General features: G+C 44.7%; 5 protein-coding genes, 5 long non-coding RNA genes and 6 pseudogenes across 73 annotated transcripts, besides 52 other annotated features; 4 read left to right on the top strand and 12 right to left on the bottom strand.

Annotated features, from left to right (window-relative positions):
• Positions 49,190-49,689: an enhancer, noted in NCBI's record as "H3K27ac hESC enhancer chr17:60946407-60946906 (GRCh37/hg19 assembly coordinates)". NCBI's record gives its function as "activates a minimal SCP1, AML or CMV promoter by ChIP-STARR-seq in primed H9 embryonic stem cells {active_cell/tissue: H9 hESC(primed)}" and the evidence as "EXISTENCE:reporter gene assay evidence [ECO:0000049][PMID:30033119]".
• Positions 49,690-50,191: an enhancer, noted in NCBI's record as "H3K27ac hESC enhancer chr17:60945905-60946406 (GRCh37/hg19 assembly coordinates)". NCBI's record gives its function as "activates a minimal SCP1, AML or CMV promoter by ChIP-STARR-seq in primed H9 embryonic stem cells {active_cell/tissue: H9 hESC(primed)}" and the evidence as "EXISTENCE:reporter gene assay evidence [ECO:0000049][PMID:30033119]".
• PRELID3BP3 (PRELI domain containing 3B pseudogene 3) lies at positions 76,900-77,677 on the bottom strand (annotated as a pseudogene).
• MARCHF10-DT (MARCHF10 divergent transcript) lies at positions 82,364-110,233 on the bottom strand. The gene is made up of 2 exons (NR_135634.1): positions 109,784-110,233; positions 82,364-83,722 (listed from the first exon to the last, which is right to left on the bottom strand). It is a non-coding gene; the product is annotated as an MARCHF10 divergent transcript (long non-coding RNA).
• Positions 92,854-93,590: an enhancer, noted in NCBI's record as "H3K27ac-H3K4me1 hESC enhancer chr17:60902506-60903242 (GRCh37/hg19 assembly coordinates)". NCBI's record gives its function as "activates a minimal SCP1, AML or CMV promoter by ChIP-STARR-seq in naive H9 embryonic stem cells {active_cell/tissue: H9 hESC(naive)}" and the evidence as "EXISTENCE:reporter gene assay evidence [ECO:0000049][PMID:30033119]".
• Positions 110,383-110,532: a silencer, noted in NCBI's record as "silent region_8813". NCBI's record gives its function as "represses an Ori minimal core promoter by ATAC-STARR-seq in GM12878 lymphoblastoid cells {active_cell/tissue: GM12878}" and the evidence as "EXISTENCE:reporter gene assay evidence [ECO:0000049][PMID:35858748]".
• MARCHF10 (membrane associated ring-CH-type finger 10) lies at positions 110,421-217,421 on the top strand. Of its 16 annotated transcripts, none has more exons than NM_001288779.2 (12): positions 110,421-110,658; positions 116,983-117,089; positions 130,136-130,255; positions 158,729-158,900; positions 171,757-171,870; positions 174,207-174,359; positions 181,403-182,804; positions 193,631-193,797; positions 196,138-196,247; positions 207,391-207,504; positions 213,154-213,196; positions 216,977-217,421. In NM_001288779.2, the coding sequence occupies exons 2-12, from the start codon at positions 117,000-117,002 to the stop codon at positions 217,030-217,032; spliced, it is 2,541 nt and encodes an 846-aa protein (NP_001275708.1). In that variant the 5' UTR covers positions 110,421-110,658; positions 116,983-116,999; the 3' UTR covers positions 217,033-217,421. The 16 variants fall into 16 exon arrangements, 15 of the variants coding, with proteins under 15 accessions (NP_001275708.1, NP_689811.2, XP_005257155.2 ...); XM_011524437.3 differs by lacking the exons at positions 110,421-110,658; positions 171,757-171,870 and adding exons at positions 112,095-112,305; positions 113,688-113,835 and having other exon boundaries at positions 174,210-174,359; XM_005257097.3 differs by lacking the exons at positions 110,421-110,658; positions 213,154-213,196 and adding exons at positions 112,095-112,305; positions 113,688-113,835.
• Positions 155,989-156,515: an enhancer, noted in NCBI's record as "OCT4-NANOG-H3K27ac-H3K4me1 hESC enhancer chr17:60839581-60840107 (GRCh37/hg19 assembly coordinates)". NCBI's record gives its function as "activates a minimal SCP1, AML or CMV promoter by ChIP-STARR-seq in naive H9 embryonic stem cells {active_cell/tissue: H9 hESC(naive)}" and the evidence as "EXISTENCE:reporter gene assay evidence [ECO:0000049][PMID:30033119]".
• Positions 156,516-157,041: an enhancer, noted in NCBI's record as "OCT4-NANOG-H3K27ac hESC enhancer chr17:60839055-60839580 (GRCh37/hg19 assembly coordinates)". NCBI's record gives its function as "activates a minimal SCP1, AML or CMV promoter by ChIP-STARR-seq in naive and primed H9 embryonic stem cells {active_cell/tissue: H9 hESC(naive and primed)}" and the evidence as "EXISTENCE:reporter gene assay evidence [ECO:0000049][PMID:30033119]".
• Positions 167,724-168,332: an enhancer, noted in NCBI's record as "H3K4me1 hESC enhancer chr17:60827764-60828372 (GRCh37/hg19 assembly coordinates)". NCBI's record gives its function as "activates a minimal SCP1, AML or CMV promoter by ChIP-STARR-seq in primed H9 embryonic stem cells {active_cell/tissue: H9 hESC(primed)}" and the evidence as "EXISTENCE:reporter gene assay evidence [ECO:0000049][PMID:30033119]".
• Positions 168,333-168,942: an enhancer, noted in NCBI's record as "H3K4me1 hESC enhancer chr17:60827154-60827763 (GRCh37/hg19 assembly coordinates)". NCBI's record gives its function as "activates a minimal SCP1, AML or CMV promoter by ChIP-STARR-seq in naive and primed H9 embryonic stem cells {active_cell/tissue: H9 hESC(naive and primed)}" and the evidence as "EXISTENCE:reporter gene assay evidence [ECO:0000049][PMID:30033119]".
• Positions 178,146-178,801: an enhancer, noted in NCBI's record as "NANOG-H3K4me1 hESC enhancer chr17:60817295-60817950 (GRCh37/hg19 assembly coordinates)". NCBI's record gives its function as "activates a minimal SCP1, AML or CMV promoter by ChIP-STARR-seq in primed H9 embryonic stem cells {active_cell/tissue: H9 hESC(primed)}" and the evidence as "EXISTENCE:reporter gene assay evidence [ECO:0000049][PMID:30033119]".
• Positions 180,813-212,529, bottom strand: MARCHF10-AS1 (MARCHF10 antisense RNA 1). The gene is made up of 3 exons (NR_147886.1): positions 212,266-212,529; positions 211,128-211,303; positions 180,813-182,649 (listed from the first exon to the last, which is right to left on the bottom strand). It is a non-coding gene; the product is annotated as an MARCHF10 antisense RNA 1 (long non-coding RNA).
• Positions 193,727-193,806: an enhancer, noted in NCBI's record as "active region_12543". NCBI's record gives its function as "activates an Ori minimal core promoter by ATAC-STARR-seq in GM12878 lymphoblastoid cells {active_cell/tissue: GM12878}" and the evidence as "EXISTENCE:reporter gene assay evidence [ECO:0000049][PMID:35858748]".
• Positions 198,144-198,223: an enhancer, noted in NCBI's record as "active region_12542". NCBI's record gives its function as "activates an Ori minimal core promoter by ATAC-STARR-seq in GM12878 lymphoblastoid cells {active_cell/tissue: GM12878}" and the evidence as "EXISTENCE:reporter gene assay evidence [ECO:0000049][PMID:35858748]".
• Positions 198,394-198,473: a silencer, noted in NCBI's record as "silent region_8812". NCBI's record gives its function as "represses an Ori minimal core promoter by ATAC-STARR-seq in GM12878 lymphoblastoid cells {active_cell/tissue: GM12878}" and the evidence as "EXISTENCE:reporter gene assay evidence [ECO:0000049][PMID:35858748]".
• Positions 212,410-213,201: an enhancer, noted in NCBI's record as "OCT4-NANOG hESC enhancer chr17:60782895-60783686 (GRCh37/hg19 assembly coordinates)". NCBI's record gives its function as "activates a minimal SCP1, AML or CMV promoter by ChIP-STARR-seq in naive and primed H9 embryonic stem cells {active_cell/tissue: H9 hESC(naive and primed)}" and the evidence as "EXISTENCE:reporter gene assay evidence [ECO:0000049][PMID:30033119]".
• Positions 214,064-214,290: a silencer, noted in NCBI's record as "fragment chr17:60781806-60782032 (GRCh37/hg19 assembly coordinates)". NCBI's record gives its function as "represses an EF-1alpha promoter that drives an FKBP-Casp9 reporter gene in an ReSE screen in HepG2 liver carcinoma cells {active_cell/tissue: HepG2}" and the evidence as "EXISTENCE:reporter gene assay evidence [ECO:0000049][PMID:32094911]".
• Positions 214,469-214,878: a silencer, noted in NCBI's record as "silent region_8811". NCBI's record gives its function as "represses an Ori minimal core promoter by ATAC-STARR-seq in GM12878 lymphoblastoid cells {active_cell/tissue: GM12878}" and the evidence as "EXISTENCE:reporter gene assay evidence [ECO:0000049][PMID:35858748]".
• MRC2 (mannose receptor C-type 2) lies at positions 225,138-291,065 on the bottom strand. 3 transcript variants are annotated; one of them, NM_006039.5, is made up of 30 exons: positions 290,815-291,065; positions 253,786-254,187; positions 252,468-252,641; positions 252,116-252,280; positions 251,865-251,978; positions 251,202-251,345; positions 246,898-247,086; positions 246,583-246,737; positions 244,565-244,672; positions 242,830-242,945; positions 242,204-242,352; positions 241,249-241,466; positions 240,089-240,231; positions 238,833-238,935; positions 238,427-238,565; positions 238,282-238,317; positions 237,775-237,935; positions 237,606-237,673; positions 236,798-236,898; positions 236,358-236,500; positions 230,332-230,446; positions 230,071-230,234; positions 229,775-229,883; positions 228,975-229,213; positions 228,673-228,841; positions 228,430-228,579; positions 227,974-228,093; positions 227,607-227,786; positions 226,597-226,623; positions 225,138-226,504 (listed from the first exon to the last, which is right to left on the bottom strand). In NM_006039.5, exons 1-30 carry the CDS (start codon positions 290,930-290,932, stop codon positions 226,284-226,286), a joined length of 4,440 nt encoding a protein of 1,479 aa, NP_006030.2. In that variant the 5' UTR covers positions 290,933-291,065; the 3' UTR covers positions 225,138-226,283. The 3 variants fall into 3 exon arrangements, with proteins under 3 accessions (NP_006030.2, XP_047293164.1, XP_011523845.1); XM_047437208.1 differs by lacking the exons at positions 225,138-226,504; positions 226,597-226,623; positions 227,607-227,786; positions 227,974-228,093; positions 228,975-229,213 and having other exon boundaries at positions 228,487-228,579; XM_011525543.2 differs by lacking the exons at positions 225,138-226,504; positions 226,597-226,623; positions 227,607-227,786; ... (2 more) ...; positions 228,673-228,841; positions 228,975-229,213 and adding an exon at positions 229,220-229,364.
• Positions 225,472-226,133: an enhancer, noted in NCBI's record as "H3K27ac-H3K4me1 hESC enhancer chr17:60769963-60770624 (GRCh37/hg19 assembly coordinates)". NCBI's record gives its function as "activates a minimal SCP1, AML or CMV promoter by ChIP-STARR-seq in naive H9 embryonic stem cells {active_cell/tissue: H9 hESC(naive)}" and the evidence as "EXISTENCE:reporter gene assay evidence [ECO:0000049][PMID:30033119]".
• Positions 226,134-226,795: an enhancer, noted in NCBI's record as "H3K27ac-H3K4me1 hESC enhancer chr17:60769301-60769962 (GRCh37/hg19 assembly coordinates)". NCBI's record gives its function as "activates a minimal SCP1, AML or CMV promoter by ChIP-STARR-seq in naive H9 embryonic stem cells {active_cell/tissue: H9 hESC(naive)}" and the evidence as "EXISTENCE:reporter gene assay evidence [ECO:0000049][PMID:30033119]".
• Positions 234,725-234,830, bottom strand: RNU6-446P (RNA, U6 small nuclear 446, pseudogene; annotated as a pseudogene).
• Positions 238,225-238,953: an enhancer, noted in NCBI's record as "H3K4me1 hESC enhancer chr17:60757143-60757871 (GRCh37/hg19 assembly coordinates)". NCBI's record gives its function as "activates a minimal SCP1, AML or CMV promoter by ChIP-STARR-seq in primed H9 embryonic stem cells {active_cell/tissue: H9 hESC(primed)}" and the evidence as "EXISTENCE:reporter gene assay evidence [ECO:0000049][PMID:30033119]".
• Positions 246,120-246,189: an enhancer, noted in NCBI's record as "active region_12541". NCBI's record gives its function as "activates an Ori minimal core promoter by ATAC-STARR-seq in GM12878 lymphoblastoid cells {active_cell/tissue: GM12878}" and the evidence as "EXISTENCE:reporter gene assay evidence [ECO:0000049][PMID:35858748]".
• Positions 246,120-246,427: a biological region, named in NCBI's record as "Sharpr-MPRA regulatory region 5505".
• Positions 246,133-246,427: a silencer, noted in NCBI's record as "tiled region #5505; K562 Repressive DNase matched - State 12:CtcfO". NCBI's record gives its function as "represses a minimal TATA promoter and a strong SV40 promoter by Sharpr-MPRA in K562 cells {active_cell/tissue: K562}" and the evidence as "EXISTENCE:reporter gene assay evidence [ECO:0000049][PMID:27701403]".
• Positions 246,437-246,937: an enhancer, noted in NCBI's record as "H3K4me1 hESC enhancer chr17:60749159-60749659 (GRCh37/hg19 assembly coordinates)". NCBI's record gives its function as "activates a minimal SCP1, AML or CMV promoter by ChIP-STARR-seq in naive H9 embryonic stem cells {active_cell/tissue: H9 hESC(naive)}" and the evidence as "EXISTENCE:reporter gene assay evidence [ECO:0000049][PMID:30033119]".
• Positions 246,938-247,438: an enhancer, noted in NCBI's record as "H3K4me1 hESC enhancer chr17:60748658-60749158 (GRCh37/hg19 assembly coordinates)". NCBI's record gives its function as "activates a minimal SCP1, AML or CMV promoter by ChIP-STARR-seq in naive H9 embryonic stem cells {active_cell/tissue: H9 hESC(naive)}" and the evidence as "EXISTENCE:reporter gene assay evidence [ECO:0000049][PMID:30033119]".
• Positions 247,758-248,516: an enhancer, noted in NCBI's record as "H3K4me1 hESC enhancer chr17:60747580-60748338 (GRCh37/hg19 assembly coordinates)". NCBI's record gives its function as "activates a minimal SCP1, AML or CMV promoter by ChIP-STARR-seq in primed H9 embryonic stem cells {active_cell/tissue: H9 hESC(primed)}" and the evidence as "EXISTENCE:reporter gene assay evidence [ECO:0000049][PMID:30033119]".
• Positions 248,517-249,276: an enhancer, noted in NCBI's record as "H3K4me1 hESC enhancer chr17:60746820-60747579 (GRCh37/hg19 assembly coordinates)". NCBI's record gives its function as "activates a minimal SCP1, AML or CMV promoter by ChIP-STARR-seq in primed H9 embryonic stem cells {active_cell/tissue: H9 hESC(primed)}" and the evidence as "EXISTENCE:reporter gene assay evidence [ECO:0000049][PMID:30033119]".
• Positions 252,075-252,665: an enhancer, noted in NCBI's record as "H3K27ac-H3K4me1 hESC enhancer chr17:60743431-60744021 (GRCh37/hg19 assembly coordinates)". NCBI's record gives its function as "activates a minimal SCP1, AML or CMV promoter by ChIP-STARR-seq in primed H9 embryonic stem cells {active_cell/tissue: H9 hESC(primed)}" and the evidence as "EXISTENCE:reporter gene assay evidence [ECO:0000049][PMID:30033119]".
• Positions 264,037-264,747: an enhancer, noted in NCBI's record as "H3K27ac-H3K4me1 hESC enhancer chr17:60731349-60732059 (GRCh37/hg19 assembly coordinates)". NCBI's record gives its function as "activates a minimal SCP1, AML or CMV promoter by ChIP-STARR-seq in naive H9 embryonic stem cells {active_cell/tissue: H9 hESC(naive)}" and the evidence as "EXISTENCE:reporter gene assay evidence [ECO:0000049][PMID:30033119]".
• Positions 265,460-266,170: an enhancer, noted in NCBI's record as "H3K27ac-H3K4me1 hESC enhancer chr17:60729926-60730636 (GRCh37/hg19 assembly coordinates)". NCBI's record gives its function as "activates a minimal SCP1, AML or CMV promoter by ChIP-STARR-seq in naive H9 embryonic stem cells {active_cell/tissue: H9 hESC(naive)}" and the evidence as "EXISTENCE:reporter gene assay evidence [ECO:0000049][PMID:30033119]".
• Positions 266,171-266,882: an enhancer, noted in NCBI's record as "H3K27ac-H3K4me1 hESC enhancer chr17:60729214-60729925 (GRCh37/hg19 assembly coordinates)". NCBI's record gives its function as "activates a minimal SCP1, AML or CMV promoter by ChIP-STARR-seq in primed H9 embryonic stem cells {active_cell/tissue: H9 hESC(primed)}" and the evidence as "EXISTENCE:reporter gene assay evidence [ECO:0000049][PMID:30033119]".
• Positions 287,328-288,184: an enhancer, noted in NCBI's record as "H3K4me1 hESC enhancer chr17:60707912-60708768 (GRCh37/hg19 assembly coordinates)". NCBI's record gives its function as "activates a minimal SCP1, AML or CMV promoter by ChIP-STARR-seq in primed H9 embryonic stem cells {active_cell/tissue: H9 hESC(primed)}" and the evidence as "EXISTENCE:reporter gene assay evidence [ECO:0000049][PMID:30033119]".
• Positions 290,436-290,505: a silencer, noted in NCBI's record as "silent region_8810". NCBI's record gives its function as "represses an Ori minimal core promoter by ATAC-STARR-seq in GM12878 lymphoblastoid cells {active_cell/tissue: GM12878}" and the evidence as "EXISTENCE:reporter gene assay evidence [ECO:0000049][PMID:35858748]".
• On the top strand, positions 290,685-292,298 carry LOC107985020 (uncharacterized). 2 transcript variants are annotated; one of them, XR_001752961.3, is made up of 2 exons: positions 290,685-290,890; positions 291,726-292,298. It is a non-coding gene; the product is annotated as an uncharacterized LOC107985020 (long non-coding RNA). The 2 variants fall into 2 exon arrangements; XR_001752962.2 differs by lacking the exon at positions 290,685-290,890 and adding an exon at positions 291,218-291,496.
• Positions 290,706-291,145: a silencer, noted in NCBI's record as "silent region_8809". NCBI's record gives its function as "represses an Ori minimal core promoter by ATAC-STARR-seq in GM12878 lymphoblastoid cells {active_cell/tissue: GM12878}" and the evidence as "EXISTENCE:reporter gene assay evidence [ECO:0000049][PMID:35858748]".
• Positions 292,339-292,839: an enhancer, noted in NCBI's record as "H3K4me1 hESC enhancer chr17:60703257-60703757 (GRCh37/hg19 assembly coordinates)". NCBI's record gives its function as "activates a minimal SCP1, AML or CMV promoter by ChIP-STARR-seq in primed H9 embryonic stem cells {active_cell/tissue: H9 hESC(primed)}" and the evidence as "EXISTENCE:reporter gene assay evidence [ECO:0000049][PMID:30033119]".
• Positions 292,840-293,340: an enhancer, noted in NCBI's record as "H3K4me1 hESC enhancer chr17:60702756-60703256 (GRCh37/hg19 assembly coordinates)". NCBI's record gives its function as "activates a minimal SCP1, AML or CMV promoter by ChIP-STARR-seq in primed H9 embryonic stem cells {active_cell/tissue: H9 hESC(primed)}" and the evidence as "EXISTENCE:reporter gene assay evidence [ECO:0000049][PMID:30033119]".
• Positions 299,362-299,873: an enhancer, noted in NCBI's record as "H3K27ac-H3K4me1 hESC enhancer chr17:60696223-60696734 (GRCh37/hg19 assembly coordinates)". NCBI's record gives its function as "activates a minimal SCP1, AML or CMV promoter by ChIP-STARR-seq in primed H9 embryonic stem cells {active_cell/tissue: H9 hESC(primed)}" and the evidence as "EXISTENCE:reporter gene assay evidence [ECO:0000049][PMID:30033119]".
• TLK2 (tousled like kinase 2) lies at positions 303,254-447,821 on the bottom strand. Of its 43 annotated transcripts, none has more exons than XM_024450552.2 (23): positions 447,657-447,821; positions 437,529-437,614; positions 397,891-397,962; positions 396,462-396,531; positions 395,558-395,601; positions 394,404-394,499; positions 382,398-382,565; positions 366,338-366,433; positions 364,980-365,072; positions 358,609-358,719; positions 353,598-353,734; positions 345,368-345,520; positions 344,325-344,390; positions 341,960-342,026; positions 340,161-340,258; positions 338,543-338,624; positions 332,509-332,600; positions 322,061-322,150; positions 317,915-318,084; positions 316,555-316,693; positions 312,494-312,605; positions 310,587-310,694; positions 303,254-306,343 (listed from the first exon to the last, which is right to left on the bottom strand). In XM_024450552.2, exons 1-23 carry the CDS (start codon positions 447,670-447,672, stop codon positions 306,170-306,172), a joined length of 2,340 nt encoding a protein of 779 aa, XP_024306320.1. In that variant the 5' UTR covers positions 447,673-447,821; the 3' UTR covers positions 303,254-306,169. The 43 variants fall into 43 exon arrangements, with proteins under 43 accessions (XP_024306320.1, XP_024306321.1, XP_011522518.1 ...); XM_024450553.2 differs by lacking the exon at positions 447,657-447,821 and adding an exon at positions 440,654-440,924; XM_011524216.3 differs by lacking the exon at positions 447,657-447,821 and adding an exon at positions 440,654-440,924 and having other exon boundaries at positions 437,529-437,611.
• Positions 306,814-306,933: an enhancer, noted in NCBI's record as "active region_12540". NCBI's record gives its function as "activates an Ori minimal core promoter by ATAC-STARR-seq in GM12878 lymphoblastoid cells {active_cell/tissue: GM12878}" and the evidence as "EXISTENCE:reporter gene assay evidence [ECO:0000049][PMID:35858748]".
• Positions 344,720-344,920: a silencer, noted in NCBI's record as "peak2935 fragment used in MPRA reporter construct". NCBI's record gives its function as "represses an SCP1 promoter by STARR-seq MPRAs in K562 erythroleukemia cells {active_cell/tissue: K562}" and the evidence as "EXISTENCE:reporter gene assay evidence [ECO:0000049][PMID:32103011]".
• Positions 350,205-350,676: a silencer, noted in NCBI's record as "fragment chr17:60645420-60645891 (GRCh37/hg19 assembly coordinates)". NCBI's record gives its function as "represses an EF-1alpha promoter that drives an FKBP-Casp9 reporter gene in an ReSE screen in K562 erythroleukemia cells {active_cell/tissue: K562}" and the evidence as "EXISTENCE:reporter gene assay evidence [ECO:0000049][PMID:32094911]".
• Positions 352,464-353,663: an enhancer, noted in NCBI's record as "CDK7 strongly-dependent group 2 enhancer chr17:60642433-60643632 (GRCh37/hg19 assembly coordinates)". NCBI's record gives its function as "activates an origin of replication core promoter dependent on BRD2, BRD4, P300/CBP, MED14 and CDK7 cofactors, with strong dependence on CDK7, by STARR-seq in HCT116 cells {active_cell/tissue: HCT116}" and the evidence as "EXISTENCE:reporter gene assay evidence [ECO:0000049][PMID:35650434]".
• Positions 358,922-359,280: a silencer, noted in NCBI's record as "fragment chr17:60636816-60637174 (GRCh37/hg19 assembly coordinates)". NCBI's record gives its function as "represses an EF-1alpha promoter that drives an FKBP-Casp9 reporter gene in an ReSE screen in HepG2 liver carcinoma cells {active_cell/tissue: HepG2}" and the evidence as "EXISTENCE:reporter gene assay evidence [ECO:0000049][PMID:32094911]".
• Positions 372,774-373,274: an enhancer, noted in NCBI's record as "H3K27ac hESC enhancer chr17:60622822-60623322 (GRCh37/hg19 assembly coordinates)". NCBI's record gives its function as "activates a minimal SCP1, AML or CMV promoter by ChIP-STARR-seq in naive H9 embryonic stem cells {active_cell/tissue: H9 hESC(naive)}" and the evidence as "EXISTENCE:reporter gene assay evidence [ECO:0000049][PMID:30033119]".
• RPS10P26 (ribosomal protein S10 pseudogene 26) lies at positions 401,931-402,460 on the top strand (annotated as a pseudogene).
• Positions 407,400-407,600: a silencer, noted in NCBI's record as "peak2934 fragment used in MPRA reporter construct". NCBI's record gives its function as "represses an SCP1 promoter by STARR-seq MPRAs in K562 erythroleukemia cells {active_cell/tissue: K562}" and the evidence as "EXISTENCE:reporter gene assay evidence [ECO:0000049][PMID:32103011]".
• Positions 433,342-433,841: an enhancer, noted in NCBI's record as "NANOG-H3K4me1 hESC enhancer chr17:60562255-60562754 (GRCh37/hg19 assembly coordinates)". NCBI's record gives its function as "activates a minimal SCP1, AML or CMV promoter by ChIP-STARR-seq in naive H9 embryonic stem cells {active_cell/tissue: H9 hESC(naive)}" and the evidence as "EXISTENCE:reporter gene assay evidence [ECO:0000049][PMID:30033119]".
• Positions 439,146-439,535: a silencer, noted in NCBI's record as "silent region_8808". NCBI's record gives its function as "represses an Ori minimal core promoter by ATAC-STARR-seq in GM12878 lymphoblastoid cells {active_cell/tissue: GM12878}" and the evidence as "EXISTENCE:reporter gene assay evidence [ECO:0000049][PMID:35858748]".
• Positions 440,026-440,325: a silencer, noted in NCBI's record as "silent region_8807". NCBI's record gives its function as "represses an Ori minimal core promoter by ATAC-STARR-seq in GM12878 lymphoblastoid cells {active_cell/tissue: GM12878}" and the evidence as "EXISTENCE:reporter gene assay evidence [ECO:0000049][PMID:35858748]".
• Positions 440,506-440,645: a silencer, noted in NCBI's record as "silent region_8806". NCBI's record gives its function as "represses an Ori minimal core promoter by ATAC-STARR-seq in GM12878 lymphoblastoid cells {active_cell/tissue: GM12878}" and the evidence as "EXISTENCE:reporter gene assay evidence [ECO:0000049][PMID:35858748]".
• Positions 440,756-440,805: a silencer, noted in NCBI's record as "silent region_8805". NCBI's record gives its function as "represses an Ori minimal core promoter by ATAC-STARR-seq in GM12878 lymphoblastoid cells {active_cell/tissue: GM12878}" and the evidence as "EXISTENCE:reporter gene assay evidence [ECO:0000049][PMID:35858748]".
• Positions 453,868-454,367: an enhancer, noted in NCBI's record as "H3K4me1 hESC enhancer chr17:60541729-60542228 (GRCh37/hg19 assembly coordinates)". NCBI's record gives its function as "activates a minimal SCP1, AML or CMV promoter by ChIP-STARR-seq in naive H9 embryonic stem cells {active_cell/tissue: H9 hESC(naive)}" and the evidence as "EXISTENCE:reporter gene assay evidence [ECO:0000049][PMID:30033119]".
• Positions 454,368-454,869: an enhancer, noted in NCBI's record as "H3K4me1 hESC enhancer chr17:60541227-60541728 (GRCh37/hg19 assembly coordinates)". NCBI's record gives its function as "activates a minimal SCP1, AML or CMV promoter by ChIP-STARR-seq in naive H9 embryonic stem cells {active_cell/tissue: H9 hESC(naive)}" and the evidence as "EXISTENCE:reporter gene assay evidence [ECO:0000049][PMID:30033119]".
• On the bottom strand, positions 454,397-460,077 carry LOC112268200 (uncharacterized). The gene is made up of 2 exons (XR_002958142.2): positions 459,970-460,077; positions 454,397-454,503 (listed from the first exon to the last, which is right to left on the bottom strand). It is a non-coding gene; the product is annotated as an uncharacterized LOC112268200 (long non-coding RNA).
• A 5,272-nt stretch (positions 460,078-465,349) lies between these two features.
• Positions 465,350-494,838, bottom strand: METTL2A (methyltransferase 2A, tRNA N3-cytidine). The gene is made up of 9 exons (NM_181725.4): positions 494,723-494,838; positions 494,425-494,516; positions 492,081-492,436; positions 490,898-490,947; positions 483,443-483,503; positions 477,979-478,118; positions 473,792-473,898; positions 470,969-471,034; positions 465,350-470,160 (listed from the first exon to the last, which is right to left on the bottom strand). Exons 1-9 carry the CDS (start codon positions 494,830-494,832, stop codon positions 470,006-470,008), a joined length of 1,137 nt encoding a protein of 378 aa, NP_859076.3. The 5' UTR covers positions 494,833-494,838; the 3' UTR covers positions 465,350-470,005.
• Positions 494,454-494,823: an enhancer, noted in NCBI's record as "active region_12539". NCBI's record gives its function as "activates an Ori minimal core promoter by ATAC-STARR-seq in GM12878 lymphoblastoid cells {active_cell/tissue: GM12878}" and the evidence as "EXISTENCE:reporter gene assay evidence [ECO:0000049][PMID:35858748]".
• Positions 494,454-495,105: a biological region, named in NCBI's record as "H3K27ac hESC enhancer GRCh37_chr17:60500991-60501521".
• Positions 494,575-495,105: an enhancer, noted in NCBI's record as "H3K27ac hESC enhancer chr17:60500991-60501521 (GRCh37/hg19 assembly coordinates)". NCBI's record gives its function as "activates a minimal SCP1, AML or CMV promoter by ChIP-STARR-seq in naive H9 embryonic stem cells {active_cell/tissue: H9 hESC(naive)}" and the evidence as "EXISTENCE:reporter gene assay evidence [ECO:0000049][PMID:30033119]".
• EFCAB3 (EF-hand calcium binding domain 3) lies at positions 502,255-548,517 on the bottom strand. 4 transcript variants are annotated; one of them, NM_001144933.2, is made up of 12 exons: positions 548,413-548,517; positions 544,868-544,921; positions 540,717-540,767; positions 535,682-535,772; positions 531,319-531,395; positions 526,770-526,913; positions 525,091-525,162; positions 523,547-523,667; positions 512,062-512,255; positions 511,523-511,707; positions 504,881-505,003; positions 502,255-502,732 (listed from the first exon to the last, which is right to left on the bottom strand). In NM_001144933.2, exons 1-12 carry the CDS (start codon positions 548,444-548,446, stop codon positions 502,406-502,408), a joined length of 1,473 nt encoding a protein of 490 aa, NP_001138405.1. In that variant the 5' UTR covers positions 548,447-548,517; the 3' UTR covers positions 502,255-502,405. The 4 variants fall into 4 exon arrangements, with proteins under 4 accessions (NP_001138405.1, XP_011522682.1, NP_775774.1 ...); XM_011524380.2 differs by lacking the exons at positions 540,717-540,767; positions 544,868-544,921; positions 548,413-548,517 and adding an exon at positions 538,146-538,205; NM_173503.4 differs by lacking the exons at positions 540,717-540,767; positions 544,868-544,921; positions 548,413-548,517 and adding an exon at positions 538,122-538,182.
• RPS23P7 (ribosomal protein S23 pseudogene 7) lies at positions 520,568-521,369 on the bottom strand (annotated as a pseudogene).
• Positions 535,570-535,631, bottom strand: RNU7-52P (RNA, U7 small nuclear 52 pseudogene; annotated as a pseudogene).
• On the bottom strand, positions 536,683-537,139 carry RPLP2P5 (ribosomal protein lateral stalk subunit P2 pseudogene 5; annotated as a pseudogene).
• Positions 538,233-543,660, top strand: LOC105371854 (uncharacterized). Its single transcript, XR_934897.1, has 3 exons — positions 538,233-538,323; positions 541,020-541,114; positions 543,625-543,660. It is a non-coding gene; the product is annotated as an uncharacterized LOC105371854 (long non-coding RNA).
• Positions 548,518-554,955: the final 6,438 nt, after the last annotated feature.

The following is a 554,955-nucleotide window of genomic DNA, read 5'->3' as shown; positions in this document are numbered from 1 at the left end:
CACAGTGACAAGGTGGCTGTCTGTAACCCAAGAAGAGAGCTCCCACTAGAATCTGACCCTGCTGGCACCCTGATCTCAGACTTCCAGTCTCCAGAACTGTGAAAAAAATACATCTCTGTTGTTTAAGCCACACAGTCTATGGTATTTCGTTATGGCAGCCCAAGCTGATTAATATATCTTTAATTATTTAGAAGCACCTATTTGCATGCAAAGATAATTCATAATGTTATAGTTACCATTTGTGTGTTTATTAAGGCAAATCTGACAGAAACTCTCCTTGGCAATACTTTTATGATATTATCATTTGGAAGTGATAAAATTGCCTTTTAAAAAGTTGTATAAGGCTGGGTGCAGTGGCTCACACCTGTAACCCCAGCACTTTGGGAGGCCAAGGTGGGCAGATCGCCTGAGGTCAGGAGTTCAAGACCAGCTTGGCTCACATGGTGAAACCTCATCTCTACTAAAAATACAAAAATTAGCCGGGCATGGTGGTGCACACCTGTAATCCCAGCTACTTGGAACACTGAGGCAGGAGAATCGCTTGAACCTGGCAGGCAGAGGCTACAGTGAGCTGAGATCACGCCACTGCACTCCAAGCTGGGCGACAGAGCAAGACACTATCTCAAAAATTAATAAATAAATAATAAAAAGTCATATAAGGCAACTTTTTCAACAGTTTGGACAGGGTTGTAGCTAATTAGTCAGAATTTGTGAAGTTTTACTCTTTTGACCAAAAACTCCACAGAAATTAATATGTATTATAAAAAATTAAATGTTGTACATGGATACATTCTCATGGCAAGCTTTTGTGTGCATATATATTTTTTTAAACCCAGGAGCATAGATTTAAGTTGCCCTGAATATGTGCTCTGAGATTTTGTGTTTAATCAGAAGAACATTAAAATGGAATGAATTTACATTGATAATCATTGAAGCTGGGTGTTGAGTCTGTATTATATTCAATGTACAAGTCTCTCTACCTTTGTGGATGTTTTAAAATGTTGATAAAACAGAGTTTTAAATGAATACATACATACAAACATATAAGCTACGTAAGAGCTAATGAGGAGACAAATTCACTTTGTAATATATGTGGTTGCTTAGTTGTGTTTTAGTCCATAACTTTTTTAAAAGTGGAAAAGAACAACCTCCTGGCCCCATTTTTTTTAAAGTGCAAACTGTGCCCGCTGATTTGAATGGGAGAGAATGTTTTACGTCTATTTTTACAGCTGCTTATCAGTTTCCTGAGCTGAGTTAGGGTGGAGCACAGGGTTCAAGAATTTCAGGATGGGGGGCCTAGGGGATTGGTTGTTGTGGCTTGAAGATAATGATATCTTCCTAGGCTAACCTCTTGGAGTGAAGACATTTCTCCAGGGGGAAAAATGTAGGGCCTTAAAGATGTCTTCATAGAGTTTACAAAGCAGTTGAAACTTGATAGTCTATGAAGAACTCTGCCAGCCTCGTGGGAAAATGATTTGGTGTTCAATTGTTTTCACTTGGGCACTTTCCCAAACTATGAATGGTTCAGACTAGATAAAGCCTCTCCGTCCCATCCCACCCCTCTTCCACCTAAAATTCCCCAAACCTTTCAATGTGGCAGACTTGCTTCATTCAGGTCTAAGTGGGGCAGGAACCAATCAGGTAATTAATCAAAGTCCACTTTCAGTCTTCTTGCCTGCTGACATCACATCCCGGCTGTGTTCCCTTGGCTTTAGTGTGGAAATGAGAATTTCCACAATTTCAAAGGGAGTGTCTATTACTGTTTGGTTACGAGTGGAATAATTATTCAGGTTCTTGACCTCTTTGCACAATCTGGATTTCCATGCCTGTGAGGTATGCAACGAGCTGAGGACTTTATGGGAAGTTGAAAATTGAAGAGTTTTTTTTTTTTTTTTTTTTTTTTGCAGTTTTCATTTTACTCATAACCTAGTTTTAGGCTGGAGATGTGGGTGGTGAGCATCCAGGACCTTTGTAAGGAATTACGCAATCTATTAGAATTACACAGAGTGGTTAGAAAAGCACCTATAGCCCACTTTTAAAAGGCGTTTTATCATATTGACTCTAAAACCCTGGAAATTTCTTCAGGGGATGGAATTATTAACACTGTTCCTTGATGGAAAGGAAGAATTTTCAAAACCATTAAATACTCATTGCCCCGAGAGTTCAGAGGGTAAAAGGGGAAAGGGAGACCAGGGTGATTGACTAAGGGGGTGAGGAAATGCTTTGGCTTTGGGTCTTGTCAACCACTATTGGTTCAAAGATTTGGACCCCAGACCCAGGAAAGATTCCAAGATTTGGGGGATTGAGTTGGTGTAACTGTTAGATTTATCACAACAAATTTTTCATCAGAAACTTTCGTTAAAATAAAAGCATACATTAAGGTCATCTCAGGACACCCTGTCTCAGAGGACAGGGTGATAAAGAGTAGTTCGGTTAAATTTGGTGGTGCAGGAAGGCCAAGAATGTGGCATTTGAGGCCCAAATATTGGGAAGAAGCCCACTGTGGCAGATCCAGGGAATTCATAATCCAAGGAGAGGGAGGGAACAGTTAGAACAGTCCCTTTGTCTTCCCAGATTTTTGTCTTTTTGTTTTGTTTTTCTAAACAGGATCTCACTCTGCCACCCAGGCTAAAGTGCAGTGGTGTAATCACGGCTCACTGCAGCCTTGAACTCCTGGGCCCAAGTAATCCTCCCACGTCAGCCTCCCCAGTAGCCGCGACCACAGGCATGTACCACCATGCCCGGCTAATTTTTTATTTTTTGTAGAGACAAGGTCCCACTATGTTGCCCAGGCTGGTCTCAAACCCCTGGGCTCAAGCAATCCTCCTGCCTCAGCCTCCCAAAATGCTGAGATTACAAGTGTGAGCCACCGTACCTAGCTCTTCCTAGATTTTTAAGGTAAATTTGTTGTCTATGGCTTCATCATCAAGAACCGTATTTTGAGAACTCATAAGATAATGTGGCAATGTGATGAGGTAGTTGGGAAAAGTTATACAGAAATTTATGAGTCATAATGGTCCCAGACTTCAAGGAGCTTATCTTTCATGAATTTATTTCACTATTTTTTTTTTTTGAGACGGAGTCTCACTCTGTCGCCCAGGCTGGAGTGCAGTGGCGCGATCTCGGCTCACTGCAAGCTCCGTCTCCCGGGTTCACACCATTCTCCTTCCTCAGCCTCCCTAGTAGCTGGGACTACAGGCACCCGCCACTACGCCCGGCTAATTTTTTTGTTTGTATTTTTAGTAGAGACAGCGTTTCGCCGTGTTAGCCAGGATGGTCTTGATCTCCTGACCTCGTGATCCACCCGCCTCAGCCTCCCAAAGTGTTGGGATTACAGGCGTGAGCCACCGCGCCTGGCATATTTCATTAATTTTTAAAACAAACGTTTATTGAGTACCTACCGTGTACTAGGCACCCTGCTAGGTACAGGGCATGTGGCAAAAAACAAAAAAGACGAGGTTCTGGTTCTCACAGAGCTTACATTCTATGATGAACACACTCACACAAAACAATGGCACATCAGGTAGTAATAAGTGTTAATTGGAAAATAAAAGAGGACAGGGTAATCGAGAGTAGTTCAGTTAAATTGGCTAGTGAGGGAAGGCTGAGAAGGTGATATTTGAGGCCCAAATATTGGGAAGAAGCCACCTGTGGAAGATCCAAGGAATTCATAATCCAGGAAGTGGGAGAGAACAGTTAGAACAGCAGCTTCAAAGCTTGCCGTGCTCATTGAACAGAAGGATCTCAAGGCTGGGTGCAGTGGCTCACGCCTGTAATCCTAGCACCTTGGGAGGCCAAGGTGGGAGGATCACTTGAGCCCAGGAGTTTGAGATCAGCCTGAACAACATGCTGAAACCCCATCTCTACAAAAAATACAAAAATTAGGTGGGCTTAATGGCATACGCCTGTGGTCCCAGCTACTGAGGAGGCTGAGGTGGGAGGATTGATTGAAAGTATGGCCGGGACTTGGTGAGCAGGGGAGGGGTCATCCGGTCAGAGAGAGGACCAGAAACCTGATCATGTAGAACCCTGAAGGACAGATTTTATGCTAAACGCAAAGGAAAGATATGGAAGGATTTTACGCAGAGGAGTGATATTATCTGATTTGCATTTTAAAATATTACTCTGGCTACCATGTGGAGAATGGATTATATAAGGAGGCTATAACTGTAATTCCAGTAAGAGGTGATAGCATCTTGGATGAAGACAGAGATGGAGAGAAGCAGACAGATTTGGGATATTCTGGAGGTGGGGTGGATCCCACCTGGTGGATTCAGTGTTGGGGGCTGAGGGAATGGGTGGTCTGCAGACTCCCAGCTTAGGCCCGTCGCAGAGCTACTTGCCAGATAAGGAGAATCTGGAGAGTAGTAGGTTGGGCTGGGGAAGCAAAGATTTGCCTTGGGGCATGTTCACTTGGAAATGCATATTAAATGTCCAAATTCGATGTGAAGGAGGCAGCTGGTTAAGAAGGAAGGTTGGGACTAGAAGTATAAATTTGGAAGATATCAGCATAGAGTGGGACAGGAGCCAGTTGAAGTGGGAAGAAGAGAGAATGAGAGGTGAGAAATGAAGACAGTGGCTACAGACTTTTTATAAGATGACTTGCTATAAATGGAGAATAGAGAAATAGGGTTGCAGGAACATGTGGGATCAAGGACAGGTTTTTTTAAAAATAGCTACTTTTTTCTATAAGATGAGAGTACTGAGCTATATTTTTAAGCTGATGGGAATGATACAGTACTGAGGGCAAAATCATAGTCTGAGAAGAGTCTTAAGGGTTTACATATTCTGTTTCCTCCAAACATGGATGCAAAGAAAGAAGACAATTTGGAAAACTAAAAGCATAGCTTACTATCTGAATATATGTTATCGCAGGCTTTGGGAAAGACTGGGACAGAAAGAGAAGACAGGCATGAAGAGAGGAATTAGGGAGGGCAGGAGAAGAAGGAAATGTGGTTTAAAAAAATAGTAGAGTCAAAAAATATACCTGTGGCACCTGGGAAGGGGGGCTGAGGAATGAATTATGCCTCTTTTCTAGAGACAAATATTTCCAGGAGACTTCATCACTTCCATTGTCCACTGAAATCTCTCAGGCCTGGCAAGGGCAACAGTTAAGAATGGTGCTACTTCTGCCCCTTGCTGCAGGGGAGCAAGTTACAGAACTGCTCTGTGTTCAGTTTCTTCCCCTGAAACATGGGCTTAGGAGAGCTGACCTCACCGGGTTAGTGTGTGAATTAAATAAGAGCATCCTTGTAAAGCGCATGGCTCACTGAGTACCATTGTGAGTTTTTTTTTTTTGGTTTTTTTTTTTTTAAGACCGTATTGCTCTGTCACCCAGGATGGAGTGCAGTGGCACAATCTTGGCCCACTGCAACCTCTGCCTCTCAGTTCAAGCATTCCCCCTGCCTCAGCCTCCTGAGTAGCTGAGACTACAGGCATGTGCCACCATGCCTGGCTAACTTTTTTGTATTTTTAATAGAGATGGGGTTTGGTCATGTTGGCCAGGGTAGTCTTGAACCCCTGACCTCAGCCTGACTGACTCCTCCTTGGCCTCCCAAAGTGCTGGGATTACAGGCATGAACCACTGCACCCAGCCTATTATGAGCATTCTGAGCCTTCGGGCAAATGCTTCTCTAAGTTCCTTGAGGTCAGGGGACATGTCTTATTGTTTTTGAACTCTCCATGACACCTAATGTATAGTCTTAATTTTAAGTGAATTTTGAATCCTTGTCTTTTCCTCCCCTTTTCTTTCCCCTTCTTTTTACTGTTCTAAACCCTACATCTCATTTCCAGCTTCCTGCCCAATGGAAGCCTGCCTCAAAACCAACCTGCCCTTTACCTCATGCTGCTCACTACCTTATCTCATTTCCCTTCACACTTGCATCTGCAGTCTATAGAGTGTTCTGTTGGATATAGAATTATTGAAAGTCAGCATGAGGTGGAGCATTAACTTTATTCTGTCTTCCCTTGCAAAACAAGAAAGACGTTAAGTATCATCAATGTCTTAATCTGTTTTGTGGTGCTGTAACAGAATACCAAAGACTCAGTAGTTTATAATGAAAATAAATTGATTTGGCTCATGGTTCTAGAGGTTGAGAAGTCCAAGATCAAGGCACTGAATCTGGTGAGGGCCTTCTTGCTGAGTCATCCCACGGCAGAAGGTGGAAGGGCAGGAGCACACACGAGAGAGAGAGAAAGAGTGAGAGAGAGAGAGATAGAAAGTTAGAGAGAGTCAGAGAGAGAGAGAGTCGAACTCACTTTTATAATAAACCCACTCTTAAAATAATGACATATTCATGAGGGCAGAGACCTCATGACCTAAGCACCTCCCATTAGGCTTCACCTCCAAACACTGTTGCTTTGGGGATTATGTTTCAACACATGAACTTCGGGGGGCATATTCAATTACCTTGATTAAAGATGAAAGTCTACACCAACATTAAATTTACCTTTTTAACAGAATTCATATATAATTTCTCTTCTGATCTCATTGATGAACTCCATAAAGATGGGTTCCCAGGATGCTCTTCTACCCAAGACAGCAGCTCGATGCTATATCTTTGCCCATTTCTTGTGTGTGTGTGTGTGTGTGTGTGTGTGTGTGTGTGTGTGTGTGTGTTTGTGTGTGTGTGTGAGAGAGAGAGAGAGACAGAGAGAGAGAGACCTCTCTCATCAAAATGTAAACTCCCTAAGGACAGAGACCCTGCCTAGTTCTTTAAAAAAAAAGTTTTATTATGAAATATTTTGGCCAGAGGAAAAAATATAAATAAAAATAAAATACACAAATGTGTACACTCCATCCAGTTTAAAATATGACTTACACAATTGTAGCTGCCTGTGTTCCTTCCCTCCCTATTGGTAATCTCTATGTTGAATTTGGTTGTTATCATTCCTATGCAGATTTTTGTCTCTCGACTGTATGAGTCCATATCAGTCTGCTTTCCTAGGGTTTCCGATGTGAGCACACAGTAGGGTCTCCGTGAAAGCTTTTTAGTAAGTGACACTTGGTTTCTTAACAATAGGAACTCTATCTTTTCCCTTTTGTGTTACTCTTCCCTAAGTCTTCCACAAAGTAGGCAATGTGGAGGATAAAATAGGTGCTTAATTGTTGTTGATCTATATAAAACCTGTAACATAAATTATGTAATATATGCCCCTAATAGAGACAGAATGAAATATTACAAAGTTGGGTAATAAAATCATGTTTGTAAGCAGGGAGAGGGAGATTGTTACTGGGAACCCTGCCAGTTGCCATTTGTGGGTACTCAGTACCACATCTGCCTTTCTGGACTCTTGTCTTTTTCTACAGGACGACAAACTTGGAAACTACATTTCCCTGATCTTGCCAACAGTATTCAGCCCGGACTCCACCAATGAGAGGCACTTGCATGAGATTTGGTTGGGAAGAAAAGGAGAAGCCATTGTTTTCTTGAGGCAGCAGCAGATGGCTGACATGGAATTTTGCCTAAAACTTTTGGGTGTTCTCCTGAAAATACTCCAACTGGCTCTACAGGCAGCTGAGAGCAATGGCAGTGGCTTCCTTGTGATTCCTGCACTACCAGATTTCCTGAAAGAGGTGTCCCGATCACTATCACTCTTGCAGCTTTCCTAGAGTTATTTAAGCCTCTAATTCCCTGTATAAGCCTCCTTCTATCTGAGATACCTAGAGGGGTATCTGTTTTTCTGACTGTACCATAGCAGATAAAAGGACCTAGTCTGCAAGCTTCCACTGGAAATTCTAGGAGAGTGAAACTTGAGGTAGAGGTCCCCTAAGTCCCTTAGAGCAGTTGCAATGGTACCTTTGGAATTGATGGTTCTTGACTTTAGGGATTGTGAGCTTTTTCCAAGTAGTCACCCAAACCTGTGCTTGTTGGATCTAAGAAAATAGAGTTCATGTATGAAATGAAAACAATTAACATTGAATCTATAAAGCTGTATAATCTACTGAGACGAAAGAAATGGGATAGAAAAAGTTTAATGTTTTACTACACACATGTAACTGCATAAAATGTATCTGAAGAGCACACAAGAAACAGACAACAGAACAGAGAACTAAGTGGTGGTTATGGTTTGAATGATGGTGTTCCCTCCAAATTTCATGTTGAAACTTGATCCTTATCGTGGTGACTTTAAAGGCATGGGGACTTTTAGGAGGTAATCAGGTCATGAGGGTTCTTCCCTCATGAATGGGATTAAGGTCTTTATAAAAGAGGCTTCACACAGAGCTTGACCCTTTCTTGCCCTCTGTCTCTGTCTCACACGAGGACACACTGTTCCTCCTCTCCAGAGGATGCAGCAACAAGGCACCAGCTTGGAAGCAGAGATCAAACCCTTATCAGATGCCAAACCTGCTTATGCCTTGATCTGGGACTTCCCAGCCTCCAGAACCATGAGAAATAAATTTCTATTGTTTGTGAATTACCCGGTCTATGGTATTTTGCACAAACGAACTAAGACAGGGGCTAGAGGGCAGGGGCTGAGGGAGGACTTGCTTTCCATTGTATATGCTCCTGTAGCTTCTGAATTTTATACTGTGTGCATGTATTATCTACTCCAAAATTATATTAATGTTTAATAACATGAGTTGCATACCATTTTATAATCATCACATTTTCAAAAACCACAAACTCTGACAATATAAAATGTTGAACACGGAACAAGGAAATGAGAATTTACACCTACTGTTTGTGGGAGTCTGTAGAACTACTTACCAGGGTCTATGGATGAATGTCAATCTGGTAATATCTAGTAAAGTTTAAATGCACAAACCCCATGATCAGCAATTTCTCTTCTGTGTATAGATGGTGGAGAAACACTCATACATCAGGAGAAAGGTATAGAGATTTTTATTGCAGCATTGTTTATAATAGTGGAAAATTGGAATTATAAAAATATTCATTAATAGGAGAACAAATAAATAAAATAAGATATAATAAAACATACTATACAACAGTTAAAACAAATGGCCTAGCTCTGTAAATACCAACATGGATAGTTCTCAAAAGTGTAGTTCTGGCCAGGTGCAGTGGCTCATGCCTGTAATCCCAGCACTTTGGGAGGCCGAGGAAGGTGGATCACTTGAGGCCAGGAATTCGAGACCAGCCTGGCCAACATGGTGAAATCCCATCTTTACTAAAAATACAAAAATTAGCTGGGCACAGTGGCGCACACCTGTAATACCAGCTACTCAGGAGGCTGAGGCATGAGAATTTCTTGAACCTGGGAGGTGGTGGTTGCAGTGAGTGGAGATTGCGCCACTGCACTCCAGCCTGGGTGACAGAGTGAGACGTGATCTCAAAAAAAAAAAAAAGACAAAAACAAAAAAGTGTAGTTAAAAAAAAAGCAGGGGCCAGGTGCTGTGGCTCACACCTGTAATCCCAGCACTTTGGGAGGCCGAGGCAGGCGGATCACTTGAGGTCATGAGTTTGAGACCAGTCTGGCCAACACAGCAAAACCCTGTCTCTACTAAAAGTACAAAAAATTAGCTGGGTGTGGTGGTGCGCGCCTGCAGTCTCTGCTACTTGGGAGGCTGAGGTGAGAGAATCGCTTGAACTTGGGAGGTAGAGATTGCAGTTAGTTGAGATCATGCCACTGCACTCCAGCCTGGGAGACAGAGCGAGATTCTGTCTAAAAAAAAAAGGGTTTGAGGGAGCTGCTGAATGATATATACAGTATGGAAGCATTTAGATAAATTCGAAAACACATACTAACAGTAAATTATCAAAAATGGACTAGAAGGGTTCATACCTAATGAGGTTCATACCTAATTCACTCTCTGTTGAGAGATAGAGGAGACAGACGTTGTGACAGAAACCAAAAGAAACCTCATCTTTAGTATTCTGTCTTTCCAAAAAAAAAAAAATCTGAAGCAAAATGATAAAATCTCCTTTTTTAAATTCTGGTGTAGATTTCTATTACTGTCTGTACTTTTCTATGGTACTCTTCAAAATAACGTTTTATATTCCCTACTCTCCCACTCCTTCCCCAACCCACTTCAGTTTGGACTGAGCCCTGTATCAGTCTGGATCCCAGCAGGAAACAAAAGGCACACTTAAATTGGGTTTTTTTTTTTAGACAGGATCTCACTCTGTCACCCAGACTAAAGTGCAGTGGCACCATCACGGCTCACTGCAGTCTTGGTCTCCCAGGCTCCAGCAATCTTCCCACCTCAGCCTCCCGAATAGCTGAGACTGTTATAGGTGCATGCCACCACACCTGGCTAATTTTTTTTTTTTAATTTTTTTAGAGATGGCGTCTCCCTATCTTGTCCAGGCTGCTTTCAAACTCCTGGGCTCAAGCGATCCTCTCACCTTGGTCTCCCAAAGTGCTGGGATTACAGGCATGAACCACGGTGCCCAGACTACATTGAGTAATTTGAGGAGGGTTTAGTAGAAGGTCTATTTACAAAGATGCTGACAAGATAGAGAAAAGTCAAAAGAATAGTGTGGCATTGCAGGGGCTGGTAAGAGGAGGAAGCTGCACTACCCCAGGTCTGCAGGAAAAGGGGGAAGAGTCTTTACAGGTGGCACTGTGTGGAGAGAGCCACCCAACAGGAATGGTGGCCTTCATCAAGGAATGCAGCCAGCCCGGGGAACCCTCACCTCAAGGAAGCAAGGCGAATCGATACTTCACCCTTTCCTTCCTCCTTCCCTCTCACGTCCTGCCAGTATTCTCCATTGGCCAAGCCCAGCCCAGAATCCAGAAAACCAGGGAATCTGCTGACACTGCCCATCCAGGTCAGCATCCTAGAGCTCAGAGCAGGAACAGACTCAGGTTATCCAGCTCAGGCCACCACCTCTCACAATGGTTGCCAGTGCCCTGTAATTGTCAAATCCAGGAGATGCTTCAGATTTTTAAAAATTTAGCTTCTTGGTTACTTTATTTATTTATTTATTGAGACAGAGTTTCGCTCTATCGCCCAGACTGCGGTGCAGTGGCACAATCTTGGCTCACTGCAACCTCCGTGTCCCAGGTTCAAGCAATTCTCCTGCCTCAGCCTCCCAAGTAGCTGGGTTTACAGGTATGTGCCACCACACCCAGCCAATTTTTGTACATTTAGTAGAGACGAGGTTTCACCATATTGGTGAGGCTAGTCTCAAACTCCTGACTTCAGGTGATCCGCCAACCTCAACGTCCCAAAGTGCTGGGATTACAGGCTTGAGCCACTGTGCCTGACCCTTGGTTACATTTTACCACTGACCTCTTCCTCCTTTATACCCATTCCTCTAGTTTCCCACTAACTCAAATGGCTGCTTTTAGTCATAGTCACTGGAAATTCTTTTTCTCCTCCTCTCTTAAGTGCTAGAATTCTCCAGGTTTCCATTTTTGCCCCTATTTTCCCAGTAATTCATTCCCATGCATTTAACTTCCAACTCTTTGCTGATAAAGACTAAAATCTTTATTTCTAGGCAAGATTCCTTCTCTCAATTCCAGACTTGCTTATTGATAACAATGTGCACCTGTCTCAGAGGCAGCTCAGTCATCATCACACAGGCAATCACATCACCTTCACCTGTAGACCTGCTCCTGCCTATGGAATGGCCCTGCCACCAGCCAAGTAGAAACCTGGAAATCTCCTTTCTCCTGCTGTTCCTTCTACATATCATCCAGTTCTCCTTCCCTTGAAGTGGGGGCTGGCCAAAAGAGTTCAACCAAGCATGGAAATGGCAAGCTATTAACTGCATTTTTGTCCTGGAAGAATGACAGAGCTGAGTTAATAAGACCAGAGCCAGAATATCAACTGGTTACCAGTCCTTCTCAAACATGCTGAGCATTAGAATTTTCTGGGCAGCTTTTATTAAAAAAAAAAAAAAAAAAAAAAAAAAAAAAGTCAGTACCTTGGCTCCCCCTGAGACCAATGAATCCAAAAACCTGGTGTTATGGGCTAAACTGTATTTTCCCAAAATTCATATGTGGAAGCTCTAATTTCCAATGTGACTATAATTGGAAATAGGCTGTTAAAGAGATAATGAAAGTTAAATGAGATTATAAGGGTAGCACCCTAATTTGATGGGACTGATGTCATTATTAGAAGAGGGAGGGACACCAGAGCACTCTCTTGTTCTCTTTCTTTGCACATGCACAGAGAAAAGGCCACTTAAAGACACAGAGAGAGGCCAGGTGCGGTGGCTCATACCTGTAATCCCAGCACTTTGGGAGGCCGAGGCAGGCGGATCACAAGGTCAAGAGATTGAGACCACCCTGGCCAACATGGTGAAACCCTGTCTCTACTAAAAATACAAAAATTAGCTAGGCACGGTGGCATGTGCCTGAAATCCCAGCTACTCGGGAGGCTTAGGGAGAATGGCTTGAACCCGGGAGGCAGAGGTTGCAGTGAGCCATGATCGCACCACTGTACTCCAGCCTGGTGAAAGAGTGAGACTCTGTCTCAAAAAAAAAAAAAAAAAAGACACAGAGAGAAAGTGGCCATTTGCAAACCAAAGAGAGAGGCCGCACCAGAAACCAGCCTTGACAGCATCTTCATTTTGGGCTTGTAACCTCCAGAACAGTAGGGAAAGAAATCTGTTGTTTAAGCCACCCAGTCTGCAGTATTTTGCTACAGCAGCCCTAGCCGACTAATACACGGGTCTTGGCAGGGACATTTTAAATAAACACCCTGGGTGATTCTAGTGCACAGCCAGGCTGTAGAAGCACTGAGAAAGCCAGAAATCTGGAGACACCTATAGTAAGACAAACATGAGCAGGGGTGACAAACCAGGGAAGCCAGGAAGGAGGAACAGCCACCCAGATGAAGGAGGGCAAGGCTTGAGGATGCTTTGGCATCTCCGGGCAGTTTCAGCTCAGGCTTCTGCTGGTATGCTGCAATAACTAAGGGGCATCCACTCCTGATAATTCCACCTCCTAAATATTTTCAACTCTGCCTTCTCCTCCTCATTAGCAGGATCCCTCTCCTCTTATGCTCTAGTACAGTGGTTGCCAAACTATGGCCCATGTGCCAAATCTGGCCTGCCACCTTTTTTTTTTTTTTTTTTTAGAGAAAAGGTCTCTTTCTGTGTTACTCAGGCTAGAGTGCAGTGGTGCAATCGCAGCTCACGACAGCCTCAAACTCCTAGGCTCAAGTAATCTTCCCTCCTCAGCTTCCTGAGTAGTTGGAACTACAGGCGCACGCCACCACATCCAGCTATTTATTTGTTTGTTTATTTATTTATTTTTGTAGAGATGAGCTCTCACTATGTTGCCCAGGCTGGTCTCAAATTCCCGGGCTCAAGCAGTCCTCCTATCTTGGCCTCCCAAAGTGCTGGGATTACAGACATGAGCCATCGAGCCTGGCCCCACTTGTGTTTTAAATAAAGTTTTGTTGGAACACAGACATGCTTATTTGTTAATGTATTGTCTATGGCTGCTTCTGCACTACAATAGCAGAGCTGAGTATTTACAACAGAAATCATATGGCCCACCAAACCAAAACTATTTATCACTATCTGGCCCTTTACAGAAAAAGTTGACTGACCCCTGCTTTACTAGATGGCTATATTTTAATGGCGATTAGGCCAGAGAGCAGTCATTTATGACTTAGTGCCTCATTGGTCAAAATAATAAAAATTCTTCATTGTGCCCAAGTCAGCATGTATTGAGCACCTACTGTGTGCCAGACTCTATGGTAAGCAGGAGGGATACAATAGTGGACAGGAGAGGAGTACTGCCCTCCCACCCACCCAAAAGAGGTCTCTACCATGGCCCCTCACTTTAGAGGATGCTGCATTTGACAAATACACACAAAAATAAACTTATTAAAGAAGATAGCCAGGCGCGGTGGCTCATGCCTGTAATCCCAGCACCATGGAAGGCTGAGGCAGGCAGATCACTTGAGGTCAGGAGTTTGAGACCAGCCTGGCGAAAATGGTGAAACCCTGTCTCTACTAAAAATACAACAATTAGTTGGGCGTGGTGACGGTCGCCTGTAATCCCAGCTACTCGGGAGGCCGAGGCAGGAGAATTGCTTGAATCTGGGAGGTTCAATGAGCCAAGATCCGTGCCATTGCACTCCAGCCTGGGTGACAGAGGGAGACTCTGTCTCAAAAAAAAAAAGAAGACAGGGTGCCTCTGTCACTTGGGCACCATGCTCAGCATTGGCACAGCATAACCTGTAACTCAAAACAACTACTTTTGTGGCTAACACCGTTCAGGAGTCAGGAAAATGCTTCCCTCTGTCCCTTGCAGTGTGTCCTCAAACAAAAGATGGCCATGTCAGAATACCACAAAGGCTTGTGGACTGTGCCGCTGCTGATGTTGGAAGAAGACGTTTCTTTGGCAAGCAAGGAGGATTTGAGCAGACGAACGACTTAGGTAAGAGAAAAGACAAATAAGTTGTCCAACCTTTCCTCTTGACATGAATGTAATAGATTGTCACGAAACGAGGTATGATTTCCCATCAGGGCTAAGCGTCCATTTTCTTGCTTCTCTTAGTATTCTTTCAATTTGTAGTTCCGAGGGTGCTTATCAAGTAGCATGATGTTAACTATATTAAACAAATCATATTATATTTGTGCCTATGTAGGTCTAGATGGAGCATATGAAATGATACCAATTCTTTACATTGCCAACTAATAGATATTGCATAGTAGAACTGGAATCCTTTTATTTACATATATTTTTAATAAGGTTTCATTAAATGTTCACGAAGTTAAAAATTTAGCTTGAATCATTTTGATTTAAAATTTTGACCTTAATTATATATTTTTTGCCTTTTAATTTTAATATAGAGTTTTGATTAATTTAGGAGAAAAAACATATAAAGTAAATATTCATATTTTGCTTTTACTTTGATTTACTTTTTTGAAAATATATCCAAATTTTGTACACTTTTAATGCAATTAATTTTATTTCTAATCCTTTAGATTACTAGCAATTGAACACACATTATGTGAAAATCTAGATTACAATAACAAAGTGATTTTTGCCAAAATAAAGAGAAGAGTAAATGTTATAAAACAAACATAAGAATATAAAATATTAGAACACCTGGACATTCATAACGATTAAATTATCTTAAATAGTTTGCCAACTTTTAATCACATACAAATCATAGCTTTACATGTATTTTTCACTACATATGAAGGAATACTTCTTAGGCTGAGAGTATAAAGGTATTTCATTGAACTGTTTGTTAGCTTGTTTTAAAACATTTAAATATTTAGACAAATGGAAATTCCTTGTGGACAAAGGACAGACAGAATGTAAAGTCACCCCTCTGAGGTTCACCTGAGACAATGCATATCGGATGGCTCCCTCTGCCCTATTGTTTATGTAAAAATGAAGATTCACTGAGCATTCACAAAAAAATGCAACCTTTTGTCTCTTACCTGCTGCTAACTGGGAAGCCCCCACTTCGAGTTGTCCCACTTTACTGAACCGAACCAATGTACATCTTACACACATTGATTGATGTCCTGTGTCTCCCTAAAATGTGTAAAAGCAAGCTGTACCCCAACCACCTTGGGCACACGTGGCCAGGATCTCCTGAGGCTGTGTCATGGGTACATCCTTAACCATGGCAAAACAAACTTTCTAAATTCACTGAGACCCATCTCAGATATTTTGGGTTTACAACCCAGCCTCTGTCCTCAAGGAACATACAATCTAGTGGGGATACAGACTTGTCTAAGTAAGCAGGCCATTGTAATTACTGCTGTGATTCAACAATGGAGTGCTATGGGAACATATACAGGGGATAGGGTGTGGTCAGGGAGGACTTCCTGGAAGAAGTTATTTCCAGTCTAAGGCCTGAAGGGTAAGTAGGCATTAACCAAGTGAAGGGAAGGAAGGTGTGAACACGGAGAAAGGACATAAGAAGAGGAGAGGCAGAAGAAATTGTATATGGAGGGTCGGCAAAGTTTTCTACTCAACTTTGTTGTTGTAGCACAAAAGCAGCCACAGATAACCTATCAATGAATGGGGTTGGATGGGTGCCAGTAAAACTTAATTTACAAAACAAAGCAGGGCTGAAGTTGGCAATCTGTCAACTCTTTGAGATATGGGAAGGCCCAGAGTTGAGAGAGAGCACACTTGAGGGGCTAATGGCCAATGAATACGGCTGATGTATAGAGGATGAGGTGGGAGCAGGAAGTGATGAGTCCGGGGAGCTCAGAACAAGGCTGCAGGGAGAAGAGCAGAGGAGTCTGGACACTGAGGCCTGAGAGGTCGCTGCTGTAGGCATCTTGGACTAGGAGAGCAGTGGGCAGGGGAGAAAAGTGAGTGGTTTGGAGATATTCAGTAAATGCCAGTACGGAGGAAGAGAGAGATCAAGGCTAACTCTTTTTTTTTTTTCATTGAGATGGAGTCTCACCCTGTTGCCCAGGCTGGAGTGCAGTGGCACGATCTCGGCTCACTGCAACCTCTGCCTCCCAGCTTCAAGCCATTCTCCTGCCTCAGCCTCCAGAGTAGCTGGGATTACAGGTGCCTGCCACCATGCCTGGCTAACTTTTGTATTTTTAGTAGAGACGGGGTTTCACCGTGTCGGCCAGGCTAGTTTCAAACTTCCGACCTCAAGTGATCCACCCACCTCGACCTCTAAAAGTGCTGGGATTACAGACGTGAGCCACCGCCCTGGCCAAAGGTTAACTCTTTTTTTTTTTTTTTTTGAGATGGAGTCTCGTTCTGTCGCCCAGGCTAGAGTGCAATGGCGCAATCTCGGCTCACTGCAAGCTCTGCCTCCCGGGTTCAAGTGATTCTTTTGCCTCAGCCTCCCAAGTCGCTGGGATTACAGATGCCCACCACCACGCCTGGCTAATTTTTGTATTTTTTAGTAGAGACAGGGTTTCACCATGTTAATCACACTGGTCTCGAACTCCTGACTTCAAGAGATCTGCCCAACTCAGCCTCCCAAAATGCTGGGATTACAGGCGTGAGCCACCATGCCCAGCCTAACTCTTAAATTCACAGCAGGGAGTAGCTAGATGGTGCTGGGGGAAACAGATTTAAGGTGAGGTTTGTGAGTAGGTAGGTGATGGGATCTATTCCCCAACGTGCTCAGTTCAGTGCCTGCCACACACATTTGGCTACGTACATGCAGATATTTTTGTCAGAAATGTGCCTGGCAGTTCCTATGAACGAACAATCTATAAATCCGGTGAAAGTCAGAGGGGAACTGAACATGCAGAGCTAATACCTTTGTAATGACCATCCTAGGAAACGATTGCTATCGACAGATTTTCTCTAGCCTATGGGAACCGCAGGCTTTAGTTGCTCTGGTTTCCTTTTATTCACAACTAATTTAACAACAGCACAAGGACCCAGTATCTGTTGGTAACAACAGCCAACTTGGTCAGGAAAGACAGCTTCATCAAGGCAGCAAATCTGGTCAACCAGATGGGTTGGCACTTCAGACATCACATGTCCCAGTATACAGGATTTGCTGCTGGCTCGGGGTGGGGGTGGGCGGGCGATATTCCTACAGCCCTTCACCCACAGCCACCTCTGGAGCGGCATCCTGTGTGAGATGAGGGTGCACCGGAGTGGGGTCGGGAGCAGGCTCTGAGCACCCCTTGACACACACCTCGCGGGGTTGAGTGAGCTGTAGGCATTGTTGATCTATCAAGCCAGAACCGGGATAGTGTGTGCATGGCAGAAACAACGGAGAGATTCTCGGGATGTGACTATGGGCCTACAGCATTTGTCATCAGTCACTAGTACACTTCGTAGAAGACCTGCCTTAGCACAAATGCTGCTGGAACCGTCTGAGGTGCAGCAGGAAGCAGGTGCTGTGTGGTGCCTCCCAGGGTTCCACCTGCAGCTTCAGACACCTCGTCACCTCACCTGGATGGCGGCCTCCCTCATCCCCTTCTTGCCCCTTCCAATCTGTTATCCTCCAGGCTGTCTGAGTGACCTTTTTAAAATGTAAATTGGATCATGTCACTCCCCTGCTAAAAGCCTTAAATAGCTTCCCATTGCATTTAGGAGAAAATCCAAACCCCACACCATGGCCTACAAGCCTACTGCTCATGTCCAGTTCTTCCTCTCTGGCCTCTCTCCCCTAGATCCCTCTACTCCATCATCATGGCTTTCTCTGGGTCCTCCCAATATCCCAAGCCTCTTCCCACTTTAGGGTCTTTATTGTTCCTTTATTCTAGAAAGCTTTCTGCATTCTCCACCCCTAATGTAGCTGGCTCCTTCTTGCGTTTCAGATTCCACTTAAAAGTCAGCTCCTCAGAGGGGCCTTAACTGATTATTAGGTGTATTAGTTCATTCTCGCAATGCTATAAAGACCTACCTGAGACTGGGTAATTTATAAAGAAAAAAAGGCTTAATTGGTTCTGTGGTTCCACAGGCTGTACAGGAAGCATGACTGGGAAGTCCTCAGGAAACTTACAATCATGGCAAAAGCAGGAAGAAGAAAGCGAAATGAAAGGTGCCACACACTTTTAAAAAACCAGATCTCAGGAGGACTCGCTATTATGAGAACAGCAAGGGAGAAATCCGCCCCCATGATCCCATCACCTCCTACCAGGCCTCTCCTCCAACAATGGGGATTACAATTCATTATGGAGGAGGACACAAATCCAAACCATATTACCAGGCTAGGCTGGATTTTCCTTTCTTATTCTGGCATAGCGCCATGTTCTTTTTTTTCAAATTAAAAAAATGACATGATTTATAAGTTCGCAATTATTTGTGTGTTTGCTTGTTTATTGTCATCTTCCCTTACTAGACTGTAGGTTCCTCAGAGGCAAGACCATAATTAATTTGTTCACTACTATATTCCCAGAGATTAGCATAGTACCTGACATGTATGCTCAATAGATGTTGAGTCAATGAATACATGAGCAAATGAAAATCATTCAACTGATCCATCATTGATGGATCCATTCAAAAGCATATATATATATACACACATAGCTGTGTGCAAATATATAATTTCTGTTCTAGTTATCTAGTGGCTTAAAATAATTTATTATCTCTTATCATTCTGTGTGTTCAGGCTTGCAATTTGGGCAGTTTTCTTGTGATATCTCATATGGTTGTGGACAATGGCTGCTGGGGTTTGGGGCTGGAGGCATCTGAAGTAACAGTCGATGCTGGCTGTCAACCAGGAGCACAGCTGGGCTGTCAACTAGAACGCCTACATATGGACTCTCCGTGTAGCTTGGACTGTGCACAGGCTGGTGGCTAGGTTCTAGTGGGCGTGTCCCAAGAGCAAGAAGTTGTGTCTAGGAGACCCAGACAGAGGCTTCAAGACTTCCTATAATCTAGCCTCACAAGTCACACAATGTCATTTAAGCCTTATTCTATTAGTCACAAGTAAGTCACAAGGCAGCCCAGACTCAAAGGGAGGAAGTTTTGAGAGGTGACGCCAGCTGGACTTCCTGGGTCGAGTGGGGACTTGGAGAACTCTTCTTAGAAGAGGTTTGCAAAATGCACCAATCAGTGCTCTGTAAAAATACACCAATCAGCACCCTGTAGCTAGAGGTTTGTAAAATGGACCAATCAGCAGGACATGGGCAGGGACAAATAAGGGAATAAAAGCTGGCCACACCCCGCCCAGCCAGCGGCCTTAACTGGCTGGGGTCCTCTTCCGCACTGTGGAAGCTTTGTTCTTTCACTCTTTGCAATAAATCTTGCTGCTTCTGCTCACTCTTTGAGTCCGTCCCATCTTTAAGAGCTGTAACACTCACTGCGAAGGTCTGCAGCTCCATTCTTGAAGTCAGCAAGACCACGAACCCACCAGAAGGAACCAACCCTGGACACAGTTGGCAAGGCACAAATACTAACCCTGGAAGGCGTGGTTCACTGGGGCCCGTGATCTTGGACACTAGCTATCAACTATCTCTTAAAGCATGGTTTTGTAGATGGTTCTATTCCTAGTTGAAATTCTTTTGTTTATTTCTTAGGCCAGTGCCCAAACCTATAATTTGTGTCCTTTACTGCAATGACACTTGTGGGTAAAGGTGGAACATGTCTTCCCCAAGTCTTCAGAGGGCTGAAATTTAGTTATTCGATTACCAGTGACTCCAGGGAACTGGTCCACATTTTGGATGGTGACTTTTTGTGGGAGGAGCAGTGGTGAAACTGGGCCGGTGTGTCTGGTCATCATCCAGGAGTCGTGGCGCTCAGCGTTCATTACCGAGAGCAAGTGCTGACCCTGGCCGACACTCACGGCTCTGAAATAACTGGCTTTAAGAGCCAAGCCCGAGGAGAATTTAATTTGGGATAGTTTCAAGGGTAGAAGATGCCAGCCCTGTCTCCGTTTTGCCTTGTAGCTAGTGTTTTTATCCAAATGTGAAAGCTCTCTCTGTCTCCACCTCTCCTGCACTCCCACAAACCGCCCCCACCCCCCAAACCTCTTTCCAAATGTCCTTCCAGCTGCTATTTTCAATTCCGGCCTGAAGGCAAATGTTTCACTGTAGCAGAATTACTGTAAAATTCCTTCCTGTGCTCTCACAGATAATGGAACTCTGGCTCCAGAGAACCTAGGACAATTCCCTAGAGAACTCCAGAAACCTACCACTTCAGAAATCGCCCAAAGGCAATCCCAAAAGACAGATCTAAGGAAACAGAACTATCATGAAAGGTTATCATCAGAGGGACAGGTCAAACAATATGATTATTTTTAATGGCACTGGCGGAATCTAGATATGTTTTGTTTTTTATGTATCAAGTCAGTTTCAAACCACCAAAGACAACTATGGGGCAGAAAATAATGTATGAAATTGGCTGATGGGCCTGTAAACGTACAAACCTGGGATATAAAAAGCACTTCAGTGGGCATTGTATAAACAAGGAGAAAATTGTATCCAAAAACAACCTGCAAAACTGCAGAGGAAGCAGCATCTTTGGAAAACAATGAGTCATAAATCTTTTTTTTCTCCTCTGATGGACAGACAATACAAAATGGGACTAGCATCAATATTGATAAGTGTTTCTACTACACTGCCATTTCAGCATGTCTCAGGAAGTCCTGAGCATGGTCTGTGTGGAGTTTAAGAAGTAAGGAATCCTCAAATTAAACACTTCTGGAAATCTGTGTGTTGTCTGGAAGCAGTGTTCCTGATTTCCAATTCGGTCCCTTCATAAGTCAGCTATCGAAATACACATTTCACTGCAAATTCATTAGTTCAGTACTAAGACAAGTTCAGATGGCCATCTTTATTGGATTCATGGAAAATTATATAAAAAGTTTATTGCATTAGAGAAAAAATAATGCGTCCTTTCTAAGAAAAAGAAGCAAGCTAGAATTAATTTCCTTGAGAATCTAGTTATAAAAGCTGATGACAGCCAAGTGTTCCCTGCAGAATCTCCCAGGGGTAGATGAGCAGAATGGTAGAGACTTAGGACAGCAGATGTATAGGTGTAGGGTAGATTTGGCCTCAGTTCTTCATCTCTCCTTCTTTCCATATCCCTTGCCACGTGACTGCCGCTCATCCCCAAAAGGGAAAAAGTGCATTTTCCTACCCTTTGACTCTGAATTTGGCCATCTGATTTACTTGAGCCAAAGGAACATTCACATATGTAATGCAAATAGAGACTTAAAAAACATTTGCTCAATTGAACATGTACCCTTCCACCTCTGCCACTGCAAAGAGAAGAATGTGTCCAGGTTGGCTGGCTGGTCACAGGAGGGGAAGAGAGACACACAGAGTAGAGTTGCCCGGCCAGACTCAGTATAGAAGAGAGCTCCAGCTGACAATAGATGCATGGAGCAATCCTAGCCTAGATCAGCCAAACCCCTTGTTATACAATAATTAACCAATAGAGGTGTTATGGGATCATGTTGACTCCCCAGATCATTCCATAACCTCAGAATAGCTCTAATATAAGGGTTAATAACCACATGAATCTACAGAGACATTAGTGGACATTTGCATTATGGGTCCACTGTTCCTATCCAAAAACCGCAGAAAGCCTTCTCCATTCTAAGGAAAGATCCTGAGATTTTTTCCTGAAAACTCTCACCGTGGTTTGAGTTACTCCAGAAGTTAACTCAGATGAGGGCTGGGTGCAGTGGCTCACGCCTGTAATCCCAGCACTTTGGGAGGCTGAGGTGGGTGGACCACTTGAGGTCAGGAGTTCAAGACCAGCCTGCCCGACATGTGAAACCCTGTCTCTATTAAAAATACAAAAACGGGCAGGGCGTGGTGACTCAAGCCTGTAATTCTAGCACTTTGGGAGGCCAAGGCGAGCAGATCACAAGGTCAGGAGTTCAAGACCAGCCTGACCAATATGGTGAAACCCCATCTCTACTAAAAATACAAAAATTAGCCAGACGTGGTGGTGCGCACATGTAGTCCCAGCTACCCGGGAGGCTGAGGCAGGAGAATTGCTTGAACTCAGGAGGCAGAGGTTGCAGTGAGCCGAGATCGCACCATTGCACTCCAACCTGGGCGACAGAGCGAGACTCCATCTCAAAAAAAAAAAAAACAAAAACAAAAATCAGTCGTGCATGGTGGCACGTTCCCGTAGTCCCAGCTACTCAGAATGCTGAGGCAGGAGAATCACTTGAACCTGGGAGGTAGCGGCTGCAGTAAGTCAAGATCACATCATTGCATTCCAGCCTGGGTGACACAGCAAGGCTCTGTCTCAAAAAAAAAAAAAAAAAAAAAGAAGTTAACTCAGATGAGGAATCAAGTGCAAGTAGTTTAAGTGATGTAAGTACGGAAGCACATGATAGAAGGGAAGGAAAGCAGACGGTACAGGAGGTGCTACCAAGCTAGCCACAGCTATGGACAACTGGAGATCAATCCCACTGCGGGAGTCTGAGCACCAGTGTGGAATATACTCAGAACAGGCTCCTCTGAGGGATGGGGAGCTCTGGTATTTCTTTAATCCTGCCAGTCATTGACTAAGGGCTGCCCTAGGGGGAATGATCTCCGGGCATTTCCAGGGTGCCACACTAGCAGCGGCCAGAGAGCACCCTCAGGCAGGGAAATGCAGGTTCTTGCAATGGGAAGTCTCACATTCTACAGCAGAAGTGGTAAGGCAAAGGGATACGTGCAGAGCACTGGCAGCACTTGCTACAACCCTGCTGTGGTGTAACCTCAGCTTGGGGAGCATGAAATCCTGGCAGCTTGGATGCCAGGCAGGACACGCACATACAGGTCAGATCTTTGGATCAGTGGGATACTATGTGTCCTGACAAGAGCCATGAGCTCTTCCATGCCAACTTCCTTTTATACATTTGCACATTTTCCTGTAGCTTCCCCAGTCCTTTCTCATATCCTCATACCACTGTTTATGGTGTCCACCCCACTGGGGTGAAAATGGGTGACAACAGCCATGACTGGCTCTTGTTGCAGCTGCCCACCATCTGACAATTTAGTTCCATCTGGTCCGTGAAGCAAGTAATGCTCTCCGTGAAATTAGAGACACAGGGCCTGCAATCTCACACACAAACGCAGGTCAGGCTTCCCTCTGAAAGGTACAACATCCAGTGTGAGTACAGTCAGACCTAACTCCACACAGTAGCTGTGGGTTTAAAAAGCTATGTATTTTCATCAGTGCTCCTCAAACTTTTTCATCAAACTTCCATTATCAGTGGGAGAAGGTAGATCATGTATTCCTGCTTGTAGCTCAAAGTGGGATTATTTGAGTATAAAAATGTTTTATTCAACATGGACATGGAGTTTTTGTCTACCAGCATCCTTTTCTAGAAGGAAAACACAGTCCCCCTCACTGCATCCTTGCTGTGGGGCTGTCATTTATAATTGCTTTGGATCCTTGGTCACAGGGCTGGGCTGTAGATAGGCAAGGTCAAGCATGGTATTCCATGGGCACCTGCCTCCAGCAGGGCCAACTGAAGTCTCGTATTATATTATATTATATTATATTATATTAATTTAGAGACAGAGTCTTGCTCTGTGACCCAGGCTGGCGTGCAATAGTGGGATCTCGGCTTACTGCAACCTCCATCTCCCAGGTTCAAGCCATTCTCCTGCCTCGCCTCCTGAGTAGCTGGGATTACAGACACCCGCCACCACACCTGGATAATTTTTGTATTTTTAGTAGAGATGGGGTTTCACCATGTTGGCCAGGCTGGTCTCAAACTCCTGACCTCAGGTGATCTGCCCTCCTCGGCCTCCCAAAGTGCTGGGATTACAAGTGTGAGCCACCACACTCAACCTGAAGTATCTTTTTTAAAATTGGTGTATAAATATGAAGAGAAAGAAGTTATTTCTCTTCTGTGGGTGGCTAAGCAAAGAGAATAAGGACTGGAGTTGCCAGCAGTCAGTTTAACTGTAACTTGGAGAAAGCCTCCACACAGAATGAGGCCAAGCAGAGCAGAAAGATGGAAAGAGCTACAGCTCTGACAACATCATTGGAACACCTAGATCCAGCCATACCTGAAGCTTCATGGGCTTCCCAGACAAGTGAACCCCTCCAAAAAGATGGGTGGTGGGGGGTGGTGGGCGGCAGTTGCTTAAGTTAATTCATTTGTAATTGGAAGCTTTATAAAGTGGTTGATAAGGCTGACATTCCAGAAAAAAAGGACCTTGTTTACCCTGTGGCTTCATATTTCCCCAGCACATATACCCTAGGAAAATATGAGGCTGGATTTAGAATCACGACCTCACATCTTTATTTCAGAGATGCTTTAATTGCACCTTTGACTATTCTTCATATCAGCATAGATTCTGAATACTTTTGGTCTAAATTTCCCTGGCCCCTCCCCAACCTGAGCCTCCCCAGCTACCTGCTCCTCCACTGTTCCCTGTGGTACCTAAAGGTCTGCTCCCATCCTCCTTGGGTCCCCTGCTCTCCACTTGACGTGGCTCTGTGCTCAGGCACCCTTCTTCCCCGCCTCCCCCATCCCTACCTTGGAAAGTAAAACCCATGAGATGTTAGCCACTGAGGAGAGAAGCTTGGAACAGATTTCTGGGGTCAAACCAGAGAGGACTATACCAAGGTGGCATGCCATTGCCAGAGTGGACTGGGAAGACTCCCTGCTGTTGAAGCAGTGAGTTTGGCTTTTAGGAACAGAGGGCAAAGGCAGGGTCCCAAGCCTAACACAACAACCACAGAATACTCCTCTCTTATTAAGAAACTATGTGCCGGGCGCAGTGGCTCACACTTGTAATCCTAGTAGCATTTTGGGAGACCAAGGCGGGTGGATCACCTGAGGTCAGGAGTTCGAGACCAGCCTGAGCAACATGGTGAAAACCTGTCTCTATTATAAATACAAAAAAAATTAGCTGGGCATGGTGGTGGGCACCTGTAATCCCAGCTACTCGGGAGGCTGAGGCTGGAGAATCGCTTGAACCTGGGAGGCGAAGGTTGCAGTGAGCCAAGATTGTACCATTGCACTCCAACCTGGGCAACAGGAACGAAACTGCATCTAAAAAAAAAAAAAAAAGAAAGAGAAAAGAAAAAGACACTATGGTACGTGTAGCACTAACATGCTCCCTAAGCACACAAAAGAAGTAGCAGACAGGCCCTACTTTCCAGGCAATTTTAATTTAGCCAAAGGATAAAGTAAAAATGTAGAGAACCGTCACAAGGTAAAATAGAACCGAGTGCCTGGCAGAGCAGGAAAAAGGGTATGAGTAATCAGCAGATGAGGTAGAAGGGCTGAGTGAGGTGAGTTAGCAGGAGAGGGACTCTCGGAGGAAATGAATCTTGAGCCAGGCCCTGAAGGAAGTCATTGACAAATGTAAACTCTCCAGCGGGCCACAGAGGAAGAGGCTGGGCTGTCTGCAGGAGTTGTGTAACTCACATATGCTCTGACCTGTTTGTCTGTGAAGACTCAGACCAGCTCTGAAGCTATTTAGCCTTGATCTCTAAGTCTACACAAAACCACTGTCTTGGTTAAAGAAATGTAGTATGTTTGGCACAAGGCACACCCTATAGATGATGTCATGTCTATAGATCAAAGCCAGGCTAATGTCACCAGGCAAGGGAAGAAGACTTGGAAAACACAGTCTGTATTATGCTTTTTCTTTTTTTAGCCTTCTGTTTCCAAGGTTAGTTTTTAGGGTGAAGATTTTCATCTTGATTACAGCTCTTGGTAAATGAAGGTCATTTTTAAAGTCTGATTCCTGGAAGTGAAATGTAGAATTTATGGAAACACAAATTCTTGATATGTTAATTGTGCTAATTGAAATAGAGGGCCTCTTTAAAACAACAACAACAAAAAAGAAAACAACACAAAAATCTTTTTGCCTTAGGAGCAGAAAGTGAATGAGAGACATAATAATGGAGTTTGCAGATTGTTCTTTCCTTGCAAGAGACATCAGCTGAAACACAGTCTTTAGCCATAATGAAAACACATTTTTAAGTTCCTTGCTTATTCTGGCAAGATAAAAACAAGTTGTCATGAAACCACTTCTGTCAAGACTAGAAGCTTTGGCCTTATCGCCATTGTTAAAGGCAATCCAAGAAATACTATTTAAGGCTAATTTTGTTGCCCTTTTGAAGAGACTTTTGAAATCATAAAAAAAGAGTCCAGACAATAAGCTGGATAGGAAGGACAAGTTCCTCCTTGGCAGCCAGTGTCGAATTACACTGTCCCCTGTCTGTGGATAAAACAGAATTGTGCTCTTCAGACTGCCAACCCCTTACTTGACAACCACTACAAAAAGTTAACAATAAATGAAACTGACAGCCCACTTCACCAGATTGGGAGTACATCTGAACTTCTACGGCAAGACAGCTGGACTTGAGTTCATTTCCCTGGAGGCTGGGCTACAGCAATACCTAATGAAAACAATGATGGACATATATTTATTTCCAAGGCATTTGTAGCCTGCACCCTGGTTCCAGTCTTATCGCAGAAGCTGGATCAATTTTCACATCTTTTCACTAAATGGATGGGATGTGAAATTACTCCTATTGACAATAAGCATTCTCAAGGGCTGTGGTAATTGTGTAGCCCAGCACAGCAGAAAAGAGGTGCTAACAAAAGCACATAGACAATTGGTTACCATCAATTTCCTGTGGCATTGGTACATGTGAGTAAGGCAGTTAAAAAAAAAAAATGCGGTCCTGGGTAAAGCCTATACCTTCTCCATCAGTAGCAAATCCAACCAGCAGAATGCAGGTGGCAGGTGATTTCTCCCCCAGCAATCTCTGAAAAGTGTGCGGTACCAAATCTAATCACAGCCAGGATTTGTAGACTGAGAAACCAAGGGCCTAACCTTCTGCCTGGTCATTTCTGCATATCGCCTCCCCCTGCCCCCATCGCACTCCATTCCTCCCATCTTTTATGCTACCCCATTTGTGAGATGAGTGCCAAATGACCTCTTTGACAATGGACCAGAGTGGACAGCTTCATTTTCATTCCCATCTTTAAAGGTTTGACCTATGTGAGATGCTTGGATTAGAAACAGCTCCTGGCTCCTGCCTTCTTATTGGTTTTGTCTCAAATGCACTGGCCTATATATATATCAGGAACAAAGAATGAAGACAAAAGTAAGCCCATTGGTGAGGTGAGTTAGGACCCAGGCAGAGAGCCTGATGGAGTATGTAAATGAAATATACTGCCCTTGGTCTCCAGATCTCAGATTGTCTTGCAGATACCAAAAGCTGATCCAGCACTAATGAAACATCATTCTTAGGAAGGTGCCCATAAGGTCAATTTCTTCACCATTATACAAATGATTTATTTCCTCTAAAATAGTCCATCTAATTCAACCAAAAGTAAATTTAATAAAAAGCACTTTATATGCTTGCATAAATATAACTTAAGTAGGAAGTTGCTATTTTGACAGCTTGACAATAAAGGTAGAAGCAATGGGAAAACAATTTTCATGAACCGTATAGATACTGAATTTACAATGTTACGAGATCAGGTCCACCTTTTGAAAATTCTGGTTCGGTTTGGAGCTGTCAATCAGTCAACAAAAGGGCACATTTCTTTCATGCCTTTGTCTGCCTGAAGTTAAAAAATAAAATAAAATGTTTCTGTCCAGGTTTTCTATCAAAGAATTTCCTTTTTGCAGTCCTGGAAAAACCAGATAGAAGAAGGAAACCATTTACTGAGTGTCAGCCATTATGTTAGGTATTTTATATACAGTATATATTTCACAAATGTTATCTAATTTAATTTTTATAATACTGAGGAATTATTCAACCCCAGGGTATCTGGCCTCTGAGCTTGGGCCCCTCCCTCTCTATGCTATTATGATACACTGTTTGCCAATTTTCAGAGAAATAGAGTACAATAAAATTTACTTGGCAGTAATGAAAACAATTTATTCTATTGTGATCAAAAAGACACTTTACCTCAAGTTTTATTTATCTAAATAGCAACTATCATGGCTTAGTTTTATTACTTGTACATCCATTGTAGTTAAAAGATGGGTGTTAGGCTGAATCTTTACTGATCCTGTTATTTTCTAATATCAAATTATTTATTTAATACCTTTTCTAATAAAATGAGAGGGTAGGGCCAGGCGCAATGGCTCATGCCTCTAATCCCAGCACTTTGGGAGGCCGAGGTGGGCAGATCACCTGAGGTCAGGATTTTGAGACCAGCCTGGCCAACATGGTGAAGCCCTGTCTCTACTAAAAATACAAAAATTAGCCAGCCATGGTGGCATGCATCTGTAATCCTAGCTACTTGGGAGGCTGAGGCAGAAGAATCACTTGAACCCAGGAGGTGGAGGTTGCAGTGAGCCGAGATCGCACCACTGTACTCCAGCCTGGGCAACAGAGTGAGACTCTTGTCTCAAAAAATAAATAAATACATAAATAAATAAATAAATAAATAAAATGAGAGGGCAGAAAAAAATGGTGGTTACTTGAATCTTTTTGGTTGTATGGATTGTGTGTAGTATTTGGTATTATTTACTTATTTGTGTAGGTCCATTGTAGCATATTCCCAACCTTTGGGCTTGGGACTTTAAGCAAAATAAAATTAAAGGCCTTAATTCTCCTAAACAAATATTTTGGTTTTTATTTAATGGTAAAATTAGATAACATTAACAATATGAACAGGCTCAAGAAGGGTTGAGATAAATTTATATACCAACCCCGTCATTGTGTGAGGGCTGCTTCAGAGCTGAGTTGGGTGGTCATGTCCCAGCGCTTCTGCCTTCCACATGGGTAGGTTCAAGAAGGGTTGAAATAAATGTATGGAACTCGACTGCCTAATAATAGATTAAGAGAAATTAAGGAATTGGGAATGTATTCTAATTTCAGAGAGCAATGCCGTAGAAAACCACCACCCTTCTCCATAGAATATTACTTGAAGAGTATTAAGAGAAACACTGCATTTTTCATGCATTTCTCAAGTTTATTTCCAACAGCTTTCCTTCAAAACTCATTTTGCTTCATCACTATCTAATCTCCTAATTTTATCAGCATTTTCTAAACCTCCCAGGAGAAAAATCTGAGAATAGCACTTTCCAATAATGGGTTCTTTAAAATACTAAGGTCTGTGATATGCTAATAAGGTTCTGCCAAATAAAGAATCTCTTTAGGGAATACTAGATTAAAGAAAATCACACAGGTTTCACTTCTAGTAAAGGCCAAGTAACTCATGTTAGACCAACCCTTCTGTAGACAAAGACTAAATTCTTGAGAAAATATACTCTCAAAAAATACAGACAACTATTTGAAGTTACTAAAAAATGATCAAAAATGGGCTGTAATACTGAAGAAGGGAATGGCATTGGATGAATTTCCCATTTTTACAGCTTTTGGTCCTAGAACAGGCTCTACAGAGAGCTGTTCCAGGAAGAATGGTTAAAACTCAAATAGAAGCTCAGTGTTACTTGGAGAACTAGAAACACAGCTCTGGATAACTACAGCAGCTAGCAAGTGGGGGACATCTCAGAAAGGAGAGAACCAGAAAGGAGGAGGCCCAAATTCTATGCATAAATCTCTGGCTGACATCTGAACCATGCATGCATGGAACAGATTCCAAGAAGCCCAGCTAAAAATAAATTAACTGAGATTTTAGTGATGTCTTTCTCCAGGAAGACAGAGTTTGCAGTGTGAGTTCAGCCAGGTTAACTTTCTGCTAAAACAAAAACGGAAATCTCTTTAAAGGAACATCATAAAATTCAGAATGTCTATACCATATCATTCACATTGTCCAGAATGCAATCCAAAATTACTCAGCATACAAAGAAATCAGAAAATGTGACTCCTACAAGAGAAAAGATAATCAACAAAGACCGACACCTAGAGGACCCCAATATTGGAATTAGCCGACAAGGATTTTAAAGTAGCTATTATAACTATGCTCAACAATGTAAAGGAAAATATGCTTATAATGAATTTGACCACAGAACATTAAAGAACATCTCTATGGAACACAGTTTGAGAAATGCCACCCTAGAGATTCAAATGAAGCTACCTGCAATTAGACTACAAACAAAAGACCCATAGTTTTGGGTTGACTCTGATATTGAGTCAATATTCAGTAGGGCAAATACAATTCTCAGTTATGAGTCAGAGAAAAAACATACATTATTTGCTTTGTGCCAGATAACATCATTTCACAAAATAGGCTTTGTTATTTTTGATTTAATATAAAGTCTGGGTTTAGAAAAGTTAAATTAATTATTTGCTCAAGGTTACTCAATTAGTAAGTATAGACTGGGATTCAAACTCAGTTTTGTCAGACTACAAAGCCCACACTCTTCATTCTGTTCTATTCCCTTGCTGCTGAAAGTGTGGTGTGTGGACAAGCAGCAGCAGAATTGGCCTGAGAACTTGTTAAGAATGCAGAATCTCAGATCCTGGTGAAGACCTACTAAATCAGAACCTGCATTTAACCATGTGTGTAATTGCCATGCACATTGTATTAGTCTGTCTTCATGCTGCTGATAGAGAGATACCCGAAACTGGGCAATTTACAAAAGAAAGATGTTTAATGGACTCACAGTTCCACGTGGCTGGGGAGGCCTCACAATCATGTTGGAAGGTGAAAGGCTTGTCTCACATGGCGGCAGACAAGAGAAGAGAGCTTGTGCAGGAAAACTACGGTTTATAAAACCATCAGATCTCGTGAGACTTACTATCACAAGAACAGCACAGGAAAGATCCATTTCCATGATTCAATTACCTCCCACCAAGTCCTTCCCACAACGTGTGGGAATTGTGGGAGCTACAATTCACAATGAGATTTGGGTGGGGACACAGCCAAACCATATCACACATTAACGTTTGATAAGAATGAGTTTATTTTAATCAGATAAGAGTTATTAATCAGCTAAAATTAATCAGATAAGTTATTAATCAGATATTAATCAGATAAGATTATTTAATAAGAGTTTATTAAATAATCAGAGTTTGAGAAGCATTGGTCTATACCAGTGGTTTGCAGTGTAATCCCTGGGACCAGCTTCAGCATCACCTGGGACTTGTTAGAAATGCAAATTCTTGGGCCTAATCCCAGAACTATGGAATCAGAAAAATCTGTGTTTTAACAGGCACTTCAGGTGATGCTAATGCCTATTAAAGTCTGAGAACCACTGGCCTACTCCATGCGGCCTCACATGAAAAAGTAACTGAACCTAGCTAGAAGAGGAAGTGAGTGAAAGGCAAAAGTGAGTGAAAATTGGATTTTGACAAAAATAAACCAAGACCCAATAGGGTAAAGTTTCAAGTAATAGCCTATGTGAAGAAAAGCATACAATTTGACTAAGAGACATAAAAGATGACAAATCTAAAATGGCAATGCTTTACAAATTAACATACCCACTTAATGTAAGTTGAATTACTATCCAAGTGAGGAGCTTGATAAAGAAATCGTAAAGTTCATACAAAAGAATAAATAAGCAAAAACAACCAATAATTTTTTTAAAAAGAAGGTAAGTGGGGGAGGCTAACTCTACTAGAAAAGTATGCTAAAAGAGCTACAATAAACAAAGCACGAGAATCTGTAACTAGATTAACAAAATAGATTATGTGTCTTCTAACATAGTAATTTTCAAAAAGAAGGGCTTTTTTCAACAATGCACGCCATCCGCTGGAAATTTTGTTAAGCCTCCCTTTAGGATCAAACTCTCCAGTTACAAATCCTTGCATATTGTTATTTTGAGTTTTGTGGAGGTAGCAAAAATAGTAAGATCCACTTCCCCACAGTATATAAGAATTTAGCATATGATTAAAAGGACATCTCAAATTAATAGAAGTATAGAATATTTAATAATTCATACTGAGGGAAATGATTATTCTGGGAAAAATTAAGTTAGTGTCTCCCATCAGAATTTTTACCACATACATTTCAGAACATTTTAAAGTAGTATAAAAACACACAACAGGGCCGGGCACGGTGGCTGACGCCTGTAATCCCAGCACTTTGGGAGGCCGAGGCAGGCGGATCACGAGGTCAGGAGATCGAGACCACGGTGAAACCTCCTCTCTACTAAAAATACAAAAAATTAGCCGGGCACGGTGGCGAGTGCCTGTAGTCCCAGCTACTCAGGAGGCTGAGGGAGGAGAATGGCGTGAACCTGGGAGGCGGAGCTTGCAGTGAGCTGAGATCGCGCCACTGCACTACACTCCAACCTGGGTGACAGAGCGAGACTCCGTCTCAAAAAAAAAAAAAAACAAAAGGAAATACAGATTTAACCACATACAATTTTTACTTCTTCTTCTTTTTTTTTTTCTTTGAGACTGAGTCTCACTCTGTCGCCCAGGCTGGAGTGCAGTGGCACAATCTCGGCTCATTGCAACCTCCACCTCCTGAGTTCGAGCAGTTCTCCTGTCTCAACCTCCTGAGTAGCTGGGACTACAGGCGCACACCACCACGCCCGGCTAATTTTTGTATTTTTAGCAGAGACGAGGTTTTACCATATTGGTCAGTCTGGCCTCGAACTCCTGACCTCAGGTGATCCACCTGCCTCGGCCTCCCAAATTGCTGGGATTACAGGCATGAGCCACTGCTCCCAGCCTAAAATTTTAACTTCTATCTTTCAAAAAATGACAACATTTAAAAGGCAATAATAAATTATACAAAAAAGTGACAATTATGATAGAGAAAAAGTTAACAACCTTAATGTTTAAAGCAGTTTTACAAATCAATGACAAAATCACTGAAGTCCCAATTTTAAAAGTGAGCAAAGAACACAAACAAATTGTGGAATAAGAATACAAATGTTAATATTCATATTTTAAAGTACAAACTTATTGATAATTGCAAATTAAAATACATGCTTTTAATTCAAATTTGGTGGTTTAAATTTGGTTAAGATTTTACCAGGCAATATATGCATACTGGTATGCTTGTATATGGAGTGGCAAAGTAGAAGAACTATTCTAGAAAGCTAGCTGGCAATGACTTCATCCAGTAATTCCACCCACAGAAATTAATCCTAAACAAATAATCAGAGTTTATTGAATAAAATCAAGCAAAAAATTAGAAATAATATAATGATCATAACTGGAAAAATAACTAAATATATGATGGCAGATTCAGTATATATATAGATGTATTTGATTTTTTTGAGACAGGTTCTTGCTGTGTCATCCAGGCTGGAGTGCAGTGGAGCAATCATGGCTCACTGCAGCCTCAACCTCCTGGGTTCAGGTGATCCTCCCACCTCAACTTTCTGAGTAGCTGGCACTACAGGTACATGCCACCCTGCCCAGCTAAATTTTTAAAAATTTTTTGTAGAGATGAGGTCTCCCTATGCTGCCCAGGCTGATCTTGAATTCCTAGGCTCAAGTGATCCTCCTGCCTTGGCCTCCCAAAGTGCTGAGATTACAGGAATGTATTCTCATACTGTTATAAAAGTACTACCCGAGACTGGGTAATTTATTGTAAGGAAAAGAGATTTAATTGACTCACAGTTCCACATGGCCATGGAAGCCTCAGGAAACTTACCAGCATGGCAGAAGGGGAAGGGGAACAATGACCTCTTTCACATGACAGCAGGAGAGAGATGAGTGAGGAGCAAAGAGGGAAGATCCCCTTATAAAACCATCAGATCTCGTGAGAACTCATTTTCTATCACGAGAAAAGCCTGGGGAAAACTGCCCCCATGATCCAATCACCTCCCACCTGGTCCCTCACTCGACTCGTAGGGATTATGGAGATTACAATTTGAAATGAGATTTGAGGGGAGGACACAGAGTCAAACCATATCAAGGCATGAACCACCATGCCCAGCCTAAATATAATATATGGTTATTAAAGTTATGCTTCCAAAGAAAATTTAATGATATAAAACCATTTCAGTATAATAGAAAAGGTTTAAAAGGCAAGATACAAAATTACATACAATAGAGTTTCAGGGGCTGGGTGCGGTGGCTCAAGCCTGTAATCCCAGCACTTTGGGAGGCTAAGGTGGGTGGCCCACCCCAGGTCAGGAGTTCGAGATCAGCCTGTCCAACGTGGTGAAAGCCTGCCTCTACTAAAAATACAAAAATTAGCCGGACGTGGTGGTGGACGCCTGTAATCCCAGCTACTCAGGAGGCTGAGACAGGAGAATCACTTGAACCTGGGAGGCAGAGGTTGCAGTGAGCCGGGATCACGTCACTGCACTCCAGGCTGGGTGACAGAGCAAGACTCTGTCTCAAAAAAAAAAAAAAAAAAAAAGAAAAGAAAAGAAAAGAAAAAAACAACCAAAAAGAAGAATTTCAATTTTGTACCAAGTAAAAATAAGCTAAAATATTAAAGGTGATTTTCTCTGAATAGTGAGATCAGGATGATCTTAATTTTGTTCTTTAAAATTTCCTGTTTATTCCAGTAAACATTAATTACATTTATAATGAGGATTAAAAAGCTTTTTCTTTTTTTTTAGTGAAATAGTATGAAGGGTGTGTTAGTCTGTTTGGGCTGCTATAACAAAAGACTGTAGATGAGGTGGCTTGTAAGCCACAGACCTTTATTTCTCACAGTTCTGGAGGCTGGGAAGTCTAAGATCAAAGTACTGGAAGATTCCCTGTCTGATGAAGCCCCACTTTCTCTAGGCAGCTGTCTTCTCACTTTAACCTCATATGGCAGAAGGGACGGTGGGTTTCTCTGAGACCTCTTTTGTAAGGGCACTCATCCCACTTGTGAAGGGTCTTCCCTCATGACCTTATCACCTTCCAAAGGCTCCAACCCCTTAATTCCATTACCTTGGAGGTGAGGATTTCAATATATAAATTTGGAGGAAACATAATAATTCAGATCATAGCAAAAGGGGTTCATGAAAACTCATTTTCTCTCTACCACGAATGCCAGCACAAAAATAGTGCTATTTCTTATGGAAACAATCGATTAAAAGGCATTTATTATGCCAACCACTGTGTCATATGCTACTAAGAGCAAAAAAAATAAAAAATAAAAAATAAAAAGTAGGTCCACATTCTCTGGCACCAATTAGCTAACAACCCAGATGAATAACATCTCTTGGGTCTCTATTTTATGTATGCATATGTGATGAGAACTACACAAACAAGCAAGCCCCCAAAATCCCCCAGAAAATGAATTTGTCACTAATGTAATTGGTGCCATAGTCTTGCTCCCATTATTGCAAATCTCAGAATTCTTATCTTAATCACCACTCCCTCTTGACTGTTAAGCCCCTGTTGTACCCTCCTCATTTTTTTCTGTTGTTTGACATCAATTCTGTCTACTCCCTCCAGACAGATCTCTAGCCACACTATTCCCAAATATATGGGCAATTCCCAAATACATGAGCAATCATCAAACTGTGAAGGGGCTGAGACTTCTTCATACTTGTAAGCAAGTTAGTCTGTTACAGTTTCAGGGATGCTGGCAGAGGACACAAGACTCTTGGGTTGGAGACAACGGACTTTATTACTCATGACACGTTAAGTTTCATGAGCTTAGTGATTGCATCAGTTCCTTTTGCATCTGAAGTCTCACAGGAGTAACACCGAGGGGTTCTGGTGGATGCTGTGCACAAAGTAGAGTTTCATCAAAGCTGAGGCGCCTTGAGTTTAGGGAACACAAATTTTCTGTAATGGGCTGCAAGCAAACCTACCCAACCTTTGCCCTGGAGGGAGACAGTATATTATTATACTCAACAGTAAACAAATCTCCAGCAGGGGATTCAAACTCTATCTTTCAAGGCTCTTGACTATACAAATATCTTTGAAAAGACAATCTGGGACAACTATATGTGGCTCTGCTCACAAGATAGACAGAAACATGGGAGACCCACAGGGAATTATCTCACAGCACCTTTCCCAACATTTTTGGTAACTTTGTATTTTGATACAATTTTAAACTTACAGAAACGTTGCAGGAATAGTGCAAGGAACTCGCTTATACCCTTGTGTTTGCCAGTTACATTTTGCCCCGTTTGCTTCTCTCTCCTTCTTCCTCTTTCTCCCCTTCCTCCCTCTCTCTGACTGCATTTATGCAATATGTCCTCACGATTAGATTCAGGTTCTGCATTTTTGGCAGAATGCCACTGAAGTGATGCTGCGCCCTTGTCAGTGCACTGTATCATGACACACATGATGGAGGTTTGTCCCAATGTTGGTGATGTTACATTTGATCACATGGTTATAGCGGTGTCTGCCCAGTTTCTCCACTGTAGAGTTACTATTTTTCTCTTTGTAATTAATACGTAATTTATTAGGAGATATTTTGAGAGTATTTAAATATGCTATTCCCCATCAAAAATTCACCCATGAGTTTTAACATCCATTGATGATTATCTAACTCCACCATTCCTTCTATACTATCGGTTGGCTTGCTACTATAAAGAAGAGCTTTCTCTTCTCCCTATTTATTTATTCCTTTATTTACATCAGTATCAACTCATAGAGCCTTATTTTATTGAATAGATTATAACCTATTAGTATTATTATTTATTATGATGCTCAAATTGTCCCATATTTGGCCACTGGGAGCTCCTTCAAGCACTCTCTGGTGTACAAGATGTTCCAGGCTCATTTGTATATTCCTTATTCTAGCCCTGGAGTCAGTCTTTTCTCCAGTGGTTGGTTCCTTTTGGTGGAAAATAGTATTTGGAACCGAAGATCTTAGCTCTAAATGTGCTCATGGCCTCTGGCGTGTATTGTTTATAGGCTCTCACAGCAAACACACACGTGCTTGCACACGTATACACAAAATCATGAGTTCATATTGATGTTTCCAGTGTGAAATTCCGAACCAACACTGCAGGGTGCATCTTTTCCATATTAATTCTGCCCTCTATAGTGAGAAACCTGGATCCCATTATCCTGAATATCTTTACTCATTTACAATACATAGAAAAAAGTTTCAGAACTTCTGATCAGTACCACTGTGAAAAGCAAACCTTCAAAATTGTTTCTTTTATAAGGTAACATTTATATGCAGTGAAATACACAAATCTTAACTACACAATTCAATGAGTTTTGAAAAATGTACACATCTATGAGATTTAGAACACTTCCATCATCTTGGAAAGTTCCAGTAGGTCTCTTCCCAGTCCATCCTATTGCCTTTCAGATTACTACCTTCTCATTTTTGCACCATAGATTACTTGTGCATGTTTTAGAGTTTCACATAAATGGAGCCATATAATATATAGTCTTTTGTGTCAGGCTTATGTGCCCAGAATGTGTGAAAGATGCATCCGTGATTTTGCATGTATCAGTAATTTGTTCCATTTTATTGTTCAGTGTTCTTCCATTGCGTGAATATACCAAAGTATTAAAAATCCATTCTCCTATTGATGGATAATTGGACTGTGCTATGATTTGAATGTCCCCTTCAAAATTCATTTTGAAATGTAATTGCCATTGTGATGGTATTAAGAAGTGGGACTGTTAAGAGGTGATTAGGCCATGAGGGCAGAGGGTGGACATGATGGATTAATGCCATTATCTCAGCAGTGGGTTCGTTATCACAAGGGTGGGTTGCTACAAAAGTGAGTTTAGCCCTCTCTTGCTCGCTTGCTCTCTTTCCCTTCTGCTTCTGCCATAGGATGATGGAGCACAAAGGCCCTTGTCAGATACTGGCACCATGCTCTGGGATTTCTCAGCCTCCAGAATCATGAGCCAAATAAATTTCTGTTCATAATCAATTACCCAGTCTCAGGTATTCTATTATAGCAGCATAAAACAGACTAAGAGTCTGGTTCCAGCTCTTGGCTATTAGGAATAAAGCTGCTATAAATATCCTTGTGCAAGACTTTTGTGGACATCCACTTTCATTTCTGTTGGGCAAATACCTAGGTGTGGAATTGGAAACTAAGGCCATAGGGCAGGTGCACGTTCAAATTTATGAGAAACTACTACTGTTTTCCAAAGTGGTTGTACCATTTCACACTTCTATCAACAATGTATGAGAGTTCCAGTTGCTTCTGCAGGAGCAGAAAATCTCTACCCCCATCCTCTTAGGGTCCCTGTTGGGTCTGAGAATTAAACTGACTTAAGATGGATAAAGAGGAGAAAGGCATAATAAAAGTTTTATGTGGCACAAGAGTCCTCAGAAAGAAACAAAGACCTGAGGAAGAAGTTAGAGTCAGTTACTTATCTACTGAACTGGACAATAGTTAGTTGTGAAGAAGCAACTAAATTATGTGGGGAGGGTTAAATGATAAGAGTTATTTTGACAAGGTCTGTACAGAATTCTCTTGGTCTCTACTTCTTGTCCTTGAAGATAAGGCTGTTGCCTCTTCTCCTAGAATAGGGAGGGCATCTTCACACAGGAATTTCATCTTCTGCTTTTAAGAAACAGCATGAAGGTCAAAGTGATTTTTTTTCTTTTTTGCATCTGCTATTTTTCAAGTGCCTTTAGCTTAAATAGTTAATATGCCAGGGTAATATATTTTTAACTCTTTCACTCCATATCCTTGCCAAAATTTTGTGTTTGTAATTTTAGCCATCCTAGTAGTTGTGTAGAGATAGCCTGCTGTGGTTCTAATTTGTGTTTCCCTGATAATTAATGATGTTGAACACTTTAAAAAAATATCCTTATGGCCATCTGGATGGCTTCCTTTTGGAAGTGCCTGTTCAAATCTTTTAAAGATTTTTTTTTTAAAAACAGCTTTATTGAGATATAATTCAATTACCACACAATTCACCCATTTAAAGTGTACACTTCGAAGGCTTTTGGTATATTCACAGAGTTGTATATCCATTATTACAATCAACGTTGGAACATTTTCATCACTCCAAAAGAAACCCTGTACTCCGTAGCCATTGCCCCACAAACCCTTCATCATCCTCACCCCTAAGCAACCACAATTCTATTTTCTGTCTCTATATACTTGCCCATTCTGGACATTTCAAAAAATAGAATCGTACAATATGTGGTCCTTTGTGGCTGGCTTCTTTCATTTAGCATAAAGTTTCCAAGGTTCATCCAGATTGTAGTATGTATCAGCATTTAATTTCTTTCTTGCCAAATATTTAATTAAACAGATATAATTTTATTTATCCATTCATCAGTCGATGGAAATTTTGGTTTCCACTTGGTTTTATGGATAATGCTGCTATTAATGTTCATGTACCTTTTTGTGTGTAGATATGTTATCATTTCTCTGTGTATATATCTAGAGCAGAATTGCTGGATCATATGATAACTCTGTTTAGTTGTTTGAGGAACTGAAAGATTGTTTTCCAAAGTGGCTGCACCATTTTACATTCCTACCAGCAGTGTACGAGGGTTCCAATTTCTCCACATCATCACCAACTACCGACACTTGTTATTATGTCTTTTTTATTATAATCACCACCCGTCTAGTGGGTGTCAAGTGCCATCTTACTGTGATTTTGATTTGCATGTTTTCTAATGGACGTTTCTTCCTTCAAATCTTCAGTCTATTTTTAAAAATTGGGTGGCTTGTCTTTTGATGAATGAGCTTCAGTTTCCTCATCGATAAATTGGTGGTAATAATAACTGTGTAGCAGGGTTGTTGTGAGGATTAAATGCAATTAAATGTTAGTGACTTGTGGTTAGGAATCAGGCTTTCACTCATTACCATGGCCAGGGATGTCGGTCTTCTTTCCTGCCTCCAGCCATCCTTAGTAGGGATAGTGTGATCTCAAAAGGCATGAGGTTTGACGTTAGATTCCAGGTAGGAATTTTGGCTTTACTACTTAAAAACTTGTAATCTCAGGCAAGTTATTTAATGTCTCTAAGCCTCAAAGGTAAGGATACCTTACCTCTACCACACTCGACTAATGTGCAGATTAAATCACATGGCTTCTATTTAGTTCTTACCACATCAACTAGCAGATTGGAGATATTCAATATAAACTGTTGTTGCTACAAATGTTTCTTATATATGAGCGACCTCACAAGCCATGAGTAAACAGGGGAATTGGTATAACACAGATGTCATGTGGGTTCCTATGCACTTTTTTCCCCCAGCATGTAAATGTTTTGAAGCCAGGAGCCAGCTTTCTCACAATAACTACCTCTTTAATAAGAGGAAACCTTAGCACTCTATGGAGGCCTTAAGAAAAAGCTGAGAATACACACAGCTGCCTTCTTTAGCTGCAGGGACTGACTGATTTAGTGACTTGGGAACCACTATGCTGTTCTCTTGTCAAGTTTCTGGAAAAACTGAGGGTGCTGTTGAAGAAGCAGTGAAAACGTTTCTCTTTGTATTAGAAGGATGGGTTAGCGAAGAACACCGCTCTTTAAATCAAATGTTTAATTTTGATAAAACTGGTCCCTATTAGAAGCAAATGCCCTCCAGGGCCTATATCTCAAAGCAGCAGGAGGAGCCCTAGGGTTCAAGGCTGGGATGCGGTGTGCAAATGTTTGTGAAAGCTGAGGCTTACTGGGGTAATGTTTCATTAGTTTTGACATTGTTTTTGTGAGTGCTCTGGTTACAATTGCATAGTTTTTTTGTTGTTGTTTTTGTTTTTCATTTTGTTTTGTTTTTGAGACAGGGCCTTGCTCTGTCATCCAGGCTGAAGCGTAGTAGTGTAATCACAGCTCACTGCAGCCTCAACCTCCCCTGGCTCAAGCAATCTTCCTGCCTTAGCCTCCTGGGTAGCTGGGACTGCAAGTGTGTGCCACCATGCCTGGCTAATTGTGTGTGTGTCTGTGTGTGTGTGTGTGTGTGTGTGTGTGTGTGTGTGTGTGTGTGTGTAGACAGGGTCTCATGATGTTGCCCAGGCTGGTCTTGAACTCCTGGGCCCAAGAAATCTTCTGGCCTCACCCTCCCAAGGTGCTGGGATTATAGGCGTAAGCCACTGCACCCAGCCAGGTTTTGAGTAGACTGTCCCAACCCTATTTTTTTTTCCCCACCAACCCTGTTATTTTGGGGCTTGTGGCCATTTTTAGACCATGGAAGCTTTTCAGTAACACACAGATGGTGTTATAGCGAGACATCTATATACATTCCATTTCTCTCTAATGTTTTTTACATACTGTAAAAAATCCAAGCGATCATTGTCAAAGTATAATCTGTAGATACAAGTAGAATAATGAAAACAATGGCTCACATTGATTGTGCACTCTTTCCACATGTTAACTCATTTGATTGTCACAGCAGTCCTCTGAACTAGGGGCTATTACACCCATTTTCTGAATGTGGAAACTGACATCTCTCTGTAAGTAACACGAGTAAATTGAGCTTATGTAACACAGCCAAGGGCACACAGCTAGAAAATGGTGGAGTGAGAATTAAAACCTGTGCTTTTTCTATGATTTAAATTCATACGTCATATTGTTTTGTCATCTAAAAAATATGAATGGGATTATACTTCCATTGTTTCTTTAATGTAACAGGGCTATGCCTTGGTAGAATGCCTAAGTAAAGGAAAGCTGTTAGTGATTCACAGCTATTTACATTTCATAAGTCTCATGTTTCATTCCAAGAAATCAGGCTCATCAATTGTTTGCATTTGGTAACATCTTAATTATACAAATAATTAGCCTTGAGACTAGACATGAACATGAAAGTATAATGAATACTTTTGCTAATTGCTCTGTTCTGTTAGAGGACAGTCATTGGTCTGTAGCATTAACAGCTCCCACATTCAGCTTACTAAATTCTCCTAACTTTCACTTTGGCAAAAGGTCTAAATCAGGGATAACAGATTTCCTCTCTCATGCCTTTTCTAACCCATTGATCATGACTGCTGGGAGCACTGTGTTGAGAAGCTCCTGGGGCCTTCTCTGATGAGTCTGTGCCATTAGTGAGAGAGTACAGGTTGGCAGCAGGTGAGCCAGGTATTTGCCAACTCTGGCCTGAATGTTGAGAAGAGAACTTACCCCAACCTCAGAAGTTTTGGCATCATATTTTCTGCTCCCACTAACAATCCTACAAATATGCTGTGTTCTGTTGGTAGGGGGGTGGGTACAAAAGTGAGACGTGGATTCTGTTTGAATAAAAAAGGCATAAATGGCCTTATACAAAGTAAAACATGTGAAGTGCCCTGACAGTAACAGATACCAGGACAGAAGGGATCAGAGGCGGCAAAGGATTATTTATAGGAACAGGAAGGCAGGAGCAGAGATGGGGCAGAGAATGAATCCAGGGCTCCTTTTGAGGTGGGTCTCAAAAGATAGACAGACATGAGGGTGACAGTGAGGTGAAGTGAGCAGGGCTCAGCTTTTTTCCCATTTTTGGGCAGATGATGAATCACCTGCTATAGCAAGAAAGAAGGAAATGTGCAACAGGAGCGTGTGCAAGGGAAGAGCTTAATGTGGCTGGAATGTCAGAAAATAAAGGAAGGAAAAGTTGGGAAACAAGGGCAGGCCCAGGCTGTGAAGGGCCTGGGAACACCAGATTAGGAATGTTCTAGAACAATGTTTCTCAAGGTGTGTCCACAGAATGTTCAGGGTTGTTATATAGCAAAAGGATCCTGTTGGACCCGGGTGTCAACTACATTTGAGAAACATTAAATTAAAAACAATGAAACAGATTTCTATACCTCAGGAGTTGGCAGAGTGTTTAAAATGCACGCTGTACACATTCAGAGCTAATGTACACTGTGAATCCCCAAGAAGGACCTGTAGTTTGCAAAAATCCCAAACACAGTCACCACAGAAATGTTTTCCTTGGAGCACTCACGAGCTGAGCATTGTGCAGGAGCTTTATGAAGGTGATGGCCATCTACTGGTGTGATACCCACAACCAGCATTAGCTGCTAATGGACCAAATGACTGATCTAGGAACCTGCGCTATTGTTGCAGGAATAGGGAGAGAATCGTTTGCCCCAAAGAAAGCATCAAACCCTCTTTTCCTGTTTCCACCCTGGTTCATTATCATAAGGATCTGTCTTCAACTTGCTGACCCTGTGCCCCCTTTTCAGCCATGGCCAGTTGTCCTGTTCTTTCTCCAGAGCTCAGTTCCTACCCTGATAAAACCTTGCCTTCCTTTCAGGCTTCTAGTGGTGCCCTGTTTTGAATCTCCCATCTGTCATCCTGGCTCCCAGACGTGCTGCCTGATGCCCCTTGACCCCTCCCCAGCCCGCCTGGACTCCTTCTTTGCCACTGCTCTGACCTCCACATACTTTGAGTGCTTTTGGTCCTCCTGGTAAACCTCACAATGTCCCGTCTCAAGCCACTCAGAACCCCAGTGTGACTGTGGCTCCAGCTCCTGCCACTTGTTCAGAGACAAAGGCACCTGTGTCTATCTTCTGAGAAGCTGGGCTCATACGTGCCTGATAAACATCCTCCTGCCACCTTTCCAGGTTGTGGTGGTTTCCAGGTGAGTTTCCATAAATCTGCTTGGGAGGGATGAGCAAGTCGCTTCTATATTTGACATGATTTAATTATCCCCTGTGGAAGGAAAAAATTTTAGCAATGACATATTTAGAGCCGCACTTCCAAAGAGCTTCAGTCAACTGGGTAAAATCGGGTGGGATCACACAACAATTTAGGAGTGTAATCTCTAGGCTTTTAGATGTCTGTTCAACAAGAAGCCGACTGTGAGGCCAGGCGCAGTGGCTCACACCTGTAATCCCAGCACTTTGGGGGCCCGAGGCAGGTGGATCATTTGAGGTCAGGAGTTCGAGACCAGCCTGGCCAACATGGTGAAACCCCGTCTCTATTAAAAATACAGAAATTAGCTGGGCATGGTGGTGCACAGCTGTAATGACAGCTACTCGGGAGGCTGAGTCAGGAGACTCACCTGAACCCAGGAAGCAGAGGTTGCAGTGAGCCGAGATCGTGCCACTGCACTTCAGCCTGGACGACCAAGTGAGTGAGACTCTGTCTAAAAAAAAACGAAAAACAAAAAACAAACAAAAAAATACAGACAGAAGCCAACTGGTGAGGTGCAATGAGGTTGGGTGAGTGGGCACAACTTTGGCAGATATACTTCAGTGGGAAATAAGAGTGACAAGGAGAAAAAGTACAAACTATAGAGGACGAGCTGCTGCCACTATGAACCAACGATTGTGACCCAGGAAAGGGACTTGGGACTCATTGCAGAGTGCTCAGGAAAGTGCTCTGGCGCCCAAAGGCGAACCAAGTTTGGGAAATTGTTAGAAAAAGTAAGGGGGTGAGGTAGGGGGGGTTGTAGGGAAAGAAAACATCACTTTACCTTTGTTTCTTTTTTTTTTTTTTTTTGAGACGGACTCTTGCACTGTCGCCCAGGCTGGAGTGCAGTGGCACAATCTCGGCTCAGTGCAACCTCCGCCTCCCGGGTTCAAGCAATTCTCCTGTCTCAGCCTCCCCAGTAGCTGGGACTACAGGTGCCTGCCACCATGCCCGGCTAACCTTTGTTTCTAACACAGACTGGAATGTGCAGTTCTGGTTGATACATTTCAAGAAAGAAAGCAGGGAGTTCACAAAGCATTTCAAGTGATTAAGGGGCTGGAGGGGCTTCTGTATGAGGTCAGGGTGAAGGCTGGAGGTTGACAGGATATACTGCAGTTTCAAGAATTATGAAAAGTACAGATAATGTGAAAATAGACCAAACCCCAGCTTATTAGAATGAAGACGCTGCATGGTCTCACTCATATGTGGAAGCTAAAAAAAAGTTGATCTCACAGAAGTAAAAAGTAGAACAGAGAATACTAGAGGACAGGAAGGGGAGGAGGAAGGGAGGGGTAGGGAGAGATTTGATAAAGGATACAAAATTACAGCTAGGTAGGAGGAGTAAGTTCTATTGTTCTACATCATTGTAAGATGGCTATAGTTAACAATAATATATTATACAGTTTCAAATAGGGAGAGGGAGGATACTGAATGTTACCAACATAGAGAAATGATAAATGTTTGAGATTATGAATATGTTAATTACCCTGATCTGATCATTATACATCATGTGTATCAAAACATCACTAGCTACCCCATGAATACGAACAACTACTATTTGTCAATTTAAACAATTTTTTTAAAGAAGAGGTTTCTTGAGATTTTCTCAAGATTTCAAGCAAGTTAAAAATGGTTGCTAAATGTATGGAACTCATTACCCCCCAAGAGGTAGAATAGGCTAAAAACAGAAATAGCTTCAAAAATTACTTACATAACGTTGTGATGGCTGGCACTAGCATATCATACTGAGGGAAATCTGTTTTAGATGGGATAAGGGAGGACATTCTTCCTAATACACAGCCCTTAGCCTCACTGTCAGCACCAGTGAAGATGTGGGGTTGGACGACGCACGACAGTTTTACTTAAAAAAAAAACAAGCAGGCCAGGTGCAGTGACTCACGCCTGTAATCCCAGCACTTTGGGAAGCCGACGTGGGCAGATCACTTGAGGTCAGGAGCTTGAGACCAACCTGGCCAACATGGTAAAACCCCGTCTCTACTAAAAATACAAAAAAAAAAGGCCGGGCACGGTGGCTCATGCCTGTAATCCCAGCACTTTGGGAGGGTGAGGAGGGAGGATCATGAGGTCAGGAGATTGAAACCATCCTGGCTAACATGGTGAAACCCCATCCCTACTAAAAATACGAAAAACTAGCCAGGCGTGTGGCGGGCACCTGTAGCCCCAGCTACTCAGGAGGCTGAGGCAGGAGAACTGGTTGAACCCAGGAGGCAGAGGTTGAAGTGAGCAGAGATCATGCCACTGTACTCCAGCCTGGGTGACAGAGCAAGACTCCATCTCAAAAAAAAAAAAAAATTAGCCAGGCGTGGTGGCAAACGCCTGTAATCCCAGCTACTCAGGAGGCTGAGGCAGGAGAATCGTTTGAACCCAGGAGGTGGAGGTTGCAGTGAGCTGAGATTGCACTACTGCACTCTAGCATGGCAACAGAGTGTGACTCTATCTCAAAAGAAAAAAAAAAGGAAGATTGTTTATATGAATATGCATGCTATCAGTTATCAGGTGCCTACCTAATATTAGGCACCAGGCTAGGCACTTTTATATACATTATCTTTTATCTTTACATAGTACTAGACGATATAATAATAACCCCATTTCATAGATGAGAAAGTGAAGCTCAGCCAAGTCACTCGCTTGAGGTCACACACAGCCAGTAAATGGGGAGCTGGACTTGAAACCTGTGCCCAGGCTGGAGCGCAATGGCATGATCACGGCTCATTGCAGCCTGGACTTCCCAGGCTCAGGTGATTCTCCCACCTCAGCCTCCTGAGTTACTGGGACTACAGGCATGTGCCACCACGCCTGGCTAATTTTTTGCATTTTCAGTAGAGTCGAGGTTTCGTCACGTTGCCCAGGCTGGTCTCAAACTCTTGGACTCAGGCAATCCACTTGCCTTGGCCTCCCAAAGTGCCGCATTTAACAGGCATGAGCCATCAGGCACGGCCATGTGCATTCTCTTTTTATTATTATTATTATTATCATCATTATTATTGAGACAGAGTCTTGCTCTGTCACCCAGGCTGGAGTGCAGTGGCACAATCTCAGCTCACTGCAACCTCCACCTCCCGGTTTCAAGTGATTCTCCTCCCTCAGCCTCCTGAGTAGCTGGGATTACAGGCGTTTGCCACCACGCCCAGCTAATTTTTGTATTTTTAGTACAGATGGGGTTTCACCATGTTGGCCAGGCTGGTCTCGAACTCCTGACCTCAGGTGATCCACATACCTCTGCCTCCCAAAGTGCTGCGATTACAGGCATGAGCCACCGCACCTGGCCTGCCATACTTTTGATCAATGCAATACTGCCTCTCATCTCACCCGTTTCTTGGGTTTTTCTGTCCCTCATGCCTAAATTTAGTCTAAGGCTACCAGCCAAAATTCCAAAAATGGTGCTTTTGTCCTTTGCTCGTTGCTGAATAAACTGACCTCAGTCATTTATAGGACCAGTACATTTGTTCATATTCCTCAAAAGTCCAAAGTACCCAGCAATGGAGAGGGGGCAGCTGGGTTCCTGAGGCTGAAACAAGAGGGGAAATGGGAGGAGCTAATATCCAGGGCCCAATAGGGGTCAGGCATTTCACACGTTCCGCCATGTAATTCTCATAATACTCACTTAGATTCCCATTCTAGAGTTGAGAAGACCGAGTCCCAGAGAGATTATGTGAAATACCTAAGAACCCATAGTGCATAGACAGCAGACCCAGAATGTGAAGCTGGATCTGTCTCATGCCAAAGTCCCTTGGAAGCCAGGACAGAGCATTCCAACTCTGCTCTCCTTCCTTCTAGGAAGGTCGGCTTACAAATTCCTTCCATTGCCACAACTCCAAAGGGTGCTCTGCCCAACACTTTTGCTGGTGGGGGCCCAGGAGTTCCTTGCTATACAGAAATTTCGGTTGGAATGATATCTGTTGAATGGGTTTTGATCTGTCCCACCCTTTACCTTGTGAAAATTTTTTCTCGTCAGCTGTCATGCTAGCTTTTTTTTTTTTTTTTTTTTAACAAGACAGATATTCTGATTTCTCTAACTTGGGATTTCTCCACTTTGGGATATTGACATCAGGGGCAAGACACTTCTCTGTTGTTGGAGGCCACACTTTGCATTGTAGGATGTTTAGCAACATCCCCGGGTCTCTGCCCACTAGACAGATATTGGTAACATCCCCCTCCCCATCAGTTGTGACAACCAAAAATGTCTGCAGGCCTTGCCAAAGGTCACCTGGGGGGCAAAATCACCTCTAGTTGAAAACCACTGCTGTAACAGTAGAGGGGGTGCTGCATGATCTTTGTGCCCTTGTACCTAAAACTCAACAAGCCAATTCACCCCATCCCGGCCTCCCCAACCCCCTAAGGAATGGAAGCCGAGGAGAGATGACACCTGTGGGTGGAGTCTGGATTTTCTGGTTTGGGAAGGGATGTAGCACACAGATTGCTGGCCCTGTACTTACTTGATGCCCCCACGAGACGTTAAAAATGTAGAGCTTTCCACGTGCAGATGGCTCGAGCTGCTTAATTACCAACCGAAAGCATGCTAACATTTTCCTCTCTCTCTCCTTGCCTAAAACAGCCCGCCAGGAACAGCAGAGGCTTTAACAACAGGGAGCAGTTGCCCTTTCTGCATCCTTATCACACACTAATTATTTTATTCTAAAGAGACAAAGTAGAGAGAATGTAACATATGATTCTGATGACAAACACTTTCTTAAAAAAAAAAAACTGTCGGCTTTTTCTAGTGACTAGAGCATAGGAGCTGGTTGCTAAGCAACTGGGAAACGGCAGACTCCTGTACTGGCCATGCTGGTTTCGGAAATGAGCCATAAAAGGAATTCCCCAGTGAGAAGGGATCCCATACCATTGCCTGGTTGCCATGGACACCATACATAAGTGATGGATCCTGGGTTACAGGCCCTGCTTAAGAAAAATATGTTGCCTCTGTTTAAGGCTTGAATGGTATGAGAACAGCATAGAAGCCCTCTTCCCCTGTGTTATCCATGGGGGCATGTCCCGGTCCCTTCCCCATGGGCTTCCCCCAGAGAGGTCTGAATCTAAGTGGCTGAAACATTCCATCCAATTTCAGCTCTGCTTTTATTTAATGTGTTCCAGGCTTTGCTGGAGTTGGAAAGGAGTCTGCAATCTGGAAAGCAAATTTTTAAGCAAGAAAAGATGCTTCGGGTGGCAGACAGGCTGTCTGTCTATCATCCACCCCTGTTTGGGGGCCACACAGAGCCAAGATCAGGCACAAGGGCAACTCTCTATGTTCACACGTTCTATTGGAGTTTTGCAAAACAAGAGAGATTAGCAGAGAAAAAGACAATAGCCGTGACTCCAAAATGAAATTGGCATGTCATGCAGAGCAAGGCACACAATAAGCCATTACAATTCTGTCAGAAATTAGAAACAGACTTCAGATAATAGGAGTGAAAAATGTGAGGCAAATATAAAGATACGGAACTTAAAATACGAAGTACAGGTTTCACTAGGCTTCCTATGGGAAACAGAACAGGACAGATACGCCTTAACATTATCGACCCTATGCTATGAATAGGACACTTGGGACACTAGACTCCTACCCTAGGTGTCATGAGGATACGGGGGCCCAAAGAATGACAGTAATTTGCTCAAGGCCATAGAAGATAAAATGTTGCTGAATGGTGGTCCATAGAGGACAATTCTGTGTTTTATTTTTTATTTTTGGAGATGGAGTCTCATGCTGTCACCCAGGCTGGAGTGCAGTGGCACAATCTCACCTCACTGCAACCTCTGCCTCCCGGTTCAAGTGATTCTCCTGCCTCAGCCTCCCGAGTAGCTGCGATTACAGGTGCCTGTCACCACGCCTAGCTAATTTTTTGTATTTTTAGTAGAGACAGGGTTTCATCATATTGGTCAGGCTGGTCTCGAACTCCTGACCTCATGATCCGCCCAACTCAGCCTCCCAAGGTGCTGGGATTACAAATGTGAGCCACCGTGCCTGGCCCAATTCTGCCTTTTAAATATCACTGCACAACAAATGACCCCAAAACTTAGCAGCTTAAAACAGCAAACATTTATTATCTCACAGTTTCTGTGGGTCGGGAATCCAGGAGCCTCTTAGCTAGGTGCCTCTGACTTGGGTGTCGGAAGGGCCACAGCATCCCAAGGCTCCTCTGGGGGAGGGTCTGCTCCCAGCCCTGTGCCTGTGGCTGCTGGTGGGCCTCAGATCCTCCCTGGCTGTTGGCTGGAGACTTCAGTTCCTTGCTCTGTTGCTCTCTCAGTCAGAGAGTTTACAACAACATGGCAGCTGGCTTTCCTCAGAGGCAAAAAGCAGCCAAGACAGAAACAGCAGTCTTTTAAAATCTAAGCTAAAAGTGACATCCCATCATTTTTGCTGTATTTGTCGAGTCACTAGGTGCAGCCCACACTGAAGGGGAGTGGATTCCATGGGGGCATGAGAACATGAAAGCCAGGAGGGGGGACCACATCAGTGGCCATCTAAGAGGCTGCCTACTGCAGCGGGCAAGTGCACTTCCAGGATAAAAACCACGAAGGGAAGAGGTCAGGGATGGAGGTTGAGTTCCTTGGGCATGGAAGATGGGAGACAGCAGAGTAGGGGGGGCCTAGGAAGGGGCAGCTAGGGGATGCAAAAGGGGGAAGAGAGGGGAGGAAAGATAAATGTGAGAAGGAAATAGTAGCAGAGAAGAAAGAGAACCTCCTGGTAGCGTGGGAACAGGAAAATGGCTGGGGGTGGGAACTGGGGAGCTGGGATGAAAGACATAAATTGCAAGAAAACAGAGAAAATAGGAAACGGAATGAGAAATGAACAGGAGGTGTAAGAAGGTATAGAGACCAGTGGGAGGAGTAGGAATAGGGGGAGAAAGAGAGCCAGAAGCAAGAGGCAAAGAGCGTAAGCAGACAGTGCAAGAGAATGGGGAGAAAATTGTTAGTGAGTGGCAAGCTGGGGGGAAAGTGATGATAGGAAAACTCTATAGGAGAGATGGAGAAATGCGAGCTATTTTAGGGCCGGGGGCGAAGGTGGCAACTGGGTAAAAATGACAATAATAAGAAGGATTTTTTGAGTACTAAGAATTTCATGTGTTACCTCATTTAGTCTTCATCACCAGCCAACACTGTAGATGCTGTTATTTATAGTATTTTAGAGATGAAGACATTGAATTTTAAAAGGATTAAGTACCTGCCTGAGGCTGTGCAACCAGAATGTGGCTGCAGGTGTATGGAAGCAAGGCCAGGCATCTTCTTGCCAGGCAACCAGGCTCAGCTTGCAAAGTCAGGTTGGCCAAGGCAGACGGGACTGCACAGTGGGGCGGTTTACTCCCTTATCCTAACCATACATGGATGTCAGCTCCTGTCTCATCTGCGAACCCCTGAGTCCTAGCACAGATTAGGAAGGATAGATTCCTCACCTGTGGCAGCAAGCTTATCAGGGCATGAGGGCCAGGGTGAGTGCCTCAGTTTATCACATGGACCCACATATTAAAATAAAATATCTCTGCTATACTGTGTAATGGTTTCTTCACGTTTGCATTGCTCAGAGCCATGAGGGCACTTGTTCTTCAAATCCCCTACAGTGCCTTGCACTGCCTTAAGCAGGCATTTAAAAAATAAAAAACTTTGTGAAACGAAACATTTGCTTCTACCAAATTCAATGAGAAATGCTGCTGCAGCGAAGTGGAAAAGTCTGGCTCTGTCCCCCAGGCTCAGTTCTTCAGCTGCTGTTGAACTCTCGGTAAATTACCTAACTACACTAGAATGCAATATTCTTACTAGTAAAACAAGTTGGCTAAATGATCTTTAAGGTTTTTTCTAGCTCTGAAATGTCACAAATTACATAGCCAGGACAAGAATTAGGAATCAAAATGGAAATGGTCAATGGATCTGATAACGGATGCAGGCTACCATTTAGGCAGACCTGATATACAACTGTTCTGGGTTCCACGTTGCCCAGATGCCAACTCATTAATATGGATCTCAAGAAGTTCAGCTCAACTCTCTTGTGGCATCTGTGTGCAATAGAGACTCCATGAGCTTAATTTTCTTCATTACCAAGATCCCTTTCCGATGCTATGTTAGGAACCTAGAGAGACTTAAAAACTCTCAAAGCAATAGGAGCTTGAGTAGGGTATGATTGGTTCAGCTGCCAGAGTGCCATTAGGGATAAATAGAGCAGCAGGACTCACTGGGGACAAGAAGATCCAGAACTTCCAAGAGATGTTGATGGAATTAAGATGGCTGGATTGAATCACACTTTCAGTTGTGAGTGTGTTTGGAGGTGGTGCCTAGGAATAAAAGACACAGCTCAGAGTTACACCATCTGAGGGCGAGGGAGCTGGGGTATTTATATACCAACTCCCTCAGTCATTGGTCGAGGGCTGCTCAGGGGTGAGGGTGGGTGGTCATTTCTCAGCACTTCTGCCTGCATGGGCAGAGACTACCAAAACCCAAGAAAGCTATCAGGGGAAGATATATAAGTGCTGGCAGTTGGAAGCCAAGCCAGTGTGTGCTGAAATGTAGAGGCTGAGAGGCTGTGGGCAGGACACCAGCAACATCTGCTGCACTTAGCTCCCTGGAGCACGTGAGAGGAAGTCGACTCTCTCTGTTGCTCCTGAGAATCACCACCAGCTTTTATTGGTAAATGTCTTCTATGTGCATTTTCTACAAACCAAAAAAAAAAAAAGAAAGAAAGAAAGAAAGAAAAATGGCTTTTAGAGACTTGTCATTAGGGAAATGAAGTATTTTCCCTCAAAAACAGGCATCACATACCCCCATTTGGCCCCTGCCCACTTGGGCACTTTACAGATGGTTTCCCTGCCACACCATAGTCCATGAGGTACCCAGGGATATGTAGACACTTTCAAAAAGCATCTAAGGGGCGAGCCTATGCCAAACATGAGAAGCCACTGCTGGTGGTTTAAAGACCATATTGAAAATAAAGGCTGTACATGTTAGCATCTATATCCTCTATCCACTGAAAATGATGGGTGGGGACATTTTGAAAAGGATTTTTATTAATCTATTTATTGTGGTCACTGGCTCCATTTCCTCATATTTCTACATAAAGAAATATTTTGAGGGAAAACACTTCACTTTTCTAATAAGTCTTTACAACCCTTTTTAGGTTTGCAGAAAATGCACATAGAAGACAATGTGTGTCTTAAGCACAATAAAATGCTGGTGGTGATTCTCGGGAGCAATGGAGAGTTGACTTCTCACATGCTCCGGGGAGCTAAGGGTAGCAGATGTTGGGTGTCCTGGCCACAGCCTCCCAGCCTCTACATTTCAGCATACACTGGCTTGGCTTCCAACTATCAGCACTTAACATCTCTGCCTGAGAGCTTTCTTGGGTTTTGGTAGTCCCTGCCCATGTAGAAGGCAGAAGTGCTGGGAAATGGCAACTCACTCCCACCCCTGAGCAGCCCTTGACTAATGACTGAAGGAGTTGGTATATAAATACCCCAGCTCCCTCGCCCTTAGGTGGTATAACTCTGAGGTGTGTCTTCTATGCTGCCTCCCAGGGATCCTTGGCAGGATTTAGCCCCACTTACCCACAGTAGTAACCTATTTGATGTTGTATCTCTTATTGATGTCCTTCCCTTCCCTGTACCACTTCCTCACATCCCACTGGTGTTTCCTGACATTACTCCCGAGTAAACCATTTGCACTTAAACTCTTATCTCAGGGTGTGCTATGGGGGAACTCAAACTTCTACTAGGGCAATGGGAAGGAACAGAGAAAATAATTGTTATTTAAAGAAGGATTTCTGTAAGCAATGTGTTCCCATGGTACATTTCAAAATTTATTTATAGCTCATTACCTTCCTTTACAAAAATGCTACGGGATAGATTAGGTAAGAAGTGCTGCCAACTAAAGGCCAGTCAGAAATGAAGATAAAACAGCTGGGCACGGTGGCTCATGCCTGTAATCCCAGCACTTTGGGAGGCCGGGGTGGGCAGATCATGAGGTCAGGAGATCGAGACCATCTCGGCTAACACCATGAAACCCTGTCTCTACTAAAAATACAAAAAATTAGCCGGGTGGGGTGGCAGGCGCCTGTAGTCCCAGCTACTCAGGAGGCTGAGGCAGGGAGAATGGGGTGAACCCAGGAGGCAGAGTTTGCAGCGAGCCGAGATCGCACCACTGCACTCCAGCCTGGGTGACAGAGCGAGACTCTGTCTCAAAAAAAAAAGAAAGAAAGAAAGAAAGAAAGAAAGAAAGAAAGAAAGAAAGAAAGAAAGAAAGAAAGAAAGAAAGAAAGGAAGGAAGGAAGATAAAACATCTCCGAAATAGTCACGAAGGCTACTAAGAACATTGGCTTGATGTACAAAAATTCTGTTGACTTATGACTTCCCTTTGTTGTGAGCAATGCAACATACCTTTAGTAATAACCATTTGCAGCATCCCTTGAGACCCATGTCCATGTAGTCACCTGGAAATAACATATGACAGGGGACAGGGCCTCTTCAGAGCAGACAATGCTGTGGCTTGGTAGTGCCCACAGTGGATCGTCTGGTTTGCCTCCAAGCAGCATCTGGCCCCAAGGCTGCCCAAGTGCAAATGAATGGGGGATAGAGGAGCATAGATGTTGTAACTTGAAGGGCAACTGAAGAGGAAGCAGCTTACAGCATGTGGGCTCAATTTTCCCCAAAAAGCTCATAATATAACTGTCAAAAATGACACTATGAACCCAAATTATAAGATAATTGCGTTCGGTCCCAAATTCAACACAATAAAGGTTATTTGCTCTCATGCCTTAGCAACCATCTCATAGAGGAGAGAAAAATACCATACAAAAACAAAATGTAAACTCGCAAAGCAGTAATAAAACCAGCACACAACTATTCATTTCAAGTCTATTTTGAAAAGCCTTTGATAATACCAGTAATTCCCCGTAAAGCTTCTATTCTCTTGCCACAATTCCCTTCTGGAAATAGAAGAAGGTTTTGCTGTTCTACAGCCATTCCTTTTAGGGAGATAAAGTCTAAAGTCCACTTTATTTCCCAATTTTAATGTTTTCCATTCTTTAAAAAGAAAGAAAGAGAGAGAGAAAGAAATCCCTGATCACCTATATCCAGCTAAGCCTCCCATATAGGTAGGGCTTAGTGGCAATATTAACGTGAATCTTCCTTGTCTTGCACCACAAAATTCATTTAATGGTCTTAACAAGGTGCTTAAGCTAGCCAGAGAGCCTTGTCCAAAAGATGCTGAAACATTCCACTAAAAAATAGAAAATTCAACCAACATCCACCCATTTCCAGATATTCTGATGCTTCATAGCATGCAGGCTGGGTGATAGCCCTTTGACGTCCTGGCTGAGCAGTTCCTCCAGGTGCCACTGGCAGGCCTATCCTACAGCAGAGGCCAGAAGGAAAGGGCTTGGGGTAACTTTGGTTGCAAGAACAGAAATCTACTTAGACAAATTAAAGTATGAGGAGGACGGTGGACTCCAAGGAACCTCATGGACTCCAAGGAAAAGCTGAGCGATCAGGCCTCAGGAAGAGTGGGAACCAGCAGCTGTCACTCTTGGGGAGGGATGTGGTAGAGAAAAGAGACAGAAACACCTAGAAGGGTGTGCATGCATGGGCAATGATTAGATTCTTTGATACAGGAAGACAAAGAGGAAAATATAGAAGAGGAATAGAAGGTGGGGAAAGAAGTACAATAATAGGAATCAAAGAGAAATGGAAGAGATGCATAACCTGAGGAGTCATGACATGTCATCACAATGGCTTCAGCAAGCAGTCAGCAGCTCACTGGTGCTAGGCATTTGCTGTCCCTGACATAGAACCAACCTGCATAATACACAGAGGTTGCAAATACCAAGCCCTTCTGATTTACCTGAATTGGTCATTCTGGTTTACATGGAATTATGGACTATTTTCAAAAAGACAAAGTTGTATTGGTTGACAGGATGTGCATGGTCTCAATGAAGATCTTGATGAAAAAGTCTGGGTGACTTTTTATACTTAAGCTTTAACAGAAATAATTCATAATTGTATTTTGGGGGCTTGGATATGGACATCAGTTTGTTTCACCAGGCTTATTTTTACATTTGTGGTAGACATTCTTCGTCCCAAGATATATGTCTTAAACTTTAATAAACTCATTCTGAAATTCCACTTCAATTTTTGTCAGAAATGTTTCTTCAATATGCATGACTTTTGGCCAGCCGTGGTGGCTCACACCTGTAATCCCAGCACTTTGGGAGGCCAAGGCAGGTGGATCACTTGAGACCAGGAGTTCAAGACCAGCCTGGCCAATATGGTGAAACCCCATCTCTACTAAAAGCACACAAATTAGCCAGGTGTGGTGGCAGGTGCCTGTAATCCCAGCTACTTGGGAGGCTGAGGCATGAGAATCACTTGAACCCAGGAGGCAGAGGTCACAGTGAGCTGAGATTGCGCCACTGCACCCCAGCCTGGGCAACAGAGTGAGACTCCATCTAAAAAAAAAAAAAAAAAAAAAAAAAAAAATATATATATATATATATATATATATATATATATATATATATATATAGATACACACACGTGTATCTATCTATCTATCTATATATACACACACATATATATACACATATGTGTATATATATTTTAATATATGTTTATATATGTATACATATATGTATGATTTATACATATTCACACATATATGTATGATTTTTGTTTTGTTTTGTTTTTCAAAGACAAAGTCTCATTCTGTTGCCAGGCTGGAGTTGCAGAGGTGTGATCATGACTCACTGCAGCCTCAACCTCCTGGGCTCCAGCAATTCTCCTCCTTCAGTTCCCAAGTAGCTGGGACTACAGGTACATGCCACTATGCCCAGCTAATTAAAAAAATTTTTTGTAGAGATGTGGTCTCGCTGTGTTAACTAGGCTGGTCTTGAACTCCTGAACTCAGATGATCCTCCCCACTTGACTTCCCAGAGCACTGGGATTATAGGTGTGAGCCACCACGCCCAGCCTGTATGATGTTAAAGGCACTCTGCTAAGCACTTAACATAGATACACAGTTGAATAAGACACAGCCCTGTCTTCATGGAGCTTGTAAATTGAAAGTGGAGGGGATGGGTGGAAGACGAATTAGACATAATAGACATATACATCAGTAACCGTAAAGCAATAAAGACTATTATCTATGTCAAAGCAGGCTGTTCTTGAACCTTTCCCACCTCTCTGAATGGAACCCTTGACTCCCTCCTCTTCCACATCCCCCCAGTCTCCTTCTATCTAAGTCCTAACCTTTCCTCCTACCCATTCCATAACCTTACAGCCTCGTCAGATCCTTCTGTAGCAGGTGATCTCTTTGGAACCTCTCCAGTCTTTGTTCTCTCCAGTATGTTGGAAGTTATTACTAGAAGCTGAATATATCTTCACAACACCCTGACTGTCCTAGCCCAGTGGAAATTGTTCAGGGAGATCCTGAACTGTGGGAATTTGCCGGAACTAATGGGCACCTGGACTCCTTTTCCTGCTCAGACACTTACTCACTAAGATTTCACTTGTGGACTCAGTCAGGACTTCACATTTCTGTTTCCTCTCATAAGAGTTCACAATGCTTTAATCAGGGTGGAATGTACATAAATGTGCATGTACGTGTGTGTGTGTGTGTGTGTGTGTGTGCACGTGCGTGCGCACACACCAGAGGGGGAAGGTAACTCTGATGGACTTTCCAACCTTTCATTCCCACTCTTGCCTTCCTGTCCACAGCCACCTCTCAAAATCCAGGTGGGAGACTGCCCCACACCACCCAGGTGTTGACAGGATCTCATGTCTTTAGCACTTCCTCCAGCAGCCCTGTCTTGGGAGGGAGGCTGAGCCAGGTGACTGGGGAGATGCTCCATGGCTGGCCGCATGGGAGGGAGTGTTGTCCTAGAAACCCAGTCCCTGGAGGTAGATTTGGATACAAAAGTTTCTGCCCCCATTCCCTCTGCCCTGATTCCAGGAGTGGCAGGGATTGAATCTCAGCATTTTCTAGTCTGCCTGTTATCAGTGTCAATGCTTTCCTGTCACCCAAAGGTCCTCACCAGATACCTCTGGCCTGCAGCCCCGGTGCCATGGGGGTAGTGATAAACCCTTATTGCCTTCAGCCTACAGACCCTGGCCAAAAGATTCTGATTCTTATCAGAGGCTGAAGGACAGGTTTTACCAGAAGTTCCTATCCCCCAGCTTGAAAAACAAGTTCATCCACTCCTTTACTCCACACGCTGGAGTTCTACCCTATTCTTGAGAAAAGGTCAACACCCCACCTCCACAATGACTCTGGAACTCACAGTGGGGTCCCAATGTGGATGCTGGTCTCTACAGTGATTTTTTGTGTGTGTGAGACTGAATCTCACTCTGTCACCCAGGCCGGAGTGCAGTGGTGCGATCTCGGCTCACTGCAACCTCTGCCTCCTGGGTTCAAGCACCTAAAGTGATTCTGACCAGCTGTGACAGTGTGCCTGGGACTGAAGGTTTCCTGGGACTTGAGATTTTCAGTGCTAAAAGTAGGAAAGCCCCAAGCAAACTGAGATGAGTTGATCCTACGACCTAGAACAGATCCCTGGACCTTGTAAACCAGTTACCCACCCTCCATGGGACCTACAGCTTTGCAAAAGCCTATAAGGGGACAAAGAAAAAGTGAGACCTGGAACAGCAGGCTGCAGCTGTCCTTTGCCTTATTCAGAACTTTTGCTGTGTTCAGAACTGTCGTGTGCACATAGGATAGTCTTTGCTCCCCTAAACTTGGATGGGAAGGAGTGAGGAGGAACAGGAACCGCTGGCATCCAAAAAGAGGCTGTGGCTGCATCTCTGGGCCATGTTTTATTTTTCTGGAATCCTTAGTGGCACAGTATCTAAAGAGAGATCATGCATGTGCTCTGGGACCCTTAACTGTTTTAAAACCTCTATCTTGGCCAGGCGCAGTGGCTCATGCCTGTAATCCCAGCACTTTGGGAGGCCGAGGTGGGTGGATCACCTGAGGTCAGGAGTTCGAGACTAGCCTGGCCAACATGGTGAAACCCCATCTCTACTAAAAATACAAAATTAGCCAGGTGTGGTGGCACATGCCTGTAATCCCAGCTACTTAGGAAGCTGAAGCAGGAGAATCGCTTGAACCTGGGAGGTGGAGGTTACAGTGAGCCGAGACCACGCCATTGCACTCCAGCCTGGGCAACAAGAGCGAAACTCCATCACAAAAAAACAAACAAACACACAAAAACCCCTCTATCTCTATGTAGAGTGGCGCTAGAATATGCCCTGATTTGGATCAAATCATTGGGCTTGCCTCTTCTGGAGAGATGTGAGTTTCCTCTGTCTTAGAAGCCTCTGCTGTGTAAGTATCCACGGGATTTGTGGTCAAGAGATCTGAGCTTTAATCTTTTTAAAGATCTCTGTGATTGATTCATGGGAAAACACTTAATTTCTCAGCTCTGCACCTGTAAAATTGATTGAACTAAGCTTCTGTGATTAAGATTTCTTCTGGCTTTGTGGTTCATCTCTTTCCCTCTACACACACACACACACACACACACACACACACACACACACGCCATATTCCACTGTATTTCTGGCCATTAACTCTCAGTGCCATACCAAGCCATATTGGAACCTGAGGCCAAAAGAAAAAATTAGTAATGCGAGTCCTCTCTTTATTTAAAATGTTCACATTTTGTTCATCGTGGGTTTTTTTTTTTTTTGCATTAACTCAGATTTTTAAAATATTTCATTAAAATGTTCCTCTTAATCTCCAGACATAGAAAAAGACCCTGAAGTCCCTGGATATGCTGGCTGCCAACATTATGAAATACAGTGTGGCGAGCTGGAACACAAGGTCCTTGTTGACATTGAATTACCGAAGAAAACTCCCCTATCTCTGGCCACTATGCGGCTTGCAAAGCATAAAATATGTACTATCTGGCACTTTACAGAAAAAGTTTGCTAACCTCTTATGCCAAGCAATTCTGAGTCAAATTTCCTGTTACTTGCAACCATAAAAAATCTGAGTATTACACTCCCCTGAACTCTGGCAGCACCAAAGTACTTGATGATACTCAAAGAGGAAATGTATAAGGGCCCCCATCAATTTATTCATGCTGTTTCCTTGGCCTAAAATGCAACACCCTCCATGTGACTATACAGTTGCCCCTCAGTATCCAGCAGGCATTAGTTTCACGACCCCTCACAGATACCAAAATCCACATACGCTCAAGTCTATTCTGTAAAATGGTATAGTACTCACATATAACCTATGCACGCCCTCTCATGTACTTTAAATCATCCTTAGGTCACTAAAGTATCTAATATGATGTAAATGCTATGTAAATAGTTGCTATACTGTACTGCTTTCTTATTTTTTTTTTTTTTTTAGATGGAGTCTCGCTCTTGTCACCCAGGCTAGAGTACAATGGCGCAATCTCAGCTCACTGCAACCTCTGCCTCCTAGGTTCAAGGAATTCTCCTGCCCCAGTTTCCTGAGTAGCTGAGATTACAGGTGCCTGCGACCATGCCTGGCTAATTTTTGTATTTTTAGTAGAGACAGGGCTTCACCATGTTGGCCAGGCTGGTCTTGACTTCCTGACCTCAGGTGATCTGCCTGCCTCGATCTCCCAAAGTGTTGGGATTACAGGTGTGAGCCACTGTGCCTGGCCTTATTTGTATTATTTGTTCTTATTGGGTTTTTTCCTGAATATTTTTGGTCTGCAGTACTGAACTTTTGGAGTCCCCTTAAGTTGTGTGCTCACTGGCCTCACCCTACTTCCAGCCCTGTTAACCTTCCTCTGCATCTGGGTGAGTTGCTTGATGACAGAAGGAGGGAAAACACAGACAGAAAGAAGAGACTAAATACCAGCCACTTTATAAGATCCCCTGGGGTTAGGGCTAGCCATAATGGTTATTTTATTTATTTATTTATTTATTTATTTATTTTTTCCTTCGAGATGGAGTCTCGCTCTGTCACCAGGCTGGAGTGCAGTGGTGTGATCTCGGCTCACTGCAACCTCCGCTTCCCAGATTCAAGCAATTCCCCTGCCTCAGCCTCCCGAGTAGCTGGGACTACGGGTACGCGCCACCATACCCAGCTAATTTTTGTCTTATTAGTAGAGACGAGGTTTTACCAAGTTGGCCAGGCTGGTCTCCAACTCTGTGATCCACTTGCCTCAGCCTCCCAAAGTGCTAGGATTACAGGTGTGAGCCACTGCGCCCAGCCCAAAACCTTATTTTTTAAAGTTAAGAAAATAAAAACACAACCAGATTGAAAACCAGAAAACAAAAAAACAATTATTTTGGCAAAATGTTACCAGATAATAAAAAAGAAATTCGGGTTTCATTTCTTGCGTTTTCCTCGCAGAGTCAAAAAGAGCAGAAAGAGTTAAGACTTAGACAAATGAGCCTCCTGGGACCCAGAAGATTCCAGAACATCCCTACCCTGGGGAGGGCCACATGCCAGACTCACCCATTCCTTGACCTAACAAACCAAAGGCTGTGGGCAACCTGCTGCCTTGCAGTGGGACCTGCAGGTCATCTTCAAATTGTACTAAGCTGGGCTCGGGAGGAGCAGAGGGCATGGAACTGAAGCATTCTTCCTGATCATGCTGCATTAGAGGACATCACAAAAAAATGCATTGCTTTCAACGAGTGCATTAATAAAGACGAAGCTATGAAATGGATTTGTGCTGAAGCCCTCCCTGGCAAGCATTTATCAAATAAATAAGCAAGAATTGGTGTTCAGGGCCAGGCACGGTGTCTCACGCCTGTAATCCCAGCATTTTGGGAGTCCAAGGCAGGTGAATCACTTGAGGTCAGGGGTTTGAGACCAGCTTGGCCAACATGGCAAAAACCTGTCTCTACTAAAAATACAAAAATTAGCTGGGTGTGATGGCGTGCACCTGTAATCCCAGCTACTTGGGAGAATTGCTTAAACCCAGGAGGTGGAGGTTGCTCACTGCACTCCAGCCTGGGCAACAGAGTGAGACTCTGTCTCAAAATAAATAAATAAATACATAATTTAAAAAAAGAAAAGAACTGGTATTTGGGTGCTATAGTTCAGGAAAGACCCAGATAGGATTGTCTTCTTTGGCCACTAACTGGCTGTGTGCCCTTGGACAAACCATTCACCCTCTCTGTACTTCATTTTCTTCAACTGTAAAAGAGGCTATGGATGAGATCACTGCTACAGTCTCTTCTACCCCTGATGTTATATAGAAGGTGCTGTATGAAAAGGGCGGGGGGAAATTTTGTTTGCTGAACCTTCCCTCCTGCTGTCTTTGTGCCCTACTGGGCATTTTTTCGCAGAAAATGTCAAATTCTTAATCAGTAGGTTTCAAAACGTGAAGCCTCCAAAGCTTTACTGTACATCTGGGAAGAATGAAGTTTTACCTTTTAAAGCAGAGAAATGGAGTTTGCTTAGGATTCTAACTGAAACAAGTCACGCCCCCACAGAAATGAAATGGAAGCATGAAAGATTGTGAAAATCTGGGACTCTGCACAAGCAAAGAACAAGTACTGTGTTGGTATTTTTTAAAAAAGATTTTCATTTCATATGCAACACCTTTGTGCTTCCTTTATGTATTTCTCCCTCTCTTTTCCAGCTCTACAATGAGCTATTTTAAGACTATGTTTTCCTGCTGTACAGTACTCCTGTTCAGATAGGCAATTTAATTGTCATCAGACTTTTTCTTAGTCTTTCAAGACCTTTTGTTATGGTGAAATAATTTTAGGCACACCAAGCACAAATCCATTAAATACTTTCCTTATTTCACTAATGAACTATTGTGGGTGGTGGAAATTAATTTTATTCCACTCACATATCTGTTAAATTTTTAAAGGTGAAAAATGAAGGTTGCAAATAACTGAAGTCGAATGAGAGACTCCTCTTAAAACATTGTCTGTTGTTTCATTTGTGCCGAGATGTGTCAAAAAAATCTACAAAAATAGTTCACAAAATGAAAAGGGTTCAACAGGTCCAATCTCAGGGTTGAATATTGCAAAACTTTTTACAGGCTGGATATGCTTAGGAATTGAAAGGCCCCTCTGTTAATGGATCTGAAGAGAGTTTTCTGAGTGGGTGTGTTTAAGCTCATCCCCGTGGGCAGATCAGATATTAGCACACTTGTTTAAAGCCTGGTAGTGATGATACGAAGGTCCTGGACTGACCTGCTGTACAACTCAGCCGTTGTTGCTCCACATCACGGCTCAGGCTCTAGCCCTAACACCTCTCTGCCATTTTACTTTATTATTTTTATTTTTTTGAGACAGAGTCTCACTCTGTCACCAAGGCTGGAGTGCAGTGGGGCAATCTCAGCTCACTGCAACCTCTGCCTCCCGAGTTCAAGCGATTCTTGCACCTCAGCCTCCTGAGTAGCTGGTTTACAGGCATCTGCCACCATACCCAGGTAGGTGATTTTTGTAGTTTTAGTAGAGACAGCGTTTCACCATGTTGGCCAGGCTGGTCTTGAACTCCTGACCTCAAATGATCCGCCTGCCTTGGCCTCCCAAAGTGTTGGGATTACAGGCGTGAGTCACTGAGCCCAGCCTCTCTGCCATTTTAAACATTTCTATCAAAGGCCACAAAGGAGAAGGGGAGAGGATGTGGAGGCAGTCAGGTAAATCCTTCCCCAAAGCATGGAAAGGGTCTCCAAGCCCAGGCTGTACTAACTGAGGACCAGGAACGCCACTTTGACAAGCAGGGGGCAATACATTATAATCACGACAGGTCAGACCCATTAACTCTGCTTGAAAGGTATTTTGAAAACAGAATTTATCCCCATCACATGGGGGAAGTTGGGGGAGGACGTGCCTTCAGAGAAAAAGGGCAAACACCACAGCTCAAAAGACAAAGTTCTCTTCCAGGAGACAGACCCAGTGCCACAAGGCAAGGAGGGTCAGAGTCCTGTCCCTGAAGATAAATGTCTCCAGAACGAAGGAGGACCTTGATAAATGTGCAGTTGGAATAGACTGTTAAGTGCTTCCTTATTTATAATCTGTCCCTTTCAGAGCCAACTCAGATTCATGTCAGCGCCTTAGGTAGAAGCAGCAGCTTGCTGATTTTTCTTTAGTCAGATTTAATTCCAATTTCGGCTTCTAAATGTGTGCCACCTGCTCCATGGGCTTCCATGAGCCTGCGCTTTAACCCTCTACTCTTTTTTCCTTTCTCTCTTCTTCCTGACTCCTTTTAATTTGTCTCCTTTTTTTTTTTTTTGAGATGGAGTCTCGCTCTGTCTCTGTCACCCAGACTGGAATGCAGTGGCACCATCTCAGCTCACTGTAACCTCTGCCTCCTGGGTTCAAGTAATCTTCCAGCCTCAGCCTCCCAAGTAGCTGGCCCAAACTCCATCAAGTGGTCCTCCTGCTTTGGCCTCCCAAAGTGCTGGGATTACAGGCATGAGCCACCACGCACAGCTCTCCTCCTTTCTTTCTAAACCCAAATAGCAGGTTGCTGAGAAGGCACACTAAATAAGTAAAAAGAATCCAGTCTCAAATAAAACAGACCAAAAAAAAAAAATCCCCAAATTCATGTTTTGTGGCCCTGAAGTAATTACTAAAAAGAATCTGGTGGAGTTCACACTGATTCTGAATTTAAGGTTTAACGACGTAACCAGTGACAGCTCAAAAAAATAAATGAATAAAAGGGGAATGATAAGGCAGTTGTCTTTTTTTTCAGTCTATGAAACTTATTGTTTCATTGTGCTTCCATACACACACTTACACGTACAATCAATCTGATGCCTTCTTTTTTTTATATTAAATGGCAGTGAGCCATGAAAGACTACAGAGAATTATAAGCAGAGTCTGCCTTAAAAAAAAAACCTCCTCCAGTGACAGTAAATTGGATAAATGCTATTTTTAGATGAAATATATCTAACTGATGTCCAGATGTGATTCTACCACATGAAGAGAAAAACAAATCTATCTAAAGCGCTGAACTGTACTTGAAAACATTTTTTAAATTTTCTGGTAATAATGACTTATAATGGAAAGACTGAGACGTTTGGAACTGACCAACAGCCTCTGCAGAGGGTCCCTCTGGAGCAACATCGGCACACATGGCTCCAATATGTAGATGATCCTGAGGTTTGCATTTCTGATTTAATTGTTACTAACTCTTAGGGATTGCAACTTGCAGTATATTTTCACATGAGCATAAGGAATAAAGCAGGAATGTATTAATCCATTCTCATACTGCTATAAAGAATGACCTGAGACTGCGTAATTTATGAAGAGGTTGAATTGACTCACAGTTCTGCAGGCTTAACAGGAAGCTTGACTGGAGGGCCTCAGGAAACTTACAATCGTAGTGGAAGGCGAAGGAGAAGCAAGCACCTTCTTTACAGGGTGGGCAGGAGAGCGAGCGAGCAAAGGGGGAAGACTTAAACCATCAGATTTCATGAGAACTCACTCACTATCACGAGAACAGCAAGGGGGAATTCTGCCCCTCCTCCAATTTGACATGAGATTTGGGTGGGGACACAAATCCAAACCGTATCAAAGAAGAACAGGTATCATGACTTCTGTGCTAAGCCAGTGGGTTAAAGAACTGATATGGTTCAGCTATGTCCCCACCCAAAATTGCATCTTGAATTGTAATCCTTATAATCCCCATCATCCTGTGTTGAGGGGAAGACCAGGTGGAGGTAATTGAATCATGGGGGCTGGTTCCCCATGCTCTTCTCATGGTAGTGAGTGGGTTCTCATGAGAACTAATGGTTTTACAAGGGGCTCTTCTCCCTTCGCTCGGCGCTTCTACTTCCTGCCACCTTGTGAAGAAAGTGCCTTGCGTCCCCTTTGCCTTCTGCTATGACTGTAAGTTTCCTGGGGCCTCCGCAGCCATCTGGAATTGTGAACCAATTAAACCTTTTTTTTTTTTTTTAATAAATTACCCAGTCTCAGGCAGTTCTTACAGCAGTGTGAAAATGGACGAATACAAGAACTTTTATTTATTTATGTATTTTGAGACAGAGTCTTGCTCTGTGGCCCAGGCTGGAGTGCAGTGGTGCAATCTTGGCTCACTGCAACCTCTGCCTCCCAGGTTCAAGCAATTCTCCTGCCTCAGCCTCCTGAGTAGCTAGGACTACAGGTGCACGCCACCATGCCTGGCTAATTTTTCTATTTTTAGTAGAGACGGGGTTTCACCAATAACTTTTAGATGGTGGATATTACCAGGTCATCTGCTTGTCTGAATGATACTGTTTCTGCTCCAGACATTCTTTGAAATCCTTCTACTCATTCACTCAACAAACATCGGTCAAGCACTTACAACTTTTCAACTTCTCTTTTTGGTGCTGAGCATAAAGTGATGAGCAGAACAAACACAGCCCCTGCCCTCATGCTTACAGTCTAGTGGAATTTCTTTTGGAGCCCAGTTTGCAAATTACAAAAGAAAATCCATTTTATTACTTTAGTGACACGAATAGTGGTGTTGTGTTTGATCACAGCCTTAATCACTGAGCCCTTCCCTGAACAATGTCTGGCCATTTAAAAACAGTCAATCCCTGACATATAGATACTGAAGATAATCAAAATATAATGTGATACAGGATCTAAGAGAAGAGTTGTGAAGAAATTATTGGGCAATGATATCCTCACCTAAATAAAGGCATGGCCTGTCGAAGTGACTGTTTCTGGAGTTTATGTTCCTACCTGGGAATAAGGGTATCCCACTCAGGAATTGCAGCCAGGTGGCAGGGAGGAAGCAGGGGTGAGAGGAGTGGCAGGGAACTAGATGGAACAAGTCCAATCCAAGTCCGGGCAGGTGATAAAAGCCCTCAGTAGAAGAAGGAATGGCACTCTTATGGGGGAGTGAGACCTCAAATGAGTGTAGCTTCAGAAGAGTTGAGCCCAGAAGGTTGAATAATCTTAGCCAAGCTATGTAAGAGAATCTATCCAAAAACTAGATGGAGAAGAGTGGGAACTAGGCCTGCAAGCTGGGCACCAAACCTCAAGAGAATGGAAACATCCAAGTTACCCAAAAGAACCTGTCTGTTAGCAACTGGATAGGTTAGTTAGCCTCTCCAAGGGCCAGGGAAGGAAGGGGTCAGGCCGCATGTCTTCATGGTGCCTTGAAGCATTGGGCACTTCTGCTCTTAGTCGGAGTAGCCACAACTACTTTATTTTTATTTTTATTTTTTTGAGATACAGTCCAACTCTGTCCTCCAGGCTGGAGTGCAGTGGCACAATCTCAGCTCACTGCAGCCTCTACCTCCCAGGTTAAAGCGATTCTCCTGCCTCAGCCTCCTCAGTAGCTGGGATTACAGGCACGTGCCATCACACCCGGCTAATTTTTGTATTTTTAGTAGAGACAGGTTTTACCATGTTGGCCAGGCTGGTCTCGAACTCCTGACCTCAAGTGATCCCCTAGACTCAGCCTCCCAAAGTGCCGGGATTACAGTCATGAGCCACCGCACCCAGCCACCACCATTACTTTAAAATCTTCAAGACTACAGATGACATACTGTCTAGATGGCCCCTTCTTTGTCCCAAGAAGAAGATGAAGAAGGCAATGGATACCCATGTACTCATTATGGACAGTCAAAAAGGAATTAAGCTAGAACAGGGACTAATGACTTTATTTGACATAATTTCATAATCATTTCTCAAATATCCAGTAGCCATTTGAAGATGCATGAATATGAAAAGGGATCTTTTCATATACACTGTTCTGCAGTTTAAATTGAGTTTTTGTTTTTTGGTTTTTTTCAGCCCTAGAGATGATTTGCAGGTAGCCCTACAAACTCTTCTACTCTAGATCATTCACAAATGGCCACCTTGGACAGAAGTTTCATTACAACCTGGAGTGTATAGGCATGAATAGAGGTGATCAAACTGATGAAAACATTGGGCTTGCAACATCGGGTTCACCCACATTCTATAACTGACAAGGCTAGCCAGAGCCCCTCAAGCTGCCCCGTCAGGATAGGCTTTTAAACCTCGCAGGTCAGAAATATACTAACCATGTGGCTCCTCGAGGACTTGGGTGCTCCTCCCTTGGGGAACTCTCTGGAATTACTCTCTGGATTTCTGCCCCAACACCTGGCTTTAGACCAGTAGTTTTCAAACCTGGGATTCCACAGAACTCTGGGGGTCCCTCAGGGTCCGTGGAATGGCCTGGTGGGTGGGGCCCAGACTTCCCCCTCTGCATACATAACTGCTCCTTTTATTTTGTTAAGTTGGTTTTCTATAAAGATCCATTCAAAATTTTCTTTCATAAAACAAACAGGTCAGAGGAAGTTCTATTATACATGCATTTTTAAAGATTGGAAAGCACCATTCTAGACCAGGAGTCAGCAGTCACTTTAGCCATATGTGGGATGATCAGGGCGAGACAGTGGAGTAAGCAAATTCCTCCCATGGCTTATTAAACACAAGGCATACAGGCAAGAAAGAAGAAAAAACGGGAAATAGGAAGGTGGAAAAAGAAAGAGAAAGAAAAGGATCAGTGGCTGCGGTCATGATTTGGGGGCCTTTCGCCCCAGAAAATGCACACATGCATCTAATATCATGCAACTGAGCAATCTGAGAGGATCCATGGATGATGAGGAATCCTCTCCTCTAGGGACCCAGGTTGGAAACCATGGGAAGGCATCCATTCGTCCACAGAAAAGAGCCCCATTTGCCCCATTAGTGACATAGAGCTCGGTGCCTATTGAAAAGGAAAAGTCTGGCTTCTTGAATTTTTTTTTTTTTTTTTTTTTTTTTTTTTTGAGACAGAGTCTCGCTCTGTCGCCAGGCTGGAGTGCAGTGGCGCGATCTCAGCTCACTGCAACCTCCGCCTCCCGGGTTCAAGCGATTCTCCTGCCTCAGCCTCCCGAGTAGCTGGGACTACAGGTGCGTGCCACCATGCCCAGATAATTTTTGTATTTTTAGTGGAGACAGGGTTTCACTATGTTGGCCAGGATGGTCTCAATCTCTTGACCTTGTGATCTGCCTGCTGTCATGTTACTAGTTCCCCTTGAAAGCACAAACAATTCAGGCTTTTGCTGGAGACATTCAAAATCATCTGGCTACTGGCCAGGTGTGGTGGCTCATGCCGGTAATCCCAGCACTTGGGGAGGCCAAGCACCAGGATCGCTTGAGGCCAGGAATTCGAGACCAGCCTGGCCAACATGTTGAAACCCTGTCTCTACTAAAAATAGAAAAATTAGCTGGGCGTGGTGGTGTGTACCTGTAATCCCAGCTACTTAGGAGGCTGAGCGGGGAGAATCTCTTGAACCTGGGAGGCGGAGATTGCAGTGAGCTGAGATTGCGCCACTGCACTCCAGCCTGGGCAACAGAGCAAGACTCCATCTCAAAAAAAAAAAAAAAATCTGGTCATTTTTGTGTTCCTAACTCTGAGCAAAGCCCTCCTGGTGTCATCCTGAAGCTTCTAACACACCCTTATGTCTTGATTGTTGCTGACACTGACACTTGCGATCAGCCTTCTATTTAGAATCTTAAGACTTAGTCATCTACCAGGTGTCTTAACCCTGGCATGCTTGACCATTACCCAAAATAACCACGGCCTTTCTGGCCATCCATCCTCTCAAGCACTAACAAAGTAGTGTTTAATGCCAGCACAGGCTTTTCCCTTTAAGTACAAGCCTCACAGATCTAGCAGCTTACCACATCACCAGTTATAGGATTCAAAGACTTAAGGCCAGGCATAGTAGCTCATGCCTGTAATCCTAGCATTTTGGGAAGGCCGAGGCAGGAAGATTGCTTGAGGCCAGGAGTTCGAGACCAGCCTGGGCAACATAGTGAAACCCTGTGTCTACAAAAATAAAAAAATTAGCTGCACTTGGTAGAGCACACCTGTAGTCCCAGCTACTGGGGAGGCTGAGGCAAAAGAATTGCTTGAGCCAGGGAGTTCGAGGCTGCAGTGAGCTATGATCTTGCCACTGCACTCCAGCCTGCGCAACAGAGCAAGACTGTCTCTAAAAACAAAAAAAAAAAATTGGGCCGGGTGCAGTGGCTCATGCTTGTCATCCCAACACTTTGGGAGGCCGAGACGGGTGGATCACAAGGTCAGGAGTTCGAGACCAGCCTGGCCAACATGGTGAAATCCCATCTCTACTAAAAACACAAAAATTAGCTGGGACCAGGCGTGATGGCTCATGCCTGTAATCCCAGAACTTTGGGAGGCCAAGACAGGTGGATCACGAGGTCAGGAGATCAAGACAATCCTGGCTAACATGGTGAAACCCCATCTCTACTAAAAATACAAAAAATTAGCCGGGCGTGGTGGCACTTGCCTGTAGTCTCAGCTACTTGGGAGGCTGAGGCAAGAGAATCGCTTGAACCAAGAGGCAAGAGAATCGCTTGAACCAAGAGAATCGCTTGGGAGGCAGAGGTTGCAGTGAGCCGAGATCGCGCCACTGCACTTCAGCCTGGGGGACAGAGCAAGACTCCATCTCAAAGAAAAAAAAAATAGCTGGGCATGGTGGTGGGCGCCTGTAATCCCAGCTACTCTGGAGGCTGAGGCAGGAGAATCACTTGAAACCAGAAGGCAGAGGTTGCAATGAGCCGAGATCACGCCATGCACTCCAGCCTGGGCAACGAGCGAAACTCTGTCTCAAAAAAACAAAAAATGAAAAACCCCAAAGACACATTAAACTCAATATACCTGAAACTGGACTCTTCTTTCCTCCTGATCCATTCCTCTATCTGTCTATCTGCACTCACCACCATACACACAGTTGCTTCAGACAAAAGTTCTCTGGTTTTTTCCTTCTTTCCCCTTGACTGTTGCATCCAACAGGTGTTAGGTCTTAATGGTTTCCACGTCCTTCATAGCTAAATGCTTTAGTTCAGGTCGTCTTCATCTGCCTTCCAGATTACTACAATTTTCTAATTGGCTTACCTAATTTCACTTTTAACCCTCCACCCTGGCCCTCAATTTGCGGCCCATAACCTATCAAAATTACAAATCTGACCTTGTAACAACTTCTACTTAAAATCCTTCAGTAGATGCCCTTTGCCTTCAAAATACAACCAAACTTCTTAGCGTGGGATTTAATGCTTGTCATAAGCTGTCCTTGTGTCTCTCTACACTTGCCCCAGGCCAACACCCACAGCTCGGGCCCAGCACACTACGTGCTGTTCCCTTCTTGGACCCCCTTCTTCTTTTTGTTGCCACCTCCTCATCTTTCAAAAATATATTAGATGTTTACACCAGTACTTCTTCAGTGCCCTTCACAGATACTATCTTTTTGTTTTTTGGTTTTTTTTTTTTTTGAGACAGAGTCTCGCTCTGTCACCGAGGCTGGAATGCAGTGATGTAATCTTGGCTCTGTGCAACCTTCACCTCCTGGGTTCAAGCAATTCTCCTGCCTCGGCCTCCCCAGTAACTGGGATTACAGGCGCCCACGACCACGCCTGGCTAATTTTTGTATTTTTAGTAGTGATGGGGTTTCATCATGTTGGCCAGGCTGGTCTCAAACTCCCGACCTTGGGTAATCCACCAGCCTCTGCCTCCCGAAGTGTTGGGATTACAGGCGTGAACCATCATGCCCAGCCACAGATATGATCAGTTCTAATCCTCCCAGCAATCCCGTAGGACTTGCAGAAGCTCATAAGTTTGCCCAAGTTCACAGAGGGAGTGAGTAGCTAGCCTCAAATTTGGGCTTGCCTAACATCAGTGCTTACATGCTTTCCACGAAGCTGAGACACCTCACTTTGGAACTTCACTCAGATGTCCTCCTCTGTCAGGGGCCTCCCCTGGCCCCGCATCTCACCTGCTTATGTGGCATCCAGCCTGGAATTAACTCTAACAGCCTCGGGTACCACATGGCCGTGCAAGTGTCTGTATCTGTCAAAGGCTGTGAGCAGGCAAACATCAGGCGTTTGAATTGTCTAAGTAAAACCTGTTCACAGATGTTAAAGTTCCAGTAATATACAAAGCTAGAAATAGACCTCTACCCCCCAGCCACCTTCTTAGAGTAACCAATGTTAACCCACTTCTTGTGTGACCTTCCAGAAATTTTTATGACTATGAAAGTAGAGGTACACATATCCTTTTCCCCTCATGGATGGGCTTATTTTACACACACTTTCCTGCAACTTTTCCCCTTAAGATCACATTTTAGATATTTTTCTACTTGAACATATGTAAATCTACTTTTTTGCATAAAAAATCCATATATATTATTTTCACAACACATATACATGAAAAACTTACTGTTTTAAGATTAGAAAGTCAATCTGAGGCTGGGTGCAGTGGCTCACACCTGTAATCCCAGCACTTTGGGAGGCCGAGATGGGAGGATCACTTGAGGTCAGGAGGCGGAGGTTGCAATGAGCCGAAATCACGCCACTGCACTCCAGCCTGGGTGACAGAGTAAGACCCTGTCTAAAAAAAAAAAAAAAAAGAAAAAGAAAAAAAGTCAATCTGGAAAAAATTTATCTATATGTTGTTTGTAAGAGAAACACCTAAAACATAATAACACGATGCAGAATGATGGAAAGTCAAGGGATTCATTGAATAAAATGAGAATACATGTCCCCCCGCCGCCACTCTCTCTCTCTCTGTGCATATTTAAGTAAATAAGTGGGGGAGAAGGGAAAGTTCTGCTTTACAGAAGAAAGCCAGCTGATAAATATAGAAGGAATGACAGATGTAGAAAATTGCCAACTTGGCAACCATGATAGTATTAAATGATTCAGGCAAGAATCATAAAGTCTTCCTAAAACTAGAGGGTAAAAATTTGAGGAGTAACGGGATATTTACAATTGTCTCAAAATATCGCTCCACAAGGAAGATAATGAATTTATAATTGCAAAGAGAAAAATAATTACTTTGCAATAAAGGTATTTGACAAGTCACCAACTTAACTGAGTGATCTAAATGCCACAATGAATGGAAGCTGTCATCCGATATGATGTGTGGGGAAGGACACCGCATTATTTCTCGGTATTTGTGTCAGAAGGCATAAGCGGAATCTGATCGTGAAGAAACCTCAGACCAACCCAAATCGAGGAACATTCTTCAAAATAACCAGCCAGACCCTTAAAAATGTCAAGTTCATGAAGGACGACGAAAACACTGAGGAAGCATTTCAGATTAAAGGGAGAAGTGACAACAGAGCACGACCCGCGATTCAGGACTTTCTTTTGCTATTAAGGACGCCACTGGGACAAAACCCAATGACCTTTCAAAATTACAAATCTGATCTTGTAACTATTTCTACTTAGAATCCTTCAATAGATGCCCTTTGCCTGCAAAATACAAACCAAACTCCTTAGCATGGAATCCAGCATTTCTCATCAGCTGTCCCACCTGTATATTCTTCAGTATCTCTAAGACATAGATTGTTTGTTGTTGTTTTGTTAACGTTGCCAAAATTTCATACCAGGCTGGATGTGGGAGCCACAGAACACTCAGATGAAGCCTGTATAACAGCCGCCCCCATCATCTACGGTGTTAGGTCCATGCCTTTTTTTTTTTTTTTTTTTTTGAGGCTGAGTCTCCTCTGTTGCCCAGGCTGGAGTGCAGTGGCGCGATCTCGGCTCACTGCAAGCTCCGCCTCCCAGGTTCACGCCATTCTCCTGCCTCAGCCTCCCCAGTAGCTGGGACTACAGGCACCCGCCACCACGCCCAGCTAATTTTTTTGTATTTTTAGTAGAGACGAGGTTTCACCATGTTGGCCAGGCTGGTCTCAAACTTCTGACCTTGTGATCTGCCTGCCTTGGCCTCCCTAAGTGCTGGGATTACAGGTGTGCGCCACCACACCCGGCCCTGGGCCATGACTTTTTGAGTGAGCCTCCCTACCGCTGGGAGAGTCCTTGCTGCAGACCAGCTGAAATCTGGACTCAAAGGATACATTTCTATCACCGTAAGGATCCCCCATGTTACCCTCTTATGACCGTGTCTACTTCCCTCCCATTCCCCACTCCTTAACCCCTGGCAACCATGAGTCTATTTCTATAATTTTGTCATTTCAGGAATGTCATGTAAATAAAACTATACAGTATATAGACTTCTGCAATTGACTTTATTATTCACTCAGCATAATTCTCTCAAGAGTCATCCAGGGGTGGTTGTGTTTATCAATCGTTTGTTCCTTTTTATTGCTCAGAAGTATTCCAGATGGACCATCGTTTGTTTCACTGTTCACCTACTGAAGGACATCTGGGTGTCTAGTTTTTACTATAATGAATACAAGTAGGGTTAGTATTCATGTACATGTTTTTGTGTGAATATAGTCTTCATTTTGGGGAAATAAATGTCCAAGAGTGTGATTGCTGGATTGTATGGTAGTTGCATGTTTAATTTTTTTTTTTTTTTTTTTTTTTTTTTTTTTGGAGATGGAGTCTCCCCCTGTCGCCCAGGCTGGAGTGCAGTGGCGCAATCTTAGCTCACTGCAAACTCCACCTTCCCGGTTCAAGCGATTCTCCTGCCTCAGCCTCTGGGGTAGCTGGGATTACAGGCATGTACCACCATACCCGGCTAATTTTTGTATTTTTAGTAGCGATGGGGTTTCACTGTGTTGGCCAGGCTGGTCTTGAACTCCTGACCTCAAGTGATCCACCAACCTCAGCCTCCCAAGCTGCTGGGATTACAGGCGTGAGCCACTGTGCTTGGCTGCATGTTTAATTTTTTTTCTTTTTTTTTTTTTAATTTGAGATGGAGTCTCGCCTTGTTGCCCAGGCTGGAGTGCAGTGGCGCAATCTCAGCTCACTGCAACCTCTCCTCCTGGGTTCAAGGGATTCTCCTGCCTCAGCCTCCCGAGTAGCCGGGATTACAGGCATCTGCCACCACACCCGGCTAATTTTTTTTGTATTTTTAGTAGAGACGGGGTTTTACCATGTTGGCCAGGCTGGTCTTGAACTCCTGACCTCTCAGGTGATCCACCTGCCTCAGCCTCCCAAAGTGCTGGGATTACAAGCGTGAGCCACCGTGCCCAGCCTGCATGTTTAATTTTTAAAGAAATTGGCAAACTGTTTTCCAGAGTGGCTGTACCATTTTACATTTCCACCAGCAATGTATGAGTGATCCAGTGTCCTTGCTAGCATCTGGTGTTTTCACTGTTTTGCATTTTAGCTACTCTGATGGGCATGTAGTGGTATCTCATTGTGGCCTTAATTTGCATTTCCCTAATGGCTAATGATATTAAACATCTTTTCATGTGTTTATTTGCCATCTGTATTATCTTCTTCATGTCTTTTCTCTACCTTCTAATTGGATTTTTGCTTTTTTGACTGTTGAGTTTTGAGAGTTCTTTATATATTCCAGTACTAGTCCTTTGTCAGATATGTAGCTTACAAATATTTTCTCTACAGAAATTTGCACATAACTTGTCTTTTTATCCTCTTTAAAAAAAACTTTTATGTTAGGTTTGGGGGTACACGTGCAGGTTGGTTATATAGGTAAACTTATGTCACAGAGGCTTGTTGTACTGATTATTTTGTCACCCAGGTATTAAGCCTAGTACCCATAGTGATTTTTCTGCTCCTCCCCCCTCCTCCCACCCTCCACCCTTCACCATCAAGTAGGCCCCAGTATCTGTTGTTCCCATCTTTGTGTTCATAAGTTTTCATCATTTAGCTCCCCAACTTATACGCGAGAACATGCGATATTTGGTTTTCCGTTCCTGCATTAGTTTGCTGAGGATAATAGCACCCAGCCCCATCCACGTTCCCGCAAAAGACATGATTTCGTTCTTTTTTATGGTGGTATAGTATTCCATGGTGTATATGTATCACATTTGCTGTATCCAATCTGTCATTGATGGGCATTTAGGTTGATTCCATGTATTTGCTATTTTGAATAGTGCCGCAATGAACATATACGCATGTGTCTTTTTTTTTTTTCTTTTTTTTTGAGACGGAGTCTCACTCTGTGGCCCAGGCTGGAGCACAGTGGTGCGATCTCGGCTCACTGCAACCTCTGCCTCCCGGGTTCACGCCATTCTTCTGCCCCGAGTAGCTGGGACTACAGGCGCCCACCACCACGCCCGGCTAATTTTTTGTATTTTTAGTAGAGATGGGGTTTCACCGTGTTAGCCAGGATGGTCTCGATCTCTTGACCTCGTGATCTGCCCGCCTCGGCCTCCCAAAGTGCTAGGATCACAGGTGTAAGCCACCGCGCCTGGCCTCACATGTGTCTTTATGGTAGAATGATTTATATTTCTCTGGATATATGCCCAGTAATGGGATTGTTGAGTTGAATGGTAGTTCTGCTTTTAGCTCTTTAAGGAATTGCCATACTGCTTTACACAATGGTTGAACACTCTCACCAACAGTGTATAAGTGTTCCCTTTTCTTTCCAACCTCACCAGCATCTGTTACTTTTTGACTTTTTAATAATAGCCATTCTGACTGGTGTAAGATGGTATCTCATTTTGGTTTTGATTTGCATTTCTCTAACGATCAGCGATATTGAGCTTTTTTCATATGCTTGTTGGCTGCAGGTATGTCTTCTTTTGAACATTGTCTGTTCATATCCTTTGCCCACTTTTTAATGAGGTTGTTTTATTCTTGTAAATTTGTTTAAATTCCTTATAGATGCTGGATATTGGACCTTTGTCAGATGCATGGATTGCAAATATCTTATCCCATTCTGTAGGTTGTCTGTTAACTCTGTTGATAGTTTCTTTTGCTGTGCAGAAGCTGTTAAGTTTAATTAGATCCTATTTGTCAAGTTCTGCGTTTGTTGTGATTGCTTTTGATGTCTTTGTCATGAAATCTTTGCCAGTTCCTATGTCCAGGATGGTATTGCCTAGGTAGTCTTCCAGGGTTTTTATAATTTTGGGTTTTACATTTAAGTCTTTAATTCATCTTAAAGTTGGATTAAAGACTTTGATTTTTGTACATGGTATAAAGAAGGGGTTCAGCTTCAATCTTCTGCCTATGGCTAGCCAGTTATCCCAGCACCATTTATTGAATAGGGAGCTTTTATCCTCTTAATGAGGTCTTTTCAGAGCAAATTTTTTTATTTTGATGACATCAAGTATATCAATTTTTCCTCTTCTGGATCCCGTTTGTGGGTCAAATCTAAAATCTCTTTGCATAAGCTTAGATTCCAAATATTTTCTCCTATTTTTTCTAAACAATCTTATAGTTTTACATTTCCCATTTAAGTTCACAATCTTTTGAGTTAATTTTTGTATAAGGTGTGTGAGTTAGGCCAAGTTCCTTTTTTTTTTTTCTCCTATGAATATCCAGTTGCTCCAACACCATTTGTTGAAAAGTCTATCTTTCCTGTATTGAACTGTTCTTACATCTTGGTCAAAAATCCACTGGACATATCTGTAGGGGTCTATTTCTAGATTCTTTAATCTATTACATTAATATATGTGTCTAATGTGTCTCTCTCTTCGCCAGCACTACACAGTCTTGATTACTGTAGCTTCAGAGTAAGCCTTGAAATTGGGTAGACTGATTACTCCCCCATTACTCTTCTTATTCAAAATTGTTTTAGCTTTTCTTTTTAAAAATTTCTAATGATCACTTTTATTTAGAAGCCCTGCATCTCTTTGTTTTGATCAAAAGTCACATAGCCTTACATCAGCATATTTTAAAAAAATTCTACCTAAAAGATAGTTCTATTTTTAAAATAACAAATAAATATATAGTTAGCTTGGAGAGACCTGGGGTAACTGACGTTGTCTAACAACTTTCATGATTATTTCTCTGCAAATGCTCTGCTGCTGCCATCGGAGTCCCTATGCTTCCTCTTGCAGAGGCCAACAGTTCTTCAATCTCAGCATTTAATTTGTGTATTACCCATTCCATTGCTTCTCAGCCTTGCCATCAGTCCTTCAAGGTAACTGCTGAGGCTGACTCCTTTCACAGTGATTATGGCTTCTTGAGTCAAAATAGTTTTTTTTCTGTCCCGAGGATGTGGCTTTTCTATAAGTCTCTCATCTACTGAAACCTTATTTGTAAATGAAATGTTAGTAGATTTAAGTTCCATTGTTTTCTCTACATGATCAACTACAGAATGTTCTTGCACATATGTTTTGGTTCTTGCTGCACCAATTAGAGACTTCACAATGGAAGCAGCCCCCTCTCTGTGCTGAGAAGGGAACCAGAGGGATCTATATGTCTGTCCAACACATCAACTCCAACCACACTCAGGCTCATAGAGTTTGGATATTTCTGCATTGCAACTGTTGTAACAATTTCCCACAGGTGGTCAAAGACGTGTGCCAAAGTCCATAACTTCATGGTGCTGGCAGCCTGTGGTGCTAGGGGACAATGAGGCAAAGAGGCTACACCTGCCCCTGACCCACCCCAAGCATCCCAGCCAGCCACACAGTGACAGACACCGTTGAGCCTGATGCAAGGGATGTCCCAACGCACTGCCTCATGCCCTATCCCAGCCCGGGTTTTGCCCCTTAGCTTTTTGTTTGGACTTTCCATATAAATTCCAGAATAATCTTGTCTACAGCTACCAAAAGATCTTGCTGAGTTTTTAATGGGAATTACATTAAACCACTATATCTATTTGGGGAGAACTGATATCTTTACTATGTTGAGTCTCCAATCCACCAACACGGACTATTATTCCCTTTATTTAGATCTTGTTATTTTTCATCACATTACATAATTTACAGCATAAATGTCCTGTACTTGTCTTGTTAGATTTATACCTATTTCATATTTTTGAGCGATTGTTAATATTACATTTTTAATTTAGATGTCCACGTGTTCATTGCTAGTTTGTAGAAATATAATTTTTTTCATATGTTCATCTCATGTCATGCAACCTTGTTGATCTCACTTATTGGTTCCATGAGGTGTTTTTTTTTTTTTTTTTGGCAGATTCTTCTGGATTTTCGATGTGGTCAATTACATCATCTGCAAATGGGGATAGTTTTATTTCTTTCTTCCCAAACTGTATGCCATTTACTTTCTTTTCTTACCTTATTGCACTGGCTAGGACTTCCAGCACTATGTTCAATAAAAGTGATAAAAGCAGCGTCCTTTCCGTGTTCCCAACTTTAGGGGGAAAGCTTCAGTCTTTCATGATTAAGTAAAATGTTAGCTGTAGGTCTTAAATCTGTAGGTCTTAAATCTGTGATTTTATTTTTTGTTTTCTGTTTGTTCTATTTTTTCATATAGATGCTCTTTATCAAGTAAGGTGGTCTCTTTCTAATCCTGTTTTTCTGGGAGTTTTTATCATGAATAACTGTTGAATTTTGTTAAATGCTTTTTCTGAATCTATTGATATTATTATGTGATCTTTCTTCTTTAGCCTGTTAATATAGTGGAGGTCACTGACTGATTTTTGAATGATGAACCAGGCTTGCATCCCTGAAAAAAACTCTGCTTAGTCTTAGTGTGTACATTTTTTACAATATAGCTGAATTCTACTTGCTAATATTTTATTAAGGAATTTTGTATCTATATTCACTAATGATTTTGGTCTGTAGTTTTCTTTTCTGTGTTGTCTTTGTCTGGTTTTGGTATTAAGGTAATATCGGCATTATAAAATATTGCCAATATTGGGAAGTGCTCGCTCCTCTTGTATTTTCTGAAAGAGAGAATGTAGAATTGGTTTAATTATGAGACAGGGTCTTGCTCTGTTACCCAGGTTGGAGTGCAGTGGTGTGACCTTAGCTCACTGCAACCATTGCCTCCCCGGTTCAGGTGATTCTTCTGCTTCAGCCTCCTGAGTAGCTGGGACCACAGGCTCATGCCACCATGCCCGGCTAATTTTATATATGTATATTTTGTAGAGATGTGGTTTTGCCATGTTGCGCAGGCTGTTCTCGAACTCCTGGGCTCAAGTGATCCGCCTGCCTCAGCCTCTCAAAGTGCTGGGAGTACAGGCGTGAGCCACTGCACCCAGGCAAGAATTGGTTTAGTAATTCTTTAAGTGTTTGGTAGAAATCTCCAGTGAAACAACTTGGGCCTGGAGATTTCCTTTTAGGGAGTTTTAAAATTATAAGTTCAATTTCTTTTTAGTTGTAGGGTTACTCAAATTATCTATTTCCTATTGAAGAGTTGTGGTACTTTGTGTTTTTCCAGGAATTGGTCCATTTCATCTAGATTGTCATATTTATAATATTTAGAGTTGTTCGTAGTATTCCCTTATTATCCTTTTGATGTCTGCAGTGTCTATAGTGATTTCACCTATTTCCTTCCTGATATTGACAATTTGTGTCTTTCTTTCCTACTTTGTCAGTCTTGCTAGAGGTTTGTCAATTTTATTGATCTTTTCAAAAAATCAGATCTTTGGTTAATTGATTTTTCCATTTGTGTGTGTGTTCAATGTCATTGATTTTTGTTCATTATTATTTTCTTCTCACTTTGGATTTATTTTGCTCATCTTTTACTACGTTCTTACAGGGGGATCATAGATTGATTTTGGACTTTTCCTCTTTTCTAACATATGCATTTAGTGCTATATATTTCCTTCTCGGTATTACTTTGGCTGCGTTCCACAAATTTGGACACATGGTATGTTTATTTTCACCCAGTTCAATGTATTTTTTAATTTCCCTTGAGATCTCTTTTTTGACTCCTTTGTTATTTAGATGTGTGTTCTTTAGTTTGAAGATTTTCCTGTTATCTTTCTCCAGTTTTAACTGGATATGTGTATATCTCCTTTCAGTTCTATCAGTTTTACTTCATGTGATTTGCAGCTCTGTTGTTTGGTGCATACACATTTAAGATTGCTATGTCTTTTTGGTGGATTGACCCTTTTATCATTATATAATGGCTCTCTCTGTCTCTGGAAATTTTCTTTGCTCTGAAGTCTGCTTTATCTGATATTAATACAGCCACCCTTGCTTTCTTTTGATTAATGTTTGCATGACATATTTTTCTATCCTTTTGCTTTTAACCTTCCTATATCATTATATTTGAAGTGAGTTTCTCATAGACAGTATACAGTTGGGTTGTGTTTTAAAATCCACTCTGCCAATCTCTCTCTTTTAAAGTTGACCTGCTTCTACCACTTACATTTAATGTAATTATTGATGTGTTAGGCCTTAAATCTCTGATTTTATTTTTTCCTTTCTGTTTGTTCTATTTTTCATTTCTCTGTTTTCTTTCTTCTGCTTTCCTGTGGGTTACTCATACTTCTGTTAAAATTTCATTTTATCTACAGCATTTTGGATAACTTTTGAAAAGCTTTGTATAGCTTTTTAGGTAGTGCTGTAGGTATTACATTATATATACATAACCCATTATAGTCTACTAGTGTCATTATTTTGCCAGTTTAAATGAAATATAGAAATTGTGTTTCCCTTTAAATCCTGTTGCCCTCCACTATTTATAATACAATTGTCTTAATATTTCCTCTGCATACTTTTAGAACCATATAAAACATGTCATTTTTACTTCAACTATTAAATATATTTTTAAAAAACTGAAGAATAGGTTGGGCACGGTGGCTCACGCCTGTAATCCTAGCACCTTGGGAGGCCGAGGCAGGCAGATCACTTGAGGTCAGGAGTTCGAGACCAGCCTGACCAACATGGTGAAACCCCATCTCTACTAAAAAAAACAAAAATTAGCCTGGCATGGTGGTGGGCACCTGTAATCCCAGCTACTTGGGAGGCTGAGGCAGGGGGAATTGCTTGAATTCGGGAGGGAGAGGTTGCAGTGAGCCAAGATTGTGCCATTGCACTTCAGCCTGGGTGACAGAGCGTCTCAAAACAAAACAAAACAAAACAAAAACTGAAGAATAGAAGGAAAAACTATTGTGTTTACTCTCCCCCTTTTTTGCTTATTGTATTCTTTCTGATGCTCCAAGTTTTCTTTTATCACTTCCTTTTCTGATGCTCCAAATTTCCCTCTTCTGTTTTTTCATTTGTTTAGAGAACTTCCTTTAGCCATTCTTTTAGAGTAATTCTGCTGGTGAAAAATTTAGTTTTTCTTCATCTGAGAATATCTTGGTTTCCTCTTCATTTCTGAAGAATATTTTTACTAACTATAGGATTCTGGATTGACAGTTCTTTTCTTTCAGCACTTGAAAAACACTGTACCACTTACTTATGGCCCCCATGGTTTCTGATAAGAAATCCACTGTCATTCAAATAGGTTTTTTCCCTGGGTGTTTTTTTTTTTTTTTTCCTGGCTGCTTTTAAGATTTTTCTCTTGGTCTCTGGGTTTCAGAAGTTTCATTATAATGTGTCTTGGTATAGATTTATTTGGGCTTTGTCTTCTTTGAGGTTTGCCCATCTTCTTGTCTCTTACCAAATTTGAGACGTTTTCAGCCATTATTCCTTTGGGTACTTTGTTGTTAAGATTGAGTACTTTTTATTATTCTATCTTCCTTCCACTGATTTTTTTCTCTGTTCCCTCTCTATCCTGGTATTATGTCCAACCACTGACTTTTTAATTTCAGTTATTGTGTTTAAGTTTTAAAATTTTCATTTGGTTCATCTTTATATATTATATTTGTTTCCTGAGGCTGTCTACTTTCTAATTTGTTTCAAGTGTGTTCAGAATTGCTTTTGAAGCATTTTTGTAATGGCTGCTTTGACATCTTTGTCATATAATTCTAACATCTCTGTCATCTTGGTATTGGCATTTATTGATTGGCTTTTCTTCATTTCATTTGAGAACTTCCTGGCTCTTGGTATGATTAGTGATTTTCAGTTGAAACTTGGACATTTTTGGGCCAGGCACGGTGGTGCATACCTGTAACCCCAGCACTTTGGGAAGCCAAGGCGCATGTATCACCTGAGGTCGGGAGTTTGCGACCACCCTGACCACCATGGAGAAACCCCGTCTCTACTAAAAATACAAAAAATTAGCCAGGCACAGTGATGCATGCCTGTAATCCCAGCTACTCGGGAAGCTGGGGTAGGAGAATCACTTGAACTCAGGAGGCGGAGGTTGCGGTGAGCCGAGATCGCGCCAGCCTGGGCAACAATAGCAAAACTCCGTATCACAAAAAAAAAAAAAGAAAGAAAGAAACTTGGACATTTTTATAAGGCTATTAATTTTACGTTAACTCTTTATTTTAGCTGGCTTTTTTTGACATTACTCCAGCAGAGGAGGAAAGACACCAACCCATTACTGACAGGTGCAGGTAGAAGACTAGGTTCACTCAGCCTCTGTTGGCATCTTAGTTACACTTCTCATTATGGCTGGGCAGATGTTGGCATTCTGGCTCCCCAGGTGGTCTCCACTGACACTGAGATGGGGGTTGCCTTATTACCATTGGATGATGGTAAAAGTCTAGACTCTCCGCTAGTCCTACTCTGATACCACTGAGCAGGAATGAAGAGGAGCACTTCATTACTGCCTTTTGGGGGTGCAAGTGTAGGCTTCCCACATGGTCTCCACTGATACCATGGGGGCCAGGTGGAGAGTGGACTTATTATTGACTCTCTACTTGGCCTTCTCTGACACAACCCTGGTGGGTGAGGTGCCGCATTATAGCCTCATAAGGGTGGAATCGTAGGCTCCCCACTCAGCCTTTGTTGGCATGGGTGGGGGCCAAAGCGTTTGCTGTGGTGTTTGGCTGAGTAGAGCAGTTATTGTCTGTATTAGTCTTCTCAGGCTGCTACAACAAAATATAGACTGGTGGCTTCAACAACAGACATTTATGTTTCTCAGTTTTGGAAGTTAGGGAGTCTAAGGTCAAGATGCTAACCAATTTGGTTCCTGGCAAGGGCTCTCTTTCTGGGTTGCAGATGATCAGCTTCTTACTGTGTCTTCACATGGCAGAGAGAATGATCTCTCTCCACTCCTCTTTTTTTTTTTTTCTTGATAGGGTCTCATTCTGTCTCCCAGGCTGGAGTGCAGCAGGCCACAATCTTGGCTCACTGTAACCTTCACCTCCTGTGTTCAAGCGATTCTCATGCCTCAACCTCATCCCAACGAGTAGCTGGGATTACAGACGTGCACCACCATGCCCGGCTAATTTTTGTATTTTCTGGTAGAGACGGGGTCTCACCATGTTGGCCAGGCTGGTCTTGAACTCCTGACCTCAAGTGATCTTCCCACCTCGGCCTTCCAAAGCGCTGGGATTACAGATGTGAGCCACTGCACCCAACCCCATCATTCTTCTTATAAAGCTGCTGATTCCATCATGAGGGCCTTATTCTCATTACTTCATCTAACCCTAATTATCTCCCAAAGGCCCCATCTCCAAATACAATTACACTGGGAGTTAAGGCTTCGACATGAATTTTGGGGAGACACAATGCAATCCATAGTGATGTTTAAAACTTCTCTATCTTGCTAGGCTGCCTCTTCCATGGTTCTTTGGCTAAAGACAGCAGGCTTTGGTTGGGCTTTTTCGACTACTCCTGTTGGCATTTCCAGGTTGCTACCTTTTTCAACTCCAAGTCTGGTGTATATGAGTCAAAAATAAAAACAAAGTAAGTCACTGCAATGTTGTTCTTCAGGTCCTGCAGTCCATAGACATTCTGCCCTCCTTTTCTTCCCCCCCTTTCAGAGTCTTCTCATGTTTGTTTAATATATAATATTCAGGGTTTTGGGTTGTACTTAATGGAAGGAATAGGGAAAAGTACATCTACCAGAAGGAAAGAAAATATGCTTTTTCTTTCTAGGAGAAAAAGGAAAAAGTTTGGGGTACTATATGTTTGTCTATATAGACAAATATATCATAAACCCGTTACTAGGCATTATCTACCTATTATTTGCCATTAAGAGACATTTAGGGCCAGGCACGGTGGCTGACACCTGTAATCCCAGCACTTTAGGAGGCTGCGGCAGGAGGATTGCTTGAGCCCAGGAGTTCAAGACCAATCTGGGCAACATAGACTCTATCTCTACAAAAATTTTAAAGTTAGCTGGGTGTGGTGGTGCACGCCTGTCATCCCAGCTACTCAGGAGGCTGAAGTGGAAGTATCACTTGAGCCCAGGAGTTTGAGGCTGTAGTGAGCCATGATTATGCCACTGCACTCCAGAAAAAAAAGAGAGAGACATTCATTGGCCCATACACTCTACTTGATATATTTACACACAGACACACATACACATACAAAGTATTTCTTTAAAAATAAAAATTATAGGCCAGGCGCAGTGGCTCATGCCTGTAATCCCAGCACTCTGGGAGGCAGGCAGATCACGAGGTCAGGAGATTGAGACCATCCTGAGCAACCTGGTGAAACCCTGTCTCTACTAAAAAAACAAAAATTAGTTGGGCGTGGTGGTGCGTGCCTGTAATCCCAGCTACTCAGGAGGCTGAGGCAGGAGACTCGCTTGAACCAGGGAGTTGGAGGTTGCAGTGAGCTGAGATCACACCACTGCACTCCAGCCTGGCAACAGAATGAGACTCCGTCTCAAAAAATAAATAAATAAATAAATAAATAAATAAATAATAAATAAATAAAAATTATATTCTCTCAAAAATCACCAGCAAAAAATATGTAAACAAAATGGGCTCTTCCTAATGAATTAGAACACCAAGTTCAATGAATTATATATCTTATGTGTCTTCCAAACCTCTTTTTGCAGAAAAGTAAATTAACATTACATATTTGTAAAATTCAAATTTCTTATTCTATTTGGTCTTACTGAGGCCTGAACTAAAGAGTAGTACAGGCTATCCTTGTTTGCTTTAGGCCAGTAGTTCTCAAAGTATGGTCCATGGGCCTTGATCGTATGTCCGCAAAATTAAAACTATTTTCACAATAATACTAAGATGTCTTTTGCCTTTCCTTTGTATTAAAATTTGCACTGATGTTACACAAACAATGATGTGTTTGTTGTGACGTTACACAATTTGCACTGATATTACACAAACAACAGTGTGATGTTACACAAACACTGATGGTTTAGCAGGCATCAGGGTAGTGGCACCAAACGGTCGTAGTGTGAAAGATCCAGTGGTTTAAGAGAATGGAAAGACAAGCCACATATTTTCTCTGCAGATTGGGAGAAAATATTTGCAAAACACATATCTGATAAAGAAAAAAAACATAACAAGGCAGGAGGATTTCTTGGGGCCAGAAATTTGAGACCAGTCCGGGCAACATAGTAAGACTTATCTCTACAGAAAAATTTGAAAATAAAAAATAAAATAAAATAAAAATTAGCCAGGCATGGTAGTGCACATCTATAGTCCTAGATACTCAGGAGGCCAAGGCAGAAGGATGGCTTGAGCCTAGGAGTTCACAGCTGCAGCGAGCTATGATTTCACCACTGCACTCCAGCCTGGGCAACAGAGTGAGACTGTCTCAAAAAAGAAAAGAAAACAAAAATTAAATAGCACACTTATCTGATAAAAGACCAGTATCCAATATACACAAAGAACTCTTAAAACCTTAAATCTCAGCAGTAGCAAACAACCAAATTTTAAAAATGGGCAAAAGAGTTGAAAAGCTACCTCCCCCAAGAAAATACAGATGGTAGGCTGGACATGGTGGCTCACGCCTGTAATCCCAGCACTTTGGGAGTCCAAGGCGGGCAGATCATTTGAGGTCAGAAGTCCAAGACCAGCCTGGCCAACATGGTGAAACCCTGTCTCTACTAAAAATAAAAATTAGCCCTTTGTGGTGGTGCGCACCTGTAGTCCCAGCTACTTGGGAGGCTGAGGCAGAAGAATCACTTTTACCTGGGAGGCGGAGGTTGCAGTGAGCTGAGATTGTGCCATTGCACTCCAGCCTGGGCAACAGAGTGAGACCCTGTCTCAAAAAAAAAAAAAAAAAAGAAAGAAAGAAAATACACAGATGGCAAATAAACATGAAAAGATACTCAGCATCATATGTCACTGGAGAATTGCAAATTAAAACAACAATGAGATACTACTATACTCATATTAGAATGGCTAAAATCCAAAAACCTATTAATACCTAATGCTGGCAAAGATGTGGAGCAATAGAAACTCTCATTCATTGCTAGTGGGGATGCAAAATAGTGCAGCCACTTTTGAAGACAGTTTGGCAGTTTACATTTCTTTTAAAGCTAAATGTATTCTTACCATCTGACCCAGCAATCATACTCCTAGGGTTTTACCAAAAAGAGTTGGAAACTTAGCCCACACAAAAATCTGCACACAAATGTTTATAGTAACTTTATTCATAATTGCTAAAAACTAGAAGCAACCAAGATATTTTTCAAAAGGTGAATGAATAAACTGTAGTATATTCATACAGTGGAATAGTCAGTGAGCAAAATTAATGAGCATTCAATCCACAAAAAGGAACATTAAATGCATATTGCTTAGTGAAAGAAGCCCATCTGAAAAGTCTATGTGTTGTATGATTCCAATTACAGCTGACCCTGGAACAACACAGGGGGGTAGGTGTGCAGTTGAAAATCTGAGTATAACTTTTAAGTCCCCAGTAACATAACTACTAATCGTCTTGTGTTGACCAGAAGCCCTACTGGTAACATAAGCAGTCAATTAACATGTATTTTCTAATATATATATATATATAATATACTGTATTCTTAAAATAAAGAAAAAATATTAAGAAAATCATAAGGAAAGGCCGGCTGGGGGCAGTGGCTCACACCTGGAATCCCAACGTTTTGGGAGGCCAAGGAAGGAAGATTGCTTGAAGCCAGGAGTTCAAAACCCACCTGGGCAATATGGTGAGACCCCTTCTCTACAAAAAAAAAAAAAAAAAAATTGTCCAGGTGGACTGGCACGCACCTGTAGTCCTAGCTACTCGGGAGGCTAAGGCAGGAGGATTGCTTGAGCCCAGAAGGTTGAGGCTGTAGTGAGACAAGATTGTACAATTGCACTCCGGCCTCAGCAACAGAGTTAGATCCCGTCTTTTAAAAAATAAGAAAAAAGAAAATCAAAAGGAACAGAAAATATATTTACTATTTATTAAGTGGAACTGGATCATCACAAGGTTTTTATCCTTGGCCTAGAGGGTAGTGCATACCTGCAGTCCCAGCTACTCAGGAGGCTGAGGTGGGAGAATTCCTTGAGCCCAGGAGTTTGAGGCTGCAGTGAGCTACGATCATGCCACTGCACTCCAGCCTGGGCAACATAGCAAGACTTCCACCTTAAAAAAAAATGAATAAATAAAATAAAGGTCTTTATCCTTGTCTTCACGCTGTGTAGGCTGAGAAGGAAGAGGAAGAAGAGGGTTGGTCTTGCTGTCTCAAGGGTTGCAGGGGCAGAAGAGGTAGAGGAAGTGGGAGCGGTGACAGGAGAGGCAAGCACATTCTGTGTAACTTTCATTGAAAAAAATCTTGGCCAGGTGCAGTGGCTCACGCCTATAATCCCAGCACTTTGGGAGGCCGAGATGGGCGGATCACCTGAGGTCAGGAGTTCAAGACCAGCCTGGCCAACATGGTGAAACCCCATCTCCACTAAAAATATTAGCTGGGCATGGTGGCACGCCTGTAGTCCCAGCTACTCGGGAGGCTGAGGCAGGAGAATCACTTGAACCCAGGAGGCGGAGGTTGCAGTGAGCCGAGATCACGCCACTGCACTCCAGCCTGGAGATAGAGCGAGACTCTGTCTCAACACAAAAAAAAATCTTGTGAAAGAGGACCTGTGCAGTTAAAACTCCTGCTGTTTAAAGGTCAAGTGTATATGATGTTCTAGAAAAGGCAACCTATAAAGATAGTCAAAAGATCAGTGGTTGCCAAGGGTTCAGGGGAAGAAGAGAAGGGCTGAATAGGAGGAGCACAGGGAGGGTTTAGGGCAGTAAAATTATTCTATAGGTTACTGTAATAGTGGACACATATCATTATACATTTGTCCAAACCCATGGAACTGTATATCACAAATAATTAATCCTAATGTAAACTATGAGCTTTAGTTTAATAATCATGTACAGTATTATTGATTCATCAATTGTTAACAAATGTGCCACATTAATGCATGATGTTAATATAGGAAAATGTGGCGAAAGGGGGCACATAAGAACCCTCCAAATGGTCTCATTTTCTTTAAACCTAAAATTGCTCTAAAAAAAAATAAAATCTATTAGTTTAAAAAAAAATCCACTGAAAGGATTTTAATTTCCACATTGCAACTAACCTTTAAGAAACTAACACTTAATTGCTGGGCGTGGTGGCTCACACCCATAATCCCAGCACTTTGGATTGAGGCGGGTGGATCATCTGAGGTCTGGAGTTCAAGACCAGCCTGGCCAACATGGTGAAACCTTGCCTCTGCTTTAAAAAAGCATAAAATAAAATAAAATAAAAAGAAAGAAAGAAAGGAAAAAAAAGAAAAATTAGCCAGGAGTGGTGGCGCATTCCTGTAATCCAGCTACTTGGGAGGCTGAGGCACAAGAATCACTTGAACCATTGTACTCCAGCCAGGGTGATAGAGGGAAACCCTGTCCAAAAAAAAAAAAAAAAAAAAACAGAAATGTTTATTTTGGCTGGGAGTGGTGGCTCACACCAGTAATCCCAGCACTTTGGGAGGCTGAGGCAGGTGGACCACTTGAGGTCAGGAGTTCAAGACCAGCCTGGCCAACATGGCAAAACCCCATCTCTACTAAAAATACAAAATTTATCCGGGCGTGGTGGCACACACCTGTAGTCCCAGCTACTCGGGGGGCTGAGGCAGGAGAATCACTTGAACCTGGGAGGTGGAAGTTGCAGTGACCTGAGATCCTACCACTGTACTCCAGCCTAGGTGACAGAGCAAGACTTCATCTCAAAAAAAAAAAAAACTCCACTTGTCAAGTTTTGGTCTGGGATCAAAGCAGAATATCCATAATTATTTGAAAAGGCTGTTAAAATATTCCCTTTTACAACTACATATCTGTGTAGGGGCAGGTTTTTTTCATATATTTCAACCAAAGCAACATATTACAGCAGACTGAAGAAGCAGATATGAGACTCCAGCTGTCTTCTAAAGTCAAACAGAATCCAAAACAATCTCTCTCTTCTTATTAAACTTTTTTTTTTTTGCTACAGAAAATAGTTATTTTTCATTAAAAATGGTATTTATGTTAACATATAATGATTTATTGGTTTGGGGTTTTTTCATTTGTTTGTTTTTTGAGACAGGTCTCACTCTGTTGCTCAGGCCGGATCGCAGTGGTGTGACCACAGCTCACTGCAGCCTCGACCCCCGCCAAGCTCAGGTTTTCCTCCCACCTCAGCCTCCTGAGTAGTGGGACCACAGGGGCATGCCAAGACACCCGGCTAATTTTTTTTTTGAGACCGAGTCTCGCTCTGTCGCCCAGGCTGGAGCGCAGTGGCATGATCTCTGCTCACTGCCAAGCTCCACCTCCCGGGTTCACGCCATTCTCCTGCCTCAGCCTCCTGAGTAGCTGGGACTACAGGCGCCTGCCACCATGCCCGGCTAATTTTTTGTATTTTTAGTAGAGACAGAGTTTCACCGTGTTAGCCAGGATGGTCTCGATCTCATGACCTCATGATCCACCCGCCTTGGCCTCCCAAAGTGCTGTGATTACAGGCGTGAGCCACCGTGCCCGGCCGACACCTGGCTAATTTTAAAAATTTTTTTGTAGAGACGGGATTTTGCCATGTTGCCCAGGCTGGTCTCAAATTCCTGGGCTCAAGTGATTCTCCCACCTCGGCCTCCTAAAGTGCTGGGATTACAGGAATGAGCCACCATCGTGCCTGGCCCTATTGTTATTTTTAAACGAATAAATAAATAAGCATTTTTAAATGTCTCAGCTCTAATTTCTTATGCAGTAAGTATTGATAAATATAATCACACAAACAAAAGCTCTTTGGGGTCTTCGAATAAGGGTGTTCATGAGATGCAAAAGTTTGAGAATCACTGCCCTCAGCCCATGTGGTCTGCTTAAACTTTCATTTTTAGGCTACTTTCAGGACCATTTAACAAGTGATACACTTATAGCAACTACCTCTAATAGTTACAGAGAAGCTGCCAATATTCAGAAAGTGGCCATCAGAGGTCTGGGTGTATGCAAAAAGTATGTGTGTTAAGCATATCTTTATTCAAGCGTGAATTTGGAATTTGTTCAATTTTCATTCTCCCGTTATCTTCCTTTAAAATGAAACATTCCAAAGAATATAATAAAACATGAAGGTAAATAAAAAAACACTGCAAGTCAAATTTATGGTGTGGGAACATAAGGCTTGCTATTACAGCTTTTAATGGCAGATAGTTTACAATAAACATTGGGCTTAGCCTGGTAGAAAATAGTCACAGACAGGAGGTAATTACTTGTCCATCTCCAAGCATCAGAAACTAGGGAGTCCCTCCAGTTGAATAACGCAGATCTGCCAACTGTCCCTCATTTGGACTAACGCCTTTTTTGTTGTTTTAATTAAATTGGGGGGTAGCGGGGGAAGAACAGAAGATAAACCTCCCTCTGAATGCGCTAAAATTCCATGGATGGATAAATCCATGACCCATCCTTCTACACGGTCTTTATTAGTCTTGAGTAAATCACATAGACTCCCATAAATAGAGTCACTGAGGGAGCGGAATGTATATGTGCTGGAAAAGGCTGGGTGCCAGCAAATCTGAATGTTACAGTGAGAGTTCTAGAAACAGCGAGAGAAAAGCAGCTAGATCCCCATGCAGATAACCAGGATATAAATGGACCTTTCAATGAGCCTTGCATCACCACATATGAAGTAATAAATACACCCAAACAGAGATAAAAACAGGAAGAGCAAAATTATGCATAAATTCTGTCGTTAAGATATGTGGGCAGCATGGCCCAAAATAGAAACCAAGCAGCTTTCCAGAGACTTGAAGGTTTTAGATAAAATATAATCGCTGTAATTATCATTTAATCCTGTTCCCTCAAGCTTTTGTCAGAAACTGTTACCTACCTCTGGTTATTTGGGGACAGTGGAGCTTCTCACAGAAATATACTTGAAACTGATTGTCACAAGCACACAATCTAATTAAGTTTTTTACATGTAGAAAAACGAACTGTGGCAAAAATCAAGGTTATGTATGTGTAGGGAGAATAACTAAAATACAAATGACATGCATATTTTCTGTTCATCTCTTATATGCTTCACAAATAACTTACATTTATGTTTGCTTTATAAATACTTCCAATTAAAGGGTAAATTAGCATCAACTCTTAAATCATTATCTAAGCATTCACCTGTTATTATTAATACCTTAGATTAGTTCAAATCAAGGACTCTCACTCTATGTACTTATCCAAGGGTGTTTTCTTAAAATGAAGAATGTGGGTAAGAGTAATTTTGCTTTTTATTTGCAATATCATTTCATTGGCTAAGAGGTTGCCCCAGTGCTACAATGTAAGCTTCCGTCTCATTTTGCAGTGAATGAAAACATTTTTCCTTACATAGTTGTGTATAGCAGAACTAGTATCTATCCCATGGTGATGCTAGTAAGCCTGACTCACAACTTCAAAAAGAACTTTGAAATAAATTATATGGATCTTATGAACTGTAATAATCTTTAATTTCAACTTCATTATGAAAATTTATGGCTGGGAGTCGTGGAATCGTGCCTATACTTTGGGAGGCTGAGGTGGGTGGATCACTAGAGCCCAGGAGTTCGAAACCAGCCTGGGCAGCCTGGTGAAACCCTGTCTTAAAAAAAAAAAATACAAAAATTAGCCGGGTGTGGTGGTGCATGCCTGCAGTCTCAGCTACTCGGGAGCTGAGGTGGGAGGATCACCTGAGCTTGACTGGGAAGGTCAAGGCTGCAGAGAGCCATGATCGTGTCACTGTACTCCAGCCTGGGTGACAGAGTGAGACCCTGTCTCAAAAAAAAAAAAAAAAAATCACAAGTGCCTCACCCAAAATAAATAATAAAGTGGAAAGTGAGAAAATGAGTAACATTTAAAAGGGGAACAGAGGTGGGACTTCTGAATTACTTTTCCTTCTGGTACCAGTGTTGACTGTCATCAGTTTCACAATGTCTAAGGCAAGGTAAGGACAGGTTGAGTATCCCTTATCTGAAATGCTTGGGATCAGAAGTGTTTCGAATTTCAGATATTTTTCAGATTTGGGAATATTTCTGTATACAAAATGAGCTATCTTGAGAATAGAATTAAGTCTCAACACGAAATTCATTTATGTTTCATATACACCTTATTCACATACCCTGAAGGTAATTTTATTCAATATTTTTAATGATTCTGTTCATGGAACAATGTTTTGACTGAACCCATCACATGACGTCGAGTGTGGAACGTTCCCCTAGTGGTGTCATGCTGGCGCTCAAAAAGTTTCGGATTTTGGGCCGGGCGCGGTGGCTCACGCCTGTTATCCCAGCACTTTGGGAGGCCGAGGCGGGCGGATCACGAGGCCAGGAGATCAAGACCATCCTGGCTAACACGGTGAAAACTCATCTCTGCTAAAAATACAAAAAAATTAGCCGGGCGTGGTGGCGGGCTCCTGTAGTCCCAGCTACTGAAGAGGCTGAGGCAGGAGAATGGCGTGAACCTGGGAGGCAGAGCTTGCAGTGAACTGAGATCGTGCCACTGCCCTCCAGCCTGGGCGACAGAGCAAGACTCTGTCTCAAAAAAAGAAAAAAAAAAAAAGTTTCGGATTTTGAATTTTTGGATTAGGGATGCTCAACCTACATGATGGTATTAGGCCAACATTTTAGAAACCAGTAAAACTCGATATTGAATATGATGAAGTCATATTCCTTGGTGGTGTATGTCTGTAATCCCAGCTACTCGGGAGGCTGAAATGGGAGGATGGCTTGAGCCCAGGAGGTCAAGGCTATAGTGATCTGTGTGTCACTGCCCTTCAGCCTGGGCAACAGAGCGAGACCATCTGAAAAAAAAAAAAGTCTTGGACTTATCTAAAAGATGTATTCTGAAGCCTCACAAGCAGAATATAGCTCACGAGTGGGTTTTATTTGACTCTTACAGTGTTTTTCTAAAAATCAAACTAGTTGCCAACATTCACAAAACAGGGTTTTTCACAAAAACCAAAACAAACAAAAACCCAAATTTGCGACTTCTTTGAGAAATTGGAAGGACTGGACTTGCATTGCATCCTCCCCGCATAGCTAGGAGGAGCTTGGGCCAGAGCCCCCACCTAACCCACACTACTCACATGCATTACCTGCTCTGAACTCAGATATATCTGAGTGTGAGACCCTGTTAATGGGTCACTCTGGCTTAGGCTGTGCATCAATGAGACTCATCAGACTCAAGTGTTTGCTTCTTTGGGGCCCCTCCCTGTACCCTCTAATTAAACTCTATATTCAGTATAGGGTGTCAGGTCCCAGTTGGGTCTAAAATGGGAGGCATTTACAGCCATGGTCCCGGACCAGAATCACTTCAATGTTTTCACTGATCTGAAGATTTTCTTGGCAAGTAAGGGTTCAGAGAAGTTTGTTGAAGTTTGTGTCTAAGCTAGGTTAAGCGGAGGAATGTGTCTCAATTCAAAATGAGAGCAACTCTGGGGTTAAGCAAGAGAATGACCCATGATGAAGGTATTATGGAAATGTCCTCTGTGTGAGCTGGGTAGAGAAGAATATCCGGATTCCGGGCTTCACTCTGCCTCTAACAAGCTGTAAGATGAGTCACTGACCTCAGTTAGCCCCTGTCTCTTCACCTATAAAACAAAAGGGATGTTTCTGCATTTAGAGCCCAGCCCCTACGTTAGAATCACCTAGGGGACGTCTAAAAATGTTGATACTTAGACCCCTCCCTAGGCCAGTTGAATCTGATTCCTTGCAATGAGGGTCCAGGACACAGTTAACAAGATCTCCAAGGTCCCTTCCCATCCTCTAATTCTGTGGTCTCAGTGGCTTGGGAGCAGATGCCAGAATAGCCATTAACTCTGTTAATTTCTCCTGTATGTCAGATTGCCAGCAAAGAACATTCATTTCTCACACACACACACACACACAAACACACACACACACACACACATATAGAGGTGTGGTCATTGTTTTTCATTTTCTTTCTTTTTCTTTTTAATTTTTGAGACAATGTTTTACTCTGTTGTCCTGGCTGGAGTATAGTGGCGCAATCAGAGCTCACTGCAGCCTCACCCTCTCAGACTCAAGCTATCCTCCCGTCTCAGCCTCCCAAGTAGCTGGAACCATCTCTACTAAAAGTACAAAAATTAGCTGGGCATGGTAGCACACACCTGTAATCCCAGCTACTTGAGAGGCTGAGGCAGGAGAATTGCTTTAGCCTGGGAGGTAGAGGTTGCAGTGAGCTGAGATCGTGCCACTGCACTCCAGCCTGGGTGGCAAGACTCTGTCTCAAAAAAAAAAAAAAAAAGTGTTGGCCGGGCGTGGTGGCTCAAGCCTGTAATCCTAGCACTTTGGGAGGCCAGGACAGGTGGATTGCCCAAGCTCAGGAGTTCGAGACCAGCCTGGGCAACATGGTGAAACTCTGTCTCTACTAAAATACAAAAAATCAGCCGGGCATGGTAGCGGGTGCCTGTAATCCCAGCTACTTGGGAGGCTGAGGTAGAATTGCTTGAACCCAGGAGGCAGAGGTTGCAGTGAGCCAAGATCATGCCACTGCACTCCAACCTGGGTGACAGAGCAAGACTCTGTCTCCATTAAAAAAAAAAAAATGTTTTAATTAGCTGAGCAAGGTGGCATGCACCTGTAGTCCAGAGGCTGAGGCAGGAGGACTGCTTGATCCTAGGAGTCCCAGACCAGCCTGGGCAACCTAGCGAGACCCCATCTCTACAATAAATAAAAATAAAAATAAATCACTGGGTGTGGTGGTGCACAGGCCTGTAGTCCCAACTATTCAAGAGGCTAAGGTGGGAGGATGGCTTGAGCCCAGGAGTTCAAGGTTGACTGAGCCATGATTGCATCACAGTACTCTAGCCTGGGCAACAGAGTGAGGCTCTGATTCTAAAAATAAAAAATATTCATTACATGTTGAAACGACAATGTTTCAATTTAGTGGGTTTAGTAAAATATGTTATTAAAATGAATTTCACCCATTTCCTTTTACTTTTCTGAATATTATTCCTAGGAAATTTGAAATTACTTATATGACTCATATTTCTATTAGATAGTGCTAAAAGGTGTCCACTTTCTGAACCTCTTTTTTTTTTTTTTGAGACAGAGTCTTGCTCTGTCACCCAGGCTGGAGTGCAGTGGTGTAATCTCGGCTCACCGTGAGCTCTGCTTCCTGGGTGATTCAAGTGATTCTCATGCCTTCCAAGTAGCTGGAATTACAGGCGAGCACCACCCCATGCCCAGCTAATTTTTGTACTTTTGGTAGATACAGGGTGTCGCCATGTTGGCCAGGCTGGCCTTGAATTCCCGACTTCAAGTGATCTGCCTGCCTTGGCCTCCCAAAGTGCTGGGGTTACAGGCATAAGCCTCTGTGCCTGGCCTCTGAACCTTTAATTGAAGACTGTAGTTTGTTGTTCGCTTGTTTGTTTGTTTTTTTAGACAGCTTCTCATAATGAACTAAGTTGAAGGTCTGAAAAACATCCAATTGCCAGTCTTTACTGCACAGGGCACTGACTGTAACTATACAACCCTGATGGTTGGGGAAACAAATGTGGTACTTTCTGTGAATATGACAATTTTGTACACTGAAATATGGTCCATGGGAGAATCCTAGTGGAACGCTATGACTGGGAATAAGGTGGAGGTTCCTGGTCAGTTCCCCCTGCTTTCTATCTCACATTAGAGGTAGAATTTCAATGTATGTGCCACACCAGTTCTGCCCTCATGCAGTAAACATACGAGTGGTAAACCATGAACCAAAATAGTGAGTGCATTTAAAAGAGACATTTAAACGTCCAGTCCCATTCACTGCAACTTTGTTTTACTTTTGCTTTCTTTCTTGCTCTGTCACCCAGGCTGGAGTGTGTGGCACCATCTCGGCTTACTGCAACCTCCTGGGCTCAAGTGATTGTCCTGCCTCTGCCTCCCAAGTAGCTGGGATTACAGGCATGCACCACCATTCCCAGCTAATTTCTGTATTTTTAGTAGAGACAGGGTTTCGCCATGTTGGCCAGGCTGGTCTTGAATCCTGACCTCAAGTGATCCGCCCGCCTTGACCTCCCAAAGTCCTGGGATTACAGGCATGAGCCACTGTGCCTGGCCGCAACTTTGTTTTTCATCACTGGTCTCTCCCAGGCTTCAAAGCAGTTGTTGCTGTAGTCTTGTGGCATTTCTAGCCAAAAGGTCTGAGACTAGCAGTTATCGGCCCTCATCCTGCCTTATCATATAGCCACAATAGTGGGCAGGGAAGGGAAAACATGTAAGGCTGGGCGCTTGGAAGTAGGGCCAGCTTAAAGTACAGAAAAAGTGGGCAACCATCCAGAAAATGTGCACTCGGGTGTAGGAGCCTCCAACATACTATGAAGCTCTCCTGCTGAGCTGGCAAAAGCTCTTTTAGCTTGAGGCTTCCAGGTACATGTGCCCAGGTGTACCCTGTATGAGCCATTTATACCGTAGTGCGAATACTTTTCAGATCAATTTGATTCAATAAATATTGATTATGCATAGCTGCCCTAAGCAGATTTTGAAAAGGCTGTTGGGAGCTTCCTTCCAGACAGGGAGGGAAAGGGCGCAGACAGGAAGGCTGGGAGAGTTGACAACAAACGTCATCTAGCTCAAGGTCTAGCCAGTGTTTGGTGCTGCTGAGAAATGCTTCCTCTCAGAGGGAACTGACGCGCCAGCACCCACCACTGAATGGGGCCTCCAGCAATTCTTGGAGGCCTTTCACCATCCCTCACCGTGAGAACCTTCCTTTTCCTCTCCTTCATCTCCCCTGTGCCCCCACCACCACCCAGGCCCACATCTACCTCTATCGTAGAGCTTACTCTATGGCCTTGTTTACTTTCCTACCTCCCCGCTAGCACAAAGACCGAATATTATTCCTCTGTGAATCCGCAGAACCTCGAACAGTACTTAGCACTTAAGTGCTTGATCAGCGTTTGATGAATGAATACATGATTTTGCCTTCCCACCTCATGCAGCACGAGGAGGGGGATGCTAAGAGAGCCTAGCATCCCCACCACCATGGCATTTGGGGTGAAGGAGGTTGCAAACACCTGCATCAAACTGTGCCAGCATTTTTCAACGCTGGACACAACATTTTGAAACAAAGGTGAAGGGGAAGAGGCATAGGACAGGTCAGGGCATGCGGTATTACCACCCATGTGCACACATACCCATTCATATGCTGCCAAAATGTTGCTCTACCCTTTCCCAAGCACCCCTGTTACTGTTTAACCCAACCTCAGTAGCCTTCTAAGAGAAAGACCATTATAATGACTTGATCTGCATTAAAATAAAAAACAAAGTATGTCAAAACTTTTTCCCACAATCATAGGGCTATCACACTTTTTAACAAACTAAACCTCCACCATATCCCAGCGTTCGATATACTGCAAGTAAGTGCCTGGCACTCAGAAAGCTCAAGGTTCCAGCAACAGTTGTGTGGCCTTGGATAAGGAACACAGGGAGACTCTTTGTCCTCTTGTTTCTTCAGTGTATTAAAGGGAGATAGTGGTATATTCAAAGGGCATGAAAAAAGCTTAACATGAGTCTGCATGGAGCTCTTTGAAATGCATGAAGGGCACTACAGTGGATAAATTCAACACTTGTCCTAGTGTTCACTCAGAACCCTTGTCCGGACATTTATAAAATCCCTCTGTGGACATGTACACACACACACACACACACACACACACACACACACACACACACGCGCATGCATGCACGCACGCACATACACAAATATATCTAAAAGTGCTTAATTGTTTTTAAAATGTTTAAGTAAATACATTGTAATGATTATAAGGCCTCTGTACAATGTATCTAAGGCAAGCCTGCCAGGATAAGAGCTATTTGAGAAACTAAATCACATCATTGAAAGAATAGCAATGAGGCAATTGATGAAATATTGCATTAGCAGTGGCCTCTGACCCCATGTAATGCCAACCAAATGCTTTTTCCTCTCTTTGTAATTTAATCATTTTTCAATTAAATTAATTTCTTAAAATCACTCAGATAAGCCGCCTGTATTAAACACACACACGCACAAACACACACACAACTTCAGGTGTAGGTGAAATAAAGGACACTCTGCAATCACAATCACTGTGTTGTGATTCTGCTCCATTCTGGAAATGAATGATATCCTGTTTCCTTTTTTCTATATCTGACGAGAATTTTGCATAACTTCTTCCTGCTACAGTGTGAAGTCAAAGGCCCCCAAATACCCCCCAAGACAGAGACCCAGTCGCCACAATATAAAATTATGAAAGTACAGCCATAAGAGGCCCATAGCATGTTTGCTGGACAGACTGACTGGTTATTTTTAAAAGTTTACTTTAATACAAATGAACTGGCTGGGAAGGTGGCTTTGTAAAGGGAGCAACTCAGAAGAGTGCTAACAAGCCCGCCCCGCACGTCTGTGCTCAGGCTTGCTGGGAGAGCTTACTCCACACACATCCAGGAATTTGTTTGAGGACAGAGCGTGGTTAGGTCATGTTTTAAGAATGTTCTCTCATTATCCTGACTCAGAGGGCGCCGTGAGCCACAGAAGGGACGTTGCACAGTGATACCTTCTGTTCTGTCTGGTTTTCAAGAACTGCCTCACTGTACTGATGGCTGGAGACTGATGTCGCTCGAGGTTAACTCCTTCACGTCTTCTTTTTTACAGGGCTACAGGAAGAGCCCTTTTTCCTGTTGACATTTTTCAAACTTTGTAACCTAGGGGTTAGGCTTGTTAAGGGAGGGGAGGAGAGTGTCTAGGAGCAGTGACTGGAAACAGAGAAGAGACTACATGGAAGCAGAAGAGAGAACCAATTGAAAAGTCTGTAAAACCAGCCAAGAAATCTGTTCGGGAAAATAGAAACCTAAGAGCTGTGGTTTGGCAAGGAACTTTGACTCTTAATGAGAAAGGCAGAGAGAAGAGAAGGAGAGGAAGGATGGAGAGGGGAGGGGAAAGGAGAGAAGAGGAAGGACAGGCGGAGATCAAAAGAGAAAGAAAAGAGAGGGGAGTAAAAGGAGCAAGACCCAGGATGCAACAAAGAGGGACATCAGTAAGGGACATTATGAGGATTGCATTGGAACAAGAGGCTGGAAGTTAAAAATCAGGATATGCGGCCGGGTGCGGTGGCTCACACCTGTAATCCCAGCACTTTGGGAGGCCGAGACGGGCAGATCACCTGAGGTCAGCAGCCTGACAAATATGATGAAACCCTGTCTCTACTAAAAATACAAAAATTAGCCAGGCATGGTGGCATGCACCTGTAATCCCAGCTACTTGGGAGGCTGAGGCAGGGAGAATCACCTGAATCCGGGAGGCGGAGGTTGCAGTGAGCCAGATCGCGCCCGTTGCACTCCAGCCTGGGCGACAAGAGCAAAACTCAGCATCAGAAAAAAAAAAATCAGGCTATGCTACCCAACATGGAACATCTGGTCATGTGTGTGTCCCAGAACTGGGGAAAATTTCTTTGATAATTCATATTTGATCATGTCTCATGCTGATGGACAAGCTCATGCTTGAGTGACATTTTGATGTTTCATCAAAGGCTGTAGTAGGGATCACGAGGTCATAACTACCAATTCTAGTGGGGAACCTTCTCATGGGTCTCTACAATATGCTCCAGACGATATATCAGATGCACACACACACGCGCATATACGTGCATGCACATACGTACGCACAGAGGAATGCACATACACTTTAAAGCCATTCCATGGCTTTCCATTGTGCTTAGAATAAAACCTGACTCCAACTCTCACAACCTCACCAGGCTTCCCTCACAATAGTCTTCCAGCCACACCTTAAGCTTTCTTGAATCCCCTGAGCTTTCTCTCACCTTACAATCATCTCAGTCCTGTTTTCTCCACCCCCGGAGGCTGGCTTCTCTTCATCCTTCAGGTCTCACACAGAGAGGTCATCTTTGACCACCTGTGTAAATAGGGTCTCCCTGCTCCTCCCAATATTCTCTGTTGTGGCACTCTATTAGTGTCCTGGCACTCATTAGCATTTGTCAGTCAGTGTTTATTTATTTTTTAAATTTTTTTAATTTTTAATTTTTGTGGGTACATATTAGGTATATATATTTATGGGGTACGTGAAATGTTTTGACACAGGCATGCGATGTGTAATAATCACATCATGGAGAATGGCAAATCCAGCCCCTCAAGCATTTATCCCTTGTGTTACAAACAATCTAGTTATACTCTTTCAGTTATTTTTATTTATTTATTTATTTATTTGAGACGGAGTCTTGCTCTGTCTCCCAGGCTGGAGTGCAGTGACGCGATCTCGGCTCACTGCAAGCTTCGCCTCCCGGGTTCATGCCATTCTCCTGCCTCAGCCTCCTGAGTAGCTGGGACTACAGGCACCCACCATCACGCCCAGCTAATTTTTTGTATTTTTAGTAGAGACAGGTTTTCACCGTGTTAGCCAGGATGGTCTCGATCTCCTGACCTCGTGATCCACCTGTCTCGGCCTCCCAAAGTGCTGGGATTATAGGCATAAGCCACCATGCCCGGCCCTTTTTTAGTTATTTTAAAATGTACAATTAAGTTATTATTAATTGACAAGTTATTATAGTCACCTTGTTGTGCTATCAGATGGTAGGTCTTATTCCTTCTATTTTTTGTACCCATTAACATGATCCTCCTTCCTTCCACCCCCTCCCCACTATCCTTCCCAGCCTCTGGTAACCATCCTTCTACACTTAATGTACATGAGTTTAATTGTTTTGATTTTTAGATCCCACAAATACGTGAGAACATGCAATGTTTGTCTTTCTGTGCCTGGCTTATTTCACCTAACATGATCTCCAGTTCCATCCATGTTGCTGAAAATGACAGAATCTTATTCTTTTTTTATGGCTGAATAGCACTCCGTTGTGTATATGTACCACATTTTCTTTATTTATTCATCTGTTGATAGACACTTAGACTGCTTCCAAATCTTAGCTTTGTCAGAGGCCTGGCACAGTGGCTCACACCTGTAATTCCAACACTTCGGGAGGCCGAGGCAGGTGGATCCCTAGAGGCCAGGAGTTCGAGACCAGCCTAGCCAACATGGTGAAACCCCGCGTCTACTAAAAATACAAAAATTAGCCAAGTGTGGTGCTGGGTGCCTGTAGTCCCAGGTACAGGAGGCTAGGGCACGAGAATTGCTTGAACCCAGGAGGCGGAGGTTGCAGTGAGCCGAGATTGTGCCACTGCACTCCAGCCTGGGTGACAGAGTAAGGCTCTGTCTCAAAACAAAACAAAACAAAATCCTAGCTATTGTGAACAGTGGTGCAATAAACATGGAGTGCACATATCTCTTCAATATACTGATTTCCTTTCTTTTGGATATATACCCAGCAGTGGGATTGCTGGATCATATGTCCTATTTTTAGTTTTTTGAGGAACCTCCAAACTGTTCTCCACAGTGGTTATACTAATTTACATTCCCACCAACAGTGTATGGGGGTCCCCTTTTCTCTACTAAAAATACAAAATTAGCTGGGCATAGTGGCGCATGCCTGTAATCCCAGCTACTTGGGAGGCTAAGGCAGAAGAATTGCTTGAACCCGGGAGGCGGAGGTTGCAGTGAGCCAAGATCGCACCATTGCATTCCAGCCTGGGCAACAGAGCAAGACTGTCTCAAAACAAAAACAAAAACAAAAACAAAATGTTGTGGAGTAGCGTCCACTTCCTGAAGGTTCAGAAGTTGCTCAGTGCTTATGTTCCTCTGCCCTCTTGATGAGATGGATTTTTTTTTTTTTGGCTCGAGTGTTTATCTGTCCAGAAGCATATTTAATGTTCATGTGGGATTCTTGACACTGACATCGCTTTCTGAAGCCTGAGTCTTGCCCACGGCTCGATGATCAGTCCACAAATCAAACTCTTGGCCAAATATGCACAGCTCGAGTTTATCCAGAGTCCAAACAAATCAGATACTCCTTCTGGACAGAAGTCAAATTCTTCCTTTTGGTAAGAATTTTTCAGAAATGCAAAAAAGCAGTATGTTTTATGTTCTCAAAGTTCCTATAATCACATCCAATCTTGTATCAGATGCATTAACGGCCATAATGGTTTGAAAAGTCTGAAGCTTCCAAAACAGATAAATAAATCAAAGCCCATTTGAACTTTTGAGTAATATTTCAGTACTATAGGATCCAAAAACTTTAATGAGTTTGCCCCCTCTTTGTAAAACAGCACAATAGATCAGCTACAGTTACAAGTGAGGAAAATTCTAAGGGATCTCCCAGAGGACATGCTTTTTTTAAAAAATTGTAATTAATTATAGGGAATTTGCCAGTCTCTAATGGAGTCTACTTCATTCTACAAAAGAACTGGATCTCAAATATCTGCCCTATGAAAGCCCAACAGACATTACTAAATTTCACACAGTTCATGGATGGCTGCAAGCCCTAAACTGGATACGCTCTCAGTTTCATGAAATTAGATGATCTCTAACAAAAATCAGAGATGCGATCATAAAATGTCACTTTCTGAAATTCAGCATAAAAAGTAATCAATATAAAATTAACCACAAAGGTATCAGTAGCATTTTAAAGAAGTAACAGCTTTTATTTATTTATTATTATTATTTTTTGAGACAGAGTCTCACTCTGTCTCCCAGGCTGGAGTGCAATGGCACAATCTCGGCTCACTGCCACCCCCACCTCCCGAATTCAAGCAATTCTCCCTGCCTCAGCCTCCCAGGTAGCTGAGACTATAGGCTCCCGCCACCACACCCAGCTAATTTTTGTATTTTTAGTAGAAACAGGGTTTCTCTATGTTGGCCAGGCTGGCCTTGAACTCCTGAACTCAAATGATCCACCCGCCTCGGCCTCCCAAAGTGCTGGGATTACAGGTGTGAGCCACTGTGCCCGGCCAAAGTAACAGCTTTTAGAGATGCTTTATAAATGCATGGGTGATGTACTTTAGGGTGTCTCATCTCAGCAAGGAGAATGAAATCTATGTACATGATGTAAGCAATAATGATAGCTACCGTTTGTTGAGCAGCTACTGTGTCAGGCACAATGCCAGAAACTTTACATACACTATTTCATTAATCCTCATGACAATCCATTGAGAAGGCTCTGATTATTTCCACTTTTAACTACAGGGATCTCGAAATTCAAAGGGTGATGAGAATTGTTCGCTATGATACAACAAATCCCACTGCTAGGATTTTAACCTAGGTCTTCTCAACTCCAAACTATGCTGTTAATGGCATAAGAGAAATGGTCCCTTGAAGTTCAGCAAAACGGCAGTTACCTGAGAGAAAGATGTGGTAAAAGTCTCCAAAAACTTTGACATAAATAATCCAAATCAGTCATCCAGACTGAAATGTCCTTTGAGGGGAGGAAGGTCATTCGTTAAGGCCTCGTCAATCTGCTAGATGTATCCCTTAAGAACAGGCCGAGTGCAGTGGCTGACACCTGTAATCCTAGCACTTTGTGAGGCCGAGGTGGGGGGATCACCTGAGGTCAGGAGTTCGAGACCAGCCTGGCCGACATGGTGAAGCCCCGTCTCTACTAAAAATACAAAAATTAGCCAGGCATGCTAATTACAGGGCAGGCACCTGTAATCCCAGCTACTTGGGAAGCTGAGGCAGGAGAATTGCTTGAACCCGGGTTGGAGGTTGCAGTGAGCTGAGATGGCGCCATTGTACTCCAGCCTGGGCTAAAGAGCAAGAGTCTGTTTCGGGGAAAAAAAAAAAAAAAAAAAGGACATTCAATTCCCTTTAATGTAATTTAATATTCACCAAATCTTCAGATCTTTAATTTGATCTCCTAGGAATGCCTTTCCACCAGGAGGAAGTACCTCAAGCATATGACCAGGGTCAGCCTGCCAGCTTCATTCTCTGAGATAAAATAATAACTTGGTCAGGTGGATAACAAATGGTCTCTTCTGAGTGGGGTTATTAAGAATCAATTTCTAAAGAGGTCAGTTCTGAATTAAATAAAGTGAATTTTCTGATCCTACAAATCAAGGACCAAATCCTGGGTCTTCAATAACCTCCATCGGAATATGTACATATTTGTGTGTGTGTGTGTGTGTGTCTGTGTGTACTAATTCTTCCAGTCTGTGAACATGGGATGTCTTTGGACATCTCACAGGACATCCCATGTTTATAGACTAGAAGAGTTAATATTGTGAAAATGACCATATTACCAAAAGTGATCTATAGAATCAATGCAATTGCTATCAAAACACCAATGACATTCCTCACAGAAATAGAAAAAACAATACTAAAATTCATATGGAACTACAAAAGACCCCAACAGCCAAAGCAAACCTGTGCAAAAAGAACAAAGCTGGAGGCATCACACTACCTGACTTCAAAATATACTTCAAGGCTATAGTAACCAAAGCACATGGTACTGGCATAAAAAGAGACACATAGACCAACGGAATAGAACAGAAAACCCAGAAATAAATCTACATATTTACAGCCAACTGATTTTCAACAAAGGTACCAAGAATATACATTGTGGAAAGGACAGTCTCTTCAATAAATGGTGCTAGAAAAACTGGTTACTTACATGCAGAAGAATGAAACTAGAGCCCTACCTCACACCATATACAAAAATAAACTCAAGATGGATTAAAGACTTAAGTATAAGACCTGAAGCTGTGAAACTACTAGAAGAAAACATAGAGGAAACACTTGAAGCCATTGGTCTTGGCAAAGATTTTATGAATATGCCTCAAAAGCACAGGCAACAAAAATAAGAATAGACAAATGGGATTATATCAAACTAAAAACGTTCTGTGCAGCAAACGAAACAATCAGCAGGGTGAAGATACAATCTGAAGAATGAGAGAAAATACCTGCAAACTATTCATCTGACAAGGAATTAATACTCAGAATATACTAGGAATTCAAACAACAGCCATATATATATATATATATATATATATATATATATATATATATATATACACACACACACATTTAAGTTGGATATATATATATATATACACACACACATTTAAGTTGGATATATATATATATACACACACACATTTAAGTTGGAGATATATCTCCAACTTAAAAATGGGCAAATGAGCTGAATAGCCATCTCTGATGACATAAAAATGGCCAACAGGTATATAAAAAGTCCTCAACATCACTATTATCAAAGAAATGCAAATCAAAACCACAATGAAATATTATCTCTCCCTATTTAGAATGGCTATTATTGGGCTGGGTGTGGTGGCTCATGCCTGTAATCCCAGCATTTTGGGAGGCCTAGGCGACAGGATCGCTTGAGCTGAGGATTCTCAGACAAGCCTGGGCAATACAGGGAGACCACATCTCTAAAAAAAAAAAAAAAAAAAAAAATTAGGCAGGCATGGTGATGCACGTGTGTTCCCAGCTATTTGGGAGGCTGAAGTGGGAGGATGACTTGAGCCTGGGGGGTGGAGGTTGCAGTGGGCTGAGATCGTACCACTGCACTCCAGCCTGGGCAACAAAGCAAGACCCTGTCAAAAAAAATCATAAGGAAGAGAAAATATATTTACTATTCATTAAGTGGAGGTGGATCATCATAAAAGCCTTCATCCTCATTGTCTTTATGCTGAGCAGGCTGAGGAGGAGGACGAAAAGGAGGAGTGGGTCTTGCTGCCTCAGGGGTGGCAGAGGTGGAAGAAAACCAATGTATAAGTAGACCTGGGCAGTTCAAATTCATGCTGTTTAAGGGCCAACTGTATGTACATAATCCAGAAGGCTCACCTTGAAAGCCTACCAAGCTCTCTAACCATCTGATGACATCAATAAAGGATGACTTTTAATGAGTGACACTGAGAGATTATCACATTGCATACCCACAGTCTGGCCAAATACAGCTACAAGATGAATGCAGAATGTCACAGCGGCCCCTGGTATACCCAATAAGTCATTAGCCAGTTTTGAAAATGAATCAGGGAAAGCCCCTGCACAATGGCATGCTGGAGGAGAACCCATGGAGCTCTAAAGGACTCACATGTCCACAGTTCCCTTCTCAGGAAAGCTATTCCTAGAGATTCTTTTTGCAAACAAACTGCCGCAGTTCATGCTGTGTGCATGGATGAAGGCAACACCACACTGGCCTCAATGATGAGAACAGGAACCCATTAGTCATGGCGAGATCCCATGACCAAGGCAAAAATGACCAAGTTTAAGTTGTATCTGAGGGAGGCCATCTGCTTCTGAAGTCACTTGGCATAAAACTCTATGCCCAATAGGAGAGCTTCTGAATAGTTAGTTACAAAGAGACTCTTTTAGTTAGACTCTCTCTCTCTCTTAGGAAGAGAAAATATTAGGCAGATAGAGGGTGGGGTGCTCCAGCTCAAGTGAGTAGCTGGGCCAGGTGTCCATGAAGCTGTTGGATATCCCTGTCTCAAAAACCTTGGGAGACTTAGAATGTATGCCTATTCCTCTGCACAGCTTACTCTTTGCATTAAATATTTCCCTCAAAAGTGTTATTTCTGAAACTTAATACACAGTCTACTTTTGAAACTTTATACTTGAAGTTGTTCTTTGCAGAACTCTTAGATATAATTAAAGAACTTTTTCATGCTTGCTATGGTCTGAATGCTTAGGTCCTTCCAAAATTCATGTTGACTCTTAATTCCCATTGTAGTGGTATTAAGAGGCGGGCCATTTGGGAGGTGACTAGGTCATGAGGACTTCACCATGATGAATGGTATTAGGGCCCTTATAAAAGAGGCTTGAGGGAGTTTGTCCCTTCCACCATATGAGGATGCAAAGGGAAGATGCTATATACAAAACACAGTGAGCCCTCACCAGACACCAAATCTGCAGATGACCTGATCTTGGACTTCCCAGCCTCCAGAACTGTAAGCAATACACTTCTGTTGTTTACAAATTAGCTAGTCTAAGGTATTTTGTTAGATCAGCAGGAGGGAGCATTAGAATCTACCATCCACTTAAGTCTTAAGTTTTTTTGTTTACTTATTCATCTCTACCAGGAACATTGTGCAGGAAATAATGAAGAGTAGGATCCTTTCCCCAACCAGGAGAAGTTTTTCTTCTTCATTTTAATATTTCTCCTCCTAAGGACTTTGCTTTTTAATGCCAGAACTAATCTTATTTGTAATTTACATGCCTAGCTTAAATTTACTCATTAAACACTAAAGTTGGAGTTGCTCTATAGCTTTTTATGAGCTGACCTTGGGCACTATTACCCTCTTTCAAAGGCACCATGATTTTTTCATATAACTTAATTTTCAAGAACACTTGACATGTGGAAGAGTTTAAAGCTGAGATATGAAGTGACTTCTCCAGACCTTGTTATTTAAAAATCTTTAGGCTGGGCACAGTGGCTCACACCTATAATCCCAGCACTTTGTGGGGGCCGAAGAGGGTGGATCACCTGATGTCAGGAGTTTGAGACTGGCCTGGTCAACCTGGCAAAACTCTGTATCTACTAAAAATACAAAAATTAGCTGGGCATGGTGGCACGTGCTTGTAGTCCCAGCTACTCAGGAGGCTGAGGCAGGAGAATCGCTTGAACCTGGGATGCGGCAGTTACAGTGAGCCAAGATCGCGCTATAACACTCCAGCCTGGGTGACAGACTCTGGCTCAAAAAAAAAAAAAATTAAAAAATTAAAAATAAATAAAAATCTTTAAATATTTACGGTTAACATTCACATGCAATAAAATCTTAAGTTATGCCTTATAAAGCAAAGCTACCAATTATTGAGTGCTATGTGCCAAGCATGATGTGAAATGCTTTGCTTGTCCTCTCTCATTTAATTCCCACAGCAAGCTTTTGAGATAGATAGTATTATTTTAATAGATCTTGTCTGGGTACAGGAAGTACCAAGGTGCTTTTCTTAGTAGTGGGCAACATCAAGTTACTGGAGATGGAAAGCCCTGTTTTTGAACCCTGGTTCTGGTACTTACCATATGTTCTGGTCATGTCCCTTACCTTCAACAAGGTGAGAACCTGGGCTTCAACTTCCTCCTCTGTTATTTTTATTTGAGGTGGGTCCTCGCGCCAACAGAACAAGCTCCCTACCTATCATTTCACTATTATAGTTTCAACCCAGTGTGCGCATCCAAACTTTTTTTTTTTTTTTTGAGACAGAGTTTCTTGTCGCCCAGGCTGGAGTGCAACCTCCGCCTCCTGGGTTCAAGCAATTCTCCTGCCTCAGCTTCCTGAGTAGCTGGGTTTACAGGTGGCTGCCAGCACACCTGGCTAATTTTTGTATTTCTAGTTGAGATGGGGTTTCACCATGTTGGCCAGGCTGGTCTCAAAACTCCTGACCTCAGGTGATCCCCCTGCCTCGGCCTCCCAAAGTGCTGGGATTACAAGCGTGAGCCACCATGCCTGGCCCAAAGCATATCCTTTTGAAAGGCAAAAACCATGAGGCAAGTTCTTAGGTTACATCCTTATCAGTTAATACTTCAATTATCAGTTAATGCTTTACTAAGGAATACTTGATAATCAGCTGAGAACAAGAACAGAATATGGACTGGGCTACTAGAGATGAAAAGATCCTAGGGTCTGCTGGAGGACCAGCGAAGTTCAGATGGGAAAGTGCCCAGTGGAAAGACTTCAGCTAAGTACATTTGTCTAGACTCTGCCCAGCTCATGATATGTCTTTGAAGCTGGTGTGAAGGCAAGGAAAAATGTTCAGTGTGTAACACATAGTCCCATCTGGCTGAAGTATGAGTGAAGAAGTGATGAAGGGGAAAAACCAAGAAAGGAAACTGTGGGGGAGGGCACAGGGAAAGTCATAGTGACGAGTTTGGACTTCATTCCACAGGCGGTGAGGAACCTTTCAGGGCTTTTTAAGCAGGGGGCCAGCAACATTAGATGTAGGCTGCTTATAGGATGGGGGAAATGGTGAAGATAGGGTGTGGAGGACAGGCGCCCAGGGTGTGACCAGGAGGCCCTCAGAATAATCCATGGAGCCCAAAACTAGGTCATGGAGCCCAAAACTAGAGTGATAAGAATAGAAAGAAGAATGTGACGCTGCCAAGGACTTGGCACCAACTGAATGGGGGGAAGGGGAGGTGTTGAGAAGACGGTCAAACCACAGACACCTAGGGATTCCGGGCACTGATGAAAGTTCCAAGAATTTCTATTCTTCCTTTACCTTACTCTCCACTCAATCAAAAATACCCTAACTTGACATCAGTTGACAAGTTGAGAGCCTAAATATGCAAAGTAAATAGGGGAGTCATCTTTGCCCATGAGAACCACAGACAGACATCAACCCGGCAAAGCCGGGCAAGGTGGCTCATGCCTGTAATCCCAGCACTTTCGGAGGCCCAGGCGGGCGGATCACTTGAGGTCAGGAGTTCGAGACCAGCCTGGCCAACATGGAGAAACCCCGTCTCTACTTAAAAAAAAAAAAAAAATACAAAAACTAGCCGGGTGTGGTGGCGCATGCCTGTAATCCCAGCTACTCGGACGGCTGAAGCATGAAAATCGCTTGAGCCCCGGAGGCAGAGGTTGCAGTGAGCCAAGATCGTGCCACTGCACTGTCCAGCCTGAGCTACAGAGCAAGACTCTGTCTAAAAAAAAAAAAAAGAAAGAAAGAAAAAAAAGAAAAGAAAAGAAAAGAAAAAGAAAGAAATCAACCTGGCACAGAGAAGGTGAGGGTAGTAGCGGTTCTGGTGCCCTGGCTCCAAAGCTGTAGGGCCTGGTCTAGGCCTCTAAGCACCTCTCTCCTTGGAAAGGGGGTGAAGACGACTGATTACGAAGAGGCCTGGGCTCTAATGTCGGTTCTGCCACTGACTGGGTGCCTGGCTTCATCGCTTATTTCTTCTTTTTCGTGTTGGACCAGAGCATTCCAGATGTCCTCTGCAGAGGTCGAACTCCAGGACTGCAGTATCTTTTCCTCTTCGCATGTACCGCTTTTCACATTCCCTGATTCCATTAAAAATATTTTCCTCTCTCGTTTTCTAATCTCATTTTTTATGAAGCACAGCACCCTTTCAGGGAAGGGAGCAGAGGCCTGGATATCTGGGTCTGGGCTTGGGCACCCAGACAAAGCCAACCGCCTCCTCCTTGGGCATCTCTTCTCTGCCCACCAGCGTGGCTCTGACTCCCCGACTGCAGCCCGCCTCGTTCCCACGGCAACCGGCGGGCGCCCACGACTGGCTTGGGACCCCGGGGCCACAGCCCCGCCCCGCCCCGCCCCGTGCTCTCGGCGGCTGCACCTGGTCGCGCGGGGGCGGGGAGGCGCGGTTGCTAGGGAAACCGGAGGACGCCCGGTAGCCGCCCCCACCGCCTCCGCCCCAGGCAAGGCCGGCCGGCGCCGCGGAAAGCAGCCTCGGGGAAGGAGGAGGAAGAGGGGCAGGTGTAGGGAGTGAAGAAGCAAAAAGAGGAGGAGGAAGAGGAGCTCAGGGCCGTCCCCGCGCAATTAATGGGCGGCTCCTGCGCCCTGGACCGGCCCGCCCGCCCAGCCCCTCGACCCCTGTAGCCCCGGCAGGGGAGGAAGGGCAGACCCACAGGTAACGGCCCCCTCGCCCCCGCCGCTCCGCTCCAGTTCTCCCAGGATGGGGGACAACCTTCCCTTTCGACTTACAAGATTCTGGAGGGAAACCGGGCCTGACATCCGGTGGCCTGGCCGTCCCCTCCCCTCGGCTGACCCCAGCCCCAGCATTTTTCTGTCTCAGAGGGACAGGTTTGGGGGAGACCGTGAACCTTTGCTCACTGGCACCCACATTCTTTCCTGCAGACGCCACTGGTCAGAAAAGGTATACACAGACCATGGCCCACTGGGCTTCTGAATGCGAAATGGTCGATATTGATTTTGTTTATTTTTGAGAAGGAGTCTCGCTCTGTCTCCCAGGTTGGAGTGCAGCGGTGCAGTCAGGGCTCACTGCAGCCTCGACCTCCCAGGCTCAAGCGATCCTCCCGCCTCAGCCTCCCGGTGGTAGCTGGGACCACAGGCCAACACCATGTCTGGCTAATGTTTTAAATTATTTGTAAAGAAGGGGTCTCGTTATGTTTCTCTGGCTGGATATTGTTATTAATGATGGCACTGAATTGCTTGTCAAACCTGTGACGTTTCCTCCCCCAGAGTTTCCCAATTACACGTTGAGTTTCTCCTCTCTTCTGGGCTTGATGGTCGAAATGTGACCACCTATCTCTCCTAGTTTCACAGTAAAATGAAGAGTCACCGCCAAACACAAGTCTGTTCCCCACCCTCCACCCCGCCCCCAACTCTTAAGCCAAATTGGCTGGAAGAGTTGAAAGATCTCCTTACCTTTCCCAACCAATTCCCCCTTTTTCTCTGCAGTCACAGTATTCTTAAATTGGGCCCAAATCGTAAACTTTGTTGCTTATACTCAAGACATGTTTATAAGCTAAGACTTTAAAATGCAAAGTTTTTTTTAGAGCTAAGATTTAAACAAATCCTATAATGTCTGACATTACAAATTAATCAATTGGGGAAAAGGTTGAATAAGGTCTCCTGAAATCCTTCTCCAATCACCTAATTGTGGAAAGGGAGTAATTTTCGAGCCTGATTGTCCGGTATTAACAATAGCCATTTAGATTTTATTTCAAAGCAACCTTCCGTCTAAGGAGGAGGTTAGATTGTTTACATTTCCTTTATTGCTTAACAGCATATTAACTTTAGTGATGTCTTTCTCTTATGAGAACATAGTAAGAAACCAATAAGACTTTGATTGTTATTAAGAACAGGCTCCTTCAAATCAGTTCTTTTGACAAATGTGGTCATAAAACAGAGGGATGGTACGTATGCATGACTTTTAGAGCACTGAAAAACATTCTGCAATCAGATTCTGTTCCCCTCAGTCAGGAAAACTTGGTTGGAATTCACTGGAAAATTACACTAGAGAAGAACGTGTATGTCACAAAGTTCTTAGAATATTCCCCCATTAAAATTTCACAGATATGTAGAATTTTGAGGCCAAGAAGAATTACTCGCTCTTGCTTTCAGCAAGGCAGGACCCCCTCCTTCCTTCTCCACCTGCCTCCAACTCCCTCCTCCTTTCTCTCTCCCTACTTAATATGGCTTCTTATGTTGATTTCTAAAGCACAGATTTGGCACAAGACATTATCACCAGAAAGACTTAAAACAGAAGTGTGCATAACCATGAGTGGGTTTTAAATTAAGAAGCAGTTCAAAGGTGAGCGATAGAAGAGAATACAGAGTGCTATTTTAGAAACATGCGCCTTGCTCACATTTTATTATCACCCCCACCCCAACCCTCTGTGTTTGCTGGGGAAAAATTCTTGGCTTCAAGTGGCCATCTGGTTGAGTAGGCCCACAAAGCTGAGATCCATGAATTAAGCATTATCTCATGTAGTTTTATTTCCATACTGTTATTTCTGTTTCTTGTTCATCCTGGTCAGTTTTTCAAACTGACTGAGTGCAGTATGAACTTCAAGCAAACACAGAGAATGTTTGCTTATACTGAGGTAACCCACCATCTTCTTGGTCTGACACTAATACCGTTTTCTTGGTTCCCGTAATATTTGTTTAATCTCATGAAGACTTGATGTATTTAAATAAAAAATTACATGTGGCACCACGATGTTTCTAAATATTGTAAAATACAATGTAATAGAGAGTTTATGGGAAGGAAGAGAGACTTTTGTAGGCAATTTTATTTTTATTATTTTATTATTATTATTATTATTTTTTTTTATTTTTGAGGGGATGGAGTCTCTCTCTGGAGTGCAGTGGTGCGATCTTGGCTCACTGCAACCTCCGCCTTCCAGGTTCAAGTGATTCTTCTGTCTCAGCCTCCCAAGTAGCTGGGACTACAGGAGTGCACCACCACGCCCAGCAAATTTTTGTATTTTTAGTAAAGATGGGGTTTTGCCACGTTGGCCAGGCCGATCTCGAACTCCTGACCTCAAGTGATCCACCTGCCTTGGCCTCTGTAAGTGCTGGGATTACAGGCATTTTAAAGTCCTTTATTTGGTAGGTGATTGTGAAGTCAGAGGTAACTTAGCAAGTAATTCAAAGGGTGCTACTTCCTATTTAGACAAAGTTATTTCATGCCTCTTGACTTAGAAGCCTCCTTAAATTAACCCTGCTCTAAAGCCGTGATAGATTAACCGGCTTTCTATATTAACTTTGGCAACCAAAATGTATCATCCAAGTGGACTCTGGGATGCTCCCCTTTAGTGACCATTAACATATTTTTATTATGAGTCTTTATGGTCTCTGCCTGAATAAGATTCAGACAGGCTTCTCTTTCCCACAGTAGCAGCAGGAGCTTATCCTTCTGCCTGTTTTAACACCATCGTTTTCTGAAAAGAGTGCAAAGGTAACTTCATTCTATGCAGGTACACATTCAGATGAAAAGCTAAAAGTGATCTTTTAAAACATAGTCCCATAAGTGATTATTAAAATGCTTAGAGACAAAATGTATGTTTTGTGTGTAGACTGGAAATACACATTGGATTGTAGTTTCAGATTCTGACTGTCAAAAGACCAACTTTCCATACTCCAGAGAAAATAGCCCCCAAGAGACGAGCACAAGTTTTCCCCATTGTTCAGGGCCAGATGATAAACCATGTGAGATTTCATAACTACCAGACCAGACGCTGGGTCACCATGAGTCCGGGGCGGCCTGACTCTGCCAATATCTGCACAACTGAATAAACAGGAGGAGCGAGGGAATGCCGCAGAACGTATACACCTGAAGGTAGAGATGTCGCCTGTCCCATCCTGATGTTTCCCCAGAGCCTAGCAGCCCTTGTCACACACAGCAGTTGTAAAAAATATGTGTGTGTGTGTGTGTGTAGAAATAAATGAAAGAGCTTCAGTAGACAACAAACAGGAATAGTGTGGGGGCTTTGATGACCCCATAGATGAGGGGTCGTTATTAACAGTGCCATTTTATCCCTTTGTGAGCTTAGATATCTTGGCCATAAATTTGGGCCATGCCAGTCAAAGCCAAACTTCTTGAAAGCATGATCTCCACGCCTTTGCCTCCCATTTACGCAACCTTCTGCAGCCCTCCCAGCCCCGTCACTCCAATGAATGCTCTCACCAAGGTTATTAATAGCCTCCTTTTTGAAACCCTCTCTTCTGGGCATCTCTGAAACGGCACCCACCTGGTTTCTTCCTGCCTCTCTGGCTTTTTCTTTTTTTTCCGCAGAGTTTCTCTTCAGCGGCTTGTTCTCTAAATATTCGTGTTCTTCACGAGGTTTTGTCCCTGTGTCCTCTTTCTCTTTTCGTTCCCATTCTTCCTTCAACTTCAGTTATCACAGAATGCCAGCAGTGCCCAAATCTGTACCTCTCCGGTCAGCTCCAGAGCCCTGCGTCTGACAGCACACTTGACATCTCCGTTTGCCGCACCGCAGACACTTGTGACGCCATGCTGTCTCCTCACAAAGCAGCTCCTCCTGTGTTTTCTGAAGCGAATGCTGGCACCAACCCACTGGCTGCTCAAGCCAGTAACCTGGGCATCCCTGAGACTTCCACCCCTGGTCCATTCATATAATCGCAAGCCCTGATGACTTTCTGTCCTGAGCATCCCTTGAATCCCTTGGTTAAGAGTGTGGGTACTGGAGCGAGTCTCCGGGTTCACATCCCGACTCTTCCCCTCACTAGCTCCGTAACTTTAGGGAAGTTACTTAATCCCTTTGGTCCTCAGTTTCCTCACCTGCGAAATAGAGATCTAGTGCTGGCCTCACTGCGTTGTTGAGAAGATTGAATGAGTTAATTGATGTAACTGCTTAGAACAAGGCCTATCCCTTCCAGAGGGTCGGTAAAGAGTAACTATGGGCCGGGCGCAGTAGCTTATGCCTGTAATCCCAGCACTTTGGGAGGCCAAGGTGGGCAGATCACCTGACGTCAGGAGCTCAAGATCAGTCTGGCCGATATGGTGAAACCTCGCCTCTACTAATAAAAAATTAGCCGGGTGTGGTGGCACGTGCCTGTAATCCCAGCTACTTGGGAGGCTGAAGCAGGAGAATAGCTGGAACCTGGGAGGCGGAGGTTGTGGTGAGCCGAGATAGCCCCACGGCACTCCAGCCTGGGCGACAGAGCAGGACTCCATCTCAAAAAAAAATAAAAAAGAGTAGCTATGATCCCCTCTCCCTCCCCACTGTCCTCCACCTCCTCCTCCTTTTTCTCTCCACTGTTGCTACCCGATGCTGGTTGCCATCTTATCACATCTAGATTACTATGAAATATTCCCAATGGTCTTCCCACTTCTTTGTTTTACTCTACCACCATCACCCCCACCCCATCCATTCTCATACTGCAACTGGAGGGATCTTTTTAAAATACAATTTTTTTTTTTTTAAATACAGACAGGGTCTTGCTCTGTTGCCCAGGTTAGAGTGCAGTGGCATGACCATGGCTCATTCCAGCCTCTAACTCCTGGGCTGAAGCGATCCTCCCACCTCAGCCTCTGAGTAGGTAGGACTATAGGCATGCATCACAATACCTGGCTAATTTTCAATTTTCTTTTAAATAGAAATGGTCTTGCTATATTGCCAAGGCTGATCTCAAACTCCTGGGCTCAAGTGATTCACCTCGGGAGGCGTGAGCCACTATACCCAGTGAGTTATGATCACACCACTACACTCCAGCCTGGATGGCGGAGCAAGATCTTGTCTCTAAGAAAAAGAATTAACAAATAAATAAAAACACGAATCTAATCATTTACTTCCCAGACTGGAAGCTTTCAGGAGTTTCCCATGACTCTTTGAATCATGACCTTTGAGGCCCCATGGGAGCTGGCCCCTGCCTCCCCTGCAGCCCTTCCGGGGCTGTTCCTTCCTCATCTCTGCTCCAGCTGCACTGCTTCCCTCCCGTCTGCCTCATCTGCACCTGCTCCTTCATGCCTGAAGCCTCTGCACCTGCTGTCCTCTCTGTCCCACTTCTCAGCTAGCTCACTCTGTCAAACCCAGTGTCATTGCCTAAGGAAAACCTTGCCTGACCCCTCCAGACCAGGTTATGCCCTCCCATAATAACGCTCTCAAAGAGCCGCATAGTTCTGCTTCAGAGGGCCTATCATAGTTAGGATTCACTTGCTCAAAGTCAGTCTCGCACCCTGGATTATAAGCAACACAGGCCAGGTGCGGTGGCTCACACCTATAATCCCAGCACTTCGGGAGGCTGAGGCGAGTGAATCACCTGAGGTCAGGAACTCGAGACCAGCCCGGCCAACACGATGAAACCCTGTCTCTACTAAAAATACAAAAATTAGCCAGGCGTGGTGGCAGGTGCCTGTAATCCCAGCTACTAGGGAGGCTGAGGCAAGAGAATCGCTTGAACCCGGGAGGCGGAGGTTGCAGTGAGCTGAGACTGGCCATTGCACTCCAGCCTGAGCAACAAATGCAAAACTCCGTCTCAGAAAAAAGAAAAAAAGAGCAAAGATGAGGGTCGTGTCTGCTTTGCTGCTTGCTATACTCCAGTGTCCAGCACAGTCCCTGGATGGAAATAACGGTGCAATCATTGTTGCATAAATGAATTTAAGTAACCAGGGGCCTGTAACTTTGGTCACTGCTTATTTAGCTAGGCTCTCAGGTTTTCCTTTTTGTCATGCTCTAGAACCGAATCAGGTGTCTGTCAATCTAACTCCCTCTGAGTAACCAGGACAGGATCACTGAAGTGCTTGATGAAGGTGGCTGCATTATTTATGCCTGGAACAGGAGGACTGTAAGGGCATCAACAGCAACACAAGAAGTCCCTTCAGCTTGAAAGGAGCATCTGTGCCTTTCAAACAAGGGAAATTAGATGAATACACAAATAAAAGCAATTAGATGAAAATAAATCCAAATACGGCATCACGACAAAGGACTCTAACACAGCACATTTGTTTATCTTTTCTGTGCAGGTCAGGGATTAGGAATCATGTTGCATGACGCAAGGGACAGGCAGAAGTTCTTCAGCGATGTTCAGTATCTGCGGGACATGCAGCATAAGGTGGACTCTGAGTATCAGGTAATTGCAGAAAGCAAGAATGGTCTTCTGCCTTCTCTTGCAGTATTTAGAGAGAATTCAGAATACAGCATCAACGTATGATAAGCAGTAAAAGTTTTCTAAAATCCAAACCCACCGATTAGGTATGTAACTAGCAAAAGCCACTTCACCTCTCTGTATCCTCGTCTGTAAAAAAAAAAAAAAAAACGGGGATAGCTGGGCACGGTGGCTCATGCCTGTAATCCCAGCACTTTGGGAGGCCGAGGCGGGCGGATCATGAGGTCAGGAGATCGAGACCATCCTGGCTAACACAGTGAAACCCTGTCTCTACAAAAAATACAAAAAATTAGCCAGGCGTGGTGGCACTGTAGTCCCAGCTACTCGGGAGGCTGAGGCAGGAGAATCGCTTGAACCCGGGAGGCAGAGGTTGCAGTAAGCCGAGATCGCGCCACTGCACTTTAGCCTGGGCAACACAGCGAGACTCCTCCGTCTCAAAAACAAACAAACAAAAACAAAAAAACGAGGATAATGGTTGTATCCACTTCTAGTATTATCATGAAAATGAAATGAAATAAACACTGTAAAAGTACTTCCCTCAGTTTTCGGCATGGAGCCCTTGTCCACCAGTGGCATTAGGGCTTAAATTTGACAAACCAACTGAGAAGGAAAGAAAACATGAAAGAGTTAACTGGGTCGCCCTACCATTTGTAAAATAACACGCCCTTCGTTGTCATCCCCACCAGAAGAAAGGTGGTTTGCACATTTTACAATGAGCTAACTGCTGGTCCCCCTAGTTACAGTGTTTACGTGCAAAACCAAAACACACAGGGAGCCTGAGGAATCCTGAGGTTGCAGTCACCCGGAGCTGGCATAGGACAAACTTGCCAGACTAGGTTGTGGGATCCTGGGAGCAGGTAAAAAGTGTCAGTCATCCCACCAGAGGTGGGACCTCAGCCCTTGCCAATCAGGAAGGCACGTCCTCAGCCTGGGCTGAGGATTGAAAAGCGCTCCTTCCCTGAGGAAAACACAGAACTGCTGTTATCAGGTTTTTCCCCTTCTTAGCAATTTCAAATATAACTAAAGCTCCCAGGTCACCAAGGAAACCAGACCTGTCTCAGTAACCTGATTTCACCTGTATAATACGGCTTAGCTTTAGGGCTGGAAACAGAGTCAGCAATTTCCTCCCACAACGTGCCAACCCACGTATAAGAAGACGAGAAAATCGAGGGCATTTCTGCAAAATAAATAAGAACATAAACATCCACACTGGTCGCCCTGGGAGTCTAACTGCTTTTCACAAAGATGCCTCTGCCACCCGGCTCCTGTTTGAAATTGTCTCCAGAACAGGCATGTAGGAAAAAATCAATCTTATAGTTTTATGGTCCTTGTTGAAGAAAATCACACAACTGTGTGGCTTTGAGCCGTTGCCGTTTTATTTTCTAATCTCCATTGGGCTCTTAACACTGCCTTTTCATTCATTCATTCAGCCAATATCTATTTGGTGCCTACTATGTGCTGAACAAAGCCTCTGTTCTCCTGGAATTCTTATTCTAAGATTAAGAGGGGGAAGGACTTACACAAGTAGAAATGTGTAAGGTAGTTTCAGTTATTGATAAATACAATGAGGAAAATAAAACAGGTTAAGGGGTTGGAGGCGGTGATCCCTTAGAAGCAGGGGAGGTCTCTTTGAGGAAGTGACACTTGACTGTTGAGGTGAATTATGGGAAAGATCCCCCCAGAGCTTCCCAATCGGAAGGAAAGAGACAGTGCAAAGGCCCTGAGGCAGGAACCAGCCCGGATGAAACCAAAGTTAGCCAGAGGGGCTGGAACACATGAACCCAGGGAAAGTACGGAAGTGTCACACTGGGTCTCACAGAACATAGCTTGGCATTTAGGTTTTATTCTTTTTTTTTTTTTTTTGAGACAGAGTTGTGCTCTTGTTGCCCAGGCTGGAGTGCAGTGGCACGATCTTGGCTCATCGCAACCTCTGCCTCCTGGGTTCAAGCGATTCTCCTGCCTCCGCGTCCCAAGTAGCTGGGATTCAGGCATGCGCCAACACACCTGGCTAATTTTGTATTTTTAGTAGAGACGGGGTTTCTCCATGTTGGTCAGGCTGGTCTCAAACTCCCGACCTCAGGTGATCTGCCCGCCTCGGCCTCCCAAAGTGCTGGGATCACATGCATAAGCCACTGTGTCTGGCCCAATTTTATTCTTATCACTGTGAGAATTATTGGATGGTTTAAGTGGGGGAATAGTATGATCTGATTTATGTTGTATTAAGGGTCACTCTGGCTGCGGTATATGGAAAGGACTAGAAGGGGCAAGAGAAGAAGCGGGAAAACTTGTAAGGAAACTATGATAGAAATTCAGGAGAGAGATTCTGGTGACTTGGCCCGGGGTGGTAGGAGTGGAGGTGGTGAGAAGTGGCCCGGCCCAGGAAATAGAAGCAGAACAGACATCTTGCTGATAGATGGAGAGGCGGAGTGAGGGAAAGAAAAGAATGAAGGATGACTCACGTCAACACATTTACTTGTCCATCAGCTCCCTCTGTTATCATCACGATTTTAAACCTTTTCACTCTTTTCAAACCTCCAACCTCCATAGTTTCAACAAAGAACTCCCTGCCGGGTTTCACACACTCACACAAAACAAAATGAAGACCCCAAGGCCGGCAGGTGAGAACCCACTCAGCCTCCTCCCATTCGCTCCAGGCTACACACCATCTAGTCCCCACATCTTGGAGGATGAAGTGACCCTCTTCCTGCTGGTACCCAGCCTGAGATCCTGATTTGAGGCCCTCTGCTCTCCAGCCCCTGCCATCCACAGGCCTCTCATTGGTAGCTTTGACATTTCCTTTCTTGTTGGCTCAGTCCACGAACGTGCTTAAGTCTCTCCCATCTTAAGAACAAAAGAGCAAAGCTTTCTGTAGACATCGTGTCCTTCTCTAGCTGCAGCGCTGGCTTCTTCCTGCCTCATCCCAGATGTCCCCAAACAGCCAGCTCCATTTCTGTCTCTGCTTCCTGCCCTCCCATGGATTCCCTGGCCTGCTTCAGCCCGACCATCACCTCCGCTCTCCTCTCCTGAAATTCTTCTGCTAACGTCAGTAACCAAATTCACCGGGCTCCTTCCCAGTCTTTATTTTCTGCAGTCTTAACTACCTTTGACGTTATTACTCCTTTCTTCTCAAACATGACTCTTTGGCTTTCTTTTTTTTTTTTTTTTTTAATGTTTCCCAGGCTGGTCTCGAACTCCTGGCCTCAGGTCATCCTCCTGTCTCAGCCTCCCAAAGTGCTGGGATTATAGGCATGAGCCTCCATATCCAGCCTCCTTTGGCTCTCTGACATCACACTCTCTTGATTTTCTTCCTGTTTCTCTCACATTTTTCTCCATTTTCTTTTCTATGTACTCTTCATCTCCCTGGCTCTCAAATGTTAATTTCCCTAGGGTTCCATCTCAGCCCAATTTTTTTCTAGTTCACAAGGTCACTGTGACTCATCTCATCCTCTGCTATGGTTCAACCACCACTTTATACTAAGACTTGTAATCCTGGGTCTCCCCAGAGCATCAGAGTCATATGTGTATTTCCCAGTTGGCTATGTCTACCTGGATGTCACACAGGCAGCTGAAATCAAATATGTCCATGGTTGTATCCCCATGTCCATCTCCCTGCTGCCCCTCCTATGGTCTAAGCCTTCCCTGTCTCTTCCTCTCCCTCCTCATCCCCATCCCACCAGTTACCAAGTCCTGCCAAGTATACCTAAGAACTCACGCACTTGTGCCTTCCTTTTTACCCTGTTGCCACCCCATGGTTCCAACTTCCCTAATTTCTGTCCAAGACCATTATAATATCCTTATAACTGGCCTCCTAGCATCCAGTCCTGCCATCTGTCAGACTGTTTCCTTGAAACCTATCTAAAATGTAAATGTGGCGATACCATTGGAATATAGGATACTCCTCTGTGCTTTCCCTCACTTAAAGGCAGGCCCAAGACTCAAAACCTAAGCAAAACCAACCTACACTTCACCACTTTGCCAACGTCTTCTTCCCCCTTCTTCACCTTGCTCCCCTGGGCAAAGGTGGTGAGGATCATAGTTTTAATTTAGAACTAAAGGGAATCTCTGTGCTCATACACATAGTAGCTGTTTTTAAAAACAACTTTACTGGTCAGGTGTGGTGGCTCACGCCTGTAATCCCAGCACTTTGGGAGGCCAAGGCAGGCAGATCACAAGGTCAGGAGTTCAAAACCAGCCTGGCCAACATCGTGAAACCCCGTCTCTACTAAAAATACAAAAAATTAGCTGGGCGTGGTGTCAGGCACCTGTAATCCCAGCTACTCAGGAGGCTGAGGCAGGAGAATCGCTTGAACCCGGGAGGCGGAGGTTGCAGTGAGCCAAGATAGTGCCACTCTACTCCAGCCTGGGCAACAAGAGTGAAACTCGGTCTCAAAAAAAAAATTATATATCATAAAATTCAACCTGTTTTAAGTGTACAGTTTAAAGACTTTTAGTAAATTTACCAAGTTTGCAGCCATAACTATCATAACTTTAGAATATTTCCACCACTCTAGTACTGCAGCACTCTTTTCATGCTTCCTGCACAGAGCTTATGAAACTGCATTGCAAATTGTCTTTTTTTCTCCCTCTTTTTTTTGAGACATGGTCTTGCTCTGTTGTCCAGGTGGGGGTGCAGTGGTTGCCCAGGTCGGGGTGCAGTGGTGCAGTCACAACTGACTGCAGCCTCAACCTCTCAGCCTCAAGTTATCCTCCCACCTCAGCCTCCTGAGTGGCTGGAACCACAAGCATGTGCTACCACACCCAGCTACATTTTTTGTATTTTTATAGAGACACGGGGGTCTCACCATGTTGGCCAGGCTGGTATCGAACTCCTGGGCTCAAGTGATCCACCCACCTTGGCCTCTCAAAGTGCTGGGATTACAGGCGTGAGCCACCGCACCCGGCTGCACATTGTCTTTTGTGTGACATCCTCTCAACCTGGACCACGACTTCTTAAGGGCAGGGGCTGAGTCTCCCTCTTCAATGTTGAACCAATTGCCTTGACATTCATGAAAGCCTGTGTTGCCTAACTTGGCTATCAACTAAGCTTGTCAGACTTAGAGCCAGCTGACTTGTGACTATTCCTAAAAGTCAAATCCACTCTCATTGAGCATTTTCAAAACCACTTACCACAAGGTCTGCAAAAAATAAATCTGGTTGTCTTTAAGATGTTCTAAATATCATTGAAGTAAGTAAATGGCAACCCACAGTAACTGCTTTGCAGGGAGCAGCAAATTTTTTTTGTTATATTATTAATCTATCCCTTGCCTGGTTCCAGAAAGAATTTAAAGTAGTGGTTTAAGAATCAATTGCATGATGTAGGCCGGGCGCAGTGGCTCATGCCTGTAATCCCAGCACTTGGGGAGGCAGAGGCGGGTGGATCATTTGAGGCCAGGAGTTTGAGATCAGCCTGGCTAAATGTCTCTACTAAAAATACAAAAACTAGACGGGTGTGGTGGTGCACACCTGTAATCCAGCTACTCGGGAGACTGAGGCAGGAGAATAGCTTGAACTCAGGAGGCGGAGGTTGCGGTGAGCCGAGATGACGCCACTGCACTCCAGCCTCAGCGACAGAGTAAGACTCTGTCTCAAAAAAAAAAAAAAGGATCAATTGCATGACGTTAGTGACCCCTCAGTAACTCAGCTCATAGACAGCCCATGTGTATTTAGATAATTGGCTATGGTGACTTTGTGGTGGGTGGATATTGGCACTCTGGATCATCAATGAGTTTGGCCAGTGACTTCCTATGGAAATCCCAGCTTTCACTCCAGGTCCAGTGTGACCAGGGATTCCCCATTTCAGGGCATACAAACAGGCTAAGACCTAATAACTAGACACGAATCCCAAATCATCTGCATTTGGTGTGTGTCCCTTCCTGTACTCCACTCACCTTTAATGAACTGGCTCCAGTTGAAGGCTTTAGAAACCTCTTGTGTAAACCATTCCTGCTACAGCCTAAAATACGCTAAGTGTTGGTATGCAGCAAATTCTCAGTGTCTTTGCAGGTCTCTGTGCTAGCAGCAAGAGAGGAGGGCTAACCTCGCCCTGAGTTATTTTGATACTACTCCTTTCAGTGGTTGGGTGGGACCCTTTTGAGAAAACAAGAGGAAATAAACATCTATTTGGCATATTGCATGCTATTTCAGAATCTGGTAACTAGTATATAATTATATGCCATCTCAGAATTTGGCTTTATTGCTTCAAGGATTTTCATGCTGCCTAGCTTCTTTTTTTTTTTTTTTTTTTTTTTTTTTTGATCAAATGATTTATGTAACTGGAGGCAGAATTTAGCCATTAATGTCCACTGGAAAGCTGAAGGCAAAGATTACACTTGGCATTTCAGAGTGATTTTCTATACTCTATTAAATGTGTTCAAACTGGTTTCATTTCATGTCACTTATTCATCTTGATTCTTTAAAGTGCAAATCAACTAAATATCTCAATATACATGTGTTCAAGGACACGATAGGCGACTTTATAGCGGGTGGCAAGGGTTTGGAGTTGTCCACTCAGGGAGCTGGAATGGGGATAAATCAACTTTTCTTCCCATAGGGACGGAGGTGAGGGATTCTCCTCCTGGCTCACCTTTGAGGTATGTGTTGCTCTACTCTTCACAGCCAAAACAGGAAAAAAAACTAGCTGGAGGGGAATACTATCTCAAACTGTTTTTATGCCTTTGATTTCTTGACCTCTTAAAATTAATGAACTTTAATAATGTCACCGAGGACAATTAAAATGCCAGACTCTGGGGTATGCAAGTCAGATCGCAAGAACAACAACAAAAAGAAACCAACTGAAGGAAGTGGCAACTCCCACTTCTCAAAGTGCATCCTGAGATAGAGGAACAGATGCCATTCTGGCTGGAGATGTAAAGTCGGGTCGTGGTTCTGATGGCTTTATACCAGAATTATGAGGCTGGGAAGTGTTCCTGGGGCACATGGCTTCTGAAGTCACATGATGACTGGAGGGATCAGATTGATAATGAAAGAAACAAAAGGAACTTTGAGCACAACTATGGACTCAGAGAGCTGTAATGTCGAAGAGAAGCGGCTTCATTGTGACCCTGAATGACTGAGAGCAGGAGCTGCTCAGTTGGCTGGCTGGGGTATAGGAAACAGACCTCTACTTACAGGGCAGAAAAACAAGGATGAACCTCAGGACTAGACAGAAAGATTCTCTCTTCTTCTGCAACCAACATCAGAGTCATATGCTTTGGCAAAGGCTGACTTTAGAAATATAGAAGTAAACCAGGAAATGGGATTGAGAACAGCAGTTAAAAGGCTGTGACAGCTGCTGGTGGTGATGGGAGTGGCAGTGGTGGTGGAGGCAGCAGTGGTAATGGTGGGGAGGTGAGATGGGTGGTGGGGTTTGGTGGTGATGTGGTGGTGGTGGAGGTGGTAGTGGTGGTGGTGGTGATGGTTGTGATGGTGTTTGTGGTGGTGGTGGTGATGGAGGTGGTGGTGGTGACTGTTTTGGTGGTGGTGATGGAGGTGGTGGTGGTGGTTGATGGGGGTGGTGGCGATGGTTGTGGTGGTGGTGGTGATGGAGGTGGTGATGGTGGTTATGGAGATGTGATGGAAATGGTAGTGATGGTGGTGATGGTGGTCATGATGGAGGTGGTGGTGGTGGTGATGGAAGTGGTGGTGGTGGTTGATGGATGTAGTGGTGGTTGTGGTTGATAGAGGTGGTGGTGGTGGTGATGATGGAGGTGGTGGTTGATGGATGTGGTGGTGGTGGTGGTTGATGGACGTGGTAGTGGTGGTGATGGAGGTGTTGGTGGTGATGGAGGTGTTGGTGGTGGTCGATGGAGGTGGTGGTAATGGTTGTGGTGCTGATGGAGGTGGTGGTGGTGATGGAGGTGGTGGTGGTTGATGGAGGCGGTGGTGGTGATGGAGATGATGGTGGTGGTGGTAATGGTTGTGGTGGTGGTGATGGAGGTGGTGGTGGTTGATGGAGGTGTGATGGTGGTGGTTGATGGGGTTGTGGTGGTGGAGGTGGTGGTGGTGATAGAGGTGGTGGTGGGTGGTGATGGTTGTGGTGGTGGTGGAGGTGGTGGTGGCAGTGGAGGTGGTGGTGGTGGTGATGGAGGTGGTGGTGGTGGTGATGGAGGTGGTGGTGGTGATGGAGGTGGTGGTGATGGTGGTGGTGATGGTGGTGGTGATGGTGGTGATGGTTGTGGTGGTAGTGATGGAGGTGATGGTGGTGGTGATGGAGGTCGTGGTGGTAATGGAGGTGGTGGTGGTTGATGGAGGTGTGATGGTGGTGGTTGATGGTGTTTGTGGTGGTGGTGGAGGTGGTGGTGGTGATGGAGGTGGTGGTGGTGGGTGGTGATGGTTGTGGTGGTGGTGGGTGGTGATAGTTGTGGTGGTGGTGGAGGTGGTGGTGGCAGTGGAGGTGGTGGTGGTGGTGGTGGTGATGGAGGTGGTGGTGGTAGTGATGGAGGTGGTGGTGGTGATGGTGGTGGTGATGGTGGTGATGGTTGTGGTGATAGTGATGGAGGTGATGGTGGTGGTGGTAATGGAGGTGGTGGTGGTGATGGAGGTGTTGGTAGTGATGGAGGCGTTGGTGGTAGTTGATGGAGGTGGTGGTGATGGTTGTGGTGGTGGTGATGGAGGTGGTGGTAGTGATGGAGGTGGTGGTGGTTGATGGAGGCAGCAGTGGTGAGGGAGATGATGGTGGTGGTGGTAATGGTTGTGGTGGTGGTGATGGAGGTGGTGGTGGTTGATGGAGGGGATGGTGATGGGTGGTGATGGTTGTGGTGGTGGTGGAGGTGGTGGTGGCAGTGGAGGTGGTGGTGGTGGTGATGGAGGTGGTGGTGGTGATGGAGGTGGTGGTGGTAGTGATGGAGGTGGTGGTGGTGATGGAGGTGGTGGTGGTGATGGTGGTGGTGGTGGTGATGGTTGTAGTGATGGAGGTGATGGTGGTGATGGAGGTGGTGGTGGTGGTGGTTGATGGTTGTGTTGGTGATGGTTGTGGTGGTGGTGATGGAGGCGTTGGTGGTTGATGGAGGTGGTGGTGGTGGGTGGTGATGGTTGTGGTGGTGATGGAGGTGGTGGTGGTGGTGCAGGTGGTGGTGGTGATGGAGATGGTGATGGAAATGGTAGTCATGGTGGTGGTGGTGATGGTGATGGTGTTAGTAGGCACCCTTGATTGAACACTCCCCAAGGGCCAGCCATTATTAACATATCACCAACTGTATGCCTTGTTGATGTTAACATATCAACAATCTGCAACTTCCTCTTACAGATGAGGAAAGCAAGAATCAATGGCATTAGTCAGCTCGCCCAAGGTCACTATGTTAGAAAGTGGCAGAGCTGGGGATTGTCGTGTTTACCAGGATTGAGTTACAATGAGTCACAAAACCCACGTCATCCCCACAGACATTGATGCACATTCTGCATTTTGCCCCCACAGTGGTACCTTCTGTACAAAAGGCAGCCCGACTACGTATGCTGTAGTCAGGGGGACGCACTAGGGGGGTGGGGGGTCAACACCAATGGAGGAGGGAAGGAAGAAGCCCTGATCTTCCCAGAAGGAAGAAATAAAAAGTTACCTGAAGCCTTCAATTTCAAGACTGCCCTCGGCCAGTTTTGCCACATGATCAGAGACTTATTTATAGCCATCCGAATCCTGACACGTGCAATTGAAAGGGGAGAATGTTCTTAAAGTCTAGGGTAAGGGAAGCCGCTATTGGTTATGAATTACAAATACATTCCTCTCCTGACCCATGGATTCTGTCCTCCCCTGCCCAGTCACCTTAGGCTCCCCCCACCCGCCCCGCACAAAAACAACATCAACAGCTGACAGAAAATCATTTACAATTACAAATACAAAGAAAACCAGCCCTTGCAGGGAATAAGGCAAAGGTTCTTGCTGCTTCTACGACTGTGAGTCTGGATATTTGCTCTGCCCCTGTGTTCCTTCTCAGCAAAGCTATAACTTTGAGAGGATTCATGTTTGATTTACGTAGAAAGATTGCTTGGCTCTGTCAAGATAAAAGTTTAAGTACCTGCCTTGCCACTGGTTTGTTCTGCTCCTCTGTAAAAAGAGGAACAAGGAACTAGAGGGAAAAAATTTTTTTCAACTTTGCAAACCAATCTATTCTTCCTCCCCTTTTGGTAAAGAAATATTTAAGTCGTATGCATTCTTGGAGAGAATTTTCAAAAAACACTCAGCCCACAAGAATTCTGTTCATCCCACAAAATCTGCCTTGGTCCTGGTGCATTTGCTAACACTGCCTCCTCCACTTTCAGCCCATCAGCATTTTCTTCTTTTGCCTTTAATACCAGTAGGTTAGGACGGCACAGACATCTGCCCCTTTCGGAAACAACACTCCACGCCAGTGCTCTTTCCAAACACAAGCTCCCATTTGAAGTCCTTGTAAAAGGATTGGAACAACAAAGGCACACGTTTAGCTGAACTTCGTTACACTTTCCAGCCGACTCCCTTTAGGATTACCTGGGTTTCTCTATGATTGGGTGTTTTTTGTTTGTTTTGTTTAACTTATTATGGTTACTGCCTAGTGTTCTTTGGTTTTTCTTGCTTAAATTATTAAAACAAACAGAGTCCAGTGTTTATTATGATGACTTACTATCTATGTGGCATAGTTTTTGAAAAGAAGATTAACTGTGGGACAGATGTTGTCCCTTCCCAAGCAAGTTGGAGTGAAGCTGCATCTCTCTCCCCAGAATCTAGGATTCCACTTCCTGCAGGTGACCACTTGGCTGCTGTGATGAGCCCGGAGGCTAGAGTGTCACCTGCAATTCAGACATAAAGCACGATGTGAATAACTGTCCCAATTCCAAGGAGTAAATGTTTTGTTAGTATCGGGTCATTTCTATTCTTAACCTTACAGCATAATGTCAGGCTTACTCATGGCGTGAAATTCTGGTAAGTCCTACTGCATCACGGAAGGAGATGCTTTTTCTAACAGAGGGCGTGAAACGTGCTGAAGGAATCTTTCCTTTCTCAACCCAGCCAGGAAGGGCAGTTGTCAGGCCTAGTTTACAAACAATATTGTTGGTCTTTACTTCAAATTCATTTTCTATGACAGTGGATAATTTGGCCCTGGCAAGGCAAAGTTGAATTGGGCTACTGGATCTGCAAGTATAGAAACATTCCAAAAAAGTTTTACTGGGCTGGGTGTGGCGGCTCATGCCTGTAATCTCAGCACTTTGGGAGGCTGAGGCAGGCCGATCACCTGAGGTCAGGAGTTCAAGACCAGCCTGGCCAACATGGCAAAACCCTGTCTCTACTAAAAATACAAAAATTGGCTGGGCGTGGTGGCACACTCCTGTAACCCCAGCTACTTGGGAGGCTAAGGCAGGAGAATCGCTTGAACCAGGGCGGTGGAGGTTGCAGTGAGCCAAGATCGTGCCACTGCACTGCAGCCTGGGTGACAGAGCGAGACTCCATCTTGGGGGGAAAAAAAAAACTTTTACTATTTTGAGGTACTTAAAATCAGTTGAAATTTCCATAGTACATGATATCCTCAGGTTTGTTCAGTCCTAGTACTACAGGAGAAATATTTTGGTACCAGATTTTATTTTAATTTTGTTAAGAAACATGGGGAATTATTTTCATTGGTAATTTTATTTTTCTTATTTTGCACTTAGGGATTGATATTTTCCTCCAAAGCAAAAATGCAATTCAACTAAAATTATTATTATTAATTTTTTGAGACAGACTCTTGCTCTGTCACCCAGGCTGGAATGCAGTGGCACTATCTTGGCTCACTGCAACCTCTGCCTCCCAGGTTCAAGCAATTCTCATGCCTCAGCCTCCTGAGTAGCTGGGATTACAGGCATGTGCCACCACAACTAATTTTTATATTTTTAGTAGAAACAGGGTTTCACTATGTTGGCCAGGTTGGTCTCGAACTCTTGGCATCAAGTGATCAACCTGCCTCAGCCTCCCAAAGTGCTGGGATTACAGGCATGAGCCTCTGGGCACCTGGCCAGCTGCAATTCAGCTAAAATTAAATGCTGGATGCTGGGGGATTCAAAGATAAGAAGTTGTCCTTACTCTCAGGGTTCTCAATGATCAGCAGGAGAAACAGGCTCAAAACCACAAACAACTACCTACAATAGGAAAAAAATATGTATAATTCAAGCTTAAATTAATATACATTGCAACTCTGACAATTAATTCGGCCTGGAGAAGAGAGGGCAGAGGAAACTAAAGAGAGGCAAGGCCACAGCAGCAGGCTTTTTAGTAGATCAGTCGGTTTTGCCAAGAGAGCTTCTAACAGAGGAGATTCCAAGTGCAGGAAACACACATGCTCTGATGTTGACAATTCTCATCCCGCAACTAGGGTGTCATCTCCAGGGTCACAGTATAGTGAAGGTAGGAAGAGGGAGGGGCCATGAAGAGAATGACCAGAAAGAGAAATTCACAAGGTGTAACAGGTGCTGCCCTCCTTGAGAAGGCAACAGTTGGGTACATTCTTGACAAAATGCCTCTCAGTATGTTTATTGTTTGAATTTATTAAAGTAATGGCTATTACGTCTGACCTGCGTTTTTTTTTTTTTTTTTTTTTTTTTGAGACGGAGTCTCGCTCTGTCGCCCAGGCCGGACTGCGGACTGCAGTGGCGCAATCTCGGCTCACTGCAAGCTCCGCTTCCCGGGTTCACGCCATTCTCCTGCCTCAGCCTCCCGAGTAGCTGGGACTACAGGCGCCCGCCACCGCGCCCGGCTAATTTTTTGTATTTTTAGTAGAGACGGGGTTTCACCTTGTTAGCCAGGATGGTCTTGATCTCCTGACCTCATGATCCACCCGCCTCGGCCTCCCAAAGTGCTGGGATTACAGGCGTGAGCCACCGCGCCCGGCCTGACCTGCGTTTTAAGCAAAGGGAAGAGTGATACCTGGTCTTTATACTTGGTGAGAGGTATTTGATGAACACCTGGAGATGCATATCATTTATTTCATGCTCCTCACCATTGGAGTTAAGCATAAAGTTACCCAAGCTTGCCATGGTCCTAAGACAAACATTTTATTGTTGTTGTTCTTCAGGCTTGTCTGAGACGACAGGAATATAGAAGAGACCCAAATGAGAAGAAACGCGATCAGTTTTGGGGGCAAGAGACAAGTTTTGAGAGATCCCGGTTTTCTAGCAGGTCATCTTCCAAACAGGTATGAAGAATTCTGGGAGACAGTCTCCTGGGGCTGCTGCTGCTGCTGGTGGTGGTGGTGTGTGTGTGTGTGTGATGTAGGAAAAAGCCAACTCAAAAAGGAGATGTTGCAGATTCCCAAAGGTCAAGGCAGGGAGAGCCAGGGGCAGGAAGGAGCCTAGGGCTGGGAACTCCCTTCCTGGGGACACCACCCCTGTGGCTCCCAGCTCTGCAGTCTTCACACCTCACTATGGTTGGGCTCACTCTTCTTTCCTGTAGATAAAGGTCCTGACACAGATGGTCTATGGGACACCATCCAGATGAGAAATGCTGCAACTCTATAAGAGTTGGAGGCACTGGGCCTTCTTAAGCACAGCATCATCTCTGTGGCATATGGTCTAACTTGATGCAAGGTTGGGCCTAGTTTTTATTTCTGATGAAGGAAGAGAGTAAAATGTGGTAATAACTGTATCATGTAATAATTGGCAATTGTTTAAATATTTTTGCCTAGATATAGCAATATGATGATAAAATATTTTTGCTTAGAATGATATAACAATGTGATAATAACAATATGATAATATGATTAATAATAGTATCATGATAATAATAATTAAGCAGTTACCATTATTTCAGTGCTTGCAACATTCCAGGCACTATACGAAGCACTTTATACATATTAGCTTATTTAATTCTCATAAATGTATATATCTATCACCTATCCTTATCTATCTATCTATCTATCTATCTATCCATCCATCTTTGCCCCACTTTACTGATGAGAAAACTGGACCTTAGAGAAGTCACAAAACTTTACCTAAGATTTCACAGCCAGTGCGTGGTAGAGATTCCATTCTAGGCAGTCTGACCCCAGAGAAGGTGCTCTGAATTGCTAAGCTCTATGATCATATTTCATGTTTAAGATCTTATCTAATAATTTAACTTACCCTATGTAAGAGCTCAATACCACAAGCTGTATTCAACACTGACTGTTAGCATGGTGAATTGATTTAAGATGAGTAATATGCCTTTTATGAATTCCTATTTAATATTTTATGCCTGAAATATACTCTAGAGGAGAGACTCCTTCTTTCCTATCAATGGCATGGATCCTGAGATAGATCCTGAATACGTGATATCAATCAAGTTCTTGTTGAGATTTCTTTTTTAATCTAGGATGTTCACACTGTGGTTATTTAATGTTCAAAGGACACCTTAAAAACATCAGTGATTGATGTTTATAGATGTAGATGTATACCTAGGAGAGAGATATGCTCTCTATTAAGGAATATAAAATCGTACAATAAAATATTTCACTTAGAGTCTGAAGGTGAAAGAGACTATCTCACAATATTGGCAGCACCAAGAACACGTTGCCTGGATCTTTTCCTGTTAGTCTAAGACTAAATATAATGCCTGCTGCTGATTAAACTTAAGGAGTGAGATTTATCCAAAAATTAAATCTAGTTTGACTAGAACAACATATTTTTAGCATTAAGATAAATTCTCACATTTTTACACTCAGAAATAAGATCAAGGACAGATAAGAAAATATAATTCAAGTCAAACAGTAGCATGTAGCAGTCTTCCCAGATTGGAATTGCTAAACAAGTGGGCATCTGGGTGCCTCTGCAGGGAACTTTCATGCAGAGGCTCACGTGCACAGTCACGGCCATTTTATGTGCAATACTCATGCATTTGGGATATGCAGGATTTGAAGTTTTATGTTCCTTTTCACACTTAAGCTTATGGAACAAGCTGGTGTCAGATTCCTATAGTTTTCTTCTTCCTGCTATACAAATTATGCATTCTTTAAACCATCACTGCAAAACACTCAGACCACTTCTGAAAAAGGTCATGGTTGTATACATAATAGTAATTATGTGAAATAGCTTCTATAATACAGTTTATATGGCTCTTATTTCCCAATAATTTTATTATTCACCCCACTCAACACAACATTTTTTAAAATTATACTTTAAGTACTAGGGTACATGTGCACAACGTGCAGGTTTGTTACATAGATATACTTGTGCCACGTTGGTTTGCTGCACCCATTAACTCCTCATCTACATTAGGTATTTATCCTAATGCTATCCCTCCCCCAGCCCCCCACCCCATGACATGCCCCAGTGTGTGATATTCCCCACCCTGTGTCCATGTGTTCTCATTGTTCAATTCCCACCTATGAGTGAGAACATGTGGTGTTTGGTTTTCTGTCCTTGTGATAGTTTGCTCAGAATGATGGTTTCCAGCTTCATCCATGTCCCTGCAAAGGACATGAACTCATCCTTTTTTATGGCTGCATAGTATTCCATGGTATATATGTGCCACATTTTCTTAATCCAGTCTATCATTGATGGACATTTGGGTTGGTTCCAAGTCTTTGCTATTGTGAATAGTGCCACAATAAACATAAGTGTGTATGTGTCTTTATAGTAGCATGATTTATAATCCTTTGGGTATATACCCAGTAACGGGATCACTGGGTCAAATGGTATTTCTAGTTCTAGATCCTTGAGGAATTGCCACACTATCTTCAGTTCAACAATGGTTGAACTAATTTACACTCTCACCAACAGTGTAAAAGTGTTCCTATTTCTCCACTTCCTCTCTAGCATCTGTTGTTTCCTGACATTTTAATGATTGCCATTCTAACTGGTGTGAGATGGTATCTTATTGTGGTTTTGATTTGCATTTCTCTGATGACCAGTGATGATGAGCATTTTTTCATGTGTCTGTTGGCTGCATAGATGTCTTCTTTTGAAAAGTGTCTGTTCATATCCTTTGCCCACTTTTTGATGGGGTTGTTTGTTTTTTTCTGGTAGATTTGTTTAAGTTCTTTGTAGATTCTGGATATTAGCCCTTTGTCAGATGGGTAGATTGCAAAAATTTTCTCCCATTCTGTAGGTTGCCTGTTCACTCTAATGGTAGTTTCTTTTGCTGTGCAGAAGTTCTTTAGTTTAATTAGATCCCATTTGTCTATTTTGGCTTTTGTTGCCATTGCTTTTGGTGTTTTAGACATGAAGTCCTTGCCCATGCCTATGTCCTAAATGGTATTGCCTAGATTTTCTTCTAGGATTTTTATGGTTTTAGGTCTAACATTTTAGTCTTTAATCCATCTTGAGTTAATTTTTATATAAGGTGTAAGGAAGGGATTCAGTTTCAGCTTTCTACATATGGCTAGCCAGTTTCCCCAGCACCATTTATTAAATAGGGAATTATTTCCCCATTTCTTATTTTTGTCAGGTTTGTCAAAGATCAGATGGTTGTAGATGTGTGGTGTTATTTCTGAGGCCTCTTTTCTGTTCCATTGGTCTATATATCTGTTTTGGTACCAGTACCATGCTGTTTTGGTTACCGTAGCCTTGTGGTATAGTTTGAAGTCAGGTAGCATGATGCCTCCAGCTTTGTTCTTTTTGCTTAGGATTGTCTTGGCAATGAGGGTTCTTTTTTTGGTTCCATATGAACTTTAAAGGAGTTTTTCCAATTCTGTGAAGAAAATCACTGGTAGCTTGATGGGGATGGCATTGAATCTATAAATTACCTTGGGCAATATGGCCAATTTTCATGATATTGATTCTTCCTATCCATGAGCATGGAATGTTCTTCCATTTGTTTTTGTCCTCTTTTATTTCGTTGAACAGTGGTTTGTAGTTCTCCTTGAAGAGGTCCTTCACATCCCTTGTAAGTTGGATTCCTAGGTATTTTATTCTCTTTGTAGCAATTGTGAATGAGAGTTCACTCATGATTTGGCTGTCTGTTTGTCTGTTATTGGTGCATAGGAATGCTTGTGATTTTTGCACATTGATTTTGTATCCTGAGACTTTGCTGAAGTTGCTTATCAGCTCAAGGAGATTTTGGGCTGAGACAATGGGGTTTTCTAAATATACAATCATGTCATCTGCAAACAGGGACAGTTTGACTTCCTCTTTTCCTAATTGAATACCCTTTATTTCTTTCTCTTGCCTGATTGCCCTGGCCAGAACTTCCAACACTATGTTCAATAAGAGTGGTGAGAGAGGGCATCCCTGTCTTGTGCCAGTTTTCAAAGGGAATGCTTCCAGTTTTTGCCCATTCAGTATGATGTTGGCTGTGGGTTTGTCATAAATAGCTCTTATTATTTTGAGATATGTTCCATCAATACCTAGTTTACTGAGAGTTTTTAGCATGAGGGGTTGTTGAATTTTGTCAAAGGCCTTTTCTGCATCTATTGAGATAATCATGTGGTTTTTGTCATTGGTTCTGTTTATGTGATGGATTACATTTATTGATTTGCTATGTTGAACCAGCCTTGCATCCCAGGGATGAAGCGGACTTGATCATGGTGGATAAGCTTTTTGATGTGCTACTGGATTCGCTTTGCCAGTATTTTATTGAGGATTTTCGCATCGATGTTCATCAGGGATACTGGTCTAAAATTCTCTTTTTTTGTTGTGTCTCTGCCAGGCTTTGGTATCAGGATGATGTTGGCCTCATAAAATGAGTTAGGGAGGATTCCCTCTTTTTCTATTGATTGGAATAGATTCAGAAGGAATGGTACCAGCTCCTCTTTGTACCTCTGGTAGAATTCGGCTGTGAATCCATCTGGTCCTGGACTTTTTTTGGTTGGTAGGCTATTAATTATTGCCTCAATTTCAGAGCCTGTTATTGGTCTATTCAGAGATTCAACTTATTCCTGGTTTAATCTTGGGAGGGTGTATGTGTCCAGGAGTTTATCCATTTCTTCTAGATTTTCTAGTTTATTTGCATAGAGGTGTTTATAGTATTCTCTGATGGTAGTTTGTATTTCTGTGGGATCGGTGGTGATATCCCCTTTATCATTTTTTATTGCGTCTATTTGATTCTTCTCTCTTCCTCTTTATTAGTCTTGTTAGCAGTCTATCAATTTTGTTGATCTTTTCAAAAAAACAGCTCCAGGATTCATTGATTTTTTGAAGGGTTTTTTGTATGTCTGTCTCCTTCAGTTCTGCTCTCATCTTAGTTATTTCTTGCCTTCTGCTAGCTTTTGAATTTGTTTGCTCTTGCTTTTCTAGTTCTTTTAATTGTGATGTTAGGGTGTCGATTTTAGATCTTTCCTGCTTTCTCTTGTGGGCATTTAGTGCTATAAATTTCCCTCTACACACTGCTTTAATGTGTCCCAGAGATTCTGGTACGGTGTGTCTTTGTTCTCATTGGTTTCAAAGAGCACCTTTATTTCTGCCTTCATTTTGTTATTTACCCAGTAGTCATTCAGGAGCAGCCAATACAACATTTTTTTAAGAAAAACATAGTAAAATGCAAAAAAAAAAAAAAAAAAAAAAAAAACTGGCAATTTTTCCTCTAAAATATGAGGACAGGATATTTTATGTTTGCACTATGACACTGTCCCTCAGTGTGTCAGAGAATAAGAAACATTGCTTACATAATCTCAGTTTTCTCCAGATAATGATCTCCCAAGTGTTTGAGCCCTGATTGCACAAGTGTCATCAAGGCCTCATCTTCTCTACTGAGAAAAGTGACACAATCAAAATTTTCCACAGTGAAATTCACCTCTGCTTTGCTCTCTGCATTAGAGATATTCTTTGGGGGATACTGGAGGATTTGCCCCTGGACACAAAAGCAGAGGAAGGGCAGGGTGAGAGGAAGTGTCACTGAATGCATCATTCTTAACAGCCATTCAACTTGTGCTCTCATAACGTCCATCCTGCCTGGCTCAATCCTTTGGGTTTTGCTTGATATAAATGAAGCCAGAGATCTCTTATGAAACTCAAGCCAGATCCAAGAAATCTTCAACCCCCAAAATCATGGATTGGTTTGGAGATTCCCCTCCCAGATTTGAACCCCTAGCCCAATTTTTATTAAAATACAGTCGTTTGGCCAGGCGCGGTAGCTCACACCTGTAATCCCAGCACTTTGGGAGTCCAAGGCCGGCGATCACAAGGTCAGGAATTCAAGACCAGCCTGGCCAATATGGTGAAACCCCATCTCTACTAAAAATACGAAAATTAACTGGGCGTGGTGGCATGCGCCTGTAGTCCCAGCTACTTGGGAGGCTGAGGCAGATGAATTGCTTGAACCTGGGAGGCGGAGATTGCAGTAAGCTGAGATCGTGCCACTGTACTCCACCCTGGGCGACAGAGCGAGACTCCATCTCAAAAAAAAAAAAAAAAAAAAGAACAGTTGTTTGCAAACCTTCAGAGTATAGGCTGCCCATCCTGAGGGGATGCAGAACTTATTCAGCCTCTTCCCACAGGGTCCACAACTCCAGGGAGGTCCTGGAGCTAGTCTCTCAAGGGAAGCTGTGAATAAGAAGGCTGGCATGTCTCAAAAGAGAACCAAGGTCAGACAGATCCAATGTCCACAGCTCAGTGTATTGAATGTTGCATCAGGCACTAGAGTTGCAAAAGATTCTCCGTCAATCAGAAAGGGGCAGGAGAATGATATATAGCTCAGTGAGATGATGTAAACTCAAACAAAGCCTTCCTCCCTAGGTGGAAATATCCCAAGTCATTTCCTCCTAGAGATTGCAGCACCTGAAAACTCGAAATAGCATTTGCCTCTGATTTGTAAAGGCAGGTTCCTTCTCTGATTGAGTGGCTGTTATGAAAGTGAATTGCTTAATCCATGGAAATTTTTCCACCATTCAGTCACTATGTGCTTCTTACCACTACCAAATTTTGACACTTATATTGCAGTTTTCATCACTTGTTCATTCCTTAACCCAGACTCCAATTGTCACAATTCTGATGAGCCTGGAACGAACGAGGCATTTACCATCAAATAATGGCTTCAGTGTCAAGGTATCCTTCCAGACAACTGCCTTGAGGTGGGCAGATCCCCAAACACACAGTTAACCTGCTGGCTGCTTCATCCTGGCATAACCTCCTCACCACAACCAGTGGCTCTAACTGCTGGTTATGCAGCAGTTGGATTTCATCTAAGTCCAAGATGAAGCAATACCTATCAAGCCTGCGCTGAGAAGTTCTTTAGAGTGGTACTTCCTAAATACATTTACAGTCGTGGCTTGGCATAGTAGAAAGCATTTATGAAAGGCCAGCTCTGCCTCTCATTACAATGTGAATTCAGGCAAACCACTTGCAAGCACTTCAGTTTCCCATCAAGGAGATACTTATTATGCATATCTCGTGGGATCATTGTGAAAACGAAGGAGACTTCTAAGTGGCACACTGACATTACAGTACATTATAAACTGCCTTGGTGTCCAAATATACTTGCAAGTGATGCTCCAACAGGTATTGGTGGAGGAGAAGGTTCTGAGGCTTCTAGAATCCCTCAGCCCAGTCCCAGGCCACATTTTTAAAAGCCAACCTAATATGGCAACTTAATTTTAGAGCCTTTTCAGAGTTACGTACAACCCTGTGAACTGTTTCATCAGATTGGAATTTAACAGGGAAATAAATAGTGGCTCTGCATAACCCACTAGAAAGTGGGTAATTTAGTAGACTAAAAAGCAAAGAGGCTTCTGGATATACGGAGAAAGCAACGCCCCTCCTTCCCAGGCACCGGCGAGACCGCTGCTGGCCCAGAGGAGCTTGCTGTGATTGACAGAGGCACGGAAGGAATTTTGTCCCCACGAACCTTCACAGAGAGGGGACAGGAGCCCCGATTTCCCCATAGAAGATGATGAAAATGATTAATTGGCGCAGGACATGGTAAGCCGCAAGCTTCTAGAAAGCAACACATCACGGGCCCTTCTCATCTTTCCAAGATCCTGTATCCTCACTGGAAAGGACGTCGTTCCAAATGCACAAGCCTCAAGGACTGAGAACACGTTCTCACTGCATTTACTTCATGGGGAAGAAAGGTAGAGATCACTGTCAGTTTTTTAAGTGCACCATTTGCTCTGCTAATAAAAATAAGATTCTAGTCCTTTCACTGGTGGCAACCGAGTGCTAAATATTTAGATTCCAGGTCACCAGGACTCAAGGTTACATCGGAAGGAGGCGTAGGCAGTGAACCTGATACCGAGAAGCAGCTGGCAGTGCCCCAGGCCTGGCCCAGTGTGCTGTTCACATCAATGAAGTCACTTGACTGTACCAGCAAGCAAGGTGCGCCTCCAGAGGAAGGCTGTTACCCAACGTAAACACTGTAATTGTTTTGTTCATAAGAATCCACACGAATTTTAGAGATTAACATAAAAAATAAAGTCTTTTCAAGTAGCCTGCAATGGCTTAAAAAGTCAGAATGTCCAGCCATGCATGAGAGCAGCAAAGGTCTAAAACTGTGCCTTTCAATACAGTGGCCACTAGGCACATGTGGCCATTAAACTTTAAGTTTAAATTAATTAAAATTAAATGTACTGTGTAGATCCCTAGTGGCACTAGCCACATGTTACACACTCAAGAGCACGTCTGGTCAGTGGCTGCCATATTATTTTTTGTTTTTTGGTTTGTTTTTTTTTTTAGACCGAGTCTCGCTCTGTCACCCAGGCTGGAGTGCAACGGTGAGATCTCAGCTCACTGCCACCTCCACCTCCCAGGTTCAAGCAATTCTCCTGCCTCAGCCTCCCGCATAGCTGGGATTACTGGCACCCGCCACCACGCCCAGCTAGTTTTTGTATTTTTAGTAGAGACAGGGTCTTGCCATGTTGGCCAGGCTGGTTTCAAACTACTGACCTCAGGTGATCCACCCGCCTCGGCCTCCCAAAGTGCTGGGATTACGGGTGTGAGCCACTGCACTCAGCCATCCGGCTGCCATATTGGACCATGCAGATCTAGGACACTTCTGTCACTGCAGAAAGTTCTGTGGCACAGCACAGCTCCAGATTATAGTCAAGCTCAAAAACAAAACAAGACCCCATGAGCCAGGGAAGGGTTTTGTTTCCCAGAATCCAGCCCTGCATAATCCATAGCACAATGCTTTGCATACTGCGGCTCCTAGCAAATATTAGCTCTCGGGTGACTCAGCTGTCCGTGGAGGCTGGCTCGATTTGCATTTTGTGTTTTTCTATGACCTGGGTATATCTGCATGACTCCTTTCATTCCCTATTGATTCATCCTATCGTGTCCGTGAAACCTTCAGCTTCTCCACTTTCAAACGGCTCTTGGGGAGACATCCTCCCATTAATCTGTCAATGTCAACCCACTGACACCCTTTACAGTGTCATGAAAGCAGCCACGGCTTAGGATGTGGCATATGTGTTCCATGAATCATGCTTTTAATTTTCTCTAATTTCTGCTTGCCCATTCTCAGATTCCTTGTGGGTCGGGCCTCTTCTTTCTGGCCCTAGGCCTGTGTGCTGATGAGGCAGGTCGCGCATGCACACGCTGGTTCTAGCTGCCAGGGGGCCCCACCCTGGGAGGCTGTGAGTCACCCTTAACACCTGGCGTGGTGTTCTTCACAGCCGCCCTCTTGACTCTAGCTCAGATTCTGCGCCCTCGAGGTGCACTGGGTAAGAACGCAGCTCTGCACGCAGCATCTGGAGCCTGAAACGCACGTCATGGAGAGAGAATGTGCAGCCCACGGTTTGACAAGTGCAGATCTGTGGGAATTTTCCTTTGAGTTTGTTTTCCATTTTAGCCGTTGCTCTGTTCACCGTGGCAGGTCCCACAAGCCCCTCAGGCTCATGGTGCTGAATACATCATCATCTCCCCTCAAATTGTTTCCTCTTCCTGAAGTTCTTATTTCTGCCCAAGCCAGAATCCTGGAAATTATCTTAGACTCTGCCTTCTCTTTCTTCTGCTCCTCCTCCTACTTCCAGCAATCAAACACTGAAACCTGACTGTCTCCTCTCCTCTCCCTCAAATCTGTCCACTTTTACCTGCCTTTGTAGGGCCCTCTCTTTTCTTGTCTGGATTTTTTTTTTTTTTTTTTTTTGAGACAGAGTCGTGTTCTCTCACCCAGGCTGGAGTGCAGTGGCGTGATCCTCACCCTTCTGAGTAGCTGGGACTACAGGCGTGCGCCATGATGCCCGGCTAATTTTGTGTTTTTAGTAAAGACAGAGTTTCACCATATTAGCCAGGCTGGTCTTGAACTCCTGACCTCAAGTGATCCACCCGCCTCAGCCTCCCAAAGTGCTTGGATTTGTCTGGATTATTGTCATTTCCCTAATGATTTTGTCTTTACTTTTCCCCTTACAGGCAGTCTTCCAGGCTGCTATAAGAGAGATAGATACCTCTAGGATCAAATTGGATCACAACACTCCTTTATTAAACATTCTTCAGTGGTTTCCCATTGTCTTTGGGATCAAATTCAGATACCTTCGCAAGGTACCCAAGGCCCTTGTGTGCCTGACCCCTGCCTACCTCCCGAGCTCATCTGCCCAGCCTCTGTGCACCCTCAACTCTGAGGGCACCTCCTCTGAAAAAAGTTTCTGGAGCTTCTCCTGGGGGTTGAATGGTTTTGCTCGTCCTGTCTTTGTATTCTTAGAACACCCTCTGGGCTCATGCCCACCATGGGGTACATCTTTCTGTCTGCCTCCTCCCTTAGGCTGGGAGCTAGTCAAAAGAGGAGGCACTGTTTGTGGTTATATTTCCAATGCCTAGCACATAATAGGAGCTCCATGCATATTTGATGACTGACAGTTGTGATGCAGGGCAGGTGAGCCCCAGCCTTGGGACTTAGCCCAGGAGGGTTGTTGGCTTTGCCCAGGAAGGTATTCAAGGGGAAGCCGGTGGTGTTAGGCAGCAATTTTTATTGAAGTGGTGGTGCACAGCAGCAGCAGACAGACTGCTCCTTGTGGAGTAGGACTACCCCATAGGCAGTGTGCCCAGAGTGGCAGCTCAGGGCCATTCTCAAATCATATTTATACCTACTTTTCTTTTTTTTTTTCTTTTTTTTTTTTTTGAGATGGAGTCTCACTTTGTAACCCAGGCTGGAGTGCAGTGGCAGGATCTCGGTTCACTGCAAGCGATTCAGGTTCAAGTGATTCTCGTGCCTCAGCCTCCCTAGTATCTGGGATTACAGGCACCCACCACCATACCTGGCTAATTTTTTGTATTTTTAGTAGAGATGGGATTTCACCATGTTGCCTGGTCTCAAACTCCTGAGCTCAGGTGATCCACCCACCTTGGCCTCCCAAAGTGCTAGGATTACAGGCATGAGCCACTTCGCCCAGGCTATACCTACTTTTAATAGCATGCAGATTATGCAGAAATTTCTAGGAAAAGGTATTAACTTCTGGGTCGTTAGGTCATTGCCATGTAAAGGAGTGTTAACTCCCAGGTGTTGCCATGGCAATGGTAAACTGACATGGCACATTGTTGGGCATGTCTTATGGAAAGCTGCTTGCAGCCCATCCCCGTTTTATCTAGTCCTCAATTTGGTCCAGTGTCTGAGCTCCACCTCTTACCTTGATTGCAAGAATGTTTTAGGAATGTGCACCTATCAAAAGTTGTAACCATATCGCCGTAATAGCCAGAATAGGGATCCTTACTGTGGGCAAGAGAAGAAAGGGGATAATGTGACTTGGAGTGGAGAATGCTCCATGACCTGGCTTGAAATGATTGACGGGAGAATGGTTTGGTAAGGCTGCCAATCTGCAGTGGCCATTTGGGCTAGAAGATTAGTCAGTTATGATCAGACCCTCTTGAAACCCCGGAACAAGTGGTGACCAGAGTAGCCAGCCAGCTAAATAAAGCATTCTTTTCCTGGCATACCACTCTACAGAGGGACAGATGGCTTCTTTAAAACACCAGGTTCCTTTGGTCACAGGTAGGCAAGGATGCAAAGGCATAAGAATGGCAGGGTTGTAGCTCTGAGTAGATGGAGGAAACTCAGAACGGCCTGAAGTTGACCCAGGACTCACTTGTACATTATAAGGGAGGTCATCTTGTTGTGGTTGAAGATTCCGCCAGATAACTCACCAGACTGAACTGGCTATTTCTTTTATGATCAGGTTATAGAGTAATTGGAATACTGGTGTGCAAACCCCTCTGTAGGCAGACCAGGGTGCTGGAGATCTTCAGCAGCATTAATGCAGCAAACAAGTACTAGCTATCTTGGGCAAAGCCAGCAGCGCTTAATTTCTCCTTCATTTCTGTGCTTCGTCTGAGTTCCTCTAGGTAATTTTAAAATAGGGCATGACATTAAAATGGGAGAACCGTCCGTTTGAATTGCAGATGCTTCCAGAAAGTTGTCCTGCCTTTTTCAACGCACAGGCAAGACAGCCTCGTCCTTGCACGAGGGTGATCCTGCCATGTGGCCGGGTTGATAGAAGCACCAATTGTTATCCCAGCTCAGTGAATTGTTGGTGCAGAGGATTGGTGACCTCTGACCCAAAGGGTTCCCTGTGTTGATTGGTCTTAGCAGCGCAGACATTGTGTGAGAGGAGATTATAATAAAATGTCTTTTTTTCCTTTGTAAGTAGCGCTATGTGTTTGTTTACTACATTTTCTTTAAATTCTCTATTTTGAAAAATGTTTCCAGTTTTTAAAACCACAGTACTTATTAAAAACCATTTAAGGGCCAGCGCAGTGACTCATGCCTGTAATCCCACACTTTGGGAGTCTAAGTTGGGAAGATCACTTGAGCCCAGGAGTTCAAGACCAGTCTGGGCAACACAGCAACACCTCATCATTACAAAAGATTTAAAAATTAGCCTGTAATTCCCGCTACTTGGAAGGCTGAGGTGGGAGGATCACTTGAGCCCAGGGGTTCAAGGCTGCAGTGAGCTATGATCACACCACTGCATTTCAGCCTGGGAGACAGAATGAGATCCTGTCTCTAAATAAATAAATAAATAATTGAAAAGACGTTAAAATTCAGATATCAAAATTTTAAAATTTTTAAATTGTGAGATAAAATTATTCAGGTTCATACCTGCATTCCACATATTTTATAACATATAGCATTTCATCCTAAAACTCTTTTATTTTGTTTTTATATTGCTTTATTCATTCAGAAATTATAATACAATTATTATTTGTCAATTAAAAATAAAATAAAATTTTTTAAATTTAAAAATAAAAAATAAGGAAACTAAAGTCACTTGTGTACAAGACACCGTGTTGGGTACCATGGGGATGGTAATTAATAAGCCACGCCCCCCCCCGAGTGGCTGACAGTGTTGGTAAACTAAGGCATTATACAAATGTCTGTAGTTCAAAACTGTGTCTGATGAGCATAATAAAAAGACTATGGGGGCCGGGCTCATGCCTGTAATCCCAGCACTTTGGGAGGCCCAGGTGGGCTGATCACCTGAGGTCGGGAGTTCAAGGCCAGCCTGGGCAACATGGTGAAACCCCGTCTCTACTAAAAATACAAAAATAAGCTGGGCGTGGTGGTGGGTGCCTATAATCCCAGCTACTCGGGAGGCTAAAGCAGGAGAATTGCCTGAACCCGAGAGGCAGAGGTTGCAGTGAGTGGAGATCACACCACTGCACTCCAGCCTGGGCGAGAGAGTGAGACTTCATCTGAAAAAAAAAAAGGAAGGCCAGGGGGAGACCTGGGAAAGCTTCATAGAGGATGCAGTTTTTTTGTTTGTTTTTGTTTTTTCTTTTTTGTGGAGATGGGAGTCTTGCTCTGTTGCCCAGGCTAGAGTGCAGTGGCAAGATCTCAGCTCACTGCAACCTCCGCCTCCGAGGTTCAAGTGATTCTCTTGCCTCAGGCTCCCGAGTAGCTGGGATTACAGGCACAAGCTACCACACCCGGCTAATTTTTGTATTTTTAGTAGAGGCAGGAGTTCACCATCTTGGCCAGGCTGGTCTCGAACTCCTGACCTCGTGATCCACTCACCTCAGCCTCCCAAAGTGCTGAGATTACAGGCGTGAGCCACCATGCCCGGCCTTTGAGGATGCAGATTTTTAAGCTGGATCTTAAGTCACTGACAAGATTTGGGAATCTGGAGGTGAGGCTGGGGAGCTGTGGTAGAGAGGACGTTACAGGAGGAAGGAAGACTCTGAGTCAAGGAGGGGTGGCAGGTCTGGGAAACGGTGAGCAGTGCATCCTCCCTGCAGCGCAGGAAATGCACCTCAGACCCCTTCTCAGAGCTCCCTCCCCTCCCTGCCGCAGTGAAGCTGGCTTTTCCTTGAGGCTGTCCTACTCCCACTGCTGCTCCAGACCACTGCCCACCAGGCTCTGGTGGAAACACTGTCCACCGAGGCTTGTGCTGTTTCATTCTACCATCCTCTCCCCCTTGTCATTCCTGCCACTGTTAGTCCCCTGGCAGTGCAGACTTTGGCAGGCAGTTCAGTCTCTGTCCCCACCACATCTCCTGATCTGCCACCACAATCCTTGACTCCAGCATCCTCCAGGCTAAGCCAGCCACATCCTGGCATCTCAGATCCCGAGTTCCTCAAGTGCCCTCCTCCGTCCCACTCTGCCACCCCCATCCCCAATAGCACATCCCAGGTGGTGTCATCGCCCAAAAGAATTTCATCTCCAAAATCGCTGGATCATCACAGGTCTCCAGACCTTCCGGCTCTGCTGTTTAACCATTTCCCAGTGACACTTCCTCCACCTCTGGGGAACCTCTCGCCCGTGGATTCCTCTTTCCTTGCCCTGTGATTGTCCGCTCCACACTGACGTGTCCTCCCTACACAGCCTAGGTCCTGTGCTTGACCCTCTTAATAATTCTCTTGTCCTTTTGTCTTCTTTTACACCTGTCTGGTGAAATCCCACCCATCCATCATCTTCTGCCTCATATCCAGGCCACTGACCACTGCTGGAGAAAAGTCACTCAACTTTCAAAAGTGATGCCGCTGAAAGGCCACAGCCTCTGGAATTCCTCAGTGCTGCCCCGCTTCTTTGGTCAACGCTGTCTTCCTCCTCAAACCGTCTTCCTTCTCCCTAATCTTCACGCCCTCCTCTCTTCCACCTCACGCCATAGTGTCCCTCAGCTAGAAATTTCCTGAGCTTACTGTTACTCCAGCCGCTGTCTCCCACCATCACCGCCCTCTCCACCTGTGCCTGGGATCCCGTGAGCCTGGGTCTCATCCCTTTCCCATCTGGATCCCCTGCTCTGTGCCAGAGCCTTCCCATCCGCATTTAATTGTGATCTGAGATCTCTCAGCAAAAAAGAACAGAACAGCCCTTCCTTATCCCACATCCCCCTCCACTTATTTCTTCCCCTTCACAGCCAAAGTTCTCAAAAGAATTATTTACACTGACTGACTCCATTTCCCCACCTCCTACTCACTCCTCAGCCCACTCCAATCTGGCTTCCATGCTCATCATTCCACAGAAATGGCTCTTCAGCAAATGACTTCCCCGTCTCTGCACGCAGCGGGTCTCTTTCTGTCCTCACTGTGCTTGACCTCACAGCAGCTGTCCATTTGCTTGGTCACCAGCCCCTCCTGGACACACTGTCCTTCTGAGCTTCTGCAAAGCCACCTGCTCCTCTTGGTTTCCCATTGTCTCCAGGGGCGGTTTCTCATTCTCCACTTCTCATCGTCCTCCACCCAGGCTCTGAACCTTGGGATTCCTCGAGGATGGGCTCTCTTCTCATCTCTTCCTTGGTGTTTTATCTCATTTTTGTGCCGCAAACCTCTTTGGCCGCATGGTGAACTCCCTAGATCCCCTTCTCAGAGTAATATTTTCAAAAACATAAAATGAGATACACGGGCTTTCAAAGGAACCCACTTTTATTGAAATAGTCATCAAAATATTTTTAGAAAGTTGTGATTGAGTAATATACATGCTTCTTTATTAGCACATTAAATAACAAGCGATGGGTGTAAAGGGTATTTTGAGACATCTGCAACCAATTTAATGAGATGTGAAAATATCTGTGATTTCTAATGGTGACAAAAATCACAGGTCCTGCTAATGCTGCTGTGGCTTGTTGCCTGCATTCGTAGATGAAAAATATGCTGAGATTTCATTAGAGGTTGGAGAAAATAAAGGTGTAATTTTTTTCCCATGCAAGTGAATGCCCTGCCCCCAAGAAACTCTGTTTCTTGAACATTTTAGCAGCCAAAGTCAAGATGTCAACTGCCAATGACTCCCAGGCCTACATTTCCCACCCAAACCTCACTTTGATCCCCAAATCAGAATATCAAGCTGTTTACTCACTGTCTCACTCAGGCATTTCAAAAGACACCTCAAGCCCAACAGGCCCATGCTAGAGGTCCCAGTGTGGCCCTTCCTTTTTCCTTTTGTGCATTGTAATTAGTCCATTTTCACATTGCTGATAAAGACATACCCAAGACTGGGTAATTTATAAAGAAAAAGAGGTTTAATGGACTCACAGTTCCACATGGTTGGGGAGGCCTCACAATCATGGCAGAAGGCGAAAGGCACTTCTTACATGGCGACAGACAAAGAGAGAACTTGTGCAGGGAAACTCCCCTTTATAAAACCATCAGATCTCATGAGACTTATTCACTATCACAAGAACAACACAGGAAAGACCCACCCCCATGATTTAATTACCTCCCACCGGGTCCCTCCCATGACACATGGGAATTGTGGGAGCTACAATTCAAGATGAGATTTGGGTGGGGACACAGCCAAACCATATTATGCATCAGAATGGGACATTTTCTCTCCATCTCCCCCCGCACTGAATTCGTCACCAAGTCCTTTCCATTTCACTTCCTCAATACCTTTGAATCCATCTGGATCATCTTGTCTGCCACCATCTCATTGAGTTACTGCAGTGGCCTCCTAACCAGTGTTCACACTCACACTCCTGCTCCCAGATCCCATTTTCTATAACACAGGTAGAGAGATATTGACAAGCAGGCTGGGGGTGGTGGCTTGCGCCTGTAATCCCAGCACTTTGGGAGGCCGAGGCTGGCAGATCAGTTGAGGTCAGGAGTTTGAGACCAGCCTGGCCAACATAGCAAAACTCCGTCTCTAATAAAAATACAAAAATTAGCTGGGCATGGTGGTGTGCGCCTGTAATCCCAGCTAGTCAGGAGGCTGAGGCATGAAAATTGCTGGAACTCTGGAGGCAGAGCTTGCAGTGAGCCGAGATCACACCACTGTGCTCCAGCCTGGGCAACAGAGTGAGACTCTGTCTCAGAAAAAAAAAAAAAAAAAATAGATATTGACAAGCAGAGCTCAGTCCATTTTATTTGCCTGCTTAAAATCCCTCCATGGCATTCTGTGGCTTTTAGCTTGAGGATGTAACCAACGAGGCCCTGCGAGATCTAGCTCTCCTTACAGCTCTGCATTTCACCCCCACTGGCTTTGTGTCCTCTGAAGTACCCGGCCACCTCCTGATAGAGCACCTTTGCACGTGCTGTTCCCTCCCCTTGCAGCACTCACCCCCTCCCGCCATGCCTGAGATTGCAGCTGAGGTCACTTCCATAGGGAGGTCTCTCTCAGCTCACTAGTTACACCCCCAAACTAGATTAGGACACCTCCATCCCCCATTCCATGTTCTTATGGGTGTTCATATTTCCTTTTTTTAAAAAAAGTCTGTGACTCTACTAATTTTACATTTGTTTAATAATTATTAGATTACATGATCTACAGCCACATAGGTGTGGCTAGGAATTGGGAGGCTTGGGCGGCTGGATCATGAGGTCAGGAGATCAAGACCATCCTGGCTAACACAATGAAACCTCGCCTCTACTAAAAATACAAAAAATTAGCCAGGCATGGTGGCGGGCGCCTGTAGTCCCAGCTACTAGTCAGGCTGAGGCAGAAGAATCACTTGAACCTGGGAGGCAGAGGTTGCAGTGAGCCAAGATCATGCCACTGCATTCTAGCCTGGGAGACAGAGTGAGACTCTGTCTCAAAAAAAAAAAAAAAAAAAAAAGTCAAAATACAGACCAGGTGCGGTGGCTCACGCCTGTAATCCCAGCACTGTGGGAGGCCAAGGCGGGTGAATCACCTGAGGTCAGGAGTTTGAGACCAGCCTGACCAACATAGTGAAACCCTGTCTCTACTAAAAATACAAAAATTAGCTGGGTGTGGTGGTCCACGCCTGTAATCCCAGCTACTCAGGAGGCTGAGGCATGAGAACAGTTTGAATCCAGCAGGCCGAGGTTTCAGTGAGTCAAGATCGTGCACTGCACTCCAGCCTGAGAGACAGAGCAAGACTCTGTCTCAAAAAAAAAAAAAAAAGTCAAAATACAATAGATGCTGGCAAGGCTGTGGAGAATAGGGAACACTTACATACTGTTGCTGGGAATGTAAATTAGTTCAGCCACTGTGGAAAGCAGTTTAGAGATTTCTCTAATTACTTAAAACAAAGCTTCCATTCAACCCAACAATCCCATTGCTGGGTATATACCCAGAGGAAAATAGATCATTATACCAAAAAGACACATGTATATGTATGTTTATTGCCATGCTGTTTGCAATAGCAAAGACATGGAATCAGTGTAGGTGCCTATCAATGGTAGATTGGATAAAGAAGATGTAGTACATATACACTATGGAGTACTACACAGTCATAAAAAAGAAAGAAACCATGTTCTTTGGAGCAATATGGATGGAGCTGGAGGCCATAGTCCTAAGGGAATTAACGCAGGAACAAAAACCCAAATACCACACGTTCTCACTTATAAGTGGGAGCTAAATATTGAGCACACATGGATATAAACAAGGGAACAACAGATACTGTGGACTACTAAGTGCACTAAGGAGGGGGATGTGGATTGAAAAACTATCTATTGGGTACTATGCTCATGACCTGGTGCAATATACCCATGTAACAAACCTGCATATGTACCCCCTGTATCTAAAACAAACATTGAAAAAAATTTTTAAAAGCCAACTTGAATGAACTGCCACTCACCATTTTTGGCACAATTTGAGGAACAAAAAAAATTGAATAAAACATATCCTTGAGAATGCAATGATAATAAAAAGAAAAAAGAAAGGGGAAGGGGAAGAAAATACTTCTTTAGAGAAGAATGCTAGCTAATAATTGTAAAAGGAATGTGGAATTAGGCTGGGCGTGGTGGCTGACGCCTACAATCCCAGCACTTTGGGAGGCCGAGGTGGGGAGATCACTTGAGCTCAGGAGTTCGAGACCAGCCTGCCCAACATGGTGAAACCCTGTCTCTACTAAAAATACAAAAATTAGCCAGGCATGTTGGCGTGCACCTATAGTACCTGCTACTCAGAAGATTGAGGCACAAGAATTGAACCTGCAGGGCGGAGGTTACAGTAAGCCGAGATCACGCCACTGCACTTCAGCCTAGGTGACAGAGCGAGACTCTGTCTCAAACAAACAAACAAACAAACAAATGTAGGATTAGAAAATCATCAATTTTGCTACCCCAATGTAATTATCAATATAGGCAAAGCACATTAAAAGGTGCTAAAATCATTGGGTAAAATACTACTTAGGGACAGGCTATTCAATCAGTGCCAAAGAACCATCCCACTGATTACCTGCTAGTTACAAAGGGAAAAAATGTACCTTTACATTGGAGAAATCTGGTGGTCACCACCTTATCCTATAGATCAAACACAGCATTTACCAATATTGGGACAACCTAACAAGGCACCTGCTGATAGGATATTATAAAGAAGGACACCACACCACCTATAAAATAATCACACCCAAAACAATTGAACTGAATTTTATTATGAGGAGCAATCAAATTTAGAGCGTAAGACATTCTATGAGACAGCTGACTGGATCACTTCAAAATGGGAAAAATAATTAAAAAGCCAAAAGACCAGAGAATTGTTCTAGATTAAAAAACTAAAGAGACATTGTGCCTTGACTGAATCATTGATCCAAATGTATACCCAAAAAGACATCTTGGGGACAATTGGGTTGGAATCTGCTCTGCATATTAGAAAATATGATGGAACGATTAAATTTTCTTAGGTAAAATAATGGTATTGTGGCATTGCAGGAGAATGTCTATTTTGATAGGAGATGCCTGCTGAAGTATTTAGGGGTAAAGTATCTTGAAGTGTGGTCATTTTGAAAATGTTCAGAAAAAGACTATATATAAAAAGAGAAAGCAAATTGCCAAGGTAAAGAATAAAGGGTGTGATTTGTACTATTCTTTCAATTTCTCCGTAGATTTGAAACTTTTCAAAATAAAGTTGAAAACAGTTCTAGAAAGGTATCTATTGCTGCAAGGTATTGTTAAGTAAAACAGTATAAATGGTACAATTCTTTTGAGACGGAATTTTGCCCTGTCACCCAGACTGGAGTGCAATGGCGTGATCTTGGCTCACTGCAACCTCTACCTCCCAGGTTCAAGCGATTCTCCTGCCTCAGCCTCCCAAGTAGCTGGGACTACAGGTGCCCATGCCACCATGCCCGGCTAATTTTTGGTATCTTTAGTAGACACAGGCTTTCACCATGTTGGCCAGGCTGGTCTCAAACTTCTGACCTCTTGATCCACCCACCTCCGCTTCCCAAAGTACTGGGACTACAGGCATGAGCCACTGCACCTGGCCCATATGAATGGTACAATTCTATGTTAGAGTAATGTTAGCTGCTGTAACAAAGGGACCAAGAATGCAGTGGCTCAGTCGACAAGATAAAAGTGTATCTCTTGCACACGTGACAGTCCTGGTGAGATGTGCAGGTCAGCAGGCAGCACTTCTCAGACTTTCAGGGACTCAGGCTGATGCTGGTTCTGCCGTCTTCAACATATGACTTTCAAAGTTGTTGTTCTCCAGCTCACAGGAAGGTGATAGGCAGAGGTGCAGGGCCAGATATTTTCTCTGTGGAGGCTGCACACATTGCTTCTGCTCATACTCCCCTGGGTGAGACCTTTCTCCTGAGTTGCAGTGGGGCAGTAGGTGCAGGGGCTGAACGATTCAGTTCAAGATGGGCAACCACACATCCCGACTTCAACTCTTAGCGATTTAGAAGGGATTTTGCTAGAAAGGTAGTAGTCTCCATCAGTCATTAAAAAGTGTCTAAAAGAATACAGGGCCGGGCATTACAGGTGGCTCACACCTGTAATCCCAGCACTTTGGGAGGCTGAGGCAGGTGGATCACTTGAGGTCAGTAGTTCAAGACCAGTCTGGCCAACATGGTGAAACTCCATCTCTACTAAAAATACAAAAATTAGCCAGACGTGGTGGTGCATGCCTGTAATCCCAGCTACTTGGGAGGCTGAGGCAGGAGAATCACTTGAACCTGGGAGGTGGAGGTTGCAGTGAGCCGAGATCATGCCACTGCACTCCGGCCTGGGCGACAGAGGGAGACTCCATCTCAAAAAAAAAAAAAAAAAAGAATACAGACCCACCAATTCAAAGCTTTTATTTCAAGGTTAATTGGTTTTTGAATGTTTTAAATATCTTTATGCTTGTTTTTGTTTTTCCATTCTGAGCATGCATTTCTTTTGTAATAAAGAAAAGAATTATGCTTTACAAAAATAAACCATTGAAACCACAAAGAGATTATTTGACTGGCAAATTTGCAGGATGTTTTGTTTTCTCTCTCTAAAAGAAACATATAGCTAAATTGTAAGTACTACTTTAAGCATTCTTCTACTCAGAAACCTTCAGTGGGACCCCACTCTCTATCACATTTGCTTGAATCTCAGGGCTCCCCACAATCTGGCCCACACCCTCCTCCTCACCCCATGCTCAAGCCACCTGCCTGGCTGTCCTAGAATCACGCCTGCTCTTTTCACTCCATCCATCCTGCGGCTCATGTGCTACCTCCAGCCTAGCCAGACCCCACCCATTCTTCAAGTCCCAGCACACACCACCACCTTCCCTTGACCTTTCACCTTTTCCCAGGGGTTTTCCATGACATTTAGAATGGGTGCAACAGAACGTATCCCTTGATTAAACATTGTTTTCCGTTTTGCTGGTAAGTCATTAATCTTATCTCTCTCCTTGTCAGCTTATTTCTGTATCCTTCACAGAGCCTAGCACGGTGTTAAAGACATAATAGGCGCGTATGATACATCTCAATTGACTTCCATGTTTAATGACCTGTTATTCCGAATAGGAAGCATTTTCATCGATGATCTCCATTTGATGGCCAAGCCCCCTGGTGTTGCTCAGATGCTCCTCTCAGCTAAAAGAATATGAATTCAAATAAAGGATGAAGGGGAAACACATTGTAGCAAAACCATATCTGAAAGACACCTACGTCAAGGGCAATCTCAATGTGCTGTTAAACTATTAAACACCGCATTTTAACGTTCTTTTTTTCTTTTCTTTTCTTTTTTGAGACGGAGTTTCGCTCTTGTTGCCCAGACTGGAGTGCAATGGTGCTATCTCAACTCACTGCAACCTCCACCTCCCAGGTTCAAGTGATTCTCCTGCCTCAGCCTCCTGAGTAGCTGGGATTACAGGCATGCACCACCATGCCCAGCTAATTTTGTATTTTTAGTAGATACAGGGTTTCTCCATGTTGGTTGGGCTGGTCTTGAACTCCCAACCTCAGGTGATCTGCCTGCCTCGGCCTCCCAAAGTGCTGGGATTACAGGCGTGAGCCACCGCGTCCGGCCCCAATTATTTATTTATTTATTTTGAGACAGGGTCTTGCTCTGTCCCCCAGGCTGGAGTGCAGTGGCACAATCACAGCTCACTGCAGCCTCAACCTCCTAGGCGTGGGCAATCCTTCTGCCTCAGCCTCCTGAGTAGCTGGGAATATGAGTGCACACCACCATGCCTGGCTAATTTTTTTTTATTTTTTGTAGAGACAAGGTCTCGCTATGTTGCCCAGGCTGGTCTCAAACTCCTGGGCTCAAGTGCCTCAGCCTCCTACCGTGCTGGGATTACAGGCGTGAGCTGCCATACCCAGCTGCATTCCGGTTTTTAAAATCTATCAATTTCCTGGCCACATACTGCTTCCTTTTCGTCCTCGCACCACACAGAACCCTGCTCCTGCTACAGCCAGATAATACTACAGACAGGTGTCCCTAGTATTTGGAAGCGGGAAAAATGTGTGGTCACCAACCAAGTAAACTGAACAGTGATTTCTGCAGCACACAAAGGATTGCCTGGCATCATAAGAAGTACCTAGCACGTCCTGCTTGCCATGTCAGTAACTTGCAGCGCGAAGTTTCACTCTGGCCGTTCCATAGTGGGCTGAATAGTAATCGCAAAGCAAGCAGACCCACATGCCTCTCCTTCAGAGGGCACCCCCGTAGTGATGGAATGTTATGAAGACTTAAATCACCGAGGCCACTCTCCAGCCAGGGCCACAGGCTGGGTCGTTTCAACTTGCTGGACTGAAAATCCGAGAGAAGCCTGTAGGCAGGAGGGTGTTCTCTGTGGAACTCGATGGTAGACAGGTGCCTGTGATATTTAGGCAATCTGGCAGCCCAGCTGACTCCAAAAGGCATCTTTTTTTTTTTTTTTTTTTTTTTTTTGAGACAGAGTCCTGCTCTGTTGCCCAGGCTGGAGTGCAGTGGCACAATCTCAGCTCACTACAACCTCTGCCTCCCGGGTTCAAGCAATTCTCGTGCCTCAGCTTCCCGAGTAGCTGGAATTACAGGCGCATGCCACTACGCCCAGCTAATTTTTTTTTTGTATTTTCAGTGGAGACGGGGCTTCACCATGTTGGCCAGGCTGGTCTTGAACTCCTGGCCTCAAGTGATCCGCCTGCCTTGGCCTCCCAAAGTGCTGGGATTACAAGCGTGAACCACAGCACCTGGCCTCCAAAAAGCATGTTCAGGCAAAATGGAGACCAAGGGCATGTAGTGCCTAGTCTTACCCAGCTCCACCTGGCAGCCACGTCTTCAGATAGGGGAGACAGATGAGAGTCAGCAGCAGTTTGATTCAGGTGGGTGGTACCTGAGTCCAGAAAGACCAAAAAGCCTACTGAGCCTCGTTCTTTATTGTCCAAGCGTACAATTCTGGCACACTCAAAATTGTCTTGAACGCACAGGAGGGATTTTGCTGCTGTAAGAGTTTTTTTCTAGACAAGAGAAAGTTTTGCTTGCTTCGTGCTACAACAGCACTTTGTGCAGGACATATTTTACATTTCATGACTACGTAAAGGTAGCCGTCCTATCCAGAATGCTATTTATACAAGCTGCCCTCAATTCCCTAAGGTGGTTTTTGTGTTTGAAGCACAATTTGAGTGTGGGCTTTGGGGACAGTGCTCTTGAAGGTGGCACACACAGTCCCTTGATCGACCTTCCCATGTTGTCACTGTTTAAAGGTTGAGGTTCACTGCCTTGATCACACTCCTTTATAATCTCACGAGACCAAGTTCATTTCAAATGTACTCAACACAGTCTGGCGCCAGCTTGACACTACTCTTTGCCTTTTCCCTCCCATCCACAGCAAGCTGTGCCCTGCACTATATCATAGATCCACTTAGCTCAGCCTCCATCACGTGACTCACGGCAAAGATGGGTTCGGTACACATCAATCAGAATTCAGTAGCACCTCTCGGGGAGGGACAGAAATGGCATATCAGTTAAGAACCAGTTTGCCGGTTCTTGGAAAGGAGCCATCAGGCAATAGTTGGAAAATAACTTGAAGTCTTTTCTGTCCCCGACTGCCTTAGTCTACTTGCTCTTCGGGTCATCTCTGTTCACTGTCGCCTTATCATTTCAGACACCATATTGTTAGGTCCTAGTTGTTAAGAATTGAATCATTCTCACATTCCCGAGGAGATTCATCCCCCTTCTCAACCCATGCGTTTTCACCTTCCAGGACATCTACTTGAACCATGATGTCATTACCTCACTGCCCAATGCTACTTACCCAGTTAAGTTCCTTCTCTCCTCAGTGTGGGCCTTTCTGTGAACTTTTGAAAGCGCGTAGCCCTGGGCAGAGTGATAACTCTACTTTATTAGACATGAGGCCAGTAGAGCAAGTTCGGGATCTTTGGAAAACCTTAAGTACAAAAATGACGATTCTCAAGAAAATACTGATTTCGTCAACTTATTTTAGTTAACATGGCTTTGTTAGAACTTTCATCAGATTCTCAGCAGAGAATGTGAAGTATACTTAAGTGTCACGTAGGTTGGGTTTTGTTTTATTTTGGTTTTTGGTTTGTTTTTAATGTCGTGGGCTTTGATTTTTAAAGATAGAGCTGGCTTTCGTCCCCCAAAGGAATAGCAGTGTGCTGTTGCCTCCACCTCCAAGTGACATTTCAACTTGGGGACACATGAGGAAGGAATGAAAATTGTAATTATTTTTCAAAATTACAAGAGGAAAAGATGCAATTTAAAAATCAACTTTAAAATTAAAATTTTAATTATTATTGTTTGATTATCTCTAATGTTGTCAAATATTTGCCATTAGAGCTTTACTGTCTCAAAAACCATTGCACCATATTTTCTTAAAACTAGATAAATTTCAACTGGCCATTTATAAGATTGTCATACTATTATAGATTATATTCCCTGGAGAAGAAACCAAGAGTCTGGTGTGGAACTAACCCACGTCTCCATTCATACCACCCTTTTGGAATAGGTGAAATCCAATAGGATTTTTCACTGGGGACTTTGACTTTAGTTTCAACCATAGGTAGTAAATGTTCAGTAGTTAGCTAGTTAATTTTATAAATGGCTGAACATGAATTAATGGCTAATTATAAAAGCCAATACTTGCATGGCGCTTGCTGGGTTACATGTATATGGTGCTGTTCTAAGTGCTATGCGTACATATATATATTATGTAATCCTCACAAAACCACCAAAAGGTAGATACTATTGTTCACAAATGAAATCTGAGATCCAGAGAAATGAACTAACCCAATGTCACACAATTACTATGTGCAAGAGCTGGGATTCACTCCCGTGGAGCTGGGCTCCAGGGCCTTAAGTACCACACTTTAGTGCCAGGATGATTTACTACAACTTCTCCCACTCAAGGACGATCCTCCCTGCGTGATACGATGGGGTTTCATGAAAGAGGATAGGCCGGGCGTGGTGGCTTACGCCTGTAATCCCAGCACTTTAGGAGGCCAAGGCGGGCGGCTTGCCTGAGCTCAGGGGTTCGAGACCAGCCTGGGCAACATGGTGAAACCCCATCTCTACTAAAATACAGAAAATTAGCCAGGCATGGTGCGTGTGCCTGTAGTCCCAGCTACTCAGGAGGCTGAGGCCGGAGAATTGCTTGAACCGGGGAGGTCGAGGTTGCAGTGAACCGAGATCGCGCTATTGCACTCCAGCCTGGGTGACAGAGCAAGACTCTGTCTCCAGAAAAAAGAAAGAAAGAGGATAGATGGGAATGGCTGAGAACGTAAGAAGACAGAATAAAGACCAAAAGGTGGACGTGATTTATTTAAGATTTCTCAATGAGGCAAGCAGGAAAAAAGTCCATTAACACATTTGTAAGTATTACACTTCTTGCCATTGTACCTTCGGTTTACAACTGATAAAACACCAACTTCTAGCTGCAATTTCTAGACTCTTAATGATTACTACCTAGAAATAAGGTTGATTGAACCAGAGAAGGATGTATTCACAATGTAGGCTCACAATCCCGTAGGTAACAGGATGATTTAATTGGCCAAGCTTTCACCTCTTCAGTGCACTAAAGGCTTGAGGTTTAATGAATGGGTGGAGGAAGGATAAACGTGGCTTAACAGCTCAACCAATAAAGGTCTCCTCCCTATTCACCACAGCCTGGGGCAAGCCAAGAATTCCGGCCCTGGCTGGGGGTAATGGAAATGGATCCGCGAAGATGAGCTGAGCGGACACCTGCTGCTGCTGCTGCTGCTACTGCTGCTGACACAGGTGTTGGTCATCCTCGCCTGGAGCATTTTTCCTGCCTTTCTGCTGGCTGGAAATAAAGGGCTCACTTGCAGGGCCCTGTGGGAGTTGACTTAACCCACTGCAGTGAGCTGATTTTGTTGGGCAGTTTATGGAAGAAATTCTGTCCCTTATTCATTGATGCTCTTCTTGGGACCCAGTTCCAGGACTGTGACTTCCAGGACCCAATTACAATGACATTCTTAGGTGTCATACTTAAAATGTGCCCGCATTTTCTTTTCTGAGAATAGAGAACCTATCTCATGTTCAGAAATGACCTAATGTTTTAGCCAGGCACAGTGGCTCACGCCTATAATCCCAGAACTTTGGGAGGCTGAGATGGGTTGATCACCTAAGGTCAGGAGTTCGAGACCAGCCTGGCCAACATAACGAAACCCCGTCTCTACTAAAAATACAAAAATTAGCCGGGTATGATGGTGGGTGCCTGTAATCCCAGCTACTCAGGAGGCTGAGGCAGGAGAATTGCTTGAACCCGAGAGGCGGAGGTTGCAGTGAGCCAAGGTGGCACCATTTCACTCCAGCCTGGGCAATAAGAGTGAAACTTTGTCTCAAAAAAAAGAAAAAAAGAAAAAAGAAATGACCTAATGTTTCATCTTTGACATTTCAGAGTTATTTGCAAGGATTTCAATTAAATAGCAAAATCGAAAAGGAAAGGGGAGAACAGTCAGTTTGTTGTGTCTTGTGCTTTTCTGGTTCTTTTATCTGAGGGTGGTCTGTTTTCTGAAATTGTGCGGAGAAACAAGAATTATTTGTTTGAAGGCTGTATCCAAACTCTAAATTTAAAATATGATTCATCATCTTGGAGCATAATGATGTGTCCACCTGTAGATTTATGTAGACTTCTTTACAGAAGACTGACAAGTAGAGGACTTTTTTAGAATTTAGTTTGTCTTACATCACACCCAATAATTCAAAGCTACTCAGAGTATTTTCCTGAGTCAGGAGCCTGTGAAATGAAAATGCCACAACTGACAGGGAGAACGGTGAGCAAGATCAATACAAATTGCAACAGTTGGGGAGGTACCAGGGATGTTAATTTAGCATTCTATGCCTGCAAAAGACCACATTTTCACAGGACTTTCCAACACTGGACTAATGTGCAATGGAGGAGAGAGCTTAGTGCCCCCCTCCACCCCCACCGCAACGACCCCCCAGGGTCGGGGAAGGGGGAACCTAGTGATTTATTTGTTGCAGAATGGATAGCCTAGCAAGTCATACCAACACCAGGACCTAAAGCCATCAGGCTGTACTTAAATCACCTTTAAGACCAGGTTTCTGATATTTATATTGTTTTCATCCTTTCTTTGGTGGGTGTAAGTGTGGCCAAGTATAAAGCTGTTCCATGCCTGGATAATTTTTATTGCGTCGGCATGGCTGTGTTGAGATATTCTGACACAGCAGGAATCATGATTTGTCCATGCATAGATTTATACTGACTTCTTTATAGAAGAGTGACAAGGAGGGGACTTTTTAAAAGATTAGTCTGTCTCGTGTTGCACCCAGTAACGCAGAGTATTGAAACTGAGGTCTGATTTAATCTGCCTCCGTCACACTATCTACATTTCCTTTTCATTGTCAAATGTATGATTAACATAAGGAACATTTTTTCTTCTAGCCTATCTCCAAAGTAGTTCAAATAACAAACAATAAGAAGTTTAAAAGCACATGCGCTATTTATCTGTCATCAAATTACTTAAGGGTCAGAAATGCATTCTTTTCATAACGTTCTACAAAACACACTCACAGAAAAATGCATTCTTTCATAATGTTCTACAAAACAGACTCACTAACTCTGCCATTATTTCTAAGTTGCTCTGCCCAGTCCATCTGAATCTCTCTGGTGAACGGGCGTGTTGACCTGGCAGAAGACTCTAGGATTATTGCTGGAGAGGGTCACTGCATTTGCCTCATTTCTGTTTTCTCTGCCTAACAAAGTTGACCTACTTGGCCACTGAGACTCAGACGTATTTCATTTTTGGTAGAGTTCTAGTGAGGAGGATGCTCTAACTGAACCAAGGTCATCTATCAAGATATCTGCATTTAAGTGTGACTCCAAACTTCCAGCAATTGACCAAACATCAGTCAAGCAGAAACATAAAAGTACCATGACTGTAAGGAAAGCAGAGAAAGTGGACCCCAGCGAACCCTCTCCAGGTGAGTGGCTGGCTTATTGAAATTCATCAGATCTAAAATCCCGGTATTAAAAATAACAACAACAGGCCGAGCACGGTGGCTCACGCCTGTAATCCCAGCACTTTGAGAGGCTGAGGCCGGCGGATCACTTGAGGTCAGGAGTCCAAGACCAGCCTGGCCAGCGTGGTGAAATCCTGTCTCTACTAAAAATACAAAAATTAAACAGGTATAATCCTGTAATCCCAGCTACTCGGGAGGCTGAGGCAGGAGAATCGCTTGAACCCGGGAGGTGGAGGTTGCAGTAAGCCAAGATGGCACCACTGCACTTCAGCCTGGGCAACAGAGCAAGACCCCGCCTCAAAAATAAATAAGTATAACAACAACAATCAAATTGATGGTATTGGTTAAACCTAGTGTTTTCTGAATGGCTAATTCAGGTTTCGAAAGGCCAGTGATCCTATGCAAACAGTAACATTAATTTCAGAGTAGAATATAAGGTCAAAGAGGCATGAATCGTGCAATGTAACTTTCTCCACCGCCCGCATTTTCTGCCCAGTCATTTGTGTGGCTTCCGCCTAGAGCTGCTGCCTTTTCATCTTCTTCACCCTTCTTGGGGATAAAGGCATTTGGCCCCAGGTATCAAGTTTTATGGCTCAAGCAAGAGCATAAAGAGAAGCTTTCAAATACATCTGAATAGCATAATTTATAGCCAAGAGAGAAAGTAATAAAGTTTTCCTGTTCTGGGTTTGTCCTCTCTGAGAGAAAAGGTGCTTGATAAATTCTCCCTTTTGTGCAATTTGGAAAAATAGTCACTCTTTAGCTGCCTTAGAGTAAAGACCAGTCTTCTGCCTGGGGCAGGAGTGATTTAATAGTATCCAGAAAGGGGATAAAATTCACTGAAACTTTAATGTCTCTCGGGCTCATCTCCATCAAAGACAACAGCTATAAGACAAACTTGATTCCTCCAGGAACTGAGGTTTAAGTTGGAGTAACTAGGCAGAAAGGTCTAAGTTGAGTGGAAAGGATCCAGGCTAACTGCTGAAGAATTCGTCAACAGTGTGCAATTCATTAAAATCCAAATCACAGCTACTTTCCAATCCTAAATAGCTTCTGCGGTGCAACCACCCATCCAGTTAAGTCTTCACGCATTTTTAGAACATGGCAGCTTTCACTCAGATTAACCACCCACATTTTATTGCTTTAACGAAGTCAAAACCAAATTGACTTCTGAAATGATGTCCTCTCAGGCAAAGCCCCAGCTCTTGCTTCTTATTTAATCAGGGGAAAGTATCATCACAGTTAATTTCTCATTTTAAAGACTTTTGGTAGGAATTAGGCTTTTAATTCAGCTGTTTAAGGTTGAAATAGAGCAGGTAAGGTCATTCCACCAATATTTCAAAATACAAGTTGTAATTTATCGAATTGAGGATGTTTTTAATGGCAAAAGTTTGAATTTCAGGGTTTTTTTGTTTTTTGTTGTTGTTGTTTTTGTTTGTTTGTTTCTGTTGAGACAGAGTCTCGCTCTGTTGCCCAGGCTGGAGTGCAGTGGCACGATCTCAGCTCACTGCAACCTCCGCCTCCCCGGTTCAAGCGATTTCCGGGTAATTTTTGTATTTTTAGTAGAGACAGGGTTTCACCATGTTGTCCAGGCTGGTCTCGAACTTCTGATCTCAAGGATCCGCCTGCCTCTGCCTCCCAAAGTGCTAGGATTACAGGCGTGAGCCACCGCACCTGGCCTGAATTTAAGTTTAAATAATGCAACTCCATTTATGCAATATAATTTTTAGCCCTCTTGCTAAAATCAGGTGGTTGTTTGTATAGTGTGCCTTGTCATCGTGGAGAAAAATCATTAAAAGGAACCGTTTAGATCCACCCAATGCTTTAGTTTGTCTAATTAATACAGATGTACTTCAGACTGAGCAAACTCTGTATGGAACTTATAGCACTGACAAAAAGGAGGAATTAATTCACTTAACATTCTTTAAAACATCAAATTTGAAGAATTACCAGACAAAAACACCAGGTTTCAGTGACAGAGCCAAGTTGGCAGAAAGATATCTATTTCATCAAATGAGGGATGTTACTTGTAGTAAAAGCCTCTACAAACCACCAGCTTCATCACTGCGTTCTGGCCCTAGACCACGTCCAAGACCCATGCAGACGTCAGCAGGGCTGTGGCCTGGCTGTCCCCAGGCAGAGCAGTCCTGGTGATGGATGGCAGTTGCTGCAGAAGTGGAATCAGTTGTGCAGCAATCTGGCTAAAAACAAAGCATCGATGTGTTAAGATCCATCCATTTTACATGTGTAGACTCACCCTCTGGGCTCCCTAATTAGCATAGTGAAATGAGAACTGAGACATGGCAAGGATTTTAGCTGAGTCTGTTCAGGAAAAGTTGAGCTCAGTGGCAGTCGTGACAGTTTTCTGCTGTTACAGAAAAATAGGATTTGGTACCTGAATTAGCTGGACACGTTGATCCAATTCACTAGTTAAAGTCACAGTTCCTTGCTTTCCTCTGTAGAGAGATATTTCTCTAAAGCATTTTGGGGGTGATACAAAGTTGGCAGTAAGTCATCAAAACTTCTTCCATGTCAGACCTGAGATTCTGTACGAAATTGAAGCATCAAACACAGTGAAATTCCTTCGCAACATCTGCCTAATAGGCTACAGAAGTAGAATCTGGTATAACTTCCTGTGTTATACCAGACTTTTACTGAAAAAAAAATATATAGCTGGGGAACATGGCTCGACTCACTGCAAATCTATGTAATGATAATCCATGTCATCAAAAAAGCATTTTTCTTTGTATGTAATCTGCCATCTAGAACCTCCAAAACAACTATTTAAAATATAGGAACTATCAATGCCCTCTACAAACAGATTTGTAACTGAGAAGGCATCAGATTGCTCTTCATCCTGTTAGAAGGAATTCACACGTTTAAATTAAGTTTGTATAGTCCATGAAACTGCTTCTGGATGAGTGACTTGTGGTGGTCCTTGTTATATCTCTCCATGCAGTGGCGCATGCGGTTTATGGGCAAGTGTTTTGGAGTCAAAATGTTTGCATTTGCATCTGGGCCCCATTTATTTGCTGTCTACCTTTGGCCAAGTAAAGCATTTCTGTGCCTCAGTTTCCTCATCTGTACAATGGGGAGAAACAGATCCTGCCTGCTGGGATTGCTGTGAGAACTCAATGATAAAACATACATCCAGCCTTTAGGACAGTCCCTGCCGCTGTGGCAACTCAATTAATTATTGCATTATTATTCCTAGCACATGACAGCAGCAGGTAATGAGGAGATGGGACTAGAAAACTTTGTTTTCTTTGTCTTAAGGTTGTCCTCCCAAAACATCTTTTTTTCTTTACAAAATCAGAGTTGTATTTTATTGATTGACTGATTGATTGATTATAGAGATGGGGTCTTACTGTGTTGCCCAGGCTGAAGTGTACTGGTGCAATCATAGGTCACTGCAACCTCAAACTCCTGGGCTCAAGTGATCCTCTGACCCCGGCCTCCCAAGTAGCTGTGACTACAGGCACACGCCACTATGCCTGGCTAATTTTTTACTTGTTTTGTTTTTGTTTTGTTTTGTTGTTGTTGTTGTTTTGAGACAGAGTTTCACTCTTGTTGCCCAGGCTGAAGTGCAATGGCGCGATCTCGGCTTACGGCAACCTCCGCCTCCCGGACTCAAGCAATTATCCTGCCTCAGCCTCCCGAGTAGCTGGGATTACAGACATGCGCCACCATGCCCAGCTAATTTTGTATTTTTAGTAGAGACAGGGTTTCTCCATGTTGGTCAGGCTGGTCTTGAACTCCCGACCTCAGGTGATCCACCCACCTTGGCCTCCCAGAGTACTGGGGTTACAGGCATGAGCCACCACACCTAGCCATTTTTTTTACTTTTTATGGAGACGAGGTCTTGCTTTGTTGCCCAGGCTGGTCTTGAACTCCTGGGCTCAAGTGATCCTCCCGCCTTGGCCTCCCAGAGTGCTAGGATTACAGACATGAGCCACAGCACCCAGCTCAGAGTTGTATTTTTTAGAATCTCTAACATAAATGCAGGTACAACTACTTTTACAACACTCTGAGTTTCAAAGCAAAATGCCAAATGGAAAAAGATGAAGAATCAGACAGCATTCACCAAGCCAGAGAAAGGCTTTATCTCCAGAAAGACGTGGAAAATTCAGGCAGTGAGTCAAGACCTGGCCGGGTCTCACGTGCAGTCAGCTCAGAAATCCCACATCATGAACGCTGGTGTAGGGTGAGATATGAGCCTAGTGGAGTTACATGTTCTTAGTTACATGTTCAGAATTGTATATATACCCTTGAGACCCAGAACAGCTAGCAGGCCCAGCGAGTGCAGAGGCACAGGGACATTTGGGGAGCTGCGGTGGCCTCCAAGGCCTGCCTGCTGTCAAGACCTCTCCCAGCCCCACCCTGAGTTGGAGAGGAGCCGCCTCTCCTTTCCAGGACACGAAGGGGCATCCAGAGGCCACTGTGCTGTGGGATTCTGGCACCTGGAGTCCTAACGAGCTCCCTACCCTAGGGCCAGACATGTGGGAAGCAAGCGTCCCCTCTCCTGCCCTCTGCTGTCACCTGGAGCTTGGGCATGGTCCCCTGAGCTGTGTGCCAGGAAGACAGATCTGGATGGAGTCCTGTGAACCTGCTTCCAAAATCTTGCCCTTTAAAGCAAAGCCAAGTGTTCTGAAATTATCCTCACTTCTTATTGGGTGCAATGTTAGTCATTACTGGGTTCAGATTTGCAGGAGTAAGAAGACTTTTCAGCTGTAGAGTGGATTATTGTGAGGACAGGTTCTTGTAAAGCTAAGAAAAAGCAGTGCATTCAGATGTTAAGAGACAAACATCTAAAATAACTGTGGTCTCTTTTGGATGGGGAAATATTTATTTGAAGAGCAGCCTGAAAGAGAAATTTGAGGGCAAATCCTAAATCCTCATAATTCACCTTGCAAATACATTCTTCTGAAGATTTTCTCTGAAAGGCCAGATTAATGGTTTTCGCGGCAAGTCCAACTGGTGTCCAGGAACTTTCCAAGCTATCTGCCAAGTTAGAAAAAAACAAACAATTTAAGTGGATACTCCCACTTTTTAATAGAGAATCATATTCTCTATTATGATACATGCTCTCAAGACAGGGGGGCTCGGGGTTGTCGCAGAGCCCAGAATGAAGTCTTGGCTCCAAATCCTGGTGCTATCACTTTATAACCCCATAAATGTGAGCGGACAACTTCTCTGAACTCAGTTTCCTCATCAGTAAAATGGAATCCTTGCCAGTCTCACCAGGTAGATAGGTGGGTGGAAACCCTGGATGTAGACCAGGCTTTAGGCAAAGGTTAATCCCCAGGCCTTCCGCTGCTTATGAACCCTCCTCCCAACACCGCCAACTACTCCAGGGCTAATGTCTCCATAAGAACACTGCTTGACCAAAGACACTTGTATTTGAGATGTAAGAGTGGTTAGAATTTGGCCGGGCGCAGTGGCTCATGCCTGTAATCCGAGCACTCTGGGAGGCCAAGGCAAGCGGATCACCTGAGGTTGGGAGTTAGAAACCAGCCTGGCCAACATGGTGAAACCCTGTCTCTACTAAAAATACAAAAATTAGCTGAGTGTGGTGGCATATGCCTGTAATCCCAGCTACTTGGGAAGCTGAGGTACGAGAATCGCTTGAACCCGGGAGGAGGAGGTTGCAGTGAGCCGAGATTGTGTCACTGCACTCCAGCCTGGGCGACAGAGTGAAACCATGTCTCGACAACAACAACAAAAAAAGTGGTTATAATTTGATTATTAAAAATTTTAACGATTTGATCATCAGTGAAGTCATCCGTTTATCCAGTACCTATGGGGATGTTAGCAAATACATCCAACTGTCCCCCACGTCCCAGGGTGTATGATACCAGGGCGAACTGGTGTACTCATCCACTGCTCATTCATTCAGCACTTCATTTATACGTATTTACCTGCCGGGTAATGGGGAACCAGAACACAAAACACACGGGGCCTGCCCTCCAGGGCTCCCAGCCTGGTGGGTGAGCAGGATTCCAATAAGGGCAGATAGTGCAAGGCGCACCCTGACCAAGGTAAGTTCTAAGAGCTTGTGGGCAGGGCCAGGTGGAGTGAAAATCCTGAAGGACAGGGGTTTAACCAGGTGAAGAGGGCAAGAAAGATGTGCCTGGCAGCAGGTACTGAGTGTGCAAAGGAACGGAGGAGAGGGAGCAAGGAAGACAGGGAGAGACACATATCGAGGAGCTACAGATAATCTAGGGCCTTGTGCTCCAAGTGTCCCCAGGCAAGTAGCAGAAACCATCATCTGAGAGCTTCTTAGAAATGCAGAACCTCAGGCCCCAGTCCAGACTGACTGGCTCAGAACCTGCATTGAAGAAGATCTCAGGGATATTCCTATGTACATTTGAGTTTCAGAAGTTGTGGTTTAGGGCCAGGCGTGGTGGCTCACGCCTGTAATCCCAGCGCTTTGGGAGGCTAAGGTGGGTGGATCACTTGAGGTCAGGAGTTCAAGACCAGCCTGGTCAACATGATGAAACCCCATCTCTACTAAAAATACAAAAATTAGCCAGATGTAGTGGTGCGCACCTGTAATCTCATCTACTCGGGAGACTGAGGCAGGAGAATCGCTTGAACCCAGAAGGCAGAGGTTGCAGTGAGCTGAGATCACGTGACTGCACTCCACACTCCAGCCTGGGCGACAGAGCAAGGCTCCATCTCAAAAAGAGAGAGAGAGAGAGAGAAGCTCTGGTTTCTGGTTTAGGGTCAGGCTACAAATTAGGAAATATAAAGTTGAGGCCCCACCGGTAGGCAAGGATCAGGCCTCCAAGGGCCTTAAATGTCATGCTGGAGGCGACGGGGCATCAGTCCTGGAAGGGCTCTGCATAGGAAAGTGATGCAATCAGATTGGATTTTTAAAAGCTGACTCTGACTGCAGCATGGAGAAGGGCCAGCTGAGAGTGTGAGGGTGGCCAGACACAGCCAAGAGACCAGACAAGTAGCAGTTGCAGGGGATGGGGGAGAAATGAGAAGGGCTTGAGCGGGAGCAAAAGCAAAAGGAAGAGGGCCAGATGCAGTGGTTCACACCTGTAAGGAATCCTAGCACTTTGGGAGGCTGAGATGGGAGGATTGCTTGAGGCCAGGAGTTCAAGACCAGTCTGGTCAACATAGCAAGACCCCATCTCTATTAAAAAAAAAAAAAGCAGAGGGAATAGGAAGAGGGAGTGGGCTTGAGGGCCATTTAAGAAGTAAAGCTGGCAGAACTTGGTGACTTGGATGTAGGGATAAGGAAGAAAGAGGAATCAAAGAGAACTCAGGAATCTGGCCCAGGAAACTAGGTCAGTGGAGGTTGCCTCTGCCAAGGCTGAGGAAGCAAGGAGAGGGTGGGTCCCCTTTTGCGGTGTTGCCTTTGAGCTGCAGGCAGGGCAGCCAGGTGGCAATGCCAGGAAGCACCTGGGGACCCAGGTCTCCTGCCCAACAGAGCACTCCCCTTCCTCCCAGAGCACTTGCTGGTAGGACCCAAGGGCCTGCAGTGAGTAAGAGGTGGCTGAAATGGCAAGAATGTCTCCCCTGAGTGGATGGAGTAAGAAGAGAGATGTTGGGGGGACTTTGGGAGATAACAACTGTAAAGAGAAGAATGAGTGAAGACAGCTAGAGAGAGAAAAATGATCCCGAGAAATAGGAGCCACTCCAGAGGCCATTTAGGAAGAAAGAAGTGGATAATATTTACTCGAATCCTCTGTAGCATGGCACTAAGGACTGAGACCCCTCCACGATAGGTAATGGTTTTCTTTTCTTCTTTTTTTTTTTTTCTTTTTTGAGATGGAGTCTTGCTCTGTCACCCAGGCTGGAGTGCAATAGCCCGATCGCGGCTCACTGAAACCTCTGCCTCCCAGGTTCAAGCGATTCTCCTGCCTCAGCCTCCCAAATAGCTGAGATTACAGGCATGCGCCACCATGCCCGGCTAATTTTGTATTTTTAGTAGAGATGGGGTTTCTCCCTGTTGGCCAGGCTGGTATCGAACTCCTGACCTCAAGTAATCCGCCTGCTTCGGTCTCCCAAAGTGCTGGGATTACAGGCGTGAGCCACCACGCCCAGCCTTAGGTGATAGTTTTCAACTGGATGGCTACAACTGTGGATTTTAGACTTGGAACTGATTTTAGCTGCAGCATCTCCCAAACTTTTTTGACAATAAAAATCACCAGGGAGGTTCTTCATAAAAATAAAAATTCCTGCTTCCTGTCCCTGACCCACAGCATCAGAATCTCCAGTAAAGGGGCCTGCGAAACTATTTTTGAACAAGAACAACAGGTGATTCTCATCACCAGGGTTTGGGCAGCTGTCTCAGATCCTTGCTTTTCCAAACATTAACATTCATGAGAAACACCTGGGGCTCTTGAGCAACTACAGATTCTGATTCAGAAGGTCTGGGTGGGCTGAGATCCTGCATTGCTAAGAAGTCCCAGGTGACATCGATGTGGCTGGTCTGTGAACCACCTTTGAAGGAGCAAGGCTAGAAAAAACACCCGTCTCGTTTTGCAGGTGAGGAAACAGGTTCCGGGCAGGTAAGCCGTCGATTCAAGGTGACCCAGCTGGTTAGTGGCAAAGCTGAGATTTGTCAGGCGTGAGGGGGTAGCTCTGACTCATGACTCCATCAGGCACCCGTATTCTGCCTCCAGCGAGGTTAGCAGTTTGAGCGTGAGGTTAGTGAACAGATCATCAGCTTCAACGAGACATCTCTCTTGTTTACCTGCTTTTCACCCAGCTTGATTTTTCTCCCTTCGCATGATCCCGCCGGGATCTCTCTCCTTTCTTTCTCTTTTTCCCAAGCTTCCCCTCCGCAGCAGAAAGGCCAGATCAGGGCATGACTACAGCCTGCTAGCGGGGGCAGCTGGAGGATTGAGGGAGAGAGCCTTACCCAAGTGAGACCCTGCGGGGCGCCATCTGTTGCTACCAGCACAGCTCATTAAGCTGGCAGTGGGAGACGAGAAAGGCCCCAGAGCTTCCACACGGCAGCCTCAGGACATTCTCCGGGATCTTACGGGGAAAAGAACTTCCCGACATCTGTCAGGGACGCTGGAGACTGTTGGCTGGAACAGGGTGTGATGCTGGTGCCGCTTCCCTTGGTTAACTCCGCAGTGACGCTGAGATCTAGGCCAGGTGCCTCCTGGGCAGGAGCCAGGCCTGCTGCTCCTATGACATTGGAGAACAATTTTTGAGTTTGGATTCATTCGCAGACGTTTCTATGTCCTTCCCCCCACCGCCAGTGCTGCTTCCTGACTGCTCTTTTTCTTTTGTGCAGGTGGCAGCAGCAAGCACCCCCTGTTCTGTGTTGAATACACCCCTTACTGCTCCGTCTTTGCTTTCTCCCCTGTCCTGCAGCCCAATACCAATTACTGCTGCCTCCTCCTGCCACTAGTGCCACCTGCCTCCCCAGTGGCCCAGGAACCTCCTGACTGTCCTCTCCCTCTGGTTACCGTTCCCTCCTTCACAAGCACCGCTTCCACCTCCCCGGACCCCGTGCCCGAGTCCCCCGCCGTGCTGTGCTACTTCCCCATCTCCTGCCCCACTCCGGCTGAGACCCCTGTGCTGTGCCTTCAGGGCCCCAGAAGGCCCAGTAGGATTTACCTCATGTGGTAAGTCACTCTTGCAAGGCACACAGCACAGCGCAGTCGGGGAGAGGGGACTTCGGGCTTCCGGAAGGCAGGTGGACAGGAGAGGGGCCAGAGGCCACACCAAGAACAATACCAGGCGGCGTGGTGTTCGGGGGAGCAGGAAGATGGGACAGCGTGGCCACTGCACTGGGGCTGCACCTTCTAGCGCCAAAGGAGCGAGCGACCAATAAAATCCCATCCTCTCTGGAGACTCATTTGATTTCTTACCTCCTGTAGCTGGCACGCTGTGCAATGTCACCCCCAGAAACCAAACAGGCTCTCCTAATGCGTCTGATCATACCCTTGGCTATGTGAATGTGCACACGCCGAGGCCGCCCTGAGCGGTGGCACCGGGGGCAGGCCGTTCTGAAGGCACACACTGGAACCAAAACCCATTCAGAACCACTCGGAGGAGGGACAAATGAAAAGGCTCAGCCGATGTTTACATTCCCTTTCCTGCCTACTTATTAGGCATCACATTTCCTAAAATCAAAAATCCCACCCCTGAGTTCCAAAATAAAACATATTTATGGTACATAATTAAGCTTTAATTAAGATCTCCTCTGGGTACATGAGACAACACACATTTCTCGCACACTCAAATAGGCAAATAGACGCGACCTATTATTTGTGACTGCACAGAAAGCTGCCTATTACCCCAAGGCAACATTGGCTCCTGCGATTAAGCTGTAATTCTTCCCAGGATCCAAAGAAAGCACACTTTTTTTTTCAAAGAGTTGTCTCTCCATTGGGATCTTGGCACCTCCTAGGCACCAGAGATCCCAGTCAAAGTAATGTGGGGCGGGATAAGGGTTCCGGAACTGTATTTCCCTTTTATGCTTCCTTTTTGACTTTGTCTATAAAGAACTATCTGTGGATGACAAGTGTTGGGAAGAGCCGAACGTGAACAGCTGAATGGACTTGGTTCTCACTTGTCAGGGTCTTGTACAAATATAAGATTTCTACCTTTTTTTTCCCTTTCCTGGTCAAATTAAGAAGTCTTCAGTCGACAATCACAGTTTCCCAACATTGTCAAGAGAACAGAGGCAGATGCCTTTAATCTAAACAGCTGTTTGGTTTCTTTAAAACTGGAGGCATCACCTTTCTCAGATCCTGGAAGTAGGGGGTCTGTATGTTGTCCAAAGCAAACCAAAGTCTTCCCAAAATTCATTGATAAACAGGATATTGAGTTACCTGGCAGTGAAACTCCTGAACACAAACCCCTTCCTTTTCTGTAAGGCAAAGGGCTTGTCCTGCTACCTGAAAAGGAAGGTAATTTCATCGTCCAGGGTAAATAGGACTTGGTCTTCCTGCAGATTATGAATCCATGGACATGGTAAAGACCCATCCTAGCCCCCAAAGGTCTGAAATTTGATTCACTTTTCATGCAAGTGAAGTGATGGGAACTTGGTATACAAATTGAGGGTTCGAAACTCTTTTTCTAGACAATGTCGTGCTCTTGCCCAGGCTGGAGTGCAGTGGTGCAAACACAGCTCACTGCAGCCTCGACCTCCTGGGGCTCAAATGGTCCTCTTGCCTCAGCCTCCCATGTAGCCAGGACCACAGGTATGTGCCAGCACACCCAGCTAATATTTTTTATTTCTTTTTTTGTAGAGACAGGAGTCTCACTTTGTTGCCCAGGCTGGTCTCAAACTCCTGGGCTCAAGTGATCTTCCTGCCTCGGCCTCCCAAAGTGTTAGGATTACAGACATGAGCCACCATGCCTGGCTGAATGTTAGAATCTCTTTTTTGTTTGTTTGTTTGTTTGTTTGTTTGTTTTTGAGATGGAGCCTTGCACTGTCGCCCGGCCTGGAGGCTGGAGTGCAGTGGTGTGATCTCGGCTCACTGCAACCTCCGCCTCCCAGGTTCAAGTGATTCTCCTGCCTCAGCCTCCGTAGTAGCTGGGATTACAGGTGCGTGCCACCATGCCCAACTAATATTTTGTATTTTTAGTAGAGACGGGGTTTCACTATTTTGTCCAGGCTGGGCTTGAACTCCTGACCTCGTGATCCACCCACCTTGGCCTCCTAAAGTGCTGGGATTACAGGCGTGAGCCACCGTGCCTGGACCTAGAAACTCTTAAACCCATGTACACACAAACTGTGCAATCTAGGTCACCTCATTTGTGACTGCACTTACAGACAGAGAAGAGAAAATATTTTGCAAGAGTTTTGTTTTCCATGGAACCAAAAGGGTATCACAGGGAAGAAGTCAGCAGTGCAGCCAAATTAGATTATAATAATCTTTAAGGTCATGAGGCAACATCTTGTTCATCTTTGTGAACCCTCAAATTATAGCATAGCAAAGGCACACAGGTATTTGTTGAACAAATCATAATATAAAGAGTTGCTATTTGCCTTTTGGATTTTATAAAAGAAGGATTGAGGGAGAGAATCAACAAGAACTACACCGGAATGAAGGCTATTGAATAAGTTATTGCCAACCTGTGAAGTCTGCATAACAATGAGTTTCTGGTCAAATTCAGTTGTCTCATGGGAATGACTTCAGATTTCCCATTATTATTCTCAGTAGTAGTGGTAGTATTCTTTACAGTAGAAGAAGCAGCTACCATTATTAGCACCTAGCATGAACCAGTTAGGCCATTTATGTACATTTTTGCTAAACTTCACAGTAACAAGATGGACCATTTTACAGTTGCAGAAACTGAGGTTAAAGTTGCCAAAGGTCAGAGGATCCTGCCTACACTAATAGCAGCGATTTCTTCACTGCCAGGCCTAGTACAACAATCTCCAGTTGTTCAGCTTTATTATTTTAGTTTGCTGAGAACTTGATTAGAGGACACATGGTAATGGTTTTGGCAATCATTTAAGAGATCTGATGCTTTGAAGAAAGCAGTTTTTTTGAACAAGAAAACAAATTAAATAACCTTTTATCTTAAGCCATCTTGGGCGTTCTGCACAACAAAAAAATGTGTTCTAGTTTTGAAGTTCCCCTGTAGTTGGGCTGAATGCATCTTCTCAAGCCTCACAAATCATACTAATATTTGTCCTGCACGACAAGGCAATTAATACTTGTCCTGCACAGCAGTATGAGGCAACGTGTAGACTGGCTGAGAGACGATCCTCATTCTTAAGGAGCGTGCAGGCTAGTTGGAGAGAAAAGACATACTCATTAAGCAATTTTAGAATATTTAAACACTAAAGGCCATTTTTTAAAAACGCTGAAAGTAAGGGTTTTTTCCAAAGCAGAGTCAGAGCCGACTTGGTGGAATAAACCGGAAACAGACCTCGGAGGACCTTCTGGCTGGTGCAGTCTGGGGAAGAAAGGTCCCATGAGCAGAAGCATCCCTCCCTGTGAAGGTGAATGCAGTGGCGGGGCTCAGTGGCCTCTGGGCAGTGTGAAGTTCTGCTGCCTGGGGTGCGTGGGAACTTTGAATATTCTGCTGGGATTCCTGCTGGAAATCAAAGTGAAATTCTTATCCTCAGGACCTTGGGGCCAGGTCCTGACCTTCTAGACTTGGCCTGAGCCCCACGCCTGCCCCTTCCCTGGCCCTTCTTCTGTTTCTTCCTCTTCTCTCCATGAGTTGGAAAGCAGGAGGCAGGACTTCTGAGAACTGAGGGGGTCTGAGGTCTCAGGTGATAAGGGAGAAGCTTCTATGTTCAAGGAATGCAACTTTTGGTAGTGGGAAAATGCTTCCCTCCTTCCCTCAGTGATGGATCCCTTAGTGTAAAACACCTGATCCCTCTCTCTCTCTCTGTCTTTCTGTCTCTCACTCTCTCACCTTCCTCCTCTCACCCCCTTTTTGATCAGCAAAATCATGTCTAATCAACATCCTACGCCATCCCAAGACTATCTTCTCATTTTCCAGAGAACTTTCACTCTCTCCTTTCACACCTACAACTTCTCTGGGCTCCACCAACTTGCCCCAAGTTGCTCCGACACCACCAGCAGCTTCCCTCTTCTAGTAAGTTCCCTGCGGGGCATGATCCTCTCTGTCTTGGCCTGCAGGACCCACTGCCATGCCCTCCTGGGGCCCGTCAGAAGTAAGTAGACCTAGTCATTGTATTAAATTAGGTTTCATGGGCTGCCAGAAAGAACTTTAATTCCCTTCCTGAATCTGGAGGAAAACTATTCACACGACTACAACTTACACTCTGGAACATGACTCCAGTTGCCTCATGTGCCAAAAAAGGCTGTGCTCTCACACACAAGTCGGGGGCTTTCCCCGGCTTTATCCCTATGTTACCAGCTGGCTACATCTATTTGTGAAATTTCCAAACTGTCTAAAGAAGATGAGCCAGACAAATGATCTTGGGGAATTTCGTCCAGATATTCACGATGTAACTGCCTTGTAAACCCAAGAACTTGTAGAGATGCATGGTATATACTAGAACTTTTCCTCCACATTCACGTGCACTGACGCTAAATACATGTGAAGAGGAAACTCAAAACTGTATCAATTAGCAACCCAATTCAAAATGTAGATTAAAAAGATAATGTTCATTGGAAACTAGGTCCACAATAGCACCCCAGCTACTGTCTTCCTATGAATATCGTCCCAACACAGTGGAGGGTAGGGGACAGGAAAGAGAAAGGCATACGGTTCCCAGATGCTTGCAACCTTTCTGTACGGGCATGTTTGCTAATAAACCTGAGGATATAAATATGCAGGTATTATACAAAATATGTTGTGATTCAAACCTGGATGAGCACTTGGGAGGCAGGGCCATTGCGTGTCCCAACTGTAGAAGGCTCTTGACAGTGTTGCTAGCGGGCATATCCCAACACCTATGGATTGGAACCTAGAAACTTCTTAGCAAGGCTGGGCGCAGTGGCTCATGCCTGTAATCCCAGCACTTTGGGAGGCCAAGCTGAGTAGATCACTTGAGGTCAGGACTTTGAGACCAGCATGGCCAACATGGTGAAACCCTGTCTCTACTAAAAATACGAAAATTAGCTGGGCATGGTGGCAGGCACCTATAATCCCAGCTACTGAGGAGGCTGAGGCAGGAGAATCGCTTGCACCTGGGAGGCAGAGACTGCAGTGAGCCAAGATCATGCCACTGCACTCCACTCTAGGCAACAAGAGCAAGACTCCATCTTAAAAAAAAAAAAAGAAAAAAAGACAAAACTTCTTAGCAAAAGGAAAGATCCCTACCTTCGGCCTCTGCATCGCAGGCATCATGGGTGCTTATGAAGGAGGCTTTTTTTTTTTTTTTTGAGATGGAGTCTTGCTGTGTTGCCCAGGCTGGAGTGCAGTGGCACCATCTCGGCTCACTGCAAGCTCCGCCTCCCAGGTTCAAGCAATTCTCCTGCCTCAGCCTCCGGGACTACAGGCATGCGCCACCATGCCCAGCTAATTTTTGTATTTTTGTAGAGATGGGGTTTCACCATGTTGGCCATGCTGGTCTCAAACTCCTGACCTCAGGTGATCCTATGAAGGAGGCATGATTATTTCCATGTAGCAGGTAGGGAAACTGAGGCTTGGAGAGGTGAAGTGATTTTCCCAAGCTCACATGGTTACATGAAACCAGATTTCAAATCCAGCTCTTCTGTGACCTCCTGGGTCCCTTCTCTTGACTGCCCTTCCACCTAACCCCACCCCCAAACATTGCTGGGCCCTTTGAACGTTCTTTATATGGAAGACATTTTCCTGTAAACAAAATAATTATTGAAAAGACTTTGCATCTTTCAGCAGACCAAGCACCAATGGTTTTATTAAGAAAGAGGAAGCCAAACCTGAGGAGATTTACAGTCAGCCCAGAATCGCACAGCCCGAGAGCATCTGGGGACAGAAGCAGACAGAAACAGCAGTGGCCTGCAAAGGTGCCGGTTCCCAGGGGAGCAGGTAAGGACCCGGGGCTCCCGAACCTTTGTCCTTGGAGAGGAGGACTGATTTTTGCTGTTACCCGGTGAATTCTTTATGGTTTTTAGATACTTGTACTTTTAAGTAAATGAGGTGCATGTACCTTAAAATGAAACAGCTTTAAAAGCAAATTGTATGATCCTAGGGCTTTTGGCGTTTTTTTTCCTCCAAGAGAGGCTGGTGGGAAAAGGGGAAGGCGGGGTCGGGGGGGATATCTTTTTCTCTCCCATAACTCCATGAGTGTAACTGGTTTTGAGTGGACACCAGCTGTACAGCTGCTCCAGAGGGCATTTGGATGGTGGATGGCATTTGGGTGGTAGATGGCAGGGGTTGGGGAAGGCAGAGAAGCGGATCTGCAACTCTGGGGCATGTCCCACCTGGCAGTTGTTCTCACTTAGTTCCTGGGATAGGGAGGATGTGTGTCTGTGGGTGACAGGCTGCTCACCTCCCAGCAGAGATCTTCTCCCCTCTGACCCAGGGCACTCAACTCAGAGAGATCATGATGTGTGAGAAATACACAATATTGGAACGAATCTATGCTTTATTCCCAAAGACTGGTTTGGTGTATCACCCCCTTGGAACTCATGGAAAGCATCACCTCACAGTCAACCTGGCCATAGACCCATTCTTTCTCTTAGGAAACCACTGAGCATCCCATTATGTCATGACCAATGAACACAGTTGCCTTTATTTTTTTATTGTATTTATTTATTTTGAGGTAGAGTCTCCCTCTGTTGCCCAGGCTGGAGTGCAGTGGCACCAGCTCGACTCACTGCAACCTCCACCTCCCGGATTCAAGCAATTCACATGCCTCAGCCTCCCAAGTAGCTGGGACCACAGGCGCGCACCACCATGCCCGGCTAATTTTTTGTATCTTGGTAGAGACAGGGTTTCACCATGTTGGCCCGTCTCAAACTCCTGGCCTCAAGTGATCTGCTTGCCTTGGCCTCCCAAAGTGCTGGGATTACAGGCGTGAGCCATGGCACCCGGCCTGCCTTTGTTTTTAAATGTGATATAGATGGTGGTGGACATATATACATATTGAAGAATGTGTTAGTATTTTGATGGCTTGGAATCTGCATATATGAGTCTGCAGCAAGGAGATGTCCACAGGGTCCCAGTGATCAATGCCTTCTGCCGGGAAGGGCATGAGCTTTAAGGCAGCCTTCAGCTCCAATGCCAGCTCTTCCTCCCAGCAATGGCATCTTGGGTGCTAAAGTAGCCACTCTGGGCACCAGTTCCTTTATCTTAAAATAAGGATAATGAAATCTACCTCATTGCATTGTTATAATAACTAAGTAAAATAATACACTGACCAGCACCCAGCACAGAATAAGTCCACACAGTGGGCACTGAACTTTTTATAGTTTCTCTCCTGCCAACAACCCTTAATGAACTGTTGAATATTATTTGAAAGGTGAGGTTCACCAGACAGGGTGGCTCACCCCTGTAATCCCAGCACTATAGGAGGCGGAGGTGGAAGATCACTTGAGTCCAGGAGTTTGAGACCAGCCTGGCCAACATGGTGAAACCCCATATCTCCAAAAAAAATAAATAAATTAGCTCAGGACATCGAGGCTGCAGTGCACTGTGAACATGCCACTGCACTCCAACCTGGGCAATGGAGTGAGACACTTTCTCAAAAAAAAAAAAGAAAAAAGAAAAAAGAAAGGAAGGAAGGAAGGAAGGAGAAAGGTAAGCGTCTCCATGTGTGAAATGTTCCTGGACCCACGGATGGGACTCATACAATTCTGTCTGCACCCAGGAGTCATCGCCCATCATCCTGTGACCTGATGAGAATTCATCCTAATGTCCCATTATACCCGTGGCTCCTTATCTCCCCAAATTATTTCCTCACAAGTCTCCCTTTAGCTTCTTTTCTCACATTCTAAAGTGGTTTGCACAAAATGGAGTAGGAGCCAGGTATTTGAATTGTATCAGTGAAAGAGTTGAAGCAAATATGACAGAGATAATATGCAGAAAGCTCTCACAAATCAATAAGAAAAACACAAATACCTAATAGAAAAATAAGGAAGGAGGCTGGGCATGGTGGCTCATGCCTGTAATCCCAGCACTTTGGGAGGCTGAGGTGGGCGGATCATTTGAGGTCAGGAGTTCAAGACCAGCCTGGCCAACATGGTGAAACCCTGTCTCTACAGAAAATACAAAAATTAGCTGGGCGTGGTGGCACATGCCTGTAATCCTAGCTACTCCGGAGGCTGAGGCAAGAGAATCGCTTGAACCTGGGAGGTGGAGGTTGCAGTGAGCCAAGATCATGCCTACTGCATTCCAGCTTGAGTGACACAGTGAGACTCCATCTCAAAAAAAAAAAAGAAAAAAAGAAAAAAAAACAGTTTCCAGGCTGGGCGCGGTGGCTCATGCCTGTAATCCCAGCACTCTGGGAGGCCGAGGCAGGTGGATCACAAGGTCAGGAGATCGAGACCATCCTGGCTAACATGGTGAAACCCCATCTCTACTAAAAATACAAAAAAAAAATTAGCCAGGCGTGGTGGCGGGCACCTGTAGTCCCAGCTACTCGGGAGGCTGAGGCAGGAGAATGGTGTGAACCCGGGAGGCAGAGCTTGCAGTGAGCCAAGATAACCACTGCAGTCCAGCCTGGGTGACAGAGTGAGACTCTGTCTCACAAAAAAAATAAAAATAAAAATACAGATGGCTAATAAACATTTTTTTAAAGTTCATCTGGAGACAATATAGGTCATATTTTTTAAAAAGTTCAACCTCAGAAGGTAATAAATGTAAATCTACATGACGTAAATTTGGCCTACCCATTTGACTAAGGTTTTAAAAATGATACGTAATACTAGTAGTGAAACTAACAACGAACATTCCTGGGCACTGTTGTGTCTATGCTACTGACATGGATTGCTGGTGACAGTTATGAGAGAGATGCTTTCATAGCCTACCTGTTGGGTCATTTGGTAAAAACTCTCTGGAAAGGAATTTGGTAACGTGTCAAAGCCTCTTAGAAAGTTCATACCTTTTGACCTAGCAATTTCACTCCCATAGATCTAGTCTAAGAAAATATATAGTCAAAAATGTATGAGCAAGGACATTTATCACATTGTAATCGCTGACAGTCAAACCTCAAAACAACCTATATACCCAACAATAGGGGAAGAGTTAACAAATTATAATATATACCTTTATACTATAATTAATATCATGTTCTTAAAGAATAGCTAATGGCATGGCATAATGCTCATAATAAGATACTTAATTTCTTCACTTCAGTTTTGTTTGTTAAGAAATATCTCTTGATAAGAGAGCCCTGGGTTATAAATTCAAATGCCTTCAGGGAGCAGGTGGATATAGCAGGACAGATGCATAACGGGTTATGGAGCCTGTGGTAAGCTACAATATACATGTTCCACCTAAAGGTAATAAATTCATTGTTCAAATACTGAGCCATGGCCAGACACGGTGGGTCATGCCTGTAATCCCAGCACTTTGGGAGGCCAAGGCAGGAGGATTGCTTGAAGCCAGAGGTTCAAGACCAGACTGGGCAACAAAGTGAGACCCCATCTCTAGAAAAAAATTTTAAAATGAGCCAGGTGTGGTGGCATGCACCTGTAGTCCCAGCTACTCAGGAGGCTGAGGCAGGAGGATTGTTTGAGCCTACAACTGTACTCCAGCCTGGGTGACAGAGCAAGACCCTGTTTCTAAAATTAAAAAAAAAAAGTAAGAAAAAAAGAAGCTGAGCCAAAGCACAATTGCAGGATGAAAACAGCCCTGGGGTCTTGAGTATGCAACCCACTCTGAATTCCAGAACAATAGCAATGATCATCCGAGTTTTGGATTATGGGGGATTTTTATTTTATTCTTCATCTTCTTCTATAGTTTCCAAATTTTCTCCAATGATGATAAACCACTTTTATAACCAGAGGGAAAAAAGTTAAAAGTGTGTGGCTGTTGGAATGTAGGAAACTATTGGTCAAGCACACCAAGAAGTCGAAGGCATAGTCTTAAGGCAGACAGATGCTTGTTCTGGTTTCATTCTGTTGCCCTAGAACTCCTGGAGATGGCAGGCACTTCACTCACAGCTGGAGCCCAGGGCCTCAGAGAAGCATTTGCAGCATCTGCAGGGCCTGGTCTATGAATAGCACATCCCTGGCATACCAGTGTGCCTGTCTATTCCCAGCCCTAGAGCTCCTGAAATCTGCTCTCTATTTGATAGACATAAAAAAATAGGGTTAAAATAGCATAAATCGAGAATGGCACAGTCTGCCACCTTTAGGGGAAACACACACACACACGCACACACACACACACACACACACACACACACACTGCAGAGAAGCTCTGATTGAATTTTTAAAGAGGAAGACCATTGTGGTGACGAGACAGGGGTGAAGATGCATGTTTCAGGAATCTGCAGGAGCCGCAACACCGCGCATACCCTGGGACTTCTTCTGTCCCCCAGGCCAGCATCACTCTGTGGCAACTCAGTGGCCTCTATGAGATGAGCTAATGGCTCCCGTTGAGCTTCCAGTTTCTGTTTTTCAAAAGCGGCCCTTGCTGATTCTTTTGCCCATTGGGTGTTTCTCCTCACAGGGATGGGTCATGTGCGTTCAGGGAATGACCGGAAGATTCCGGTTCCAGCGCTGTGAGCTCACCTCCAAGGCCCTCCAACAAATTCAAAACAAAAAGTCATCAGCCGGCCGGGCACGGTGGCTCACACTTGTAATCCCAGCACTTTGGGAGGCCAAGGCAGGCGGATCACTTGAGGTCGGGAGTTGGAGACCAGCCTGACCAACATGGAGAAACCCTGTCTCTACTAAAAATACAAAATTAGCCGGGCTTGGTGGAGCATGCCTGTAATCCCAGCTACTCAGGAGGGTGAGGCAGGAGAATTGCTTGAACCCAGGAGGTGGAGGTTTCTGTGAGCCGAGCCGAGATCGCACCATTGCACTCCAGCAAAAAGAGTGAAACTCTGTCTCAAAAAAAAAAAAAAAGTCATCAGCCAAAGCCTGCACTGCCAACTCCTCTGGATCCCTTTTCTATTTTATTGATTTATGTATTTATGTATTTATTTATTTTTAAGACAGAGTCTCACTCTGTTGCCCAGGCTGGAGTGCAGTGGTACTATCTGGGCTCACTGCAACCTCTGCCTCCTGGGTTCAAGCGATTCTCCTGCCTCAGTCTCCCAAATAGCTGGGATTACAGGTACACACCACAGCACCCGGCTAATTTTTGTATTTTTAGTAGAGATGGGGTTTCACCATGTTGTCTAGGCTGGTCTTGAACTCCTGACCTTAAGTGATCTGCCCACCTCGGCCTTTCAAAGTGCTGGGATTACAGGCGTGAGCCACAGCCCCCAGCCCCCTTTTCTATTTTAAAAAATTTTCAGGAGAATTCAGTTGCTTACGTAGAAGCATTTGTTCCCAAAATGGGGGTCGGCCCAGTCTGGAGTGGCCTCGCCACCAGCTCCAGCGCTGTAGTTCCACAGCCAGATGCTCAAAGCATCCTTGAATTGCTGCTGCATCTCTAACTGGGGTTTATAAAACCCAGGAGGGGCCTGAGAGGAGAGCTTAACTGATTTCTAGAAGAGCTGATGAGTCAAGATTCATACTGCGTTGCTGAGTGTCCCATGCAGTTAACAATAAAAGAAGCTGCCCGAGTGTTAGGACATTAGAGACTCACACTGGTGTCCCCCTGTGAGGAGCCCCAATTAAAGTGAGCCAGAATTGACTTGGCCCTTGGTGGTGCCCGATGCTCTGAGGATTTGCATTTCACCAGCCCGAGCTGTTATCAACACAGACCTTCCAGGGCCCGTGGAGTCCCGTCCACTCTACAGGGTGAACCGCTTTAGAAATGGAATGATAAAAAGAGCAGCATCTCATCAGATCCCACACAATAGCAGAGAGGAGAACAAAGCGGGGGGAGGCCGATGTCAGGAGGGAATAAAGGTAAGTGGCATCAGAGAAGTACTGTCAGTTTCCTTCTCACATCAAGAGGGTAAAAGACCCTCAACAGCACACACACACCACGATGAATTCAATGGATTCTCATTTTCACAAGGAAATCGGAAGGCCAGCCAGTTTCTTAAGGGCTAACACAGGGTGGTGGTTAAGAACACAAACCCTAGTATCGAGCAGGCGTGGGTTCAAATGTTCATTCCATCACTTACTGGAAATAGGATCTTGGGCTAGTTATGTGACTGCCCTAAGCCTTGGTACTCTCAAGTTATAATGTCGTATGATTGTGTTACCTATTTCACAGGGTTGTGAGGCTTAAGTTGTGTGTGTGTGTGTGTGTGTGTGTGTGTGTGTGTGTGTGACAGAGAGAGACAGAGAGAGACAGTTAGCATGCTTCTGGCCAGTTCAGTGATTCTGTGTAGGAATTCATAGTAGGGATTCTAGGGCAGCCAGAAGTTACAGAATTGACCTGGGGCTAGTGACAAAGAGAAGATAACGATTTCATGAGCGATTTATAATTTTTATTTTCACTAAATAGTAAACATGACCAAAATCCCCAGTGTTCCCCGGGCGCCAGCTCCTATAGCCTTCCTCCTGATCTGCCAAGACATGTTATACTTCTCTTAAGTTCTTGTAAAGCTGCGTGGGAGGCAGGGTGTCATAAATGTACATTGAATGAACGTGGATGAGAAAGGGCTGGTGGTTTTTGTAGAAGTCATTCCCAGAGTGGTGGTTTTCCCTTTCAGTACGTATGGAACAAAAGCCAGTATTTAGTGTGAGGTTTGCGCATCATCAGTCCTGACTGGCTGGGGCTGGGCCAGTCTTCCGGGAGCTTCTGCAGAAAGAATCTGTATCCTCAGGGTCCCCCCATTTCCCTAGGACCACAGGGGTACAAAGGAGAATACGGGGCAGTAAAATGAAGCCTGCTGGGCTCTGCTCCTCTTGTACCTCCAGCCATTTTGACCGTGTCTGTTTTCTTCTCTAGGTCTTGTCTGTTGCATTTAAAGGGCAATTTTGCACTTGGTGCTAGAGGCCTTTCATCCATGGGCCCTTTTACTGGAACGATAAATGTGTCTTTTCTCAATGCAGATCAAGTAGTTCAACAAGAAGGCCTGATGTGTAACACTAAGCTGAAGAGGCCAAATCAAGAGAGAAGAAACTTGGTCCCATCGTCACAGCCAATGACTGAGAACGCCCCTGATAGAGCCAAAAAAGGAGACCCGAGTGCTCCTTCCCAGAGTGAGCTGCATCCAGCCCTGTCCCAGGCCTTCCAAGGAAAAAATAGTCCTCAAGTATTGAGTGAGTTCTCGGGGCCACCACTCACACCCACCACTGTAGGAGGGCCAAGAAAGGCATCATTTAGGTTCCGAGATGAAGACTTTTATTCCATTTTGTCATTGAACAGCAGAAGAGAAAGCGATGACACTGAAGAGGAAACCCAGTCTGAAGAATGTCTGTGGGTTGGTGTGCGCTCACCCTGTTCTCCTTCCCATCACAAAAGAAGTAGATTTGGGGGGACATCGACCCCTCAGGCCAAAAATAAAAATTTTGAAGAAAATGCTGAAAATTGCAGAGGTCATTCTTCAAGAAGAAGTGAGCCCAGTCATGGCTCATTGAGAATAAGCAATGCAATGGAGCCAGCAACAGAGCGGCCTTCTGCTGGGCAAAGGTTGTCCCAAGACCCCGGGCTGCCTGATAGGGAATCTGCTACAGAGAAGGACAGAGGTGGCAGTGAAAATGCGAAAAAGAGCCCTCTTTCGTGGGACACCAAATCCGAGCCCAGACAAGAGGTTGGTGTCAATGCTGAAAATGTATGGAGTGATTGTATTTCTGTGGAACATAGGCCTGGCACCCATGATTCTGAAGGATACTGGAAAGACTATTTAAACAGTTCTCAAAATTCTCTTGACTACTTTATTTCTGGCAGACCAATATCTCCAAGATCATCAGTGAATTCATCCTATAACCCTCCTGCATCATTCATGCATTCTGCTCTGAGAGATGATATTCCAGTAGACTTGTCAATGTCATCGACTTCAGTTCACAGCTCAGACTCAGAGGGAAACTCAGGGTTTCATGTTTGCCAACCACTGTCTCCCATTAGAAATAGGACTCCATTTGCCAGTGCCGAAAACCATAATTATTTCCCAGTAAACAGTGCACACGAATTTGCTGTCAGGGAAGCAGAAGATACTACTTTAACAAGCCAGCCTCAGGGGGCTCCACTATATACAGATCTCTTACTAAATCCACAGGGCAATTTGTCCTTAGTGGATTCTTCCAGCTCCTCTCCATCAAGAATGAACTCAGAAGGCCATTTGCATGTGTCTGGGTCTCTGCAAGAAAATACACCATTTACTTTCTTTGCAGTGTCTCATTTCCCAAATCAAAATGATAATGGGAGCAGGATGGCAGCCTCTGGTTTCACAGATGAAAAGGAAACCAGTAAGATAAAGGCAGACCCTGAGAAACTCAAGAAATTGCAAGAAAGGTGAGGACTTTTCATAATTATATATTTTTTCCACTTTCCCAAGGCCAAAATTAGCATTGCTTTCGTTAGAGAGCCATGGGAATTTTAAGTCATAAATGGGTCCTTCCTTGACATTTTAGTGGTTGCTTATTTTGAGAAAATTGTCTCTGTTTTGTTGCTCTTAAAATATACGTATTTATAAAGAAAAGTCTGGTGTTCCTGATCAGTTTCTTCTCTATTTCCCAAAGTGTTTTTTTCCTTGAATACCACACCCTTAAGTCTGCTGGGTATAAGGATCTCTGACTGCTTCACAGGGCTTGTTCTTCTCTCCAGCAATGAAGAACCAAGATTTTTTAGGAAAAGGTTGCTATCTCCCTAGAGAATGAACCAGTCCACACTTGAAGTTCGCAGCTCTCCCTTATGGGACTTACCCCAAATCCAACCAACAGTTCTAGAATTCGAACCTTGCGAACTAAAAGACCGTTCTTAGTTACCATAGTTACCTCGGTTCTCTGAAGGGCCACGCTGGGGTAACCACTGCTTCTATTTTATGTGCTCTTTTTCATGCAAGAGAGAGAGAGAAATAAGATCTTTTCTGAATTGCCCTTTTCTTTGATCTTTCCTTTTTTGTGAGATGATTTGGGGATAGTTCACAGCTATGAAATGTGATACTTTGTAAAGCCATCATTAAACACCATGTCAGGATTCTACCATTTCATTTATGATAGGTGTTTACCATGCTCTGATCTTGGCTTACTGATCTGGAAATTGATTCTTGGAATTTGAGCCCTCTTTGTGTATATTAGCATGACTCATGTGGGCTGTGAATTAGAAAGGTAAAAACGAGAGGAAAATGGAACATAGAATGCATACCTGTTCCTATTAATAAATATCATTTATCCAACTCCAGTAATGAAGTAACTTTCTAGTTAGCAGTACCTTTTCTTTTCCACATTAAGCTACCAGAAGACCGACCCACGGTTAAGGGGCAAGAGACCTTACACCCACCAATCCTCACCTCCCCAGAAATACAGCTTCAGACCTACTTGTCAGAAGTCTAAATTTCTACCATCCCAAAGTGATGCCCTTGAGCTAAAAATAATTTCTTTGAAAATGCATTCACTTCCAGGCATGGTCTTGCATTAAACAGCTATTATTCGTGTACCTATTAATAGTTTATCCAGACACTCTCTTTTTTCTGTATATAATAAACTTTATGCTTTTCTTATTATTTCAAATTTGTTCCTTTTGGGAAATATTAAAAATACAGATTTAAAAGAAAAATCACCTGTAACCCTATCATCCAAAGATAAACAGTTAAAAACATTGTTTCTAGTCTTTTATCTTTGCATATAAATGCAATTTTTAGTGAGTATCTGTTGATATTATTTTCCAATATGCCTTAATTTAATATCTAATCCTATTTCTCAATCACATGTTTTTAAAAGTTCACCTCAGTTATCTTAATACATATAAATTAATACATGACATACGTACACTTCAGAGAATTTTTAAAGCGCACACATCACACACAAACCCAGACACCCCTGTGCCCACCGTCCAGCTAACAGAACATTCCTTACACACTGGAGCCCTCCTGAGCCCCTCACCCACCCTATCTTCTCATCTTCCCACCTTCAGCTCCCCACACCCACCCTGACCATTCCTGTATTGCGTTTATCATCCTTTTGCATTTCGTTGTGTTGTGTTTTGGGGTTTTTTGCTTTGAGCTTTTACCATATGTTTATATGTTTTTTGTTTTTTTTTCTTGAGGGAGTCTTACTCTGTCTCCCAGGCTGGAGCGCAGTGGCATGATCGCGACTCACTGCAACCTCCACCTCTAGGGTTCAAGCAATTCTCGTGCCTCAGCCTCCCATGTAGCTGGGATTACAGGCCCACACCACCATGCCCAGCTAATTTTTGTATTTTTAAGTAGAGGCAGGGTTTCACCATGTTGGCCAGGCTGGTCTCGAACTCTTGATCTCAAGCAATCCACCCGTCTTGGCCTCCCAAAGTCCTGGATTACAGGCATGAGCCACCGACCCAGCCAGTTTTTCTAAACAATATGTTGTGTATATTTATGAACTCTGAGCAAGTGTTTGACTCTGTAGAAATAGAATCTCTAGTCTTCTGTGACTTGCTTTTTCCTCTTACATCCTTAGTGAGATGCATCCTTATTGATATATTTGGCTTTGGTTTATTCTTTTCACACTACAAAGTATTCTCTCATATGGATATACCACAATTTAGCCATTCTGTCAATGGACATTCGTGTCCTTTATTGTTTGCTGCAAATGGCGCTGCATGAACATTCTTGTAAATGTCTCCTGGCTCGTGTGGAAGAGTTCTCTGGGATCTTGTCTAGGAGTGGAAGAGCTGGGCTGGTGGGCTGGTGGGCTGGTGGTGAACACATTTTCCACTGTACTAAATAATGCCAATTTAGTGTCAAACCAGTCATGTCTAATGTTATACATCCTTGACAACATTCGTATTGATTGGCTTTTCAAATTTGCCAGTCTGATGGGAATAAAATGATATTGTAGCTTGAGTTTGCATTTTCATGACTTAATGAAGTTAGGCATTTTATATGCTCTTTAAATATTAAATGACCATTTGTGTTTTCCATTCTGTGAAATATTGATGTCTTTATTTTTTTGTAGAGATGGGGTCTCACTACGTTGCCCAGGCTGGTCTCAAACTTTTGGCCTCAAGCAATCCTCCCACCTCAGCATCCCAAAATGCTGCGATTACAAGCATGAGCCACTTTGCCTAGCCAAATATCTATGTCTTTAGCTCATTTTTCTTTTAGAGTATTTGTATTTTATTTTAAAATACCTTTATATCTCTGGCCTATTAATTTAATCTTTCAACAGTTGTGTGTTGGAAATATCTTTTCCCAATTTGTAGTTTGTCTAGTTTGTCTTTTTCTTTATGTTGTCTTTTTTTTTTTTTTTTTTTTGAGACTGAGTCTTGCTCTATTGCCCAGGCTGAAGTGCAGTGGTGTGATCTTAGCTCACTGCAACTTCCGCCTCCCAGGTTCAATTGATTCTCCTGCCTCAGCCTCCCCAGTAGCTGGGATTACAGGCGTGCACCACCACGCCCAGCTAATTTTTGTATTTTTATTAGAGACGGGGTTTCACCGGGTTGGCCAGGCTGGTCTCAAACTCCTGACCTCAAACAATCAGCCCGCCTCATCCCCTCAAAGTGCTGGAATTACAGGCTTGAACCACCGTGCCCGGCCCCATCTTCTTTTTGGATTGCAATTTGTATCTTGTCTTGCTTAAGAAATCCTTCTCTTAACCTGATATCGTTATGCTATTCTTCCTATTTTCTTGTAAAATCTCTAGCTTTATATTTAGGATTTAATGTGAAATGGATTTGGACTTAAATGTGAAGTGGTTCTTAATCTGTGATGTGAAGTAAGCTTTATTTTTTCCCACTTATGAATATGAAATATCCGAGCGTTTGGGATAGTTCCCTGTTGATCTGCACAGCCACCTCTCCTTTGGAACATGCCTCAACAGGCCCCAGTTTCAGGGCTCTCTATTCTGTTGCATTGGTCTTTTGTTGTCTTTCCCTAATCTAATGCCATTCCGTCTTAATGCCTGCAGCTTTCATAACTTTTGATATGCGATGATGTAAGCCTCCTTCCCTACTTTTTTGAAGAGTCCTTGACTGTATACTTAAGAATCCACTTGTTGGGATTTTTATTGGAATTGCATTTAATCTATAGAATATTCTGGGAGAATTGACATATTTGCGATATTGACTTTTTCTTTGATAAACATGCTGTATCTCTCTCCTTTTGTTTGTGTCTTCTTTAATGTCTTTCAGTATAGTTTTGTGGTTTTCTTCATAAAAGTCATTTATTTAATTTATCCCTTGGTTCTTTTATTTGTTGTTATTTGCTATTGAAACAGTATTTTAAATTCTAATTTTAACTCTTTGTTGCTAAGATGTAGAAATCCAACTGACTATATGTTTTCTCTGTATTTTTGCCAAAATACAAAATAATTTCAACTGTAAAAAATATTAGTAGTTTGATTTCTTTCTTTCCAAACTCTATGCTTTTTAATCCTTTTCTCATCTTACAGTGTTATGTCAATTTTTTTGAGGGCTGCTTATATTAAATGTGTCTATTATGATTTGATCGGTCTCCTTTTATAACACATGCATAACTAATTACTTAGAAAAACTTCCTAAATGTGTAACTGCTGATGAAAGGAATGCAGAGTCTTAAGGTTCTTAATGTATATTGTCAAATTGTGCTTCAGGAAAGTTCTACACGTTAGCGATCTCACCACCCCTTATGAGGGTCCTCTTTCTCCACGCCCTTTCCAGTTCCAGGAATTTCTATGCTTTTTAATGTTTGTCATTAGTAATTCTTGGCTGGGCACAGTGGCTCACTCCTGTAATCCCAGCACTTTGGGAGGCCAAAGTGGGTGAATCACTTGAGGTCAGGAGTTTGAGACCAGCACCTGGCCACCGTGATGAAACCCCATCTCTACTAAAAATACAAAAATTAGCAGGGCATGGTGGCGCACACCAGTAGTCACAGCTATTTGGGAGGCTGAAGTGGGAGAATCTCTTGAACCCAGGAGGCAGAGGTTGCAGTGAGCTGAGATGGCCCTACTGGACTCCAGCCTGGGCAACAGAGCAAGACTCCATCTCAAAAAAAACAAAAAGTAATTCTTTGTCAAATATTTTACAGATATGTTTTTACTTTTCCCATTTTATTTACTTTACATTTTATGTATATATTTTTGGTGTAGTAGAATTTTAACATTACTTACAATCAAATCTGTCAGTATTTTCCTGTATCACTTTCACATTTGGTGCCATGCTTAGAAACTCCAATGCTCACTCAAGCATCCATAATTATTTTTGTCTAGTATTGTTATATTCTCCTTTCATATATCATAGTGGTTAGAAATATGGGCTTTGCTGTCTTATGGTTCTAGATTTCATTCCTGATTCTACCAACTTTTAGCTCTATGATTCTGGCAGTTTCCTTCACTGCTTTTTTGTTGTTGTCGTTGTTGTTGTTGTTGTTGTTGTTGAGATGGAGTCTCGCTCTGTTGCCCAGGCTGGAGTCAGTGGCACGATCCTGGCTCACTGCAAGCTCCGCCTCCCGGGTTCAAGTGATTCTCCTGCCTCAGCCTCCCGAGTAGCTGGGAATACAGGTGCCCACCACCATGCACGGCTAATTTTTGTATTTTTAGTAGAGACAGGGTTTCACCACATTGGGCAGGCTGGTCTCGAACTCCTGACCTTGTGATCCACCCGCCTCAGCCTCCCAAAGTGCTGGGATTATAGGCATGAGCCACCACGCCCAGCCAGGTTCCTTCATTTCTAAAAACCTGTTTTTTGATCCAGAAAATAGAAATAACAATACATACTCCTCAAAGAACAGTGACAACTAAATGAGGTTTTAAACATTTATGTGTGTCATAGACTATCTAGCATACAGTAAGCGCTTAATACATGGTAGCTATACTTAAATTCATATGGAATATATTTTGATGTATGGTATTAGATGAGGTTCTAAGGTCTTTTTAAAAATGTTTATCCCATTAATCCACAATCATTCTATCCTTTCCTTACTAATTTGAAATGCTTTCTTTGGCATACACTATCCTTATCAGTCTGTTTTCGGACTTTCACTGCGTGAAATGCTCCATCAATTATACACATTTATTGTTGATTTATGGTTTTGTTTTTGTTTTTTGGGGTTTTGTTGTGTGGTTTTTTTTTCATTTTCTTTTTGAGACGAAGTCTCACTCTGTTGCTCAGGCTGGAGTGTAGTGGTGCAATCTCGGCTCACTGCAACCTCCACCACTCACTCAGGTTCAAGCGATTCTCCTGCCTCAGCCTCCTGAGTAGCTGGGATTACAGGCAGGCGCCACCTCACCCGGCTAATTTTTGCATTTTTAGTAGAGACGGGGCTTCACCATGTTGGTCAGGCTGGTCTCGAACCCCTGACTTCATGATCTGCCCACCTTGGCCTCCCAAAGTGCTGGGATTACAGGCGTGAGCCACTGCACCCGGCTGATTTATGGTTTTTTAAAAATATTTGAGGGCTGAGCATGGTGGCTCATGCCATTAACTCCAGTGCTTTGAGAGGCCAAGGTGGGAGGATCACCTGGGGCCAGGAGTTCAAGACCAGTCTGGACAACATGGCGATACCCTGTCTCTACAAAAAATATATATGTTCTCTGGGTGTAATGACACATGTCTGTAGTCCCAGCTACTCTAGAGGCTGAGGCAGGAGTATCCCTTGAGCCCAGAAGGTCGAGTCTACAGTGAGCTGTGATCACTGCACTCCAGCCTGGGTGACAAAGTGAGGCCCTGTCTCTAAAAATATATATATATTTATATATTTATACATTTATATTTGTATATTTATACATATATATGTATATATATACACACATAGATTAAATATATTTTTAGTATATTTATATAATAAATATATATCATCTACATATAAATATATATATAATCTCTCTTTGTTACCCTCTTTTCAAAATTTTTTATTGCCCATCCTAATTTAATTACATTGTGATCTCAGAAAATACGAACAGTATTTTTTGTGCCCTAATACATATTCAATACTTATAAATATGCTATGGCATTAGAAAAGGTTGTACATTCTTTCTTCTCTCTTTGTTGGCATACATATATAAAATACATATGTTAAAATCCTTCAGGCCAGGCACAGTGGCTCACACCTATAATCCCAGCACTTTTAGAGGCCAAGGTGGGCAGATTCCTTGAGCTCAGGAATTCAAGACCAGCCTGGGCAACATGGCAAAACCCCGTCTCTACAAAAAAAAAATAAATAAATAACCTGGGGTGGTGGCGTGTGCCTGTGGTCCCAGCTACTTGAGAGGCTGAGGCAGGAGGATCACTTTGAGCCCAGGAGGTGGCAGAGGCTGCAGTGAGCCAAGATCTTGCCACTGCACTCCGGCCTGGACAATAGAGTGAGACCCCTGTCTTAAAAACAAACAAAAAAACCCTTCATACTTTATTCTTTTCCATTGAGTTTGTCAATTTCTGAAAGACATTGATTAAAATCCTTCACTCTGATTTGGATTTGCCCATTCTCCTTTGCATGTATAAGAATTTTGCTTTTATTTAGTGCATTAAAGCTCATGGCTGATCTCTTCTTGGTGGATCAATCAATATTTAGCTTTAGACTTTTAGCCTGAATTATATTTTGTCCATTAATATTGTTTCACCTGGAATTTTTTATTTCGTTAATCACATTTTTTTAAATCTCCAGAAATCCTCCTTATCTCTTGCTGTTCCTTTTACATAGCAGCTGCCAATATTCTCTGAATCCTCCTGAGAATTACCTCCTCCCTTCGTTAAACAATTCATTTCCTCTAGAGTCAGCTGACTTATTTTCCTTGTCCCCTCTCATTCATGCTGGTGGTTTCCACATGTGACAGGTGGCCCCCAGTTGTTTCATGAAGGAAGGAATGGGTGGTTTAGTAGAGAGAGGTGGCCAGCACGCTGTCCCCGGCAATTGTGTGCTTTTTCTCCTCTGAGATCCAGTTTCCTGAATGGGAGGTTTTGTGTAATTGAATGTCATTCGTGAACTTTTTGAAAAACTTTGACCTGTGGCCAGGCACAGTGGCTCACTCCCCACAGTCCCAGTACTTTGGGAGGCTGAGGCAGGATTGGTTGAGGCCAAAACTTTGAAACCAGTCCTGGCAACAATGGAGACCCTGTTTCTAAGAAAAAAAAAATTAAAATTAGCTGGGCATGGTGGCGTGCACCTGTGGTCACAGCTACTTGGGAGGCTGGAGTGGGAGGATCAGCTGAGCACAGGAGCTTGAGGTTGCAGTGAGCTATGATTGCCACTGGGCGACAGAGTGAGACCTGTCTCTAGCAAGACAAAAAACTTTGACCTTTATGGAGAGTTCCCTTTCTTTGGAATACAATGACAGAATGTTCCCCTGGGAGAGGCACTATGCCACCTGCTGCCTGCATCACAGGGTATCTGAAAGGGGGCAGCAGCTGGTCCCCTCGTGCTGAAGCAGTTCTTGAGCTCGTACCCTCATAATTGCCCCATCCCCTGCATTGGTGCAGCCCAAGCCTGGCATTTCCCTGGGTCTGCCCTTCCCTTCTCCATGCTTCTGTGAGAATGCCTTGGGTTGCCATTTCCTTTCCTCTCGTCAATATCATCATATCTTCATCGACTTTCCAAGAATTCCTCATTATTTCTGGCCTGCTTGTTTTCCAGCACTATTGTGGATTCATTCTATTTAATTTTCTTTTTTGGTCTTTTAAGAGATTTGTGTGGGAAAGGAGACTGATGGGGGTGCTTAGCCTGCTATCTTGAGCTAATCCTAAAAGCAGTCTCAATTCTATAAAACAGTATGTGCACAGGAGTAATACCAAAGGCTAGTACACCAAGCTATATATTTTTTTCTTTTTTTTTGAGACAAGGTCTCGCTGTGTTGCCCAGGCTGGGCTTGAACTCCTGAGCTCAAGCCATCCTCCTGCCTCGGCTTCCCAAAGTGCTAGGATTACAGGTGTGAGCCACTGCACCCGGCCAGACTCAACTATTAACAAGCAGTTACTTTGGGGTAATGATTTTATGCTTGATTCTCCTTTTCTTTTCTGTGCTTTTCTGTCTCTTCTTCACTTTTATTTGTTAAAAAAAATTTTTTTGCAAAGTAGGGTAGCCAGTGGATCCCCACCTATACCTTTGAGAAGATGGAGGACCTTAAGTTAAGAGTCAGATATTTATCAACCATAACAAGTTCACCACAGAGCCCTTCGTCCTCCTGTTGAGATCAGTGATCTTCAGACCTGCATGACCATCTTAACGTTCAGGTTCCTGGGCCCCAGATACTGAACCAGAACCTCTAAGGGTGGAGCCCAGGAATCTGTTTGTAAAATCTCTACCGGTGAACCTGATGGTCATTTATTTTCTATTGGAAACCACTGATTTAGAGCACTTGTTTCCAAATGCAAATCCCGTGTAGTTGCCTAAATTAAAAATCTTCTAGGCCAGGTGTGGTGGCTCACACCTGTAATCCCAGCACTTTTGAGAGACCAAGGCAGGCGGATCACCTGAGGTCAAGGGTTCGAGACCAGCCTGGCCAACATGGTGAAACCCTATCTCTACTAAAAATACAAAAATTAGCCAGGTGTGGTGGTGCACGCCTATAATCCCAGCTACTCGGGAGGCTGAGGCAGGAGAATCGCTTGAATCCGGCAGAGGTTGCAGAGAGCTGAGATCGAGCCACTGCACTCCAGCCTGGGTGACAGAGCAAGACTCCATCTCAAAACAAACAACAACAACAAAAAATAATCTTCTACCACTTTTCTGCCTACCTTCTCAAACTTGCAAGATCTCTCTCTAGTTTATCTTCACCAGTTGGAGCACTCACTCCCATGTACACATGTTCTTCCTGATTACTTACGAAAATATGGAAATTATGTTGAAATGTATTGAAGTCTGAATGTTGAAAATGTCTTTAAGTTATTGAGAATGTCCATAATGGAAAACTGTAATTCTGCTTCTTTACACTGAGCTGCCCTTTCATGGGGAAAAAAGTCTTTCAAGAAATTGAGCATATATTTCTCCATCCAGAGCAATGTCCATTTCTTCCTCTTTTGATTTTAGTCTCTAGCCAGTTTCCTTTCCTTGACCAGATGGCCCCCAGTCCCGTGAGGACTCTAAAGAAAAGAAAATAGCCTTAGGCTTCTTAAAACCTCCCAACATGAACATCGACCAGCTATTCTTCACTCACCATTTATTAGACACAAATATCTTTACTTACATTTTCGTTAGTTCTTATCTTCATCAGATTCCAGCCGCTTACATTCTGGAATGCTGATGTCATTTGTTGGCATGTGTGGTGTTATTCGGGAGATTGTGTCCAGGTTTATTGGTTCATCATCCACCTAAACCAACATCTATTAAGTGAACTCTGTGCACAACACCTTGCCAGACACTAGATGTACTTTACAGTTTGCAGAACAGGTTCCTCATTGTCACACGTAGCCAGCCTGGCCACAGCCCTAGGAAGTAGGTGGCAGTGGTGTTATCACCATGACCCTCATTGTACAGATGAGGAAACAGGGTCTTGGGAAGATTAAGGAACTTATCCAAAGTCACACAACTCACAAGTTTCAGAGGCTGGCCTCAAACCCAGGCCCCCTGACCACGAATCCCATGCACTCACCAGTATGCCACCCCCACCAACTTCCTGGCAGGGAGAGGGGCTCCTGGCCTTGACTCCAGTTTGAAAATGATTCTGTAGCCATTTCCCTTTACCTCTTGATTTATGGTGGCAGTGCTGGTCCTCCATGTCAGCTCACACGTATTGACAATTGCAAAGAAGCCTGTTACAAGAATTTGTGCCTCAGCCAGGCCCAGGGGCTCACACCTGTAATCCCAGCACTTTGGGAGGCCAAGGCATGTGGATCGCTTCAGCCCAGGAGTTCAAGACCAGTCTGGGCAACATCGTGAGACTCCATCTCTACAAAATAATTTTTAAAATAGCCAGGTGTGGTGGCATGCACCTGTAATCCAGCTACTTGGGAGGCTGAAGTGGGAGGATCACCAGAGCCTGAGGAGGTTGAGGCTGCAGTGGGCCAATATTGTGCCACTGCACTCCGGCCTGGGCAACGGAGTGAGACTCTGTTTCAAAAAAAAAGAGAGAATTTGTGCCTGTGTTATCAAAAATCATCTCACTAGGGTCAGAGGGGGCAGCGGGTGAGTACCAGGAGCCCTCTTCCTTCTCTGTCAATGCTCTGGGAACTGGTATTTGTAGAAACTGCAAACGTGTAGCCTCCTGGTCACGAGGGCTTGTTTTCACATTTAGTCTCCTGGAGGAGGACTCCGAGGAGGAGGGAGACTTGTGTCGCATCTGTCAGATAGCCGGGGGTTCCCCAAGCAACCCCCTCCTGGAGCCTTGCGGCTGTGTGGGAAGCCTGCAGTTTGTTCATCAAGAGTGCCTGAAAAAGTGGCTGAAAGTGAAAATAACATCAGGTAGGTGGGGAAGGAAGTGCAGTGAACGTGCCACGACATGTAATTAACATGAGGCACCACGGTGTGGGCCCCGGAGCCTTGTCATCAGCTCACTCTCCTCCGCAGAACAGCGACTCAGGGACACGTGGCTGAGCTCCAGATCCTTGCTCATAAAAGCTGTCTTTAAACTATGGGAGGGAGTTGGGGGTTTTTTGTTTGTTTTTGTTTTGGTTTGTTTTTTGTTTTTTGCTTTTATCTGAGAGAAGACTCCTGGGAACAAATGCTATTGAATTCTACCTCTGCTTGAGGCCTGAGCAGAGATGCTAAGATCGCCTCTCAGGAGGAAGGAAATAGAAGTGGGTCAGCGGTGGAAGCTCAGCAGACACACAGTAGCCGTGCCCAGCTAGCAGACACCCAGCAAAATACTTCAGAAGGTCCCTCATGAGAGACCCCCAGCACACACATCCTACTTCCTTTTATTTGGGGGTCACCTAAGAAACTAAACAAAGCTGCCTTTTAGCAATAGGGATAAGAGTGCTGATCTGATTGTCTAGAACCATATTAGATAAAGAAATTTCCATGTGCTGATTTTGTCAGCTCCCTAGCATCTTATAACTGGGTGTGCGGCACCTTCTCAACTCCCTGAGCAGGTTATAACCTAAATACAACCACATCGGTAGGTCGGCTGTAGTTTTCTGGGCAGAGAACAGAAGGTTTCTTTAAAGCATGGCTTTAGGAATGAGATCAACTTTAAGCAAAAAAAAAAAAAAAATGCATGGAACATCAGTGCAAAGAGCAACTTGATCAGAAAATAGCTGCGGCTTCTTTCAGACACACATCTCTGAAAACATATCCCCCCACAGCCAGATCCTATTTCTCCCCGTCTTCCATATCCTTCTCCTTAGCCGTCACTATCCAGGCTGCAGGGAGACTTAGAGCTTTACCCTGTCCCCATGAGGTGTTGCCACGCCCCCTCACCAAGGACAGCACACCATGGAATCAGAGAATGAACACGTGGGGTAATCATATTACTGTGTCATCCATGGAGCCCGTTTTATGCAACTTCCCTAGCATAAGAAATATAAGTCCACTGATCAAGATGCTTAAACGCATATCCATATAACGAGCAAAATATTCAGTCCTTCAGAGAGGGAAGAAAACGAGTAGATTTTGGTTGCTAACGACTCTGCCATGCAATCCTTTATCTTCCTAGAAATTTGGGCCAATTAAACATCTAACACAGAAAAAGTTACCTGTGAAACATGTCATGAAAATGCTGCTATGCTCATAAATGTCAACGCTTGTATGGGTGTGTTCAGTAGGATTCGATCGGAAGACTCATGGGACATTTGGTAGCCTAAAGCGTTACTGAATGACGCTAAAAAAAAAAAAAAAAAAAGTCAAGCGAACAAAATGCAGATAAGGGATTACTTCCTGTTCATCCTTGCCCTTTGAAAGTCTCTATTATTTACTGTTTCTTTATATCCCCAGTGGGGAAATAGAATGGAGGTATGAAACTGCACAAGCCCTATTTTTACCAAATACATGCAGGTAACTAATAGGTCTTTTATTTTCTAATGCATAAAATAAACACCAGTACATCATTAGTCAAAAGCCGCAACTAAGGGGGAGAAACTGTCTGGCAGAATGTTTGCTTAGACATAACAGCCCAGCTCTGCATCCTCCACTTTTGCATTGGGGAATAGGATAAAAATGCTGATCTAGAATGCCTGTTTTTATAAAAACAGCAACAAAGGAAGCCTTCTCATATTCCTTTTCCCCGATGAGTCTGAGCTCAGGCTGATGAGCTGGCCCTGGGTACTACTGTAACTAGTACCCACACCTGGCCCCTCGCTCCCTCACTGTTCTCAGGTGGCAATGTTACCTGGGCAGGAGTAAAGGCAGATTTTTAAGCCATTGATCGAGAATAGCTTCTGCCATCTATTTTGGTCCTCACTAATTTATTTACTTGGACCTGTGTTGGGTCTACAATAAAAAAAAAAAAAGCTGAATAGTCACTCTTTTTACAAACACCTGTGTTACAGACTCTTAGCCTCTGTGCAGCAATTCCAAGTTTATGAACCATCCTGTTTATATTTAAATAGAAAGCAAGATCTGCTATTTAAAAGTCGTGGGAATTTCACTTCTATGAAGCTTGCATAATAGATGACTACAAAGGAAATTTTTCAGCTCTCAGATTCAAGGTCATTTTCTACAGAAGATGGCTGGCTTTAAAGGAAGGTCACTGAAGCTCAGAATTCATAACACACACAAGTTCACTCCCCAAATATCACCTGTCCAAAGTGCTAACACAAACAGACCCATGGTTATATGTACATATAATTCTTTATCCAATTTAAGGAGCAGATCTTGGTGCCGTGAAGACCTGTGAGATGTGTAAGCAAGGCCTGCTGGTTGACCTGGGTGACTTTAACATGATTGAGTTCTACCAGAAGCACCAGCAATCTCAGGTAAGAAATGTGGCCACTCTGCCTCCACAGGTTAAAGTATGTTAGAGGGGCAGGGCGAGAAGACATTCCCCTTCCCTGATCTAAGAAATGTAGAAGGTCTCTGCTGGCAGGAGTCTGACAATATCCATTTAGCTTACTTCTCTGAGAAGACCTGCCACTAAATTAGAGTATTAGAGAGTTGAAAAGCCTTTTTTTTTTTTTTTTTTTTTTGAGACAGAGTCTCACTCTGTCGCCCAGGCGGGAATGCAGTGGCACAATCTCACTGCAAACTCTGCCTCACAGGTTCAAGCGATCCTCCCACCTCAGCCTCCTGAGTAGCTGGGATTACAGGCGTGTGCCACCACACCCACCTAATTTTTGTATTTTTAGTAGAGATGGGGTTTCTCCATGTTGGCCAGCTTGGTCTCGAACTCCTGATCTCAAGTGATCTGTCTGCCTCCACCTCCCAGAGTGCTACAATTACAGGTGTGAGCCACTACACCTGGCCGAGAGTTGGAAGTCTTATTTGTCCTGGGTTGAGTTTGCCCTGCTGTTGGGAACAAAAGTAAGAAGCTTCAGTGGGCAACTGGACACAGAAAAATACCAAAAAATTCTGGCAAGCTCCACACCCACGTTTGCAGAAGTAATTTAATAACAAGAGAAAAAAAAATCAGGGTCTTGGAGGAAATGGTCCCTAATTTAAATACCAAGTAACCCTGGGATAAGAAGGAACTGCTTTACCTACATACAGCTAATGAACATGAGGTAAATGCCTACTGGCTGATCTTTATCACCTAGTGAATTAACTCTCCTAGGGTATTTGGACTGCATTTCTAATATTGTAAAAAAGTTAGTTACCCTCAAGTGGGAAGTTGATTTGTGCCTGAGATAACAGTTAATCACCCAATTCTCAGGCAAACAGTCTTCCATTTAGAACTATTAGGTTGGTGCAAAAGTAATTGCAGTTTTGCCACTTTTGTTGGCAATATCCACAATTACTTTTGCACCAACCTAATACTATTTTGTTCAATATAGAAGTCACAAGCCACTTGTGGCTAATGAACAGGTGGCTTGTTCTAATCAACATATCCTGTAAGTGTCACATACACACCAAATTTCAAAGACACAGTACCAAAAAAAAAAAGGGGGGTAATATATCACCTAATTTTAAACACCAAGTTTCAAAGACTTAGTACACTTTCCAGTTCAGTATGTAAAGAGTTTGAAGTTGTCACTTCGTTTTAACAACAAGTAAAAAGCTTTAAAAAGTGCAAAATCAACAACCCTTCTTAGATCCATAAGAGAAGTGAAGTCACAGAGCAAATCACTGCCCCTAAAATTGGAAAGACAGGCAGATAGAATCACTAATCCCAGCACTTTGGGAGGCCAAGGTGGGCGGATCACTTGAAGTCAGGAGTTTGAGACCAGCGTGGCCAACACAGCGAAACCCCCATCTCTACTAAAAATACAAAAATTAGCTGGGCGTGGTGGCGCATGCCTGTAATCTCAGCTACTCAGGAGGCTGAGGCTTGAGAATCGCTTGAACCTGGGAGCCAGAGGTTGCAGTGAGCCGAGATCGCACCACTGCACTCCAGCCTGGGCGACAGAGTGAGACTCCATCTCAAAAAAAAAAAAAAAAAAAAAAAAATCACAACTTACCGGAGCAGAGACTCCTGAGCAGAAAGCTCTATGGAAACCAGTGCTGGACAAGCAATCTTAAGCTGTAATTAATGAACTGCTGGATGCTCAGTGTAGACAAGTCTGAGAGTCAAAAATTCCAGGGGGACCCTGTCATAAGGGTATCCCCACACTTCAGTGAGTTTTCTGTCCAGGAGTGCAACCAGGTGCTTACAGTGAATAGCAGAGAAAAATTCCTTCATGCTTCCAGCAGGGGGAGGGGGAAAGTAACCATTTTGGTATAAGCCAGAGCTTTCTGTTCTTACTAACAGTTTGCCCTCAGGAGAAACTATTTAACCAGAGCCTAACCTTTGGAGGTTTTATCAGAGCGCCATACCTAACTGGAAGAAGGGAAATACTCAACTCCAGCCCTCTCTAGCCATCTTGTCCCACCTAAGGTGGGAGGGGGAGGATAGAGAAACTGAGAAGCACTTGTGAAGTTCACAGTCCAGAGGCACAAGCTCACTCAGACTGGGACCTAGAGTCTCAAAGGACTGTAGAATACTTCCCCTCTCCCCACACCTCACCACCACATGGCTAACAACCCATTTATAGCAGTTCCTTTTACCCAGTACATCACGTCTGGCTACCAAGAAAAAATTACAAGACATACTCAAAGGTGAAAAGCACAGTTTGAAGAGACAGAGCAAACACCAGAACCAGACTCAGATATGGCAGGGATGTTGGAATTACCAGACCAGGAATGTAAAACACTATGATTAATATGCTAAGGACTCTAACAGGTAAAGTAGACAGCACTTAAGAACAGATGGGCAGTGTACACAGAGGAATGGAAATTCTAAGAAAGAAAAAGAAATGATAGAGGTGAAAAACTCTAACAAATGAAGAATGCCTTTGATGGGCTTATTAGTAGACTGGATACAGCTGAGGAAAGAATCTTTGAGTTGAGCATATCCCAATAGAAACTGCCCAAAATGGAAAAACAAAGAGAACAAAGATTGGAAAAAAAGAAAAGAAAACAGAGCAGGATATCCAAGAACTTGTGAGACAATTATCCAAAAGGTGTAATAGACACATCATGGGAATACCCAGAAGGAGAATAAAGAGAGAAAGGAACAGAGAAATATTTGAAGCAATAATGACTGAGAATTTCCCCCAAATTAATGTCAGACACCAAATCACAAATCCAGAAAGCTCAGAGAACACCGAACAAGATAAATGCCAAAAGCAAAACAAAACAAAACAAACAAAAAACCCACCACCATGACACATCATATTTAAAATGGAAAAAAAAATCAAAGATAAAGAAAAAATCCTGTAAGAGGCCAAAGGGGAAAAACACCTTCCCTAAAGGGGAGTAAAGATAAGAATGACATCTGACTTCCCAGAAAGCATGCAAGCAAGAAGACAGAGAAACAAAATATTTACAGTGTTAAGAGAAAAAACTGGCCAACCTAGATTTCTGTACCCTGCAAAATTATCCTTCAAGAGCAAAGGAGAAATAAAGATTTTCTTAGGCAAATACTTAATGCCAAAAAAGTAAAATATCAAAAAAAAAGTAAAAATTACATACAGAAATGATCATTTGAAAATATTAGGTTAATAAATTATATTGTTAAAATTAATTTCACCAGTTTCTTTTTACTTCTTTAATGTGGCTACTAGAAATTTTAAATTACATCTGTGATTTGTGTTTGTATCTCTGAGTGTATTCTATTGGATGGGGCTGATCTAGAAGGTGATTTCCACTTTATAAGCAGTCAATTAATATTTACCAGACCTTTTTTTGGCCAACGTTTTGACAGCTAAGTCAAAATGATTTGTGTGAGTCTAGGCAATTCTGCAGTTTCCTTGTTTAAAATTTTAAGGGTGTAGACCAAAGAACAAAATATTGACAAGAATGAAGGATATTTGAAGAGTTCAGTGAATAAGGGCATAATGCCACAGCAGCATTACAGAGGTTAGGCATCAGGAGGTTAGAGAAAGAAAAGGAAAAAAGAGAAAAGAAGAGAGGAAGAGAAGGGAGGGCAGGGGAGGGGAGAGGAGAAGGACTTCTTGAGAAATAAATAGTGTTTTGAGGCCTGAAGGTCTCACATCACTGCATCATAACCACCAGGCACTAAGATCTGAGACGATAAACAGCGCGACTCACATTCCTGGACGCTGAGCATGTGGGAGGCGAAATACTGAAAGAAACCAGAACCTCTCAGTGCCTGAGGTCAGGTGCCAGTCAGGGTGCCGACAGGTTCATCTCAAGAAATAGATCATTTTGGGCAACGGAGCCTGCCGAATCTCCTAAGGAGGACGTGTCCACGTGAGGATGGGTTGCCCAGAATACTATCTATCAGAGCAATCTACTGACACCACAAACACCGTGCAGCCCAGGGGAATGCCTTGTCTAGAAAAGATCCCTTTTGGCCCCAAGCCTTTCCACATGGTTCTCCCTCTGCCAAGCTGCTGCCACCATCTAATGTCCTTTATCAATGGCATTTATAGAACTGACCCAACAGCAGCACATTTTTCCATTTGTACTAAGATGTTTGCACTCATGTAGTCTGAGGCCGCAGGTCCCACTGAAAAGCCTACCAGCTTTGATTAAGATCTCAGTCTAAACCCTACTCTCTTCCCCAGAGTGGCCCCGTGACCTTGAGGAGACTATGGCAATTCTCTGCACCTCAGTTCTCTTATCTGTAGAAGGTGAGAGATGTTAACTCACACCTCACAGGTCTGGATGTAGGAAAAGACTCGAGTACATCACCTCATAGACAGAGTGTGGGCAGAGGAGGCTCCACGCATGAGAACTGTCAGATTACAGCCACAGAGACGCTCGACTGACTTGGCACTCAGGGGAGAAAGCTACGTGCACCAATGACTGGCCTAGAGTCCATCAGTGAACTAACAAAACAAACCAGCCCCACTGGGTCACATCCATATCCTCGGCCCCACCGCACCCTCCATGTTAAGACAACTGGCTACAAGCACCTTCTAGAAAGAACTATGACAGTAATTGTATCAGCCAGGATCTGGGTGGGAAGAGATGGTGGCACACTCAAAGGGGGCAAGTGAAGAACGCAGAAGGGAGGAGGGAAATCTGGGCAGCAAAAGAAAGCAGCAAGGAACGAGGAGGCGTCCTGGGACTAGCAGTGTGGCCAGGGTCATGAGCGCTGTAGCTAAGGATCAGCCACCAGCAGCCTGTGGCCTTCAGGAGAAGACAGCAACCACTGTCACACCACGCCCAGCAGAGAGGGATTGGGAAGAGACACCCAGCTTCTCCCTCCTCCGCCCTCGGGTCTCCTGCCGGGGCCTCCCATGGGCCAAACCCAACGGGAAGCCAGAGGGCAAGGAAGCCCGGCTGGGGAAAGCCATGGGGCCGGCCCCTGGGCCACAGAGCAGGAGGGGTGCGGATCTGCAGGAGAGACAGAAAGCATCCAGCACAGTCATTGCTCCACGTGGAAGCAGGAATGATTTTAAATTCGTTTCAGTGAGAACTTCACAAGCCATCAGAGCCTTTGGGAAATGCCCGCATTATCATCCCAGGTGACAGCTAGGCTGCCAGGCCCGCCCTGTGGGGAGAGCCAGGTCATAGCATGGGCGGCTGCTGTCTGGAGGCGGCTGAGGGCTCACACCTCACTGCAGCCCTGACTGTCCCCATGACCTGCTGGGAATTCATAGTGCCTGTCTGCTCACAGCCTGGGCGAAACCCCAGGCCCCAGGGAGCCTGACTTGGGCGAATTCTGAAGCTCGCCATAGATAAAGACTGAAGCAACTGTTGTTGAACACAAAGATATCTACAACGTCACTGAAACTCAGCTCGTCCCCGAGGCGCGGTGAGCCCACTGAGGGGACAAGCCCAGCTGAGGAGGCCACCAGCCTGGCCGTGGAGGTGACATGGACACCTGTGCCTTGTGGGCCTGGTCCCTTCCCCTCGCTTCCAAACCTGGCTCACCTGGGCCTCCTGGCCACCCTCCTGCTGCTTGTCCTTGGCAAATGGGTTCCTTTCTGGAGAAGTGGCACCACTTCTAGACGTGTACAAGTCTAGACATGTACCAAAAAAGGGGCAAAACCAAAAGAAACCTAGAACGGGCTTCAGCTTAGCCTGGTTCTCACTTAACCTCAAACTAACTGACTAGTGAACTGTTTTTCTTATATATTTTCCCACTTAGAATTTTTTTTTTTTTGCTTTTGTTTAATTACAAAAACCATACAAAAATTTCTTATAATTTACCACCCAAAATGATAACTTATAACATTTAGCTGCAGGTCTTCTTTTTTTCTATTAAAATGGTGATACACAGGCCCAACCCAGGTCTAACCCCAGCTCTGGGATGGGGCCAGGGTCCCTCCTGGGTTCAAGGGATCCTCCTGCCTCAGCCTCCTAAGTAGCTGGGTCCACAGGTGTGTGCCACCACACCCTGCTTTTTTTCTTTTTTTTTTTTTTTGAGAGATGGGGTCTGTCTCACTTTGTTGCCCAGGCTGGTCTCAAAATCTTGGGCTCAAGTGATCTTCCCACCTTGGCCTCCCAAAGTGCTAGGGTTACAGGTGTGAGCTACCACACCCAGCCAGTTTAACTAAATTTTCAAATACTTATTGAGCACCTGCTGCCTGTGAGATACTGTGCCGAAAATGCTGCCGTACCCAAGACCCGCAGGGCCCTACCGACCAGCAGCGAAGACTGAAGCCAGCAATTCCTGCAGGTGGAGGTCAAAACAAGGACCATGCAGGCCGCTGCGGGAACAGCTGTGGGACTCCGACTTGCTCTCTGAACCAGAGAAGGCCTTTCTGAAGAAGAGATGTTTAACAGCGGAAGGAAAGAGAGGAGCGGGCCTTCTATCAACCGGGCCTTGGAGTGAAGTCTGTGACATCTGGGACGGACGCCTCCCCTGGGACCTGAGCACAGATCAGGGCGTGTCCTCTAGGTGCCGGGTCAGCACTGTCGGTGGCCTTTGAGAGTGTGGAGGGGCTCCCGTCAGAGCACGTTTTCCTACCTTAGTTCTGTACTTCTGGTGGGAGCAGGGCAGATGCTGCTCACAGGTGCTAACAGGGCACTGAACTCGGATTATTCTAGTATGAGGCCCAAGGTCAAGGTCTGTTACCAGGCCTCAAGCGGCTAGATCAGGAACTCCTACAAGCATCTGGAGAGGGGATCATTAGACAAGAGCAGCTGTGGGACCCCAGGGACCTGGCGGTTTCATCTTAGGTCTGTCAGGGCCTGTGGCAGTACAGCCCTCCTTTCTCCTGACTCTTTCGGTAGTGCTGTGTGTGAGGCAAGCCTACATTTGCTCCTGTGAGCGTTGGCTGTCGCCTGGAAGCAGGACTCATATTGGATGCTGGTTGGGCACTCGGTTTTGCGGTGGAGGGCAGAACTCCTGGACAGCAGCATGCGGCGAGCCAAATAACATTCTAGCCTCCAAAATGGATGAGGTGAAAACAGGTTTAAGGAAAGCTTAGGTCACAGGTTACACACTCAAATACCACAGAGGCCAGGCAGACAACAAATGATGGTAATCTTCTAGGTATCCTGCCATTGGGCGTGGTGGCATTTGTGGCAAAATGGAAAGTGCTCTCCCCAACTAAAGATGGTCATGCTCTTCTTTTCTACCTTCCTTCTTGCTTCCTTCCATCCAACCAGAGCACATCCACAGGCCAGATTCAGCTTAGCAGCTACCACGTGCTCACCCTTAGTTTAGATCAGTGGTTCTCAAAAATGGGTGGTCCCCAAACCAGGAGCGTTAGCATCATCTGGGAACTTGTTAGAAGTACACATTCTTGGGCCCACTCCAGTCCAGCTGAATCAGAAATGCAGGGAGGAAAGGAGGAGCAGTGAGGCCAGGCGCGGTGACTCACGCCTGTAATCGCAACACTTTGAAAGGCCGAGGTGGGTGGATCATTTGAGGTCAGGAGTTGGAGACCAGCCTGGCCAAATGTGGTGAAACCCCGTCTCTACTAAAAATACAAAAATTAGCTGGGAGTGGTGGCACACACCTGAAATCCCAGCTACTCGGGAGGCTGAGGCAGGAGAATCACTTAAACCTGGGAGGCGGAGGTTGCAGTGAGCCGAGATCACACCATTGCACTCCAGCCTGGGCAACAGAGTGAGACTGTCTCAAAAAAAGAGGAGAAGGGGGAGGGGAGGGGACGGGACTGCCTGGCAACTGTGTTTGAAAAGGCCTGCTCAGTATTTCTGATGCATGTTAAACCTGGAGCCACTAGATTCAAAAGTTGTGGCTGAATGGGTCACTGTCTGATCCATCACAATTATGCATTTTTTTCTCATTGCTTCATCTGTGCATATATTTATAAAGCATGCACAGTATACCAGGCACTGGGCCAGGCACTAGGAGTCAGGAGCAAACAAGACAGATGCAGGTCTTGCCCTCACAGATCTTAACGCCCAGACAATTTACCTGGAATCCTGTCTTTAAATCTTGTCTCTTGTAGGATGTGTTGGTGTTGCGAGATCCCATATATTAGCTCACTTTACTATCATGCTTTGAGGAAACAGGCAGAACAGAGGTTACTTCCCTTCCATTACAAATTGAGTCCCTTTGGTCCTGCACAGTTAAAACTCTGCCTAAAGTCACAGTGTCCGGTGGCCCTGCACTGCCCACCTTAGCCGGCAGCGCTTTCCAGGTAAGATGCACTCCAGGGGCCCCTGCTCACTGAATTGGAACACACCCCTGCCATCCTTGCTCTGCCGCACAGGAGAGTCTCAGTGGGCCTCAGGCTGTCATTGCTGTGAAGCACAGGCCTGGCCTGGCTCCATCTCAGCCAAGGACAGATGTCCTCAGACACACGCAGTCACCTAATCACCCTTATACCTAGGAGCACTCTTGAATATATTTGAAGACTTGATAGAACATTCAGCCAGGCTGTCAGCTTCTTTAAGTGGAATATATTGAGAATTTCCGTCAGTAGCAAGTCTCTTGGCCTAAATGAATATTAGCAAAATGGAGAAAACAGCTGGCAGGTGGGCTGAGATCTCCGGAGCCCTTTTGCGCTGTTTCACATGCCTTCTCCTTTTTAATGTCCCCGCCCCCTCCTATTAATGCCACCCCCATTCCCTTCAGTCTGGCACACAAAGGGAACTCCACGTGGGAGTCAAAGTGTGATGTGATTGGGACAAGGAAGGGGTGGATGGGCCGTAGCTCCAGTAAGCCCTGCTCCAAAACCTCGTTCATTTGGCCCTGGCCAGCCAAGTGCGGTGGAACTCTTTGAGTTAACAAATCCCTCCCACTTGTAGCTCAGGAGTGTAAAGGCTGATTCGGAGTTGACTATCACACGCCTGCTCTGATTGGTGGGCTGAGCCCCTTTGTCGAGCATCACCAGCTCTGCAAAGGGCGCACATAAAGGAACCGAGCCGGCGAGATTGATGGCACTGTGTGGCAGGTTCCCTCCCACAGATCAGAGAAGAGACACAATCTGCTAGAAGTGACTTTTCAAATTATCTGCAGAAAACATTAGTGGATATTCTCCCATCTGCATGCCTCTGGGCCTTATTGAGTCATAAAAAGTAAATGATTTTCCTGAATGCTTTGACAAACCTGATAGTTCCAAACCATTTTCTAGCTGATTGATTTGTCATCATGCATCCCGGTGTCTCAAGCATAAAAGCTGGCTGGCAAAGAGCACTGGTGAGAGAACCACTGGCAGCTTTTGCAGGAGGAAGCCGGGGATGAGGTAAACAAATAAGGACCAAGGCTTTGTTGGTGAGGAGGAGCTAAAAGCCAGGTGAGGAAGGCTTCTCAGAAGAGGTGGTTGGCGAGACAGTCGGAGGCAGGCACAGACTCACGGGGAGGGCAGGAGGAGGCAATTAAAACAGAAAAAGTGGCTAGGCAGGGTGGCTTACACCTGTAATCCCAGCACTTTGGGAGGCCAAGGCAGGTGGATCACCTGAGGCCAGGAGTTCGAGACCAGCCTGGCCAACATGATGAAACCCCATCTCTACTAAAAATACAAAAATTAGCTGGGCGTGGTGGTGCACACCTGTAATCCCAGCTACTCAGGAGGCTGAGGCAGGAGAATTGCTTGAACCTGGGAGGTGGAGGTTGCAGTGAGCCGAGATCACGCCATTGCACTCCAGCCTGGGCAAGACTGTGTCTGTCTCAAAAATAAAATTAAATAAATAAAACAGAAATAATGCAAACAAGCAACTTCTTCTCTACTCACTCTAGGCCAAGGTCAGCAGAGCACAAAAAACACGACCAAAGGCTAAAAATAGGAGGCTAACTGCTAAGGACAGAGGACTGGGGCCTTCGAAGATGGATCTGTAGAATGGTGGAGAGGCCTGCAGCAGTGATCTCAGGGCCGGCTGTCACCAAGATCCAGAGTTGGCCCTGATTCAGAAGGAAGAGCATATCAATCCTTGCTCAACTTCTGTGCCTTTTCTGGCAGCTGCTTGGTCCTGGGAGAGGTGGGTTCTGTGCCAACCTCCTGAGCTGCCCTGGATCTAATGAGAACAGGAAGATGTGGCACCCGCGCTGCTGCAGGAAGAAGGCAGATGAGACACTGAGTGCTCACTGTGTCATTCATGCCCACGCATCGTTATCCTGGGCCGACAGAGTCACAGTTGCAAGCTTTCCCAAGGGTGACGGAAGGGGCCATGCCCTCTGCTGGGGACTCTATTCCCCGGGGGCTGGGTGGCTTTGTGAGCACAGCCTGGCCCATCCCAAGACCCCCACTCAAGGGAAAGATGGGGACTGAAAGGGCCTTCCCCTCCTTCCCCTATAGAGGGATAGGAGTAGTTGTTACTAATACCACTGATTTATGGAAGGTCTGTGAAAGGTCTAGAGTGAGCACAGCCACTCTTGGCAGCAAAGCCCAAGTGCTAAGGACAGAGAAGTGCCATGGGCAGCCAGACCATCACATCCTCCCTGTGTAGCGCCTGTTCTGAGCACCAGCGAGAAAAAAAGCACAGCCCACTCCTCAAGAGAAAGCGGAAACGTTAACAAGTGCAAAAGGTGATATGCAAGATCAAGACGAATGCTTAGGGACTGGGAAGCAAAGGAATGATGGGGGCAAAGGAGGCTCCTCAGGAAGCCTTTCACAAGGGGACATCTGTGACTGCTGAGAACGTTATGGACAAGGCCTGGTGCATCTCTGTTGTAGCACCCGACACATCCAGCTTGTACTGGAGCTGTTTACCGATGAAGCTCTCTCCCCCACACCAGGTGATCGGTTCCCAGCAGGGAGTTCTGAGGCTTTTTGCCCTGTGTTCCCCACAACATCCAGCTCAAGGCTTTGCATATGTAACTGCTCAATAAATGTGGAATGGGATTGAGCCTGGAAAATGGAACTTTCTCCGAGCATCCTCCACTAGCTAGTAAAAAATCCCAGGGGAGTGGCTGCCCTGGCCTCTACCCTGGATCTCCTCCTGCTCTGTCTTCTGGTCCCCAAGAGCAGGCCTTGCCTTGGAGCTTGGGCTCTTCTCCCAGTTCTTGTCACCTCTTAGCCTTGTTACCCTGCATCCCACAATTTAGACCATGACTATTTTACAGATGAACTGAAGAGCTTTCTTTTCCATTTGTAGGCACAAAACGAGCTGATGAATTCAGGCTTGTACCTGGTGCTGCTGCTTCACCTCTATGAGCAGAGGTTTGCAGAACTCATGAGGCTCAACCACAACCAGGTGGAAAGAGAGAGGGTAAGTCTGGCTGTGACCCAGAGCTGTCCGGTGGCAGCCCTGAAAACCCTGCAGTGCTGTTTATTAGATGTGCAAGCTGTTGAGGTCCTCACGGTCGCTTGGGAGGATATGGGACTATCATTGTTAGGACTAAGATTTAGCAGCTGCTAAGTGTACACATGGTGACCCTCTGGCTGAAAAGTAAGTGACGATCACATAATTGCTTATTATTAAACATGAGTAGTAATTAAATGGTCATCAATGGTCATATAACCGAATGAGCCTCTAGGATATTTGCCCCCCAAAAATAGAGGAGAGCAAGGATGCAGGGGCTGGTTGTGTATTACGTGTGGGCACCCGAACATGGAGGACCTGCGAAAAAGAGGAACCTGGCTGGGTGTGATGGCTCATGCCTGTAATCCCAGCGCTTTGGGAGGCCGAGGCTAGAGGATCACTTGAGCTCAGGAATTTGAGGCCAACCTGGCCAACATGGTGAAACCCTGTCTCTACTAAAATTACAAAAAAATTAGCTGGGTGTGGTGGCACACGCCTGTAATCCCAGCTACTTGGGAGGTTGAGGCAGGAGAATCGCTGGAACCCAGAAGACAGAGGTTGCAATGAGCTGAGATTGTGCCACTGCACTCCAGCCTGGGTGACAGAATGAGACTCCGTCTCAAAAAAAAAAAAAAAAAAAAAAAAAAGCTGGGTTCAAACTGTTAGTCATAAGAAACCTAGATTTTTTTTTTTCTGGCTCACATTCTCTCCTTAGACCCTGAGCTCTCAATTAAGACAACAGGCTGGGGCTCTGCCAAGATATCTCCTCAAGAATCTCACCCTCCTTTTGACCCAGGCCTGTCCTTCCTAAACTCTTCCATGGTTTAAATGCTGACATAAATTTCTCAAAGAAATACATTTTTTAAAAAAGAAAAGTACCAGAAGCAGGATATGATCCTTTGTTAACATTTCTGTAACCTTATTTTCATGATTCCACATCTTTTTAATGAACTTTTTATTGCACACTGAACTTCAAAGCATCCGGGGTTGATACAGGTTACAGATGGCCCCAAGAGCAGTGAGCCAATGCAAGCAACATTAGCCACCAGGCTTGCAAAGCAAACATGACAAACGACAAACAGTACAACCCAACAGATGAAGACCAAAGCCCTAAAGCACTGCCTCTAAAGAAACTTCCAGTAAATCTGTCCTGGACTAGGAAGAAGTTGCAAGGAGCAAGCTGGGAACCAGAGCAAAAAGCAGCAGGAGGGACCAGGGACACTCTTCTCTCACCACAAGCTCACATTGAACTGGAGAAACCCTGAAATTGATCTCACCCACTTAGACCACCGAGCAGTAACAGGTACAGATAACCAGTTAAGAGGCACCCAGGCCCGGTGCCGTTGATGCTGCCGGGAGGCTGACGCTGCAGTGAGCCATGATTGGTGCCACCGCACTCCAGCCTGTGTGACAGAGTGAGACCCTGTTTAAAACAAAAAACAAAAAAAGGCACCCAAATGAAAGTAGGAAACCAACTGGCTCTTGTTAAATTCACACTTCTTGATTTGCATCTCAGTAATTTCTCGTAGAAAACATTCAGAATCTGATGGTAACATTGAGCAAAAGAGAGGCACTAAGTCAGCAGAGAAGCCCTCCTTCCCTCTCCTTCATCTACCAGAACTGGAGAATTCACTCACATTGTGTTTCTTGGTTGTGTCTCATGAAGAGACCCAGTGATGGATGCCTCGTTTTTTTTGTTTTGTTTTTTTGTTTTATTTTTTTGAGACAAGAGTCTTGCTCTGTCACCCAGGCTGGAGTGCAGTGGCTCAATCTCAGCTCACTGCAACCTCTGCCTCCCGGGTTCCAGTGATTCTCCTGCCTCCACCTCCTGAGTAGCTGGGATTATCGGTGTATTGTGCCCGGCTAATTTGTGTATTTTTAGTAGAGGCAGGGTTTCACCATGTTGGTCAGGCTGGTCTCGAACTCCTGACCTCAGGTGATCCACCTGCCTTGGCCTCCCAAAGTGCTGGGATTACAGGTGTGAGCCCCCGTGCCCGGCTGACAAATGCCTGTTAATGGTGGTGATCATTTGTCATCCATTCATGCACTGCCCTGTACCAGGTGCGGAGATGAGGATCAGGGAAAGAAGCTACTAGACGCTAGACATGACGCCCTGATGTCCCTTTCCGTAAAGAGCTTGTCAAGGAGTTGAAAGAGGAGACACATATTTATAAAACCAGGAAATAACTGGAAAGTAGCACCTGTGCAAGAGAACTAGTGGACCCAGTGAATTCCTACAGGCTGTGAATTTGACAACATAAGCTCTTCCCTGGCTGGGGCTTCCTGGGGTTTCCTGCAATCCCATAAACAACTGGTCTCCTCAGTGAAGTTGTGAGCTATATGAATGCAAAGCCAGGCCTTCTATGCCTGCCTCTTATGATGCTGGGCCCACAGTGAGTCACATCTGACTGCTGACCATGTCCCTGGCACTATGGATACCAGGAACATTGAGTGTTTACTGACGTCCCAAATGATTTTGCCAGATAAGGAAGTGGCCTGCATGGGTTGGGGGCACTCATTAACAACTTGGGCACGGGAACCTTTATCTCTTTTATATCTCACAGGCCTCCAGTGCCTAGAAAATGCCTAGTACCTAATAGGTGCTTAGTAACATTCTGATGCACAGTCAACTACTGAATCAGAACCTACTTTTTGGCCAGGTGCGGTGGCTCACACCTTTAATCCCAGCACTTTGGGAGGCCGAGACAGGTGGATCACAAGGTCAGGAGATCGAGACCATCCTGGCTAACACGGTGAAACCCTGTCTCTACTAAAAATACAAAAATTAGCCGGGCGTGGCAGCGTGCACCTGTAGCCCCAGCTGCTGGGGAGGCTGAGGCAGGAGAATGGCGTGAACCCGGGAGGCAGAGCTTGCAGTGAGCCGAGACGGCGCCACTGCGCTCCAGCCTGGGCAACAGAGCAAGACTCTGTCTCAAAAAGAAAAAAAAAAAAAAGAACCTACTTTTTCCAGGAGGCGAGTCCTGAGTTATGTTTTGGAGAAAGTGATAGTACAAAATTTGCAGAGAACAATATTCTAGGTAAAGGAATACTTCCAAGTTCAACATATATTTATTTACTCAAAGATTTTCTTTCTCTTTTTGAGACAGGGTCTCACTCTGTTGCCCAGGCTGGAGTGCACTGGCGGGATGACAGCTCATTGCAGCTTTGAATGCCTGGGCTCAAGTGATCCTCCCACCTCAGCCTCCTGAGGAGCTGGGATGCATCCACCACTACACCTGGCTAATTTTTTATTTTTTGTAGAGATGGGGGTCTTGCTAGTTTACCCAGGCTGGTCTTGAATTCCTAGTCTCAAGAAATCTTCCCACCTCAGCCGCTATTCAAAGATTTTCTGCGAACCTACTACATACTAGCCTCTAAACTAGCTTCTGGGAATACAAAGATGATTAAGACACTCCTTTCCTAGAAGAGACTCAGAATCTAAGGAGAGAACACACATGTAACCAAGAGTATCCACAAATGTGCCTGTGTTGTAACGGAAGGTTGGGTCAGATGTGAGGAACACAGAGCAGTCGGATGAAATGGAGCGCTGCCATTCTCGCCCCTCCTTCAGCCCCTCCTCTAGGACAGACCTCCAGCTAGGCTCTTCGCGGACACGTGCCAATGCTTCTGAGGCCTCGCTTTTCATCCAATCAGATTGTGCCCTTTGCAGTCAGTGTTCCCACTTCTTTGGGAGCCTGGTGGCAAACCTGCTTCATTATTGCTCTCACCAATGGATCCACCGTGGGGATGATGTTGACCCAGAATCCTGGAGGGTTTGGCAGATGGGCAAGGGTAGGTGTGATGGGAAAGAGTGTTCCATGCAGAGGGAAATGGAAACGCACAGAGACATGGAAAGACCTGCATGTTTGGGGAAAGTCAGGGAGGTGTGTGGCCAGGGAGGGCAGAGAATGAGCCTAAGGTGCAGGCAGGGAGTGGGGCGGGAAGGGTTTGTGAGCGGCTCTGGAGGCCATGGAACAGTTTCCAGCCTGGGATTGGCAGGCCAGGAGATGTGGGTTTTGGGAGGAGAACTTGGGCAGCCACATTGCAGGGGAAAGAAACCAGCCGGGAGGCTGCTGCAATGGCACGGGGTAATAAGGGGGCCCGTGTGGGAGCATCAGACATGGGAAGGACAGGGCTGGGTCTGGGGTGAGGGACAGGCTGGCGGAAGCACTGGATGCTCGCTTCTGCAAGTGGCCGGCAGGAAGCTGGCCTTTCCTCCCATCGGGGAGCATCTCCAGAGAAGACAGGACCCACCAGCCTCACTTTACCCCACCTTTGAGGTGAAGCTAAATGGCCCTGCCTTCCCTCTCCTCCTTCCCTTTCAGCCCCCACACGGAGCACTCCGTTTGTCAGGGCCTGGTCCCCCATCCCCCGTGTCCTGGCTTCCTCCCAGCTCAGGTCTTGTCTCTATCTGATTATTACAACGATCTCCTGGAGCAAGGACCCTACTCTGTCTTCTGCCCCAGGTGTGCCGTTAATGGTGGAAAACTTCAGGCTAGGTGCAGGGGAAGGGAGCCCCGGGGCTGGCCGGAGGGGCAGGTACGATCTAGAAGCCATTCTCAAATCCCCGTTGGTTCATTCACGTGTGAGACTGGATGGACTGTGCCTACCCCAGTTCCTATCCACATCATTTCTACAAAACCGAAAGCTCTTCCCTCCAAGGCCCAGATCAACCCAAAATATGGGAAGCCCAGGTTTGGTCCACAGTCACAAAAACTTCCCACTCACCAAGATGCAGTTTCCTGATGGAACAAGAGTTGATGAGATAGATAACGATCAGCTGGCACAGAATCTAGAGGCAGGTGGAGGTTATCTCAGGAGCCCAGAGAAAACGGAGGCAGTGGCTAGCCCAGTCCTGATGCATAATTTACCAGGCAACCAGGACCTGCTACTCTAGATGAAATTCCATCCTTCCCCTGCCCTCCCTCTCCTTGGGCACAGAAACGGTCCCAGGGACTAAAGCTGCCTCCACACTGGCCAGGCAGTTGCCTCAGTAACAGTGTCCAGCACCCCTTGTTTTGTCCCCCAGCCTGTCACAAAGCCCCTCTTCTTCCTGGGGAAGAGCACCAGGCCCTCTGCACCGGAGCCCACATCCTTGCAGCCTGGCACAATGGGCTCCCACGGAGTACACAGTGTTTCTTATTGTGGCATAAAATGCCATAAAGTCAGAACAAAGAGTGAGCCCAGGGCCTTGATGGGTCTGCTGCTTCCTGCCGCGCAGAGAATACAAGCGATTGTTTCAAAGCCAGTGGTGAGGCAAGTGGCCAATTAGCACGGCCTTCACCCCCACAGCCTGTAAATGTGATTCGGACCATCAGAATGGGATTCTGCTATTCAGATCAATTGCTCAAAGGAAGCGAGTCTGTTCTCGCTGCCAAATTTAGAAGCCCGAGACAGCAAAGGTGACCCAGGTTATGGCTGCAGCTCTCGTCAGGATGAGGCTGAGCCCTGCCAATGCTTAGCACTCACCCAGCCCTCAGCACCTCTGCCCATTTTCCTGCCCCTTTAAAGTGGTGTAAGGGATTCCTAGAACGTTGCTGCGACTAGGAGGTTATACATCTGTTCACAATCGTATTGGAAAAAACAATTCATTTCTCATTGTCTTCTTTCTTGTAGTTGTCAAGAAATTACCCACAACCCAGAACAGAGGAAAATGAAAGTAGGTTTTGGGGGCCAGTCCTGCCATTTTGAGGGTGTTTGCTAAATTACTCTTTTTCTGTGACTGTGTGGAACCAAATGCCATGGAAGGAAGGAATGACCACCACCCAGAGGCAAAAATAACCCCGCAAAGCTTGGGAAAGTCAGCCGCAGCAAACAATCAGGAAGGCGAGGCCAAGTTCACTGGATGCAGAGCAGATAAGAATTTTAATTCATCCTGAACGCAAGGAAAGGCGCCAACAAAGGGAAGAGGTTATCTTCCGGCATGAGATAAGATTTGTTCCTTTTCCTTGCTGGGATTCTCCAGCGTCCAGCACTTGGAGAGTTTGGGGGTTGGTTTTTTTACTGCCAGGATTCCTCTAGGAAAACCCTCCCCAAGCCCTGGCAGGGGCTGTCTGGCCCTTACCTGAAGGGACCACATTCACTCACAAGCTAGTGGCCTTGGTGGATTTGGGGTCTGCTGAATTCAGAGGTTGAACAAAGCAAACAGGTCTCCCAAGAAAGGGCCCTCAAAGCGGGCAAGACGGCTCTCTGCAAACAGGTTCGAGAAAAGCCTTCTCCCTGTTCCTTTTTCCATTAAAAAAAAAAAAAAACGACTGGAGAAAAACGTGCTTAATAAAGCAGGCGGGCTCGAAGTCAGACTCGGGAAGAACTTCATCAGGAGGCAGAATCAACACCGCAGTGAATCCAGCGGTGTGTGACAACTGGGTCCCCAGAGATTCTTCTGGGGGAAAATTTCACAACTGCCTGTCCAAAAGCCCTTAGAACAGTGGCTCCCACATGGGCTTTGCCATCAGAATCACCCGGGAACTCACCAAAAACTCGGTTTCCTGGGCCCCGCCCAGAGATTCCGCTTCAGGCGATGGGGTGGGGCCCTGGAATCGTGTTCACACCGGACCCAGGTGATCCTGACACAGCCGACTGCGGGGGTGCTTTTGAGAACTCCCAGTAGTCCTGCCTGGAAGGCGCGAACCAGCTCAAAGCTGCTCGGGGTGGGGCCCAGATTACGACCCTAGAGAAGCCAATTTATTATTCCGGGCACGCAGCCCTGCGAAGCCGAACTGACCATTTTCAGAGACCCGGAGAGGGCCCTGCTTTCCGCTCTTTTCCACAAAAGGAGCCCGGGAGCCCCAGCCCGGGCGCAACCGCGGGGTCTGGCCGATCCCAGCGCCCCCTCGCGCGGCCACCCCCGACCCCGGCCTCGCCCCCCCGGGCCTCCAGCCTCCGCAGCCGGGAAGGGCGCTGCGAGGTCTTTAAAAGACCTTTGTGTCGCGGGCGCACGCCGCACCTCCGGGGAAAACGCCCTGCGCCTCGGCCCCGCGGCTCCCCGCCGCCGCCCGCCCCGCGCGTCCCAGCCTCCGCCTCGGCGAGGGCCTCCCGCTCCGGAAGGGGCGCGACGGGGAGCCCGGCCTGGTTGCTGCGGCCCCGCGCTCCGTCCAGCCGCGGCCGGGAGGACAGGGCAGCAGGGTCCCGGCGCCGCGCCCAGGCGCCCCCTCCCCAGCCCCGCCCCGGAGACGCCTCGCTTTTCCCGGTCCGGGGAAACCTGCGGCGACCGGGCGCGCCCGCGTGGCTTCCGCTGGGCAGGGGCGACCCCTAGTGCCCAGGGCGAGCCGCGCCGAGCAGGACCGAGCCTTTCCCCGCACACCCTGGAGCCTGGGCTTGGGGCACCCTGGCCTTGAGCCCCGGCCCCAGGGAAGACCGACGTCTCCGGAGGGCAGAAGAACATCCCTAGGGTGGTGCTCCGAAAAGAGTCGCCACGGGAGGCAGGGAACCTGCCGCCCTTCCCTGCTGCTCCGAGGCAAATGGTCCCACAGAGGGAGCGACCCACACTCATTTGTCATCCTTCCTCCGGGAACTGGGACCCGCTGGAGGATCCACCCCATCACCAACCCTCCCCTGCCGCTCTCGGCCCCAAGGTGGAGACAGCCAGTTCTCCCCTGGAGGCCCAGGCCATCTCCACCTGCCCCCAGCTCAGCACACACCCCAGACACGGGTGGGCACAGCCGAGGCCGAGGAGAACCCAGCACAGAGGGACCATCCTGGGGTGCTGACCAGTCGCAGCCTTGGCCTGGCTTCCCGCCAGAGCCGTTCTCAAGACAAGAGCCAGGGTAGCCATTGGCAGAGCCATGGGCACCCAGCCTCCCCCATAGGCCACACTCCCTTGGTCCCCTGGCATCCTGGCATGACTCGCCTGGTTGGCAGCACTTTGTTAATATGGGTTGCCGGAGGTGAGTCACAGCTGTGACCTGCTGCCCTAGCTCGGTTGAGGTACACAGGAGGAAAAGAGGCAAAACATCAGGGCACACCAGGTAGCACAGAGAGGTGCCAGCCTCTTTGTGACTCTGTGGTGCCCATGCCAGCCTGCTGACCAGGCCCCCCTCCCTTGCACGTGAGAACCAAAGCCTCACACAAATGCCACAAGTGAAACCGAGGTTAGGGCAGCTGGGGAGAGTCCCTGGGTGTGCCCAGGAACCAGCACCAGGACAGCTGCTTCCCAGTGGCACAAATAACTTCCCAGTGTCACCAAGACAAGGGGTGGTGGGTCGGTAGTGGGGGCAATACCTCCTGCAGATATGCAAACAGATGAGGACAGGGGCAGGAACAGGGGCGGGTGTGAGGGCCCTTGGCCAAAGGCTGGGCCAGAGCACCTCCCCAAACACCCAGTCAAGGCTACTGGCTTTTGGAGAAAGCGCAGGATGGACGAGGGGATGGGGGCAGCTCAGGGGCTTGGGCTTCCTTGGGTAGAACTGAGAGGGTGAGAGGGTCCAGGTAGGATTGAGGGGATGTCAGTTGCTCCTGCTCCGTGCAACAGTTTCTTCCACAACAGGCAGAAACTTTCTTTCTTTTCTTTTTTCTTTTTTTATTTTTCTTTTTGAGATGGAGTCTCGCTCTGTCACCCAGGCTGAAGTGCAGTGGCACGATCTCGGCTCACTGCAGCCTCTGCCTCCCAAGTTCAAGCGATTCTCCTGCCTCAACCTCCTAAGCAGCTGGGATTACAGACACCCGCCACCACCCCTGGCTAATTTTTTGTATTTTAAGTAGAGATGGGGTTTTGCTATGTTGGCCAGGCTGGTCTCGAACTCCTGACCTCAAGTGATTCGCCGCCCCCCGCCCCCCGCCCCTTGGCCTTCCAAAGCGCTGGGATTACAGGCGTGAGCCACCACGCCTGGCTTAAACTGTTTCTAAATTGTCAGAGAGCATTCACTCAAGCCAAGGGGGAAAGAAACATATTGAGACAAGAGTTTCCCCGAAGAATAAAGGAGACCACCCACCCCCACCAACTCCACCTCCTCCACTGGGACTGCACTGCGTCCCAGTGCCTCTTGCTCTCCCTCCCTTTCCCCGTCCTATCACTTGTCCCTCTGCATCCAGCCATTGATTTCTGAAAGACTCCTGAAACACCTGGGTCCGTTCCCCCTTCCCTGCCAAATTAGGAAGCGGGGGTTCAAGTGGGGCCTTACCCTGAGAGGAAGCAATGGCCCCTGCAGCTATTCAGCCTGAAAACAAGTTCTGCACCAGGCTATGTGGGGACGTGGAGATGACCAAGATGCTGTCTTTGGGGGAAGCTGGTGTGGCTGAAACCCCAATGGGGCAGTCTGTGGATTCCCCGGCCCCAGACTGCAGGTCTCTGTTCCCCACACGGTTCCAGGCACTGTGGCCATGTGGGTGGCTGGGCCTCAGGGATGGGGTGGGAGAAGATGAAGCAGCAGTGCCGTGCCCCCTGTAACAGACCCACGGTCTGCTGCGGCCCTCCAGCCTGAAACACCTTCTTGCCTTCCAGATTCGGAGTTGGGAGATGGAAATGAAGGCAGCATTTCTCAAAGCCAGGTCGTCTAGCAAGGAAGCCAACTGTGGAGCTCGGCGGAGACCTCTCCCGCCAGCCCTTCTTTCTACGTCCCCAAGTGCCTCCCTCCCTCCTCCTCTTTACTGAAACTGAAACCAAAGCGTTCACAGTTAGATTTTCACCTCGTGCCACTCTCTTTTGGGGTCTGGCTTGAGCATCTATGGGCAGCCACAGCGACCAGTCTAGTCCCAGACAGCACAGGTCAAGCAGCGTGGGACTGTGGAGCCCCTGGCAGGCTGGCCTGGTGCTGCCCCCTTAGCCCAGAAGCCCTGCCAGGTCCAGTGGCCTGGGGTCCCACTGCTGAGGGCACCTGCCAGGCCTCACTCCACCCTGAATGGACTCGAGCCATGTATTCATTCAGTAAACTGACATTATTCTCCCAGCTTCGTTCATGTTTATTTCACTTGCCTTGGTCAGAGGCCAAGGGTCTCAAGCTGGAGGGAGAGGGAAGCACATGTCACAGCCCACATCTCACCTCTACTTCTCCCTTGCTCCCACCATCACTGGGGATGCTACATCCTGGGCCCCCATGGGCTGGGGCAGGCTGGATGGTGGCTGCCCCTGTAGGTACCCACTTAGGACCCAACTGGGGTGTGGACTCCACACTTTTTTTCCTGATTGCATCTTAGGGCCCAAAGACCAAGTCAGGACTTGGGGTGGAAGGTCAGAGGGTTAGTGAGAAAATTGTGTGTGCGAGTGTGTTTGAGTACGTGTGTGTGTGTGTGTGTTTTTGTTTAAAAAAAATTGTTTTTTAAGCCAAAAAACAATAAAAGAGCTGGACATGGTGGCTCACACCTGTAATCCCAGCACTTTGGGAAGCCGAGGAGGATGGATCACTTGAGGTCAGGAATTGGAGGCCAGCCTGGCCAACGTGGCAAAACCCTGTCTCTACTAAAAATACCAAAAAAAAAAAAAAAATTAGCTGGGCGTGGTGGTGGACATCTGTAGTCCCAGCTACTTGGGAGGCTGAGGCATGAGATTCACTTGAACCCCTGCAGTAAGCTGAGATCGCACCACTGCACTCCAGCCTGGGCAACAAAGCAAGACTCCACCTCAAAAATAAATAAATAAAAATAAAAGGGCCAGTTATGGTGGCTCATGCCTATAAGCTCAGCACTTTGGGAGGCCAAGGCAGGTAGACCGCTTGAGCCCAGAAGTTTGAAATCAGCCTGGGCCATAGCGAGACCCTGTCTCTACAAAAAAAATTTAAAAATTTGCCATGTGTAGTGGCATACCCTCGTGGGCCCAGCTACTCGGGAGGCTGAGGTAGGAGGATCGCACGAGCCTAGGGGGTCAAGGTTGCAGTGAGCCATGATCGCACCACTGTACTGCAGCCTTGTAGACAAGGCTACAAGACCCTGTCACAAATAATAATAATAATAATAAAAGATGGAGGGGACAAACTACGGTACATGCAAAAATGTTATGCTAAGTGAGAAAAGCCAGACACCAAACACTACATAGTATATGATTCATTTTACACAATTTCTAGAAAAGGCAAAACTAGAGAGACAGCAAGCAGATCAGTAGTTGCTGGGGGCTGGGAAAGGAGCAGGGATTGACTGCAAATAGGGTCCAGGGGACTATTGGGGGTGAGTGAGGTGTTATAAAGCTGCTTTGTGGCAATATTTACACAACTGGATAAATTTGCTAAAGCTCATTGCCTCTATAGATTTTCTAAAAAATGGAGGGAGGGACAGAGAAAGGGCAGAGAGAGGAGAACGAGAGAGAAAGATGAAATGAGGAGGCGGCACTTCTCCCCCCTGCCTTTAAGACTTCTCAGACTAGGAGAGGCCCCTGCTTCCCCGACTCACCCTCTCCTAGGGGTCTCAAAGGATGAGATTTTTGCGGCAAAGGGGTGCCCTGAGCTGAATTAAGGAGTCAATAGGGTTTTAGGAAGGCCAGGCTTGACTCACCTTAAAATCTGGTCCCACTCTTCCGATATGTTCCAGTTAAAGTGATGCAACTCTTGAAAACCAACCAGTAGGTTCGCTGGGCACAGTGGCTCACGCCTGTAATCCCAGCACTGGGAGGCAGAGGTGGGTGGATCACCTGAGGTCGGGAGTTCTAGACCAGCCTGACCAACATGGCGAAAACCCAACTCTACTAAACACAAAAAGAATTAGCCAGGCATAGTGGCACATGCCTGTAAACCCAGCTACTTGGGAGGCCGAGGCAAGAGAATTGCTTGAACCCAGGAGGCGGAGGTTGCAGTGAGCCGAGATTGCGCCATCGCACTCCAGCTTGGGCAACACAGCGAAACTCCATCTCAAAAAAAAAAAAAGAAAGAAAACCAGTAGTAGTTTCAACCAGGCAGCCTAGACCCAAGATCAAAGTTAAGAGCCATTCGAGTCGAAAATATCTCCATGATTTAAATAAAATTCCTAAAACCTCAAGTTCCTCCACTCACAAAAATGGCCTCAAACTCTATGAGAAAATGAGCCTTTTGAACTAAACTTTAAGGTTGACTAAAGATTTGTCCAGGATCCAGTACTGAGGAATGTATAAGAAGGGACAGTGCACGTCTAAAAATAAGTTTTTGTAGAGAGCGGAATGGAATTTGAGGTGGCCGTGTAAACATCCTGACAGCTTGAATCCACAGTAGGATGTGACAGTGTTTGAGGCAGCTGAGGAGACCATCACAGGTTTACATCAGAAAATCAGGTTTTTGAAAAACTGTACTCTTTTTTTTTTTTTTTTTTTTTTTTGAGATGGAGTCTCGCTCTGTCATCAGGCTGGAGTGCAGTGGCATGATCTCAGCTCACTGCAACCTCTGTCTCCTGGGTTCAAGCGATTCTCATGCCTCAGCCACCCGAGTAGCTGGGATTACAGGCATTCGCCACCATACCCAGCTAATTTTTGTGTTTTTAGTAGAGACAGGGTTTCACCATGTTGGCCAGGATGGTCTCGATCTCCTGACCTCATGATCCGCCCACCTCAGCCTCCCAAAGTGCTGGGATTACAGGCGTAAACCACGGCGCCCGGCCAAAACTGTTTCAGGGATTTACCCAACCAGGAATGCTTCCCATGAGGTCCAGGGTGGGGTAGACATTGAGGAGCTGGGGACTACCCACACTATCAATTTGATTTCCTGGCAGGAGTCTGCCTGCCATATGGGGCTTTTCATGGCTTGAGATTCCAAGAGGACAGCCTCATTTATTAAAAGGCAGTGATGAGGCCAGGTGCGGTGGCTCACGCCTATAGTCCTAGCACTTTGGGAGGCCGAGGTGGGCGGATCACTTGAGGTCAGGAGTTCATGACCAGCCTGGCCAACATGGTCAAACCTGGTCTCTACTAAAAATAAAAAAATAATTAGCCAAGCCTGGTGGAGGGTGCCTGTAGTCTCAGCTACTCAGGAGGCTGACGCAGGAGAATCGCTGAAGCCCGGGAGGCAGTGAGCTGAGATCGCGCCACTGCACTCCAGCCTGGGTGACAGAGCAAGACTCCGTCTCAGAAAAATAAAAAATAAAAATAAATAATGCTAAAATATAAAATAAAGCATCCCCAATGGTATAAATGTCTAATACGTCAACCGAGCCCCACTTTATTTCTATGCATTGTACCCCACAGCCCAGGAGACCCAGGTGTCCCTCCGCCACTGCTTTGGGAAGGGAGGCCGTGGAGGCTCAGAAGGAAAGAGGTCATTCTTAGCCCTCAAGTCTCAAAATAGCCCTAAAACTCTCCAGAGATGAGAGGTTGGGACAAAGTTCTTTAGTCCCCAGGCCTGACTACAAGATCTCGAGGGGCTCTCTGTAGCCCTGTTGCCCACCCCACAACACGTTTTCCAGTGCAGGGAGGAGAGGTGGCATGGCAAGTTCTTCACCTTTGTGCCTTAGCTTTCTCATCTGTAAGAGGGGGACAGTAGCACCTACCTTATGTTGTATTGGGAAGATTAAGTGAGTTAATACGTGTTAAGCAGTTAGAACAGGGCGTGTACATAGTAAATAATACCTATTTTGTTATTATCATTGTCATGGAGGAATAGTGGGTCAGAGGCAGTGTTCTGAGCCCCCTGCAGCCCCAGTATGAGGAAAGACACCATCCAAGGTTCCCCAAGTCCCTGAGGGAGATGCAGAAGGGCAGGACACCCCTGCATAAGCCAGCGGGGACATAAATGACCGGGAACCAGATGTCCCTCCCCCAGCTGTGAAACCTGGACGCTCCATAGGACCTTAGAGGCACCTGGAAATATAGGCGAAAATCCCAACTGCACTAGAAAACCTTAACTGACCAGGATTTCCCTGAAATGGCTATAACTAAAGCTCTGCCATCAGCCGATGCAAGGAGACAGTTAAGGTTCTGCACTCCTCACTGTGTGGCCTTGAACCTCAGCGCCCCCAGCGTGTCCACCTCCAGCAGGAAAGGCCTGCCCACCGCTCCTCCTCCTCCCCTTTCTCCAGCGCTGGCATCCCGCCTGCTTGTCTGGCCAAGGAAGGATTGAAATCTGTCCCTCAAATGGTGCTGGTTCTGGTGGGAGTGAAGCCTGCAGGCTTTCCCCGGGGCCTCTTGGCAGTCCCAGCCCCGAAGATAAAGAAAATCAGGCCTGTCCGGAACATCTCGGTACTTTCATCTGGTGCTGGTCTTTCACAGCCCCCTTCATTTCCCTGCTGTCCTTTGCCCGCCCTCCCTCCCTCCAGCCTGCCTTCCTCCGGGTCCTCCCTCAAGTCGCAATTCTTTGCCTTGTGCCTGCAATGGACTCAAGCCCTGGTGCTCGAGGCGGCTTGGCCGGGCTCAGGTGGCTCCGTTCCAGGAGAGCCATGTGGTGTGGCTGGCGGCTCCTCACCCCTGCGGCCTCACAGGGCTGCCCACTGGGCCAGGCCAGCTCTGCCAGCACACCTTCGAGGAGGCCATCTCTGGCGCGACAAGAAGCGGTTGAGAGAATGCTGTTCTCTGGAGAGCAGCCGCATTCTCCCATTCATTCACGGATCCAGGTGGCCAGAGCGGGGCGGGTTAACCCTGCAAGTGAAGGCTGGGCCTAGCGCCTGGCATACAGTGCTGATTGCCCAGGCCTGCCAGGATAGGCTTGGGGGCATCTGCCACCCAGCAAAGAGCCTGGTATGTAGAGGAGGTACTTGATGTATTGAAATGAAATGAGCAGAAAGGAAGGAGACTGCCACCAGGGCTATCCTGAGCCAGAGGGTGAGTGGCCGGCATCCAGAGCCTGCCTCCTGCCCCTTCAGAGAGATGCAGGAGCCTCCCTTAGTCATCTCTGGGCAGGCTTAGAACGAGGTCTAGGGGTAGCCTCCAGGCACCCGTGACGCTGTCTGAAATGCTTGCAGGTGGGTGCAGGGCCCTGGGGAGACTCGTCACCTGAGCAAGGCAGAGAGACGTGAGGAGAGCAGGCACCAGCCACTGACGAGGGCAGCTCTGGCCACTGGGGTCCTCCGTCCCTCCGCTGCTCCCTCCCACCCCTCAAGCTAGTGATCCGGACCTCACTCCTTGACCTTTCTTCTCTCCCGAGGTTAGAGTCACTAGGGTCTTGGGGGGCCTCTCCCCCAATGTTTCTTGTGGTGTTGTGTCTGGAGTTGGTTCCTTCCAGTGGGTTCGTGGTCTCACTGACCTCAAGAATGAAGCCTCGGACCTTCACGGTGAGTGTTACAGCTCTTTTTTTTTGTTTTTGAGACAGAGTCTCGCTCTGTCGCCCAGGCTGGAGTGCAGTGGCACAATCTCGGCTCACTGCAAGCTCCGCCTCCTGGGTTCACGCCATTCTCCTGCCTCAGCCTCCCGAGTAGCTGGGACTACAGACGCCTGTCACCACGCCCAGTTAATTTTTTGTATTTTTAATAGAGATGGGGTTTCACCATGTTAGCCAGGATAGTCTTGATCTCCTGACCTCATGATCTGCCTGTCTCGGCCTCCCAAAGTGCTGGGATTACAGGCGTGAGCCACCATGCCTGGCCTAGTGTTACAGCTCTTAAAAGTGGCACGGACCCAAAGAGTGAGGAGCAGCAGCAAGATTTATTGTGAAGAGTGAAAGAACAAAGCTTCCACAGTATGGAAGAGGACCTGAGCGGGTTGCTGCTAGGGGTGGGGTGGGTGGGGAGGACACAGCTTTTATTCCCTTATTTGTCCCCGCCCATGTCCTGCTGATTGGTCCATTTTACAGAGTGCTGATTGGTCCATTTTACAAACCTCTAGCCAGGTACAGAGTGCTGATTAGTGCATTTTTACAGAGCACTGATTGGTGCATTTTACAAACCTCTAGCTAGCTACAGAGCACCAATTGGTGCATTTTTACAGAGCACTGATTTTACAAACCTCTTGTAAGAAAAGTTCTCCAAGTCCCCACTCAACCTAGGAAGTCCAGCTGGCTTCACCTCTCACTGTGGGCAGTGGCAGGGCACTTAACTCACAAAGGGAGCTGTTTGGGCTGCAGGGCTAGATAGCAACTCACTCCAGGGTGAACCTCCCACAGGACTGGGACTCCCTCCCCTGAGTGATTAGGCGCCTTCCATGGGTCCTGCTGTTGCTGGGGCGGCACAGAGAGGATTGCTGGAGGGGGTCCCCTGGGCTCCACCGTAGTCCTGGACTCAGGCCAGCAGCTCATGGGCTCTCCCTAGGGCTCCTGTCTCAGGAAACAGCACCCCATTCACCCTGCAGTCCAGGCGGGAAGCTTGGAGTGCTTCCTGACTCCCACTGCCTTTCCCCAGGCAGATCCCATCCCCAGCAAGGGCATCCGCCATCCCTTCAGTCCAATCTGGCGTTCATTTGCTTTCACAAAGAAACACTGGAAAGACAGGAAACTGACAGGGCAGGAGGGTATAGGCTGGAGGGCGACGGGCAGGGGCAGGACTTGCGCAACATCTATCTTGGGATATCATTTAGGTATCCCACGCAATGCAGACTGCGTGACTGCATTGTCTATTCATAAAAGTGGAAACTTATTTTAAATATCATGAACAGGGCAAAACACACACACACGCACGCGCGCGCACACACACACACACACACACACACACACACACAGAATCTGACCACTACTGCAGTCCTGATCCCAACAAACCACCGTCTTGTTGTGCCTGAATTATTACAAGAGCTTCCGCACCAGCCTTCCTGCTTTCACTCCCCCGTTTCCCATCCATTGTCTATTTCTCAACTCCTAGCCAGAATGATCTTGTTAAAAGGTCAGCCTGATTAGCCATTCCCATTGACTTCCCACTATCCTGAAAATAATGCTACATTCTACCACTGCCTTCAGGGCCTTGGACAATCTGGCCCTGCCTGACTCATCTCAGCCTCAGCCCACCTCGCCTCCCTGCTGGTCCCCTAAAGCACCAGGGATGCCCCCCTAGCCCTGGCCCAGATATTTGCATTGCTCACTCCGCCACCTCCTTCAGGCTGCAGTCAATCTCACTCCCTCTAGTGAGACCCTCCCCAGACACACAGGCCACATTAGCAGCTTCCCCCTGCCTCGCCCGATTGGCGTTGGTTAACCTTCCTTTGTTGGCATCTCCAGCTCAAATACCGGCTGAATGAACAAGCAGGTGAGTAAAGGTCCTGCCGTCCATTCTGCCTTCTGTGGTTTCAGAGCCCAGGCTCCCTAAGGACACATGTGAACTTTCAGGCTGTTAGAGGGCAGGTATGATGGCTGCCTTGGAAGGACGGTGATGTGGAGCCCCCACCCAGGGCCGGCCTGGACACATCAAGTGCTCCCCTGGAGCCGCAGCCCAGAAACGGCAGTAACGCCTAGCGCTTGCAGAGCCCAGAGGCACTGTTCTAAGTGCTCTGCACAGATGAGCTCCCTTGATCCTCACATATCCTTAAAACAACCCTAGGAGGTGGGTCCGGTTCTCCCCACTGTGCACATGTTGAGAGGTGTGCTAAGTTGCCCAAGCTTGCACGGCTGGCTGCTCAGCAGCAGATGGCCTGGCTCCTGAGTTCTCACCCACATTCAAGCCCCCAGGAACAGAGAGAGGGAGGCGCAGGCCCAGAGGGGTGAGCTCCTAAAGATCGGGGGTGAGAGTGTCCCCTAGAGGCCCAGAGACAGACGCAAAATGGCCAGCTGCAGAAAACACCTGTGGTGCAAGCTCCAAAACAACAGTTATCTCCGAAGGGACAGACGTGAAGAAGCAGGCTCACCACAGGACAAGGCAGAACCTTCTCTTTCAAGCCTCTTAAAGGTGTTTTATTTGTTTGCTTTTCTTTTTTCCTTTTTTTTTAAAAACAATAATGGCACATTTAAAAAATCAACTACAGAGAAAGGGCCATGTCTTCGAGTCCATGTTCACATTGTCCCACGCTGTCGCACCAGGATGGGCCGCATACTTTGTCCTGGCTGGGACTGTGGCCTCTTGGAAGGGTACTGGGCCACTCCAGGGCTCGGGTGCTGCTCCTCCTGGATCCACTAGAGGGTGAACTCTGGGCCCTCCCAGACTCCTGCTCCTCTGGGGCCCCCAGGACTCTGGCAACCCTTCCCCTTGCTCCAAACCAGAGCCAGGAGCTGGAGATGTTAGGGAACTTATTTTGGTCCCCACAGGGGACTCTTCCAGGGGCAGAGCCCTCCCCCGCCCGGCAGGAGATGACATCCCAGCCCGGCCCAGCTCCCACCCTGGGAGGTTGGGGTGTCTCTCCCCAGTCTTATCTCCAGCCCAGCAGACACCACACCCGTGCCCTGGTTCTCAGGCCCAACCCACCTAGGCCCCTCCTGCCACGCCCCACAGCCACCCCAGCAGGCACAGGAGTGATGGATGCTCAGCCCCCTCAGCTGACCCTCATCAGGAACAAGAGGGCTCCCCAATCCCCAGGGCCCGGCTCAGAAGGAAGGGGTGGGAGAGAAGGGGCGAGAGGGAGCAGGGTGAGGGGCACAGAGCTGAGGCTGCCAGGTGGGAAGAGAGACACAACAGATCTGCCCGAGGGGACAGGGGAGGCTCCTCGGGCTCTGCAAAGAAGGGGGTCCTGGGGCGCGGATCAACAGGCCTGGGCCGGGGGCTCTGGGGAGAAAGAGGCTCTCGTTCCCCCTCCCATCCTACCTCTGGTTCCTGTGGGGGCACAGGACCAGGTGACAAGACCTCAGGCCCCCCCAGAAAGGGAAACGCCACGCTGCACTCAGCTGGGTCTCAGCCCAGCCCTTGTGGGAGGGTGGCACCCCACCAGCCCAGGCTCTGCCCAGCTCCGGCTCCCAACAGCGACTCCCAAGGGCACCCTTCCATAGGCCAACTGGACAGGCAGCTGGTGGGGGGCCAGACTGACCCAGGGCCCCAGCTCCCCAGCTCCTCCCGCCCTGGCCCTGCCCACGCGCCTGGCTCTATTCTTGTTGCTCATTCATTTCCATGTCTGACACCAGGATGTTCTTCTCAGTGGCCTCGGTGGGGCTGGAGCTGCTGCGGCTGTAGCGGGCACCCTCAAAGGCCCCGCGCTCGATGCTCTGGCGCCTCCGGTAAAGGATGAGGGCTGCGGTCAGCAAGGCCAGGAGCAGCAGCACCGCCATCAGCACCACCACCAGGGCCGCTGGGTTCTCTGGAAGCGCTGCCAAGGCGAGTGGGCGTGAAAGGCCAAGTGGGCGTTAGGCCCAGCAGTGCTTCCTGCCTGCCCACCTGGGGGCATTGCCTTTCACTCACCTGATGGGGAGAAGCTGCTCTGCTCAGCTGTGGGCAAGAGGAGGGGGCCAGTTAATAATAGCAGTGATCATCGTAATAATCACTTAAGTAAACATACAAAGCACACAGGCCTGGGCCGGGAGGTCTGGGGAGAAAGAGGCTCTAGTTCCCCCTCCCATCCTACCTCTGGTTACTGTGGGGGCACAGGCCCAAGAGACAAGACTTCAGGTTCCCCCAGAAAGGGAAAACGCCATGCTGCACTCAGCTAGGTCTCAGCCCAGCCCTCGTGGGAGGCCTGGGTGTCAGCCCCTTCCCTAACTCACCTCATCTTTACTAGCTTCACTAGCACTCTAGGAGGTCGGGACTTTTTTTTTTTTTTTTTTTTTTTGGAGACAGGGTCTTGCTGTGTTGCCCAGGCTGGAATGCAGTGGTGCGATCTCGGCTCACTGCAGCCTCCACCTCCACGGTTGAAGCAATTCACATGCCTCAGCCTCCTAAGTAGCTGGGACTACAGGCATGTGCTACCACGCCCAGCTAATTTTTGTACTTTTTGGTAGAGACGGGGTTTCACCATGTTGGCCAGGCTGGTCTTGAACCCCTGACCTCAAGTGATCCGCCCACCTCAGCCTCCCAAAGTGCTGGGATTACAGGCATGAGCCACCACATCAGTCTGGAACTACTATTATTCCCATTTTACATACGAGGAAACTGAGGCCACAGACTCTGCCCAAGGTCACACCACTGATAAGTGACATGGCCAGGACTTGAACTCTGTCCATGCCCTTGACCACTACAAAGTGACAGGGGGTTGCTGACCCCCGAGCCTTGTGGTCTAGTTTGGATGATAAGTTTCAGGTCCAGTCCATCCCACTGACTAATTTATCCCGGGGGTCCCAGCTGCCCGCAGTCCGTTCTGTTCAGGCCTTCCCATCGGCTGTGCCCCCTGCAGTTGTGAAGCAGCCCCCAGCCCCAGCCCAGGACCAGCGGCACGGGGTGGAAGGAGGCTGAGCGTGGGCCTGCCCGGCGCTCACCACGAGGAAGCTTGCAGACGACACCCATGGTGATGTTGGTGCAAGCGCCGGGGCGCCATAGCCCGCTGTTGCTCTGAATCCAGTAGCAGCTGTTGTGGCTCAGCATGCTGGGGCCCAAGCCCGGGGGCCCCCAGTTGGAGTAGTTCACAGCTGTGTTGTCCTGCCAGACCAGAGTGCCTCCTGCAGGAAAGAAGGCACTGAGGGAGCAGGGACAAGGTGGGGCAGGAGTAGGTGGAGGAGAGCAGGTGTGTTCTAGAACCGACTCCCTGTCCCCCGACAAGCCCCAGGACAAGGCTCAGGGCAAAGTGGAGGGCAGCCCCTTACAGCCTGAGGCTTGACCTCTCCACCCCACACACAGGGCACCCACCTTTGGGGTTGAAGTTCATGCCCAGCCAGGCGCCCCGACTCTGGCCCTCATAGCTCTGCAGGTGCTCCCAGACAAACACATTCTCCATCTCATCCAGGATAGACAGGACGGCCCCACCCGCTGGATGCAAAGAAGGCCCACGTCAGGGCGGATGGGTCTCCGGGGGGGGCAGAGTCCCCCAGAGCTGCTCCAGCCCTCTTCTCTGCAGCCTGAGTAGAGGATGGTGTGGAGTCTGTGGATTCATGTGTGTGTGTGTGCACATGTGCAAGTGTGTGGGGGGGCAGCATATGCACATATAGTGTCATGTATGGTCTCCACATGTGAGAGCACGAGGGCATCTTGTGTAAGTGCTGCCTATGGGTAGAGAGCAGTGTGGGGATGTACTCATGGGTCTGAGTGCCCACGAGAGGAGGTGCCACCTGCCCGCCATGTGTGGGCTCTGGCCTGGTCACCCACCTCTCTGGCAGCGCTGTCGCGCCTCCTTGTGGCCCAGCAGCAGCTCCATGTGGAAAGAATAGCAGTGCTCCCGGAAGGGAATCCACGCGGAGTCTGCCAGTCCCTGGGGACAGCTGCCATGGTAGCTTATTCTTCGGGGAGGAGGGGGCCCTGTGGGGGTACAGGATTAAGAAGTGGCTCAGCACCCTCCCCGGGGCCACCGACAGCTTGCCCATGCCCCCGCCCTGGCAGGTGGGCACTCACCACTGCTAACCCCACACACAGCCCCCTGCAGCTTGGTGTCACAGCTGGTGGTGCGCCAGGCCCCGTCCACATCTACGTAGGTACAGCCCCCCGGCTGCTGCGGCTCCCCGTCCTGCCAGCCCACGTAGTTCAGCGGCTCCTCTGAGACCCAGGAGTACCGCCGAGAGCCCTGGGCATGGGGGGCCATGGGGTGGGAGGAAGGGAATAGTCAGGATAGGGTGCGGATAAGGCGGGGGCAGGAAGGGGCAGGGAGGGGAACCCGGGCAAGGCTGGGGCCCAGGGCAAAAGTGTCGGGAGCCCACCTCCTCGCCAGCCAGCCCAATCCAGAGCGGCGTGCGCAGCCCTCGGGCAGCCTGCGTGAGGAAGGCCTGGGTGTAGGGGTCGGGCACGTAGGCCAGGCTGGCATTGCGGCTCTCACACAGCAGGAGGGCATCGTGCCAGCGCAGCGGCTTCTGAAGCAGCCGGAAGGTGCCGTTGAGGTAGGAGAGCTCAGTGCCCGGGGCGGGGGGCAGCGCTGCTGGGGACGGGCTCAGGGAGGGGTCTACAGGGAAGGGGTCAGGGTTCAGGCTGGGCTCTGCTTCCCTCACCCCGTTCCCAGGCACAAGGCCAGGAGAAGGCCGCACACCAGGCAAAGACCCGGTCTCCACCAGACTCGGCGCTTGGCCCAGACCAAGGCTTGGTAGGTGTCAGCCCTGTTGTTATTAATAATACATGTTTGCTAACAAATGGACAGGGAGGTGAGGGCCTTGACCTCCTCCTACCCAAGGAACCCGGCGCAGAGGCCACCTACGCATGGAGCTGGAGGTGTCTTGGACCTGGAACCTCAGGGTCCTTGACGCCACACGTGCCAGCACTTCATGCAGCCCAGCGTCTAGCTCTCCCCCCGACCCAACGAGCCCTCCATACCCCCAAATCTTCCTCCTGAGACCTGTGGGTGCTATTGCTTTTCCATCTTATTGGCACCTTGCCTTTCTGCCCATCTGCTTCCCAAGCAGAGCCCTGCTCTGCCAGGGACCATGATTCCTTCCTCCTGGCATGGTCCCAGCATCCAGCCCGGTGCCAGGGCCCCACTGGGGTTTCCCAGGTGACTGGTGACACATACCCGTGCCCTTCTGGCAGATGAAGCCATGGGTCTCCTCCGTGCAGCTCCGATCGTCCCAGCGGCCAGTGAAGTGGGCTGAGGGGCTGTGCAGGACCACTGCACAGCTGGTCTGGGGGGAGGGAGCTGCTCAGGGGAGCCCCAGCAGCTGCCTCCCTGTGCTACTGTCCCCAGAAGGCTGCAATGTGAGCAAAGAGGCTGGAAGAAGGGAGACCCTGGGGCAAGAGATGCTGGGGCAAAGGCAGCCCCACAGGCTTAGGGCAGCGCGGTGCGGAGGGGAACAGGGAGGGCATCCTCACCGGTTTGTTGCCACTGGGAGCAGGGCTAGGGCCAGAGGGCTCCCCAGGTGCCCAGTTGGCATACATCAAAGGCTCCTGCTCCACCCACTGGAAGTCCCTCTGCGAGGCATGGAGGCCAATCCAAAGGTCAAAGGTCACATTGGGCAGGCTGGCTGTGATGAATGCTATGGTCCCCAGAAGACAGTTGTGAGTGACTCTGCTATAGCTATTTGGGGGGACAGTGTCAGAGGATACTGGGGGCTCCCCATAGGCTGGCCCTACCTTGCTCTAAGGGGTTTGTGATGGTGACCAGCTGGGCCTCTTGCTGTTCACAGGAGAACTGTGCCTCTGACCACTTCACCCGGCTCTGGGGTTCCTGGCCCTGGACCTGAAAACACTGTGGGGCAGAGGTGGGGATGTAATGGCCAGCCCCACCACCCCATCCACAAACCCAGAAAGGCCACTGTGCGCCCCTCAGCAGCAGGTCCTGGGGGGCCTTTGAGGGCCGGGAGAGAACAGTATCTGAGAACCAGGACAGCTGGGTCTGCTTGGCAGCCTCCAGCACCTCCCAGCTTGGCACTGCAGATTCACACACACCTGCCCACACTCCAGGGGATCTTCAAATGGGAGGATTTCTTTGGGCCGTCAAAGGCTATGACAACAGTGCCTAGGCCAAGCACTAGGAAGATGGGGACAAGGATCTATCTTGCTTTCTGCTAAACACCCTTCCGAATGTTGTCTGACATCCATTATCTTGCCCTTTGAACTTACATGATCATCTCTAGGACACTTTTTTTTTTTTCAAGACAGAGTCTCGCTCTGTCTCCCAGGCTGGAGTGCAGTGGCGCCATCTCGGCTCACTGCAAGCTCCACCTCCAGGGTTCACACCATTCTCCTGCCTCAGCCTCCCCAGTAGCTGGGACTGCAGGCGCCCACCACCATGCCCAGCTAATTTTTTGTATTTTTAGTAGAGACGGGGTTTCACCGCGCCCAGCCCTAGGACACTTTTATCTCTATTGTTGAATGATCTATTAGCAGCAGCTTCTAACTCTGTAATTTTACATTTCTCTTTTCCCACTTTCATTAGCTCTATAAGGTTTCCAAACAAACAAACAAACAAAAGCCCTGGGTAGGAAATCTCTCATCAAGTGAAGACTCTTTCTTAGGAAAATGAATATCTAATGATTTTCTGCTCAGAGGCAGTGTGATGGAAAATAAAGGGTGTTGGCCAGGCACGGTGGCTCACACCTGTAATCCCAGCACTTTGGGAGGCCAAGGCGGGTGGATCACCTGAGGTCTGGAGTTCGAGACCAGCCTGACCAACATGGAGAAACCCCATCTCTACTAAAAATATAAAATTAGCCAGGCGTGGTGGCACATGCCTGTAATCCCAGCTACTTGGGAGGCTGAGGCAGGAGAATCGCTTGAACCCAGGAGGCGGAGGTTGCAGTGAGCTGAGATCACGCCATTACACTCCAGCCTGGGCAACAAGAGCGAAACTCTGTCTCAAAAGAAAAAAAAAGAAAGGGTGTAGGGAAGCTTTGGAGTCATAAAGACAGGGGTGGGATTCAGGTAAGGGGGAGATGTCAGATTCCAGCTCTGACAACCTTATGGCCTCAATTTACTCTTCTGTAAAGTGGTAATACAAAGCCTGTCTTTGGGGATCATTTTAAGGATTAAAGATAACAGTACATGACACAGTAGGCACTTAACCAGTGAGAGCTGTGACTATTAATAATTAGCTCCAGCACCATCCTTACTGATGCAGATGGCAGATTTGGGGTAAAAAATTGTAAGCCCAGAAATAATGCAGATTTTTGGAGGTCTGTCACAAAGTTCAAGGATTTGGTTTCACAGAAGTAGTTTCAGAGCCATGCTGAGGCCCAACTTAAATCATGAGTAGAATTCATCATAAACTTGGAAGCAGCAAGGTCACACCAGTACCAGCAAGAAGTGACAGCTAAAGGGGGAGGGTATTCAGCTCAGTCCAGCCGACACTGAGGGCATCCCTGCCATGTGCAAGTGTATTAAGGGGTATGGCAGGTGCTAGTGGCCCTGCCCTCCAGGAGCTTAAAGCTAGTGGAAGAGGCTGTCCCACAAACCAGGGGTCCCCGGCCTCTTAGGAGGTGAGCAGCGGGGCGAAGGGGCATTACAGCCTGAGCTCCACCTCCTGTTGGATCAGCAGGGCATTAGATTCTTTGTTGTTGTTGTTGTTGTTGTTGTTGTTGTTGTTGAGATGGAGTCTTGCTTTGTTGCCCAGGCTGGAGTGCAATGGCGCAATCTCAGCTCACTGCAACCTCCGCCTCCCAGGTTCAAGCTATTCTCCTGCCTCAGCCTCCCGAGTAGCTGGGATTACAGGCGCCCACCACCACACCTGGCTAATTTTTGTATTTTTAGTAGAGACAGGGTTTCACCATGTTGGCCAGGCTGGTTTCAAACTCCTGACCTCAGGTAATCTGCCCACCTAGGCCTCCCAAAGTGCTGGGATTATAGGCTGAGCCACCGCGCCCAGCCAAGATTCTCATAGGAGTGCGAACCCTACCGTGAATTGCACATGCAAGGGATCTAGGTTGCGTGCTCCTTATGAGAATCTAATGCCTGATGATCTGAGGTGGAACAGTTTCATCCCAAAACCATCCCTCCCCTCCCCTAGTACATGGAAAAATTGTCTTCCAAGAAACCAGTCCCTGGTGCCAAAAAGGTTGGGGACAGCTGCCATAAATGCTTTACCTACATCCAAATGCTATAGGGACACAAAGAAGGGCACAGAACTAGTAAAGCAAGATGTGTGAGGGCAGGCAGTGAAGGAGTGAACACCCTAGCATACTTCCAGAGCTTTCCACAGGCCAGGCACAGTGGCGCACACCTGTAATCCCTGCCCTTTGGAAGGCCAAGGCAGGAGGATCGCTTGAGCCCAGAAGTTCAAAACCAGCCTGGACAACATGGCAAAACCCCATTTCTACAAAAAAAATAGAAAAATTAGCTGGGCATGGTGGCATAAGCCTGTAGTGCCAGCTACTCAGGAGGCTGAGGCAGGAGGATCACTTAAGCCTAGGAGGTCGAGGCTGCAGTAAGTAAGCCATGATGGTACCACCATACTCCAGCAGTTTTTGAGACAGAGCAAGACCCTGTCTCAAAAACAAAAACAAACAGAACTTTCCACAGGGCAGGAGAGTAACTGGTATCTTGACAATGATGATTAAGAATGGGACCTATTACATATATAAAATACATTCTGTTTAAAAAGTGGATGGAAAAAGAACAAGTTTTTGGAAAAACTTTATAACATGAGAGATGCTCAAAATATGATACAGAGAAAGAAGAGTTGGGTAGGAAATTATATTATTTAGTATGAGCTCAATTCCATGGAAAAAGGCAGGAAGGAGAATAACAAATATTGATAGCTGTGATCTCTAGAGAGTGTTGGGTGAGTTTTGGTTTCTCTTCTGTATTTTCCAAAGTTTTAATAATATACATGCCTTAATTTTTTAAGGTAGAAGAGGTGTAATTTTTTTTTTGTGTGGTTTTTGTTTTGTTTTGTTTTGAGAGAGAGTCTCAATCTCTCGCCCAGGCTGGAGTGCAGTGGCTCGATCTCAGCTCACTGCAACCTCTGCCTCCCAGGTTCAAGCGATTCTGCTGCCTCAGCCTCCCGAGTAGGTGAGATTACAGGCGTCCACCACCATGCCCAGATAATTTTTTGTATTTTTAGTAGAGACAGGGTTTTGCGATGTTGCCCTGGTTGGTCTCAAACTCCTGATCTCAGGTGATCCACCCGCCTCGGCCTCCCAAAGTGCTGGGATTACAGGCATGAGCCACAGCGCCTGGCCGTGTAATGTTCTTTTGAATATTCTGAGGAGGGCAGGAGATCCATGACACTAAGAGGCTGGCTGCCTTCCTGTGTATGACAAGGATTTGTGGATTATATTATTCAGTGTTAACTAATCTAATCTTCACAACAGGGCTAAGTGTTCTTAAAATGTCCTGCAAAGAAGCCATGGCTTGAGATTAATGCCAATTACCCTGGCACATAACAAGGAAAATGACAACCTTCTCTTCCTGGTATGAACTCGTTGTCAATCGCCAGGTAAAAACAATGAAGGACTAATCAGGTCTAATAAATCAGCCTGTGCATGGAAAAATAACGACTGTGGGGAAGAAACTCACACTATGGAGGGGGTGTTGTAAAAACGTGTTGAGAAATGCATCCATAGTGATTAATGTCAGTGCCCCAAACTTTCCTACCTGCACACTCAAAACACTTGGAAAAAGAATTTTCTAGATAGGGTCTTGCTACATTGCCCAGGCTGGTCTCGAACTCCTGGCTTCAAGTGATCCTCCCAGTGCTCAGCGTCCCAGCCTACTAGCCAATTTTTAAACAAAAATGTTTGTTTAATTGGTAGAAGGACTAAAAATGGGGAGAATTATTTAGAAATGATGGATGAACTTTTTTCACTTCAATCTATTTGTCTTTGTGAGGCATATTTAATCTATAGCCACCATGAAATGCATGTTTTGAAATAACTTTGATTTTCAACACGTTAGACCTGTGAGTCATGAGTCATAAAGTGTCAGACTAAAATTTTTTAAAAACGTGAAGTACATGTAATCACATTGCTCTTATTAAAATTATTTAGACAATTTTTTTGTTGAACAACCTTCAACTTTCATGAACTACGCAAAATATGGACCCTTCAGGAATTTGCATAGCATCCTTGTGCAGGGCCATGCTAATCTTCTCTGTATTGTTTCACTTTTTGTACATGTGCTGCCAAAGTGAGCATATTAAACAATAATTATTATAATTGATCTTTTTTTTTTTTGGAGAAAGGGTCTCACTCCATTACCCAGGGTGGTATACAGTGGCATGACCATGGCTCATTGAAGCCTCTACCTCCTGGGTTCAGGAGATCCTCCCACTTCCCACCTCCTGGGTAGCTGGAACTACAAGTGTGCACCATCACACCTGGTTAATTTTCCTATTTTTTGTAGAGACATGGTCTCTCCATGTTGTCCAGACTGGTCTCGAACTCCTGGGCTCAAGTCATCCTCCTGCCTCAGCCTCCCAAAGTGCTGGGATTACAGGTGTGAGCCACCTCTCCCAGCCAATTAATCACTTTTGAGTGAGCACAAAAAAATGTTTTCATACCACTAGTAAAAAAAAAAAAAAAAAAAAAAGGTGTTTTTTTTGTTGTTTTTTTTTTCTTTGTTTATTTTTTTGAGACGGAGTTTCGCTTTTGTTGCCCAGGCTGGAGTGCAATGGCACGATCTTGACTCACCGCAACTTCCGCCTCCAGGATTCAAGCAATTCTCCTGCCTCATCCTCCCGAGTAGCTGGGATTACAGGCATGTGCCACCACACTCAGCTAATTTTGTATTTTTAGTAGAGATGGGGTTTCTCCATGTTGGTCAGGCTGGTCTCGAACTCCTAATCTCAGGTGATTCACCCGCCTCAGCCTCCCAAAGGGCTGGGATTACAGGCATGACCCACCACGCGCAGCCAAAAAAATGTTTTAAACTTAAAAGTATTTAAAAATCTTTAGCTAATGTTTTATACTCTTTTGTTCTTATACATATTTTACTATATATAATATTAGTCATATTAGTATGGAAGTAGGTTTTATTTACACACACATATACATATATAAGTTAAATGTACACACACATAGTTTGGTCATGTAAGCTCAATATTTTGTTTTACTAATAGGAGTTCATTATCAAAATCTTTGATAATCAGGCCGGCAATCAGGCCGGGCGCGGTGGCTCACATCTGTAATCCCAGCACTTTGGGAGGCCAAGGCAGGTGATCACCTGAGTTCAGGGGTTCGAGACTAGCCTGGCCAACATGGTGAAACCCCATCTCTACTAAAAATACAAAAATTAGCCAGGGGTGGTGGCAGGTGCCTGTAATCCCAGCTACTCGGGAGGCTGAGGCAAGAGAATTGGTTGAACCCAGGAAGCAGAGGTTGCAGTGAGCCGAGATCGCGCCACTGCACTCCAGCCTGGGTGACAAGAGTGAAACTCCTTCTCAAAAAAAAAAAAAAAAAATCTTTGGCAATCACTGATCTAGAACACTCACCAAATTATTTGGACAACCTTGCTTCCCGGAGGATTGGAAGGTGCTACTACAGTGAGTCATTTTCCAAGGAGTCTGGCCCTGGTACTGGAGCCAGGTGAAAGAGAAGTTGGTGGGTACAGGCAAGAGGCCATGAGTTTGGTGCTGCCAAAAGGCCAGGACTCCTGAGGCTCAGCCTTTCCCTGTTCACGTCCTCTCCCCTGACTCCCTTGGGTGCCCCATTGCCACCTCCTACCTTGTTGAGGAACTGGATCCAGTCAGAGGGGCAGCCCCCCAGGGCTGTAGTTGGCAGGTCTGGGGGCTGCGTTTCTTTGGTGACGTTGCTGCGCTTGCAGATGTAGGGCAAGGCTGTCAGGCACCTCTGGTCCCCCCAGTCCTCTGCGGAAAGGGGAGGGGAGGGCAGTCACCCCCAGGGCAGAGCAGGGCAGGGCATGGCTGGCAGCACACTCAGCCTCATGCCCTGAGAGGAGTCTGGGCAGAGGCTCAGGGCCTGTGTCCAGCTCCGAATTCAAGTCTTCTGGACCATGGAGACAGGTCCACCCCTCGCTGAGTCTAGCCTTTATTGGGTTGTGGGAACAAAGAGAATGAGAACAGACTGATGACTTCTGCCCAGGCTCGCCCAGCATTAACCCTTTGCACAGCTGACTGCGCACTCTGCCCCCACCTTGCCCTCACCTCGGCTGGCTGTCATGTACACGCACTTCTTGTCCTTGCCGACAGGCCGAGGTTTGCCTGGTGCCCAGGAGATGAAGTTTATAATGGAACCATCTGTCCATCTGCAATGGCATGGAGCAGAGGTAACTCCAGCACCGGCCCCCAGCTGGGCCTCCACCGGATGCAGCAATGAAGGCCGCAGGAATGGGGGCAGGGAAGGGCCCAGGTTCTGGGGTTTAGTGGCTGTAGGCTGAGGGGTGGAGCTACTGAGCTCAGGGCAGTCAAAGACCCAAGGACCTGGTGCCTCTAGATAAGGCCCCAGCTGTCCCTGGACACTTGCTGCTCCAGAAAAGAAGCCTGAGGACTCCAGGGCAGGAAGCCCAAGGGCAAAAAGACAAGCTCAAATTCTGAGTCCCAGGTGCTCCTGGTCCTTCCTGCCTCAAGCCCCCCAGTACATGGTAAGTAGGCACCAAATACAAAGAGGCCCCCGGATCATCATATGTTCTGCCCACTTCCCCGAGAGGGCCTTAGTCATGATGAATGACACCAGACGTAACAGGAGCTGCCATTATTTAGTAACTAATGTGCTGGATGCTGCGTAAGCACTTCGCATATGTTATTTCTAATCTTCACAAAAATCTTACCAGGCAGGCCTCATATTCCCATTTTCAGATGAGAAAACCAAGGCCCAGAAAGGTTAAGTATCTTGCTCAAGGCCACACAGCCAGCAAGGAAGGGGCAGGGCTGGATTCAAATGCAAGTCTGCCTCTGTGCTCCGTGTGTGGACAGCCAGCCCCCTTCCACATCTGCTGCCTGCCTGGGTTCCTACCTGAAGCGCCCATCGCTCTCAGAGGTGTGCAGGCCGATCCACCAGTGCTGCTCCTGGGCCCGGGAGAACTGGAGAAGCCAGGCGGGCAGGTGTGGGTAGGCAGCCCCCTGCCCTCATCCCGGGCCTGCCCTCCCCCAGCCTGCAGCCCCCTGCTCAATCCAATGCCCACCTTCTGCAAGTTGTGGCTCAGGAAGTCTAGCTCCGCCTGGCTGTGCACCGAGGTCAGCTCGGCCTGGAACCACGTGCAGATGCGCTGCGCCTGCGCCCACGTGGAGTGGTGCTCAAAGAACTTGTACTCGGCCTCCTGGAAGCGCAGCCATTCCCGTCGGCCTGCAGGAGCAGCGCGGGCGTGGGAGCGGCGGCCAGGCAGAGGCTGCACGCCAGGCCCCGGAGGCGGGCGCGGCAGGGCCGGGGCAGAGCCAGGCGGCAGCAGGCGAGCCTGCAGGCACACCGGACCCAGGCAGGCACCGTGCCAGGCCCCAGGCCCCAGGCTTGCCTCGCCTCCCACACGGAAGCAAACAGGGCTGTGGCTGCCTCCGTCCGAGCCAACCCCGTCCCCCTTCTCTCGACCGGAACTCCTCATCCCCTCCATTTCATTCAGGCCTCTCGGGACTTACCCCAGAGTTGACGCCCTCTCCCACGCGATGGGTAGCGGGATGGGCTGGGGGGTGCTCACCTTGAGGGCTGTCGTCGGGCTCCCGCACGTCCGTACCTAGGGGAACAAGGACAAAGACGTTGTGAGGAAAGGAGACCCTCCCTGGAATTCCTGGCCCCGCCACCCTTCGCTCCATCCCGCGTCCCCCAGCGCCACTCCGGCCAACCTCTGGGGATCTTGCAGATCCAGTCCAGCTGTGTGTCGCACTGCATGGCCACCCACTGCAGGGAGGCCAGGTCCAGCACCGCACAGCCTCGGATGTCGTCGTCGTCGTGCCGGCTCCGGTCGAAATTGTGGTAAGAGAACTGGAGGAGGCGGGTGGAGGGAAGAGGAACGTGAGGCGCAAGGTGCAGGCCGCCCCCATGCCCGGAACAGGTGAACAAGAGGCCTGGCCTGAGCTGCGAATTCTCACCGGGGGCCGGGTGACCCCTCTCGGACCTGCTTTCCTGAAGCCGGCTCCGACTGGGGGCCCGGCCCTCAAGAAAACCCGCCCACCTCCAGGCCCCGCCCCAAACAGGCCCCGCCCACCAAGCTCCCGGCCTCGCAGTCCCAAGTACCCCAGGCCCCCTCACCCCTACGCCGTCGCTCCAGCGCCAACTCTGACCCCCTCTGGGATCCCGACGGTTCAGGCCGATCCAGAACCAGTGCTGCTCGTGGATCTCGGGTTCTGATTCACTTCAGCACAACCCAGGAGTGGGGACGGAAGAGATGGGAAGTGAGAGGGGCAGGAACCCAAACGTGCCCCCTGTCCCTTGCAGCTGTGACCGGGGCAGCCCCCAGGGCCTGGGGCCTCTCCATCTGGGCTTCACATTGACCCATCGATACAGCGTTGAGGTCACTTCGGTAAAGTTCTCCCCACAAGACAGAGCTGGGGAGAGCTGGACCAAGCCATCCACTCAAGGGGCAGTGGCCCCTCCCCTTTGTTTGGGTTCCTTTTGGGTGGGGGTGCCCTGTCCAGCAAGATTCTGCAGGCTTTTACTTTACGGAGTTTAGGAAGTTCAGATGAGGAGGTGGCAGGGATCTACGGCTCTGGAGTTAAATAAACCTGGATTCAAGTATCCGTTCACCCATGAACTTGGGCAAATAACCTCTCTATCAACCCACAAGGGTCAGGGGTTAACGTCTGCTCCATAGGGTTGTCGGGAGGCTTGAGTGAGGACTATATGTTTAGCACAGTGCCTGGTACGTGGTGAGAAGTGATGACCATGAGCTATTGTAATTATGAGACAAATAATGTAATTTCAATGTTTGCTGAGAGGAGAGATCCCTTCAATTAAGCTATCAGGAAGCCCAGATCCATCTCGATTTTCCCAGTGCTAGGGGATTCCACGTGCTAATGCTCAGAGCCCAGGACAGAGGTGGTGTCTCAGAGGGAGGCCCATGGGCAAATCCTCATAGCTGCGGCCTTTCTCCTCCTATCTCTCAGGAAAAACTGTGGATTGAGGAGTGTGGGTCATTGTAGGATGGTGTAAGGTGAGGGGAAACACTTGCCAGGACCAGCATGTGGGAGATTTTGCAATGGGGTGGGGGGTACATATGTAAGTTTGTGGGTCTGTTGGAGCATTGCTGGGGGGATGATGGTGAGCAAAACACAGTCTCCTATGAGTGCATGGATCACACCAGCCTGTTCTCCCAAGATGCCAGGGCACCATGGCTACTTGAGTGAGGACAAGATGGTCCTGGCACCAGCAGCAGATGCAGGCCTCCCTGGGGTCACCCACATTCTGCCATCCCCCTGCTCGCCCAACAAAACCAAGGGTCTGTCGGCCATGCCTGCTCCTACACGTGTGCGGGTGCCCTCCTAACACGCCTCAGCCCGGCTCAGTACCCGAAGATCTTGTTGAGCATGTTGGCCACAAAGTGCTCCTCCTCGTAGCTGGCCAGGCTCAGCAGCTGGGCCCCCAGCTCCTGGCAGGCCCCCTGGGCCTGGACCCAGCTCTTCTTGTCCTGCAGCCGCTCTGAGCTGAACACCTGCAGGGGCAGAGTCCAGCTGTCTAAGCTGTCCCCACTGGCCCACCCCTCAGGGGGCACCTACTGCCTTTCCCACCATGGCAGAGGAGGGGCCTGGAGCCTTACTGGACAGGGGGCTAAGGCTAGCTAAGGACAATCCTGTTCATCTGCAGAGGTCTGGGGAGGGGAGCTGGCACAGTCACCTTCTGGAGAGGGCCCCTGAGCCCCATCCCCTGACCAGCAGGGAGATCTGGGCTCTAATCCCAGCAGAGCCACAGCTTAACGTGGGTAAGTCCCTTCTTCTCCCTAGACTTCAGTTTCTGTGCATAATAAAAGACCTCGGACTCTGCCAGTGGCTCCCAAACCTAGCGTGATTAAAAATACAGATTACCAGGCCCAATCCAGACCTAATGAATCTAAATCTCCATTGTGACAGCCTAGATTTTTATCTTTATTTATTTATTTATTTATTTTTGAGACGGAGTCTCGCTCTGTCACCCAGGCTGGCGTGCAGTGGCACGATCTCGGCTCACTGCAAGCTCCGCCTCCTGGGTTCATGCCATTCTCCTGCCTCAGCCTCCCGAGTAGCTGGGACAACAGGCGCCTGCCACCACACCTGGCTAATTTTTTGTATTTTAGTAGAGATGGGGTTTCACCATGTTAGCCAGGATGGTCTCGATCTCCTGACCTCGTGATCCACCCGCCTTGACCTCCCAAAGTGCTGGGATTACAGGTGTGAGCCACTGCGCCCGGCCAAGATTTTATTTTTATCAGGTTCCCCAAGCAATTCTGAAGAACAGCTAGGCTGGCCCCAACATTTGGGAACCTCTGAAATCAATGATCTGTGGTTCCCTCAATTCCTCAAATGATTACTGAGCACCAGGCCTCCAGATTCCATGGACAAGTCTCACCAGAAATCACCCGTCTGCAGCCTGGTGTGTCTCTGGATTGTGGCTGGTCCCACTGGGACCTCCATCCAAACTGTCTCTTTGCTCCTGTCCTCCCCCTGCCCCCTACCCGGCCAACAGGCTGCCCTACCTTATAGCAATACCGGAGTTTGGTGTCCGAGGCCCAGCCCTGGGGACAGGAGCCAGTGAGGCTGGGCGTGGGATCTGGCCCCGGCAGCTCCGGCGTCACTGGAGTGCCCAGGCTCTGCCGGCAGATGTAGCGGGCCCGGAACGAGGTACAGTTCTTCACCTCCCACAGCCCCATGGCGCTGCCAGTGGCCAGCGCCACGCAGCCCCCACGGCTGTACCCTGAAGGAGAGGGAAGGGAGACCCAGGCTCTGAGAAGGATTCATAGTCTGGTCCTCCCTCACATCCCGGCAGGGCACTAGCACGGCCCTCACACTGGGAACCAGCTTGGCCACCTCTTCAGAGACATGCTCTCTGGGGTTGGAGCCAGGAGGGAGGAAGGGAATGGAGGCAGAGCCCTGGCTCTGGGTTCACCCACTGTGAGGGCTCAGGCAAGCTGCTTAACCTCACCGAGCCTGCTTCATCATCTACCTCATCAGGTTATTGAAGGGGTTAGAAAGATAATGAATGTGAAATGGTAATAATAGTAATAACAAGCACTTGTATTGCGCTCAGTATTCTGAACACATTTTTTAAATGAGTCCAGATAGAGAAGAGATTATTTGTTTCTTTTTTGTGAGCCCAGATAGAGAAGTAATCTAGACACTTTACACACATTAACTCTTTACACATATTAGCACTTTACACATATTTAAGACTCATGTCATCCCTATGAGGAAAGGATCATTATTCCCACTGGACAGATGAGAAAACTGAGGCTCAGAGGATGCACAGCTAAAAGATGGCAGAGTCATGATCGGAGCCAGGCAGTTTGGTTTCAGAGCTTGTGCTCATAGACACTACACCACAGTGCACCAATGATCTGTTTATGGGGAAGCCCTGGGGCTCGGTGCTGGCAGGGCCAGTCCACCCTGGCCTCCCTCCTCGCTTCACCAAGGCAAGTCAAATAAGGGGCTCACCGGGCTGGTCCCGGTTCCAGTGGGTGTACATGACTTCATCCCCACTGAGCCAGAAGAAGGAGCCGGTGCTGTTGAGGTCCTGCAGGGCCGTCCAGAAGTACTCGCCCTCCCAGTTGTAGATGAGGCTGCTGACGAAGGCCTGCTCGAACCTTCAGGAGACAGGCTGGTCAGGGCAGGGATCTCCCTGCTTCCCAATCCCCCAGTCACAGGCCAGACGCCCTACCGTGGGAGCTCGGGTGCTGCACCCGACCAATAACTTGCTCAAGAAAGCAGGGACGCCTGGGAGCCCTGCAGCTGATTTATGGAACCCCCAGCTGCCCCTTCTATTCTCTGCACCCCTTGCTTTGCTGAGAAGAAAGTAGAGAAAATCAGACACAACCAAGGCCTCTCTTTCTCAAGTATCCAGCCCACACCTGTGCCTGCCCGGGCCCTGCCCTACACTGGGGTCACTTAACAAGTGAGAGTCATTCTTCTGACAAGATTTTAAAATGCCCTGGAGCCCACTGAGGTTCACAGGACTCCAGGTCCCTCTGGGCATGATGGCAGATGCTACCCTGTTTGCTGAAGGGACCACAATAGGCCCAGACATGGGCAAGGGCTAGTCAGGGCACCCGCCCCTGCTGTACCTGTTGGTGATGGTGACCAGCTGAGAGCCATGGTCAGTGCACAGGCGCCGGGCCTCACTGTAGGTCACTTGGTCTTCTCCCAGCCAGTAGCAGGATGGGCTGTGCCACGTCCAACCCTGGCTCAAGAGTGGACAGAAGAGGGGTGTCTGTAGGGAAGATGACTCTCCACCCTCACCCATAAATCCTGTGGTGGGAGATGCCATCAGGGACATCACTGAACGTGCTCAGGACGGAGGGGACTGGTTTGAGTACTGGGCTGTGTTCTGCACCTCGTTTCTCCACATTCCCCCTCCACCATCACCCACAGCTGTGGAAGCTGGGGTGGAGGCCCAGCCCCAGCGTGGCTGATTGGCAGGCCACCAGCGACCGGCCAGTGACCCGGCTCGGGAAGATGAATGGCCCTTCAGGCTCCTCTCTTGGGCATTTAAACCAAGAGACACAGTGGGGAAATTACTGTTGGCTGGGAAACCACAGCTAAAGGCTGGGGAGAGCTGCCAGGATGGAGAGGGGATGGGCAGTCCTCGAGGGCCTGGCAAAGCTGGAGTCGGCGCAGGATGCTCCTGGCCCGGGGATGGCAGGAGGGGCTCAGAGACGAGACCCTGGCAGGCGAGGCTGGCAGGAGCCAAGGCAGAAGAGAAGCAGATGTGGTATGTGTGGTGGGGGCCTCATCTGCTGGCAGGGGCTGTGCCAAGACCCCTGGTGATCCTGGGCTGTTAACCATGGACCCTCAACACTCCCCACACAAATTCCAGGCTGGCCTTGGTGCCAGAGAAGTTGGTAATTCCTCTCTACTCCTCCCTTCACCTCTTCGCAGCCATGACACAGCCCCTGGGCCAGGCACTGTCCTTGCCAGTCCACAGACTCCGCAGCTGGGCTCTGCTCTCCCCTCTGCTTCCTCGCCCATGGGGCCATGCCTGTTAGTGTTTCCTGCTCATTTTCTGGGGGAGGCTTTGGGGTCCAGGTGGGTGTGGTAGGGGCTTAATCCAAAGGAAAACAGAGTGAGGAGCCAGCCTGGCTGCAAGGGGCTGCTGGGGGGGGCCAAGGGCCAAGCAGTGTCTTTTAGAAGCAAGCTCCCCGCACCCATCACAGCATTTGCACCCCTGCTCCACTCCCTGGAGGAGGAGAGGGTCTGTCACCCCCTCACACCCTCAGTCACTCACCCCCCACTCACTTACACAGCTTTCATTCCTTGACACCCCCCCCCTCAACCTCCCTAAACATCCTCTAGAAGCCCACTGGGGCTGGGAACACAAGGAGGGGGAAGGTGCAGCCCCACCCTGAGTGGCCTCACTCCTCCAGGGGAGACAGACCAGCACACGCCCTGTGTCAGACGGCAGAGGAGGGGGAAGTCAGGACTGGCGGTGCACAGGGGCCACACTTCACTTCGGCAGCCACTGCTTGACATGACTAGGCTGGACTCTGAGGGGGCACTCGGGGGTAGACCAGCCCCCACCTCCCTGTTCTCTGCTGTCTCGAGGAAGTGGCTTCCCCCATGGGGAGGGACTCAGGACTGGGCTGGGGGTGGGGAGCTCTGCTTCCTCCCAACAGCGCCCACCCGTCCCATCCCATCCAGTATCACTCCTTCAATAAAGGAGCAGTTTGGAGAGCTCAGGGAAGGGGGTGCCGACGAGAGGGCGATGCCATGCGAGGCAGCAGGAGTTCATCCACCTCTCCCTCCCCTGGTAGCCCCTCTGACAGGTGGCCCCACTCAGGGCAGCTCCAGAAACACCCTCACCTTCCGGCAGCCATGGTCCTCCTCGGCGGCCCCCTGGCTCAGCTGGCCTGCCTTCTTGCAGATGGATGGCAAGGACTGGTTACAGGGACTGTCGTTCCAGCGGCCTTCCTACGGACACAGGGTGAGGAAGAATCTCAACCCCCACCTCCCCATAAATCTCCCAAATCCTTCTTGGAATCTGGTTCCTAGAGCTGGCCCTGTCTCTGACTTACTGTGTGATTCTGACATGTCTGTGTCCCAGCTGTGCAATGGGGAAGGCGGGATGAACCCATAAGCCTCACAGGGTGGATGAGAGCACAAGCAGTTCATGTGCAAACGCCTTGAAACTTAACAAGCATTGTCTAAATGGGAAAGGCATCCTGGCCCGGCGCGGTGGCTCATGCCTGTAATCCCAGCATTTTGGGAGGCCGAGGTGGGCGGATCACTTGAGGTCAAGAGTTCAAGACCAGCCTGGCCAACATGGTGAAACCCCATCTCTACTGAAAATACAAAAAGTTAGCCGGTTGTGGTGGTGCATGCCTGTAATCCCAGCTATTTGGGAGGCTCAGGCAGAAGAATCGCTTGAACCTGGGAGGCAGAGGTTCCAGTGAGCCAAGATCGTGCCATTGCACTCCAGCCTGGGCGACAGGGTGAAACTCCATCTCAAAAAAAAAAAAAAAAAAAGGAAAGGCGTCCTTTTACATTATTGATAACTCGTTTTATAAATATCAAAAACAAACTGGCTAAGATTGTTAGAGTAACTGATGGCAGGATAGACAGCTTGGATTCCCAAGGCGTCTAGCTAGTGCCTGCAGGGCCAGAGTGTGCAGAGGCCAGTGTGCCCAGACCAGAATCTCAGCTGATGAAGCTGAGGAGGAATTTAGTCCTCGGCCCCTGCTTCTGTCTTCGCCCTCCCCAGTATCCACAGGCCCCCAGCCAGCAGTATGTCTGTCTCTAAGCTCCATTCTGAGGGCAGGCGTGTTTGTGTATCCTAGCACCCAGAAAAATGACTGGCACATGGTAGATACTCAATACATAATTGTTTTAAAATTCTTAAATAGCATCCCCTAAGGCAAATGACTGCCACTACAGTCCACAGCACTGTTTGCAGTATGTGACAGCAGAACATCCTGTCTGTCCCTAGGAAGGGTGGTCTGTGTCCCTACGGCTTTCTCCTTTTTATTTTATTTTTTTTTTTTTGAGACAGGGTCTTGCTCTGTCACCCAGGCTGGAGTGCAGTGGTGCAATCTCAGCTCACTGCAGCCTCTGCCTTCCAGGTTCAAGCGATTCTCTTGCCTCAGCCTCTGGAGTAGCTGGGATTACAGGCATCTGCCACCACGCCTGGCTAATTTTTGTATTTTTAGTAGAGATGGGGTTTCACCATGTTGGCCAGGCTGGTCTCGAACTCCTCACCTCAAGTGATCCGCCTGCCTCAGCCTCCCAATGTGCTGGGATTATAGGCATGAGCCACCACACTCAGCTGGCTTTGTCCCTTTTTTAAGGGTCTTTCATCTCTGCTTGAAGCCCTCCATCAATTCCTTCACTTACACCACATCTAAGCCCAAACCATGGCAAATTGTCATAAAACCCAACAATCTCTTGAGATGACAGGACCCTGGACTGGGTAGAGCACTGGGGGCGAGGGCTGGCAGAGTGCAGCCCTGCTTGCAAAGTATCTGCACATAATGTGGGTTCTGATGCCACCTTCTGGCAGGGAAGGGCAGCTGGGAGGAGACCAAGAATGCGCCAGGCACTGTGCCTAAGGTTTCACGAGAATTAACTCCTCTGATCTCCCCAGTGACCCTCTAGTAACTTGCCCAAGGTGACTTGGCTACTTGGAGGTGGAGGTGGAGGTAGGATTCAAGCCCCGGCAGTCTCTCACATGGAAGGGAAGGCATTGGTGGGGAGGAGGGGGACTGCTGAGAGGTAAGAGGTTCCAGGCAGGTTCTGATAGTAACTAGGATGTCCTTCAGCTGGGGTGGCACCTGGAGGTTGGGGGTGTATTTTGTGGCCCTGTGATAGGGAGAGGGAGATCTCACCGGGCCCCAGATGGTGACACAGTCCTCCAGACTGTCCCGGAAGTTGTTGGGCTCAAAGGGGTGCCAGTGGGTGAAGCTCACAAGGCTCCCGTCAGACCACTCAAAATTCATCTGCAGTTTCAAATCGTTGAGGCCGATCCACAGCTCCTCCACCTCTGGGGGTGCAGCAGGAGAGGAGGGGAGAGAAAACATTGAGAGGTCAGCCTCAGCCACCAGTAGGGAGGAAGGAACATTCTCTGAGGCTCCTGGACAGGATGGGTGGGGCAGTGGGAGGCCCTGCCCTCCACCCAGACACGTGGGCGGGCAGCTCCTCACCTTGCTTGATCTGCTTGGTGATGAATTCCAGCTCCGCCATGCTGTGGATGCTGACCAGGTCGCCACCGCCCCGTAGACATGCCTTCTTGGACTCCTGCCAGCTGCGCTTCTCGGCCTGCAGGCGGTAGCAGTGGCCCTGGAAGGGCTGCCAGCTCGGCTCGCACTCCACCTTCACATTGGCCCACCTGTCTGCAGAGACCCATGAGGCTGCTGCTCAGGGACTGAGCCGCCCAGTCTGGGAACCAACCCACTGGGTTGACGTCAACACAGGCGAGGCCTCCCAGTCACCTCCTCTCCAAACTCTCCCAGATCAATCCCGGTCCCCACCACAGGTCTTGGAAATGCTAAAAAAACACAAAACTTTACAGGGCTGCTGGAGCCCCGGGACAGAGACCCAAGTCGTGGTGGCAGATTCCACCCAGGACAGAACACTTCCTCTGGCTGTGGCTCTCAGAATACGATGGGTGGGCCAGGCATGGTGGCTCAGGCCTGTAATCCCAGCACTTTGGAAGGCTAAGGCTGGAGGATTGCTTGAGCCCAGTAGTTCAAGAACAGACTGGGCAACAAAGGGGAGACCCCATCTCTATAAAAAATAAAAAATTAGCCAGGCATGGTGATGTGCGCCTGTGGTCCCGCTACTCAGGAGGCTGAGGTGGGAGGATCACTTGACCCGGGGAGGTCAAGGCTGCAGTGAGCCATGATTGCACCACTAAACTCCAGCCTGGGCGACACAGCAAGACCTTATCTCAATCAATGCATCAATCAATCAGTCAATAAACGATGGGTAGAAAGGACAAACCAGCCCCATGAACCTCAGTTTCTCCCTCTGTAAATGGGGTTTCCTGCTATGAGATTCAAGCTTGGCTTATGGCCCCCTGCCTAGTAAATGGAATCACTGTTATTCTCTCAAATAACATTTATTGAGCACCCACTCTGTGCAGGTCTGGGAAGCCCAGGAGGGAGAAAACTGGGAAACGGGACCTTGAGCCACTAATGGGGCCCAGGCAAGCCCACCAGGAATCTGAGGTCTTGGTGGACGGGCAACCGAGAACATTAGGAGGTGCTCAAAGTCACTACAGATCGGCCCCATCCCCCAGCTGGGACTCCTTCCCCGCTCCTAACTCCTAACCCTGAACCCCAGGGCTGAGAAATCCACCCGTCCCAGGCCCTCCCTTGCCCCGATTTCCATGCCTTTCAGGTTCACCTTCTAGGGGTTGGGATCCGAGGGCAGCTGAGGCAAACAAGCCCTTACTTGGTCTTGGCAAGAGAAAACAGGACTTCACCAAACCACCCACAGTGTCATGCTCGGGCAGGATTCTGCCTAGTCGGGCAGGAAACTGCGCGCCCACTAGAACACGGCCTCAGACTGGGATTCCAGTGGTCCAGCCACACCTGCTCCTGGAGACCCGGCAAAGCTGGGCGGACTGAGAGCCCGGTGGGCTCGCTCTCTGGCTCAGGACCTGTCAATCATCTCTTGTTAGCCAATGAGCTAAGACCTGAGGCTGCCGCCCCAGACAAGCGGATTTTAGTGGCTGCTGAGACCCGAGGGGCCTCAAGGACCGGAAGGGAGCTTGGGAAATGTGGATGCTTTGGGGACACGACGGGGCGCCTGCCTTCGAAATGACAGGACTTAAGTGATGAGACCGGGAAAGCAGAACCTGCCTAGAATATGCCTCGTGCAGAGAGATATGGGCTGGGCAGAGGGGCGGAAATCCGAGGCCTTACATCTGTCTGCAGGTCCGGGAAGACCCAGAGGACAGAGGACTTGGTAAGGGGCCACAGATAGGCTAGGCATGCCCACACCCGGGCCTCCCAGCGGGCCCCTTCCTTCAGAAAGGTGCTTGTGGGAGGACTGGACTAGGGCCCAAGGCTCCCTCCAGCTAGAGGTGGAGGTGCCCTAGATCGGGTTGCTGACGTTTCAAGCTTCTGCTCCTGGCCCCTTACGGAATGGGAGATAAAGCAGTGGTCAGCAGTCCTGAATCAGGCCAGAGCCGTGGCTCACGCCTGTAATTCCAGCACTTTGGGAGGCCGAGGCGGGTGAATCACTTGAAGACAGGAGTTCGAGACCAGCCTGGGCAACATGGTGAAACCCCATCTCTAAAAATACAAAAAAATTAGCCGGGCGTGGTGGCACACTCATGCCTATAATCCCAGCTACTCGGGAGGCTGGAGCATGAGAATCGCTTGAACCTGGAGATGAGAATCGCTTGAACCTGGGAGGCGGAGGTTGCAGTGAGTGGAGATTGTGCCACTGCACTCCAGCCTGGGCGACAGAGCGAGACTCTGTTTCAAAAAATAAATAAATAAAAATAAAAATAAAAAGGCGGGGTGCGGTGGCTCACGCCTGTAATCCCAGCACTTTGGGAGGCCGAGGTGGGCAGATCACCTGAGGTCAGGAGTTCAAGACCAGCCTGGCCAACATGGTGAAACCCCGTCTCTACTAAAAATACAAAAGTTAGCCGGGAAGTAGTGATGCCCGCCTGTAATCCCAGCTACTCAGGAGGCTGAGGCACGAGAATCTCTTGAGCCTAGGAGGCAGAGGTTGTGGTGAGCCAAGATCGCACCACTACACTCCAGCCTGGGTGACAGAGTGAGACCCTGTCTCAAACAAACAAACAAAAAAACCAGTCCTGAGTCGATCATTGGCAAGACTTCCATGGTCAGGAGCAGAAGTTTTGCTCTGTAAACTCTTTACTGTCTGTAGTTAGTGTTGTGTGTGTGTGTGTGTGTGTGTGTGTGTGTGTGTGTGTGTTGCCATATTTTCTTTGTAAAAGTCTCCTCACCACCCCACAGCTTCGCAGGAAACTGCACAGCCCCTCCAACCTACACCACAGTAAACATCCACAGCCAACTACAGAAAAACTCCTTCGTGCCAGGCCAGATCTCCAGCCTTCCTCACAACAACCTTGCAAGGGGGGTGGCTTCATTCTCCATTTGCAATGAGGACTCTGCACCCCAGAGACTAAGCTGCTTGCCCAGGGCCACACAGCAGTAAGGGGCAGAATCCCTAAAGCAGACCCTGTCCATTGCCCCAACTCCTCCACGAGGCCCCTAAAGCTGTCTCTATGATCACAAACGAGAACCAGACACTCCCTGGCTTAAACATCTTCAAAGGCTCCCCACAGCCTACCTGGCCCCACCCAAACTTGGCCCAGCAGCCAAGACCCTGCAGAGACTGGCTGCAACCTGCCTCTTCTTCACCATGCCCTTTAAGCCAGGGCTTCCCAAACTGTGTCTGCACATGAATCATCTGAGGATCTTGTTAAATGCAGGTTCTGATTCAATTACTCTGGGGCGGGCCTGACTGTGCATTTCTAACAAGCCCTCCGGGGATGCTGTGCTGCTGGTTGGATGACCATACTTGAAGTGGTTAGAATCTATACTCCACCCAAACTGCAACAGGCACCATCCATTTTTTTCTTTTTCTTTCTTTTTTCTTTTTTTTTTTAAATTTATTTATTTATTTATTTATTTATTTTTTGAGGCAGGGTCTCGTCTCGCTCTGTTGCCCAGGTTGGAGTGCAGTGGTGCAAGCGAGGCTCACTGCAGCCTCAACCTTGCAGGCTCAAGCAATCCTCCCACCTCGACCTCCCTAGTAGACAGGCGTGCATCACCACACTCAGCTAATTTTTTAAAAATATTTTGCAGAGACAGGGTCTCGCTATGTTGCCCAGGCTGGTCTTGAACTACTGAGCTCAAGCAATCCTCCTGCCTTGGCCTCCCAAAGTGCTGGGATTATAGGTGTGAGCCACGGTGCCCGGCCATCACTCACCACCCCTTAAAGCTGCAGTGTAGTTCTAGGCCTCCACACCTTTGCATATGCTCTTCCCTCTGCCAGGAATGCCCTTCCCCCACACCTCTTTATATCTTTTAAACTTAGACTCAATTTGAAAGGCCCAAATCAAATGTTATTTCCATAAACCCCTCCTTAACTCTCAGAAGCTGAATCAGTTTCTTCTCTATGCTCCTCTAACACTGATCCATATTTCTATAATCACTCATGACCTGGGATAGTCTAACTGCATTGAGATGTCTGTCACCTCCAGCAGACTGTGGTCTCTACGAGGTAACAGTGGGTATTGCCAGCATTTAACACAGATCTCAGCACATGTTCCCCAAATGAATTAATGACATATTCCAATTTGCTCAGACTTTAACTGAACAATGAAATAAGAGTCAGAGGATCCAGAGTCCCCTTGTGCTGTGGTGGTAACCGGAGGAGAGGCTGGGCCTGCCACGGCTCTGTGGCTGTGTCCCTGGCCCTGGGAGCCCCTCCCCACCCTGCGGCACAGTCCCTGGCTCACCTGGAGGGGTGGGCTCGGCCGTGGCGTTGGGCTTCTTCTTGCACACATAGGGCAGCGCGATGCTGCAGTCACGGTTCTGCCAGCCGCCCGAGGACTCAGTGCGGATCACTCCACAGTTCTCCTCACTGGGGTTGTCCGGCTGGTCTGTGGGGAGGGCAGGGCGCCAGCACCCCCGGAGAGAGAAGCTCACACCGTGGCTCCCGGGGCCCTGCTCAGAACCTCCTACCTCCCTCTGCTCCCTCGGAAGCCTGAGCCAGTTCGGGAAGCCTGGTGCTCAGCTCCAGCTCCGCCCCAGACCACGGGGTCCTCCGCGCTTTCTAACCTGGGTGCACGTCGCCTTGAACCTTCTACCCAGTAACCAGTACCAGCCCCGCCCCGGCCTCCCCGTCCAGGCTGCTGGGTGCGCTGGTGCCCGCTGCCCACAGGGGTGGCTGAAGAGGTGAGTGGAGGCTGGCACCCAGTCCATATGCACCAAGACCTTCGGCCTGGGGCAGCGCCGCCCTACATGGGCTAGGGGGGCGCAGTCTGGGGAGGGGGGTGGAGGTCGGTGCTTCCCCTACCCACACTGCCCCTCTGCAGGAGGACATGAGGAGAGGAGTCCATGGGAGGCCAAGAGCCCGCGGGGCCCCTATGCTGCCCTGCGCCCCCAACCTTGTGCCTCACCACTCTCCCAGTTGAGGTACTTGAGGGGCGAGTTGTCCGACCACTGCCAGCCTCCGCTCGTGTCCAAGTCATTCAAGCCGATCCACAGGGTGGAGCTGTACCCAGTGAGGAGGCCTGACAGCAAGGAGGGACACTGAACAGGGGATCCCCAGCCCCAGCCTCCCCCGCTCCCCATCGCCCTCTCCCCAACCCACAAGCGGAAAGGGCCCGGGCCCTCCAGAGGCACGAGCAGGCATCAGGCCCCGGCTCACCGTTGATGTAGGTCTGCTCGTGGATCTCCGTGATGCTCAGCAGATCCGCACCCTGCTGCTCGCAGCTGGCCCAGGCCTCCCTCCACGACAGCGTGGACTGGAAGTTAAACTGGTAGCAGCTGTCAGTCAGCTGGTCCTTGTCCCAGAAGGTCTCGCAGTCGTTACCTGCCACCACGACAGCCCTCTCCTTCAGGCCCCCTCCAGGGTCCCTCGGGAGTGCAGACCCTCCCCCACCAAAAGGCTACACTAGGTAGGGGAGGGGGCAGTATCTCACCCTGGGCCCCGGGGCCCCTCAGCACCAGCCTCCCTCCAGGAACACTGCCCCCGCCCCCACGGCTCCAACAGCTCTCACTCTTGATGGGGCAGAAGCCCCAGCGCTCGTCTTTGCCGTAGTCCTGGGTGGTGGCACACCACAGGTGACCATCCTCGCGGCCCGTGCTGGTGCAGCCGTGGAACCACTGGTTGTCATATTTGAAGGGGATGGTGCACGGCTTTCCGTGGGAGTTTCCCTGGATGGTGTAGACCTCTGCAGGGGGTGGACAGGGGCCAGGCCCTTGGCATCTGGACACCAGAGGCTGCCAAGCCCCTCGACCCTCAGGAGAAATCCCCTAAAACCCAGAGTGCTGGGTGTTCACAGGGATCAGCAGGTGGGAGAGGCAATGGCACCCCATAGTGGCTTTAAGGCTTCTTCTGCTGTTGAGTCAGCCCAGGAACCAGAGAGAGGTCTTGCTGCACACCTCATAGGGCTGGGAAGGGGCTCCCTAGTACCCCTAATCCCATCCAAACTCCAGCTGGGCAAGAGGGCCTCCAAGTCACCCACAGAGGGCTGAGCCCGGTGGAATCTCTGCTCAGCTACCCAGCCCATGGGCTCTGTGTCCCCACAAAGTTCTATCTCGGAACTCAGGGGGTCTCCCAGGAAAGGCCCCCCCAGGACGGGGCTGTCCACCACAAGAGGCCAGCCCCTCACATGGTGACTCTGGTCCCCATTCACCACATGCAAGACAGGCATTAAGACAACATGGGGGGCTACAATGGGGTTTCACCTGGAGAGTGGGCCTGGGGGAAGGGAATTTTCATTTAATTTTATGTTATATACTTGTATACTATTTGAAGACTTTACAAGCATGTATTTTGCAATTTTTACAAAAGTAAATTAAATGCTTTGAAGTTAATTTTTCTTTTTTCTTTTCTTTTCTTTTTTTTTTTGTGGGGGGGGGGACAGAGTCTTGCTCTGTCACCCAGGCTGCACAGTGCAGTGGCGCAATCTCAGCTCAGTGCAACCTCTGCCTCCTGGGTTCAAGCGATTCTCCTTCCTCAGCCTCCCAAGTAGCTGGGACTATGATGGGCATGCTCCACCACACCTGGCTAATTTTTGAATTTTTAGTAGAGATGGGGTTTTTCCATGTTGGCCAGGCTGGTCTTGAACTCCTGACCTCAAGTGATCCACCCACCTTGGCCTCCCAAAGTGCTGGGATTACAGGCGTGAGCCACCGCACCTGGCCTGAAGTTAATTTTCTTAATTATTAAAAAATGCTTCCTATTATAATTAAACATGTGACTGCCAAGGGTCCACAGAGGCCAAAGGCCTTGTCACTGGGAATCTGTCCCTCATGGCTCCAGTCCCCTGGACATCGGGGACCCCACCCTCCCGCCTGCAAGCGGCCCCTCACCGTGGTAGGGCAGAGCACATAGGTCCTCCTCGCTGCCGTAGATGCGCCACTGGCCACTGCGGGTCTGGTCACCACGCTCAAGGGTGCCAGGCTTGGATATGTTGCTGGTGCGGGCCCCCAGGAGCAAGGACAGCTGGTCACCCAGTGTACGACAATGCCAGCGAAGATTCAGTGCTTCCCGGTCACACTCATACATGCCCAGGGAGGCCGTGGTGTTGGTGCCTGGCCAGCCTGTGCCCAGGCACTGCATGGTACCCAGGTTGAATAGCCGGTTTCGGGAGACCCACTTCCAGCGCTGGGCAGGGAGGCTGGTATTGCAAGCCGGGGTGACTCTGACCTGCCCGCCCTGGGCCTCCAGGCAGCCCTGCAGTCCATGGCTGAAGATGAGGAAGACGTTGGGTTCTGGAAGGGAAGGCAAGACACGAAGGCATCACAGGGGCTCTCCTGGTTGGCCCTTGATGACCGGTGTGGCTGACAGGCACCTACCATGTGCCCAGTGCAGGATGGTGAGCCGTCACTCATACGTTAAATCACTCGGTACTCACTACCAACCCTCTGAGGTGGAAATGAGTGGCAGTGCTAAGCCCTTGTGCCCAGATGAGGCAGAGGCCTGCAGGACTACCTCTGTTCTAGCCCCTGCTCACCAGGAGGGAGGACTCAGTCCTCTGTACCACCCTCAAAAGCAAACCCAGGCCGGGCGCGGTGGCTCACGCCTGTAATCCCAGCACTTTGGGAGGCCGAGGCGGGCGGATCACGAGGTCAGGAGATCGAGACCATCCCGGCTAAAACGGTGAAACCCCGTCTCTACTAAAAATACAAAAAATTAGCCGGGCGTAGTGGCGGGCGCCTGTAGTCCCAGCTACTTGGGAGGCTGAGGCAGGAGAATGGCGTGAACCCGGGAGGCGGAGCTTGCAGTGAGCCGAGATCCCGCCACTGCACTCCAGCCTGGGCGACAGAGCGAGACTCCGTCTCAAAAAAAAAAAAAAAAAAAGCAAACCCAACTCCACCCGGCACATCACCTGTATACTTTTCTGAAGATTTTATGAGGAGGAGTGGAGGCATTTACACCACACACCACGTTGCAACCTCAATCTCAATCTCTATTACATGGCGTGGTTTTTCTGCCAAAATTCTCCTTTGATCCGGAGGCATTGTGTCTCACCCTTCCCCCTGCCCCTTGCACTGGTTCCATCCTTTCCTTCTTCTAGGATCTTCCCAGACCACTCATCCCACCCCTGAACTATTTCACGCCTTAATTTTTACGCAGCAATTTAATTCTTTGGCTTCCTCAACCTTTCCTCTTTCCACCTATCTCCTCGCTGAGCAGGCACCCTCTGTAGAAGTCACTGGGGGAAATCCAACCTGCCCCCCACCACAGCACACCCACTTTACAGAGTAAGAAATGAAGCTTCAATGCATAGAGACAGAAAGCAAATTAATGGTTGCCTGTGGGTGACGAGAAAGGGGAGTGGCTGCTAAAGGGCACGGTGCTTCTTTTGGGGATATGACGAAAATGTTCTAAAATTAGATTGTCATGATAGTTGCACAATGCTGTGAAAAAACTAAATCCCAATTAAATATATGTTTTAAATGGGTAAATTCTATATGTGAGTTATGTTTCAGTGAAGAAAAAGAAAGGAAGGAGCAAGGGAGGGTAGGAAGGAGGAAAGAGAAAGAAAGGAAGAAACTAGGGAGGAAGGAGGGAGGGAGGGATGGATGGTAGGAAGGAGGGAATGAGGGAGGGAGGGAGGGAGGGAAGGAAGGTAAGAAAAGACAGACAGAGTCTTAGAGACATGAAGTGACCTACTCCCAGTGTCCCACGCCCAGTAAGCAAACCCAGATCTCTGTGACATCCATCACCTTCCTCTTGTTCCCTGACTGCCACTTATGTACACAACACACATATGGAGTACATCCAATCTCCAAAGAACTTTTGCATCCACTAGCCACTAGCTCCCCAGGATACTTTTCATGTGTTGAAATGATGAATCCGACTGCTAGTGTTTATTTTCTTTTGTTTCTTTTTTTTGTTTCTTTTTTGAGACGGACTATTGCTCGTGTTGCCCAGGCTGGAGTGCAATGGCTCGATCTCGGCTCACTGCAACCTCTGCCTCCTGGGTTCAAGCAATTCTGCCTCAGCCTCCTGAGTAGCTGGGATTACAGGCATGCACCACCACACCTGGCTAATTTTTTTGTATTTTTAGTAGAGATGAGATTTCTCCATGTTGGTCAGGGTGGTCTCAAACTCCCAACCTCGGGTGATCCGCCCACCTTGGTCTCCCAAAGTGCTGGGATTACAGGCATGAGCCACCGTGCCCGGCAGCTAGTGCTTCGATTCTAGGTCTGCCACTGAATATGGGACTTGGGCAAAGTGCTTCATCTCTCTATGCCGTTTCCTCATCTTAAGACTCTGGTAACGATGAAATGAGATAATACATGTAAAGCATTTGGAACAGGATCTGGCACAGTAAGAAGACTATAAATCAGCATTATGCTATGTTATTGGTAAAGAAATTGGCTGAGGGTGGTGAAGCAATTTGATGACAAGAGTCGTAAGATTGTTAAGGGAAGGAGCTGAAATGTGGCCCTCATCTCCTGGGTCCAAATCTCAAGTTCTCTCTCTTCCCCGATGCTGATCTCATCATCCTATTATAGTCCATTCTCCAAAGACAGTCAGAATAATCTATTTTTTTTTTTTTTGAGACAGAGTCCCGCTCTGTCACCCAGGCTAGAGTGCAGTGGCGCAATCTTGGCTCACTGCAACTTCTGCCTCCCAGGTTCAAGCGATTCTTCTGTCTCAGCCTCCCGAGTAGCTGGGACTACAGGCACATGCCACCATGCCTGGCTAATTTTTTTGTATTTTTAGTAGAGACAGTGTTTCTCCATGTTGCCCAGTCTGATCTCAAACTCCTGAGCTCAGGGAATCTGCCCTCCTCAGACTCCCAAAGTGCTAGGATTACAGGCATGAGCCACCGCACCTGGCCTAGAATAATCTTTTAAAGATATAAATCAGTCCTAGAAAAAATTTAAAAATATTATTGGAATGTTGAAGGTCATAGACAACACTGATGAATTCAATAGCATAAGAACTTTTTTCCCATAAAAAGATTTTTTTAATGCCAACATATGATGCCATCAGCAAGGTCAAAATTCAAATAAATGACAAAAATATATGTGCCTTATTAGAGGCAAATAGTTAAGTCCACAATATTAAAAGAGCCTCTGGCTGGTCCAAAGATGGTGAGTTATCTCAATTGGTTGTTCATAGTCAGTTACAGACCAAAGTCTTTGTTCTACTCTTTCCTCCTTTCTGACTTTACTAGTCTTAAGAAAGAAGGAAGGAAGGAAGGAAGGAAGGAAGGAAGGAAGGAATGAAGGAAGGAAGGAGAAAGAAAGAAAGAGAAAGAAAGAAAAAGAAAGAGAAAGAAAGAAAGAAAAGAAAGAAAGGAAGGAAGGAAAGAAAAGAAAAGAAAGAAGAGCTTCTACCAAAAAAATAGATACATGAAACTTAGGGAAAGTATCAACAATGCAGTAGAAAATGAAGAAGAGATATGCATAGACAGCAAAAGAAGAAAATGCAATTGCCTCTTAAATATTTGAAATGACAGCCTCGCTCATAGTAAAAGGGAAAAAAACAACAACAACAGAAGGCAGGTAAGTCTTCCTCCTGCTTGAATTACTTCAAAGATAATTCATCATTCTTCAAATGAGATTCAGCCTCTTACTATGAGCCACAATTTAACATGATCTGGTCCTGTCTAACGGCCTGATCTCAAATCTTGTTACTCCACCTTGCTCAAGTCGCTTTGACCTCCTTGTTCTTCCTTGAACAAGCCTGGCTGTTTCCTATCTCTGGGCCTATGCATTATTTCCTCTACCTGGCATTTCACATTTCAAACAACAAAAAAGGGTAACATCTTTAGAGAGATCCTCCTGGCCTCCCAATCGTAAAGTGACCACAGTTACTCTCTATCATATCACTTGATTATAATGCTCTTCATGGCATTTATTATCTGATTTTTTTCACCATCTGGGTTGTCTGTGCATCTGCATCTATTGACTGTTTTTTCTTTTGATTATGGGTCATCTCCTGCTGCCTACTATCTGCAAATTTTTATTATATGCTGGACATTGTGGATAATGTCATAAGGAGTCTGGACTTTTTTGTTGTATACTGAACGTCAGGGATGCTATGTTAAAGGGAATCTGGATTTTAAAAAAATCTTCCTCTAAAGAATGCTGGATTTTGTTATGGCAGGCAGTTAAATTACCAGTGGATTACCTTGCTCTTGTGGAGGTTTGGTTTTAAGCTTTGCTAGGGTGGGGTTGTTTGAGTTTTGCCTTTAGTCTTCAGATGTGGCTCTTAACCTTGGATTTAATCATAAGGTGAGGCCCTTCTGGGATTTCAAAAGAAAACCTTAGGTGATTACTAAGCCCCTCAAACTTGGTGGAACTTAAATTTTAAACTCTGTTTCCTCAGCACCAGATAGCAACTGAAACCTCTACCTCCCAGCTGCTGTTTCTTGCTGGGCTGCTTAGAACCCTACCCTGCAAATGCACAGTTCAGGAGTCACCAAGGATTTAAGGAGAATCTGTAGAAGGAATTTCTATGGCTCCTTGCTTTCCTAACATTTCCTCTCAATGTTAGCCTTTCTAGTGGCCCCAAGCTCTAACCGGTAAAACTGCCACTTTCTGTATGAGCTCCTCAAACCAGGTAGTGTGTTCAGGGAAAAGCTGGTTAAATGTGCCAGGTTTACTTTTTACTTTCAAGGATTTTTTCCTCTCTACCTCTGTCTGGTTTTAATTGCTGTTCATTGCCTTCAAATCACCATAATCACCATATTTTATAATTTTCCCTTAGTCTAAAAGCATTCTTGGCCAGAGAGTTAGACTGACACAAGCTACTCTGCCACTTCCAGAACCAGAACTCGCTATCTGACACTCTTGTTTTCTGTCTTCTCCACCACTGTAACCCCAGCACCTACAGTTCTGCCTGACACACAGTGATGCTTAAATACTGAAGGAACAAATGAACACATGCATGAATGAACGAATTTCATGCCTAGATAATAATCACAAACAACCAGCCTATCTTTCTGCTCCTTGTTCCAACAGCCAGATTAATTTTCCTAAAACATAGTACCCACAGCTCCTGTCACTGATGCTCAAAACACCACCATGGGAATGTAGGTTGGGGCAGGGACCCTGCCCCTCTGTCCTCTAACAGCACTTGGATGGGGTTCCTCTCTGGGCAGGACAAAGTGAGCTTCCTAAAGTACCCCTAGGACAACTGCCACAGCTAATCTCTGGGTCCCCTGCCTTGAACCTGCTCCTTCCCTCCTGCCATGAACAGAATGTGTCAACCTCCAAAAATTCATGTGCTGAAAGCTTTTTTTTTTTTTTTGATACAGAGTCTCGCTCTGTTGCCCCAGCTGGAGTGCAGTGGCGCGATCTCTGCTCACTGCTGCAACCTCCGCCTCCCCGGTTCAAGCGATTCTTCTGCCTCAGCAGCCTCCCAAGTAGCTGGAACTACAGGCCTGCGTCACCATGCTCAGCTAATTTTTGTATTTTTAGTACAGACGCAGTTTCACCATGTTGGCCAGGCTGGTCTCAAACTCCTGACCTCAGGTGAGCCTCCCACCTTGGCCTCCCAGAGTACTAGGATTACAAGAGTGAGCCACCACGCCCGGCCTGTGTTGAAATCTTAAACCCCCATGGTGATGGCATTAGGATGTGAGACCTTTGGGAGGTGCTTAGGTCATTAGGGAAGAGCCTTCATGGATAGGATGAGCGTCCTAATAAAAGACACCCCAGAGAGACCCTCACCTATTCCACCATGTGAGGGTACAGTGAGAAGACAGCTGTCCACGAGGAAGTGGCCCTCACCAGACATTGAATCGGCAGGAACCTTGATCTTAGACTTCTCAGCCTCCAAAGCCATGAGAAATACATTTCTATTGTTTACAAGCCATCTGTTAACGGTATTGTGTTATAACAACCCAAACAGACTAGGTCACCTTTCAGCCACCCACCAGAAACCAGAAACCAGCTCCAGGACTTGATCCATGCCTGCCCAAGCTTCCTTTAAGGAGTAGGTATCTGGTTCTCAGAAACTCTACTCCAGGCAGTAGTAACAGAAAATGGCCTTGGCAGGAGGTAGCCAAAGGGGCCTGGGGCCGGAAAAGGAAAAAAATTATTGCTTGTTTTGTAGATGTTTCTCAGAGATACGACTGGAAAACGAAGCCCAAAACTTCACGTGAGCCCACAATAGCCCAAGAGGACGTTATCTTCCTCTCCTCCCCAGCCAGAAAATCCACAAGTGTGCTAAATCAATGCCAGGTGGGCTGTAGCAGTTGTAGCAAACGGTGAATGAAGGGTCTGAAAGAGGTCCAGGTTAGTCGGGAGGGGCTTTTCCCAGGGTCAGGCCAACCTCCCCTCACTTGACAGAGGAAACTGAAGTCCAGAAAGGGGACGGGATTAGAATGTCCAACAGAAGTACCTTTCAGGCCTCAGTTTCCTCCTTTGTCACATGAGGCACAGCTTCAAGGCCCCTCCTCCCTCTGACATCCTAGGCTCTGGGTTCAAATCCACCCAACTTTCTGCTAGGTGCATGGCATGTTCCAGGCAATGCTGGGACCACAAGGAAACTCGCAGCACCGTCCCTCCCCTCGCAGGATTTGTAATCCAGTTAGAGGAGAAATGCCGGGCATAAGAGCAAACAAACCTTTAAAATCCCAGGTGTCTGGGGGCGTTACAAGGAGCTCTGTGCCTCCCAAGGGCCGAGAGACTCCGCTGGGCAGAGATCTGAAGACTGCAATGTGGAGGAGGCACTGAAGAACACAGGTCACATTTTCTCATTTGGCAGCAAAAGAGGACAAAGGCAACCTCTTGCATTTTCTCATTTGGCAGCAAATGAGAAAAGGCTGAGGAATCAAAAAGCAGAGGAGAGGCGTGCAGGAGCTCTGCAAAGCAAAGGAGAAGCTGAGGGGGGATTCCTGTAGGTGGATCCGGGGGGACTCTGCCAAGCCGGGGTCAGGGGGTTCTTGAGAGCATTTTCCACCCGAAGTGGCCGGTGGGCCTGGGCCCTCAATGAAAAGAGGCTCTTTCTCCAAGGCCTAGTGGAGGGGGAGTGCACGCTCAGGCTGGGCTGGAACTGCTGGGGAAAGAGAAAAGGCGTCCTGAGAGCTGGCTCTGTGTTCTTTGTACCCGTGCTTCATCAAGCACATACAAAGCGGGCAGAGGGAGCTCAGAGTGCAGAGGCCTGATGCCCCCCACCCCCATCCAGAGAGGGCCCCTCCAGCCTCACCCACCCCCCAGCCTCATCCATATGCATGGGAGCATCAGGTGTCAGTGCAGGGAGCAAAAGTGCCCCCCACAGAAGGTGCAGGGCCCCTCACAAGGATCTTGGGATTCTCCTCCCCAAGGACAAAGACCACTTCTTGCATTTTGTAGGCAATCAACCCATGCCTAGCACAGTGCTACGCATCAAGCTGTGGCTCAATATGTTCTTACTGAGTAAATGGAGAAATGAATGAAGCTAGGCAGGGAGCTGTGCACTGAGCACTGGCTGGGTGTGATTCATTCATTTATTCATTCATTCATCCAACAATGATGTATTGAGAATTTCATAGATGCCAGCAGGGCATCAGGCACTGAGGGTATTGTGAACAATATAGACATGATCCCAGCCCTTATCACCATATGGTCTGGCAGGGCGCTGGGCTCTACAATGAAGACATGGCAACGATAACAATCTGTGACCTCATTGAGCTGCCTTTATCTGCCCAGGAAACTTCCCATCCCCTTCTTGTTCTCCTTGTATTGTGTACCTCTGGCTATGTGGATGTGTGGGTGGGCACAAGGCTCACTCTTGAGCTGATGACAGTGTCTATCCCCTTGGCCACAGTGATGGGGCACATAACTCAAACAGGGCTGATCAGAGAACTCCCCTGGAACACATAAAGCTTTCCCTTTTTGTTAAGATTGCTAGGCTGGGGCTGCCAATGGCCATGCTTCCTACGATGAGGGGATAATATATAAAGAGAAGCAGAGTGAAACGGGACAAAGAGATGGAAAGAGAGGAAGTGAGTCCCAAAGATGCTGGATGTCCTGTCCCTGAATCCCTGAGGCTCTTTCCTCCATTCTGTGAAACACTCAGGATCATCTGCAGCCAGCTGGGCTCCTGCATTCCTTTTTTAATTAGCTTGTCTGCATTGGGTTTCTGTCCCATTCTCCTTATTTCCTGGGAGGTTACTGCTCTAGGACCTCCTCTGACCTGTCAGACCAGCCTCTTGGGTCGGCTGCAGCACCAAGGCCATGTCAGAGGAGGTGCCTGGAGGCTGGACCCTCAGCCCATTCTCCTAATCATCCTTCTGGCTGCTCCCTTGGGGGCTTTCTTATCCCATACAGATGATAATCATTTATGAAGCACTGTAAGGGAAATTAAAAATGAACCAGATGCTGGGCACAGTGGCTCATGCCTGTAATCCCTGCACTTTGAAAGGCTAAGGTGGGAAGATCGTTTGAGCCCAGGAGTTCAAGACAAGCCTAGGTAACATGGTGAGATCCCGTCTCTACAAAAAAATTTAAAAATTAGCCAGGTGTAGGCTGGGCGTGGTGGCTCACACCTGTAATCCCAGCACTTTGGGAGGCCGAGGCGGGTGAATCACGAGGTCAGGAGTTTGAGACCAGCCTGGCCAACATGGTGAAACTCCATCTCTACTAAAAGTACAAAAATTAGCGGGGCATGGTGGCGCACACCTGTAATCCCAACTACTCAGGAGGCTGAGGTAGGAGAATCGCTTGAACCCAGGAGGCGGAGGTTGCAGTGAGCTGAGATTGCACCACTGTACTCCAACCTGGCAACAGAGTGATGTTCCATCTCAAAAAAAAATTAGCCAGGTGTGGTGGCATGTGCCTGTGGTCCCAGCTACTCGGGAGTCTGAGGCAGGAGGAATAACTGAGCCGAGGAGTCTGAGGCAGTAGTGAGCTATAATCACGCCACTGCATTCCAGCCTAGGAATCAAAAGAAGATACAGCCTCTGCCCTCATGCGTTTATAATGAAGCTGGAGAGGCTGAACTCATGAAGCAATCCATGGAAAAGTTTAAGTCTGCACGGTTGGGGGTGAAGGTGATAGATAGAAATGAACTTTCCAGATAAATGAAGTGTGATAGAAATATTTCTTTCTTTCTTTTTTTCTTTTCTTTTTCTTTTTTTTTTTTTTTTTAAAGAGACAGAGTTTCGTTCTGTTGTCCAGGCTGGAGTGCAGTGGCATGATCATAGCTCACTGCAGCCTTGAATTCCTGGGCTCAAGTGATCCTCCCACCTAAGCCCCCAGAATAACTGGGACTATAGGCATGCACCCCACCATGCCCAGCTAATTGTTGTTTGTTTGTTTGTTTGTTTTGAGATGGAGTCTCGCTCTGTTGCCCAGGCTGGAGTGCAGTGGCGCGATCTCGGCTCACTGCAAGCTCCTCCTCCAGGGTTCACACCATTCTCCTGCCTCAGCCTCCCGAGTAGCTGGGACTACAGGCGCCCGCCACCATGCCCGGCTAATTTTTTTGTATTTTTAGTAGAAACGGGGTTTCACCATGTTAGCCAGGATGGTCTCAATCTCCTGACCTCGTGATCTACCCACCTTGGCCTCCCAAAGTGTTTGTGTTTGAGACGGAGTCTGCTCTGTTGCCCAGCCTGGAGTGCAGTGGAGCGATCTCCACTCACTGCAGGCTCCACCCCTGGGGTTCATGCCATTCTCCTGCCTCAGCCTCCCGAGTAGCTGGGACTACAGGCGCCCGCCACCACGCCCGGCTAATTTTTTTGTATTTATAGTAGAGACAGGGTTTCACCGCATTAGCCAGGATGGTCTCGATCTCCTGACCTCGTGATCCGCCTGCCTCGGCCTCCCAAAGTGCTGGGATTACAGGTGTGAGCCACCGCACGCAGCCCCAGCTAATTGTTTTTACTTTTTGTAGAGACGGAGTCTTGCTTTGTTGCCCAAGCTGATCTTGAACTCCTGGCCCCAACCTCCTGATCCTCCTACCTTGGCCTTCCAAAGTGCAGGATTTCTAGGTGTGAGCCACCGTGTCTAGTTTGATAGGAATATTTCTGATGTAGTCCACACTTCTTGTTTCTCAGACATCCAGGTCATCACCTGGGAAACATGCCTGTGCTCATGGGCAACTGGGTTTTAAAGCAATTTGCCCTACATTGAGTAACCCATCTCCTTCCTCCTTGATGGTCACTGAGGCCTCCTCTCCCGTCCTGTCTGCTTCAAGGCACACAATGCTTTGGTGAAGTCGCGAGGCTGAGTGCAAAGGCTTGACAACAGTTTGTGTCTCTGGAGCAAAACCCTCAGCTGTTGCTGCAGTTTCCCCGGACTCAGCCCATCCACAGAGGCAGCCAGAGGTCTGACCTCAGATAAGACGGCTGCTCTCCACAAGACATCACAGATGAAGGAGGCAGATGAGAAGTTAATTCTAGCATGGTGCCTGGCATGCAGCGGACTCTCAACAAATATGTGTTGAATGAGAGGCATGTCACATAAAACCCTGAAAGGCACAAGCAGAGACAAGGACAAGGAAGGCATTCCAAGGACAAGGAAGGCGGTCCAAGCTGCCCAACCGCAGGAGCAAAGGCTGCAGGCAGGAACGCAGGGCCCAGCGACCACCTGGCTTAGCTCCTGGAAAGCTGGGGGCTGGAGGACAGCTGGCCAGCCCTGGAGGGGACTCAGTTCCATCCCTGAGGGCATGGCAGGGTGGCCTCCAGCCTCTGAGCCTCTCTCCCTTCACTGCCCCTCCCCAGGCCACGCAGAGGCGAGGGGTCATCCCAGGGAGAGCCAGAGGCCGCCTGAAAGGGCCGCCAGCCAAGAGGAGCAGCTGTTTTCAATGAGCTGCTTAACCTCCAGGCCAGGCCTGGAAATGTCCTTGAGTCAGCAGAAGCTGCCAGCCCCACCCTGCTAAGAGGCCAACCCTGGGGACCCAGCACCCCACCCTGCACCACCCCTGGCTAGAGACTGTGTCCACGTACATGCATGCACATTAGATCCTGGGCTGGACGAGGGGGGCATTGCTTCCATGGAGGACGGGGGTTACATGATATCGAAGCCCAATACCCCGCCCAACTGTGCAACATCCCCACCGACATCCTGAACCATGGTGGGTTTCCCTCTACCGGCCACCTTCCCCTTTTCACACCCTCCTCCCTCCTCCCCAACAGCCCCTCCATCCCAGCCAGGCCAAACTGCTTTCCTCCCACAGCTTAAAGTGCTTGTGCCTAAAACCTACACACACAGTCCCAGTGTTGCGCTGTTGCTGTCACAGGCCACCCTTTGTAGAGCAGTGGCGGGCTTCCCCCACCAGTCATTTCCAGAGATGCTTTTCTCCCCACTTCAAATCTCTGTGCTGCAGACTGTGATATCCTGTGTTCTAGGAAGACATTAAATCACACTCTGGCAGGGAATGGGTGGAGAGGTGGGACTGTCCCTCCACCTACTAAATGCAGGCGGTGGTGGGGAAGGCGACTGTCACCTTTCCCGCGGTTTTGCTGATCCTCCAGACCCCGCCCCGGGGGTGGGGGCGGGGGTGGGGGTAATGCGGGCTGAGTGGAAGCTAGCCCCGCCCCTGGGGTTCTCTGGGAAGGCAAATCCTCACCCGCGCTGGCCTTCCCCTTCGCAGTGTCATGGTGTTTGATCTCATCCCCTGCTGGCTTTTGTCTTAGACCAAAGCATCACAGTATTTTCGGCCAGTCCTCCCCCAGGCCCCCCTTGCCGGAGGAACTGGAGAGCGGCCGCGCTACAGCAAGCAGCAATCGCTCTCGCCTCCAGCCTCTGCTCCGGGCAGCGCCCGGCCCTTTCCTCCCACTGGCTCTTCCTCACCGGGGGTCACCAGGCCTGGATCCCCAGAGTCCGAGCATCCCGGGGGCGGGCACACCTTGACCCCTTTCTCCCCCAACCCAGTGCCCAGGATCTGGGGCTCCCAGATCCACCTGCTCTTGGAGTTCCGAGTCTTCTCTGCTTCTGCTCCCAAGGGGCACCCCTGCCCCCGCCATCGTGCGCCCCCAACTCCAAGGAGCGCCCCTCCCCAAGCCACCGTTCGCCCTCAATCTGCGGCACGCCCCTCCCCCCGCCACCGTGTGCCCCTCCCTCCACCGAGCACCCCTCCCCCTGCCATCGTGCACCCCCCCAAGCGGCGCCACTTCCTCTGTCACCGTGAGCCCCCTCTCCACTGGGCGCCCCTCCCTCCACCGCCGTGCGCCCCTCAATCTGTGGCACTTCCCGCTCCGCCGCCTCCCGCCCAGCTAGACAAATGCCCGGTCTGCGTGGCCGCTGCCCCTGGCGCCGTCTGCTAGCCCGCAGCCAAAATAAACAGCCCAAGAGCCACTTCCTTCCCCGTGGGGGGAATTTTCACAACGACGGCTGGCTCCAGTCGCGGCAGGAAGTGGCTTTCTGGGCCAACGATCCAACCTCATTGACCAGGCCGCTGAGGGCAGAATTCGGGAATGGGACCCGGAGCGCGGGGGCGGAGGCAGAGCCTCGCCGTGGCCACGCGATCACTTGTGCCCTCGCGGGGACCCCATCGCCGACAGCGGCCACCACTCCATAACGCAGGTGCGGAAGGCCTCTGCCGAGCCACACCTGTTCATTTCTCCGTGCGGGGGTGTTGTGCGCCTGCCCTTTCTTAAAATCATGGACAGGTTAGGACTCCACGCCTGGTTGATTGAGGACGAACCAGTGAGTGACTGCGTGACTTTATTAGGAGACATCCATACGAATTTGGGGGAAAGCATTTTTTTAAAATGTAGTTTTGACAAAGTGTCTACAAGGTGTGTGGGGTGGGGAGTAACCGAAAGCGGAAATATTACACGTGCCCCTCTGGTTCATTGAAGAGTCAGCAGAAATGAAGAAAATCTTTGGGCCTTTCTGTAATTTACAATTTTCCATAGTGAAAATTTATGTTTTCTGACTTAAAAGAAAAAAACAACTTAGATACCCCCCCACAAACAAAAGAAATGTGTAGCAAAATGTATTCAACCAGAATGATTAGTTCCTGAGAAACTGAGGTTTAAAATATTAACAGTCAGGCAGGGCGCGGTGGCTCACGCCTTTAATTCCAGCATTTTGGGAGGCCGAGGCAGGTGGATCACTTAAGGCCAGGAGTTTGAGACCAGCCTGGCCAACATGGTGAAACTCCATCTCTAATAAAAATACAAAAATTAGCTGGGTATGGTGGCAGATGTGGTGGTGTATGCCTGAGGAGACTGAGGCAGGAGAATTGCTTGAACCCGGGAGGAGGAGGTTACAGTGAGCCCAGATCGCACCACTGCACTCTAGCCTGGGGGACAGAGTGAAACTCGTCTCCGTAAAGAAGGAGAAAAAAATTAACTTTCAATTCAATTTCTTGGTAATGGTCTTTCAAGTAACACTTGACAAAAAAGGTAGAGATTCCCAACAACCTGCACTGGAGGTTTTCACTGGCCAAGTGCCCACTGAGGACCCAGGCTCTGCCCCTGGCTTCTCCATGCCCTGGACCTTTGCCTGGCATGAGTCTGAGCTTGTGAAAGATGTTTGTCGGCCGGGCGCAGTGGCTCACGCCTGTAATCCCAGCACTCTGGGAGGCCGAGGTGGGTGGATCACGAGGTCAAGAGATAGAGACCATTCTGGCCAACATGGTGAAACCCTGTCTCTACTAAAAGTACAAAAATTTGCTGGGCGTGGTGGCGTTCGCCTGTAGTCCCAGCTACTTGGGAGGCTGAGGCAGAAGAATTGCTTGAACCCAGGAGGCGGAGGTTGCAGTGAGCCGAGATCGCACTACTGCACTCCAGCCTGGCGACAGAGCGAGACTGCGTTTAAAAAAAAAAAAAAAAAGATGTTTGTCAAATGACAGAATGACTGTGAATGGAGGGATCTTAGAATTCATCTTGCCAATCGTTTAGAACGGGAAACTGAACACAGAAAGGTTAAGTGACTTGTCCAGGGATGTTCAAGGAACCTGGACCATGGCCTTTCTATTAGGTCTAAACCTCATCAGAGTCCTAAACAGCACTGTGCCAGTATTTGCTTCTCTAGGCAAATCATATCATTTACGTCAATACCGACAATGAAATGGCAAGTTAGTGATCATTACACCAGCACCACAAGCATGAACCAGGCCTGCCCCCGGCAAACTGGGACCTGTGGTCACCCTGCGCTTGTAAAAAGAGACACAAAGAATGCCAGGCATTAACCATGCGCGTCCAGGCACCAGACAGTGGGTTCCAAGGCTTTTCATTAATCCTTATAACAACCCTCAGATGTAGGCAAAATTCTGATCTGCACTTGACAGATGAGGAAACTGAGGTATTAAATAACTGAGAGATTAACATCTTGATAACACAGTTAATAAGGGGAAGAGCTGGGAAGGATGGCCAGGCAGACTTATTCCAGAGCGGACTCCAGCTAGCCTCCGAATTTTAGATGATAGCCCACAGGCAAGTTGTGTTTGGCTTCAGGATGTGTGAGAGAGATTACACATAAAAATGTAGATTTCCAGTCGAGGCAGCATGCCTGCAGGGTGCCAGCCACAAGAGCTGGTGCAGCTGCCCACCTGGGAGGGGTGTGGGCTCACCGGTTTGCCACAGTCTCCACCCATCCCTTTTGTGCCCCCACCATACACACACACTGAAGTGGAATGAGAGTGGCCATATAGTATCATGCTTGTACCCTTGTTTTTCTGAGTGGCAAAGCATTTTTCAGTATCCTGGTGTCTATTAAGAATGACGGCCAAGCATGGTGGCTCATGCCTGTGATCCCAGCATTTTGGGAGGCAGAGGCAGGCAGATCACTTGAGGCCAAGAGTTCGAGGCCAGCCTGGCCAACATGGTGAGACACCGTCTCTACTAAAAATACAAAACTTAGCCGGGTGTGGTGGCGGGTGCCTGTAGTCCCAGCTACTCAGGAGGCTGAGGCAGGAGAATCACTTGAACCCTGGAGGCGGAGGTTGCAGTGAGCCGAGATAGTGCCACTCCAACCTCAGCAATAGAGCGACACTCTTGTCTCAAAAAAATTTTAAAAAAAATTAAAAAAAAAAAAGAATGACAAGAAGGCTGTATCTATTTCAAAATAAAACAAAACAAAAAATGTATGTATCGGTGGGGCGGGGGGGGTCTGCTGCCCTGCCAACATGATTGATGTCAAATGACACTGTGACACGCTGCATAGGAGACATGAGACACATTTGAAGCACAGCACAATATGACTGAGAAATCAAGGCACGTTTCCTAATGAGCTGTTGCTCCACACATTGGCAATTCCCTGCCCTCCTGACATGGCAACATTCAAAGATCACTTGTTTGGTTCTAAAAGCAAGGCACGGCACTCTTTTTGAGACAGAGTCTCTCTCTGTCACGCAGGCTGGAGTGCAGTGATGAAATCTTGGCTCACTGCAGCCTTCACCTCCTGGGTTCAAGGGATTCTCCTGCCTCAGCCACCCAGGTAGCTGGGATTACAGGCGCCCACCACCATGCCTCGCTAATTTTTGTATTTTTAGTAGAGACGGGGTTTCGCCATGTTGGCCAGGTTGGTCTTGAACTCCCGACCTCAAGTGATCCATCTGCCTCAGCCTCCCAAAGTGCTGGGATTACAGGCATGAGCCACTGCGCCCAAATGGCACTCTTTAAAGTCAAGTGAATTTAGAATCCTTCTTGCTTGGGAACCTTCAAGATCTCCCTTTAAAATTCTAGCCAAAGATTGAGCACCTGCCAACTTCTGTGACGACAGATCAGCCGGGCCTGCCCCCACCTCCAGGAGGCACCATGGTGGAGGGCTTGGGAGGGCAGCTCTAGAATGTGGACCTACCCAGGTTCGCACCTCTGCTTGGGCCCTTGGGCCCTGGGATTGGCTGCCTCACTTCCGCAAGCCTCGATTTGGGAAGGACACGAATAAGACCTGTCTCCTGGGTTTCTGGGAGGACAAAGGGAGAGAAGGCTTCCTGTCCCTCTGTACCTGGGGAGCACAGAGTAATGGAAGGCCATTACTGCTTTTGATATTTAAGCAAGAACCTCTGCCCAGTTTTGGGCAGCGAGCTCAAGAATCTGTTTGTGTTTCACAGCGGAGAGCCTGGGAACCAGGCTTAGCAGACACTGCAATCTGGATAAGAAGAAACGATAAGAGGAAATACGGCCAAGGACTCCAGTGTTTAAGCTGCTCTTCAGAAGAATTAAAAGAAAAATAAACCCACGGTCCAGATGCAAAGTCCTCCCCCGACCCCAATTCCCATGGGTGCCCAGTCCCTTGCCACCACCATATGTTTCTGTCTTTGAACTCTGGACCCCTCCTCAGGTCTCCCAGGAGGGAGATGCAAGGAGAAGAGGAGGGTGTGTCAGGGAAAAGTAGGGGGCTCTCTGGAAGGGCTAGGGCAGGGCAGATAGGGTGTGCACTCTTTCAGCCACATTCCGGTTCTGCAGAAATAAACTCCAAGGGCAGCTGTAAAGGGAAAATGAGGTCACTCACAACGCAGCTGGAAGGGAAAGTGTGGAAAGAGGTGGGGCAGCGCCCACACCCCTTGGCCTGGCAGACACTGGGACGGGAGGAGTTGACCTGGGACCCTCACCAGGACCCTTGCGCAGTCACGCAACCTCCGCCTCCCGGGTTCAAGTGATTCTCCTGTCTCAGCCTCCTGAGTAGCTGGGATTACAGGCGTGTGCCATCACACCCAGCTTATTTTTGTATTTTTAGTAGAGATGGGGTTTCGCCATGTTGGCCAGGCTGGTCTCGAACTCCTGACCTCAAGTGATCCGCCCGCCTGGGCCTCTCAAAGTGCTGGGATAGCAGGCGTGAGCCACTATGCCCGGCCTGTTCTTCCCTCTCTAATATCAATTAAAAATTGATGGGGTGGTGAAGAGAACTCAGGCTCTAGATTCAAAGCTGGCTTTGAGTCCCAGTTCCTGAGCGAGTCACTTGACCCCTCCACTCTCAGTGTCCTCCTCTGGTCAGTGAAGAAAACACTCCTCCTGTCCACTGCGTAGACCAATTACTGAGCACTTAGCAGGTACCACTGAGCAGGTACCTCGTGCTGCCCGCTGGGTAGTTGGCAGGGATGGCTGAGATCATGGATGGGAAGATCTCACCTCACGGCTCCTCACAAAGGGAGCTCATGGGAGTAGCAGCCCCAGTGGGGCAACCTTTTTGCTGGAAAAATTGGCAGCATCTATCAAAAACCTTCAAAAGAATGAAAACTTTCACCCCAGAATTCATTTCCTAGGAATTTAACTTAAGGAAAGAACTAAGAATGTATACAAAGATTTAGCCACACAGCATTATTTACAATAGCAATGATGGGGGAGCAACTAATGTCCAACAATATAGTGTTGACTAAGTAAATGGAAATATATTCGTCTAATGGAATACTATGCACACAACAGAAATGTATAAAGGGTATTTAGACACAGAAGTTCACATTCTATTGCTGATTTTTTTTTTAAAGCAAAAATGGCAGGGCGCGGCAGCTCACACTTGTAATCTCAGCACTTCAGGAGGCCGAGGCGGGTGGATCACCTGAGGTCAGGAGTTCGAGACCAGCCTGACCAACATAGTGAAACCCCTTCTCAACTAAAATTACAAAAAATTAGCCAGGCATGGTGGCATGCACCTGTAATCCCAGCTACTCAGGAGGCTGAGGCAGGAGAATCACTTGAACCCAGGAGGCGGAGGTTGCAGTGAGCCAAGATCATGCCACTGTACTCCAGCATGGGCGATAGAGCAAGACTCTGTCTCAAAAAAAAAAAAAAAGAAAAAGAAAAAATGAATATATAGTATAACTTCATTTTTATTTTCTTTTAAATCAAGTAATGTCTAGAAAGACGCTTTTGCATTCTTGTTCTTAAAGTTGGGTGTCCAAATCGCCTGGGGAGCTTATTTGCAATGCCGGTGTGTGGGCCCTAGAGCAGTTCTACTGAATTAGAATCTCGGAGTGATGGAATATCTAGATTGTAAACAAGAGTCCCAAGCAATTCTGGGGTACATCAGGGTTCCAGAACAACTGTACATACCCAGGTGTTAACAGTGGTTATGACTGACTTATGAGATAGCTGTTGATTTTTATTTTCTTCTCTTTGTATTTGCTACAATTAATGTATTTGGTAATTAAAAAGAGATAGGGAATATATGGTGTGCATCTGTCCTTTGTTTCAAACTTAACCCTGCGGGACTTGAACTCATATATGCAGAGTTTGACACTAAACCCAGCACATTTGGAGAGGGTGAGCAAACAAGTAAACCAAAGAAGATCCTTCTGCGAGAGGCTCCAGATGGATGAGACCAACCATCCAATCCTGGTGCCAAGGAGCAGACACTGCTGACAGCAAAGAAGTGGGTGCCTTCAGAGGCATGAAGTTGACGTAGGTCAAGCACCTTTTCACCCTGACTGGGATCCACATCCGACTTCAGGTCTGAGCAAGGAGTCTGGTGTGCTACGATGTACACAGTGACACTTCTATCAGTGACAATGAGAAATGACCTGCCCAGCATGGTGGCATCACACCTATAAACACAGCACTTTGGGGCTGAGGCAGGAGGATAGCTTGAGCCCAGGAGTTCAAGACCAGCCTGGGCAACATAATGAGACCCTGTCTCTTAAAAAAAGAGAGAGAGGGGGCCGGGCGCGGTGGCTCACGCCTGTAATCCCAGCACTTTGGGAGGCTGAGGCAGGTGGATCACGAGGTCAGGAGATCAAGACAATCCTGGCCAACACGGTGAAACCCCGTCTCTACTAAAAATACAAAAAATTAGCTGGGCATGGTGGCAGGCGCCTGTAGTCCCAGCTACTTGGGAGGCTGAGGCAGGAGAATGGTGTGAACCTGGGAGGCAGAGCTTGCAGTGAGCCGAGATCGCACCACTGCACTCCAGCCTGGGCAACAGAGCAAGACTCCGTCTCAAAAAAAAAAAAAAAAAAATAGAAAAGGACAGAGAAATGACCTAAATGTCCAATAGGGGATAAGTTATGGTCCACTCACACAACAGAACCCTATGTAGCCAGTAGAAGTGTTGGGCAGAAATACATTGATGACATATTCCTGAATGAAAGAAGAACATTATGAAACAACATGAAAACATCTCTATAAAGTTTTTTACAGGGAAAGCCAGGTGCGGTGGCTCACACCTGTAATCCCAGCACTTTGGGAAGCTGAGGCAGGTGGATTGCTTGAGCTCAGGAGTTTGAGACCAGCCTGGGCAACATGGCAAAAACCCATCTCTACATAAAATACAGAAAAAAAAATTAGCTGCAGTTGGTGGTGCACACCTGTGGTCCTGCTTACTCAGGAGTCTGAGATGGGAGGATTGCTTGAGCCCAGAAGATTGAGGCTGCAGTGAGCCAAGATCATGCCACTGTACTCCAGCCTGGGCAACAGAGCAAGACTCCATCTCAAAAAAAAAAAAAAAAAAAAAAAATATATATATATATATATATATATATATATAATATATACACACACACATATTATGTGTATATATACACACACAATATGTATATTATATACGTGTGTATATATATCACATATATATATATTTTTGAGATGAATGTATATAATGTTTCTAGAGGACCATGCAAAGGAACCAGACCTGGATCACATTCCTTGCTCCTGTGATCCTGTCTCTTAGCCTCTCAGGCTCAATTTCTTTATCTGTGAAATGGAGGAATGTGAAGGTTTAAAATATGGGCTATACGGAATTATCTGATGCTGACCCTGGCTTACTTTATGTAAATTTACCGTTAGTAAATGATAATGGGGTCTCCCATTTCTCATTTGTTACACAAACATTATATGGAAACATTATAGTTTTTAAAAAGAAGGAAGCCTTCCAAAGGCCAATTCCCTAACTTACTGGCACCCTTCTGAGTTGCATTCGAGTCACGTACCAGGTACTGTCATTTCATGTTTATAAAATTTTGTGTCCTGTTGTTTTTCGAAAAGCAAACGTGTATGACAGCGTTTGAACCCTCCACCCCTCCCCTTCTGTGAACACTGGGCTAAGTCACAAAGATAAAGAAGAGAAAACTCGCGGTAGGGGGCTATTAATGGAGAGAGCACCAGGTGGTTCCCTGCAGACACAGAACCAGCTCCAGCTGGTGACCCTTGAGAGTCTCTCCCGCAGAATCTCGGAGGCTGACCCTCGACCACCAGCGTGGAGGAATCCTATGCCCTCACGTAAGTCCCAAATGAGGATCTGCGGGCTGTGCTGAAAAACACCACCTTCCAGGGAGGCTCTGACTGGCAGTGAGGAGTCACATGCTCATCCTCTGACCAATTACAGGACGGTACTGGGAACAGGACACAAATGCTGCTGGGGTCACGTGACTGACTGATCACAAGCAAAAGATGCCCGCTGCCACTCCATGGCCCAAGATACGAACATGTTTATTTCTTATTTTTATTTTTTGTAAAGATGGGGTCTTGCTATGTTGCCTAAGGTGGTCTTCAACTCCTGGCCTCCCAAAGTGCTGAGATTACAGGCGTGAGCCACGGCATCCCGCCTCCAGACATGTTTTTTTATTTTTCCAGACGGAGTCTTTCTCTTTTGCCCAGGGTGGAGTGCAGTGGTGTGATCTCGGCCCACTGCAACCTCCATCTTCTGGGTTCAAGCAATTCTCCTGCCTCAGCCTCTCGAGTAGCTGAGATTACAGGTGCCCATCACCACACCTTGCTAATTTTTGTATTTTTAGTAGAGACAGGGTTTCACCACGTCAGTCAGGCTGGTCTCAAACTCCCGACCTCAAGTGATCCACTTACCTCAGCCTCCCAAAGTGCTGGGATTACAGACAGGAGTCACCACACCCAGCCTCCAGACATGTTTAAAACAGAAAAATTTCATCTACAATCACCCCTGTTAAATAATATATTATGTAGTAGATAGCATAGTACAGTCTTTTAGTTTTACTGTGGTTTTTCTACCAATTTTATCTAGACATCCAAAATATTTCTATTCATATATATACACACACATGTAATACACATATATATACATAAATATACATGCACATATCCACACGCAAACATTTTTGGATCTTTTTTCACTTAACATTTCAGCAAAGGGATTTTTCTGTGTCCTTAAAAATATTCGTAAAAATCATCTTAATGGCTGTATATTATTCCATGATATAATATCACGTTTCATTTCATCATTTCCTAGCTATTACTTTAACTTATAAATAGAATTTCCTAATTATAATGTTACGTTGAACATATTATTATATCAATCTTTCCTGGCACTGTTGCGAGAGGTGAAATTGTTTTGCTAGTGATTTTAAACATTTTCCATTGGCTTATTAGCCACTGGCATTTCCTCTTGGTGAACTCCGTTCAGATCTTTTATAGTCTTATCTATTTTGATCTTTGTTGCCTTAAAACTATTGCAGGTTCCTGCGTTTTTCTCATAGTTTTATATGAGCTAGTTGCCATGTTTGTTACAGATCCCTTCCCTGTTTGTTGTTCTTTCTAAATTTTATTTGAAACCCTCCCTGGTTGCTGAGTACCCTTCTCCCGCACTAAAGGTAACCACTCTCCTGACTGCAAACAGCACAGATGAGTTGTGTCTTTTATTTTGGTATTTTCTTTTTTCTTTTCTTTTTCTTTTTTTTTTTTTTTTTTTTGACGGAGTTTCACTCTTTGTCACCCAGGCTGGAGTGCAGTGGTGTAATCTCAGCTCACTGCAACCTCCACCTCCCGGTTTCAAGTGATTCTCTTGCCTCAGCTTCCTGAGTAGCTGAGATTACAGGCACCTGCCGCCATGCCCAGCTAATTTTTGTATTTTTAGTAGAGACAGGGTTTCATCATGCTGGCCAGGCTGGTCTCGAACTCCTGACCTCAGGTGATCCACCTGCCTTGGACTCCCAAAGTGCTGGGATTACAGGCGAGAGCAACCGCGCCTGGCTATTTTGGTGTTTTCTATACATTGGGTCATATGGTATGAAGTAGCGTCTGGCTCAGTTTGTGAACTCCATCCATGCTGTGGCATGCAACTGGAGCTTGTTCATTCTCATCACTGTCTAATATTCAATTTTGTGAAGCTGCCACAATTCATCCATTCTATCGCTGATGGGCATTTGGGTGGTTTTCAGTTTGGCACTAGTTTTTAGTTTTTGGCTATTATGAATAATGCTACTATGAACAACTTTGCTTTTTTAAGACTATGGTTCAAATTCCTTAGGTTATCTACTAAATACAAAGGGGAGGCCAGCCATGGTGGTTCACACATGTAATCTCAGCACTTTGGGAGGCTGAGGCACATGGATCACTTGAGCTCAGGGGTTCACAACCAGCCTGGCCAACATGGTGAAACTCCATCTCTACTAAAAATACAAAAATTAGCCGGGCATGGTGTCAGGCACCTGTAATCCCAGCTACTTGGGAGGATGAGGCAGAATAATTGCTTGAACCTGGGAGGTGGAGGTTGCAGTGAGCTGAGATCGTGCTGCTGCACTCCAGCCTGGGTGACAGTGAGACTTCATCTCAGAAAAAGGGAAAAGGGACCTTTTTAGTGGAGAGATCTGGTAGACACCAGCTGAAACAAATGGTCAAAGTTAGCGTAAGGGAACAAATTGACATTGGTGTGACAGAATGGAAGGACACAACATCACCCATGAGTTCCCTTTCCAAAAACGTTTAATATGAATCCAGGAACGAGTAAACAATCAGACAAATTTAGACTGTGGGACGTTTTACAAAACAACTGGCCTGGGATCCTCAAAAATGCAATGCCGATAAAAGACAACAAGGCCAAGCAACTATTCTAGATTAAAGGAGATTAAAGAGACATGACACCTAATTGAATTCTGAATTTTAAAACAGCTATAAAGGACATTATTGGGACAAATGGAGAAATCCTAACACGGACTGCATATGAGAAAAAAAATTGCATCCGCTCTATTTCTTGGGTGTGATTAGATATTATGGTTACATAGTAGCATGTCTTTGTTTTTAGTTGTTACATGTTGAAGTATTTAGGTGTGAAATGTCATGTCTATAACTAACTTTCAAAGTTTCACCAAACAGACCCACCACACACACACACACACACACACAGAGAGTGAGATAAGCAAATGTGGCAAAATGTTAACAACTGGTGCTTCTAGGTGAAGAGTATATGGGTGCCCACTGTATTATTTTTTCAGTTTTTCCAGTGGTTTGAGAAAGAGTATTGTACCATATGCAGTCCTCTGGGATCTTTTCCCCCATTCAACATTAAGTCTCTAATATTCACCCATGTTGTTGCAAATAGCTGGAGTCCATTCGTCCACCTCTGTGTTACATTTCATTGTGTCTATTCTATAATTTATCCATATCTCTTTCCAAGTACATTTTTGTTTTTGCTACTATAAACAGTGCTTCCAAGCTCTTTGCAAACCATCAATGCCCTTACATACTTAGATCCTTCAGGAATGAGGTTAAATTTTTATGGGGTAATACCAGAATCCCCTTTCCTTGGGGACCAAGATGACTGCAAAGCTGCTTCCCGTTGAGTCCTTCCTATTCAGCCAGGCTAGTTTGTCTGGGAGTCGTTCTCCCCACTGTCAGACAGGTTCCTGTTTCTAGGTCTAAGGTTTTAGAGCAGTCGATTGCCTCCATCTTTCTTTTCTTTTCTTCTCTTTTTTTTTTTTTTTTTCTGAGACAGTCTCGGTCTGTTGGCCAGGCTGGAGTGCAATGGCGCCATCTCAGCTCACTGCAACCTCCACCTTCCGGATCCACCCACCTCGGCCTCCCAAAGTGCTGGGATTACGGGCATGAGCCATCGCACCCAGCCGATTTTTCTCTTAATGAACTTAAAAATTGCACCTACAGGCCAGGCACAGTGACTTATGCCTGTAACTCCAGCACTTTGAGAGGCTGAGGTAGATCACTTGAGGCCAGGAATTTGAGACCAGCCTGGGCAACATAGCAAGACCTTGTTTCTATTTAAAAAAAAAAAAATTAGGCCGGGCACAGTGGCTCACGCCTGTAATCTCAGCACTTTGGGAGGCTGAGGCTGAGGCGGGTGGATCATGAGGTCAGGAGATCGAGACCATCCTGGCTAACACAGTGAAACCCTGTCTCTACTAAAAAAAACACAAAAAACAAAAAACAAAAAAATTAGCCGGGCATGGTGGCGGGCACCTGTAGTCCCAGCTACTCAGGAGGCTGAGGCAGGAGAATGGCGTGAACCTGGGAGGCAGAGCTTGCAGTGAGCCGAGATCGTGCCACTGCACTCCAGCCTGGGCGACAGAGCGAGACTCTGTCTCAAAAAAAAAAAAAAAAATTAAATATTAGCCAGTGGTGGTGGTGTGCTTGTATTCTCAGCTACTGCGGAGGCTGAGGGGGGAAGATCACTTCAGCCCAGGAGGTCGAGGCTGCAGTGAATCCCACCATTGCATTCCAGCTTGTGCAACAGAGCGAGACAGTGTCTCAAAACAAAACAAAACAAAAAAGTGGACCTGCAAATGAAATCAGTGTACGTTTGAGATTATTTGTGGCACTCTATATTGGGAAGGGACTGCTTTCAAAACGCAAGCCTCAGGAAAGCAGGAATCATGCCTAGCCTGCTCACCACGGTGTTGGCAGCACCAAATACCATGCCTGGTACGTTTTCAATGTTCAGGAAAGAAAACAAAAACAAAGACACCAATTAACTGAATGAATGAACAAAGACACCAGTTAACTGAATGAATAAACGGACAGATGAATGTCAGGTATGCATCTTGTTTCCAGTATGTGCATATTAAATGTTGTAAGACTGTCTCACAGTCCTCAGAACTTTCCTTGTAAGAATCAGCTGGCCAGGCGTGGTGGCTCACACCTGTAATCCCAGCACTTTGGGAGGCCGAGGCAGGCAGATCACCTGAGGTCAGGAGTTCGAGACCAGCCTGACCAACATGAAGAAACCCCCGTCTCTACTAAAAATACAAAAAAAAAAAAAAAAAAAAAAAAGCTGGGCATGGTGGCAGGTGCCTGTAATCCCAGCTACTCGGGAGGCTGAGGCAGAAGAATTGCTTCAACCCAGGAGGCAGAGGTTGCAGTGAGCCAAGATCGAGCCATTGCACTCCAGCCTGGGCAACAAGTGCAAAACTCTGTCTCAAAAAAAAAGAATCATTAGCCATATATTTGTCACTTAAAGTTACGTAAATAATCCATCATGTGGTTTCCAATTTGTTTTGCTACTAAAGGCTGTGGCTCAAGCCTGTAGTCCCAACAACTCAGGAGGCTTAGGCGGGAGCATTGCTTAAGCCCAGGAGTTTGAGGCTGTAGTGAACTATGATTGTGCCACTGCACTCCAGCCCGGGCAACAGAGTGAGACCCAGTCTCTTAAAAACACTTCTAAGAACATTTTTTTTATCTTTGAGATTAATATCTTATAAATTACCAAAAGTAAAATTATGACATCAAAGGATAGGAATTCTTACATATCCAGTTTCTTACATATTGTCCGAAAGATTGAATCCTGAAAAACAGAACCAATTTACAGTCCCCCAGTCAGATATATTGGCTTCTTCACAGCTCTGCCAATACTAGCTTTTCTGTTTTTGCTAGTTTAAGTAGTTAAAGAAAGCTAATTTCCTTCATTTCCAGTGATCCTTGCACTTTGTTTGTTTATTTATTTATTTAAGACAAAGTCTCACTCTGTTGCCTAGGCTGGAGTGCAGTGGCACAATCTCGGCTCACCACAACCTCTGCCTCCTGGGTTCAAGTGATTCTCCTGCCTCAGCCCCCTCCCCAACTGAGTAGCTGGGATTACAGGAGTGTGCCACCACGCCCAGCTACTTTTTGTATTTTTGGTAGAGATGGGGTTTCACCATGTTGGCCAGGATGGTCTCAAAACTCCTGACCTCAGGTGATCCGCCTGCCTTGGCCTCCCAAAGTGCTGGGATTACAGGCATGAGCCACTGTGCCCGGCCCAATCCTTGCACTTTCTATGTGACAGCTTGCTATCTGAATTTCCTCAAGTGTGATCAACTATAAACTGAAATTAAAATTTCTAATTATAATCCAGGTGTCCTCATAACATTTATTTTTGTTTTATTTTGCTTTTGAGACAGAGTCTCGCTTTGTCACCCAGGCTGGAGTGCAGTGGCACGATCTCAGCTCACTGCAACCTCGGCCTCCAGGGTTAGGAGTTCAAGAGCAGCCTCAATCTCCCAAGTAGCTGGGATTACAGGCGCCCACCACCACGCCTGGCTAATTGTTTCTTTCTTTTTTTTTTTTTTTTTTTTGAGACAGGGTTTCACTCTGTCACCCAGGCTGGAGTGCAATGGCACCACCTCGGCTCACTGCAACCTCTGCCTCCCAGGTTCAAGCGATACTCCTACCTCACTCTCCTAAGCAGCTGGGATTACAGGCACACGTCGCCACACCTGGCTAATTTTTATATTTTTGGTAGAGACAGGGTTTCACCATGTTGTCCAGGCTGGTCTCGAACTCCTGACCTCGTGATCCGCCCACCTTGGCCTCCCAAAGGGCTGGGATTATAGGCATGAACCACCACGCCCGGCCATCCTCATAACATTTAAAAGTAAAAATTCCTTTTCCTATTAGTGTGTTTTTTCTGGTGTGTCTCACATTATTTTCTTATAACAGTTTAAATCCACTTCTGGAATTTTTTTCTAGTACATTGGACTTTTTTCTGTTTATTTTAATTTAAAACCATATGATGTTTTTCATGACCGTGGCATCATGTAAAATTCTAGAAGGGTAACTCTCATTGCCTTTCTATTAAAAAAAAAATTCTTTGGAACACTTGTCTTTCTTTTCTCATTTTCAACAAATATTTACTAAATAATACCAAATGCCAGCCTCATAGTTGCTCACGCCTGTAATCCCAACACCTTGGGAGGCTGGGGCAGGAGGAGCCCTTGAGCCCAGGAGTTCGAGACCAGCTTGGGCAACATAGGAAGACCCTCCCACTACTAAAAATAGGAGCAACAAAATAGAGTGGTGGCGCCGCCTGTCGTCCAGCTACTTGGGAAGCTAAGGCAGAAGAATCGCCTGAGCCCAGGAGGTCGAGGCTCCCGTGAGTGCCATTGCACTCCAGCCTGGGTGACAGAGCAAGACCCTGTTTCAAACAAACAAACAAAAACAAATGCCACCGTGGACAAGGTACTGTGCTGGAACCTGTGTAGTGACAAAAAGGCCTTGCTCTGGAGGTGTTTGAGGGACGACAGCAGTAAAATGCTAGAGCAGCCGTGGAGAGAAAGGCTTCTTCCAGCTGAGGGTAATCAGAAGGTCACAGGTGTGAGTTGGGACTCAGAAACAGCCCCCTGGGAAGCTGGTGCTCCTGGCAGGGAAAAAAAGCCTGAGCAGAGTCCGGGTTGGGCAGTACTGGGAGCTATGGGAACGGTAAGGAGCTCAGCTTGACCTGCACAAGCACTGAGAAGGCCGGGAATTCTTTCTTTTTCTTTTCTTTTTTTTTTTTTTTGAGACACAGTCTTCCTCTTTTACCCAGGCTGGAGTGCAATGGCGTGATCTCAGCTCACTGCAACCTCCACCTCCAGGGTTCAAGTGATTCTCCTGCCTCAGCCTCCCGAGCTGCTGGGATTACAGGCATGTGCCACCATGCCCAGCTAATTTTTGTATTTTCAGGAGAGACAGGGTTTCACCATGTTGGCCAGACTAGTCTCGAACCCCTGACCTCAAGTGATCCACCTGCCTCAGCCTCCCAAAGTGCTGGGATTACAGGCATGCACCATCACACATGGCTGATTTTTGTATTTTTAGTAGAGACAGGGTTTCACTATTTTGTATTTTTGTATTTTTAGTAGAGACGGGGGTTTTACCTGGCCAGGCTGGTCTTGAACTCCTGACTTCAGGTGATCCGCCTGCCTCGGCCTCCCAAAGTGCTGGGATTACAGGCATGAGTCACCGAGCCTAGCAGAAATTCTAAATTCAGAAAGTTTACATCGATTCAAGCTTCCCCTTAGCAGCGCTAACCTGGCAGCAATGCCAGCTCTGGACTGAGGGTGGAAGGGAAGACCCTAAGGGAGGAAACTGTGGATGTAAATTACACCACAAAGGCCGGGGGAAGAGAGTTTTCAAAAGTGTCCATTGGTCCAGGTGCAGTGGTTTGTGCCTGTAATCCCAGCACTTTGGGAGGCCAAGGCAGAAGAATCGCATGAGCCCAGAAGTTCAAAGCCAGGCCTGGGCAACATAGTGAGACTCTGTCTTTAGTTAAAAAACAACGACAGGCCAGGTGCTGTGACTCACGCCTGTAATCGCAGCACTTGGGAGGCTGAGGCGGGCGGATCACGAGGTCAGGAGGTTGAGACCATCCTGGCTAACACGGTGAAACCCCGTCTCTACTAAAAATTCAAAAACAAAATTAGCCAGGCGTGGTGGTGAGTGCCTGTAATCCCAGCTACTCGGGAGGCTGAGGTGGGAGAATGGCGTGAACCTGGGAGGTGGAGCTTGCAGTGAGCCGAGATCCCGCCGCTGCACTCCAGCCTGGGCGACAGAGCGAGACTCCGTCTCAAAAAAAAAAAAAAAAAAAAAAAAATCAGAAGATTACCCAATGAACTACTACTAATCTTCATTGGGGAATCTTGGTTGGGAAGATTACCCACAGAATCTACCAGTGGTAGACTGTGGCCTGTGCTAGTGTGTAATCAGTGTAGTGTAAGGGAGTGGACTTCACATTTTTTTGCACTTACTTGTGTATGGTTTGAATGTTTTCCACTGAGCATGCATTTTTACTTTTTTTTTTTTTTGCGACAGGGTCTCACTCTGTTGCCCAGGTTGTGCAGTGGTGCAATCATAGCTCACTGCAGCCTCCAACTCCTGGGCTCAAGTAATCCTCCTGCCTCAGCCTCCTGAGTAGCTGAGACTACAGGCACGCACCACTGTGCCCAGCTAATTTAAAAAAAAAAAAATTGGCCGGGCGCGGTGGCTCACGCCTGTAATCCTAGCACTTTGGGAGGCCGAGGCAGGTGGATCACGAGGTCAGGAGATTGAGACCATCCTGGCTAACACAGTGAAACCCTGTCTCTACTAAAAACACAAAAAATTAGCCGGGCGTGGTGGCGGGCGCCTGTAGTCCCAGCTACTCGGGAGGCTGAGGCAGGAGAATTGCGTGAACCGGGGAGGCAGAGCTTGCAGTGAGTGGAGATCGTGCCACTGCACTCCAGCCTGGGCAACAGAGCGAGACTCCGTCTCAGAAAAAAAAAAAAAAATTCTAGACACAGGGTCTTGTTATGTTGCCCCAGCTGGTCTCAAACTCCTGGCCTCAAGCAGTCTCTCCTCCCGTGGCCTCCAAACGCACTGGAGTAACAGGCATGAGCCACCATGCCTGGCCCATTCTTACAATTGAGGCCAATGAACAGCATGCATGCTGCAAGGTGAGGCCTAAGAAAGGTCACTTAATTTAGTAATTAGGGAGCCTCATCAGTATGACCCTTGGGAGGCAGTCCCTCAGACAGTAGGCTAAAGGCAACTAGAGGCAAAAAGGGGAGAGGTATGCCCAACCATCCCAGTGTTCCCTAGTCTGTCTTGGTTTTATTCCAGAGTCCCAGGAAGCTCCTTATCCTTCCCTAAATGAAGGTTAAATAGAGAAGTGTAAGGATGAAGAGGAAGGTGATAAAGAGGATGGTGATAAATTGAGGGGCTTTAGGGGGTAGGACCATTGAGGGTGGGATTTTTTTTCTTTGGTATTTCTTTTACTTTCAGAAAAACTATGATTACTTTTTGGCACTTACAGTAGTTAGCAAAGTGTCACGAAGAAGTAATGCCTCTGATTGAGGCTATTTCTGAAAAAAAAAAAAAAAAAAAAAGAGAAAAATAGCAATGAAGTAACAGGTTCAGACCTGCTTCAATTTAAAAAAAAAACAATGGGGCTGGGCATGGTGGTGCACTTCTGTAATCCCAGCACTTTGGGAGGCCAAGGCGGGTGGATCGCCTGAGGTCAGGAGTTCAAGACCCGTCTGGCCAACATGGTAAAACCCCGTCTCCACTAAAACTACAAAAATTAGCTGGGCGTGGTGGCACGTGCCTGTAGTCCCAGCTACTTGGGAAGCTGAGGCAAGAGAATCGCCTGAACTCGGAAGGTGGAAGTTGTGGTGAGCCAAGATTGTGCCACTGCACTCCAGCCTGGGTGACAGAGGGAGACTCCGTCCTAAAAAAAAAAAAAAAAAAGTTGTATCAGAGGTGTTCAAACCAGAGCAACTCCATCTTTAAAAGGGGCTGGGTAAAACGAGGCTGGGAACTCCTGGGCTGCGTTCCCAAGAGGTTAGGCATTCTAAGCCACAGGATGACACCGGAGGTCAACACAAGACACAGGTCACAAAGACCTTGCTGAAAAAACAGCACGCAGTATAGAAGCCACCCAAATCCCACCAAAACTAAAAGGTGACAAAAGTGATCTCTGGGCTAGGCGTGGTGGCTCACGCCTGTAATCCCAGCACTTTGGGAGGCTGAGGCAGGCAGATCATGAGGTCAGGAGTTCAAGACCAGCCTGGTCAACATGGTAAAATCCCATCTCTACTAAAAGTACAAACATTAGCCACGTGTAGTGGCACATGCCTACAGTCCCAGCTACTTGGGAGGCTGAGGCAGGAGAATTGCTTGAACCTGGGAGGCAGAGGTTGCAGTGAGCCAAGACCACGCCATCGCACTTCAGCCTGGGCAACAGAGTGAGACTCCATCTCAAAAAAAAAAAATGACTTGTGGTCATTCTCACTGCCCATTTTTTTATACACTAATTATAACGCATTGGCATGCTAAAAGATACTCCTATCAGCGCCACGACAGTTTACAAATGTCATGGCAACGTCAAGAAATTACCTTATAGGGTCTAAAAAGGGAAGACTCCCTCAGTTCCGGGAATTGCCCACCCCTTTCCCAGAAAACTCATGAATAATCCACCCCTTGTTTAGCATATCATCAAGAAGTAACAATTGTATAAGCAGCTGAGCCGTCAGTGCTACTCCTCTGCCTATGGAGTAGCCATTCTTTATTCCTTTACTTTCCTATTAAGCCTGCTTTCACTATTCCCTATGGATTCGCCTCAAATTCTTTCTTGCGTGAGTTCCCTCTCTTGGGGTCTGGATTGGACCTCCTTTCTGGTGACAGCTGTAGTTAGGATTTTTTTTTTTTTTTTTTTTTTTTTTTTTTTTTTTTTTTTTTGAGACAGGGTCTCACTCTGTCACTCAGGCTGGAATGCAATGATGCAATCGTGGCTCACTACAGCCTCAACCTCCTGTGCTCAAGCAATCCTCCCATCTCAGCCTGCCCAGTAGCTGGGACTACAGGAATGAGCCAGGACACCCAGCTTTTTTTTTTTTTTTTTCTGTAGTGACTGGGTTTCGTCATGTTGCCCAAGTTGGTCTTGAACTCCTGGGCTCAAGCCAGGATTACAGGCATGGGCCACCGTGTCCAGCAGGATTTTGTATATTGAAGACTGTGTTTTATCATATTTGGGAACCTTGATAGTCATGTTTTCTCTTTTTTTTTTTTTTTTTTTTGAGACGGAGTCCCGCTCTGTTGCCCAGGCTGCAGTGCAGTGGCATGATCTTGGCTCACTGCAATCTCCGCCTCCTGGGTTCAAGCAATTCCCCTGCCTCAGCCTCCTGAGTAGCTGGGACTACAGGCGCCCCCACATCACACCCAGCTAATTTTTTGTATTTTTAGTAGAGATGGGGTTTCACCGTGTTAGCCAGGATGATCTCGATCTCCTGACTTCATGATCCACCCGCCTCGGCCTCCCAAAGTGCTGGGATTACAGGCATGAGCCACCTCACCCACCCTTTCTCTTCTAATAAAAATAGCAATAATTTAGTATTGTTTGCTAAGAAATTATTCTGTGCCCAGTAGTGTACCAGGGACATATCTCATACGTTCATGATCTCATTTGTATGTAATCTTATAATACCTCTACAAGAGGTATTGATTTTTCCCATCTTATAAATGAAGACACTTGAGCCTCTGCCTGAGGTCACATAGCTGGTGAGTGCCATCAATCCTGGTCCCACCGACTCTGTCCCTATTTACATTTCCAGAGGACTGACGGGGGGAAACACTGCCAGCCATGCCCACACTCCTGCCTCATCTACAGGAGGAAGGGGCCACTGCTCAGCCTCGCACCCGGCTGCCTTCAGGGAAGGCTGGGGAAGGCTGAGGAAGGCTGGCTATAGTGTTCCCTACATGTGCCCTCCTGAGGTGATCCCTGGGAAGGAGATAAACAGAGAGGCCACCCATCCAATCTGGGATTTGTCACCATGGGCCATGTCTGTGTGCTTGTCTCTCGTCACCCCAGGTCAGCCCAAGAGGCAGGGACCAGGCTCCCTCAGCGTCCTCCCCAGGATCCTTGAGTCTCGAAGGAAGGGTCACTGGAAGGTGGGAAAGAAGAGGGGAGGGGAGGCACACCAGGCAAAGTGATCGTGCGTGGGCAGAAGCCTGGAGGTGGAGAAAGCTGGGGCAGGACAAGAGACCAGAGGCATGGGGGGCCGGGGAAACTAGGAAGAAGTTGGTCCTTCTTCTACAACAAAAACCAGAGCTGCGGAGGGCAGAATGCACAGTCAGAGAAAGAGAAATCAGGAGGAGTGGGAGGCTGAGGGGAGCAGAGCGCAGGTGGAAGGGTCTGCGCTGTGAGAGTGCAGAGCCAAGAGGCTGGTGCCCAGCGGCGGAAGGAGAGACGAGGGGCCAGGGGGAAGTGCAAGAAGGGAAACAACCGGTGGAATTCCACGAGGGGCCACAGTGTGCAGTTGAGGGGGTCGACCCAATCTGTTTCCTAAAGGGCTGCAGCTGGTGGACCCCGGCAGACCCCGGTGTCACAGGTGCCACTGGACAGCCCTCATCCAGCTGCCGTTTACTGGTACAACCCCTAGCTGAAGAGTGACAGATCTGCAGGGCCCAGGGTGAGCTCCAGGAGCGCGTCACCACCCCACTGGCCCACCCCACCCAGATTCACAGGACCCAGGCGTGGGAAAGCGGCCCCCTCCCATCTCACGTAGGCCTGAACAGGAAGACACGCTTCCTATCAGCAGTGCTCAGGCCTTCCAAGTCCAGGGACCCCCACTGGAGACACGGTGGGGAGGTCTCAAATAAAGAATAGGCCATGGCCATCTCTACTTCAGTTCTGCAGGAGCTCAGCAGACACCCACTGAAGGAATGAATGAATGAATGAACAACCATGTGAATCCTTGACCTCAGGGAAGCTGGAGTGCCATGCTGGGGCACCTTGAGTCACTCACTTATCAATGCCTTCTTGGAGGGGGTCCCTCAGAGATCCTGAGGACACTGCAGGCGGCTCGGTCCAGGCCTCCTGGACCCACAAGGAAGTGGCTGACCCAAGCGCCCAGACCGCTGACATGTGACAGAGGGCTGCTCGCTCCACCCTCCTCCTCAGGAGTCCTCCCGGTGGGACACATTGAGAGGTGTCCTAGAGGGCTTGGAGTTATGGGGGCGGGGAGAACACATAAGGCAGAATTTCCCAGGCTTTCCTAACACACACACACTGACAGTGCTTCATGCGATGGAAACGCTGTATGGTACTGGAGCGTTCAGGCTCCGTAACCACTCCTGGGTTCGAATCTCACTGGTAACACCTTCTAGTGGTGTGGTGGCACAGCCTTGAGTGACTCCCTTAACATCTTTAACATTTTCACGCCAGGTGTGTGCAAATCTCTGACACCTGCTCAGAGATGGGAGGTGCCGAAGAGCTACTGCCAGCACAGGACCCAGCACGGCGCCCACCACATGCACAGCGCAGCCGTGGGTGCCATCGCTCCATCCCTCTGGGGGTATGGACAGTGCAACAGGACTCCTCCTCGATGCTTAAACTGATGAGGAACTCAAATGAATATCTGCCTGAGAACTGCATGGCACTTCCGAAATCATCTCATTGAGCCAAGTCACGGTGCCCTACGTGCATCAGAAAGCCAGGATTTCTCTGGTGCGAAAAATGGGGGCCAAAACCCGGGGTTCTTCCTCCCCTCCATGTACCCTCACCTTGCCCAGGTGAACCCAGAAGAGAGCCAGGATCCCAGCACTAGCCACAGCTCGGCTGGGCACCTCCTGGGCCCTGATGACTCACAGAGAGCCAGAGGGTTGGAGCAAGGAAAACTGAGTTTTGCGTGGGGGAACAGTAAGAAGTTTCCGAACCCCACGACTCAGCAGAAGCTGGGCCAGAAGTGTAGGGAGCTGGTCTGGCTGACTCTGGTCAGAGCCCCAAGTACCCGATGCCACCCTCCCTGTCCTTTAGGCAGCACCGACCTTCCCCACAGGAAGATTTCCTGAGGTCTCCTCACCCCATGGCCTTGAGACTTGATCCCTGGAGCTCCCAGAAGCCCCTTTCCCAGCAACTATCCCCTCATTCCTCTGCTCGGAAACCTCCAAGGGTCCCCTGGGGTTCCCCACAGCCAGCTTGCAGGTCCCATCCCCATTCTGGCCTCCCAGGCACCTCTTTCACTCAACCTTCTCCCCGGCCCAGCCAGCAAGCTTCCACATCATCCCCAGAAGAGCCCAGCCTGGTGGCCCCTTCCTGCCTCTCTCCAGACAGCCTTGGCCACCCTTTGGCCCATACGGTCTCTCCTGCCTCCAATCTCCAGACGGGAAGCATCCACACTCCAGCCTTTCACTTACTAGGGGTGTGACCAATGTAAATGATCAGACCCCTCTTAGCCTTCATTTCCTGAACTGCAAAAATGGTCCAACAATAACCATCTCCTTGGGTTGTTATCAAAATGAAATGGGAACTTGCACATGAAGGGTTGAGCGTGGGTCTGGGCAGGCAGGCATCCCACCAATGGCATTCTGCCCCCTACGCAGTTCACTGTTCCACGTTTCATTCTCCCACACGATTTTCTTTTTCCAGAGGATGCATCTTACACTCTTCTCTACCTTCCCTCCTCCCCAAGAACTTGGCTCAAGGCTGAGCAAACTGCATGCTCCAGAAATGCGGTAATATGGCAACTAACAAAGAGGACTCCTTCCAGTGACAGTCTCCGCGGGCCACTCCACCAAGGTGGAGAAAAGATGGATTCCACCATCACGCACCAAGAAGGCACTGCCGCCTCGCTGCCCCTGCCCCGTGCTCTGGGCACACAGGGCTCCCCCATGGTGGTCAGGAAACTGCCCACACGCAGCCCCTGCCCTGCCTGGCATAAGCCTCGCCCCCAGCAGCACTGGCCTGCCACACCCTACCTCCCACATGCATTTCCTGGGCTATTTGGTCTCTGGTGCTGGTGAATTCCTCCCAACAACAACGTAATTCACCAGGTACTAGGGGCTGCCAGCTCTTCGGGCAAGGAATTCGGCCCAGAGGCTCTGAACAGGCTTCCCAGGGTAGGGCCCAGTGGAATTTGGCAGGGCAGGGGCAAGCGCACTCTGTGCAGAGGGCACGGTTCCGAGGGAAGGAACCTGCAGCAGCTCCATCCTCCTCCTGCTCAGCTGCTGCTGGAAGACCTCACACTGCCTGCCACCCAGATCCAAGCCTCCTCAGGGTGTGGTCAATGCAGTGCCAACGGGAAGGGGACCCTCTGAGGCTATTCATCCCTGGACACAGCCCCAGGGAGGGCCAGGCACAGAGACCAGGAGGAGGAGGGACACTCCAGGCGTCCTTGTCCTCCCTGACCGGGCCTCTCACCAGGCACTTCCAGCCCCCTCTATGAAAAGCTCCAGGGGGAAAGGCCGAGTCAGCACTCTGGCCACAACTCTCTCCCAGGGCCTGGCTTTAAAGTGTGCTCTGGAGCTCTGGGAATGGCCATCCTCCCCACCCCTTCCCACCGCCTGCCTCCTGAGGCCCTGCGCAGAGGAGCAGAGGAAGGCAGGAGTGCGAGGAGGTAGGGGAACTGCCTGTGAGGCCGCCCTGCAGTGGGTTAGGGGGTTACCCGGCCTGGTTTGTGTCTGTCCCACATTCAATGCCAGGTGGGCCCAGAATTGCCCCGGGGGTCTCCGGTTGGTGTGAATGTGGGTCACCGTGGCCCCCACCTTTCCCATCTGGCAGATATGTGTCTTGTGCCTACGTCACGCCAGGCCAACCCAGCAAGCACGGGCCAGGCTGGAGGCCCCAGACTCTCCAGGGGGCTGTCTGGTCCTTGCACAAAACTGCAGACACTGCACGGACTGTCCCCATCCCCCAATTAAACAGCCAGCAGGACCAAGCTGGGCCGGGCGATTCCCCCGGTCACTCCAGACACCCCCACCCCCACTCCCCCAGGAAGTGGATCTTTCCTTTCAACTCTTAGATTCTTGGCGAGGGATCTGTCTGTCCCCACACTTCACTGTTACCCCTGAATAAGGAGCAGGAAGAGAATGGCACAGTTTTGGGGTTTTCTGATTTTTGTTTTGTTTCCTGTTCGTTGGGTTTTAAAATCTTTAGCAGCTCTTTTGCCGCTCAAGGTCTGTCCCCTCTGGAGGGCCACTAGTGTGCCCAGAGCTGCCCACGCTACGCAACATCACAGCACGGCGGCGCCCAGCCTGTTGCTGCGTCCCAGTGGCAGGAGCCTCCTCACAGGGCTGCCGAGCTCACGCGGGGCGGATGCCGCGCGCCACAAGCCTCCTTGAAGACTAAGTGTGGAAAAGAAAATATCAACGCCCACGAGATGCAGGGGGCGGGGGGAAGGTGGGGGAAACGAACCCTCGCGGATAGTTGGAAAGCCGTCCTAACGCATCAGTCCTGGGGCAGAGCGAGGAGACTGGGCCCGGGAACTCCCGGACAGAGAGCCCTGGCTCCCCGGGCGCGCCCTGCAGGTCCCCTGCCGAGGACGGGCCGGCGCCGGGTGGTCCGGGAGCGCGGTGCGCGGGGGTCCTCAAGAGCCCACCCGCTTCCTCCTAGGCTGCTGGAGTCCCCCGGGCTCCCCTCCCCCGCCGCCCGCCACATCTGGTTCCACTCAGGTCCTCCCCCACCTCTAGGCGCGCTCCTCCTCCCCTCTCCTCCCCCGCTTTCAGAAAAGCGGAGACGAGTTTTAAAAACCCAGTCACACACACACGCACACACGCTTCTGGAGAAAAGAGGGGGGAAAAGGAGGGAAAAGTCGAGAGCGGCCCGCGCCTCGGCGCTCCCCCCGCCCGGGCCCTGAAGTTGGCCAAGTTGGCAGCGCCTTACCCGGGAGGGCGGCGTCCCCAGGGGCGCCGGGACGGCCGAGGTGCAGGCACCCGAGGAGCAGGACGCAGCGCAGCAGGTGACGAGGCCAGGGCGCGGGGGCCGGCCGGCCGGGCCCCATCCCCGAGCGCGGCGCTCAGTGGACGCGGGGACCGAGGGCGCACAGGCGCAACGCGCTGTGGCAGCCCCGAGGCTGGGCTGTGATGACCGCCCGCAAGGGGCTCGCGTCCTCCTCCGGGTCGGGACGAAGTGATGCCTCCCGGGGAGGAGGAGGGAGGAGGCAGCCCGGGCGGAGGGAGGGCGGAGGGAGGAGCGCAGAACCGGGGAGGAGGGTTCGAGGGGTAGAGGGGAAGGGAAGTGGGCAGCGTGGGAGGGGAAGGGGAGGAGGCGCGGGTCTGGGGCTAGAGCGTCGGGAGGGAGAGAAAGGGGTGGCGGAGAGGAGGACACGCCGGGTCCAGGAGGACCCCAGCGTGCGCCCTTTCTCTTGCTGCTCTGTTTCCCAGTCTCTCCCCGCCTCGCCTTCCCTCTCTTCTGTCCCGGCCAGGATCCCCAGACGCTGCGTCACAACTCCCCCGCTGGCGCGGGCGGGGAAGCAACTGCAAAACTTTCCGCAAACTTCACGGCGTGGTGGGACCTGGGCTACGAGGTCCGGCCAGCCCGGGGCGGGGGCGTGCAGCTGACCCAGGTGGCCAGACCCGGGCCGCCAGCATCCGCCCCGCCATCCCGCCTCTTTCTGCGGGCGTCTCCAGCAGCCTAGCATCCCCTACCTCCATGCCGAGGAGGACCCCTCCCCCGGTCTGGTGGGGAAGGGGCGGAGCCCAGGGCCTGGCCACCAGGGCGAAGATTGGGGGAGGGGGAGGCAGAGCCCTTGTTACGTGTGCGGAGCGCAACAATTCTTGCACGTCTTGTTTTAGCATTTTCGTGACCCCTGTGTCAGTGTTCCCGGTGCAGGAGTGTAGCACTTTTGCTTGTTGGGGCTGCATCCAGAAACCTGGGGAAAATCTGTCCACTGGACGTCTCAGAAGACCGGCATCATCACTCCCACCAACTGGACTGCTGGCCGGTAGCAAAAGACCAGCTGGAAATTTCATAAAAGGTTAGACAATCCACAGTTACTCAGTGTTACGCAACAGGTCTCTGCAGCACAGAGCACGAACTGGGGAGTCAGGATGCTGGAGTCCAGCCCTGCCTCTCTGCGGATTCCCTGCCTGACCTTGGGAAAGCCTCTTGGGGTCTCGGGGCATAGGGCAGGACTGAGACGTTGAGACCCCAAGTGCAAAGAAGACACATTTCTCCTACCACGAGTAATCAAAAACACTATGAAACTGTAATATGGGCCGGGTGCGGTGGCTCACGCCTGTAATCACACTTTCGGAGGCCGAGGAGATTGAGCCCAGGAGTTGAAGACCAGCCTGGGCAACATAGGCAGATCCCATCTCATTTTGTTAATATAAAATTTTTAAATAATAATAAAACTGTAATATAAATTGTATTGTTTCCTATCTTGTCCACCTTGGTATGTTTTTTGGAAATAAATTCAATTTTTTTCCTTTTTATTCCTCCTATCTTGGGTAAATGTTTCCCCAACTCTGCAGTGGGGGTGTTGGGTCAGAAATGCTCACTCGTCTCTTCCCATCTCTGTCAGGCTGAGGCTCTTGGTAAACAGTCCAGTGGTAATAGAGCCTCGAAGCAAGCCCCCACTGAAATCCCCTAGAGGCCCCTGGAAAGGGTCCCATTAGCCACCCTTTGGTTAGCAGCCAGACCAACAAAGCCCCTGCACTCCACGGCTAGCTTCAGCAGGTCCGACAGGGCCAGGTCCCTTCTGGTGGCTGTGGCTCCACTGCCCCTTGGGACATGTCTTCTTGGTGTGGCATGTTCTGGGATCTCAGTCCTCTGCACACAACAGGCCATGCTGGAGCTGCCTCAGAGGTCCCCCTCTTGGCCTTCCCTCTTGCACAATCCTGTAATCTCTGAAGGATTTAAGGATTTGCCGGCTAAGCTGCTCTCTCGCTCTCAGAACACAGGATACTCCTTCCCCTGAAACAGGGCTGGATTCCCCCTTCTCCAGCAGCTTGAGTAGGTTTCGGCGTTTCCTGCTGGCCTTCCCTCCTACTATCAGTGGCAGGACAGAAGCCCACCCCTTGACATCACCAGCGCAGAGCATGAGGCCAGAGAGCCCACCACTTGCCGGCACCAGGTCCCGCCATGCCGGGCACACAGGAGGTGTGCTCTCGTCTCTTCACCCACCGGCTCAACAAGCACCGACTGCTAGCCCTGTGCTAGCTGCTAGAGAAAGAGAGATGGGCAAACACAGTTGCAGCCCTAGAGGAGCCTCATTTAGTGGGGGAAAATAAACGTTTTGCCATATTCCAGGCAAAGAAGACGCAAGGGCTGAGGAGCACAAAAGTGTGCTGCTCTCGCAGGGACAGAGGTTGGTTCAAGCTTCTAAGGCCCAGTTCTAGTCTCTGTCAAGGGTGAGACTTCCTCCTCCAGCGCGAGACTTCCTCCTCCAGCGCGACATGGTTCCACACTGTGTTCCACTGACTTCTGCTGATGTCTGCAGCTGCCAACTGCTTTTGATCTTGACTTTGGGGCAGAAAGCGGGGAAACATCTGGGAGATTCTCCCTGTGGAGAATCCGGGCCGGTTCCCTACTGCATAAAGATCCTGTGCAGGCTCAGTTGTCAACAGAACATGGTCACAGTCTGTAGGAGTGTTGGGTGTTGTGAGCAGCATGGGACTTTCGAGGAACCCCTCATCAACACCCAGACCTTCATCTGCTTCCAAAGAAGGGCCAGCGTCCTCTGTGCCCACAGCCTCCTCACCATTCCTGTGCCCACAGTTGAACAGCCGTTTATTGAGGGTCAGTATGTGTCAGGCATCAGGCTAGATGCTGGAGACTTAGTGAGGTCTCTGACTTGTCCAGGGGATTTTTGCCAAGATGGTATTCGCTATCGTGGAACTGAAGCTGAGAATGGTTCTCCCCTAGACACTGACCAACTGTCAGCCAGCAACAGGTACTGAGGGTGATATGGTTTGGGATCTGTGTCCCCGCCCAAATCTCATGTCAAATTGTAATCCCCAGTGTTGGAGGTGGGCCCTGGTGGGAGGTGATTGGATCACGGGGGTGGATTTCTCATGAATGGTTTAGCACCATCCTCTTGATGCTGTTCTCATGACAGTGAGTTCTCACGAGAACTGGTCATTTAAAAGTGTGCAGCACCTCTCCACTCTCTGTCTCGCTCCTGCTCCAGCCATGTGAACTGCTGCATCCCTTCCGCCATGATTTTAAGTTTCCTGAGGCCTCCCTAGAAGCTGAGCAGATGCCAGCATCATGCTTCCTGTACAACCTGTGGAACCATGAGCAAATTAAACCTCTTTTCTTTATAATTACCCAGCCTCAGATATTTCTTTTCTTTTTTTTTTTTTTTGAGATCAAGTCTCACTCCATTGCCCAGGCTGGAGTGCAGTGGTGCAATCTTGGCTCACTGCAACCTCCACCTCCTAGGTCCAAGCGATTCTCCTGCCTCAGCCTCCTGAGTAGCTGGGATTACAGGCACGTGCCACCATGCCCAGCTAATTAGTAGAGAGGGGTTTCACCATGTTAGCCAGGCTGGTCTCAAACTCCTGACCTCAGGTGATCCACCTGCTTCAGCCTCCTAAAGTGCTGGGATTACAGGTGTGAGCCACCACACCCGGCCTGGTCTCAGGTATTTCTTTATAGCAATGAGAGAATGGTCTAATCCTGTATTAGCATCACCCCCTGTGGGTCTGCTAATTTCATCAAAACCAGTTTACGCCAGGTGTGGCGGTTCAGGTCTTGTAATCCCAGCTCTTTGGGAAGCCAAGGTGGGAGGATCACTTGAGGCCAGGAGTTAACAATCAGCCTGGGCAACATAGCAAGACCACACTTCTACAAAAATTTTTAAAATTAGCTGGGCGTGGTCATGGTGGTATGCACCTGTAGTCCTAGCTACTTGGGAGGCTAAGACAGGGGAAGTACTTGAGCCCCGGGATTTGAGACTGGAGTGAATCTATAATCACCACTGGACTCCAGCCTGAGCAACAGAGCGAGATCCTGTCTTTAATCAATCAATCAATCAAACAGTTTAGTGGAAGGAGTACAGACTTTGGATCCAGAGAAACCTGAGTTCAAATCCTGACTTCGCCATTTCCCAGCTTTGTAACCTGCAGCAAGTTATTAATGCTTTAACTCTGAGCTCACAATAATTCTTACTTGTAAATGGGGCAACTTGAGATGTTTCCTACCTTGGGAGTTAAATGTTAAGTGTAAAGCAATGGCATGGCCGCTGGATGAATGGGGATGTTCAGGGAATGTGGTCTCCTCCATCTCCCATCTTCCTTTGCCATTTGGACATCAGGGTCCTTACCCTTCACCCTGCCTGTCTCTCCCCTACCCTCCCACCCTACCCTGCCCATGAAATCTGCACATATCAGTTTTATCGGATTGTAACATTGAGTTTTACTTTGCCTGGGAAAACAATACAACATCCCTGCATTTTCTGAACATCTCCATATTTAATTGTGTACAAAAATGGTACCCTAAAGTGTAAAGTAATCTAATAAGAAGCATGCTCACTTTGGCTAATAAATGTGTGTCCATAAACAGCTCGGCATGGGGCAGTGGGGTGAGTCCAGGCCTGGGGAGTGGAGGTGAGTGGAGTTCCGGCTCTGCCATTCACTAGCCACATGTCCTCGAGCAAGTCATTTCCCTTCCCTGAGTCTCAGGTGCCCTGTGAGGTGTAAGTTTTGGTGTCATTACTCACTGTGCTTAGGGATCCTCTGGCATTACTCTCCTCTTCTCTGGTTCTGTGGCTCAGGAGCCTCTCCAGCCAGAGGGTTCCCAGGGGAGCAGAGCACTCCAGCAGGCCAGGTCTACAACAGAAGCTTAGGAAAGAAGAACTCAAGACAGGGAGGGAAAATGCAACTGGATGGCTTGGTAGGGTAGGAGGCTATAAAGAAAGACTTGGGCCGGGTGCGGTGGCTCACGCCTGTCATCCCAGCACTTTGGGAGGCTGAGACGGGCGGATCACAAGGTCAGGAGTTTGAGACCAGCCTGGCCAATATGGTGAAACCCCTTCTCTACTAAAAATACAAAAATTAGCCGGGTGTGGTGGCGGGCGCCTGTAGTCCCAACTACTCAGGAGGCTGAGGCAGAAGAATCACTTGAACCTGGGAGGCAGAGGTTGCAGTGAGCTGAGATTGCGCCACTGTATTCTAGCCTGGGTGACAGAGTGAGACTCTGTCTCAAAAAAAAAAAAAAAAAAAAAAAAGACTTGGCCAGTCCTTGCCTGAGGCAACTAGAAAAGAGGCAGTGACCCCAAAGGGTTCTGTATGACCTGCCCCACCCTGCACCTTCTCCAAGCCAGGGAAGAGGACTGGCCAAATGTGGGGCTGGCCCAAGTGGGTCTCACCCTCTCTTCTCCCTGGCTCCTGCATCTCAAATCCCCGGGGCTCCACTCAGGCAATCCACTCCAAGTCCATCTGGCTACACCCTCGTCTACACCACCAAGGATCCTAGAGGGGACTGGGCTAAAGAGGGAAGGAAGAAGGCAGGCTCAGGATTCAGAAAGACCCATAGTTCAATATCTAGTTCAACCTCTTCCAAGGGTAACTTAAAGGAACTATTTTTTCCCACGCCCACATGACTGGGGAACCTTATAGCTGGTCTGTCTTCTCTTGACTGGTCCACCCCAGCCCTCCTCACCATTCATCCAGCCACAGTTACAACCTGACAAAAATTCTGCCCACTTTCTCTAGGTTCTTTCCCTTCTCCCTTCTGTGGAGAACACCTAGAAGGGCTCCCCGATCCCAGGAAAGCCTCTGAGTTTATATCCACTCACTTCCAACCCAAGGCCTGTATTAGAAGAGGAATCCTTAGGCCAGGCGGGGTGCCTCACGCCTGTAATCCCAGCACTTTGGGAGGCTGAAGCGGGTGGATCACCTGAGGTCAGGAGTTTGAGACCAGCCTGGCCAACATGGTGAAACCCCATCTGTACTAAAAATACAAAAAATTAGCCAGGTGTGGTGGCGGATGCCTATAATCTCAGCTACTCAGGAGGCTGAGGCAGGAGGATCGCTTGAACCCAGGAGGTGGAGGTTGCAGTGAGCCGAGATGGTGCCATTGCACTCCAGCCTGGGCAACAAGAGCAAAACCCTGTCTAAAAAAGAAGAGGGATCCTTTAAAGGGACCCCAAATCCCAGCCTTTTCTCTACCAAGGGCTAAGAGATAGTTACCTCACAGTGTCTTCCAGGAAGCAGGAAGTACAGATTTCCTCTCCATGAACCTAGGAATCTGGACATCGACTCTCACTTGGAGGAGCCACCACGAAAACACTGTGAGCTGCCAGCGGAGTAAGCTCAAAGCGGGAGGGCTCAGGACTGCGAACCCCGGCTGCAGCAGGGGTCACAAAGCAAATGCCTCTCAGATCCTCGCTGGCTCCTGTCTCCACTGGGGAGGCTTGAGTGGGTCAGGAGCAAGCTGGCTAAGGGGAGCTCAGAGAGGGACAGAGGTTGCCCTGAGGCGCCGCAGTAAGGAAAAGAGGGCATCACAGAGCTGAGCTGAAGAACCAGTTGTGCATGAGTGAGATGGAGTCCCCAGAACTTTCTACTGCCCTCCCCAGCTGGGGAGGCGGGGAGGAAAGGGAGTCACTGAGATGGAGCAGGACGCCACTTAGGGCTCTGCTGGGCCTCCTAAGCATGGAAATAAAGGAAAAGTCTTCAGTCCCTTTTAAATGACATCCCAGGCACTTAGCTAGCCTTAAAAAGTCAATGAAGCCGGACACAGTGGCTCACACCTGTAATCCCAACACTTTGGAAGGCCAAGGTGGGGTGATTACTTGAGGTCAGGAGTTGGAGACCAGCCTGAGCAACATAGTGAGACCTGGTCTCTACAAAAATAAAATAGCAATCTGATAAATGTGAAGCTAAGTAACAATCGTCTCACAAGCAAGTCACTCACAAGGTGTTTTGATTCCCCATAGAAACTAAAAGATAACCTCTTAACATATCTTCTTGTGATGTTTCCAGAAACCTCCACCAGATGGAAAATGCCTCTATTACTATACAGACCTTAGATAAGGGGGAGCTGGGGACTGAACTCTGACCACTGTTCTTTGCCACGAGCCAGACCAGTGTATACCCTCCATGTATTTCTTGGTTTAAAATTTTGCCTGCAGCTTCTGCTATCCTGAAATGTAACCCCATCTTTAAAAACTCTTGCTTGTAAGCCACCAGGGAGTTCTGGTCTTTATTTTATTATTATTATTATTTTTGAGACAGCGTCTTGCACTGTTGCCCAGGCTGGAGTGCAATGGTGCAATCTTGGCTCACTGCAACCTCCACCTCCCAGGTTCAGGCAATTCTCCTGCCTCAGCCTCCCAAGTAGCTGGGATTATAGGCGTGCGCCACCACGCCCAGCTAATTTTTGCATTTTTAGTAGAGATGGGGTTTCACCATGTTGGCCAGGCTGGTCTTGAACTCTTGACCTCAGGTGATCCACCTGCCTCAGCCTCCCAAAGTGCTGGGATTCCAGGCATGAGCCACCACACCCAGCCTTAGGGAGTTTGGGTCTTAAGTGCTAGCTGCCTGTTCTTCTTGCTAGGCACCAAACAATAAATATGCTTTTTCCCGCTGCAAATCTCAGCATCAGTGCCTGATTTTACTGCAATGGGCAAGCAGACCCCAGTTCAATTCGGTAACAGTATCACCCTGACTACTCTACAAGGGCCTCCCCTGACCTGAAACCGCAATGCCTCTGAGCCTGTCCCTGCACTGAGGATGAGGCCGAGCCAGGAGTCCAGGCCTCCTCTGAGCCACAGCTGTAGTTGGGCTGGCAGCTCTGCATCTTCATGATGTCACCCGAGATGCTCCACGACCTTTCCCTCTGTCTCCCCAACTCAGGAAGGACAGGCAGGGTGAGGTTTCCTCTAGTCTCAGTACTTGAGCCTTCTAAGCAAGGCCCAGTCCCTGCCAACAGCCTTCTATGGCTCTCACTGATCCTGGCCCAGCGGAAGGCCAGGCTTTGCAGATGCAGAGCCTCCCCGATCCATCCCTTCCCGCCCAGGCCTCTGGCGGAATAGAGCCTGGACCAGAACAGGAGCCAGGAGGCTTCATCCAGCTGGCCCACCACCTCCACCCTGTCCCAGGAGGCTGGCCCCACCTCCCTCAGCGGAGCAGCAAGTAGGAGACAGGGGCACCTGGGAAGCACTGCAATGTTTTCCAGCTGTTTAGTGGGTGGTGACCAGCATTTTCAAAGTGCAGTAAAACACTAAATGTCACAGTGCACTGCACATGAGTTAAGCCCTGTGCTGGGGGATATGTTCTGGTTGAGATGTTAAGATGTTAGTCTGCTCACCTGACTGAGGAACTGCATCTGACACACTGCCCAGAGCTCCTCTTGGGTCTCACACCTAAGTTGCCTCACCCCACCTGTCTGGCTCTACGTCCCCTTCAGAGGCACTGGCGTTCAGCTGGTCCCAGGCTTCCCGAGGGGCAGCTCATGCTGCAACAACACGATACGGTGTTTGGAGCAAGGGAGAGATGCACAAGGCGCTGTGAGAGCCCAGAGGAAGGCTGGAGGTGACGCCTAAGCTGAGTTCTCCAAGATGCTCAGGCGGCCAAAGCGATGGAACGGCACTGGCAGAGGCCAGGATGTGTGAGATCATAGGGGCCCTGCAGTGACACACATTGTTTGTGAAGCTTCTAAGACCCTTTGCTGCTATGTTCCCCTCCTCAGCCTAGTGAACTCTGCTCCTCTCTCAAGGCCCAGCTCCGTGCCCTCTCTCCATCCCCAGGGTCTCATCTCGCTCTTACGCAACTCCCCACCTCCCAGCTCCCACTCAGCTTCTCAGCTGTAAGCTTCCTTAAGGCAGGAGCCAAGCTGAGGGGCCTTTTTATCACCCACAAATCCTGGCCCAGTGCATTAACAGAACGGCCCAACAGGTGTGTCTGAGTGGATGCATGAAGTTCATAGATGCAGCAGTTGTAGCTCAGAGTGGGAGTGCTTGGCTCAAGGTCACACAGCAAGTTGTGGAGTTGTGGCGTGAGCGCAGTCCTCACTCAGGGCTGTACTATGACCTTGTTCTACGATGCCAAAGCTGGGCACTTTTGTCCAGCTGACGTGGCAGAGAATGCCGGAGGAGGGGTATTGGTGTGAAGGTTGTGGGGAGGGTTGAGAGGGTTGCAGATGCAAAGGAGCAAGGCCTTCCTGGATGTGCTGCCCAGAGGCAAGCCCTGCTCTTAGGGCATGTGAGCCAGGCTAAAGGGCTCACGTCTGACACTATGACAAGCCAAGACCCCCACTGGGGGACATCTATGTCCTCTGGACATCTCTCCTGGGGCCACTGTGACATGGAAGTGGCCACCAGCCTCACCCTCTGTTTTATCCCACAACCCCTTTATGCCTTACAGCAACCTTAAGGAAGCCAAGGCAGAGGGTCCCATTCTCACTTACCCAATTAGGACACTCCGGAGCAGGAAGATGCAGTTTCTAGGGGCAGGACAGGCTTATGGCTTCCTAATCTATGAGCATGACAGGAGCAGAGAGGGCTTAGGGAATAGGCAGCACTGACATTCTGCAAAGCCACGCCTCCATTTTCCCATCTAAGTTCACTTCCAGCCCAGGACTGCAGAGCCAGTCTGCTGCCCACACTGGCTGAGTCTCCAAGTATATTTCTTCTGAGGGCCATAAGCCATGAGGCAGGGGAGGGACAAAGTGAAGGGAGTCTGGCGGAGGGGAGCCGAAGTGCAGCCCTTACCCACAGCAGCCTCTGCCCAAAAGATGGCACTCATAGAATCCAGCTCACCCAATGTTCAAGCCTGTAGGCCCTTCCTCCCCAGTCACTCCTGCTCCACCCACTGCTCGTACCAAACCTCTCTAGGCCTAAGTTTCCACATGTAAAATCAGAGAGTGGCTGGGCGTAGTGCCACAATGCCTGTAATCCCAGCAATTCAGAAGGCTGAGGTGGAAGGATCACTTGAGTCCAGGAGTTCAACACCAGCCTGGGCAACATAACAAGAGCCTGCCTCCACAACAACAACAAAAAAAAAAAATGGAAAAGAAGGAAAAAACCCATCAAGTTGCCCCTACCTTGCATATGGCTAGGTTGTGAAGCAACACAGCCGCGAAACTTCTTTGCAAAGCACAAGTGCTAGAGCCCCTTCTCTCTGCTATCGACCTCTGCTCCCTCTCCAAGCAGCTTTCAGGGTGAAAAGCCTTGGATGACACATGGGGAAGCCACCACAGCTGCAGGCTGCTTGCAAGGCTGAGGACAGCACAGCTCTCTAGCTGGGCACTTCCCTCCACACCCAGGAGTCAGTCAGTCAGCCAGCCAGCTGCTCTCTGACCCCCTCACCACGGGGTCTTCTGCCCAGCGCCTCACACATGTACACACACACCCCTTTGCTGACTCCAGCCTGTCTCACACCCCTGCTGGGCTCCCCCAGCACAATAGCCCTCTTGTATTCCCTGCCCCCACCAGGTCCCAGACCTGCTCCCAGGCCTGCCTGTTTTTCCAGCCTCTGGCAGGTTCCCCCTACCCAACCACAGAACTCAACAGCAACCTGAGTCTCTAGCCACTCCCCACCGCTTTAACCCTCCTCCTCTTCCTGGGACCTCTTCTCTCCCAGCTTTCCAAAGAGCTGCAATCCAGCCCTGGCCCTCCTCACCCCTCCCTCATCCAGTGGGCCAGGGTGGACTCATAAGCAGACCCAGGTCTTAGCCAGCTCCTTCTGCAGCCCTGGACCCCTCAGGTGAAAGGAAAATGTTATAAATAGTTGTTTTATATTTTAAGAGAAGGCCAAGGGTGAGAAGCTTTGCCCGAACGAGTGAATGTTTCTTCAGTGTATTGTTAGGTACTTGTGCAAGGGATATGTTGTAGGGGCCCTCCAGGTGCTCCCCATAAAGGCAACTATGTGGCCGGGCGCGGTGGCTCACGCCTGTAATCCCAGCACTTTGGGAGGCTGAGGCGGGCGGATCACGAGGTCAGGAGATCGAGACCATCCTGGCTAACACGGTGAAACCCCGTCTCTACTAAAAATACAAAAAATTAGCTGGGCGTGGTAGCGGGCGCCTGTAGTCCCAGCTACTCTGGAGGCTGAGGCAGGAGAATGGCGTGACCCGGGAGGCGGAGCTTGCAGTGAGCCGAGATCGCGCCACTGCACTCCAGCCTGGGCGACAGAGCAAGACTCCATCTCAAAAAAAAAAAAAAAAAAAAAAAAAAAGGCAACTATGTATGACATCATACGCTGTCGGACAGCCGACAGCGTTGGAGTTTTTTCCTAGTGTAGAAAATAACAGTCCTGTCTTCCAAGTGGGTGAGTTCAGAAGAGGCCTCATAGCCACCCTCTCTAATGACCCCACCCTTATTGCAGTAGTTGGCTGGCAGGAAGGGTGGCAGGACTGGTACCCTTCAGTGTTCATCCCGCCTGGGAGTCAGGTAGCCTACAGTGGCGTTCTCAAACTGGAGCCTGCATCAGCAACACCTGGAGGATGAAACAGCCTGTTAGGCACCCCCCCCTTCTCTTTCGGACGCAGTAGGAATGGGTGGGACCTGAGAGTATGCATTTCTATAAGCTCCCGGGTGATGCTGACGCTGCTGGACACCTTTGTCCATAGAGATGCTTCTCCCAGGTTCAGCCAAAAGCAGTTTTGGAGCCAGGGGAAGAGGAGATTGCTGGCCTTGTAAGATAGAGGTTGATACTGAACCTCAAGCCAAAGGGGCAGTCTCTTCAAAGGTCTGCATGTGGTATGTGGTGAGTAGAAGGCTCTGAACCTCACACTAGTGAACTTGGGGTTCCACTACTAGATCTTGTGATCTTTTTTTAAACCACATTTTTTGATTCCCCTCTTATGAGCAAGCCAGGCACTTTACATATCTTATCTCTACTCCTTACTCCCACAGTGCAAGGAGATATTTCTGAAGCTTGCAGAGGTGGGGTCTAAACCCAAACCTAAAGTCTAGGCTCTTAACCCTTCTGTGATTCTGCCTTAAGAAATGAGGCAGATAGCTTCGGCAATGAGAATGATGGAAGGAGGGAAATAGAACCCTTTTTTAGATAGCTGACATGTACAGGTCTGCCACAGAAGTGGGGACATACAGCTCTTCCTGGTGAGTCTCCATCTAAAGCTGCCCATCTCACACTGCACGAGCCCAGTTCCTTCCCTCCTGGGCCCTTACTCTCGGACTGCTGACTCCTAGATTGCCAGGCGTTCCCTGTCCTGTTCACTGCTGTATTCCCACCAACAAGCATCATTCCTGGCACACTTGAAGGTACCAAAGGTGTTGCATGAATCAACACATTCCCATGCCTGCAATGCCCTGAGACTCAGCCTGTTGCCAGGATTCTCCCAATCTGCACCCTAGGTGGTCAGGTCCCTGTGTGAAGCTGGAGAACTAGAGTCAAATCAAGAGGCTGGGAAATTTGCTTCTTAAAACTTATTTTAATATCCTTCTTCCCTCCCCCACCCCATTGGGAAAAGGCTAAAACAATCTGGATGGGTTTAATTACAAATTAATACATACTGTCATTGTGTAAAGTAAATCAACATTGTGGCAACAAGGGACTATTCTTGGAAAAAGTGAAACCCATATTAACAAAATATGTCATGGAAGAACCCCACTTAGTGATTTCACTGGCTGCTTGAAAGACAGTCAATGGAAAGGTCAATGTTCTGCATGTTCTCTGGGGCTTGTCCATGCCTCGGAAGAAGGTCTTGCCCGGACTCAGCCAAGCCTAGTTAGCTCCAAACAGGCCCTAGACCAAAAAAGCAAGGGAAGAGGGCATCCTTTCAATAGGACAAGGGTAGAAAGGGCAGATTGAAAGATAAAATCCTGCAGCTTCACTTAAAAGCCCACGGGGAAAAAAAAGGCAGGAAGTTACTGGGAAGGCTTAAAGAAAGACGCAGCATTTTTTCAACGTTAAAAAAATGTTAAAAAATTAAAAAACAAACAAATCAACTGCAAGATCATTGGAGAGGAAGAAAAAAGGAATAGAACTTCATTGTTTTCAGTGAGTTTGAACACGGTCTCAGCTTCATCCATGTCTTCATTATGCAGACACCATCCTCTCAGCACTGTGCTCGACCTGTGAGACCCTTTGCTTAGCAGCTTGGAGGAAATGTTTTTTTAAAAAAGGTACTATACACACATACATAAATGCACACGTTTATATGTGCATGTGTATATACATATAAATTGTAATAAAGTAGTTTTAGAAAGCTGGGGGTACCAAGGCCTCTGGGGTTGACTTCCTTGCATTCAGAATTCCACAGGACGATACCTACCCATGAACTTCTCTCCAATTTGAAACACTCCATCTTCCCTTAAGATCGCCTGATACTGAGGAGACTGAGGCAGGTCCACAAAACAAACGAAGGTCCTAGAAAATGTGTCATCAGTGACACTGTTCACATGTGAAAGGAACACTAGAGTCATGAGTTATTTGAGAGCTCTCTACCCTTTCTGACTCCCCCTCCCTGCCCAGACAACTCACAGGCCGGAATACTACATCTTTAAATATTTCTGGCTAAGCCCTCGCCACATATGTCAGTAACATTCCAAGCTGGCGACCACATGTTCAGGCTCTTGGCTCCCTCCCTCTCTACTGAGGAGTGCTCTGCTGTTTCAAGGGCACGGTGGGGCCACCCGTCTCCCATTTCAGCTCCATCTTCAGTTGATCATACATCTCAGAAACAACCAAATTAAAAAAGAAAATTGGTGCCAAAAGAATGTTCATATTTGAAACATCTATTTCTCCTTTTTTTTTTTTTTTTTTTTCTGAGACAGAGTCTCATTCTGTTGCCTAGGCTGGATTGCAGTGGTGCCATCTCGGCTCACTGCAACCTCCGCCTCCTGGGTTCCAGAAATTCTCCTGCCTCAGCCTCCCGGGTAGCTGGGACTAGAGGCACACGCCACCACGCCAGGCTAATTTTTATATTTTTAGTAGAGATGGCGTTTCACCATGTTGACCAGACTGATCTCGAACTCCCGACCTCGTGATCCACCCACCTCGGCCTCCCAAAGTGCTGGGATTACAGGCGTGAACCACCAGGCCCGGCCTGAAATATCTATTTCTTTTCAGATTATTTTTAAAATTCCATTTGATGAATCTTTTAAAGTGAGCTAGACAAAGTGTGTGTGTACATGCACACACAGACACACACCACCACACACCCACAAAATTCAGAGGCTTGGGGGGAAGGTTGTTTGCTGCCAAAAGATCTAACAGAAGAAAGCTTATGTGCTGATCAAGTTTTAATAACGTGGTTAACAAGAAATGTACACCATTTAGCAAGCACACAAAGACTATGGGTAGGAACTACTGATCCCTGGAGTGTCTGGCTCCCAAGCCCATTTTCTGCCTACCTTTGGCATAGCTTCATAGTTACTACATTCAGAGAATCCAAGAGGACTGCATGGACAGATGAACCTTTATTTAAAAAAATAGCACTTCAAATAAATTAAAAGGGACAACCGTCAAGTGTTCAAATTGTGAAGAAATAGTTGAAAACCTAGAGAGACTCCAAGCTGCAGTCTTCTAACCTCATTCTTTGTCCAATGGCAAAAACCCACACATCTCAGTACTCCCACTCAATTTTTTCCCTACTGAGATGAGGGAAGCAATTGCAAACAGGAGACCAGACGGAGGAGAAAGCTGCATCTGATTGGAATGAACATTGCCACGTACTTGCTAATACGGGTTTCACTTTATGACCAAATGTATTCTTTCAAAAATAAAAAAGGGGAGAGGGAAGCTGCATGTTTTTAAAAATTGAAATTATTTAGGGATAAAACACTAACTCTAGTGCCTTTAACGGGCAATAGCAACTTTTTTCCTCCGAAGTCAAACACCATCCCCAGCTGAGCCTTTGTGCTACAAGCTTTTCAGGAGATGTTACCTAAACTTTATTAAAAGAAAAGAACAAGTTTAAATATAGACACTGGACTAGCCCAGTCTGTATTTTCAAGTCCACATTCTTCATCTGAAGCACTGCATCAGGGACCCCCCTGAGTCTGCAAGTTTTCAAGTTCACAGTACATGGAACCAGTTTTTCTTTTTAATTTTTTCCTCACTCAGAGCAGCCACACACAGTGGCCGTTGACGCTGGAACCTCGGGCGGGGCCTTTTCCTACAAGGCCTGGCCGGAGCTGCCCAAGGTTTCTCCTCAATGAGAATCGATGCTGTCATGCTCTATGGATGGGAAAAAAGCAAGAAAATAAAAGCACCTGGTACAGGTTTCATCAGATCCATTCGGATTCGCTATGTTCCAAACCCGCTGCTGAACGCCATTTGTCCACTTTGTGTGTGTTGAACAGTTTGTGGCCTTGGAGTCAGTCTCAATTAGAAGAACTGTTATTGGACGCCCCAGAGGTTGATGCAATAGCAGCTCCAGCAGGGCTACTTGTAGAGACTGACTTTCGGATGTGAGGCAACAAGTAGGGATCACAGGCCAGCTGCTGGACATCAATGCGGTCCTCCTTTCGGTAGGCCAAGCATCGTCGAATAAACGCCTGCAAAGGAGAGTTTCTTGAAGACAGAGGCAGATAGTCTTGGCACCCCTGGAGGGAACCCTAAGGCTCTCTATCGGCTGCCAGGGCCCAGAGCAAATATCAACTAAAGAGAAGGGGCTTAAGGCCTTCCTCAGAAATCACCAGGCAGACCCAAAGAACACAAGGGAAGGAGAAGCACCAACAGAAGTACCTCTCTGCTGCCACCGATCCCTTCTCAGACAGAAAGGGCTGAGCCATTACTGAAGGGAGGAAAAAGGAAGCATGACCTCTAAATACTCCTGCCCCCAAAGCACTAAGACCAACAGAAAAAAAAAAAATCTCTCTTTGTCTTCGCTGGTTTGGATGGGAACGATCTAACTTCACGGTCCTCCATCTACAAACCATGGCCTCATGTGAACTTCCTGAGGAAGCGAAAATTCTGTCACCATATGAAGTGTCAGGAGACACACAACGACTAACACTATGATGTGTCACAGGTTATAAAATTATTTCCCTATGTCGTAAAGGGAAACGTGAAAAGGACTTGCATCTGCAATAATACTGTAGACCCAAAAATGCAGTGAGTGGGGTTGCACACGGAATTCCAGTTGACTACCAATATGGAGGCTATGTAGTTTTAGTTTCTGTAAGTCTTAGCATAAAGGCCCTTATATAGATTATCTGTCTTTTCCTGCTTGCTTTCTTCCTATTTTTTAGCTAGTTCTGTTTAATCAGTTTCAATATAACTATTTTAAATAAATTAATTTAAAAAAATCTAAAACATCATTATTACAGAAACTCAGTATTTTACATGAGGGTGACAAGGATGTGATGTGTCGGTACAGATAGGTTCATTGGCTCTCTCGAATGGACTGCTCTGGCAGGGGATATCGATGCGGAGGCTGTGCATGGGTACAGCAGGCGGTATAAGGGAACTCTATACTTTCAGTTTTGCTATGAGCCTAAAAATGCTCTAAAAAGCAAAGTTGATTTGAAACAAAATCTACAACATGAATCAAGCTACTGATTTTTTGGTTTTCCCCCATGTTTGATAAACAAATTAATAATACAATGCCAATCTGGTTTTTCAAAATTAAAGACTTACAGGTACTGGCTTGGTTAAAGCATTTGGAAGATAAAAACAATTCATAGAAATGAACATAATGATCCTTGGCCTTTAAAAATGAGCCTTTCTAGGTGAAAGACAAGGAATTGGAGTTAAACAGGTTATCTTGGCTTAAATACTGGTCAAACTGTTTTTTAAAACTTTTTTTAGAGACAAGATCTCGTTCTGTCACCCAGGCTGGAGTGCACGGGCATGATCATAGCTCATTGTACTCTCAAACTCCTGGGCTCAAGTGATCCTCTACCTCAGCCTCCCAAGTAGCTAGGACCAAAGGCGTGCCCCACCACATCTAGCTACTTTTAAAATATTTTGTAGAAATGGGTCTCACTATGTTTCCCAAGATGGTGTCAAACTTGTGGCCTCAAGCAATCCTGCCACCTCATCTTCCCATAGGATTACAGGTGTGATCCATGGCACTCAGCCAAGTAAACTTCATTTACCTTGAATTTTCTCTGTAGCTGCCAGTGTCAGCTCTTAAAACAGCAATCAACTCACATAGTTGCCCTGATTAAAACCTGCAACTGCCTTCCCTCACACTTACCCTCACCCTCCTGCCTCTCTTACCACCTTCCCATTTGCTCTGTGGACCTGCAAAAAGCTCATTCTCACATCTGAGCTTCTCTCTGCTAAAATACTTTCCCCTGCAGATCTAACGGCTCCTGCAAATCATGGCTCCCACCTTCATACCATTCAAGATACTGCTCAAACTGTCACTTCATCTTTGAGGCCTTCCCTAACCATGCCATCAAAAAAAGAGGTTTCCACCTCCTCATCCCCCTACTCTGATTTATTTCTTCATAACATGTGTCACCATCTGAAATGTATCCACTTTTTGTTTTATTGTTTTTCTCATAAGTGGAATATAAACTCCTTAAGGGTAGGGAACTGTTCTGCAGAGTTCACTGCTACATATTCGATTCCATCTCCACTACCCGGAATAGTGTCTTAGTGTTTCACAGGCATTCAGTAAATATTTGTTGTGGGAGGACAGGAAGAGAAGAGGGTAGGATTAGGAGAAACAGGGACACAGGAGATAATGCACAGAAACATTTGGAGATACTTCTGTATTCTTCACAACAAGTTCATCTAACAGACTCTAAAGTTTTGGAGACATTTGTTCACCTATTTATTGAATAAACATGAAAATTTGACAAAAGTTATATAAAGAAATAGTCTTGAAAAACCTGACAGATTAGGAGAATTAAACATCTACCAGACAATGTATTCAAGTCCCTCAGTATCGACTCTGGGTGGCAGCTGTGGCATGGGTAGTGAGAGCAGCTAGCTAGAGAATCTGCCAAGGGTTAGGTGCTACCAGTCCTCTTAAACCTCACAACCACCCTTCTCTTTTTCTTTTTTTGAGACAGGGTCTCACTGTGTTGCTGAGGCTGGAGTGCAGTGGCTATTCATAGGTATGATCATAGCACATTACAGGTGCACAGCGCTGCACCTAGCTACTAACACCTTTTAAGGAAGATGTTTTTGTCTCTGTTTTTATGGATAAGGAAAAGCAGCTTAAAAGGTTTAACTTGCCTAAAGTTACACAGCTACTACTGAGTGTAGAGCTGACACCAAAATTAGGTTAACCAGGCTTCAAAGCTGAGCCTCTCTCCAGCTCTCCTAGGACAAGTCAGGAAATCAGCATTTGCCTTAGGGATGTGTCATGGGACTTCTCCCTTGCAGATTTGATTTCTTGGTTATGCAGTACTTAAACTGTTGAACAATGGGGACAGGGAGCCATCAGTCAGGAATTATAAACAACTGCTAAAGATGTTAATTCTTACCCTGTGACATGGCAGCTAAACCACTTGGAAAAGAGGTTCTTTCCTAACCTATGTCACATAGGTACACTGTGAGGGAACGGCAGAGATCAAACACCGAAGAAAGAGATTAGACTTGTAACTGGCTGGGCACAGTGGCTCATACCTATAATTCTAGCACTTTGGAGGCTGAGGCAGGCGGATGGCTTGAGCCTAGGAGTTCGAGATCAGCCTGGGCAACACGGCGAAACCCCTTGTCTACAAAAAATACAAAAAAATAGCCAGGAGCAGTGGTGCACACCTGTAGTCCCAGCTTCTTGGGAGGCAGAGGTGGGAGGATCACCTGAGCCTGGGGAGGTCGAGGCTGTGGTGAGCCGTGATAATGCCACTGCACTCCAGACACGGTGACAGAGTGAGACTCTGTCTCAAACCAACAACAACAAAAGACTTATAACTGCTCACTTTGACTTTAAAAATGCTAAATGACCACAGCACCCAATGGGGCTGGCTACCACTCACCTAAGTAGAACTGGTTAATAAATAGAGATAAATAAAATAGCAAGGAAAAAGTAGGCTGGCTACTAGAATCTTGGTTTACAGATGTGGCAAGGATGAGTGATTATTTATAGCTTCCTTTTCACCACTTCCCATTCCATGTTTCCTTTGCCTCACGAGTTTTTTATGCCCTCACCAACTGCAACAGAATTTACTGCTTACCATTCACCTGACGTTTAACCCTATAATGTTGATATGGTTTGGCTGTGTCCCCACTCAAATCTCATCTTGAATTGTAGTTCCCATAATCCCGTGTCATGGTAGGGTCCTGGTGGGAGGTAACTGAATCATGGGGGTGGTTACCTAAGTTTCCTAAGGTCTCCCCAGCCATGCTGAGCTGAGTCAATTAAACCTCTTTCCTTTATAAATTACCCAGTCTTGGGTATATCTTTATTAGCAGCATGAGAACAGACTAATACAAATGCCTTAGTACTCTTATATAATTTCTCCTACATGGGCATTAGCTCCCCAAATTAATCATAATCCCTGAATACAGATGAAGCTGGGTATCTTTCGTGACATCCACACACCTGTTCTCTCTCAACTGGAGTCTGCTCTCCCTCCCTTTCTGACTCTAGGGAGCCTTTCCAGATTAAAACACCCACCTATCAACATTCCTTCTACTGGAACTGGGGATGGGGTGGTCAGGGTGTAAGCAATGTTCTTCTGTCAAGTGTTCTTAGGAACATTAATTCATGCCTATCCTAATATTTTTATTAACTGCTGAATTTCACACTGAAGAATCCATCCACTATTACCCAAAAAAGTAATACAGAAAGCAAAGCAGCCGTTTCTGTTGGCCAATGGGTCAAACAAAACTTACCTTTGCTTCAGGTGTTACTACTGGCTTTGGCGGGAACTGCACTTCAGTAGCTTTAAGAATCGTATTCTCTTGTAGGATGTCTTGCTGAGACTGGTTATGGCCAAAAGGCTGTCACATAAAAACAAACAAATAATGTAGGCCTCTGATGAAAATTATAGAGAAAACAATTCAATACCCCAGGGAAGGAAAAGGATAAGACATCTTCTAATTTGAATTGCTGCAAGGAACTCTGGAGACAATCCCCTCTAGTTCTCTCACTTTATAGATAAAAGGGGTTGAGAGCTCAGAGCATATGTAACTTGCTCACAGTTCAACTACCAGGTCAAAGCAGAGTGGGGACCAGAAGCAGCATCTCCTATATCCTAATGCTCTGCTAAGCTTTGCTCACACCAGAGAAAAGGGAGATCTAGAGCAGGACCCAGCAACCTCACCTGCTCTGAGGGATACATGCGGCCCTAAGAAATACACACCTGTGCCTCAGGCCAACTCAAAAAACAGAAAAAGAGAAGGAAAGGAAGTCAAAACCAAGAGGGGTAAGGACAGAGTGGGAAAAAGAAAGAGTTGGGGTTACTTAATGGCTTCAACTATGCCGAGCTGCCATTTCCTTTGTCTTTTTTTTTGAGATGGAGTCTCGCTCTGTCGCCCAGACTGGAGTACAGTGGCATGATCTCAGCTCAGTGAAAGCTCTGCCTCCCGGGTTCATGCCATTCTCCTGCCTCAGCCTCCCGAGTAGCTGGGACTACAGGCACCCGCCACCACGCCCGGCTAATTTTTTTTTTTTTTTGGTAATTTTAGTACAGACGGGGTTTCACCATGTTAGTCAGGATGGTCTCGATCTCCTGATCTTGTGATCCACCTGCCTCGGCCTCCCAAAGTGCTGGGATTACAGGTGTGAGCCACCACGCCTGGTCACCGAGCTGCCATTTTCTAATAAACTCTTAAAAACAAGTTCAACTCAAGTCTCTCTATACTGGTTCTACTGAGATCTCTCTCAAACAGTTATTTCTAGATAATTTCTACTGCTGTTATCGGCAGCAATTCAACATTGTCAGGGAATGTAAATAATAATTAAGCCTACTACCTCTGAATAGTTTCCCTGTTTTAGAGAGGTGAGATAGAAAAAAAAAAAAAAAAAAGACCAAGGAGAAGCTAAAGAGGAAGGTATAATCTGAATTAAGAGCCTGGTCTGGGGAATGTAATCAAAATATTAAGAATTCAAAGGACACACAGAACTCCCATCTGGCTTATACCCACAGCCTACTGGGAAACACTGAAACAAACAAACACACAAAAACAGCAATAGGAACATAAATACACAAATGGATCCTAATATATACATTTATAAGGCATGTTCACAAGGAAAAACAAATGTGACAATTCATTAGGTGTAGTTTACCACTTGTTGAAATATGTCACCTTGATCAGAGGTAACAATGAATACATCCTGACACCATCTCCCCAGTATAGAAATATAAAGCACGCTTTCATTAATAATAGGTTCAACTAATGGGATGGCTGGCGATAAAGATTCTGGGGATATTTTGAGTTTTGGTTCTTGGGGCCCCCAGGTTCTTGGGAAGATTGTATACTTTAATAAATAAACGATTTTTGTAAATCCCTATACACACTATCAGAATAAATACATGTTCCAGATCTAATTGAGAACAGCAAAAGTGCATGTTTTTAACAGCCCCGCAGAACTCATTAGGTGCCCTAGGGTTGAGGATTTCTGCTTACGAATAAGGCTTGTATTATTAAGTCTGTATTTTCTTTAAACCACTCCTTTCAGGATTCTATTTTGTATAACCCAATAATTAACTCCAATAGACTAATCCATACCAAGGCACTGTGTGTGTGTGTGCCACCCAAGAAAGAGATCAAGCTTCTCCATCAACCTTCTAACTTACCTTCCTTCCATAAAGACACTGATAGAAGATCACACCCACCGACCACACATCAACTTTATTTGAGATCTTTGGTGGTTCTTTCCCAACCACAAAACACTCTGGTGGTAAATACCTGGGACAAAAAAGAAATATAAATTATTAGAATAATGATCATATAAGTTTAAGACATGTACAAAAAGACAAAATAAAATATCTTGTTGAAAATAGAAATATCGTTTTTTTTTTTTTTTTTTTTGGAGACAGGGTCTTGCTCTGTCACCCAGGCTGAGTACAGTGGCGTGATCATGGCTCATTACGGCCTCAACCTCCCGAGCTCGGGTGGTTTCCCCACCTCAGCCTCCCAAGTAGCTGGGATTAAAGGCAGGCACCACCATGCCTGGGTAGTTTTTAAAAAAAATTTGTAGCAGTGGGGTCTCACTGTGTTGCCCAGGCTGGTCTCAAACTCCTGGACTCAAGTGATCCTCCCAGCTCGACCTCCTAAAGTACTGGGATTATAGGTGTGACCCACCACACCTGGCCAAAATATATGAATTTTAACAGTCAACTTAGACTTATATGGAAAGTCAATGAAAAGACACTCTAGGCGGGGTGTGGTAATCCCAGCACTTTGGGAGGACAAGGCCAGCAGATCGCTTGAACTCAAGAATTTGAGACCAGCCTGGGCAACATGGCGAAACCCTATCTCTACTAAAAATACAAAAATTAGCTGCGCCTGGTAGCACACCCCTGTAGCTCCAGCTGCTTGGGAAGCTGAGGCGGGAGGATCACCGGAGCCTGGGGGAGGTTGACTGCAGTGAGCCAAGATCATGCCACTGCACTCCAGCAAGAGAGTGAGACCCCCATCTCAAAGTAAGAAAAGACACTCTAACTTAGGGAGGCAGTAATGTCCCTATAGGGCATCAAAATAGTTCTCAATTTCCTAAGAGTGGTAAATATTCTCACTAGTCCCACTTCACTCACGATCTCGGCTCACTGCAACCTCTGCCTCCCAGGTTCAAGCGATTCTCCTGCCTCAGCCACCCAAGTAGCTGGGATTACAGGCGTGTGCCACCACGCTGGGCTAATTTTTTGTATTTTTAGTAGAGATAGGGTTTCACCGTGTTAGCCAGGATGGTCTCGATTTCCTGACCTCGTGATCCGCCCGCCTCAGCCTCCCAAAGTGCTGGGATTACAGGCATGAGCCACTGCACCTGGCCAGTTCTTGATTTTTTAATATACATAACTTAAATATGATCTTGGATAAGTATAACCTTAATTCTAAAATGACCATTTAAATATATTTGTGACTTTTTTATGGCAGTGGCAGGAAAGAATAGGAGTTGTTGAACTCATCCAAATGCAGAAAAATAAGTTAGCAAGATTTTTTTTTTTTTGAGACAGAGTCTCGCTCCATTGCCAGGCTGGAGTGTAGTAGTGTGACCTCAGCTCACTGCAACCTCCGAATAGCTGGGATTTCAGGCGTGCACCACCACGCCCAGCTAATTTTTTTATTTTTAGTATACACGGGGTTTCACCATGTTGGCCAGGATGGTCTCGATCTCTTGACCTCATGATCCGCCCGCCTTGGCCTCCCAAAGTGCTGGGATTACAGGCATGAGCCACCACACCTGGCTAGCAAGATTTTTAGAATATAAAAAGACCTGTCACTTGATTGTACATGTCTGGCAAATCCCTTTCTAGGTCTCAGTTTCTCCACCTGTAAGTGAATGAAATTAATTCTTCATCCAAATAATACTGAAAATAATAAGCATTCTAACTTACTATCAAGGATTTTGAGAGGAGAGTAAAAGACAGCTCTATGATACTAAACTGTGCTAAAAATATATATATATATATGTATATAGTTGCATATTCCATCACAATCAAAATCCCCATACAAAAAAACAATTATTCTCAAGGCATAGTCTATGGGTCACTTCTTTAAAATAAGTATTCAGCCAGGCGTGGTGGCTCACGCCTATATTCCCAGCACTTTGGGAGGCCGAGGCGGGTGGATCACCTGATATCAGGAGTTCAAGACTAGCCTGGCCAACATGGTGAAACCCCATCTCTACTAAAAATACAAAAAAATTAGCTGGGCGTGGTGGCGGGTGCATGTAAACCCAGCTACTTGAGAGGCTGAGGCAGGAGAATCACTTGAACTCGGGAGGCGGAGGCTGCAGTGAGTTGAGATCACACCATTGCACTCCAGCCCAGGCAACAAGAGCGAAACTCCGTCTCAAATAAATAAATAAATAAATAAATAAATAAATAAATAAATAAATAAATAAAGTATTCAATGTAGAAGAATTCTGTAACCAGTAAATACTGCAAATAGTTACTTATAATTTGTTATACCCTTCAGGATTATTTTTATCTGACATACTGAAGATAGTGATTATGACAGTATTTCTACCAATTTGGAGACTCTTCAAACCTTCATAGAAACCTGTAACACTTAATCTTCTCAGAAGCCCTGTCTTAAATTATTAAAAATCTCAACTATAATCTAAAGCAGAAAGAACAGTAAAATGACCCCCTAAGTAAGCACCATCCAGCTTCAAGAATTATCAACATGTGGCCAATCTCCACCATTTCTCCCAACAGACTACTTTGAAGCAAAATCCCTAGCATCACATAATTTTTACTTAAATTCTAATCACTGAATTTTTGTAGGTAAGCAACTACAGCAGTAACTATTTTAAATGCAAAAAAACTGTGCCTTAAAAAAAAAAAGATCAAACACAAAGCTCAAATCCAAATTCCAGTGAATTTATATAGCAGAGGTATAGACCTGTTTCTAGAATTTCCAGCAGCAGATATTTTTGTATCACTTAGTGACAGGAACACTAGCCCACAATAACCACCACAGTGAATAAACATTGTAAATGCAGCTTCTATTTTAAATCTGTAATTTCAAAGTTTTAATTTAGGGACTGACTTTTTACAACAGGTACCATTTCCACAAGCAGTAAGGAGCAACAGAAACCGGGGCATTGTGTCCATGGTGTTATTGGCAGGCTTCACGATGAGCACAGGGCTGATGCTGTGTTGTGAACGCCATGCCCCTCTGCTTCCTCCTCTACCTCTGATTCCCAGACAGTCAGTACTCTCTGCTAAGGCCTAGGACCTTTCAGTTCCAAAGATAAAGTGATTTGACCACCTTCCCTAGGGTACAAATAACATGTGTTGCCCCTCCGTTGGTGCTATAGAGCCTTCTCTTGCAACTCTTGAAGCAAATCCCTCATCCCATTAAGCCAGGAAGAGAGACTTGTATTTGGACTAAAAAAAACTGGGGGCCATTCTTTATATACACCAATATGTGGCTTGTGTGACCACCTCAAAATGGAAGAGGAAGCTTTATTAACACACTTTTACAACCATAGAGTTAAAGGCCTGAGTTTCAGGTATCTTTTATGGTTCTAATGGCCAAAGGTAATAGTAGGCAGAAATAGAAGCATAAAACTGGCAGGCAGAGGTAGCTTGGGTGCGGGTGGCTAGGGGAAGACAGGTGACAAGAGATGTGAAGAAATGTGCCTCAAAAACTTTTAGATCATGGCTAACAGACATGGATAAACTTCTGGTAAATTGTAGTCACTTTTTCCTGTATAGATTTCATATGCGCTATAGTTATGTTTCATCCTGATCTTCATAACTCCCTACAGTCCAACATCCTCAGGCAACTCTTGAGACAAATCCCTTATCCCATTAACCCATGAAGAGAGACCTGTATTTGGACGGAAAGATTTTGGGGCCATTCTTTATATACACATGAGCAACCTTGTTCTCTACTGACTTGCAAGGCCAACTCTGTACAAAAAACATACATTTCAAATACCTGGACACATATAAGCTCTCTTTCTTAAGGATTTTCAAGAAAGGAAAGAAAAATTAAGACAAATTAATATAAATACCAAGAGTCAAACTGTTGAAAAGACAGTAATGATTTGGGGAGAAAGTCTGCTTTGGTTTATGGCATTTTTGCCTAGCAGATAGCATACAGCAATTAATTCATTATCAACACTTCAGCATAGCAGAGCCACATCTCTATAGCCAACCTGGCAGAGCTCCTGGATACCTACCAATAAGTACCAGCACCTTGTGATGTTAGCTCCATGCCATCCACTGAATTGTAGCTATCATCATCCATGATCTTCGAAAGACCAAAATCTGTAATTTTTATCTCTCCACACGCTGTACCATTTACTAAAAGAATATTACCTAAAAAATAAAAACCTTCATGAATAAGCAGAGACTTACTGATTTAAGAGAAAAACCCAAAGTAATAGCAGATAAGAAGGGGACAACTGAACTCAAACTCTTGCAAAAGCAAACATCCAAATCCTGGGAATCAAGCAATCTGGACTCTGGATACTCAGGGAGAGTCCTCAGCATCTGCTGAAACTTCTATTTTCCAAGAATCACCTGCTTAATGTGCCAAAACCACCACTATGATGAGCTCTGGAAATAAAAATAACTGGCCAAAGTAAAATACCCTTGTTCACTTGGTCAAAACTGATGGGAAACTTTCATCTGAACTTTCAGTGAGGATCTCTAAACTACCCTGTTTAGAACAGCACTTGGGGTGTGGGGGAGGAATCAAAGAAACCATGTAAGGAAACCAAAGCTAGCACCACAGCACCGCCTACAGCTCCCATTGCAGGAAAGTGTTGAATTCAGTTATGGAAAATTCATTCACAAAATAGCCATCTTTTAAAAAATTTCTTCATCATAATTAATGTTTTAGTCATCTGAATTGTATTAGAACATTAGAGAATAGTCAATGAGACGCAATATGCACCTACCAGAAGAGTAAAGCAAAGTTTACAATTTTGCAACACCAGAAGGTAAATGTGGACCATCTTCCTAATGCCCAAGCTAAGCTGTTAGAGTTGTCTATAGAACTATGCAGATTTCTAAAACACAGCTGAAGATAACAATAAAAAATAGAGGTAAGGACTCTAGCTGCCCTGTACTCTTTGCTGATGAACATCAAAGCTAGATAATAACCATACAAAAAGATGAAAAATTCTGCTTGAAATTTATTGAAATGGGAGGCATATAAGTAAAAATAAGTTATTAATTTGGGGGCTCTTATCAAAGAGACCTGAAGCAGAGGGACTGTTATGTAGTAGGAGTCATGGGAAAAAAACAAAACTGAACTTGCTGCAACAGTTCTTTCTTAATGAGACTTACATCATGAACTGCCCTGGCTCCAAAGATAAAGGTATTGTTTCTCCAGAGTATTTAATCCAACACGCCCTCCTAAACCCAGTGCTGCTTGGCCAGGACTCTTTTTTCCCACACCTACCCAGGCAATCAAAAGTCAGATGTTATTAGCCTTTCTTGGCTGCTGTGAAATTCTCTAACTTTATCAAATTAAAAGTCACTTATAAGACCAAAGAAAACCCACTAATACTGTCTCCTAAAAGTTAGACATACCTGGTTTGAGGTCATAGTGTATGATGGGAGGTTTTATTTCATTTAAGTACTTTAAAGCATTCACAATCTGCATGATAATGGACCGGGCCTCTTTCTCCGACATTAATTTGTGCTGTTTCAGGTAGAAGTCCAGATCATTTCCCTCACAGTATTCTAATACTGTACAAAACCTAAAGACAAATAAACCAATATTTAACCATGGAATAAGAGCAAGCAGATTAACACTACCTAAATTAGTCCCATGTGAAAACTTCAGGTCATCAGCTTCTCACTCCTTTCTTCTTTGTTCCTTAAAATACTCTTCAATTGTTTATTCAGTATTAGCTGAGGGGTTTCTGGTAAGAAACTGCTTATTCTCTTGAAGAGTTTCCACACCCTCAATGTTGGAATCTGTTGTGCTCAAGTTCACCCATGGCAGACCTCTTCTTGAGTCTAGACTATAAGAATACTGATAAGAACTATAATGTATTTAAGCTAGGTATCTTCTTGGAAGGGGCTCCTTTACACACCCATGCCACACATCCACGTCTAAACAACCAGAATGTGATCAAGTACACAATTCTCTCTTTTTTTTTTTGAGACTCCGTCTCACTCTGCTGCCTAGGCTGGAGTGCAGTGGCGCAATTTTGGCTAGGTACACAATTCGCACTGCAAACATTTTATATAACCCTGAGTGCTGGCAATGAGTAAGAATCTAGAGTTTGCCCACGTCCCAAAAACTGACTGCATACTACGTCTTCTGACAGCTTGGCACAATACTGCACTACAATTTCTCTTAAACACAAGGTGTAAAAGAGCTTGTAAAGTATAGTATCTATGGTTCTAACAAAAGTATGTGGGTTCTCTTTCCTTCCCTTATGTCAATATGTCATACAGACCCATACATAAAACCATATGCCATTGGTGGCATCACAGGTCACGTGTCTATCTTCCAAGGCATTATACTCTGAAGTAAGGTGTCCTGAACTGTTTGAATATTCCTGAGGGATGAATACGTTTTGAAGTTTTCTAAGTTGTGACAATGTGGGTGTATCAGTCAGTTTAGCCTGGAAAAAAAAACCACCTGAACATTTAAAACAGAGAGACTTTAATTCAGGGAACTGATCATACAGATGATGGAAGAGCTGAGAAGACAAACTGGTCAGTGAGGCACCCTAGAGATCATCTACAGCAGGAAGCCATTAGCACCCTCAGGCAAGCAGGCCAGAAGGGAGGAGATGGTGAAACCAGAACCCAGGGTCATCAGGGGAAACTAGAATTGCGGGGAGGGAGAGGAGGTGGAGACCCCCTCCCATTTCTGCCTTCCCATTGGCTGAAACCAACAGAACACCAATGGACACATGGGCCTGATAAACACAGCCTACACGGGCTAACCCCCCAAAGATACAGAGCAGCGAAAGGGCGAGGAACAGAACTGAGAGCAAACAGACTCAGGTCTAGCGCTATGGGCCACTGAGCAATTTGAGGCCTTCATAAAGCACTGCAATTGAACATGGACACACATGGTCCTGTGGACACCACAAACTGAACAATATCTTATGTATCTTAAGAAACATGGCAGGGCATGCTAACACCCTATTTGAAAACAAATGTCTGCTGTAATCCCAGCAATTTGGGAGGCAGAGATGGGTGGATCACTTGAGGCCAGGAGTTTGAGACCAGCCTGGCCAACATAGTGAAACTCTGTCTCTACTAAAAATACAAAAAATTGGCCAGGTATGGTGGCGCATGCCTGTAATCCCAGCTACTTGGGAGGCTGAGGCAGGAGAATTGCTTGAACCCATGAGGTGGAGGTTGCAGTGAGCCAAGATCATGCCACTGCACTACTGCCTGGGCAACAGAGCAAGACTCCATCTCAAATAAAATAAAATTAAAAAAAGAAATGTCTGAAATTTATAGATTCCTCTGATCTGAGATTCTGAAATCTGAAATATAGACTCATGCTCAATGGAATGATTCTTTCACCCAAATGCAAGTTGAAAATAAAGCCTCACTTTCAGCCAGGCGCGGTGGCTCAAGCCTGTAATCCCAGGACTTTGGGAGGCCCAGGCGGGCGGATCACAAGGTCAAGAGTTCAAGACCAGCCTGCCCAGCACGGTGAAACCCTGTCTCTACTAAAAATACAAAAATTAGCCAGGCATGGTGGCGTGCATCTGTAATCCTAGCTACATGGGAGGCTGAGGTAGGAGAATCGCTTGAACCTGGGAGGTGGAGGTTGCAGTGAGCCAAGATCGCACCACTGAACTCCAGCCTGGGCAACAGAGTGAGACTCCATCTCAGGAAAAAAAAAAGGAAAACAACCAAAACAAAAGAAAGAAAAGAAAATAAAGCCTCACTTTTAATACCCAAACAATTCTCAGAAGATGTTCTAAAAATCATGGTCTGACTTATTTTTGGTGAAAATTCATCATACATACAATAGGAAGAACAAAGTAATCAACTCAAGAATAGTATAGAACCAACTCAATTTCTCACATTAGTTAAAAGTGTGTATACAATTCAAAACAGCAGATAATTTGAGCCTGATATTTAACTTTGAAATAGTTCTTGAACTTAATAGTTCAGAGAGGGGGGTCTACCTAGTATTCAAGAAATTTGCTCAAGGCAAAACAGTAATGTCATGCCCCGCCCCTTGTTTCCCAATCCTGCCTTCTAACTAGATCTTTTTAAAAAAATTCCACTCCACGTGAAACACACATGGCTAAGCTCAGTGCCAGGGCTACCCAAATGAGAAGAAATCCCTGAGAGAATGGCCCAGGTCATGTTTCCAAAGGGAATTATAGTCCTCTTTGGGGTTATTTCTAAATGTAAGGCAGCTGTCTGCACAGCCATATCTGAGACTGTTGGCTAGAACAGACCAAAACTCCTAGAATTACCCTGGGAGGCTGAGGGAACCTGAAGTCTAGACCTAGGGTATATTCTGATTCAGTTCAGACTTCTACAGAGAAACATTTCCAAATGCTGAGATATATCCAGCTAAACTGCTGGATAAACCCAGAGGCACGGGAGGTTACCTATACCAAGTAACAAAATATAGCAATGCCCACAATTAATAACTATCTCAGACAAGTTATTTAACTTCTCTGGTCCTCAAAATCCACCTATAAAATGAAAAGGCTGGACTCTGAGATCCCTTCCTATTCTAACATCCTATAAGCCTATGAGCCTGTATTTCAACATGTAGCACTGAGCCTTGTCTTCATTAGTGCCACATTTCTTATCTCAGTCTAGGATAAAATCACACGGCCAGTACTTTTTAAAAAGGTCTGTCAATGTTCATAAGAGTCTCTGGGGTGAGCAGAAACTCTCTTGAACAGTCTACACTCACTAGTGCACGTCAGTGGCATGCTGGCACCAACTCATGCCAGTTTCCAAGAGCTGACTTAAATTTTCAAGAATTTTGTGAGCTGGTTATCAAACCGTTATAAGCAAAATGTGGTATATCCACACAATGGAATATTATTTTGCCATAAAAAGGAATGAAGTACTGACACAGGCTACAAGGATGAAATTTGACAACACCATGGTAAGTGAAAGAAGCCAGTAATAAAAGTCCACATACTATATGATTCCATGCATATGAGGGTCCAGAATAGGAAATCTATAAAGATAAAACAGACAGATTAGGGCTAGGGCAGAGGGATGGAATGGTGGAATAGATGAATAGTAGTAAAAGGTATGATGGGGTTTGAGATGGTGAAAAAATTCTAAAATTGCCTCTGGTGGTTGCATGTATCTATGAATATGCTACAAACCACTAAACTGTATATTTTACATGTGTGAATCATACAGTATGTGAATTATAATTAAGATGTTTAAAAAAAAACAAAAATAAACAGGTGGTACATCAAAATTAGACACAGGAGGAATATCTACACCACGGAAACTGGCAAACACTATAAATTAGCCCTGTCTCTCTTCATACCAAGCTGGCTGTTAAACATTTACTGGCACACAAGTGCACATGTCCTTTGGCCTAGAGGTTTCTTGCTGATCCAAATCTGAATTTATGTTTGATCATTTGTCACAAATTACTTGGTTCCCTCAGAGGGTATGTCCTGGACCCAGAGTTCAGCTCTATTCCATGAACAATCAGCATTGCAAGAAAATAATATAACTGTTAAGGTAAAACAGCACAGCACTTACGAGTCAGTATCCAGTGAAAAGTAATCATACAGCTTAACTATTCTGGGATGATCCAGCTCTTTATGAATCCGGTATTCCCTACATGCATGCCTGTAAACAAAAGGGAAAATTAACAAGAAGGTATATTGGCCTGCCTTTTAGAACTCTTCAAAGATCCTCCTAAATATTCAATCATTTCTCTATTGTCTCCACATGTTAATTCCATTCAGGTCCATCTGGTCCCTCATCTGACTTTTCTCTTTGCTCATCCTATTTTCTCCACTGGAATCTACCAAGCCATTGAGAAAATAATAGGTGCTCTGGCTGGGCGTAGTGGCTCACGCCTGTAATCCCAGCACTTTGGGAGGCCGAGGCAGGTGGATCACGAGGTCAAGAGATGGAGACCATCCTGGCCAACATGGTGAAACCCCGTCTCTACTAAAAATATAAAACTTAGCTGGGCGTAGTGGTGCGCACCTGTGGTCCCAGCTACTCGGGAGGCTGAGGTAGGAGTCACTTGAACCCAGGAGTTGGAGGATGCAGTGAGCTGAGGTCGCGCCACTGCACTCCAGCCTGGTGACAGAGCGAGACTCTATCTCCAAAAATAAAATAAAATAAAATAACAGGTGCTCAAATATTTGTTAAGTGAATGGATGTCAACCCTTTTCATCCCTTTCAAGTTCATTCTATGATAATCACACCTCTTTTCCACGTATACTCAAGTATCATAGATTTTAAAATAACAAGGACGGTTATTTTCCCCCCTCCTCTAAAGCTGATACATCATATCTGTAAATGTATATATGCTCGGGTAACATCAAAGGGGTCATTTTTAGCATGTAAACCCCTTAGGTTAAAGCATTATCTGTTACATAAATCAATTAGCAGTACTTTGTATTTTTTGTTTTTAAATCCTTCTTACAAAAACAATTTAAGTGCTATTAGCTTTACTTTATTCTAATAAAATATGAAATGTGAAATTATGGAACCCCAGTTTTCTTAGAATGGCGAATTTGATACAGTCATCCACTGCAGAACAACCCTTCGGTCAATGATGCTAAGCCACACATATGACGGGGTCCCATAAGAGTATAACAGAGCTTCCCATGAACTGAGGAAGAAAAAAAAAAAAAAAGTACAACAGAGGTGAAAAATTCCTATCACCTGGTAACCCAGCAGTCATGATGTCACCACACAATGCATTACTCGCGCTTGTGGTGATGCTGGTGTAAACAAACCTACTGTGCTGCCAGCCATATTAAAGTCTAGCACCTAACAATTATCTACAGTATATAACACTTGATAATGATAATAAATGAATACATTATTGGTTTATGTATTTACTATACAGCAGGCCCTTAAATAACATCATTTTGTTATAACGCTGATTTAAAAAAAAAAAAAAAAAAAAAGGGGGCCAGGCACGGCAGCTCATGCCTGTAATCCCAGGACTTTGGGAGGCCAAGGCGGGTGGATCACCTGAGGTCGCTGGATCACCTGAGGTCAGGAGTTCGAGACCAGCCTGACCCAACATGGTGAAACCCCGTCTCTACTAAAAATACAAAAATTAGCTGGCCGTGGTGGTGGCCACCTGTAATCCCCACTACTCAAGAGGCTGAAGCAGGAGAATCACTTGAACCTGGGAGGTGGAGGTTGCAGTGAGGCGAGACTGCGCCATGGCACTCTAGCCTGGGTGATAAAGTTAGACTCCGTCTCAAAAAAAAAATCAATTCCTGGTCGGCACCACTGTCCATGTGGAGTCTGTTTGTTCTTCCCCTATCTGTGTGGGTTTTCTCAGGTTATTCTGCTTTCCTCCCACATCCCAAAGGCACATGTGTTGGGTTCACCGGCATACCCACATGGGGTGTGTGTGTGTGTGTGTGTGTGTGTGTGTGTGTGTGTGTGTACCCGCCCTGCAATGGGATGGCATCCTGTCTAGGGTGGCTCCCACCTTGCCCCTGAGCTGCTGATATAGGCTCTGGCCACCCTCAACCCTGAGTGGGGAATGAGTGGGTAAATGTTACCTTGTTTCTATTAAACTTTCTTAAATGTATATAAAGCTCATATACATTTCAACGTTTAGTATTAGAAGTGTTTTAGTCTTTATTTAGAAGCTGGGTAATGTTTTTGTGACCAGGAATATGCCACAGGAACTTAACTCTTGTTTATGTCAATTAGCCTATGGTAAAATTGGTTTTGTTACACCTTGTTTCCCTTAAAGTTGTAGTTTCCAAGAACCTATCACTGCTACTAAGTGAGGGCTTATGTACTGCACTTTTTTTGTTTTTGAGATGGAGTCTCGCTCTGTTGCCAAGGCTGGAGTGCAGTGGCGCGATCACAGCTCACTGTGGTCTTTGCCTTCCAGGTTCAAGCGATTCTCCTGCCTCAGCCTCCCAACTAGCTGGGATTACAGGCACATCCCAGCACGCCCAGCTAATTTTTGTATTTTTAGTAGAGAGGGGGTTTTGCCATGTTGGCCAGGTTGATCTTGAACTCCTGACTTCAAGTGATCCGCCTGCCATGGCCTCCCAAAGTGCTGGGATTACAGGCATGAGCCACGGCACCTGGCCTGCACTGTACTTTTTAATTATTTAAATTTTAGAGAGCAGGGGCGGTGGCTAACGGCTGTAATCCCAGCACTTTGGGAGGCTGAGGCAGGCGGATCACTTGAGGTCAGGAGTTTGAGGCCAGCCTGGCCACCATGGAGAAACTGCGTCTCTACTAAATATACAAAAAGCAGCAGGGAGCGGTGGTGTGCACCTGTAATCCCAGCTATTTGGGAGGCTGGGGCAGGAGAGACGCTTGAACCCAGGAGGCAGAGGTTGAAGTAAGCTGAGATAACACCACTGCACTCCAGCCTGGGCGACAGAGTGAGACTCCATCTCAAAAAAAAAAAAAAAAAAATTTAGAGTGTACCACTTCTACTTATTAAAAAAAAAAAATTAACTACAAAACAGCCTCAGGCGGGTCCTTCGGAGGGTATCCCAGGAAAAGGCATTGTTATCATGGGGGTGAAAGCTTCATGCATGTTATTGGCCCTGAAGAGCTTCCAGTGGGACAAGATGGAGATGGAAGAAAGTGATATTGATGGTCCTGACCCTGTGCAAGCCTAGGCTAATGAGTTGTGTGCCTTAGTTCTTAACAAAAAATGTTTAAAAATAAAAAAAAATTGTAATAGAAAAAAGCTTATAGAATAAGGATACAAGGAAAGAAAATATTTTCATACAACCGTACAATGTGATTTTTTTAAGCTAAGTGTTATTATGAGAGTCAAAAAGGTTAAAAAAAGGCAGTTTCTACAGCAAAAATGTTACAGTAAGTGAAGGTTAATTTATACTTGAAGAAAAAATTTTTAATAAATGTAGTGTAGCCTCTGTGTACAGTGTTTATAAAGTCTACAGTAGTGTACAACAGTATCCTAGACTCTGACTCACCCAGAACAACTTCCAGTTTTGCAAATTCTATTAATGGTACGGGTGTACCATTTTTATACTGTATATTTACTGCACCTTTTCTATGCTTAGATATGCTTAGATACACAATTAGTAACACAACTGCCTATAGCAGGGGTCCCCAACCCAGTACAGGTCCGTGCCTTGTTAGGAACTGGGCCACACAGCAGGAGGTGAGCAGTGGGTGAGTGAGCAAAGCTTCATCTGTGTTTACAGCTGCTCCCCATAGCTCGCATGACCGCCTGAGCTCCACGTCCTGTCAGATCAGCAGTGGCACAGATTCTCATAGGAGTGCAAACCCTACTGTGAACTGTGCACACCAGGGATCTAGGTTGTGTGCTCCTTATGAGAACCTAATGCCTGATGATCTGTCACTGTCTCCCATGACCACCAGATGGGACCGTTCAACTGCAGGAAAGCAAGCTCAGGGCTCCCACTGATTCTACATTATGGTAAGCTGTGTAATTAATTCAGTATATACTACAATGTAACACTAATAGAAATAAAGTACACAACAAATGTAATGCGCTTGAATCATCCTGAAACCATCTCCCCCTGTCCCCGGTCCATGGAAAAACTGTCTTCCACAAAACCGGTCGCTGGTGCCAAAAAGGCTGGAAACCACTGGCCTACAGTATTCAGTACAGTAACATGCTATACAGGTGTGTAGCCTAGGAGCAATGGGCTATACCATACAGCCTAGGTATGTAAGTAGGCTATACCATCTAAGCTTACATTAAGTACACTCTGTGATGTTTGCACAACAACAAAATCACCTAACGATACATTTCTCAAAATGTAGCCCCATTGTTAAGCAACATATGACTAATATGATTAGCATTTTTAAGGTACTTTTCTAGTTTAAATCATTTCATAAGGAACAAAAGTGTACTGTATAGTCTGACATATTCATATTCTGAATTTTAGAAGAACAGAATATGCTTACACAATGTAATTACCAATACTATTTTAAGAATGTAGTTCTGGCCGGGCGCAGTGGCTCGTGCCTATAATCCCAGCACTTTGGGAGGCTGAGGTGGGCAGATCACCTGAGGTCGGGAGTTCAAGACCAGCCTGACCAACGTGGAGAAACCCTGTCTCTACTAAAAAAAAAAATACAAAATTAGCCGGGGTGGTGGCGCATGCCTGTAATCCCAGCTACTCAAGAGGCTGAGGCAGGGGAATCACTTGAACCCAGGAGGCGGACGCTGTGGTGAGCTGAGATTGCGCCATTGCACTCCAGCCTGGGCAACAAGAGCGAAACTCTGTCTCGGAAAAAAAAAAAAAGAAGAAAGAATGTAGTTCTTATTTACAAAGACAGTAACTGATATTTTAAGTAATTCAGCACTATTTGGCTTAGGACATTTTGTTATAAGGCTAGTTGGAAAAGACACACTTTCCGTAGTACGGTAAAATAAAACTAAAAAACAGTGATGTTTTCAGAAACCGGTAAACTCCAGTATACCAAAGAAAAGCACTAACTAAAGAAAAGCTGAGGGAAAAATTAGGGGAAGTGGGGAAAGGGAGAAATAGGAATCTAAAAGTAATTACATATATTTTTCCCCAATGGAAACTATTTGGGCTTAGTTTCCAAGCTGCCACTTTTGGCCATTTTGCCTCCCCTGACGCTTCATTTCATCATCTTTACGTTTTTCCAAAAAACGACTTGCCAGCACTGAGGCAGGTGTTAGAACACACACTACCCTGGGGACACAGAGGCCTGGCTCCTTGCTGTGGCTCTGTGGCTCCACCTCTCTGAGCTTCGGTTTCGGCACCACTGGACTGGATGTTTTGAAGTGAGCTTGCTGCAGACACTCAGCAAATGTAGCTTTGGCCTCCCCAACCCTCAATTCCAAAGTAGCTCCACGCTGGTTTTTTTTTTTTTTAAATTACATATATTTAACAGTACAGTTTTACACAGAGTGCTAAGAGCACTTTTCTTCATATTTTACAGAAGGGCTAGAAACATACAGATTTTCTTTCTCTTTTCTTTTTTTAAGACAGTCTTGCTCTGGCGCCCAGGCTGGGGTGCAGTGGTGCCATCTTGGCTCACTGCAACTTCCGCCTCCTGGGTTCAAGGGATTCTTCTGCCTCAGCCTCCCAAGTAGGTGGGATTACAGGTGCGTGCCACCATGCCCAGCTAATTTTGTATTTTTAGTAGAGACCGGGTTTCACCATATTGGCCAGGCTGGTCTCAAACTCCTGACCTCATGATCCACCGGCCTCGGCCTCCCAAAGTGCTGGGATCACAGGTATGGACCACTACGCCCTGCCCAGATTTTCTATTAGTAATCATACAATAGCACATCACCAAATCTAGCTCCTAAATAGGATGCATTACAATTTGTTTAGAATTTAAAGGCTTAAGGGCAATAAGCAGGAGAGGAAAAAGTATGTACGTTTTTATTTTACAAAACTGACTGAAAAATACATTCAAGAAACAGTAAAGAGATTTAATACCATCTTGTTGGGTGTGGTGGCTCATGCCTGTAATCCCAGCACTTTGGCGGGCTGAAGTGGGAAGATTGCTTGAGCCCAGGAGTTAAAGACCAGCCTGGGCAACATAGTGAGACCCTATCTCAAAAAGAATTTAATATGATCTCATGTGCCCTGAAGGAGGTGGCACCTGATTAAGAGGGTTAATCGCTATGTCCAAATAATCTCCTACACGGAGCTTCTGCAACTGCAGAGTCACAGAATCATCAGTCCCCTTTCTGCCAGCACACTTGCATTTTTAAATACATTAAGATTCCTTGTAATATTGCATTTGATAAAATAAGCGTGCTGCTGTTTTTGTTTTTGAGACGGAGTCTCGCTCTGTCGCCCAGGCTGGAGTACATACAGTGGCGCGATCTTGGCTCACCACAACCTCTGCCTCCTGGGTTCAAGCAATTCTCCTTCCTCGGCTTCCTGAGCAGCTGGGATTACAGGTAGGTGCCTGCCACCATGCCTGGCTAACTTTTTTTGTATTTTTAGTAGAGACGGGGTTTCACCATGTTGGTCAGGCTGGTCTTGAACTCCTGACCTCAGGCAATCCACCCACCTCCGCCTCCCAAAGTGCTGGGATTACAGGCGTGAGCCACCGTGCCCAGCCGGTGCTGCTGTTTGTTTTTTTTGTTTTTTTTTTCAAGGTTAAAGGCCGGGCACGGTGGCTCATGCCTGTAATCCCAGCACTTTGGGAGGCTGAGGCGGATGGATCACGAGGTCAGGAGATCGAGACCATCCTGGCTAACACGGTGAAACCCCGTCTCTACTAAAAATACAAAAAAGTTAGCCAGGCTTGGTGGCAGGCACATGTAGTCCCAGCTACTCGGGAGGCTGAGGCAGGAGAATGGCGTGAACCCAGGAGGCGGAGCTTGCAGTGAGTGGAGATCGCGCCACTGCACTCCAGTCTGGGCAACAGAGTGAGACTCTGTCTCAAAAAAACAAAAAACAAACAAAAAGTTTAAAAATCTAGGGACTAAACAGATCACTGTTCTAAGTTATTTTTCACTCTAGCATGCTATAAATGTATAGCGCTCTACCCTTTGGTTTTAACTTCTTGATTTTGTGCATTTTACAGCAGAAACCAATTTCTCTTGTTGAGGTACAGAAAACACAGGAAACAAAAGGCAGCAAAAATTTAAGAATCAAAATGTCATTCAAAGTTCTCGCCAATTAAGGGAATTTGCAGAGTGTCGCTGAACCTGTGCCCAGCTCTAAAACCGCATCTCTTACTTCATCAGCAAGGCAATGACTGAGCCATGTTCAACTTTCAACTTATAATCCAAGAGATCCATGCACTACAAATACAGAGAATTTAATGAGAAACTGGAAGAAACTCATCCACCAAAATGTCTTTTACTCTCTTATAAGTTAACATATATTTAGATTTTTCAAAATGCTTACTTTTATCTTTAAAAAATTAGAATAGAGTATCATACAAAAGCATACTAACTCCGATACAAATTACTTCTGCAAATAATTTTAAGTGAAATTTTTCCTACGGCAGAATTTTTAATATGTTATTTGAGGGAGTTAAAGCAGTCGTAATACTAAATTTTTAAAATAAAAATTTTTAATAAAATTTGTTTTTATAATATAAATAAAACAATCAGTTTACTTTTTGTTTGCTTATGGTAGGAGGAGGAGAGGAATGAAGTGACAGAACAAAATTCAAAATACAACAAAACAAACACCTTTTATTTTCTTTTGAAATCTGCCTTCTTTTTTACCAGAATAAATGTCTTGATTCCAGATGGGACTGGGAAGTCATCCCCATGAATGGAAACGCAATTAACAGACCTTACTAGCAGGGTTATAGCATTTTCATATTTTATAATGTCACAACACTGAAGTGTACTACTTTTTAGTTTAATACTGAATTTTTAAAGCACTCATCAATGTCCGTTATGTGCTTGATGTAAGTCTCCTTTTAGTTCAAAGCAGTTAATGACATTTTGTCAATTCGCCATTTTCTATAGCCTGAAATGCATGAGTATGATTTTATATCACTTAGAAAGCCAATTCTTTCAAAAGAAAGGTGGAGGTACTTAAGAATTGTCTCCTCAGTGCTGCTTCCTGATTGGAAAACAAAACAAAACAAAAAAAAGAACTCCCCCCAGCTGCCCAAGCAAGAATGAAGGTCACAACAACTCACACACCCTCTCCCCAAGGTGTCTGCCAAATAGGAAATGCCCCCTCCTCAGATGAGCTCAGGCACCATGATCCCTCCTCTGATGAGGAAACAGAGTAGAAAGGCACCAATGCCAGCCTGGAACTTGAATGGAAAGAACTTAGACAAATAGGACCATCCCCTTCACGTGCTCTCTGATTCTGTCTGGTAGAGACATATGTGAGAAAACACCCAATCCATACCCACCAGGCCTCAGAGTGCTTGCCAACTGTTTGAAGGAGGGACAAGGCCCGGCTTCCACTCCTCAGTGTTTCAAAAGGCTAGATGGGCAGAACGCCCACCTGCAGTTGCTGTGGTATCCAACACTAGAGCTCTCTGCAAGGTCAGCCAGAAACCTGGATACTGAGACTAGGCAAAATACATATACGTCTCAGCACAGGAGACGTATATGTATAAAAATATGTATATGTATAGATGTATACGTATATTTTATACATATACAGATGTATACGTATATTTTATACATATACAGATGTATACGTATATTTTATACATATACAGATGTATACGTATATTTTATACATATACAGATGTATACGTATATTTTATACATATACAGATGTATACGTATATTTTATACATATACAGATGTATACGTATATTTTATACATATACATCTGTATATGTATAAAAATGCCCTACAGGGCATTTTTAAAGAGAAGCATGTACTGGTCCAACACCCTTAGGCATTCTTAGGGTCTCAATACAGTAGTGGCATTGCTCACTTATAACTGGTCAGAACAACATGTGCTTTCCTTCTCTGAAGTGCTCCTGGCACTCACTACGGTGTGCCACTCATCCCTACATATCAAGTGACTGGAATGTTCTTATAATAATGTAACTGCTCCTCAGGAGCATCTGGACTGCAGCTGCCTGTCACCTAAGAAACACACGCAGGGTGCCACAGGTCATCCCTTCTCCCTCTGCTAAGCCCTGTTGCTCTTAATGTAGCAGGAACCTTCCCTTCTCCAGTGCTGAGCACCACTGCCCATCTGTCTGGAACAGGAAGAACTTCTGGGTCCCTGATGAACAAGAGGTATAGAGCAAGAGTTGCCTTGGACCAGGCTAGAAGCCAACTAAAGGGCTACTTCAAAGACCACTGTTTTTCCCCTTCCAAATTATTATTTATAAAACAAACAAACAAACAAACAAAACACCAAAAAAAACCAAGACTGCCTTTATAGAAAGGAGGTGTTTGCTTTGTCAAAAAAGCCTGTCCCCTCCTTTCAAGGGCAGGACTTGTCTGATTCAATACTTGTACCAACAACAAGGAAACAAAACTAAGCCCAGTGGGGAACCTAATAGCAAATTAAGTCTGCATAGCCTCTAAAGCAAATGAGCCATGAACTCCAACGTTCAGAAGCTTGGGGAGATATAGGCAAAACCTGACATCAGTGGAACAAAGCAATTCACAGCTGTGCATATTGTAACAATTCATTTTAAAGAAGCCCCCCCTCTCTACCCCACATCCCAAGTACAGATGAAGGCTGCCACTAGTACTATTCTATAGAGAAGCAAGCACAGAAGTGGGACCCTGAAGACCAAGAACTTTGAGATGGGCAAACTGTGACCGGGAGGAGAACATAGCACAGAGAGGCTGAACAAGTCAAACAGGTGCCACCAAGACACACCAGGTGCCCCCAGTCTCTTCTAGAAGGAAATGACTGAAGTAGCAGAAACAGCCCACCAGCAGCTCCCTAGGGTCTAGTTTCTATAGACAAGCAACAATTTTTTTTTTTTTTGAGATGCAGTCTCGCACTCGCACCATCACCCAGGCTGGAGTGCAGTGACGTGATCTCGGCTCACTGCAAGCTCTGCCTCCCGAGTTCACGCCATTCTCCTACCTCAGCCTCCCGAGTAGCTGGGACTACAGATGCCTGCCACCACGCCCAACTAATTTTTTGTATTTTTAGTAGAGACGGGGTTTCACCGTGTTAGCCAGGATGGTCTCGATCTCCTGACTTCGTGATCTGCCTGCCTCAGCCTCCCAAAGTGCTGGGATTACAGGTGTGAGCCACCGTGCCCGGCCAGCAAAAATGATTTCTAAGGCTTTATTTACTATAGCTATTTCTAGCCACAAAGGAAGGGAAGGTTAAGAGTACCTAGGGCTTTGGATTCAGGAAAGTCTGGATTTAAATACCAGCTCAGCCACTTCCTGTTACTCCAATTCTGTAAGCATCAGTTTCCTCGTCGTAACACTGAGAATGTATTTATTCTCTCAGGGCAGTTATGAAGATTACATAAAACAAAACCAACAACAATGCACGTAAAGCTTGTAGCATAATGCTCAAACTACAGGTATTATTTAATTTTAAAAAGTCAGACACTCAAGTATCACTTACTTGTGGTAATTCTCCTTTTTCTCATCTCTCCAGTTTTTATTTAACTGGTGAATTTTCACAGCTACGTATCTTTGCTCTGTTAGATCAAATGCCTATAAAGAGAATAAATTATATACTGGGTAAATGTTAAGAAAAATTACAGGTAACTGATGTGAAGCTTTAATTTAACATATAACATAATCAAAGTCCAAAATACATTATTAAATACATCACATACTTATATCAGTGTTGCAAGCACCTTCTTGAAACTTGTGATTAGATAATTTAGAAGTCTCCAGACACACTGGCACCAAGGGATTTAGAACATAAAACCAGGCCAACACCACAAACAGAAAGATAGCCCCTGCCTTCAGAATCATTTCCCAACCATTCTCTTTCTGGACACCATCTATTCCTGTCTGGGACCCGTCTGCCTTAGGTTGTCTCTTATCCTTCAGTTGACACTGGGACTTTACAAGCTTCAAACATCCTGTCACTTTTGAAATTCCAGGGACACACACTGCCTGCCTCCTGGAGAAAATAACCCCTCACAATATACTTCTTTGGTATGATTGTTTACAAAACCACCCTGTAATTTGGCATATTGTTTATTAAAATAAAAAGAGAAACAAGAACAAAAAACAGCCCTGCCTTTAGTCCCATCTCTATATGCTGGGTAAATGAAAAGTGGTTTTGTTGTTGTTGTTTTTGAGACGGAGTCTCGCTCTGTCGCCCAGGCTGGAGTGCAACGGTGCAATCTTGGCTCACTGCAACCTCTGTCTCTCGGGTTCAAGTGATTCTCCTGCCTCAGCTTCCTGAGTAGCTGGGATTACAGGCACGCACCATCACGCCCGGCTAATTTTTGTATTTTTAGTAGAGATGGGGTTTCACCATGTTGGTCAGGCTGGTCTCCTGACCTCAGGCGATCCGCCCCGCTTCGGCCTCCCAAAGTGCTGGGATTACAGGCGTGAGCCACTGCGCCTGGCCGAAAAGCAGTTTCTAATCCCAAAAATGGCTGAAGTTAGTCACCCCAAGTCACTTCTCCAGCACTGTCCAGAGGCAGGAACCAGCTTTCCCCAATGGCCACCACTGCCAGCAAGTCCTGCATCAGCTATGTAGTGCTTGCTATAGCACAGTGAAAAAGGTAACATGGATTTTTGAGGAAGCTGGGTGTAAATCATAATTTGATAAAGTAATCTTTCAATTCAATTGAAGATTTCCCTCCAAACAAAAGAATTTATTGCATAGCTTCTTTAGAATAGTTTTTCTTAGTTTGTAAAGTTTAGATTAAAAGCTTACTACTTCAGTTTCAACACTGTTATCACCCATCTGCTAATTTCCACAAATATACAAATAAATGAAGGCAACAAGTGCAGAAAACAGTACCTAAATAGGGTGATCACTACTTTACAGATCTATCTAAACCTAAGTTTCTCTGGATAAGCACTGCATGTAGAGAGAGCTGCTTATAAAATAGAGAAACTTCCATCATTTATACCAAATTAAAACCAGTATGTTTAAAGTATAAAAACCACTCACTTCAGACATAATATCTTATTTCACAAAAATTGCAACATTTTTTATTTTTATTTTTTTATCTAGACAGGGCTTCAATGTGTTTGCCAGGCTGTTTTTGAACTCCTGGCCTCAAGTAATCTTCCCACCTTGGCCTCTCAAAATATTGGGTTAGAGGCAGTAGAGGCCATGCCCGGCCAAAAATGGAAACTTTTGAACTTCTTTTCTTAAAGAATCTTCAGTCCATTCACAATCATGAATACCATTATGGCTTCACAGTAGAAAACCATTTCAAATAATTTTTAAAAACATTAAATAAGCCGGGCGCGATGGCTCACACCTGTAATCTCAGCACTTTGGGAGGCCGAGGGAGGTGGATCATGAGGTCGGGAGATCGAGACCATCCTAACATGGTGAAACCCTGTCTCTACTAAAAAATATACAAAAAATTAGCCGGGTGTGGTGGCGGACACCTGTAGTCCCAGCTACTTGGGAAGCTGAGGCAGGAGAATGGCGTGAACCCGGGAGGCAGAGGTTGCAGTGAGCCGAGATAGCACCACTGCACTCTCCAGCCTGGGCGACAGAGCGAGATTCCGTATCAAAAAAAAAAAAAAAAAAAAAAAAACCACAAAAGAAAAAAACATTAAATACCACCCAATTTATAAGAGCACCAATGCTATTTCAAGCATAATTTTCTCTAACTACTACACTGTACTTCTATTCTAAATCCAAGACACTGTGACCTACCACTGACTTAAGAAAGGATTGTGGAGAGTGGAGAACAGCAAAAGAAAAACTACATTAAATGCACACATCACTGTAAGAAGTATTTAGATTTCAGAAATAAAATGTGTGGGGCTCAGCGTGGTGGCTCACACCTGTAATCCCAGCACTTTGGGAGGCCGAGGCAGGCAGATCACGAGGTCAGGAATTTGAAACCAGCCTAGCCAACATAGTAAAACCCCGTCTCTACCAAAAAATACAAAAATTATCCGGGTGTGGGGTCGGGCGCCTGTAATCCCAGCTACTCGGGAGGCTGAGCCAGGAGAATCACTTGAACCCGGGAGGCAGAGGTTGCAGCAGTGAGCCAAGATCACACCATTACACTACAGCCTGGACGACAGAGTGAGACTCTGTCTCAAGAGAAAAAGAAATAAAATGTTTGAAGAAATACATTAGGAAAAAATAGGATGATCAAATTACTAAAAGTAACTGGGAGGCACCAAGAACCAATTTTGATGATTTAAAATTACATACACTTCTAGGTATACATCCAAAAGAATTGAAAGCAGAGTCTCACAGAGATAACTGGACACCCAAATTCAAAACAGCACTATAGGCTGGGTGCGGTGGCTTGTGCCTATAATCCCAGCACTTTGGGAGGCAGAGATGGGCGGATCATTTGAGGTCAGGAGTTCGAGACTAGCCTGGCCAACACAGTGAAATCCCGTCTCTACTAAAAATACAAAAAAAATAGCTGGGCTTGGTGGTGCACACCTGTAATCCTAGCTACTGGAAGAGGCTGAGGCAGCAGAATCACTTGAACTGGGGAGATGGAGGTTGCAGTGAGCCGAGATTGCACCACTGCACTCCAGCCTGGGCGACAGAGCAAGACTCTGTCTCAAAACAAACAAACAAACAAAACAAAAACAAAAACAACAGCACTATACACGGTAGGCGAGAGATGGAAGCAACCCAAGTGTCCATCGACAGAGGAGGATAAACAAAATGTGGTACATACAATAAAATATTAAGTGATCTTAAAAAGGAAGGCAATCTTGTCACATGCTATAGCACAGATGAACCTTGAGGACATTATGCTAAGTAAAATAAGCTGATTATAAAAAGACGTAGTATGAGTCCACTTCTGTAAGAAATCTAAACATAGTCAAATTCAGAGTAACAGAATGTAAAATGGTTCCAAGGACAAGGAGGAGGGGGAAAGGAAAGTTGGTTAATGGCTACAGAGTTTCAGTTTTGGAAGATGAAAGAAAGTTTGAGATCTATTTCACAAAAAGTGTGAATGTACTTTACTGAACTACACACTTAAAAATGGTTAAGATGGTAAATTTTATATCTATCTTTTTACAATAAAAAATTACAAAGAAAATAAACTAAGCATTGACTTAAGAATGAACATAAATAAAAATGAAGAAAGCAGAAAGAAGGAATGAAAGCAGACATTAATGAAATAGAAAACTAACCAAATAGTTTTGATCAACAAAAAAGTTGATTCTTAGGAAAAAAATTAATAACAACACTGACTAATCTCTAGCCTATCAATCAAGAAACACAAAAATAAAAATTTTACAAGAACAGAGAAGTAACTAAGATGTGGAAAATATTTTTAAAAAATCTAGGCCAAGCATGGTGGCTGTAATCCTAGCACTTTGGAAGACTGAGGGGTGAAGATCACTTCAGGCTAGGAGTTTGAGACCAGCTTAGGCAGCACAGTGAAACCCTGTCTCTATTAAAAAAGAAAAAAAAATCTAAATGAAATAGATTTCCTAGAAAAATTAAATTACCAAAACTGACTTAAGAAGGGAGAGAAAATCTGAATATATCAATAGTTGTAGAAGAAATTGAAAACACAGCCAAATGTTTTCCACTAACTCAACATCTCCCAGGAGATTTTTCTTTTCTTTCTTTGTAGAGGCATGGTCTTGCTATGTTGCCCAGGCTGGTTTCAAACTCCTGTGCTCAAGTGATCCTCCTGCCTCGGCTCCCAGAGTGCTGGGATTATAGACATGAGCCACAGAGACTGTCCTGCCCAAGAATTTTTATGAGTCAACTCTAACAAACTTTCAAGGAGCCAACAATTCCCAAGTGATGAAAAGGGTTCCAGAGCATGGAAAAAAAGAGACTTCACAACTCTATCTAAGTAGCTAGAATAATTATGACATCAAATTTTGACAAAGCTGCTTGCATACAAAAGGTGACTATGGGCCAATCCTACTTATAAACACAGATTAAAAAATACAAATAAGATACTAGAAGCCAGGTGCAGTGGCTCATGCCTGTAACCCCAACACTTTGGGAAGCCAAGGTGTGATCACTTGAGCCCAAGAGTTCAAGACCAGCCTGGGCAACATGATGAAACCCTGTCACTATAAAAAAAAATACAAAAATTAGCCAGGTATGGTGGTACACACCTGTAATCCCAGCACTTTGGGAGGCTGAGATGGGAGTACACTTCAGCTCTGGAGTGGGAGGTTGCAGTGAGCCGAGACTGCACTGCTGCACTCTAGCCTGGGTGTCAGAGTGAGACAATGTCTCCAAAAAAAAAAAAAAAAAGATACTAGAATATCAAAACCAGTAGAGTAGTGCACTAATCATAATATAGTTCTGGAGATGAACAGTGATGTAGTGATGTCAGTCGCACAACACTGTAGTACTTAATGCCACTGAAACATATACTTAATAAAATCACAGCTGGGTGCAGTGTCTCACACCTGTAATCTCAGCACCCTGGGAGGCCAAGGCAGGAGGATTGCTTGAGCCCATAAGTTTGAGACCTGCCTGGGCAATGTAGCAAGACCCCGTCTCTAGAAAAAATTTAAAAATTAGTGCACTGGGCCTGTAGTCCCAGCTACTCAAGAGGTTGAGGCAGGAGGCTTGCTTGTGCCCAGCAGTTTGAGGCTGCAATGAACTATGATTGTGCTACCTTACTCCAGCCTGGGCAATAGAGCAAGACCCCATCTCTAAAATAAATAAATAAATAAAACCACAATTTAAAAAAAATTAAAATAAGAAAACAGTAGAAATAGTTTTACCGTTTTTATTTGCAATGAAAACTATTTTACTGAAAAGATTTATCACATATAAATTCATATGAGCATAACATAAATCCTAACAGTGAAAGCTGTATTTCTGAAAGGGACAGCTATGCAACAAAGACTACTTAATAAACAATTCTGTACTTTACAGACAGGTGCCAGAAACACGTAGAAAAATCAAACCCACATGTTATGGATCTGTAGCTATATTTAAAACATATTGAATCCCTCATTTGGTAAAAATCAACCTGGAAGCTCAGCAGCCTGTACTTCGCTAGCCCAACTGAAGCACTCTAAGCCAGGACACTCTTTCAGACTGCCAGTGCTAGTAAATGATATTAGAACACTTCTAAAACAAAAAGCAGGTTTTCCAATGGAAAAAAACCTATTCTTATTGGAAACAGGTTTGACACATCTATTCTGTAAAAGAAAGAAAGATAGCACATACTTTTTTCTAACAAATATGTATGAGGCAGGAAGTACAGAACCAGAATAAAAATCATAATTCCACGACCCAGTATATTTCCTTCTTGTTTTTTAAATCTATAATTATTTATTTTTCAAACTTGAAAATGGCAATACTGTATTCTGCTTGGTCACTTAGGTTTATTGAAAGCTGTTTTCCCAAAGATACAGGTTTTTAAAGTTTTTGAATTTCAACCAATGGATATCAACCTACAATTATCAGTATTCTTAATGTTCTCCAAGTTGGTAGGAGCCGATAATTTAACCCCCAGTCTTTGTATCCAGTTCCTTATACTTACCTTGTAAACTTCACTGAAACCTCCTCTACCCAAAAGATGTAACAACAAATATCTGTCATTTAGCGTTGGATGATCTTTAAATCTGTGGAAACAGGGAACATGTAACACCCTGAGATCATGGACTACAGTCTTCCACGCTTGCAAAATTCCCAGAATATCTAACACATTATACATATAATTATAGCTGCTGTTGGTAGTTTGACAATCAACATCAACATGGCAAATACTGAGTATAAAGTTACACAGTTCAAAGAGGCAGTGTAATTACAATGAACAGCACCAGCTATAGAGCCACAGGACTTGGGTGCTGGTCTCAGTGTAGCTACACTAGACCTTTCTTGCTCCTCCTCCTTTTTTCTGCCCTGCTATACAATGAGGGAGGGTAGATTAGAGATTTTTAGATTGTGCTATTTGGCTCCTCCAAACTATTCAAGGGCCACATGTTCCCACCATTTCAAAACTACATACAGTAAAATTCCAAGACACTTGCTATTTCCTTAAAAACAGATTTGATTTTAAAGTGAGTCACATGTTCTATGTGCATTCATTATTCTCTCTTTAAGACAGATATAACTGTGTTCCCCATATTAGACTCTACCTTGGGTATTTTCTTAATAATATGATAAAGAAATGACAAGTTCTGGCAAAAACAAATTTAAAAATATTTTTACCTAGTTCCTGATCTTAAACAATCTCACTATTAATTCTGAAATTACTTTACATGGATTTTAAGAAAGTAGGATGCCTATCTGGAGAGACATTACTGCATGGTGGTTTAGATGAAAAAGATCCAAGTTGAACTCTTTGGTCACATTATTTATGGGTCCCTGGGCAAGTTAATTTAATTTCTCTAAGCTTGTTTTCTGATTAATGTATTAAAGATGACTGGGTTATCCTGCGGATTAAATGAGAGCACTAAGGGCACTTAGGACCAAGCCTGATACACAGAGAGCTCTCAGGAAGTGGTACCTGCTGTTGTCTGCCACTTTAACAGAAAGACAGGTCCAAAGCTCATATAAGCCAAACAAAAATATACAAGCTATGGCTTTATGAAAAAATGTTTCAGGGTCCAAAAAATATGGGGAAAAAACAGATTACTTATAAAAACCCCTTTCTACTTTCAACCTACTTTTCCCAGTTTCAATTCATCTACAATTAATGTACTGAACTTAAGAGTCTTACTTAAAATCTCAACACCTGAATAGCCCTTAAAGGTCATTCAGAAACCGAGTGTCATCTCAACCCAATACTCTTTCCACAACACCACACTGTGACCCATCTTCCCTTTCTTAAGGCTCTGTAGGAAAATCTGAATATGCAACATATCTCAACCATTTACAATTACAAAGCCATATTGTTTTAGTAATCTTTATTCATGTAAAAATGCTATATGTATACACATATATACTTAATATATAAATTTAATACAATTGTATATTTAAACCAAGGCAAATCATAATTTTGTTCACAAAATTGTATTAGATGCTACAAAAGAGCTAAATACACCATGGAATCATTTATGTAACTTACATTAAGCAAACACATTATTCTAGACCATTCAATTCATATCATAAAATGCTTAGCAATCTCCAACCCAATATGCCCTGAAGTAGCTTACTGTGAATTATCTTCATTATGTATCCTTTTTAGTTCCCTGATATGTAGATTTCTAACCCTTTCTAGTCTCTCCAGCTCTGCCTGGATCTCTGCTTCCTCCTAAAGCGAAAAGGAAAGAAATAGCACAAAATAGGGGGAACTTTACCTTTTCGGGATCTTATTTCAAAAACAATAGCAGACATTTATCTTATGAAAGGCTAAAGGAAGGTGCTTTGCATTGAAAGATTTCTTTAAGAATTTTAATCATAAAAATGAGCCCATAGAAAATAATAAAATTCAAACCATACAGAGGAGTTCAGTAAGAAAAGTAAAAGTTCCCTACCCTCCTCCTCCCTCCTCTCCATGCCCACTCCTGAGATGTAATAACCACTATTAAGTTTCTTACATAAGTTTTCAGGAATGTTTTGTGCATATACATTTAGACATGGAAACATTTTTTACAAAAATCAGGTTATCTATCTGGTTCGGTTCTCATCTTTAAGTATGGATTACACTTGGTGACTTAAGTTCTACTTATTTTTATTTTTTAAGATGGAGTTTCGCTGTTGTCACCCAGGCTGGAGTGCAATGGCACGATCTCGGTTCACTGCAACCTCCGCCTCCCAGGTCCAAGTGATTCTCCTGCCTCAGCCTCCCGAGTAGCTGGGATTACAGGTACATGCCACCACGCCCAGCTAATTTTTTGTATTTTTAGTAGAGTCGGGGTTTCACCATGCTGGGCAGGCTGGTCTTGAACTCCTGACCTCAGGTGATCCACCCACCACAGCCTCCCAAAGTGCTGGCATTACAGGTGTGAGCCACCATCCCCAGCAAGTTCTACTTATTTAACAAGCTCTGAGAACCCAGTGGGAAAACAGCATGAAAACTAATATGTGAAATAAAAAACAAAAGCACACATACCAAAAGCAGTTTAGTAAATCTTTACTGACCATTATCACCTATAAAGAGCATCGACCAATGTATGGGCTTCTGAATTTTAAGAGCTGAGTAATCCACATCTAAGATATCTCAGTGAACATCATCAATAACAAATTCTATGTTATGTGCCTTTGTATTTGAATAAGGTTCACATAACACTTTCTCTTTTTAGCTAGTTTAGGCAAGGAATAAGAGCTGCTATGTGATTTGAAATATGACAGGAGTCTTCACATCAATTTCAAAACCATCTGCTCTTGTTATATATTTAAATTTTACTCCAAGGATAACCACTTGGGAAGCCTTATGATGTGTACAGAATTATCTGCTGATAGATCACTAGGGGGAAAAACACTGTCATTGGGTTGCTGGAATTGACTTGAAAATGCAAAGATAGGCCAGGCATGGTGGCTCACACCTGTAACCCGTAATCCCAGCACTTTGGGAGGCCGAGGCAGGAGGATTACTTGAGGTCAGGAGTTCGAGACCAGCCTAATGGTGAGACCCCCGTCTCTACTAAAAATACAAAAATTAGCTGGGTATGGTGGCACGTGCCTGTAATCCCAGCTAGTCAGGAGGCTGAGACACGAGAATCGCTTGAGCCCGGGAGGTGGAGGTTGCAGTGAGCCAAGATCGTGCCACTGCACTCCAGCCTGGGAGACACAGTGAGACTCCAACTCAAAAAAAAAAAAAAGAAGAAGAAAGAAAATGGAAAAATATGAGTTCTACCATTAGGCTACAAGACATGACAGTGAAAGCAGTCACTGAAGCTTTCTGCTGCTATGTGCAGCTACTATTACATTCACCCAAATGACCAAATAGCTTCAACCCCAAATTTAAACTAGGTATCACATTTCTCCAGGGAGATTTTCTCATTATACTTACCTTTTTAAGATGACCTAATCTGAGTTTGAAGATTTCTTCTTGTTCATGGTATTCTGCTAACGTTAACCTGAAAAACAGTGGTAAAAGTTTCAGTAAACTACTAGAAATCATAGTTTGCCTGTTTAAAGAGAAATGCTCAAATATACTATAAGACATATTCAGTTTCAGTCTCAGTTAAAATGACTGAAAGATGGGTTATCTTGTAGTCCTCTGACAAGAGAAAACTTCTGTGATTTACCAGATGTGATGTGAGGGAAGAACTTCAAAGCCAGAAGTCTAATTTGCAAAACATAAAAAAGAAAAAAAAGTGAGCCATATTTTTATATTATTTTTGAAATGAGTTTTGTGCCATATATTACTAAGATAAAAACTCATTCAGAGACAGCCAAAAATTCTCTAAAAATTTTTTAGAGGGCAAAACAATAAGCCAATGGATTTGATTATTCTTGTTAATACTTAAACCTTGATACTGTAATAACAAAGAGAAAGATATAGCAGCAAATTAGAGTCTAGGATTTGGAGTCTGAGGACTAGGGTTCAAAGCACTACTAAGCTACTGGCCATGTGACCTTGCGCAAGCAAATTTAACCTCTTTAACTCAGTTTCCTGAAATGCAGCAAGTGATAATACCTATCTAAGAAAGAGTGACTATTAAATGACAACATATAAAGAATATTGAAAATGCTATTTAAATCAACTCTCAAAGGGCTGACTTGATGGGTAGTCATGTGTTTCATGTTCCAACTACTCCAACAGCATCCTTACATCTCAAGAATGAACAAGTGGCCAGGCTTGGTGGCTCACTGTAATCCCAGTACTCTGGGAAGCTGAGCGGGAAGGACTTGGAGCCAGGAGTTTGAGACCAGCCTGGGCAACAAAGCAACACTCTGTCTCTGTGAAAAAAAGAAGAAAGAAGCTGGGCATGGTGGCACATGCCTGTAGTCCCAGCTACTCAGGAGGCTGAGATGGAAGGATTGCTTGAGCCCAGAAGGTTGAGGCTATAGTGAGCTATAATCATGTCACTGCACTCCAGCCCAAGCAACAGAGCAAGGCTCTGTCTCAAGAAAGAAAAGAAAAGAAAAGAAAGAGAGAGAGAGAGAAAGACAGAAAGAAAGAAAATAAAAGAAAAAAAGATGAACAAGTGAGAATTATTTTTTCTTCCATCTCTACCTTCTTCGCATTCTAGAAGCATATAGATATTTAATATTTTTAGATATCACTGTTTAGATATATTCTAAATAGCAGAAGAAAGGGGAAATATCTATCCTATCAACCAGAACAGAGCCTTTGAGGTCTAACTCAAGAAAAAATAGAAAGAAGAAGAAACTCACCCACTAGGGCTATCTCTTTACAGATGCAGAAATACCTGTATCTATTACTCCATTCCACACCAGCGAAAAACAGAAAAATTAAAAATGATGGCTAAGAATTCTCTGTCTGAAACAGGTTCGGGGCCAAGAAAGGATAATATGGCTCACTCCAAGACCCCAGAGGCCTACTTCTGGCTTCTGGTCAAAGTAAGAGCCAAGTCACAGATACTCTAATTAAAAACTGGACTGAAAGTCTTCCAGATTGGATTTTACACAGGACACCAGATAGCAATTGCTTACACATTACTAGCCTAGATTGCATTCTAATTATTCTTCTGTGGCAAAGAAACAACCTATGCTTTCTTTATCACTCCTAAGCCAATGGTTTTGTGCATTAGCATTAAATAATTTTCAAATAATACTAGAGGGAAAGTCCCTTCACAAAATACACACAGGAGTCATGAAAGAAAACATTGGTCAGATTAATTAGCCTGGACAATCTTTCAAATTTGAGCCCCTACTTGGACTTGCTGAAAGGAAAATACTTTATATTTAAGACTCAATACTCTTCCCCTCTTCTCATTCTCATTATTGCACTTGACTAGTCTTTAAAATCAAGGGAAAACAAGACTCTAGTTTTGTAACATTTGGGCTGGGTGCAGTAGCTCGCACCTGTAATCCCAGCACTTTGGGAGGCCGAGGAGGGTGGATCATTTGAGGTCAGGAGTTCAAGACCAGCCTGGCCAACATGGAGAAACTCCATCTCTACTAAAAATACAAAAACTAGCTGGGCATGGTGGTGCACGCCTGTAGTCCCAGCTACTCAGGAGGCTGAGGCAGGAGAAACGCTTGAACCCAGAAGACAGGTTTCAGTGAGCCGAGATAGCACCACTGCACTCTGGCCTGGGCGACGGAGTGAGACTTCGTCTCAAAAAAAAAAAACAACAACAACAAAATTTGGAGTTATATGAATGAAGATGTTTTCCAAGTTCATTATGCACATTTTTATCGCTATACTTAATGTAATTATTAGTTTATTCGTCTGTTCATCTCACCTAAGTAAACTGTGGGCTCCTAAGGCTGGGGCTGTATCCTTTAGCTCTGTATTCCCAGAAGAGGGCCTAGCATAAAATAAGCATTTAACATAAACTTACTAAACGAACATCAAGGAAGAGACTTCCCAAAACATCAGATATGTATGGGGTGAGGATTGGTGTTAAGCCATCTTTCTCACTAGAATGAAAGAAGATGCACTTCTAGGATGCCACAGACTTTTAACAATAATATAATACAAGTATTATTATACCTGAAGTGGATTATGTGTTGTTTTTGTGAACTAATATGAAAACATAAAGCAAATGACATATTAGTTGATAAGTTATATATCTTTTATCTGCAGCTATCTTTGGACTTGAAACTTACTTTCAGTTAAACAGAAAGGAAGAGAAGAATGGAGAAGGCAGGCATTTGTGCTTAGAATTTTCTACTCCTCCTATATATGGTAGCTATGTAAATATTGTTGAGTGACAGAGAAAAAGATGACTGTACTGCAGTTTAAGATACTGGTGTTTTCCTTAGATTCCCAGAACAGGAAACAATTCTGATGAGATCAAGTTGTGGCTTATTGGGACAATGTCCTTTTCTAACATAACAGCTTTCTGGGGGGCTTATCCTAAGTTTGTGACTATTAACTAAGTGCTCTTTTGACCAGTAAAGAGCATTCTTCAGTCTGAAATAACAGCCAGGTAACTCCCATAAGATGATACTAGTGTACCACACCCTGCAGCCACATGTAAGCAATAATATCATTTCAGTACAATGACATCTTATTTGTTAACCAGGAGTGGCCAAAAGTCATGATGTCAAGTGACATTACTTTTCCCTCTCATTCAAAATGCCCTAAAGAAAGAGCAGGTTTAAGAAAATCAATTAATTTTATATGGCATTTATATGAGTTGAGCAAATCCATTAATGTAACTGAAAAGAAGGTTTAAACCTGAGTGACCTCAAGAATTTAAAACTATTGCCGGTGACAATCAACATTTGTATTTGGGGGCAGGGTGTGGTGTCTCAGCGTTCACGTCAATAAAGAACATACGTTTCATTTTCAGCTCCATTGGTCTTGCTTTTCCGCTGTTTCTGCTCATTGGTTGCAGGAGGGGCCTGACCCATGGCAGGAGGTTTCCGCTTTGCTAACATTTTCCGTTGTCTTTCTATCTCTTCCCTCTGTGAATTTATCCTTTCCTGTTGCCTAGAGATATAAAAGACGTTGTACAAAGAAAGAAAGTCAAAAGTTTTACCACAGCTATGGAACACACACAATTTGTCACTTGTGTATCCAATTTCAGAAAAAATAAGCCCCTTTAAGTCAAGTAGAGATTTGATTTTAACTTCAGATTGGAAGGGCCAAATAATTGGTGATAGATGTTTTCTGGGAATGAGTCTGTGCTTTAAGACACTAGTTATTACTATTTTCAGAGTGGACAGGAAGGAACATATCAAATTTCTATTGTGACCTTATTTTCTGACTCAGAAGGAACAATTTTCTGATTCCTTTTTAACAGCTAAGGAAACAATTCTCTGATCTGAACCCATTAAAAGTAAATCGTATTTTAAAAGTTGTAAAAAGTTCCAAGTTCTATTTTATTTTTCTTTGGATGAAAGCTTCTCAGTTTTACGTAAAAAGATACCAAGTTTGTAGGATGCTAAAGAAAGTAAACAAGATTTTCTTTTTAGACCTATCCTTTATTCTAGTCTAAGGGAGCCATTACTACTCTACACGTCAACCCCGCCCACTGATACAGTGACACCTAGATTAAGTTTTTAAAAGAAAAATACATTTGGAGAAAGCACAACGAAGTCTTCCAACTAGTAAGAACTCCTTAGGGAATAGTATACAAAATGAATTAGTATAAAACATATTTTACAACTGCAGTTAATCTAACACCATTACCATTAGAGTATTTCCTAATAAGATGTCACATTTTTCTGTGATTAACTAGTTTACAAATTAGGGACCAATAAAAACTCCATTGTAAAAAAAAAAAACACTTTCTCTCATGTATCCTACCACCTAACAGATATTAAGGTTTACAGACTTGGTATATAAAAACATACAAAATTGGAGATTAACCATCTAACAGGTTAGTCTTTAAGTCACCCACTATAATTGACAATCAAATGATAGCTCCCTTCTCCTTCTTCCTCTACTGTGCTTTTCCACACATTCTCTTTTGTGGAACCAACCTTCATTTTTGTGGAATAATAAATCTTTTTTTTTTTTTTTTTTGAGACAGAGCCTCACTCTGTTGCCCAGGCTGGGATGCAGTGGCACGATCTCAGCTCTCAGCTCACTGCAAGCTCTGTCTCCCAAGTTCAAGTGATTCTCGTGCCTCAGCCTCCCTAATAGCTGGGATTACAGGTGTGCGCCACCATGCCCAGTTAATTTTTGTATTGTTTTAGTAGAGACAGGGTTTCATCATGTTGGCTAGGCTGGTCTCAAACTCTTGACTTCAAGTGATCCACCCGCCTCAGCCTCCCAAAGTGCTGGGATTACAGGCATGAGCCACCGTGCCCGGCAAAATCTAATTTTTTAAAACCTACACTCAAATGGAAGTTGCTCTACCCTCTTCCCTGAACATTGCTGTCAGATCTTTTCCAGATTCAGTACAGTATCTTTCGTGGAAGAACGACAAGCAGAAAACCAAGATTACTCTAAGGTAGATACCCACAATACAGTTTATTCGAACATATCTAGAAGGGCAATGCTGTATGCAAAATTAACCTAATCAGAGTATTACAAAGAAACAGCCAGTCACTTGATAATACTATGCCCTTGGCTTCAAGATGAGCCAGGTCACTGATTAGACATCAATCGAACAGCAAAATGAAAATGATAATTCAAGAGTTTTCTGTTTGCCTGAAAATTCTTTTTGATTATTAGCTAGACCTCCTCATCCCTACTCACAGAACACATATAAGGATGGCTCTCCATATCCATGGATTCAACCAACTGCAGATTGAAAATACACGAAAAAAAAAAGATGGCTGCATCTATACTGAATATGTACAAACTTTTTTCCTTATTATTCCATAAACAATATAGTATGACAATTATTTACATAGCATTTACATTTATTAGGTATTATAGGTAATCCAGAGGTGATTTAAAGTATATGGGAGGATATGCATAGGCTATGTGCAAATACTACAGATTTTATATCAGGGACTTGAGCATCCATGGATTTTGGTATCTGAGGAAGGTCCTGGAACCAATTCCCCACAAGGGACAACTATATATATAATTCATGGCTTGAAAGAAATCTGGGTTGAGACACAGAATCCTTAAGTAAAAAATCACAATCTTTATTCTGGAGAAAACATTTACCTTAACTGAACATGAATTTCCCAATTAAAAAACTAGTAAACATCTTTAGCTCATTTCTACCCTTTTCAGGGGCCATGAATGTAAGACACTCTGAACTCCCTACAGATAAACATACAATATACAGTTTAAACTATAAACTAGAGTAGCTTAGTGGAGTGCCACAACATTTTGTCTTTGAAGATTAACAGTGTTTTGCAAAATTGAGATTTTAGCAATCACCTTCATCAAACATGAAAATAATCTATTATTTTCAAGGACAATTCATATGTTTAATCTCTTCAGATTCACCAAGAAATGCTCCCCACAGCCATAATATATATAAACCATAACACAAGGGACACAGATTCCAAAACACCTTTAGGGAAATCCTAAACTGCACATTCTGAGAACGAAAGTTTGAACATGAAAGCTGATGCACCAAAGATCAATGTTACGTATTTTAAGGATTCCCATATCAATTCTTGATGTTCCTGAAACTGTTTAGCTATTGAAGAAGAAAAGAATAAAGAGAGTCTATCAGTGGTACTTCATTTAGATTTATTTTGGGAGTACAAAGGCTGGATTATGTCAAACTGTAACTTCTCACAGAACAGGAATCGTGTCTTAGCAATCCGTATATCCCCCAGCATGCATTAACAGTGCCTTTCACAGAGTTGATCCTTAAATATTTCTTGTATAGCATCAATTTTAGAGAGCGCTCGCCCTTCATCACCCATAGCAAGAGGCTATTTCTTCTATATTTTACAGAAGTATTGAGGACCCAATAAATCCATCTCATTCAAATCTAAATAACTCTATTTACCAAGCCACTGCCTGCAAAAGAGAAACAAGACAATCAATCTTCTGCACCATTATGGGTTGTGTCCCCCAAAAGATGTGTTAAAGTCGTTAGTACCTCAGGATATGACCTTATTTGGAAATAGGGTGAATAAAGATATTACTAGTGAAGATGAGGTCATACTGGACATGATAGGACCTTAATCCAATATGACCGGTATCCTTATGAGAAGAGAAGACACAGAGACGCACAGGGAGAGCACCATGTGAAGAGGAGACAGAGAATGGAGTTATGCTGCCGCAAGCCCAACACCTGGGGCTGCCACACTGCTGAAGAGGCAAAGAAAGATGTTCCCTAAAGGTTTGAGGAAGTATGGTCCTGCCCCACCTTGATTTCAGACTTTCAGACTCCTGAAGTGTGAGAGAATACATTTCTGTTACTTTAAACTACCCAGTTTATGGTATTTGTTACAGCATCCCAGGAACTGAAATGCGGGTACCTTCAGCAGCAAAACTACATTTTACACTTCAACCATACAAGAAGTAACTAGTAGTAAAGGTATTTTAAAAAATGTGGCCGGGCGCGGTGGCTCACACCTGTAATCCCAGCACTTCGGGAGGCCAAGGTGGGCGGATCACTTAGTTTGAGACCAGCCTGGCCAATATGGTGAAACCTCGTCTCTACTAAAAATACAAAAATTAGCCAGGAGTGGTGGTGTGTGCCTGTAGTCCCAGCTACTCAGGAGGTTGAGGCAGGAGAATTGCTTGAACCCAGGGGGCAGGGGTTGCAGTGAGCCGAGATCACGCCACTGCACTCCAGCCTGGGCAACAGAGCAACACTCCATCTCAAAAAAAAAAAAAAAAAAAGCACGTATTTCCAGTCATTATTTAAACAAAATTATTTTAAATAATCTGTTATCTATTTCATCTCTGAGAGGTCTGAAACTTCAAAACTTCAAACAACATGTCAATATCCCAGATGGGTTGTTTTTTTTTTTTGGAGACGAAGTCTCACTCTGTCACCCAGGCTGGAGTGCAGTGGCGTGATCTCAGCTCACTGCAACTTCCATCTCCCAGGTTCAAGCAATTCTGTCTCAGCCTCCTGGGTAGCTGGGACTATAGGTGCACGCCACCATGCCCGGCTAATTTTTGTATTTTTAGTAGAGAAGGGGTTTCACCATGTTGGCCAGGCTGGTCTCGAACTCCTGACCTCAGGATATGCACCCACCTCGACCTCCCAAACTGCTGGGATTACAGGCATGAGCCACACCACAACCAGCCCAGATGAGATTTTTAAAGATTCCCAGGATTGAATATATTCTGTATAAACTGGGAGCTGTGAAATGGTATACGATACCTAAAGAAGATCTAATGTTTATAAAATCAACAAAATGAGTGAATCATATGACTGAGAATCAGATGGTTTGACGTAAATTGCTTTAAAACGGATACTGGTTGGGAGGACAAGGTGGGTGGATCACTTGAGGTCAGGAGTTCAAGACCAGCCTGGCCAACATGGCAAAACCCCGTCTCTACTAAAAATACAAAAATTCATCAGGCATAGTGGTGGGCACCTGTAATCCCAGCTACTGAGGAGGCTGAGGCAGGAGAATCACTTGAACTCGGGAGGCAGAGGTTGCAGTGAGCCGAGATTGCACCACTGCACTGCAGCCTGGGCAATAGAGTGAGGCTCCGTCTCAAAATAAAATAAATGAAATGGATACTGGAACTTGTTACACTTCAGAATAAATACCTGGACTAGCATTACAATGCTGTAAACTTTAATTTCTTCCTCTAGTTATATGCATCTTAAATGATCACAATTTTGTACACAGGTCAAATCCCATTACTTTTTTTTTTTTTTTTTTTTGAGACAGGGTCTCGCTCTGTCACCCAGCCTGGAGTGCAGTGGCACAATCTTGGCTCACTGCAACCTCTGCCTCCCATGTTCAAGCAATTCTCCTGCCTCAGCCTGCCGAGTAGCTGGGATTACAGGCGTGTGTCACCATGCCCAACTAATTTTTGTATTTTTAGTAAAGACAGGGTTTCATCATTTTGGCCAGGCTGGTCTCAAACTCCTGGCCTCAAGTGATCTGCCCATCTCAGCCTCCCAAAGTGCTGGGATTACAGGTGGGAGCCACCACATCTGGCCAAATCCCATTACTTTAATTTTGTTTACTTCAACATAAACAAAATCTTAGTAAAGAATTTTTATTGCCTTGCCATGGACTGTTTGAGACTTCTTTAAACAAAAAGTGATATACTGAATAACATTAACATTTAGTATTTAACATTACTTTCTCAGAACTATAAAATAAGCTACTTTTTCAAAAGATTCAAACATACTGTGGAAAGCAAAAATTACTAAACTGGCCAAAAAATATTACAAATCTGATATAATTTTCCTATTAGACAATGAATCTTCTGTTTTAGGAAATTAAAGATCACTCAAAAAAAGAACCAGTGAACAAAAATAACAACAACAACAAAAAAAAATGGTGCTAAGGGTCCTATTGAGGCTATATTTGATTATCTGATTCATTTTTTAAATGCCTTTAGGTTTGTCTCTTCCCATAAAACCTAGTAGTGTTGTTAGTGTTCAGCTACTTCACCCACCAAATTACTTCACATGTCTTGGAGTTTCTCATGTGCAGAATTGTGACCTCTGAGGCTATTAGATATAGCCTTTTACAACTAGAGAATTTCAATTTCTATACTGAAGGAAATTAATTTATTAAAGCAAAATTTCAGGAACTAAAATACCTATAATTAATAGACATCAGCCAGAAACATCTTCCCAAGAGAAGACACAGATTTCTGGCCATTTATATGACTTAAAATGGTAAAACAGTGCTATCCACCTACAGTGAAGAGTCCTACTTAGGGATTTCATTTACATAGTCTCACTTCCTCTGATCTGGTGGCTCTATAGCAAAGTCATCATTTTGTACTCTACCATACAGATTTCCAGACCCTCGTGGGCATCAAGCTGCTTTTAGAGTAAGAGATAAAATATTGCTACTATAAGCAGTAAGTTTAACCACTTCTTTTTGTTTTGTTTTGTTATGAGACAGGGTCTGGCTCTGTCGCCCAGGCTGGAGGACAGTGGTACAATTCTCGGCTCACTGCATGACTCACCTCTGCCTCCTGGGCTCAAGTCATCCTCCCACCTCAGCCTCCCAAGTAGCTGGGACCACAGGTGTGTGCCACCACACCCAGCTAATTTTTGTATATTTTGTAGAGACAGGGTTTCATCATGTTGCCCAGGCTGGTCTCAAACTCCTGGGCTCAACTGATCCACCCGCTTCGGCCTCCCAAAGTGCTGGGATTACAGGCAAGAGCCACTGTGCCCGGCCAAAAGCACTTCTTAAAACTAATTACATCTCTATACAAACTCACCATCTTTCCTGAATCAAAGTCTAAAAAGACTGCTATCTAAATAGTAGCCATTGACAGGGCTGCTCAGAGTGACTACCACTACTAGAAGTCAGTGTAAGCATTAGGTGGCTTTGGCCACTATGTGGATCTTAAGTTTTATCTTCTTCTGATTCCATTTTAACAAATCTGGAAACTGGATGGTATGTCACTTCCAGGACAACTTGCATGTCTTGGCCAGGATGTTATAAACAGGTATCATACCTCCATGTAACTGCTGTTTACACTGCCCTGATACCTCTGCTATCACCAGCCACCTATGCTTAAGAGCACAGAGTGAATGCTGCTCTGAATGTCTGGTGCCGGCCTAAGAAAAGTCTGTGCTTTCCTTCCAAGGTATTCTTTGACTTGAAAGCCTCTTCACACACCAAAATATACACACATGAGGAATAATCATGAAGCAAAAACACGCTTAATCTAAGTTGGAGGTTAATGTTTCACACATAAAACAAGGACTACTAACGTCTAACTCAGAGGTTAGTTTTAACAAATATTATAAATAGCATCAATATTTGTATTTTCTTTCAGGCATAAGTTTCTTATTTGTTTCATTATTACTCAAAAGTAGTCACATGCTTTCCAATTCATACTCAACAAGCTATTTCAGCAAAAAAACACAGGAAAGAAAGGCAGTCTATAGACCCTTCCAACTCATCATGACCTAGAGATTAAAAAAAAAAAGAAGATTCACCAAAAGGTACTGCAATCTGAAGATATCTATATACATTTAAAGATCTAAGCTAACGGTAGCTAGTCACACAGTTGGAATTTGAGGATTTTAAATGTTAATTCCCTCATTGGAATAAATACCTGAATGTTTCAAATCAAAAGTTATGACAAAGACAATGAATGTTCAAGATTCCAAGCTGCACACAGGCACACACAGTGGGGCTGGTCACCACTGCCTTCCAGGAAGTGACTCTCTGATGACTGGACACTGTCTCCTTAAATAATCCCAGGAACATGTCCTATAAAGTTCTTCAGTGGTTTTATTCTGCTTTATACCTAAACTTATCTCAGGAAATTCTTTCTCAGGTCCTTTCACATTTCATTTTTCTGTGGATCCAGAAGAAATGCTCAATAGACTCTTAATGAAAATTCATTATATAATTAGAAAGATAGAAAGTCAAACCCTAGGTTTTTCTTCCTTAGCTTCAGCAATTCTGATTCTTTTAAGTTTTAATGCAGAACTCATTCTTTTTTTTTTTTTTTTTTGAGATGGAGTCTTGCTCTGTCGCCCAGGCTGGAGTGCAGTGGTACGATCTCGGCTCACTGCAACCTCCACCTCCCAGGTTCAATCAGTTCTCTGCCTCAGCCTCCCAAGTAGCTGGGATTACAGGCGCCTGCCACCACGCCTGGCTAATTTTTGTATTTCTAGTAGAGACAGGGTCTCACCATGTTGGCCAGGCTGGTCTTGAACTCCTGACCTCATGATCCACCCGCCTCGGCCTCCCAAAGTGCTGGGATTACAGGCGTGAGCCACCGCGCCTGGCCTGAACTCATACTTTATTTATTTTCTGGAACTCATTTTGTACTCCTGATTTTACTTGTGTCGTTTTTTTTCAGGACTTCACCTCATTCGATACATTTCTTTCCACATGTGGTGACTAAAAAACTAACTGAAAAGATGACTACCAATAGTAGGATTATTAATGACTACAATTACAGAAAACCTAAAAAATGCAAACGAACTTTTCAATTCTCCATTTAATCATAACAATTCACTTACTTGATAAGATTCTGAAAAGCATAACCATCTGTCCACTGTTCAGTAAATGAGGCTCCGTGTCGGACAGTAGTAAAGTGGCCCAGTCTCAAGCGGTCTTGCATGCTCTTATCTCTACACGCCATCTTCTCTTGTTTTGACTTAGGGGAAACAGACAAAAAAAGGAATTCAATACCAATTAGCATGGATAAAGACACTTCTTAGAAACTAAAACATTTAACATTATCAGGAAACATATTATTGAAAACCATACACTTCTCAGAACAGTCAGTAATGACTCCTCGGATGACTAACTATTCCTATTCAAACAAAGTAGACAAGATAGAATAATGAAACAACCACAAGTTCTTCACAGGTAAAGCTTTCCCAATCTGCCTATGTGTGTGTGGGGTTTTTTGTTTGTTTGGTTGGTTTTTTGTTTGTTTTTTTTTTTAAGACAGAGTCTTGCTCTATCACCCAGACTGGAGTGCAGAGTCATGATCTCGGCTCACTGCAGCCTCTTCTTCCCGGGTTCAAGCGATTCTCCTGCCTCAGTCTCCTGAGTAGCTGGGACTACAGGTGCATGCCACCACGTCCGGATAATTTTTTTTTTTTTTTTTTTTTTTGAGACGAAGTCTCACTCTGTTGCCCAAGCTGGAGTGCAGTGGTGGGATCTCGGCTCACTGCAACCTCCACCTCCCGGGTTCAAGCGATTCTCCTGCCTCAGCCTCCCAAGTAGCTGGGACTACAGGCACATGCCACCATGCCCAGCTAATTTTTGTATTTTTAGTAGAGACGGGGTTTCACTGTGTTGACCAGGCTGGTCTTGAACTCCTGACCTCATGATTTGCCCGCCTTGGCCTCCCAAAGTGCTGAGATTACAGGCGTGAGCCACCACACCCGGCCAATTTTTGTATTTTTTAGTAGAGACTGGTTTCGCCATGTTGGCCACGCTGGTCTTGAATTCCTGGCCTCAAGTGATCAGCCCACCTCCACCTCCCAAAGTGCTGAGATTACAGGCCTAAGCTACTGCACCCAGCCTGCCTACATGTTTTTAATCTTAGAGTTCAGCATCTCACATTTGGGCCACATCAATGCCTAGCTCTTAAGCTGTTTCCCTATTTTCTGTTTCTTCTCTATCTAATATTTTCTAGAGAACTGTTACCAATTCATCTTCTCAGAACACCACTTTGCACACTTCCAGTTTGATGTTCCAAATCTTCCATGGGTCTCTGCTACCAAACTTTGGATCCAGACAAGAAAAACCCCTCAATGCGCTAGAAGATCTGCCTCCCTGCAGAATTCTTACTCCAAAACACCTTATATACTCCTGATTCTTGAGAACATCATTCATTGAACACAGGTTTATTTAAAACCAATTATACGTCATGAACTGTAAGAATGTTAAGTATAGGACATAGAAAAAAACTGGTGTTCACAGCCTAGAGAGAGGGGGAGTTATAACCACTAAATATATTAATTGGTAATTCTAAGTACAGACGCGGTAAAGAATTCAAAGGAAAAGAATAAAGTACTGTGAGAGATGATACCATGGGATAAAAGTCCTTGAGATGTCCTGTCTATTTCAACCAACAGGCAATTTATAGCTGCAGTTTTCCATGCCCAGAACACATTTTTCCTCTTCTTTATAGCTTTCTCCAATTAGTCCCCTGCCCTTGATTTATTTTAGTGAATTTATTTTCTTTTTTTTTATTTTAAGAGACAGGGTCTCACTCTGTTGCCCAGGCTGGAGTGCAGCAGTGCAATCACAGCTTACTACAGCCTCCAACTCCTGGCTCCAATGATCCTCCCACCTCAGCCTCCTGAGTAGCTAGGACTACAGGTGTGTGCCACCACACCCAGCTAATTTTAGTGAATTCTTAATATGTGCACTGCTCATCTGAATAGGTTTCCTTATATATGTGAATGTGTCTTATTCGCCCACCCTCATGTAGACTGTTAACCCTCTGATGGCAGGAACTGTGTCTTTTGTTTCTTAGATTCATGCAAGCTGTTCTATTATGAGAAATTCATTCTTTTTTTATTACTGAGTAGTATTCCACTGTATGACAATATAATAATTTGTATCTACATTCACTTGTTAACAGACACCTAGGATGTTTCCACTTTTTGGCTATGAATAAAATTCCCATGAATATTCTCATACAAGTACTTTTATGGACATTTACTTTCTTCTGTTTTTAAAAATAAAGATGGTCTTGCTGTGCTGCCCAGGCTAGTCTCAAACTCCTGGGTTCAAGTGATCCTCCTCCCTGAGCCTCCCAAAGTGCTGGGATTATAGGTGTGAGTCACCATGCCCGGCCAACATTTGCTTTTGTTTGTCTTGGGTAAATGCCAGGAGAGGAACTGCTGGATCACAGGATTTAGTACATATTTATCTCAAATAGAAAAACTGTCCAAAAACCTTCTGAAGTAGCTGTAATATTTTACATTTCTATTGGTGTAACAAATCAGGCTGCCCCTCATCTTCACCAACCCTTGGATCTGTCAGGTTTTTTTTATTTCTAGTCATTCTACTGGGTTTGTAGTACTATCTCACGCTGGTTTTACCTTGAGTTTTCCTGATGGATAATGACATTAAACATCTTTTCATGCTTGCCATTTGCGTATTTTTATACACTCTTTTTTTGTAAACTATCTGTTCAAGTCTCTTGCTCATTATTAATGAGTTGTCTTTTTATGATTAAGTTATAAGAGTTTTAAAATTTTTAAAGTATTCAAATTCTATGAAAGATAACATTGCACTCTATGATTGCATTTTCATTTGTGTGTTTTTTGTTTTGAGACAGTCTCATTCTACTACCTAGGCTGGAGTGAAATGGCATGATCTCAGGCTCACTGCAATCTCCGCCTCCCAGGTTCAAGTGATTCTCGTGCCTCAGCCTCCAGAGTAGCTAAGATTACAGGCGCACACCCCCACACTCAGCCAATTTTTGTATTTTTAGTAGAGATGGGGTTTCACCATGTTGGCCAGGCTGATCTCGAACTCTTGACCTCAAGTGATCCACCCTCATTGGCCTCCCAAAGTGCTGGGATTACAGGCGTGAGCCACCACACCCAGTCCATTTATGCTGCTTTATATTGCATCACGGTGTAGCAGATACTCAATAAATACTCCCTATTTAGAAAGTCAGTAAGTAGATACTACAATTTCAGTTCTTTTGGAAACAAATTTAAATTTTGTTATATACTACTCCTAGCAAAGAGAAAGTTGTTTTCCTGTGAGAACTCAGAGACAGCATTATGTTTACTTTTTGTAGTATGCTATTTAGAGTTTAGAACAACTGGCTGAATCTCTGCTGATTTCAGGAAGTATTCTAAAACTTCAAAGAAATTATCTGGATTAGCATATATTTTATTTTTTCTCACTCTCAGAAAAAATTTTAAAAAGTGGTTTCTTTTCTATAAAGTTGATTAATGAGTCAAAGAATGAAACAAAATTTCCCCCAGTATCTTCGGCCTCAATAAAATAATTCATTTCACTTTTACTGAAAGACAGTGTTTCCTGTCTTTTTAACAACATTCCAAACATTTCAGGAAAATAAATCTCCAGTATATCTCAAACCTCTAGTTTGTTCTTGTAATATTGTCATTAGGAAGTACTGTCTTCTTAAAACTTCTAAGAAATAGGCTGGGCGCAGTGGTGAGCGCCTGTAATCCCAGCACTTTGGGAGGCCGAGACGGGTGGATCACTTGAGGTCAGAAGTTCAAGCCCAGCCTGGCCAACATGGCGAAACCCCGCAATTCCTCAGGGATCTTGAACTAGAAATACCATTTGACCTAGCAATCCCATTACTGGGTATATACCCAAAGGATTATAAATCATGCTGCTATAAAGACACATGCACATGTATGTTTATTGTGGCACTATTCACAATAGCAAAGACTTGGAACCAATCCAAATGTCCAACAATGATAGACTGGATTAAGAAAATGTGGCACATATATACCATGGAATACTATGCAGCCATAAAAAATGATGAGTTCATGTCCTTTGTAGGGACATGGATGAAGCTGGAAACCATCATTCTCAGCAAACTATCGCAAGGACAAAAAAACCAAACACTGCATGTTCTCACTCATAGGTGGGAATTGAACAATGAGAACACATGGACACAGGAAGGGGAACATCACACACCGGGGCCTGTTGTGGGTTGTGGGGAGTGGGGAGGCACAGCATTAGGAGATACACCTAACGTTAAATGACGAGTTGATGGATGCAGCACATCAATATGGCACATGTATACATATGTAACTAACCTGCATGTTGTGCACATATACCCTAAAACTTAAAGTATAATTAAAAAAAAAATACAAAAATTGGCCGGGCATGGTGGCGCACGCCTATAAACCCAGCTACTCAGGAGGCTGAGGCAGGAGAATTGCTTGAATCTGGGAGGCGAAGGCTACAGTGTGCTGAGATCATGCCACTGCACTCCAGCCTGGATGAGACTCAGCCTCAAAAAAAAAAAAAAAAAATTCTAATAGTTACTAATACCTATTAACAGAGATAAGTGATAATTAACCAATGAATATAATAAAGAGGACATCAGCCAATTAAGTAATCATATGCAGGTATATGACAACTTTAATTTTTTAATGCACAAAGCATTAATTATCACATTATTATATACATAAGTTATTCTAAATGCCATCTCTGAAACAAAAATGCAACTATTGTTAATGATTCTAATAGTAATAGGATACTCACTTCAATTGATAGAATGAATATAAGAATATAGGAGAGCAATACCCCAAATAAACTCAACTAGGACAAGCTGTCTCTGTTCAATATCACACTCAAAGCAATGCACAGCAACAAAGCATATCCCAAATTAACACTCTGGATGGTTGGTCTGGTGTCCATGTAAGGAAAAAATTCTAATTGTCAAATCATGTTCCTAAAAAGCTCTACTTTTAAATATTTTCATCTCAAGTAAGGAATAAGAAGCCACACAATGACACACATTGAGTATCTTGGGATACAGAGTTTAGACCAACATTATTCACTAACCTTTTCTATAAGGAGTTTCTTGCTCATTGTCACACATCTATTTAATCGTTCCTTGTATTTCTCTAGCATCTTTTGCTGTTCATCAATCTGCCGTCTCAAATCACAGTTGGCCTTCAATGAGAAAAAAATTTTTAATTAGCTCCAAGGAAGAAGATTAATGGAAAAGCAGTTTCTAGGGAGAGAAAAAAAAATCATTTCTATATGTTGTTTTATCAAAAGCAAAATTAAAGTTCAAACAGGTAAGAAGTAACTATGTCTTAGAAAAAGTAAATAATTCATTCCTTTATTCTCTCATAACATATCATCTATTTGTAAATGATAAATTGAATTACTAATTTGGGCATGTTTTTCTACTGATCATATTTTGCTCCTGCCAATAACCAGTTACAGCTACTCTTGTAATCACAAACACCTAAGCTATCACAAAATAATAATTAAAAAAATGTTAAAGCTGGGAATCGTGGCTCATGCGTGCAATCCTAGCACTTTGGGAGGCCGAGGCAGGCAGATGACTTGAGGTCAGGAGTTCAAGACCAGCCTGGCCTGCGTGGTCAAACCCCATCTCTACTAAATATAAAAAAATTAGCCACACATGGTTGCGGGAGCCTGTAATTCCAGCTACTCGGGAGGCTGAGGCGGGAGAATCGCTTGAACTCAAAGGCGAAGACTGCAGTGAGCCAAGATCACGCCACTGCACTCCAGCCTAGGTGACAGAGTAAGACTTCATCTCAAAAAAAAAAATAAAAAATAAAAAAAAAATAAACTACAATGAATGTTTAAAATACAAAGAGTGATTAAGCACATACAAAAAAATTACTGAATTTTATGTTTGCTTTGTTCTTTTTCTAGTCGCATTTAAGAAAGATAAATTTGCATAAATGTTCCTCACCAGAGAAGCCAGGCACGCCCATGCCCACAAAAGACAGAACAAACAAACAACGTCCTGGTTCAAGAATGCCAGAATGTAAATATACAGCTAATTTAGCTGTGGTCAGAAGCCTACAGTGTGGACTAAAAACTTAAAGCCTCCTGCAATAACAGAGAAGGAAAGAACCACTAACCCAAGGACGAATTTGACTTGCAAGTCCTGAATTTATTCCTTTTGTGTTAAAAAAAAGATCTCAGCTCTTCTAGCAAATAATGTTACCTCATAAAAACTCACTTAAATTATGAAAAAGAAAAACCTGTTATGTGTTCCTAAAATACTAAAAGGCACAAACAGAAGATATCACACGATACTCAATTTTTGAGACCTTGTAGCTTCATTAAAAATTTTTATCATTTTTTCTTTTGTATAATATAGCATCATTTTTAAAGTAACCCATGAGAAACAGCTTCTGTCTCCAAATGTTTCTCCTCTCCCCATCAGCATAATTTCTTCCTGTTAGTTTTTGTACAGAACCATATTATCAAAGACAGAGTGTAACTACATTTGGGTAAGTGTGATTACCAAATTCATAGTAAAGAATCTACGAAGCAAAGATCATTTAATGTATATGGAAAACCCAGTCTACTCATAAGGTGAGTGTTCCCTTGAAATCTATAATCAAATGTATGAAATCCATCAACCTCTTGGCAGTTATTTAAAATTTTAATAATTCTAAGTTTTTGTGGCTTCTGACACTAATGTCTTCGAGGAGTTCATGTTTAAAGTAACAGCTGGCAGCTGGTGAGCGTGGCTCATGCCTATAATCCCAGCACTCTGGGAGGCCGAGGCAGGAGCATCAATTAAGCCCAGGAGTTCAAGACCAGCCTCGGCAACATGGCAAAACCTTAGTCTCTATAAAATTTTGAAAATTAGCCATGTGTGGTGGCATGCGCCTCTGATGCCAGCTGTTCGGGAGGCTGAGGATTGCTTGAGCCTGGGAGGTCGAGGCTGCAGTGAGCTGTGATTGCACCACAGCACTCCAGCCTGGGAGACAGAGCAAGACACTGTGTCCTTTTTTTTTAATTAAAAAAAAGAAAAAAAAAAAGCAGCTGGCTAGTAGCTCCCAATGCAGCCATACCCAACATCTTATTAAAATGGCAAAATTCAATGAATGACGTCTGAAAGAATATACAAGACATGTAGTCTTTCCCTCACTGTCGATCCTCTAGATCTTCTAGAAGCACAAGTTCTAATCAACCTAAAAACAAGGCAGCTGCCCTCTGTGTCTTCCTTTTTTATTTATCTACTCCTTTAGTACTGCTCTACATACAAATAAAGACTGCAACAGTCTGAAGACGACGGAGTAGAAGGGACAGTAGTGAGTGAAGGAAACATATTGCTTATTAGAAAACATAAGCAAACATTTTTTTGAAACTCCTAAAGCAGTACCAAGTTAGGATTCAAGTTTTTCTCATACTCTGTCATCTCAATCTTAAAGAGTCAGATGATGGAGAAAGGCACGCCCACAATTCTTCCTCAGTACAGCAGAGCTTCTCTGTACAAAACCCTGACAGATACTGGAATTTGGCAAGGAGCTTTTTACACCCACAAACCATTTCATTATAAATCTTCGATGGCAATTCAACCAGCACCCAGATGAATAAAAACAGGAATAAGAGCAACTCCATGCAAGTATACATATCCGAACAATGAAAAATACAACACAGTGCTGAGACTACATATGGGTCTCCTCATTCAAAGATGGAGGAAAGGAAATAAAAATAACAATAGTAAATAAAAACAACAACAAAAATAGGCCCAAGGAATACAGAAAATCAGCTTGAAAACAATGAAAATGATCACCCATAGAAATCAAAAGAACATTTTAGAATACTTCTTGTCATATTTCATAAAATGCAAAAAGACGTGATATCTAGGAAATAGGAACCAAAAACCCTAGAGAATATACAAGATGGGGTAAGAAAGTATATTAGATGAGGGAAAAAAGCAGGGAAATTTAAAATGTAAATAATAGGCCTGGCACGGTGGCTCACGTCTGTTATCCCAGCACTTTGGGAGGCCAAGGTAGGAGGTTTGCTTGAGCCCAAGAGTTCAAGACCAGCCTGGACAACATAATGAGACCCTGTTCCTACAAAAAATAAAAAAATTAGCCAAGCACAGTGGCACATGCCTGTAGTCCCAGCTATTCAGGAGGCTGAAGTGAGAGGACTGCTTGAGCCTGGGAGATGAAGGCTGCAGTGAGCCATGACGGTGCCACTGCACCCAGCCTGGGCAACAGCAAGACACTGTCTCAAAAAATAAAAATGTAAACAATAAAATCAAAATTCACACGAGCTGCAGTAAATGCCAGAAATATATGGAAGACAGTGTTTAATGAGATTCAGAAGAAAGGGGCAATCATATTAAAATAAGACATAACATGTGAGAAATAAAGGAGAGAAATCAGAGATTCAAGCTAAGAGTCAAGAAGAAACCAATATAAAGAGGGATAAAAGCATAGTTAGACATAATCACACATTTTCCAAATAAAAATATATAAACCCACATATAGAGACACCCTGGGGTAATATTTAACAAATTATGGTGTTTGCTGCTTTGGTCATGAACCTCTCTGAAATACGAAATGCTTGAAAAACTGAAGGAGAAACAGAGAGAGAGAATGCGTGTTATATTTGAGAGGCAGAACGAATAGAACAAGGGGTTATGACACAAAAATCCTGCACACAGTGTTGTCTTTCCACGGGAGGGCAAAAGAGAGAATTCTCAGGTCGGTAAGGCAGAGAAAATTTAACACTGACAAATCCTTGCTGAAAAATAATCACTTAAAAATGTACCACCATCAACAGATAAAACAAAAACTATAAATAAAAAAAATACTGCTGATAAGTTTTGAAATCAGTTGAATAAACAAGTCTAACAATGACTACAAATTTGGTCATAAAGCTGCCTCTGCCTATACTCTATACATAAGAACTTAGTATCATATATAGCAGTAAGAATGGTAATTTAACAATAATAATATAGGCCGAGCGCAGTGACTCACGCCTGTAATCCCAGCACTTTGGCAGACCAAGGCAGGCTGATCACTGCAGGTCAGGAGTTCGAGACCAGTGTGGCCAATGTGGCAAAAACCCATCTCTATTAAAAATACAAAAATTAGCCAGGCATTGTGGGGCATGCCTGTAATCCCAGCTACTTGGGAGGCAGAGGCAGGAGAATCACTTGAACCTGGGTGACAAAGTGAGACTCTGTCTCAAAAAATTAATAATTAATTAATAATATAAACAGCCAAATGTAGTGGCACATGCCTATAGTCCCAACTACTTGGGAGGCCAAGGTGGGAGGATCACATCAGGCGGGGACTGGGGAGCGCACAGCTTGCAAGACTGCGCCACTGCACTCCAGCCTGGGTGACAGAGTGAGATCCTGTCTCAAAATAAATATATAAAATTAATAATAATAGCCGGGCGCGGTGGCTCACGCCTGTAATCCCAGCACTTTGGGAGGCCGAGGTGGGTGGATCACAAGGTCAGGGGTTCGAGACCAGCCTGACCAACATGGTGAAACCCCGTCTCTACTATACAAAAATTAGCTGGGCGTGGTGGCGGGCGCCTGTAATCCCAGCTACTCAGGAGGCTGAGGTAGGAGAATTGCTTGACCCCAGGAGGCGGAGGTTGCAGTGAGCTGAGATCACGCCACTGCACTTCAGCCTGGGCGACAGAGCAAGACTCTGTCTCAAAAAAAAAAAAAAAAATTAATAATAATATAAACACACCAGACTTTACTAATAAAGGCCAGACTTAGTTTAGCTATGTGCTGAATTCCAGGTTTTATATAAAAAGGAGTCAAAATACACTATTTTACCCTATGTTTTCATTAAGTACAGAAATATAATACAAGTAAAACAATTTTGGAAGTCAGATCATCATGAGTACAGTGACTTTTATAATCTGTATTATTAAACATATATTCAAACAAAATTGTACCCAAAGCCTAGTAAGAAAGACTGACAAAGGCAAGGCTGCCGATCCCCACCTTGCAGTGTCACAGTAGCCCTGGAGGTTTCAGGACCCTGAAGAGTCAGATTAACTACCACATTAGCACAAATAAGGATTAAACCTATACCTTCTAAATCACTAAAGAGAAAAATGCTAGCCAATGTTATTCATAAATCAGTAACATTTATGTATATATTCATTTGTGTGTGTGTGTGTGTATATATACACACACATATCTACTTCAAACAGCTCAAAATTACTGAAAAAAAAAATGTACCAAATGTTTAATCCCAATTAATGGAATTATGAGTGACACATTTTTCTGTATTTTGTAAAGAGCATGTATAATTTTTTTTTTTTTTTGAGGCAGGGTCTTGCTCTGTTGTCCATGCTGGAGCACAGCAGCGTGAACTTGGCTCACTGTAGCCTAGAGGTCCTGGGCTCAAGCATCTTCCCACCTCACGCTCCCAGTAGCTGGGACCACAGACACACCACCATGCCTGGCAAATTTTGTATTCTTTTATAGAAATGGGGTCTTGCTGTGTCATGCATGCTGGTCTCAAACCCCTGATCTCAAGCAATCCTCCTGCCTCAGCCTCCCAAAGTGGCAGGTATGGGCCACCATGCCCGGTCCTTTTTACTTTCTTATTTTTTTCTTGAGACAAAGTATCACTCTGTCGCCCAGGCTGGAATGCAGTGGCGCAATCTCAGCTCACTGCAACCTCCGCCTCCCAGGCTCAATCAATTCTCCTGTCTCAGCCTCCCAAGTAGCTAGACTACAGCCGCTTGCCACCACACCAGGATAACGTTTTATATTTTTTTAGTAGAGACAGGGTTTCTTTTTACCATGTTGGCCAGGGTGGTCCCAAACTCCTGACCTCAAGTGATCCACCTGCCTTGGCCTCCCAAAGTGCTGGGATTACAGGTGTGAACCACCATGTCCGGCCCTTTTTACTCTTTAAAAACTATGAGTCAGTCATGCCAAATTGCATATTCAAAATATATTGATATTTTCTAGTGGTATCTATTTAATTCCAGATGAAGCATTTTAAAGGTTTCTTTTGTAAGCACAAAAAAGTTTGGGTGAGTAGGTTATAAAAGGTACAAAAAGCAAAATGGGCTAATAAGTCCTTTGAAATAGCTTATAAAATTCAACAATATTAAAATAACTTCTCTGGAATGGGAAAACAACACTTTATACTTATTCCCACAGTTCTAGATGAAATATAACACTCCACATATCTATTTCTCCAATATAAATTCAATCATTAAAACACTACAGTATAAGATTTCCAATTTAAAGGTAGTGTTTAGAATGCAGGAACCTGGTTCCTACTCAGATTCCCTCAATTAAAGAAAAATACCCAAATGTTTATTATTTCATTGTTATTTGGCTATAGTAATTACTTCTATGATATGTACATAATCCAAATATATATAACAAATGGTGCTTGCTATAAAATCTCTTACATTTTAATACTTACTCTTAATAAATCATCTATTCTTCCCTCCTTCTTCTCTAAGTCAGAATTCTTACTGTTTTCTAGTGCAGATATTTTTTCTATTGTGAGGTCGGACTACAGAGACAAAGGTAAAACAAATTTAGGATTAGTCTCAACATGTTATATGTCATCACACTCTTCTCATTACCTTTCTCGGGGGGGTGGGAAAAAGCACTTGCTCACACAAATGGCCTAGAATCACATGGCTTAAGAAATGAAATCTGCTTGTCTCATCTCATTCTTCAAGTCCTCTGCTGGGTTCCTTATGTCCCACTACACCTACACTTCAAACACATGTTAATTCTGGAATCAAATGTATGAATTCTCACTACTGTGCACTGAACAATGTAGAAACACGTTACTCCAGAAATGAAACTAACTTTGAATAGAAAAGGATCTCACAGGAGACTTGACACACAACTCTCTAAGGAACAAATGCGCCATCTGGTGGAAACAGAGAGCAATCAGAAGGGAAGAGAAGAAGCTACCTGAGTGCTCAACTATCTAACTGAACTGTACAAGAGCTGGTGATTTAGATAAAATTCAAATGTGCTCCAGGGAGTTGTATACCTCTTGAGATTTAAGAAATTCTCCTAGATTGCCAACGATCCTGTCTTGAAGGTAATATATATAGTATCAAAAGAGCCTTCAAGAAAACCCAGTATACTCAAAACTACAAAATGGAAGCTATAGCCACCATCCTTTGCAGATACAATCCTCAAATGTTCAGAACACTACCTAAATTAAAGAGTTTCTGAACACAATTTAAGGAGTAAACCATGTTGGTATCTCACATCTGAGAGAAGTTTAGCCAGGTATAAATAAGTAAGCAGGAAAAGGAATACATTAACTACTTTCATAAATTAGAGAATTAACATTTATTGAAAGCCTACTACAAGTACACTACTAATAAACATTTTGTATACACTGTCTGAGATCATGAGAATCAACCATATTTTCACAGATGATTTGTACTAAGAAAAACTGAGGCCCAGGCCAGAATCTGAACTTAGAGGCCTTCAAAGCGTAGGTACTTTTCTTCTGTGGAATACTGTAGGGAAAAAAAAAAAAAAAAGGTGTGCAGTTTCCTTAACACCATGCTTTAGCATAAGCATTTCTGCTACAATACACCGGAAGAGTAAAGAAAAGCCTCAAAAAGTTAAAGCACCTTCCAAAGGACTTTAAATACCCATAATGCAAGTTATGAATATAATACACACAAATAATGAGGTGGTCAGAGAAATACAGAGAAGTCAGAGAAGAATGACAGACTACACAGGTTAGCCCTTATTCCTACACAGCAGGTATGCCCCTCAATTGATTATCGATCACCAACCTACCTGGGTCTGTCTGTGCTGGATGGAGATCTGTTTTTGGGAGCTGCAGGAATGCTCTGTGTTGCCAGATCCCGTAGATGAGGGACTGTTTTGCTGAGCCTACAATAAAGGTGCATTACCAATCACAGGAAAGTTTGGCATCTTTTTCCACAAACACTTGTATTAATGCAAACAACTCCATAATTTGTATCTCCACAATACAAACCCCTTCTTATGAAAGTGAGAAGTCAGGGCCACGTGGCCAAGAAGAAAGTAAAACAATTCAAATATGAGACAAAGGGCTGGACATGGTGGTTTATACCAAGTTCCTGTAAACAGGTTTAAAGTATCAAATGCTTACAAATGAATTTTTAAAATATGAAAATTAGAGAAAATGAAAAGTTATTCCTGTAATAACTTGCCTTTTTCACTTGTATTTTCATATGCTTTAGTCAGAAAAGGCTAGTGAAGCATCCAATGCACAGGGGATGCATGTAAAGGACTGTGAACCACTATTCAGAATAGTCTCCTAAACACACAAACATTATCCATGAACACACAGCGGTCTAAAATCCAGGTTGATTTCTAATACTGTCACTTGCTGACTGGGCATTCTAAGGCATTTTAAATTTATACGGTTTAGGTTCCACAATATAATTAACCTATTCAGGTTAATTATATTATATTCTCAATAATACTTTTTTTTTTTTTTCTTTTGAGATGTAGTCTTGCTCTGTCACCCAGGCTGGAGTACAGTAGCACGATCTGGGCTCACTGCAAGCTCTGCCTCCCGGGTTCATGCCATTCTCCTGCCTCAGCCTCCCGAGTAGCTGGGACTACAGGCACCCGCCACCATGCCTGGCTAATTTTTTGTATGTTTAGTGGAGACAGGGTTTCACTGTGTTAGCCAGGATGGTCTTGATCTCCTGACCTCATGATCCGCCCGCCTCAGCCTCCCAAAGTGCTGGGATTACAGGCGTGAGCCACCACACCTAGCCTAACAGTACTTTTTAAAACAAGGTAAAACTGCAGCTAACAAAGTATGACCCATCACAGACATAAGTAGAAAATATTCAATATTCTGAGAATCATGGAATGGTAAAAATACAGTACTACTATCTCATCAGAGAATACAGCATTTCCACATGTGAATTTCTTCTGATACTTTCTACATATTCTTTTGATTACTGTTCTTACTCATTAACATATTAACAATGGTATAACCACCAACTATTGAACAAGTTACTGTAACCTAAATGTTTCACTGTCATTGTCACAGGTTAATTCTTACAAAATCCTATAAGGAGACTGGGTCAGGTGGCTCACCTGTAATCCTAGCACTTTGGGAGGCTGAATCAGGTGGATCACTTGAGGACAGAAGCTCGAGACCAGCCTGGCCAACATGGCAAAACCCTATCTTACTAAAAATACAAAAATTAGCTAGGCACAGTGGTGCACACCTGTAATCCCAGCTACTCAGGAGGCTGAGGCAGGAGAATTGCTTGAGCCTGGGAGGCGGAGGTTGCAGTGAGATGAGATCACACCACTGCACTCCAGCCTGGGTGACAGAGCAAGACTCTGTCCTATAAGGTGGTTGTAATTATTAGTTCCATTTTACAAATAAATAAAATAAAAATCAGAGATATTAAGTACCTATGTGAGTTCACAGAGCTAGTGGGTGGGGTGACCAGAACTGGGGGTTGTGTCCACAATAACTGCTCTCAATGACCACAGTAGACTGTTACCACCAGCCTGTGAGCAAACTAGCACTTCCTACACACGATTTCATTGAAGGCTCACAACAGCCTCATCAGATAGGCAGCATTATTAACGCCATTTTAATGTATACATTCAATGACTATTTATTAAGTACTCCCTATGTCTAAGCACTGTGCTAGGTGCTAGGTACACATGGTAAGAGAAACCACAGACCCAGTCCTTACTCTGCCTTAATGAAGCTTACAATCCAAAACAAGATTTACTAAACACTTGGTAAATATTTGTTGAAAGAAACTGTTGAATAAACAATCATATAATAAATACACAATCACAATTAGGATAAGTGCTAAAAGAGCATATAACAAGGCACATAACCTAATTTAGAGGGTCAGGGATAAACCTTTAAAAAGTTTATGATTTGAGGCTGAGCACAGTGGCTCATGTCTGTAATCCCAGCACTTTGGGAGGCCGAGGTGGGTGGATGACCTGAGGTCAGGAATTCAAGACCAGCCTGGCCAACATGGTGAAACCCCATCTCTACTGGAAATACAAAAAATTAGCCAGGCGCAGTGGCGCACACCTGTAATCCCAGCTACTGGGGAGGCTGAGGCAGGAGAATCGCTTGAACCTGGGAGGCGGAGCTTGCAGTGAGCCAAGATTGTGTCACTTCACTCCAGCCTGGGCAACAGAGTGAGACTTCGTCTCAAAAAACAAAAAAAAGTTTATGATTTGAGGCTGGGTGCGGTGGCTCAGGCGTATAATCCCAGCACTTTGGGAGGCTGAGGCAGGTGGATCAGCTAAGATCAGAAGTTGAAGACCAGCCTGGCCAACATGGTGAAATCTCATCTCTACTAAAAAAAAAAAAAAACAATACAAAACAAAAAAAATTAGCCAGGCGTGGTGGTGGGCGCCTGTAATCCCAGCTACTCAGGAGGCTGGGGCATGAGAATTGCTTGAGCCCGGGAGGTGGAGGTTGCGATGAGCTGAGATCACACCACTGCACTCTAGCCTGGGTGACAGAGCAAGACTCCGTCTTGCGGTGGGGGTCTTGGGGGGGAGCACCAAGTCTATATAATTCCAAATAACTAAATATGTTCTCTACTCTAGGATGCAGCAAATCCAATCTTTCCTTACTAATTAAGGGTCATCATTATGAACCTCAAGTATTATAATGCACTAGGATACAAGCATTTGTATAACTGAAGATTTCCTTCAGTTATCATTTGATTGCTTTTACAATCCTCTCCTTTTACAATGTGTTTCTATTTTTTTTTTTTTTTTTTTTTTTTTTTTTTTTTTTTTTTGAGATGGAGTCTTGCTCTGTCACTTAGGCTGGAGTGTAGTGGCACGATCTCGTCTCACTGCAAGCTCTGCCTCCCAGGTTCACGCCGTTCTCCTGACTCAGCCTCCCGAGTAGCTGGGACTACAGGCACCCGCCACCACTCCCGGGTAATTTTTTGTATTTTTTTTTTAGTACAGACGGTGTTTTCACCAGGTTAGCCAGGATGGTTTCGATCTCCTGACCTCATGATCCCCCCACCTCGGCCTCCCAAAGTGCTGGGATTACAGGTGTGAGCCACCGCGCCCGGCCCTACAATGTGTTTCTATACAAATGACTGTCTGAACTATATTTATAATAAGAGCCAATAAGAATCAAATGATTAGACTGGGTGCAGTGGCTCACACCTGTAATCCCAGCACTTTGGGAGGCTGAGGTGGGTGGATCATGAGGTCAGGAGTTCAAGACCAGCCTGGCCAACATGGTGAAACCCTGTCTCTACTAAACATACAAAAAAAAATAATCTGGGCGTGGGGGCGGGTGCCTATAATCCCAGCTACTCAGGAGGCTGAGGCAGGAGAACTGCTTTAACCCAGGAGGTGGAGGTTGCAGTGAGCCGAGATCATGCCACCGCACTCCAGCCTGGGCGACACATCAAGACTCTGTCTCAAAAAATAAAAAATAAAAAAAAGAATCAAATGATTAAAAGACACTTCTACAGATTTCTAGATATATGGTATATTGGTTTAAATATGCTTATATCTGATTCTAAGTTTTCTTCCAGCAAACTGAGGGTGTTAGAAAGTGATGTAGTGAGATATTTCTAAATTAAAGCTCACATAGGGCCGGGTGCAGTGGCTCATGCCTGTAATCCTGTCACTTTGGGAGGCCAAGACAGGCAGATCATGAGGTCAGGAGTTCAAGACCAGCCTGGCCAATATGGTGAAACCTCGTCTCTACTAAAAATATAAAAAATTAGCCAGGTGTGGTGGTGCGTGCCTGTAGTCCCAGCTACTTGGGAGGCTGAGGCAGGAGAATCGCTTGAACCTGGGAGGCAGAGGATGCAGTGAGTCGAGATCGTACCACTGCACTCCAGCCTGGGTGACAGAGTGAGACTCCAGCTCAAAAAAAAAATAAAAATAAAAAAGACACACACACACACACACACACACACACACACACATATATATATATATGGCCCAATGATAAGTAAAATGCAAAAGTAAACTGAGGAAGTAGGCAGTTAGGAAGTTCAAAGTGTGAGCACTTAACTTCCGTGGAATACCGTAAACAAAAAACAGTGTGCGCACTTTCCTTAACACCATGCTGCAGTATAAGCATTTCTGCTCCAATACACTAGAAGGGTAAAGAAAAGCCTCAAAAACTTAAAGCACATTCCAAAGGACTTTAATTACCCATAATGCAAGTTCTGAATATAATACAAACAATCAGATACCAACAGAGAAATAGAGAAGACAAAGGGGAATCATAGACTATCTAAGGTTACCATTTATTCCTATGCAGCAAATACACCCCTCCATTGGTTATTGATCATCAGCCTACCCGGGTCTGTCTGTGCTGGATAGAGATCTGCTTTTGGGAGTTGTAGGAATGGCTCTGTGTTGCCAGATCCCATAGAAGAGGGATCCAAAGGCCCTTTACAGATTTCTTGATATATGGTATATGGGTTTAAATATGCTTATTTCTGACTCTAAGTTGTCTTCCAGCAAACTAAGGGTGTTAGATGTTTCCAAATTAAAGCTTTCTGTAAAAATACACATATAAATAGCTCATTGATAAGTAAAAATGCAAAAGTTAACTGAGGACGTTGGCAGTTAGGAAATTCCTCAGTTGGGAAGCAGAAAATCCTCATGAAAATGAAAACAATGTTTTCAAAAGGTAAAAGGTACTACACAATATAGGGATCTCATGTGACAATGCTCAGATCCGTTAGAGAAAAAAATGCTGTAACTGATCATTCATTCAACATTAAATGTGACCCTCTGTGCCTGGTCCTGTGTTAAAATCTAGAAATGCCAAACTGGAAAACAAAGAGACTATGTTACCAAAAAGAAAAAAAAAAAAAATCCATGCCAACACCTAATCACTCTAATCCCTCATTCCACTAAGCTAAATACATTTTCAAGACAACCCCAACAGCACAAAAGGAAAAATCCAAGACGAAAAAACAATACCTAATCATAAGAGTTAAAAGATAATTCAATAAACAACTTTAAAAGTAAAGTATCAGTTTAGCACTTGATTTTCAATAGTTTATAGTATGAAATGACAAACTGCTTTGGTTCATTTCATAAACTGAAACTCTGCATTTAGATAACTGTATTAAAGGTTCTTAAGATGAAAAAAATAAAATAGGTTCAGAGAGGATCAAAAGTATACTGTAGCTACAAAAATTAAAAAAGTAAAGAACATGAATAATCAAATTGACAAAATAAGATTATCAAAGTTTAAAAATTTAATAGGTGGGTTAAATATCAAAATGGACACAGCTGAATACACAGCCAGTAACCTAAAAGACAATGTCAAGAAAATCTCCCAGAAGAGGCCGGGTGCGGTGTCTCATGCCTGTAATCCCAGCACTTTGGGAGGCCGAGACAGGTGGATCACCTGAGGTCAGGAGTTCGAGACCAGCCTGGCCAACATGGTGAAACCCCGTCTCTACTAAAAATATTTTTAAAAATTAGCTGGGTGTGGTGGTATGTGCCTATAGTCCCAATTACTCGGGAGGCTGAGGCAGAAGAATCGCTTGAACCTGGGTGGCAGAGGTTGCAGTGAGCCAAGATCACGCCACCGCACTCCAGCCTGGGTGACATGGTGAGACTCAGTCTCAAAAAAAAAAAAAAAGAAAGAAAAAGAAAATAAGAAAATCTCCCAGAAGATAAAACAAAAGGTTAAATGGAGCACAAAAGAAAAGAAACATGAATAGCACAGAGACCCTGAAACTATCTAATGGCTTTCTAGAGAAAAGAACAGAGGAAATGAAATAATCAAAGAAACAGTAAAACAAAATTTCTCTGAAATAAAAAACCCTTTTCATTATGTAAAAAAAAAAAAAAAACAATCAACAAACTCAAAATAGGGAACTTTCTCAGCCGGGTGCAGTGGCTCACGCCTATAATCGCAGTACTTTGGGAAGCCAAAGCGAGCTGATAGCTTGAGCTCAGGAGTTCCAGACCACCCTGGCCAACATAGCAAAACCCTGTCTCTACAAAAGAAATTAGGACATGGTGTGGTGGCTCATGACTGTAATCCCAGCATTCTGGGAGGCCAAGGCGGGCAGATCACTTGAGGTCAGGAGTTCAAGACCAGCCTGGCCAACATGGTGAAACTCTGTCTCTACTAAAGATACAAAAATTAGCCAGGCACAGTGGTGTGAGCCTGTAATCCTAGCTACTCAGAAGGCTGAGGCAGGAGAATTGCTTGAATCTGGGAAGCAGAGGTTGCACTGAACTGACATCCATGCCACTGCACTCCAGCCTCAGTGGCAAAGGAAGACTTTGCTCAACAAACAAACAAACAAACAAACAAAAAATCAGCCGGGCGTGGTGGCACACACCTGTAGTCCCAGCTATTTGGGGAGGCTGAGGTGGGAGGATGGCTTGAGCCCAAGCAGTTGAGGCTGTAGTGAGCCACAATTAGGCCACTGCACTCCAACAGCCTGGGTGACAAAATGAGACCCTGTCTTTAAACAACAACAACAACAACAACAAGAGGAACTTTGTTAACCTAAAAAATGACCACCTCTGAAAAACATACAGTAAACATGATACTTTTTCTCTTTTTTTTGAGACAGTCTCTCGTTCTGTCATCCAGGCTGGAGCGCAATGGCACAATCTCAGCTCACTGCAACCTCCGTCTCCTGGGTTCAAGCAATTCCCCTGCCTCAGCCTCCCAAATAACTGGGATTACAGGTGCACACCACCATGCCTGGCTAATGTAATATTTATTTTTAAAGACCTCATATTTTCCCTTAAAAATCATGAACAAGAAAGACAAGGATGTCCCAGAAAAACTGGATGATACCTTTTTAACTTTAGCTAATATGTTTACACACAGAATTTTCTTTACAATTAACGTTTTAAAACTTGCTTAAACCTTTAAAACAATCCCAGCACTTTAGGAAGCTGAGGTGAGTGAATCACAAGATCAGGAGTTCGAGACCAGCCTGGTCAACATGGTGAAACCATCTCTACTAAAAATACAAAAAAATTAGTTGGGCATAGTGGCAGGCACCTATAATCCCAGCTACTCGGGAGGCTGAGGCAGGAGAATCGCTTGAACCCGGGAGGCGGAGGTTGCAGTGAGCTGAGATCGCACCACTGCACTACAGCCTAGGCAAAAGAGCAAGACTCCATCATGACAGATCAACATACAAAAATCAATTGTATTTCTATACTCTAGCAATGAGCAATCTGAAAATAAAACTAAGAAAACTATTCCATTTGCAATAGCGTAAAAAGAATAAATACTTAGGAATAATTTTAACAAAAGAAATATAGGACTATATATTGCAAGTTGCAAAACATTGTTGAAAGAAATCAAAGGGTCCTAAATAGATATTTTGTGTTCATGGATTGAAAGACTTAATACTGTTAAAAAGGCAATACTTCTCAAATTGATCTACGGATTCAACACAATTGCTATCAAATCCTATCTGGTTTATTTATAGAAACTGAAAGGATGATCTTAAAAATCACAGGGAAATGCAACAGATCCCAAACAGCCAATACAATCTTGAAACCCAACAAAGTTGGAAGGCTTGCACTTCCCAATTTCAAGACTTATTACAAAGCTACAGTTATTCAGACAGTGTGGTCCTGGCATAAAGACAGGTGGTATGGTTTTTTCTGTGTCCCCACCCAAATCTCATGTTGAATTGTACTCCTCATATGTCAGGGGAAGGGTCTGGTGGGAGCTGATTGGATCACGAGGGCATATTTCCCCCTTGCTGTTCTCATGATAGTGAGTGAGTTCTCACGAGATCTGATGGTTTAAAAGTGCATGGCACTTTCCCCTTCACTCTCTCATTCTCTTTCCTGAGAAGAAGGTGCTTGCTTCTCCTTCACCTTCTCCCATGACTGTAAGCTTCCTGAGGCCTCCCAGTCATGCTTCCTGTTAAGCCTGCAGAACTATGAGTTAATTAAACCTCTTTTCTTCATAAATTACCCAGTCTCAGGTAGTTCTTTGTAGCAGTGTGAGAATGGGCTAATATAACAAAGATATAGATGGAGCAGATTTAGAGTCCATAAATAAACCTCTTGCTGTAAGTCAGTTCATTTTTGAAAACGGTGCCGACAGTTCAATGGTAAAAGCACAGTATTTTCAACAAATGGTGCTGGGACAATAGGATATACACATGCAAAAAAAATGAAGTTGGAACTCCTTCCTCATACCACACACAAAAATTAACACAAGATGGAAAAAAGACCTAAATATAAGAGCTAAAAGTATAGAACACATAGAAGAAAATATAAGAGTAAATTTTCTTGACTTTAGGTTAGGTGAAGCCTTGGCTACAACACTAAAAGCATAAGCAACAAAAGAAAAAAAACAGATAAATTGAACTTTTCTCAAAATTAAAAACTTCTGTACTTCACAGGACACCGTCAAGAAGTAAACTGACCACCCACAGAATAGAAAACCTTTGCCAATCATATAGTTGACAAAGATCTAATATTCAGAATATATAAAGAATGCTTAGAACTTAACAATAAAGGCAACACAATTTAAAAATGGGTAAAGGATTTGAATAGTGATCTCTCCAAAGAAGATGCACAAAAGCCCAATTAGCAAATGAAAAAATGCTCAACATCACCAGTTTTTTGGGGAATGCAAATCAAAACCACAATGAGATGCCACTTAACACCCACTAGGATGGCTATAATGAAAAAGAGAGACAATAGCAAGTACTGGCAAGGACATGGAGAAATTGGAATGTACTGCTGCGGGGAATGTAAAATGGTGCAGCTGCTGTGGAAGAGTCTGGCAGTTCCTCAAAAACAGTTACCATATGACCTGGCAATTTCACTCTCCAGCATATATCCAAAAGAAACGAAAACGTATGTCTACACAAAGTCTTATACATGAATGTTCATAGCAACATCATTCATAATAGCCAAGAAGTGGAAACAACCTAAATGTCCATCGACTGGTAAAAGGATAAAGCCGTGACCAACTGGCACCAAAAAAGAACGATTCTATTTACTGATGTACACCCATGAAAATCCATGAAGCCATGATAATCAAAGAGAAAGCTATTTGTCACAGCTATCAAACAACTCCCTACTTTAAAAGTTAAAAAAAAATTTAAAAGCCTCATTAGTAATTAAAAGGAAAGAACTAAGCATTTAGCCTGTCTTTCTAGAAATGTATGTCAGTGTAGAGCAACAGGCACAGATGATAAGAAAGTTCTATTTTATAGATGCTAATAGACATGTTATAATGCTAATTTCGCTATCTAGCAAAATGTTAACATGTTTTTTAAAAATGCCTATTTAACTATTTAGAGATAGGAGGTCAAGATTTCTGAATTGTATTTTAAAATACTTTGGCATAAAAAAAGCAAACTACCTTTTTAAAAAATCAAGTTTTGAAGAACATCTGCATAATGTTAAAAGACACAAGTTTTAAGGAAACAACAGACTTGCCATTAAGGGAAAAAAAGATCCAGTAGACCTTGACAACCAGAACTGTTTCAATCTAAACTAATTCAATGTCTCTCTTCTTTTCAGTGAGTCCAATAAAATCATTTGGTTTTGCAATGCCAAACAATGAAACAATCATAATATTGTAAATGTTCCTTCTTTTCAAGTCTTAGAATAATTTACAAAGCAGAAAAGACTCAATTGTAGTTAAAATAACAAACTAAATATCAAACACTCATACTGTAACAATAACTAAACAACTGAAAAAGAAAGAAAGACTGGGTGAAAGTTATGTTAAATTTGTCTTTCATAACGAGGAGTAAACAGATCTTACTTAAAGTTGATTAAATAAGGCCAGGTACAGTGGCTCAAGCCTCTAATCCCCACACTTTGAGAGGCCAAGGTAGGAGGATGGTTCAAGACCAGCCTAGGCAACACAGTGGGACCCTGTCTCCACCAATAAATAAATAAGATTAAATAAGGAACACATTATTTGACATTAAAATGGTAATCCTTAGAAAATCCAAAACACAAACTGTTAACAGTAGTTATCTCTCTGAGAAATCCAAGGGAAGAATTTTACGCTTCTCCATCTCCTCAATTTCTTGCGGGTCATGTGCATGTTCTATTTTCATAATTTAGGAAACTATTTGCTTATGATTTTCCCTGACAACATTCTCACCAATAGAAGAGGAAATGACCTTTTTCTAATCCCTCTACATCTCCCTTCTTACTGGATCTTTATGTATGTTGTAATGCCATAAAGTTAAAAGTGAGAGGTCAGCTCAGATATCTTATTCTCTAGCCTGATATATATTGTCTTTGTACAAACAGATAGTCTTCATACTGGGAGCTAGTGTGGTGGTACAGAATGAGCACTAGACTGTGAGTCCAAATACTAATTTTTTTTTTTCTTTGAGACTGAGTCTCACTTTGTCACCCAGGCTGGAGTGCAGTGGTGCAATCTCTAGCTGCAGCTACTGTGGTGCACTCTAGTTGCAGCTACTCTGGAAACTGAGGCAAGAGAATTGCTTGAACCCAGAAGTTCCAAGGCTATAGTATGCTATAATGCTATGATTGCACCTGTAAATAGCCACCGTACCCCAGCCTGGGCAACATAGCGAGACCTCTCTCTTAAAAATAAAACCTCAAATTTCCTATGTTAAAACATAGAATTATGTAATAATTTTAAACATTTAAAAGATCAAATTCTTAATATTCTGCCACCTGCTATTTTTATCAACACATATTTAGAAATCTTTCATTGGTGTATATACAGCTACCTCACTTCTTTTGCCAGCTGTATAGCATTCCACTGTACAAATATATTACGATTCATTTAACCAGTCCTTCTATAAAGAATGCTTTTACTAACTCATGCAACATATAATTACACTGAGTGCCTATTAGAGCAGGTCCCGTTCTGGGCATTAGAGATACACAAGTGAACAAAGCAAAGTCCTTGACCTGATGGAGCTTACATTCCAGTGGGGGGAAGTCAGACAAAAGTCCATCATAGTACGTCAGCTGGTGTAGACTAAGGAGAAAAACAACGCAGGGCCTAGGAGCTCAGTAACAGGTGGGATGGGTGGGGAGAAGTTGCTATTTTATAGTGTGGCCAGGGTAGGCCTCTCTAATAGGGTAAATATAAGCAGAAACCAGAGGGAACTGAGAGAGCAGGGCATGATGATATATGGGTGAAGAATGTTAGGGCAAAGGCAACAGCCAACGCAAAGGCCCCGAGGTGAGAGCATCACTGAGAGAGAGTATTTGAGAAAACAAGGTGGCTAGCGTGCATGGAATCTGATGAGAAAGGTAGATGGTAGTAAAACATGTCAGGGTGGAGGAAAACAAACCATGCAGGGCCACTTTAAGGACTTTTCGACAGGGGAGTGGCATGACTGGACTTACGTTTCAACACAATCACTCTGCTTTGTTAAGAACAGATTAAAAGAAAACAAAGATCAAAGCAATGGGTCCAGTTATCTCAGTGGGAGACAATGGTTTAAGTTGGAGTGGCAGTAGTGAAGAGAATTAGAAGTGGTAAAATTCTGAACACAGGCCAGATGCAGTGGCTCATGCCTGTAATCCCAGCACTTTGGGAGGCCAAGGCGGGTGGATCACCTGAGGTTAGGAGTTCAAGACCAGCCTGGCCAACATGGTGAAACCCTATCTCTACTAAAAATACAAAAATCAGCTGGGTATGGTGGTACGCGCCTGTAATCCCAGTTACTTGGGAGGCTGAGGCAGGAGAACCGGCTTGAACCTGGGAGGTGGAAGTTGCAGTGAGCCCAGATTGCACTCCAGCCTGGGTAACAACGCAAGACTCTGTCTCAAAAAAAAAAAAAAAAAAAAAAATTCTGAACATATTTTGAAGGTAAAATCAATAAGCTTTACTGATAGATTTGGATTTGGCATATAATATAAAAAGAAGAGAAAGACAAGAATGACTCCAAGGATTTTAGCTGTAACAATTAGAAGGAGAAAAGTTGACAGTTATTGAGATGTAGAAGGCTGTGGAAGTCAGGCACGGTGGCCCACACCTAAAATCCCAGCACTTTGGGAGGCCAAACTGGGAGGATTACTTGAGTTCAGGTGTTCAAGAACAGCCTAGGTAACACACTAATACTCTGTCTCTATTAAAAAAAAAAAAAAAAAAGAAAAGAAAGAAAGAAGAAGAAAGAAGAAAGGAGAAAGAAGAAGAGGAAGAGGAGGAGGAGGAGGAGGAGAAAGGCAGCTGTAGGAGAAATGGGTTTCGGGTGGGGAACAGAAGGAAGAGTTCAGTTTTGAACATGTTACATTTGACATGTTTGTTAGACATAGAAAGGAAATGACTGGAGGCAACTGACACAGGCCTGAAATTCAGGGCAGAGCCCTGGCTAGACGCATAAACTTGGAAGTCCTCTGCACATAGGAGTTAAATTTTAGTAACAAAGGAACTAGATGAGATTAAGAAGGCTGGGTGTGGTGGCTCCCGTCTGTAATCCCAGAACTTTGGGGAGGCCGAGGCGGGAGGATCACTTGAGGTCAGGAGTTTGAGACCATAGAGGTCAGGAGTTGACCATGTTGCCTGGCCAACATGGCAATACTCTGTCTCTACTAAAAACAAAAATCAGCCAGGCGTGGTAGCCAACGCCTGTACTCCCAGCTACTTGGGAGGCTGAGGTGGGGAAATCGCTTGAGCCCAGGAGATGGAGGTTGGAGTGAGCTGAGATTGCACCACTGCACTCCAGCCTGGGCAACAGAGTGAGACCCTGTCTCAATTGAAAAAAAAAAAAAAAAAAAGAGAGGGAGGTTAAGAAGAAAATGAAGGTAGATAAATGAGTCTGAAGACAGAGCCCTGGAACACTCTAATGTTCAGAGATAGAGAATGTGAGGAAAAATCAAGAGTGGAAGCCGAGTGAAAGACCGTATGCTTAGAGAAGAAAGAAGTGATCAATAGTTGCTAATGAATTACGTCAGATGAGGTCTGATGCGAAGGTCATATCCTCTGAAATACTGGAAGGGAAACTGCTTCCAGATTTTTTGCAACAATAAACAATACCTCAATAAATATCTTTGTGTAATTTTATGGGAATGGAATTTCTGGACCCAAGGATATGTAAACTTAACATTGAGATACATTACCAAGTTGTCCACATGACTTCAACAATTTATAGACAGAATAAAACTGAATATATCTCTAAACTATCACCTACACCAAGAACTATCAAACTTATTAATCCTTGCCAATTTGCTAGGTCAAAAATGTTATCTTGTTTTATTTTGCACTTCTCTATGGCCAAAATTGAGCATTATTTCATGTTATTAGCCACTTGCCTTCTTTTCAAAAACAGTCTTTGCCTACTTTTCTAAGAATCTGCTTTCCTTTGCTGATTTACACTTGTATATTAATACTAACCCTTTTACTATTTTCTTTCCTTATACTACTAAGCTTATATGCTGGCTGGTACTGCTGAGAAGCAAAGAGAAACAAAACTGTACCAGAGCATTTAGACTTTTGGTTTTCATACTGTTTCCATGTTCCTTCTTCATACATGATCATTTTGTTACTAGTCTCTGCCACCTCTTTCCACATGAGAACAACACGGCTATAGCATCTGCTACTCCTCTGATAACGGAGTGCGTCAGCTGATAGGACTAAGTAGGTGGTCCTTCACGTGCATCCACCACAAGCCTACATACCATACTTTTTACAGAAGATGGAAAGGGGAACAAGTTCTTGCTGACCAAATCTTGTGTATTTAACTATGCTCATTACACAGTGGGCACTCAGTACGTATTTGTGGAGTAAACAAACAGAATTCCTCTCAAGTGAAAAAGAGGTCATTTTAATGCCTTAAAAATGACCAAAAGACAAATAACTCCCTAATTATCCAAGGTTTTTTCTGGAAAAGTAAGATCCAAGATAAAGATTTAACAAAGGCCAGGCGCGGTGGCTCATGCCTGTAATCCCAGCACTTTGGGAGGCTGAGGCGGGCGGATCACGAGGTCAGGAGATCGAGACCATCCTGGCTAACATGGTGAAACCCCATCTCTAATAAAAATACAAAAAATTAGCCAGGCGTGGTGGCGGGTGCCTGTAGTCCCAGCTACTCGGGAGGCTGAGGCAGGAGAATGGCGTGAACCCGAGAGGCAGAGCTTGCAGTGAGCCAAGATCAGGCCACTGCACTCCAGACTGGGCGACAGAACCAGACTCCATCTCAAAAAAAAAAAAAAAAAAAACAAAGATTTAACAAAAGTAAGTGTATGATAAACATTAACAATCTCGAAATGTGTGAATGACACACATACATTCTTTAGAACAATACTATAGCATACTGCATTCTCAAAGGAACTATTCCATACTGCTGTCAGTCCCTCTCACAATATTATATAGGTCAATTCTCCCATTTTTAAAGTATGTATATTTCCTTTGTTACCTGGGGATAGGATATACTGTCTTCACACAAGAAGTTTCCCCATTCCTTTGATGATTAAAGATCAAAACACTTCTAACATTAAACACTGAAATAAAAGTGAGCTCTACATACATTTAAGTAAGATTAATAAAAACAAGTAAGATAATGATTTATCTGTTTATTCCAGTACAGAGTGGTGAAAAGCCAGAGCCTATCCCAGGCAGCTCAGGGTGCAAGCAGAAACCAGACCTGGACAGGAAGCCATTCTGTTGCACACACACACCTACACTCACTCAGACTGGGACTCCGTAGACACACCAGTGAACCTAATGCACACATCTCTGGGATACAGGAGGAAACCAGAGTGCCCTAAGAAAACCCACACAGACATGGAGAAAACACGCAAACTCCACACAGACAGTGGCGTCAGCTCACAGTGTCTAATTAACACTATCACGAAACCATGTTGAATGAAATGACGTTATTCAAGGAGCGTTGTATCTCTTTCTTAAGGTAAAGCTATCATAACTATAAGAAAACATTCCATATCATGCACAATAGTTTCCTATCTGGTTAACTGTTTTATTATTTCTATTTCCTTTCCTTAAGACAACCACCATTTTCAGCACCTTTTTGAACACAGTTGGTGGAGTGTGGATTGGAGACTTATAGACACCACAGGATAAATAAACAGGAAACTTAAATTATAACTGGACAAAATGAACCAGTAAGAGGGACAAAATCTGGATGAGTGGTGACTTAGTTGTGAAAGATGCCCCTGAAAGTGGAATAGGAATACGGCGACGGGGCTTTCTGTTACTCTGGCACCCTTGGCAACAAACAGGTGACCTGGCAGGGCCCAAAAACCAGGAAAAGTAACATTTGGTTCAAATTGCACTCATAGCGCCTTATGAAATGAGGTCAAACTTTCATAATACTCAAATTCTTGTTCTTCAAAGATAGAGAAAGAAGTAAGCTGAAAGGAGCGAACAGGTAGCCAAATATTCCTGAGAAAGGTTAAGTGTACCAACACTCTGAAGGGGTGAGAAAGCAAGTGTGTACATAGCCCAAATACTACACGGGGTAAATGACCAGTAACTTGCTGTGAGAATGCCTGCCTACATACTAAAACTGTACTGACTTGAGTATTAACTTACATAGATGATGGCTGGAACTCGGAGACTCTATTTTTAATTATATCTTGGTTACTAATGGAATTTGATCTGTATTTTCTTCTTTGTCAATCTAAGATTATGCTTTCCTTCCTTCCCATTGTGGGTTCAGGCTTTGACAAAGCAGTCTCCCTCAGGAGCTTGAACCAAGGGAGACTGGGAAAAACACAATATATTTAGAAGTGATGTAGAATTAGACATGTTTGGGAATGATGATAAGGGGAGATCACATTTTAAAAAAAAGTATTAGAAATGTCCCTATCTCTCTATCAAAATAATTAATCCAACCTCATCAAGGAGCACTAGGGCAATGGAAAGGATATGAATTAACTTAGGCTTTGTACTCACTGAAACAAAAGTGAAGCAGAGGCCAGCTCCCCTTTGCGCCAGCTGCTCTGTGTCAAGCCGAGGTTTTGCTAGCATCACTGACATGAGGGTTGGCAGAGCAGACTGCTCCTCCGTTGCCTCCTTTGCAGCACTGCCATCTAAACCATAGAGGGGCTGTTCTACTCGTCGCTGGAAAACAGTAAAGAAACACACAAATGACATGAGAAAGATAATCTGATACTGCCCAAACATGCAACGGGTTAAAAACAGTTATCAAATATAAGATGAATGGTTTATTTAAAAAGGCCTCTCTAAAAATAATTATGGAGAGCATACCAACATTATCATTGTATTATAACCTATCTAAAAATGTGACTATCTTACTCAAATTCTTTGACATTATATTTTAATGGTTCTATATTTATGAGAGTCTGAATTTACATGTTACTTTGTAGAATTCTACAAATCAACTTCATAATGCCCTCAACCCTACACAGGAAATATTATTTCTATCCTGTAGGTAAATGAAAATTAAGACATTGTCCCATGACTTTTTTTTCTTTTTTCTTTTTTCTTTTTTTTTTGAGATGGAGTTTCATTCTTGTTGCCCAGGCTGGAGTGCAATGGAGAGTCTCTGCTCTCACTGCATGCAACCTCTGTCTCCTGGGTTCAAGCGATTCTCCTGTCTCAGCCTCCCAAGTAGCTGGGATTACAGGTGCCTGCCACCACGCCTGGCTAATTTTTTTGTATTTTTAGTAGAGACGGGGTTTCACCATGTTGGCCAGGCTGGTCTCGAACTCCTGACCTCAGGTGATCTGCCCGCCTCAGCCTCCCAAAGTGCTGGGATTACAGGCATGAGCCACCGTGCCTGGCCTGTCACGTGACTTTATAGGTGAAGCTTATTTCACTCTCAATTCTGTTCTTGCTGTACTATATTTAGATGCAAAAATCTAAAATAAATGCAAGCAAAACAAGTTCCACAGTATACTAAAAGGATAATACATCACAATTACGCATAACTCACTCCAGAAACCTAAAAATGATTCAACATTAGCAAATCTACTAATGTAATTCATTACATTAACTTTAGGGAGGGATAAATTAAGATTCTTCCTGTTGGATACCAAAAAGGATACACACACTGTTAGGCAACTCTTAAAAGACTGGAATTGGCAAGGCACAATGGCTCATGCCTGTAATCCCAGTACTTTGGGAGGCCAAGGCAGGCGGATCACTTGAAGTCAGGAGTTCAAGACCAGCCTGGCCAACGTGGTGAAACCCATCTCTATTAAAAATACAAAAATTATCCAGGCGTGGTCGTGGGCACCTGTAATCCAAGATACTCGGGAGGCTAAGGCAGAAGAATTGCTTAAACCCAGGAGGCGGAAGTTGCAGTGAGCCCAGATTGCGCCACTGCACTCCAGCCTGGGTAACAGAGAGCGACTCTATCTCCAAAAAAAAAAAAAAAAAAAAAAAAGACTGGAATTATCCACTTTTAATGCAATGAAGAGTATGTTTTTCAAAAATTAAAATATCATAATTAATGGTGCTAAGACTGGAGACCCTTTCAATTAAAGCTAGAAAACAAGACAAAAGTAACACATTCTCATATTAAACGTTATTATGAAAGTTTTAGCCAATGTAAAAAAGAAAAAAATGAAGTAAAAATATTAGAAATTAAAGATTTTTAGTGTCATTTTTGGATGATATAACCATTCACAAAGGAAACCAAGCAAATCAATGGAAAAATTACTATAACAATTAAAAGGAGCTCAGTAAGATGGCCAAATACAAAATAAATACACTAAAATTGATAGCTTCCCCAACTGATTTTAATCAGAGCATGTAACAGAAGGAAAAGCAGATTCAAAGTAGCAAACAAAAATCTGTAAAATACTTGAAAGCAAACTTAAGAAACATGCAGAACACCTTTGAAGAAAAACTATACAGCTTCACAGATGAATATAAAAGATGATCTAAGTTAAACGGTAATATCATGTTCCTGGGTTCAGATTCTACAAACATCAAATTTCTCTAAAACCCAAGTTTAATGTTTTAAATTTTGTGTTTGGCCTTTTTCTCTTCCAAGGGGTAGTCTTATGGTGGTATAGTGGTCATCTAGGTTCTCTCTCATGCTTTCTTGGGCAGTTGTTTTTGTAGAATTTCACAATAAATTCTAAGGTTCACTTAAAAAAATAATCATAATCAGCCACATAATTTTTGAGAAAAAGTATCAGGGAAACTTGACCGGATAGTGAAACATACTACAATGTTACATTAACTAAAACAGTATCATACAGATACAGAAGCAGACAGATTGACCAGTGGCACAGAATACAGAATTCAGAAACAGATCTATATAATATAGATATATAAGTTGTGATTAATGTGCATTTCATATTAGCGGGAACTTATTAAAAAGATGGTAGGACGTTTGTGCAGATATTAGAAAAAAAGGGAAAAGAAGATTCCTACCTTTTATCATATATAAAAAATTACAAGAAGAAAAAATAAACAAATGCTTTTAGAATTTTCTAGTGGTAAAGGACTTTTTAAACATGACATTAAAAATATAAACCATGGGCGGGGCACAGTGGCTCATGCCTGTAATCCCAGCACTTTGGGAGGCCGCGATGGGCAAATCACTTGAGGTCAGGAGTTTGAGACCAGCCTGGCCAACGTGGCAAAACCCTGCCTCTACTAAAAATACAAAAATTAGCTGGGCATGGTGGCACATGCCTGTAGTCCCAGCTACTCGGGAAGCTGAGGCATGAGAATCACTTGAACGCGGGAGGCAGAGGCTGCAGTGAACCAAGATCACACCACTGCACTCCAGCCTGGGCTACACAGCAAGACCCTGTCTCAAAAAAAAAAAAAAATTACACACACACACACAGACACACACACACTGGGCTACACAGCAAGACCCTGTCTCAAAAAAAAAAAAAATTACACACACACACACAGACACACACACACACACACACACACCCCGTATAGGAATACACCATATGGGAACATCTAAGAATAAGACAAATCCCATAAGTCATAAAGGAAAAACACTGATAAATTTAACTACTTCAATTTTTTTGCATCTGAATGGTAAAAGTCAACATAAAGTTAAAAGACAAGATTACAAACAAGCAAAAATATTTACAATATAACAAATTAATAATATAAATAATTTATTAAATCTTAATAAATAATGCTTTACCTATCAGTAAAACAAAAACCAAAACACACAAGTATTTCAAAAGAGACATATGCAAAGGACCTGAACAAGCATTAAAAGAGAAATCCAAAAGGCCATTAAACATATGATGTTTAATATACATAACTAATGAACAAATGCAAGTTAAAACAAGGTATTTTTCTTTATGCCAAAGGTTACAATGATAAAATTCAGTATTATTAGCAGGGTGTGAAAAAATTGGTACTCTCAAACTGCTAATAACCTTCTAGCAATTTATGTGATGACATTTTTAAATGATCATATTCTGACCTGGGAATTACTATTAGGGGATTTATCTAGGAAAAATGCGTAAGTTAATAAGTATGTATAAGGATGTTCATTGCAGCACTATTTATAGATATAAATGCTTACAAGATACTGGTTAAATAAACTAATACAATGGAAATAAGAAAACCTATTATATAAACATACATGTATATCTCAAAAAGTCTAGAAATATTTGCCCACCATACTCTCTAATAACAGTTCTTTTGGAGGGAACTTTCTATTTCACCATTTCTGAATTGTTGAACTTTCATAATCTGCATGAATAAAGGAAATAATTTTCCTTAATCAGGAATAGTTCTTTAACGTTTTCATGTCAAAAAAAATAAAAGTAAAATGATCCTGACAAAGAAATTAGTTTTTGAATCTATGAGTAGAGTCCTACCCCAGCAAATGTAACAGTTTAAACCCAGGCTCCAGAACACCTGTGATACCCATTGATGACAACATTCTCACTGCATGGGAGAACGAGCTGCAACAGTAAAATTAAACCTTCTGCCATATATTCAATAAATACCTGCCAAGGATTGAAAGATTTAAAAACATTTCTGTAAATACACTATGTAGGCTACAGCCTTTCCTGTTTGAACCAACGTCTCCCTGGGGGGGGAAAAAAACTATACAGATAGGATAAAATATGGGCGAACAACAACAACAACAACAACAAAAAAACATTAAAAGCACTGAAGAGTTGATAAAGTATTAGGGATCTGCCAGAGCAAAATCTAAGGGAAATTAGGAACATAAGACAGGTAAAAGAAGTACCAAAGCCACATATGGCCTAAGGGCACTTGCAGATCTTGAATTTCCATTTTCAGGGCAACATGGTATCAAGCAGATAGTCACAGACCAAAGCCCACCCAAGGGAGAGGGTTCAATAGGAAACCCTTCCCACTTCAAGCTGGGCCTCCAAAGAGCTACCTACATTCTCAAGGAAAGGGTAAACCAAAAGAAAAATTACCCCCACCCTCAGATGGCTGCCAGGAAGTTGCCTTGGCAGTGTAAGAGTTGGGGGTTGTCTTGAGAAATGTTGACACAATCCAAATCAATATTTCCTAGCAGTTGAAATAAGCAAACAAAATAAACTAAACAAAATATAAGCCATAAATTCACTAAAGTGGTATATAAAAGAGGTAAAATCTCTAGGTACTCGGAAGGAGCAAATAAAAATTTTCCCTGAATTAACACATCTTCATTCATCCTAGATCTTGAAGAAACCCCCCAAAAAATTTTTCAAGAACAATGAGGAGTACACAGTTAAAAAACAAAGCATAAAAGAAATAAAGCCATGAACAACAACTAAGAAAAACAAGGGACACCAGAAACAGATTCATAAAAGCTTCAGATGCTAGAATTATCAAACAGATTATAAAATAATTGTGTCTACCATATTTTAAAAAATAAAAGACAGGCTTGAAAATATCTGCAGGAAATGTAATTCTTTTTCTTCAAAAGGCAGTAACCAATTCAATAGAGCTAATAGCAAATTAGAAACAATAAAACAGGATCTGGGAACTGAAAGGCAAGAAGAAATTATCCATGATGGAGTATATAAAGACAAGAAGAACAAAAATACAAAAAAAGTCAAAAGCCATGGTAATAAAATTAGAAAGTATAATGTATGGTTAATTAGAATTTCATAAGAGAAGGAAAAAAGAACAAGTCAGAGATAATATTCAAAGAGACAATGGCTAATTATTCAGAACGGATGAAAGATACCAACCCACAAATTCCAGAAGTCCAAGAAATCACAAGCAAGAGAAATGAAATGACACATCATCATAAAACTACAGAACACCATAGCTAAAGACTTTTAAAGCAGCCAGGGGAAAAAAAGCAGATACCTTCAAAGAAACAACAGGCAAATGACAGCTGATTTCTTAATAGTAACAATGGAGGGTTAGAACATGGTAATGAATTACTGCTCAATTGTGTTAAAAGAAAAAAAAAGAAAGCGAACCTAAAAATATACACAGCCAAAAATACCTTTCAGGAATAAGAGCAAAATAAAGTTATTTCAGTAAACAAAAACCTAGAGAGTTAATCTCTAGCAGATATATTCTAGAAGAATACTAAAGGAATACTTAGGCAGAAGGAAAGCAACCCCAGGTGGAAGGTGTAGGATGCAAAAAGGAAAGAAGTACAAAGAGGTAAATACATAGATAAACCTAAACGAACACTGATAGCACTGAACAGTAATATTTTATGAGACCAAAAAAAGGCAAAATAAAAACATACACCACTACCACCAAATCAGTAGCAGAGTAAACAGTGTTCTGGGGACATTATTTTATTTGGTAGAGGATGAAGATACAACTGACTTCAAATTTTGGCATGTGGTAATTTATTCTTATTTTTTCTTTTCTGGGGGTTTTGAGACAGGGTCTCACTCTATGCTACAGGATGGAGCGCAGTGGTGTGATCATGGCTCGCTCCAGCCTCAACCTCCTAGGCTCGAGGAATCCTCTCACCTCAGCCACCTGAGTAGCTGGGACTACAAGGTGCATGCCACCATGCCTGGCTAATTTTTAAATGTTGTTTTTTGTTTGTTTGTTTGTTTGTTTGTTTCTGAGACAGTCTTGCACTGTCACCCAGGCTAGAGTGCAGTGGTGTGATCTCGGTTCACTGCAACCTCTGCCTCCCGGGTTCAAGAGATTCTCCTGCCTCAGCCTCCTGAGTGGCAGGGATTACAGGCACCTGCCACCAAGCCCAGCTAAGTTTTTGTATTTTTAGTAGAGACAGGGTTTCACCACATTGGCCAGGCTGGTCTCGAACTCCTGACCTCATGATTTGCCTGCCTCGTACAGACAGGGATCTCACTATATTGCTTAGGCTGGTCTCGAACTCCTGAGCTCGAGTAATCCTCCCACGTGGGTCCCCAGGTCTCCCAAAGTGCTAGGATTACAGGCGTGAACCACCACGCCCGGCGGTATGTGGTACTTTCTAAGAGAAACACCAAAGACAGCCTAGCTACTAGCAGAGGAGGAAAACAGAAAATGACTTAAAAAAAAAATCCAATCTAAATGGAAGCAAGAAATTAAAGAAAAAGGAACACAGAACAGGCAAGATAAATAAAAAACACATTAAACAATGATATATCTAAACTGAATGTGGTGGTAATTATATTGAATGTAAATAGGATAATAAAAAATTTTAGACTTAAGAGAAAAAAATCTAATTATATGGTATTTGCCCAAGATAGAAAACATAATGCAAATTTGACAGTATTAAGAATGGAAATAGTTATACCTCACAATGATTTGGATATATTAAATATCAGATAAACCACATTTAAAGCAAAGGGCTTCAGCCAGGCTCAGGGGCTCATGCCTATAATCCCAATACTTTGGGAGGCCAAGGCAGGCAGATCACTTGAGACCAGGAGTTCCAGACCAGCCTGGCCAACATGGAGAAAACCCAACTAAAAATACAAAAAGATTATCTCGGCATGGTGATGCATGCCTGTAATCCCAGGTATTTGGGAGGCTGAGGCACAAGAATCACTTGAACCCAGGAGGCGGAGGTTGTAGTGAGCCAAGATCGTGCACTGAACTCCAGCCTGGGCAACAGAGCAAGAACCTGTCTCAAAAATAAAAATTAAAATTAAAAAATAAAGCAAAGAGCTTTAAAGAGATGAAGAGAGTCATAATACATAAAACAAAATTTAATATAAATGTAAGAAGAAACAGACAACTTCCACAATCACAGCGAGAGATACAAATATACACACCGCTCTTAATAATTGATAGAACAGCCAAAAATAAAAATACCTAAGATTTAAACACTGAGTTTACCTACTGGCAAAACTGAACTATTTTGTTTATGGATTCAGACATGGATAGTTTAAACTACACGAAAACAAAAATGATTACCACAAAAACCAGCCAAGTGATCACTTCTAGGGTAGTGGGAGTTGTGATCAGGGAACAGCATGTAGGTTTCCAGCTGCTGGAAATAGTCTACCTTCCTATGTAACAATTACATAGAGTTAACTTTATAGTGATTTTCTGAGAGCTTTTTTGTGAAGGACCAGACAAATATTTTAGGTTTTGCAGGCCACATCAGTCTCTGTCATATATCCTTCGTTTCTAAAACCTTTTAAAAATCTAAAAATCATTCCGAGCTTGCCAGGCGCAGTTGCTCACGCCTGTAATTCCAGCACTTTGGGAGGCTGAGGCGGGTGGATTACTTGAAGTCAGGAGATAGAGGCCAGCCTGGCCAACATGGCGAAACCTCGTGTCTACTAAAAACACAAAAATTAGCCAGGCGTGGTGGTGCACACCTGTAGTCCCAGCTACTCGGGAGGCTGAGGCAGGAGAATCGCTTGAACCCGGGAGGCTGAGGTTGCAGTGAGCCAAGATTGCGCCACTGCACTCCAGCCTGGGGGATACAGTGAGACTTTGTCTCCAAAAATAACATAAATTAAAATGAAATAAATTTAAAAAAATAAAAATCATTCCTAGCTTGCCAGCTGTGACCTGTCTTTTGCCAACTCCTGCATGAAAACTTTCATGTTTTACATACTTTATTTTTTATATTTAACACAAATACAAAATAATCTTTTATAGGGAAAAAGGTGAAAATAATTTTTTATCCATCTATTCTTCCCTGTCAGCACAATTTTGAACACCTATTGTGTCCCAAGCACTGTTTTGGATGCTGGAGACTGAAAATGAAATAAGACATTATTGCTTACATGTCAAGTGGGGGAAATTAGTTTAAAAATTACACCTTTATGTAACAAGAGACAGCAGTAAACAAAGCAAAGCAAAATCCCCATTCTTATGAGATTAACATTCTAGGCTGGGCACGGTGACTCATGCCTGTAATCCCAACACTTTGGGAGGCCGAGGCGGGCGGATCACGAGGTCAAGAGATCGAGACCATCCTGGCCAACATGGTGAAACCCCGTCTCTACTAAAAATACAAAAATTAGCTGGGCGTGGTGGCGCGTGTCTGTAGTCCCAGCTACTTGGGAGGCTGAGGCAGGAGAATCGCTTGAAACTGGAAGGCGGAGGTTGCGGTGAACCAAGATCGCACCACTGCACTCCAGCCTGGGCAACAAAAGCGAAACTCCGTCTCAAAAAAAAAAAATCTAGTCGGAAGATGGGCAATTAACTAATTATATAGTACAAAATTAAAATATATAAATTATTAAATGAAAATTAAACTTATAACACACCAATGAAAATAAATGACCTATAAAATACACAATGAAATGGATAAACCTCACAAAAGTAACGTGCAACAAAAGGAGCTAGACACAAGAGTATACACTGAATGTCTTTTACACAAGATACAAAAAAAAATTCATCTATGTTGTTAGAGGTCAGGCTAGTGGCTAGCCACAGCGGCAGGGAGGGGGTTAGTAACTGAAAGGGAACTCAGGGGGACTTCTGCAGCACTGGTAATATTTCTTGTGCTTGTAGAGTTTGTGAAAATTCATGCGAACTGTAGACTTACAATGTGTACTCTTCTGTACGTATAAATATGAATCAACAAAAAAATTTAAATATATATTAAAATGTATGTACATGGGTGTGTCAAGTGCCAATAACTTAGAATTAAAATAAAGTACAGTTAGGAACAAATTGACAAGGTATGAGGGACTGCTATTTTAGAGAAGTTGGCTAAGGGAGACCGCTTAGCTAAGGTCATTTTTGAGCAACAACCTGATGAAGAGATTGCTGGTATCTGAGAAAAGAATGTTCCTGGAAGAGGGAATAACAAGTACAAAGACCCTATAGCAAAAGCGTTTTTCACAGAGCTCAAGGAGGCCAGTGTGGCTGCAGTGGCATGAAGGAGAGGGAGAATGGCTGCAGATGTCAGAATCAGGTGGACGATGGGAAGCACAGATCACGCAGGAGCTTTTAGGTCACATAAAGACTTCAGTCTAGGAAGTGTTGAGCAGACGAGTGCTGGGATGTGTCTGAACATTTTAACAATTACTCGGGCTATTACATTAAGACTAGGTGAAACAAGGGCAAAAACAAGGAGACTACTTTGAAAGCTAATGCAGTGAACTGGAAAAATAGAAAAGTGGTCATATTCTAATATATTTTAAAGGAAAAACAGGATTTTCTGATGGATTACATTTGGGGCATGAGGCTGTGACCTGAAAAACCAGATGGTGTAACCTGTCATTTACCAGGACAAGGCAGATTACAGGAAGAGCAGTTCAATGTTATTGTTATGGTAGGGAAGGGAAAGCAAGAGTTCCTTTTTGGACATGCTCAAGCAGTACAAGTGGAAATGTCAAGTAGACAGCTGGATACATAATTATTGGGGAGACCAGACCCCATGTGAAGGGCTAGCAAGTTCATTCATCTCAAAGGCAGATGGATGTGGGTACTGATGCAAGGAGCTTGGCAAATCTGCAGTAGGAGCATGTGGAAATGCTCTTCTGATTGTTTCTATTTTCTCAGTAACATAAAAAAGGAAGGCCATCAGTTAGCAGAAGAATTGCTGGAGGTTTGCAGGAGATGACAAAAATAGGACATATTCATGGAGGAAAGGGAACTAAGTAGAAATACAGTAGGACTGGCAGGCAGTGAGAGGTATACATGAGGCCAGTGCTCATGACCAGATCAGTCAGTCACCTTGGTGTATGTGTTTTCCTCCAACCATGCTGAGTTGCCTAGAGGCAGGCAAGGAAAAGGTGGAGGATTAAGCTTTGGTTTCTATTTTAACACCTCATCTATACTCAGATTTGCATGATGATGAGGCTCAGCCACATTCATATAGCTGGCAAAAATGTCTACAGATCATTGAGTTCATCTCTTTTGTCTTCAGGTAAGATTCAACCTAAACTGACACATGAGAGATGGGTGGTCACACCATTAAAAACCAAATGAAAAAGGCATTTCAGGAAGAAAAGAGTGATAGACAACATCGAGAAATTCTACAAAACGTATCTGTCCCAAATAGATAATCTGCAATCTCATTTAATATCTTTTAGACTTTAATTGGTTTGAAACTTAAGAAAAACAGAGACACAGGCCTCTTCAACAGTTAACTAACAAACCTCAACCTGCCCAAATTGGATCTATGATCAAACAAACATTTCTAACATTTTAAACTATGGCCAAGGATGGTCTGACACAATGGCTAATGCCTGTAATCTCAACACTTTGGGAGGTGGAGGCAGGCAGACCACATGATCTCAGGAGTTTGAGACCAGCCTGGGCAATATGGTGAAACCACGCCTCTACAAAAAAATACAAAAATTAGCCGGGCGTAGTGGTACATGCCTGTACTACGAGCTACTCAGGAAGTTGATTTGGGAGAATCACTTGAGCCTACGAGGCAGAGGTTGCTGTGAGTCATGATCGTACCACTGCACTCTAGCCTGAGTGACAGAACAAGACTGTCTCAAAAAAAAAAAAAAAAATTACATATATATGGCAAGGATGACACAGTAATAGCCAAAACTTCTTAGTTGTTTTCATAAGTTTAACTTATGTTTTCATAAGTGCTTTAATAATTACAATAATCCTAATGAAGGTTTTTATGAGACAGTAGAGGGGGAGAAAGTACATTTTAAAATACTTTAACAATACAGAAGCCTAAATCGCTTAGGAAATGAGTACTATTACACAACTCTACCAAGGCAAAGAAAAACAACTTTCCTAAAAATCAGTGATCTAAAATAAAAACTTCTGTCCCAGAGACCCTGTCTCCCAAGATCCCAGAGGCAATACCTAAGGTATTAGGGGATAGAGCACACTCTTGAGTAAGAGGTCTTACACAGTATCAACAAATAATGCGAAGACACTGGAGCAAATAAACATAATCCTATGTTAGCTTACTCAGGAATTCTCAACCTTGGCACCACTGATATTTTGGACCAGGTAATTCTTCTTTGCAGGGAGGCTGTCCTAACATTACAGAATGTTTACCAGCATCCCTGACTTCTGCCCAGTAGATGCCTATAGTGTCATCCCCATACCTCCGAGCAGTGACAACCAATAATGACTCCAGTTATTCACAAATGTTCCTGAGGGGCAAAACTGCCACCAACTGAGAACCATTAACTTAGGTATAATGTTTTTAAGACCTTCAGATCTCTTTTACAGGCTGGAAACATACCTATCACAAATCTGCATAGCATTAGTTTTTCTAGTACATTACTGAATAAGCTCTGGAGATAACTCAATTATGCCAGAAGCTGGTCAAATTTTAAAATAAAAATAAACCCTAAAGGAACATACAAATTTGGCAAGGGAAAAAACCTAATGTTTCGATTGGAATCAATTCTTTGATAGACTACTGAGCTGTAGGATTAGAGGTAATTTATTATATAGAGATATTAGGATTGGCTCTTCTGTAAAAAGCTAATTTACTGACAACAGATTTGAATCAAAGTAAGGGATTCATAGGTAAAACTATGAACTTTTCTCCCTAATGCTTCATTCCCTGTGGGTAATTAATGAAAGAGAAACTTTGCTTGAGTGTTTCTGGGCATCTTGTCTCCTACAACAGGTGTCAAATTTCTCCAGGTGAATGCTTACCGGTAAGGGATTGGATAAGGAATGTTGCGGTGAGGATCGTGCAACTGGTGGAACACTTCTGCCAGGGCTGGTTCCTGGCGCGCTTCCCCCAGCAAACTGGCCAACAGGGAAAAACCGATATGAATAATTCAAAACAGTACTATGCTTCAGATAAGGAGAGTAAAAGATTAATACACAAACAGATCTTAATTATATGGCCCCTTTAAGTTAACACATCTTACTCTAGAGAGAAAATGCCACACAAGTCAAATTCTGCTAATTTTTAATGAGATTTTTAAGAAGGAGCTCCAGCAGAAATATACCAAGATATAAAGAAAACATGGCTAGAAAGCTGAAGGTATACATGATTTTGAAAGGACATGAGAGAAGAATGTTTTCCCTTCTTGTCTCCAAATACACGAAGCAGAAATGCAGTGGTGCAGTGGATGTTAGTGTCTTTAGTAACCACTAACGATGGGTCAGGGAACTCACTACATGTTCCACTGTACTAAAGGGAGGAGGACAAAAGAAGAGTCCAAGTCATTCCACCTCAATCTTTGTAAGACACAAAACCTCGTCTGGCCAAGAGAAAAATCACCTCATTTGTGAATTCTTATATCATCACAGACAAGACACATAATAAATTTAAATTTAGGAAGGCAGCAGCAGTTTTCTCTTATTGAGAGATGGGGCAGCATTAACTGATGAAGATGGGGAGAAAGGGAAGAAGAGTACAGTAAAGGCAAAACATTACTTTCTTTCTTTCTTTCTTTTTTTTGGAGACAGGGTCTCACTGTCACCCAGGCTGGAGTGCAGTAGATCATGGCTCACTGCAGCCTCGACTTCTCAGGCTCAAGTGATCCTCCCACCTCAGCCTCCCAAGTAGCCAGGACTATAAGTGTGTGCCACCACACCTGGCTAATTTTTTCTGTTTTTTGTAGAGACAGGGTTTCCCCATGTTGCCCAGGTTGGCCTCGAACTCATGGGTTCAAGCGATCCTCCCATCTTGGCCTCCCAAAGTGCTGGGATTACAAGCATAAGCCACCTCGCCTGGCCAAAATATTACTTTCTAAAGCCTCAAATGAACACAAGGATTTAGGGTTTTTTAAAAAAAATCACTATAGAGTTTTTTTGTTTTGTTTTGTTTGTTTGTTTTTTCAAAAAATGTAACTTACCTCAAAGTAATCACTAATTTTATGTCCCCTAGGAGTGCCTTTCCCTGAAAATGAAACCAAAGTAAATACAGTTTTTCCAATACACATATAAACCATCATTCACTAAAATGTACTATACATTCAGTAACTACATACATTGCTATAAACCCAAGTGTCAGCTTTACTTGTAACAAATGAGCCAAAATACCTTAGCCCAAGAACAGACTATTTCCTCCATAAAATAAAGGACTGAACAAGCAGTGAAAGGAAGAATTTTTCACAGCTTTAAGATTCTGTAATTTTTCTTGTCACTTTGGGAGAATTTTGCTCCCAAAGACAAAATGAATTATCTGTAGATTTTAAAAGATAAGAAGGATGCAACAAGACTGGGCTTTCTATTCCTTAGAATGGGAGGAAAAAAAGCCAAGCCATTTTTTCTTTCTTTGATTATATAAAGATATTTGGCATTATAACCATCATGTTTACAGATTTATCCCAATGGGTTCCAATATTCAACTAAACAACTGCCACGGAAGAACAGTAGGCAGAAAGGACAGTAATGTAAATGAAGCACTTTTAGCTGGCTGTCATTAACAAATCACTGATCTAACAAAAGACAAGAGTTAAAACTCTGACATAACCTCTTTTTTGTACAATATATATTTGGTGTAAAGAAAAACCTGTGGTTAAGAAGATTGTTAGCTTACAACAGGGAAAACAAAAGAGTCCCCGAAGAACTAACACTGTTCTGTCAGGTGTATACCAAATGGCAAGTCTGTAATAAACAGTCTGATATTCCCTTAAGATACACAAACCTCCTTTATCAGGAATCCCTGTGTACAAACTAATTATTTAGTATGAGTTAGAAAATTCTATCTAAGTACATTAGAATTGAGTACTTTTGTTGATACGAAATTATTACTACCTTGGCTAGTTTCATATGGTTCAGCTTTTCTTTTCCGATTTCGCTGGTCATTCTGCTTTTTCTCGGGAGTCTGTCAAATACCATATAAGTCACAATTAGCATTTTGGTAAATTTTTCACGTTAGGAAAAACAGCGAGTATACACAAAATATTGAATATATAAACAGATATAACTGGCCCAGACAAGTCCTGAATCACTGTCTTCCTCTTAAAACTGAGTATAACAAAGAGTATTAGGGTCTAGAACCAAACCATCCACACAATTTTTGGCAAACTGCTTAAAATATCAGAGCTTGAGTTTATTCATCTGTAAATCAGAGCTGCTACAAAACCTTCATAAGATATTTAATAGAGCACAAATGTAGGACAAATGTCCACCATATGTTAAGTTCTCAGAAAACTGTTGTTACACTACTTCTACTTTAAATCCAATCTTTTTTCCAAAAAGGAGAGATCTGCAAAGTACAAAGTAGGTGGCTACAGACTTACACTTAGACCCATCTACAGGCAGCTAGGTTATATGCCAAATAAAAAAAAAAAATCTCATGCATGAGGGCTGTGAATAGTTAAGCAAATGAACAAAAAGTCTTCGCCAGGCACTGTGGCTCATGTCTGTAATCCCAGCACTTTGGAGGCTGAGGTGGGAGGATGGCTTGGGTTCCAGACCAGCCTGGGCAACATAGCAAGGCCCCGCCTCTAAAAATATTTTTAAAAATTAGCCAGGCACGGTGGCACCTAGCTACTCAGGAGGCTGAGACAGGAGGACTGCTTGAGTTCAGGAGTGTCAGGTTACAATGAGCTATGATTGCACCACTGCACTCTGACCTGCATGACAGAGCGAGGCCATGTCTCGAAAAAAGTTGTAAAAATAAAATCAGTCAATCAATTTTATCTTCCATTTAAACAGGAACAATATTGCAAATTTCTATCCTTTACTGATGGCAACTATGCAAAAATTTTAAGACATGTAAGATCCACACATGATTATAATAAAAACCCGTGAGGGCCACATCATAACTGTACGTATGCAAAGAGCACACAGCTCAAAGGGGAGCAATTTACACAGAGTCTAACAGCACCCAGGGAGTTAATTAAGCAGTGCTATCTTTTCTGTGAGATGGGGGTCTCACTCTGTCGCCCAGGATGGAGTGCAGTGGTGCCATCACAGCTCACTGCAGCCTCATTCTCCCGGGTGCAAACGATCCTCCGACCTCCAAGTAGCTGGGGCCACAGGTGTGTACCACCACACCCTGCTAAGTTTTTTTGTAGAAACGAGTTCTCACTATGTTGCCCAGGCTGGTCTCCAACTCCCAGCCTCAAGCAATCTGCCCGCCTCAGCCTCCCAAAGTGCTGGGATTACAGCCTTGAGCCACCAAACCTGGCCCAAACGTACAAGTATGAAAAGTCCTGCCATGAACATAGCTTCTTACCTCTACTTCTTTATCACTCAAGGATCCGACGCTGCACAAGCTCTGGTTGGAAGACTCACTATTAAGTGGTCCCTGAAAGAAAAAAAAATCATAAATAAATAAATTTTAATCCTAAGAGGATAGCAAAACTGAAGAAGAAGCCTGATGATTTTTTTTTTTTTTTTTTTTAGACAGAGTTTCACTGTTATCACCCCGGCTGGAATACAATGGCGTGATCTCGGCTCACTGCAACCTCTGCCTCCTGGGTTCAAGTGATTCTCCCACCTCAGCCTCTCGAGTAGCTGGGATTACAGGTGCCCACCACCACGCCCAGCTGATTTTTGTATTTTTAGTAGAGATGGGGTTTCACCATGTTGGCCAGGCTGGTCTCGATCTCCTGACCTCAGGTGATCTGCCTGTCTCGACCTCCCAAAGTGCTGGGATTACAGTTGTGAGCCACCGCACCCATCCCTGAGGGCTTTCTTTATTCCTGGGAAGAATGCGACTTCAGTGTTTCTCATCCTGCCCTGACTTCTGTTGCTGAGGCTGTCTCAGGCAAGTACTCTCAGAGGCAGGGGCTCCCTTCTTCTGCTCAATCCCTACTTGTGGAAAAGGGGCTCTTTCATAGGCATGACACACTGAGAATACTGGGAATCCAACGACCCTCTCTCCCAGCTCATGGGACAGTGGTTCCACAACAGGAGAGACAAGCCAAGAGGACCCCAGGCTGCTGACCTGCCCCATACCCTCCTAGAGCTGGGGTAGCATTCACAGAAAAGCTTGCTATTGTCCCCACCTAGTCTACCACTAGAACCCTGGCTCAGATACTTTGCCTAAGGGAAGAAGCAGGAACACAGAGTATCTCAAAGGACCTAACTTCACTTGCAAGAGTGTGACAAGTTTCAGTCTAAGGGTGTTCCCAAAAACAATAGGGGTTGTGGTACTACGCAAGTGGAAAGAGGTTCCTGGATGTAATGAAGATACAGCCTAGACTGTAGACTGGCTAGTTTGTAGGAGAGACCCAGGGCATAAAACAGCCACAAGGAGCCTTCGTTTTATAACTAATGACTAGTTCAGCAAGGTTGTAGAATACAAGACTGATAGACAAAAATCCATTTTTTTATACTTGCAATTGAACAATCTGAAAATGAAGAAAATAATTCCATACACAGTAGCATCAAGAGGAAGAAATAATTTTATATTATAAACAATAATAATTTATTATTGTTTCGCCATGTTGGCCAGGCTGGTCTCGAACTCCTGACCTCAGGTGATCCACCCGCCTCCGCCTCCCGAAGTGCTGAGATTAAAGACGTGAGCCACCGCACCCGGCCCCAGCTGACTTCTTTGTAGAAATTGGTAGGCAAATTCTAACATGCATATGGAATTGCTAGGAACCAATCCTGAAAAAGCAGGAAGGCTCATACTTCATCACCTAAAAACAAAGCCACAGTAATCAAGACAGTACAGTACTAGCATAAGGTTAGATCAATGGAATAGAATTGAGAGTCCAGGAATAAATCCATAATTGTGGTCAAATGATTTTTGACAAGGGTGCCAACACAATTCAACGAGGGAAAGAATAGTCTTTTCAGCAAATGGTGCCAGGAGTAGATAGCCACAGGCAAAACAATGAAGTTGTACCCTTCCTTCACATCAACATAAAAATTAACTCAAAACAGGCTGGGAGCAGTGGCTCACTCCTATAATCCCAGCACTCTGGGAGGCCAAGGTGGGTGGATCCCTTGAGCTCAGGAGTTAGAGACCAGCCTGGCCAACATGGTGAAACCCCATCTCTACCAAAAATACAAAAAATTAGCGAGGCATGGTGGTGTGCACCTGTGGTCCCAGCTACTTGGAGGCTGAGGTGGGCAGATCGCTTGAGCCCGAGAAGTAGAGGTTGCAATGAGCCAAGATCGCGCCACTGCACATTGCACTCCAGCCTGGGTGACAGAGCCAAGACCTTGTCTCAAAACAAAACAGTTATGAGTAAAATAAAAACATGTTTATTACTTAATTTTAAAAGCAATTTTTCCTATTTTTATGTTACTGCTGATATACAGAAATTATTAATTTTCATGGTTTTTATTTAGCCAGTCACTTTACTGAATTGTTCTTCTTAATCATTTTCAGTCTTTTCCTTTCTTTCTTTTTTTTTTGGAGACGGAGTCTCGCTCTGTAGCCCAGGCTGGAGTGCAAAGGTGTGATATCAGCTCACTGCAACCCCTGCCTCCCAGATTCAAGCAATTCTTCCGCCTCAGCCTCCCACGTAGCTGGGATTACAAGCACACACCACCACACCTGGCTAATTTTTTTGTATTTTTAGTAGAGAAGGGGTTTCACCATGTTGGCCATGCTGGTCTGGAACTCCTGCCTTCAAGTGATCCGCCCACCTCAGACTCCCAAAGTGCTGAGATTATAGCCATGAGCCACTGCACCAGGCCCAGTTTGTTCCTTTCCATTTAGTTGTCTAGGTATAAAATCATAGCATTTGTAAATAACAAGGTTTTATCTTCCTTTCTATAATTTATACCTCTTATTTGTTTTACATTTTACTGCACTGAATAAAACATGAAATAATAATCATAGAAAACATTTTTCCGTTCTTCATTTTCATGGTAACACCTCTAATGCTTTACCATTAAAAACTATATTAACCCATTTATGCCCGAGGTTGCAAATTTTTTCTGTGAAAAATCAGACCTTGGTGATGACCTTGAACAGTAGGATATCAATAACTGCCACAAGCTTAGCAACCCAATAATGAAACACTAAGCATAAATGGGCTAAAACCCCAAACGGACAAAACAATCTTGAAAAAGAACTAAGTTGGAGGTCCCACACTTCCTGATTTCAAAACTTACTACATGCCGGACGCAATGGCTCACGCCTGTAATCCCAGCACTTTGGGAGGTCGAGACAGGCGGATCACCTGAGGTCAGGAGTTCAAGACCAGCCTGGCCAACACGGTGAAATCCCATCTATACTAAAATTACAAAACATAGTCGGGCGGGATGGTGCACACCAATAGTCCCAGCTAGTCGGGAGACTGAGGCAGGACAGTCGCTTGAACCTGGGAGGTGAAGGTTGCAGTGAGCTGAGATTGTATCACTGTATTCCGGCCTGGGCAACAAAGTGAGACTCCATCTCAAAAAATAATAATAATAATTAATTTTAAAAAATTCGGCCGGCGTGGTGGCTCACGCCTGTAATCCCAGCACTTTGGGAGGCCGAGGCGGGCGGATCACAATGTCAGGAGATCGAGACCACGGTGAAACCCCGTCTCTACTAAAAATACAAAAAATTAGCTGGGTGCAGTGGCGGGCGCCTGTAGTCCCAGCTACTTGGGAGGCTGAGGCAGAAGAATGGCGTGAACCCGGAAGGTGGAGCTTGCAGTGAGCTGAGATCGCGCCACTGCACTCCAGCCTGGGCAACAGAGCGAGACTCCGTCTCAAAATAAATAAATAAATCAATAAAAAATAAAAAATTACAAAGCTATAGTAATCAAAACATCGTGGTATTGGCATTAAAGACAGACAGATATCAATGGAAAAGAATGGACCGCCAGAAGGAAATCCTCACATACATGGTCAAATGATTTTTGATAAGGTGCCAAGGCTATTCAATGGTGAAAGTCAATTTTTTCAAAACCTGGTGCTGGAGGCTGGCATGGTGGCTCACGCCTGTAATCCCAGCACTTTGGGAGGGTGAGGCAGGCGGATCACTTGAGGTCAGGAGTTTGAGACCAGTCTGGCCAACATGGCGAACCCAACCTCTACTAAAAATACAAAAATTAGCTGGGCATGGTGACACACGCCTGTAATCCCAGCTACTCGGGTGGCTGAGGCACGAGAATCACTTGAACCTGCAAGGTGGAGGTTGCAGTGAGCTGAGATTACTGCCAGCGCACTCCAGCCTGGACAACAGAGTGAGACGGTCTCAAAAAATGGTGCTGGAGAAACTGGATATGTACATGCAAATGAAATGAAAGTTGGACCATTACCACATGCAAAAATTAACTCAAAACACATCAAAGACCTAAACATAAGAACTAAAACTAGCTTTCCAGCCCCGGCCCCGGACCCTGCAGCTGCAGAGATGTTGATGCCTAAGAAGAACTGGATTGCCATTTATGAACTCCTTTTTAAGGAGGGAGTCATGGTGGCCAAGAAGGATGTCCACATGCCTAAGCACCCGGAGCTGGCAGACAAGAATGTGCCCAACCTTCATGTCATGAAGGCCATGCAGTCTCTCAAGTGCCGAGGCTACGTGAAAGAACACTTTGCCTGGAGACATTTCTACTGGTACCTTACCAATGAGTGTATCCAGTATCTCCGTGATTACCTTCATCTGCCCCCGGAGATTGTGCCTGCCACCCTACGCCGTAGCCGTCCAGAGACTGGCAGGCCTCGGCCTAAAGGTCTGTATATGAGGAGTGCTGTGCTACCTGGTGCCGACAAGAAAGCCGAGGCTGGGGCTGGGTCAGCAACCGAATTCTAGTTTAGAGGCGGATTTGGTTGTGGACGTGGTCAGCCACCTCAGTAAAACTGGAGAGGATTCTTTTGCATTGAATAAATTTACAGCCAAAAAAAAAAAAAAAAGAACTAAAACTATAATCAACTCTTAGAAGAAAACAGGGAGAGCCGGGCGCGGTGACTCATGCCTGTAATCCCAGCACTTTGGGAGGCCGAGGTGAGCGGATCACCTGAGTTCAGGAGTTTGAGACCAGCCTGGCCAACATGATGAAATTCCATCTCTACTAAAACTACAAAAATTAGCTGGGCGTGGTGGCGGGCGCCTGTAATTCCAGCTACTTGGGAGGCTGAGGCAGGAGAATCACTTGAACCCGGGAGGAGGAGTTTGCAGTGAGCTGAAATCGCGCCACTGCACTCCAGCCTGGGCTACAGAGACTCCATCTCAAAAAAAAGAAGAAGAAAACAGGGAGAAAGTGTTACAGCGTTGAATTTAGCAATGATTTCTCGAATGTGACACCAAAAGCAGAGATAAAAACAGTAAAAATACATAAAATAGACATCAAAATTTAAAATCTGTGCATTAAACAACACAATCAACAGAATAAAAAGGAAACCCATGGAATGGGAGAAAATGCTTGCAATTTACATATATGGTAAGGCATTAATAACCCAAATATATGAATAACTGCTACAACTCAACAACAACAAAATAAACAACCCAATGAAAAAATGGGCAAAGGACTTGAACAGATATTTCTCCAAAGATATAAAAATGGCCAACGACCACATGAAAAGATGCTCAAAATCACTAATTTTAGGAAACTGCAACTCACAAAAAGACACCGCCTCACATCCATTGAGGTGACCACTACCAAGAAAACAAAAAACCAACCAACCCTACAAAATAACAAGTATTAGTGAGGATCTGGAGTAACTGGAATACTTGCACACTGTTGATGGGAATATAAAATGGCATAGCCACTATGGAAAACTATGGCAGTTCCTCAAAAACGGAATTATCGTATGATACAACAATTCCATTTCTGGGAATATACTCAAAAGAGTTGAAAGCAGGGCCTCAAAGAGATAGCTGTGCAACCATGTTCACGGCAGTATTATTCACAATAGCCAAAAGGTGCAAGCAACTCAAATATCCATCAACATATGAATGGATAAACAAAATGTGGTGTATACATGAAATTCTACATTCTACAACATGGATAAGCCCTGAGAACATTATGCTAAGTGAATAAGCCAGTCACAAGAAGACAAATACTTTGTGATAGATGAGGCACCTATAATAGTTAAATTCATAGAGTCAGAAAGTAGAATGGTAGCTGCCAGGGGTTGGGGAGGAAGGTAGAGATGAGGAGTTGTTTAATGGGCATTTCAGTTTTCATTTTCCTAGGCAAAAAAAGTTCTGGAAATTGGATGCAAACAATATGAATGTATTTACTACTGAACTGTACACTTAAAAATGGTTAAGATGGTGGGCCGGGCACGGTGGCTCAGGGCTGGGCGCGGTGGCTCACGCCTGTAAGCCCAGCACTTTGGGAGGCTGAGGCAGGTGGATCACGTGAGGCCAGGAGTTTGAGAGAAGCATGGCCAACATGGCGAAACCCCATCTCTACTAAAAATACAAAAATTAGCTGGGTGTGGTGGCGGGCGCTTGTAATCCCAGCTACTCAGGAAGCTGAGGCAGGAGAATGGTTTGAAGCTGGGAGGCAGAGGTTGCATTGATCCAAGATCGCGCCACTGCACTCCAGCCTGGGCAACAAGAGCAAAACTCCATCTCAAAAAAAAAAAAAAAAGAAGGTTAAGATGGTAAATTTTATGTTATGTGTATTTTACCACAATTAAAAAGTTTTTGAAACTGTATTGTTTTTAAAATTACAAAGTAGGAATGACTATTGAGTTTATCCAAATTTTTTTTTTTTAATTATTATTGACTGGGCATGGTGGCTCACACCTGTAAGCCCAGAACTGTGGGCAGCTGAGGTGGTGGATCATTTGAGGTCAGGAGTTTGAGACCAGCCTGGCCAACATGGTGAAACCCCCATATCTACTAAAAATACAAAAATTAGCCAGGCATGGTAGCACACACCTATAGTCCCAGCTACTTGGGAGGCTGAGGCAGAAGAATCGCTTGAACCCAGGAGGTGGAGGTTGCAATAAGCTGAGATCGCACCACTGCACACCAGCCTGGGCAATAGAGCGAGACTCCATCTCAAAAAAAAAAAAATTATTATTTATTTGCTGTGTTGTAAAGTAATAACAATAATAACTAACACGTAGCACTTTTTTTAAACACAATCCTCAAAAGCTCACATAATGTAGCACTTTACAGGCAAGACATTCTATATTAGCACATTTAATCGTCACAGCTTATAAAAACAGACCCTTGGCCAGGCACGGTGGGCTCACACCTGTAATCCCAACACTTTGGGTGACTGAGGCGGGTGGATCACAAGGTCAGGAGTTCAAGACCAGCCTGGCCAAGATGGTGAAACTCTGTCTCTACTAAAAATACAAAAAATTAGCTGGACGTGGTGGCAGGTGCCTGTAATCCCAGCTACTCAGGAGGCTGAGGCAGAGAACTTCTTGAACCCAGGAGACGGAGGTTGCAGTGAGCCAAGATCGCACCACTGTACTCTAGCCTGGGTGACAGAGCCAGACTCCATCCCAAAAAACAAAACAAAACAAAAAAAACAGACCCACATAAATATATCCAACTGATTTTTTACAAAAGTATAAAAGCAATTTAATAGGGTTCACCCCTGTGATCCCAACACTTTGAGAGCATGAGGTGGGAGGATAGCTTGAGGATCACTTGAGCCCAGGAGTTTGAGACCAGCCTGGGCAACAAAGCGAGATCCCATCTGTACAAAAAAATGAAAAAGTTAGCCAGCCATGGTGGCACTGTCTGCAGTCCTAGCTCCTAGCTAATTAGAAGGCTCAGGCGGGAGCTCAGGAGTGCGAGTGCAAGGTTACAGTGAATTATGATCACACCACTGCACTCCAGCCTGGGCAACAGAATAAAAACCTGTCTCTTTAAAAAAAAAAAAAAAAAAAGGCAATTTAATAAATTACATAAATTGAAAAAAAGAGACTTTTAAATAAATGCTACTGGAACAACTAGATGCATAGGCAAAACAAACAAACAAAACAAAACAAAAAAACACCTTGCTTACACCTTATAAAATATTAACTCGGCCGGGTGTGGTGGCTCACACCTGTAATCCCAGCACTTTGGGAGGCCGACGCAGGTGGATCACCTGAGGTCTGGTGTTCAAGACCAGCCTGGCCAACATTGTGAAACCCCGTCTCTACTAAAAATACAAAAAGTTAGCTGGGCATGGTGGCGGGTGCCTGTAATCCCAGCTACCTGGGAGGCTGAGGCAGGAGAATCGCTTGAACCTGGGAGGCAGAGGTTGCAATGAGCTGAGATCGCACCATTGCACTCCAGCCCGGGCAACGAGAGCGAAACTTCGTCTCTAATAATAATAATAATAATAATAATAATAATAATTAATAAATTTTTAAAAGAGAAAAAAACAAAATAGATCAAGAACTTAAATGTAAAACATAAAACTGTTAGGAAAAAAGGGGAGAAAAATCTCTACAACTTAGAACTAAGCCAACAGTTCCTAGACTTGACACCAAAAGCTCTAATCCACAAAAGGAAACACTGATAAATGGAAGCTCATCAAAAGTACAGAGTAAGACCCTGTAAACAGGATGAGGAAACAAATTACTGACTGGAAGAAAATATTTTCAAGTCACACATCTACCAAGGAACTTGAGATTAGACTATCTAAAGAATTCCAATTAGAAAATTGGCAAAAAAATATGAATAGACATTTTACTAAAGAGGATGTAGGCCGGGGGCGGTGGCTCACCAGCACTTTGGGAGGCTGAGGCAGGCGGATTACCTGAGGTCAGGAGTTCGAGACCAGCCTGACCAACGTGGAGAAACCCCGTCTCTACTGAAAAATACAAAATTAGCCAGGCGTGGTGGTGCATGCCTGTAATCCCAGCTACTCGGGAGGCTGAGGCAGGAGAATTGCTTGAACCCAGGGGGCAGAGGTTGCAGTAAGCCGAGACCATGCCATTTGTACTCCAGCCTGGGCAATAAGAGCAAAACTCCATCTCAAAAAAAAAAAAAAAAAAAAAAAAAGGAGGGGTGATGTAAAGATGGCTAATGAGCACAAGAAAAGATGTTCAACACGTTAGCCTTTAGGGAAATAAAAGTTTAAACCACAATGAGATTTCATTACACACCTTTAAGAATGGTTAAAATAAAAAATAGCAACAACGCTAAACACTGTCAAGGATGTAGAGAAACTGAATCACTTACATATATTGCTAGTGAGAATGTAAAAAGGTAAAGCTTTTTTGACGGTTTCTTTTAAAACTAAAAATGCACTTAAAACTTATCATTTGACCCAGCAATTGTACTCTTGAACATTTATTCCAGAGAAAGAAAAACATGTTGGTGTAAAAACCTCTATAAGAATGTTCAGAGTAGCTTTGTTCATAATAGCCAAAAACTGGAAACAAACCAAATGTCCTCATGGAGGCAATGGTTAAGTAAAGTGTACTATATCCACACCATGGAACACTGCACAGCAATAAAAAGGAATGGCCTATTTATATATGCAAAATCTTGGAACTTCAAGGAAATTATGCCAAGTGAAAAAAGCCAATCTCAGAAAGCTGTAGGCTGGGTGCGGTGGCTCACACCTGTAATTCTAGCACTTTGGGAGACCAAGGCAGCAAGATTGCTTGAACCCAGGAATTCAAGACCAGCCTGGCCAATATAGTGAGACCCTGTCTCTACAAAAAATTTAAAAATTAGCTAGCGTGGTGGTGTGTACCTGTAGTCCCAGCTACTCTGGAGGCTGAGATGGGAGGATCACTTGAACCCAGGAGGCAGAGGCTGCAGTGAGCTAAGATTGCACCACTGCATTCCAGCCTGAGTGACAGGGTGAGACTCTGTCTCAAAATAAAAGGTTGTGTACTTTGTGACTCCATTTATATATATTAATTATGAAATAATGAAATTATAGAGGAAAATAGATCTGTAGTTGTCAAGAATTAAGTTTTCAAGGGAGAGTGAGTGGGTGTGGCTACAAACGCGTAGCAGGAAAGAGCCTTATGATGAAGTAGTTTCTGCAACTTGACTGTAGTGGTTACAAGCTACACATGTGATAAAATTGCCTAGAAGTGTAATACACACACACAAATGATTCATGTATAACTTGAAATGTGAATTAGTCCTATGGATTGTACCAATGTCAATTTTTTGGTTTTAATAACATACTAGAATTATACATGAGGAGAGATGCACGGTGCATGAACAGAACCTTCCTATACATTTTGTGCAACTTCCTGCCAATCTCTAATTACTCTGAAATAAAAAAGATTTTTCTAAAGTTTTTGGGGTTTTATGTATTACTTATTATTGTAAAGTAATAATAATGATAACCAACACTTAGGTAGCATTTGCTAGGGCCAGGTATATCAGGGCATTTAACCCTCATAACAACCTGTTATGAGCTGAACTGTGTCCTCCCAAAATTCCTATGTTGAAGCCCTAATCTCCAGTACTTTAGTGTATTTGGAGATAGAAGCGTAAATCCATTAAAACTGGTATTCTTATGAGAGGAGATCAGGACAAAGAATGAGAGAGAGCAAGTGAGCACGCACAGACATGTATGCACACAGAGGGACTACAATATGAGGCCACAGGAAGGAGGCAGACATCTGCAAGCCAAGGAGAAAGGCCTCAGAAGAAACCAAACCTGCTGACACCTTGCTATTGCACTTCTAGTCTTCAGAACTATAAGAAAATAAATTTCTGTTGTTTAAGCCACACAGTCTGTGGTATCTGTTATGGTTGCCCTACCTTGTGAGGTAGCTGCTCTTATTACTCACTTACAGATGAGGAAAGCATAAGAAGATCAGTAAACTCATTCAAGGTCACACAGTCATTAGGAAGCAAAGCCAAGATCTGAACCAAGGCTATCTGGTTCAAAAAAAGTACTTCTCACCATTAAGCCATACTTAGTCTGTAGGTGCTGTTATGACAGAATGCCTGAGACTGGGTAATTTTTTTTGAGACAGGGTCTCGCTCTGTCACCCAGGCTGGAGTGCAGTGTTCCAATCCTGGCTCACTGCAGTCTTGACCTCTGGGCTCAAGCAATCCTCCTGCCTCAGCCTCCCAAGTAGTTGGCATTACAGGCACATGCCACCACGTCTGGCTAATTTTTGTGTTTATGTAGAGACGGGGTTTCACCACTTTGCCCAGGCTGGTCTCGAATGGCTCAAGCAGTACACTCGCCTCTACCTCCGAAAGTGCTGGGATTACAGGCATGAGCCACTGCACCCAGCAGACTGGGTAATTTATGAAAAACAGAAATTTAATTTCTGACAGTTCTGGAGGCTGGGAAGTACAATACCAAGGCACCAGCAGGTTAGGTGTCTGGTGAGGGTCCAGGCTCTGCTTCCAAGATGGTGCCTTCAACACTGTGTCCTCCAGAGGGAAGGAATCCTACATCCTCACAAAGTAGAAGGCAGAAGGGCAAGAGGGGACGGACACTGTCCTCACATGGCAAGGTGTAAAAACAGACAAGGTTACGCCATCAAGCCTTTAAAAGGATACCTAGTCCCATTCATGAGAGGAGGAGCTCTCTTTACCTAATCACCTCTTAATACACTGGCAACACCTGAATTTTGGAAGGAACACATTCAAACCACAGCACTGACTCTAGAAATATTACTGAGTTTTTAAACACGAACTTGTTTGACATTCCTAGGATAACCTACTTGAAACAAAACAAAGGAATAATCTGCTGTAGCCATTTACTAGTATTTTTATTTTATTTTAAACATCTATACATTCACTTTTACTTTTTCATGTTTGTCATTTTGCTGTCAGAGTTGTTTACTTCTATCATATTATTCAACATGAGAAGTATCCGCTTCTTAAAGGTTAGGAGAGACCAGGAGTGGTGGCTCACACCTATAATCTCAACAATTTGGGAGGCTGAGGAGGGAAGATTACTTGACCCCAAGGGTTCCAGACCAGCTTGGGCAGCATAGCAAGATCCCATCTCTACAAAAAATTAGAAAATTACCCGGGTGTGGTGGCCCATGCCTGTGGTCCCAGCTACTTGGGAGGCTGAGGTAGGGGAACTGCCTGAGCCCAGGAGGTCGAGGCTGCAGTGAGCTATGTTTGTACCATTGCACTCTAGCCTGGGTGACAGAGCAAGACCCTGTCTCGAAAAATAAATAAATAAATAAATAAAATAAAAGGTTAGGAGAAATCACCAACACCTAGAGAGGAGGAAGTAGTTTTATAATCGCCTCAATTTTTTTCTTGGTTACAGGAGTCTATTCTGGTTTTGTTGTTGTTGTTGTTGAGATGGAGTCTCACTCTATTGCCCAGGCAGGAGTGCAGTGGTGCAATCTCGGCTCACTACAACCTCCACCTCCCGGGTTCAAGCGATTCTTGTGCCTCAGCCTCCCAAGTAGCTGGGATTACAAGCGCACACCACCACGCTTGGCTAATTTTTGTATTTTTAGTAAAGACAGGGTTTTACCATGTTGCCCAGGCTGGTCTCAAACTCCTGACTTCAGGTGATCCGCCTGCCCTCGGCCTCCCAAAGTGCTGCGATTACAGGCGTGAAACACCACGCCCGGCCCCTATTCTGATTTTTATGTCTTATTTCGTCAGTATTAATTCCTAGTATCTTTGAAATTATTTATTCATTGAGACTTTCATATAACTAACAACATTCACTTCCAGTATTTTCTTTTTGTAAGTCCTCAGTACCTTTTGTTATATCCGATGTACTCTCCTTCATTTTGCCTTTTGTTTCCTAATTTTCCAACTCTTGATTATTTCCCATTCTTCTGTTTTGCAATGTATTTATTTCTTCTTGCATATTTATTGTTTTTTCCTCCTCTTTTCTAGTTTTCCTAAAACCATAAATTGAATGGTAAATTCATACTCTTGTACATTAAATGCTTCTTTGTCCACATTATTTAAGTTTAACTATGTGGTATTTTATCTTATTTTCTTAGTAAAATAGTCTGTTACTTGTCATTTGCTATATAATAGCTATCTGGGAGAATGCTTACTAATATCCATATCACTTGGGAGGGAAAATTATCCTTTAAAAGAGCCACCCACAGACTCAAAAAAAAAAAAAAAAAAACTAGGAAATTTTTTTAATTTACTGGTTTAAATTTGTTAATTTCACAAATTTAAACAAATTTAACTAGTCTGATTTGTTAAATCAAAACTAATTTTGATAAGATCTCTCCATAAAAGTTATATTGTCTATGACAACATTTAAACTACCTCCCCTGTCTCCTGCTGATAATAATTTTCTAAGTAAAAAAATCAAATGGACAGTTTAGAAGATGAACAAGAGTCAAGTTTCTTGTTTTTAAAAGAGTACAGTTTGCAAAAATAAAACATGTTTCTAATATACTTAAAATGTACTTTTTTTTCTAGGGGGATCTTAAAAAATACTTTAGTTACAAGCCTAGAGAAAATTCTGTGGATAAATTATAAATCCATGAACACTGAGGTTAAGATGCAAATGTTGACTACCAGCCCTTTAGCACCACGAAGGAGGCTCATATAAACTAAGAAAAACTTGTAGAATAGAGGCCAAAGGTTAATCTTTCACTCCTGTAAAAGTTTAAATGTCAACATTTACTGAGTTTCTAAAGTTTTCATTTCCTCCTTAGACCAAATTGGCTGCTTAAAAGGGACTGAGAACAGAAGACAAAAGTTACGCCTGCCTAGGTATAAAGAAGCATAGCTGCCAACAAAGTCAAACTACCCCATACTCCAGTAAAGAAGATAACGCCATTTAAAAAAACTAAAGGTCTCTATGCTTTTTATTTTAGTCACTAGTAGTACTACCTTTTCATACCATACCAGAGTCAAAATAGCCATCAAAATAGTTTGACTCCCAGAGACCTTGCAGCATTCCTAGAAGTGAAACAGATGTGAAATCTGTTAAGTTCTTCCTTGATGTGTATAAACAGAAGAGTTCTAGGTCAAGTGAAAAAAAGTTTACCTTTTTTTTTTCTTTTTTTGAGACAAAGTTTTGCTCTTTTGCCCAGGCTGGAGTACAATGGCACGATCTCGGCTGACCGCAACCTCTGCCTCCTGGGTTCAAGCGATTCTCCTGCCTCAGCCTCCCTAAGTGCTAGGATTACAGATGTGACTCAGCGCGCCCCGCCAAAAAAAACCCCACTTTCAATAAGTGACAAAACACTGTAAATAAATGTGTTTACAGGATGATTATTTAAAGAACAATGACCCAAACTAGGTCTGTATGTATCAACATCTACCTAGTAAATCTCCAAAATCATCTGCTGAGTGGAAAATGAGCTATTACAGTTCTCATTATTATAAAAGTATGCAAACATTCTTTATATAACTGAAAATTACTCATTAAAGAAAAAACAAATTCTAAGGGAAAACAGTACAATTCCAATACACAGAGAAGCACTAGCCATATGCAACTACTACACATTTCATTATGGGGCCTATAATCTATGTTTTTAGCTTTCTCTTTATGCTAAAAAGTTCTCTTTTATCGAGAACAAATTCAATATTTAAATTACAGACAGAAACTAGAAGCTCTGTACAAAATCCTGGAGCACATTCACAGTAAAGAAAACAAAGAAATAGAAAAATGAGAACAAAAATATAAAAATGAACATAATCTAGATTTAAAATACCCAAGAGGTATGTAACCTTGAAGAAAATTCAGTGACCAATAAGTTTAGTTTTGTGGCTTCTTCTGTTGTGAACAGACTATTACTTCACATATGAGGAAAAAAAAGAAAAAAAATCCCACTGCCATCTCCAGCAGAAACTGTATAACAAAATTCCTACTGGAACTGGTGTAAGATGATGCAGGAGTCAACATTCCAGTTCTGGTTCTTGACTGTGGCACAAGCGTTAACAAGTTTACTATAAAGAACTAAGCAGATGTCACTAATATGGCCTTCCTTCAAGGCCCAGAAGTTAAGATAGCAACTTTAAGTTCATATAACCAATGACTACCTCCTACATACACACACGTCCTAGCACTGGTTCCAGGTTCTACCTATCTGTCTGGAGAAGACAGTTGGGAGAGCTTTCCACCAAGCCATGGCAATCTCATCTGTGACCTGCCAATTCCAAAAATTACACTACTAACCTATAATCACATGATGGCAGTACATTTGGTATAACCCACATATGACTCTCAGCTAGATAACTGTTACTTATGACTCTAAATTACATATTTCCAAGGTACAGGCCCATGGCTCAGAGTTAAACTAACTTAAAATTTAAATAGACACTGACTTGGATTAAAGTGTATTGACTGGGTGCGGAGGCTCACACCTGTAATCCCAGCACTTCGGGAGGCCGAGGCAGGAGGATCACTTGAGCCCAGGAGTTTGAGACCAGCCTGAGCAACATGGCAAAACCCCATCTCTACAAAAAAAATAAATAATTAGCCAGGCATGATGGCATGCACCTGCAGTCCCAGCTACTAAGGAGGCTGAGGTAGGAAGATCAATTGAGCCCAAGAGACGGAGGTTGCAGTCAGCCTTGATCGCACCACTGCGCTCCAGCCTGGAATTGGTATAACAATAAGATGCAGGAGTCAACATTCCACCCAACATTCTGGGTGACATAGCAAGAATATGTCTCAAAAAAATTTGAAAACAGTGTATTAAAAGCATTTTTAAAATGGTGTCTCAAAAATAAAAACAAAAAAATAGAATAAAAGAAGAAGAAAAAAACAACTGGTGTCTTGAGCTGCATGTGGTGGCTCATGCCTGTAATCCCAACAGTTTGGGAGTCTAAGGCGGGAGGACCACTTGAGGCCAGGACTTCAAGACAGCTTGAGCAATGTAGTGAGACCCGGTCTCTACCAAAAAAAAAAAAAAAAAAAAAAAAAATCTGGGTATGGTAGTGCATGACTGTAGTCTTCACTTCTTAGAAGGCTGAGTTGTGAGGATCACTTAAGTCCAGGAGTTTGAGACAGCAGTGAGCTATGACTGCACCACTGCACTTTAGTCTGGGCAACAGAGTAAGATCCTGCCTCTAAAACAAAATTTTAAAATAAGAAATAAAACTGGCATTTTGACATATCAGCTGTGAGGTGCATGACAAGAAATCCTGACAGTGTTTTTTCTTGTGAGTGACGTACTTTTAAAATAAAATCACGGCCAGGCAGAGTGGCTCACACCTGTAATTCCAACACTCTGGGAGGCTGAGTCAAGTGGATCACTTGAGGTCAGGAACTCGAGACCTGGGCAATACAGCAACACCCTGTCTCTACCAAGACTTCCAAAATTAGCCAGGCATGGTGGCGCACGCCTGTAGTCCCAGCTATTCAGGTGGTTAAGGAAGAAGAATCACTTGAAACTGCGAGGCGGAGGTTGCAGTAAGCCAAGATCACGCCACTAAGTGAGACAGAGTGAGACTCAGTCTCAAAGTAATAAATAAATAAATAATAAAATAGACTCAAAATTAGCACTATATATATACATTTTTTAAAGATAAGGTCTCACTCTGTCGCCCAGGCTCAGTGCAGTGGTGCCATCACAGCTCACTGGCAGCCTCAACCTCCCAGGCTCAAGCAATCCTCCCATCTCAGCCTCCCAAGTAGCTGAGACTACAAGTTCATGCCGCCATGTCCGGCTTTTTTTAATTTAATTTTTTGGTAGAGGTGGGGTCCTACTATGTTGCCCTGGCTGGTCTCAAACTCTTGGGCTCTACAGATCCACCCACCTTGGCCTCCCAAAGTGCACAGATTATAGGCATGAGCCACCATGCCCTGCCTAAAAAATTAATCTCATTTACTTGCATTTCCTCCTGACTAGGAACACATGGGATGGTCCAAGGGTATGATCAACAGAGAACAGCTGGTCCTGACAGTTTAAAGTCAAATAGGTGTAGGACTAAATCTCTGAACCACTGTATGAAACTGGGCAAATCACTGAAGTTCTATTAGCTCTTCTTGAAATCTGTGGATTTCAAGAGTAAAAACCACCTACCTTATGGATGTTTCAAGGATTAAATAAAACAGTACTATATGTTGGGGATGAGGGTAATACAGTGCCTGAAATATAGTTGGTGCTCAATGAAGATTATTAGTTACTTCTTTTCCCCTATATGGGAGTCCTGCATGGACCATCCTTAACATGAAATTTTAACCAACCAACCAGTTTCAACCACCCTATGAACTACCAAGCATGTATTACAACAAAATAACTTGCCACCCATAGGGGCCAAATTATTCAACAAGTCACAATATTTAAGATATAACTGGCCGAGCGTGGTGGCTCACGCCTGTAATCCCAGCACTTTGGGAGGTCAAGGCGGGTGGATCACCTGAGGTCGGGAGTTCCAGACCAGCCTGACCAACATGGAGAAACCCCGTCTCTACTAAAAATACAAAAAAAAAAATTAGCTGGGGTGGTGGCACATGCCTGTAATCCCAGCTACTCGGGAGGCTGAGGCAGGAGAATGGCTTGAACCTGGGAGGGGGAGGCTGCAGTGAGCTGAGATCACGCCATTACACTCCAGCCTGGGCAACAAGAGGGAAACTCTGTCTCAAAAAAAAAAAAAAAAAGATATAACTAGGCCAGATGCTGTGGCTCATGCCTGTAATCCCAGCACTTTGGGAGACTGGGGCGGGAGGATCACATGAGACCAGGAGTTTAAGAGCAGCCTGGCCAACATGGCAAAACCCCATCTCTCCTAAAAACACAAAAATTAGCCAGACATGGTGGCACAACGTCCATAATCCCAGCAACTAGGGTGGCTGAGGCATGAGAATCACCTGAACCCGGGAGGCAGAGGTTGCAGTGGGCTGAGATCGTGCAACAGCACTCCAGCCTAAGTGACAGAGTGAGACCCTGTCTCAAAAAAAAAAAAAAAAAAAAGTTATAACTAAAAAGTAAAAGCTTTGAACCACTCATCTAAATAAAAAATGTTAAGCCAGGCCCGGTGCGGTGGCTCACACCTGTAATTCCAGCACTTTGGGAGGCCAAGGCAGGCGGATCACAGGGTCAGGAGATCAAGACTATCCTGGCTAACACAGTGAAACCCCGTCTCTACTAAAAATACAAAAATTAGCCAAGCATGGCGGCATGTGCCTGTAGTCCCAGCTGCTGGGGAGGCTGAGGCAGGAGAATGGCGTGAACCTGGGAGGCGGAGCTTGCCGTGAGCCAAGATCGCGCCACTGCACTCCAGCCTGGGCGAGAGAGCGAGACTCCGTCTCAAAAAAAAAAAAAAAAAAAAAAAAAGTTAAGCCAAAGCCGGAAACTGAGGTCCTACATTTATTTCTCCCTTCAATTTCCATTAGATTATAAATTTTATGAGGGCACGGGTCAATGTTTTTATTCACTACTATATCCCTAGCACAGTATCTACTACATAGATGTTTATAAAGACATGCTTATGAACAAATTAATGTTCTTTAATCCTTTGCACCTGAATGCCTTCATCCATGAAACAAGAATATAAAATAATTTCTTCTGTTCTTGGGGAATGTTTTAACATTGCACATTATTTGATGCTATTATAAATGATTTGCTTTTCTTTTTCGCTTTTACTTCAACTGCCAATTGTTCATTGCTAGTATGAGAAATACAACTAGATCTTGCAAATTGATTTATATTCTAACTAAACTTAAATTCTAGTAGCTTTTTTATAGCTTGCTTAAGGCTATGTGTACAATCATGACATCTAAAGAATAAATAGTTTTACTTTTACTTTGTAATCTGTAAGATTATTCCTTTTACTTGTCTTATTTCATTGGCTAGGACCTTTGGAACATGTTTAATAGAGGTTGCGAAAACAATTACCATTGACTTGTTTGGAGTATTATATAGAAAGCATTCACTCTTTTACCATAAGTATGATGTTACTTATATATTTTTCATAAATGCCTTTTATCAGATTAAAGAAGTTCCCTTCTATTCCTAGTGAGCTGAGAGCTTTTATCACAAATAGTGTTAACAGTTAGTCAAATGCTTTTTAGGTAACTATTACAAAGCCACTTAGCTTTTCTCCTTTATTCTATTAATATGGTGAATTACAATGAATTCTAATGCTAAATCAACTTTGCAACTGGGATAATCCAATTAGTTATGGTTTTATTCACTGCTAGATTCAATTTTCTAGTATTTTGTTAATTATTTCTATATATATGTTGAGGGATATTGAGCTACAGTTTTCTTTTTTCCTAATGTCTTGGTCTGGTTTGGTATCAAGGTAATGCTGGCCTCATAAATGTCTTGTGAAATTTGTAAAAAAAAAAAAAAAAATTGGTATTTTTTCCTTAAATGTTTGATAGAATTTACCAACAAAGCCATGTAGGTCTGGATTCTTCTTTTTAGGAAGACTTTGTTTGATTGTTTGTTTGTGACACTGATTGTGCCACTGCATTCCAGCCTCAACCTCCTGGGTTCAGGCAATCCTCCCACCTCAGTCTCTCAAGTAGCTGGGACCACAGGCGTGCACCACCACACCTGACTAATTTTCATTTATTTATATTTTTTGTAGAGATGAGTCTCGCTATATTGCCCAGGCTGGTCTCAAACTCCTGGGCTCAAGTGATCCTCCTGCCTTAGCCTCCCAAAGTGCTGGGACTAGAGCCATGAGTCACCGTGCCTGGCCTTGTGGGAAGATTTTTAATCCAATTTCTGTAATAAATATGGGGTTATTCAGATTCTCATTCTTTCTTTTTTTTTTAATTTGTTTTTTCTTCCAGTATTTTTGTATTTTAGTATTTTTGTATTTTGCTATATTGCCCAGGCTGGTCTCAAACTCCTAGACTCAAGCAATTGGCCCACCTTGGCCAAACACAGTGCTGGGATTACAGGAGTGAGCCACCTCACCCGGCCTTGTTTTCTATCTCATTTACTTTAGCTCTTTATTATTTCTCTTCTATTTAGATTTCTCTTTCTATTAAGGCAAAATGTTAGGTCACTGATTTTAGACCTTTATTTTAAAGCTGAAGTTTCCTTCTAAAGCACTGTATTAGCTGTATCCCACAAATTTTGATATACTGTGTTTTCATTTTCATTTAATTACAAATATTTTCTTTTTTTTCTTTTGAGACGGAGTCTTGCTCTGTCACCCAGGCTGGAGTGTAGTGGCACGATCTTGGCTCACTGCAAGCTCCACCTCCCAGGTTCACACCATTCTCCTGCCTCAGCCTCCCATGTAGCTGGGACTACAGGCACCTGCCACCACGCCCGGCTAATTTTTTGTGTATTTAGCAGAGATGGGGTTTCACCGCGTTAGCCAGGATGGTCTCGATCTCCTGACCTCGTGATCCGCCCACTTCGGCCTCCCAAAGTGCTGGGATTACAGGTGTGAGTCACCATGCCCGGCTCACAAATATTTTCTAGTATCTCACAAATTTTGATATATTGTGTTTTCATTTTCACTTAGCTATGAATATTTTCTAATTTCCTTTGTGAATTCTTTGACCTAAAGGTTATTTTGAAGTATGTTATTTCACTTTCAAATATTCGGAGATTTTCCAGATATCTTTTTCATTTCTAATTTAATTCCATTGTAGTCAGAGTAGACACTACACATTTCAATCCTTTTAAATTTGTTGAAATGTGTTTTGTAGCCCAGCATATGGTCTATTTTGGTAAATGTTCCATGTGCACTTGAAAAGAATGTGGGCAGAGTGTTCTATAAATGTCAATTAAGTATAGTCCATTGAGGGTATTGTCCAAATCTTCTATAACCTTACTGATTTTTTGCCTGCTTGTTCTATCAGTTATTAAGGAACAATGTTGTAATTTCCAAATGTAATTGTGGATTTGTCTATTTCTCCTTTCAACTGTCAGTTTTTGCTTCCACTCTGTTACTGGATGCATATACATTTAGGACCGCTGTGTCTTCTCAAAAAATTGATCCTTCTTTCGTGATGAATCATGCTTCATTACTCCTAGCAATATTTTTCTTGTTCTGAGGTCTCCTTTGTCTAATAAAAATCACTCTAGCTTTTTTATACTTAGTGTTTATACTTAGCTTTTTTATATTTAGTGATACTGTTTATACAGTATCTTTTTCCATTCTTTTAAATATAAAGATACAATTAGCCAGGTGTGGTAGTACACACTTGTAGTCTTCCCTACTTGGCAGGCTGAGGCGGGAGGATCACTTGAGCCCAGGAGTTTAAGGCTGCAGTGAACTATGATCATACCACTGCACTCCAGCTTGGGCAACATAGGGAGACCCTCATCTCTTTAAAAAATAAAATAATAATAATAAAGACTCGATCTAGGAAATTCATTGTAATAAAAGGTTTGCTAGTAAAAGCAGGATCCCATTATAGCAAATGGCACTCTAAAAAGTTCTGTAAGAACGGCCCATAATAAGAATTTTGTTCTAATCTTTTATTTTAGAAATAAATAAAACTTTGGAGAACTTGTTAAAATAAGTTTTTCACAACAAATAATTCTTTTTTTCTTTTTTTTTTTTTAGACTGAGTCTCGTTCTGTCGCCCAGGCTAGAGTGCAATTGCACGATCTCAGCTCAATGCAACCTCTGCCTCCCAGGTTCAAGCAATTCTCATGCCTCAGCCTCCCGAGTAGCTGGGATTACAGGCACATGCCACCATGCCCGGCTAATTTTTTGTATTTTTAGTAGAGACAGGGTTTTACCATGTTGCCCAGGCTGGTCTCAAACTCCTGAGCTCAGGCAATCCGCCCACCTCGGCCTCCCAAAGTGCTAGGATTACAGGCGTGAGCCACCTTGCCTGGCAAACAAATAATACTATACAACAAATGGCTCCTTGAGTTCTGGTCCAGAGTATGTAACAATTTTCTTTGTTTTCCTTACTGAGCACGATTAGTAGGTAAAAAATAGGCTGGGCACGGTGCCTAACACCTGTAATCCCAACACTCCGGGAGGCTGAGGTGGGCGAATCACTTGAACCCAGGAGTTCGAGACCAGGCTGGGCAACGTGGCAAAACACCGTCCTTTTTTTTTTGTTTGTGAGACGGAGTCTTACTCTGTCACCCAGGCTGGAATGTAGAAGCTCAATCTCGGCTCACTGCACCTCCTGGGTTCAAGCGATTCTCCTGTCTCAGCCTCCCGAGTAGCTGGGACTACAAGCGCACACCAACAAGCCCAGCTAATTTTCATGTTTTTAGTAGAGACAGGGTTTTGCCGTGGTCGCCAGGCTGGTCTCGAATTCCTGACCTCAGATGATCCACCCACCTCAGCCTCCCAAAGTGCTGGGATTACAGGCATGAGTCACTGCGCCTGGCCAACCTCGTCTTTACAAAAAATACAAAAATTAGCTGGGGACAGTGGCACATGCCTGTGGTCCCAGCTACTCAGGGAGGCTGAGGTGGGAGGGTCTCGTGAGCCCTGGAGGTTGAGGCTGCAGAGAGCCATGACTGCGCCACTGCACTCCAGCCTGGGTGACAGAGAGAGACTGTGTCTCAAACAAACAAACAAATAAACCAAAGAAATCGCTGATCAAGAGCTGAGACCTTTTAACTTTTGCTCCAGTATCAAGCAAGACATACAGGTCTAACTCACTTTTCCCCACATAAAATATTCTAATCATCTCTAGAAAAATCCTCTTTCAAAATGAGCTACCAAGTAATAATACAGTAAAAAAGACAGGGCTTGGCTAGGCCCGGTGGCTCATGCCTGTAATCCCAGCACTTTGGGAGGCCAAGGCAGGTGGATAACCTGAGGTCAGGAGTTCGAGACCAGCCTGGGCAAAATGGCAAAACCCCACCTCTACTAAAAACACAAAAAATTAGCTGGGTGTGGTGGCGCACACCTGTAATCCCAGCTATTTGGGAAGCTGAGAAAGGAGAATCGCTTGAGCCCAGGAGGCAGAGGTCGCAGTGACCCGAGACTGTGCCACTGCACTACAGCCTGGGCGACAGAGCAAGACTTTGTCTCAAAAAAAAAAAAAAAAAGGGGGGCTTTCTACGACACTATCAACTATGTTTAAGTTAACTAAATCTTTTAACTTTCTAATTCATTACATGGTGCTACTGTTTTCTCTCCAAGACCTAAAAACTAGGAATTATAACTTTTGATAATATGTATATTACAAATTAATTCCAATATCCCAAAACCTGAAAGCCCTAAGGAATCTGTTACGGTGAATGAAATTTTCCTTGCAATAGTACTTGCAGAATTTAATGTAAGCCCTCATTTAAACCTATTTTACACACACAGAATTCAAAAGAAACATGGACATTATCAGGTATAAAGGTTTGTTCTTCATATCTTCAGTAAGTCCAAGAGGTAATAATGAGGGTTTCTGAATTATTTTTCACTGACACAATCTAGTTAAAATGTCAGATTGGGCTGGGCACGGTGGCTCACACCTGTAATCCCAGCACTTTGGGAGGCCAAGGTGGGTGGATCACCTGAGGTCAGGAGTTCGAGACCAGCCTGGCCAACATGGTAAAACCCCATATCTACTAAAAATACAAAATATTAGCTGGGCATGGTGGCACGGGACTGTAACCCCAGCTACTCAGGAGGCTGAAGTAGGAGAATCACTTGATCCTGGGAGGTGGAGGTTGCAGTAAGCCTAGATCGTGCCACTGCACTCCAGCCCGGGCAACAAGAGCAAAACTCTGTCTCAAAAGAATACAATACAATACAAATGTCAGATTGGCTTGACTTTAGCTCAACTTCTATCAACTCCTAATAGATGAAAGGATTTCAACTCCCTGTAGTAAAACTTACCACAAACTATCTAAAGCTCTCATTAATAAAATTGGAGAAATAAAGTACTGCTTAATAAATTCAGTCTAATAATGGGGGAAAAAGCCTTTTAAAACATGGTCTCAAGAGTGGGAGGAATAACAGTAAAAGGTTGGGAATTAGATTTAGTCCAGTCTCTTCCACAATGATTCTCCACACAACATCTCTAATAATTATGTGCATAGCTTCTGCTCAAATACTTTCTGTAAGAGAAAAATACTGTGTAGAGAAAAACAAAGCAGTGTACTTAATTCAGGTCAACTAACTATAAGTCAGTGGTTTCTTTAACCTATTTTGAGTCACAGAATTTTTTTTTTCTGAGACAGGGTCTCACTCTGTCACCCAGGCTGAAGTGTGGAAGTGCATATACAACTCACTCTGGCTTTGACCTCGACCTCCAAGACTCAGGTAATCCTCTCACTTCAGCCTCCCGGACAGATGCAGATGGGACTATAGGCACACGCCACCATGCCTGGCTAATTATTTGTATTTTTTGGAGAGATGGGGTTTCACCACTTTGCCCAGGCTGGTCTCAAACTCCTAGGCTCAATGGTCCTCTTGCCTCGGCCACCCAAAATGCTGGGCCTCGCCACTGTCCCTGGCCAAAGAACTTTTTTTTTTTTTTTTTTTTTGAGATGGAGTCTCACTCTGTTGCCCAGGCTGGAGTGCAGTGGCGCGATCTTGGCTCACTGCAAGTTCTGCCTCCCGGGTTCACACCATTCTCCTGCCTCAGCCTCCCGAGTAGCTGGGACTACAGGCGCCTGCCACCATGCCCAGCTAATTTTTTTTGTACTTTTAGTAGAGACGGGGTTTCACTATGTTAGCCAGGATGGTCTCAATCTCCTGACCTCGTGATCCACCTGCCTTGGCCTCCCAAAGTGCTGGGATTACAGGCGTGAGACACCGTGCCCAGCCCCAAAGAACTTTTTAAGAACGTAATAAAACCATGGACTCTTTCTAAAGAAAAATATACATCCATGTATATACACACACACAAATATTTACCTATCATTTCACAGAGTTCAAGGACCCTGATGCCTGTCCACCCCTTGCCATACTTGACTATGGGAGACAAATTCCTCCTCTCCATGGAGAAGAATGTGGCCATATCTACTGAAATCACAAATGCATACATCCTTGAAAAAAGCAATTCCACTTCTAGGGATTTATCCTGTAAATGTATCTGAATGTGTGTTAAATGACATTATGTACAAGATTATTCACTATAGCACTATTTATATCAACAAAACACTGCTGTCCATCTAAGTGTCCATCAACAGGAAACGGTTCAGCCATACAATGAAATACAAAGCAGCCTTGAAAAAAAGAACAAAGAAGCTCTATATGTATGAATGTAAAACAATTCCTGAAATATCTTAAGCACAAGAAGCAAAATGCACAATAGTTTATATAATATACTTGCATTTTTTAAAAATGGAAGGGTTGAATATACATAAGTATTTGCAGATATATCTCTCAAATATAAGAAACTTTTTAACAGTTGTCTCTAGGAAGGAAACCAGGTGGATAAGGGAGAAATGTAGAAGAGATGTTTCACTGTATATCTGTGAAAGATTCTGAATTGTGTACTATATATTAACTAGTAAAAAATTTTAATTTTGGGGCCAGGCATGGTGGCTTACACCTGTAATCACAGCACTTTGAGAGGCAGAGGTGGGTGGATTGTCTGAGCTCAGGAGTTCGAGACCAAAGCCTGGGCAACATGGTGAAACCCCGTCTCTACTAAAAAACAAAAAAAAAAATTAGCTGGGCACGGCAGCATGCGCCCATAATCCGAGCTACTCGGGAGGCTGAGACAGGAGAATCGCTTGAACCTGGGAGGCAGAGGTTGCAGTGAGCCGAGATCATGACATTGCCCTCCAGCCTGGGTGACAGAGTAAGACTCCGTCTCCAATATATATATATATATATATAATTTTTAAAATTTTTTACCACATACCTAGACTTCAAGAAAACTAATCAAGATTAATTATTTAAAAACACGCCTCAGCCAGGCGTGGTGGCTTATGCATGTAATCCCATCACTTTGGGAAGCTGAGGTGGGAGGATCACTTGAGGCTGGGAGGCAGAGTTTGCAGTGAACCAAGACTGCGCCACTGCACTCCAGCCTGGGTGACAGAGTGAGACCCTATCTAAAAATAAAAATAAAAAATAAAAAAGGCCTCTGCCCTGGACTCTAAACTCTTTTGCTAAGCTTCAAAACCAAGCTATCCTATACTAATCATTCTTTAATTTATTCCTAATAATATTGTATCAAAATTGTTCTGAGTTTTTTGTTTTTTGAGATGGAGTTTCCCTCCTGTTGCGCGGGCTAGACTGCAATGGTGTGATCTTGGCTCACCACCACCTCATGCCCGGCCATGAGGTTGTTTATCTACAGTAATCGTTTCCTTTTTTTTTGGAGATAGGGTCTTGCTCTGTCACCCAGGCTGGAGCACAGTGGTGCAATCTTGGCTCACAGCAACCTCCGCCTCCCGGGTTCAAGTGATCCTCCTGCCTCAGCCTCCCAAGTAGTTGAGGTTACAAGTGCCCACCACCATGCCCAGCTAATTTTTGTATTTTTTAGTAAAGACGGGGTTTCACCATGTTGGCCAGGCTGGTCTTAAACTCCTCACCTCCAGTGATTCACCTGCCTCGGTCTCCCAAAGTGCTAGGATGATAGGCATGAGCCACCACACCCAGCCAATCTACAGTAATCTTAATTCTGCTTTCTGAGCAATACACAATGAACAAGTTAATTATACTCCCTTATTCTGGGATCATAATACCTTCCCATCAGCATATCCATCCTCAGCTATGTGCCATAGGCATCTGAGTCCCTGTTTGTCTGATTATAAATGCCTCAAGACTATACAATGCATCTGGGCCAGGCACGGTGGCTCACACCTGTAATCCCAGCACTTTGGGAGGCCAAGGCAGGTGAATCACTTGAGACGGGTGGATCACCTGAGGTCAGGAGTTCGAGACTAGCCTGGGCAACGTGGTGAAACCCCTTCTCTATCAAAAATATTGGCCAGACGCAGTGGCTCATGCCTATAATCCCAACACTTTGAAAGGCCAAGGCAGGCAGATCCCTTGAGGTCAGGAGTTCGAGATCAGCCTGGCCAACAAGGTGAAACCCCATCTCTACTGAAAATACAAAAATCAGCCAGGTACTGATGTACTCAATTTTAAAATAAAATTCTGGCTGGGCATGGTGGCTGATGCTTGTAATCCCAGCACTTTCGGAGGCCAAGGCGGGTGGATCACTTGAGGTCAAGAGTTCAAGACCAGTCTGGCCAGCATGGTGAAACCCCATATCTACTAAAAATACAAAAATTAGCCAGGCGTGACGGCACACGCCTGTAGTCCCAGCTACTTGAGAGGCTGAGACAGAAGAATCGCTTGAACCCAGGAGACGGAGGTTACATGAGCTGAGATCACACCACTGCACTCCAGCCTAGGCAACAGAGTGAGACTCTGTCTCAAAAACAAAACAAAATAGAATACAGTAAAATTCTAGTACAGCAAATCTGGATAGCAAATTAGCAAATGTGTGATATTCTAAAAGTAACCTACGGTTTGACTAACATGAAAGTCTATCCTATGGCTGGGCGTAGTGGCTCACCATGGTGAAACCCCGTCTCTACTAAAAATACAAAAATTAGCCGGGCATGGTGGTGGGCACCTGTAATCCCAGCTACTTGGAAGGCTGAAGCAGAAGAATCACTTGAACCCAGGAGGCGGAGGTTGCAGTGAGCCAAGGTTGTGCCATTGCACTCCAGCCTGGGTGACAGAGCAAGACTCCATCTCAAAAAAAAAAAGACTATCCTATGTAACTTGCCAAGTTACATGGTAGCTTAGTTCTTACTTACTGGGCCAATAATACTATTTGTAATAGTTGCAATTTGACTGTCATTACTAGTTCATCTGCATATGTTAACAGGATTTCTAAGACTTCTAAAGCTTTTGTAGAATGTGAATTAAAAGAACCACTATTTTCTAGCTGTCCCTTATTAATAAGGCCTGAGAGGAGGTCAACAAAAGAGTACAGTTTAATATGATCCAACAATTCAACTTCTGGGTCTGCAGCCACAAGAATTTAAAGCAGGCACTGCAAGACTACAGCCACTTTCATAGCAGCAGCATTTGTTTTTTCATAGCACTATTCACAATAGCCAAATGGTAAAAGTAACCCGAGGGTCCATCAACAGATGAATGAATAAACAAGATGTGGTATATGCATACAATGAAATATTACTCAGCCTTAAAAAGGAAGGAAATGAAATTTTGACATATACTACAACACAGATAAACTTCGAAGATACTATGCTAAGTGAAACAAGCCAGTCAAAAGGACAAATACTGCTATGATTTCATTCACATTAGTACCTAGAGTAGTCAAATTCACAGAGATGGAAAAACAGAATGATAGTTGCCAGGGCCTGGGGAGTTATTGGGAGGTTTTTTCGTTGTCATTGTTTTGTTTTTTGAGACGGAGTCTTGCTTTGTCGACTAGACTGGAGTGCAGTGGCATGATCTCGGCTCACTGCAACCTCCACCTCCCGGTTCAAGTGATTCTCTTGCATCAGCCTCCTAAGTAGCTGTAATTACAGGTGCCCACCAACATGCCCGGCTAACTTTTTTGTATTTTTAGTAGAGTTGGGGTTTCACTATGTTGGCCAGGCTGGTCTCGAACTCCTGATTTTGTGATCTGCCCACCTCGGCCTCCCAAAATAGTGAAATTATGGGCTTGAACCATTGTGCCTGGCCTGGGAGTTATTATTTAATGGGCATGGAGTTACGATTTGGGAAGATGAAAAAGTTCTGGGCCAGGCGCAGTGGCTCATGCCTGTAATCCCAGCATTTTGGGAGGCCAAGGTGGGTGGATCACCTGAGAGGTCAGGAGTTCAAGAACAGCCTGGCCAACATGGTGAAACCCCATCTCTACTAAAGTACAAAAATTAGCCCGGCGAGGTGGCAGGTCCCTGTAATCCCAGCTACTCGGGAAGCTGAGGCAGGAGAATCGCTTGAACCTGGGAGGCGGAGATCACAGTGAGCCAAGATCGTGCCACTGCACTCCAGCCTGGGCGACAGAGTAAGACTGAGTCTCAAAAAACAAAAAAAAAAACAGTTTAATAACAAATCTCTATCTCCCTCATCTAGTTAGGACTAGAAAACAGACACCATCCTTATTCTGAGACTATTTTTAGAAAAATGTTTCACCTTTATTTTCCTCACTGCTGTCTTCGGAGTATATTTAATGGGCAAAACAAGGTACTTTTCTTGCTCCTATGGTATTTTTCTAATATCGTTATTTTATTGTATGCAACCCATGTTCCCAAAAGGCTATATATATACAAAATGAAGGAAATAATTTTGGCAGATTTTATCCTATAGAACCTTTGTTCCTGAAGGTTTATATTTTAATACCACCACTCATTCTTTCACACTATTAATACTTAACTGGAATTTTTGGAATTTATTATCCTGTATCTCAAATCTGGCTTCCTCTTTTTGTGTAGTTCATCAAACATAAAATTCTTAAATTGGAAGTGCCCAGAGAATTGAAATGACTCCTAAGTTAACTAGAGCTAGCTAACTTCTTAGCAGATTCTAGTATCAAAGTTATATTATTCCTACTCCAATACTTTGCAATATATGCAGTTTTTTAGAAAAAGGATATGTTAAGAGTAAGATATGGGGGCCGGGTGTGAGGGCTCACGCCTGTAATCCCAGTGCTTTGGGAGGCCAAGACGGGTGGATCATGAGGTCAGGAGATCGAGACCATCCTGGCCAACACGGTGAAACCCCATCTCTACTAAAAATACAAAAATTAGCAGGGCATGGTGGCACCCACCTATAGTCCCAACTACTAGGGAGGCTGAGGCAGAATTGCTTGAACCCAGGAAGCGGAGCTTGCAGTGAGCCGAGATCACGCTACTGCACTCGAGGAGCCTGGGGACAGAGCAAGACTGTCTCAAAAATAAATAAATAAATATATGAAGTACTTAGCTAACCATGGCCAACATATTAGGAAGTAGATTCCAAACTAATCCCATCACATCTAGTAGTAGCCAGGATCAAGTGAAACATACCACCAGGAGGAACCTAACAATTTAAGACCCAGACAAGGTAGAGAGGAAGAATAGAACTAAGTCAAATTATCCCTAGACCCAGGTATGAAATAAGAAACCACTGATAATATACCTTATTTGTTTTCCCTCTCATGGCCTTTCTTAAAAATAAAATTTTAAGAAATCTTTCCATTTAATCTGAATTTAACTAAAAGTAAACAGAGAATAGGAAATAAATGACTTTAAAGGCCAAGAGTGATGACAACGCCAATGCCAACCACTTATAGGCAGGAAGGAAGAAGGAAGCAGATGAGAAGTGAAAGTCACAAGGAGGTAAACTTTATAGTGACACAAGAGTTCACACACACTAAGTGTTAGTTTTATATTATTGACTGCAAAGCAATGAAATAAAGAATTACTTCTGTAAGAAGTCAAGAATCCAGAGACACAAGACCAGAACTCAAAAAAATCACTTCTGCTGGGTGCAATGGCACATGCCTGTTGTCTTAGCTACTTAGGAGGCTGAGGTGGGAGAATCACTTGAGCCCAGGAGTTTGAGGCCAGCCTGGGGATGAAGTCCTGTCGCTAAAAGTTAAAATTTAAAAATAAAAAATGATTTCAATTTGAAGTCATTTGCAGATTAAATTCTAAAGAAAAATTTTTGAAATTAGGCCAGGCATGGTGGCTCATGCCTGTAATCCCAGCATTTTGGGAGGCCGAGGAAGGTGGATCACCTGAGGTCAGGAGTTCGAGACCAGCCCGGCCAACATGGTGAAATCCTGTCTATACTAAAAATACAAAAATTAGCTGCGTGCGGTGGCGCGTGCCTATAGTCCCAGCTACTTGGGAGGCTGAGGCAGGAGAATCGCTTGAACCCGGGAGGTGGAGGTTGCAGTGAGCCGAGATCATGCCATTGCACTCCAGCCTGGCAACAGAGCAAGACTCCATCTCAAAAAAGAAAAAGAAAAAGAAAAATCTATGAAATTAAGCTATAATTTAAGAGGCCTGGGAGTATAGAGAGAGAAGAAAGTCAAAGCCCAGACCCTGCCCAATGAGGGGAGTGTGGGAAAGCCACCCCATACATTAGAAGACCCATGGGCTACACCCTCAGGATAAGAGTGACTCAGCTCTTATAAAATTTCAACGTATAGGTTTATGTAGATTAGGCAAATCTAAAGAGAAAATTAATCAAGTGGAAGATAGGTCACAAGAAACTACCAAGTATTTAGATAAGAAAACAAAAAGACAAGCAATACAAGAGACAGGGTAAGAGGCAGAGAAAACACAATGAGAAGGTCTAGTATATGTTTAGCATGCCAGAGAAGACAGAATAAGACAGAAGCAATATATGACAAGATAACGGCTGAGAATATTCTATAACTGGTTGGGTGTGATGGCCCATGCCTGTAATCCCAACACTTTCGGAGGCCAAGGCAGGTGGATCACTTGAGGTCAGGAGTTCAAGACCAGCCTGGCCAACATGGTGAAACCAATCTCTACTAAAAATACAAAAATTAGCCAGGCGTGGTGGTGGGCGCCTGTAATTCCAGCTACTCAGGAGGCTGACACAGGGAGAATTGCTTGAACCTGAAGGCAGAGGTTGCAGTGAGATGAGATCGCACCACCACACTCCAGCCTGGGCAAGTTGACTCCATCTCAAAAAAATAAAAATAAAAATAAAGAGCCCAATGGAAGCCAGTAGACAACTGTGAACAATGGACTTTAGTTAATAACGTATCATCAATTGTAACAAAGACACTAATAATGCAAAATGTGAATAATGAGAAACTAGGGTAAGGAAGTATATGGGAACTCTGTTATTAGCAGCTCAATTTTCTATAAACCTAAAAGTGCTCTAGAAAATATACAGGCTGGGCATGGTAGCTCACACCTGTAATAATGCAAAATGTGAATAATGAGAAAATAGGGTGAGGAAGTATATAGGAACTCTGCATTAGCTGCTCAATTTTCTATAAACCTAAAAGAGCTCTAGAAAACATACAGACTGGGCACAGTAGCTCACACCTGTAATCCCAGCACTTTGGGAGGCCAAGGCTGGCGGATCGCCTGAGGTTAGGAGTTCGAGATCAGCCTGGCCAACATGATGAAACCCCATCTCTACTAAAAATACAAAAAAAGAAAAATTAGCCGGGCATGGTGGCACGTGCCTTTAGTCCCAGATACTCAGGAGGTTGAGGCAGAAGAATCACTTGAGCCCAGAAGGCAGAGGTTTCAGTGAGCTGAAATCGCACCACTGCACTCAAGCCTGGGTGACACAGTGAGACCATGTCTCAAAAAAAAAAAAAAATTTACACACACACACACACACACACACACGTACAATTAAATACAGAACAGCAATGGCGTGTGAATTGTGAGGGGAATAAATGGAGTTAAATCTTCAAGGTCACCAGTCTGGGCAACATGGCAAAACTGTTTCTACAAAAAATACAAAAATTTGCAAGATGCTGATGGGAGGCATTTTTTTTCTAAATTTATAAAAAGAAAAACTACAAAAATTATTCAAGTGTGGTGGTGTGTGCCTGTAGGCCCAGCTACTCAGGAGGCTGAGGCGGGAGGAGCACTTGAGCCCAGGAGGTCAAGGCTGCAGTGAGCCATGATCATGCCACTTCACTCCAGCCTGGGTGACAGAGTGACACCCCATCTCAAAAAAAAAAAAAAAAAAAAAAATCTTCAAGGCCCTCGTACTGACCAAGAGGAAGACAAAGGTATTAACATTAACCTTTGATAAGTTAAAAATATCTGTTGTAATTTCTGTGGTAACCAATAAAAGAACAGAAAGAGTGCAAGACTTCCAAACTAGAATTTCAAGTTATGAATAAAAACAGTCTGGATTAAGGCAGTAGCAATGGGGGCAGAAAAACACTTCAGAAATTTCAGAGAAAGAGGCACGTGTTGGTACTTGACTACATGTGAAATAAGGAGGAAATCAAATAAATACTAAAGTAAATTAATCCACAGTTCCTTAAAATGCATCAATATAAGTATAGGCCATTTCTCAGCATTCATACTTGTTGAGAATTGTCAGGCATGTAATTAAATGTAAGACATACAAACATTTTTAAAAAATGAAAGTGACTTTGGTATGTGAAAAAGCTGACACTAGATATTCATAACTGAAAGCTTCTAATTGCTGCAATGAACTACATGAAAAGAAAGGTATCAGTTGGTTAAATACCTTTTCAGAAGTCAATTTGATTATATAATGTGATGTATCAGACTTAAAAATTTATAAAAGATAGAAAAAGAGTTCCTTGGCCCGGGCACGGTGGCTGACGCCTGTAATCCCAGCACTTTGGGAGGCCAAGGCGGGTGAACTCCAGAGGTCAGGAGTTCGAGACCAGCCTGGCCAACATGGTAAAACCTCGTCTCTATTAAAAATACAAAAATTAGGTGGGCATGGTGGCGGGCACCTCCCAGCCACTCGGGAGGCTGAGGCAGCAGAATCGCTTGAACCCGGGAGGTGGAGATTGCTGTGAGCAGAGATCATGCCACTGCACTCCAGCCTGGGCGACAAGAGTGAAACTCCGTCTCCAAAAAAAAAAGTGAGAACTTAAAAGATACTTGCCGCCGGGCGCACTGGCTCACACCTGTAATCCCAGCACTTTGGGAGGCCGAGGTAGGCAGATCACTTGAGGTCGGAAGTTCAAGAACAACCTGACCAACATGAAGAAACCCCACCTCTAATAAAAATACAAAATTAGCCGGGCGTGTTGGCGCATGCCTGTAATCCCAGCTATTTGGGAGGCTGAGGCAGGAGAATCACTTGGACCTGGGAGGCGGATGTTGCGGTGAGCCGAGATCATGCCATTGCACTCCAGCCTGGGCAACAAGAGTGAAACTCCGTCTCAAAAAAAAAAAAAAAAAAAAGATACTTGCCAAGGATTTAAGTAAAGAATTCCTGCAGATTAAAAGAATATCATAAATTTTTACAGATATCTCCTTGCTGACTTACTTTTTTTTTTTTTTTTTGAGACGGAGGCGCACTCTGTTGGCCATGCTGGAGCGCAATGGCGCGATCTCAGCTCACTGCAACCTCTGCCTCCCACGTTCAAGCAATTCTCCTGCCTCAGCCTCCTGAGCAGCTGGGACTACAGGCGCGTGCTGACTTATCTAGTCTTTCTAGGGCGGTTAACTTAGTTCTCTTGGAAACAATTCTTTCATTTTGCAATCATATTTCTTTCTTTTTTTTTTTTTTTGAGACAGAGTCTCGCTCTGTCGCCCAGGCTGGAGTGCAGTGGCATGATCTCGGCTAACTGCAACCTCCGACTCCCTGGTTCAAGTGATTCTCCCGCCTTAGCCTCCTGAGTAGCTGGGATTACAGGCACATGCCACCACGCCCGGCTTATTTTTTGTATTTTTAGTAGAGACGGGTTTTGGCATGTTGGCCAGGACGGTCTCGATCTCCTGACCTCGTGATCTGCCTGCCTCGGCCTCCCAAAGTGCTGGGATTACAGGCGTAAGCCACTGCGCCCAGCCTGCAATCATATTTCATTGCATTATGCAATTGTGTATTAAATAGAATAATTACAACACAAGTGTAAGTTATTGTAAAATGATCATTGACATGGCTATAATTCAACTGGTGGGAGCAATGTGATAAGCATCAGTCAGTATGGCTTATAAAGAGAGAATGGAGAATGCCTATTAATCCAGTGAGTTGATTATGTACAGATTTGTTAACCATTATCCCTGTTATAAAAGATCTAAATTCATTTCTTATTGCTTTTGTTGTACTGTTGGAACAGTACCTGGCACACAGTATTATAAGTATTTGCTACTGTATTAGCATTGATATCCAACTAGGTACAAGTAACAATGCATGCAAGGGTGAAATTCTGCCTACTTTACATGGTCTCCAGAACTGCTGAGACTATCTGTACTTAAACTGTCAAAAGGGAGCAGGGTGTGAAATATAAACTGCAACAGGTTGATTGAAAACATATGAATTCAAGATATAGTCAGTTTCACATTACTAGAAGTAGATCATCCAGTGCTTACAGGAAGAGGTCTTTAAAAAGAGGTAGGACAGGCCAGGCGCGGTGGCTCACGCCTGTCATCACAGCAATTTGGGAGGCCGAGGCGGGCGGATCATGAGGTCAAGAGAGAGAGACCATCCTGGCCAACTAACATGGCAAAACCCCATCTCTACTAAAAATATAAAAATTAGCTGAGAATAGTGGCACACGCCTGTAGTCCTAGCTACTTGGGGAGGCTGAGGCAAGAGAATCGCTTGAACCTGGGAGGCAGAGGCTGCAGCGAGCCGAGATCGCGCCACTGCACTCTAGCCCAGGTGACAGAGTGAGACCCCGTCTCAAAAAAAGAGGTAGGACAGCTCACATGTCAAGTCAACAAGACATAAAGAACTAGCAGCCGGGTGCAGTGGCCCATACCTGTAATCCCAGCACTTTGGGAGGCCAAGGTGGGCAGATCACGAGGTCAGGAGATCGAGACCATCCTGGCTAACACGGTGAAACCCCGTCTCTACTAAAAATACAAAAAATTAGCTGTGCGTGGTGGCAGGCACCTGCAGTCCCAGCTACTCGGGAGGCTGAGGCAGGAGAATGGCGTGAACCTGGGAGGCGGAGCTTGCAGTGAGTAGAGATTGCATCACTGCACTCCAGCCTGGGCGACAGAGTGAGATTCCGTCTCAAAAAAAAAAAAAAAAAAAAAACCAGAAAATTACTAGGTTCACAACCCAGTTTAACCTTATCACCTCAAAACTGCTAAGACGATGGCTCCAGGTCCTCCTAAAAAGGGGCAGCTAGACTAGAGAGCCTGCTATAGACTTTTGGGTGCACATTACTACTTTCCCCTCATCAGTTCATGACAGAAAACGTCAATCTTTTAAACAAAAACCAAATAGTGCATCCCAAAGCCCAAAATAAATGACTTTTGTTTTACCATTATTATGAAGTAAATATGCTGAGAAACTGAGTACCTACCTATAAACACACTATGCAAGAAAATTAAAAATTTGCACTATGCAAGAAAATTAGAAATAAAAAATTAAAAACCTAAATATAGGTAATGAGCAACTTAAATATAAGTAATAGATGTGGAGATTTGGCCATTTTGTTTTAGTCTAAGTAATGGAGTGTATATCTAATTTGCAGGTGGAAAAAACTCGAAAGTTATACAACAGAAGATTTACAACAACCAGAAAGTTCAAAGGCTGTAGCTACTTGTAACACTCTTGTCCACTAGGAAAGAATCCACAGTGGCACTGACTTTCTTCCTTCTATGGACATCAAAAAGTACTGAAAAATGTTATGAATAGTTAGGAGAAATTCAAGAGACAGCCCAAGAGGCTGAACCAGTCCCACTAGATGGCACCATCACAGGGAAGTCACTCTGCTCTCTTATTTGGAGCTGCAGGGGCTGAAATCTTTTTTGATCTTTGAAAAACAAAGCTGTCATCAACACAGTGATATTCTTTTTTTGTTTTGTTTTGTTTTTTGAGACGGAGCCTTGCTCTGTCGCCCAGGCTCACTGCAAGCCCCGCCTCCCGGGCTCAGCCATTCTCCTGCCTCAGCCTCCCAGGTAGCTGGGATTACAGGCACCCACCACCAAGCTCAGCTAATTTTTTGTATTTTTTAATAGAGATGGGGTTTCACCGTGTTAGCCAGGATGGTCTCGATCTCCTGACCTCGTGATCTGCCTGCTTTAGCCTCCCAAAGTGCTGGGATTACAGGCGTGAGCCACCGTGCCTGGCCCTAACACAGTGATATTCTTATTGGGAAATAATGATCCAAAATGAGAATTCAAAGCCAGGGAGAGGAGTTTTTCCAAAAGCACCCTTTTCTCCCAGTATCATCATCCCCTCCACACCCCCATTTCAAATCAATAGTCTGAGAGGTACGATGTCTTACTGGTAAAAGAAGTAATACAAAGGCTGGGCGCGATGGCTCACACCTATAATCCCAGCACTTCGGGAGGCTGAGGCGGGTGGATCACCTGAGGTCAGGATTTCGAGACCAGCCTGGCCAACACGGTGAAACTCCATCTCTACTAAAAATACAAAAAATTAGCCGGGTATGGTGGCACGTGCCTGTAATCCCAGCTACTCGGGAGGCTGAGGCACGAGAATTGCTTGAACCCAGGAAGCGGAGGTTGCAGTGAGCTGAGATCGCGCCACTGCACTCCAGCCTGGGCAACAAGAGTGAATCTCTGTCTCAAAAAAAAAAGAAGTCATACGAAATGGAGATTTTCTTTTCCCGGCTCTGCAAACTACAGAATTAATTTTTTTCTTCAAGTTTCTTTGTTATGGAAAAAAAAAATACTCTCCTGCTAGTCCTCAAATAACAAATTCATTGTAATCAATATACTTACCGTGACTGGAAATATCAAAGTAACATACGACTACTTAAGCTGGGCACAGTGGCTCACACCTATAATCCCAGCACTTTGGGAGGCCGAGGCAGGCACATCACAAGGTCGGGAGTTCGAGATCAGCCTGGCCAATATGGTGAAACCCCATCTACTAAAAATACAAAAATTAGCTGGGCATGGTAGCAGGTGCCTATAGTCCCAGCTACTCAGGAGGCTGAGGCAGGAGAATAGCTTGAACCCGGGAGGCAGAGATTGCAGTGCGCCGAGATTGTGCTACTGCACTCCAGCCTGGTTGACAGAGCAAAACTCTGTCTCAAAAAAAAAACAACTAATGGAATAAAAACAACTGGAAATAAAGCTGGGTGCAGTGGCTCATGCCTGTAATCCCAACACTCTGGGAGGCAGAGGCAGGTGGATCATTTGAGGTCAGGAGTTCAAGACCAACCTGTCCAACATGGTAAAACCCCATCTCTACTAAAAATACAAAAATTAACAGGGTGGTAGTGGCGCACGCCTGTAATCCCAGCTATCTATAGGCTGAGGCAGGAGAATTGCTTGAGACTGGGAGATGGAGGTTGAGGTGAGCCGAGATCGTGCCACTGCACTCCAGCCTAGGCTAGAGAGTGAGACCCTCTCAAAAACAAACAAAAAAACTGGAAATAGGTAAATTTCTTTTTCTGTACAGAGAACTTCTTTCTATGTTAAAGGTAGAATTTCCTATTAAACAGATAGGTTACTGTATTAAAGTTTTCTGATACCTTAGTTACATGACTTTAAGTTGGGTCTAGACAGCAACATGTTGAATGTCACTCATTCTTATCACTTATGCCCTACTCCATCAAAAGTATACTTGAATACAGCCATCACGAACCTAAAAACAGAACAACAACCCTAATCCAAAGATCAGTGAGCTTAACTATGTAAAATTTGAATACAAACTTACTGACTTACGGGAGGCGGGGGTGGGGGGACCATTTAAACAGACAGATCTGGACATTAGCCTTATGCTCAATCTTCAAGTTAAAAAGACACATCAGAGGTCATTTAGAGATCAATTTAGTATTCAAATATATTGCTCACTTCTATTTGAAGCTACTTCACCTAGATCAGAGAGTTTACATTTGTAAATGTAACTTCAGTATACAACGTCCAGGGGCACAGCCACTCTAAAGTGCCACAAAAGTAAACTGTTTAAGTGGCCAAAGAAATTAAGAATATGTAACAAATCCTGTGTTCCCACAGCACCTTGTCACAGCTCTAATACAGATCTCATCACGGTATCATCTCTCTCTCCCCATACTGCAGATGTGGAGGTACTGTGCTCAAGCATCAGCCCTAACACCTTGCACAATGCCTAGCATACAGCAGGTGCTCAATATTTGTTGAATAAACAAAAACTATCAAGCTGGTTGGGCGTGGTGGCTCATGCCTGTAATCCTAGCACTTTGGAACACCAAGACAGGCAGATCACTGGAGGTCAGGAGTTCGAGACCCAGCCTGGCCAACATGGAGAAACCCTGTCTCTACTAAAAATAAAAAAAATTAACCAGGCATGGTGGTGCATGCCTGTAATCCCAGCTACTCAGGATGCTGAGGCAAGAGAATCGCTTGAACCCAGGAGGCAGAGGTTGCAGTGAGCCCAGATTGTGCCACTGCACTCCAGCCTGGGTGACAGAGCAAGGCTCTGACTCAAAAAAAAAAAAAACAAAACCCTATCAAGCTATCCCGGCTCACCAAAACTGTGAGACCCATCAAAGAAGCCCATTTTTCCAACTAAACCTCAACACGCCTTCTCCTTGGAGAAGCTACTAACTAAAGCACGAGATCAACACCCAGGTTACCATGAGACAGGATTTCTTGAAAAGCACAGAAACAAATGTTGTATCACACTGGTTAAAGATCAAAAGCTCAGCCAGGCACAGTGGCTCCTGCCTGTGATCCCAGCACTTTGGGAGGCTGAGGCAGGTGGATCACCTGAGGTCAGGAGTTCGAGACCAGCCTGGCCAACATGGTGAAACCCCATCTCTACTAAAAATACAAAAATCAGCTGGGCGTGGTGGCGGGCACCTGTAATCCCAGCTACTCAGGAGGCTGAGGCAGGAGAATCATCACCTGAACCCAGGAGGTGGAGGCTGCAGTGAGCCGAGATCACGCCATTGCACTCCAGCCTCGGCGACAAGAGGAAAACTCTGTCTCAAAAAAAAAAATTCAGTAGCTCATACGTTCACACATCTCAAGCCCAAGTAATATGATCTTGGACCAATAAAGCTTTTAAATAAAATATCGTAAATATACTTTGCATACTGTATTAAAATCAAACATTTTACACATTGTAAAATCATCCTATGAGAGCAGAGGGGTGGACCAGTGGGTACATAAACATGCATAGGAAACTATAACATTGCTTAACTTCATACGTGCCCGTTAATGGGGGCCTAATCTAATATTATGCTCCTGCAACAAAAATAAAAACTAAGAAGGAAGAATGAGAAGAGCAACAAACCAGTCTGGGGGTGCAACCAGTAAAGAGTCTGCAGACTTCACAGAGGCCAATTTTTCAATACTCTACCATGTAACTACCTCCAAAGTCCAATGTAACAAAGCTATGCAATGCCTTGTAATTTTCTTTCTGAATGGCTGACAAGTTTTAACAAAATATGGCATAGAATCTATACACACATCCTGTTAGTTTCCTTGTAACAAGAACCATGAGAAACCTCTCCTATACCAGAAAGGAAGAAGAAACATATATTCCCATATAGAACATTTTCAAACCTACTATGTTAAATGACTACTGGAATGACCAGTAGGATCTAAAAGTTCACTGAAATTAAGACCCAAATCTTCTCCCCTGCAAACTATCAGAAGGGCCTACCCAAATTGCTCTTAATCATTTAAAAAATGTGTTTAAATTAGAATATGAATAGTGTTCATGATCATCATTTTACTCACCTTACTAACACCTACTCCAGTAAACCTGGCCTCCAATAATTCCTGCCGTCGTGGGTCCAGGCTATGCAATTCTTCCATCATTTCTGCTGAAAAAGAAAAAGTAGGCTGTGAAACCATAAACACTAAAATGTGAGGAGGCAATTTTCTGTAGAACAAAACTCACAGTAATTATTTCACTGAAAGATCAAATGCAGGTAAATCTCAAGTAAATATAGCATACAAGTGGTAGACTACTATGTGCTGCATCAAACAGTAATATATTGAAAAGTTTTAAAGCAGCTCAGAAGTCCTCTTCTATGACAGCCACTTTTTCTTCCCTAGTTCTGATTTGATTTTAACAGCAAAAATAAACCCCTCAAACCCTTCATATAATTTCTGTAAAAGTTGAGCACAGGGGAAAGAACAAAACAAGAACTAGCCTGCAAAAAGAAAATTCCTTCTATCAGCCTTAATCTAGCTAAGTATCTTCAGATATTTATTTCCCACTCAGGAAGTAGTCCTTAAACTAAAAATATGAATCATTGACAATAATTTCAAAAGAATATAGGATGAATCAGAAGCTACAAATAACTGCAAAATCACTATTATACAGCTCCTGTCTCTGAAGAGCTCACAGTAGCTCATGAGAAAAGGAATTATTTTAAATTTAATAGAGAGCCCACGGTAAAACCATCCACCTCCATTCACTCAGTAAATTAATATAGCTCCATAACAATCCCTTTAAAAAATCTTTTTCTGACCACTCCCTGCAGTAGTTTTCTCTTGATTCTGGACATCTGCTTTTAGCCCTTCTTCCAAGCAGGGAGGGGCAGGAGGACACCATTTTTAAACTTCCATAACCAATTAATGCACAGGCTACTTTCAGCAAATATGTTCATCCTTTGCAAGAGACCAACTCCTACACGACCCATTTAAAACCTCTCTTTAATATTAACAGTGGAAAAGAAACATATTACATAGAACCCCTTCGAACACATTATTAAGTAGTTGGAATGGTTGGTGTGATTTTAAAGTTACTGAAAAGATGAATCGAACATTCTCCTCTGCAATCCAACAACTCTACAATCTCCAGTAACAACCCCCTTACAAGTCCTTCAGTTTCATTTCCCTTCCTGGATTGAGAGCCTGGGGCAAAGGGGAATGAAAAGGTGACAAATTAAAGTTTCACCCACACATGCAAGTGCAGGTTAGAGAGAGAATTAGGAAATTCTCAGAAAGGTTGAAATGCATCTTTACAAAAAGAAAAAGAAGGAAAAAAAAGAGACTGGGAGAATGAGTTTCCCCCGTGGCCTTCCTCGCGTCTTGCCCTGCCCTAATCGAGGTCGGAATGGCAAAGGTTGCAGTCTCTCCCAAACCCCAAGGTCTCTCGCAACACTTCCCAAACCTCCATCCCCAGGCCCGGCCCGGAAAATGACGCCCCGGCGGTTATTCCGTTTAATGTCAACTCATGTTAAGGAAATAGCCACTCCGTCTAATTCCAGCGGGGCCTTGGACTGGGATCCTCCCTGCAGCCCACAGCCGGGAAGCAGGAGCGATGGGGCCTGGTCCCGGCGCCCCTCGCCGGCTCCAAACTTTCCCCAACTCCAGGCCCACCTGTCACGGAGGAAGGGAGGGCCGGCTCTCGGGGGCGCCCGGGAGGCTGCCGAGGCCTCCAGCTGCCTGGGGGCCCCCGTCTCTCCTCCGGCCGCCGGCCCCAATCCCAGGCCGGGGCCGCCTGGGCCTCCCCCATCTTCTGCCCGGCCCCTCAGCGACCCGCAGCCCTCAGGGAGCCCCTCCCGCCTCAGCGCCCAGGAGCTGCGGTCCGGAGCCGGCCCCGAGCTGGGCCCAGGTCGCAGGCTCCTCAGGCCAAAGGGGTCCCCAGGACGGTTAATGCCCCAGGCCTGGAGTCCTCCCCCGCCCGGGGCTCAGCCTCTCACCTGCCGCCGCCGCCGCCGCCGCTCCACGCTCCTCCCGGGAGGGGCCCCGACCCGACCCGGCTGCGGACCGCTCCGCTCTCCCCCTGGGCAGGCCCGGGGCGGAGCCGGGGCCTCTCCTGAGCGCCGCAACCCCCCGCCCGGGCAGCCGCCGCCGGCGCCGGGCTCCACGAGAGGGCGGGCGGGGGAGGGGGGGCACGAAGGCCGCAGATCCCCGGGCTCGCGTACAGAGCCAGGCGCCCGACGCGGGCCCGGGCCCGGGCGGCCGCGGGGGGCGCGGGACCGGCCTCCTGGCGCCGGACAAAGGCCAAGGGAGGCGCAGGAGGGCCCAGGCCGGGCCAGGAGGTGGGGGCCCGCTCGGCTGGGGGCCACTCGGGTGCGGCGCGGAGGGCGGGGGGGTCGGAACCGCTGGTGCCCAGGACCCGCCTCCGGCCCCTTAATCCGGATCGGTTCGGTCCGGATTAGTAGTGATCGGTGTAAACACACTAGTGAAACCGCGTGTTTCCTCGCGAGATTTGCACGGCTGGGAGGCGGGGGGGGTCCTGGGGGGGTGGGGGAAGCGCCGACAGTGGGGGAGCAGGGGGAGGGGACGAGGAAGGTGGGGGGGGGTCCCCGCTGCCCCGGCGCCCCGCCTTCTCCAATCAGCGGCCGCGCTGCCGGGCAGGGGTTAACCAGGGGACCCCGCGCCGGCGGAGGAAGCCGCGCCTCGCCGGACGGCTGAGGGCGGGCGACGGGCGGCGCCGGCTGACGGGCCGCAACGCGAGGGGAGGTCCGGCGGCCCGGGGCGCCCTGCGACTGCCCGAGGCCGGAGGCCCGGAGGACCCGCCGCCGCCTTTGTGTCGCCGGCCCCCGCCCCGCTGGACTGGCCCGGGCCGGGGCGGTTGGGCCGGCGCTGAAGGGGCTTGGCCGCCCGGGTCCACCCGTTCCCGGATCCGCCTCGCCGGCCCCCGCGCCCGCCCAACCCCTGCCCAGCCCCTCGGCTCCGCGAGTTTGGGTGAGAAGTGCGGCGGCTTTTCCCAGGGATGGAGTTTAGAGGACGCTAATCCTATGTGTGAGCGGCGGACCCCGCCCGGACTTCCCGGAGGCGCCCGGTTAGTGAGGCGACGGCGCCCACCCGCGTTCGCGGGCTCCCGGCCGCCACTCCCCGGAGCCGCCGGCCCGCCCCAGCCCCGCGCGTCGCCCGGGAGGGCGGGCTGCACTCCCTCCACGTACCTGGCTGGCAGAGCGTCTCCAGGGACAAAAGGTGCCCTGGGATCAAAGCCGAGCCCCCGCCCCCGCGGGGATGCTGCCCTCCGGAAGGAGGGGCGCTGCCCCCAAGGTACTCTCCCCGGGCACCCAGGGGGAGGTTCCATTTCAACCTCCGATGAAAAACACGGCCCTCCCGGGTACTTAGGAGGGTCTGAGGGTAAGTGCCAAGATGGAGAAAACACGCCGGCCCCTCACAGAGTATCTCCTGAGGAATGAGAACTATCTAGCGGGCAAGGAGGGCTTCCTGCATAGCAGAGGGCACCCCCTCTGATCCCCCAAGGCCAAGGGAAAAAAATCACTCTTCACCGGCGCCCCTGAGCCAGGACAGGCTCCAGTGCAGCCACCCACCTTATAATTTTCCGCGGATGCTGCCTTGATCAGATGTCTGAAGATGACTTTAAGGACTACAAGCAAATCTCAAGGGAAAAATTCAGACCTTGAACAACAGCCTTGAACTTTTTCAGGGTTAGACAAGTACTCCCCAGTGGAGTTTCTGCCCTTATTTCTTCGTTCTTCTCTTAATTCTTCCATATTTTAACAGAACACAGACCTGCCGAAACGACACAGGATGGCTCTTTGCTTTTTGTTAGTTCTCCAACCTTCCAAACCCTTGGGGCACATGCAAGCACTGTGGAAAAACTTCATTAAACCAAGAGTCATCTTACTCCAGATCCCAGACTGCTTGGGAAGTTGGACATGCATATTCCCAAAGAGAACAGTGTTGGAAGAAGACAGGAGAGCAGCTCGCGGGTTGGGGGTAGAGGGTAGGAAAAGAGGGCAAGATGGAGGACTACCACTCGAGGCCAGCCTCCACTGCCTGTTAGGGCGGTAGAACCTAAGAGCCGGTCCAAGGCAACACAAAAGACAGTGAGGCTAGGTCTTTAATTGCAGCCAACGATCAAGAAAGCAACTCCATCAAATGACACTGTCTTTTTAAAAAAAATTTTTTTTTTTTGAGACAGAGTCTCGCTCTGTCGCCCAGGCTGGAGTGCAGTGGTGCGATCTTGGCTCACTGCAACCTCTGCCACCCGGGTTCAAGCAGTTCTCCCTGCCTCAGCCTCCTGAGTAGCCGGGATTACAGGCACGCGCTACCAGGCCCGGCTAATTTTTTTTTTTTTTCTTTTTTGGTAGAATCGAGGTTTTGCCATGTTGGCCACGTTGGTCTCGAATTCCTGACCTCAGTTGATCCGCCCATCTCAGCCTCCCAAAGTGCTGGGATTTCAAGCGTTAGCCACCGCACTCGACCAAATGACACTGTCTTAAATGATTTAATGTCTTAAATCGGGAAAGGAGAGTAAGAGAAAGCACTCAATGGAGTCAGAGGTGTCTTGCAGCCTAGCTCTTTCCACAGACAAGCCACATGGGCCTATCATCTAACCTTTTCAAACTTCTCCAACTGCTTCTGTGATGGAGGGATTTGGGCTAGAGGATCTTTTTATTTTATTTTATTTTATTTTATTTTGGTGACAGAGTCTCACACTGTCGCCCGGGCTGAAGTGCAGTGGCACAATCTCAGCTTGCTGCAACCTCTTTCTCCTGGGTTCATGCGATTCTCCCGCCTCAGCCTCCCAACTAGCTGGGATTACAGGCGCACACCACCACACCTGGCTTATTTTTTGTGTTTTTAGTAGAGACGGAGTTTCACTATGTTGGCCAGACTGGTCTCGAACTCCTGACCTCGTGATCCGCCCACCTCGGCCTCCCAAAGTGCTGTGATTACAGGCATGAGCCACCGCGCCTGGCCGATGATCCCATTTTTCAAAGTAGGCTGGGTGCGGTAGCTCACGCCTGTAATCCCAGCACTCTGGGAGGCTAAGGCGGGTGGATCACTTGAGGCCAGCAGTTCGAGACCAGCCTGGCCAACATGGTGAAACCCCGTGTCTACTAAAAATACAAAAATTAGCTCGGCATAGTGGTACGTACCTGTACTTTCAGCTACTTGGGAGGTTGAGACAGGAGAATTTTGCTTGAACCCAGGAGGCGGAGGTTGCAGTGAGCCAAGATGGCACCACTGCACTCCATTCTGGGTGACAGAGTGAGACCCTGTCTCAAAAATAATGATAATAAAATAAAAGTAATTATTTAAGGCTGGGAGCGGTGGCTCACGCCTGTAATCACAGCATTTTGGGAGGCCGAGGCGGTGGATCATGAGGTCAGGAGGTCGAGACCATCCTGTCTTAACACGGTGAAACCCTGTCTCTACTAAAAATACAAAAAAATTAGCCAGGCGTGGTGGCGGGCGCCTGTAGTCCCAGCTACTCGGGAGGCTAAGGCAGGAGAATCGCTTGAACCCAGGAGGCGGAGGTTGCAGTGAGCCGAGATCACACCACTGCACTCCAGCCTGGGTGACAGAGCGAGACTCCGTCTCAAAAAAAATAATTATTATTTAAAATAATCATTGGGCCTGGCGCGGTGGCTCACACCTGTAATCCTAGCACTTTGGGAGGCCAAGGCGGGTGGATCACGAGGTCAGGAGATTGAGATCCAGCCTGGCCAACATGGTGAAACCCCATCTCTGCTAAAAATATTTTTTAAATTAGCTGAGCGTGGTGGTGGGCACCTGTAATCCCAGCTAGTCGGGAGACTGAGGCAGGAGAATCGCTTGAACCTGGGAGTCGAAGGTTGCAGTGAGCCGAGGTCGTGCCACTGCAGTCCACCTGGCCAACACAGCAGGCCTCTCTCTAAAATAATAATTATTATTATTGTTATTCTTGACAGGCCAGTGTAGAACAGGTGGGGCATCTGTGGTATGACAGAACTGGGTTCCAATTCTGTCCCTTCACCTGTCCCAGGTTCCTCATCTGAAAACTGTGACCCAGTAAACCTAATTTCATGAGCAGCTTTCATTAAAATTGAAATAATGTTGGAAAATGCCTTGTAACCGTGCTTGATATAGAGTAGTTACTTAGCCAGTTATTTCCTCTCTTCTTCCAATTCCTAACAAAATGGAAAAACGTTTGGTTGCTAGGAAAGAGCTCTAAGGGGATTTTGTTGTTGTTTGAGACAAAGTTTGGCTCTATCGCCCAGGATGGAGTGCAATGGCACAATCTCTGCTCACTGCAACCTCCGCCATAGACAGGAGCCAAGCATAGTGGCGTGCACCTGTCTGTAGTTCCAGCCTCTTAGGAGGCTGAGGCAGGAGGGTTGCTTGAGGCCAGGAGTTTGAGTCTAGCTTGGGCAATATATTGAAACCTTGTCTCTTAAAAAAAAAAAAAAAAGAGGCCAGGTGTAGTGGCTCACGCCTGTAATCCCAGCACATTGGGAGGCCGAGGCAGTGGATCACTTGACCCCAGGAGTTGGAGACCAGCCTGGGCAACATGCAAACTTCCGTCTTCTAGGCCGGGCGCGGTGGCTCAACACCTGTAATACCAGCACTTTGGTAGGCCGAGGCGGGCAGATCACGAGGTCAGGAGATCGAGACCATCCTGGCTAAGGTGAAACCCAGTCTCTACTAAAAATAAAAAAAAAATTAGCCGGGTGTGGTGGCTGGCACCTGTAGTCCCGGCTACTTGGGAGGCTGAGGCAGGAGAATGGCATGAACCCAGGAGGTGGAGCTTGCAGTAAGCCGAGACCGCACCACTGCACTCCAGCCCAGGCAACAGAGCTAGACGCCCTCTCAAATAAAAGTAAATAAATAAATAAAATTATGTCATTAAAAAAAAATACAGGGCCGGGCGCGGTGGCTCATGCTTGTAATCCCAGCACTTTGGGAGGGTGAAGCGGGTGAATCACGAGGTCAGGAGATGGAGAGCATCCTGGCTAACACAGTGAAACCCCGTCTCTACTAAAAATACAAAAAATTAGCCGGGCAAGGCAGCGTGTGTCTGTAGTCCCAGCTGCTGGGGAGGCTGAGGCAGGAGAATGGCATGAACCCAGGAGGCAGAGCTTGCAGTGAGCCAAGATCCCGCCACTGCACTCCAGCCTGGGCGACAGAGCGAGACTCGGTCTCAAAAAATAATAATTAACAAAAAAAAATACAAAAGTTAGATGCGCATGTTGCCATATGCTCGTGGTCCCAGCTACTCGGCAAGCTGAGGTTGGGAGATCACTTGAGCCCAGAAGGTGGAGGTTGCAGTGAGCTGAGAACCCACCATTGTACTCCAGCCTGCGTGTCAGTGAGATTCTGTCTCAAAAAAAAGAAAAGAAAAAAAATCTAGGCTATGCTCCCTAGTATGGGAAATCTAGTCTAGTCATTTGGCAGAATCAGGCTTTGCGGGCCATATTGTCTCTGTCGTAACTACCAACTCTGCTGGTTAAAAGGGAAGTAGCCACAAACAATGTCTGAATGATGGATTATGGCTGTGTTCCAATAAAACTTTATTTGCAAAAACAGGTTGCTGGTTGCAAGGTAGTTTTCCAACCTCTACGTGATTCTCAGACTTTAGGTTGCATCATAATCACCTGGAGGGCTTGTTCAAACGCAGATTGCTGGGCCCCACCCCCAGAATTTTTTATTCAGCCAGTCTGGGGTGGGGCTGATATTTGTATGTCTAACAACTTTCCAGGTGAGGCTGGTTGATGATGGTCTGGAAACCACTTTGAAAACCTCTGAAGCTTTTCTCAACTCCCTTTGTGTACCTAAAACACTTTATCCCTACTGTAGATGTAGTATTTAGCGTGTTATATTAGTTTAGTGATTGGTGTGTGGGTCTCTGGGAGCCTTTCTGAATCACCTCCCTAGCCTAGTGCCTGACAATAGCAATTTGCTCCCCATTCATTGACTGAACTGAAACCAGAGGGTCATGGTCATCATCATTGTTCCAAGCCATAGATAGAAGATGAAGTCACCACCCCCGATCTCAGAGCTCATCAGAGTAGAGCTTGGGCTGGACTATGCCCTTCTCTGCAGTGAGCAGTTTTCTCTGTGGAGCTCTGCAACCTGGAGCCAGCCCTGCCTGGGGTAAGAGGAAAAAGGACTCCTTCCCCCCAGCCCCACAGCCTGTACGCAAACACACCAGGAGACATGACCTGCTCAGAGGAGACCTGGAACCAAGGGAATAAAATGAGAGTGGGTTGGGGGCTTGGCTGTTTGTTATTTTTTTGCTTGTAAGTGGACAATTTGTGGTGTGGTGTGTGAATTTGGGGTCTTAAATCCAGATAGCTGTCTGCTGTGGACAGCCACTGTTTCTGAATTACAGGGCATTTCAAGTGACCTGTGGTCAGGATGTTTTCTCTCAGATCAGGCAAAATCAATTGGTCCTGATAATAACCAGGGGAGTTGTACTTTCCCTATCTTGAGTAGAAGACACAGCTCCCAGGTCCACCTGTCTCTCCTGACTGCCCACCTCCTGGCTTTTTTTTTTTTTTTGAGACGGGGTCTTGCTCCGTCGCCTAGGCTGGAGTGCAGTGGTGCGATCTCAGCTCACTGCAACCTGGGCCTCCTGGATTCAAGAGATTCTCCTGCTTCAGCCTAGCAAGGAGCTGGGATTACAGACGCGTGCCACCTCGCCCAGCTAATTTTTTTTATTTTTAGTAGAGACGGGGTTTCACCGTGTTAGCCAGGATGCTCTCGATCTCCCGACCTCGTGATCCACCCACCTTGGCCTCCCAAAGTGCTGGGATTACAGGCATGAGCCACCGTGCCCGGCCAGCCTCCTGGCTTTTATCCTGGGGGCACTGCAAGTAGAGCCAGGCATGTGGCCCATGCATCCTTCCCAGCCTCTCTTTCCTGCTGGGCATGGAGGAGGAGGCACTGCCAGGAGCTCCCCACAGACAGGCGCTGCTTACTAATGGGTTGGCTGCAAACTGTAGGCATAACAGTTACCTTCCTCTTCACGACCCCTAGGCCTGACGAGGCTTACACAGGAATTTCTTTGATTTGTGAAGTCTTAAGACTATACTGCTGGGCGCGGTGGCTCACGCCTGTAATCCCAGCACTTTGGGAGGCTGAGGCAGGCGGATCACGAGGTCAGGAGATCAAGACCATCCTGGCTAACACGGTGAAACCCCGTCTCTACTAAAAACACAAAAAATTAGCCGGACATGGTGGGGGGGCGCCTGTAGTCCCAGCTACTTGGGAGGCTGAGGCAGGAGAATGGCACGAACCCAGGAGGCAGAACTTGCAGTGAGCCGAAATCACACCACTGCACTCTGCACTCCAGCCTAGGCGACAGAGTAAGACTCTGTCTAAAAAAAAAAAAAAAAAAAAAAAAAAAAAGACTATACTACCTAATCTTCCATGCCTCGCTCTTTCCACGTTAATAGACAAAACCAGGAAAAAGGACTGCTCCCCCTCCTGCTCTTGACTGGGCTCCATAAGAACTGCCAAAAGGCCAGGCAGTATTTGCTACTCTTCTGGGGTTCACTTCTGAAAGGTGCGACCCTGCAACCTAGAGCACAGGGAAGTTAGGACAGCAGAGGAGCCGGGCCGAGCCGACGCTGGCTTAGAACTCTTTCTGATACTCCCTGTTCCCGCCAGCTCGTTAGCCCAGCCTGCCAATCAGTTTTGCATCAATAAACTTTATGTTCTGAGGTTGGCCAGATGAATGAGAGGAGAGCAGCTAAAGACTGATCTCTGACCTTGGCACATAAACAGCCTCCAGATTGGACTTGACAGTTAATAAAGGAAAGGCCCTGCAATTCTCTGATGCCTTTTTGCCTTAATTAGATTGAGCATTCAAAGGCTATGGGGAAATCTTCCATTTGAAGAGAAAAACCTCACAAGACAGGAAGTCACTTCACTCATTCATTCTTTCAGACTGTCAATCATTCGGTCTACAGTCACTGGCATTTGTCAAATGCCCTATTACCTGTGCTCAGCACTATGCTAACTGCTTTTGAGTCGAGTGGCTGCAAGAATTCCAGAAGTCCATGCCGTGCTCTTCTGGAAGACTGCACAGCCAGGCAGTCAAGAGCACAAGCTTCAGTTTAACATATCTGAGCTCAAATCCTGATTCTGCCATGTGACTTTTGGCAAGTTACTTAAACTCTCTGCCTTTAGTTTCCTCTTGGAGTAAATAATACCAACCTCCACAGGCTGTCATCAAGGCCAAATGAGACCATCTGTGTAAAGTGGGCAGCACAGAGCCTGGTGCTTGGCAGATGCCTGGTGGCCATGAACATGACAGTGCCTGCACCTGGCTGAACTGTCAGGCCGAGAAGCTTCCCTTCCTTCCCTCTCTCCCCTCCCCCATTCCTGGCATGCTGCCAGTCACTGGGGAGCTGGTGATGACTCACAATCCCTGCCCTCAGTGATATTATAAATCTATTGTTGGCCGAGCACTGTGGCACAACGCTTGTAATCCCAGCACTTTGGGAGGCTGAGGCAGAAGGATCACTTGAGGCCAGAAGTTTGAGACCAGCCTGGGCAACATACCAAGATCCCGTCTCTACCGAAAATTTAAAAATTAGCCAGGCATGGTGGTGTGCACCTGTAGTCCTAGCTACTTGGGAGTTGGGAGGCTAAGGCAGAAGGATCGTTTGAGCCTCGCAGTTCAGGGTTACGGCCTGGGTGAAAGAGGGAGACCCTGTCCCTTTAAAAATAAAAATAAAAAAAAACTATTGGCCAGGCACTATTGGCTCATGCCTGTAATACCAGGACTTTGGGAGGCTGAGGCAGGTGGATCACTTGAGGCCTGGAGTTCAAGACCAGCCTGGCCAACAGGGTGAAACCCTGTCTCTACTAATAATACAAAAAATTAGCCAGGCGTGGTGGCACATGCCTATAATCCCAGCTACTCAGGAGGCTGAGGCAGGAGAATTGCTTGAACCTGGGAGGCAGAAGTTGCAGTGAGCCGAGATCACACTGCTGTACTCCAGCATGGACAACAGTGGGAGACTCCCTCTCAAACGTGCACACACACACACACACACACACACACACACACACACACACCAAAAAACAGGACGGCCGGGCACAGTGGCTCATGCCTGTAATCCCAGCACTTTGGGAGGCCAAGGTGGGCAGATCATGAGGTCAGGAGTTTGAGACCAGCCTGGCCAATATGGTGAAACCCCGACTCTATTAAAAATACAAAAATTAGCCAGGCATCATGGCACGTGCCAATAGTCCCAGCTACTTGGGAGGCTGAGGCAGAAAAATCGCTTGAACCTGGGAGGTGGGAGGTTGCAGTGAGCGGAGATCGTGCCACTGCACTCCAGCCTGGGCAACAGAGTGAGACTCAGTCTCAAAAAAAAAAAAAAAAAAAATTCCCTGAACCCTTTCATGCTATATTTGCTCGCACATACAGGTTTCTTCAGTGTTAACCGTGTTCATCACATTGATGTGCTGTTTCACTTCATGCTGTGTGATGTGAACTTCGGCCAGAGCAAGGAGAAAGCAGTATATACTCTGAAAAGGACCCCGCACCGTGTTCACCCAAACAGCACCTCGTCATGCATCTCAGAGCCCTCGGCCTCTGGGCCACCTCCTCACTCCCCCAGGGGTGCTCTGAAGCCTTAAACAGTCTGCTTTTCTTTTTCTTTTCTTTCTTTCTTTCTTTTTTTTTTTTTAACAGAGTCTCGCTCTTGTTGCCCAGGCTGGAGTGCAGTGGTGTGATCTTGGCTCACCACAACCTCTGCCTCCCGGGTTCAAGCGATTCTCCTGCCTCAGCCTCCCGAGTAGCTGGGATTACAAGCATGCGCCAGGGATTACACGCCTGGCTAATTTTGTAGTTTTAGTAGAGATGGGGTTTCTCCATGTTGGTCAGGCTGGTCTCCAACTCCCGACCTCAGGTGATCCACCTGCCTCAGCCTCCCAAAGTGCTGGGATTACAGGTGTGAGCCACCACACCCGCCTCTCTTTTTTTTTCTTTTTTCTTTCTCTTTTTTTTTTTTTTTTTTTGAGAAGGATTCTCGCTCTGTCACCCAGACTGGAGTGCAGTGGCGAGATCTGGGCTCACTGCAACCTCCACCTCCCGGGTTCAGGCGATTCTCCTGCCTCAGCCCTCTGAGTAGCTGAGACTACAGGTGCCCACCACCACGCCCACCTAATTTTTTGTATTTTTAGTAAAGACGGAGTTTCACCGTGTTAGCCGGATGGTCTCACTCTCCTAACCTCATGATGTGCCTGCCTCGGCCTCCCAAAGTGCTGGGATTATAGGCGTGAGCCACCATGCCTGGCCAGCAGTCTGCCTTTCACGTGCCTCTTTGTATTTATTGGTTTTTTTGTTTTTTTTTTTGGAGACAGAGTCTCAGTCTGTCGCTCAGGATGCTGGAGTGCAGTGGCACAATCTTGGCTCACTGCAGTCTCTGCCTCCCAGGTTCAAGCAATTCTCCTGCCTTGGCCTCCTGAGTAGCTGGGACTACAGGCACACGCCACCACACCCGGCTAATTTTTGTATTTTTATTAGATACAGGGTTTCGCCATATTGGTCATGCTGGTCTCGAACTCCTGACCTCAGGTGATCTGCCCACCTCAACCTCCCCAAGTGCTGGGATTACAGGCATGAGCCACCATGCCTGGCCTTCTTGTATTTATTGGTTTTAATCCTCAATTAGAAACGTCTTAGGCAATTGTCTAGTTTTTACTAGCTATCTTTAATTCTTTTTTTTTTTTTAAGTGAAATGAAGTTTATTAAGTAAGTAAAGGAATAAAAGAATGGCTACTCTGCCAGGTGCAGTGGCTCACGCCGGTAATCCCAGCACTTTGGGAGGCCAAGGCGGGTGGATCACTAGGTTAGGAGTTCAAGACAAGCCTGGCCAAGATGGTGAAACCTCGTCTCTGCTAAAAATACAAAAATTAGCCAGACGTGGTAGTGGCGCATGCCTGTAATCCCAGCTACATGGGAGGCTGAGGCAGAGAATCGCTTGAACCTGGGAGGCGGAGGTTGCAGTAAGCCGAGATCGCGCTATTGCACTCCAGCCTGGGTGACAAGAGCAAAACTCCGTCTCAAAAAAAAAAAAAAAAAAAGGAATGGTTACTCCATAGGCAGAGCAGCCACTATCCTTAATTCTTAAATAACCCAGGCTCGTGCTATTCAGTATATGCTTCCCATCACTTCCTAAAGGGACCATGAGCGTACTGGAGTTCAGAGTCCTTTGAGATCTCCTAGTTCAATCTCCTCATGTTACAGATGGAGAAACTGAGTCTTGGAGGTGTGGGGACTTAATCTTTCCTCTTGTCTCCCTCCCTAAACCAATAAACAATCTTCACCCAGATCGTCAACACAAACCCACAAATCCCACCAGTTTTTCCCTGCGGGAACCTCCCCATTGCTCTCCTGGCCCTTCTTAGCAGAGAGCCCCATATCCTACGTAGAGTACAGAGGGGAAGTCATCAGACAGGAAAGCCCCCCACCAAGTTGCCCATCTGACGTGTGGCTGCCCCACACTGGGCAAAGGCCACCCTCCAGGCCCTCACTCTGGGCCATCCACCTGCTCCTCCAGGATTCTGCCCTGCACCTCTCACCCCTGGCTGACATAATCACCTTCTCCTCCTCCCTTCCATGAGCATTGCTTTCAACACACATTTATGCTCCCATTCTTCAAAAAATTTCTCAATTGTATGAAACTTTCTCTTGACCCTGCTAGTCACCCTTCCTTTTTGTAATTAAAATTTAAAAAAAATTTTTTTTGAGGCGGAGTCTCACTGTCGCCCAGGCTGGAGTGCAGTGGCCCGATCTTGGTTCACTACACGCTCTGCCTCCCGGGTTCACACCATTCTCCTGCCTCAGCCTCCCGAGTAGCTGGGACTACAGGCGCCCACCACCATGCCCAGCTAATTTTTTGTATTTTTAGTAGAGACGGGGTTTCACTGTGTTAGGATGGTCTCAATCTCCTGACCTCATGATCTGCCTGCCTCGGCCTCTCAAACTGCTGGGATTACAGGCGTGAGCCACCGCGCCTGGCCTCTTTTTTTTTTTTTTTTTTTTTTTTTGAGACAGATTCTCGCTCTGTTGCCGAGGCTGGAGTGCAATGGTGTGATCCTGGCTCGCCGCAACCTCCACCTCCTGGGTTCAAGCTATTCTCCTGCCTCAGCCTCCTGAGTAGCTGGGATTACAGGCACCTGCCACCACGCCCGGCTAATTTTTGTATTTTTATTAGAGACAGGGTTTCACCATGCTGGCCAGGCTGGTCTTGAACTCCCGACCTCAGGTGATCCGCCCACCTCGGCCTCCCAAAGTGCTGGGATTACAGGCGTGAGCCACCGTGCCCGGCAAGCCCGGCTAATTTTTGTATTTTTAGTAGAGATGGGGTTTCACCATGTTGGCCAGGCTGGTCTTGAACTCTTGACCTCAAGTGATCTGCCGGCCTCGACCTTCCAAAGTGCTGGGATGACAGGCGTAAGCCACCGCACCCAACTTAGTTTTTTTTTGGAGACAGGTTCTCAGTCTGTCATCTAGTCTGGAGTGCAATGGCAAGATCTAGCTCACTGCAACCTCCGCCTCCTGTGTTCAAGCTACTCTCCTGCCTCAGCCTCCGGAGTAGCTGGGATTACAGGCAGGCGCCCGCCACCACGCCCAGCTAATTTATTTATTTATTTATTTAAATTTTTTGAGACGGAGTTTTGCTCTTGTTGCCCAGGCTGGAGTGCAATGGCGCAATCTCAGCTCACTGCAACCTCCGCCTCCTGGGTTTCAAGTGATTCTCCTGGCTCAGCCTCCCACGTAGCTGGGATTACAGGCATGCACCACCACACCCGGCTAATTTTTTGTATTTTTAGTAGAGACGGGGTTTCACCATGTCAGCCAGGCTGGTCTTGAACTCCTGACCTCAGGTGATCCACCCGCCTCGGCCTCCCAAAGTGCTGGGATTACAGGAGTGAGCCACTGCACCCGGCTGCACCCAACTTTGTAAGGAAATAATTAAGCTGAAAGAGGAGTTGAAAAAATATTAAAATATTCTTCACCTAGATTTTTCCAATTAGCATTTTGCCATCTGTGCTTTCTCTGTGTATGGGGTATGTGTTTAATTTTTTGTTATTGTTGGAGCACTGGAAAGTTTCAAGTATCTACTCTTTCTGCCCTAAATACTACAATGTGTGTCTCCTACAGTTTCTCTCTTACCACACACCATTATCACACACAACAAATTCAGAGCTGCTATATATTATCTAATACAGGCCAGGCGTGGTGGCTCACGCCTGTAATCCCAGCACTTTAGGAGGCTGAGGCTGGAGAATCACTTCCTGAGCCCAGGAAGTTGAGGCTGCAGTGAGCTCCCTGCACTCCATCCTGCATGCCAGAGTGAGACCTTGTCTCAACAAAAAAAGGTATTATCTAATATGGAGTCCATTTTCCAATTTCCCCATTTGCCCCCAAAATGTCCTATATAGCTATTTTTTTAAGTATAAATATTTTTTATTTCAGAGATAGGGTCTTGCTCTGTCACCCAGGCTGGAATGCAGTGGTGCAATTGTAGCTCACCCACAGCCTCAACGTCCTGGGCTCAAGCCATCCTCCTGCCTCGGCCTCCGAGTAGCTGGGACTATACCCGGCTCATAGCTGTTTTTTAATCCAGAGCCCAGGCAGGGATGAGATGAGGCCAGGCACTGGTGATCATGCTGTTTTACTCTTCCTTCCCATCCCAATTTGGCTTCCAGATTCCTCCCTCCACCCAGAGGGCTCTGGTCAAAGTCAGGAGCCACTTGCATTACCAGATCTAAAGGATCCTTCTCGCTGGGCGCGGTGGCTCACGCCTGTAATGCCAGCATTTTGGGAGGGCGGAACACCTGAGGTCAGGAGTTAGAGACCAGCCTGGCCAACATGGCGAAACCCCATCTCCACTAAAAATGCAAAAATTAACTGGGCATGGTGGGCGCCTGTAATCCCAGCTATTCAGGAGGCTGAGGTAGGAGAATCACTTGAATCTGGGAGGTGGAGGTTGCAGTGGGCTGAGATGGCACCATTGCACTCCAGCCTGGCCAACAAGAGTGAAACTCCATCTCAAAAAAGAAAAAAAAAAGAAAGAAAGAATCCTTCTCTATCTTGTCTTCATTCTCTGTCTTCAGCAGGGACTCAACAAGGGCAGTTTCCTCTGAGTTTCTGGTTCACAGCACATTCCCATTTCCTCCCTAACTCAGAGATTTGTGGCTTCAAACACCAGTTGTGCACTGATGCCACCCACACTTCCAGCATCCAGGGGCGTCCAGCCCTGACCTGTGTCCCCCACTCCAGACTGACATGTTCCACTGCCTTCTCCACACTTCCATGTGTGTGTGCCATGGGTACCTCAATGGGTCTGAACAGAAGTCTTCATGTCTTCCCTTCTTCCCCAGCTCAGGAGCAGAACAGCACGACCATCACCACCATTTATCCTTGATAACAGCCTTTCCTTTCCCCCTCCAGCCCCTCCACCCACAGGTCCTCTTGGACCCACCTGTCTCCATCCTCACCTACATCGCTGAAGCCTGGCCCCCCATTCAGAGTCCAGAAGTATCCAGGGCCCTCCATGTGGCTCTCAGCTCTTGCCCCACCTCCACAGTACACTTTCCACAGTGCTAATCTCTTTAAAATGTAAATCAGATCTGGTCACTCCCTCCCTTAAAACCCTTTCATAGCTGCTCATTGGAGTGAAAAAAAAATCTCAGCTCCTTCTGGCTTATAAGGCCCAGGTGGTCCAACCCTGCCTCTATCTCATCTCCAGCCTCCTCCACCATTCTTGCCGGGGACCCTCCGGGGCCTGCCTTTAGCTGCTTGAATGCAGATATTTTCCTGTCTGGGGGCTTTTATACTTCCTTTCACCCTGGCCTGCCATGCTGTCACCCTGGAATATCCCCTGGCTGCCTCCCCTCCACCTTCCTGGCCTCCCAGAGCTCCCCAGCGCTTACTATCCAGATCCTGCTGCCTGGAGCGGGCTGTCCTCTCCATCTGGGGTCCGGGGCAGGGGCTCTGACTGGCTCAGCTCAGGACACATGCATGGCCTTCTCCATTCACCTGGACAAGGGCGGGGGTAAGGGATCATCATTTGGTCTAGATTCATTCTCATAATATTCATTATTATTATATGCATATTTTCTTCTGATTTTAAAATTAATTAAAACAATTTCCAGGGCCCCTAACAGTGTCATAGGCCTGATGGAGCAGCGGAACCTGCCTGAGGGTAAAGCTGAAGTTCCTCAGAAACCAGACGGCCTTACAGCCTCTTCACTGCTCTTTGAGATGGAAGAGAAGAAATGCAGATGAGTGCTTTCTGCTACAAATCTCATCTCTCCAAGCTGAAGTTGCCAAGGAACATGCCATCACTGTAACTGCTAAAAACACAACGTATAATGAAATGCATCTTCTACAAATGAATCTGTGAATACAGAATAGCCTACAGAGGTTGACAGTTTGATTCTGTTCTCTGCAAGGCATTAGAATTTCACTATGGGGGCCACTAGGACTGCTCTATTAATTAATTATGTGTATTCTATTGTTTTTTGTTGGTTTTTTTTTTCAGATGGAGTCTCACTTTGTCGCCCAGGCTGGAGTGCAGTGGCTCTATCTCAGCTCACTGCAACCTCCCAGGTTCAGGCAATTCTCCAGCTTCAGCATCCCGAATAGCTGAGACTGTAGGCGCTCACCACCACACCCAGCTAATTTTTGTGTTTTTTTTTTTTGTTTTTGAGAGATGGAGTCTTGCTCTGTCGCCCTGGCTGGAGTGCAGTGGCGCATGATCTCAGTTCACTGCGACCTCTACCCCCCGGGTTCAAGCAATTCTCCTGCCTCAGCTTCCCAAGTAGCTGGGACCGCAGGCGTGCACCACCACACCCAGATAATTTTTGTAATTTTTTTTTTTTTGAGATGGAGTCTCACTCTCTCGCCCAGGCTGGAGAGCAGTGGCATGATCTCGGCTCACTGCAAGCTCCGCCACCCGGGTTCACGCCATTCTCCTGCCTCAGCCTCCCAAGTAGCTGGGACTACAGATGCACACCACCATGCCTGGCTAATTTTTTGTATTTTTAGTAGAGACGGGGTTTCATCGTGTTAGCCAGGATGGTCCCAATCTCCTGACCTCGTGATCCACCCGCCTCAGCCTCCCAAAGTGCTGGGATTACAGGCGTGAGCCACCGCTCCCGGCCAATTTTTGTAATTTTTTAGTAGAGACAGGGTTTCACTGTATGTTGGCCAGGATGGTCTCCAACTCCTGACCTCAGATGATCTGCTCGCCTCGGCCTCCCAAAGTGCTGGGATTACAGGTGTGAGCCACTGCGCCTGGCCTGTTCTATCGTTTGTTTTGTTTGTTTTTAAGAGGGAGTCTTGCTGTGTTGCCAGGCTGGAGTGCAGTGGTGCAATCTTGGCTCACTGCAACCTCTGCCTCCTGGGTTCAAGCGATTCTCCTGCCTCAGCCTCCTGAGTAGCCAGGATTACAGACGTGTACCACCACGCCCAGTTAATTTTTTGTATTTTTGGTAGAGATAGGATTTCACCATGTTGGCCAGGCTGGTCTTGAACTCTTGACCTCAAGTGATCTACCCACTTCAGCCTCCCAAAGTGCTGGGATTACAGGCGTGAGCCACTGTGCCTGGCCCTATTCTATTGTTTATACTCAATTTTCAGTCGAAGAAAACAGCATGAGAGAACTTTAACTTGGCCAAGATGGCAGAGAGAACAAATGGTGACCCCAGGGTTTCAACCCCAGCCCCTGCTCTTAGGGGTTGCTTTGGAGAGATTGGGTTTGAGGTGCCTGGGGCCCTGCTAGGGGAGAGATATGTCTAGGAGTTATTTAGATAAACTAGTTCAAGGCTCAAGAGAGATCCTTAGCTCGTGACATAGATTTGGGAATTATTCTTGTATTGGTAGCACTTAGAGATTCAAAGTGGATCAGCTCATTCACCCTTGTCATCTTGTGGGGCCTAGAATTGTTTCCACACGTCTAAACCATCCTGATGCAGCCTCCTCCCCATGACAGGCTTGCTCCCTGGCTGGCTCTTTTGTCCTGCTCTTTCCCAGGAATGCGTGGCTTAGAAGGAACACTTAGGGAGCCCCTCCTTTCTGCAGGTTTTGAGGTCCATCGCCAGCCCTGCTGTTTCCTGCTGGATCGAGTGGCAAAACTTGTCTTTCCTCCCTTTGGTGCCTGACACTCTCAGGGACATGGCTTGTAGGTGACATTCTAAGCACTTGCCCACCCAATAAATATTTACTGAGCACCTTCATGTGCCAGGCAAATCTAGGTACTGAGGATACAACTGTGAGCAAAATCAACCAGGTCCCCGGACCCAAGGGGCAAGCCCATAGTCTAGAGGCAGGAGGCAGAAGTGAGCAGGAACAAGGATGCTGCTAAGGAGTCATAAGAAATGCAAAGCCAGGCACAGTGGCTCACGCCTGTAATCCCCGCACTTCCGGAGGCTGAGGCGGGTGGATTACCTGAGGTCAGGCGTTCAAGACCAGCCTGACCAACATGGTGAAACCCCATCTCTACTAAAAATACAAAAATTAATCGGGCGTGGTGACAGGTGCCTGTGATCCTGGCTACTTGGGAGGCTGAGGCAGGAGAATCTTGAACCTGGGAGGCGGTTGCAGTGAGTCAAGATTGTGCCATTGCACTCCAGCCTGGGCAACAAAAGTGAAACTCCGTCTTAAGGAAGAAAGGAAGGAAGGAAGGAAGAGAAGGAAGGAGGGAGGGGAGGAAGGAAGGGAAAAGAGGAAGGAAGGAAAAGAAAGAGAGAGGAGAAAGAAAGAAAGAAAGAGAGAGGGAGAGAGACAATCAAGAAAGAAAGACAAACCCTGGGACGCTGTGGGACCGAGGGGTCGTGGGAGGTCAGGGAACGACTGTTAGACGGGCAAGGCCTGAGGGTATAGGATTGGCATGTCTAGAAGGCCTGCTTGAAGGTGCCCAGGGGTCGAGGAGAGTGGAGAGGGGCTTAGAAAGGGAGGAGGATCAGAAGGGAGGGGAATGTCCTCCCGGCATACTACAAATGCAAACATTAGCCAAACGTGGTGGCGGGTGCCTGTAATCCCAGCTACTCGGGAGGCTTAGGTAGGAGAATCGCTTGAACCCAGGAAGAGGAGGTTGCAGTGAACCAAGATTGTGCAGTGATCTTCGTCTAAAAAAAAAAAAAGTCAAGAGAGCTGGGCACAGTGGCTTACGGCTCACACCTATAATCCCAGCACTTTGGGAGGCAGAGGTGGGAGGATCACTAGAGCCCAGGACTTTGAGACCAGCCTAAGCAACATGGTGAGACCGCACGCAGTCTCTTGTCTCTTAAAAAACTTAGACAGGCATGGTGGCACACACTTGTAATTCCAGTTACTTGGGAGGCTCAGGCGGGGAGGACTGCTTGAGCCCAGAAGTTCAAAATTAAAATTGCAGTGACCTATGACTGTGCCACTGCACCTCCAGTCTGGGTAACAGAGCCAGACTCTGTCAAAAGAAAGAAAGAAAAGAAAGACAAGAAAAAAAAGAAAAGAAAGAAGGAAGGAAAAAAAAAAGGCAAGAGCAGACAGCTCTTTGTGAAGGAGAGGAAAAAGGAGGAAGAAGGAGCAAGAAAGAGGCAGCAGCAGGACTGGCTGGGTTCTTCGTGAGACCCAATGTAAAATGAAAATGCTGGGCCCCTCGTTAAAAATAATTATTATTAATTCTGGGCTGGGTGTAGTGGCTCACACCTATAATCCCAGCACTTTGGGTGGCCGAGGTGGGTGGAATCACTTGAGGTCAGGAGTTCAAGACCAGCCTGGCCAACATGGTGAAACCCCATCTCTACTAAAAATACAAAAATTAGGCTGGGTGTGGTGGCTCACGCCTGTAATCCCAGCACTTTGGGAGGCCAAGTCGGGTGGATCATGAGGTCAGGAGTTCGAGACCAGCCTGACCAACATGGTGAAACCCCATCTCTACTAAAAATACAAAAATTAGCCAGGCATGGTGGCGGGCACCTGTAATCCCAGCTATTCTGGAGGCTGAGGCAGGAGAACCACTTGAACCCAGGAGGCAGAGGTTGCAGTGAGCCAAGATTCTGCCACTGCACTCCAGCCTGGGTGACAAAACAAGACCCTGTCTCAAAACAAAACAAAACAAAACAAAAAAACCCAAAAATACAAAAATTAGCCAGGCGTAGTGGCGGGCACCTGTAGTCTCAGCTACTCGGGAGGCTGAGGCAGGAGAATTGCTTGAACCCAGGAGGCAGAGGTTGCAGTGAGCCCAGATCGCACCACTGCGCTCCAGTCTGGGTGACAGAGCGACACTCTGTCTCAAAAAAAAAAAGAAAAGAAAAGAAAAAAATGAATTCTTGCCGGGCTAATCCCAGCTACTCGGGAGACTGAGGCAGGAGAATCGCTTGAACCCAGGAGGCAGAGGTTGCAGTGAGCCGAGATCATGCTACTGCACTCCAGCCTGGGCAACAGAGTGAGACTGGAGACTCTGTCTCAAAAACAAACCAACCAACCAACCGGAAAAAAAAAAAAAAAGGAAAAGAAAGAAGCAAGGAGAAGGAATCTCAAGACAGCAATTGCAGGGCATGAAATCAAGCGTGGGCCCTTCTGCAACTGAGCAGGCCACAGCCTGTGAAGCCTCCACGGAACCCCTTGAACATGAGGGATTAGAATCCCAGCACCCCCTGCCCAGGCGCGGTGGCTCACGCCTGTAATCCCAGCACTTTGGGAGGCCAAGGTGGGCGGATCACGAGGTCAGGAGATCGAGACCATCCTGGCTAACACGGTGAAACCCCTTCTCTACTAAAAATTCAAAAAATTAGCCGGGCGTGGTAGCTGTAGTTCCAGCTACTGGTTGGGGGTTGGGAGGCTGAGGCAGCAGAATGGCGTGAACCCGGGAGGCGGAGGTTGCAGTAAACCGAGATCGCGCCATTGCACTCCAGTCTGGGCGACAGAGCAAGACTCCATCTCAAAAAAAAAAAAAAAAAAAAAAATCCCAGCTCCCCCTTCACCCCAGGAGGACCTGGCCCATAGGGTAAAGATGGGGGATTTCAGTTTTCTATTTTGATGAAAATGTTGCAATTTGGACAGTGTTGCAACACAAACACAAATTATGTAGCCAGTTGCATGGACTGTTGATAGTTGTTTTACTAAAACTTCTGATAGCTGCAGGGTTTTCTTCTCCTGGGGAGGTTTGGGGTGAGGGTGCCTTCTCCTCCAGCCCGCAGCAGGGTTAACATCTGAGCAGGTGTAACATTTTCCTGGACTGGCATCACTGGTTGGAGCCAAAAATGTCTAAACCCGTATATTATGTCAGATATCATTTAAATCAAACTACCTCTCCCTAATCTAAGGCTAATTACCTCACGATTAACACTGGTCATCTGACCTTGGTAAACCATTTACCCTCCCTGAACTTCGGATTTCCTCATCTGTAAAATGGAGATAATTACGCTTATATTCACATAGGCAATGTGAGGATTAAATATATGAAAAGCTATTTAAAGAGTCTTAAGGTCTGGACAAACGCCAGCTCGTGTTAGTGCCAACCTGCTCAGCAGTTGCTTCGTTGGTGCGATGGGGCATCTCGGAACGGGACGGCTTGACAGAAACCTCTCTTGGTGCCATGCAATCTCTGGGCTCAGCTGTATTCTGAACAATCAACTTCTGATCTAAATTCAGTTTCTCAAGTAGCTTCCCTTCCTGGGGAGATCCCCTCAGCTTGTCAGTTACGTTTCAGATTACAGATCAATAATCTTGCTTTAGGAGCACGATTAGTGGGGTGGGGAAAAATAAAGAAAAGCAAAATAATCTTGCTGTATAATCCAGACCCTTGTGAGCGGGGCTGACCTCACAGCTTTAACAGTTCCTAAATGAACTGAGAAGAACCCAGACCCTGCACACGAGGGTTGATTGGAAGCCGGCAATCATTCTCACTCATTTCTCAGTACCTAATGCACTTGGGTAGTACTCATTAAAGTGTGCTAGGGCTGGGTGTGGTGGCTCAGGCCTGTAATCCAAGCACTTTGGGAGGCCAAGGCAGGAGGATCACTTGAGGCCAGGGGTTTGAGACCAGCATGGCCAGCATGGCCAAACCCTGTCTCTACAAAAAATACAAAAAAATTAGCCAAGTGTGGTAGCGCATGCCTGTAATCCCAGCTACTAGGGAGGCTGAGGCACGAGAATTGCTTGAACCCAGGAGGTTGAGGCTGCAGTGAGCCGAGATTGCACCACTGCACTCCAGCCTGGGTGACAGAGCGAGACTCTGTCTGAAAAAAAAAAAATGTGCTTGAGGCAGATACATTCATTACGAGAGTGAGCAATGGTACCAAGCTTAAGATTGATGATGCAGCGTTCCCCACACTGGGTGGGTGGAGAATCCACCATGAGCCTCAGGCCTTTGCACTGGCTGTTTCTCCCACAGAGAAGATGTTCCATGAGAGACGTGACCTTCTCCAGGAGGCCTTCCTTGTCCCCACTCCCAACCTCAGAGTGTGCCTTTTCCCTGATCCCTGCCACCTCTCTATTTTCCCTAGCTTGCTTGGTTCTTCCTGGCACATGCCCACGTGTTAGAGGATTTATGGGTTTATTGTTGGAATCTCCCCGTCCAAATTTGACAGCTCCAGGAAAGGTGTGACTGATGCGTTCACTCCTGTTTCCAGACCTAGTGCTCCAAGTCTTTGGCCCCAAAGGCATCCAGCTGGAACTTAAGATATTGTTTTGTTTTCATTGTATTTATCTTTAAAATACATTTTTATTTTTATTTATTTATTCTTAAATAGAGATGGGGCCTCACTATGTTGCCCAGGCTTGCCTCAAACTCCTCAAAGGGTTTAAGCCATCCTGGGTTCAAGTGATCCTCACACCTTGGCCCCCCAAAGTGTTAGGATTACAGGGGTTAGCCACTGCACATGGCCCACAAATACTTTCAATTCATGGCAACCAGTACTTGTTTTACTTTTATAGCAGTGATTTTAAAAAAATCCCTTAAAAATAAATTTAAGGCCGGGCACAGTGGCTCACGCTTGTAATCCCAGCACTTTGGGAGGCTGAGGTGGGCAGATCACGAGATCAAGAGATTGAGACCATCCTGGCCAACATGGTGAAACCCCGTCTCTACTAAAAATACAAAAAATTAGCCAGGCGTGGTGGCACGCACCTGTAGTCCCAGCTACCCAGGAGGCCGAGGCAGGAGAATCACTTGAACTGGGAGGCGGAGGTTGCAGTGAGCTGAGATCGTGCTACTGCACTCCAGCCTGGGTGACAGAGAAAGACTCCATCTCAAAAAATAATAATAAAAACAAATAAACACATTTAAGTAAAAATATAAATTTTTAAAAAATTTTTTTGTTTTTTGAGATAGAGTCTCACTCTGTCTGTCACTCAGGCTGGAGTGCAGTGGCACAATCTCACTGCAACCTCCGCCTCCTGGGTTCAAGCGATTCTCCTGCCTCAGCCTCCTCAGTAGCTGGGACTACAGGCAAGCACCACCCCCCCCCAGCTGATTTTTGTATTTTTTTTTTTTCTGTAGTAGAGATGGGGTTTCACTATGTTGGCCAAGCTGGTCTGGGCTCAGGTGATATGCCTGCTTTGGCCTCCAAAGTGCTGGGATTACAGGTGTGAGCCACTGCGCCTGGTCAAAAATATACATAATGTAAAAAGATTCAATAATGGTCTACTCGGATATCAATATTTGGGAAGATGAAATAAACCAGCTGAAGTCTAGGAAATCATGCTCTTACGGATGCCTTTTTGGGGATTCTGCCTGCCATTGTGGGAACTGCCTGCCTAGACACACACACATGCACATGCTGCACACCCATTTTACAGAGACATCAAACCTCAGGAGCTTGGTTACAGCTGCCTCCCACAAGTGCACTAAGGAGCAGAGAAGTGGTCCTTAAAGAGGCTGCAGGAGTGAGAGCAACCACACACCTCCCAGGGTGGGGTCCAGGAGGCGCCCTGTGCCCTTCTACTGTTGTTTTTTGTTTAAGCCACCTTGAGCTGTTGATATTTGCAACCTTGTATGATTTTTTTTAAGTTAAATACAAGCTGTGTATCCGGGGTGTCTGTGCAGTGGTGGGGGGCAGCGGGCAGGGTAGGAAGAAGCTATTCGGGCATTCAGTCCCCACTTACTGGGCACTGACCATGGGCCGCGGGCTTTGGTAGTCTGCTGTGTTTAGAATACAATGGTCCCCCAATAAACTCATTATTTATTTATTTATGTATGTATGTATTTGAGATGGAGTCTCACTCTTGTCACTCAGGCTGGAATGCAATGGCTTGATCTCGGCTCACTGTAACCTCCACCTTCCAGGTTGAAGCTATTCTCCTGCCTCAGTCTCCCGAGTAGCTGGCATTACAGATGTGCACCACTACGCCCAGCTAATTTTTGTATTTTCGGTAGAGACGGGGTTTCACCATGTTGTCCAGGCTGGTCTTGAACTCCTGACCTCAGGTGATCTGCCTGCTTTGGACCCCCAAAGTACTGGGATTACAGGCGTGACCCACCGTGCCTGGCCTTTTTTATTTTTTATTTTTTGAGGCAGAGTTTTGCTCTTGTCACTCAGGCTGGAGTGCAATAGCAGGATCTCAGCTCATTGCAACCTCCGCCTCCCGGGTTCAAGTGATTCTCTTGCCCCAGCTTCCCAAGTAGCTGGGATTACAGGCACTCACCACCATGCCTGGGTAATTTTCAGTAGAGACAGGGTTTCACCATGTTGGCCAGGCTGGTCTTGAATTCCTGACCTCAAGGGATCCACCTGTCTTGGCCTCCAAAGGGATTACAGGCATGAGCCACTGCACCCTGTCAGAAACTCATAATTTAATGAGCTCGATTGAATGTTGGCCTTAATCGTCCACAAAATATTGAGGGGTAATGAGAAGCAAGGCTGAAGAGGGTGACGGGGGCTTGTCAGTAGCAGGGCTCTTCAGGGCCCTCGCCATTCTGCTCACCCTTAGAGGGTTTCTCAAGCGTGCCACTGCTGATAAATGTTCCTCCCTCCCTCCCTTCTTTCCTTCTTCCCTTTCTCTCTCTCTTTTTTTTTTTTTTTTTTTTTTTGAAGGAGTCTCACTCTGTCACCCAGGCTGAAGTGCAGTGGCGTGATCTCGGCTCACTGAAACCTCAGCCTCCTGGGTTCAAGCTATTCTCCTGCCTCGGCTCCCCCGGTAGCTGGGATTACAGGCATGGGTCACCACACCCGGCTACTTTTCTTTTTCTTTCTTACCTTTCCTTCGTTCTCTCTCCCTCTCTCCTTCCTTCTTTCCTTTCTATCTCTCTCTCTTTTCTTTTCTTTTTTGAGACGGAGTCTTGCTGTGTCACCCAGCAGTGGTGTGATCACAGCTCACTGAAGCCTTGAACTTCTGGGCTCAAGCGATCCTCTCACCTCAGCCACCTGAGTAGCTAGGACTACACGCAGGCACCGCCACGCCTGGCTAATTTTTTATTTTTTTGTATGAACAGGATGCTGCTATGTTACCCAGGCTGGTCTTGAACTCCTGGACTCAAGCGATCCTCCCATCTTGGCCTCCCAAAGTGCTGGGATTACAGGTGTGAGCCACCACACCTGGCTATAACATTAAATTTTAATGGCAAAATCCAAATTCAGAGAATGGAAGTAGAGAATGAATGAATGAAGGCAGTGTGAGGCTCATCTGTGGGTAAAGATGCCAAGCTTGAGGCTGGAGTCAAGGCTACCATGTCTCAGGGTCCCCAGTGGGGTATTAAATCGGACTGTGGTGATTTGTCCTGAAACCTGGTCATGGAGTGTGTTTCACTGGCTACAGAGACAATGTCCAACCTTGAGCCAAGACACTTATTTAAATAAAATGAGGCAGTCATGATGCAATGTTTCAGTGTTTTCACCTGGGAAATTCACCATGAGCACTTCTTCTACCTCTTAACCAGGGTTCCCAAATCACAACCTGTAGACCAAAGTAGGAAGCACACACAAATCTGCAACGCATCAACGCAGCCAGGCTCTGAAAATAGCAGCTGCAGCCACAAACCAAAGAACAGGCCTTTGTGAACAGACTGAAAGAAACTGCTTGTCCTGAGCTCATCTTTTAAGCCACAGAGAGAACTCCTTACTCCTACTAAAGTATGTCTTTAAGCAAAGATAGGAATCAATTACATCCAAGTAGGATGTCTTAGCACGTTAGATTTTCCCTTTCTCACTAAGTTTCCAAGTCCTAATTTTCCTACCAGAGCCCAAGAGAATATGAACTTATATGAAAAGAGGTGGCTGACCCATTGTACATAGGTTTGATAGCATTAACAGAGGCCAGGCTCTGCATGAATCCTGCAAGACCAGGAGATGAATCCCTTTCACAGTGCAAAACCCACTTTCAGGGTGATCGCTGCCCTCAGGAACATGGTTTCACTCCAATAGCTCCAGTGCATCTGTCTCAAACTGTCTCTCATTTTTCAAACAACATTGAATTTATCTCTCACCCTAATTAACACGACTTAGAAAGGTAAATCAGTTTCAGAAACACTTCTGTTAGATTCACACTGAAACCACACAACTTCCTGAGCAGCTTCACACCTGGAGCCACCTTCCAGCCCCGCATAGCACCTTTCTTTTTTTTTTTTTTTTTGAGATGGAGTCTTGCTCTGTCACCCAGGCTGGTGTGCAATCTCTGCTCACTGCAATCTCCGCCTCCTGGGTTCAAGCAATTCTCCTGCCTCAGCCTCCCCAGTAGCTGGGATTACAGGCTCCCACCACCATGCCTGGCTAAATTTTTTTATTTTTTATTTTTAGTAGAGATGGGTTCTGCCATGTTGGCCAGGCTGGTCTCAAACTCCTGACCTCAGGTGATCCGCCAGCCACGGCCTCCCAAAGTGCTGGGATTACAAGCATGAGCCACCACGCCCGACCCACCATTCTTGCATTAAGCATATTAAGAGATACCATTCAGAGCCAGACTCATAGTTGAGACAGTATTTATTTTTTAAGTGGCACTGAGGTCATATACTTTAATCCCTCCCAACAAATGTAACAGTCCTCTGCCCATCATTAGCGATTCTGAGGATGAAACGTTATGCAAAGTCCCTTGCAGAGTCAAATTTGGCCTGAGAGATAAAAAGTCGAGCTTAGCAGATGGCAGAGAATAAAAGGGAGCAGGGGCAGGAGAAGGCTCGTCTTTTTAATCTAAGCCCAAAGCCCAAACCAGGTGCCAGAAAGATAAAATAAAAACTGTGCCTATAGTGTTGAAATGCTTTAGGGATGCTGAAGGACAGTCTTTAGAGAATCATTTAAATTAATGTATCTATTCTTCATTTCAAAAGATAAATGAAATACCATCCCAGTGATTCAGTTTTTTCCAGTTTTAAGTAAATACAGTAATGGAAAAGATGGGAGCTCTCTTCCTCCCTTCATTCTTTGCTCCCACCTCTGAAAACCCATTAAGTGGGGCCAGTCGCAGTGGCTCATCCCAGCACTTTGGGAGGCCGAGGTGGGAGGATTGCTTGAGCTCAGGAGTTCAAGACCAGCCTGGGACACATGATGAAACCCTGTCTCTACAAAAAATACAAAAATTAGGCTTGGTGGCACATGCCTGTAGTCCCATCTACTTGGGAGGCTGGGGTGGGAGAATCACCTGAGCCTGGGAGGTCGAGGCTGCAGTGAGCAGTGATCGTGCTGCTGCATTCCAGCCTGGGTGAGCCTGTCTCAAAAACAACAACAAATAACCCCACAAGAAACTCAAATACCCATGGGTCCATATTGAGACAAGTAAATCAGATATGAGAAAGCTTTTCTGTACAAAATACCAACCAATCAGTGTAGAAGGAATGGAAGCATCAGAAACCACTATTTGGCAACTATCATAGTTATTCAGCCAAAAAGCAGCAATAGATACTGAAACTAGGGGGTAGAAGTTTGATGAGGAACAGGATATTTAGTCTCAAAGCACTTCCCTACAAAATACTTATTAACTTTACAGTGGCAGAACCCGGCAGACAACACAACTAAGTGACATCACCAATAATGGGGAAATTCATAATCATGTGTCGCCTGATACGATCCTATGGGAGGAACACAGCATTACCTCTGAATATTCCTGCCCAAAATGCAGAGCCTGAACCAAATCATGAAGAAACACCAACAAACCCAATTCGAGTTTACACAATAGCCTCTTACCTTAAAATGCAAAGGTGCAAAAGCAAGCCTAACCCGTAGACTGAAGGAGACTGAGACACAACTAATAAATTCAATACAATTATTTATTTTTTACATTTTTTTTGTTTTTTATTTTGAGACGGAGTCTCACTGTTGCCCAGGCTGGAGTGCAATGGCGCGATCTCGGCTCACCGCAACCTCCGCCTCCCAGGTTCAAATGATTCTCTAGAGCCACCCTCCCAAATAGCTGGGATTACAGGCGCCCACCACCATGCCCAGCTAATTTTTTTTTTTTTTTTTTTTGAGACGGAGTTTCACTCTTGTTGCCCAGGCTGGAGTGCAATGGTGCCATCTCGGCTCACTGCAACCTCCGCCTCCCAGATTCAAGTGATTCTCCTGCCTCAGCCTTCCAAGTGGATGGGGTTACAGGCATGCGCCATCACACCTGGCTATTTTGTATTTTTAGTAGAGACGGGGTTTCTCCATGTTGGTCAGGCTGGTCTCCAACTCCCGACCTCAGGTGATCCACCTACCTTGGTCTCTCAAAGTGCTGGGATTACAGGCGTGAGCCACCGTGCCAGGTCTGTATTGTTAGCAGTGATGGGGTTTCATTAAGTTGGCCAGGCTGGTCTCGAACTCCCGACCTCAAATGATCCGCCCACCTTGGCCTCCCAAAGTGCTGGGATTACAGGTGTGAGCCACCGCACCCGGCCTATTTTTAACATTTTTTAAAAAGTCAGGGTCTTGGCCGGGCGTGGTGGCTCACGCCTGTAATCCCAGCACTTTGGGAGGCCAAGGCGGGCAGATCACCTGAGGTCGGGAGTTCGAGATCAGCCTGACCAACATGGAGAAACTCTGTCTCTACTAAAAATACAAAAAATTAGCCGGGAATGGTGGCACATGCCTGTAATTCCAGCTACTTGGGAGGCTGAGGCAGGAGAATCATTTAAACTTGGGAGGCAGAGGTTGCGGTGAGCTGAAATTGTGCCATTGTACTCCAGCCTGGGCAACAAGAGCGAAGCTCTGTCTCAAAAAAAAAAAAAAAAAAAAGTCAGGGTCTTGCTACATTACCCAGCCTGGTCTTGAACTCCTGCCTTGGGCTCCCAAAATGCTAGGATTACAGGAGCCACTGTGCCCAGCCAACATAATCATGTTTTTGTGTGACAAAGCTATTATTGGGACTACTGGGTAAACATGAATGGTTAGTGGCTGGCATTAATGTTTCCATGTATTCCTACTTGTGATGGATACATTTGGTGATGTTGGGACATCAGAAAAAAATGGACTATTCTTGCAGTATTCCTATATAAATTTATTATTCCAAAATTTAGAAAAACATCAACAAGGTGAAAGCTAGGCATCTTTGTTTCTGAGATGCAGTTTCGCTCTTGTCACCCAGGCTGGAGTGCAATGGCACCATCTCGGCTCACTGCAACCTCTGCCTCCCAGGTTCAAGCAATTCTACTTCAGCCTCCTGAGTAGCTGGGATTACAGGCGCCCACAGCCATGCCGGGCTGATTTTTTATTTTTTAGTGGAGACGGGGTTTCACTATGTTAGCCAGGCTGGACTGGAACTCCTGACCTCAAGTGATCTGCCCACCTCGGCCTCCCAAAGTGCTGGGATTATAGGCATGAGCCGCCACGCCTGGTCGAAAAGTCCTTACTTTCTAAAATTAAGGATATATCCTATAACTGCATGGATCAAGAGAGAAATATGTAAAAATAACTGAAAAAATGCAGAACATAAAAAAAAAGGATCTAACAATTAGCTAGGCATGATGGTGCCCACCTGCAGTCCTAGCTACTCAGGAGGCTGAGGCGGAGGGATGGCTTGAGCCAGAAGTTTGAGGTGATAATGAGCTATCATTGCACCACTGAACTCCAGCCTGGGCAACAAAGTGAGAGCCCTGTCTCCTTAAAAAAAAAAAAAAAAAAAAAAAAAAAAAGGCATCTAACACTGATAATGATCACATTCAGAAGTGAAGTGATGATGTGGTTAAAATTAAGAAGTTCCCTCAATTCCTTTTGTGTCAAACACTTAAGGGTGCATTAAAAAAGATAATTTTGCAAAAAGTGAAAATTCTTTTCTTTTTTTTTTTTGAGACGGAGTCTTCCTCTGTTGCCCAGGCTGGAATGCAGTGACATGATCTTGGCTCACTGCAACCTCCACCTCCCAGGTTCAAACGATTCTCCTGCCTCAGCCTCCCGAGTAGCTGGGACTACAGGGGACTACAGGTGTGTGCCACCATGCCCAGCTAATTTTTTTGGTATTTTTAGTGGAGACGAGGTTTCACCGTGTTGGCCAGGATGGTCTCGATCTCCTGACCTCGTGATCCGCCTGCCTCAGCCTCCCAAAGTGTTGGGATTACAGGCATGAGCTGCCGCACCCGGCCAAATTCTTTTAATTCTTTAGACACAGGTTAGAGGGGGAACAATGCTTAAAATTCCATGGAACTAAGATTTTTTTTTTATTTTTATTTTTTTGAGACAGAGTCTTGCTTTGTTGCCCAGGCTGGAGTGCAGTGGCACAATCTCAGCTCACTGCAACCTCTGCCTCCTGGGTTCAAGCAATTCTCCTGCCTCAGTCTCCCAAGTAGCTGGATTACAGGCACCCACCAACACACTCAGCTAATTTTTTTATCTTTAGTAGAGACGGGGTTTCACCATGTTGGCCACGCTGGTCTCCAACTCCTGACCTCAGCTGATCCGCCCGCCTTGGCCTCCCAAAGTGCTGGGATTACAGGTGTGAGCCACCGTGCCTGGCGGAACTAAGATTAAAGCGAAGACCACGATCAATTACTTAACAAGAACACCACATTTTGATGCTCTCTGTAGGGTCATTTTTTTTTGTCAGGAAAATATCTGATCTGATTCTTCCCAGCTTGCTTCCCCTACAACTTAATAAGCCCTTCACTAACCTCTGTATGTATTAACTGCAATTGCCTAGCCCGGCATTTACATTCTCAAAAGATTTAACGCAATTACAGTCAAAAAACACTTGTCATATGTAACACTTTTTCACATGGAAATAAATTGGTGGTTTAAGGTTTACAATTCCTTTGAATAAAATTTCAGTTATTAGTTACAAAATGCTAAGACAGATTGAGATCTCAAAGAAAGAACTTGAGAAAATTATGTTTTAAAGGACTTCACAAATATGAAGCATAATTGTTAGAATCCTGATACAAAGTAACTTTTCCTAGGTTTAAGGTTCAAGTCTGAATTCTTGAATTGTCCAACATCAACGAGACCTCATTTATATTTTTTATTTTTATTATTACTTTCAGATACAGGGTCTCTCACTATTTTGCCCAGGTTGGACTGCTGGGCTCAATGGATCCTCCCCGCCTCAGCCTCCTGAGTGGCTGGGATTACAGGCATGCACCACGCCCAGTGCTACAATTTTTTTTTTAAAAAAGCCCGGAAACACAATGGGCTTGCATCGTGTTGGCAGCAGGTGCCTCTCAGCTGGTGCTGGACAGAAGGGGCTTGCAGTATTTGCACTGAATCCAAACCCGGTACATTGTCAGTTGCTTTCCTCGGTTCACCTGCAGTCGGCGATCCACCAGGTTCTGAACTTTTTCCAGTCCAGCAGTGGTGAAAAGCGTGTCCAGTTCCTCTAGTGTGGAAAATAAAAGATGTTTATGCATTTTTCCCCTCAAGAAAAGGCATTTTTATCTACTAAGTCCTTGTTAAAAGGGGCTCTGGGAAGTTGCTGTCATGTTTTTTACATGGCCATTTGGTTATAAATGCAGTGGTGGCTTGGTAACAGTAAGTTCATGTTTAGGTAGGGGAAGCCACTGCGTATGGGCCGCGGTTTTTTCTTTTTTAAAAACCTTTGGTTTATATTTGGCCTTTAGGCTCTATGAACACCTTAAAATTTATGCAAAAATATCTATGTATGTCAAAGCAATTGTTTTAGGAAAGTGGTTTCATCATCTTAACCAAAGGCTCAAAGAAGGTGACCCTGAAAAGGGCCCAGGAACGGAGAATTTGGAAGGCCCAGGTGAAGGATGAAGCCTGTGGATAGGCCAGTTGCAGAGGAGAGCAGTTCCCAGCACCCCTAGAACCCAGGGTTCACCCTGACCCGGGCACACCAAAGCACAACCCCGTGTAGAGGGTGAAACAGGCTGGACTGGAGATGAGCCTTGCAGAGTGGGCAGGCTTCCCATTTTGGACAGTGGCAGACAGGGAGAGCAGAGCAGGACTGAAGGCATGGACAAGCCAGGGCTGCCTGGGGGCCCCAGTGCCTGGCTGCCATGGGTAGCCTAGCCCAGGGTGGAAGAGGGTGTGAGCAGCAGGGAACCGCAGGAAACAGCCTGCCTAAAAGGCAGGAGGGACCAGATAGTTTTCCTTCTGAACGTGCCTTGAAGACCATCTCATCTGGTACTGGGGACTTTTAGTGTAAAAAGATGGGTGTTTCATACCTTGTGTGAAGAAGTAAACTCTGGTTCCATCACCTCTCACGTAGAAATTTCCAGATAGACACTGACCTGCAGAGTGATGTGTTAAAAATCAGAGACACTTAAAAGCACTTCTTTGACTCGCATTGCTAAGGAATGTTAACTGGGAGGTCAGTTTGTTGGGTGGAGAGCACTCCTGCCTCAGTGCTTCGGGAAGAGCAGCTCAACAGGAGTAAGTCACAATGTCAGAAAACATGACGTTCCTAAGCACCCCACTCCAAAACTCTAGAATTGTTTGATGAAAACAACTTGTTCACTCTCCCAACCCCATTAAATTAACAGCACAAACTTTTTATTTATTTATTTATTTTGAGACGGAGTTTCGCTCTTGTTGCCTAGGCTGGGTGCAATGGCGTGACCTCGGATCACTGCAACCTCTGCCTCCCAGGTTCAAGTGATTCTCCTGCCTCAGCCTCCCAAGTAGCTGGGATTACAGGTTCCCACCACCATGCCCAGCTAATTTTTTGTATTTTTAGTAGAGTCAGGGTTTCACCATGTTGGCCAGGCTGGTCTCAAACTCCTCACCTCAGGTGATCCACCCACCGTGGCCTCCCAAAGTGCTGGGATTAAAGGCATGAGCCACCGTGCCTGGCCTATTTTTATTTTTTTTAATTAAGCAATATAGCTGAGTTTAAGGAAACTTGAGACAATCATTACCATTTTGGTGGTGACTGTCCTTTGCATGTCTCTTCACATGTCTACAGAATCATAAATACAACTCAGATATTGTTTTGATCATGAACATGCTTTCCCTTCTGCTGCTAACCTCCCTGACCTTACCTCAGTTTACCGGCCTGGCACATACTTCTAGACCTTCCTGAATGCCCAAATCATCACACAAGTGTGTACTTATTTCCCTGCAGATACTGGTATAGGGGGATGGAGTTTAAAATACTCCCTTGCACATTGCTCTCCTCTCACTGAATACAGAACAGAAATCCCTCCAAGTTCAGTGGTACGGGGTCCACCTCAGGTGACAAGCACAACATCTCCCTATCCAGAGGCATTCACTTTGTTTACAAAGTTTTGCTCCTGCATGTATTATGTGCTAGTTCTTGACTATATTCAAAAAAAATGACTGGATTGAACAATAATTGGGTGCTTAAAAAAAGGCTGTAAGCCGAGCGCAGTGGCTCACACCTGTAATCCCAGGACTTTGGGAGGCTGAGGTGGGTGGATCACCTAAGGTCAGGAGTTCGAGACCAGCCTGACCAACATGGTGAAACCCTGTCTCTACTAAAAATACAAAAAAATTAGCCAGGCGTGGTGGCACATGCCTGTAGTCTCGGCTATTCGGGAGGCTGAGGCAGGAGAATTGCTTGAACCCAAGAGACAGAGGTTGCAGTGAGCCGAGATCGTGCCATTGCACTCCAGCCTGGGAGACAGAGCGAGACTCCGTCTCAAAAAAAAAAAGGCTGTAACACTGGGCACAGTGGCTCACACCTGTAATCCCAGCATTTTGGGAGGCCAAGGCGGGTGGACCCAGGAGGCAGAGGTTGCAGTGAGCCGAGATCACGCCATTGCACTCCAGCCTGGGCAATAACGGCAAAACTCCATCTCAAAAAAAAAGGCTGTAACAATTTCTTTTTCTACCAGTAATGAAGGAATGCACCTCTTTCTTTGAATTGGCCAGCAATAGGAAGTACTAACTCGTTATTTTTATTTCCTTGAAGTGTTGTTTACTGGCCATTTAGATATGTTCTTCTGTGAACTGACTAAATACTCCTCGCCTGTTTTTTGGGTGGGTCACTGATCTTTTCCTTATCAGTTTCATGAGAGCTCCTTGAAGAGCAAAGATATTAAGTCTTTATCTATTATATGCACTGAAAATATTCCTTCTTACTCCGTCATTTGCCTTTTACATTTTTAATGGCATCTTTTGTCATGCCACATTTAAAATTATTTATGTCTTTCAAATATCTTTTTTTTTTTTTCTTGAGACAGTTTCACTCGTTGCCCAGGCTGGAGTGCAATGGTGTGATCTTGGCTCACTGCAACCTCTGCCTCCTGGGTTCAAGCGATTCTCCTGCCTCAGCCTCCCGAGTAGCTGGGATTACAGGCATGCGCCACCATGCCCAGCTAATTTGTATTTTTAGTAGAGACAGGGTTTCTCCATGTTGGTCAGGCTGGTCTTGAACTCTTGAACTCAGGCGATCCACCCACCTCGGCCTCCCAAAGTGTTGGAATTACAGGCATGAGCCACTGCGCCCGGCTGTCTTTCAAATGTCTTTCTAATAAAAGCTCTTCTAAAGGTAGCTGTCTTGCTTAAAAAGACCTCAATATCTAGATTATACAAGCCTCTTCAGTTTTCTTAAAAAATATACTACTCTGTCACATATTAAATGGCTTTATATAAGGAGTTCTAATTCTAGAGTTTCTATTCTGATGGCAGCACCATTTTTTGATTATAGTGGCCAAATACCTTTTTTTTTTTTTAATTATACTTTAAGTTCTGGGGTACATGTGCAGAACGTGCAGGTTTATTACATATGTATACATGTGCCATGGAGGTTTGCTGCACCCATCAACCCGTCATCTACATTAGGTATTTCTGCTAATGCTATCCCTCTCCCAGCCCCCTCACCCCCAGACAGACCCCAGTGTGTGATGCCCCCCGCCCCGTGTCCATGTGTTCTCATTGTTCAACTCCCACTTATGAGTGAGAAAAAGTGGTGTTTGGTTTTCTGTTCTTGTGTTAGTTTGCTGAGAATGATGATTTCCAGCTTCATCCATGTCCCTGCAAAGGACATGATCTCTAGTGGTTAGGATTCAGCACTTTCAAAATACCTTTTTTAAACCGAAGCTGAGCCATGTCATAGCGGCCGTAATCTCGCAGAAGCATCATCCCGCCAGGTTTCAGAAGCCTGCTCAGCCTGTTGATAGCCTTCTGCATCCTGTGGAGCAGCAGGGAATGACGGTCAATCAGGTCTCCTTAAAGACGGGGTTCTCTTTCCCTGTAGCATATCCCAAAAAGCCAGTGGACTTCCTCAACTGACACACCAAGTCTGAGATCTAAGCTCCTCTACTCTTGCTTCAGTTAGAACTGAAGGACATTAGCTGCCTGCTCACAGCTGTGGCCTCGATCCACTGCCTTCAGCCTGAAGGGGCCCGAGGACAGCCCGCTTCTGCCGTAAGAAAGTTCCCTGCTCCTGGCCGGGTGCGGTGGCTCATGCTTGTAATACCAGCACTTTGGGAGGCTGAGGCAGGTGGATCACATGAGGTCAGGAGTTTGAGACCAGCCTGGCCAAAATGGTTAAACCCCATCTCTACTAAAAATACAAAAAGTAGCCAGGTGTGGTGGCGTGTGCCTGTAATCCCAGACACTCAGGAGGCTGAGGCAGGAGAATTTCTGGAACCTGGGAGGTGGAGGTTGCAGTGAGCCAAGATTGCACCACTGCCCTCCGGCCTGGGCCGCAGAGTAACTGAGACTTTGTCTCCAAAAAACAAACAAACAAACAAAAGTTCTCTGCTCTCTATCTGGCTCACTTCCCCACTGTCCTAGATAGCCATCTTTGCCCTGTGCGCCTGTGGCTGAGCTGAATCCTGAGCATCCAGTGGGTTCTGCTAGGTGACTTATCTGCCTGCATCATTAGACCTGAGCTCTTTCAATGTAGGGGCTGTATCTTTCTGTTTGTTAAATGAAGACTTGTCCTCAAGAACTTACAATACAATCAGTATGCAAATGAGTATAACAGACAGAGGGTTTTACACTTAGGTCTGTGTTTTCCATATGCAGTGTTCTTCAAAAGTCTTGGTGCAGGTTGAAGCTTTCATAACTTCAGAAGTCTAAATGCTACAAACTTCACCAAAAAAATTTCAAAGTCTATTTAAATTTTGCATAATGAATGTTTCCCTCTTAAAAAAAACCAAAAAACAAAAAAACGGCCAAGGCAGGCAGATCACCTGAGGTCAGGAGTTCGAGACCAGCCTGGCCAACATGGTGAAACCCTGTCTCTACTAAAAATACAAAAAAATTAGCCAGGGATGGTGGCAGGCACCTGTAATCCTAGCTACTTGGGAGGCTGAGGCAGGAGAATCGCTTGAACCTGGGAGGCGGAGATTGCAGTGAGCCAAGACCATAGCACTGCACTCCAGCCTGGGCAACAAGAGTGAAACTCCATCTCAGAAAACAAACAAACAAACAAAAAACAGCTGGGGTCCTGCTATGCTATGTTGCCTCGGCTGGACTCTTGGGCTCAAGTGATCCTCCTGCCTCAGTCTCTAGGTAGCTGGGACTAAAAGTGTGTGCCACTGTGTCTGGCTTGAATTTTAAATTTTAATAATTTGTTTTAGTCCATGTCAATTTTTAAAAAGTTTGTAGCATTGAAACTTCTAAGGTCATAGGTTTTTTTTGAGACAGGGTCTCACTCTGTCACCCAGGCTGCAGTGCAGTGGTGTGATCGTAGCTCACTTCACTGCAGCCTCAAACTCCTGGGCTTAAGCCATACTCCTGCCTCAGCCTTCTGAGTAGCTGGGACTACAGATATGCACCTGGCTAAATTTTTTTATTTTTATTTTTAGTAGAGATAACGGTCCTGCTTTGTTGCCCAAGCTGGTCTTGAGCTCCTGGCTTCAAGCACTCCTCCCACCTCAGCCTCCCAAAGTGGTGGGATTATAGGCGTGAGCCACTGTGCCTGGTCAACCTCTGCAATTATTAAAGTTTAAAACCATGGTAGGCCTTTTGGGTTATCCTGCATATGCCTTTATTTCACACTCATCCTCTCAGGTTGGATGACTTCAGTACCCTTCTAGAGGAAGTGTGGCCTTCTAGAGGAAGGTCAATCACCCAAAGCTCCTATCCTGTGCAGCCAGTGAGGGGTCCTTGGACTCTGGGAGATAAACCAGGATCTCAATCACTGGTCCCTGCAGTCTCTAGTCATGTAATCTGGCTTCCTAACACCAGCTTACCTTGACCTTTAACACTAACTTACTTAATCATCCTTTGCAGGACTCTGATGACACAGAATGAGGAGATGTTTGAAGTCTCTAATCTCATGATTTCATGGGTATAGTTTACCCTAACATGTGCCAACCCCCAGCCTGTCCAGACTCACTGCACTCTGGCAGTGCCAAGGGCTTCCATGGAATTAGTCAATGGTATCTGAATCTCTGAGCCACCATCTGACTCTGCTTCCTTGAGAAGGTAGTTTTGGTCAGGTTGCAGTGGCTCATGCCTGTAATCCCAGCACTTTGGGATGCCGAGGTGGGTGGATAACTTGAGGTAAGGAGTTCAAGACCAGCCTGGCCAACATAGTGAAACCCCGTCTCTACTAAAAATACAAAAAATATTAGCCAGGTGTGGTGGTGCTTGTCTGTAATCCCAGCTGCTCGGGAGGCTGAGGCAGGAGAATCGCTTTAACCTTGGAGGCAGAGGTTGCAGTGAACTGAAATCTCACCACTGCACTCCAGCCTGGGCAACAGAGTGAGACTCCATCTCAGAAAAAAAAAAGAGAAGGTAGTGTCACAGGACCACTGGTTACCTATGCATATGAAGTTTTAATGGTGTATTTTAGGATATAGCATTTGACTTTCCTTTAATCTGAATCTGATTTTATAGAATTCTGTATCACACTTTCCTAAAACACTGTAAGCATCAGAGAACACCTTAGTTAAGGTTCAATGTAAATTTCATGTTGCTAATAAGGTTGTTTTATTTAAAGCATTTAAAAGGCCAATAGGCTGGGCGTGGTGGCTCACGCCTGTAATTCCAGCACTTTGGGAGGCCGTGGCGGGCGGATCATGAGGTCATGAGGTCAGGAGTTTGAGACCAGCCTGGCCAACATGGTGAAACACCATCTCTACTAAAAAAAAAAAATACAAAAATTAGCCAGGCATGGTGGCGTACACCTGTAATCCCAGCTGCTTGGGAGGCTGAGGCAGGAGAATTGGTTGAACCCGGGAGGTGGAGGTTGCAGTGAGCCAAGATCTCATCACTGCACCCCAGCCGGGGCAACAGAGCAAGACTCCGTCTTCAAAAAAAAAAAAAAGGCCAGCATAGTGGCTCATGCCTGTAATCCCAGCATTTTGCAAGGTTGAGGCAAGCAGATTACAAGGTCAGGAGTTTAAGACCAGCCTGGCCAACATGGTGAAACCCCGCATCTACTAAAAATACAAAAATTAGCTGGGCATGGTAGCAGGTGCCTGTAATCCCAGCTACTCGGGAGGTTGAGGCAGGAGAATTGTGTGAACCGGGGAGGTGGAGGTTGCAATGAGCCTAGATCACGCCATTGCATTCCAGCCCAGGCGACAGGGCAAGACTCCATCTCAAAAAAATAAAATAAAATAAAATAAAAATCCAATAATGAGACATTACCTAAGAGCTGTGACACCCACAGTTCACAGTTCTAAAACGGCATGTGATGAGACTATCAATAGGAATTTCCCCACATACTCATTAGAGACTGATTTCCCATTCTTTCCCAATGTTGAGCCACAACAAGGAAATGAAGAACCAACTACTGCAGAAGTTTCGAGGCCAGAACAGAAGTTGGACATCAAGACAAATTTAGGAAAATGGCTGAGATGCTCACATCACTACAAATGGTGTGGCTTCTTTGTGTCTATCAGAACATAAACAAAACTCTTTTTACTTTGAGCCCAACTCTAATATCAAGGTCCCTCGCCAGGCTGGGCATGGTGGCTCACACCTATAATCCCAGCACTTTGGGAGGCCAAGGTGGGAGGATCGCTTGAGCCCAGGAATTCAAGACCAGTCTGGGCAACATGGCAAAACCCCATCTCTGCTAAAAACACAAAAATTGGCCAGGACTGGTGGCACGTGCCTGTGGTCCCACCTACTTGGGAAGCTGAGGAGGGAGGATCATTTAAGCCCAAGAGGTTAAGGCTGCAGTGAGCCATGATCGTGCCACTGCACTCCAGCCTGGGCTGACAGAGCAAGAACCTATTTTAAAAAAAAAGGTCCCTCACCAAAGCTTCCTTTTTGTGACACTACCAGCCAAGGGACCCAAACTTACTTGTCTGGAACAATTGCTGAAAGAACAAATATGAGAATGATAATATCAAGACTGCCCTTGGGCACTGGGTAACTCTTCTCTTCATCACACAGGTCGTGAACAAAGGCAAAACACCGAGAAGGATCATATTCTGAATTTGTCTGCAGACAGATGGAAGACACAGGTAAGTTAGAAAATATTAACATAGCCTAAAGAAAAGATTATCTTGTTTTAAATTTTAAATGTAACTGTTGCTACTTCACAAAGAGGGATATATTTCTTTTTTCTTTTTTTTCTTGAGGCAAAATCTCCCCATGTTGCCCAGGCTGGCCTCAAACTCTTGGGTTCACGCGATAGGATCACTTGCCTCACCCTCCAGAGTAGGGGATATATTTCTAATCATTATATAGATTGGTGAAAAAGTAATTGCGGTTTTTGCTATTGAAAGTAATGGCAAGGATGTGGAGACTCATGCCTGTAATCCCAGCACTTTGGGAGGCCAAGGCGGGAGGATCACCTAAGATCAGGAGTTCGAGGCCAGCCTGACCAACATGGAGAAACCCCATCTCTACTAAAAATACAAAATTAGCTGGGTGTGGTGGCACATGCCTATAATCCCAGCTACTCGGGAGGCTGAGGCAGGAGAATCGCTTGAACCCAGGAGGCAGAGGTTGCAGTGAGCCGAGATTGCACCATTGCACTCCAGCCTGGGCAACAAGAGTGAAACTCCATCTAAAAAAAAGAAAAAAAAAAAAAAAGTAACGGCAAAAACGACAATTACTTTTGCATCAATCTAATAGCATGTTATTTCAGGGAGGACTCAAAGAGTAAAGATCAGGAATAATTGAAGGGAGACAGTGAGGAATCTAATAGTTGCTTTTAAAATAGAACATTCCTGACTCCCCTACTTTTATTCTTTATTCTTGTGTACTTTCTGTACTTCTCATGCATGAAGTCAGATCTAAGAATTGGAAAACGATCATGAAAATGAGTGACCAACAGGGAAAAAAAAACATTCGTAAGGAGAGAGACAGCACATACTTTAAATAAGCACGCGGTGGTTCACGCCTGTAATCCCAGCACTTTGGGAGGCCGAGGCAGGCGGATCATGAGTCAGGAGATGGAGACCATCCTGGCTAACATGGTGAAACCCCGTCTCCACTAAAAATACAAAAAATTAGCCGGGCGTGGTGGCAGGTGCCTGTAGTCCCAGCTACTCGGGAGGCTGAGGCAGGAGAATGGCGTGAACCCGGGAGGCGGAGCTTTCAGTAAGCTGAGATGGCACCACTGCACTCCAGCCTGGGCGACAGAGGGAGACTCCGTCTCAAAAACAAAAACAAAAACAAACAAACAAACAAACCAAAAGCACGATCTGCTAGGCACGGTGGCTCACGCCTAGAATCCCAGCACCCTGGGAGGCTGAGGCAGGAGGATCACTTGAGCCCAGGAGTTTGAGACCAGCTAGGCAACATAGTGAGACTTCATCTCTACAAAAAATAAAAAAATGCCGGGTGCATGCCTGTAATCCTAGCACTTTGGGAGGTCGAGGTGGGAGGATTACCTGAGGTCAGGAGTTCAAAACCAGCCTGGCCAACACAGTGAAACCCCGTCTCTACTAAAAATACAAAAAAATTAGCTGGGTGCAGTGGCACCCGCCTGTAATCCCAGCTACTCTGGAGGCTGAGGCAGGAGAATCGCTTGAACCTGGGAGGCGGAGGTTGCAGTGAGCCAAGATCACGCCACTGCACTCCAGCCTGGGCGACAGAGCTAGACTCCGTCGCAAAAAAAAAAAAAAAAAAAAAAATTAGCCAAGTGTGGTGGCATGTGCCCATAGTCCCAGTTACACAGGAGGTGGGAGAATCACTTGAGCCCAGGAGATCAAGGCCACAGTGAGTTTGATTGTACCACCGCACTCCAGCCTGAGTGACTGAGACCCTGTCTCAAAACAAACAACAAAGCACACGATTTAAAACAACTCCCAACTAGAAAATATTACACAAACCATAGAATTCTTCAGGAAAATCTATTTCTGTAGATGTAGAAAATTTACTTTGTTATCAAAAACTGAAGTAAAGGTAGGCTTCAATATTCATTTGGTCTTTAACTGAATAATAATTCTAAAAGCATGGCACTACCAATTCCTAATCTGCCCTAACAGCATTGTACATAATTGTGACAGACTCTTTTTTTTTTTTTTTTTTGAAACAGAGTCTTGTTCTGTTGCCCAGGCTGGAGTGGTGCGATCTCGGCTCACTGCAACCTCTGCTTCCCAGGTTCAAGCAATTCTCCTGCCTCAGCCTCCCCAGTAGCTGGGATTACAGGTGCATGCCACCACGTCCTGCCAGTTTTTGTATTTTTTTTTTTTTTTTTGAGATGGAGTTTCACTCTTGTAGCCCAGGCTGGAGTGCAATGGCGTGATCTTGGCTCACTACAACCTCTGCCTCCCAGATTCAAGCGATTCTCCTGCCTCAGCCTCCCGAGTAGCTGGGACTACAGGCACCTACCACCATACCTGGCTAATTTTTGTATTTTTAGTAGAGATGGAGTTTCACCATATTGGCCAGGCTGATCTGGAACTCTTGACCTCAGATGATCTGCCCGTCTTAGCCTCCCAAAGTGCTGGGATTACAGGCATGAACCACTGCACCCGGCCTAGTTTTTGTGTTTTTTAAAGTAGAGACAGGGTTTCACCATGTTGGCCAGGCTGGTCTTGAACTCCTGACCTCAAGTGATCTGCCCACCTCAGCCTCCCAAAGTGCTGGCCACCATGCCCGGCCAATTGTAACAGACACATTTTTTTTTTTTTGAGATGGAGTCTTGCTCTGTCACCCAGGCTGGAGTGCAGTGGTGCGATCTCGGCTCACTGCAACCTCCGCCTCCTGGGTTCAAGCGATTCTTCTGCTTCAGCCTCCCAAGTAGCTGGGACAACAGGTGCGTGCCACCAAACCCAGCTAAATTTCACATTTTTAGTAGAGACGGGGTTTCACCATATTGGTCAGGATGGTATCGAACTCCTGACCTCGTGATCCGCTGGCCTTGGCCTCCCAAAGTGCTGGGATGACAGGTGTGAGCCACTGACCCCAGCCATAACAGATACATTTTAAGGCATCTACCCTCAATGTCCGTCTTCTGCAAATATGTGAGTTTGTTTCTCATTGGCCAAAGCTGATTCAAACAGGGCTGCTGTATTTATCAGCTAGGTTGTGTTAACTAGACTTTCCAGGGACTTCAGAACTGGGACACAATCATTTTAGTGAGGCACCATGAACCCCTGAACAGGGTGAGCTTGTAAGGGACTGGGAGGAGCAAGCACGTTGGGGCCGCGTGCAAAATTAGGAAATACTGACTAGAGAAAACTGGTATGCAAAGAGGGAAAAAACAAATGGGCCCTGGACAATGACAGGTAAGATACCAGGAACTTGGGGCTGTATTTTGTGCCCTTAGGTTCTATGACATTCTACTTTATTGCTTTGAGTTTGTCTAGACGTTTCTGTTACTTGTAACTCAAAGAACCCCAATGGAATCATCTCATCAGGTTCGCCTGAGCCCAAAATTCAAGGCTACAGTGGGCTATGATTGTGTCACTCTACTTCAGCCTGGGCAACACAGTGAGACCCTGTCTCAAAAAAAAAAAAAAAAAAAAAGTGAAGCCTGAAGATGTGACTGAATTGCTGCAATCTTGTTGCTGCTTGTTTTTTAGTCTTATTCTTTCTTTCTTTCTTTCTTTTTAAACCAGCATCCTTATCTATAAGGAGTTGCTTCTTACGGTTGGGCAAAGAAAGTGGTTTATTGAGATCAAATCTACTCCAGTAAAGATGCTATGAACATTGTTTAGAAATGGCAAGAAAGGTTTTTTGTTTTGAAATGGCATCAAACTTAGTTGATAAAGCAGCAGCAGGGTTTGAGAGAATGGACTTCAATTTGAAAGAAGCTCTACTGTGGGCAAAATCCTATCAGCATCGCATGCTACGGAGAAATCTTTCATGAAAGGAAGAGCCAAATGATACGGTAAACTTCACTGTTACCTTATTTTAAGAAATTGCCAGTCACCCCAGCCCTTAGCAACGACCACCCCAACCCTTGGCAATCACCACCCTGATCAGTCAGCAGCCATCAATATCAAGGCAAGACCGTCCACTAGCAAAGATTACAACTTGCTGAAGGTTTAGATGATTATTAACATGTTTTAGCAATAAACTATTTTTTTTTCTTTCTCTCTCTTTTTTTTGAGATGGAGTCTCACTGTCGCCCAGACTGGAGTGCAGTGGCACAATCTTGGCTGACTGCAACCTTTGCCTCCCCAGTTCAAGCGATTCTCCTGCTTCAGCCTTTTGAGTAGCTGGGACTACAGGTGCCCACCACCATGCCTGGATAATTTCTTGTATTTTTCTTTAGTAGAGATGGGGTTTCACCATGTTGCCTAGGCCAGTCTTGAACTCCTGATCTCAAGTGATCTGTCTGCCTCAGCCTCCCAAAGTGTTGGGATGACAGGCATTAAGCCATTGTGGCCGACCAATAATGTATTTTTATTTTTTTGAGATGGAGTCTCACTCTGTTGTCTAGCTGGAGTGCAGTGGCGCGATCTCAGCTCACTGCAACCTCCACCTCCTGAGTTCAAGTGATTCTCCTGCCTCAGCCTCCTGAGTAGCTGAAATTACAGGTATGCGCCATTTTTTGTATTTTTAGCCCGGCTAATTTTTTTGTATTTTTAGTAGAGACAGGGTTTCACTTGGTCAGGCTGGTCTTGAACTCCTGACCTCGTGATCTGCCCACCCCGGCCTCCCAAAGTGCTGGGATTACAGGCATGAGTCACCGCACCAGCATGCAATCGTATTTCATTAGTTTATGCAATTGTGTATTAAATTTAATAATTACAACACAAGTGTAAGCTATCATTCGAGACCAGCCTGGGCAACGTGGTGAAACTCTTCCTTTCACTTGAACACACAGAGGACACTGTAGAGTATGAAGTGGCCTAATTGCAATATTGTGTCTTAGAGAACAAGGAGACCTGAGGAGAGGGAGAGAAATGGAATGGCAGGTTGGTGGAGCAGTCACAACGCATGCATTTATTAAGTTGACCGTCTTACACAGATGTGATTTGTGGAACCCCAAACCAAGTACAACAGTAACATCACACACTATAACATACATAACAGTAAAAAAGTCTGAAATATTCTGAGAATCACCAAAGCATGACACATAGATACTAAGTGAGCATATGGTGGTGGAGAAATGGCACCGGTAGGCTTGCTTGATGCAGGGTTGCCACAAACTTTCAATATATGAACAGATACGACATCTATACAGTGTGATAAAGTGAACTGCAATAAAACAAGGTATGCTCGTTATCAGTAAATCTTTTACTTTTAGACCGTAAGAACACAGACTGTATAAGAACACAGCCAGAGACCTTGATTTTTAGGAGAACCTTTTCCCTTTAATCAGTGGAAATTACCAATAGGTAATTTCCCATTGTACTCACCTGGACCAGTTCTATAGCTGTGGAAGAAAAATCACAGCAATAAACAAAGAGTCCTGGGTCACTGAAATGGGCAGAAAAGACAGAACAATGAGACTACAAATCGAGCTATGTCTACTCTCATTCTTGTGTAGCACAGTTAAAATATCAAATGGGAAAAACTATCATTCATTCAAATAAACTGTATCTATTAGTCACAACATATTTCATTTTGGTTAAAATCCCTTTTGAATTATATCCTTTTGGAGGCTCTGTGGACATAGCTAATATGAAGTTTATAAAACAACCAGGGAGTTTCAAATCAATGTCTTCTCTTTTTCCACCTACAGAAATCCTACTTTTCCCTCAAATGAAGCCTTGCTTGATAGCACCACAAGAATTCTTTTTTCTTCGCTGAGCCACCCTGGCACTTTCTCCACACCAGGAACACATCTGTACCTGTCTGTTGGCCCCCACCACATAGTGAGTGAGTGCTTTGACAGTGGCGATTATATCTTTCGCTTATTAGTTCACCAAACACTACTGAGAGCCCACTATGCATTGGGTATTATCTTAGATGCTGAGGAGATAAAGATGAACAACACAAAATCCCTGTGCTTATTTTTCTTGGTATCCTCACTATCTAGCACAAGTCTCAGCACAAGGTAGCAACACAAAAAATGTTGATTTTAAAACCATCAAAATTGCTTTCAATTATGAAGCACATTATATATTTATTCTGAAGACATCAAAATACAAAACAATTTGTAATGCCAGAATTCTGTTAGTACAGGTCTAAATGAAAATGGGAGAGGAGGAAGGCTGTATGCTTGCATTTTAGAAACAACAGCCCAGAACTCTTCTGCACTGTTGGGCTCATTATGAGTGAGCCCCTGGGATTTTTGGGAGTATGCAATACCTCCAGCCTCTCAAAGGCATGGGCTCTGCTTCCTGCTGAACTGTTGACCTTTGGAGCAGACGACTTCTGGGAGGTATAATCAAGACTAAAAACCTGGGGAACTGCAGCATTTGCTATGGTAATCACTAGCTACCTGTGGCTACTTAAATTAAAAATTTAGTTTCTCAGTCCCATTAGATACATTTCACACGTGGCTACTGACCATCATAAGGGAGAGTGAAGATGCAGAACATTTCCGTCACTGCACAAAGTTCTATTCCACAGCACTGCTCCGAAAGCAGGGTCCATGCCTGTCCTGTTCTCTAATCAGCCAGGCAGCTGCATCTGCCGAGTACCCATTAAGGTCACGGGCTAAGTTCTATCAGACTCAGCTTCTGCTTTCTCAAAGACTCATTGCAGTCTTTGCCTCCTGGGTTCAAGTGATCCTCCCACCTCAGCCCCCCAAGTAGCTCGGATTACAGGTGCGCACCACCGTGCCCAGCTAATTTTTGTATTTTTAGTAGAGACGGGGTTTCACCATGTTGGCCAGGCTAGTCTCAAACTCCTGACCTCAGGTGATCCACCTGCCTTGGCCTCCCAAGGTGCTGGAATTTCAGGGGTGAGCCACCGCGCCTGGCAAGCGTTGTTTTCTTATGTTTTTCTTTTTTTTTTTTTTGAGACACGAGGTCTCAGCTGTGTCACCCAGGCTGGAGTACAGTGGCGCAATCTCAGCTCACTGAAGCCTCTGCCTCCCAGGTTCAAGTGATTCTCTGGCCTCAGCCTCCTGAGTAGCTGGAACTACAGGTGCCCACCACCATGCCCTGTTAATTTTTGTATTTTTAGGAGAGACGGGGTTTCACCATGTTGACTAGGTTGGTCTTGAACTCCTGACCTTAAGTAATCTGCCCACTTTGGCTTCCCAAAGTGTTCAGATTACAGGCATGAGCCACCGTGCCTGGCCTCTTTGTGCTTTTCTTTTTTTTTTGAGATGGAGTTTTGCTTTTGTCACCCACGCTGGAGTGCAATAGTGTGGTCTCAGCTCACTGCAACCTCCACTCCTGGGTCCAAGCCATTCTCCTGCCTTAGCTTCCTGAGTAGCTGGGATTACAGGCGCCCACCACCACACCTGGTTAATTTTTGTATTTTTAGTAAAGATGGGGTTTTGCCATGTTAGCCAGGCTGGGCTTGAACTCCTGACCTCAGGTGATCTGCCCACCTTGGCCTCTCAAAGTGCTGGGATTACAAGAGTGAGCCACCACGCCTGGCCTGTGCTTTTCTTTAAGTTTTCTACAGGTCATATAGTTGTCCCTTGGTATCCAGCTCAAGTCTCTTACACAATGGTGTCGGGTGTAGCATTTGCATACAACCCACACACATCCTCCTGCATACATTAAATCATCTATAATGCCTAATATAAATGCTATGTAAACAGTTATATTTTTAAAAATTGTTGTATTATTGATTGATTTTTGAGACAGGGTCTTGCTCTGTCACCTGGAGTACAGTGGTGTGTGTGATCATGGCTCACTGCAGCCCCAACCAATCCTCTGGCCTCAGCCTCCAAAGTAGCTGAGACTACAGGTGCATGCCAGCATGCTTGGCAATTTTTTTTTTTTTGAGACGGAGTCTCACTCTGTCACCCAGGCTGGAGTGTAGTGGTGCAATCTCCGCTCACTGCAAGCTCCGCCTCCCAGGTTCACGCCATTCTCCTGCCTCAGCCTCCCAAGTAGCTGGGACTACAGGTGCCTGCCACCATGCCCGGCTAATTTTTTTTTGTATTTTGAGTGGAGACGGGGTTTCACTGTGTTAGCCAGGATGGTCTCCATCTCCTGACCTTGTGATCTGCCCGTCTTGGCCTCCCAAAGTGCTGGGATTACAGGTGTGAGCCACAGCGCCTGGCGGCTAATTTTTTTGTAGAGACAGGGTCTCACTATGTTGCTCAGGCTCGTCCTGAACTCCTGGGCTCAGGTGATCCTATCTCCTTGGCCTTCCAAAGTGCTGGGATTATAGGCATGGGCCACTGCGCCTGGCCTACACTATTTATTTTCAATCCATGATTGCTTGAATCCTCGGATGCAGAAAAGGTGAATATGAAGGGCTAAGAGTATTATTTTTAAAATCAGAGTCCTTAATTGGGCTCTGAGGATAGAACTGTATTTCAAAATAATTGGTTTTCTCTATTTTACTTCATATACTTAAAATTAGCCCAAGATAAAGCTATATAGATTTGTGCATTTGTAGAGTAGTGGTTGCTTAGGGCTAGAGATTGGGGGAAATTGGGAAATGGGGAGTGACTGCTAATGGGTATAGGGCTTCTTTTTGGGATGATGAAAATGTCCTGAAGTTGACTGCAGTGATGGCTGCACAACTCTGTGAATTAACTTAAAACCACTGTATTACGGCCAGGTGCGGTGGCTCACGCCTGTAATCCCAGCACTTTGGCAGGCCGAGGCAGGCAGATCACGAGGTCAGGAATTTGAGACCAGCCTGGCCAACACAGTGAATCCCCATTTCTTCTAAAAATACAAAAATTAGCTGGGTGTGGTGGCGGGCGCCTGTAATCCCAGCTACTCAGGAGGCTGAGGCAGGAGAATCGCTTGAAACTGGGAGGCAGAGGTTGCAGTGAGCCAAGATCGTGCCACTGCATTCCAGCCTGGGCAACAGGGCAAGATGCCATCTCAAAACCAAAACAAAACAAAACGAAAACCAACCAAACAAAAAAACCACTGTATTATACACTTTATATCTCAATAAAGCTGCTATATATAAAAAGAAAACAAATGAAAAATACATTAGCCTGAGAAATGATCCTAAGGCTTTATCAGATACATTAAAAAAATATTAAGAACCCTGGCCTGGGCAACATGGCAAAACCCCGTTTCTACAAAAAAGACAAAAATTAGCAGGGGTGGTGGCACACGCCTGTTGTCCCAGCTACTTGGGAGGCTGAGGTGGGAGGGTCACCTGAACCCTGGAAGGTTGAAGCTACAGTGAGCTGTGATGGCACCACTGCATTCCAGCTTGGGTGACAGAAATCCTGTCTCAAAAGAAAAAAAAAAAGGATCCAGGCAATAGGGTAACTCAAGAAACATAAAAAGGCTGTAAAGACTGCAGAGTGGGCTGGGCATGGTGGCTCATGCCTGTAATCCCAGCACTTTGGGAGGCCGACGTGGGTGGATCACCTGAGGTCAGGAGTTCGAGACCCGCCTGGCCAACATGGTGAAAGCTCATCTCTACTAAAAAGTACAAAAATTAGCTGGGTGCAGTGGCTCACACCTGTAATCCCAGCACTTTGGGAGGCTGAGGCGGGTGGATCACCTGAAGTCGGGAGTTCGAAACCAGCCTGACCAACATGGAGAAACCCCGTCTCTACTAAAAATACAAAATTAGCTGGGTATGGTGGCACATGCCTGTAATCCCAGCTACTTGGGAGGCTGAGGCAGGAGAATTGCTTGATCCCAGGAGGCGGAGGTTGCGGTGAGCCAAGATCGCACCACTGCACTCCAGCCTGGGCAACAAGAGCAAAACTCTGTCTCAATCAACCAATCAATCAATCAATCAATAATACAAAAATTAGCTGGGCGTGGTGGTGGGCACCTGTAATCCCAACTACTCGGGAGGCTGAGGCAGGATAATTGCTTGAACCTGGGAGGCGGAGGTTGAGGCTAGCCGAGATCGAATCACTGCACTCCAGCCTGGGTGACAGAGTGAGACTGTCTCAAAAAAGACTGCAGAGTGAGGCAGCTGGACGATAACAACTAGGGAAGTTTTCTAGATGCTTCTGATCTAGAATGTGAGGAAGGAAGGAAATAGTGTAGTAGAAACAAAGGACATTTTGGAAAGGTACGGAGTCAGGGGAAGACATGCAAGGTGTGACCAGTGCACTGAGGGATAAGAGGACATACTTTATAGGGCACACTCTTGTAGAGGACTTTGAAAACTATGCCCAACAATTTAAACCTGATTCACAGGCAGTAGAAAACATGTCAATTCTAAGCCAGTGAATTACATGAACAAGTGGGTTCTAGCAAGATATTGAACACAGCGATCTTATTTAAATGGCATAAAGAGGCTGTGGCAAAGATGCCATCTACATTATTTTACATGCATTGATGATATTGATAATTAATGGCCATAACTTGAAGCTAAGTCAATCTCCCATTTGAGGTGGGTTCCTCAGACTGTAACTTCAAGAGCAGAACAATCTCTTTTCTTCAGTGTTAGCTACTAGGACTTGCCATTTTCTTAGAAATTTCTGAGAACAAATTGTAGAAATATTTAAGTGTATATTAGTAATGAGGCTAATGTTTTACTTAATCCTGTTAATGAATACTGTGGGCTAAATTGGCAAAGTATATATTATATGAAACCTTTGAGAAACAGTGGATTCCAGTAATGCATACAGAACTGGAATGTCATTTCCACAAGGGGTTTAAAAACAGCTATAGGGCCGGGAGCCATGGCTCACGCCTGTAATCCCAGCACTTTGGGAGGCTGAGGTGGGTGGATCACTTGAGGTCAGGAGTTCGAGACCAGCCTAGCCAACATGGCAAAACCCCATCTCTACTAAAAATACAAAAATTAGCTGGGCATTGTGGCGCATGCCTGTAATCCCAGGTATTTGGGAGGCTGAGGCAGGAGAATCGCTTGAACCCAGGAGGCAGAGGTTGCAGTGAGCCAAGATTACGCCACTGCACTCCAGCCTGGGCAACAGAGCAAGACTCCATCTCAAACAAAACAAAACAGATATGGTATAATAAATATATCTGGTGTTGGTCTTTGTGGTTCCAGGCACAGAGTTCCAAAAACCTTAAGAATTTCCTCAGCAGGCTGGGCGCGGTGGCTCACACATATAATCCCAGCACTTTGGGAGGCCGAGGCAGGTGGATCACCTGAGGTCAGGAGTCTGAGACCAGCCTGGCCAATGTGGTGAAACCCTGTCTCTACTAAAAATATAAAAATTAGTTGTGTGTGGTGGCATGCACCCTTAATCCCAGCTACTAGGGAGGCTGAGGCAGGTGAATCACTTGAACCCGGAAGGCGGAGGTTGCAATGAGTCGAGATTGTGCCACTGCACTCCAACCTGGGTGATGAAGCAAGACTCTGTATCTTTTGTTATTCATAATGAACTCCCTCAGGACCACACTGAATTTAATGAGATGACCTGGGGTGGGGCCAACACTAGTAAGGGCAAACCGATTGGAACTTTCAGCTTCACCCACCAATGTCCTGAATAGAAATGCAGATTATGTTGTATGAAAACTATTTTCTTCTTCTCCTTTTAAAATTAATTTTCCCATGAGTCTGTGTCCTAGCTGTATAAAAACTCTTGAGGCTGGGAACGGTGACTTATGCATGTAATTCCAGCACTTTGGGAGGCCGAGGCAAGAGGATCACTTGAGCCCAGGAGTTTGAGACCAGTCTGGGCAACAAAGTGAGACCCTGTCTCTACAAAAAATAAACAAAAATTAGCTGGGTATGGTGGCATGTGTCTGTAGTCCCAGCTACTTGGGAGGCTGAGGTGAGAGGATTGCTTGAGCCTAGGAGTTTGAGCCTGCAGTGTGCTATGGGCGCACCACTGTGCGCTAGTCGGGATGACAGAACAAGAGCTTGTCTCAAAACTAAAAAAAACCCCTTGATGAGCTTCCAGGTTGGTGAACACATCCGTGTGCTAGGAGGACACTGCACTGAGCTCCTCAGGGTCAAAGCTCCTGAGCGTGAGATCCTCTGAACCCCACTCTAATTACTTCTTCAGCTGGCTGTTAATCTGTATCCTTCATAACAAACACATAAATGTAAGTAAAGTGTTTCCCTGAGTTCTGTGAGCCATTCTAGGAAATTATTGAACTGGAGATAGGGCTACCCTGATTTACAGCCTGTAGGGCAGAAACACGGAGGGCCAGATTCACAACTGGCATCTGAAGTGGGGGGCAGTCTTCTGGGACCGAACCCTTAACTTGTGGGATCTGACACCAACTCCAAGTAGACAGTGTCAGAATTGAATTGTAGGACACCCAGCTGTTTTTGAATTGGTCAGTGTTGGCAAAAACCCCGCACATTTGGTGTCAGAAGCGTTCTGTTTAAGTACACAAAACCAGTGTGTTTTCATCAGAACAGGAGACATCTTCATGTATGTTAGCTTTCTCAACTCTACCATGGGGGTGATGACAACTCAGCCACTGACTGTTCTTCAGAGATCATGAGAATGGAAAAGTTGAACACATTTGTTCCTTAGAAGAAGAAGAAGGCGCTAAATGTTAACACTAGCAAGTTTTAAGTCTAATTTTCCAAATGACAAAGATAATCAAATTAAAACAATCCATAAATGAACAATGTAGAAATCTGAATCTGACATAATCCATATTTTCCAATAACCATTACTGATAGTTTGATGCAGCAAGTTTTGAAAAAACCTTTACTTTTTTTTCTTGCTACATTGCCCTGGCTGGTCTCACACTCCTGGCCTCAAGCAATCCTGCTTTGGCCTCCCAAAGTGCTGGGATTACTGTCGTGAAGCAATGCGCCCAGCCAACCTTCACTTTTATCTTCTTTGCTATCATAAACTTTTACAACATACTTACTTGTTCGTTTGTAAAATTGGAAAGACTGTGTTTCCCACACCACAGCCAACCTGCAGACAGAAATGAACTATTAATCACAGAACTTTCCAGAGTTAATTCCCTAAAGCTAGAAAAGCTAGAAAAATAATAATCAACAAGAATCTGGCCTAACTGTATTAGGGAAGGTGTAGTGACCAGAGCTAAACAGTACTCATGACATTTGTTGATTTTGATGTTGACTTCAGGAACCCTTAAAAGACAAGAGCACGGGTTTTTATTAGCAGAAACGAGGTGGTCTAGAAAAAAGGGCAAGGATTGCTTTTATCTTTTGAGTTCTAGCAAATGGTCCTGTAGATGAAGTATTTTCTTACTGAGCTTATATTATTATTGTGAAAATATTTGTAATAGACTGTGCTGAAAAATGTATGAAAAGGGGACCCTGACAACCTTGTCCTAAACACAGTGCTGCGTGGTAATGAAGACAGCAACTATTTATTAAGGGCTTAACTATGTGCCAGATACTGTTCTTAGCCCTTTTACATACATTATCTCCATCCTCATAACTATAAAGTGCAGAGGCAGCAGTCTCACTGCTCAGAGAGGGTAAGGAAATTGTCTAAGATCACACCATAGGACTCAATCCCAAGGCTGACCAGTTCCAGAACCAGCTTCCAGTAACGTGCGCAGTCCCCATTTATGAATTTACATTATACCAATCTAGACATTTTTCCAGGTCTAGACTCTGCAACACCATCCAAATGCAGAGGAAGAGAATTATCCCAGGCCTAAGAAACAGGCACCATCCTAACTACCCTCTCCATTCCTGTAACTGTATTAGAAGAGAAGCAACAATTTCTTCTGATCTGGGACTTTTTTCCAGAGTTATAGCATGATCATGTTGAGCTCCTTCACCTGTATGATGCAGTGGCATGTGACAGGTACAGCATGATGCCATTAATACAATTTTTGGAAGTGACATGCTATTCTCGTGTGATCTTTGTCCGTCATGACTACCAGATATCTGGTCTGCATTGAGGGCATTTTATCAGTTCAAAAATGGAGGTGATTCCAGGCTAATATAAGGGTCAAGTCTAGTCAGCATCATCCAATAGAAGTTACTTTTGTTGTCAGCCTCTCTATGCTACCTCATGTGCACAAATATAATAGCTTCACATATCCCACTACCAAGACAATAAAAGGTTACCTCCAGTATTCGGTAGGTGGCTGAGGATCCAGGAAACTCATCAGCACAAATTTCCAGGTCACTAATTTTCTGAGTTACATTCTCCTCCACAGGAAGTGTCTGTGTTTTATGTTCAAGGCTCTTTGAAGAACACTTGTGCTGTTCTTCCATTATTAAACCAGGTCCATCCTCATTGTTTCTACATTCAGGTACTTCACTCTTGTTCTCCAAGAACCAGTCCTTCAAATGATTTTGATTTTGGCTAGGTGCCAGCTCAGGGAATTCGGTAAAAAGCCAATGTCTATCCTTGAAAAACCCATTTTCGTGGATTTTGTAGAAGTCATTCCAGTATTTGTGGGCATTGATCTCATAATCAACTGTAAATATTTAAGAAAAAATTTTAAGAACCAGCTCTCAAATGTTTTATTTATATCTAATATCAATTATCCTGCTTTACCAAATGTCACTTTAATACTAAAAGTATCCTCAGGTAGAGCCACAGTCCCAGAACTGAAGGCATTTCTGAGGTCATTTAGTCCTGCCATCTGGCATTATACCCTAATGCCCCTATCCGTCATTATAGGAGAGTCTAAATTCTGTTTGAACAATCAACCAGAGAACTTACTATCTATCAAGTGTCCTCCTACATCTTTGGATGCCTTTTTTTTTTTTTTTGAGACAGAGTCTCGCTCTGTCACCCAGGCTGGAGTGCAGGGGCGCAATCTTGGCTCACTGCAAGCTCCACCTCCCGGGTTCATGCCATTCTCCTGCCTCATCCTACTGAGTAGCTGGGACTACAGGCGCCTGCCACCACGCCCGGCTAATTTTTTGTATTTTTTAGTACAGACGGGGTTTCACCGTGTTAGCCAGGATGGTCTCGATCTCCTGACCTCGTGATCCACCCGCCTCGGCCTCCCAAAGTGCTGGGATTACAGGCATGAGTCATCGCGCCCAGCCAGATGACTTTTAACTATTAAAAAATCCTAGAAGTAGCCAGGTGCAGTGGCTCATGCCTGTAATCCCAGCACTTTGGGAGGCTGAGGTGGGCGGATCACGAGGTCAGGAGATCGAGACCATCCTGGCCAGCACGGTGAAACCCCGTCTGTACTAAAATACAAAAAATTAGCCAGGCGTGGTGGTGCACACCTGTAGTCCCAGCTACTAGGGAGGCTGAGGCAGGGGAATCGCTTGAACCAGGGAGGAGGAGATTGCAGCGAGCTGAGATCGTGCCACTGCACTCCAGCCTGGTGACAGAGCGAGACTCCATCTCCAAAAAAAAAAAAAAAGTATGGACAGTTTAAATGAAGGCTGTTTTTAAGGTGATCATGACAGTCCCAGATTTCAGTTTACTGCTCTTGCCAATTCAGGGGGCCTTGACTAGTGTAGTAGAAAGAATAAAAACCTAACAAATTGAGCAGGACAGTGACAATGGAAGTTGGAATCCACTAAGAAGTGTGTTAACAACTCACAACTCACCTGCTGAATCAACCAAGACTCCCTAAGAAACAGGATTTTAGTTCCACTACTGCTACTACTGACTGCTTACCTCTGGGAAAAGCACTTAATGTCCTGTGGTCCAAGTGTCTTTAACTATAAAAAGAGAATATTGAACCACATGATTTTCAAAATCCCTTTCAACTATTAACTTGCTTTGATCTAGTTGCTGTCAAAATATGCAGGGTGAATGTTTTGTAACTGGAATCTTTTTGTTGTACAGAACTCTTTCAGCGGGTACTAAATTTGTAGTCCTATCTTCAATTGTCTGGAACAATCAGTCCTAGTTTTACTATCTAGGGATATTTTGCAGTGAAATCATCCACCTCTCAAGCAGGGGCCTCCTTTTCTTTGGCCAGACTTATCTCCACTCTGCTGCATCCACCTTTCCTTGACTAAAGCCCTAAATTCTCATAACCATCACACAAGTAATAGACACACAGTCACCAGTCACTAGCCCCCCTCCCAACAATATTTAGAATCTAATCACTTCAATGAAGCTTCAATGGAAAACATCTCCTCATGGAAAATGCAAATCAAGTAAAAAGTACAGGTTCTAAGATGATCGCGTGACCACACAGTTGTCATTGGCTAGCCATATCAACGTGGATCTACTAAACATAATTAAAGACAACATTACCCTCCTCCAAAGTAAAACTATATATAAAAAAACCCTCTACGACTTAAGATTTTGTTACAATGCAGCCCTTTTCTCTCCTTGCTCATCCCCTCCCTGTCCCGCTCTACTCCTGAGATCTGCATCAGGCCAGGAATAAAGGATCTGGGCGGCCGCGGTTCCCTGGCCTCTCCGGGAGGGCGCGTTCGGCAGTACGCTGGCTGTTGATACCAATGAGAGCCCATTTAAGCGCACCTTGTTTCTCCTGGCACACCCGCTGGATACTGTTCTCCTGGACTTTTCTCTCCGCCGCCGCGGCTTGCTCTTCCGACCACTCCACATTGTCCCTGAGAAAATCAAACGGGCAGCTTAGGGGCCTCACGTCCTGGCTGCGGGCAGGGTGAGTCGCTGGCCTAGGAGTTTCTCTCCCCTTGGAGAGTGCCTCGGGTAGGGCAGCTTGACTCGTGGCCGGCGGTCAGGGGCTTTTCGGAGTGCTCCGAGGCGGCGGGACAGAGGGTCAGCGACAGGCCGGGCGAAGGGGCAGAGTGATTACCAGGCATTGTGGTGGAAGACGCGCGCCGGATCTCTCAGGAACCGGCTTCCGAACTGCTGCCTCTTATCGGCGAGGACTGCAGGTGCACCTTCAGGGTAGGAGCCGGCCATGACACCGGAGCCGGAAACACTTTACTTTCCGTAACGTGAGAACTTCCTGCGGACCACGCCCTCTTTCAGAAGACGCGGAGTCTGGGCGGGAAAAAGGGTGGCGGGACAGGGCGGCACTGGAGTCTGGTCCGGGTGGCGCTCGGGAGCTGTCGTTTGGGGCTGTCCCAGGGTTGGCGAAGGGCTCTCTAGGAGAGGGGACCAGGCAGGGGGAAATTCTCCCCGGAGGAGTCGTTTCTCATTGATGAGGTGCTGATGGACGTGCAGGTTAGGCAGAAAGTGGGAGACATTCCACTTGAGACCCAGTTCAATGCTGGGATCCTCTTAACAGGTTCCCCAGCTTCCCTCAAGTTATAAAACAGGAAAAATCTTGAATCATTATAAGAGTTGAGGCTACCTAGTTCCACTGCGGAGCCGATGTCCAGAACTGAAGAAGGTAGCAAGCAGCGGGAAGAAACAGGGCAATTTCCAGCTTCTATATTCAGCTCTTAATAGTGTGGGTGTATATGTATACACAGTGTGTATATATATTTTGGTTGGGGTAGGGGGAGATGGAGATATGAAATTAGAGAACACGAGGCTTAGCAAATCAAATGGAATATCCAAGGACAATTTTTTTTTAAATTATAACCATCTAACCTTTTTGAATCATGCATATTTATTATAATTATCCTTATTAGCACAATTAAGATTGTAATACACACATACAAACAGTTTGTCATAGTAATACATTTCAGCCTTACATTTCTATTTCTAGATCTAACACAAATAGACTCTCAAAAGAATCTAGAAGAAAGTATGTTATAGACATAAGGTTATTTGAGAAGACTTCCAAGAGAAGCATGATGAATACCACTTGGAAAAGAAGGAAAGGGCAGAGACCAAACAAGGACCAGCCCAATACCTCTTGGACTTTATTTAATGTCATAATGTCAGAATAAAGGGAAAGATGAATTTTTTTAAAAAAGGAAAGGGTTAGTGCAGTGCTAGACATAGCACATGGGTAATTAGTACTTTTTTTTTTTTTTGAGACGGAGTCTTGCTCTGTTTCCCAGGCTAGAGTGCAGTAGCCGGATCTCAGCTCGTTATAACCTCCATGTTCTGGGCTCAGGTGGTTCTCCTGCCTCAGCCTCCTGAGTAGCCGGGATTACAGGTGCGCGCTACCACACTCAGCTAATTTTTGTATTTTTAGTAGAGATGGGGTTTCACCATGTTGCCTGGGCTGGTCCCAAACTCCTGACCTCAAATGATCTGCCCGCCTCGGTCTCCCAAAGTGTTGGGATTACAGGCGTGAGCCACCGCGCCCAGCCAGTAATTGTTTATTCCATTGTAAATTCTTTCTGTAGGTAAAACTACGGGGAGCAATGAATGATTCTATACTTTTTCCTCCAAAGAAATGGGAACAAGCTCTAAGCCTCTCTAATCAGGAAGAAAAATACACAAGTTAATAAAAAAAATAGTAAATAAGTTGTACTTCATTTGAAGACAATATGCTTTTGCCATTCTTGTGGTCTTCGGAAACATTTTGAACACAAGCTCCATACCCAGAAACAAGTACAAGGAATTTTTATCTTTTCTCAAGGCCAGCTGTTTGCAGATATGGTGGTTGATTTACATTTATTTCTGGCATCTTGTTTTCTCATCTATGGGCTTTTATTCTCCCCTCACTAAAAGCTGTTAGTGTTCCCAATCAACAGTCCCACTGCATATTTTCTTGCAGACAGCTCATTGTCTTCACTCTAATTTACTATATTAGTTCCAGTGGAGACATTTTAAATGTCAAACAGCTTTGGCCTTTTTTCTGTGAAATGTGCTAAAGTATCCTAAACTTAACTTTATTTTTTATTTTTATTTATTTATTTTTGAGACGGAGTCTCGCACTGTCTACCAGGCTGGAGTGTAGTGGCGTGATCTCGGCTCACTGCAAGCTCCCTATTTCACGGGTTCACGCCATTCTCCTGCCTCAGCCTCCCGAGTAGCTGGGACTACAGGCGCCCGCCACCATGCCCGGCTAATTTTTTGTGTTTTTAGTAGAGACAGGGTTTCACCGTGTTAGCCAGGATGGTCTCGATCTCCTGACCTCATGATCCACCCACCTCGGCCTCCCAAAGTGCTGGGATTACAGGAGTGAGCCACCGCCCCTGGCCTAAACTTAATTTTATACAATTATATTTGATTGGCCTGTAAAACCTATTTTTCGAAGCACCTAAAATAATTTTTCATAAGTTTGACATGGCTGTGAGTTCTCTGGTGTCAGACTTTATACTGGATTGTAGCTTCAGAAACGCCACGTTTCAGAGGAACTAAGGGTCCCTCTGGTGGTAAGTAAGGAGAACTCTTCTAGCTCAGTGGGTGGCATGGGTTTAACGCTTGTAAAGGTTAAAAACTCTCATTCTGGATTATTGCTTTAGGTTGTTAGCCAAGGACAAGGGTAGTTAATTGTGTTTTTTTGTTTTTTGTTTTTTTTTTGAGACGAAGCTCTGTCGCCCAGGCTGGAGTGCAGTGGCATGATCTCGGTTCACTGCAAGCTCCACCTCCCGGGCTCAAGCCAGTCTCCTGCTTCAGCCTCCTGAGTAGCTGAGATTACAGGCCATCGCCACCACACCCAGCTAATTTTTGCATTTTAGTAGAGACGGGTTTCACAATGTTGGCCAGGCTGATATTGAACTCCTGACCTCAAATGATCCGTCTGCCTCAGCCTCCCAAAGTGCTGGGATTACAGGCGTTAGCCACCGCACCCGGCCTTTCTTCTCCTTTTTTTCTTTGAGATAGGGCATCACTCTGTCACGCAGGCTGGAGTACAGTGGCACGATCACAGCTCACTGCAACCTCTGCCTCCCAGGCTCAAGTGATTCTCCCACATCAGCCAACAGAGAAGCTGGGACTAGAGGTTTGTGCCACCATACCCCAATAATTTTTGCATTTTTTGTGGAGACAGTGTTTTGCCATGATGCCCAGGCTGGCCTCGAACTCCTGGTCTTGAGCAATCCGTCTGCCTCGGCCTCCCCCAAGTGCTGGGATTACAGACATGAGCCACTGCACCTGGCCTGTGTTTTCTTATTGCAAAATAGATTTTTTATTATAGAACATTTAGAAGATATCGATAAAACAAAAGAAAATACTTCTTCCCACCATTAATTTGACTCATTAACGCTTTGGCTTATATCATCCCAGTTCTTTCTTTCTAATTTAGTTATGTAAGTGACTTTACATTAAAATAGTTTCAGAACAAAATGCTTTGTGCTTTTTTTTTTAAACAATTACATTCATCTGGCTGGGCGCAGTGGCTCACACCTGTAATCCCAGCACTTTGGGAGACCAAGGTGGGTGGATCACGAGGTCAGGAGTTTGAGACCAGCCAGACCAAGATGGTGAAACCCCCGTCTCTACTAAAAATACAAAAATTAGGCTGGGTGTGGTGGCTCACGTCTGTAATCCCAGCACTTTGGGAGGCCGAGGTGGGCGGATCACGAGGTCAGGAGATCGAGACCATCCTGGCCAACATGGTGAAACCCCATCTCTACTAAAATACAAAAAATTAGCCAGGGGTGGTGGTACACGCCTGTAGTCCCAGCTACTTAGGAGGCTGAGGCAGGAGAATCACTTGAACCTGGGTGTTGGAGGTTGTAGTGAGCCGAGATTGTGTCACTGCACTTCAGCTTGGGCGACAGAGCGAGACTCCTTCTCACACACAAAAAAAATAAATAATAAATAAATAAATAATAAATAAATAAAATTAGCCGGGCACAGTGGTGGGTGCCTGTAATCCCAGCTACTCGGGAGGCTGAGACAGGAGAATCGCTTGAACTCAGGAGGCGGAGGTTGCAGTGGGCTGAGATCGTGCCACTGCAGGCCAGCCTGGCAACAGAGCAAGACTCCGTCTCAAACAACAACAACAACAACAACAAGAAAACCCAATTACATTCATCCATTTTAAGTGTACAGTTCAATACATTTTCATAAAAATCTGTATTTGTGTAATCAGTGTCACAATCTAGTTTTAGAACAACGCCTTGAAGTTCTCCCATGCCACTTAGCAGTTGTAGTCTGCTTTTTAACTTAATAATAACTTGGGGACATTATTCTTTTGTTCGAAATATTCTTTTACAACATCACTTAATGTCCTTCTGGTATTGTTTCGTATAGCTATATCATGCTTTATTGGACATTTAGGTCACTTTAAGTTTCATACTATTAAAAATTTAACGGCTGGGTGCAGTGGCTCACACCTGTAATCCCAGCACTTTGGGAGGCCGAGGCAGGTGGATCACGACGTCAGGAGTTCAAGACCATCCTGGTCAGCATGATGAAACCCCGTCTCTACTAAAAATACAAAAATTAGCCAGGTATGGTGGTACGCACCTGTAGTCCCAGGTACTCGGGAGGGTGAGGCAGAAGAATGGCTTGAACCCTAGAGGCGGAGGTTGCAGTGAGCTGAGATCACGCCACTGCACTCCAGCCTGGGTGACAGAGTGAGACTCTGTCTCAAAAAAAAAAAGAAAGAAAAAAAAACAGAAAAAAATTCAACATGGTGTACATCTTTGTAATGAAATAATTTTGTACATTCATGATTATTTCTTTATGATTAATTTCTAGGAGAGGAATTGCTGAGTCAATGGTTATAATTAGCTCCATCACTAAGCTCTGTGAGGTTAAGTCATTTTACTTGTTTGTTAACTGTTATATGTCCAGGTCCTAGAACTAGGTCTGGCAAACAGTATGCAACTCAGTAGATAATTGATGAATGAATGGATGGGTGAGTACCCTCTTGCTATACCATATTTCAGCACAGAGATGCCAATTTACACTGTCATCAACAGTGTGTGACAATTCAATAGAAAGAATGTATTGCTGTACATTTTAGATTTTCCAGGACAGATCCTATTAAAAATATTCTGCCCTGTTATCTCACTGATGCAAAGAAATATTCCAGGAATTGTAACATTTTGGCATCCAAATTATATCTCCTAGATTCCCTGTTATACCCACAGCCATATGAAAAGTCTCTTGTCAAGTCATAAATCTTGTTTTTAGCTAGAAAATATGGCTGCTTATCTACCTATAAGGTTAGTTCTTCTCTCCAACATTGTATCTTTATAAATAATAGCAGGTATATTTAGACTCTTTTGACTATTCATGTTAACACTCACAAAATTACCTCAAGGCCATTTCAATAAACAGTTTTGGGGGCACTATCTTCATTGCTTTTTCCTGGCATTTTATAATTTTACAGCGGGGCACAGTGACTCATGCCTGTTATCCCGGCACTTTGGGAGGCTGAGGTTGGCAAATCATCTGAGTTCAGGAGTTTGAGACTAGCCTGGGCAACATGGCGAAACCCCATCTCTACTAAAAATACAAAAATTAGCTGGGTGTGGTGGCACGCACCTGTAATCCCAGCTACTTGGGAGGCTGAGGCAGGTGAAACGCTTGAGCCTGGGGAGGTGGAGGTTGCAGCGAGCTGAGATCACGTTGCTGCACTGCAGCCTGGGCAACAGAGTGAGACTCTGCCTCAATTTTTTTTTTTTTTTTGACATTATGAGGCATTGTCCCCATCAATATTGGACATATCTTTTCCTTTTTCTGGGTCAAAATTTTTCTAGAATAGTGATTTAAAAAGCATTTGTTCTATATGTTGAGTGTGATGGACTGGTTTGCACCCACACACCAGCAAACCAGCTTCTCGGACAACATTTACAAATAGTTGATCTCATCCCTTATATTTTTTTTCATCCCTTACATTTTTAGATCAGAATTGGCACAAGAAATAAAACATTTTGCCATCCTGACAGTAGATCAGAAGGTTAATATAGATTTAGTCTTGGTACATCCAGATTTCCTGAGTCCAAAAGTGGTCTGTCTCTCTGTGGGCAACCCTTGAGAACCACAGAAAAATACCCCAGTGGGACTGGGCACAGTAGCTCATACTTGTAATAACAACACTTTGGGAGGCTGAGGTGGGAGGATCACTTCAGCCCAGGAGTTTGAGACCAGCCTGAGCAACATAGGGAGTCCGCGTCTCTATAAAAATAAAAAAAATTAGCTGGGCATGGTGGTGTGCCCCTGTAGTTCCAGCTACGTGAGAGGCTGAGGTGGGAGGATTGCTTGAGCCCAGGAGGTTGAGGCTGCAGCGAGCCATGATTTTGTCACTGCATACCAGCCTGGGTGACAGAGTGAAACCCTGTCTCTAAACAAACACACACACACACACACACACACACACAAAACAAAACAAACCAAAACAAAAAACCCAGTAATGGATGATACACACTTAAACATGATTGAAAGGGCAAATTTTATGTAATGTGTATTTTACCATAATAAAAAATTATAATCCCCCAAACTTGTAATATAGTTATATATGTGCTTCTTTATCAAATGCATTAAAGAACAGCAACAATAAATACAATGGATGTGATCAGCTATTCATTTTGTTTGTTTGTTTTGTTTTGAGACAGAATCTTGCTCTGTCACCCAGGATGGAGTGCAGTGGCATAATCGCAGTTTATACTCACCATAAACTCACTGCAACCTCGACCTCCCAGGTTCAAGCAATTCTCCCGCTTCAGCCTCCAGAGTAGCTGGGATTATGGGCGTGTGCCACCACGCCCGACTAATTTTTGTATTTTTAGTAGAGACAGGGTTTCACCATGTCGACCAGGCTGGCCTTGAACTCCTGACCTCAGGTGATCCGCCCGCCTCAGCCTCCCGAAGTGCTGGGATTACAGGCATGAGCCATCGCATCTGGCTGTGTTCAGCTATTTGTAAGAGCAATCTAAGTGTGCAGCTGTGTAGCTAAGGAGCCTTGGGAATACCCAAATTTAATCAAGGTTCATTTAGGGCTTGCTGATCCTATTCCCTGAAACTGAAAGGTCATCCTCAGCTGCTGTCTCTAGTCTCTTTCACAAACAATTGAAAACCTAACCCAGTTTACACTCACCATAAACTCAGAGGTTTATTGCTTGGAGGGCCCTTAGCTCAGGCCAACTTTTCTCCTTCCTGATGAGGCTTAGGCAGTCTTAAGCCAGGTAGGGGCAGCAGAGTGCAGCTGGTTGCTAGGGAACTAACAGCCCAGCATCTATTTACTAGTAAAGATTTAGGAAAGGGGGCCGGGTGCGGTGGCTCACGCCTGTAATCCCAGCACTTTGGGAGGCCGAGGCGGGTGGATCACGAGGTCAGGAGATCGTAGACCATCCTGACCAACATGGTGATAACCCCATCTCTATTAAAAATACAAAAATTAGCTGGGTGTGGTGGTGGGTGCCTGTAATCCCAGCTACTCGGGAGGCTCAGCCAGGAAAATGGCTTGAACCCAGGAGGTGGAGGTTACAGTAAACCAACATCATGCCACTGCACTCCAGCCTGGTGACAGAGGAAGACTCTGTCTCAAAAAAAAAAAAAAAAAGATTTAGGAAAGGGAAACCATTTTATGACTTAAACTTTTTTACTGGTCAGAATCCAAAAGATGTCAAAATTTCCAGCTTCTAAGAATGTACTTAGACAAAAGCAAGAAACAATAATTTTGATAACTATGAAAAAGTAGTTTGTGATGAGCTGTTTAGAAAATGTAGAAATTTCATTGTTGAAATCCCTTTAAACCTTTCCGTTTTCTTTTTCTTCCTGAGTCTGTGTAACATTCACTGGTATCTGATGAGGAAGAGGATCTGGAGTTATGGGAGGAATTTCTATTCACATAGGCATCATATAACCTTAAGTCCTTAGGAGAAAGTAATTCTTGGCAAACATTCCAGGACCATGTATAAGTAGAAAAGGTGTCATAAAAGGACTCATTTCTAGAGTCCATCCCAATCAAATCCCCTCGGATCTTCTGCCAGAGGTTTAGCATCTCTTTTCGGTGTTCAAGGGCAATTCCTAAATTATAGGTATCAGTAGCTCTCTTCACCTGCAGTGAGAGACCAGAAGTTTATTGTAGTTACCTTAAAGTAGCTTTGATTTGTGGACCACAATGATAGATACCCCAAGAGTTATGTCCCTGGGCTACTCGAAAGTCACTGAATCTATACATTAGGTGGTGCCTCGTGAGGACGTGTGAGCTAGGAGGTGATGGACAATCAAAATGTACTGCTTGGGAATAATGAGGTAATAAGAAATTTTATAAGGATATGAAAAATACAATGGACTAAAATAGACTGAAGTATGGTATGGAGATAGGCTAGGGATATAACAGGAGGGCCAATTCAGCCACTCAGTTCAGCCTAGGATAGGGAGAACTGACTGGGAGAAGATGCTGAGCTGAGTAGGTCCTCAAGGATGTGATCAAATTGACGGAGTAAGTGGTGAGGGGAAGGTGTTCCAGGGAGAGGGGACAGCACAAACAGAGACCCCAAGGCAGTAAATATCCTGGAGGTGTGGCAGGAGGGTTCAGGCACTTGGTATTGCTGGAGTGTCAAGTTTAAAGTGGGAGGAATAAATAATGACAAAGGACAGGCAGGCCCTTACACTTAATCTTATAAGTCAGTAATCTCTGTGAGGCTAGCAAAAGCCTATTCCTCAGTGAAAATCATGCTGTAGTGACCCACTGTTTCTAATGAAAGTGAAATAAATCCCTTAAGCAGAAAATAGAGTTGAAATTGCCATCATTGAGAGGGACATGTTCACTTTTAAGCAGTACAGTGCCATGGTTGGCTCTTCATGTTGGATCATTAGCAGCTGTGTGGAGAATGGTTGGAGGATACCAGGTTGGAGACTGCCTCATCTAAGGCAGTGGTAATGGGGATGGAGTGAAGGGGACAGATTTGAAAAATGTGGTTTTTTTGTTTTTTTTTGTTTTTTTTTGTTTTTGAGACGGAGTCTTGCCCTGTTGCCTAACCTGGACTGCAGTAGTACGATCTTGGCTCATCACAACCTCTGCCTCCTGGGTTGAAGGGATTCTCCTGCCTCAGCCTCCCGAGTAGCTGGGATTACAGGCGCCCACGACCATGCCCAGCTAATTTTTGTATTTTTAGTAGAGACGGGGTTTCACCATGTTGGCCAGGCTGGTCTCAAACTCCTGACCTCAGGTGATTCGCCTGCCTTAGCTTCCCAAAGTGCTAGGATTACAGGTGTGAGCCACCATGCCCAGCCCTGAAAAACCTTTTAGAGAATGACAATCAGCCAGACCTGGGGATTAGCAGATGTGAGGAATGAGGAAAAAACCCGAGTTAAGGATAGCTCCTGGCTTTCTAGCTTCAGTGACTGAGTAGATGCTATCAACTGAGACACATGCAATATACTCTCATAACAAACCTGCACATGTACCCCGTGGATCTAAAATAAAAGTTGACCTTATTTAAACACACACACACACACACACACACACACAAAACAAACAAACAAACACCTGAGATACAGAATTCCCAGGGGAGAACCAGTTGGCTGCAGAAGATGATGAGTTTTGTTTTGGACATGTTGAGTTTGTTATGTTATGAGACCCAGCGTAGAGGTAGAAATAGTCATCAGGTGGTCAGTGAGATAGGACAGACATAGAGGAAAGAAGTTAGGTTAGTGACAACTTTAACAGTAATCAGTACATAGGTGGCAGCTGAACCAAGGAGGATAGATTGAGATAGCCCAAAGAATACTTGCCCTAGCTGTTCTTTACCTAATGCCAAGATTTCCAATGTATTAATATCAAACTATTGATCTTCTCAAGCTTCTTAGCCCTGGTGCAGCTGGTGTCCCAGGGCTAGAGGCCTCAGGACGTAAGATTCTTTCACCATGAATCTCTGAGTACACTACTCACTGTGACTGTTGGTTAACTACCTTAATTAGTTTGATATTTCTGGAATAACACAAATGAATGTCCCAGAAATAACAGTGAGTATAGCTGCATAGGTGAATAGCAGGATGAATCATAACACTTAACATTTGAATCCATTTGATTATAGAGAAAGAAATGGTGTTATTACAATGGGTAAACATGAGAAACAACCTTGTCTCATTTTAAAGACATAGAGCAGATAAAAATTCTCTTGGTTTTATGGTGTAGTATTGAAGTGGACAATATTTTTGTCAGTGATTTCTGGGAAGGAACTCAACAAGGAATACTCACATGTTGTTTAATAGCAGTTGCATCGGCCACTGTACAAGTCTGCTTTTTCTTGAGCATTTGATCAATGGTGAAGATGTTATTTGAATAACCTGAGGCAGGGTCCATAGACTTTATATTTGCTGCCTTTATGCATATTTAAAAAAGAAGGTTAGTAATACATTTTAATTTGAATTATACAACAAAAAGACATAATAAATAAGTATATTTTATTATAGAAGGATTTGTATATAATTTATAAGGTTATTGCCAAACCATTTGTTTGTTTGTTTAGACTTTTTTCCGGGTCCCTCAGGAGTGGCATTTGGCATATGTGCAAAAATATCTGTATATCCTAGATGGTGCCCTAGGACTGGAATTGCTAGGTCAAAAGGTGTGAGGTCTGTCCTTTTGGTAATTATTGCCAAATTTCCTCTGTAGAGGGTGAACCAATTTACAAACGTATCTGTAACTTATGAGTATACCCATGTTTTTTCATCTTGATCAATATAATATGAAAAGATAAATATCTGAGGAGAGTTTTAACTTGGATCTTTTATGAGGAATGAGGTTGAATATTTTTTCATGTTTCTGAGAACTGTCTGTTCATACCCTTTGCCCATTTTTATATAGGTTATTTTTTTCTTATGAATTTGAAGTTCTTTGAAGTTAGCCTTCTGTGTTATGAGTGGCAACTGTGATTTTTTTTGGCCATATGGAGATTTTTGATCTTGAAGCAGTGGAATTAATATCTTTTTATTTAAAAATGCATTTGACTTTTGTATCACAGTTAGGGAGGCTTTCCCAGAGTTTATTTCAGTATGTTTAAGGTTTCTTTTCTTTTTCTTTCTCTCTGACCCTCCATTTATTCCTTTTACATTTCATCCATTTGCAATTTGTATATGAAGTGTGAATCTCATTTTTTTCCTCAGATGCCTACTCAGTGCATTATTTGTTGAATAATCTATCATTTTCCTGTTGTGTTGAAATGTCACGTTTTCCTTAAGTTAAAATTCTCCACATAGCTCTATTTATTTTGGGACTTTCTATTTTCTTCCTTGGGTCTGTCTGTTAATATCATACTGTTTTAATAATTGAGACTTTTTTTTTTTTGAGACAGAGTCATGAAAGTGGCTCATGCCTGTGATTCCAGCACTTTGGGAGGCTGAGGAGGGTGGATTGCTTGAGCCCAGGAGTTCAAGACCAGCCAACATGGCGAAACCCCATCTCTACTAAAAATACAAAAACTAGCTGGGCATGGTGGCACGTGTCTGTAGTCCCAGCTACTAGAGAGGCTGAAGTGGGAGGATTGCTTGAGCCTGGGAGGCAGAGGTTGTAGTGAGCTGATATCACATCACTGCACTCCAGCCTGGGTGACAAAGTTGAGACCCTGTCTCAACAACAACAACAAAAAACCCTTGGGGAAAATTTGAAAAAATCACATTAAAGTTATAGACAAGTAAGAAAGAACAACACCCTTATAATGTCAAACATTCTTTTTTTTTTTTTTTTTTTTTGAGACAGAGTCTCGCTGGAGTGCAGTGGTGGGATCTTGGCTCACTGCAACCTTTGCCTCCCGGGTTCAAGTGATTCTCCTGCCTCAGCCTCCCTAGTAGCTGGGATTACAGACACGCGCCACCATGCCTGGCTACATTTTGTATTTTTAGTAGAGATGGGGTTTCACCATGTTGGCCAGGCTGGTCTCGAACTCCTGACCTCAGGTGATCCGCCTGCCTTGGCCTCCAAAAGTGCTGAGATTACAGGTGTAAGCCACCATGCCCGGCCTTGAAAGTGTTTTTATTTACTCTCCCTCTTGAATGATAGCTTAGCTGGAAATACTTTTCTCTCCTCAATCTATAGATATTATTTGATTGTCTTCTGGCCTTTATTTTTGCATGCATGGTCTCCTGTTAGTCTACTTTTTGTTCCTTTGTAAGTTATTTATTTTTTCTGTCTGTCTTCCTCCCTCCCTCCCTTCCTTCCTTCCTTCCTTCCTTCCTTCCTTCCTTCCTTCCTTCCTTCTTTCCTTCCTTCCTTTCTTCCCTCCTTCCTCCCTCCCTCCCTCCCTCCCTCCCTCCATCTCTTTCTCTCTTTCTTTCTTTCTTTCTTTAGAGACAGAGTGTTGCTTGGTGGCCCAGGCTGGAGTGCAGTGGTGCAAATCTCGGCTCACTGCAACCTCTGCCTTCTGGGTTCAAGAGATTCTCTTGCCTCAGCCTCCCAAGTAGCTGGGATTACAGGCATGTGCCATCATGCCTGACTAATTTTTGTATTTAGTACAGATGGGGTTTCATCATGTTGGCCAGGCTGGTCTTGAACTCCTGACCTCAGGCGATCCACCTGCCTTGGCCTCCCAAAGTGCTGGGATTACAGATGTGAGCCACTGTGCTTGGCCTCTGGTTGCTTTTGAAGTGTTTTCTTTGTCTCCATTTTCAACTGCAATGTTTCAAGTTGTATTTTCTTTTATATATGCTGCTCCAGGGTGTTTTCTTCAATTTAAGAATTCATATCTTTTATCAATTTAGAAAAATTCTCAGTCATTCCTAAAAATACTCAGTCATTACTAAACACCTCTCTTTAATAATTTAAAACATGTTTTACAGTCTTTTAAAGATCTGCTATATCAAATTATGATACTCCTCTTGTTTACCTACTGACTTTTTTTGAGAGTAGATTATTTCCTTTTATGGCTTGTAATTTTTGTGAACCTATCTTTAAAAGAGATTTTAAAAGATTTTTGATATAAGCTGTGCAAACCTAGGATATGGATGTGTTTATGTTTGTGTCTGGCAGACCTCCCAAGGTAATACCAATCTAAAACCGGTTTTTAAGGTAATTTTACTGCTTGGAGATTTCATCCAATGTGGAAACTATAAATTCAGATTCTGAATCCATGCATCCTACAATCCTGAGTTTCAAATTCTTCACAGAATACTTTCTTCTCTATTCAGAGCTTTGAGCAGACCAAGCTTGGCTATGGACTGAGTTTCTTACCCCTCCTTTTACTGAGAGGGCAACCCTTACAGATACTGGTTTCAATTCCAGTTGCTTACTTCCAGGGATCCACATCTCCTGACCCTGAATGGGCATCTAAACCCCAATCCCAACTCATCAGGGCCGAGATCTATTGCCACTTGTTAACTTGTGAACTTGTTATTCTGGCTTTAGGTGCTCTCTCTCTCTCTCTCTTGCTTTCTGAAACATGGGGTTTTCCTTTCTTTTGAATACATTTTTGAATGTTTGTCATTTTATTTAGTCCAGTATTCATATATATATTTATATATATATTTTGTAGAGACAGAATTTTACCATGCTGCCTAGGCTGGTCTCGAATTCCTCGGCTCAAGCAATCCACCTTCCTTGGCCTCCTAAAGTGTTGGGGTTACAGGCATGAGCTACCATACCCAGCCCTATCCAATATTTTAACGTGGTCATAGGGAGTCTATGTGTGGGGTCAAGTAGTGTTCATGTAACTCAGTTACTTTCTGAAACTTGAAAGTACCATTTCTTTCTTTTCTTTTTTGTAGAGACGGGGTTTCACCATGTTGCTCAGGTTGGTCTCAAACTCCTGAGCTCAAGTGATCCAGCCACCTCAGCCTCCCAAAGTGCTGGGATTATAGGCATGAGGCACTGTGCCCAGCCTATTTCTTGGTTCTAATGAACATTTATTTTATTTCATTTTGAGATGGAATTTTGCTCTTATTGCCCAGGCTGGAGTGCAATGGTGTGATCTTGGCTCACCACAACCTCTGCCTCCCGGGTTCAAGCGATTCTCCTGCCTCAGCCTCCTGAGTAGCTGGGATTACAGGCATATGCCACCACGCTCAGCTAATTTTGTATTTTTAGTAGAGATGGAGTTTCTCCATGTTGGTCAGGCTGGTCTCGAACTCTCGACCTCAGGTGATCCACCTGCTTTGGCCTCCCAAAGTGCTGGGATTACAGGCATGAGCCACTGCACCCAGCCTCTAATGAACATTTATAAATATACAATTATATTAGATTAGATGTAATATACTACATATGTATATAACTATAAACATATAGTTTAATAGAAATAGCATTAAATGTAGTATATTATAATATTTGTAAATATAGTACATATACAGTAGGTATAGATGTAAATATACATATGTATGCATGTAGTATAATAAATATAAATATGTAGTGTATTAGAGGTAATATACTAGTAAATATGTAATAGATGGTAACGTGTTATGAAAAAAATCAGGAAAGGGGGTAAGGTATTGGGGGTTGTGATTTTATTTGAATACATAAATATATTTATTTGTTCAAAAATTTTTATTTTAAATTTATTTTTAATTAAAAAATTTATTTTTAGAGATGGAGCCTCACTATGTTGCCCGGGCTAGAGTGCAGTGCATTCACAGGCATGATCATAGCATATTATAGCCTTGAACTCCTGGGCTCAAGTGATCCTCTTCCCTCAGCCTCCTAATCAGCTGGGATTAGGGGTATGTACCATTGCACCCAGCTATTTAAATACTTACTTAAAAAATAATTTATTGGCCAAACGTGGTGGCTCATGCCTGTAATCCCAGCACTTTGGGAGGCTGAGGCAGGTGGATCACCTGAGGTCACGAGTTTGAGACCAGCCTGACCAACATGGTGAAACCCCATCTCTACTAAGAATACAAAAATTAGCCAGGTGTGGTGGCGCATGCCTGTGGTCCAGCTATTTGGGAGGCTGAGGCAGGAGAATTGCTTGAACCTGGGAAGTGGAGGTTGTAGTGAGCCAAGATCACGCCACTGTATTCCAGCCTGGGCAACAGAGCAAGACTCTGACTCAAAAAAAAATTATTAAAGTGAAAATTCATGTAACATAAAATGAACCATGTGAAGTGAACAATTCAGTGGCATTTAGTACAATGACAATGTGGGGATTGTTATTTTAATGGGGTTGTTAGAGAGGCCTCCTAAAGTGACATTTGAGACAAGACCTAAAAGAGGTGAGGGGAGAGCTATGATGCAGCTCTCTGAGGAACAACATTAGAGCAGAAGAAATAGCAAAGCCATAGACCATGATGTGAGAGCACGTCTAGTCTGTAAGAGGAAGAGTAAAGAGGTCTTGAGGATGGAGTGGAATGCACTGGATGGTGAGCAGTGGATGATGAGATTGTTGGATAGGCAATGAGAGCCTAGATCAGTGATGGCCTATAACATTTTCCTCAATAATGGAAATTTTCTATATTTCTGTGTCATCCAGTATAGTAGCCATTAGCCACATATGGCTGTTGAGCATTTGCAATGTGACTGGTGTGACTGAGGAACTGAATTTGTAATTTTATTTAATTTTAATTAATTGAAACTTAAACAGCTACTAGTGGCTACAATTATTGGAAGGCTCAGGTTTTGATTGTGTGGGACATTGTAACAAGTTATAAAAATTTTGGTTTTCATTCTGCGTGATATGAAAAGCCATTGGAGGGTTTCAATCTGATTTTAACAGAACCACTTTGGCTGCTGGGTTGAGAATCGATTGAAGGGGACAATAGTAGAAGCAAGGGGACCATTTAGGAAGCTATTGACATTATTTCTGCTGAGATTATTAGAGACAATCTAGCATATAGTATGCTCTCAGGAAATAAAGTATTTGTATTACAGTATTCTTTCTTCCAAAAAATACTGAGTTACCTGTGGGCCAAATTCTATTTTAGATGATAGGGATACCTTAGTGAAAGAAATACAACCCTTGTGTACATGAATGTTATATTCTAGTTGGAGAGATTGACAATAAACAGATAAGCATCTGGGGTGGAGGAGTAGTTGAATGTTGGGACATAAGTTTAAAAGAGGATAAATGTCCTCTTATTTCCATCTTCTCAATGATATTTGCCTGTGGGTGTTACTTCATTTGGTGAAAGATAAAGTCTGAACCTGAGGTCATTTGTGACAGTGATACCCCTCTGGGCCTCTTAAACTCTATGTGGGGAGGGGCCTTCTAGGAATTGTATAGTGATGTGAACAACACATGGACCTCTGGAACCCAGAGCTCCACAGGGTGGGCTGGCCTCCAGTTAAGTTTCCATTCTGTTTCTTAGGCCTAGAGGCCTTACCTGGGGTGAGGCCAGAGCCTCTTGAGAGTTTATCTAGAAACTTGGGCATAGTTGCTGGAGACCTTAAAACTTATGATGACAAAAGTATATCCTGGGAGGGGGGGCAAAAAGACTAGAGTCAACAGAACTTGAAGCAAGGCCAGAAGGTGCAGCTGGGACCATAAATGGGGATCTAGTCGAGGGCAGGATGGCCCCTCCATCACAGCACTGCCCCTTTGGGTTGCGGGCCTGGTCTTCTCATCTCATGGTGTTTGCCCAACCACAATCTAGAGTGGATGGAGCGTGTCCAGAGTGCAGCTTCTGGTCCCTGAGTGGTTGGGGGAGCAGTCAGAGATAGGATTGGAGAAAATTTTATTGTTATTATTCCTATATTCCCCATCCCCAACCCCAAAGCTGTATTTTTTAGTAAGTTTACCTATTTGTTGAAATTAAATGAAATGTTAATACCTGGACTTAAATTTAGGAACATGGTTATGGCATCTGCTTTGAAAATAATGACTAAAACTATTTGTTGTAAAAAGCATGTCATTAGTTCTGTTAAGTTAGTGCTTAAAAATCCAAGTATTTAACTAATGTGACATAATCTAAATCTCACCTGTGTTTTCCAGTCTCTTTTATGGAAAAAATAATCCTCAAAGAAATGCAAAGGCTCCTTTATTCTTAGCATCTCTAATTTCTGCATGTCTTTGAATGGCTTTCCCATCACCACCCCATCCACATTAGGGAACAATGGAAAGATGGGTATTTTTGAATATGGGCTATCTGAACCGGAATTGCATCCTAAAAAGATAAAAACAAAAATGGTATCACAAACAATGTAAGAAGAAGTTCACATAAAAGACCAGCATGTGGTGCCTGTTTTGCTTTGTCTATTCTTCTCAGTGGCCATGGCCCTCATTCTTCACTCTCCTGCTCCCACCCCCCACCCATCCACAGACTCTAGGCTTCATCAGGTGTCTGAGGATTCAGTTACATCTACATTTGCTTTCAAATGACATCTATGTGACAGAGAGTGGTCACTCAGAATAGGCTGCAGTCCTGTTCTTATGCCATTTGGGCTCTAGTACTTCTTTCTGACCAGTCATATACAAATAAATCCTTTACAACAGTAGAGAGAGAACAAATGGCTCTTACTCTTGAGCTCTTCAAGAAATTTAAATAAATCCTTTTCTTTCATTATTGCAATCCGGGCAGCATTAGCAAAGGCAGCCATGCTTGAGCTTGGAGGTGTGCATATGTCTGGCTTAAGTGTCCTTTTTCCATAGCCCATAGTGTAGGGACTCCACAACATTCCTGGGCCAGTATGCTGGAATTTTCTTTGGAAATAGCTTTAAAAAAAAAAGTAATTCAGAAATGGATACAAAGAGACATAGGACAAAAATTTTAAAAAGTCAAGTTGCTAGTTACATATGCTGAAGAAACTTATTTTAAATCTAATTTGCATATTCATTCAATAATATTTGAGTGCCCATTTCTGTGATATTTATAGAATATTTACTGATACCTTCCACAGGCCATTTGACTATTTATATCTGTATTCCTTGGCTTTTGGTCTCCTTTTTTCCCCAAGGCTTCCCAGAGTTTTTGTTTTTGTTTTTTTTAGAGAGAGATGAGGTCTTGTTATGTTGCCAGGCTGGACTGGAACTCCTGGGCTCAAATTCTCCTCCCTCCTCAGCCTCCTGAGTAGCTGGGACTATAGGTACCTGCTATCATGTCCAGCTCTGACCTCCCTGTTTTGTTTAGAAAAATACTTATGAATTATGATCCTTGACAAACACTTAAGTGGTACCAGCTTGAATGCAAACATTAATTATTATTACTTTGTGTTAGGTTTAAAAATGCAACTTTTGTTTTAAATTAAAAGAAATTCTCATTGCAGAGAATTTGGAAAACATAGAAAAGTATAAAAAAGAAAAGAAAATACTACCAGTAAGCTTACGATCTGGAGTAAATCACTATTGATTGCATTTCTTTCCTATCATTTTTTTTGGAGCGTATGTGTATGAACAGACTTAGAAGATGTGTTACTGGGTGTTTTAGGTTATACATTCTTTAAGAATAAGTACAGCTGGCAGGCTGTATGTGATAAAGGACTCTGATCCATAGTATAAACATCTGACTTACAAACATGCATGCCTCGAATATCAGTGACTGTGGTGATCAGCTTCCTCCTTGCTGCCAGAACAGTGGACTTCTCTCTGCAGCTATGGTAGGGATCTGCTTACTGCTGCTGAGGTGGAAGGACTTGCTTCTCACTGCTTTGGCAGTGGAACCTCTCACATCTCAGTGTTCTGGGCAGAAGAGCATCACTTCATGCTGTCTCAGAGGACAAAGTGTAAGACCTTGCTTCTCATTAATACATAGGCTGATTTCTTGCTGTTACAGCAATGGGAGGCTTCACTACTCTCTGGGATGGTGACAGACAACCTTTTCTTTCCTCTCAGGAAGAGGGAAAGGACTCATTCTAAATGTTGGGGCTGAAGCAGTGGTTGGTAGGAAATGTGCCTATGGTGCTCTGATTAGAGTCTGACTTATGATCAGATACTTTCTTCCCTAGCCTTGAACTCAACCATCCACAATGTCATCACTTGCCTGTGAAAATGGCATAATGTAATTTAATTCCCACCAGGTCCTTCAAGACTCAGTTTTTCTTTCCCTCAGAGTATTCTCTATATACTCTATGGCTCTGAATGTGGTCTTCAGCACCACTGGGAAAATACAAATTGTGGGAAATACAAATTCTTGGCCCTGACTACACACCTACTAACTTAGAAATCCTGTAGCCTAGCAATGTGTTTTAACAATCACTCCAGCTGATTCTGACACAGTGCAAGTTTGAGAACTTTTGCTCTAGTCTATAGTTTCCTTTCTTCCTTGAAATTCTAATCTTTGCTTAACAATTTATGTCACATTATATTTTATAACTAATTGTTTCATGTATATTACATACCAAAACTAGTGGCTTGTGTTTGTATTTGCTGTCTTTATTATTATTATTATTATTATTTTTTGAGATGGAATTTTGTTCTTGTTGCCCAGGCTGGAGTGCAATGGCACGATCTTGGCTCACTGCAACCTCCACCTCCTGGGTTCAAACGATTCTCCTGCTTCAGCTTCCCGAATAGCTGGGATTAAAGGCATGCGCCACCATGCCTGGCTAATTTTGTACTTTTAGTAGAGACGGGGTTTCTCCATGTCGGTCAGGCTGGTCTTGAACTCCCAACCTCAAGTGATCCATCCGCCTCGGCCTCCCAAAGTGCTGGGATTACAGGCGTGAGCCACCGCGCCCAGCCTGTTATTTATTGTTATTATTTTAGAGACAGAGTCTCACGGTCTCCCAGGCTGGAGTACAGGGGTGCAAGGCTCACTACAGCCTTGAACTCCTGGACTCAAGCAGTCCTTCTGCCTCTGCCTCCTGAGTAGCTGGGACCACAGGTGCAAGCCACCCTGCCTGGCTAATTTTTAAGTTTTTTGTAGAGAGTTTCCCTACATTGCCCAGGCAGGTCTTGAACTTCTGGGCTCAAGTGATCCTCCTGCTTTGGGCTCCCAAAGCTTTGGGATTACAAGTATTTAACTAATGTGACATAATCTAAATCTCACCTGATTGGCATAGTGCACTATAGCCCAGAGCCCTTGGGGCTGAAGGGATCCTCCTGCCTCAGCCTCCCAAGTAGCTGTAACTACAGGCCTGCACCACCATTCCTGGCTGTGGTAATTTTTTATGACAGCCCTAGGAAACTGACTCACAAAGGGGGAAACTGTTTTAGGCAAATACCAGGAGGTGAGAGAGCATGGAGTATTTGAGGACCCGAGTTAAATGTAATCTAGGGTGTGAGAGGGGAAGTTACAAGAGATGAGGGCTGGGCACAGCTGCTCTCGCCTATAATCCCAGCACTTTGGGAGGCTGATGGGGGTGGATCACTTGAGGTCAGGAGTTCAAGACCAGCTTGAGCAATGTGGTGAAACCCTGTCTTTACAAAAAAATACAAAGATTAGCCAGGCATGGTAGTGCAGGCTTGTAGTCCCAGCTACTCCAGGAAGCTGAAATGAGAGGATTGCTTGAGTTTGGGAGGTAGAGGCTGCAATGAGCCTTGATCGCACCACTGCACTCCAGCACTCTAGCCTGGGAGATAAGAGAGCAAGACTCTGTGGAGAGACAGAGAGAGATATATGAGACTGGAGGTTAAGCAAAGGATATATTATGAAGGACCTTTGAAATGTCACGTTAAGTTAGAACTTTTTCATAGGAAACCTGAGAGGTCACTGTAGGCTTTTTAGAAGGTAAGTGATGTGATGATATGATTAGATTTGTGCTTGGCATTGTAGGCCACTTAAATATTTTCTAATATATTCAGTTATGATCTGGCTGCAGTGTGGAAAGTGGATGGAGATGGCAAATATGGAAACAGAGTGACAAGGCAGGATACTACAGTTAAGTCCAAGAAGATAGTGACTTTCTTACACTAGGGTGTTTCTGTGGGGATAGAGAGAAATGCATTGCTTTCATGTTGAGGAGGTAAGATAGACAGGGCTTAGTGATTGGTTGGATGTAGGGAATGAGAGAGCAGTGACAACTGGGGATTATGCTGCGCCTTTGGCTCAGACAGTTGGGTAAATACACTGAGATGGCAAAACCATGCACTGAGATCTGAAACTCAAGTGGAAGAACTATAGAAGTATGTGTGGACACAGATATACAAACTACCATCAGAGAATACTATAAACACCTCTACGCAAATAAACTAGAAAATCTAGAAGAAATGGATAAATTCCTGGACACATATACCCTCCCAAGACTAAACTAGGAAGAAGTTGAATCCCTGACTAGACCAATAACAGGCTCTGAAATTGAGGCAATAATTAATAGCCTACCAACCAAAAAAAGTCCAGGACCAGATGGATTCACAGCCGAATTCTACCAGAGGTACAAAGAGGAGCTGGTACCATTCTTCTGAAACTATTCCAATCAATAGAAAAAGAGGGAATCCTCCCTAACTCATTTTATGAGGCCAGCATCATCCTGATACCAAAGCCTGGCAGAGACACAACAAAAATAGAGAATTTTAGACCAATATCCCTGATGAACATCGATGCGAAAATCCTCAATAAAATACTGGCAAACCGAATCCAGCAGCACATCAAAAAGCTTATGCACCATGATCAAGTGGGCTTCATCCCTGGGATGCAAGGCTGGTTCAACATATGCAAATCAATAAACATAACCCATCATATAAACAGAACCAAAGACAAAAACCACATGATGATCTCAATAGATGCAGAAAAGGCCTTCGACAAAATTCAACAGCGCTTCATGCTAAAAACTCTCAATAAATTAGGTATTGATGGGACGTATTTCAAAATAATAAGAGCTATTTATGACAAACCCACAGCCAATATCATACTGAATGGGCAAAAACTGGAAGCATTCCCTTTGAAAACTGGCACAAGACAGGGATGCCCTCTCTCACCAATCCTATTCAACATAGTGTTGGAAGTTCTGGCCAGGGCAATCAGGCAGGAGAAGGAAATAAAGGGTATTCAATTAGGAAAAGAGGCAGTCAAATTGTCCCTGTTTGCAGATGATATGATTGCATATTTAGAAAACCCCATCGTCTCAGCCCAAAATCTCCTTAAGCTGATAAGCAACTTCAGCAAAGTCTCAGGATACAAAATCAATATGCAAAAATCACAAGCATTCCTATACACCGATAACAGACAAACAGAGAGCCAAATCATGAGTGTACTCCCATTCACAATTGCTTCAAAGAGAATAAAATACCTAGGAATCCAACTTACAAGGGATGTGAAGGACCTCTTCAAGGATAATTACAAACCACTGCTCAACGAAATAAAAGAAGACACAAACAAATGGAAGAACATTCCATACTCATGGATAGGAAGAATCAATATCGTGAAAATGGCCATATTGCCCAAAGTAATTTATAGATTCAATGCCATCCCCATCAAGCTACCAATGACTTTCTTTACAGAATTGGAAAAAACTACTTTAAAGTTCATGTGGGACCAAAAAAGAGCCCACATTGCCATGACAATCCTAAGCAAAAAGAACAAAGCTGGAGGCATCACGCTACCTGACTTCAAACTATATTACAAGGCTACAGTAACCAAAACAGCATGGTACTGGTACCAAAACAGAGATATAGACAAATGGAACAGAACAGAGTCCTCAGAAATAATACCACACATCTACAACTGTCTGATCTTTGACAAAACTGACAAAAACAAGCAATGGGGAAAGGATTCCCTATTTAATAAATGGTGCTGGGAAAACTGGCTAGCCATATGTAGAAAGCTGAAACTGGATCCCTTCCTTACACCTTATACAAAAATTAATTCAAGAAGGATGAAAGACTTAAATGTCAGACCTAAAACCATAAAAACCCTAGAAGAAAACCTAGGCAATACCATTCAGGACACAGGCATGGGCAAGGACTTCATGTCTAAAACACCAAAAGCAACGGCAACAAAAGCCAAAATTAAGAAATGGGATCTAATTGAACTAAAGAGCTTCTGCACAGCAAAAGAAACTACCACCAGAGTGAACAGGCAACCTACAGTATGGGAGAAAATTTTTGCAATCTACCCATCTGACAAAGGGCTAATATTCAGAATCTACAAAGAACTTAAACAAATTTACAAGAAAAAATCAAACAACCTAATCAAAAAGTGGGTGAAGGATATGAATAGATACTTCTCAAAAGAAGACATTTATGCAGCCAACAGACACATGAAAAAATGCTCATCATCACTGGTCATCAGAGAAATGCAAATCAAAACCACAATGAGATACCATCTCACACCAGTTAGAATGGCAATCATTAAAAAGTCATTAAAATCATTAAAGTCATTAAAAATCATTAAAAACAACAGGTGCTGGAGAGGATGTGGAGAAATAGGAACACTTTTACACTGTGTAAAACTGTAGTTTTACACTTTTACACTGTGTAGGACTGTAAACTGCTTCAACCATTGTGGAAGACAGTGTGGCGATTCCTCAAGGATCTAGAAATAGAAATACCATTTGACCCAGCAATCCCATTACTGGGTATATACCCAAATGATTATAAATCATGCTGCTATAGAGACACATGCACATGTATGTTTATTGTGGCACTATTCACAATAGCAAAGACTTGGAACCAACGCAAATGTCCATCAATGATAGACTGGATTAAGAAAATGTGGCACATATACACCATGGGATATTATGCAGCCACGAAAAAGGATGAGTTCATGTCCTTTGTAGGGACATGGATAAAGCTGGAAACCATCATTCTGAGCAAACTGTCTCAAGGACAGAAAACCAAACACCGCATGTTCTCACTCATAGGTGGGAATTGAACAATGAGAACACTTGGACACAGGGTGGGGAACATCACACACTGGGGCCTGTCGTAGGGTCAGTGGAGGAGGGAGGGATAACATTAGGAGATATACCTAATGTAAATGACGAGTTAATGGGTGCAGCACACCAACATGGCACATATATACATATGTAACAAACCTGCACGTTGTGCACATGTACCCTAGAACTTAAAGTATAATAAAAAAATAAGAAAAAAAAGAAGTATGTGTGGACAAAGAGATAAATTAAGTTTTTACCTTTGGTTTGAGGTGGCTGTGGGGCTTACACATGGAGATGCCCAGTAGGCAGATGGAAACCCTAGAGGGAAGATCTGGGCTGGAGATCCCAGTGTGATCTTCTCTGTGCCTCATTCTCCTTGCCTGTATACAAATGGAGGTAATAGGACCTACCTCACAGGTTTGATTTGGGGATTAAATGGAGGTCATTCAGCAAATAATTGCTGAGCTCCTGGTGTATATCAAGCATTTTCCTATAATAGATACTGGGAAGATAGCAGTGAATAAAACACACAAAAAATAATTCCTGTTCTCATGGAACTTACATTCTAGCATGAGAATACAGATAATAAAATAAATAAGTAAATTTTATTGCATATTAAAAGGTGATGAATAGTATGAAGAAAAATAAAGCAGAGAAGTGGGGACAGGGAGTGGTAGGAGGGTTGCAGTTTTAAACAGGGTGGTTAGAGAAGGCTTTGCTGAGATGACATCAGAACAAAGACCCAAAGGTAGTGAGAGTGAGTTGAGTGAGTCATGGTCTATCCAGGGGAAAAGTATCCAGATAGAGGGAAAAGCAAGTGCAAAGGCCTTAAGGTGGGAGCGTGTTTGATGTATATGAGGAAGAGTAAGGAGGCCAGCATGGCTACAGCACAGTAACAGAGACAAAGTCAAAGAGGTCAAAGGGGAATGCAGCGCACATAGAGGGCCAATATGTCATTGTAAAGGCTTTGGCTTGGGGCCAGGCGGTGGCTCACGCCTGTAATCCTAGCACTTTGGGAGGCTGAGGTGAGCAGATCTCTTGAGCCCAGGAGTTTGAGACCAGCCTGGGCATCATAGTGAATACCTATCTCCACAAAAAATAGAAAAATTAGCCAGGTGTGATGGTGCACACCTGTAATCTCAGGCATTTGGGAGGCTGAGATGGGAGGATCACTTAAGCCTGGGAGGTTGAGGCTTCAGTGAACCATCATGGTGCCACTGCAAGACCCTGTCTCAAAAAAGAAAAAAAAAAAAGACTTTGGCTTTTACTCTGAGGGAAATGGGAGGGTTTTGAAGGTTTTGAGCAGAGGAGTGATATGATCTGCAGCATTTGGAAGACTCATTTGGTGCTGTAGGAGTCAAGGAGTCAGCTAGGCACAGGGAGTGTTGTGAGTAGGCTGTTCAGCAGGCAGAGCAGGGGAGCAGCAGTCAAAGGTGCAAGCAGGAAGACCAGTTATTAGCCAGGGAAAAACTGATGTATGTAAAGTGCTTGCTCAGAGCTTTGCATTTATTACATATTCAATAAACGGTGTCAACTATGTGAATACCTATCAAATTCTACCATTAACCAAATCAAGACCTGCTTTCTCAGGAAATTAAATAATTATCTTTGCCACTTATTTGACATTTATTTAACGTACGTTGAATTATGTTACTTCCGTATATTTATTCAAATATCCACATATTTCTGACTTCTCTCTCCATTTATACATATATATATGTGTGTGTGTGTGTGTGTGTACATATATAATTATTATTTTTTCTTTCTTTCTTTTGAGACAGGGTCTCACTTTGTTGCCCACGCTGGAGTGCAGTGAGGTGAACATGGCTTACTGTAGCCTTGACCCCCAGGCTCAAGCAATCCTCCTGCTTTAGCCCTTTAAGTAGCTGAGACGACAGGCCTGTGCCACTATGGTGGCTAATTTTTTGTTTTTTTTTTTTTTTGCATATAAAAATTTATCACTACAGTTTTTTTTTTCTTTTTTTTTTGAGACTAAGTCTCACTCTGTTGTCCAGGCTGGAGTGCAGTGGTGCGATCTCAGCTCACTGCAACCTCTACCTCCCAGATTCAAGCCATTCTTGTGCCTTGGCCTCTTGAGTAGCTGGGATTACAGGTGCGCAGCACCGCACCCAGTTAATGTTTAAATTTTTAGTAGACACGGGGTTTCACCATGTTGGCCAGGCTGGTCTCGAACTCCTGGCTTCAAGGAATCCACCTGCCTTGGCCTCCCAAAGTGTTGGAATTACAGACGTGAGCCATCACGCCTGGCCCGTCACTACAGTGTTTTCACTATTAAAGTTTATGATCTTGGTCTTTCCTTCGTGCCTTTGTATAGGGCCAAAAGAGAGACATTGGGCACTTTGACAACCTTAAAGCAGACTCCAGGAATATCACCTTTTTTTTTTTTTTTTTTTTTGAGATGGAGTCTCGCTCTCATTGCCCAGGCTGGAGTGCAGTGGCATGATGTCGGCTCACTGCAACCTCTGCCTCCCAGGTTCAAGCGATTCTCCTGCCTCAGCCTCCTGAGTAGCTGGGATTACAGGCACCCTCCACCATGCCTGGCTAATTTTTTTAAATTTTTAGTAGAGACGGGGTTTCACCATGTTGGCCAGGCTGGTCTCGAACTCCTGACCTCATGATCCACCTGCCTTGGCCTCCCAAAGTGCTGGGATTACAACAATGAGCCACTGTGCTCGGCCCAGCATGACCTTTTTAACCAAATCCAGCAACAAGAACTTTATCGTTTTTCTCAATAAAGTTCAAGCAACCACCATTGGGTACAAAGGCTGTGATTTTCTTGCTATTCTTGATCAGCTGGATGCTGGCACACTTCCTGATGGCAGAATTTGGCTGTTTGGTTTCAACCCCTATTTTTTCCAGCACAATTCCTTTTGCATGAGAAGCACCTCTCATGCAACCCTCAAAAGGGTTGGCCTTCAGGGCTGTGCCCAAATGGGCTTTCTTGTACTGTTTTTCATGCCACTTCTGGTCTCGTCAGTGACTGTGGAGCTTCCTAGCCACACGAAGTCCATGACGCTTGCCCATCCTGCTGGCACCACGGGCCTGAGTGAAAGAGCTAATTTTTGTAGAGATGGGGTTTCACCAGGTTGCCCAGGCTGGTCTCAAACTCATGGACTCAAGTGATCCATGCACCTCAGCCTCTCAAATTGTCTCCATTTATATGTTAAATACTATGTCTTAAACATTTTTAATCTCCTTAGGTATCAGGCACTAGCAAGATGACCAGATAAATAATAACCAGATAAATAACAGCCACACCACAATAACAATAAAAATGCCAACATCAGCTAACATTTCCTAAGCACTTACTGGGTGTGAGAGGCAGTATAGGGAGATAGATAAGAGCCCGAGTTCTGGAATCAGACTGTGCTAAAATATAGGTACCATTCCCTCTTGGGCAAGTTATTTAACTGACCTGTGCTGCAGTTTTTTCATCTGTAAAGTGGGAGTGATGATAGTATATACTAATTAGGGAGGTGAGGATTAAATTAGATAATATGTATATTCTTTTTAAAAAAATTTTATTTTTATTTTATTTTTTTAGAGGAAGGTCTCACTCTGTTGCCCAGGTTGGAGTGTAGTGGCACAATCACAGCTCACTGTAACCTCAAATTCCTCGGCTCAAATGAGCTTCTTGAATAGCTTGGACTACAGGTATTCGCCACCATGCCTAGTTAATTTTTTTAATTTTGTAGAGAGGAGGGTCTTGCTATATTGCCCAGCTGGTATGGAGCTTCTGGCCTTAAGTCATCCTCCCATCTCAGCCCCCTGAGTAGCTGAGATTACAGGTGCGATCCATGGTGCCTGGCTATAATTTTTTTTTAAACGAAGCTTCAATTTTCTTTTTTTTTTCTTTTTTATTTTTTTGAGATGAAGTCTCACTCTGTTGCCCAGGCTGGAGTGCAATGGAGTGATCTCGGCTCACTGCAACCCTCCGCATCCCAGGTTCAAGCTATTCTCCTGCCTCAGCCTCTCGAGTAGCTGAGATTACAGGCACCTGCCACTATGCCTGGCTAATTTTTGTATTTTTAGTAGAGACAGGGTTTCACCATGTTGGCCAGGCTGGTCTCGAATTCCTGACCTTGTGATTCGCCTGCCTCAGCCTCCCTAAGTGCTGGGATTACAGGCATGAGCCACCGCGCCCAGCTGAAGCTTCAATTTTCAAGATAATATGTGTATGCTTAGTCTAGTTACTTCCACATGATAATAATAGCTAACATTTATTGAGCTCTTATAGTGTGCTAAGCACTTCACATGTATTGTCACATATCAGCCCCACAATTGTCCTATAAGGTAGGTATTATTATCATCATTCCCTTTTTATAGATGAGGAAACTGAGATTGAGAAGTTAAACAATGTGTTGAATTTGTGTACCAACAGCAGGCTTTACTAAGTGTCTTTGAGTTGGAATGAAAAGTAGAATTTTGTGCATCCTCTATTCTACATCTGACAGAGAGACAGGAGAGTATAAAGAGACTACTTATTGAGGGGCAGAAGAATATTTTTACATTGTTGGTGGAATTCTACACACTTAAGTCTCTCTAGGTGGGAGACTGGAATGCTTTGAAGGAGTATGAATTGAAAAGACTGATAATAGCAACATTTGTTTAAGATAATGATAAAAATAGATTGAGGTGATTTACTCTCAGCGCTACTTGCTGGAATAAATAATGCAGTTGGTGTGTGTTATTTATTTAAAGGATGAGAATTAAAGGTTTAAAGGATGAGAATGTTTCTTCATCCTTTATTCTCAAGTCTAATTCTGGCTCTGCTCTAGTCCAAAGGCTACTTTCGGAGGTCTGAATTTGCTGTACCTCATCTCTGAGTCAGAGATTTTTGAGAGCCCCTGGTAGTTTCAGCATGAACAAGAGTGTCTTATATTCCAAACTGGATTTCTAAGCCCACCCAAAATTATTCCTGGAAAAGTCTTGTTCTGCTGGAATTCTTTGGTCTGAGATAGAGGAGGCTAAAATTTCATGGTTGTCTTAGGTCCTCAGTGGGGCCCTTAGGTGGTCTGAGGTCAGCCTTGCAGTTTTAGAGCTGGGAAGGACTGTGGAGATGAGGGAATAAGGTCTCATGTTGTAGCACAAGGGCATTTGCCCAGATACCTTCTTCTCCTTAGTTTTGGACCAGACCCTGTGGAGTTGGATGTTAGTGGGAGCTGACTGCCATGTTAATATCTTCATAATGCTTCTGAGAAGGCTGTTTTTGCTCCTTTCCTTCTCACTTACCTTACTATTTCTATTATAGACTTTCTGGGTAGGGCTGAAGTCTCTAGAAGCCTTGATAGGATTTCAAACAATAGGATTCCTGGGTTGCCAGCCAAATCTAAACAGGTCTCCTTTTCTGGAACTATGGAGGGAAAACAAAAGATAGATTTTTAAATACCTTCTGAAATAAGAAATTGACCACCTCTTTACTGATTATTTACAATAATAATATCAAGTCAGGAACTAGAGGTACAGTAAAACATTAAAAGTCTGTTCTATTTGGTAGAAAGGCCATTTTGGGTACTGAGCAGACAGAATAAAATGGAATGTTAAAAAATACTTGTAGTTCAATAACTTCTAAGAAAACATAGTAATATTTTTAACACAAACATGAATTTTGTGTTAATGATTATTATCTGGTTCTAGGCAAAGATTCTAGGCAAACTCCCATTACTATAGTACTACTTGTAAGAAATAACTTTTCTTTATCCTAAGAACAGTTCATAGATTATGAATGAATATATTTTCAAAACTGTATACAGTATTTGGAATTTGGAATGTTTATCCTAGAAAACATGAATAATGGTTAGCTTTTCCAAGGCAGCCTGTTAAACTTATAAACAAACCATGAGGGGATTAATGACAATATTTCAAGTACAACTACACATCATTTATAACCTTGGGGGAGAAATAATAGAAAAATTATTTTCTATTAGTTAGTGGAAGCACGTGACACCTTAATGCTCTCTAACCTCCAGCAGACTCTCCAGCCCTAGCACTGAGGGTAGAGTCTTCATCAGTGTGGGGAAGGTATTTTTTCAAGAACAGTAAATTATCGACACCCTAGATTTACATGAGAGAGTACATTTTTCTTTTTCTGAAACATAAATTTTTTTTAAATAAAAGGAATGCCTCCCAAAGTACTGCATACACTTGGTAAAGAATTCAGACATTATAGGCTGGGCGTGGTGGCTCACGCCTGTAATCCCAGCACTTTGGGAGGCCAAGGCGGGTGGATCACGAGCTCAGGAGATCGGGACCATCCTGGCTAATACTGTGAAATCCCATCTCTACTAAAAATACAAAAAATTAGCCGGGCATGGTGGCGGGCGCCTGTAGTCCCAGCTACCGGGAGGCTGAGGCAGGAGAATGGCATGAACCTGGGGGGCGGAGCTTGCAGTGAGCTAAGATCGTGCCACTGCACTCCAGCCTGGGTGACAGAGCAAGACTCCGTCTCAAAAAAAAAAAAAAGACAAAATAATTCAGACATTATAGAAGGCAGCCAAATTTTTCTACACCAGTCACTCTTTCAGTGTTCTCGTTGGAGACCAAAGGGCAGTGTCTCTTGCAGTAGGTGTTTGGACAGTGCAAGTGCCTGCTTGATGTAGTTAACACTGTATCAATTTGTTTAGCAAATACTGTTCTGGAGAAGAGGTACAAAAGTAACTCACATCCCAGACTACACCTTCCTGACCTGTCTCCCGACTGGAAGCCTGTGAATGATGTTTGCTGTGCAGTGAGTTGTAGCTGCCCAACTGCCTTCTGTTCATAACATCTCTACTCACCCACTGCCTTGAGGAAGAGATTCTTATCTGTTAGAACCTTGATAAAGTCTGAGAAGTTCACCTTCCCATCTCCTGCAACAAAAATCTGAGACTCAGGACAAGGATAAGATGTATTTTAATTATCAGAGTATATATTAAATATAAAAATTAAAACACTCTGGATGATTCAATATTAAAAACAGAGCATTTGAGGGCTGGAAATATGCTCAGGTGAGCCCTGGTCTTCTTGAAGTGGTCTTAGCACCATTACATCAGTCCTCCACAGCCCACAGAAGCAACGGTGGTTGTAAACATCCAGCCAGGAGCACCCAGCCATTGCAGTCTGTCCACCTGCTCCTTTCTCAGAGACTGGCCATGTTTGCAAGGAATCTGTCCTGTCTTCCCATGCTATAACCACCCCTATTATTCCTATTATAACATCCCCAAGCTGTATTCCATTTCCTCTAAAATTGAAGGATGATGAGTATTATTAGAGGGGTATGTGTATGTTTCCATGAAATAATAGAAAATTTTGACACAGTTAGTAGAAGCAAGTGACACCTTAAGTGACACTGAATGACAGGTGGAACTGATGTTGATTGAGTAGGGCACTAGCAGTTGGGTGGAGAGAGGTGAGAGGAGATAATATGCTGAATATATTTTTCACACAGCATATCAGTTTGGGCTACTAATAATTCGGTCAGTATATTCACTAAAAACATTATCTATGGCTGGGCATGGTGGCTCATGCCTGTAATCCCAGCACTTTAGGAGGCCGAGGCGGGCGGATCACGAAGTCAGGAGATCGAGACCATCCTGGCTAACACGGTGAAACCCTGTATCTACTAAAAATACAAAAAATTAGCCGGGCATGGTGGCGGGCGCCTGTAGTCCCAGCTACTCAAGAGGCTGAGGCAGGAGAATGGTGTGAACCCAGGAGGCGGAGGTTGCAGTGAGCTGAGATTGCGCCACTGCACTCCAGCCTGGGCAACAGAGCAAGACTCCGTCTCAAACAAAAAAAAAAACATTATCTGTATGCTTTAAAAATACCAACAAAAGTGCTGTGGCATTTAAAATTCAATATAGGTGGGACTTGATGGAAAAAGAAAGATTTGTTCTGTTTTGATTCAAACAGAAACAAAAGGCTTGAATTCTCTTGGTAACATGTCATTATTAACATTGTTACTGCTTTTGTACATCAGGACAGGTAACCTGAATTTGATACTGAAATCAGACAATCACTCTTAGCTTCCACACAGTGTTTTTCAAATAGTCCATTTTCTAGGATTAATTTGATTTCACAACTTGTACACATACCTCACTGATCTCCTTAAAGGGACATACATACATACACACGCAGACACACACATATATGTGTGTGTCCCTTTAAGGCTATATATATATGTGTGTGTGTGTGGTGTATACATAGATATATGGATATATACATATATGTATATTTGTATATAGTATTCAAATATATAGTCTACAAACATATAATATACAAATATATATATTTGTACTATATATTTGTGTATATATATATTTAACATATACAAATATATATATACACACAAATATATATATATTTGGGGGGGCAAGTAAATAAGATTTGTTTCTCATGTTTATACAGTCATTAAAAGAAAACTATATATTCACAAAAATCTTTTATGAGAAAAACAATGAGAAGCCAAAGGACTCACGATCAATATCAGCACATTTCAATTCATTATAGACATCATGCTTGGTCAGATTCATTCCCAGCTTAGCTACAGTGCACATCAGTCCATGGAAATCAATACAGCCAGTTTTGTCCTTGTAGAAGAAGTTGTAGGCATCTTGGAAAGCTGGGGAGATAGGATTAAGTTATTCAGGACAGTTGTTCAAGAAGAAGTACATACACTAATAGGACTAGGACAGACAATATAGTTGACTGGAGATCATGTTCTAAAAAAAGGATTGCGAAAAAAATGAGTGCTTAATAGACATTTCTTATAAAGGACAGTATCCTTCCACGGAACTTGAACTGGAATGAACTAACTGTTGCAAAACCAAGTGTTGGTAGGTAAGATGGCTTTCCAAAGATATCCACACTGTAATCCCTTAACCAGTGAATATGCTATCTTACATGGCAAAAGGGACTTTGCACATATAATTAAGATAGATTATTCTGGGCTCAATCTAATTACGTGATCCCTTATATAGCTAGAAGCTGGAGAGACGTGGCAGAAATCAGAGAGGTTTAGAGCATGAGAAAGACCTGACCCACCATTGTTGATTTATCAGCCAGGAGCTTCTCTGCTTGCTAAAGAGGCTGAGAAGCTCCTGGCTGATAAACAGCAAAGAAACTGGAATGTCAGCCCTGCAAGAAAAAAGAACAGAATTCTGCCAAAAATCTGAATGAGACTGGGAGCAGATTCTCCTCCAGGAGATCCTCGTGGATCACGAGGTCAGGAGATTGAGACCATCCTGGCTAAGGACAGGCTGGCCAACACCTTAATTTCAGTCCTATAAGACACAGAGAAGAGAAACCAGCTGTACCCACCTGGACTTCTGACTTATAGAACTGTGAGATAATAAATTTGTGTTGTTTTAAGCTGTTATGTTTGTGGCAATTTGTTACAGCAGCAATAGAAAACTAATTTGTCAAATTGGACCCAAATCACATATGTGTGTATGTATGTTTTGTATAATCCAAAGTTTTTCAAAGAAATAGTCAAGGCACTAACTGGAGCCAAAATTAGGTATGTATTTTCTGAAATTAGAGAATGACGAAATAAACCTGGAACAAAATATATCCCAAATGACACCCGAATAAAACTTACTTCATATCACATTCAAGTCTCAGCGTCTCTATGTATAACAGTGATTAATCTCCTACAGAGATAACGATACCTGCTCTGTAAGTGTGTAATGTAAAAGGTAACATCTTTCTCCTTGATAAAAGGTAGGCTTCTCTAGGGCTGGAACCAAACTATCTCTGACTTGTTTCTGTTTTTCCCACTATCTCTTGCATGTTAGTAGGCAGTCAACAAATATTGATTGCATGCTTTCCATGGACCAGGTATTGCTCCAAGTGCTTTGGATATATTAGTGCACTAAATAGACAAAGATCTGTGCCTTCATATAAATGTAATAAATAGGTAAACTAGATGCCATTTTAGAAGGTGGTATGTACCATGGAAAAAAGAAAAAGTAATTCTGGGTGGATGATTAGAAAGAAGAGAAATAGAATTCCTACACACTCCCACCTCCATGTCTACTTCCTGACCAGCACCTGTACCTGCATGATCTTCCTTTCTCTCTGCGCTGCAAATAAACTGTATGCTCTTACCCAGAGCCAATCCCTCCCTTGTGGATTGGAACTCATCCCCTCTCTCATATTCAAAGAATTTACTGAAGAAAGGGTCTCCTCTTAGGTAAGGGAAATATCATTTTTTCATTTTCTATTATATCAATCCTATTGTTGTATAAACTTTTGCTGTTTCTCCCTTAAAAAGTACACTGTGACCCCATTTCCCCCTCCGGCTATTGCTACCTCTGCCATTTGTCTCTTCTTCCTATTGAAAATTTAATCATTTATGGCCGGGCACGGTGGCTCATGCCTGTAATCCCAGCACTTTGGGAGGCCAAGGTGGGTGGATCACGAGGTCAGGAGATCGAGACCATCCTGGCTAACATGGTGAAACCCTGTCTCTACTAAAAATACAAAAAATTAGCTGAGCGTGGTGGCGGGTGCCTGTAGTCCCAGCTACTCAAGAGGCTGAGGCAGGAGAATGGCGTGAACCTGGGAGGCGGAGCTTGCAGTGAGCCGAGATGGCACCACTGCACAGAAAAAAATAAATAAATAAATAAAAATTAAATAATTAGTCATTTATTTCTATCAGTGTGGATTCATGGATGTTTATTTTATACTTTGGGTTATAATCAATTCTATATTATTAATTTTTATTGCTCAAATAGAAAAAGTTGGTGGAAGGCAGAGTATATGGATACAGATGCTGGTAAGGAGGTAGACATGGAGGTGAGGGTCTACGGAAATTCTAATCTGATTGCTTCAGTTTTCTTTGGGAAAGTAAGCAGACCAATTGACAGTAAGGATGGGAGATGCTGGGGATCTTGAAGTATTCAATAAATATTTGTAGAATGAACAAATTAACCTCTCATAGGAAAGTTGTGAGGATTAAGCACTGTAACGAACACATTTTCTAGTTTCCATATTTGATGTTTTGATATCTGGGGCCTTGCTGGCCCTGGAGGGACTGCCCCTCTCAGGGCTGGTCAATTCCTAGAATAGTGACTACTAGATTGTGAGTGTGTCTTTCCTCTGCAAACCATCCAATTCCATAGACCATATTCCAGAGACCATATCCTCAACCACCTGCCTTCTCCACCTCTTACAGTCAGAGACACTACTTCCCTGCCCTAGTCATCCCAGGGCTAGGTACCAGACAACTAGGGACAGCCCTTACATGCCAGAGCCCACTGAAATTGTTTAAACTAGCTAACCCCATACCTGCTTACCCTGCCTTGTCCATTCCTTCTTGCAGAAACCACAATAGAGTTTCTTGTCCACATGCTGCCCCTGCCCACTTCCTGACTGACCCTGGTGCTTCCTCTTGTGGCCCCACATGCTTGGCATGCTGTGCCCTGTTTCTAGGGATCTGTGAGTATGAAAAACTTCCTTTGTGGCCATCATTTCTGCGTCTGCCTGTCTCACCATATCTGACTAAAATAGACCCCTTAAAATGAGTACCAAAGTATCTTAAGGCACTTTAGAAACCTTAAAGGTCTATAAAACCATAAGCTGTTATTATTAAGGCATTTAGCTCAGTTTTACAATGAAAAATGCCAATCTGATCATGACAATCCTTTGTGTTTTCCAAACCGAAATTCCCAGCAATAAAGGTTGATTGATTATAGAATGAACAAATTAACCTCTCATAGGAAAGTTGGGGATTAAGCACTGTAAAGAACACATTTTCTAGTTTCCATATTTGATGTTTTGCTATCTGGGGCCTTGGTGGCCCTGGAGGGACTGCCCCTGTCAGGGCTGGTCAAGGTGGATTGATTCTTTGATTCATTTCTGTCTCCTGGGTCAATTTCTAAATTGGTTCTAAATTTAGTGGGGTAAAGCATCAGCCTCTTCAGAAACCAGATGCAACCCAAACACAGCCACACTTGACTTCTTTGAATTTTTCTAGTGCATCATGCTTTCCCTTTTTTCTGGCCTTTGTAGATTCTGCTCTTTCTGCCTAGAAACTCCTGTCAGCGCTATTTGCCTGATTTACTCCTGTTCGTCATTCAGCCTTCTCTGGGACTCCCTTTCTTCCCTCACAAGACCAAATTAGGAGGCTTTCCTTTAAGCTCCTATAACACTCCATGCTTTTCCTATCATAACTTGTGTTATATTGTAATTTAAATGATTTATTCAGCAAGTTCATGGCTTTTTTTTTTCGAGACGTAGTCTCGCTTTGTCGCCCAGGCTGGTGTGCAGTGGCGCGATCTCGGCTTACTGCAACCTCCGCTTCCTGGGTTCAAGCAATTCTCCCTGCCTCAGCCTCCCAAATAGCTGGGATTACAGGTGCCCGCCACCACGCTCAGCTAATTTTTGTATTTTTAGTAGAGACAAGGTTTCACCATATTGGCCAAGCTGGTCTCGGACTCCTGACCTCAGGTGATCGGCCCGGCCTGCCTCAGCCTCCCAAAGTGCTGAGATTACAGGCGTGAGCCACCGTGCCTGGCAAGTTCATGGTTTAACAGCCTGTCTTCCCTATTAGACTTCCTATCAGGGCAGGGACCACATCTGACTTGTTTTGTTGTTTCCCACGCCTAGTACATTTTTGGCATTAAATAAATATTTGTTGTTTGGATGAATAAACTTTAGCCAGTGTAGCTCATTTTATATTGTTTTCTTTGAGAAATCCTAGGACTGTAGCTGTGTTTGTGTTCTTTATTACTTGATTTATATTTGTTCTTTTGTTATTTTTGTTCTTTTTGCGTTTGTTCTTTTCCATACCCACAAGTTCTTCTTTGAATACAGTTATTTGACCAGCACTGCCTAAATTCTAGGGAGATGTCCATTTAAAAGCAATTTCCCTCCTGTCCCACAAAAATGTAAGGTTTTTTTTCCTTTCTCTCAAATGATGGTGGTGTAGACAACCCTTGAAATCTCAGATCTTTCTTAGAGAAGAAAGGATCAGACATATTAAGGAGCTGTTATGCTTCAATTTTGAGGATGATTCTCATTACCTGCCATTTGTGAAGCACTTAGCTTCTTTTCTTTGTGTTGTAATTGGCATTGAAGAGATCCTGGTAAGTCTCTATCCCTGAGGAAAGATGTGAAAATATTTAGATTTACTACCTATGTGAAACCAGCAGATATTAGTCTTACTCATCAGTTTCTGCTTACTGGAATGACTGTAGCATCTCAATGTATCCAGTCTACTATCCTAAGGGATCTTCTATTTAGGATAGCCCATAGCTACAGGATGAACAGTGAGAAAATGTTGGCCACTGAGATCCTCCTCTGCCCTAAACTTGCCCATCACCCTTCCCTTAAAAAATTATAATTTCAGGCCAGCCATGGTGGCTCATACCTGTACTCCTACCCCTTTGGGAGGTCAAGGCAAGAGGATCGCTTGAGCCCAGGAGTTCAAGACCAGCTTGGGCAACGTAGCAAGACCCTGTCTCTACAAAAACATAAAAAAAAATTAGCCAGGTGTGGTGGCACAGGCCTGTAGTCCTAGCCACTCAGGAGGCTGAGGTGGGAGGATTGCTTGTGCCTGGGAGGTCAAGGCTGCACTGAGTCATGATTGCACCACTATGCTTCAGCCTGGGTGACAGAGTGAGACCCTATCTCAAAAAAAAACAAACCCCAAAAAACCAGTTACGATTTCCCCCATTTTACAAAATAAGAAACAGAAGCTCAGAGCAATTAAATAATTTGTCTCAGGTTATACAGATAGTAAATGGAAGACCTGAGATTCAAACCCAGATTTGTCTGACTCCAAAAGTCAAGGCCATAATGCTTTACACTATTCCTGTTGTTAGAAAGAGAAGTTGTTTCAATTTTCTTTTTTGCTGGCTCCAATTCTCAGCCTTGAGTTTCAAATTTTAAAACTGTATAAACGTTGTTGTGGTGAATACCCTTACAGAGAAACCTCTGTATCTATGACTATTTTACAACTTTTTTTTTTTTACAACTTTTACAACTATTTTACAATCGTCAAACTGTATTTTTACCAGCATATGTATGGGTGTATAAGAGAGTGAAATAAAGATAGAGAACACCTCTGAAAATTTGAAACCCTGGGTGACCTTTCATTTATTGAGGAAAGTAAAATCTGGAAAAGGCAGGAACATATTAATACTTTCAAGATACTTTGTACAGATCTGAAGTAATTTATTAGTTTAAGAACACAAAAATGTATCATGTAAAACTGAGTTTGCTTATAATATGATAAATAAAATTTAATTACATTTAAGTAAATGTGATTTAACTCCAAAATTTAATTATAACCAATTTTATAAATTTATTTAAAATGCATTTAGTTTTGATACTTGTAAAACTAAAAGTTTAAAAAATATGAAATCTCATAGTTTTGTGGCTTTATAAGAAGCAGTTTAAAAAGTAAAACTAGGCCGGGTGCGGTGGCTCATGCCTGTAATCCCTGCACTTAGGGAGGCCAAGGCGGGTGGATCACGAGGTCAGGAGATCGAGACCATCCTGGCTAACATGGTGAAACCCCGCCTCTACTAAAAATTAAAAAAAAAAAAAAATTAGCCGGGCATGGTGGCGGGCGCCTGTAGTCCCAGCTACTTCGGAGGCTGAGGCAGAAGAATGACATGAACCCAGGAGGTGGAGCTTGCAGTGAGCAGAGATCACGTCACTGCACTCCAGTCTGGGTGACAGAGCAAGACTCTGTCTCAAAAAAAAAAAAAAAAAAAAAGTAAAACTAGAAGAAATACTAAACATTGTAGTTAAACAAAAAATTATTATGGTTTATTAATTTAGTATCCCCTAAAGTACTTATTAGATTCAACTCATTTTCAAAGAGGGGCCTGGGAGAAAAGGAGGTGATAGTCTCAAAACTGTTCTTAACTTTTGAAAGTGGAATTTTATCTAACTTGTCTTATTTTCTCAGTTTTTACTAACATTGCTTTCTTCTTCTGGTGCTTCCTCTTTATTATCTACTTGAATTTCTTCTCTTTCTCTCATTCTTTCAAGACAGAGTCTCCCTCTGCAGTCCAGGCTGGAGTGCAGTGATGTGATCGTGGCTCACTGCAGCCTTGACCGCCCAGGCTCAAGGATCCTTCCACCTCAGTTTCCTGAGTAATTGGAACTATAGGTGCATGCCACCATACCCAGCTAATTTTTTATTTTTTGTAGAGACAAGATCTCCTTATGTTGCTCAGGCTGGTCTTGAACACCTGGGCTCAAGTGTTCCTCCCACCTCTACCTCCCAAAGTGTTGGGATTACAAGTGTGTGCCACTGTGCCCAACCTGTAATTTCTGAAGCTCAGGTTTGTCCTTATTCAGATAGGTTATTTTATATTTATTGTACAGATGTTCCTTGATTCATGATGGGGTTACCTCCTTATAAACCCATCATAAGTTGAAAATATTGTAAATTGAAAATGCATTTAATTTGCCTAACCTACATAGCTTAGCCGAGCCTACCTTAAATGTGCTCAGAACAGTTACATTAGCCTACAGGTGGGCAAACTCATGTAGCACAAAGCCTATTTTGTAATAAAGTGTTGAATGCCTCATGTAATTTATTGACTCCTGTACTGAAAGTGAAAAACAGAACAGTTGTATGAGTATTTGAAGTAGAGTTTCTACCAGATGCATATGGCTTTTGTACCACTGTAAAGTCAAAAAATGGTAAGTTGAACCATTGTTAAGTTGGGGACCATCTGTATTTCTAAATATAAACAAATTTCTTTTGCATGATGTAGAAGATGCAGTACATGGAGAAATACTATGTTCTCAAGAAGCAGGAGGAAAGTAGAATTCAAGGCAGTGTAAAGATCTTTTATTTTTCTTTCAAGACAGGGTCTTGCTCTGTTGCCCAGGCTGAAGCACAGTGGTGCGATCTCAGCTCACCCTAACCTCTGCCTCCTAGGCTCGAGCAATCCTCCCACCTCAGCCCCTTGAGTAGCTGGGACTACAAGTGTGCACCACCACACCCAGTTAATTTTTGTATCTTTTTTGGTAGAGGCTGGTCTCAAATTCCTAGGCTCAAGTGATCCACCCGCCTCAGCCTCTCAAAGTGCTGGGATTACAGATGTGAGCCACCGTGCTAGGCCAGGCAATGTAAAGTTCTTATTATCTGTCTTTAAAAAGACACTCTTGGCACAATTTCAGACCTTATCTTGGATCAAACATTGGAGAAAGACTTTATTTTTCAAAGTTTCAAATGACTGAAGAACCTTACATTTGGAATGAACCCAATCCAGCCTTCCATCTAATGTAGGAATTCCCTTTACATGTAGTATTGTCTAGTCTTTGCTTAACTACTTTCAGTGACAAGGAACTCACTCCCTCAAAAGACAGCTTGCATAGTCAAGGACACTAGAAAAGATACACTCAAAATAGAAAGTAAATGGATAATTGTGAAAGAGAAAAAAATGTTCTTCTTATGATCTGATAAAATATAAATCAGGCTCTCATTTTTGCTCATTAGTGGCTGTTAATTGAAATTTGTTGTTAGGTGACTGAGAAAAAGCCATTGTTAATGTCACAGGTAAATCTCCCTTCCCAATTTTAGCCCAGGGTCAGTCATGGCTAATTTACCAGCTTTCGTTTACCAGCTATATTTGAAATATAGACCCTTTTTCTACACTTTGACTTGGTTATGGGTTTAGGTCTTCTTTATGATCTTCTAAATTTTTTCTTCTTTAAACTGGCACTCAAAATATCTCAAGGTATAACTGATAACTTCTTGAGCCCCCTAGGGTATTTTGTATCCTAACATAAAAACAGCTTCTCCTTTGGGAGGACAGGAGGGAGAATTCTGCTCTTCCTATCAAAAAAGATGTATATCTTTTTCTTTTCATAAAAAATATTTCTCTTCAATTCCGATGTTTTGTTTTATAACTAAAGTTATCATATAATAAATATTTGAAGAGTATTTTAATTGTTTCATCATAATCTTTATGAGCATTTAATATATTAGTAATTTTTTTTTGAGATGGAGTCTTGCTCTGTCACCAGGCTGGAGTGCAGTGGCACAATGTCAACTCACTGCAACCTCTGTCCCCCAAGTTCAAGCAATTCTCCTGCCTCAGCCTCTCGAGTAGCTGGCACCACAGGCGCACACCACCATGCCTGGCTAATTTTTGTATTTTTAGTAGAGACGGAGTTTCACCATGTTGGCCAGGATGGTCTCGATCTCTTGACCTCATGATCCGCCCACCTCGGCCTCCCAAAGTGCTGAGATTACAGGTGTGAGCCACTGCATCTGGCCAATAATCTCAATAATTTTCTTTTTTTTAGGGGCTTCCCAGTAAAGATCGGAAAACCTGCTAGACAAAATTCTAAAAGAGCTGTAACACTAATAATTCTTTATCATAATACATTTATCACCCTTAATCATTCATTACCTACCTTTTATTGTGGGAGATGGGTACTTTTGTTAGAGGATTCAGCTTAAGTTTTGGTTTAATTTCTGAAACTGCCATGTGGCCAGTGACTCTGTCTGGAATTCAGAATATACAATTAAGAAATCAGTTTACAGATTCATTCTTTATATTCTTTTGCAACTTTTTCAGCTCAAAGCCTGGAGTTTGAAAAGTCTAGGGCCTCAAGAAATGGTAATAGATGCAAACTCAAGTTAGAGGTATGCATAAAGTTGGAATGCCATGTGGAAATTCCCCTTCGTTGTTCCCGATTTCTGAGCAAAGTTGCTTGTCACTGCTCCCCCTTCAATTAGTGTCACTCTGATCCTATGTAAGAATAAATGCTAAGTGAAATAAGCCAGACACAGAAAGACCAATGCTATATGATCTAACTAATATGTATAATCTAAAATAGTTTAACTCATAGAAGCAGAGAGTAGAATGGTGGTTGAGGAAGGAGATATGGGGAGATGTTGGTGATACAAAGTTTGAAGATGAATAAATTCTGAAGATCTAATGAACAGCATGGTGACTACAGGTAATAATACTACTGTAATGTATACCTGAAATTTGCTAAGAGATTAGATCCTAAGTGTTCTCACTACACACACACACACACACAAATAGTAACTAAGTGAAGTGATGAATATGTTAATTAGATTGATTGTGGTGATTGTTTAACAATGTATACATATATCAAATTATCAAGTTGTACACCTTAAATAATAAAAATGGTGCCATGTGACACAGATAATGAGCATTCTGGAAATATATGGAAAAAGTTATTTAAAGATGCTATTTTATTATGAAATCAGTAGAGCATTTCAAGTCATAATTGACAAAGAATAAAATGTATTTGCCTACTTGTTTACATCTTAGATACCTGCCTAGTAGTAAGTAGATTTTCCCAGGGTTTCTTTTGGGGAGACTCATCCCTGCCCTGTCACTTCTTGGGACCAACTGTTGTTTGTTTGTTTGTTTTTGTTTTTGGATGTGTAAAAGGCTTTATTTGCAGGGGAGCAGGAATTTAATAAAAGAGACCAAATCCCATGTCATCGTCTGACTCTTTGGACACCTCCTCCTCCTCCTCATCTTCTCCTCTGCTGCAGCGGGGGTGGAACCAGCAGCAGGAGCTGCACAGCCTGGGGCAGCAGAGACAGCCACAGCCCCACCGGCAGGTACACTGGCAACCTTGCCAATACCCTGGGCAATGACATCTTCAATGCTTTTTCCATTCAGCTCACTGATAACCTCGTTGAGCCGGTCGTCGTCCGCCTCGATGCCTACGCTGTCCAGGATCCTCTTGATGTCTTTGGCTCTGAGGGAGGTGCTGCCCCCGAGGGCAGCCAGCAGGAGGGAGGTGACCGAGCGCACTGGGGGCGGGCGTCTACGGAGGCGGTGGCAAGGCCTCCATGCGTGCGATCTTGGTGGAGTCAGGGAGGAAAAGCCCAGGTGGTCTTGGTTAACAGTAGGAATGGGGGTGGGATACAATGCAGTTCTGCTACCCTAGACCCCGGAAGGAACTTGTGAATTACCGTCGCCTTTCCACTTGGCATAGTTTGAGAAACAGGGCTTATGGACCAGAAGCTGGGTTGGTAGGGCTTCCCCCTCTCTTGTTATTTGAACCAAGCCAAATGTCCAACAATGATAGACTGGATTAAGAAAATGTGGCACATATACACCATGGAATACTATGCAGCCATAAAAAATGATGAGTTCATGTCCTTTGTAGGCACATGGATGAAGCTGGAAACCATCATTCTCAGCAAACTATCGCAAGGACAAAAAACCGAACACCGCGTGTTCTCACTCATAGGTGGGAATTGAACAATGAGAACACACGGACACAGGAAGGGGAACATCACACACTGGGGCCTGTTGTGGGGTGGGGGGAGGGGGGAGGGATAGCATTAGGAGATATACCTGATGTTAAATGACGAGTTGATGGATGCAGCACACCAACATGGCACATGTATACGTATGTAACTAACCTGCACGTTGTGCACGTGTACCCTAAAACTTAAAGTATAATAATAATAAAAAAATGTAGAGTGTATTTGATAGTTCACTGACAAGAAAACTAGGTTGCTGACTTAGGAATAATGGATAATTGAATACTATCCAACCATGAGGAAAAAAAGTCTCTGAATGTTTGGTTAGAATTTGATCCATTTTCCCAGGTCTCCACCTCAGAGCCCAGAAAGCAGTTGTTTCTAAACAACTCAATTACAAGTCCTCAAAATCTGAAAACCTGCCACAGAGCTGGGAACACCAGAATGGCTCAACAATTCAGGCATTTGAAAGGTGCTGTGAAATCATCCCCATACCTCAAAATAATCATTTCTTTAAAAAAATACCTTCAATTCTCATAGATAATAGATTTTTTAAAAAGGACTTAGCATAGAATCCTACAAAATCACGATATTTACCTACTTTTAAGCCGTGCTACCTACCACTTCTGGGCTTCAATCAGATCAGGAATCCAATAAAGGGTTTGTTCCATCACACAACTGTGACCTCATTCACTGCTCAGGCTCAAGCCTAGGGAGAGAATGACCCAGGAGCTCCTTCCAACCTTACAGCAAGTGTGTTTTCAGTGTGGTTCATTCAGCACCCTTGGTGTATATGAGGGTATGATTTATAAAATCTGAACATTTTGACACTGTTGGAATTTCAGGGAAGGGGGAGAATTTTTGTTTCAAGTTCTATATTAATATATTTTCATGTTAATGTCTTCATCAGGCTGGGTGTGGTGGCTCATGCCTGTGATCCCAGCACTTTGGGGGGCCGAGGCGGGCAGATCACCTGAGGTCAGGAGTTTGAAACCAGCCTGGCCAAATGATGAAACCCTCATCTCTATTAAAAATACAAAAATTAGCTTGGTGTGGTGGTGCACACCTGTAATCCCAGCTACTCAGGAGGCTGAGGCAGGAGAATTGCTTGAACTTGGGAGGCAGAGGTTGCAGTGAACTGAGATCACGCCCCTGCACTCTAGCCTGGGCGACAGAGCGAGACTTTTGTCTCAGAAAAAAAGAGAAAGTCTTCATCAGTCAGTTGAAAGTTGTTCAATTAAAACATTTTACTCAGCTGCCTTCACTGAATGGTGATTAAGAATCATTTCATTAATTGTTTAAGCCTAGAAAGAGAGGCAAAAAAACTCTCATAGGCTGTCTTTAGTATTATTGGGAAAAGTGCTTTCAAAAGAACAATTACAGAAAAGATTGTTTTAAGCAGAAACCAAGGTATTCATGATCTGACATGTCTCATGGCATTATAAATACTCTAGCGCAGGAGTTAGGAGTGTCTTTAGTCTATCATGGCTAAGTACAGATATCTCTGGCACCCAAGGCTTAGCTAGTTATATAGTTGGGCCCCTAAAAGTGCTTCAGGTTTCACTTGCAGCAGTTCTAGAGGTTTCCTATTCCTGCTCAGGGGGATTTGTTCATTATGAGCATAATTTGACTTTAACCTAATCTTTTTAAGCTTGGTACACTGCCTCCCATTCTGGACAGGAACACACAAGGAAAGAAAGGGAAGGCTTAATTTATAAATTAATTCAACAATTATTTACTAAGAGCCTACTATATTAAAGGCTACTTACTTAGATTTTTTTTTTTTTTTTTTTGGTGAGGTCTCACTATGTTGCCCAGGGTTGAGTGCAGTAGCAGGATCATGGTTCACTACAGTCTCGACCTCCCAGGCTCAAGTGAGTCTTCCACCTCAGCCTCCCCAGTAGCCAGGACTACAAGGTGCAGGCCACCATGCCCAGCTACTTTTTTGTATTTTTGGTAGAGATGAGGTTTCACTATGTTGCCCAGACTGGTCTCGAAATCCTGGCCCCCAGCAATCTCCTTGGCCTCCCAAAGTGCTGGGATTACAGGCGTGAGCTACCATGCCCAGCCTTATTGTTGTGTTACAGCATTCTTTATATATTTTGGAGACTAGATCCTTATCAATTACATAATTCACAGATATTTTTCCCTATTCTGTGGGTTGTCTTTTTACTTTATTGATAATGTTCTTTCAGCCACAGAAGTTAGTCCTGGAATTTTAAAGCTGAAAGATAACTAATAGATCATCAACCTAATTCTGCCCCCAACCCACCACATTTTTTTTTTTGTTATACTTTAAGTTCTGGGACACATGTGCAGAACGTGCAGGTTTGTTATATAGGTATACACGTGCCATGCGGGTTTGCTGCACCCATCAACCTGTAATCTACATGAGGTATTTCTCCTAATGCTATCTCTCCCCTAGCCCCCCACCCCCCTACCCCCCAACAGGCCCTGGTGTGTGATGTTCCCCTCCCTGTGTCCATGCCCATTTCATTTTTTTTAAAAAAGAGACAAGTTCTTTCTTTGTTAGCTGAGGCTGAAGTGCGGTGGTGCAGTGATGGCTCAATGCAGCCTCCAATTCCTGGGCTCAAGTGATCCTTCCACTCAGCCTCCCGAGTAGCTAGGACTACAGTAGGCAAGTGCCACTACAACTGATTAATTTTAAAATTTTTTATAGAGAGGGGGCCTCGCTGAATTTCCCAGGCTGGACTCATAGTCCTGGCTTCAAGTGATCTTCCTGCCTCCGCCTCCCAAGGCTCTAGGATTACAGGTGTGAGCCAGTGCTCCAGGTCCTCACCCATTTTATTTTACTGCTAAGGACACTAAAGCCCAATGAACTGAATTAATTTCCTTAATGGCAGAGTCAGGAACACCTGCTTTGTAAATTGTACTGTGATACCAAATAGGCTACAGTGTTCTTAGAGGTTAAAAAAATCATAAATGGAGCATTAGAAAAGAATATAAAATACCTGATAATCACATGTGATTCAGTGTGGTGTGGACTATAAAGGTACAAGGAACTTAGAAAGAAAGTTGGAGAGATAACGGTGTTCATTCACTTTATGGACAAGTAGATGGAGGATAGAAACTGACAAGACAATTAGGGAAAGTAACTAAGGTATTAAAAAATGTAAGTCAAAGTATTAAGCCCCATCTTTACAATGGCTTCACATCAGCTTTCACACTCACCTTTAATATCATTTGCAGTTTTCAACTTATGCAGAGTCACCATTCCTTTTGCTTAAAGACAAGATTAAGAATCAAAATTACATGAATTTCTGAAGTTATGGAAAGTAGACTAGGAGGGCATAATTTATCTTATTTTTTTCCCCAGATGAGTGAAAAAATTAAGAAAATGTCAAGGTTATATGGGATATCCATCTTTCATATTGTTTCTTTTGGTGCCTTAATGCATTGCACTCCAAAAGCAAAAATTGAAAAGCACTATAGTGTCAGCATTGAAATCAAGACTATTCATTTATCATCTTTTAGGATGTAAAGAAGTGGAATGACTTTGAAAATCTGTTGATTCAGGAGGAAGATGATCTGTTACCCACTTCATTTTCATGAATGCTTTGTTTAGGAAGGTATTGACTAATTAGATACCTTTTAATGAGATAGATATTTCTTTCTAGTGAATTATCCTATCAAATATGTGGGTATAATTAACTAACTGCAAAATCTCCCTTCACCCCACCCCTTTCTATGGCCAGAACAACAACCAATCAAAACCTTAATAGTACAGATTTAACTTTTTTTCTTTTCTTTCCTCTAAAAATGTGGGAGTAGTTTTGTTTTCTAAGCATGAGGAGATTAATACTCAGGAAAAAAGTGTGGCTATAATAACTCAGTTTCCTATGTTTGGTTTGGTTTGGCCTGGCCAGATAAACCAATAATGTATTATTTTAATATCAAAAAAGGTCCATGGCAGATGATGAAACACAGAAACATGGAAAATGCTTGGTGATCCCTTTAGGTTATAGAGGCTATATAAGGTAATATATAATGCAGAAAGCAATACATATAAAGAAGAAATATCTTTCCTATGGGGAAAGGATTAATTCTAATATGAAACACATAATCTGTAGAATTCAGAAAAACCTACACCTATGAAGCAGCTTTTCTTTTCCTGCCTCTGATCTGGTCACTCTCTCTCTCTCTCTCTATTGCTTGGCTCTTCTCCCTTCCTGGATATTAGTTTGCTAGAGGCACCCTATGCCATTCTTAGACACTGCACGTGGCAACATGATGGTTGAGAATGTGACTTAGAAGATGACAAGAAGCAGACTTTATTTTTATATGGCGACTTTTTTTCTAAATGTATGTTAGACTTTCTCTGTGTCCCTAGTAAGTAAAGTTTTAGAAATTCTCATGTGGAACCTTACAACCCCAGTGCCTCTGAAGGCCAGAGTGAAGTTCTGAATGTTCACCATCAAATAACATAAATTTTAGCAGGTCTTGAAGTTGTTCATATATGAATGTTATTTCCACGTTATCACGCTTAGGTAGCTGAAATTCACCTTTATTCTTTAGAAAGTAGAAATGGTGAAATGGAAATGGGAGAAAAAGATATTTAAGTGTGAAAAATGCCATTGCCATTATGCCTATGTCTGTCATCTGAAATTTGAGTGTGAAGACTTAAATCACAGTAGTATATTTGAAGGCAAATGTGTCAATATGGCATTAAGAAATAAAATTTGTCCCTTAATACTTATATAAAGAAAACTTTCTTTAAAAGTTTTTTTAGGCAGAGTCTCGCTCTGTCACCCAGGCTGGAGTGCAGTGGTGCGATCTCGGCTCACTGGAACCTCTGCCTCCCAGGTTCAAGTGGTTCTCCTGTCTCAGCCTCCCAAGTAGCTGGGAGTGTGCCACCAAGCCTGGCTAATTTTTGTATTTTTGTAGAGACGGGGTTTCACTATGTTGGCCAGGCTGGTCTCTAACCCCTGACCTCAAGTGATTCACCTGCCTCGGTCTCCCAAAGTGCTGAGATTACAGGCGTGAGCCACCGTGCCCAGCCAAAGAAAACTTTATAAGTGAAAATGTAGTATTATTGAGTGAATCTTTGAAATAGAAACCAGTATTTGAAATTTCTAAAAATATGAAACATACTTTAAAACATCTAAATTTTCTTTAAGGCACTGTAGACTTCACAGAATAAAATATATTTCAGTGGCAGTAGGTGGATTGGGGCTTATGAAGTGAAGAAAACATGTGGGCGAGCTGGGTAGCCATGTGAAATGTATATGTTTGATAAAGAGACTGGAAGAAAAAGAAAGAATAGCACTAGAAAAACAAGGGGAAGCTGGAGCAAAAGAAAAAAATATATTTTTAGAGATATGGAGAAGATAATAAAAGAGGAAAAAAGAAGAAGTGGAAGAGGAGAAAGAAGAATGATAGAAAAGTAAGCAAAGATATCTGAAGTGTTGTGCCTTCCTGGCTTTATAAATGGTTAAGAGCCAATTCTGATATGGGTGACTCGTTTATGTTACCTGGGGTTAGTTTTACAGAACTGTTTGTTCTGAGTTGCCCAGATAGGAGGGATTATCTTAAGAATGACCTTGATACAGCTGCTTCAGTTAGTGAATCTTCAATTATCTGAAAGCAGGAGACTAGAACCTCTATCAGGTAATCAACAAGTATTTATTGAGCATATACTGTGTACTCAAAAACTAAGCTTTTGTGAGAGTGGGAACCTTGCTTTATCTTTTGGTCATTGCTAAACTTTCTTGAACAGTGTCTGGGTGCTCAAAAAATACTTATTGGTGAACATAGAACTTATACATGGCCATGGGAGATGGTTTCCAGTATCTCCAATTGGCAGTATGATTTTAAAGGCTGGGGATAAAAACTACCAAGTGAACATTCCTGAAAGTTTTCTGGCACCAACAACAAAAGCAGCAATAGATGGGATAGACTGGGCTTATTAAAAGGTAGATATTTTTTCTTTTACAAATAAAATACAACAGGACTAACTTGGAAATATTAGGCATGGGTACCCAGAATTTAAATTTATTTTCTATTAAAATTCATTTTGTGGATACTTGCATAATATACCTTAAATTATTCTTACATCCTCCTTTTTTATTTCTTTTTACAGACAAGGTCTCACTCTATCATCGAGGCTGGAGTGCAGTGGTGCAATCACAGTTCACTGCAGCTTCAACCTCCTGGGCTCGAGCAATTCTCCGACCTCAGCTTCCTGAGTAGCTGGAACTACAGGTGTATGCCACCACACATGGCTAATTTTTGTAATTTTGTGTAGAGATGGAGTTTTGTCATATTGCCCAGGCTGCTCTCCAACTCCTGGCCTCAAGCAATCTGCCTGTCTTGGCCTCCCAAATTGTTGGGATTACAGAAGTGAGCCACCATGCCCTGCAACATCCTCCTTTTTGAAACACAGTCAGGCTTGCAGAGACACAGCAAATTTCTTTTTTGTCGCACTTGTTAGGAATGCAGATGCAGAGAATAAATCAAGATTACTTAAAAATGAACTCAAGATTGAGGTTGTACGTGTGTGGGAAGAGGGCAGAGACAAGTTTTACCTTGCCTCTGTTGATCAATTTCACAGCATAATGTTCAAATCTCCCATTCATTTGGAACATGGCATTTTGGCAATAAGAAACTTATTTTAGAAATAATTAAATATAAGGGGCCTACAACCAAAAAGTACTGAGATTATGTATTAAATTTCAGAGGCATCCAGAAAGGAACTTTAGATTATTAGCTATATTTATTTATTTATTTTTTGAGATGGAGTCTCTCTATGTTGCCTAGGCTGGAGTGTAATGGCACAATCTCGGCTCGCTGCAACCTCCGCCTTCCAGGTTCAAGCGATTCTCCTGCCTCAGCCTCCCGAGTAGCTGGGACTACAGGCACGCACCATGACGCCCAGTTAATTTTTGTATTTTTAGTAGAGATGAGGTTTCACCATGTTGGTCAGGCTGGTCTCAAACTCCTGACCTCAGGTGATCCACCCGCCTTGGCCTCCCAAAGTGCTGGGATTACAGGCATGAGCCACCGTGCCCGGCCTAGCTATATTTATAAAAAAGTAAGATTTTAATATGAGTAAGAAAAGGGAATGTAAATACATTGGACATGGATAAAAAAGCACAGAAATTATGTATGCATAAGGAAAAAATTTGTGGTGATAAAATTATGGATTATCATTGGAGGATAGAATTAAGAATTATTAAAATTTCCTTTTTTCATCTTTTCATTTGCTAAATATAGAAATTTTCTATAATGAACATATATTACTTTTATAACCAAGAAAACACAGATAAAAATACACATATAGCATCAGATTATAATTTTATATTGTATAATAAATTTTCACTTACGTTTAAACTTCTTCAGGCCCTCCATTATTGAATTAACATTAATCTTTCCATTTCCTGTAAAACATTTTGGTTTAGATACAGAGGCAGTCACATAAAAATTCATAACAGTTGTGAAATTATTAAAAACAATATAATAGGCTGAAATTCTTCCATGAGTTAGAAGAACTAGAAACATTGGTTTGCTTTGGAATTTGGATTCATTTTTCTGTCAGGTGAATATGATGGAAAAAAAAAGATGAACTTTTGTTTTGGCTCTGTCTGGCTCTGTCCTTCAGGCTGGAGTGCATGGCGTGATTATGGCTCATTGCAACCTTGACCTCCCTGGCTCAAGCGATACTCTCACCTCAGCCTCCTGAGCAGCTGGGACTGCAGGTGTGTGCCACCACACCCAGCTCATTAAACAATTTTTTTTTTTTTGTAGAGATGGGGGTCTCCCTATGTTGCCCAGGCTGGTCTTGAACTCTTGGCCTCAAGTGATCCTCACGCCTTGGCCTCCCAAAGTGTTGGGATTACAAGTGTGAGCCACTGTGCCTGGCAAGGATGAGTCTTTGAAAGAGATACCTATTTCTACATTTTTTTTTTTTTTTTGAGGCAGGGTCTCACTCTGTCACCCAGGCTGGAGTGCAGTGGTGTGATCTCAGCTCAGTGCAACCTCTGCCTCCTGGGTTCAAGTGATTCTCGTGCCTCAGACTCCCAAGTAGCTGGGATCACAGGCATGTGCCATCATGCCAGCTAATTTTTTTTATTTTTAGTGAGATGGGGTTTCGCCAGGTTGGCCAGGCTGGTCTCGAACTCCTGGTCTCAAGCAATCCACCCACTTCAGCCTCCCAAAGTTCTGGGATTACAGGCTTAAGCCACTGTGCCTGGCCCTATCTCTGCTTTTTAAAAAGCAGTTCATCTTTTCTGTGCTTTAGGAAATTGTATTAATCAAAGGGACAAAAATAAGAAGGAACAAGGTATTTTGAGGGAACTGTGGGTAGTTCAGTTGGTTTGGAGCATGACATGTTGGAAGTAGTGGAGGAGAAAGCTGAGAAGTACATGGGGGCTATGTTGCCGTGGGTTTTGTTTGGACTTTTTTGGGAACATAGGAAAGAGTCATGAAGGTTTCTGACCATTGCTATGTAAAGGTTGATCTGAAGGCAATCTGCCTTTTTAGAGGCAGGATACAGAGAGATAAATGAAACTGAATATGTTGGAAAGGAATTATTAAAGGAGTAATTTTTGGAAAGAGAGTAGATGAGATCAAGAGTAGTGGATTAAGAAGGGTTGTAAAGAATCTCTTCAACTGGCCGGGCGCGGTGGTCACGCCTGTAATTCCAGCACTTTGGGAGGCTGAGGCAGGCAGATCACTTGAACCCAGGAGTTGGAGACCAGCCTGGGCAACACGGTGGTACCCCGTCTCTACAAAAAATACAAAAATCAGCTGGGCATGGTGGTGTGTGCCTGTAGTCCCAGCTTCTTGGGAGGCTGAGGTAGGAGGACAGCTTGAACCCAGGAGACGGAGGTTGCAAGGTTGAGCCCAGGAGCTGATAACATGCCACTGCACTCCAGCCTGGGTGACAGAGCCAGACCCTGTCCCCAAAACAAAAAACAAAATCTCTTCAACTGAAGAGAGAAGAGGAAGAAAATATAGGCAAAAAAGGAAGAAATGAAAAACTAGAGAGAACAGAACATGGAGATATGTTTGCAACGGATTGGTTCAAATTTATTGCCATAAAACCATGATTTGAGAAACCTAATGGTTCAGTGTCTCATCTCCTACTTTCAGTTGGGCTTCGTAGAGAAAGCGAAGTATGTCTCCTTTCTTCATCCTTGTATTCCTAGTACCTAGTATAGGGCCTGACATATTCAGTGACCAATAAATATTTGTTGCTTGAATAAATCAATATACTCTTTTAAATTCAAGGCCAGGCTGAATGGAAACTCTCTGACAACATCACTGAAGCATTATAGTAAGAAACGTTATCCTCCGATGCACTTAGAACATCTTTTTCTGGGATATCAGAACAAAAAAGAAAGTGGTAGAAATAAAAAAGTATTTATATAGCACAAGGGCCAGTGAGTAAGCCATGTAAATAGACTCAATAAACAATAATAAAATTTCAATAAACAAACAACCCCAAATTCCCCCTCCTTCCCCTGTGTATCTCTTCCTAATACTCATTTTATTTTCTAGTTTCACTCGCTGTAATATTTTTCCTTATTTTTCAGGCTGGAATCATACCATCAGGCACAACTTAGCATATTGGTTGTATTTGTGATTTAAGAAATGAAAGTCATGCACAATCTTTTGTTTTCATTTTTTATTTTTGAGACGGAGTCTCACTCTGTCACCAGGCTGGAGTGCAGTGGCGCAATCTTGGCTCACTGCAACCTCCCCCTCCTGGGTTCAAGTGATTCTCCTGCCTCAGCCTCCTGAGTACCTGGGATTACAGACGTGTGCCACCAAGCCCGGCTAATTTTTTTTTTATTTTTAGTAGAGACGGGGTTTCACCATGTTGGTCAGGCTGGTCTCGACCTCCTGACCTCAGGTGATCCACCCGCCTCAGCCTCCCAAAGTGTTGGGATTACGGGTGTGAGCCACCGCGCCCGGCAAGTCAGGCACAATCTTAACATATCATGTCTTTTTTTCATCTTTTAGGTCTTTGATAGGCAAAAGGTGGCTCATGCACCAGCATCATTGGCATCACCTGAGAGCTTGTTAGGAAGGCAGAATCTCAGGCTCTACCCTATTCTTGAACCAAAATCTGCTCTTTTTTTTTTTTCTTTTTTTAAGGAGACAGGGTCTTGCCCTGTTGCCCAGGCTGGAATGCAGCGGTGCAATCATAGCTCATTGCAATCTCGAATTCCTGGGCTCAAGTGATTGTCCTGCCTCAGCCTCCCAATTAGCTAGGACTATAGGCATGTGCCATCACGCCTGGATAATTAAATTTTTTTTTTTTTGTAGAGACAGGGTTTCAGTCTATTGCTCAGACTGATCTTGAGCTTTTGGCCTCAAGAGATCCTCTTGCCTCAGCCCTCCAAAGCACTGGAATTATAGGTGTGAGCCACCACGTCTGGCCCCCAAATCTGCATTTTAACAAGACGACCAAGTGATTCATATGCACGTTTAAGTTTGGGAAGCTATGTTCTAGGTGTTACAAAGATAAGGATCATTTCTGAGGATGTTATGTACAGGATGACAAAAGTACACTTCTTCTTTTTTTTTTTTGAGACAGAGTTTCGCTCTTGTTGCCCAGGCTGGAGTGCAATGGCACAATCTCAGCTCACTGCAACCTCCCCCTCCTGGGTTCAAGCGATTCTCTTGCCTCAGCCTCCTGAGTAGCTGGGATTACAGGTGCCCACCACCACGCCCAGTTAATTTTTTGTAGTTTTAGTAAAGACGAGGTTCCACTGTGCTGATCAGGCTAGTCTCGAACTCCTGACCTCAGGTGATCCACCTGCCTTGGCATCTCAAAGTGCTGGGATTACAGGCGTGAATCACCATGCCCAGCCCAAAAATACACTTCTAAGAAGGTAACATAATTATAAAACATACACCTCACCGTTAAATGTCAAATGAGGCATCAACTCCTTCATTTCTTCTTCTGTGAGCTCAATCCCTTCGCTTGCTAGAAATTGTCTAAGTTCTGGACATCAATCACCTCTCCTTAGAAAGGGTGAGAAATGAATTGCAAAAATATTACAGAATTATTTGCAAAGGACAAAGAACACTATCTGTGCTTATATACATTATCATCCAGAATAGGAGAATCAGAAACAAAAATCTTTAATTCTGATTGAAAGAATCAGAAAGTGGCTACAAAGAAGAAAGTAACCAGGGGTTAGGAATTGACTGGTGGGTTGTTGCAAAATCCACAGCACATTAAAGTACATATAGGGACTTAGTTTTATGTAACAACATTACAGATTAATGTAACAGGGGAAAGATAGAATTCCATCACTCTAACACAGGAACCATTTTTAGTTTTTGATATTCCATTTTGGTCTTGGCAATAAGGCTTTACTTTTACAATGTGGAAATCTAATACATGTACACTTCTGTATTTTGCTTTTCCAACCTAAAATCATTCCTTCATAAACATGTTTCCAAGTTGCCATATAATCTTTACAGCTAGCATTTTAACATGGTATCCCATTAAACTGACATACCATGGTTTATGTAGTAATTCCTGTATGGTTAGATATTTCTAATCTGTTTCAATTTTCTCACAATTATGAGAATGAAACTATTTTTAAAGGATAAATTTCTAAGACTGGGGTTAGTGGGGAAAAGGGTATGAATAGTTCTGTGGCTCTTGATATCTATTACTACTTTGAAGAACTGTTTTGCTGAAAATTTTGGAGACTAGTATGGGCACTGATATATAAATACAGATTAGTTATTGTTTTTTTTTTAAGTTTTTTTTCTTTTATTATTATACTTTAAGTTTTAGGGTACATGTGCACATTGTGCAGGTTAGTTACATATGTATACATGTGCCATGCTGGTGCTTACTCAACTTCAGCAGCATCTACAAAAATGGAACATACGTTATATGAAAAATCTGAACACTTATGAATAGAAAATATTCTTCTCCAACATTAATAGCAAATATTAAGATATTACTTACAACATCTTTCCATTATAGCTTGCAACTCACCCTTGATGTAACTGACAGCATCCATTAAGTCATTCAGGTCAACTGCTGTCTCACCTGTAAGGCAAGAAAAGTATACCCCAGAGTCAGATGAACTGATGTTACTGAGACCCTCAACATTAATGCTGTGTGAAGTTCTGAAGTTATGAAGATCATAAGAATTCAGTAATCTTTTTCTTTTTTTTTATTTTTTTGAGGTGGAGTCTCACTCTGTTGCGTAGGCTAGAGTGCAGTGGTATGATCCCAGCTCATTGCAACCTCTGCCTCCCGGGTTCAAGTGATTCTCCTGCCTTAGCCTCCCGAGTAGCTGGGATTATAGGTGCACGTCACGACGCCCAACTAATTTTTTATATTTTTAGTAGAGATGGGGTTTCACCATGTTGGCAGGCTGGTCTTGAACTCCTGACCTCAAGTGATCCACCCACCTTGGCCTCCCAAAGTGCTGGGATTACAGGTGTGAGCCACCATGCCCAGCCAGAATTTACTAATCTTTAAATTTTTCCTTAGAATTGTATGGACTTATCCTCAGAGATAAGAGTGTTATCTTAGAAACAAAGAAAGCTTTAATTGTGACAAATCTATCAAATTTTTTGTTTTTCTTTGTGTTAGAGACCACCAGAGTGGTCTAAATTAAGAAGTGATTGGTTACAGTTAAGCATAGAGAGAGGATAAACGACTCTGACCCTATGTACTTTTATTTAGTCAATTAATCAACAGCTATTTATGTATCACCTTCTAGGTGCCAGGCACTTGGATAGGCTTTGGGGATACAAAAGTAGGCAAGGTGACAGAGTTCTGGCTCTTAAGGAGTGTACAATGTAGTGAGAGAGACAGATAATAAACATAAAAACAAAAAGGATAATTTGATGTACTGTTAAGATGCTATCAAAAATAAAATAGGGCAACATAATAAACAGTAATAGAGGATGGGATTGATTTAGACAGGGAGGTCAGGAAAGGCCTCTCAGAGCAGGGTCTATTTGGGTTGAAGGCTGAATGATGAGAAATGAGTAGCCATGTGAAGAGTTGGGGGAAGAGCATTCCTAGTAGAAGAACAGCATATGCAACAGTCCTAAGGTGGGAATGAATTTGCCATGATCGAGAGACAGAGAAGGTCAGTGTGGCAGGGGCCAGATCATGCAGGGCCTTGTAGAGCATGATGATAAAGTCTGCATTTTACTTTGATTGCAATGGAATGTCATTGGAGGCCTCAGAAAACTGGAGTGACTTGACCTGATTGCAGCTTTCAAAAGATCACTCTGGCTGGTGTGGATAGGATAAGGAAACTGGAGGAATGGAGACCAGAGAGGAGCCTGTTTCACTGGCCCCGTAAAGAGATGACAGTGGCTTGGGATGTAGTTGCAATAGTGGAGATAGTGACAAGTGATGGATTCAGGATGTATTTTTCAGTTTGAACCTAGATTTCTTTTTCGAAATTTTGTTTTCCCTTCTTTTCACAGGTGTTGATGAACCTAGATTTAAATGTGGGATATGAAGGAAGGAGAAATCAAAGATGAAACCTAGTCTACCATCCCCAATCAACAGGGTGGATGGGATGCCTTTACTGACTTGGGGAGGACTTGAGATATTTTAGGAGAATTAACCAATAATTCCATTAAATTGGTGATGACTTTTAGAAATTCAAGTGGAGATACCAAATAACTAGTTTGATATGCTATTGCTGACTTAGGGAAATTGAGCTAGAGATATAAGTTTACTCTACCAGCTTAGAGAAGGTATCTGACCCAATGAGACTAAATGCAATCTCCTAAGAAGAGAGTGTAGATAAAAAGACAGCCAAGGGTCTAACCCTGGGTCACTTCATTATTTAGAGATCTTGCAGGGGAGGAACAGTCAGAAAGAAAACCGAGAAGAAAATGTCAGTGAGGGAAGAAGAAAACCAGGTGAGTATGGGGCTTTAAAAGTCTAGAGAAAAACACATTTCTTTTTCTTTTTTTTGAGACAGGGTCTTGCTCTGTCACCCAGGCTGTAGTGAAGTGGCACACAATCACAGCTCATTGCAGCCTCCACCTCCCGGGCTCAGGTGATCCCCCTGCCTCAGCCTCCCAAGTAGCTGGGACTACAGGCACGTGCCACCACAGCGGGATAGTTACTTTATTTTTTGTAGAGACAGGGTTTCACCATGTAGCTTAGGCTGGTCTCAAACTCCTGGGCTCAAGTGATCCACCTGCCTCGGCCTCCCAAAGTGCTGGGATTACAGGCATGAGCCACCGTGCCTGGCTGAAAAATGTATTTTAATAAAAAGGGGGTGGCCACTTATGTCAAATGCTGCTAAGATGTCAAGTAAAATAAGAACAAAGAGTTGACTGTGAGCCTTGGCAAGAAGTAGATTGTTGACAGTCTTGTTGAGAGCTCATTTGGTGCCATTGTGGAGATAAACACCTAATTGGAGAATGCTGAAGGGTGAATGGGAGGCGAGGATATGGAAACGACGAGTAATGACAACTTTTTGAGGCAACTCTGCTGTGCAGAGGAACCAAGAGATGATGTGGTAGCTAGGAGGGAGCAAGTGTGAGAGAAAAGCATAGCTGCATGTCAAGAGAAATATAGATAGAGATACTTCAGAGAGGGGGAAATTGATGACGCAGGAAAGGGGAAATATTGCAGGAGTTAAGTTTTTGAGAAGGCAAGAGGAAATAGGATCCAGGGTGCAAGTGGAAAGGCTGGCCCATGAAAGGAGCATTCTTTCCCCTTTCTAGTAAGACAAAAGGCAGGGCATGGGGCATAGGTATACATAGGTTCATAGAAACGGAGGTAGGAAAATGAGGTCTTTCTTCTCTAACTGCATCTATTGTCTCTATGAAGTTTGAGGTGACATCATCAGTTGAGAGTTGAGGTGAGGAGACACTGGAAATTTGGACAGAGAAGGTGTGAAATTGTCTCTGAGAGTAAGAAAGTGAAGTTACTTGGAAAACGTAGCAGGGACTTTTTTGGCAGTGTTAAGGGCTAACTTGAAGTTTCTGCCCATTATGTGAAGTGAGTTCTATTAGCATGGCTTTGTGATCTTCTCCAGCAATGTTAAGCTGTTCAGGGGTAAGCATGGAGTAAAAAGATGGCCAAGTTTTTGCCAAGGAAATTTGAAGTTCAGAGAGTTTGTAAGCTTATATGATGTTGAGGCAGTGAATCTAATTTAAGGAAGGGAGAAAATTAAGAGAGGTGGTGGTGGGGTTGTTGAATAATAAAAGAATAGTAGGGTCAAAGGCATGAAGGTCTCCACATGGCTGGAATAGCTGGAGTTGGAGTTCTATACTCTGTTCTGGTACAACATATGATTCAGTAGCACTGTTTCATCATATTCAATTGGTAAATGGAATAATGTCACAGTAATGTGAACAGTGTGTTTGTTCATACGTAATTTTTCCTAAATAAGAAGGGAATTCTTTTCTTCAGCAAGCAAGAAAAAAAATCTTAGGTTGGAGCTACGGCTGGAGCCTTTCTGTTCCATATTTTAATAAAATTAAAAAATTAGTGCCCGTGATGCAGAAGGGGGAACCAGCTTCACTGGCTCAGAGCTCTACTTCCATCTACACTATTTCAGAATGGCAAGCCAGCTCTTTAACTCCTTTTTTGGTGTGTGTGTGTGTGTGTGTGTGTGTGTGTGTGTGTGTGTGTGTGTGTATGCATTTTTAATTTTTTTTTTTTGAGATGGAGTCTCACTCTGTCATCCAGGCTGGAGTGCAGTGGCGTGATCTTGGCTCACTGCAACCTCCGCCTCCTGGGTTCAAGCGATTCTCCTGCCTCAGCCTCCCGAGTAGCTAAGATTATAGGTGCCCGCCACCACTAATTTGTTGTATTTTTAGTAAAAACAGGGTTTCACCATCTTGGCCAGGCTGGTCTTGAACTCCTGATCTTGTGATCCACCCATCTTGGCCTCCCAAAGTGCTGAGATTACAGGCATAAGCCACCGTGCTCGGCCCATTTTTAAATATCTTACAGCTGCTCTGTGCTATTTGCCTGGGCTGTACAAGTTTCCTTGTGCTTTTGGTACTGTTCTGGTTACAAGCTGGCATAGATTTTGAACGTGCTTCCAGAATTTTCTCCATAAGCTCCATTACTTTAGTGGGTAATTTTACAGAACAGGAGGTTTTTCAGGAATTCCTATGTGGTGTTATGGCAAAAATGTCTGCATAGTAAATGAACTGGAAGGAAAAAGGTTAGAGAGTGAGTCTATGCAACAGAAATTTTGGAGGTGATGGAGTATTAGGGAAGGACAAGTTCTAGGTCATTACTATGTGAGTGGTAATCAAGATGGAAGGGAGGAAAAAAATGACTGAAGTTAAAGATATCAAGGAACAAGAGGTCAGAGTATTGGATGGGTGACCTGTATCAGTTTTTAACCTGGGTCTATTGACCCTGTATTGCCAGAATTCAGGGAGGTCTTGAGCTGGAATGGGAAAAAAAGACTTTCTTTTTTCTTTTATGTTTTGAGACAGAGTCTTGCTCTGTTGTCCAGGCTGGAGTGCAGTGGCGCCATCTCGGCTCACAGCAAGCTCCGCCTCCCGGGTTCACGCCATTCTCCTGCCTCAGCCTCCTGAGTAGCTGGGACTACAGGCGCCCGTCGCCACACCCGGCTAATTTTTTGTATTTTTAGTATAGATGGGGTTTCACTGTGTTAGCCAGGATGGTCTTGATCTCCTGACCTCGTGATCCGCCCGCCTCAGCCTCCCAAAGTGCTGGGATTACAGGCATGAGCCACTGTGCCTGGCCTTTTTTTTTTTTTTTTTTTTTTTTTTTTAATAGAGATAGGGTCTTGCTATGTTGCCTGGGCTGATCTTGAACTCTTGGCCTCAAGTGATCCTCCCACCTTTGCCTCCCAAAGTGTTGGGATTACAGGTGTGAGCCGCAATGCTTGGCCAAAAGTGTGTTTTTCTTTTCACTAACCATTAACTTAAATTTATTATTTTCTTCAATTATTAATGAAGGCAATAAACCTAAGAATAGTGGCATAAGTTGTGACTTTGTCACTAATAGAAATCACTGACATTTTCAAATCATAATATAGTTGTTCCAAATATGTTGAAATGTTGCTCGTGCTTATTATCACTTTATATTTTATTTATTTTATTTTTTTGAGATGGAGTGCAGTGGTGCAATCTTGGCTCACTGCAACCTCTGTCTCCTGGGTTCAAACAATTCTCCTGCTTCAGCCTCCCTAGTAGCTGGGATTACAGGTATGCACCACCACTCCCAGCTAATTTTTTTTGTATTTTTGGTAGAGATGGGGTTTCACCATGTTGGCCAGGCTGGTCTCAAACTCCTGTCCTCAAATGATCTGCCCTCCTTGGCCTCCCAAAGTGCTGGGATTACAGATGTGAGCCACCGCACCTGGCCTTCATCATTACTTTAAAATTATAAAAATAATTTTAACTCCCTGTAATCCCAGCACTTTGGGAGGCCAAGGCAGGTGGATCACCTGAGGTCAGGAGT

The sequence above is a fragment of the Homo sapiens genome, chromosome 17 (genome assembly GCF_000001405.40).
Source record: "Homo sapiens chromosome 17, GRCh38.p14 Primary Assembly".
Lineage (NCBI taxonomy): Eukaryota > Metazoa > Chordata > Mammalia > Primates > Hominidae > Homo > Homo sapiens.
Note: the sequence above shows the minus strand (reverse complement) of the source record. Positions and strands in the feature narration are given on the sequence as shown.

What these genes read in the sequence shown, in the direction of transcription:
- EFCAB3 (NM_001144933.2), bottom strand. Translation starts at nt 548,446, where the DNA reads ATGAAGGAGTTGATGCCTCATTTGACATTTAACG. An exon ending in CCCATCTCCCACAATAAAAG is followed by an intron (nt 531,396 to 535,681) that starts GTAGGTAATGAA and finishes ATCTTTCCTCAG; the next exon opens with GGATAGAGACTTACCAGGAT. An exon ending in AAAGAGACTGGAAAACACAG is followed by an intron (nt 505,004 to 511,522) that starts GTGAGATTTAGA and finishes ATATGCATAAAG; the next exon opens with GCAGCAAATATAAAGTCTAT.
- TLK2 (XM_047435174.1), bottom strand. Translation starts at nt 439,257, where the DNA reads ATGGGGGAGGCCCAGGCGGCCCCGGCCTGGGATTGGGGCCGGCGGCCG. An exon ending in TGAGTGATAAAGAAGTAGAG is followed by an intron (nt 396,532 to 397,890) that starts GTAAGAAGCTAT and finishes GGTATTTGACAG; the next exon opens with ACTCCCGAGAAAAAGCAGAA. An exon ending in CAAGGTGCTGGTACTTATTG is followed by an intron (nt 312,606 to 316,554) that starts GTAGGTATCCAG and finishes TTTTTGTCCCAG; the next exon opens with GTATTTACCACCAGAGTGTT.
- MRC2 (NM_006039.5), bottom strand. Translation starts at nt 290,932, where the DNA reads ATGGGGCCCGGCCGGCCGGCCCCCGCGCCCTGGCCTCGTCACCTGCTG. An exon ending in GATCTGCAAGATCCCCAGAG is followed by an intron (nt 238,318 to 238,426) that starts GTTGGCCGGAGT and finishes TTGTTCCCCTAG; the next exon opens with GTACGGACGTGCGGGAGCCC. An exon ending in GCCCGACGACAGCCCTCAAG is followed by an intron (nt 237,936 to 238,281) that starts GTGAGCACCCCC and finishes CTGCTCCTGCAG; the next exon opens with GCCGACGGGAATGGCTGCGC.
- MARCHF10 (XM_005257095.4), top strand. Translation starts at nt 117,000, where the DNA reads ATGTTGCATGACGCAAGGGACAGGCAGAAGTTCTTCAGCGATGTTCAG. An exon ending in GCCGGTTCCCAGGGGAGCAG is followed by an intron (nt 174,360 to 181,402) that starts GTAAGGACCCGG and finishes TTCTCAATGCAG; the next exon opens with ATCAAGTAGTTCAACAAGAA. An exon ending in AGAAGCACCAGCAATCTCAG is followed by an intron (nt 196,248 to 207,390) that starts GTAAGAAATGTG and finishes TTCCATTTGTAG; the next exon opens with GCACAAAACGAGCTGATGAA.
- METTL2A (NM_181725.4), bottom strand. Translation starts at nt 494,832, where the DNA reads ATGGCCGGCTCCTACCCTGAAGGTGCACCTGCAGTCCTCGCCGATAAG. An exon ending in GGTGTGCCAGGAGAAACAAG is followed by an intron (nt 492,437 to 494,424) that starts GTGCGCTTAAAT and finishes AAATATTTACAG; the next exon opens with TTGATTATGAGATCAATGCC. An exon ending in CCAATTTTACAAACGAACAA is followed by an intron (nt 483,504 to 490,897) that starts GTAAGTATGTTG and finishes TGCCCATTTCAG; the next exon opens with TGACCCAGGACTCTTTGTTT.